General features: G+C 48.4%; 119 protein-coding genes across 119 annotated transcripts; 55 read left to right on the top strand and 64 right to left on the bottom strand.

The window, feature by feature from the left end:
* Positions 1 to 1,440: 1,440 nt before the first annotated feature.
* On the top strand, positions 1,441 to 5,429 carry Triagg1_7553 (CAZyme family CE3; the record flags this gene model as incomplete). Its single annotated transcript, XM_062902301.1, has 15 exons — positions 1,441 to 1,801; positions 1,863 to 1,900; positions 1,974 to 2,729; positions 2,812 to 2,938; positions 3,204 to 3,274; positions 3,360 to 3,606; positions 3,677 to 3,692; positions 3,764 to 3,845; positions 3,913 to 4,099; positions 4,165 to 4,424; positions 4,568 to 4,689; positions 4,742 to 5,057; positions 5,124 to 5,189; positions 5,269 to 5,329; positions 5,404 to 5,429. 15 exons carry the CDS (start codon positions 1,441 to 1,443, stop codon positions 5,427 to 5,429), a joined length of 2,736 nt encoding a protein of 911 aa, XP_062753610.1.
* A 459-nt stretch (positions 5,430 to 5,888) lies between these two features.
* Triagg1_7552 (uncharacterized protein) lies at positions 5,889 to 9,578 on the bottom strand (the record flags this gene model as incomplete). The annotated part of the gene is made up of 3 exons (XM_062902300.1): positions 5,889 to 8,189; positions 8,250 to 8,335; positions 8,531 to 9,578. 3 exons carry the CDS (start codon positions 9,576 to 9,578, stop codon positions 5,889 to 5,891), a joined length of 3,435 nt encoding a protein of 1,144 aa, XP_062753609.1.
* A 791-nt stretch (positions 9,579 to 10,369) lies between these two features.
* Positions 10,370 to 12,415, bottom strand: Triagg1_7551 (uncharacterized protein; the record flags this gene model as incomplete). Its single annotated transcript, XM_062902299.1, has 2 exons — positions 10,370 to 11,770; positions 11,864 to 12,415. 2 exons carry the CDS (start codon positions 12,413 to 12,415, stop codon positions 10,370 to 10,372), a joined length of 1,953 nt encoding a protein of 650 aa, XP_062753608.1.
* Positions 12,416 to 13,868: 1,453 nt separating this feature from the next.
* Triagg1_7550 (uncharacterized protein) lies at positions 13,869 to 15,504 on the top strand (the record flags this gene model as incomplete). Its single annotated transcript, XM_062902298.1, has 2 exons — positions 13,869 to 14,595; positions 14,657 to 15,504. 2 exons carry the CDS (start codon positions 13,869 to 13,871, stop codon positions 15,502 to 15,504), a joined length of 1,575 nt encoding a protein of 524 aa, XP_062753607.1.
* Positions 15,505 to 16,385: 881 nt separating this feature from the next.
* On the top strand, positions 16,386 to 19,061 carry Triagg1_7549 (uncharacterized protein; the record flags this gene model as incomplete). Its single annotated transcript, XM_062902297.1, has 6 exons — positions 16,386 to 16,598; positions 16,720 to 17,027; positions 17,103 to 17,694; positions 17,753 to 18,662; positions 18,745 to 18,956; positions 19,032 to 19,061. The coding sequence occupies 6 exons, from the start codon at positions 16,386 to 16,388 to the stop codon at positions 19,059 to 19,061; spliced, it is 2,265 nt and encodes a 754-aa protein (XP_062753606.1).
* A 206-nt stretch (positions 19,062 to 19,267) lies between these two features.
* On the bottom strand, positions 19,268 to 20,593 carry Triagg1_7548 (uncharacterized protein; the record flags this gene model as incomplete). Its single annotated transcript, XM_062902296.1, has 3 exons — positions 19,268 to 20,126; positions 20,189 to 20,290; positions 20,355 to 20,593. 3 exons carry the CDS (start codon positions 20,591 to 20,593, stop codon positions 19,268 to 19,270), a joined length of 1,200 nt encoding a protein of 399 aa, XP_062753605.1.
* A 2,075-nt stretch (positions 20,594 to 22,668) lies between these two features.
* On the bottom strand, positions 22,669 to 25,031 carry Triagg1_7547 (uncharacterized protein; the record flags this gene model as incomplete). The annotated part of the gene is made up of 5 exons (XM_062902294.1): positions 22,669 to 23,049; positions 23,113 to 23,308; positions 23,366 to 24,219; positions 24,273 to 24,743; positions 24,870 to 25,031. 5 exons carry the CDS (start codon positions 25,029 to 25,031, stop codon positions 22,669 to 22,671), a joined length of 2,064 nt encoding a protein of 687 aa, XP_062753604.1.
* A 1,409-nt stretch (positions 25,032 to 26,440) lies between these two features.
* Positions 26,441 to 27,238, bottom strand: Triagg1_7546 (uncharacterized protein; the record flags this gene model as incomplete). The annotated part of the gene is made up of 1 exon (XM_062902293.1): positions 26,441 to 27,238. One exon carries the CDS (start codon positions 27,236 to 27,238, stop codon positions 26,441 to 26,443), a length of 798 nt encoding a protein of 265 aa, XP_062753603.1.
* Positions 27,239 to 30,764: 3,526 nt separating this feature from the next.
* Positions 30,765 to 31,880, top strand: Triagg1_7545 (uncharacterized protein; the record flags this gene model as incomplete). The annotated part of the gene is made up of 2 exons (XM_062902292.1): positions 30,765 to 30,784; positions 30,848 to 31,880. 2 exons carry the CDS (start codon positions 30,765 to 30,767, stop codon positions 31,878 to 31,880), a joined length of 1,053 nt encoding a protein of 350 aa, XP_062753602.1.
* Positions 31,881 to 32,093: 213 nt separating this feature from the next.
* Triagg1_7544 (uncharacterized protein) lies at positions 32,094 to 33,941 on the bottom strand (the record flags this gene model as incomplete). The annotated part of the gene is made up of 4 exons (XM_062902291.1): positions 32,094 to 32,487; positions 32,551 to 33,647; positions 33,703 to 33,833; positions 33,896 to 33,941. 4 exons carry the CDS (start codon positions 33,939 to 33,941, stop codon positions 32,094 to 32,096), a joined length of 1,668 nt encoding a protein of 555 aa, XP_062753601.1.
* An 815-nt stretch (positions 33,942 to 34,756) lies between these two features.
* Triagg1_7543 (uncharacterized protein) lies at positions 34,757 to 35,995 on the bottom strand (the record flags this gene model as incomplete). The annotated part of the gene is made up of 3 exons (XM_062902290.1): positions 34,757 to 35,790; positions 35,852 to 35,914; positions 35,968 to 35,995. The coding sequence occupies 3 exons, from the start codon at positions 35,993 to 35,995 to the stop codon at positions 34,757 to 34,759; spliced, it is 1,125 nt and encodes a 374-aa protein (XP_062753600.1).
* A 513-nt stretch (positions 35,996 to 36,508) lies between these two features.
* On the top strand, positions 36,509 to 37,294 carry Triagg1_7542 (uncharacterized protein; the record flags this gene model as incomplete). The annotated part of the gene is made up of 5 exons (XM_062902289.1): positions 36,509 to 36,601; positions 36,652 to 36,725; positions 36,790 to 36,895; positions 36,999 to 37,086; positions 37,140 to 37,294. 5 exons carry the CDS (start codon positions 36,509 to 36,511, stop codon positions 37,292 to 37,294), a joined length of 516 nt encoding a protein of 171 aa, XP_062753599.1.
* Positions 37,295 to 39,206: 1,912 nt separating this feature from the next.
* Positions 39,207 to 40,240, top strand: Triagg1_7541 (uncharacterized protein; the record flags this gene model as incomplete). The annotated part of the gene is made up of 2 exons (XM_062902288.1): positions 39,207 to 39,756; positions 39,813 to 40,240. 2 exons carry the CDS (start codon positions 39,207 to 39,209, stop codon positions 40,238 to 40,240), a joined length of 978 nt encoding a protein of 325 aa, XP_062753598.1.
* A 580-nt stretch (positions 40,241 to 40,820) lies between these two features.
* Positions 40,821 to 45,242, bottom strand: Triagg1_7540 (uncharacterized protein; the record flags this gene model as incomplete). The annotated part of the gene is made up of 1 exon (XM_062902287.1): positions 40,821 to 45,242. The coding sequence occupies one exon, from the start codon at positions 45,240 to 45,242 to the stop codon at positions 40,821 to 40,823; it is 4,422 nt and encodes a 1,473-aa protein (XP_062753597.1).
* Positions 45,243 to 48,824: 3,582 nt separating this feature from the next.
* On the top strand, positions 48,825 to 50,017 carry Triagg1_7539 (uncharacterized protein; the record flags this gene model as incomplete). Its single annotated transcript, XM_062902286.1, has 2 exons — positions 48,825 to 49,010; positions 49,076 to 50,017. 2 exons carry the CDS (start codon positions 48,825 to 48,827, stop codon positions 50,015 to 50,017), a joined length of 1,128 nt encoding a protein of 375 aa, XP_062753596.1.
* Positions 50,018 to 52,230: 2,213 nt separating this feature from the next.
* On the top strand, positions 52,231 to 53,298 carry Triagg1_7538 (uncharacterized protein; the record flags this gene model as incomplete). The annotated part of the gene is made up of 1 exon (XM_062902285.1): positions 52,231 to 53,298. The coding sequence occupies one exon, from the start codon at positions 52,231 to 52,233 to the stop codon at positions 53,296 to 53,298; it is 1,068 nt and encodes a 355-aa protein (XP_062753595.1).
* Positions 53,299 to 54,258: 960 nt separating this feature from the next.
* Positions 54,259 to 54,847, top strand: Triagg1_7537 (uncharacterized protein; the record flags this gene model as incomplete). Its single annotated transcript, XM_062902283.1, has 3 exons — positions 54,259 to 54,327; positions 54,404 to 54,547; positions 54,602 to 54,847. The coding sequence occupies 3 exons, from the start codon at positions 54,259 to 54,261 to the stop codon at positions 54,845 to 54,847; spliced, it is 459 nt and encodes a 152-aa protein (XP_062753594.1).
* Positions 54,848 to 58,046: 3,199 nt separating this feature from the next.
* On the top strand, positions 58,047 to 59,837 carry Triagg1_7536 (uncharacterized protein; the record flags this gene model as incomplete). Its single annotated transcript, XM_062902282.1, has 1 exon — positions 58,047 to 59,837. One exon carries the CDS (start codon positions 58,047 to 58,049, stop codon positions 59,835 to 59,837), a length of 1,791 nt encoding a protein of 596 aa, XP_062753593.1.
* Positions 59,838 to 64,473: 4,636 nt separating this feature from the next.
* On the top strand, positions 64,474 to 66,588 carry Triagg1_7535 (uncharacterized protein; the record flags this gene model as incomplete). Its single annotated transcript, XM_062902281.1, has 1 exon — positions 64,474 to 66,588. The coding sequence occupies one exon, from the start codon at positions 64,474 to 64,476 to the stop codon at positions 66,586 to 66,588; it is 2,115 nt and encodes a 704-aa protein (XP_062753592.1).
* A 507-nt stretch (positions 66,589 to 67,095) lies between these two features.
* On the bottom strand, positions 67,096 to 68,658 carry Triagg1_7534 (uncharacterized protein; the record flags this gene model as incomplete). The annotated part of the gene is made up of 1 exon (XM_062902280.1): positions 67,096 to 68,658. The coding sequence occupies one exon, from the start codon at positions 68,656 to 68,658 to the stop codon at positions 67,096 to 67,098; it is 1,563 nt and encodes a 520-aa protein (XP_062753591.1).
* Positions 68,659 to 70,090: 1,432 nt separating this feature from the next.
* Triagg1_7533 (uncharacterized protein) lies at positions 70,091 to 72,542 on the bottom strand (the record flags this gene model as incomplete). The annotated part of the gene is made up of 6 exons (XM_062902279.1): positions 70,091 to 70,129; positions 70,340 to 71,163; positions 71,224 to 71,697; positions 71,769 to 71,976; positions 72,224 to 72,293; positions 72,364 to 72,542. The coding sequence occupies 6 exons, from the start codon at positions 72,540 to 72,542 to the stop codon at positions 70,091 to 70,093; spliced, it is 1,794 nt and encodes a 597-aa protein (XP_062753590.1).
* A 588-nt stretch (positions 72,543 to 73,130) lies between these two features.
* Positions 73,131 to 76,585, top strand: Triagg1_7532 (uncharacterized protein; the record flags this gene model as incomplete). The annotated part of the gene is made up of 2 exons (XM_062902278.1): positions 73,131 to 75,525; positions 75,585 to 76,585. 2 exons carry the CDS (start codon positions 73,131 to 73,133, stop codon positions 76,583 to 76,585), a joined length of 3,396 nt encoding a protein of 1,131 aa, XP_062753589.1.
* A 404-nt stretch (positions 76,586 to 76,989) lies between these two features.
* Triagg1_7531 (uncharacterized protein) lies at positions 76,990 to 78,195 on the bottom strand (the record flags this gene model as incomplete). Its single annotated transcript, XM_062902277.1, has 1 exon — positions 76,990 to 78,195. One exon carries the CDS (start codon positions 78,193 to 78,195, stop codon positions 76,990 to 76,992), a length of 1,206 nt encoding a protein of 401 aa, XP_062753588.1.
* Positions 78,196 to 80,614: 2,419 nt separating this feature from the next.
* Triagg1_7530 (uncharacterized protein) lies at positions 80,615 to 82,293 on the bottom strand (the record flags this gene model as incomplete). Its single annotated transcript, XM_062902276.1, has 3 exons — positions 80,615 to 80,905; positions 80,966 to 81,826; positions 81,883 to 82,293. The coding sequence occupies 3 exons, from the start codon at positions 82,291 to 82,293 to the stop codon at positions 80,615 to 80,617; spliced, it is 1,563 nt and encodes a 520-aa protein (XP_062753587.1).
* A 1,847-nt stretch (positions 82,294 to 84,140) lies between these two features.
* Triagg1_7529 (uncharacterized protein) lies at positions 84,141 to 84,953 on the top strand (the record flags this gene model as incomplete). The annotated part of the gene is made up of 1 exon (XM_062902275.1): positions 84,141 to 84,953. One exon carries the CDS (start codon positions 84,141 to 84,143, stop codon positions 84,951 to 84,953), a length of 813 nt encoding a protein of 270 aa, XP_062753586.1.
* A 399-nt stretch (positions 84,954 to 85,352) lies between these two features.
* Positions 85,353 to 92,550, bottom strand: Triagg1_7528 (uncharacterized protein; the record flags this gene model as incomplete). Its single annotated transcript, XM_062902274.1, has 3 exons — positions 85,353 to 86,201; positions 86,263 to 92,264; positions 92,364 to 92,550. The coding sequence occupies 3 exons, from the start codon at positions 92,548 to 92,550 to the stop codon at positions 85,353 to 85,355; spliced, it is 7,038 nt and encodes a 2,345-aa protein (XP_062753585.1).
* Positions 92,551 to 94,444: 1,894 nt separating this feature from the next.
* On the bottom strand, positions 94,445 to 96,036 carry Triagg1_7527 (uncharacterized protein; the record flags this gene model as incomplete). The annotated part of the gene is made up of 3 exons (XM_062902272.1): positions 94,445 to 95,174; positions 95,238 to 95,632; positions 95,812 to 96,036. The coding sequence occupies 3 exons, from the start codon at positions 96,034 to 96,036 to the stop codon at positions 94,445 to 94,447; spliced, it is 1,350 nt and encodes a 449-aa protein (XP_062753584.1).
* Positions 96,037 to 96,251: 215 nt separating this feature from the next.
* On the top strand, positions 96,252 to 98,255 carry Triagg1_7526 (uncharacterized protein; the record flags this gene model as incomplete). Its single annotated transcript, XM_062902271.1, has 3 exons — positions 96,252 to 96,297; positions 96,407 to 97,917; positions 97,974 to 98,255. 3 exons carry the CDS (start codon positions 96,252 to 96,254, stop codon positions 98,253 to 98,255), a joined length of 1,839 nt encoding a protein of 612 aa, XP_062753583.1.
* A 907-nt stretch (positions 98,256 to 99,162) lies between these two features.
* Triagg1_7525 (CAZyme family AA7) lies at positions 99,163 to 101,014 on the bottom strand (the record flags this gene model as incomplete). Its single annotated transcript, XM_062902270.1, has 3 exons — positions 99,163 to 100,417; positions 100,480 to 100,680; positions 100,740 to 101,014. 3 exons carry the CDS (start codon positions 101,012 to 101,014, stop codon positions 99,163 to 99,165), a joined length of 1,731 nt encoding a protein of 576 aa, XP_062753582.1.
* A 3,584-nt stretch (positions 101,015 to 104,598) lies between these two features.
* On the top strand, positions 104,599 to 105,360 carry Triagg1_7524 (uncharacterized protein; the record flags this gene model as incomplete). Its single annotated transcript, XM_062902269.1, has 4 exons — positions 104,599 to 104,667; positions 104,743 to 104,805; positions 104,878 to 105,133; positions 105,206 to 105,360. The coding sequence occupies 4 exons, from the start codon at positions 104,599 to 104,601 to the stop codon at positions 105,358 to 105,360; spliced, it is 543 nt and encodes a 180-aa protein (XP_062753581.1).
* A 784-nt stretch (positions 105,361 to 106,144) lies between these two features.
* On the bottom strand, positions 106,145 to 108,448 carry Triagg1_7523 (transcriptional regulator family: Fungal Specific TF; the record flags this gene model as incomplete). Its single annotated transcript, XM_062902268.1, has 5 exons — positions 106,145 to 106,876; positions 106,939 to 107,470; positions 107,524 to 107,727; positions 107,814 to 108,054; positions 108,115 to 108,448. The coding sequence occupies 5 exons, from the start codon at positions 108,446 to 108,448 to the stop codon at positions 106,145 to 106,147; spliced, it is 2,043 nt and encodes a 680-aa protein (XP_062753580.1).
* Positions 108,449 to 116,971: 8,523 nt separating this feature from the next.
* Triagg1_7522 (uncharacterized protein) lies at positions 116,972 to 118,537 on the top strand (the record flags this gene model as incomplete). The annotated part of the gene is made up of 3 exons (XM_062902267.1): positions 116,972 to 117,276; positions 117,374 to 117,645; positions 117,714 to 118,537. 3 exons carry the CDS (start codon positions 116,972 to 116,974, stop codon positions 118,535 to 118,537), a joined length of 1,401 nt encoding a protein of 466 aa, XP_062753579.1.
* Positions 118,538 to 119,833: 1,296 nt separating this feature from the next.
* Positions 119,834 to 120,935, top strand: Triagg1_7521 (uncharacterized protein; the record flags this gene model as incomplete). Its single annotated transcript, XM_062902266.1, has 3 exons — positions 119,834 to 119,920; positions 119,984 to 120,740; positions 120,802 to 120,935. 3 exons carry the CDS (start codon positions 119,834 to 119,836, stop codon positions 120,933 to 120,935), a joined length of 978 nt encoding a protein of 325 aa, XP_062753578.1.
* Positions 120,936 to 121,334: 399 nt separating this feature from the next.
* On the bottom strand, positions 121,335 to 123,277 carry Triagg1_7520 (uncharacterized protein; the record flags this gene model as incomplete). The annotated part of the gene is made up of 3 exons (XM_062902265.1): positions 121,335 to 122,418; positions 122,481 to 122,964; positions 123,013 to 123,277. The coding sequence occupies 3 exons, from the start codon at positions 123,275 to 123,277 to the stop codon at positions 121,335 to 121,337; spliced, it is 1,833 nt and encodes a 610-aa protein (XP_062753577.1).
* A 1,129-nt stretch (positions 123,278 to 124,406) lies between these two features.
* Positions 124,407 to 125,375, bottom strand: Triagg1_7519 (uncharacterized protein; the record flags this gene model as incomplete). The annotated part of the gene is made up of 1 exon (XM_062902264.1): positions 124,407 to 125,375. One exon carries the CDS (start codon positions 125,373 to 125,375, stop codon positions 124,407 to 124,409), a length of 969 nt encoding a protein of 322 aa, XP_062753576.1.
* A 760-nt stretch (positions 125,376 to 126,135) lies between these two features.
* Triagg1_7518 (uncharacterized protein) lies at positions 126,136 to 127,359 on the top strand (the record flags this gene model as incomplete). Its single annotated transcript, XM_062902263.1, has 1 exon — positions 126,136 to 127,359. The coding sequence occupies one exon, from the start codon at positions 126,136 to 126,138 to the stop codon at positions 127,357 to 127,359; it is 1,224 nt and encodes a 407-aa protein (XP_062753575.1).
* Positions 127,360 to 128,109: 750 nt separating this feature from the next.
* Triagg1_7517 (uncharacterized protein) lies at positions 128,110 to 128,727 on the bottom strand (the record flags this gene model as incomplete). Its single annotated transcript, XM_062902261.1, has 1 exon — positions 128,110 to 128,727. The coding sequence occupies one exon, from the start codon at positions 128,725 to 128,727 to the stop codon at positions 128,110 to 128,112; it is 618 nt and encodes a 205-aa protein (XP_062753574.1).
* Positions 128,728 to 132,290: 3,563 nt separating this feature from the next.
* Triagg1_7516 (transcriptional regulator family: Fungal Specific TF) lies at positions 132,291 to 134,292 on the top strand (the record flags this gene model as incomplete). Its single annotated transcript, XM_062902260.1, has 6 exons — positions 132,291 to 132,354; positions 132,511 to 132,747; positions 132,818 to 132,889; positions 132,968 to 133,254; positions 133,328 to 133,582; positions 133,645 to 134,292. 6 exons carry the CDS (start codon positions 132,291 to 132,293, stop codon positions 134,290 to 134,292), a joined length of 1,563 nt encoding a protein of 520 aa, XP_062753573.1.
* A 307-nt stretch (positions 134,293 to 134,599) lies between these two features.
* Positions 134,600 to 135,692, bottom strand: Triagg1_7515 (uncharacterized protein; the record flags this gene model as incomplete). Its single annotated transcript, XM_062902259.1, has 2 exons — positions 134,600 to 134,720; positions 134,776 to 135,692. 2 exons carry the CDS (start codon positions 135,690 to 135,692, stop codon positions 134,600 to 134,602), a joined length of 1,038 nt encoding a protein of 345 aa, XP_062753572.1.
* A 2,459-nt stretch (positions 135,693 to 138,151) lies between these two features.
* On the top strand, positions 138,152 to 138,622 carry Triagg1_7514 (uncharacterized protein; the record flags this gene model as incomplete). Its single annotated transcript, XM_062902258.1, has 3 exons — positions 138,152 to 138,198; positions 138,278 to 138,458; positions 138,515 to 138,622. The coding sequence occupies 3 exons, from the start codon at positions 138,152 to 138,154 to the stop codon at positions 138,620 to 138,622; spliced, it is 336 nt and encodes a 111-aa protein (XP_062753571.1).
* A 3,107-nt stretch (positions 138,623 to 141,729) lies between these two features.
* Positions 141,730 to 143,276, top strand: Triagg1_7513 (uncharacterized protein; the record flags this gene model as incomplete). The annotated part of the gene is made up of 7 exons (XM_062902257.1): positions 141,730 to 142,046; positions 142,103 to 142,232; positions 142,304 to 142,378; positions 142,440 to 142,582; positions 142,640 to 142,664; positions 142,760 to 143,188; positions 143,244 to 143,276. The coding sequence occupies 7 exons, from the start codon at positions 141,730 to 141,732 to the stop codon at positions 143,274 to 143,276; spliced, it is 1,152 nt and encodes a 383-aa protein (XP_062753570.1).
* Positions 143,277 to 143,727: 451 nt separating this feature from the next.
* Positions 143,728 to 144,069, bottom strand: Triagg1_7512 (uncharacterized protein; the record flags this gene model as incomplete). Its single annotated transcript, XM_062902256.1, has 1 exon — positions 143,728 to 144,069. One exon carries the CDS (start codon positions 144,067 to 144,069, stop codon positions 143,728 to 143,730), a length of 342 nt encoding a protein of 113 aa, XP_062753569.1.
* A 1,528-nt stretch (positions 144,070 to 145,597) lies between these two features.
* Positions 145,598 to 146,659, bottom strand: Triagg1_7511 (uncharacterized protein; the record flags this gene model as incomplete). Its single annotated transcript, XM_062902255.1, has 1 exon — positions 145,598 to 146,659. One exon carries the CDS (start codon positions 146,657 to 146,659, stop codon positions 145,598 to 145,600), a length of 1,062 nt encoding a protein of 353 aa, XP_062753568.1.
* A 3,235-nt stretch (positions 146,660 to 149,894) lies between these two features.
* Triagg1_7510 (uncharacterized protein) lies at positions 149,895 to 151,020 on the top strand (the record flags this gene model as incomplete). The annotated part of the gene is made up of 5 exons (XM_062902254.1): positions 149,895 to 150,002; positions 150,057 to 150,353; positions 150,458 to 150,543; positions 150,600 to 150,707; positions 150,762 to 151,020. 5 exons carry the CDS (start codon positions 149,895 to 149,897, stop codon positions 151,018 to 151,020), a joined length of 858 nt encoding a protein of 285 aa, XP_062753567.1.
* Positions 151,021 to 154,114: 3,094 nt separating this feature from the next.
* Positions 154,115 to 157,924, bottom strand: Triagg1_7509 (uncharacterized protein; the record flags this gene model as incomplete). The annotated part of the gene is made up of 6 exons (XM_062902253.1): positions 154,115 to 155,106; positions 155,206 to 155,339; positions 155,399 to 155,482; positions 156,103 to 156,520; positions 156,588 to 157,787; positions 157,855 to 157,924. 6 exons carry the CDS (start codon positions 157,922 to 157,924, stop codon positions 154,115 to 154,117), a joined length of 2,898 nt encoding a protein of 965 aa, XP_062753566.1.
* An 806-nt stretch (positions 157,925 to 158,730) lies between these two features.
* Triagg1_7508 (uncharacterized protein) lies at positions 158,731 to 159,862 on the bottom strand (the record flags this gene model as incomplete). The annotated part of the gene is made up of 3 exons (XM_062902252.1): positions 158,731 to 158,825; positions 158,885 to 159,304; positions 159,349 to 159,862. The coding sequence occupies 3 exons, from the start codon at positions 159,860 to 159,862 to the stop codon at positions 158,731 to 158,733; spliced, it is 1,029 nt and encodes a 342-aa protein (XP_062753565.1).
* A 1,076-nt stretch (positions 159,863 to 160,938) lies between these two features.
* Triagg1_7507 (uncharacterized protein) lies at positions 160,939 to 162,492 on the top strand (the record flags this gene model as incomplete). Its single annotated transcript, XM_062902250.1, has 2 exons — positions 160,939 to 162,038; positions 162,108 to 162,492. 2 exons carry the CDS (start codon positions 160,939 to 160,941, stop codon positions 162,490 to 162,492), a joined length of 1,485 nt encoding a protein of 494 aa, XP_062753564.1.
* Positions 162,493 to 162,799: 307 nt separating this feature from the next.
* On the top strand, positions 162,800 to 164,215 carry Triagg1_7506 (uncharacterized protein; the record flags this gene model as incomplete). The annotated part of the gene is made up of 3 exons (XM_062902249.1): positions 162,800 to 162,814; positions 162,882 to 163,125; positions 163,197 to 164,215. The coding sequence occupies 3 exons, from the start codon at positions 162,800 to 162,802 to the stop codon at positions 164,213 to 164,215; spliced, it is 1,278 nt and encodes a 425-aa protein (XP_062753563.1).
* A 468-nt stretch (positions 164,216 to 164,683) lies between these two features.
* On the bottom strand, positions 164,684 to 169,113 carry Triagg1_7505 (uncharacterized protein; the record flags this gene model as incomplete). The annotated part of the gene is made up of 12 exons (XM_062902248.1): positions 164,684 to 164,827; positions 164,894 to 164,953; positions 165,021 to 165,283; positions 165,340 to 165,729; positions 165,778 to 167,164; positions 167,227 to 167,812; positions 167,866 to 168,416; positions 168,482 to 168,550; positions 168,612 to 168,648; positions 168,695 to 168,797; positions 168,854 to 168,932; positions 168,985 to 169,113. 12 exons carry the CDS (start codon positions 169,111 to 169,113, stop codon positions 164,684 to 164,686), a joined length of 3,798 nt encoding a protein of 1,265 aa, XP_062753562.1.
* Positions 169,114 to 170,410: 1,297 nt separating this feature from the next.
* On the bottom strand, positions 170,411 to 172,404 carry Triagg1_7504 (uncharacterized protein; the record flags this gene model as incomplete). Its single annotated transcript, XM_062902247.1, has 6 exons — positions 170,411 to 170,850; positions 170,954 to 171,604; positions 171,664 to 171,735; positions 171,786 to 171,867; positions 171,924 to 172,058; positions 172,117 to 172,404. 6 exons carry the CDS (start codon positions 172,402 to 172,404, stop codon positions 170,411 to 170,413), a joined length of 1,668 nt encoding a protein of 555 aa, XP_062753561.1.
* A 513-nt stretch (positions 172,405 to 172,917) lies between these two features.
* Positions 172,918 to 174,249, bottom strand: Triagg1_7503 (uncharacterized protein; the record flags this gene model as incomplete). The annotated part of the gene is made up of 1 exon (XM_062902246.1): positions 172,918 to 174,249. The coding sequence occupies one exon, from the start codon at positions 174,247 to 174,249 to the stop codon at positions 172,918 to 172,920; it is 1,332 nt and encodes a 443-aa protein (XP_062753560.1).
* A 2,737-nt stretch (positions 174,250 to 176,986) lies between these two features.
* Triagg1_7502 (uncharacterized protein) lies at positions 176,987 to 177,807 on the top strand (the record flags this gene model as incomplete). The annotated part of the gene is made up of 3 exons (XM_062902245.1): positions 176,987 to 177,363; positions 177,413 to 177,484; positions 177,537 to 177,807. The coding sequence occupies 3 exons, from the start codon at positions 176,987 to 176,989 to the stop codon at positions 177,805 to 177,807; spliced, it is 720 nt and encodes a 239-aa protein (XP_062753559.1).
* A 520-nt stretch (positions 177,808 to 178,327) lies between these two features.
* Positions 178,328 to 179,464, top strand: Triagg1_7501 (uncharacterized protein; the record flags this gene model as incomplete). Its single annotated transcript, XM_062902244.1, has 4 exons — positions 178,328 to 178,657; positions 178,719 to 178,792; positions 178,845 to 178,934; positions 179,032 to 179,464. The coding sequence occupies 4 exons, from the start codon at positions 178,328 to 178,330 to the stop codon at positions 179,462 to 179,464; spliced, it is 927 nt and encodes a 308-aa protein (XP_062753558.1).
* A 448-nt stretch (positions 179,465 to 179,912) lies between these two features.
* On the bottom strand, positions 179,913 to 187,423 carry Triagg1_7500 (uncharacterized protein; the record flags this gene model as incomplete). Its single annotated transcript, XM_062902243.1, has 6 exons — positions 179,913 to 179,942; positions 180,087 to 180,596; positions 181,122 to 183,446; positions 183,500 to 183,589; positions 183,648 to 187,048; positions 187,099 to 187,423. The coding sequence occupies 6 exons, from the start codon at positions 187,421 to 187,423 to the stop codon at positions 179,913 to 179,915; spliced, it is 6,681 nt and encodes a 2,226-aa protein (XP_062753557.1).
* Positions 187,424 to 188,683: 1,260 nt separating this feature from the next.
* Positions 188,684 to 189,818, top strand: Triagg1_7499 (uncharacterized protein; the record flags this gene model as incomplete). The annotated part of the gene is made up of 4 exons (XM_062902242.1): positions 188,684 to 189,037; positions 189,096 to 189,324; positions 189,377 to 189,441; positions 189,498 to 189,818. The coding sequence occupies 4 exons, from the start codon at positions 188,684 to 188,686 to the stop codon at positions 189,816 to 189,818; spliced, it is 969 nt and encodes a 322-aa protein (XP_062753556.1).
* A 3,265-nt stretch (positions 189,819 to 193,083) lies between these two features.
* Triagg1_7498 (uncharacterized protein) lies at positions 193,084 to 193,872 on the bottom strand (the record flags this gene model as incomplete). Its single annotated transcript, XM_062902241.1, has 3 exons — positions 193,084 to 193,208; positions 193,275 to 193,617; positions 193,726 to 193,872. 3 exons carry the CDS (start codon positions 193,870 to 193,872, stop codon positions 193,084 to 193,086), a joined length of 615 nt encoding a protein of 204 aa, XP_062753555.1.
* A 3,858-nt stretch (positions 193,873 to 197,730) lies between these two features.
* On the top strand, positions 197,731 to 198,590 carry Triagg1_7497 (uncharacterized protein; the record flags this gene model as incomplete). Its single annotated transcript, XM_062902238.1, has 3 exons — positions 197,731 to 197,817; positions 197,876 to 198,243; positions 198,302 to 198,590. 3 exons carry the CDS (start codon positions 197,731 to 197,733, stop codon positions 198,588 to 198,590), a joined length of 744 nt encoding a protein of 247 aa, XP_062753554.1.
* Positions 198,591 to 201,910: 3,320 nt separating this feature from the next.
* Triagg1_7496 (uncharacterized protein) lies at positions 201,911 to 202,735 on the top strand (the record flags this gene model as incomplete). The annotated part of the gene is made up of 2 exons (XM_062902237.1): positions 201,911 to 202,235; positions 202,377 to 202,735. 2 exons carry the CDS (start codon positions 201,911 to 201,913, stop codon positions 202,733 to 202,735), a joined length of 684 nt encoding a protein of 227 aa, XP_062753553.1.
* Positions 202,736 to 210,286: 7,551 nt separating this feature from the next.
* On the bottom strand, positions 210,287 to 211,402 carry Triagg1_7495 (uncharacterized protein; the record flags this gene model as incomplete). Its single annotated transcript, XM_062902236.1, has 1 exon — positions 210,287 to 211,402. One exon carries the CDS (start codon positions 211,400 to 211,402, stop codon positions 210,287 to 210,289), a length of 1,116 nt encoding a protein of 371 aa, XP_062753552.1.
* Positions 211,403 to 213,220: 1,818 nt separating this feature from the next.
* Triagg1_7494 (transcriptional regulator family: Fungal Specific TF) lies at positions 213,221 to 214,939 on the top strand (the record flags this gene model as incomplete). The annotated part of the gene is made up of 1 exon (XM_062902235.1): positions 213,221 to 214,939. The coding sequence occupies one exon, from the start codon at positions 213,221 to 213,223 to the stop codon at positions 214,937 to 214,939; it is 1,719 nt and encodes a 572-aa protein (XP_062753551.1).
* A 550-nt stretch (positions 214,940 to 215,489) lies between these two features.
* Positions 215,490 to 216,597, top strand: Triagg1_7493 (uncharacterized protein; the record flags this gene model as incomplete). The annotated part of the gene is made up of 4 exons (XM_062902234.1): positions 215,490 to 215,594; positions 215,657 to 215,883; positions 215,933 to 216,267; positions 216,341 to 216,597. The coding sequence occupies 4 exons, from the start codon at positions 215,490 to 215,492 to the stop codon at positions 216,595 to 216,597; spliced, it is 924 nt and encodes a 307-aa protein (XP_062753550.1).
* A 408-nt stretch (positions 216,598 to 217,005) lies between these two features.
* Triagg1_7492 (uncharacterized protein) lies at positions 217,006 to 218,520 on the bottom strand (the record flags this gene model as incomplete). The annotated part of the gene is made up of 3 exons (XM_062902233.1): positions 217,006 to 217,972; positions 218,034 to 218,267; positions 218,333 to 218,520. 3 exons carry the CDS (start codon positions 218,518 to 218,520, stop codon positions 217,006 to 217,008), a joined length of 1,389 nt encoding a protein of 462 aa, XP_062753549.1.
* A 1,220-nt stretch (positions 218,521 to 219,740) lies between these two features.
* Positions 219,741 to 220,688, bottom strand: Triagg1_7491 (uncharacterized protein; the record flags this gene model as incomplete). The annotated part of the gene is made up of 1 exon (XM_062902232.1): positions 219,741 to 220,688. One exon carries the CDS (start codon positions 220,686 to 220,688, stop codon positions 219,741 to 219,743), a length of 948 nt encoding a protein of 315 aa, XP_062753548.1.
* Positions 220,689 to 221,110: 422 nt separating this feature from the next.
* On the bottom strand, positions 221,111 to 223,133 carry Triagg1_7490 (uncharacterized protein; the record flags this gene model as incomplete). The annotated part of the gene is made up of 4 exons (XM_062902231.1): positions 221,111 to 222,061; positions 222,117 to 222,365; positions 222,424 to 222,799; positions 222,952 to 223,133. The coding sequence occupies 4 exons, from the start codon at positions 223,131 to 223,133 to the stop codon at positions 221,111 to 221,113; spliced, it is 1,758 nt and encodes a 585-aa protein (XP_062753547.1).
* A 583-nt stretch (positions 223,134 to 223,716) lies between these two features.
* Positions 223,717 to 228,633, bottom strand: Triagg1_7489 (uncharacterized protein; the record flags this gene model as incomplete). The annotated part of the gene is made up of 1 exon (XM_062902230.1): positions 223,717 to 228,633. The coding sequence occupies one exon, from the start codon at positions 228,631 to 228,633 to the stop codon at positions 223,717 to 223,719; it is 4,917 nt and encodes a 1,638-aa protein (XP_062753546.1).
* A 10,644-nt stretch (positions 228,634 to 239,277) lies between these two features.
* On the bottom strand, positions 239,278 to 240,275 carry Triagg1_7488 (uncharacterized protein; the record flags this gene model as incomplete). Its single annotated transcript, XM_062902229.1, has 2 exons — positions 239,278 to 239,700; positions 239,787 to 240,275. The coding sequence occupies 2 exons, from the start codon at positions 240,273 to 240,275 to the stop codon at positions 239,278 to 239,280; spliced, it is 912 nt and encodes a 303-aa protein (XP_062753545.1).
* A 1,162-nt stretch (positions 240,276 to 241,437) lies between these two features.
* Positions 241,438 to 242,748, bottom strand: Triagg1_7487 (CAZyme family GH18; the record flags this gene model as incomplete). Its single annotated transcript, XM_062902227.1, has 2 exons — positions 241,438 to 242,156; positions 242,238 to 242,748. 2 exons carry the CDS (start codon positions 242,746 to 242,748, stop codon positions 241,438 to 241,440), a joined length of 1,230 nt encoding a protein of 409 aa, XP_062753544.1.
* A 1,932-nt stretch (positions 242,749 to 244,680) lies between these two features.
* Triagg1_7486 (uncharacterized protein) lies at positions 244,681 to 247,921 on the bottom strand (the record flags this gene model as incomplete). The annotated part of the gene is made up of 5 exons (XM_062902226.1): positions 244,681 to 245,094; positions 245,303 to 245,720; positions 246,277 to 246,284; positions 246,472 to 247,523; positions 247,591 to 247,921. The coding sequence occupies 5 exons, from the start codon at positions 247,919 to 247,921 to the stop codon at positions 244,681 to 244,683; spliced, it is 2,223 nt and encodes a 740-aa protein (XP_062753543.1).
* A 1,414-nt stretch (positions 247,922 to 249,335) lies between these two features.
* Positions 249,336 to 252,795, bottom strand: Triagg1_7485 (uncharacterized protein; the record flags this gene model as incomplete). The annotated part of the gene is made up of 8 exons (XM_062902225.1): positions 249,336 to 250,875; positions 250,930 to 251,071; positions 251,126 to 251,155; positions 251,254 to 251,482; positions 251,535 to 251,825; positions 251,875 to 251,934; positions 251,993 to 252,245; positions 252,299 to 252,795. 8 exons carry the CDS (start codon positions 252,793 to 252,795, stop codon positions 249,336 to 249,338), a joined length of 3,042 nt encoding a protein of 1,013 aa, XP_062753542.1.
* A 1,489-nt stretch (positions 252,796 to 254,284) lies between these two features.
* Triagg1_7484 (uncharacterized protein) lies at positions 254,285 to 254,974 on the top strand (the record flags this gene model as incomplete). Its single annotated transcript, XM_062902224.1, has 3 exons — positions 254,285 to 254,695; positions 254,748 to 254,813; positions 254,882 to 254,974. 3 exons carry the CDS (start codon positions 254,285 to 254,287, stop codon positions 254,972 to 254,974), a joined length of 570 nt encoding a protein of 189 aa, XP_062753541.1.
* A 775-nt stretch (positions 254,975 to 255,749) lies between these two features.
* Positions 255,750 to 256,982, top strand: Triagg1_7483 (uncharacterized protein; the record flags this gene model as incomplete). The annotated part of the gene is made up of 1 exon (XM_062902223.1): positions 255,750 to 256,982. One exon carries the CDS (start codon positions 255,750 to 255,752, stop codon positions 256,980 to 256,982), a length of 1,233 nt encoding a protein of 410 aa, XP_062753540.1.
* A 523-nt stretch (positions 256,983 to 257,505) lies between these two features.
* Triagg1_7482 (uncharacterized protein) lies at positions 257,506 to 259,284 on the bottom strand (the record flags this gene model as incomplete). The annotated part of the gene is made up of 5 exons (XM_062902222.1): positions 257,506 to 257,595; positions 257,659 to 258,460; positions 258,516 to 258,709; positions 258,766 to 259,209; positions 259,282 to 259,284. 5 exons carry the CDS (start codon positions 259,282 to 259,284, stop codon positions 257,506 to 257,508), a joined length of 1,533 nt encoding a protein of 510 aa, XP_062753539.1.
* A 1,093-nt stretch (positions 259,285 to 260,377) lies between these two features.
* Triagg1_7481 (uncharacterized protein) lies at positions 260,378 to 262,821 on the top strand (the record flags this gene model as incomplete). Its single annotated transcript, XM_062902221.1, has 3 exons — positions 260,378 to 261,460; positions 261,516 to 262,743; positions 262,799 to 262,821. 3 exons carry the CDS (start codon positions 260,378 to 260,380, stop codon positions 262,819 to 262,821), a joined length of 2,334 nt encoding a protein of 777 aa, XP_062753538.1.
* Positions 262,822 to 265,800: 2,979 nt separating this feature from the next.
* On the bottom strand, positions 265,801 to 267,371 carry Triagg1_7480 (uncharacterized protein; the record flags this gene model as incomplete). The annotated part of the gene is made up of 4 exons (XM_062902220.1): positions 265,801 to 266,164; positions 266,230 to 266,992; positions 267,114 to 267,202; positions 267,346 to 267,371. The coding sequence occupies 4 exons, from the start codon at positions 267,369 to 267,371 to the stop codon at positions 265,801 to 265,803; spliced, it is 1,242 nt and encodes a 413-aa protein (XP_062753537.1).
* A 2,980-nt stretch (positions 267,372 to 270,351) lies between these two features.
* On the top strand, positions 270,352 to 271,827 carry Triagg1_7479 (uncharacterized protein; the record flags this gene model as incomplete). The annotated part of the gene is made up of 5 exons (XM_062902219.1): positions 270,352 to 270,369; positions 270,430 to 270,520; positions 270,591 to 270,842; positions 270,938 to 271,229; positions 271,314 to 271,827. 5 exons carry the CDS (start codon positions 270,352 to 270,354, stop codon positions 271,825 to 271,827), a joined length of 1,167 nt encoding a protein of 388 aa, XP_062753536.1.
* Positions 271,828 to 273,180: 1,353 nt separating this feature from the next.
* On the bottom strand, positions 273,181 to 274,332 carry Triagg1_7478 (uncharacterized protein; the record flags this gene model as incomplete). Its single annotated transcript, XM_062902218.1, has 2 exons — positions 273,181 to 273,949; positions 274,310 to 274,332. 2 exons carry the CDS (start codon positions 274,330 to 274,332, stop codon positions 273,181 to 273,183), a joined length of 792 nt encoding a protein of 263 aa, XP_062753535.1.
* Positions 274,333 to 275,736: 1,404 nt separating this feature from the next.
* On the bottom strand, positions 275,737 to 278,094 carry Triagg1_7477 (uncharacterized protein; the record flags this gene model as incomplete). Its single annotated transcript, XM_062902216.1, has 1 exon — positions 275,737 to 278,094. One exon carries the CDS (start codon positions 278,092 to 278,094, stop codon positions 275,737 to 275,739), a length of 2,358 nt encoding a protein of 785 aa, XP_062753534.1.
* A 1,290-nt stretch (positions 278,095 to 279,384) lies between these two features.
* Positions 279,385 to 281,712, bottom strand: Triagg1_7476 (uncharacterized protein; the record flags this gene model as incomplete). The annotated part of the gene is made up of 3 exons (XM_062902215.1): positions 279,385 to 279,397; positions 279,448 to 281,145; positions 281,366 to 281,712. The coding sequence occupies 3 exons, from the start codon at positions 281,710 to 281,712 to the stop codon at positions 279,385 to 279,387; spliced, it is 2,058 nt and encodes a 685-aa protein (XP_062753533.1).
* Positions 281,713 to 282,866: 1,154 nt separating this feature from the next.
* Positions 282,867 to 285,290, top strand: Triagg1_7475 (uncharacterized protein; the record flags this gene model as incomplete). The annotated part of the gene is made up of 8 exons (XM_062902214.1): positions 282,867 to 282,932; positions 283,045 to 283,150; positions 283,259 to 283,410; positions 283,468 to 283,959; positions 284,021 to 284,280; positions 284,337 to 284,437; positions 284,503 to 284,840; positions 284,919 to 285,290. The coding sequence occupies 8 exons, from the start codon at positions 282,867 to 282,869 to the stop codon at positions 285,288 to 285,290; spliced, it is 1,887 nt and encodes a 628-aa protein (XP_062753532.1).
* A 624-nt stretch (positions 285,291 to 285,914) lies between these two features.
* Triagg1_7474 (uncharacterized protein) lies at positions 285,915 to 286,808 on the bottom strand (the record flags this gene model as incomplete). The annotated part of the gene is made up of 2 exons (XM_062902213.1): positions 285,915 to 286,744; positions 286,796 to 286,808. The coding sequence occupies 2 exons, from the start codon at positions 286,806 to 286,808 to the stop codon at positions 285,915 to 285,917; spliced, it is 843 nt and encodes a 280-aa protein (XP_062753531.1).
* An 840-nt stretch (positions 286,809 to 287,648) lies between these two features.
* Positions 287,649 to 288,640, bottom strand: Triagg1_7473 (uncharacterized protein; the record flags this gene model as incomplete). Its single annotated transcript, XM_062902212.1, has 3 exons — positions 287,649 to 288,282; positions 288,352 to 288,423; positions 288,606 to 288,640. The coding sequence occupies 3 exons, from the start codon at positions 288,638 to 288,640 to the stop codon at positions 287,649 to 287,651; spliced, it is 741 nt and encodes a 246-aa protein (XP_062753530.1).
* A 1,970-nt stretch (positions 288,641 to 290,610) lies between these two features.
* Positions 290,611 to 293,749, bottom strand: Triagg1_7472 (uncharacterized protein; the record flags this gene model as incomplete). Its single annotated transcript, XM_062902211.1, has 3 exons — positions 290,611 to 290,699; positions 290,761 to 291,612; positions 291,736 to 293,749. The coding sequence occupies 3 exons, from the start codon at positions 293,747 to 293,749 to the stop codon at positions 290,611 to 290,613; spliced, it is 2,955 nt and encodes a 984-aa protein (XP_062753529.1).
* Positions 293,750 to 296,871: 3,122 nt separating this feature from the next.
* Triagg1_7471 (uncharacterized protein) lies at positions 296,872 to 299,737 on the top strand (the record flags this gene model as incomplete). The annotated part of the gene is made up of 10 exons (XM_062902210.1): positions 296,872 to 297,200; positions 297,272 to 297,302; positions 297,361 to 297,504; positions 297,568 to 297,571; positions 297,623 to 297,723; positions 297,796 to 298,448; positions 298,520 to 298,684; positions 298,864 to 299,193; positions 299,474 to 299,588; positions 299,639 to 299,737. The coding sequence occupies 10 exons, from the start codon at positions 296,872 to 296,874 to the stop codon at positions 299,735 to 299,737; spliced, it is 1,971 nt and encodes a 656-aa protein (XP_062753528.1).
* Positions 299,738 to 300,703: 966 nt separating this feature from the next.
* Triagg1_7470 (uncharacterized protein) lies at positions 300,704 to 302,039 on the top strand (the record flags this gene model as incomplete). The annotated part of the gene is made up of 2 exons (XM_062902209.1): positions 300,704 to 301,687; positions 301,752 to 302,039. 2 exons carry the CDS (start codon positions 300,704 to 300,706, stop codon positions 302,037 to 302,039), a joined length of 1,272 nt encoding a protein of 423 aa, XP_062753527.1.
* A 493-nt stretch (positions 302,040 to 302,532) lies between these two features.
* On the bottom strand, positions 302,533 to 305,132 carry Triagg1_7469 (uncharacterized protein; the record flags this gene model as incomplete). The annotated part of the gene is made up of 5 exons (XM_062902208.1): positions 302,533 to 302,778; positions 302,835 to 303,734; positions 303,790 to 303,956; positions 304,005 to 304,791; positions 304,848 to 305,132. 5 exons carry the CDS (start codon positions 305,130 to 305,132, stop codon positions 302,533 to 302,535), a joined length of 2,385 nt encoding a protein of 794 aa, XP_062753526.1.
* A 601-nt stretch (positions 305,133 to 305,733) lies between these two features.
* On the top strand, positions 305,734 to 310,312 carry Triagg1_7468 (uncharacterized protein; the record flags this gene model as incomplete). Its single annotated transcript, XM_062902207.1, has 5 exons — positions 305,734 to 306,017; positions 306,082 to 306,182; positions 306,248 to 306,634; positions 306,701 to 309,784; positions 309,849 to 310,312. The coding sequence occupies 5 exons, from the start codon at positions 305,734 to 305,736 to the stop codon at positions 310,310 to 310,312; spliced, it is 4,320 nt and encodes a 1,439-aa protein (XP_062753525.1).
* Positions 310,313 to 314,617: 4,305 nt separating this feature from the next.
* On the top strand, positions 314,618 to 319,530 carry Triagg1_7467 (uncharacterized protein; the record flags this gene model as incomplete). Its single annotated transcript, XM_062902205.1, has 4 exons — positions 314,618 to 315,211; positions 315,278 to 318,931; positions 318,994 to 319,346; positions 319,422 to 319,530. 4 exons carry the CDS (start codon positions 314,618 to 314,620, stop codon positions 319,528 to 319,530), a joined length of 4,710 nt encoding a protein of 1,569 aa, XP_062753524.1.
* Positions 319,531 to 321,024: 1,494 nt separating this feature from the next.
* On the bottom strand, positions 321,025 to 325,618 carry Triagg1_7466 (uncharacterized protein; the record flags this gene model as incomplete). Its single annotated transcript, XM_062902204.1, has 4 exons — positions 321,025 to 322,782; positions 322,842 to 325,091; positions 325,156 to 325,265; positions 325,321 to 325,618. 4 exons carry the CDS (start codon positions 325,616 to 325,618, stop codon positions 321,025 to 321,027), a joined length of 4,416 nt encoding a protein of 1,471 aa, XP_062753523.1.
* Positions 325,619 to 326,301: 683 nt separating this feature from the next.
* On the bottom strand, positions 326,302 to 328,438 carry Triagg1_7465 (uncharacterized protein; the record flags this gene model as incomplete). Its single annotated transcript, XM_062902203.1, has 3 exons — positions 326,302 to 326,449; positions 326,511 to 327,937; positions 328,001 to 328,438. 3 exons carry the CDS (start codon positions 328,436 to 328,438, stop codon positions 326,302 to 326,304), a joined length of 2,013 nt encoding a protein of 670 aa, XP_062753522.1.
* A 569-nt stretch (positions 328,439 to 329,007) lies between these two features.
* Positions 329,008 to 330,225, top strand: Triagg1_7464 (uncharacterized protein; the record flags this gene model as incomplete). Its single annotated transcript, XM_062902202.1, has 3 exons — positions 329,008 to 329,050; positions 329,146 to 329,276; positions 329,365 to 330,225. The coding sequence occupies 3 exons, from the start codon at positions 329,008 to 329,010 to the stop codon at positions 330,223 to 330,225; spliced, it is 1,035 nt and encodes a 344-aa protein (XP_062753521.1).
* Positions 330,226 to 331,771: 1,546 nt separating this feature from the next.
* Positions 331,772 to 335,122, bottom strand: Triagg1_7463 (uncharacterized protein; the record flags this gene model as incomplete). The annotated part of the gene is made up of 5 exons (XM_062902201.1): positions 331,772 to 332,649; positions 332,718 to 333,456; positions 333,520 to 333,679; positions 333,739 to 333,938; positions 334,040 to 335,122. 5 exons carry the CDS (start codon positions 335,120 to 335,122, stop codon positions 331,772 to 331,774), a joined length of 3,060 nt encoding a protein of 1,019 aa, XP_062753520.1.
* A 3,105-nt stretch (positions 335,123 to 338,227) lies between these two features.
* Positions 338,228 to 339,927, bottom strand: Triagg1_7462 (uncharacterized protein; the record flags this gene model as incomplete). Its single annotated transcript, XM_062902200.1, has 4 exons — positions 338,228 to 338,424; positions 338,494 to 338,614; positions 338,688 to 339,335; positions 339,430 to 339,927. The coding sequence occupies 4 exons, from the start codon at positions 339,925 to 339,927 to the stop codon at positions 338,228 to 338,230; spliced, it is 1,464 nt and encodes a 487-aa protein (XP_062753519.1).
* Positions 339,928 to 342,532: 2,605 nt separating this feature from the next.
* Triagg1_7461 (uncharacterized protein) lies at positions 342,533 to 343,755 on the top strand (the record flags this gene model as incomplete). The annotated part of the gene is made up of 3 exons (XM_062902199.1): positions 342,533 to 342,574; positions 342,654 to 342,797; positions 342,943 to 343,755. The coding sequence occupies 3 exons, from the start codon at positions 342,533 to 342,535 to the stop codon at positions 343,753 to 343,755; spliced, it is 999 nt and encodes a 332-aa protein (XP_062753518.1).
* Positions 343,756 to 344,804: 1,049 nt separating this feature from the next.
* On the bottom strand, positions 344,805 to 346,108 carry Triagg1_7460 (uncharacterized protein; the record flags this gene model as incomplete). The annotated part of the gene is made up of 2 exons (XM_062902198.1): positions 344,805 to 345,836; positions 345,908 to 346,108. The coding sequence occupies 2 exons, from the start codon at positions 346,106 to 346,108 to the stop codon at positions 344,805 to 344,807; spliced, it is 1,233 nt and encodes a 410-aa protein (XP_062753517.1).
* A 1,857-nt stretch (positions 346,109 to 347,965) lies between these two features.
* On the top strand, positions 347,966 to 349,196 carry Triagg1_7459 (uncharacterized protein; the record flags this gene model as incomplete). Its single annotated transcript, XM_062902197.1, has 2 exons — positions 347,966 to 348,054; positions 348,119 to 349,196. The coding sequence occupies 2 exons, from the start codon at positions 347,966 to 347,968 to the stop codon at positions 349,194 to 349,196; spliced, it is 1,167 nt and encodes a 388-aa protein (XP_062753516.1).
* A 485-nt stretch (positions 349,197 to 349,681) lies between these two features.
* Triagg1_7458 (uncharacterized protein) lies at positions 349,682 to 350,783 on the bottom strand (the record flags this gene model as incomplete). Its single annotated transcript, XM_062902196.1, has 2 exons — positions 349,682 to 349,929; positions 350,012 to 350,783. 2 exons carry the CDS (start codon positions 350,781 to 350,783, stop codon positions 349,682 to 349,684), a joined length of 1,020 nt encoding a protein of 339 aa, XP_062753515.1.
* Positions 350,784 to 352,399: 1,616 nt separating this feature from the next.
* Triagg1_7457 (uncharacterized protein) lies at positions 352,400 to 354,465 on the bottom strand (the record flags this gene model as incomplete). Its single annotated transcript, XM_062902194.1, has 4 exons — positions 352,400 to 353,170; positions 353,226 to 353,543; positions 353,609 to 353,931; positions 353,997 to 354,465. The coding sequence occupies 4 exons, from the start codon at positions 354,463 to 354,465 to the stop codon at positions 352,400 to 352,402; spliced, it is 1,881 nt and encodes a 626-aa protein (XP_062753514.1).
* Positions 354,466 to 357,179: 2,714 nt separating this feature from the next.
* Triagg1_7456 (uncharacterized protein) lies at positions 357,180 to 358,591 on the top strand (the record flags this gene model as incomplete). The annotated part of the gene is made up of 3 exons (XM_062902193.1): positions 357,180 to 357,431; positions 357,646 to 358,019; positions 358,087 to 358,591. 3 exons carry the CDS (start codon positions 357,180 to 357,182, stop codon positions 358,589 to 358,591), a joined length of 1,131 nt encoding a protein of 376 aa, XP_062753513.1.
* Positions 358,592 to 359,438: 847 nt separating this feature from the next.
* On the top strand, positions 359,439 to 360,737 carry Triagg1_7455 (uncharacterized protein; the record flags this gene model as incomplete). Its single annotated transcript, XM_062902192.1, has 3 exons — positions 359,439 to 359,576; positions 359,651 to 359,885; positions 359,941 to 360,737. The coding sequence occupies 3 exons, from the start codon at positions 359,439 to 359,441 to the stop codon at positions 360,735 to 360,737; spliced, it is 1,170 nt and encodes a 389-aa protein (XP_062753512.1).
* Positions 360,738 to 361,049: 312 nt separating this feature from the next.
* On the bottom strand, positions 361,050 to 362,902 carry Triagg1_7454 (uncharacterized protein; the record flags this gene model as incomplete). Its single annotated transcript, XM_062902191.1, has 4 exons — positions 361,050 to 361,690; positions 361,764 to 361,968; positions 362,143 to 362,480; positions 362,584 to 362,902. 4 exons carry the CDS (start codon positions 362,900 to 362,902, stop codon positions 361,050 to 361,052), a joined length of 1,503 nt encoding a protein of 500 aa, XP_062753511.1.
* A 606-nt stretch (positions 362,903 to 363,508) lies between these two features.
* Triagg1_7453 (uncharacterized protein) lies at positions 363,509 to 365,506 on the bottom strand (the record flags this gene model as incomplete). The annotated part of the gene is made up of 1 exon (XM_062902190.1): positions 363,509 to 365,506. One exon carries the CDS (start codon positions 365,504 to 365,506, stop codon positions 363,509 to 363,511), a length of 1,998 nt encoding a protein of 665 aa, XP_062753510.1.
* A 679-nt stretch (positions 365,507 to 366,185) lies between these two features.
* Positions 366,186 to 367,250, top strand: Triagg1_7452 (uncharacterized protein; the record flags this gene model as incomplete). The annotated part of the gene is made up of 1 exon (XM_062902189.1): positions 366,186 to 367,250. One exon carries the CDS (start codon positions 366,186 to 366,188, stop codon positions 367,248 to 367,250), a length of 1,065 nt encoding a protein of 354 aa, XP_062753509.1.
* A 161-nt stretch (positions 367,251 to 367,411) lies between these two features.
* Triagg1_7451 (uncharacterized protein) lies at positions 367,412 to 368,549 on the bottom strand (the record flags this gene model as incomplete). Its single annotated transcript, XM_062902188.1, has 2 exons — positions 367,412 to 367,575; positions 367,658 to 368,549. The coding sequence occupies 2 exons, from the start codon at positions 368,547 to 368,549 to the stop codon at positions 367,412 to 367,414; spliced, it is 1,056 nt and encodes a 351-aa protein (XP_062753508.1).
* A 2,808-nt stretch (positions 368,550 to 371,357) lies between these two features.
* Positions 371,358 to 374,059, top strand: Triagg1_7450 (uncharacterized protein; the record flags this gene model as incomplete). The annotated part of the gene is made up of 2 exons (XM_062902187.1): positions 371,358 to 373,926; positions 373,980 to 374,059. The coding sequence occupies 2 exons, from the start codon at positions 371,358 to 371,360 to the stop codon at positions 374,057 to 374,059; spliced, it is 2,649 nt and encodes an 882-aa protein (XP_062753507.1).
* Positions 374,060 to 376,065: 2,006 nt separating this feature from the next.
* On the bottom strand, positions 376,066 to 379,889 carry Triagg1_7449 (uncharacterized protein; the record flags this gene model as incomplete). The annotated part of the gene is made up of 5 exons (XM_062902186.1): positions 376,066 to 377,061; positions 377,147 to 377,416; positions 377,498 to 377,681; positions 377,748 to 378,192; positions 378,323 to 379,889. The coding sequence occupies 5 exons, from the start codon at positions 379,887 to 379,889 to the stop codon at positions 376,066 to 376,068; spliced, it is 3,462 nt and encodes a 1,153-aa protein (XP_062753506.1).
* Positions 379,890 to 380,470: 581 nt separating this feature from the next.
* On the bottom strand, positions 380,471 to 381,492 carry Triagg1_7448 (uncharacterized protein; the record flags this gene model as incomplete). Its single annotated transcript, XM_062902185.1, has 2 exons — positions 380,471 to 381,312; positions 381,372 to 381,492. The coding sequence occupies 2 exons, from the start codon at positions 381,490 to 381,492 to the stop codon at positions 380,471 to 380,473; spliced, it is 963 nt and encodes a 320-aa protein (XP_062753505.1).
* Positions 381,493 to 382,229: 737 nt separating this feature from the next.
* On the top strand, positions 382,230 to 389,215 carry Triagg1_7447 (uncharacterized protein; the record flags this gene model as incomplete). The annotated part of the gene is made up of 8 exons (XM_062902183.1): positions 382,230 to 382,372; positions 382,450 to 382,633; positions 382,731 to 382,790; positions 382,850 to 382,915; positions 383,334 to 383,454; positions 383,502 to 387,790; positions 387,849 to 388,184; positions 388,832 to 389,215. 8 exons carry the CDS (start codon positions 382,230 to 382,232, stop codon positions 389,213 to 389,215), a joined length of 5,583 nt encoding a protein of 1,860 aa, XP_062753504.1.
* A 695-nt stretch (positions 389,216 to 389,910) lies between these two features.
* Triagg1_7446 (uncharacterized protein) lies at positions 389,911 to 391,364 on the bottom strand (the record flags this gene model as incomplete). Its single annotated transcript, XM_062902182.1, has 3 exons — positions 389,911 to 390,858; positions 390,976 to 391,245; positions 391,335 to 391,364. The coding sequence occupies 3 exons, from the start codon at positions 391,362 to 391,364 to the stop codon at positions 389,911 to 389,913; spliced, it is 1,248 nt and encodes a 415-aa protein (XP_062753503.1).
* Positions 391,365 to 391,546: 182 nt separating this feature from the next.
* Triagg1_7445 (uncharacterized protein) lies at positions 391,547 to 392,235 on the bottom strand (the record flags this gene model as incomplete). The annotated part of the gene is made up of 2 exons (XM_062902181.1): positions 391,547 to 391,892; positions 392,024 to 392,235. 2 exons carry the CDS (start codon positions 392,233 to 392,235, stop codon positions 391,547 to 391,549), a joined length of 558 nt encoding a protein of 185 aa, XP_062753502.1.
* Positions 392,236 to 393,218: 983 nt separating this feature from the next.
* On the bottom strand, positions 393,219 to 394,222 carry Triagg1_7444 (uncharacterized protein; the record flags this gene model as incomplete). Its single annotated transcript, XM_062902180.1, has 3 exons — positions 393,219 to 393,753; positions 393,829 to 394,043; positions 394,148 to 394,222. 3 exons carry the CDS (start codon positions 394,220 to 394,222, stop codon positions 393,219 to 393,221), a joined length of 825 nt encoding a protein of 274 aa, XP_062753501.1.
* A 693-nt stretch (positions 394,223 to 394,915) lies between these two features.
* On the top strand, positions 394,916 to 395,350 carry Triagg1_7443 (uncharacterized protein; the record flags this gene model as incomplete). The annotated part of the gene is made up of 2 exons (XM_062902179.1): positions 394,916 to 394,934; positions 395,061 to 395,350. The coding sequence occupies 2 exons, from the start codon at positions 394,916 to 394,918 to the stop codon at positions 395,348 to 395,350; spliced, it is 309 nt and encodes a 102-aa protein (XP_062753500.1).
* A 187-nt stretch (positions 395,351 to 395,537) lies between these two features.
* Positions 395,538 to 397,552, top strand: Triagg1_7442 (uncharacterized protein; the record flags this gene model as incomplete). The annotated part of the gene is made up of 2 exons (XM_062902178.1): positions 395,538 to 395,568; positions 395,652 to 397,552. 2 exons carry the CDS (start codon positions 395,538 to 395,540, stop codon positions 397,550 to 397,552), a joined length of 1,932 nt encoding a protein of 643 aa, XP_062753499.1.
* A 554-nt stretch (positions 397,553 to 398,106) lies between these two features.
* On the bottom strand, positions 398,107 to 406,408 carry Triagg1_7441 (uncharacterized protein; the record flags this gene model as incomplete). Its single annotated transcript, XM_062902177.1, has 12 exons — positions 398,107 to 398,269; positions 398,336 to 399,207; positions 399,262 to 399,317; positions 399,389 to 399,543; positions 400,249 to 400,405; positions 400,563 to 400,792; positions 400,875 to 401,013; positions 401,149 to 405,467; positions 405,530 to 405,663; positions 405,753 to 405,956; positions 406,106 to 406,237; positions 406,289 to 406,408. The coding sequence occupies 12 exons, from the start codon at positions 406,406 to 406,408 to the stop codon at positions 398,107 to 398,109; spliced, it is 6,681 nt and encodes a 2,226-aa protein (XP_062753498.1).
* Positions 406,409 to 407,512: 1,104 nt separating this feature from the next.
* Triagg1_7440 (uncharacterized protein) lies at positions 407,513 to 411,405 on the top strand (the record flags this gene model as incomplete). Its single annotated transcript, XM_062902176.1, has 7 exons — positions 407,513 to 407,588; positions 407,660 to 407,713; positions 408,015 to 408,123; positions 408,176 to 408,518; positions 408,573 to 409,409; positions 410,161 to 410,216; positions 410,289 to 411,405. 7 exons carry the CDS (start codon positions 407,513 to 407,515, stop codon positions 411,403 to 411,405), a joined length of 2,592 nt encoding a protein of 863 aa, XP_062753497.1.
* Positions 411,406 to 412,316: 911 nt separating this feature from the next.
* Positions 412,317 to 413,210, top strand: Triagg1_7439 (uncharacterized protein; the record flags this gene model as incomplete). The annotated part of the gene is made up of 3 exons (XM_062902175.1): positions 412,317 to 412,555; positions 412,607 to 412,892; positions 412,950 to 413,210. 3 exons carry the CDS (start codon positions 412,317 to 412,319, stop codon positions 413,208 to 413,210), a joined length of 786 nt encoding a protein of 261 aa, XP_062753496.1.
* Positions 413,211 to 414,112: 902 nt separating this feature from the next.
* Triagg1_7438 (uncharacterized protein) lies at positions 414,113 to 416,161 on the top strand (the record flags this gene model as incomplete). Its single annotated transcript, XM_062902174.1, has 4 exons — positions 414,113 to 414,527; positions 414,585 to 415,327; positions 415,383 to 415,477; positions 415,540 to 416,161. The coding sequence occupies 4 exons, from the start codon at positions 414,113 to 414,115 to the stop codon at positions 416,159 to 416,161; spliced, it is 1,875 nt and encodes a 624-aa protein (XP_062753495.1).
* An 811-nt stretch (positions 416,162 to 416,972) lies between these two features.
* On the top strand, positions 416,973 to 417,413 carry Triagg1_7437 (uncharacterized protein; the record flags this gene model as incomplete). Its single annotated transcript, XM_062902172.1, has 1 exon — positions 416,973 to 417,413. The coding sequence occupies one exon, from the start codon at positions 416,973 to 416,975 to the stop codon at positions 417,411 to 417,413; it is 441 nt and encodes a 146-aa protein (XP_062753494.1).
* Positions 417,414 to 418,141: 728 nt separating this feature from the next.
* Triagg1_7436 (uncharacterized protein) lies at positions 418,142 to 419,802 on the top strand (the record flags this gene model as incomplete). The annotated part of the gene is made up of 4 exons (XM_062902171.1): positions 418,142 to 418,532; positions 418,604 to 418,869; positions 418,921 to 419,036; positions 419,094 to 419,802. The coding sequence occupies 4 exons, from the start codon at positions 418,142 to 418,144 to the stop codon at positions 419,800 to 419,802; spliced, it is 1,482 nt and encodes a 493-aa protein (XP_062753493.1).
* Positions 419,803 to 419,913: 111 nt separating this feature from the next.
* On the bottom strand, positions 419,914 to 421,110 carry Triagg1_7435 (uncharacterized protein; the record flags this gene model as incomplete). Its single annotated transcript, XM_062902170.1, has 3 exons — positions 419,914 to 420,554; positions 420,610 to 420,891; positions 420,948 to 421,110. The coding sequence occupies 3 exons, from the start codon at positions 421,108 to 421,110 to the stop codon at positions 419,914 to 419,916; spliced, it is 1,086 nt and encodes a 361-aa protein (XP_062753492.1).
* Between the last annotated feature and the right edge of the window lie 9,694 nt (positions 421,111 to 430,804).

Here is a 430,804-nt window from a genome sequence, read left to right as displayed (position 1 = left end):
CCACTCAACTACTAATCTGCCGGTTAGTGGCTTATCTATGGGGGAGCAGACGGGACCCCGAGTTTTCCACTACCTATGGTCGTATGTACTAGGTGTATTCTTGGATTCATTTATAATCACAAAGCATGAATAGGTCGTGACCCTAAGAGAAACGACGTAACGTAGGTAACTGTAGATCGCATTTTCGCTACTTGAGAGTACATTTCTGGCGCGCCATATGCACTCGAGATCGTCTTTTCCTTAAGACAACGCTACTATGTCGTTGCTGTTTATGGCTTCTCATACATGATTCCATCAACATAGCAGTCTCCAACCAACCGTAACGGCGTCCCGAATTGGCGAAGCACGATTGGAACTCAACAGCTGTCAAGTGCCGTGATGGGATCCCCTACGAATGCTGTACTTGGGACAAGACATAGCATACCTCCCTGCACGATGCCCAGCTTCCGTCCTCGACAGCGAGAGCCTGATTCTTTGCCGAGGAGCCAAAATTGACCCCGTGCATCAAGGATGAGATCTGGAAATGTTCGCCATCCAACTCTATCTGAAGAAGGTGTTCAAGGGATTGGCGGAATGTATGATGATGATCACAATAGTTGGTTGGGACGGGCTGTTGGCGGCGGGCTTGGTCCGCAAGGAGAGTTCGCCAGAGCACATGCTGTTTGCTAGACGTGTTGACATTACCTGATCATTCTGATGCCAGCTTCTCACAGGATTGTAGCCATTCGATTGCTTTCGCCACTAGGGCCTTGGATGAAGAGCCTGAGCATCAACTGCCCATTGTTGTATTTGACCATATACCAAGCCATTCACAATCAGCAGATTTGGAGATTTGGATATTGTGTTGGTGTCTGAAGTTGAAGCGGAAAAGTGCTTCAAGTCCTCAAATTCGACAGCAGCTGATACGCAGAAGGCTTAGGGAGAGATGGGCCGTGGATATTCATGCTTCGTGATGACATATCAATGGCATCCCAAGACCGCTCCTGTATGCTCCAGTCAGGTACCCACGTTGAAGGATAAGTTTTATGACCAACAAGAATGATCCTTCTATATACCCCTGCCTCCCTTAAGTAGGTGCCTAAAGGTTTCGGTTACATAGATGCAACTACCGAAAAGGGCTATTTCGTCTCTTATAGGATCGCTGGGGAACGCACTTGTTAGATCAGCATACATCGAAAACAACACTTGAATCCTCTTCAAGCACCCGTGTCTGCGCGCCTGCATCCCTTGCGGGCCGGCACAATACCCACTAAGTTGTAGACAGTTTCCGGTTTAAGTCAAGTGCTATGTACGAAGGAATACGCATGGCCCGATTAAATACGCAGTGATCTGCCGAGTTGGCAATATAAAAGATCAGCGCCTAGTCGTGATGGCGTAAAAGAATCTTCAACAATACATGCCGAACCTTGTATCCGAGGTTCTTTGCAATAGGTCCCATCTATGGCGCCTAAATTGGGTGTTTGCACGGTGCTCTTGGCTCTTCAAGCCGTCTCTGCTCTGCCCACTCAGGTCGGCGAACAAGATGTCACATCGCCATGGAAGGATACCGCGACAGGTTTCGGACCAGACGTTGGCCTCGCCAAGACCTGGAACGCCTCCTTTCCGCTGTTTGAGGGCACAACGTCTTCACCGACCAACAGCAGCGAAGGGATCGGACTCAGTCGCAGAGCCGCCAAGGATTTCTTGCTCAGGGTCATGCCCCTAGGTGCCTCCATCACGCAGGGCATACATTCGTCAGACGACAACGGCTATAGGAAGTGGATACGAGAGCAACTGCGCTGGGAAGGTTGGCAAGTGAACAGTGAGGGATTCGTGGCCCCAACTGAAGTCAATGCCAAATTACTGACTTATGCTGGGTACAGTGGTGGGATCAGGACAAATAGGGACAATGAAAGACAGGGTAACCATTGACCTAGGATAAAGGGCTATCCTCTTCCTCATTTGCCGCTATGTGCTTCTACTACTCGCTATAGCTCGAGTACGCTGACTTGTGCGTAAAGGATCACGAAGGGCATCCCGGCTGGATCATTACGGAAAGCGGAGGACATAATGGTGTACAGCAGGCGTGGGACGCCGCAAAATGGATGAAGCCCAACCTGGTACTGCTTAATGTCGGTACCAACGACTGCAGTTTCAACATCGACTTGCCGAACGCCGGGGCTCGAATGCAGTCTCTGGTCCAAAGCATCTTTGACGCCGTACCTGGTGTCGTTGTTATCATGTCAACCCTAATTCCGAGCCCTGCTATTACAGACTGCGCCCAAAATCTGAGCGCGCAGTTCCGCCAGGTTGTACCCAAGATCCAGAACGGCAGGCTGGGTCTCGCCGACTTCAACGCCGCTATGAATCAAGCAACCATGTTCTCGGACGATCCTATCCACCCAAACGACTATGGGTACGAGTTCATGGCCTCTGTCTGGTGGCAGGCCATCGACAAACTTTCTTCTGCTCTATCAGCGCCGTTGGATAATGGTCAAGATGACTCCCAACCCACTGAGACTTGTGCCAAACAGGCCGGTGTCTCGCGCGGGCCCATCACTACGCAGAATGGTTCTGGCCACGATGACGGCATCTACGTCCACAAGTCAACTGGCAAGGGCGTCCTGGTCGACGGCAGGGTCCAAAAGCCTACAGACAAGACCGAGTCTGATGCCATCCCTTCGCACATGTTCTTTGCCCAATTGACCAATGTCAACGGTGTCGACAGAAGCGCGGCCCTGGATGACTGGGTAGGCTGCCTTTTGCTTCTTCTACGCTTCTAGTTTCAGGCCCATTGTCCCATGGGTTGATCAAGCTTGCTAACTGCAGCAGATTCGCATTTACCACAGATCTGCCACGGATGGTAAGAACGAGTACTGGTTCCGTGAGAATCTCGGCAACGGTAGTTTTGCGGCGTCAGTGATGTTGGACGTTCAGCAGAACTGTGACGGAGGACCGAGTAAGTTGTTTCCCATGTCGATCCATAGGGTGGTTGTTGCATTCCTGCTAACATAGTCTGCTTGTCTGTTAGACTATGCCTGGGCCGATTTTGTTCGTGAACCTTCCCCAAACAGTGTGCTTTGAGACCGCTACTTGTTCTACCATCGTACTAACTGCTTTTATCTAACCCTCCAGGATAATGATGGACTTGGTGAGATCCTATTTGTTTCGTAGGGCTATCCCATGAATCTGAGACGTGCTAATCACTGTACTCTTTACCATAGCTGATTTCTGGTGCATTGGATCGGACACGAAGATCACAGTCTCCCTCAACAAGGGAACAAGACCTCCCACGGTGAGAAAGCTACTTACAAACTCCGGAGTCATGTTTCATCAAGAAGATGCGAGCAGCTGCTAATAGGACACATCTTGGTTATTAGTTCGAGAACATCGGCGTGGTCGTCCCGGCGAGTGGAAACTTTACATCAGCAGACGTCCGGATTGCTGATGTAGACGGCGACGGGAGGGCTGATGTCTGTTTCATCCACGACAACGGCGACATTGGCTGTTCCAGGAACGGAGGCCAGGGAAGGGATTATTATTGGCAGGGCTTCTCCACCGATACTGGCCTGCGAGGGACTGTCTTCACTGGCAAGAACAAGGGCGATAAGACCGGCGTTCGCCTCGGTACGAGACTCCACTCCCTTTCGATGTCTCTTCTTTTATCTTGAATCAAGCACTAACAATTCCCTGATAGCCGACCTAAACGGCGAGTAAGTAGCGGCTTCACATCGTAAAGCAGTGTTTCCTTGTGGGATAGTGTTACTGACTCGCGGTTAAATAGCTTCCGAGACGATTGGATGTGGGTTGGTGATCAGGGAGACGTCGATACATGGATCAACCAGCGTGGGTCGGGCGCGGGCATTGTAGGCATCATTCTCATTGTCCTTGCATTTTAAATTCTTTGAGTCGTTGACTGATGAGGATGGTTAGGTGCCGAGCTGGTCCGCGTCTGGTATCACGCATGCGGGTATGAACACGCCTGGCGTACGTGAGCAGATCAAGTTCGGCCGGATCTACGGCTCAGGTCGACGCGATTACATCTACTTCAAGGAAGAAGCCACTTACTACGACATGCTGGTGTGGGAGAACCAAGGAGCCGGAGGCACAAAATTGAAAGGTTTGGACTGCTACCCCCTTTTCTACTGAGCGGAATAAGTAACAACCTCTGGTTCTCTTTTCTAGGCGATGGGGTTTTCTATTGCGACATGACAGGCAGCGGGAGCGATGATTACGTCTGGATCTACATGGATGGTCACGCCGACTCGACCGATTTCTTTGCAAACGTTCACTCTCCGCCAGATTGGGGCCATAGCATCTCCATCACGCTGTCAGTCCCAGGGCCGCGTGTGGGCATCCACCTAGCAGATTTTGACGGCGATGGACGCTGCGACGTACTTGTGCAGAACAAGGCCACGGGAGCTCTAACTTTGTGGCATAACGATGTATGTAACATCCCCGAGACATTCCCTTTATCCCATTTTCAGCTTGTCTCTAGCTTCCTGAGCAAGTGCCAATGTCGGCTCACGAGACGAAGTCTTAACGTAACGTAAAGTACTGGAATAGGTGCTAACTCATGGCAATAAAGTACGATGCAGCCGCCAAGCTGCTCAAGTTTAGCAACCAGGGGGTGAAGTCGGGGAGTGCTAGCTGCACCCAGGGATGGGGCGTTGGCATTTTCGACCGCGGCATGCGGATTGCCGATATTGAGTATGAAGAGTCAAAATTCATCCTCTTGGGTATATAGCTAATGGCATGATAGTGGCGATGGCCGTGCGGATATCCTGTGCCTGGAGCCTAATGGACGAATAACGGCTTGGCTGAATACAGCAACAGGGCTCCAAAACGTTGGCCAGGTCAAGTTCAGCGAAGGTTGGGACAGGGCCAATATTCGCTTCGCTGATGTAGAGGCTTCGGGCCGGGCCGACCTCATCCATGTTGACAAGTACACAGGCGCCGCAACGTTATTCAAGAACGACGGGTACCAGCCCAATGACGTTGACGCGAATGGAGGGAGCTCGTTCCACTGGACTAACCGTGGTGTTGTGTACTCACCGATAGACCGCGGAGAGAATATGGTATGTGATCCATGTATTCATGTGCATATAATCACTGCTGTTCAGAGTTAACAAGTTTCTTTATAGCACTTTGTGAATTTCGGGGGTCTTGGGCGGGCAGACCTTCACCATGTTTGGCCTGATAAGAACAATGTAAGCCAACCAGTACACAGGATCCCTGCTTATTCCCATTGTACAGTTACTGGAGAGAAGCTAACCAGGCGATTGGCAGGCCGAGACTTTTTTCAACGAGTGTCCCGGCGGAGGCAGTGGAGGCGACGATGGCCCTATCGGTAAGTCATGACTCCTTGTGTGATTGCATCATATTATATTTTTGTAAGTAATTTACTAAATGATGTATATCCAGTTGATCCGGGACTTCCAGCCTTGTAATTTGGTAACTTGCTTACTTCGTGTGCGTTTCCCTAATAAAACACTGCAAGTCAATTAAACCTGAATCTCGCCTGCTCTCTAATCAAGTGTGATCTTATGCTTCTGACCCGAGCCGTCCAATACAGTTGTCTGCCGGCTCCATATCTCAAGCTATCCATAGGTTGCTAAGGGCGGAAAAAGAGTAAGAGTAGGCATCAAGAAAAATTTAAGACCACCGCAAACTATGCCGTAGCGTCTACCGCTCTCAAGATGATTTGCCGGTAAACAATGTGGATAAAGGCACAATATTGAACAACTTCGATCTGATATGTAAGAAACTAGATTGACATGATGAAGTAAAGACAAGTAGCTACAGAGTATGTTAAGCGGCTTATACATTGCATGACAAAACTGAGCGAAGAATAAATAGAGAATCTTCCTCACAGAAGCACCCAAATACTTGTTACTCCTGCCAACGCCTCAAGCTACCCCTCCCTTAATCCTTTGTCGTAACATGTCCTTAAGAAGCTTGATCAAGTCTCTTCTTTGAACAAACACGCTTTTGCCATCTTCTTCCACTTCGCTGTGATTATAAGCATGTTCCGTAATCATACCCGCTAGTGTGTTGACATCTCGTCCATTCGACCAGCCATTTGTCATACTTAGCTTCATAAGTAGCCTTATTATTGTTTCGTACTCATTTGTGTCAACATCATTGTCTTCCAGCAATTCAATATCTTGCTTGGAGAGTAAGGTTCGAAGATATTGCAGAGCTGCCCGCGGCTTCATGGGACTGAAGTTGATTTCAGTAGTGAAACGACCTCGAAGACCAGCATTCACTTTCATAAGAAGGTCTATCTCGCGTGTGTAACCAGCTAGAACAATGACTAGTTTGCGCTGGTAGCGAGGTTTCGTCATGCAGTCAACTATTTCCGCGACTGCCTCGTCTCCAAAGCTGTTTCGACCACTAAACCCTAGGCGATAGGCTTCGTCGACAAATAAAACTTTGCCTAGTGATTTTTCAAATAAATCGATTACCTTTGGGCCAGTATGACCAACGTACTTCCCAATCAACTGTGAAGCAGAGCACTCAACTACCTCATTAGTAGATAAAATCCCCATATCATAAAAAATCTGACCAACTATGCGAGCTGTGTGTGTCTTCCCAGTACCTGGTGGACCTTTAAAAACAAAGGTAAAAGGAATAGTGTCCCTGGGATTCTTATTTTTACGCCGTAAGTTCTCAGCCGTTCGTTGATAGCCTGTAAAGAGTGAAATCGTCTCTTCGAATCCTATTAAGCCATCAAAGAGGGCTCGGCATCTTTCGGCTGCAGTAGATCCACGATTATAGTTGGGGTCGAAATCCTCCGGCTCGAGGGTAATACTGGCCATCTCCAGATCATGAAGCTCAAACGAGTTTGTGTGAGCCAATCCGCAAGTTGCAACCGCTTCCTGGCTAAGGGCTGGCTTGTCTCCATTGAGCTTTTTTGTCTTCCTTGCCTCATGACAGTTTTCTGGCCCTTTGGGCGTGTCCTTTCGTAATGTTCTCTCTCGATATCTGACCTTTGCCTGATTTAGCAAATTAACAATGTCTCCGCCATTGCCAAAATTAGGTCGATCTCTTGCCCGGCGCAGCACTTCTGAAGCAACTTCCATCGCAGCTGTAGAAGCTTTGATCTCGCTCTCTTCCATTTTCAAATCAAGTATTTCTCGGAGTCTCTCATCATCGTAATCGTGAAATCGAAAGGCTTCCTCAAGTGGAAACCGTCGACGCAGTCCTGGATTGCACTTTTGAAACATCTCCTCCATCCTGTCGGGATATCCGATGAGGATAATGCAGCGACCCTCTCCCGGTCTGTTGTGGATTTTAGAAACAATAACATCAAGGCAGGCAAGCCGAAATTCATCCGTCTCATCTGTCCCATTGAAGAACATGTGTGCGTCGTCTATAATCAAGACTTTCCCTTTTGTCGCGTTTATAATAGCATTTGTTTTAAACTCCGAATCGCCCAAATAGCGGCCAATGAAGTCGCTGGGAACTTTGAAAACCACTTCTCGATTTGGCACGAGACCAATTTCCGCAATGATTTGACCATAGAGCTTTGCTACTGTCGTTTTACCTGTTCCAGGCGGCCCCAAGAAGACTCTATTCAAGGATGTGTTGAGAAGCTCCTTGCCGTCGATCTCTCTTCGGTAGTTGACTTTAGCCCGATCAAAATTTTTGCTAATGGCTAGTTTCACATCATCTAGCCCAGCCATTTTTTCAAGCTCCTTCCATGCGTCACACTTTTCTCGGCAGTCCTCAGGCTCAGGTCCAAGAATGTCTTCACCTGTCAGTAGGTTCTCATCTGGAGCCGGCTCAACCGATAGATCATCGATCTTTACCAGCTTCTTCAGGAGGCGAGAAGCTTGTCGCTCTAGGATTTTTAAGTAGGATAACCGGAGTTCATGTGCGTTTCCGAATCCAGGCTCATCTCGGCCATAACCCACACGCCTAGCTAATATGCGAGGATACGGGCCAGTTGGTCCCCCTTCGATCTTAAAATTGTCTTGCCGAACCATCTGTAGGAAAATGTTTCCAAGTTCTTCATCATTATAGTCTTCGATATGAAGTCTCTGTGGAAAAAGCCACCTGCCATTCGGAGAACTTCCTAGGAGGGGTGGTATGTTGTCAGCTGAGCCTGACATGATCAAAATAACCCCAGGACGATTGTTTAAAGCGTCTATTAAGAATGCAAATACATTGTAATCAACGGAGCCTGCGTCGTAAAGAGACAAGACCTTCATGAGTCAGCGAAAAGGAAGACTCCAAGAGGTAATACGCCAAGAAAATAGGCTTACTCCGTCGCTGATTGAGTCAACAAAAGTCTGTAAGTTTGATGCGGTGTTGAGGTTGCGACCCGACAAGGATTTGTATTCTGGAGGCTCTGAAGTACGATTCCAAACGCTACAACTTTTTAGAAATGCAAAATAGAGTTCAGACAAAGTTCTTTTTCCTATTAGGATGTGATCAGCGAAATAGCTCTGGCTGCAATATGAGAAACGAAATCTTAACAGAAACGAAACATCCAACTTTATGTCAAGACATTATGAAAAAAAAATGAAAAAAAATTCTCTCATACCAGTTCCTGGGTTACCAGTCAAGACGAAATTGAGATCATGCTTCCTTAAATGTTCACGTCGGCTTCGTGCTGTATCAATCATTCCCTTAATGTCTAGAAAGGCTGCTTTTATGTGATCAATCCCAACCATATCCATAACCTTGTCCATCGTCTCATTTGCCTGGTCTAATTTGCGTTTTCGAAGCTCCCATACTTGTTTCATGGGTGAATTGGCAAAGAGTTCACCGGGCAGTGTATCGTCCAATGAAGGAATACCGTCAGTGGAGCCCCGGCGTGAGCCTCGTTCTCCTTCCGTTGGTGAGTCGAAAGGATTGAAATAAGGTGATCCCGGTAAAGGTATCCCAGCAGGGCCTGTCGAGCGTTCAGAATTAGGATCTGACGAACTCTTTTGCTCATTCATCTCTGATGAACCCTTTTTTTCTTCTCTGGTTTTCGGAGGTTCGCTGCGCAATTTCTCTGCGTCCGAATGACAAGTGTCATTTTCGCAGATAAGCTCACGCATACCTTCTTCACGTGTTTCTGAAGGGCTTTCTTGCTTATTTTGAGCGCGATGGGAATCTTTTACTTCAAATGTGTCGACTATAGTATTTTGGGTTTGAGAGTAAGATGGTGGCGACCCAGTGTCACCAGAAGGCTCGACATCGTGATTTGATGTATCTTGTTGGTCATCGAGACGCATTGCCTCTGTTCGTTCATCAAATCGGGCATCCAAAGAAAAACGGTCATTTGATGAGTCATTTTTTGGTAAAACGCTTCCGTTTGTACCTTGACTATCATTTTCCACCACGGCAATAGTCGAAGGGCATTCCGAGACCATGTCAGCTATACATCCAGATAGATTCTCGGCTGAATCTTCAGTTGAGGGTTTGTCGATTAAACTTTCTTTGTTTCCGTGCTCTACATCAGCTGTTTGGTCTAGTGCCTGATGCGACTCGTCCTCTGTTTGCTCCAAAGCGTCAATGTTGACAACGTCGGAGTCGCCAACATCGCAATCCCCGTGCGGTCGTGGATCAATTGTTTCCTCCCAGTCGCTCGGATCTTCAGTCATTGTGGAACTTTGAACGGGTCCTTGAGAGGACGTACATGAGCTGCAATTTCTCTAGATAATAGATAAAAATTCAGGAGAATGGGGGAAGTTCAATAGTGTGCCCCGAAGCAAGAAATTTGAATGGGAATTCCAATATTTTTATACCAGTCGATGATGGGATCAACCACATTGAGGGAGATGAACTGGGGTAAACAGAAGTAGCAGCAAGGCTATCCCCTCTTTCAAGGATTCATCATTAGAGTTAATGGCTCAGTTTCTCCTCGCATGCATTTTTTTAACAAGCACATCAAGTAGAAGGTGGTGTAGCTGTAGTAAAATGAGGAGCCGAGCCAAGCCTATGCAGCCGAGCCAATGTTAAAAGCCTTGCAAGGCAACTTTGGTTCGCGGTCACAAGAGTGGTCCAGCCGCGTACCATGCAGGTAAGTACATACATGCACAGGTGACGTGGCGTACATAAATGAGCAAGGTGGCAAAATATGTATTTAATAATAAGAATGGGCGAAGATGTGGAATGCATATGACCCGTAAGTTTGCGGACATGAGGTGGTGCCTTGCTGTTGCTTCGCCAGGATCTGATTTCGACGACGGAGTATGTTGTGAAGTAAATCAGGAGAACGTTCATCCCTATCAATTACGGATCAATTTCATTGCAATTCCTCTCTACAAGCTTAATTTCATCCTATAGCCACATTCCTATCAACCATATGCCATGCGTACTCGAGAATTAAGGAGAGAAGATATTGAACAAGCAGTCAGTAGGGCGCCAACAGGCCAATCCTCGATCCTAGCATTCACTCGAAAACAATTCCAGCATTTTGAAATTCCCACAGACCTTGAACTCGTTTCCATTTGAAGTTTTCCACCTTTTTCAAACGCAGACTAATCAGTTCCTGTGCTTTCTGATCAACAGGATCTCTCCCCCTTCGTATACGACTGAGGTCTTCACAAACAAGTCGTGAATTATCAGTGCCCCTTCGGTGTTCTAGTATTGTTAAAAGTGTTCCACATCGGTAGTCCAGACAAACAACTGCATGTCCGCGTGGCGTCAAAACTTTGAGCAGTGCAATACCACTAAGCATCAAGGTTTCAGCACTGAGAGGTTGGTCGATGGAAAACCCATCACCGCCGTCGCTGGATTGATTGCGAAAGATTGTGTTGTAGGGCCCTCTGGTGACTAGGATACTTCCATTGCAATCATCGTGTAACAGTTTCGCCATGATAAGTTGATAATCAAGATTTGTCGCCGCTGCTAATTCTGAGACTGATCGGCAGCGAACTCGTTGACGTAGGAAGTCGCTCCAGGTCCAACTCTCAACCCACATGCTCTTGAATACCACAATTATGAATGCTGCGAGAGCCCAAGTATACGTCGCCAAGTTGAAAGGGTCCACGCCATCTATTCGTTGGCCAACTGCGAGGCCCATGGCAAGGCCACCACCAACAAGAACCGCCGTAATGGCCATCAAAGACCATACATAGGTTTTACAAGAGACGGTCACCGAGGTTTCATCCACAACCCACTTTTCCATCTGTATTACGCAGTAGTCAAGCTTCTCCTGTACTAACTCTTCACCATTATGCTGGCTTGTCGGTTGGATCTGTGGTAATGTTGAGGCTCGCTGAAGCTGGCGATTTGCACGACCCCATCTACCGTTTCCATCCGTTAGCAACTTGCAACGTGAGAAACGCTGCTGCGAAAATGCTGTTGACAAGAGGAGAGTTTCTCGTTGTTTAGCTCCTTGTTCGAACTCGCGTGTATAAAGTCGAAGAAAGGCACCAAACTGGCCTTCCTCGTACGAGGTAACCACATCTTCAACACCTCCAGACAAGGCTATCATTGATCGGAAGTTGGTGAAATCGGAGATAAGTATTGGGCTCGTCACAAAAAGTGCGACCATAACTTCGGCAATATCGGCCATGGAGAAAATTTGGACTTCCTCCATCAAGTCTGAGAGTCTGCTGTAGCTGACTCCGCCTGCGCCAATTGCGGCCTTTTTATCTGTCATTTCGAGGAACGCCCACTGGAAGTAGGTGGGTACACTCCCATCACGCTGCGGCGGATGTTGTTTAACTCTGTCCTTGGTGTTCCGTAGAGTCTGGTTCACAATGCTCAGGGCTGATTGCGCAGTATTCAGTACGTTTCGGTCGGATGATGCAGAGTACTCTAAATCTCTGTCTTGGAAAAGCATGGTCTTTGGGAAAGGTTAGAAGATGTCATGAAGTAGGCGCGTGATCAAACTTGCCTTGAAGCCTTCGAACCCGATATCGTATACTACAGCACAAACCTCATAGTTTGTCACAGGAAGTCCTGATCTATTCGTAAATAGCAGCGAAGAAAGGATATATTTTATCGCAGAATTAAGCCCCGAACGAAATTTGTTCTGCGTTACGCAATAGGCGCTGATTTTGGCGTCCTCTTCCGATGTAAGACCTTCTTTGGTATCCGCATCGATGATTCGCAAGGCTTCCTCACATTCTTCCTCGTCGACGTCTATGTTGATGGAGAAACTGTGAGAGCCCCTAGCTGATGTTTGCGCGTCTTTCAAGTGCTCTGTCCCTACTGCAATTGATTCGTTCGCCCCCAGCTTGATATCCGTCAGCAGAGCCTTGATTTTTGCAACTCGTGCAACTAATACGGCCATGACGTTGGTGAGCCAGTACTCTCCAACTGCCGTCTGGTGTATCAATCTCATAAGGAGCGCGGAAACATAATCGATTAACTGAAATGCGTCATGTTTAAATCTTTCAGAGTCGTATTCGTCTTCTTCCCCTCCTTCTCCTTCGGCAAAAGATGATGCTTGTGCCGCTAACTGCGCTTGCTGTATCAATTTCTGCATTCGACTATTACTCGCAAGGCGAGAGCAATGCTGAACATTTATGCATTCATTGTCCAATAAGCATAGGTTTTGAGCTGTCAAGACGCATTGTGAAATCTTGGATAGTTTGCGATATCCTTCTTCATCGCCATACATTGCTGAAAGTAGCTTTGTTCCACCCAAACACAATGCCTGATTAGGTCGATCCAAAAAATGTGAAAGCCGTTTAGCTTCGGCCTCGCGAAACTGTTTGGCGGCGCTCTTGGGGAAATAATGTTGAGCTAAGCTATCAAACTCAGGATATCTGATGTTTGATTCGCTCTTCGGTTCAATAATATCCATGAGAGATTCGATAGAGGGACATTTCTGCAACGTCCCGCGCTTAGCCGGCTCTCCTTCCTGTGGATCGAATGTTGGCCTTCTTAGACTAGGATGAGGAGGTGGTTGAGCTTTCAGCTTTCCAGGGGAGAGATACTGTCGCCCACGCCGCAAGAGTTTTAAACCGTTGGATCTAATTGATGGGCCCTTGAAGTTTTGTCCAAACAGTTGTGTATCAATATTCTCCGCCAGGTTGGATGTAGCCCCGGGTGGTCCATTGTCATTGCTCAGCACAGTCTCGCTGGATAGGTCTGTGGGCGTCCCAGTATTTGCACTGATAGAATCTCGATCTCGATTCCTAGATACCATTGCAGAAAATTGAAGAAGAGCAAAGGGGTCTTTTTACTCTATAAGTGTAGACTGAAAGATGAAGAAATCATTCATCGAGATCGCTTGCCGTCGAGAAATTGCAGGCTGGAGTCCTTGCACTCGGGGATACTCTGACAACGGTCTGTGTTTATAGGTCTAATTACATCTTGAGGGGCCGTGGTCTTCCACTACCAGTATTTTGAATCATCATACGGAGCATAAACCCCCCGTTGGCGCAAGTACCCTTGCGAGGCAGCCGCATCATTCAGCGGGGACAACACGGCTGAGATTAGAATACAGCCAATGGATTCTTAGCGTGTTCAATAGCCAGCTGAAAGCTGCATAATTGTAACATGACATGTGATGCACGGTGGTGGTAGGCTGGCAAGGCTGGATATGATGCTGCAAGTACGAATTGCTTCGGTGACCCAGTGGATCAACACAGCCAACCCGCTGGCACGTGTGGTGAAATCGAATCAAAAGGCTCCCAGGCGTCAGTAATGATGCAAACCCCACTTGAAAGTAAAAGGCGTTGATACCTAATGCCAACCAGCGTGCATAAGCTAGAGTCACGGTGGTGTGCAATTGGGGGCCAAATGAGTACAGCCTCACGAAGCAACATGAAAGCGTGGCAGCATAATATTTATTAATTTCTATCCCTGATGATCTACAACGTTGCCAGCGGCGGAATTCATACACTCCTACCTACCTACATTTTGTGGATAGCATCTTTGCTTATCACCTTCTGAGCGCCTCTTTATTTGATCTTCCTAGCGAGGGCACCGCCATGGCCCTAGATGGCGAGGTCAATGAAGGCGGTTTGGCATGGTATATGCAACAGCGATTTTCGGACATGTACACATATACTGGGCAGAATAACGTTCAACACCTTCCAATCATTACTCACGACAATGATGAACAAAACAACGGCCAGAATGGCGTTTCCGGAGACACTGAACTTCCAGCAACCAGTCTTGGTACTAGAGATGAAACTGCATTGAGCACAGGTTGGCGTCCTCCGAATGTGGACCAATTGAGCCCACCAATGATAAGATTCCTCGACACGACAGGAGACCAAATAGCGAATAACACAGCCGGCTACCACGAGGCGCGAGGTCATCCTTATGAGCCAAGCATTATCTCAGATCAGGGCGTATCAAGTACCTATGAAGACATCCAGAAGCACAGGAGTGTCAATGGCAAAGGCCCGACCCTCAAACTTCCAATTGAGGTTGACAGATACTCGGAAGCCGAGCAGAGCATTCTGGAGAAAGGATCCGTGGCTCCGTCTTGGGCTGCTAAACATAAGCCGGGAGAATATAACGACGATTCAGATGCGGACGATGCCAAAGATCCCCATAACGCCGACGATGACGTGTATGACAGCGACCTAGATTCTCAGAGGTCTCAACCCAACCGCACAAAACGGGAACATCACAAAAAAATGAGGGAATGGCGCTCCAAGGCGACGACAAGATTCGAAAAAATGCTACTTGACTGCATAGTGAATACAGGTACAACCACATATGCAGTCTTAACTTTGGAAGTCAAGTTGTACCTAACATGTTACTTCAGATGAAATAGCCCCGGATTATAAAGATGTGGTTGTCGATTTGGAAGTCATTATGAAGCTGGAAGATGCCACCCGCCTGTCACTCCAACGGCGTCGCGCCTTTTCTCACGGTGTCCTCAAAGGAAATAGAATCACTGGGGCCATTCTTTGGGGTCCACCGGGGACTGGCAAGACATTACTTGTACGGGCGCTGGCTAGGCAATCCGAGTTTAATATGCTCTCAGTCTCCACTGCTGAACTCTGGCAGAAGTGTCATGGCGAGGACGAAAAGGTGATCAAAGCGGTCTTCTCCATGGGTCGAAAGCTGTCTCCATGCATCATCTTCTTAGACGAGGCCGACGCCATGCTCGGAACACGAAAGGCCGGCGAGAAAAGACACATACGCGCCATGTTCAATCAATTTCTGATGGAATGGGATGGGCTTATAAGTAGCAAACAAGCTCCGTTCCTGCTGCTGGCTACCAACCGGCCGTTCGATCTTGATCCAGCCGTCTTGCGTAGGGCACCTATGCAAATCCATATGGATCTTCCGAACCCAAATGAGCGATTGGAAATTATTAAAAGGCTGCTTGCGGATGAGACCCTGGAAAGAGGCATGACATACCACTTTCTCTCGCAACAGACACAACTCTACTCAGGCTCTGACTTGAAGAATCTATGCGTCACAGCAGCAACACTCTGCGTAAGGGAGCAAAAGGAGGACACCGAGAAGCGCATCCTAACAAGGAAACACTTCATTGAGGCATTGGAAACTATTAAACCGACAAACATGACCAAAGTGATGAAGAATGAGTTACAGAAATTTGAGAAGAACGTCGGCCAAAATGAGAATAACCAAGAAGAGGAGTAGTCCGTTATCAACAGCGTCTAAGCATATATATAGCTATCGCGTAGCAAATTGTTCTTATCAATAGGCCGTAATTATATAATGTCATTATATAATGTCCAAGAAACCATTGAAGCCATGACAGAGCTTACAACCCCTTTTCCATGATTTCGTTATCGTTCCAAAAACCAAGCGTATACATAATCATCTGGAGAGGAGATAGTCATATGAGCAAAAGCTTGATGATTTCTTGTATCAGCGATGAATAGAGCTGTATTAACATAATGACAGAAGTCTGTCAACCCACAACGGCCGGAGCAAAAGGTGGACAGATGCAGCAAAACGATGCAAAAAAAAACATACAACAGCCGGTGTTCGCTGATGGTCACCCACTCAACTACTAATCTGCCTCTCATTGGCTTGACGATGGGGGAGCAGACGGGACCCCGTATTTTCCAATGGATATGGTCGTATGTGCTTGTCCGTGGCTCTGATCATCTTATAAGGCCTTATGTAAAAGGGGTTACAAAACCAAAAAACATACAACAGCCGGTGTTCGCTGGTGGTCACCCACCCAACTACTAATCTGCCGGTTAGTGGCTTATCTATGGGGGAGCAGACGGGACCCCGAGTTCTCCACTACCTATGGTCGTATGTGCTTGGAATACCTTTGTGCTTCATTATATCCTGACCTGCTCACTAGAAAATGCTGCTCTTCAATGGCTCGCAATGTCTTGCAAAAAATACAGCGCGCTGGGCCCGCGTCTTCGCCTGCGATTTCAGACAGTCGCCAGTCTTTCTCTTTCATATGCTGAGCTATGCCCTGAATTCCGCAAATGTCGAATTCTCATCCTGCATTGCACATGAATGGTTCTTCTTTCTGGGAATGATTTTGAGTCTTGGAAATGGCGCGGCCTGAGCTGGAGCTGGAGCTTCTAGGCGAAACTGAGCTCCAGACAAAAACGCCTGCGGGACGGCGATTCCCTGTCGGCTGTCCAACCCTCGACCTGGCGGCAACGTGGGATCAAGACGATAGAAACCTGCTTGTGTATCGGCCGCCGGATCAGATCGTGTCCAAGATCCATCAAGTTGCAGCTCCAGGCGAGGCGGTGCCTGAAGTGCGTGCTGTGACTTGGAGACCAGATGGCAAGTAAACACCGGCTCTCCCTTGGCTATTGCTATATCGGATGTCTAGTGTGAGAACGCTCCATCTAACTCGTGCTGGAAACAACAGGCCAGTTTCTCTGCTTGGGCTGGAGTGATGGCGTTGTGCGGCTGATGGGCCTGGAAAACAACAAGGCTGCTCACCAGATTCCCGTGTGCGACAAGGCTGAGACCGCAATAACGCATATTGGCTGGTCAACCGCCATCATCGTCAGCAAGACGGACAGTGCAGTCTCTAGTGAAGTCAGGGACCAAGTCACCAAGGGATGGACTGGGCCAGGAGGCAAAACCCCGCTCGATCTTCCACAGGAGCTCACCTTTCTAGAGGTTGAGACGGCGCTTCCCAGGATCAGCCCCTTGCCGATGAGCAGTGCTAGTGCAAGGTGAACTCTCCTTCACTCGTCTTGTTCCAAACATGTATACATACGAGGAGCGACTCTAACTTTGAAACCATATAGCGAGGATAACACTGTCTTCACACTCCGCAGTGGCATCGACTTTCTCTTTCGAACCCCCAAGCGGGACACTTATGACCAAGTCAATGTCATGATCGTAGGCACCAGCGACGGCAAGCTGCAGTTGAGCATCTACGACTCCTTCATCATCGGCACATTCCCACAACCAGCACTCGATCTGTCGACCTCGGAATCATCTGGTACGACTCACATGATACACCACGCATCTCATTCACAGATGTCGACGCATTCTCTCATCTACGCAGAAAAGCAGAATGAGCCCCGGGAACTCCACCTCGTCCCCATGGACTTGCCATTCCTCTCCTTCTCCCCCATCAACTTATCCCTCCTATCCTCCAAACTCACCACGTTGCAAGCACTGCTACGATACCTAAAGCAGATATCCCTCCACATGCAGGTTGAATGGAAAAACGCAAGAGAGCTCCCGTCTCGCTTCCTCCTCAGCGTCCAGGGAGACTTGGAGAAGATGAGCAGCGGCCCCAAGGATATCGTCTCGGCTCTATTTCACACTGCCATAACCGGCCATGCCTACCCAGCCGTAAAGGAGTGGCTCGTCGACAGCCTAGCAGAACGAGTATGCAGACCACCTCCTCCTTCCCGAATATTCGCATTCTAACAGAAGCCATATATAGGGTCATAAGCGCTGGGACAAAGCCGTCGTATCTGGCCTCGAAGGCCTCCGCAGCCTCGTCCATCAGCACCTCCTCCCAGCTCTCGAGCGCTGCTCCATCATCCTCAGTCGCCTCCGTGGCCTGGCCCGCTTCTACAACGACCGTGAAGACATCGGATTATCCATCCCCCATCTCAACCGCGTCCTCGACATCATCAGCTGTCTCACCTTGGTCGGACACAAAGTCCTCATCCACGCAATGGACGAGCTCCAGCATTTCTCTGCCTTTTCAGCGTGGCTCCGCTTCCAAATCGACCAACTAGGAGGGCCCAGCACCGCAAACGACGAGCTAACCGACAAAGAAGCCATGATGGACCATTCCAAAGTCCTGGCCTACATTGAGCGCTACCTAACAAACAGCCCTCTCGACATCTTCCTCAACGAGTTCACCGAGCAAGACTACACCTCTGATTACAACTTCATCGAGAATGGCCCAAAGCTCCTCGACGTCTTGGACAAGCAGCTGCAGAAGCACGAAGCCGGCCAACCCGGCATGAAAGCCTTCCCACACGTCGACTTCCTCGTAACGTATGCAACAACGTGGTCCAACAAGATCTTTAGCAGCATCGCCGAAGCCAAGCGGCGCAGCGTTCGCTTCGGCAACCCGGTGAAGATGTCCATCGGGAATCCCATCACCAAGATGGACATGAAGATGTGCAGCTCCGACAAGCGGTCGGGGACCGTCTTCACAGCACTGGCATCGCAGCAAGATCCAAACAAGGTGCACGTTTTCCGGGTCAACATGACGATTACAAACGGCATCAGCGATAATTTACCCGCTGCAACCTGCGTCATCGACGTCGCTCCCCGATCGCTGGTGGATTTAAAGTTCCTCGACGACAAGACACTTGTTCTTTTTTGCACCGATCCCGGTACGTTGCCCTCTTCTTTCTCTTCATTCTCTTTATTCCCATCTTTTTTTTAGATTCCCCTTGGTTACTAACTCAACTTCAGATAATACTCCCGCCATCCTTTCTGTTCCCATCCAAGACGAGTCCATACTCTCCTACAGCCCTTACAGATCCGCAAACCCAGCTCAGGTGTCTTCTATAACATCCGCCGAGCACTTCCCCAAGTACAGTCTGCCCGCCAGCCATCACAGCCTCAGACCCATTAGAATGGAAGTTTATGATAAAAGTCAAATTAGAGGGGATCTGCCTGCCAGGGTGTGTCTTTTGGGGACCAACCGCACAACGTGGCGGACATATAAATTTCCGTCCGACAGTTGACTTGTTCTCCAGTTTGCTGCAGGCGTCTGTTATGAGCTTTAATACAGCATTTAGAGATTTGCCCCTTATGAGAAACGAATAGATTGTGCTGTACTGCGAGAAAGAAAATGGCAAATAATTCAATGACAACAATACTCTGCAAAGAACTATTTACTATGAGGCTATAAACATTGCCCTGCCTCAAATTAACCAATAAAACGCCAAACGACAGCCATTGTCCTGGTTCCCATACAGCCCAACAACAAACCTCACTTCTTGGGCTTCGTAATGTCAAAAAACTCCGTCAGCCCTTCCACCACCGCCTCGACATTCATGTTGACCAGCGGCATCCTGTCGTACGAATCATCCGTCATAATCGCCACCAGCGCCAGATATCGGTCGACTTCGCGTAGCATGATGGGCTTGTGGCTGTCGTGTAAAACAAGGCAGCTCTCTGCCGTCGAGCAACCGACTTGGTCCTCCAGCTTGGCATTGAAGGGCTCGCCCTCGAGGCGTTTACGACCTTCGTCGCTGCGCTGCCACGTCCCGTAAATCTCAGTAATATCAATAATAACATCGATGTAGTCGCTGCAGATCTCGTAGCTGGCCATGTCGGCCGTCGCGGTGTCAGTGGCAATGTAAATCTTGGAGAGCACATCGAAGAGGTAGGCTTTCTCGAAGCGGCACGTTCGGCACAAGTTTGTGAGCATGGACTCGAGCGTTCCGAGACGGGGGATGAGCTTCTGAATGACCTTGCTAAATGCCTCGAAGATGGAGTGGTTGTAAATAGAGGTGAGATGGAAGGTAACGGGGGCATTTTCGAAGCCATGGTCGGACAGCTCGTCTTGAATGCGAATGGTAATATCTCGCTGTATGTCTAGCTTGTAGTCGTCTGATAGCCCATCTACTTTGTGAATAAAAACCTCAATGTTGATGTTGGGATATGTGCGTTGCAGAGAGAGGATGGTGATGTTGAGGCGAGCGACAGCCTCGAGATAGTCGTCCTGAGCATCAATGACCCAGATCAAGGCTCCGATTTCGCCAAAGATGGCCTCCATGTCGAAGCTGGGGTTATCAAAGACGTCAATCTGGCCAGGAAAATCCCATACTTGAAAGTCCATAAAGGATCTTTTGTCATCAAAATGTCAGCCAGGAGAATCGACAACTCGTAACTGGAGAGGAGAACTCACGCCATCGTATCCTTTTGTATTCGTGCAGTTGACTCGAGAAACAGGGTCTCATTGGGAGCGAGTTTGTGGAAAACTACACTAGAGATGGATGACTTGCCGCTCCTATCAATACATTCATCCGTTAATAAGGCTTTTCTTCACCATCTCCTGTGACAGGCTGACCTACCGTCTCTGGCCCATCAGCAACAAACGCGGCTTCCCCTTCTCCGGCGCGCCGCCGGCTGCGTCCGCCGGTTTCAGCGCACCTTTTAACACCGGTCCTCGGTTGTTCTGCTCGTAAAGAAGCTGAAGTTTTAGCCTAGCCGGACTCATAACACCTGAACGAGCGGGGGAGCGACTGAGTGCATCGAGCTCAGCAAGCTGCTTGTCTGCAGGCGAGCCGTAGATGGGGGGGCTTAGGGACATGGTAAATGATTCGCCCTCGGTGAGAACACGTTGTCTGCAACTTGAAGAGGTGCACTCTTGCTCCACGCTTGTGAAGAGCTTGGTTTGTGCAGTTGATACCAACGTACGCAGGAAAATCTTCCGTAGTAATACCCCAAGCTGACGGATGGTTACCGGCAGTCAACTAGTAGTAAGCTGTCTCTCACTCTCTCTCATCGTCTCTCTGACACACACATACACACAGCAGCAGCAGCTACCTCACCGGTCTTGTCTCTGGGCAGCCGTGGCTTGCTTGCCTCAGCACACGCACAGCACAGCACAGCACAGCACAAGCCTCGAGCCCCCGTCACAGGGAAACAAGAACAAGGGCCAAAGCCTCAACGTCCGAGCACGGTTGCAGCGCAATCAGGCATCAAGGTGACACGAGCCGTCACACGGGCTGCTCGGCTCTTGCATGCTGGCCTCCTGCTGCCGCGGCCCAACTTGCCGGCAGCCCAAGCGAGTCGAGCCAGAACCATGTTCACCGGTGCCCACTCGAGCTGCAAATGTCTCTGTCATCCCACATCAAAAGAGGGAGAAAGATCCGGTCACGAGCCAGGGGGAGAGGGGGGGGTCTCAGGTATCAGATGTTTGCTCGAAACCAGGCTAGGGAAGGGCAGAAAAAAAGAAAAGAAAAAGGAAACGGTAGAGGCAAAGGGCAAAGGGCAGCTTGTGGTTCGCCATCGACAAGAGACATAGTGGGTGACACACAAGGCCACGGCGAGAGCTCACTGGAGCAAAAGCCCTGCCCTCTTGCGTATGACAAGGCGCTTGTCGAGACACACGCATGCACCAGCAAAATCCTCTCGCAACGGCGGCGGCGAGGCCATGAAAAAGGCAGAGCGAATGGACGAAGCAGAAGCAGGAAATGCCAATCTCACCTCCATGCTGTAGTGCGAAGGGAAGTCGGAACAAGGCCAACGAGCCAATCGAGAAGCGCGGGTCAGAAGCCGGCCAGCCCCGACCTGCAGCAATCAAAAGATAAAAATAAATAAATAAAAAATCAAGAAAAAGGTGCCTTCGCGTCGTTGTCGCGTGTCGCTGCCGGGGTCGGGAATGGACTTTCGCAGGGGAGAGGCTTGGGAGTGGTTACAGCTGCATTGGTTTGGTTGAGTCCAATGGGATGTGGTGATTGACGGATCGACAGCCGGTTTGATGGGAGCTGCCTGCGTAGGTAAGCAGCCTGGCCTGGCCTTTTAGTGGCTGGCGCAGAGCGTCGGGTGCGCTAAAACTGTTTGCTCGCACCCACTGGAGCGTCGGCGCTCAAGCGCTGTGGGGGCTGCGGGTTAGTGCATGATGGGCTGTTGCCAGGTGCGGCTGGGCGCTAAAAACGCGGGCTCCAGGTCCAGCCTATGATCCATAGCGATGAGCTTACAGTACATAAGCTTGCAGGTGATCCTTCAGGTTCAGCCTCACGAGATGCGTCCGGTGTCTGTCTAATGGACATGATAGGTACGATAATGACTGCAAGCCTTTATTTACCGTCATTGGATGTAATTCAGAGAAGCTAGACTTGAGCAAATACGAACAAATCATCACTCAAAGTACCTCCACTAATAAGCACACGACCAACATCCATCATTCACACGTATCTACATCATCGATGTGAGTACAGCTACACAAAAGAATTCATATCAAACATAGTTCTTCTGTTTTGATGAATATACCGAGCTAGACGCCTGTTGTCCTTGACCAATGCCTCCATCATCCTATATCCCGCGCTTGGCTGGCCACAGCAGTTGATCCGCCCAACATCCGCCATATCGTCCAAAAAAAGGAAATGGCAAAAAAAAGAAAGGCCAAAACATGCCCTCCCAATGTCTCTTCGCTGCTCTTTGTATCTTTTGATCAATGGTATAGTATTCCGCAAATGACCGCAGAAATAGATTGATGATCCGCAATGCATCCAAACGCCATTCCATGTTAGTTTTCCATGTGCTTCGATCAAAGGTAGGTAGACATCTCTCGGCATGCCATCTCCTGGCGCCATGTGGTTGGTTGCTCGCACCAAACAAGCAAGGCCTCATTTCCGCCAAATAAACAATATGCCCATGTCGTTATACAAACGCCTTATGTACTCTAATCTTTGGTGACGTAAGACCCGTCTCTGCTTTTCGCTTTCCCAACACCGGCTCTGGCGTGCGTCGTGATAGGCCTGGTGTGGACTCTCGATCTCTTGTTGCCTCGGCACGGCATGAGGCGTGATATGCCCGGTTGCCAACCAAGACCGTGTCGAGCCATACCCATTCTTGCACCGTATCGAACCACTTGTTCTCAAATCTCTCCTGGCAGATCGGGCACACGTTGTTGATGCCGCTGCTCGAATCTGGCACGAGAATGTACTTGGGGCCCTCTGAGTCTTTTGACGCTTGAGCAGACTCCTCTTTGGAAGATACATCGTGTATCGCATCAACCGCTTCGCGAGCCTTGACCCAATCCTACATATCAAAGTCAGAGTTTGCCCCCCTCTGCGGAAATTACTGTCGGGAAGAGAAACTTACCTGCTGGTCCACATACCAACTCCGATGTGTGCCTCGCTTCTCCGCCTCCGTGCTTCGTTGGTGCACTTTAAAGTGCCAGTCCATGTGAGCCGTCTTCTTCCTTCTCCCCTCTTCATCCGTCTTGAATCGCCGTCCACACTGCGTACAAGGAGGTCCCAGGTCATCATACAACGCGGCAACAGCGTCGGGGCGGAATCTACATCATTTTGTGAGTAAATTGTTCATCAGATCAAGTCGATGGAGGTCAACTTACTGTCGCTTTAAAGCCGCCGAGTCCATTCCAGAAGAAGCACCCAGTCCATCTGCGCTGGATCGGCCAGAATCTGGCCTATGAGCAGCTAGCAAACTGGCAATGCTCGCTGAAAGGCCTGGGGGGAACATGGAGGGCGGCGGTGGAGGAACTGGCATCGAGATTGGAGCCGGTGCATTTGTAGGCGTAGCAGGTGGAAGCATTCCCGCTGCCCGAAGCTGATCTAGCAAGGACGAGGCATTTGGGCCAGGGGCCGCGGATGCCTTGGGTGGCTCGTTATGGTTCGTCTGTGGTGACCGTATGGGAGCACCACCAAACGGAGGCTGGGGTGTCGTGTTCTGAGGTTTGGCCGACTGCATGCTCAACAAGGCCGCCATCGCCCCTTTCCCCAGCAATGAATCAAGGGTCACTGACGCAGCAGACTGGGCTGCTGGCACAGCTGACGGAGTTACAGATGTTGAAGGAGGGTGCACAGGAAGCGCCAGAGGCGGCGCCGTCGCTGGTGCTGGAATAGGGGGTGTAGAAGTCGCAGAGTTACGGGCTAGAGGAGCCCTCATTGTCACGGCAGCAAGTTCTGTTACTTTGTTTTTAATGAGCTCAAGCTGGTCTGGTGGCAGATTCGAGTGTTGTACAACGCCCTGCAAGTCCAACAGAGCTTTTAATCTGCTCTGGACACCGCCATCATGTGGGTTCTGCGAGAACTCGGCCCTCATAGCAACAATCAGGTTTTGAATGTCACTGTTCAAGGTCTCTACGCTTATTCCAGACGGCAGAGGTAAACCCGAGCGAAACGCCGGGTGGAAGGGGACAGGGGTTGAGTTGTAAGAGGCCGTGGTGGATGGGGGATAAGGAGCGGGCTATACAGACTTGTTAGACGAAGAAAACGCATTTCATGGTGAGAAAGACTGACCTGCTGCCCGGGGTGCGGTGCGTTGCCGGGTATTGGCTCACCAGGGTGTCCTCCGTTGGAGAACGGGTGAGGCTGAGGCGAAAAATTCCCAGCTGGGCCGGGAAACCCACGCATTCCCGGCGGCGTCGGTGTATTTCGATGAGGGAACATTCCCGGGCGAGGTCGTCCAGGTATGCCACCCTGACCCTGCTGCGGCATGCTCGCTGCTCTGGCCTTCATCAAGGCATTCTCGATCGGCCGTACCAGCTCGTGTGAAAAGACGGGCCGCGTGTCCATTGATCCAGGAACAGGATCCTTCCACGTTTTAAGCATCTCCTCCATCTTTCTGCGTATGCCGTGATCAACCACCGCGTATGATTCCATGAATATCTTGAAGAGCGATCGACCGAAGTAGAGCGTATATGGAGTGCCAACGTTCTTGACAATCGAATCCATGACATAGAGGGCTGGCAGTTTCTTGTTCGGTGGCGCCTAATTATGTATAAGCATCTGATTATTCGACAAGAAGGAGAAGGGGGGGAGAGAAGCGGAAAGAGAGCATCGCATCGCATAAGAAACCCCCATCAACCAAACACACCAAATAGAATATCCACCTACCTTTAGTATGTGCTGCTGCAGAACATCTGCAATGGCCAATGCATGTTCAGTATTTTCTCTAGCAATTACTGTCAAATTGCTAATTTCAAAGCGCATATTAGACGAGAGATCCTCCAGGGCAAGGCGATAGTCCTCCGCCACTTCGGCCCCGTCAGATGACATTGTGAACGATCTTGCTGATAATGCAAATAATATTCTTAAGAAAACAAACAGAAGGCCTCGTGACAACCAGGTGTGATCAGGGAGAAAGGAAAATGGTGGAACGGGGCTTGCGCAGAAACCCCAGGAGACAAAACAAAGAAAAAACGCTGCCGCCTTGCAAGAGATATGAAGCTAAGTTTCGTATACCGGGCAACGAAATGAAAGCGGACACAATAATCGCACGTTCGGGAGGGGGCGAAGTTTACTCCAAGAGATACTGATCCTGGCCTTCGCCGTCCTCAACCTCTAAACCCAGCCACAAACTATCGTATAGAACCTTGAGAAAACCCTCTTCAGCTCTGTTTCTTGATACCACCGAGTTCACTCGCCGCGACTTCAAACACTATATCCGCAGGCAAGCCTACGCTAGAACGACCCCCCTGGAGTCTGCGGTGCGCTGCTGAGATATCGCGACAATAGCTACCTCCAATGATTGAATCGAATGATGCGACGCTGTGGCGAGAAGATGCCTCCCGAGCTGACGAGGTTGTCACCAAACGCAGAGGCGTGGAGAGGCGAGAGAGGACAAGCCGTCCGTCTGGGAATGCGAAATGCGGAGGGTCGAGGGTGCAGTCTGGTTCCCTTCTGCAGAAAGAAGGCTCACGCCGTCAAATGAGCAGCGTCAGGTCGCCAGAGCTATCATTGAGGAGGGAAAACAAACAGAGTCGGATGGGCAGATGGAGCGATTGCTCAGAGGTTGATGCTAATCTTGGGTCACGTGATTTATCAATTATCAGATGCCGCACGGGCCATTGGAGGTGAAGTCAGGACATACATGTACCTTTGCAGAGACAAATGTTTCTCAAGGACCGAGATCTAAATCATTGAAACAATAGACGCGTGGGCACATTGTTTCGCGATGCAGACAGATTGCAACGGTTTAATTCCGCTCATCTATTTCCAGGTACAATAATTCCCATATCTCGGGTACCCGTTCCTTTACGCATTACCAGCATCTATGCCAATCACGTTGATCACGTGCCCACGCGACTTGGCTTGGTACGTCCTTTGATATCACCAAATGCAGATGAACATTCAGGTGTACACACAAGTCACGTTTCTTTCAAGATGTTTTCTCTTTTATGATGTATTCCTTCTTCGCATTGAATCATTGCTAAAACTTCACTCTTAAAAAAAACTGCACATGCAAACAAATCAGAAAGATCATGTCCAGCCCTCTTTGGGGTATCTCAGTATTACCAGTCCGCGCTTGTTCCCAGCCCTCAACGCCCTTGATCCATCCGTCCAACTCTCAGACTTTCTTTGGCCATCATAAGTGCCATATTTTTTTTTTTTTTTTTGATTTTCCTTTGTTCTGTTCTCCCCTTTGAGAGGAAGAGGTCCCAGGCTCTGCCTTTGTTTGACAGCGATCAAAACCGTGACATGTTGGCCTCAGAATACCGACTGCTGCGGATGCTGCGACTGTTCATTGGGTGCAAAGCCGTGTCAGGGCGCTTGAGTCCTGGAACGATAGGACTGTCGCTCTGTGCTTCGATGTCGCGGGTGTGGTGGATGGTGTAGGGAGGGCTGATCTCGGGTTGTGCATTTGGGTATTCCTCCTTTTCCTTCTTCCAGAACATGGAGGCGATCTTGCTCCTGTACTTTTCGTTTCTGACAGGAGATGACCGGATAGAGTTATCGTATTCGGAATACTGACGTTGCGACTGAGCCAGCGAGCCATTTGAGCGAATGTCGCGAGACGTGATGCCCTCCTTTCGATCGCACCAGATAAAGGAGCAGACGACGTTGAGAAAGCCAAAGATTAAAGCCAGGATGCCCGCAGCCAGTACCAGCGATGACAGGGCAGAGGACATCTTCAAGTCGTGATTAAGCATTCCCAAGATGTTGCAGCCGATGATGATCATTCCGAAGCCCAGCCAACTAAGTCCATGGTGGTCGGACAGGACAGGCCACATACGACGCAGGTACACCTTGATGAACTCGGCAAATGCAAGTTCCGAAACAGCGAGCAAAGAGCAGAAAACGGATACGAAAAAGAGTGTAAAGCACTCAAAGATGAAGTACGGCTTGTTCTTTTCGACGTTGATGATCAGGATCCAGCAGGCGGCGCCGGCAGTCAGGAGGGTAATAACGGTGGCCGCTCGAAGAGCCTGGAGAACGACCAGCCCAGCGCCTCGGAGGCCCGGTGATTTCATGAAGCCAGCCATGGTAATCGTTTGTGAAAAAGTAGTGTGTTGTAATGAATGCTACAGAAAATGGTCAGTCGGGGGAGTTGGACGTTCGACGAGAAATACTCACGATGAAGAGGCTTGAACAGTAGACGCTGCCCGTCAGTGAATGAATGCGAAACGTAGCAGTTCAAGCAGGGTGCTGCGTTCAAGTCGTGTAAATATTGGCGACAAGACAAAGCCTAGTAGATGCACAGAGAGAGATCGAGAAAATGAGGGAACCAGCCCGGTGGCGATGAAGATGAAGAGTATGAAGAAAGGAAAGTGGAAGGAAAAGAAGAAGAGAATGTGAAGCTACTAGAAAACGATTGGAAAGAAGCTTCAATATCTTTTCACAAACACCATTGTTAGGCAAGACAATAGGAAAAACGAAAAGTGATGGGCGGAAATCCGAAAAGCACGCTGAAAGAAAAGGTGTGGGCAATCTGAGGAGAGGCTCAGCACTTCTTTATCAAGACTACGCACCCAATCGATGTCAACCACAACACGGCCGCTTGCCGCCCTCACGAGCGAAGCAAAGACAAAGCCCCTGCTGCTGAAACAAAGAGCAGCTGGAGAAAAGCAGCGCTCCTCTGACGCGCATCCAAAAGATCATGGGGGCGCTCGGCAGCAAACAGCTGGCCGTCGTCTCATTCACAGCTTCAGCCAAACACCCGCCAGCCTCCAAGGCCAATCGTTTCTGCAGAACCACTCCAGCAGGCCAGGGGCCAAGATAGAAAAATAGAAAACATTAGCCGCGCCGAGAGCAGCTTGTTTCATAAGCAATCCGGCCGCCATCAATGGCCGCGCTTGCACCAGAACCGCAACGATCAAGCTTCAGAGCTCCTGATCAGAGCCGCGATCCCACCTCACCTATGCAAGCCCTGTCAGAGACTGTTGCCACGCCGAGAGTCTGCAAATAGTAGCATCGGGCCATGATGAGATAATGCATCGTTTGACAAGATCCAATGAAGTCGCGGCGGCAAGCGGCCGAGAAACGGGCCAAGCGTTGGGAGTCTTTGGTTCCATCCCAAGGCCGGGATTGTGAGGTGGGTTGATTGGCTGTGAATGCGCGTGTAGGTGTTTCAGCAGTTCTGCAGGGCCCTGTGCTGAAGCGCTACTACATGTAGGTACACTCTACCAAAATCGCCAGCGACCAGAGCGCTTGAAGCAAGTACTAGTACTTAAGCGCGAGTACTTTTAATCCCAGAGCTTGACAATTTGGACCTTGAGTGCGACCAAAGATACCTAGGAATGCTTGTGGCATCAACACACGCACATTTGCGCAGATAAGAAATTATAGAACATTAGGGTTAACCACGTCTTTTGTCCCACGACTATCCATTGCAGAATCCAATGTCTCGGAAACGTTGGAGTTGCGTTCGGTGCCGAACCGCTTTTCGGCACTGTGTTATTAGCTCGAGTTGCATCCAGTCCCATAGCCGGAACAGGAACCGAAGTCGTTAGGTTTCGTGCATAAAACTGCCGAAATAGATTCTCCAATAGCCAATGCGCCCAGGAATATTCAAAAAGGCAGCAGCCGTCTCTATTTGAAAGCCTGTCTTTGCTTCTTTTCGTCCCGACAACATGGAAGGAAAAGGAACACGCAAGCTGACTATCGCAACTGTACCGACAACCTTCGAGCACCTTCGGCAATGGTCCGAAATCAACCTAGCCGCCGAGATTTGTACCGAATGTCTGGGCCGCAAACAGGGTTTGTTGTCGAATGCGGAAGTCCCTGCATAGTTGCCCTCGACATCGGACGGTCATAACATGGTAAATTCAAGTAGTCAGACACGGTAAACGTCGAGGGAGCACAGACGCAAGTACCCTCACGTAGTGTAAAGTATGAGGAGTTACAACTCGGAGTATAATAGCGGCTTTAGATGGAATGCTTACGGACCCTAGCCACGGCATTCTCTGATTGGCTTGAAGCCACGGCCGTAAATCCACGTAGATACTTTGACGCGAACTAAGGCCTCTCCTTCATCCATCCTCACATCCTCAGCCGTATCATTCTATCTAGAAGCAATACCAACCGCTCCACCATGACCCGCGGAAATCAGCGTGAATTGGCCCGTGCCAAAAACTTGAAGAATGCAGCCAAAGGAGTAAGCCGACTACCCAAAGACTGCACCCTACAAATGCAGAATGGATGACTAACCGAGTATCAAAATATTCACAGAAAGGCAGCAATGGCAAGTCTGGCTCCGAGCTGGCGAAGCAGGGCTTGAGCGATGCCGAAAAGATGCGACAGAAGCAAGCTTTAGGTCCGAATTAACAAAACATATCCATTACCGGTTACGAATCAGTCGACTGACAAGGTCAACAGCCAATGAAAGGAAAACCGAGCTAGAAAATAAAGCAATACAAGAAAAAAAGGATGCAAAGGTGAAGAAACCGACTCAGTTGGGCTCTTGAGCTTCGAATGCTACATGCGAAGAACTTGGTAGCACGACAAGAGATGGAAGAAAACACGGCACGGCGAAATCAGGCGCTCCTTGAGAATTTTACAATATGGCGCAACTTTGGGACGATCTAGATGAAGAGGAGGGAGCGTTTTCTGGCTTAATACTAGGTATAGCCTTGGAGATACAGCGAAATTGATATTTTGTTGCGGTATTACTATTGCTATTCCGGCAAAAAGGGTTCGGGCTTTGTGTCCCTGTTTTCCCCCTTGTAGTTTATTGCTTGATATCGCTGCGGCTGGGCTGCTTTATTGCCGGCCCACTAGTACATACATATGGCAGCATTAACAGATACCAAATTCCAAATTAAGCAATCACATGATGGATTTTTTTGCAAATGTTGGCTTCGTAGTTGTATGTTCAATCCCAATTTATTGCAAGCAAGTACCTAGTGTTCTATGGAGGCGGCACAGGTTTATATCAGGGGCTTGTTTCTCAAAAATCTTACCGCAAAGCCTCGGATGGTTAAGGGATGCTTACGTAAAGTATATGTGTAATATGTAATCCTTGTATATATCGTTGAGAGAAAGAAAATGTTTTTACTAAAACTTAGTGTTTACTACTACAAAACCCACTGTGTCTTGATGGAGTCTAATAAAGGCAAAGTAAATTTGCCGGCTACATTAGAATCGCCAACGTAGGTTTGAATATACGGAGAGACTCTGATTACCAAAGGAAACTATAGTATTATACACACCTCTATTTCATATTAATGCAGCCTCCAAAGCGCGTTCACTCTGTTCTGTATCAAAATTGCTCATTTGTTATTTTTGACTTTTTCTCTAGGGTAACGTACTCGTAGTCTCAGTATCAATTCGGCAGATGAAACTTTCCTCAAACATGTGACATAAGCAGGCAAGGCAGGTAAATTAGCCACAAATACGCCGTGCTTTTGATTCGCTACATGCGCCCCACTCAAGATTAGATAACAGCACAAGGCTGCAGATATGTTGACGCCACCTGGACTTTCGGCGATTCAGCCTTGTCCATCTCTCGCTGGCCACTTTGCCCTTTCAACTATCCACCCATGCTCTGTTAAGCGTTGTGTGGCGTTCAAAATGGCAATCTCTTGGGATTCGTAAGTAGATCATAGTTGAGTCTGATGATACTGGGAAACAATTACTGATCCTGTGCATCATAGCATTCGCGCATTTGCCCTCTTCTTTGGGCCTATGCTGCTCCCAAAGGCCATCTCCTACTATCGCAGCGTCCGATCGGCTCCCAAACGACATGGCCTCTCTGTGCAACCCATCCCACCGATGATTCGCGTAGTCGTCTTCATGCTCTACTTCTTTGCGTTTCTCCTCGTCGTGAAAACGCTACCGACCGCTTCTCCAGAAAACATATTCACCAAGACTCAAAGCCGACTGCAAATCCCGGTCGATGTGTTGTTCAACCGTGTCTCGGCTTTACGACCTGAAAATGCCTTCACGGCATGGGACCATACCCTGAGATCCAAATTTGTCAACCTTGAAAGCCGTCTGTTGTATTTCCAGTATGGCCCAGAAGTACTGGCCGAGTGCATCTTTTGCACCGCCGACGAACCAAAGAGCTACTTCTACTATGCCCTCCCTTCCATACTGTGGCCGCATATCGGCAACTTGATCATCCTCGCCATCGTCACAAGCCCGTCGGTGACTGGAAAATACGGCTCGCAATGGAGGACGACGGCAACAGTCTGTTCCGGCATTCTCGCCGGGCTGGAGGTGTACTTTGTCAACTCCTACAATTACCAGGCCAACTCGCGGGCGCTTCGGCTTAACGACTTGGACTTCTTTTACTGGACGATGAGAAGCTACCGATTCGTCGCCCTTGCAGCACTTGATGCGGCTATTGCATACGTTTTGTATCTTTCGTCGACCAATCGTGCATTCGTGCTGCCTCCCTCTCCGGCGGAACGCATCGAGCTTGTCAACCGGGCACTTGTAGCTGCAAGGAGCAAGGTGAATGCGGCTGGCATTGTGAAGAACACAATCATGCGTGACGAAGATCTACGCTCGCGCTCTCAAGCTTACTGGCAACATGAGGTCCGCCTGATGGGTGAGGTGATGGAGGAGCGAGAGGTCATTGATGGCGTAAACGACGCTTTGAGCAACAGGATCGATATCCAAAACATAACGAGGGATGCAGAGACATACACTCAGAACGTCCTGCGACCAATGCAACAAGAATAAATACATGGCGTAGCATAGCATATCATCTACAAATTTGAACCCATCTTTGACTTTCATAGCATTCATGTACACAATCAAGTCCATCTTCCACCTTCATTGCGTTTTATCTACAAATCCGAGTCCATCTTTCGCTTGCATTGCGAGTCGATGCATACCGTCAATTCCAAAGTATGTATTGCGCTGTGAAATATCTATCATTGTCTAATGGCTACCTCAAGACCTAGATTCTGGACGTCCTATTGTAACACCCGCACCTGTTGCTACGCTACTTGTGCTGCCTTTTCTTGAGGGCCCGTCACTGGTTCCCTCTTGTGCGCTACGCTCTAGGAAGCCAGCCCAGAGCTCCGCCAGGGACTCCCGGTCTCTCGCAGAGGTTGGTTCAGAGAATATGTCGGCGCTTAGTGATGGCGAGCTAGGAGTTCGCTGGAAGGGTGAGAGAGGGAGGCGGAGACTGTTGGTTGATCCTCCGGGACGAGCAAGTCCAGCTTGTTCGCGTTGTTCGTCGGTCCAGTTTAGATAGCCGGCCATGACTTGCAAAACCTGGAAGCGCTTGGCGTCGCCTCGGTCTAGTGTGAGGAAATGCAGAAGATGATTTGTGACGACTTGCCTGTGTTGACGATATATGTTAGCAAAAAAAGCCTGGTCTCTTTCGATGGGCGATAGTGCTCACCTATCCACGTTGTCTTCTGGTTTTGTCTTTTTGAGATACCGTAGGGCCTTGGTGAGGTGGTCATTTAGGACGATAGCCTCATGCCGTAGCTTTCCGATGAGGAGATTTTTCTCCTTGACCTCCTTCTCAAAGGGAACGGTACGCTCGAGTTCCTTGACGAGCTCGGCCTTGGCTTCCTGAGCTTCTGTAGCTTTCGCGACAGCTTCTTGTACCAATTTCTTTTGCTCTTGGAGTTGGGCTTCGCTTGTCTCAACTAAGTCGCGAAGCTCCTTCCTTCGGGCCTCTTGGATCTCTCGTAGCGCATTTTGAAGGTTGTCGATTAATGTCGCCTGGCTATCGCGCTCAGCGTTGGCCGTCTCATATCCTTGTCTTAACCCGGCAACCTCTTCCTCGAGCTCGGCCACTTTGTCTCCAAGATTTTCTTTGATAGAACGCTCCTCCATGGCAATGACTTCCCATTCGCCCATGGCATTAGAGGTTGTCTCCATCTCCTCCTTGAGATGCTGGATCGACCTGATGAGCTCTTCCCTCTCTTTCCCCCAATTGTTTGCAGACAGGTTATTGCGACTTCGAAGCGTCGTAAGCTCTCGTGTGGCATCTTGGAGCTCTTCTCGAACCTTTGCCAAGCTCTCGCTGGAAGATTCTGCTGCATTTCGAAGCTCCTCGTTTTGCGCCTCAAGTTCTTCTATGTGCTCCTTTGCTTCCTCCAACTCGGCCTTGTCTCGCTTAAGCCGGTCACTCAGAGTCTCCTTAATCTTCTCCACTCGCCCAAGTAGCGTCTGGTATTGCTCCTCGGCGGTTTCTCTTGCGGCATTGCTGTCTTCTAGCTCCGCCTGTAATTGCGACACCTCAGCCTGGTGATTTTCTTGAATGCTTTCCAGTTGTTTCCGCAGCTGCTCAACCTCGACTCGGAGAGCCTCTCGCTCCTTGCTCATGGCTTCTAGCTTGGCCGATGTGTCGGATTCGCCGTCGGGTTGTTGCGCAGGCGCAGGCGCATGCGGCTCGGGATGCTCGTGGTTCGACGGTGCTACTGGGTGTCCATTGGTTTCGCTCTTTGGCTCTTCGGTGTTGTCGACATTACTCGTGCTCGGGATTTCCTATTAAGGTGATTAGCGCGATTATACAGAAGTCGAAGCTGCGGCACTGGCTTACGGCGGTTGTGGGCGTGTCTGGTTCGTCATCTAGCTCGTCCTTGTCGATTCTGGCGTCGCCGTTGCTCGTCTGCGCCGGCTCCTTGCTCTTGTTGGCATTCTTCTTTTTCTTGTTGTTCTTCCTCTTTGCCGCTGTCCCATAACTAGCTTTAGCATACGACATCCCGCCAGCTCTCGTGAGAACCACGACTAACCTGAATTGGACGTTAGGCTGGGCTCCGTGGCCGCTGTCGACGACATGGTAGGCAGGTGTTAAAGAGGTTGCATGCAGCTCGCTGCGATGTCTCTGGGCGACTCCAAGGCTCTTATATCGCGCCCTCGTACGAGGATCTCTGGCGCAAGGGCGTGCGGGATTGCCAAATCAGCGATCGAGCTCCTCCGCGGCGTCGACTCCGATTCGTCTAATCGATGCTGCGGATACTCGTATAGCTGAAGCTGAGATCTGAGGTGGCGATGCGGCCTCGACTTGCTGAGGGAGCAATTGAGACAGCGGGCCAAAAATAGAGAGACAAGCAAGGATCCTCAACTCTTCTAGAAGGATTTGGCACGCGTCAGAGAGGCGGCTTGCAGAAGACAAGTGTTCCAATACGAGACTATCGTGGGATACGAGGCTCATGGTGCAGATTGTCGTACGTATCCCCATGCCGCATTCGGTCGGTGGGCTTAGTCATCACGATTTTCCCTTATCAAAGTCCTCCACTTCCGCGGGCTTTTTTCCAATTTTTTCTTCTTCTTTTCTCTTCATCTTACAATATCTTCGCCATCAAACTATTGAAGGAGATCATACCACCAATGGCTTTTTCACAATCTCGCGCGAAGTAGATCATCTCGCCTTTTATAATCCCGTTGCTTGCTCAATCATCTCACGAGCGCGACGGGTTCGCTTATGTGCGAACATTCAACCTGATGAACTTTTTTTTTCTTTCTTTCACAGATGGAAGAAAACGAGCTCTTGTCAAGATAAAGTGCACTTGAATCTTATTAAACCACTGCGCCGTAATGAACCTGCCGAGTGTGAAATCAAATATATGTATAACAACCACGAATCATTGCACTTAAGCCTTGGCCTTCCTCGTCCTTGTCGTCGTCGACTTGGCAGCCTTGGCCTTGGCTGCCTTCTTGGGAGTAGCAGCTGATTTTGCCTTCGCCGGAGTCTTCTCTGTTGAATCGGCGCCCTCCGTCTCTTCAACAGGCTTTTCCTCCTCCGGGGCTACCTCTGGAGCCGCCTCAATCGCCTTGACTCCCTCTCCATTCTCAATCGCGGCGGCAGTAGGTGCAGGGACCTTCTTGAGCTCTGGAGCCTCAAACTCATAACCCAGCTCCTTGAGCTTGGCAGCCTTCTTCGCCCGGTTGCCTCGCTCCTTTGCAACCTTGGCTTCCCAGGCCGACTCGGTAAGAGGCTTCTCCAACTGGATACCAGCCATCTTGTTCCACGGCACCTTCTTGAATCTTCTGTTCGCTCCCTTGAACAAGTCGTCATGTACCTGGTCCTTGGAGAGGACCTTGCATTTCAGAATGTGTCCAAACAACAGATAGTTGTCCATGGTCTTTGAGACAATCTCGGCCGTGCTGGCCTCAGTGAATTCAACAAAGGCAAAGTGCTTGCTGGCACCAGTCTTCTTGTTGCGGGACAGACGCAGCCGGGAGATGGGGCCGAATTGAGACAGGTATTGCTTCATTTCGTATTCGTAGAAACCATGGGGTATCCGGCCAATGTAAACAACGCCGGGCTCTTCCTTGGAAGCCTTGATCGACTTGTGAACATCTTTCGAGACCTTGGGGATCTTGCCAACATCCTGACCGGGCTGGAATTCTCCTTCGTTGACGGGGGCCTCCTCTTCCGGGTCAATGTTGACGGCCAAAGCCTGGAGATTTCCCTCATCTTCTTGTCCCTCAGACTCAGAATCTTCCTCCATGTCAATCACATCTTGCTTCTTTTCTTCTTTCTTCTTTTCTTCTTTCTCCTTTTCCTCCTTCTTGGCCTTTGGCGACTTGGCTACCTTGGGTGACTTGGCTGCCTTGGTCTCGACATCTTCCTTCTTGGCGGATTTCTGCTTCTTCAGTACAACGGGTGAAGACTCTTCGGCGGCTGTGATGAAACATATATCAGCATGAGGCGGAGGCAAGTCAATTCGAGTCGGTGGCCATACCCTTTCTCTTTCCCTTTGGGGTACTGCCAGGCTTTGCAGCGTCGGTGGTTTTCGGTGACGCGACTAGGTACAATTAGACAAACGACGTTTACAAGAAGCCGTAATGGAGCTCTTACCCGCTCTGCTTCGAAGTACTCGTGCCATGATGTGGACTGTGATGCTTTGTCTTACCTTGAAGGCGATGGGCGAATCGTCGCAAACTTGCGTCCCAAAAAAAATTACTGGAAAATTTACGATTCTGCCGTTTTTCTTGGGCGGTGAAAGCCCCGAACAGGCGCCATTGGTGGGGGGTTCATGTCCACTAACAGCCGCTACGCCAGTTTCAGTAACGAGCTCTATCGATAATTCAGGGCGCTTTTTGATATCACTTGATTGTCCAGGGTACGCTCCAAAGGTATTGAGGAAGGATATCAATATATCAACAAATAATTATCGACATGGCCAGGTCAATTCTCTCTGTAAATCTGTAAAGATTCAATTCTTTCTGATCCATTTCATAGAGAATTCAGTATTTGGTTCGCGTAAAGGCTTGTTGAACAAATTGTATTTCTTGCTGCTCAACTAGGCTTAGGTCATCGTGTTTGCCAGCTCCTTCTTCCCTTTACTCTTTTCATCTCTCAACCAACCTCAAGATTCAAACTTCACATTTTCATCATCATGAATATCGATGAATCCGATCCTCACCATGAAGAAGTCTGGGACGACTCTCTTCTAATCGATTCCTGGAATCAGGCTCTGAAAGAGTACAAAGTAAGGCCCTGACAAAATGAGACAGAGAGGCATCGCCTTAACCAGAGTAGAAGTACCACAGCATCCACGCGAAAGGCGGCAACATCCGAGACTTGGAAGAAGCCGACGCTAGTTCATCCAATAAGTGTGTTTACTCATCTTACATCAGGCCGAACCGTTGTTTGGTTTGTTATTGACGCTGGATACAGGGTCATAGAGGCTCTCAAAGTGGACGAAGCAGGCAGTCAACCGGTGACCGAGACCGAGAAACACGTCGAAGAACTGCCGAGTAACGATGCTGATGCAGCAATGAATGTATGTTTCGAGGCGCAGGCTAACAAGACTCCCCGTCTATCATCTGCAAAGATCCTGCTCTGCCATGGTTATCCGGAAATTCCAGCTTACCAAGGAACTGTAGGATTCCTCTGAGCAGCATAGCTCACAACCGGGGCACGGCTTAAGCTCCATCCCCAGCGCGTTTCCGTCTCAGGCACTCCTTGGCACAGGTCAGTAACATGAGCAAGGCGATACCCCTGTTCTTACCCGACGTTCCTTGAAGATGCCGCACTGACACTGGGGAAACTTTCCGAGCTGCGATTAACAGTGCGCGATGACAATCTGAAAAAGCTCCTCATGTCATGGTACTACGCTGGCTATTATACCGGCTTGTTTGAGGGGCAGCAGCAAGCACAGCAGCAGGCACCGCATCCCTGACCCGGACCACGGTGAACGAAGCTGGGTCCGTCCGTCGGTGTCGACTAACTGATCGCGGGGGGAGAGACTGCTGCGCCACAGATGACTGGTGAAGCTGGGGTGGAAATACTGCGACAAGTGGTGTTCCACAACCCTGCTAGTACGGCAACCGTTGAGATGCTTTAGGCCTTTGGCGTCTCAGGATGGCGCTGGTGGAAACAACGTGTCAGTGCATTTCCAATTTATCTCAATGATGGATGTTTGGTCAAGCTCTACCGAGTTCAGCCACGCTGCGAACCGATAGTTTCTTATCGGATCATTTGTTTCATGTTGAATAGTGGTCGGAAGGGAGAAGGCATCTACATTATGGAACTCGCGATAAAGCCACTACTACTAGAATTACGCGTTTGTTTGATCTCACGTCTTGGACCCAGATGACACTCGTCTTGCAGCGAATCGTTGCGGCTCAACACTGCATGCTCTTTTTCTTTCCTTTCCGGCTCTTTCTTGATCCCTTTCTTCAATCATCTGCATTCTGCAGGCTGCAATTTGATCATTAACGCTTTCGGCTGTCATTGTGGAGATTCTGCGGACGCACAGGTTCTAGGCTCCAGGCCCCAAGCTCTCACTCCTTGCTGTCAGTCTGGTAGCGAAGGAGCCTTAAATTGAAGGGAGCACGATCGCTAGGTCGCGTTTCGATAGATCCGGTGAAGGCAACCCAAGTCGGGAAGACCAAGTCGAGATCGCATTGACTCCTGGGATTACAAAAGCGACAGGCTACCGATGGGAAATGCGCTACGGCCCAGTCCCCGGCCCATCTGGAAGCCGTGTTTCACCCTCCACAATAGCGGTTTGAGGTTCCTCGCGACTGGTCCGGCCACGAGCGCTTGACGATTGTTCTGACCTCAACCCCTTATGGCAGACGATTGCGACCTGTCCATGCTATTTCGGGCGCAATTGGGAGTATGCGGCCTCCAGTTGATCCAGCCGCCAACTCTGCGTCTGCGTCTGCGTCTGCGTCTGCTTTTGCGTTGGCGTTGACTTCTTCCTGATGGGAAATTTCTGAGCTTATGGAATGGCGCTAGTCGCATGAAATTAATATCACAGCTGATATTGCGCATTATTCAGGCAATACTGAAAAGGGAAAATGAATGGCCGACTCATATTGGCACATCACCTAAGAAAGCTGGAAAAGAGCACGGCAATGCGCAGTGCCGTGCACTCTTTATTTGCCGTATCCGGGGGTGCTCTGCATTGCGTCTCCACCACCTTCTCGCTTGCTGAGCATCATCATACAGGGGCTTAACGTGGCGACCGATAACAAAGCGTAGCTGATTCACGGTTAAGAAAATGCTTCAACAGAGCTACATACATATGCATACCTACTCGTATGGCTCTCGAGAAACATGCAGCTTTCTTGTGGTCCAAGGCCCTAGCCGCTGGACCGGGGTTGAGTCCTGGGCCACGCCAAAACATCGCCAAACGCCACCCGAGACAACTCTGTTACAGGTTTCTCCTTGGCCCCCTGCAAACCACCAAATGCGCAGAGCAGCACGGAGCACCACTGATTCGGAAGCATCGAGCCCCGGAATACCACTCTTTAGCTCGGAAACGGGGGGTTCAAGGGTCTGGTTCCATCAGACAGAAATGGCTGGCCCTGTGCTTGGCCGCATGGTGTCTTGACAGATAAAATGTCTAGCTCTCCCCGAGTCGAGTAAAACATTCTTTCGTTTCCTCATCACTAGTCTCCAATTGTTTCGGCAGTTGCTCTCTTTCTCTCTTTTTTTTCTTTCAGTTTCCTTTCCATTCGCTTCACGAGCAGGCCCTCGCCATACCCAGCCCTTTTAAAACTTGGTTGATTCAAGTATTTCGACAGCTCTCCTTTTTTACGTGTACAAGTCAAGATTTTCAATAATTCACCCACACCGTCAAGATGAAGGTCTACTCCTGGTTAGCTTTGGCCTCTGCGCCTCTTGCTATGGCCAACAAGGTCCAGAATGCCTACCCGGACAACGCTGCCCGAACAGTGGAACTGGAGATGGATGAGCGAAGCATCGCCATTGCCAGCGGCATGGCTGGTCACGGCATCACTGCCAACGCTCTGACCGAGATCATCATCATCTGGGCCAACCCTGGTGGCGGTGCCGCTACCACCACCTACAACCAAAAGGTCACCGTCACCGAGACCGTGACTGTTGGAGGACAGACCTCAACCGCTGCCGCTGCCGGTGCTACCCACACCGTCACCGTTGGAGGAGCCGCTGGCCTTGTCTACTCTCCTCCTCAGCTCAACAACATCCCCGTTGGTGACACCGTCATCTTCGAGTTCCAGTCCATGAACCACACCGTTACCCAGTCTGCTTTCGACACTCCTTGCAAGAAGCTCGATGGTGGTATGGATTCTGGCTTCCAGGCCAACCCCAACAACACCATCTCTCCTGCTCCCCAGGTTGCTATGCAGGTTATGGCCTCTACTCCTCTCTGTAAGTAGATGATTGCACATATGACACACTTGAAACCAGCTTCTAACATCGCCCAGGGTTCTACTGCCGACAGAAGGGCCACTGCGGTAAGGGCATGGTGTTCTCCATCAACCCTACCGCTGCCAAGACCCAGGCTCAGTTCCAACAGCTGGCTATTGCTCAGAACGGCACTGGTGCTGCTACTCCCATCACTGGTGGTTCCAGCTCTGCTGCTCCCGCTCCCCCGCCTGCGCAGTCTGCTCCTCCTGCTGCCGCTCCTCCCCCGGCCGCTCCTCCCGCTCAGTCTGCCCCCCCTGCTGCTGCTCCCCCTGCTGGCGGAGACAACAGCATCCAACCCGGCAAGGGAACTGTTGGCGCTGATGGTAGCTGCTCTTGCTTCGTCCAGTGTGCCCCTGGTAGCTTCCCCGTGAATGCTGCCCAGGGTGTTGGTGCCCACGGTGGCTGGGGTGGTGCTCTTCCCATGAACATGGCTGCCATGTCATAAAAACGCATTAATGTGATCACAATTGGAGGGAGACGGTGGCTTGGAGGTGTTTTTAAAAAGGGATTATTGTAGATCTAACTCATTTCTTCTTGTACTCATGGAGACTGCCCAAGGGGCCTGACTCTTTTTCTTCACTGTTGAAGGTCTTGATATCATATGACTGGTTCGTATACATTTTATTTGCAAACTTAATGAATTATTTTCAATGCACCTGAGCTCCTCTGTCATGTGAATACTGCTGCATTGCATTTACTGTGCTTCTTCTTACTACTCTGGGAAGATATGATACAGTCTTTAAAAATTACAATAAAAATATTCGACATGTAGCGAAGTAATAACAAGGAATGGCTGTTCTACTGGTTTTCCTATAGGGAAATACCAAGCGGCACTCCAAGTCTGCTATCCAGTATCATATGTCTCAGATTTAAAGCTACTACCTTATAATACAAAGTGGTAGTGCCAAAATTATAGCTACAGGAGCAAATACTAGCAGAATATAACTGTAGTAGGATATACTAGATACAAATAGTGATAGTAAAGTTAGCTATTAAAACTATCCCTTCGAGATAATCATGTTTCTTCAGTTATCTTCCTCACTTGAAGAGTCTGCCTTTGCGATTTTCCATACGTGTGATTCATCTAAGCATCTCGCACCCATTGCAACGCACTCTTGACAAGCAATAAACTCACCGGTACATGAGCACTCAAAATAATCCCCACTGATGCAACGGGTACAGACGTCACACCAATACGCCTCGCTGTCAAAGACCTGATGTGTCCAAGTCTGTTCAAGAACGGAGTCAGATCCAGCCGCAGTTTTAACATTTTTGTTAAACTGACTGAGAACCTCAATGACTCGGACATTGTTGCTCTCGCGTGCCCAATCGAAAACAGTTTTACCAAAAGCGTCCTTTGAATCAAAGGGTATTCCTCCACTGCATGCCAATAACTGATCGACCACCTCCTCATGCGCATTCCGTACAGCAGCAAAGAGCGCCGTAGAGCCATAAAAGTCTTTTGAATGGATTTTAGCAGTCTTTGAGAGAAGAAGTTCCAACACATGGTGATGGCCACGCATAGCCGCATAGAAGAAGGGTGTGCGTTGATGGGCATCGGAACGGTTGACTTCGTCTGGGTTAGATAGGTCGAGCAGCGCCTTAATGACCTCTTTGTGGCCTTTTAGACAGGCTACGTGCAAAGCTGTTCTGCCAATATAATCCAAGGCAGCCGGTGAGATCCCTCTACTCAAGAAGAGATCAAGTGTATCGAGATACCCTCCATCTGCGGCTGAATGCAATGGTGTCCAGCCGTCGACATCCGTGTCACTGATATTGGACCCCATCTCAAGAAGAAGATTGACGATTTCAACACGTCCGTTGTGTGCTGCTAGATTGAGCGGTTTCCAGCCTTGAGCATCTCCGACGGTAAGATCGACGCCGTTATCGAGCAGTAACTTGACTATTTCAACATTACCCTCATAAATGGCGTTTCTCAGTGCAGTGTTACCGTCGTTATCGGCGGTTGTCGCGTCCGCGCCCATTTCTAGAAGGAATTGCACCATGTCGACTTTATTGTTTGATATGGCTGCCAGTAGGGGCGTCACTCCATCTGCTGTTGATCCCTCTATATCGGCACCGTGGCTGAGGAGGAGCTTTGAAGTATCGATTTGACCCCAATGAGATGCCAGGATAAGAGGCGGAAATCCGGTCTCTAATACAGCGCTATGGCTTACACCAGAGTTGAGGAACAATTCTGTCACTTCCAGCTTACCCAGTGCAATTGCGCCGCTTAGAGGAGTTTTTCTTTTATTGCGCTGAGCTGCTAGAAGATCAACGCCGCTCTTAAGAAGGAATTTGACTGTTTCAACTTGTCCGCCTTCAGCTGCACAATGGAGAGGATTGTATCCAGAGGGACTGGTTCCCATGATGTCTACTCCATTCTCAAGAAGAACACGTACGGCATCCACTCCACCCTGGAAAGCCGCGAGGTGTAGGGCTGACCAACTGAATTCATCGCCAATAGTAGGGTCGGAGCCACTGTCCAGTAATAGCTGAATGGTCTCGGAATGTCCATTTTTTGCAGCGCATGTTAGGGCTGTTTGGCCCCATCTATCCTGTATATCAAGTTCAGGGTTTGAACTGAGAAGGAAGCGGACCACTTCGGTGAAACCGAAAGAGGCAGCATCAAGTAGAGCTGTGCACAAATGGGCGTCAACGGCGTTAAGATCAGCTCCGTAATCTAGGAATAGCCGTGCCAGCTCTGCGTTGCCTTTGATGGCCGCAATATGCAAAGGCGTCTGTTGGAGATCGGTTGTAATGTGTAGCCCTTCGACGTCTTGACGAACTAATAACTCCGCAGCATCCATGAGTCCATGTGAAGCTGCTTGGTGCAGCGCAGTTACACCTTCGGAATTTTGAGTCAACGGGTTTGCGCCGTATTGAAGTAGAAGCTCAACCATTTCAGCAGGCCCTTCATAAGTGGCGTAATGGAGAGCAGTCTCCAATTCCTTGTCCACGGCGTTAGGCTCCGCGCCGTTCTCAAGAAGCAATCGCATTACGCCTATGTGGCCTTTCAAAGCTGCCGTATGCAAGGGACCTTGTCCATTATATGATGCTGATGTGACGCTGGCACCGGCCGCAATTAGCGCTTTGCAGATTGCCTCGTTACCGTTGTGGCATGCAGCTACAAGGGCCGTTTCTCCAAAGAACGATTTGTCATTTAGTTGATCTTTGTGTTTTCGAGATAGCTGTATAGTGACTTGAGTCAAGTCAAGCCTCGAAGCATAATACACAGGGCTGGGAGGTGACTGTGGTGTTTGCATATCACCGGCATTTTCGCTCATATTGAAGAAACCTTCCATTATATCCCTGTCTCTTGAATCAAACCAGTTCTTCCAAGACTCCCAAACGCGATTGGACGTGTCAAATAGGGAGCCCATTAGCTTCTGGGTTACTTCATCCTCCAAACTACCATTGTGAGCATGGCAATCCCAAAAGCCTGCCGCATAATCTCTGAAAGACCCTTGAACTTGGCCCGTCTCTTGGTCGTATTGAAGCTGCCAAGCTCGTTCGTAATGAATATATCGAAGGCATAATCGTGCCAAAGTAGTGTGTTCTGCCATTTCGTTCGAGGACCTCAGCTTTTCATTTGCTTGTAGAGTGTCCCCGGAGACGGCGTCGTGAGAAAGGAAGTATTGCTTCACGGAGAAATGGGTGAGTCGTAATGTGCTAAGTCCGGGGTTCAATTCCATTGAGTCTTTTCGAATATCTAGGAGTGACCCAAGGACTCCTGTTATCTCGCTGTTGACGTAATCGTCATCGATGAAATCGGGTAGCTCATCTACGGGCAGTTCTTCGTCTTCAAAGCTGATCAGCATAGCTTCGGCCATCTCAGCAACAGTCAAAGGTCGTATGGCGAAGGTGACCCAGCGGAGTAAACAAAATGCGCGATCTTTCACGTCCTTTGGTAACTGGGATAATCTTACCCAGTTTCTATGATACAAGTTATCAAGACCAGAGGGAGTTTTCTCAATGGCATCTTGTAATTGTTTCTCATTCTTCCAGCTGCGCAAAGAGTCCTCTTGTAATTTGAGCCAGAGAAATTGACCGCCGCATTTCTCAGCCATCTTTTCTGAGAGGCCATTCTTAAGTGACTCGCTCTTTTTCGACAGTTTCGTTTCAACAATACTTCTCGCAAACCGCTTCGTATCACTGTCGACGTCCTCGGACACGATACTGTACTCAGATTTGGTGCCTTGAATGCTCTCAAATCCACATCGAATTGCGGGCTCGTCTCTGCTAGTGATGAGGATTCGCGTATTGGAGCCAGCAATTGCTCCACCAAGCTTTTCTAGGAAACTCATGATAGAGTCGCCTCGTATGGTGTTGTTTTTGTTCAGCCAGGTACATTCATCAAGTCCGTCAATGACACATATACAGCCTGGAACAAGACGAACAATATCCGAAAAGAGGCTCAATGTAACTGTTCGGGTTGCTGCTGACTCGTGCTGCTTCTCTCGTTCCGCGTACACATGGTCAAATGCAGGTTGATTGCGCGATATAACCTCCCATATCCATACTCGGATAGCCTCATACGGGTCGTCGCGGCTCTCAAAATCCGATGAGAAAAAGAAGCTCGCCACTGGAGTGTTGGTAGATTTCTGGAGATGCTGGACTATCCAAGCGGAGAGAATTGTTTTGCCAAATCCCGCCGGCCCATTTATCCATAAAATGCTAGGTGCTCCCGGACTCAGTGGCAAAGATAACCAATCATTTAAGGCAGGACGCTTGAAAATCCAATCGCAAGTGTCCTCAAGTCTTTTTTGAATGGCATCCTCGTATATCTCGTTGGGAGGATGCCTTACTAACCAAGCGTGTAATTCCCGACGTGTCTCTGCGAGGGCCTTTCCCTCCAACTTTTGGAGAGTGTCGCGAACCTCGACTGTCCAAGACTTATCAACTTGGACGGTGAGATTGGGTGGTTGAATCCCGTTCACCGTTGTAGTTCGAGTGATAGATTCTATGGGCACAAGGTGGTATAAGTGCTGAACCAATTTGCCAATCAGATCGACTTGATCCGCCCTTTTCTCCTTGCCCTTCAAGGCCCAGGAGAGCTTTTCTTTTTTGGGCCCCAAACTTATTCGAAATGGCTCTGTCAGGCTTCTAGCAAGAAGACGACCTGGATTGGTAGTCGGCTTTGGAGGGGGAGGCTGCTTTTGATCACTCAAGATTTCGTGGATAATGTCGATGATTTTGTGCACAGTTTCTAATGTTTCCGTATCAACGAGAGCTTCATGCCGGTCTTGTGATAGTGCTGCCCGGTCCAGTCCCAAACTTTTGCCCCATTTCTCGAAACGGAGCCTGTGAGACGTGAATTGGGCGGCTAAAGTCCGTTCTTCCTTTTTGAAGTGCTTGTAGTTATCGACCTTTTTGGCCAAGTCAAGGCAGGTCGAAAATAAACCAGCGAGCCCGATAAATCCAACTGCCAGACTGACAGGATCCATGGTCCATAGTCACACGGATTGTAAATGCGTGCGTGTATATGGAAATTTGAGAGCGGAGCGGCCTCATATATGGCCATTTCATATCCCGGCATGTTAGTGAGGCGGAGTTTTAAGCGCCCACTGTCGCCTAGTTCTGTCTTCTGTTTCGTCGCGAGGCCGCCTACATCCTCTCTGCATTCGACTGGCGCTTAACATATATGCATACGGCGAATTTTGAAGATGAAGCTAGATCAAGTAAACATATCTGGATTCAAACCGTGAATCTAGTAGGTACGCTCACCTAGAGTTATAGGTTGTGCTGGGTAAACTCAGTAGCATAAGCCAAACAGGTAGTAGAGCGAGGTATCAAGCATATTTCGTAGATATAGATGTTTGATAGGTATACGTAAATAATTTAGGCGCAGCAGGCATCACTACGACATCCTCGAATCTGGCCTTGTAGGACTTCCTGATGGCATTTGTGGAATTTTACCTAGGTATATGCTGGCGGACAGGGGGGCGGCCTCAGTTCCCCACTCAGCTTGAACGTGTGCTGTTTTTACTTCTAGGCATGGGTAGAACGGGCAGATCCTGGTGATTTCAGTATCAATGAGCCATGACTATCTCGGGGGCCCTGCTATACGTTCAATAAATCTACAATATCTTGACGAATATAAGCTGCCTATACTACAGCTACGTATGAGTATCAGATATGTCAATGTTTGGATTGTAGGCCTACCGTGCGCTCACATTGACGCCAGGGTGCAAAATCCAAGTCATATCAAGGCTCGTATCTCGTGAAGTTGTACTCCCCTGCCGATTTACCTGAGTATGTGCCTCTCATGTATTATCCATTTTCGAGTCTCATGAATACTTTCCAATATATAAGAATGCGTTGGGCATCTCAATGCGCATTTGGCACTCTCCAGCGAAGAACATCCAACGGCAAGTCGGTTTGGAATCTTCTTCAAACGAGAGAAATGGAGATCCTTGCCGATAAGAGCTACGTTAGGGACTGGCTGCTACCTCATTTGGCAGAGAATAAAGGTCTAATCAGAGACCCCCTCCTACGAGAAAACTCTTCTAAATTAATTCGCAACTTATTGCTTACCACGGCACTCTTTCGGAGGACAGCAACAGAATAAGAAAGGAATTTAAGGATCCGCGAGGTGCTTGATGTTGACTTGGAAGAAGCCAGAGAAAGCAATTAACGCTCTGTCTTTCCTACAGCATTTTTAACTTTCTTACAGAATGGTAATAGTCAAGGCGGAAAGAGACATATTACGTCGTAAGCTCATCTATCCGTATATATCTTTTGTATTACGTGAAGTCTAAAGAGTTCAATCGTAACTCGGGCGCTTGATACTTGACCCTAGCAGGCGTGCGTACAGACTATGTGGGCTGCTGGAGCCAATGAGCCATGCCAATAACGGACCAATTCTGCTACAAAGCTCTTCTAGAAAGGTACCTATGTTGCAACACAATTCCACCTTGCCTCCATCAAAACATGGAACTCATTCTTTGCTCTTCAGGTAACCGAAAGCATCTCTATTTTGCGACATCTGGTATAAGTCGAAAATAGAAAACATCAATCACATACGACCATATCCGCTCGAAAATACGGGGTCCCGTCTGCTCCCCCATAGTCAAGCGAGCGAGAGGCAGATTAGTAGTTGAGTGGGTGACCATCAGCGAACACCGGCTGTTGTATGTTTTTGCATTTTTTTTATTCTTCTTACCTTCAAAGCCAATAGATATCCCTATGGCGCCGGAGTAGCAACTGTTCTTTCTTTGCCGGGAAGAGAATTCCATAGTATAGCGACAAAAGCGAGAGAGAGTTAATACTAACTAACGCTAGTACTTGCCGAAGAGATATTAGGAATATGCCATATCCATAACGTAAAGAGGCGGAAAGGACTACGAGAAGCTCCCTACATTAGAAGCCTCAGCGATGGGCTGTGAGGCATCAACTACCAATCCCCATTGGTAAAGTGGCGAGACAAGATGACTTGACATTATAGTTCAGTTCGTCTACCACACACAGGAAGACCTCATATAAGCGACATATTAGCAAGCAATAAACGAATGGGATGTATTAAACAATTTTTTTTTCTTTTGCTAGCCTAGCCCCAGGCTTTTCAACAATGTATGCTCTCACAAGCTCTGCCATCTGTGCGCCAATGTCTGGTCCATTGTCTTTGGAACCATTCATCACGCCTTTGACATTGCCCAGCCGTTTGTCCTGACTCATTCTAAACTTGCCTTCTAGTCGGTCAATCTTAATCTCAATGCCATGATATTCTTCTGCATAAGCCTGAGGTACAGTTCAGGCGCATCAGCCACTTTCCATGCCCCTAATCTAGCATCAATGCCATCATACCTCGGCAAGCTCCGACAAGTCGTCTATTAGCGTGAATAAAAACGAATGAGCTTCTTTGAACTTGGATTTAAAATAAATCTTGGCCTTTCTGTATACTTACGCTGCGACGTAGTTCCAAGTTGAAAGCACTTAGTCTATGCTCAATTTCGTTTTGATGTAAAACATAGGGGTGACTAGCAGTGTGCTAATGTATTAAAATACATTAGTCTTCTAGAACTGTTTTAGCCGCGGTTTCATTCTGGGATTTTATTAAAATATATTATTTTTATTTATATTCCTTAATTTAATAATATTAATTATAAAGTTAATTATAGTAATTATCATATATAATAATAATAATTAAATGAAATCTTAAAAATAATTCTTTAGAATTTTTATTTAATTCTCATAGCTTTTATTAAGTAAATTTTTTGGTTAATTTTTAATAATTATATTATTTATAAATATTTATATAACCTCCATTTCCGGCAACGACGGTGTAGCTGTAGGCACCCTGGATTGTAATTGGCTGGACGGGGCCACCAAACTTCGTCTCGGCGAACTCATCACATTTGGCCTGGGTGGTGGTGGACTTTTTGTCCAAGAAGAATGCCACCATCTTGATTCTTGGAGGTGTAGAGGGAAAGCGAATGCAACTGCTGCGAATCTCTACAATATTGACGGAGCAAATGCGGCTAATAATATACATAAAGATCAGCAAGTATCTTAATAGGTAATACATTATATAATAGTAATACTGCCTCTATTATAAACAGAAAAGCCTATATCTTGCTATAGCAAAGCTCTACAGTCTAGAACTTAATCTTTATCTCTTTATACGTGATATTTCTTTTGCTGCTCAGAAGTATTATTTCTTTGTTATTTGGCGTAAAAGGTACATTTGCTGATCTTTGCCGGTTATATATAGTACTGCTTCGTACCCAGTGAAACACTTAACTTTAGTACTACTAGGTAGTACTACCTGGTACCTTAGGTAACGTTTATGATGCCCGTGGGGTGTACTTAGGTAGACGACGTTGGCGGGCAGCGGGGTAGCTAAGAGCAGGGGTGATGACTAACCAAATTCCCAACTTGATACAACTTGATCCATCCTCGCACACACAGGCAGCACGCAGTCGCATCAAGATGGAAACAATGTCTACATTCCGACGCCTTATAAGGCCATTGCCCCCGATGCCGGATTTCCAGGCTTTTGCCATTAGGCGTCTGCGATGGCTCACACCATGTACCCCGACTGGCCGCAATCGGACGAGGATCTGGTGCCGCTGCCACTCGTTGACGGCCCCAAGTTGAAGCCGTTTGACTTCCAGGGGCCGCAAACGATCAAATTCCTCGAGCACGCCGGCCAGGGTCTCCACGCGCACGTCTTCAAGGTCGATATCCGCGGGCAGATCTATGCACTCAAGCTGGTGGGCGCCACACTGGACGTTGTAATGGGAAACAAGGACCATGTATTGACACTGTGCGCGTCCAGTTCCGGTTCACCTACGATCATAACTGGCTAGGCCCCGCGAGTGACACGAACCCTGACGACCGCGAGTTGATGAGCGCCTTCTACAATTACTCGGAGCCCTTTAGCTGCGAGTGCCGTGCCTTTGGTCGCCTCCAGGAGGCCGGGTACGAGGCGCTTGCAGTCCGATGCTTCGGCTACGTATTGCTAGACGAGGATCACGAGCGCGCGCTCGACCAACGCTTCGGCCTCAGCTTTGACGGCGACGTCGACTATTCCGGAGGCGACGAAATGCGTACGCGCTTCTTGGGCAAGGACGGTCGGGCACCGCCGATCCGCGGCATCGTAAAACAGTTTGGGCGGGTGGAGGAGATGGAGGACGAAGATGAGCTACGGCCAGCCTTCTTTCGCAAGATGCTCGGAGACATCGGCCGGCTACAGAAGCTCGGCATCATGCACCTCGACGTCGCGACGCGGCAGCTAGTCGACGGCAGGTTCGGCGACTTCAGTACGGCCATTACGGTGCCCCATTTCCTCACGACACCGGAGCTAAACCCGGGCTTAACGCCCGGTATGCGATCCGCCATGGAGTTCCAGACGTTTGCGTGGGCCATGGCCGACTATTCAGAGTTCGACGAGATGATGTTCAGTTGGAACATGGACTACGCGGACCGGAAAGGCAGCATCTCGGTCCGCGCATTCCCAGGGGGAATGGGTCGTCAACACCAATACCAGCTGAGGACCAAGGCAGCTCGAGAGTGCGTCTTTACTTTCGTGGACCCGAGGCGATACGATTGGAGGAGGCCCGGGGCTGAGGACAAAAGCCGACGGCTGCGTGCCAGGCCTTGGTTCTACGACTGTCGTGGTGATGGCAGGTTGGCCGCGCAATTGAAGTCGCGGGAGCCGCAAGACGTCCAGTTGGTGTACTGGGACTATAGCGACGGCTTTATATTCCCGCGGGTTTGAGACTACGAGCTCGCCTTCCCTGCACCTATCCTCATGGCAGCCCTGGTCCTTGTTACTCGGATCCTACTCTATTCATGTTTCGCTAGGGTTGGCTGGTTGGTTGGCAGTATTTACACGCACATACAACTCGGCAGAAAACAACCGCGACGATCAAAGGCGCACCCATCATGCCTTGCATGCCATCAGCTTTACCGCCTCGTGAATGTACTGCGAATCGCAGTAGCCAAAACGTCTCGGCGTGCTAGGTAAGCTCATGCCGCAAGCCACTGTATTTACTTGATACGGTCAACAATTGTGATGGACGAACACCATAGGCCTGACCCTATTTTACTCTTCGCTGCAAGGGTTTGACCCAGAGGTTCATCGCCCGGCTGCACGGCTAACCGCAGGCAGGGGGGTTCACGGGTCACAGGTCACGATAGTATACACGTAAAGACTGAAAAGTTTTCACCCAACCTACTAAGGTAGTAGAGATCAGTTACTCCGTAAAGTTTCCGAGATAAGATCCATCGCCTTCACTCCACCGAACATTCATTCTACGGTGTGGGATCCGCACGCTACCGCAATCACAACAACCCTGCGCCACGTGCTCACGCAGCCAAAGCCGTGCGTGCCTTGCAAGACGAAAGCAACCAGGGACAGCAAGGCCAACCAGCCGACGGGAGGGAAATGCTTAGACTATACTAATGAGAAAGGTATTGAGCATGGATCACTATTTGCACAATGTCCGTTCCTGTCGTGTCGCAATGGGTGCTATCAGGTACTAAGAATGATGGCAGAAAAATACTCGCTGTTGCGAACAATGTACCCATGAGTATAGGTTGTTTGATGTGTTTTCGTGTACAAGTACCATCTTGGTGCAAAGAAGCTGGGCAATATCGGGAAATGAAGCGCCTGGAAAGTCCTGCATCTTAAGCCACTGTCAAATTTGTCACACAATGCAGACCTAGCTAAAGCAATAATAAGTACAATACTCAAATAAATGCCCAAAGAAGGTAAGATGACCATTCTCTTTTGTCGATAGTCGAGAACGACACTGTACTGGTGGTAGCAGCATTGGAGCATGGGCCCTAGATCACTTGCCTGCGTGCCTCACAAACTTCAGATGTCGTAAAGGCTTTCTTGCGAAAACCGTCACGGCGGCCTTGTACGTCTATTCGAACACCCGCCCAATAGACTTTTGAAAGTATTTAGAGTGGTTCTGAAACGAAAGGAGTTGTCGCTAAAGACAGAGTGAGCGGCCTTTGGCTACCGGCGCATGCCATACGGGGGGGAGAATCGGAGCCAGATGGAATGTGAAGTTTCGGACAATAGATTGATAGCTTGAACATGTATTTATCCTTCAGAAATCTACCCTATCCATCGACCCCATACTAAATGACTCGGTGATGAGCTTGAATCGTCAAAAAAGGGTCTGGTTCCACCTTCTACGCTTGTTCGTAGCTCACGGAGACTACCTAGTAAGTATAAGAAGCCCACTACGACTTCATACAAGCACATACGACCATATCCATTGGAAAATACGGGGTCCCGTCTGCTCCCCCATCGTCAAGCCAATGAGAGGCAGATTAGTAGTTGAGTGGGTGACCATCAGCGAACACCGGCTGTTGTATGTTTTGTAGTTTTTTTTGGTTGCTGTTTCGTAGATTCTTTTTCTGGGTTGCTACTCCGTAATCTTGGCCATATCCATTGTACGGAGTTGCAGGCTCAAATGGCATTGAGTTGGTGGGGCTCACTACAATAATACGAGCCCAGTGGTTACATACGAGCACCGGAGACAGCGAACCATTGTCATTTTAGCCGTTAACTTGCTCTGGAAACCGGGGGCGGACCTTGAGCTCACTCTCCGTATTACATACGAAAGGCACGAGTTATCCACTGCTATGCCTGGATAAGCAGAACTAGCAGCGATCACTTACAGGGCACACGTTCTAAGCTCCAAGTTCACATATAACGGACAGCCCATTTCATGAATCAACGAATAAAGGGGTAGCCTCTCCTTGAGTGTTCAAGTTTGCTCAACATTCTCTGGATTCGCTCTTTCTGGCCGCGGCGGATTGACTCTCAATCTTGACAACAGCAACGTGAATACATGATTTTTCTTTGCCATCATGCCTTTTGTCAGAAACATCTCTGCATCTTTACTGCTTGCTGGTCAAGCAGCTGTCAATAACCTGCCAGACCATGTATTCAACGTTCCTTTGACGCGGATCATGAACCAGGAGTATTACGGCATGGAGTTCGAAGTAGGCAATCCCCCTCAGCCATCTTTTCTTAAAATCGATACTGGTAGCCCCACGATTGGCTTCATCTCGCCGCGCAGCAACATGTGCCTGCGACCGGAGGCTCCGTGTGATGCTCTGGGAACTTACGACAACCTCACTTCGTCAACAGCGGTGGTGGCATTCCCAGGCAGCTATCCCAACTACAGCGATGGCCTGCTCGACGGCGGCAGAGGTATCTTCGTCAATGACACGCTTCGATTTGCGGGCGTTTCCGTTGATGGCCTTGTTCTTGGATCGACCGATAGCTTCAACCTCGATGTTCGGCTGTCGCAGTCCAACCCGTTTGCAGGCATCATGGGCTTGAACGCCTTGTGCTTCACTGGACCTCGGTGTGACGTCTACCCGACTTTGGTTCAACAGCTTTCGGACCGTGATATTCTGAAGACTCGTGCGTTCAGCATCTACCTAGGCCAGGATGAACCGCACGCAACTGGCCATCTTCTCCTGGGCGGTGTGGACGAAGCTAAGAGAGATGGGCCCGTCTTCACACAGAAACTAGACTCGCCATGGGAGATTGAGTATTCGTCTTTTACACTGGACAAGGGTGGAGAGAAGATGGTGTGGCCTATAGAACCCGGAAATACAGTCAGTTGGGACACAGGCGCGGCCTATTTTGGTCTTCCGACAGCTGTGTTTAACGCTGTTGCCGCCGTCCTTGAGCTTCCCGCAAACGTCACCTCGACTCAGGATCCGTACGAGGTGGACTGCAAGCACCGCGACATTGTTGACACCGTCCTTGAAGTCGGATTCCCGGGCGACGGAACCATCAAAATACCCGTGGGTCGCCTGGTCACAACGCTCGACTCCGGCAAATGTGTCACTTATGCACTGAATGGAGTTGGTGGCTCAGGGGAGACGGATTTTGCAACCAACTTTGGAGCGCCTTTCCTTCGCAGCGTTTATGCAACTTACAACCTGGACACTCTGGAGCTGACTTATAGCCAAGTGAAGTATACAGATGAGGAGCGGATTGTGGCGATTTCCGCGGCTGATTAGAAAAGCCTGATGCAAGAGCTGCTGCGTTACGTTTACATAATGAAAATAGACCTTAATGATAATCATGTCTCTACTGTACAAATCCTTTTGGCGATGTCATGAGATCAAGTAAAAGTGCTAGCCTACGCGCTTGGCTTCACAAACTGCTGCAGGGTCTTGCTCTCCCCTCACACTAGCAAATGGAGAACTACTATGCATCTATGGGGTGGTCGTACTTTCGCGAGCCCCGGCCATCCGTTGTTGTCCCTTGCAAGCCCTTTCAAGCAAGCAGTTACGAGATGCTGTCAAGATTTTGTTCTGGACCGTTATCATGAACTATCTATATATCCTAACCCTTTGCAAACGTTGGAAGGCGGAATTCATTATGCAGCGAGATCCTTATCTTGTACCATTTGTCGGTACTATTGAAGCTTTTTTACATGGATAAATGCAAGGTATCGCCGCCAATTGTCTCTCACACTCGAATGGTCTTTCATGGACAAGCATTCTGGGGTTTACATTCAATGTCACCTGAAATATGGCTGTTTCGTAATCACGAGTATTGTACTCGATACAATGTGCCTAAATATTTTATAGAAACATTGAGAACACACGTATGCAATGGAGTGTTTCAAGGCAGCTCGAAATGGCTGGGCCATCACTATTGCGTTGGACGCAGCGAAGGATTCGCCATTTATCGCCGAAATGCACCAACTACTACCAACGCTGCCATGCCCTAGTTTACCAAGATATGTGTAAGCTGGTATATGCACCAAACCGGCGAATTAACTACCAGCAAGCAAGCCACTAGGCCTGTTTAAAGTCGGGAACTCCTCACATGTCGAATCCTTCGACGATGGAACTATCACGGCGGATCGAGAGCGTGCTTTAATATCGCTCATTCCGCTCTTAAAGATAGTCTATTGCCAAAAAATCCATCATTTGCTTAAATATTAACTGGAATCAATCCTAGGAACCGCCATGAGCCCGATACTGAGCGTGTCTACGAAAATCGAGATCGCGGCGTCTCCAGCTGCTGTCCGATCAGTGGTATGCATAAGATCTACCTTTACCCATGGGAAGCATCATGATAGAATCGCCTCGCGTACTGACTATTCGCTTGCAGTTCCTAGACTTTGCCCGATACACGCAGTGGAAGCCAGGCTGGATCATTCAGCCGGCTGACGCTAGCAAGCAGCCCCTCGACCTGAAACCTGGCGATGGCCTCAAAGTCAGCATGGACGGAAAGGCTCATAACCCAGTGGTAGTGGTAGGTCTCAATGTGACTGGAATGATGAGCAATAGGTGTGCTAAATCGCGAAAGGAAAACTCGCCCAAATCTTTCCAATGGGAAGGATCACTGTTCGGGCTTGGAAAAGGCGTCCATCAGTTTCACTTTGAACCAAGCGAAACGAATCCAGGAGGCACCACGTTTACACAAGGAGAGGATTTTCGAGGAATCCTGATCACGCTCTCCTCGCCGTGGTGGAGTGGAAGGAAGTTTGACATGGACCCTTGGGATAAGTTTAATGCAGATCTGAAGAATGAGGTGGAGAAGTCTTCGAAATAGGGCTCCAGGCGGGGTTCACTTTCTTCCAAGAAGATGCTGTTTCGGCGCGAGATTATGGGGGTTCCTGAGTTTGCTTTGCGAGACTTACAAAGAGCCCAAAGACGCAGATGATTGCCCTCATCAACCATGAAACCAGCAGGCCAACCAGAGAGCCATCTCGCTCTTCCTCCTCATCTAGTACTCTACTTTCCTTTATATAGCAATTACACTATCACGACAATCACATACGACCATATCCGCTCGAAAATACGGGGTCCCGTCTGCTCCCCCATAGTCAAGCGAGCGAGAGGCAGATTAGTAGTTGAGTGGGTGACCATCAGCGAACACCGGCTGTTGTATGTTTTTCTTTTTGGTAGCCTTGACAATTTGTTGAATAGTATATTATTTTGAGAGTCAAGGCATCAGTCTTCTTTGTCGTTATGCACGTAATCATGGGAGGTGGCTTGCACTGGAGCCTGCTTGCAGACCAAGTAGAAGCTTCTCCCGAACCATTGTGAGATCTACTGTTAGCGTAACTCCTCCATTGGATACTACAATTGAACGTCTATCAAAGTAGCCGTGTCGGATTCGTCATAATATTATTCGGTTGAGTCTCATATCGCATAGGCACATAAACAGTGAAGAGCTAAGACGAGACCGAGATGAGTGGAGTAAGAGCCTTAAAGATAGAAAAGGTTGGGGTAATAACGGCAACTCATTGAATGGGTGTTGGGCCGCTAGGCATGGGGGTTGGAGGCTCTCGGGTATATCAAAGAGCAATTTACAAGGTGTGCACCCTAATTGGAACATCACATTCTTGGCAAAGTGGCGGTTTGTTTTCTATGTCTGACTGTTTGCTTGTACTTAAGCCATCAAGTGCCACAGACCTCATGGCGGTGTCACAATCACTCCACCCACATCAGTTTCCTCAGCCTGATAGAAGGCAGAGACAGCAAACACTGCTTTTGACAGCCTCGTGAAATCCGCTAGCATGTTCCAAGCTAACGACAACCACTCGGCCGACGAAGAAAAATACACATCCACATCACCATGGACCAACAGCAGGCCGAGCCATATGTGAAGATGCACCTCGCATCTGGGCAAGTCCTCGACAGATGCCGGCTCTCCATCAACTTGTTGCAACAAGACTCCCATGACGCTTCTGTGATTGGTCAGAAGGCCGAGGAGTTTGGGGTCATTGGGGTGCGTATTTGGATGATGATCCGCCACTTTGAAGCACCTTTGGGCGAACACGCATCATTCTCTCCATGTTCAACAAATTAACGCGCAAACTGTAATGACGATTGGTCACTGCATCGGGCAACAGTTTCTCAGAGAGACGGTTGATGTATGTAAGCCATCTCCAGTCAGCGAAATGGTTCATGGCAAGCCGACAGAATTTAGTAGCATGCGAACGAGGAGATATGGCCGACGGAGAACATTGTCATTGAATACTTCCTAAGATTATTCAAGGTAATGGACGCCTAGGCCTACCTGTGCGGAGACAATCGTGTCCAGTGACATCGGCGGTGTGTTGGGAGAGTTTTCAGCAGAATATCTTATACCGTGTGGTGGTGCGGGTAAGTTACTCTGCCTGTCGCGATGATGATTGTATTGGCCGTCAATTTGGTCCTGGGAAGTCTATGCCGCCATCACTCACCCGGTTAATCTGGTTGATACAAGATCAACAATGGGTACTAAGTAGTAAGGGCGCTAAAAGATGACACAATCCAGCTCAGCGTTGACAGCGCAGGTCACTCTGTGATTAGCAGTGCCGATGGGTTATTTTAGAAATGTCCTCTGACACATTTCTATCGTCTAATTAGAACGACGGTTGACTCATACATCTTATATGATTGATCGCTGTTGACAAGTCCACATCGTATGAGCTACCTCTCGAGATTCCGATTGAAGTTACATACATATAGGCCGTGTCATGGTATTTCTCATGCCATGCTCGAGCTGCGAGACCTTTCATTATTTTTATTTTCATGTACGGGTGATACGCTGGGTGATGTCATGGCAATCGTATCAGATGTTTACAGCGCGGAGCAGCAATGCTTCATTTGTAATACTAATTCACGGTCCAGCTGTTAGTGAGAAGAGAAGCGCCCGACATACAAGAGGAAGCTTACCAATGCAAGCGAATTAAGTTGCCTTAATTCAGTCACATCTCAATTATTATGCATCTATGGCTTTGCAATCGCAAATGAAACCTCGACGTCCTTCCGACTGATGAGTCTTACACGGCGTTCACTTGCATACTTGATTCGGCGATAGATTCAGAACTCTGAGCATGACGTTGGAGCTAGCTTCAAATGGCAATTTCTGTATAGCTTTTTTCCCGCATGTGGAAAATGCAGACTAGCCTGGAATGGCAACATGATTGAAGCCTTCTCTCCCGTATCAAGTATCGCGTTGCTTTTGAGCTCGACGTCTTCTCAACCGCAACATCATTTCGAACGTTTGCGAGCAATAACTTGCTAGAAACAATGAGAGCGATGAAGATTCTACGAGTTTCGGATAATATCATTATCGGCTAGAAAGAAAAGGCATTGCCTCCTAGAACTAATTCTGGTTATATTATTAATCAACATGAAGATGCATCATTGTTCTTGCGCGCTGAAGTCAAGTTTTATTATTCATTGGGCTGTATAACTCGATAAGAAACAAAGCCAGTTTAATTAATCCAATGGCGAAAAAGTGTCAGGATGCCTGTTCGACGGCTGAAGCCTCGATCGATTGAATCTGATCGCAATGGATTGGGTGGCCTGGGGGAGCATTGGGCGCGGGTCTCACCATCTTCCGTGGCAAGATCAAAGCTCTTCATTCGACAAGGCTCAATTGCCGAGAGGGTCCAGAACAAGCTAGCGGCTTGCAGAGCTTATTTCTAAACGCCCTCTTGATATGTCAAGATATCTAGACCTCTGCTTAGCAGATCTCTGTACTGCTTGTGAGTCTACCAGATTGCCATGTTTGTAATCCGGGCATTCCGCTCGAAATGTCGTTATTCTGCTTACATTTAGACCGAGAAAAAATTGCAATTGATATTGAGCTTCTTGGTATAAAGTCAACCTTTTGTCCGCGGTGAAAATGGCACTACACAACTTTAGCTTCAGCATCTTTATTGCGCCTTCATAGGATTGGTCCTCATTGCAAGAATACCTTCTCAACATTTACCACACATCAATTGAGGAGTTTAATATAGTGTAATAACGATATGTACGATATCTTTCGAGAATCGGCGCTTGGCCAAGCCATCCGCTTTCTTTCCAGAAACAAGTGGCTGCAGTACCCAGAAGAAAGGCCTGATTTCGTGCTCCCACCAGAGTACGTAGCCTTGCTATCTAACAGCGAGAAACAACACGAGGCGACATACGACCAATCGAGTTCACATATAAACAACCAACGCTCCGGTAGTCTTGATCCATCATCAGATTCCTCCCAAACTGCCGATGAAGATGGCGAGGATCTGAGGAGGGAGCGGACAGTGGGGAGTATCCAGAGGGGTCCATACATGGAAAACGGAAGATTCGATCCTGAACAGCAAATTGAGCTGAAAAAGACAAAGAGCGAACCGATTGTGCCACACAAGACGAATGACGGCGTCATCCTGGTAGACTGGTATACGACGGACGACCCAGCAAAGCCTCACAACTGGTCATCGTTTAAGAGGAGCTACATCGTCTTCGTCATCTGCTTATATACATGGGTCACCTACGTGGCAGGTTCCGTCTTTGCCTTTTCGGAACCGGGCATTGTTGAACATTTCAGTGTCAGCGTAGAGGCATCTGAACTTGGACTTGCTCTCTACGTCTTGGCCTATGGTGTAGGACCACTCATCTTTGGCCCTCTCACCGAGATTCCAGTGATTGGCAGAAATCCCGTCTACTACCTCACATTCCTTGTCTTTTTTGCTCTGTCATTCCCAGCAGCGACAATCAACAGCTTCGGCGGCCTCTTGGCGGTACGATTCTTTGCTGGCTTTTTTGGTAGCGTTGGCATCGCCATTGGTGGTGCCTCAATCCAAGATGTCTTCACACTCATCTATTTCCCCTATGGTCTTGGTTGGTGGGTATTGTCGTTCTGGGCAGGCCCTGCTATTGGACCGACCTTTGCTGGATTTGCAGCAATGGAAAAGGGATGGAGGTGGCCGCTCTGGGAAGTTGTATGGATTTGCGCTATCATGGCCGTATTTTTGCTTGTTCTGACCCCCGAGACGTCTGCGCCCAACATCCTTCTCAGGCGTGCCAAGCGACTTCGAAAGCTCACTGGCGATGCACGGCTCCAATCCCAAAGCGAGATTGACCAAATGCACATGTCGGGATCTGCCGTTCTCATTGCTGCGCTGATAAGACCATTCGAAATCACCATCAAGGACCCTTCAATTTTCTTCGTCAATTTGTACACGGCTCTGACTTATGCCATCTACTTTACCTTCTTTGAAGTATTCCCTCTTGTGTTTCCACCTTTCTACGGCTTCCACCTTGGCCAGACTGGTCTTGCGTTCCTTGCCTGTGAGGTTGGCTCAATTCTGGCACTCATTCTATACTTTGCCTATCTTCATTTTTACATGATTCCAGACAATATCAAGAATGGATTCCGAGAGCAGGAGCATCGTTTGCTTCCCGCAATCTTCGGTTCCGTTGTTCTTCCAATTGGGCTGTTCATATTCGCCTGGACCGCAAGAGCCAGTATTCACTGGATTGTTCCACTAATTGGCGTCACGATTTTTGTTCTCGGCCAATATATGGTTATCCAGGGACTCTTCATGTATGTGCCGGTTTCATACCCGCAGTACGCAGCATCGATCTTTACAGGCAATGATTTGATCAGATCCGCTGTTGCTACTGGATGTATTCTTGCAGCCAGGCCAATGTTTATCAACCTTGGTGTACACAAGGGCGTTACAGTCCTTGCTGGACTGAGCATAATGGGTATAATCGGAACATTACTCATGTACAAATACGGCAAGAGTCTCCGTGCCAAGTCTAAGTTTGCACAAGCTTAGACATCTGGAATCATCAGGAATCACGCGACGAATTATCTAGCTTCGTCGTGCTGTGTTGCTGTTTCTTATGGAGCTTCATTGTGGTATTGGATATTGTTTCCTTGTTGGATAAGATTGGATGGTGGTTAATTATGTGATCTATGGTGTCGCAAACATTGATTGAAGAAGTGTGTAAATTGCTTTATGCTTTTATGATAATGGGTGTGCATGGGTTCAAAATAAAGGATAGGTTGTAATAGAATAATTTCATACTATTGTCACTCATTGTTCATTAAATTGCATGTACAATGCGTAGATCGCAGACCGTCGAATGTAATAACGACTAAGATGTAAATCTCATATATAGAGTAGAAGGATTTATCACCTGTCCTATATTATAACATTTTTTTGATGGGAAGTTGTTAGAAAATCTTTTTCAAGATCAGCATTATTTGATTGTTTGTATTTTAAACTCTCCGAACTCCATTTTACGTGCAACCTGACATGAGATAGGCTATCAACAACATTTGGTGAATTGATTCATTTTGTCTTGGTCAAAGTCTTATGTTTCCAAACCTACAACAATCTTATTAATAATCATACTGGTTGGGCTTTATTTACGAGCAAATATCAAATACGTTCTTTCCGAATTCGGCTGAATGCTTGAATGAGATGAACAATTGCAAAACGGCTTTGCATATTTCAACATGATTTCTCCATGTCATGGAGCTTCAAAACATCAGACTGGCTGGCTGAAATCTTAAATCTCATCACCCCCAACAATAAGCCGGATGTTTATCTGTTTGTCTACTTCTTATGGAACTTTTGTGCCGCTTATGCTTACATTAAAGCAATATCTGAACATACAATGCGATAATTACATCATCACCTCAACAATATTTGTTCCGACATTTGTGGACGCTAGATCGGCTGCCCTGGGGCTTTTACACGGAGTTGTTATATCCGGCTCCATCATCAACAACGTCATTGAGTGGAGGTGACAAGTTAATGGCATCGGAATGCAGCAGAAGACAAAGCAGGTCAAAAACCCGAGAGTAAATTTGTGGTCCTACCAAATCGAATTGGCAGAAAAGCACAAGGTAGCTCGGCCATTTTGCGGTCCCGAAATCAGAATCACCAAGCTCTTTGAGGATCTGGCAAAGATCAACCGGTCAAGGCTTCGCTCTACCAGAAGCTAATGGCAAATCCAACAGCGCCGCAAAACTTACAGCCGATGCGAGCCACACAGTGACACTCCAGGGCGGCAACTTTCTTGCTCCAAACGGGCCTTGGTCTGATTCTGCCATTGTGCTCCGATGACGAGAAGGGGAAAAGTCCCACCACCACCAATATGAACACGAAGGATTCCAAGGTGGAACAGCCAAATGGCATGATGTCAGTCAGGATGATGCATATGCCCGAATTGAGCAAGACTATGTAAACCTAGGCAGCGAGTACGGACCAGAACCTCTCTGACGACTGGGAGGAAAGGATTGCTGTTCGCCGGAAGCCGGAATAGCCGGCCCAAGCAGGTGAGGTGATGGCTTCGACCTGGCAGGCAGGGACAGTGGATTTGAGCTCGTAGCGTAAATTCTGAATGTGCGTTTATTCTTCTTGGCATAGCTTTTTCTTGTTTCTATGTTGATCCCTAGCTTTACATGGGTTGTTGATCAACTGAGACCTGCAGCTATCGCGTCTCCTTGGTTGATTTAGTTCCTGAATCGTAACTCATCTATTGTATTAAAGAAGAAATAACCCCTGGATTGTGACAGAAGTATCTTTGATAGACCAAAAGTATCTACGGAGAGATGCAGTAGTCTAGGCACCATCGTCACTTTGTTAGGTAAAACAGAGGTAGGCTCATCGGCTGACCAAAACTTTGCGAAACCCAAAATGCGTACCAAGAAGCTGGAGCTAATAACGAAATGGATCTCTCTGACACAACGTTGTATGACAGCTTTCGACTGCTCATGAATAGAGAGGGCATGATTCTCGGGTCAAGACGCCTCACGGGCGGATCGGACTTGGCATTATCAAATGGTTATGCCATGATTGATCGACAGGAGGCTCGGGCATCGTCCAGCCCTTTTCACGCTGCGGCCTAGAACAGAGAGGATGCCAAAAAAAGTAACGAAAGACGGTCGGGAGCTCTGAAGGATCCCGGAAAATTTTGGCCCTCTAGTTTCTAGCAGAGTTTAGCAGGCTTGGCCATCTAAGTTTAGAAGACGGCCCCAGACACAAGGCCAATCGAGATCGAAGGGAGCTGCTCGATCCCTGTCGATTCGAGCCACGCTACGAAGCCACAGCGCAGCAGACAGTTGAATCAACTTGGAGCAACTCATCCGAGAAACCACACATGTAGGCCGATGTCATGATGGTGTGCTCGACAGTTGCGGCTGAACTTAGTAGTCCACCCCGGCTTCCCACCAGTTTCCAAGTTTCTTCCCCACAGCGGCACTTGGTGAGCCAAGACCAAGCCAAGATGGACCAAGGTTTTTGTTTTTCCCTTTTTAGGTTATTAAGCATCACATGGACGGTTAAAGCAAACAATGACTCCCCACAATAAAAGCCCGTATAACCGTGGACTGCTGCGAGACATCGGTGTGTAACGCCCTATGTGTTGCCAATTCCCAGCCAGGCAATCAGGTTGCCATCGGACAGAGCCGGTTTTCGGTCTGTGATTCGGTGCCTGGTTGAAAGTAGGAGGGGGATTAGCCCCTAATGGCTTGAGACGCGGATGAATGGGTTGACCCGCACAGCTCGGGAATAGTTCACGTTTGGCTGCATATGCTGCAGTCCCGTATTCTCATCCACAGCTCGTATGATGTCCCGTGGAAATCGGGTGAAAGCTGACACAGTGCGTGCGATAGCCCGTATTCACAGGTTGTCCCCGAATCACTGGGCCACGGCAGATTTCAGCTCGGCATGACTGCATTTGTCTAAGTGATGCATGTCTTTGCTGGCCTCGGGTTCTCCAATCAGATAGATTGGGGTATTTGGCTGCAGCAATCCGGACCCCCCTTGCGTTACCCAAGTGCAGTAGCACTCTGCATTTTGGAAGGATTCTCATTGTCATGAAATGCACTGTGCAAGCTCTTTGCTGGTCCTAACCGTATGCATCCAAGGGAGCCAGCAACCTGAAGTCTAATTCCCCTCACTAGCAGTTCCGATCGTAATTCTGCGGCAGCTTCGGAAGTCGGGCTCTCCACGCACAAGCTCAGGCAGCTCCACCGTCCCCCTGGCTCGGTAAAAGGGGCCGCGGGGAAAGCAGGGTCAAGTCGTTGGTCCTCGAGACCCTTCTGCCTCCGCTCTTTGCTGCCATGTGTTCTGTCAACCGTCAGGCATTGTTTAACCGAACCAACAACAGGGTTAACGGAAAGAGACCGCCGTCGATGACGAAACTGATCCAGTAACTGAACATGTCTTGAAGAAACAATGGGAATGAGCAGGAGGGAGTTTGGCTTGAGTCTCATAAACGACGTCTTTTATGGTTATGGTTTAGTAGCTAGCTCTATGTTCATCAACTAGATGCCCTGCTATGCAAGGGAGACTTACGTGGTTATTTTTGGAGGCTCTGCTCGGCTTCCGAGCTGATTTACAGGGAGGCAATTTCACATCATGGGATTTCGATGAGCTACCTCTGCTACCCGCAGCAAACCACGGGTTGCCACTCACCCTGTCTGTGTCTAGCTCCGGCCTTGGTCCAGCAGCCATCCAAGACCAGCCGCTGATCCGTTGAAATTCAATTGAGCCAAGATTCCCACCCCAACACTCCTAGTTTAGTTGAACTGGGCTGGCCTAACCTCCCTCTCACCCTTTTGGACCAGCTTCGGACCCGCTACTCGCTGAACTCAGACATGGGCGGTCCACCACCATCTCAATGCTTCGTGATGTATCATATTATTATATATGATATAAGTGGTATTTAAGGTCTACGACTTGTGTAAAGCCACGACAGGATACAGGAGTAATCGAGGGAATAAGCCGTAAAATCTGCAGGGATGACAGTTCTTCGCCTTCCCTTGCTTTTTTCAATAGCCTTCGTAATAAGGTTAATAACCTCGTATTCCCTTGCATATGGGCGTTTTCAGCCGTCCAATGACGACAAAGGGAGGTCTCGTATTGCTCAGCGCTATACCGATACTATGTAATGACTCTAGTAAAAACCTAAAGCCTCCGGCTGAGCGACGATCCGAATGGATGAGACGTACAGTGCTTGGCTCGATCTATTGATGCTGCTGAAATGCATGTTTCGTTATACAAGCTGTGAATGGCCGAGCTCTAGGATCCTAATTTCCTCATCACCGCCCTTGGCCAGCTCATGGCTGATTGTGGACGCTTGATCGAATATGGATGCGGCTGAGTCTTGGTCAGAGAGGAGTTCAAGCCCAACTTTTCTTTCTGGTAGAGTTAGGCCGTATTATCTCTTTCTCGAGGAAACTTCTGCCGTGTATAAGAGAGAAGAGAGAGCTATATAAACTCTCCATCTCGCCTAGATCATAAGTGTCCTCTTTCTTCTTATCAACTCATCATCTGTCGACAATTCCCGGGCCTAGACACTGATCCCTTCTCCTGGGTCATCAGTTGCCAACAAAGGCCACATCTTGTCAATCTTTTGTGAATCACATAGTCTGGCATCTTTTGATAGTTGTCCATCATGTTGCTGAAGCAGGTCCTTGTGGCCGCTCTGCTCTCCTTGAGCTCTGTCACGGCTTTCCCAAACCCGAACAACCTCCATGACGTGGAGGCCAGGGATGTCGAAGATAACCTCGTTGCTCGTGGCGGTAACCACGACTGTGGCTCTTATGCCAGCTGGAACAACGGAAAGAACTACTGTGTCTGCAAAGACAATGGCAAGAATTACGACTCCAAGTCAAAGTCATGCAACTGCCCCAGTGGTTTGACCTGGAATGGTCACCAGTGCGTCCACGACTGTGGAAAAGATGCTACTTGGCAGTATGGAAACTGTGTCTGCAACAAGAAAGGCGAAGTCTACAATCCCAAGACCAAGACCTGCAGCTGCCCTCCAGGACAGTATTGGAACGGCAAGAACTGCCAGATTGACTGCGGAAAAGACGCTTCGTACGACTGGAAGCAGAAGAAATGCGTCTGCAAGAAACAAGGCGAAATCTACAACTCCAACTCCAAGACCTGCAGCTGCCCCTCTGGAACAGTTTGGAACGGCTACGCTTGCGTTGTTGACTGTGGCAAGGAAGCGCACTACGACAAATGGCAAAAGAAGTGCGTCTGTAACAACAACGGCGAAGTCTACAACTCAGGCAGCAAAACTTGCAGTTGCCCTGGCGGACAATACTGGAACGGCAAGAAATGTGTTTGCCCGTACGGTAAAGTCTGGAATGGCAAGCAGTGTGTAGAGGACTGCGGCAAGGAAGCCCACTTCGACTACAACCAAAAGAAGTGCGTATGCAACAACAAGGGCGAAATCTTTAACTCTGCCAAAAAGACTTGCAGCTGTCCCGATGGTCAATTCTGGAACGGCAAGCAATGCGTCTGCCCATATGGTAAAGTTTGGAACGGCAAACAGTGTGTTCCTGATTGTGGCAAGGAAGCCCACTTCGACTATAACCAGAAGAAGTGTGTGTGCAACAACAAGGGCGAAGTCTATAACTCGGCCAAGAAGACCTGCAGTTGTCCTGATGGCCAGTTCTGGAACGGCAAGCAATGTGTTTGCCCGTACGGCCAAGTCTTTAACGGCAAGCAATGTGTTCCTGATTGCGGTAAAGAAGCCACCTTTGATTACAAACAGAGGAAGTGCGTTTGCAAGAACCACGGAGAGATCTACGACTCCAAGACCAAGACTTGCAGTTGTCCCGATAGCCAGGTCTGGAACGGCAAGCAATGCGTCTGCCCATACGGCAAGGTCTGGAACGGCAAGCAGTGTGTAGAAGACTGTGGCAAGGACGCACACTTCGATTACAACCAGAAGAAGTGTGTTTGCAACAAGAACGGAGAGATCTTTGATTCAAAGACCAAGACTTGCAAATGCCCTGACGGTCAGTACTGGAATGGCAAGCAGTGTGCCTGTCCATACGGCCAGATCTTCAACGGCAAGCAATGTGTCCCCGACTGCGGTAAAGACGCAACCTATGATTACAATCAGAAGAAGTGTGTTTGCAAGAACAAGGGAGAAATCTTCGATTCAAAGACCAAGACCTGCAAATGCCCTGACGGCCAGTACTGGAATGGCAAGCAATGCGTCTGCCCATACGGCAAGATCTTCAACGGCAAGCAATGCGTAGAGGACTGCGGCAAAGATGCTCATTTCGACAGCAACCAGAAGAAGTGCGTGTGCAACAAGCAGGGCGAGATTTACGATGATAAATCCAAGACTTGCAAATGCCCCGACGGCCAATACTGGGACGGATCCAAGTGTGCGTGCCCCTACGGCAAGGTCTGGGACGGAAAGCAATGCGTGCCAAACTGCGGCAAAGATGCTAGCTACGACAGCAAGCAGAACAAGTGCGTGTGCAAGAAGATCGGCCAAGTCTTTGATAGCAAGTCCTTGACTTGCAGCTGCCCATCCGGAACCTCTTGGAACGGCTACGCATGTGTGCAAGATTGTGGCAAAGACGCTCATTACGATAGCAACCAGAAGTACTGCGTGTGCAACAAGAAGGGCGAGGTTTACGACTCCAAGTCCAAGACTTGCAGCTGCCCAGGAAACCAGTATTGGGACGGCAACAAGTGCGCGTGCCCATATGGATCGACTTGGGATAGCGGCAAGAAGACTTGTAAGATGAACTATCCTTGATGATATCTATGAGTTGAAGAGATGATGCCCTTCGGAGGTATTGTTTTTGTACTTCATAAGATATGGCAATGCTTTGTTCTTCAAAATAAGTTGCAAAAGGTAAAAAAAAAAAACAAGTGAAAAAATGATTTGATATTTATATTGGATTGGATGGGAAAGGTCGTTCTCTTGATGACAACTGGTGGGATGAAATGTGTATTTTATTCTATACGGGGTACATTTTAACGGCTGAACCACTGTAGTAATGCCGATGACTTAAAACATTAATTCTGTTCCTTGCTTGTGATCTTCGTGCGACTTATAAACATATGTAGCATTGTATTATGTTGTTTTACCACAGGAAAGGTACTCATCTTTACACAAGAGCCCGATTAGCGCAATCGCATTATATTCGTCTACGTTATCAAGAGACCATTTATATTCAAACCCGTTTGTACTTCATATTTCAACGTTATGTACTTGCTTATGAAACAACAATTTATACAGTTAAGAAGTATTTGTATACGACTATACGGCCGTAGAATTAAAATCTGGGTTGACGATGTCCTCTCCCAACACTGTGCCATTTAAAAATCGGGTACCTTTCCTTAGTATCTCAACACGACCGGGGTGCAAATGACGCGGCGGGTCATTAACTATCGTGCCATTTGCGAAATGGATGCCATTCCAAGGCTTTGACAAAGTGGCCATTTTGAGCCGCGTGTTTGCGTTGGGCAGCAGCGGTGAAGATATTGTGCTCACGTCGCAGTTCTCGCTGACCATATACAAGTTCAGGCCAATGGCCAAGGTGTAAATGTCCGCACTCAGTTGTTCCCAGCTGTGTTGGCCCTTGACAACAACGCCGATGTAATCGGTCAGAATGACGGTCGGCCAGCTCTGGGGAGTCATTTGATTCACACCCATCCAGTAGAGTGCTGGATTAGTGGGTAAAATGCCAATGCCTTCGATAGTAAATAGAGTCGTGGTGACAATGTCCGCGCTCACAAGCCATTGACTAATGTGAAACGTATCAGAGCTGCCACCGCGAATCACTTGCTTCCAGTCTGATGCCTGATCTTCTGCCATGGGCTGAGTGTCGCCCAAATTAGACCAGTCATCTGCAATTGAAAGTCGATTGGCCTGGTAAATACCATCTGCTACCGAGTCTTGCGGCACGCCTGACTGTAAGTCTCCGGCGAGAAGAAATACTACACAACCATTGCCTCCATTTTGGTCCATAAAATAGGACGCGGGCTTTTGATTGAAAGTGGTATTCGTGTCCAGGTTGCCACAGCGATTGTTGACGCCTTTGAGCTTACCAAAGAAGTCATTCACGATCGCAGTTGTCCAGTAAATGGGCCCCAGGCTGGGCACCTTTCGAATACCGATCAAGTATCTGACGTGGAAGAATATGACTTCTCCAGGGTTCTCAGCGGTAAATTGGTTGATCTCGCTGATGATATCATCTAGAGACTCGCCAGAATTACCTATTGCAACTTCTGCTGTCTCATCATTGACGTGCAAGGTCCAAAAGCTGTATTCTGAAGTGTCCGTGATAGAGTGCACTGATCCGATACGAAGATCAAAATACCGAGATCCTGCGCGGAGCTGATTATAGATGTTGAGGCCTTGTGTTTGTGTATTCTCGCTGATACCTCCGCTGAGAATCTGACCACTGATGGTGCTCATTCCGGCGTCATGAGTGCCGGGCATGACGACGTGCTGGATCTGCCTGTCCTTGATGACGTCGTATATGCTCTTCATCCAGTTTCCAGCGCCGTATCTAATAGATGTAATGAAACCATAACTATCGCTTCCCGTAATCACCAGCGTCACTGGAGATTGGTTGGCGGGATCCAAGTATTCACGTTGGCCTTGACCCATGCCGGTGAGGTCAATTACCGTTCGCGCCGGATGTGAATCGGGAATATGAGTTGCAGCTCGAACAAAAAAGGTCTTGTCAGTTCCGTCAATGGCATAATATGCTTCACCACCGTCGTCCACAGCGGTTTTCCCAGGCTTGTTGGTATAGACAACAGTGTTTTGGCGCGCATGGCCCTGCGGAATATCACCCCAATCAAACACATCCATTTGATACGAGTGCGTATTCTGCAGAATCAATCTGTGAGGCGTCAGATTTACAATAGTGATGTATTGCTTCGAGCCGGGAACGCTGTTAATGGCTCCAATGAGACTCCAGGGCATATATGTTCCATTTGGTGGCATTTCATTGCTGTAAGTGACATTTTGAGGATTGCAAAGTCCATTGACAGCGGCCGCGAAGAGCCAACCCAGGCTAATCGCGGCTAAGAGATGGTTGTGCCTCATTAGATTGTTTCGTAGCCAGGTTTTGCGTTTGCTTCTTGTTCTTGGTGCGCGAATACTGTAAGCAATTTCCCCTTTTATCTGTACAGATAGATGATTCTGTATGAAAGCTATTTTCAGATGTCTTGCTTGACAATTCCCACCGTCGTGTAAAAGAATGGTTGAACTGCCAGGTAACCAGTAGATGAAGTTGTGTATCGATGAAAGAATGACTGGCTGCAGGGCAAAATCACCAAGATGAGTGGATGAGGAAGGGAATATACAAAAGGCAGAGAAAATTCTCTACATTCAGGTTCTACACTACGACTTTATGTACGGCCATTTATCCAGTTCTTCCTAGCCCACAGAGCTATAGTTCGTGACCACATGCTTTCAACGGCTGGCGAAAAAAAGTTGTAGTGAGTGATGGTATATTAGCAGGCCTCCTTGCGCTAATGGTCAGCAGGTGGTAGCTGCATTGATGTGAATGATGCCTAACAAGAAGAGGTTCGGTATTCTCCAGGGGTCACGGATGTAATTGATAGGTCAGGAAGAGTTGCGCGCTTAGGACACTAGGTCATTAAGAGCAGCTCAAGGGGAAAGGAGACGCCAATGATATCCTCCAGCTAATGCAAACTTTACGAAAAGCTTTAAGTGCCCAGACTGAAGAGCATCTTTGAAGGAACATTGGCTAGCGGATTCATGACTGCTTAAGGCAGGTCGGAATGCAATGCAACCCAATTGGTCGCCACGCGAAGTGCAAATGGCAGCTGAATCATGAAGCTCGTGAAAATATGCCGAATGAGATGCAGAGGAAGGTGAATGAGAACGACAAGCAGTCAAGCAATAGAACAGTAGAACTTTACCGGCGTGTCTTGTAAGACTTTCAAGATGAGGCATCTCGCGCGCTGGGCTGCTGACCTTGAGCATCAAAGCGTGGAATGCGCATGTGGTCTGCATACTTGTAACTTCGCACTGTCTCGTCATCATCCACCGTCTCACTGGGCACATTTCGAACATACTTTAGCCCGTGACCAAGGTCATGTAAACTGCGGAGTACCGTGAGCATAAAAGAGCCAAGCCGAGGAAACTAAAAAAAAATCCAGCTTAAGTTGCGCTCTTTTGAAAATAACAGAGCTATGAGTTTGCGCATGATGTGTGTATTGTCTTCTTTTCCCACAAGTTCTTTGTGGCTTACAGCACAACTACGCTCTTAGCATCACCACAGCACAAAAGCCGTGAGACGGACACAGCCGTTCTAACACACCAGTCAGTTAGAACGAAATGGGACACGGAGCTCATGTGGGGGAAAAAAATGCCAATATATCCTGCTCAACTGTTTTTTTTTAATGAATTATTAGTACAGTTGCCTGCGTCTACTTGAATGTCGTAAAGTCTAATAACTAAGAGGTAGCGGCGATCTTGCTCGTCGTATTTCTCGTGATAACCTGTCGCTGACTACCCGTACATCGCCTAGAGCTGCAGCATTAAGTCGAATATTTTCTCTGACGCGGTCGACACGATGAATTAGCAGGTGGCTCCTGTTGGGGCTTGTCATAAAGAGCTTTAGTTTTGGCCCGAAAGCAAATCCTTGGATAACAGGTCTTATTAGACCTTGAAACGAAGCCAGTGCTCGCTCCATTCTTTCTCCGTTGTCGTGAAGACTGGATTCAAAATCAGAAATGCTATCCAAGAGGATATAGACCGTGGTTGTTGGCTGTATTTGCCAGAATAAGCGTTCAAACATGAAGCAAAGTGCATCGGTGTTGCTTGCTGCTACGGCGTCATACAAGCTTTGGTCAACAAAGTCAAGGGAGAGGCTATAGGGTTTCGGATACAGCAGTAGCTGGCAAATGATACTCTTCAAGAGCCCCTTGGGACCAGAATCATCCTTTAGGGGGTCAGTATGACTGCTGCAAAAGAACTGCAGTACCATACCGCTCTGAGTTTGGAGCAGAGTAGACGCGAAAGAAGCCGTAAAGAAAGACATTGGAGATGATCGTCCTACACTTTCTGTGCGACAGCAACCATCAACTAGCACCAAGCCAGGCGCTTCTGATGATAGCCATTCTTGGAATTGTCGCTTTTGCCTTAAAAGAGTGGCATATCCTAGTGCTTCATCGCTCATTAGACTTTCTTTGCGCAGAATACGCTCCGCATCTGCGATGGGATCGGGCGTCTGAAGCAAGTTGACGATGTCGCTCTCAGTCAAAACGGGCGTGGGTGTATACTGAATAGTTTGTTGCGGCGGTGGATTAGGAGCGAGGGCATTTGATGGGAGCGCAAAGAGGCCTGTGAATCTCCGAGTTAGCTTTCATTATTCTGTTTGACGCATGAAGGAGACATGCTTACTTCGCTGCACGATAGCATCCGCCACAAATTGATACAAGGCGCTCTGTAACTGCTCGTGAATCGTCGCGGGCAAAGCATCGACGAGTCTCTGTAGCCCAGCCTCAAACTCCTTTCTCTCTTCTCCATCCTTAGTCAGTCGTTTCCTTGTTTGTGCCATCTCGTCGCTCATTCCATTAGCAGCTTCAACCATCTGTGAGCGAAACTGGTCCACCTGGGAAGACAACCTGTCATGGCCTTCGCTCGTCTCTTGCTGCAGTTCCACAACCTTGACTTTAATATCATGAGCTGTTTTCCGGGTGGCCTCGGCTGCGATACGCCCTTGCTGTGCTGACACTTTAGTATCTTGCCATACATTCCTATCCAAATGAGCTGTGGCTTCAAAGACCAATTGCTTCGCCTTGTATATCCGCTTCGATATGCCACTAATCTTTGCCGCTTCTACTTCCGGCATCTGCTTGACAATCTTCTTGAAAACTAGTGTCTCTTGTCAGAAAGAACACCGTGTGCATATGTATTGCTTGAGACTGCAGTCAATGTGATCTTACCGTTAACGTCCTTATACGTCCTGTTCAAGATACTCAGAAGCTCTGAAAGACAGTCTACCAATGTCCCGTAAAAGTCCCAGACCAAGTTTTTTAACCGCACCTCTCCGCGATATGCATCGCTTATTTGGTAGACACTGGCCAAGACCCCAGGGACTTCGTCGAGCTCTTGCAGGATATTTCCCACATTAGAGAGTCTCTTTTGGAAGGACTAGAGGACGGTTAACAATAATACACGGTCGTTTTCTCTGTGGTAGACTTGCTTGGAAGATGAATGCCAGGCCTGTCCTGAGGATACTGAGACCGTCCTGGTCAGGAATCGAGTCAGAAAGCCGTTCTAAAATGCCGATTGCTACGTCGCCTTTCCTTATCCATCCTCTAAAGCGATTATCTTCAGCTTTTTTCTCATAACTCTTTTTTGCTTCCTCAATACAGTCGCAAACTCCTCTCCAGCTGACATCTTGAGAAATCGCCACCGAATCGCCAACCTGAAAAGATTTAATTGCTTCAGACAAATCCTCTAGCTTGCTATTGCGAAATTAGAAGACTGGGGCCACAAATATTCCCGAGACGTGGAAAAAGAGAATGCAGGAATTACCGGCTGATAGGGATCCTCCATTCTGCGCGCTGATTATTATACTCAGTTGGCGAGGCCAGTCCCTGGTGAACAAACGCGCCCTCATTTTGTCTCCAGTCTTTCATCACTTGAATCTCGCGACCATTACTCATAACATCCCTCATCCCCTGTCCCACATCTAAAGGCCGTCGATAACTCATGGCGAGTTACACGATATGATCTTTACGCAATAATAGCAAGAGAAACAACAGCTAGGTAGACATTCGGATAGCAGCCTTTCTCTGAATAAAGGGGATACAAAGACTTGACAACCCCAGTTAGTTGAGGCTGAGAACCATGACAAATTCCGAATTTCATACCGATACCCCGCTCAGAATGGATGCCCTCATCTCTTCCAAAAAGGACTCAAGTCATAAATGACAAGAAGGAAATGTGGGCTGAGTATTCATAAGCTGCATTAGTCTCTCGATAAAGGACTCTCATTCGACACAGGCCCTGCTCTTTCAGAGCTGGGTTCGCACAGGATCAGGCTCCTGGTTGCAAGGTAGGAAGATTTTACTGGATCACGTCTTTCTTTGCTCCCCAAGTTGAGGCTCTGATTATAATTCGCAACTTACCATGCATGAGCCTATGCCTAACCGAGGGCAGTTGCTTATGTTGCCTCATTTGCTTGCAGTTTCGTCTCCACAGTCTTTAAGGGAGCCATCCCCTCTCGGAGGAAGCATCGCCAAGACACAGCCCTATTTCGCAACTCTTTTCACTCCAATAGTTGGACAGACGTAACAAATATGGCTGCAGACGCGGGTACTGCTGCCGATCAGAATGGCGCGACAAGCTTGGGCAAAGAAGCTGCAACTTCAAACTCATCTGCTGTGGAGGAGGTCAGGAACGATTCTGTCGAGGAAACCGCTGAACAAAACGACAAGCCCAAAGATAACTCCGGCGAAGGCAAAACGTCTGACACTTCGAAAGATGAGAATACCAACCAAGACAATACAAGGCAAGATGAGTTGAAAGTGAAAAAGGAAGAGTCCGAAACGACACCAACAGAGAAGCCTACCAAGACTCCCGCACCAGCCAGTAATACTGTGTCGGAGAAGGAAGCTGAGAAGCCAACGCCAAAGCCCATGCAGGCATTCTCACGCGTTGTTCCGAAGCTGCGAGAATGCTTTTCTTGGGACGAGTTCAAAAATCATCAAACAGAGGAGCACAACCACGCGATCGAGACGCTTGTCGCCGGCGATTCCCTCAAGGCGGAAATTGAAGAATCGGCTCTTCTCTATGAAGGTCTTCAAGACTATCAGTATATGGGCGGCTGGGGAGGTGGACTTCGCCGAGGCTTTGGACGGCGGAATCCTCAGCACAAGACTGTTACCGATGATGGAGACGAGGTTGGGTTGCAACGAGTCAGAATCAACTCAAGGGCAGTCATGATGTATCTCGGTCGTCAAAGCCCAGCTGGGAAGAAATGGAATGGCCGGCCTCATGTTTTTCGTCGGCCTTTCCGTTACTTCATACACTTTCATGACGAGATGAAACAGGCATTGGCTGAGCTGGAAGAATCGGCTTCGAATACCGATGGAAAGCCTGCTGACGGCCAGCCGGCTGAAGATCTAAGCCCTGAAAAGGGCAATGATAAATCTGAAGGGGATACGCTCGGAATCGACTCCCTCTTCAACGATACCGATACCCTGGCCGAGATGAGACTTTATGTAAAGTTTATCGACGAGCAGGTGATGCCTGAATACCTGCGCTTCCAGGACGAAGATATGAGCACTGCTCCTACGAAGATCCGATGGGACATGCTCTGGTACCTCTTCAAACCGGGAGACCTGGTCTACGTGCCTAATCTGAACAGTGGAGTTCGAGCACGAATTCCAACGGGCTGGGATGGCGTGTTCCAGCGCCTTCAAGGAGGGTTTGGAGATGGCCCGATGGAGTCAACATCATCGTCGTCAAACCACAATACGAGAGGATCCCATACCGACCAGATGGTGTGGAGGATCTATCGAGCTCCATTTAAGCAGTTGATTATTGATGGATGTTCCTGCGACACCTGCATGAAAATGGAGTCCACTTGGTCCATATCTTGTTACCACATCGATTATGATGGCCAAAACTACCGTGCAGTCGGACGTACAATTGAGATCCCCTCTTTCGAAGGCGAGCGTGAGATCACTCAGCTGGCCTGCTATCCTATGAGATATGTCCAGCAGAAGGACGAAATAATGGAGAGGGGTAGACAATACGGAAGCAAGTTCATTCAGCATATTGATCCGGCAAAGAGATACAGCTTCTACCGGGGCTGGACACTTATCAAGACACCTCTTGGCCAATCTGTTGAGGACAAGAATGGAAGAATAATGACAAGCCCAGAGCACATTGAAAGCGAGATTCTGGTCGATTTTGAAGAGGCCTTTAATACAGATCCTTCCTGGAAACCCGATATTCTGGCAGTCGACCCGACCACTTACAGAGTTGTAATTTCGGTTGACAATCAGAGCCCCTTGCAGGAATGGCACGACAGTAAGCGCACAAACCTCAAGGACGCATGGGAGGACAAGGTCATTACCGATGACGGTGTCGATATTCTCCAGATGAACAAGTTTATCGAGACAGATTTGTTGCTGAGAAAGAAGAAGGACAATGATAATGAGATTGGCGAACTCGAAGGTGACAACCTTGCGCTTTTGCCTAGGCGACTCTGTGCATATGCCCTTTGGGAGCGCAAATTTGTGCAAGTTGATGTTCGCGATGTGTCGTTTCCTGAGCTCAAAGACAAGGACAGAGCTTTCGATAGCCTTCAGATTTCCACGGAGCACAAGACTCTCATTCAATCTCTGGTCTACTCTCATTTCAAGAAGAGAGTGAATGAAAGCAGCGTCGAGATTGCAACACAGGATCTTATCCGTGGCAAGGGCAAGGGCATTGTGATTCTGCTCTTTGGCGTGCCGGGAGTCGGTAAAACTGCTACTGCTGAAGCGGTCGCTCAGAAATTTGAGAAGCCTCTGTTCCCCATCACATGCGGAGACTTGGGATTTACTCCCGAGAGTGTGGAGAGTTCTTTGAGCGAGATATTTCGCTTGGCTCACCTGTGGGATTGTGTTCTTTTGCTGGACGAGGCAGATGTCTTTATTACACAGAGAGACAGAAAAGACTTGGAAAGAAATGCTCTTGTTTCCGGTAAGAACTGCACCATATGCGAATAACACCGTTCCTTGCTAACTAACGGCTTACATTAGTCTTTTTACGCATGCTCGAATACTACAATGGTATTTTGTTCCTCACCACCAATCGACCCGGTGTTCTTGATGAGGCAGTCAAATCTCGAGTGCACCTCAATCTTCACTACAACTTCCTCACTGAGGAGCAAGTCGTTGCCATATTCAAGTTGAACATTGTGCGACTCAAAGAGATTGAAGAGCAAGCTGACAAGGCACCGAGGCACAACAAATTATACATCGATGAGGCGGACATCATTAATTTCGCCAGCGAACACTGGAGAAACCACACGGATGGCATTGGACGGTGGAATGGACGACAGATTCGTAACGCATTTCTCATTGCTGCGTCGCTGGCTCATTATGAGGGAGACATGGGCGAGCGACCAGAAGGACTGCAAAAGCAACTCACCTCAAAGCACTTCAAGAAGGTTGAAGAAACTACCAGGCGCTACGATGAGTATCGCGTGGCTTGTCTTGGAGACACTGATAGCTATCTTGCGCACGACCGATATGAGAGAGACGATGACTGGAATCCTCTTGCAAGAGCAGGGGCAGCCAATGCCTATATGGCTCATAGCCACCCTCAGGCCCCAGGATACCTACCCAGGGCGGGAAGTTTCCCGTGGCAACGGCCAGTACAGGCTCCAGTTAACATGAACCCAAACTCAACGCAAAGGCAAGGAGCAGAAGGATGGTCAAATAACGCGGCCGCACGCCCGCCCGTCCCTGGGTATCAGCCACCAGCGCAACAACAAGCCCAGGGACATCCTCCACCGCACCAGTTCTCGCAACACCCAGCGCACTTGGCAGGCAATACCCCTAGCAGCTCTGGTAGTCCAAACTATAATACTCAAGCACCTTACGGTTCATCTGCAGGAGGCCCCAGTGGACCACAAGGCTATGACATGGGAGGGAATCCGCAAATGAAAGCCGGAGGAGAGCAAGGACTGGGCGATGAGTGGAACGGGGGAGCTCCGCAACGTTGGAAGCAGAACCAGAATGGATTCAGCCACTATTGAGGGAATTACATGTTCTCCAAGCATGGCTGGTTCGGTTTTGTGGATGGTTATGTGGCTTGCGAAGGAGGCAATAGCCATGTTGGCTTGAAGAATCTTACTACAGTGTACTCAAGTTGACACCTTTGGATACCCTACAAAGCACAATTTGTCGGATGACAGAGTATGTTTGTAAATATTAGATGCCATGTGCTAAATCTCCACTATCTTCAGTAGACTATGTTATTACATGTATTGACATAACTGTAAAATAATTTACATTTGACAGAATATAACAATTGTATCAGATCATGAGAACAACTCCCAGCTCGCTTTCAGTGTGATCCATATTATCTTCCTCCAACCGCATCCTTATTGGCTACCGAGAAATTATACTTGCTTAAAATCCGAACCACAGCAGGCACCGCTTACTTCTTCTGTGCCCAGCCAATCTGAGTCTTGCCACTGTCAAAGATGACATGGGCAGCCTTGAGGGCGATATCACCAAGGATAGTGAAAGGCAGGCCACCAGAGGGCTGGATACCACCGAAACACTCATTGTTGCCGGCCGGGGCGTAGTTGATCAAACTACCGGGAACTGTGATCTTACCCTCTCCGACAGTGAATGTGAAGTCAGGCAGAGTGGTGTTACAGCCGAAAATATAGCCTCCCTGCACTGTATCCAGGCGGGCACCCTGGACCTTTTGGTAGTAGGCTTTGGTGAGGTCGTCACCAGCCAGAACAAGAGTTGTGCCAGTGTCAGCAATAGCATCGAACTCTCCGCCGATATCGCTGCTCGTGCTGAATTGCCAAAAGCCCTTGCTGTTGTCGATGGGGGCATATAGGATATTGCTTGCAGCAGAGGGGACGGCGCCGAAGATGTAGCTGCCAGGAGCCTCGTGGCGGAGATCGGCAACAAAGAGAGGAGAGTCAAGGCTGCCGACAATGTTGTCGAACCAGGTCTTCTGAGGAGTAGGCGTGACTGTGTTAAGGGAGCTGAAAGCGAGACCCACGAGACCATCATTGTGGCCTTGGGCGAATTGCGCCGAAACTTGCTGAGCAGACTCAACCGCCTGGGTCTTCACAGTAAGGCTTCCGACGGTAACGACATCGGTATAGACGTCTCCAGAGGATGACGATTGGTCTCCATAAGTAATATTCCAAGTTGCGCCATCCAATTTCTTGGACGAAGTGCTCTTGGATGGGTTGTAGACGCCATGGCCCTGAGAGGAGCTGGTGTCTGTCTCGGAAGAGAAGACCCAGAGGTCGGAGCTACCGGTATCAAAATCCAAGTTGAGTGTCTGAGGAGGAGTGCCGATCTGGACGGGGACCAGATATTGAAGGTCATCACCATCGGGTGTAGCGGTGACGTTGCCGTTGCCGCCGCGCTTGATAAGCTGGGTTGACTTGACGAGCTCAATAGCCTCAATCAACGCCTTGGGAACTGGAACGCCATACTTGGCGTAAGCGCGGGCCAAAGCTAGAGGGCCATTGCGGCCTGTGAAGCCTTTGTTCTCAGTTCTCTTGATCTCGAAAAAGCCAGAGGTAGAGATGGCGTTGGGAATAGCACTACCTGCTGCCATAGAGGCAGACAGGAATGTGACAAGGAAACTGCCGAATGTGATGGGCTGCATTTTGAGGTATGTGGAAGAAAAGAATATGTTCCAAGAAAGAGAAACTGGGCTGAATATATAAGAACTGATCAGAAAGGATTCTCGTGATGCTGCGGTGAACGACTTCTAATTACCCGGGCTCTAGGCGAGATTGTCCACCTTATTTATCTTCTGTCTTTAGGGGGATCGACAGCAATAACTTCCAACAAGAAACAACACGATAAAACATATACGAGATATCACGAAAGTCCTTTTGATATCGCGAATATCAGGGGGTTAGTATAAGAAGAGAAGGTCGGAATGCACAAGACGACGTGAGGTTGCTTTGATAGACATTGAAAACTACTTGTAAGATCTTACTACATGCTGCAGCGCCTCCTTAAGCAGCCTAATTTGGCAGCTGGATGCAAAGAGATTCATGAACTTTTGCGAGTCAGTCCGGAAGTCATCCTCCAACTTGCTAGTAACAAGCGCAATGGACAGGACGTGGAGGCCGTGGAGCCTGTGGAGGCGACCAAAGCTGACCCGAATAGTGCCCTTAATGCGGACCGGCACTCTTTGTGTGTTTTACAGTTAGAGATCGAATGCCAAGAGCTATGCTGTCGGAGAATATAGGCCAATCTCAGCTTTAGATCGGCCCCGGAGCATTAAGCATGGTTTCAAGGCTGTCTGAGAGCGAGTCTTCTATTTACTGTCATTTGTGCCATCCGGAAATAGAGGTGCCACCAAGGGTCCAGGAACAGGGTAACTCATGCTCAAATCAGCACGCTGAACTTTATTTCACATGCTTGACATGCTACAGTATCGGAGATCCTCATCTGACATGAGCCCATTGTTCAAAAGGTCAAACAGACCTGGTGAGGCCTTTTGGCGATCTGCAACAAAGAGCCCCAGGAAGAGGGGATCAGCCCGGCCGATCGCGGTGGACCGTCCCCGCCAGCAATGACCAACGAAAGCCCTGAGTCTCTTGTTTCTTAGGGCGTTTCAACTATTTCCGCCAGTGAGGAGGGCTGTTTTAATGGAGGAGCTGAGATACCTACCCTAACTGTTTTGTTCCCCCTAGCATAATGGAGATGATGGAAGATGTCCGCCAATGTTTCCTGCCACTGATGAAGTGGCACATCAGATGCAGATCCATCTTTCTAAAATACCACCAAAGAAGACTTTCCGAGAGAGACAAGGATCAGCCAATTCCCCTGGCTAAGGCTAACATGTCAGTGCCTTTATCAGCGTACGATCACATGCGAGGTAAAGCAGTGAGGTAAAGACGAAAAAAACTCCACGCAAGCTCGTGTACGGCTCACGCCACTGCACAGCCAAGCGGAGTGGTTCACTTAGTATAAAAGTATGGATCTTCCCTAGCATAAAGGGCAAGACGGGCTAGGCGAAAGTACAGGTGAATTTTTGGATAAACCTTTGCGCCATTTTCGCCTTGTACCACAATTGACCGGAGTGTGAAGCCCGAGCCAATAGTTAGCTGAGGAGAAGGTTCGGATGGGTTTATTTACAACTACAAGAAACTATATTTCTCCAATTCGTTTGGTCTTCCCCGCGATTTCTTGTCTTCAGATTGTAAGAATCAGCATTTAGAACCAAGCTTAATTCCCAGAGGATGCTAATCCGTACTGCAAAGTCGTACTGTGAATCGCCAAGTCGGAGAATTACGAGCCAAAGCGCAGCGGATCATGCGAAATGGTGTGAGACTTTAATTTGTACAAAAGCACACTTGGCGGACAATTTATATTCCGGAATAACTCAAATTGAACAGACTCGTTTCTAATTGTGCTGACCATTGCATGAGTTCCTTTATAACTTATTCGAGATTTTGAGACATGGTTGCGCAGTGAAATAACCTAATAAGATATCTTGAATACAGGGTCTAAGTAAATCATTGTTTAATGGGAGCATAGACAATTGCTTACAATAATGCATTTGACACGAAGAGTGACCATTACGCCAACTCGACGGGCGATACAAAAGCGTAGAGCGCTCGCGATATTGACGACTTGTCCGATAGTCTTATTGAGACACTAGATAGATTTACTCTAATGTTTTGTGCATTGAAAGTGGTACTTGTACGGTCCTTTATCTCCAATCTTTATATAGGGATGCGGGCATTGGTTGATAAAATCTTTTTTATGCAGTTGAGAAAGTTCTCCGCTCGAGAGTTAACCTCGGCTTAAATAGAGAGAATCCATGAGATAGACAGAGATAGGAATAGTATAAAAAGTCATTAATCTTTGCCCAATTCGAGTGCAATACTCCTAGTTAAAATTGGATGAATAATGTAGTTAATGCTCGCTCCGCGGCTCACATTTGCCTAACAGCTTGGTAGGCTCATCCCACCGCTCTGCTCTTCGTCTTCAGCATAGCAAATACAACAATAATCGAAAATGATTAAAGAAAGAAAACTAATTTTTTTTTCGTAAGATGGCCATATCTACTCAGCAAAATGTAGCTTGACATTAACTCCCTCGCCAGGGCAGTTGGTCAAAGTCAGGCCGTGTTTGATAGGGCCAACCTGTGAGCCATCAATGCTGTCGATGCGCTGCATCAATCGGATGACAACATAGCCGACCTCGGTCAGCGCAAACTGTTGGCCGATGCAGATTCTTGGTCCTCCGTTGAAGGGAAGATAATCCCAACCTGGCCTGCGTGTCTCCCACCTCTCCGGCTTGAAGATTTCGGCATCAGGACCCCAAATATCCTTGCGGCGGTGCATCAAATGAACCTAAACAACCATATTAGCACGCTACATTGAGATTTTGGGTGCATTGAAATCGTCGCTTACCGAATAACCAACGTCCTGGCCCTTTGGCACGAAAATTGGCGATTGTCCGTCTGGGCCGCCGCCAATAGGCAGCGTTGTGTCTACTTGTGCAGTGCGAACATTCATCGGCACTGCGGGATATAAACGAAGGCATTCATTCAGGCACCATTGGAGATATTGACAGCCTTTCATCTTCTCAAATGTGATTTCTTTGGGATTGGAATATGTTCCGAATTCTTCCAAAATGGTTGCTCGCAGCCGTCGGAATACGGACGCATACATGGGATCGGCCATGGTGTAGAAGAACCATCCCAGTGTAGACGCAGTGGTGTCTCGGCCGGCAAGTAAGATGTTGAGAAGCTGGGACCGTAGTTCTTCGGGATCTCGGGTTTCTTTGGCTAATGCATTGAGAAAGACGTATTTGTCTTCATTCACGGGCATTTTCTCGCCCTGGACGAGAGCCTTTTGAACAAAGTAATCGACATATGCGTGGACCCTTTTAACCATGCGTTTAAACTCGGGAGTGTGGACGACCCAGTAATTGGGCCCCAGACGAGCCCCGATCGATAGATTATACTGTGCCTTGTCAAAAGCATATGCAAAGTTGCCGTCCTTTTCAGACGTGGGGTGGACTTGATCGAGCTGGCTGTTGACGCTCTCTCCAAAGAGGAACTCGGTTGCGGAATCCAGTGTGAGGCGGAAGAAGAGAGGCAGAACGTCCACTAGATTAGTCCATCCATCCGGACCGACCCGACGATTGAGCACCGTCATCAGAGCTTTGACATGCTCTTCTTCAAGGTTAAGGTCGCTGACTTGGCCACGGATGAACTGCGGACGCAGCATGGCTCTAGAGTGCTCCCATTGCTTGCCATTTGTCGCAAACTTGCAGGCAAAAAAGCAGTCAGCAGCGTTCGTCAAACTACGGTACGTAAACTTACAATGCCGTGTCCCAGCAGTGGCTCAAAGTTCTCGGTCCGGTTCACACCCAGGCCAAAGTCCTTGAACTTGAGCGCAAGGATGGTCTGGATGTTCTGAGGATCGGTCGTCACCAAGGTGTCTCGGAAAAGAGGCGTCTTAACACGCAGCGTGCCCACTGGGCGGCCATGCTTCTTCTCTTCGCGTGCAAAGTTGCTGGCAGCGTGGATAGGGAATCGCTTCTTGCGGCTCGCGTCCACGCCGTAGACAATATCGGCAATGCCTGTCGGGTCATAACCCGACATCCACACGGGGGGCTTGCATCCCAGTTCCCTGGACCGGGCTCTGTATCGGACCCTCTCGAGGATCAGGTTCACGACGTAGACAAAAGCCAACGCCGCGGCCGCAATGCCCGCTGCCAGAGACAATTGCATTGTGACGATGTCAGCGAAGTGGCATGTGGATTGGAGGTTATGCTGAATGAGTCAACAATGGATATTGCGAGAATAAAAATTAGGAAAAGGGAAAAAAGCACTGACACCCTCGGCTATCAGGACATCATTTCATTATGACAAACTAAGAGTGGTCATAGAGCGGCTATATACGGAGCCATCGGGGATCACTACACAGCACTACGTCTGGTAGCGGCAAGCAGGAGAGGAGAGACGGACCAACTCAAGCGCTGCAGACGGACCGCTCAACCTCGCCCGGTCCCGTTTGGTGCTCCCACAAACAAGTCGAAAAGCTGTGTCTCCGCACGCACTAGGCATGGTTTAGCAATACCCCAGACCCCAATGGTTCACCCGCGATTTACGACATGGCGCCATACCGAGACACCCTGGTCTATCCCTCAAGGCGACCAAAGGTGAGAGACATTTCCCGTTGTGTCTCACTGTAACCTATTACACGTTTCGACTGATGGAATGGTGATGGTGATGTCTCGACGAACGGGTGTCGAATCTTATCGAGTGGCCGTCGCGAATCGCTTCTTTTCCGCTCTCGGCAACACGATTCTCATTGTCCCCCCCGGACTCGAACTGATGTCCGTCATGTGTGCTGCTAGTGCGATCTTCACATGTTGGGGCTAATCATTACCAGCCATAGATGCGGGGGACGGCACGAACCCGGGGGCTTGACGAAGCTGTTTAAGCCGGGAAGGCTGTGTTTTATATGCTGTACTAGGTCATACTCCGTGTTAGCATTTGTCCACGTATCGTATGTCTCACTTTTATGAGAGCTGAAGCCGAGGTAGGTCTGTACGTCAGCTTGTGAATATGACGTGATGAATCCAAACGAGGAAATCAGCCGTCGTTTGTACAACTGAGGCCAGGGTAAGAAGCCGAGTCTTGGTCGTCAAAGCTTTACTACACTTACTTACTTATCCATGATGATATCTGAAAATGCTCGTAAACAAGCTTCTGAGTGGCTTGAGCTCCGGCAGGCGAAGCAGGGCGAGTGAGACGGTAGAATGTGGATCAGCATCGAGGGAAGTGCTTACTCGTAACATTCTTATGGCCTCTTTTCCCCCTCATTTCTTTGCTCCGCCTGTTGGCAGACAAATAAACTCTACTAAAGTCATGCTCCATATATATCGGGTATATAAGCACGTTTGATCCACTGACGGAAGCATCGCGCATATTTGAGCGTTGGAATCTAGATCTGAGAGTCGGAGGAATTGTCCGTCTCCGGGCATTTTCCAATAGCGCTTACTCCAGGGCTTGGTTGGTTCAGCCCTGAGGACGAGGCTTGATACATGGCGGACTTTGGGTAGGCAAATGACAGACCATTTCAGCATCTACATGGATATATATACTCATAGTAAGTGAAGGGAGCACAAAGCCTCTAAGATGCTGGAGTTTTGTTCTTCATTCTTTTCACCAAGTGGATGATGTCCTACCAAGCTCCGGGTGACTGAAGACATTGTTGCTCGAGTTAGGACGAAGAACAACGCAAATGGGATAAATTATCCCTTAGAAGTATCGTGAAACCATCTTAGAATTACATAGAAGTTGAATTATCTTGACAGTCTGAGAACCTATCGCTCAATGTGGAGCTGTATACATGTAGACAGCGTTGAATTGGCCATTAGCTGTCATCTTAGCCCCGCCATTTAACTTAGTCCAATGTATCTTGCCGAGTATATCACCAAGAATTAATCCGAGGCGCCCTTGAAGAATTTCTATCATCCGGAATGCCCCAATACGCACAATTGCTCTTGAAACGTATATCAGCGCACATTGGCGATTTCCAACTGTAGAACCAATCGTCATAACGAAGCAGGATGGCAGTTGGCGGAAGCAACGAGCCGTCAGCCCTGGCTATCCGCCGAGTCACGCACGATAAAATCCTCATCTTTGGAGACTCCCTTACAGAACTCAGTAGCGATATTCACTCACTCTCTTTTTCTCTCACACCCGCTCTGCAGCATTATTATTTCCGAAAGCTCTCCGTGGTTGCGCGTGGGTATGGAGGTTACAGCTCAATGCATCTGAAACACGTACTGCTGCCCACCTTGCGGGCAGAGACTGCAGCTGGAGAGACAATCAAACTCTTGGTGGTGGAAATTGGCACGAACGATGCATCAGAGCGCGACATACAAGCCGTGCCGGTAGAAACATATCGCGAGAATCTCGAATGGATTGTGGAACAGGCACGGAAATCCGGCGTCGAGAGAGTCCTAGTGGTGGGACCAGGTCCCGTGGATGAAGATATGCTGGAGCCTCCCCTCTACAACAGAGTGATGCACAACCTGAGATACTCGGAGGCAGCCAAGGATGTTGCGGCACGCTGTGGTGTACCGTTCATTGACATGTGGCATACGATGATGGAGCGGGTAGGATGGAAGAAAGGGCAGCCAGTGCCGGGTCAATCGGGCACGGGGGGAACAGTGCTGAAGGAGTTATTGACAGATGGCGTTCATCTCACTGGAGAAGGCTACAGGATTTGGTATGATGAACTGCTGGCGGTGATCGAGAGGGATTTTCCGGAACTACGATCAGAAGCACTGCCGACGGTGTTACCACACATCTTTGATGTAGATAGGAGGAATTTACCGGACACGCTATGGCAGGAGGTTCAAGTAAAGGTCGAATGATAGAACTAGAAACGACCTATTTGAATTTATTTTCACTATCGAGCTTGTGATTGAGTGGCTCATTTGGTATCTACTTTAGAGACAAGTCTCTATTGTCAACAAATCCGGACATTTGCCTGGGCCTAGAAAGAAAGGCGAAACAATACTTGGAGCAAAATTAGTTTCCAAAAAAAAAAAAAAAAACGCTTTATTCATAAACTATCAAACTGACTGTCTATATATTAAGAAGAAAAGAGAATTGATATATCGATATGCTAATGGAAAAAAGGAAAATAATGAAACTATTTAATCTATTACTTCTTTTTTTTTGGTCGATCATGGAAATGTGATTGCACGCCCCCACAGCGTTTAATCCATCTCCGTTGACCGAACTATTTTCATCATTATAGCATCGTCCTCTTACGCCTCACGTCCCTGGGCAGCGCAGACCTGGGCGGCAAACTTGCAGATGGTCAGAGTAGGTCCAAGCAGCTGCTGGAAGGGCACATCCATCTTGTACTCCTTGAAGATCCAGTTTCGCAGCTCAGCACCAATCATGGAGTCAATACCATAAGAGGCAATGGAACCATTCTCAGGGTCGACATCTTCGGGGTTGAGCATGAGCATGCGAGCCAGCTTGTCAACAAAGTGCTCGTTGACAGCAGTGATGGCCTCGGCGAGGGTCTCGGCGGCCTTGATGGTAGCAACAATGCTCTGGCCACCGGCACCAGCACCGGCGTCATCGGCGGAGGAGTTGATGTCGTGGACCATGTGGCTGAAGCGGGCGTCCTCGAGCCAGAAGCTATCCACAGCAGCGGCATCATTGACAGCCTTCTGCAGGAGAGCGGGATCAAGACCGACGACAACGTGGTCAGGCACAGTCTCCAGAGTGTTGGAGATCATGGCCGCCTCGAAGGACTGGAGAAGGTGCTCCTCATCAACACCATACATACCCTTGCGCTTAAGGGCATCCTCAAGCTCGACATTCTCAGCAACGACACCAACACCGAGAACCATAGGAAGGACGACAGAGGTGGCGGGAGCCTTGGTTTGGGTGTGGCGGAAGCGAGCAAGGGAGTCGAGGTAGGCGTTGGCAGCAGCATAGTTGCCCTGGCCGGGAGTACCCAGGATACCCGAGACGGAAGAGGTCATGACGAAGAAGTCAAGAGGAGTCTCGGCTAGAACGGAGTGAAGGTTCTGGGCACCGACAACCTTGGGGTTAGTAGACTGCTTCCAGGCCTCATAGGTCATGGAGTGGAAGAGAGCATCCTGTTGATTAAGGTTAGTCATTGTTAATCCTATCTTTGAGACCTTCAGATTGTCAACTTACTCTCAGAACCATGGCAGCATGGACAACACCCTTGATAGGGAACTGGGCAGGGATGCTGTTGACAGCACGGACAACATCGTCGCGGGAAGTGGCGTCACCGCGGACAACTTGCACGATGGCTCCGGCAGCCTCAAGGTCGGCGACCAGCTTGGCAGCGGAGGGTGAGTCCGCACCAGATCGGGAGAGGAAGGTGAAGCGGCGAGCTCCAGATTCCATCATCCACGAGGTCAAGCTACGACCGAGACCGCCCAAGCATCCGACAAGCAGGTAAGTAGAGTCGGCGCTGAACTGAAGCTTAGTGCGGGTGGGCAGAGTCTGGATGGGCGTCACGGAGGCCTGGTACTCGACAACAGACTTGACCGAGCCAAAGGCATCGGAGTAAGCAGCAACAGCCTTGTCAAGGTCAGCCAGCTCGATGGCCTTGGTAGCGCCAGGAGCGGCAGAAGGCTGCTTAGCAATCTCGACGATGGCAGGCAGGAGTCTAGACAGAAGCTTGGGCTTGGAACCCAGAGCCTCAATGATGTCGAAGGGAAGGTAGCTGGCGCTCTTCTGGACGGGAATGCCGTCAAGGACGTTGCGGCTGAGGTTATCCTTGCGACCGCTGTCAACGAAGCGACCGAAAGGCGCAATAGTACGCCATGCCTCGTGAGCATCGCTAGAGTCAACGCTGCCGGCACTGAAGACAACATCGGCGCCGTGGCCATTGGTGAGCTTCTCGAGCTGCTCAGAAACCAGGCCGTTGGAAGGACGGAGGATGTTCTCGGTCTTGAGGCCGAACTGCTTCTGCAGGAAGGCGGCCTCGTCGTCAGTATTGGCCACGGCATAGACGGTGGCGCCCTTAAGCAGAGCAACCTTGATGGCGGCGGCACCAGCGAAGCCAGAGTTGCTCAGAACGAGAACGTTCTCGTCGTCCTGGACGGAGGCAAGAGTCTGGAGCCCGTGCAGAGCAGCGGCATAAGCAGTCAGGCTGCTGACAATGCCGGTGAGATCATCCGAGCTGGCAACCTTGTGAAGCAGAGTAGTCGGGACTTGCTGGTAGCTGTCAAAGCGGCCAATGCTGAATCCAACAACCTTGTCACTAACCTGGAAGCCAGAGGCGCCAGATCCGACACGCTTGACAACACCGCCAATCTCGTGGCTGAAGGTGGTGGCATAGTCAACACCGTTGATGACGAGAACGCCCTCCTTGGTGAGACCGCTGCTCAGAACCTCAACTTCAACATGGCCAGGCTTGACCTCAGGGGCGGAGTCCTCCTTCTGGAACACAACCTTGTTGCGGAGAGCCTTGCCGTGGATGCGCTCGCCAAAGGTGAACTTGACATCCTCAGCCTTGTTGGCTCCAGTGTAGACATTGTTCAGGCCCTTGGTGCGGACAAGTCGGCTGATGTAAGTCTTGCCGTTGGACAGGACAAACTCCCGCTCGGGAAGCTCCTCAGCCTTGGCCACTTGGAGCTGGGCAATCTTGGTGATGGCCTTGACAGTCTGCTCGGGCTTGACGTTGTCGGTATCGACGTCAAGGGTGCGGAAGTCAATAGAAGCCTGCTCGGAGGTAATGGCACGAGCAAGGCCAGAGATCATGGCATACTCCGGCTTCTTACCCTCGAGAATAGCACCAGTGCTGACCCAGAGAAGGTTAGAGGTCTTAGCAATGATGTTCTGGATGGCAGCAAACTCCTGCTCCTTCAGGGTGAACAGGACAGGGCTCTCAAAGTCAGCCAGAACGACGACATGCTCAGGAACAGCAGAGGTCAGGGAAGCCTCGAGGCTGGAGAGAGTGACCTCCCAACCAAGAGCCTCGAGGGCAGTTCGCACAGGAGAGACAATAGAGCTCTGGCTGGTGCGGTATACCAGCTGCACAGAGTGCTTGTCGGTTTTGGTAGCCTCCTCAGCCTTCTTGGCGACAGAGACGCCGGCGCCAATGGCAGTAGCTCCGGCCTTCAAGAGGCTGTCCAGGGACACGGCGCCACCAGCGACGAGGATATCGAAAGACTCCTTCTTGAGGCCCTGGGTCTCGAGCTCCTGGCTGGGATCAACAATGACAATCTTGGCGTTGTGGTAAGGGGCAACAATAGGCTTGGCAGCCTCAGCCTCTTCCTCGGAGACGGCGACGATGGTGTAAGAGGCCTGGGGGTTCTGGCTGAGGATGGCAGCAGCGTTCTTAGCACCCAGCTCAATAGACTTGTAGCTGGGGTACTTGAAGAGAGCAAGGTTGACCAGCTCAGGAGCGCTGAGGCCAGCCCTGTTCTCAACAGCGTCGACGTCAAGTACCCAAGACATCTCGCCGTAAGGAGCCTCCTCAAGAGCACTCTCAGCCTTCTGAGGAACGGCCGCCTCGTAAGCAGTGGCACGCATGTTGGTGAGTTCCATGATCAACTCGCCGTCAGCAGCAACCATCTGGACGTTACTCTCCGAAGTACGGAGACCACGGCGGTGGACAGTGGCATAGGCGGAGGCCTTTTGCACCTTGAGCTGCTCTTCGGTGGGCGGCCAGATGGCGACCTCATCAACCTGGACGGGCACAACACCACATTCCATGGCGTTGGTGCGACCAGCGTAGATGGCAGCGATGGCGAGCTGCAGAGTAGAGTCAATGACAGCAGGGTGCAGGATGTATCGGGACTCGCCCAGGGTCTCATCAACAAACTGCTTGATGTTGGTCGAAGAGGCGGCCTGGTAGTTTCGGCCATCGAAGCGAATGTCATCCATGTCCTGGAAGGTCGGGCCGTAGTCGAAGCCAACCTCGCGCAGAGCCTGGTTCCAAGCCTTGCCAGTAGCACGCTGAGGCAGATGGGGGACAGAGCGAGGAGTCTTGCCGCGAGGGCGAGTGTTGATGCTGATGCTGCCGGACATGTGGTCCTTCTTGACACGCTCAGCGTCGACGGATGAGACGTTCCAGTCCCACCAGCCGGCACCGATGATGGATGGGCGCATGTTGAAGAGGACTTCAATGCCATCGTCGTCATCGGGGGTCACGAGCGCAGTCTTTATGGACACGTCGCGGAGAACATAGCTCTCGATGTTGACGGGGCTAGCACTCGTCTCGTTGATCTGGCGGATGGCTTCAATGGCCATGGCGAAGTAGCCGGCAGCAGGGAAGACCGACTCACCACCCAGGTGGTGGTGCTTGAGCCAAGGCAGATCGCGGATACGGAGCATGTTGCGCCAGGTGGGCTCAGCTAGCGAGTTACCAACGACCAGCTGCCCGAGGACATCGTGACGAGGGTACTTGGGCAGACGCTGCTCCTGACTGCTACGGCTCTCGGCCCAGAAGGGTCGAGTGTAGTTCCACTGGTAGGGAGGGAGATCGACAATGGTGCTGCCCTTGAGGGCCTTGCCGTTGGCACCGCGCTGGTCGACGTAGGCGTTGGCAATCTTCTCCATGTTCACGGGGTAGCTGCGGAGGAAGAGCTCACCGGCAGTCTTGAGGAGCTGCTCGGCACAGTTCTTGCCACGCAAGAGAGTAGGGATGTAATCAATCTTGTCGTTCTTGACAGCAGCCTTGATCTGCTTGATGGGGCCGGCCATGGCGGAGTGAGGGCCAATCTCGATGAACAGGTCGACATCAGAGAACTCCTCAGCAGCCAGGATGGTGGTGACGGCCTGGTCGAACAGGACAGGGCTGCGAAGGTTGGCACTCCAGTAAGTCTCGTCAACGACATCCTCATCGCCGAGGATCTTGTTGGTAACAGACGAGACCATCTTGGCGTCGGTGGCCAGAGGAAGGCTGCCCTTGACCTTCTCCTTGGTGGCTCGGACCATCGCCTCGTACTTCTCGGCGACAGGAGCCATGTGGTGAGAGTGGTAGGCCTTGCCGTTGGTCTTGACGGGACGGGCAAAGACACCGTCAGCGTCAAGCTTGGCCCGGACGAGCTCGAGAGCATCACCGTCACCAGACAGAGTAACAAGAGCAGGGGAGTTGTGACAAGCAACTACAACCTTGCCCTGGTACTCGGCCAGGTACTTCTCAACAGCCTCGGCGCCGAGGCCAACGGCCATCATGGCACCGCCAGTGTTGACATCACGAGCAACCTTACCACGGTAGTAGGCGGCAACAATGGCCTCGTCGGCAGAGACCAGGCCAGCAGCGTAGGAAGCGGCAATCTCGCCAGAAGAGTGGCCAACGGTGACCTTGGGGGTGACGCCCCAGGATCGGAGCAGCTGAACGGTGGCGATCTGGATAGCAGTGCAGAGGGGCTGAGAGAACTCGGCATCGCTGATGGGGGAGGTCTCAGCATGCTCCAGGAGAACATCCTCAATGGACCACTCGGGGCCATCGGGAAGCTCCTCAAGGACGAGGTCAAGAGCACGAATGGAGCGGAGGAACGAAGGGCAGTAAGCCATCAAGTCAGCACCCATGCGAGCCCACTGAGCACCCTGGCCAGTGAAGACAAAGCCGACAGAGCGGATGTTCTTTTTATCAGCAAAGCTAAAGTTCTCGCCGACATTCTCAAAGACCTTGGTCAGAGAGTTGTAGCTAGCGACAGCGAAGCCCTTGCTGGCAAGGTTGCTACGGCGGTTGCCCAGCGTGTAGGAGAGATCAAGCAGGCTGTACTTGGAAGCAACCTTGCCGTGGGCGTCAATGTTGCGGCGAACAGTGGCCTTGTCGTGAGCAGAGAAGGGCAGCAGGAAGGGGCGGTTACGCTCAAGAGCACGGCGGCGACCGGTGGTCTTTGGCTGCTTGGCCCAGCTGTCCACGAAGGTGTAGGCTGGGGCGTTGCGAGTCAGAGAGTCGGCGCCCTCAACGATAACGTGAGCGTTGGTGCCACCGTATCCGAAACTGTTGATGGAAACACGACGGACGGGGAGGTGGCGAGGGAAGGCAACGGCATCAGTAGGGACCTTGACCTTCCAGTCATCCCACTTGATGGCAGGGCTGGGGTTGACAAGACCGCGAGTGGCGGGGATAACACCACGCTCGACAATCATGATGGCCTTGATGAGGGCAGACAGACCACTGGCAGCTTCAGAGTGGCCAATGTTTGTTTTGACTGCGCCAATCCACAGAGGCTCCTCACCAGGCTTGCGATCCTGGTTCATGGCAATGGAGACGGCGTTGACCTCGAGAGGGTCACCGACGGCGGTACCGGTACCGTGGCACTCAAAGTAACCAGTCAGACGGGGGTCGAGGTCACCACCGCGCTTGTAGGCAGCGGCAATGACATGAGCCTGACCATCACGGTTGGGATGGGTGATACCAGCAGCAGGGACCTTGCCGTTGGAGTTGGTAGCACTGGATCGAATAACACCACGGATTGGGTCACCGTCACGGATGGCATCCGAGAGACGCTTCAGGTAAACGGCACCGACAGCGTCAGCACGGCCATATCCATCAGCGGAGGCATCGAAGGTGTGGCAAGTCGAAGTGGGGGACAAGACACCAAGCTTGGCAGTGTTCATGTGCTGGTCAACGGTGATGATCAGGTTGACACCACCAACGATGGCACCCTCGCACTCCTTGTTTCGCAGGGCGTTGCAAGCGTTGTGCAGGGCGTAGACGGAAGATGAGCAAGCAGTGTTGCACATGATGCTGGGGCCGTTGAGGTTGAAGACGTGGCTGATGCGGTTGCTGATGATGCCGGTGTCGACACCGGTGGCAGCCAAGCTGTGACGGAAAGAGTGCTCCTTGAAGGCCATCTGCTGCCAATCAGCAGTGAAGCTGGCGGCGAAGACGGCGGTTCGAGTGCCAGCAATCTTCTCGAGAGAGATACCACCGGACTCGAGAGCCTCGTAGACAACCTCGAGCAGCTTTCGCTGTTGAGGGTCCATCCACATGGCCTCGACGGGGGTGATACCGAACAAACCGGGATCGAAGTCCGCAAGATCATCCTTGAGGAAGTATCCACCAAGGACACCGAAGCTTCCAGGTCGGTCATTGTTCTTGTGGATGTGGGCATCGATGTTGAATCGAGTCGAGGGGACCTTGGGCGTGTTACCAGTGCCCTTGCTCATCATGAGGTCCCAGAAGTCGGAAGCAGACTTGACATCGCCGGGCAGACGGCAACCTGTAAGGGTAGCAATGTTAGTAACTTGATCCACGAAAATCATAAAAGGTGAAACTCAAAAGTGAGTAAGAGTGTATTAAGTGAGTGAGCAATACGTACCCATGCCAACAACAGCAATTGGCTCCAATTGTTCATCGAGAGGCTTCTCCGCGTAGTCGGGGAAAGAAGCGGCAGCATACTCGTCATCGCCAGCAGAAGAAGCAGCGCTGGATGGGGACGTAGAGCCGCGAAGACCGTCAAAGGACGACTCGGAAGAAGGGCTAGCGTTTCGAGTAACGGCAGGCATCTTGAAGTCTTGAATAGTAATTGTATTTGGGGGATACAAAAGTTATTCAGGTGGGGTTGACTTGTCGAGTTGCGTTTTCAAAACGAAATCGAAGCTTTCGAAAAGAAGATTCGGGGGGGCTTTGGAGCTTCTGGAGTTGTTTGCGAGGGTGCTCTGCACCAAGGCTGTGTGTAAGTTGATTGATCTTGTGGGGAGGATGGAGAGAATTCAGTTCACTCTGGAAGCGGCCAGGACGAGGCTATTATACCTATTCTCTTTCATTGTTGACTCCTACATGGCTATCACATATCTCAGGAATCTGCGGCTATGCTTCTACTACGGCGTATGCCGCTCCGGAGCGGTGCCCGTCTGCCTCTCAATCCGATAGACAGATACTGCGCTGCGCATTTCCGATAAGCCGTGGCCAAGTGTAAGCACGGCGGTTTCGTTACAAGCTCCAGCTGTCCGAGATGACTCCATACGCCTCGCGGAGTGCGAACATACGGATCGCCGAGTATGCTAGTATCAGTTCCGCCCAGCGGGGCAAATGTCGATGTAGAAGATGCAGGGTCTTCTGCATGTACGGTAGGAAGCCCTCCAGTCTAGCGTTGCACTTCTGGCTTGCCTGGAGCGAGCTGAGGGCACTTGGTTACAACCCAGAGAGCCACGAGGGCCTCGCCATTGTTCACCCCTGCACCCCACAATCCGCGGCCCTTGACTCCCCCCAGCCTTCTCGTGCAAAGCTGCGGCGATCCTCCTCCGTACTGTAAGGTGTAAGACGCACTTGAATTGCGCGCCCTCGTATCCACTGATCAGATCGGGGCTGCCTCATCGGGGCTAGCACTCCCATCAGCACAGCTTCTCTCGAGGCCGAGCAACGCTTCGACCCGCTCCGAAACCCTGGAGACCGGGAGGGAGTGCGCAGTTTGCGCGAATAAGCGCTCATCTTATCTATCCTAGATCCCAGGGGGGAGCAGAGGCGATTATGTACCATTACCAAACGACAGGTGCATGCATCCCGGCCACATGTTTGCGTTGCTATGCATGCATCGGTTACCAGTAAGTTACTTACTTACACACCCATTTGTCACATATCCTCTAAACCTAGTAAGCGGAGCAAGCGGTTCCGAATAGTGCTATCAAGGTTACGGAATGGGAAATGAAGAACAATGGAGCCAGAATAACCGCGACGCTTACATGTAAAGATTAGAATTACCCGGGAGGAACACTAAGTGATGATCAAATGGGGGAGAGGAATCAGATAGCAAAGAAAAGATAGAATAGAAAGGTTAAATTTTTACAGGTTGTTTATTGTTGTCAAGTTGTATATGGGAGAATTTCGTTTGAATCCAGCGTTGGAGTGGAATACCTGGTCAATTGATTTCTGTGTCGTTTTCGCCACCTTCTACGGTTACCCAGGCTTTTAATGTAATAGATTTGCTCTTACGTACGTAAATCCATCCGAGTTCCTTCAAAAAAAAAATTTTTTTTTAGAGACTTTAGGTTGTTTGTTACACATATGGGAGACCTGTTCTCTAGTAGAGTATACGTAGATTGTGTCGTACTATGGCGAGGAATCCAACAGTAACTACCAGTAGAGAGGTTTGATTGTGTGTTAACTACATGTAGGACCACTACAAACTACCAATGATCTAGGAAGGTATCACTCTGTTTATGCATACTTGTTGCATTATCTGTACACTGAAGGAGTGCCTATTATACCAGAATATTCCTCTCAACCGCAATCCTCCATTATTGTATCCACCATGTCCAACGATACAGCCCCATGTTAACTTCCCTTGCTTACTTCGCTTACGAGTACATGCAGCCCGTACGGGCTAGGCTCTCGGTCATTAACCATCCGAGCCAGCACGACAATTTCTGCTGGTACGAGTATTCAACACATTTCGCCTATTCATCTGCGTTTCCTCTGTTCGGCTGCCGCATCCAACTCCCCTTCTCTATGGCACATCAGCCATGCCAGCCCCGCTCCGGGCCCTGCCGCTGCGGTAATGGCAGTGAGCTTTACCATCGGCCAACCCGCCCTGACCTTCTCTCCCAGAAAGGGAGCAGTTACAGCCTTCTGGGGACTGAGCATATACAGCCCCATGCCGATGACACACAGATAGATGAGGACGTGGTCGTACTGCATGAAGAGCATCGCGCCTTCAGTCATGTAAGTCGGGCTGTCCGCTATGACAGCAGCATGATTAGGCCAGTAGACACGATACCACGACAACTCGGGAGCATTGTAAGCCCACACTGCAACCCCAATGTGGACCACGGCGCTGGTGAGGCCAACAATCCAGTAAGCGAGAGTCACTGGCTTGCGGATGCCCTTGTAGCTTTCTCCCGAAAACAGGACGCTCACTAGGTCTTGGAACAGGCCCAGGAAGAACGGGCCAAAGAACCAGACTACCACACCATCCTGAATATCAAACGGCTGGGCTCCCAGGGCTGAAGGGAGCAAGAGAGGGAGCGAAATGACGATACTCCAGAGTGCCGTAAGTGGCAGGGCCTGGGCCTGGTCGTTTGAGAGGAGCGAAGTCTTGCTGCCTAGTCTCTTCGACACGTATAGGTGGCAATATACGGGGAGCACGGAAGCCGCGCCACACCAGTTCCACAAGAACTGCCATACCGCCGGGCTAATCAACAGTTACAGATTAGTCTGGACTCATGTGAGTTGGGATGGAGTGGAATCAACATACTATCTCAGTGGGCCTGTTTTCCTGTTTCGACGATCTTCGACCAATGTCATGATGTTGAAGACAACCAGAGCAAAGACCAGGTCCACCAGCATTAGGAACGGACCAAGGTCGCTCAAGTCAGCCACGTTGTTGACGGCGCCAAAAAAGACAACTAGCAGGCCGAGAACAAAGTCAACGGGCCAAATGCCTGTCCAGGAAGTCTTGACAGGGGTGCCAGTAGGAAACACTCCTTTCAGATTGGTCCATAGCATTGTCATGAAGGAGCCGTTTTGCATCATGACAATCCATTGCGAGTAAAACCCAAGGCCAGTAAAGGCCCTGAAGACGTAGTAAGCGTCGACCAAGGCCATGGCTAAAGGTATAATTTTATTGTCCTTGCAAGTTGTGCTAGGGTACTGCGAAAGCAGCAAGTTGATACGCACGAGTACGAGAGTCTGCAAGCAGCGGTTCCGTTTTGTTTCTTTGTCGACTCTAGTAAGCGTGCTGTTTCGTGCGAGAGGATGGCATCTTTGTTTATACCAGCATGCTGCGGAGAGCAAAACTACGAGAAGCGCGATCTTTCACGCAAACGCACAGCAGTTGCGCTGTAAGGATGCCGAGCTGACATTGAAATCCTCTTAGTGTTCATAGTGATTGACCTTGCTTCTGGTGTAAGACCGTTGAGCTCCGAGTTCCTGGCGGGCCGGAGGTCCCCACTGCGGTCCGAGGTCGCCCGTGCGGCATCGTCAGCCATAAGGCCGGGATTTTCGCATTCGTTTGCTGAGCTCACAGATAAACTAAATTCCAAGCAGCGAATCATACGACCTGACCCTGATTTTCGTATGTTCCATCATAAGCAGCAGTCACCTCTTGGACTTGATGACGGAGGATCGATTGGTATAAAGAGTAAACTGGCAAGCCCATCGTGCAGCGAAGCTCATCAAGGGAGATGAATCCGACTGGCAATTAACCAACTTGGTATTTTGCACGTGCTAGATCTATAAGCGCCGCTTCCCCAGACGTTTATCGCCAGTCATGGATTCTACAGCGGAGAAGGTCGACGTTATCGTTGTTGGCGCTGGTAAGCACTAAATTCCCGGCACCCCTGCCTACACACTCTGAATACACACACATACTCTGGTTTGCACCTCGAAACACTGCTGATACTGGCCAACCTGTGTGGCGTCTAGGCTGGAACGGCTTAATTTCTGCCAAAACCTACCTCGACTTCGCGCCAACGACCAATCTTGTTATCATCGATGAGCAGAGCTCGTTCGGTGGTGTGTGGGCAACCGATAAGCTTTACCCGGGTCTCTACGCACAAATCAAACATGGATTGTTCGAATATTCCTTCTATCCCATGAAACATGAGGGCATCACCGACGATGGATACGTTTCTGGTGAAACAATTCACAACTACTTGACCGATTTCGCCCAGGACTACGATCTTGTCCGCCGAACTCGTCTCCGAACTAGGGTGGCTCGTGTTATTCGCCTGTCATCTGGCGGATGGCGTCTAGAGATTGAAGGCAAAGCTCCCATTGAGTGCGAGAAGCTCATCTACGCCTCAGGAGCAACTTCACACCCTGTCATACCTGCTTGGCCGAGAAACAACTTTAACTCTACCGTAATCCACTCCTCCGAAATGGGTGTGCATCTTGAGGCGCTTGGAAAAATCAATACTGCCACTGTCATTGGAGGAGCCAAGTCAGCCTACGACACAGTCTTTTTCCTGCTGAATGCTGGCAAAAAGGTCAACTGGATCATCCGAGAAGATGGATCAGGGCCGCTGGCCATCATGCCCCCGACTCTCCTCGGCCTTAGAAACACCATGGACGTGGTCACCACCAGATTCATGGCATTGATGGGCATGAGCATCATGAGCACCGACGGTGCTGGTCACCAGTTTTTCCAAAGGACTATGCTGGGACGGGGATTTGTTTACATCTTCTGGCTAATCGTGAACTGGATTGCTGATCGACACTCTGGCTACTCCAAGTCCGAAAATGCCAGGAAACTTCGACCCGGTCCCGAAGGAAATGGAATCTTCTGGGCCAACGCAGGCCTCGGTGCAGCCAGTGTCCCTCTCTTCTGGAAGACTTTCCATCGCGGCGACTGCACTGTGCACAGGTCAGATATTGCATCACTTGATAACAACAACGTTGTCAATCTGAAGAACGGCGAGAGCTTCCAGACGGATTACATTGTCATGTGCACTGGATTCGACAAGTCATTCCAGGTCTTCAGCGAAGAGCTGCAACAAGAGCTTGGATTTCTGCCTAACCCCGAAGAAGATGAAAAGTGGGCTAAGCTCGGCGAAGAGGCTGAGAAGACGGTCGACGAGCTTCTACCTTACCTCAAGAAGAGCCCCTTTGGCGAGAAGAAGTTTGAACGAGAGTTGACGGCAGGCGGAAGGAAGCTTCTGCATGGTCCTAGCCGACACTATCGCCGACTTATTGTCCCTAAGCTCGCTGCTCAAGGAGATCGTTCCGTCATTTTCCCTGGATTCATCCACTCCATTTTCACTCCCACAGTATCTGAGACACAAGCCCTTTGGGGCACAGCTTTCCTACTCGGTCTTCACGATATTCCATCTCAGGAAGAAATGGAACAAGAAGTTGCTGAATGGAACACCTGGACCGGCAAGCGATATGTTGCCCAAGGCCGAAAACACGCTTATGCTATCTACGACTTCCTCCCAGTGAGTGGACTTTTGTCCCTTTGTAACCTTGCCACGTTATTCTGACTTATATACAGTACATTGATACTCTACTTGGCGACCTCGGCGTCAAAACTTACCGCAAGAAGGGTTTCTTCGCAGGACTATTCGCACCTGCATATCCGAGCGAGTACAAGGGCATTCAGCAAGAGTACCTTCAGTCATTGGGCCTAAAGGCAACTCCCGAAGGTACCGCTTCTGGTTCCATGACCCCTGTTTCCGCCGGGTCTGAGACACCCAGTGTTGGCCCTGATGGGCTTAGCATTGTGAAGCAAGAAAACGGCCACGCCAACGCAGTTAAGCCCCTTGGATTTAACTGAGTGTCAATATGGTGTTTGGTAGTTTTTTCTTTTCTTTTCTGTTTAACTTATGATGGCCGACGTAATGATACATACATATTTAGTTTGAAAAAGATGGTAGTTCTAGTAGTAGCCTTTTCCTGTATCAGTTAAATCTATATCAGAGCACGCACAAGCAATTGAACAATGAAGTTGACATATTTCCGGCGATGTTTCAAATTTTCCCGCTTTCATTTGTACTTATGACAAATCTCCTAGCAAATGCTAAAAGGCTCCTCAGGGCTGCCACTAGAGAAGATAATAATACAAGGCAAAACATCTTAGTGGCAATGAAGAAGAAAACTCCAGAGTATCAAAAACGGTAACATCCAAAGTGGATAATATGGCAATGATTAAAAGAAGAAAGAAGCAAATGTGTTGAAAGGGTTGAGTAAGCTAGTTCGATACAAGCTATAAGACTTGGTTCAGCAATGATGTTTTCTCAACTCTTAGACCAAACTAAGTTAGAATACTATCCTAAAGAATATTTGACTCGTTGTTCATCTAACCGAAAAGGGAAATCTGTCATTGGGTTCTGTCTTTGTTACGAAGTCCTAAATGTCTATCGGTAATTACAAAGAGTGGAGATTGAAGCTACGGGTGTTGGACTATAATAGAGTGTGCTGTATATCCCATCAGTAAAGGAAAACACCGAGTTATAGACATAATTCTGCAAGTACACAACATTATTATTGATCCTCTGTCTCACAACTACATTGCTAATCTAAAGGCAAGGAAAATAGTTTATAGTATAGAAGGCAAAGGAAAAACTCTAGACCTCAGCGTATCCATATCACACCAATCTCACAGCTCAATCTCAGGGCAAGCATGTCATTTCCCAATTCTATCCAAAATCTCCCAACAATAGTCAATAGACAACGCCACAAGTTTAGGAGCGGCAAAGTCTGTTGTTGCCGTCCACAGTCCAGGCCTCACTGCCGACAGCAGTGTTAGCATAGAAAAGAGAGTTGGGGTCGTACTTCTTCTTGATTGAGAGAAGCTTGGGGTAGTTGGAGCCGTGGAAGGCCTCCTGCCAGTTGTGCTGCTTATAGTTGGCCTCGTTGAGGTAGACACCACCACCAGGGGTGACAGCATCAATCATGGGCTGCAGGACGTTGGCGGCGTAGTCCTGACGAGCCTGCATGGCAGCAGGGGGGGCAGAAGGGTCCCAGTCACCAGGAGTCAAGCACATGGACAAACCAGTTCGCCAAGCTGGGTGAACAGAGTTGTCGGGATGAGCCTGGTAAGAGACGTTGAATGCCTGGCAGGGGAAAGGAGCATAACCTTCAGTCATGGTAGCATTGCGAAGGGCTTTCATGATGATCGGGTTCTGCTTGGGGTCAAGGAGCAGATCTCGGGGCATGATGCGGCTACCAGTGAAGGGAGCGTAGTCGGAGGAACCCTCAGGCAGGGGTCCAAGATAGAAGGAGACGTGATCGTAGTAGCTGGGAGAAACGCGAGGCGCGTATTGGTACTCAATGCCGCGGCTGGTAAGATCATCGAGGAATGGCTTCATCAGAACGTTGATACCGTCGAGATCCTTGCCGGGCATGGTGAAAGCCAAAGTAAGAAACTCGTGAGGAGTAAGCACGTAAGTGGCACCGTTACCATGGTCGACGAGGCCGGGGAGAAGAGTGTGGAAAGCGCCAATAGCCTCCCAGAAAACGTCGTTGCCAACCTTGCTGTCGTCGAAGACGAGAGAAGCACCGCCAACAATACCGTCCTTGTGAACTCGGCTAGTCATGGACAAGACAACACCGAAGGTGCCGCCACCACCGCCGCTGATGGCCCAGTAGAGATCAGAGTTCTGGGTGGGAGTGGCAATCAGGTGCTTGCCATCAGCAGTGACGACCTCCCACTCGAGAACGTTGTCGGCAGCAAGACCAAAAGCGGGCATAAGCATAGAGTGGCCACCACCCTGGCTGTAACCACCAGAAATGCCGACTGTAGGGCAACTTCCACCAACGATTTGGTTTCCGGAGTTGTAAGCGGCAAGATAGGCCTCGAAACCCTCAACACCAGCGCCAAGCTTCAAAGCAGGGCCGCTGTAGTGGGAAGAGCTGTATTTGGGGATGTACTGGGTGGACTTGAGGTTGTGAGTCCAGAAGGTTAAACCGCCCTTGCCAGTGCTCTTTCCCAAGTAGCTGATGATTTCCTGGTTAGTCTCCTTCTTATGGAAGCGTATGGTGGTTGCTAGTCTACTCACTCGTGACCAGTGTTCTTGATGTTCAAGCGAACATTGTGCTGCTTGGCAAAGCTGATACCAGCCTGGACATCGGCAGCTCCAGTGACGTTGATAATGTAGCTGGCGTAGTTACCCAGACTGCAAGGCTTGGACCGAGGAGTGAACGGGTCGCAGGTGTAGTTCTCAAAGTACATGTTCAAGAACTCAGCGGGCGAATCGATACTGAAATTATGTCAGTCTATTTGGTTGACTCTTCCCAATATATGCGTCTAGTAACCTACTGGTACAACTTGGTCTCGTTCCATCCAGCTTGAATCTGTGCGCAGAACGTAGCATTGTAATTGTTGAAGGGCGCATCGTGGCAAGCACTGGCCTGAGGCACCGCGGCGATCAAGTGTCCATTGATGGTCTTGTTGAGAGAGTTCCACAGAGAAGTCGATGGCCAGTCTGAATCTCCAGGAAGAACTCTGCAGTTGGCGGGAGCAGGAGTTGCAGGAAGATAACTGGCGCTTCCCACGGCAGCCAGACCCATAAGGAGGGCCGATTGAAAAGCCATTGTAACGGATTTTTTGATGCCTTTTGAATGCCACTGGAGCTGTTGTTGAGAGTGATACTGAAAAAAAAAAAGACACCGTAGAAACGCAGAATGCTCGACCTCTTTATACCTATGGGATTGACGACGCCACCACAAAACAGTCTCGAGCCCTTGGCCACCGCTGATTCCAGCCCAACGGATCACGGCACCATCAATCGAAGCGAAAGACTTCCTCCAACTCATCCAGAGAATTGTTTGTCCAAGGAACCGTTGTCCAGCATAGCTATGACAGGGGTTGCCTCAGCTGACGGCGCACTTGAGAAACCCGCGACAGGGGTGGGTCGTGCAGCGTCCAACGCGGCCCGGTGTGGAGGCGGGTCGGGGGTTCATGTAGGTACAGCTTCAACTCGAGATTGGATCAGCGCTCAGCCACGCATCAGCGTCGCATTTCCAGGCATCAGGGCGATTTATTACCATGCGCTATGGCTCTGGAAAGTTGGTGTCTAGCGCGGCTTGAGCTGAGCCGGTGGATGCAACAGTTAATTGGGAACGACATTGGTACTTTGCGGCAGACTTATCCGAATGACACCGAGATCTTGAGACCTTGACGCTGGGATACCCCCAATGAACCACACGAGGAGATTTGGATGCCCAGCTGAATGTCGGGCAGCGGCGCCGAGGATCCGGTAGTCGACTGAGCTTTTGAACAGCAATACGGAGTAGGCTATAGTCTTACTCGTCGGAACGCCGTCTTGCGAGAACGTGTCATCAATGGTACGATGTAAGAGAGGATGAGATCTAAGTATGGTATTTTGCGCGGGTATTTCAAACAATGTAGCATTTGGAGCAACTATTCCAAATGAGGTACCATGGTTTCACTTTGAGTCTAGTTCGTATATCTCCGAGTTCAATGCGGTCCATCGTAACTCAAGGCTCTTGCAGTAGTCTACTTGTATGCAAGATGATTCATGTCCGGGTACCCTAGATCTGCTCTTGACGCATTGGAAGAGATGGTAGCAACACGTGGTTCTGAGTCGCAAGGCCACATGTTGACTCGTGATTCAGTACGTGCAGAGCCTCATTATCAGGTTGATGATCAAAGATGGGGTATTATCGCTGTAGGCTACTGACAGAAGTTGAATACTGGGCGTGAATTGAATCTTGGTAGTTTCAATCCATAATGAAGCTTTCATAAAGAGTGGTCTGGTAATAAATGTGAAGATTCAGCATCCTTAAATGGTATCCCAATGGTATCCCAATGGTATCCCAATGGTATCCCAAATTGGCAATTATGGCTATTGCTTAGGATCTTGTTCCTGGCACAGCATGTTGTTGGATCCGGTACTGCATTAGATCAGCTGCCACAAATCGGGGTTTCAACCAGATGGTCGTACAAGTCTGATGAAACTTGCTATGGGTACAGGATCTGCAAAGCATATACATGACATCCCAGGAGTTTTCGTAGGCTAACCTCAGCCGGCATTGCCGTGATCCAGGCACTTGTGTGATGGTTCCTGAAAATCTGCAGATTACTGGGTCTCATTACTCCGTATAGGTAGTACCGGTAATCTTAATCACTTATCGCTCTGGTCTCCGTATGGAATGTAACAAGACTCAGCGAGCAGGGTGGTGAGCAACCACTAGGCCAAATATTTATTGCTACGGTCTGCAGGACTTGCCACGAATTACTGATATCAGAAAGGCGAAAGTACTCTAGTGTATCTCTCCAAAGAAAATTCACAGCCGTACGCCGGCATTTCTAGTAAGAAGCTTTTCCACATCACAGAAGAGGCAGACGCAAATATTTAGCCTTCGGTGCATCATCACGTCAAGGTGGGTTGAAAAGAGAGTACAGTGCGATAAATGCCGTCATTAAAGCACTAACAGAGAGTACTCAGTTGAGCTTTTACTTTCTGCGCTCTAATGTGGCATAAAGGGGGCTACGAACTCCCATCCACCCCCCTTTTCCACCCTAAGGCATCCTAGATGGAGCACGGCTACACCGAAAATGCAACGAAGAAATCGGTATTAATTTTAAAAATTCAAACGAGAAATACTGATCGCGAGATTAACGTGGTGACTGAGTAGAATAAAGCCTGATCTCCACGTTCCGTTGGCTTGGGCGCGTGTAGCACATGTAGGCATCACAAGGACACTGCTGAAACGATAGAGGGTGGCAACTTGGGAAGGGTATACACGCTTCTTATAGTCGCTCGCGAGTTAGGGTAATACGTATCAGCAATGTTTCCCTCTCTTATTGGACGATAACCGTGCTTGTAGGCGGAGAAGAACCGCAGAAGATACCGGCAGTTTCCATCTTGACGGCTGTTTTAGTCATACCTACTTCGGATGATGTGTCTTTGTTTGGTAATTCCACCGACCTCCTGTAGTTCACAACTTTTAGTCAAGCTTGTAAAGATAGGGGGAATGGTATCGCAAATGAGGGTGGCATCCGGCACAGACAACACAGATGTAAGGACACAAGTGGGACAGAGAATTGCCAGAGGCTAATAAAATAGTTCAAGTCCATAAATTGATGCTAATTTCGAACAAATATTAATTCCTTAGGAGCATGGAGTGATGATCTATATTTCTGCTGGCTTCTTTGTCTTCCAGCAGAAGCTGTCCGACATCTACAACTCATCTTTTACATTGAAATAGCCATCGTGGGCTATTTGACACTGGTACTCTGTTTCTTCATCTTCAATTACGTATAATACAATCACCAAATCAAGTTTCATGGTTTTGCGTGGTTTCTGACTGCCGCCTAGTTTTCTTTTTCTGACAGAGAGACAAGGCCGAGACCAGGCCGCTGAGACCGACACCAAGCTTTCTTCGGCTGCCTACCCATTTCACGCCCATCTACTTACAATTCCATCTCCTAACCTCTGCCGTCGCAAAAAAATTGAGTTTCAGAATTAAGCTATCCTCAAGTTTATCAAAATCGGAAGCGTTCGGCACTTGGCAGGCATTGCGGAGAACCGTAGTCCGAGATGTGGGGCCCGGGGCGGCATGGCGGAGAGCAGACTCCGAGCATCGTTGCCTGACGCTCATCTCGGAGCAAAACACGCTCATTGGTCAGGCTTGTCAGTAACCCCTGCATTAAAGTATCCGTCAGGGTCCTTCCAGTAGGGCGGCGTGGGGGCCTCCATCTCGCAGGTCCCGATGCCACGCCACAACCACCTTGAACTCGCCCAACGCCGCCCTCGGGGTGTACAGATAGCAGCACATACAAGCGCGGGCCGAGGCTGGCTCGGGGCATCTACGACAGGGTTGGCGGACACTTGTAGATGCCGCTCTCACCCCTGTCTCGCAGATCCAGCGGCGCCGCATAGGCCTGCAGGTGTGGTGTCTGATGAACTGGCGTCCCGATAGTTGCACGTTTCCCGGCGTGTGGATATGCCTGTATGAAGACTGAGCCTCTCTCCGTATGCTTTAAGATGTATAAATACCCATGCTTGTTGTGGCCAGGCCCTTGGAATTGGAGCAGCACACCAGGAACAGGCAACACCCACTAGCAACCAGCACTCTCTCAGCATTCTCGAAAAGAATTAAACTTTGAACATTGAAGTTTCTCGTTTAGTTCATTCAATATCTCATCTACAATGGCTTCTGAAGACTTCGTCGCTCCTCTCGAGAGCTTCCCCACCCTGCAGCCGGCCTTTGTCATCCGGGTTCGTCTTTGGAAATCATTCGACACATGGTTGAATATTTGTGCAGGATAAGTCAACGCGGCTAACACTTTGCAGGTTAGCATTGCCGGCCAGTTCCCTTGTGGAGACATCTACACTGGTTCTTCCCTCGTTGGTGTTGTAAGTCCATGTTTGAAATTCTCAGTTCAAAGTTCGCCGAATCAACATCCACTCACAAAAGTACTTGGATAGCCTCTCGGCGAGGGCACTCTGAAGTCTGTCGCGGGCTTCGAGCCCAAGTTGGACATGACTCTTAGTCATGGCCACGACTGGTTCCGCATTGATGCAGACAAGACCCATGCCCGCCTTAGTGTTTCTTGCATTATCTCAGACAAGGAGAACCGGTCCATCCGACTCGAGGCCAATGGTGTCTCCCAACTGACCCCGGCCATTCTTGGACTGATCACCGGCTCCCCCGAGGCAAAGACTCCTCCTTTTGGAGATGGAAGTGAGTATTCGAGCTTCTAACCCCCCCTAGCGCCGGCATGGCCGTTTTGGCTAATATCTCGTGCGTGCCTAGTCGAGCAAATGACAATCACATCAGGCCATGAGGTTTACAAGCCCCTGGAAGGCATGATGTTTGCTTGCAGCCAGCGCTTTGCTATCAGCGAGACTGGTCAACCCCTTGCTGAGATTCGTGTTTCTCGTATCCTCTGTGGTACAGGCGATGTGTAAATTTCAAAGAGGAGCCTCACAAGTGGAGGACATGCGGGGACTTCGACCATGATAATGATAGATGATTAAACCTGGTAGTTTTACTACTAGCAATTGCACCCTTGCTTTTCTAAGGAGATAGTACGTCAATACGATCGTGATATATTACATTATTCAGTAGAAAACCCAAGCTGTGTGTCCTTTATTACATGAAATTCCTCTACAGATCCTCAGTAAACCATATATTCTTGTACGGCAGCATCCAAAACGGTGCTGCTATATTCACCCCTTTTCTCTACGCTGGGACTGATTGTACTATTGGGAGACTTATTTCACGATGGCCTAGAAGGTTTGATAGAAGGACTGATCGGCATTCTAAAGCTAGCTTCATACTGAATAGGTACATATAATAGGCCTACTACCTGCATAGTGCAGACGGTGTGGTAGCTTGATCCTTGCAGCACCTAGCCAAGTATGGTCGACACGCACACGCACACACACACACACACACACACACACACACACACCCAAGATGCAGCCACTGCGGCTATCTAACAGAAGTGTGCAATAAAAGAATAACAAAGTGACGCTAATCAATCAGATACACCGCCCTAGACAAGAAACAACAAAAAATCCAGGAACCAAGTGCGGGTACAGGTATAGACATTACCACCGGTGATACTCCCCAGCCGGACATTACATCATGAATCAAAGTGCCCAGGCCTAGGCGGATAAACAAAATAAAGAAAAAGAATTCATTGAAAGAAGACAGTTTCCATTGAACCCATGCACAAGTAGAAAAATTTCATAGCTCGTCGTCAACTGTTCGTTTCTTCCGTGTAGACCGCGCCGCCTCGGCAACCCGGGCTTCGGCCTTTTCCAATAAACCCGGAGCAATATGCTCGGGGTCGATTAGGTCCTTCATCGCATTGGAAAGAATGCGGAGAGAGTTGATGTAAGGAGTGGCATCGTCCTCTCCATTGTAAAGCATGCGGAAGCACACTTGAATAGAGGTTGTAATTGGCCAGACGAGAAATCGGTCCAAATGCCGGAAAGTCTCCAACTTGTTGCCCGTCAGCCGCATGCCCAGCTGGACGGCCTGGACGATATCGGTAACGGCACAAACGCATTGAGCCACGGCATCCGTCGCGAGGTTCACTGGCAATTGATCCTTCTCGACCTTGATGAGCACCGTCTCGTGCAAATTGATCTTGAGCGCGTTCAGATTCATTCGCAGCGCGATGGACGTTGGGTCCCCGCCACTGTTGCCGTTCATGTGCTGCGCCAGCAGGGTCGTACGGCAGTGATTGAGGGACTTGTCAATCGCATAGTGCGTCTCCCAGAATGCATGAGAGGCCTCTGAATATGCGGATTGGATGTGGCTGTAATAGCGCTGGTAGATGCAGATCATGATGGCGTTTGCAGCAAATGAGGAAATGGGAGCCGTTTCCGTCAGGTCGAATACCTGCTGCAACCCAGGCATCCTCTCGGTCGAGTAATCCGGGTAGTCGCTCAGACTGGGAAGCTGGACATTGACCTTTTTGAATTCTGTCAGCGGAAATCCAACCAGAAATTGGTGTATCCAATACGTGTACTTACTTCTCCATCAAAGGCTGGGCCGCCGCTCACCCGTAGGCTCGCAAACGAGTCGAAGATGAAGAGGCTCCAAAAGACTCGTCGCCTCTCCTCTTGGTCTGCTGAGCTAGTTGGATGAATAAGTTGCTTACGCAGTCCCCATTGCGTACCCATGCTCGAATCCGTTTCCACGGTGTCCAGGCCCATCATTTTGGAAAGCCGAATGGCGCGACCAAGCGTCAACCAGGCCCGGGCAAAGTTTGGCTGCTTCAGCTCGTAGAGGGTCAAGATTACGTAGGCTTGCATTATGTTGATGTTGCTCAACGAGTCGCCGCTCTCTTGCCGCTCGCAAACGTCCATAAGATTGCGAGCCTGCTCGTAATAGTGATCTACATAATAATGCAGCTCGGGCACAGAGAATGCGGTCAAGGTGCCGATGGCATACGACAGTGCCTGCACTTCGACCGACGGTGATGGCTGCGACATCTCATGCTGGAAACGTGTTCTGTTGATAATGGGGATGATGGGGTGGAAGACTTCAAAATATCGGTCGTAACTATTTTCATGTCAGCCTCGCGTAGCCAGTCTGGAAAATCATTTACAACATACAGTCCCTGTAGAATTGTGGCCGACACTGTCGGCACAGACTGACTCGTGGATGATGACGAGATGTCAAAGAACATGGGCTCGAACTCGAAGGGGGGGTTTTCTGGCATCGCCTGGCTCATCATGATATCCGCCGACAAGGACGTGGCAAACGCATCAAACGGCGAGAACTCGGGTGCCTCTGTAGGGACAACGGTTGTTGTTGTGCTAGTTTGGTTGCACCTAGTTCAAGGGGCCTTGTTAATCTCTATCCAAGCCCCTGCGGGGATTCTTGATGCTGTGTATTGCCTTACCACTCTGAGACGGTTTGCTGCACCATGCCCTTGTCGTGCATCACCTCCATCTTTTGCAGATCATAAGTTGAGCCCGGTCCGGAAACCATGTGCGGCGGCGTCACTTCTCTCGGCGGACTGGAGTTTGGAGAAGAGTTTACTATTTGCGGCGTGATATCAACATCTCCCCATGCCATCGGGAAGGGTTGTCGATTCCGCTGCTGCATCAGACGTGTCGTGGCGAGCTGCGCCTCTGCTTGTTCTGTAATTTGTCTCAGCCACGAGTCACAAGGCATAACCATGGGGAGCGGCCGGAACTTACTAAGTCTATTGTTGAGGGTGACGAGAAACCTCGACAAGTCCATCTTGGACGGCGTCGGTTTTGATCGGCTGGAGTAGCGGCATGTCACTCCCACCTTTGCGCATCTGCTACATGGCGGATCCTGCCTGTCGCATCTGACTTTGCGGGCTCGACATGCGTCGCACGCGAGTCTTCGTAGAGACGAAGACGAGGATGTCGTGTTGTGCGTCGTCGACGTTGCTGGCGTGGCCGTCATCGCCCCCTCCTCCAGAGTTGTGTGATTGTGCTCATCACCGAGAGCGCAAATGGGAGCAATTGGCTCCGCAACGACAGCATCGTTTACCATGGATCCCATAATTGCCGTGTTTGAATTTCTGTGTCTTTCTTCTCTCTTGTCCAGCTCGTGTCGTTGGGTCCGTCGATAGCAAGTCTGCATTGTATTAATACTCTCACTTCCAATGATTGGCGTCTTAACCTGGCAAGCTGAGTCAATTCCGGCTACAAGGATTCGTCACTCACGCTTGCACCAACTAGCATGGGGACGGAAATCATGGCGAAAATAGCTGGCAAGGTACCGCAAAAGTACGGTTCCGTTGGATGATACCTCAGCCTCAGCGCTTACTATCTCAGAGGAGCGTGCGAGTAACAACCAGGTACCTGTATCACTGTGGCTCTGTTGTCATACGCAGACGCATACGTCGATATCCACTCAAAGGCCCTGCCTTGCCATGGATTCCCCTCAGGCATAGCTACCAGCATCTTGCGTCTTCTCCTTGCTGAGCCCGTCAGCTCGGTTTCTTCTGATTGTGACGATAATCTTCATGCAACGGTATCGTTGACCTGGAGAAGAACGAGGGCGAACATGGTTCAGCTGTGGGGAGCGGCACAGCGGGGGTTCCAGAGCTCCGGACGCTTCGAACGGACTGGCATTCGAGGACGGACATGGAGGATTCAGCGCAGTCTGTCATACGGACTTGATGGCTATCGGTATCTGCGACAGAAACCATCCGCTGCTTACTAGCTATGCCAGATGCCCAAAGCAGACGGACGTCGCCATCTCTTTCCGTGTCGCCGCTAGTGATAAGCAAAGGAATGGAAGGATTGGGGGGTCCCAAAACACGCACTGACAAATTAAACGTGTTCAAGAGCCTTGTCAGCCTACATATAACCGGGTGTCGACATACACCCTGGCAGTTACACTCCGTCCAGCTACGTACGTGTGTGTAGTATTTACAGGCAAGCCATGCGGCATTATGCCGCTGAGAATTGGGTCAACCCCAGGTAGCAGGGCCTTTTCCATGAGATTCGACATGACTCGGAGTAGCCAAATGCGAAAGCGTACCATAGATGGTACATGACAGACACCACTTGCTACCCAGGACCATGGATACTCCCAAGAGGTTCCAGTTATTCAGGGCCTGCCAAGGCAGAAGTTTTTTTGGAGTTTTTTTTTTTTTTTTGAAGGAATCAATCCATGTACGGAGTGACACCGCTTTCTTGAATATGTAACTATCCCCTACTTCTTTGAAGCAGCCTCAATCCATCTGTGGTTACGCCGCTTACCTGAATACATGTAACTGCAGCCCCTACATTGTGTGAAGCGGACTAAATCCATCTACGGTTTATGCCGCTTTCCTGAATAAATATAACCCCTACCTATTGTTTTTTTTATACGGGGACGCCTCCTCCTTGTGTTTGTGTGTGTGTGGGCTCAAAGTCCAGGTAGTCGCCCTCCCTGTCCCCTGTCGCAACAGCCAGTATGTACATCTCCATATCGCCTCTGGGGCTTATGCTGATGCTAAATAGACGAGCGATAGGCTTAATGATGAGTGCGCCATGTTAGCGATCTTAGCGATGTTAGTACTATGAGCACTTGAAGACGCCATGTACGTGTACAACAGGCTCAATATGGTTCTGTGGGATTCCGCGGTGTCCGAGATCCTGTGTTATTGTTGGTGGTACGATTTGATGAATCTTTCTTCTACACGAGCCAATGCATGGAAGGTTGCGTTACAGCAGCCTGGAATTCTAGAAGTCTGCAGAAAACACCATGGCATTGACGAGTGACAGAAACTTGGTGGTATTGACAAGGCGATGATGCTTCCCAGCTTACACGAGTGCCGCCATTTGGGCTTGGCGAAAAGGTCAAGGGTGGAGCGTCGACGTTTCTGCGGCAGCAGGATTTCGTACATGAGAGTCCCAATCTTGTAGTATCCTGCCTGCTCCGTACGAGAACCTTGGTAGCGAATGACCCGCCTTGAGCCTTGCTAGGATATCTCTCTCCCTCTCTCTCTCTGTCTCGACCCTTGTCCGCCTACATGTACTTACACTTACATGTGCTAGCACTCATCATCGCCTCTACACGTGTGTATGGGTAAATGTAACAGGAACCGCGCGGGGTACACAGCGGAGATAAGCTGGAATGCTAGCTCAAGTTCATCTCAACTACTCCGTAATACCAGTCAAAACATAACGTATCCACCCCATTCATTGTTCATCCATCAGCCATGGATCCCATCGCCTACCTCGTTCTCCAGGCCCACATGCCATATGTGCAGGTCTCAATCAAGCAGCCCGATTCACATCCCAGACTTCGGTTGGTTCTCGGCCCAATACAAAAATGCCTCACGCGGGCAAGGCTCTCGAATAGTAGTGCCTACGAGTTCACATCAAAAGAGAAGCAACACGTGTGGACGTCAATGCAGGCACCCCGGATCTCTCCTCCATCTCGTGATATCCTCGGTTCTCAGTTCCGATGAACCACGTTTTTTCATCAGCCCGGTGTGACATGGCAGCGTTGGGTCAATGCATATGCTTGCACAGCACATAGTGTCCGGATGCAAGAACTCAGGATAACCAGAGCGCTGGGAAACTCCGGTGGAGTTAATGTTTCCATATCTTTTAATAAGCCAAGACATGACGACTGACTGACTGAGGATGCAGCGCGAGCCGACAAAACTAACGCTCGCATGTAAGCAGAGCAACCTTGCCAATGCAGCAATCCCATGCTGCTATCAATAATTCCATCACGTCGTAACCCTCCTCTGGTGCTTACCCGTATCTCATTGAATGGCCTCGATGCACAGGTATCTTTTCGCGGCATTGGACCAATCACACGCACCAAAGATACGAGCAAAAGCAAGCTTCGGCCATTTCATCACTTACCTTTACCGACCCATGGACATGTCCATATCATTTACACAGCAACACTCGGCCTAAAATAGCGGCTTTTGAGCACTAGACATGTTGCAAGCTACCTTAGGCAACGGTAAGAGGTAGCACTGCTTTTCTGACAAAGAAAAGACAGAATCCTGCCTCAGCCAGCTTTAAACGAGATGCTGTAATTGTGCTTAGCATGGCCCGCCGTCAACGGCAAGGGCGTGTCTCTGACTGGGATCTGCTCCCTCAATGCCACCCGCTTTTGCATAATCACCAAACCCAGAGATTAGCCTGTGGCAGATCCCATCCTTCTAGCAGGATGTCACCTTGCCATTTCATGCTCCGCGGCCACCAAGGCGCACGCAATGGTCGCCATGGTCGCCATGCGTATTTCACTGCGGAGCATCCTGTAAGTGCTCTCCCCAGTTTCACCTGTGTCCAATTTCCCGGCTTGGGGATTTTCCAATGGACGTCCGTTCCCCTCTCTTGAAATGACCGATCCTATCACAACGGCGTCGTCCTGCTAGCACCAGATTTTAGGCCCAGTTCTACCCACCATCAAGGCTACAACAGATCGAGATTTAACCGCCGGGGGCTGTCGCAGATCCTGTTATGGTTGCTGACTCTTTTCCTAAGCCGGAATCCATTTCATCAGTTAGCTTAGCATTTTGTGTACTCATAACTGCCACTACTCGACTCGTTGTTAACAACTGGGCGTAGATAGACCCCACAAGTGCCAAAGGCCCATTTTCTTCTCAAAAAAGAATTTTTCGCCGTTTCAGGCGAATACTCCATATCACGCTCTCTTCCTGACTTATACCGACATCAGTACTAATTCTGTGTTACAGGTGAACGTCTATCAATCCCCCTATCCATCCATACCACGATGGCATCTATCTCTCGCAGTGCATAACTCCCGGTATTTCACATGTTATAACACTGGAGGACTCCACCTCTCCATGCCCTGCTGGAGCCGTGTTTGCCGATGGTTCTGTACCGGCATTGTATCAAAACCCTGCCACTTTCTACTTCGGGAACTAAAATCTCCAGCTTTACACAGAATGGAAGATCAGTACCACAGAATCGCAAATATCCTTATCTTCCTATACATCACGTGAAATTTGTCTCCCCAGTTACATACTCTACACGTATCTGTAAAACGTAATATTGCAGTAATCTTGGCAAGGCTTCATAACACTGCTCCGCCCAGGCACGTTGGATCATTTGCCGACAGGAGGTATTTTAGGCCGACTCCAACGGCGTACGGAGCACTCCGGAGACTCGCTGTATATAGCGACATGTAAGCCTCCGCGGTTCCGCAGCTTTAACAGGTATTCAACGCCCCGCGCTAATTGGATCCCATCTTTTGCGGCTGTTCCGGGAATCGACTAGTCTCCTTCATACCCCTAGAGCACTTGAGATCTACAGAGTACCGTCATCCAATGCTCTTCCATGCACAGACCTGGTGTTTTTAATGGCCAGTCTAGGGTGAGTTTTGTCTCCGTCAAACAAGACCGGGGACATTTCTAAGCTGAACGGAGGGAGTCTCACCAATGTTTCCATATCATCTGTCAGCCGGCACCAGCTTATTCTTTCTGTTGAAATCGCCCAGGGCAATAGGGAGGGGAAAGCCGGGGGTGTTGTTTCAAGAGGGGGTAGCAGAAAAGAAGTTTCTCCATGGATACGTGGCTTATATCTGCTCAATACTACCTCAGAATTTCCAAAGTAAACAATACGCAGCATGGGGCACGAGGCATCTAATGCAGCTACGATACGACTTCTACACGATAACACGAACCTCAGGGAGAGTTAGTGCTTAGTATAGCATTATAAAAATATGTCACTGGTATGGAGTACATGCTGTTATCGTCACCATAACAAGATGAAAGACTAGGAGCCAGAGTGTGGCGTCATTTGCCTACTATAACACAACATTTTGACAAATGAAAATGGATATACTTCTACAGCCTTTTGCTCATCTAAAATCCATATAAAAGACTATTAAATTCTTTGTCTGCTGATCTAGGACCAGATTACATAAGTTCTGCGGGATTGCAGATCCTTCGTGTTTCTGGCTTTTTATTCCGAGTCGGACCCTCGCCCACCACCCGGTAGTTCCGGCCGTCCGAAAGCTAGACGATTCATCCACGCCGAAGGATTCCAAGTCCTACGTAACACAGGCTTCTTCCTAAAGAGGCGCAGCATAGGAGTTACTTGCTAGCTAGTAAACCGCGCGTACATAGTATGATGTAAAAAAAAAGCAAATTAAGTGCTATAGCTTATGCACCCGTCGTATCTAAAGCGCATGGACTATCGCGCAACTACGTGAACATAGGCCACTTCGGCATTTGAGAACTACACGTTCACCGTTGCCTTCATTTGCATGATACATAGACCTTTGCTAATATTATAATCACGATCATATGTCACAGACAAAATTGTATTGATACAGGAGCGCAACGAATGTGCGGTGTGTAGGTTAGTTTCCTTCGTAATACTTGGCTTTGACATCGCTTTTGCCCTATAGTTGAAGCACCTTGTAGTAATGAGTTGATATTGGGTTGATTTAGATGGAATATAGGAGTATTATACCTCCTAAACGGCAAAAAGCCTGCTTTCCCTCAACTGCCGTGGACACTATATTGTTTCTGTGCGAAGTGGAACAATACGCAGCAGGTCAGTAATCTATATCCTAGTAGTAATGTAATTAGGCCCTGGATTTAGTTACCAAGCTAGGTAATATCTCCAGAGGCACACAAGCTAGTTGCAAAAAGGCTACCAACTATTGTCTGTGTCCATGTCAGAAAAAGTAGTTCTGCTATAGATACGGATCTCAATGCTACTTGGAGACCTTACATAGAGACAAGTAATACCAAATGAAATGTTGAAGTTAAAAATCTTAATATGAGTTGTCAAGAGATATTCAATGCGGCGTTGTCTCGCGAGTCAATTACATCAAGATATTGATAGGCGCCCTAAAGGTTACAACGTTGAGCCCCTTTATGTCGCCACCCATTTAGGTAAACAAGGAAAATGGAACTTAATCTTCCCATAGAATGATTGACCCCATAAAACGATTTACTATCCCATAATTGTTTCAACATGATATGACATTAGTGTTCTAGAACAAGGCCATAAGAACGGAGGTAAATGTAGGGATGTTTCGTTGCAAGGTCGAGTTGACGATAGCTGACCCGCAAAGGGGAAATGAGGTTGTATGCTTTACCAAATGGATTCATTTTGCCACGTCACTAGGTAATTATCAATAATATTAGCCCTGTTTCGATTTGCTAAGTAAAAAGGAGATACACCCCCAACACGATCCAGTACCCCTTTTCAGGCAGCCACAAACAGACCAATGACAGAGCCTAGCCAAAATCGATCACTGATTCAAGGCTTACTTGCGTACGGAGTACTTGTGACTAAACTTTATTCAAACTGACTGTCACGTATCTACTCAGCCGCGCCTGATTAGGGGTCGGCGATGGTTGGTGAAGAAACTCTATGAACTAATCGCCTTTTGCCTCAACGCTGCCCAACTATGTTCAAGGTGCGATATGTGTAGAATTCAGAATTCACGAAGATATCAGTCGTGTACAAACTGCGTGCATTGTTCGTGGAACGGTACTCAGTGTGGCGTGATTTGGCTCTGTTATAGAGACATGAATTTAGTAAGAACTATACGCAAATATGAGTATAAGTAATACATGTGCATGATTCGACTGAATGGGGATCTTACTCCTTCCAAAGTTGCCTAGTTACAGATCTATGTTGCCTTCGATGTCAACTTGTAATGCAATTACAGGCCAAGCAAGGCAATGATGAAAAGCCCATCTGGAGTCTCCGAGCCCAACGATTTTGCAGTTGCTCCACATTGTTTTCTAGAGATACTACATTTTGCTCTACAAAATTTAGAAGAATGAAGACAAAAAAGCAGAACCATCGTTAAGCACTTCTTCTGGAATATCCTACGCAAGAGGCTATCGTAGTGCTGCGTTGCGGTATGTGTAGTGCTTCCAAGCCACAAGATGAGTCCCGAGACAAAGCCACAGCAGCTCCCGCGCTTACTTTGCCGCTACATTCCTTGCGATTCTGAAGCAGGGCTATGCAGCGCCTACTCTGTATTACAATAGCTTCTGTAAACAAAGACCTGAGAGAAGCAAAGTACCAGGCCTAGCGATTGGGCAAAGCGGCCGACATGGTTTAAGGCCATGGGTCAGCAACTCCAGCTAAGATGGATGGGCTGTGTGGACCGGTGTGGAGGCGCGGCCCGAGGTGGAACCCGCTAAGTGTTTGGAAAGTCTGGAGCTTCTGTAAATGCGGATTTATCTTTTGTCCGAGGGTAATAAAAAACTTAGCCATCCATGTCCGCATGGCCCTGAACGATGGCCTTATGTATGTACGAAAGACACAAGGCACTGCCCCAGACTGTCCAGGTTTCCTGGTAGCCCACCTCTCCTGTTCCCCAAGCTCTAGCAAAGGCGCAGACGACAGTTGATGACTTAATGTGGGATGAGACATGCCGGGGTTGTCGGTATCCTTATTTAATGGGTCGCGCCCATCCATGCTATTTTGTCATGAGGCGTTCGCCGTAGTCGGTACTTCTAAAACAGGAAACCACAGGGGGAGGGAGGGGCTCGGCGAGACGAGGAAGCGATTTGGATAGATGTCAGATGTTGTATGTATGGAGTAGCGTGATGATCATCTGCTGGTAAGCCCTAAGATAGCAAATCAAAGGGTGGACTCCGCTGAGGGAGGGGGAGTGTGGCGAGACATTCAACTACATGTAGGCAGTTACACATTCGGGCAAACAATTGCTCTAAATGCACGTAAAAACAGTCACTCATTGTTGAACCAGAACCCAGTCGGATATTTTCCTCCGCGCTACTCCGCCCCCGAGAATTATTAGGATTCTTACGCCGCTTTTGCGGCCGATACTTGTGTCTGTCTGCAGCCTCTTCATTGGGTTGAATCTGGCCGAGCTTACGGGAACCCTGTCGTACCACGTGGAGCACTAATAGGATCCCACTGGTATCATTGATATGGGTGTATCACCAATGCCGAGGTTACCATCGACAACTGAGGTTCCCAGGCTGCGGAACTCCGGGCACCGAGAACCTGGAAAGTACGTCCTCCGCCAATGTCAAAGTCCGTATGTAGAGACATTGTTGTGTTATGTAAACCATATAATCTAACGTAAGCACAGCGTGTTATAGCTTTTGGGATACTCTTATGAGTGGCCCTTATCGGACGTCGGGATATACACCCCGAGGATCATGAGAGATTGTGCTTGTGCCGTGGGTTTTCTGGTACCATAGATGACCTTACCTTAGCTTACAGACTAGAATTGAGCCTTGACAGTGACAAGATGCTATACTAATGTTGGTAGATCTGTGACCTTCGTTGGTTCATGCACCGGCGCCGTGGCAGACTCCTTGCGTCAAAGCGGGCCGAGATCATCACATTTCCAACAGCTCGGAGGATGTGTTGCATTGAAGTGGTTAGATCTAGCCCCTCTGGAAAATAATGTAGCAACCAATGGAACTCTGTTCCCCTCTCAATATATATTTGCGTCTTCCGCTCAGTAACTGTGTCACCGGTCTCTTTGAAAGACCGATTCTTCGAGCCACCCCCTTTGAAAATCAACTCCGACGATCGAGTAACATAGAAGAACGATCTCGAATAATATAACCAAGAGGGACGACCTGTTTCTCTAATCATGGTGGACCAAGCGGAACGCCCCTTTCGGATCATCGTCGTGGGTGGTGGAGTGGCTGGAATAGTTGCTTCTAATGCTCTTCAGAGGCTCGGTGTCGATCATGTTGTTCTCGAGAAGTATTCCGACATTGCACCTCCTCTTGGCGCAGGTATATCCATGTGGCCACATGGCCTTCGTGTCCTGCATCAGTTGGGCTACCTTCCTGCAATTCAGGAGGCCTCTGTCCCAATTTCCCGATTCTGTTCACGAGATCCAACTGGACGGCTGATTCACGACAATCTTTTGTATACTCACGTCGAGAAGAAGTAAGTTCATGAATAGGAAGTGTCGATAGCTTTGTTACTGGCATTCTTTTGTGAAAGTTGGACTGCAAGTTAATGGACATAATCTAACGATTGCCAGCCATGGAATTGGATTCTATCCCTTAGAGCGACAAAATTTCTTGCAAATTCTCTACGACGGACTACCAGACAAATCGTATATCAGGACGAATGCCGGAGTCGAAGATGTGGCACAATTTGCGGACCGAGTTGAAGTTAAGCTCAAAGATGGCAGTGTTGAAGTTGGCGACATGGTGCTTGGCTGCGATGGTGTCCACAGCCACATGCGGACCTTGATGTGGCAACATGCCGGGAAAACTTCCCCTGGCTTGATACCAAACACCGAGAAGACTTGTATGTTGATACACCATCCGTGTGTTGTAATGCTCCTTTGCCATTGTGCTAACATTGCAGCACCACAGCCCTTAAAACATCCTGGAAGACTCTGGCGATGACCACGCCACCCATGCCCGAGCTTGGCGATAGCTACCTTACCGTGACCTACAACAATGGAATCACATTCCTCGCAACATCCCAGCCACACGCCGTCTACTTCTTTGTCATTTTTGCTCTCGATAAGCCCTTCACCTGGCCTCACCGTGAACGCCACACGGATGAGGAAGCTCAACTCCTGGCCGAGACTATCATGGATAAACCCGTCACCGAAGAGCTGCTTTTCGGAGAAGTTTGGAGACGCCGTACTCGAGCCGTTGTCATCTCTCTTGAGGAATGCGTGATGGATCACTGGCATCACGGCAGAATTGTTCTGGCCGGTGATGCAGTCCACAAGGTTCATCCAAACATGGCTCTGGGTGGAAACTCTGCTATCGAGGGAGTAACTCGAGTGATTAACAATATTCACAACATTATGAAGACTACCAAGGGACCGAAGCCAAGCGGGACAGCTTTAAGCCATGCATTTGCGGCATATGAAAAAGAGATGAAGCAGCGAATGAGAGAGCTCATGGACATCAGCAACATGGTCGCCAAGATGCACACATATGCCACGCCAGTTCACAAGCTGTTGGCCAATTGGATTCTTCCCATTGCCAATGATAGGCTCTTTGCGGATCACATGGGCGGATACCTTTCTGCAGGCCCAAAGCTCAACTTTTTGCCCTCTATTGGCTTTACGAATGGATTGATGGAATGGAAAGAGAAGCCGGACGACTATGATGAAAAGAACAGTCTTAAGAACGAGATTCGAATCACGACTACGATCTCTGAATTATCCATTAGCGCATAAAATGCGCTACCGGTTTATTCGACAGCTGCTCTAGGAGAGATTAGCTGGAGTCGCGATTCACCGGAGCTGCAACATTTTATTTTCAGAGGACGTCTTTTAGACAGGAAAGGAGACGTTAGTGCCAGAAGGAAAGTTTCTACTGATGGATTTGAGGCAAGAAGTGTTTCAGCCATGATAATGCTTACAGGAGGAATGAATGGAATTTGTTAATGCACTTGCTATTTTGTTGGTTTCCAAGCGTTTTTCCTAAGAGTAAAGAATCATAAGGGCTACGAGGTCGAATAAAGAGAAAAAGTTGAATTATCAAGAAGTCTTATCTCACTGCCATTTCAAGCCGATTTTACTTGAATATATGGTTCAATTGCGATGCTTTCGCCGGTGACGTTGACAAGATACCTAGGATATACCACGGTGGACATGTATTAAAGCTCTCGTAGCTTTAGCAATCCCGGCGTCCATTCTAAAGATAGTCGAGTAATTAGCCATTGGTATACTATATGCCACTCCAGTTACGTATTTTAAAGTTGATGTCTACCGAATCCATAACGACTAGCCTAGCTGTCGTGATGATTCACAGGCCCTTGCATGGGAAGATGGACTTGGTGGCTTTGAGTAACATAAAAGATCCGCTCTTAGTTCTTAGCAGTAGTACCTAGACTAGTAGTCGATCATCAGGAGATTACTCCGTAGATTGCCATAGTATGCACCATCGGCTCTACTTTCGCACAAAGAACCTGCGGTGGTATCGGCGCCAAGGTCCCTTAATGCCGTCAAATCGTCCGCATGCTAGGCACCGGACAATCTCGACAATGGTGTGGTAGGATTCATACTTTGCCACCATACCACCAACCGCCGCAGGGAGCATCGGATTGGCTCATGCCCCTGTCATACGTGTCCACTCCGTATCTCCGAATGCTCTGCATCTAAGCTCTTCTCGGACCCCGCGTTGTCCGCACCTCCACAAAGGCCAGGAATTCTCTCGGGCACGGAGCTCAGAATCCGTCACTATGCCTAAAGAGCGTCGCGAATGGCTTGTGATGATGACTGCGACCCAACTGCATAGATGACGTGAATGGATGTTACAAAACAAAGAAAAAATCACATATAATGAGCTGAGTGCCGAGCCTTTGCTCTGGTCTCATTCTCCCAAACTCTCCATCAACAATAACACACCACTCAGTAAAGCCCAATCCTCAAGACGCCAATTGCTACTCGTTCCGATTCCCTATTGATTGACGCAAGAACCAACACAATAGACCAGCTCCCCACAAAAAATAGGCACAGAATCTCGCCAAAATGCCTGGTACTATGAGCTTCATGAAACAGTCCTTCCCGGGCGCCCCCAAATTCACGGACAAGGATGTCCCAGATTTGACGGGAAAGGTGTGTAAAATATCCTCACCCGCTTGCCTCCGCTTACATGATCGCTAATGCTGGATTCGATAGACTGTCATCGTCACTGGCTCCAACACTGGTCTCGGCAAGGTTATGGCCCAGGTCTTGTACTCCAAGAATGCTAAGGTCTACATGATGGCGCGATCTGAGGAAAAGACCAAGACCGCCATTGACAGCATCAAGTCAACGGTTACCAAGTCGGCTGGCGAACTCATCTACCTGAAGCTTGATCTTTCCGATATCCCAAGCGCCAAGGCCTCCGCCGAGGAGTTTTTGCGCCGCGAGAAGAACCTGCACTTGCTGTTCAACAATGCCGGTGTTGGATACCCCGAGCCTGGCAGCAAGACGAGCCAAGGCTATGAGCTCCAGCTGGGTGTCAACTGCCTTGGAACATTCACCTTCACCAAGACGCTGACTCCTGCCCTCGTCGAGACCGCCAAGACAGCACCAAGAGACTCTGTTCGCGTCGTTTGGGTTTCCTCTTCAGCCGCCGAGGCCATTTCTCCCAAGAACTACGTTGAGAACCTCTCCAAGATTGAGAAGATGGGTGCTTTTGAGCAGTACTGCGTCAGCAAGCTCGGAAACTACTGGCACGCTACTGAATTCGCGGCTCGCTACAAGGCCGCTGGTGTTGTCTCCATCCCCCTCAACCCCGGCAACCTCGACTCCGACTTCTGGCGTACTCAGGGCAAGCTGATGACTTGCATCCTGCGAAAGACCCTCCTGTATCCTCCCATCTACGGTGCTTATACCAACCTCTTCGCTGCCTTCTCTCCCGAAGTTACCCTTGAGAAGTCAGGCTCCTTTGGTAAGAAATCTCGTAACCTCTTGTATGGGTTAAGAATTACAGATGGCTAACTGAGATACAGTTGCCCCGTGGGGTCAGTTCTGGAACGTCTCCAAGGAGATGATTGCGGGCTCCCTTCCCAAGTCCGCAGGCGGCACTGGTATTGCCAGCAGCTTCTGGGACTGGACTGAGGCTCAGATCAAGCCTTACGTCTAATCGAAAATGCGTTGAGGATGTGGACCAAGGGATTTTTTTCTTTTTTTCTAGACTTTCGGAGTTGGAGTGGTTTGATAAATGAATCGGATGCTTTCTATACTCGCGAGATAATCATCTGTGGGAGCCAGAGCCAGCGACCATGTTGCTTGATTAGGTTTATGTTGTTACGTCAAATTTGGAATCAATTATACTCTTTATTTACACTTTCCCTTTCTTTACCTATTTCCATGCGATTCATAATTAGTTTCCCAAATCATTCCCATAGCCAAGCATAAGCAATACATGTCCAACGTTCGTAAACTGCATTCACGAACATACATACGACATAAGGCAAGATAGAAAGCGATTGCTCTTCTTACATCAGCTCTATAACGAAAATCTTTCAGTTTACTTCCATGTTCAGAATTTCCAATCCAAATATTTATCGGGAACCGTCGGCCACTTGTCGATTCCATCGCGAATAACAATAGACATGCCTCCCAAAAGATGGTTGCTGATGTGGCAATGCAACAGCCACGCACCCGGATTTACAACCTGGTATCGCACCACAACCCACGTTTTGCCGGTGATGGCGGGTAGCGATGCGATGCTGTCCCTACGGGGTGGGTTCACGAGATTAAAAAGCTCTGGCTTCTCCTTGATTGCTTCTTCGACAGAATCCCAAGCAAATTCGCCCTCGCCGGCACCAATCTGGAACATTTTGTTGCTGTGCTTGTGAATTGGGTGAGGCGGCATTGGTACTGTGCTGGCGAACAGGACAAGGTCAACCCATGTACCATTAAAGGTTGAGATGGTCACATTGTTCTGCACAGGTTCCGGGTGTCGGAATAAGATGGGTAATTCGCTAGAGCTGTCGAGAGCACTGGGCATGAGACGAGATGAGTTCAAGGCCCAAAGGTATGAAGCCCCATCGAGCTTCATGTCGAGTTTATACGTCACATCAGCCCTCTGCGCAATTGGCTCCGGTGGGAATGGCGCCGCCGTGGCCTGGTTGAATAACGTTACTTTCTTTGACAACGGCACTCCTGTAATACTGATGAACGGCTTCGACTCGCTTCCGTAAGTCTTGCCGCAGTTGCTTTGTACTTCCAAGACGGCATTTCCAACTAGCACCTGTGGAATACTAATGGCATTGCAGCGAATGCTGAACTTTCCAGCCTTGGTGATTTTTACCATGACGCTATATCGATCACCATTGGTGAGGACGAGGGCCTGTACTTTCTGGGGATGAATGTATGATCCGTCCATGGCATACACCCACATATCATGCTCATCAATAGACACCATCGATGTGATGAAGTTGATGGAGCCGATGATGTTGATTGCAAGCCACTGATGAGCAGGAAGTGACGATAGTTGCGCTTGAATAACTTCAGTTGCGCCTTTGGTTTCCTTGCAGCCGGAAAAGGCTCTAGCAGGAATGGCAGTGAGATTAGCTTGGTCTGGGTTACCCAATGCAGCGAGCGCCGCAGGAGGCAGGCATCTATATAAACTTGCATTAGTACTGATAGGCGTATACCGCGGTGAAGTTGAGGTGAAACGCACGATTTGTCAGTCATGGCAGTTGCATTGCCCATTGCCAAAAACGCCTTTTGATCATCGCTTAAGTTGGCCGAGACTTCTGCACTGGGAAGACACTGCACATGTCCCTTGCCATTGAACAAAATGGAATCATAGCATGAGTCCTCGACACCACTGGCCAGTGCAATGTTCCACTTCTCTTGAGATGTGAAGTGGTTAAAGTCTGCAATGGCAAGGGGTTTGACGTTACGTTCAGCGTCAATCATGGCGGCGATGGCATTAGGGTCGGAAGATATCAGATGGAAAGGCTTTGGGTCCTGTGGGCGAGGGTGAATGATGATGGGGCCATAGAGACCATCTTCAATCTGCCCGTGGAAATGCGAGTGGTACCAGAAACTGCCATACTGGGTTGCTGCGAATTCATGGACAAAGTGGCCACCAGGCGGAATGGACAGTTGAGAGAGTCCAGGGACACCATCGGACCATGGTGTGCCAAACATCTCAATGCCTTTGGAAATTAGCATTGTTTGCTAATAAAACATCATAGTCGACTTACCATGGAAGTGCATAGTAGTATTCTGAGGTGAGTGATTCTTGACACGCACTACTACCCAGTCGTCCTGATCAACCTCGATGGTAGGGCCCGGCGACTGGCCATTGATCAAGAACATTTGCCGTGAGAAGCCATCTGGAGCGTGCTTTGCCCATGTCAGAGTGAAGTTAAACTCACGCACCCGCACGGGAGGGACATAGGCTGGAAGCGCCCATGCTGATAGCAACTGTGCAAGGAGAAGGAAGAGGATCGTGGATAGCCGTGCCATTGCGAGTTGAGCAGATCGAAGAAGATGGTCTGGCCCCTGGAGATAATAGCGTCGAGAACACAAGGGAACGACAGGTTATATCATATTACACTCGGCCAACATGTCTCAGTCTCACCACCCAAATCCATGGCCCTTCGGCGAAGACTTAGCCTCGTCATGTCTCAGATCAATATTGAGACGGATAGAAGCTGCGATAGGCGTCATCCGGCGGCAACTGGCCCCTGCACGCCCGCCTCCCTGGACTCGGGCCAGCGAAACAAAAACAATCAGAGATACAGCATGCGTGTTGGTGCAAAGCCTTGATTGGGACCGTGTGTGGTAGCCCACCGCATCTGGTGGACCGCGATCCGCTTTCAGCTCGTCTCGGTTTGTAGGATCTAGCAAACTTGGCACCTCATAAGCGCGCCAGCGCAGCAAATCTGCAGCTACTCTTCTTAGTGAACAATCCTCTGAGCTGATTATCCAAGCCCTAAATAGCATCATTTGTCGAGTTTAAACAAAGTTTTGGGCTCTTTTGTAGCCTGGCCAGGCGCAGCGGCGACCGCCGATCCAGCCTGATGGATGATTCAATGTTGTTTGCTCATTGGTTTGACGACGGCAAGCATTGGCCAGGCAAACGGCAATTAATTTCGGTAATGGATTTGGGAACACGCCCAGTCTATTTTTCTTCCTTTTTCTCCTTTGTTCGTTTGTCGATGTAATTTTAGGCTCAATTTTAACCTTCACCATCTCCCTCTTGAGTTAAAATAGAACTAATTTTTTATGTCGTGCCTGCAGTAAGTTTGCACTCGGGCGTTGTTTAGTCCTTACTTTTTTTTCAGGCTATAAGATGTATGTAAGCACCGCTTCATGGTGAGCTGATGGTTTGCTGTTGGTGCTGCAAACCGGCGGATCTGTAATTCTGGAAGACAATAGTCTAGTGTGCGTATAGTAATGGCTTCCTGGTTCTGTTCTTGAAGCGATTGCGCAGTGTGAGTATGAGACACTCTGTATCACCAATATATGAATGACGAACAAAAGATCACGATGTGTTGTTCTCATCAGGCCACTATTCGGTTGCTTGGTCTGTCAAAGACGCCGTTTGACAGACATGTGATGGGAAATGAAGCATGTGTAATTCCTCTCCGCGCTACAAAAAGAACTCTCTAATGCTGGGGTGAGTTTCACGTGGCGCATCTTGTCTCAGAAGCCACCATCCCACGACTTCTGGCAGCTGATTTCCCGGAAAAACACATTTCCTGTTGTCCTCCTCCTCATTGTCTTCATTTGCCAAGGTCCAGTCCAGCACTACCACTTGCTCGTCCTCATCTCCCTTCAACTCCTCCTCCAATGCCCTCTCCATATCAGCTTTAATATCCCCCCACGTCGTCATAGTTAACGTTGTCCTGCTCCCTTCCGTGGCTCCGGGTATGACCAATACTCCTGGGGCTGCATTTCCCGCAGCTGCACCGTTATGAATCGCATTTCGAATTCCCATACCCGCACCTGCCCACGGAATCTCCGTTCCCCCTGGTAAATGTACCAGCTGGGTCTCATACTGCTCGGATTTGTATGGTTCGCGGCCCCAGGTCACGCCTCCCTTGTGACGAACGCGCGGGAGCACATAGTGAATGCCCTCCAGCGCAGGCATATGAAAGTAAAGACCTCTGACGACGTTTCGCCAATGCCGCCGAATATCTTCATCACCAGGAGCTGTCTGTCGGGGCACATCTCGGAGCCAAGCTCGCCATTCCAATCCCACATGTAAGACTTGTTCCCAGCCGCTGATCCATGTATGCCCATCCTTGGAGCGAAGCATGTGTCGCTGATTGCGATCAAAATACAGAATATCCCTCTTTGGATTGAACCAAGGCCCCGTGCCGGGATCTGGGGCAAGAAAGAAGCCTCCATTCCGGAGAGCGGCGGCCCGGGACTCGGCGCATATGTGGAGTGCAATTGGCGGGGGATTCCTTCGGTGGAAGGTGAAGATCCTATTCCTACCGGCCATTGTCGTGTCCTTGACGTGAAAGATTCGTGCAGGGGGTAAAGTAGCCTCCCAAATGAGAGCGCGGATCTCAAAAGGCAGTCCGGACAGGTTGAACGATGTGTTTTGTGCCATGACTACTGCGTCTTGATTTGAATGAGGAATCAAATAGATGAACAGATTCGCTTCATACAAAAGCTGTAGCTTTATGTAGCATATTTCCTCTTCTTAGCTCAACCCGCCTACGCTGAGATAAGGCAGCCAAATCCCTGGCCAGGCAGCCGGGTTTCGAGAAATGAAGCTGCCTGGTTGGCTTGTGGCGGCTGCGATGAGAACGCGTCGACTTTACGTAAGGCAGCAAAATGAATAAGGCGCATTTGACAAGAGAAGAAACCCGAGTTGCACCGCCGCAAGATTGCAGCCGCAATTGACATGGATGAGCTTGACGTCTTTGATTGGACATGGAGTTTAGTGATGGAGCAGTGAGTTCGCCATTGTCTTAGAATCTGTGCTGAGTAAATGATTGCCTAATTGCAGCAGAAATGCTCTGTAGTTCAAATCCTAAACACCAATCACTGCCATATTCACTATAACGCAGGAATTGTAGGATTTGTACAGACGTCACCGTAGCTTGAACTCGGCATACCGCAGCCGCAGAAGCGTGTAAGACTTTAGCTTTGTATGTTAGTTGCATGTTCAAGTTGAGATGGGAAAACCACAGGCAAACAGAGCCTCACGAATTGGAGATGACGCCACGTGATGACGGCTCTCCTCCAAAGACTCGCTCGAGCTATTCAGCCTGAGTCTCCAGCACGCATCTTCGTATACACCCACTTATGCATGATTGCGTCCTTTCTGTTGTCATCGCCCTGCTTCACATGGAAATCAGGAGCCCATGCCTCGTGATAATGACAACTCGAATTCCCAACACCAAGTCAGCGCGGGCCCGATCCGATCGGCCAGCTCCATGCATAAGCCATCGAGGGTGAATATCTCAATCCTCACCCTGATCGCTACATTCATCTTCGTCTTCGCCATCCTTTTTCCTTATTTGGACATTTGGTTTCATCTTAAAGAAACTCTTGGAATTGAAATATCCAACGGAACGGCGACTTGTGCGCCATTTCCGACAGTCCCTCTGAACATCACCCTCCATGACGACTCACTTTTGGCGCCATCACCACTTCCCCCTTCACACGCGGCCTCCGACGGAGAAACAATTATTAAACTATTTCAAACACTAGGTAGAACGACGATCTGGAAGAGTATCGCAAACATTAGCTTCCATGGCGACACTTTTGAACCCGAAGGTCTCGTCCGCTTGGGTCCGGATCGTTATGTGGTCAGCTGCGGGGAGTACACCGAGCAGACGCAAAAGTACCCTCATCCCATCAATGGCACCGATCGGACGCCAGGAAAAGGATTTGCTCACTTGATGACGTATAATGGCAAGGGAGAACGGATTGCCGACGCGACAGTTACAAGGGAGGGAGAAGAAGAGTACCACAACGGCGGGATTGACTACGACGGACGGTGGATTTGGGGGACGGTTGCGCAGTATCGGCCAAACAGCACAGCATATGTTTATAAGGCAGATCCTTATAGCTTGAAACCACAGACTGTTCTACGGTACACCGATCATCTAGGCGGCATCGTTCACGATACCACCAAAAGTAGACTCACGACACTCAATTGGGGAAGCCGAAATGCATCTGTCTGGACTCTCAAAGACGGAGTGGCTGACGATTGTTCCACCCAAACCCCCAAATCTACAACTCGCAATCCGAGCTATTTTGTCGACTATCAGGACTGTAAATGGCTGGGACGAAGTAAATTTTATAATGGCGCGAGCGTAATGCTTTGCTCTGGCGTAACCGCGCTGGATGGCGAATACAGTCTCGGCGGGATTGCGTTGGTTCATACTGAAACAATGCAGCCTTTGGCTGAAGTGCCAATCATGCTTCAGAGTGCGCTTGGGGTGAGAATGACACAAAACCCGATGGATGTGAGCGTGGAAAATGGGAAGTTGCGGTTTTACTGGCTTCCGGACCAGAGAAACAGCACATTGTACATATATGAAGCAGAACCTAATAGTCCTTTCGAGTATGGTGGAGGGTAAATGCATGCCTTCTGCTAGACATGTCACTAATAAATCGGAATATGAAGCCTTCTTGCAGATGCCGTGGCAAGAAGAGCGATTCGCTGCATCCTTATCATCACAGCTCCGCCCCAATGGTTCCTCTTTGCACCATCTGAAAATGACTTTAATATTCAGAATATGTAGATAGGTCTGTTTGTAGTAACCAGCAAAGTATCTATAATGTTTGAACAATGTGTTGAACGTGACTGCAGCTTGTATGGGCAAAATTGACGTAAATGTTAGCCAACGGCTGGTTTACTCTATGGAAATCGTACCAGCGCTTTAGTACCTCTTACATTTTGGTGACAGAGGAATTGCCTTGCTAATATCTATTAACTCATAGACAACTTCGGCTTCGATTTTGAGCCTCACGGGTTTCACGCAGCTCGATGATTGGACAGTCACCAGCGACTCCTCGACAATTTATGCTCCTACGTGTCCATAAATTAAAAGCAGTCATAGCTGCAATGTATATTTTCACGGTTGACTAACCCGATGCATTCCATCAATCATTATTTTCCAAGTCTCTGTCCTTTGCAGATCTTATATCTCATGGTAATCTATTTCGTATCATATGATGTTAACTTGTTATAAGATACAAAGGCCGTTATCCATGCAGACATGTGGAAATTCATAAATCCCCTTTTCACGCATCCCTATCTTTTCCATTCCAACCTAGTCCTTCGTTATGGGCATTTTGGTCCGCATTTGGCGTGCCTCCATGTACATTTAACATGTTGGCTGGTCAACAGAACTAACGTTGGTCAAGATTGCAACAAACTCGCATTCAGGCGGGTAGTAAGTGACCCAATCGACATATTGGAAATAATACCATGGAGTACCATCCTCGTTGAGATCGAAATCAGCCTCGCAGATCTGCATACCGTTGAGAGTGTTGACGGGCTCATTGTGCCAGAGGTTGTAGGTGTTGGTGCCTCCTGATGGCCCCAGGAGCCAGTTGGGGTCAGATGCATTAGGAAACGACGAGGTATTGGCAAAGGCGAGCTGGCCTATAAGAGTAGGGTGTAAAAGAGGAATTTCCGTGTAGTTTTGTAAGAAGCCCTTGGGGCCAAAGTCGAAGATGGTACCATCAGAGTTCTGACCTTCACTGACAAGAACTCCATTGTCGAGGTTGGCAAGCAGCGGAGGAGAGCTATTGTCTATGGCAACATAGCTATATTGGCCATCTTTGCTGGGCCTAAGTTGAAGAGGCCTGAAGTTGTTTTCGGGGATAGAGTCGTCATAGAGGTAGAATGTGAGACCCGCGGTTGTGGTTACAACATTCTGGGCACAGAGTTGTCCAGTAACTTGAGATACGCCAGCGGCGAAAGCCAAGGCAGTTGCCATCAACTTATGAGACATAGTGGAATTGGTTTACACTCTTTAGTGTTGAATGAGAAGCCAGAATAGTGTTTGTTGAGAACTCCAGGGGAACATGATATGAATAGGGTTGACTTCTTGAGCTTCTTATAATTCTAGTCGGCTTTTTTGCCGAGCGGTAACAACATGGAAGGCGCATGAAGTTTGGTGATACATTGTACCACTACCGTCGGGTAGAGACGTAGTCAAGCTGAGCGCGATTAACGAGCTAAAACCTGCATCGGTACATTCATGCGGACAAGGGTGCTCTGCATGCGGAGAATACAGCGATTCCCAATTGTTGATGCTTTGCGCACCAACTAATGCTGAGATGTAACCTCAAGTATAGGTGATGTTGATAAGGTAGACATATCAAGTGCAACTCGAAACAGAAGAGCAGCTATTTTGTATACTACAGACGTTTTATCTACACCAGAGTAAATCTCGGTTCATTTGCAAATGGTATACTCATGAAGTAGCTTGACGGCTTACACGCTTGATTCACGTGCTCGAGCTGCGATAATCTCGGACATCACCATCTTGTCCAATCTTCTAAATCCGTTGATTCTTGAAGCTCGCTTGCAAAAATTGTTGAGCAGCTTCCATTTGTAGCTAGACGAGATTATATATTACATGTATGTAGATATATGCGAATCATGCAACTTTCCCTGTAACGTTATGGCAGTTGTACCAAAAGTGGAAGGTATTTCATTGTGGTTAATCAGATTACCATTTCAAATATACTAAACCGGTGATGATCTGATAAGCCATAGACGCGGGGAAATATTCATCGGTAATAATACCGCCTCTCAAACGGTACTAGGAGATTAATATAATCGATCCACTCCCGGGGAGATAACTACCGCATGTTTAAGTCGCAGACTCTTTCCTTGAATGCTTTTATAAAGTCCGTACAATGACACAGTCTCGTGTCTGGAATACGAATCGATGCCCAAGAGGCGCTCATGACGCGATGATATGCAACAAGGATGAGAGCGGGATATTTTCCGGCGGAAACTAATCACATACCGGTACGCCCTCTTCTGCACATGAATTGAATTGCCTAAATGCTTTCCAGCAACCTCAAACCTGTTTGTGCAATGCCAAGACGAGAAGCGGAGTATGACTGGATATGAGTAAAGTTGTAGTCTCATATACCCAGCATCTAGGCTGCAAGTGTCTCACACTTGCAACTTGCTACCATGGAACTCAGGACTATTGAACCCTTTCCCGGAGATCTTTGCCTCTGGATATACCCTAGCCAGATTATGTAGCCTGTCTACTCCGTCACGCCCTCCTGTGTAGGACATAGCAGTGGCGAGATGAGCATATGCGACTAGCCTCTTCAAAATGACGAGATATCCGGCGGGTCGATTGACGAAATATTAAGAGAGCTGGACACTAACTTCTCGCAAAGACAGCATCATATACGTTGCTATCAAAAGCTTCAAGCTAATACGGCATTTGCTGGGTTTTTCTCAAAAATCAACCGTAAGTCTTTTGTAAGCCGGATTACGGCGTAGAGATATCAGACTAACTGTACCTACAGGCACCGGAATTGCAAGCATTGTAAAGGCATATTACGCGTGTTGAAAGACAGGGTTGTTTTGGAGCCGTTCATCGCGACACCAACTTGCATTGCGGTTAATATCAGGACCATACAGGCAGTGACCGCAGCAGTCCAAGCCAGGTTATCACGGAAGAAAGTACTATAATAGTTTCTTCCCCGAAGTATGCCTCAGAAAAGAGAAACTGCTTTGTCCAATGTGTAGCGCGATAAGCGAAGCTCTGCCCCAAGGAAGGGAGGGTGGATCTTTGGAGTAATCATGTTGGCTAATCATTTCTCTTGCAAGTTGCCATTGTGCCCATGCCATGATTGGACCATCCAGACTTCTTGCCAAACAATGACACCTGATGGTAGTGAAGAAACCGCTCTTGGTAAATATCGGACAAGCATATGTTTACAGTAGGTGCTCTTCCACTCAATTAAGCGAGGGCGCCTTGGCTGATTTCGATATCGATATCACCAGCGCTTTCAAAGCTGCTAAACCGCGCCAATCAGATTACTTGTTCAATCTGAGAAATCCAGGAAGCGACTTGACAAAGGCCATTCCATAAACACTTTGTAGAAGGTGCAAGTGAATCCAATCCGCAGTAAAGATCCTACGACCAAAGGCATAAAGCTGTGTTGTGGGGCGTACTCGCACAATTGTCTAACTCGTCTAATTGCCGCAATAAAACATTTTGTTTCCAAGCATATATGGAGGAATAGGCCGCTACGCCATCTCTACTATCACCAATAAGTTCATAGAACATATATGCGGTTAGAAGGAGATCCAATTCAACATTTTGTCTCTCCAAGCACACGCACGTAGTGAGCAGAGCGAACGGTGTACGTCAGCAGCTCGTTGTATTCATAAATGCATATGATTGGCTTTTCAGTAGTAGCTATAAATCACATTGTTTCATTGCCAAGAGGGAAAATGACGGGACAGATGTATTCTTGATGGCTGTCCGACTACTACGGTCATATTGGAACTGGTTAGATATGGAAATCGATGGCAAGATGCGGCTCTCAAGAGCGTGCCAGAGGTTCTGGCTAGGTCTTGGGGTATAAACCGGGAATTATTAAAGGTTTCTGTTGATGAAGTACATCAACTCATGGATCGGGGAAGCGACGGTAGAAGATGAGGCCCATAGAGTATGAGAACAATAAAATGTACCTCAAACAAATACATAAACTTGATTCAACATACGAAAGGGATTCTGCAGAAATTTATCCAGTTCCTCGCTTTTAAATGGCGGATATGGCAAGATTCATCAGCAGATAAACAAATCGCGGCGTTGATGCTCTAACGCTACCCGGTAGTGATTGTAAGAATAAAAATACTGTAACTAAAGTTTCTCTAATGCAATCTTTTTCAGACGAAAATATACCTTTATGCAAAATGTATTTCAGATTATGAATATCTCCCATTCTTATCCTACAGAGAGATGATCTACATGGGCCTCAGTAGGCAAGTGGTAATGGTACTCGTAACATGGAAAAATAGGTATCATGAGTGGGCTGTCCTATCTTACTATACACAAGTTAAGGATAAGCCATTACATATGGTATCCCGTAACAAGAAAAGTTTCGATAGCTCAGTGAATTATGCCATGAAACAGATAAAATTCCATTCCAGAACCGCAGGGATTGACCAACCTTGATACTTTCCAAGATTAGAGATCACGACCGCATATCGACCATCTTCTGGCTTATGACTAAGGTAAACATGGGCTCAAAACCGCTACAAGTCACATGACGCCGTGTTGTGTACAGTGTCCAGTGTCCAGTCTGTTTCTCAACATAAACTTGTGCAGCAACTTGACGGTGGCTTGAAGAGTTTGGCTCGAGACTCCACTCCGGGCTTAGCCTTCTATTAATCAACCGGACATTCAAACACGAGACTCAAGAACGTGTGGGATGTCATCATAAAATTCATCGATCCATCTGTGTTCTGTCGAGATAGCGTTCGAGCGTGTTCAGCGCAAAAGGATAGCGAGGCAATATGGCTACACTATGCACCACTGGTCGCACCACCCAGGCGAAAAAGTCCTGTACCAGCTGTCGCAGTACGTGATATTTTCATTTCATCTCTAGTGTCGGCCGAGTTACGTGATGGAGGGGGTTTTGACGCAAATCTCCTGGACTCTGGCGGCAACAACAACGCGAGAGCCATTATGCTACTCGTATGTTGGATGATCGCAGACTAACTTAACCCTTCTTAGTACTGAAGATCGCATGCGACAAGGCACTGCCCGAGTGCACGGCCTGCAAGATGCGCGGCAAGACATGCTCGGGTTACAGTGAGAATCTATCCTGGCCACGGAAAGGCGACAAGCGCCGTGCGGCCATGGCCGACGTCCAGAGCCGGGGCAGATATCGAGCCAATCCCGTCGTATTCCTCAATACATCTAGCTGGGATGTAAGCCTGTATCGCGAGCACGTTGATACGGGAGCGCACTGTTAGTCTCATTGTGAACTCACCGTTTCCCCTCCCGCTCTTTAGACCCCTTGTCTGATCGTGAGTTATAGTGCAGCATATGGGGGCTTGGACGCCATCGATATCACCTAGCCAATCCATATGGTCATCAAAGCTTGGCTTTTGTAAGTCAGAGCTCGCCTGTTTTGACGAGATGAGATGTAATCATCGCGATTGTTGTTCGATATACTGAGACATTACAGATGGGCCACAGTTGCCAACGGCTATCCGCCTTGTCACATCAGGCACGTTTCATGACGATGTCTGCGGGCTCTTGTACCGGATGTCGCTTGGTGATAACACCGTGCCATCTCTTTCTCTCCGTCACTCCATGAATGCGATTTCGCTATTGTCGCTACACAAGTCAAATGAGGCCCTAAGATACAAGATTCTCGCGATTTCGTATCTTAAAGGCGCCCTCACGCAGGGCCTCGATAACAAATCTCGGCCACAGGCTATTGCCACTAGCTTGCTTTTGACGCTATACGAGGTAAGATGCGATGGGATTGTTATCCTACAAATCTTTATACAGATTCTAACCTTGTGCCTGCGTTGTGTCTTAGGTTCTGAGCCAGAGTGGCAAGACCAACGATTGGTCGGTATATTTCGATGGCTGCATGAAGATTGTCAACTCTGGTTTCAATATCCATCGCAAATATGCAGGAGATTGCGCCATCCTCCTCAACTGGGTCCGCTACCATAAAGTGTTATACAAGTTTAGTATAAAGCACTGGCAGCAGCGCACTCCGCAGATGGAAATAATGGCCAAGTCAGATATTCTCGTTTCTGATTCAGCAAACGACATAGATCTAATAACGGTAAGAATCTTTAACCGTTCATCAGTTCATACTACGCTGTTGCTGACGTCTTTAACCCCCAGATGCATAACATGCTTGGCTGCTCTCCCGAAGTACTAGACTTCTTGAGCGAAGCAATGGACCTCGTCAAAAATCGAGACGACCCGAATTACCTATCCATCAAACGCTTACGGGCAATTAATGAACTTGAGCTGCGACTCAAAGAGATTGACGACTTACGCGACTGTTTTGATGTGGGAGCGGAAGACCTTACCATCAGCAAGGTTACAGAAAGCATGAACGACAGATTATTCCAGTTTGCTTTGATCATCTATGTCGACCGGGTAGTCAAAGGCGCGTTCATGTCTTCAACAACCTCCCAAAGTGCTGCCGCCAAGGCGTTCGTTCTTCTGGAAAAGATCCGATTGTACGACAGGCCATTTCCGCTCTTCATCCTCTCTATTCAAGCAGAGACTGATGAGCAACGCCTACTGATTCTCACCACAATCCACCGCACCATGGAAGCAAGGCCAATGAATAACCTGGGGCCGACGGAGGAAATGATCAAGAAACTTTGGGCTCAGCAGGACTTGCAGGGACCCGAGCAAGCAGATGCACTTTTCCTCTTGAATGCCGTGATTAGTGCCAGCAGCATGCCGCCGACCTTTACTTCACCTTTCGTAATCAACGCTATTACTGGTGCGAATGGTGTGCCGTTCTTATCTATCTAGTCTACCGTGAAGGCATTGTTCTTGCATTTAAATTGCTTTTGGATCATTTGCGACAGCGCTGGATATTGCATATAGAATTGGGCTAGGCATAATAAATGTACACTGCGTAAATAAAAAGACAACAAGTAGTCATGAACTTGATAAAAAGACATGGATTTACTAATAAACATGTCCCGCGTCCGTGAACTCCATTCTACTGACAACCCAGTTCAACAGTACTACCACTGCGAAATATCAAATACACCGTTTCTCTCCAGAATTGTGTGTAACAACATCACTACCTAGGTATCCATCTGCCGGTACCTCGCTACCTACTTAAAGAATCGACAATCTTGGCAACATTTGCAAAAGCAAGCTCATCCAAGGTTTCTCGCCAAAGTTTCTCCGCAATCTTTTCGCCTTCGGGCTCATACACAAGCGGTGGCATTCTAACACAAAGAATATTAGCAAATTGTCATCTGGCTGTTGAATCAAGGCACTTACGGCTGGACTTTTCCATCTTCGAGATACTGCCCATGGGATTCCGCTCCTTGTTTTACGGCTGCATCCGTAAAGGCGCGTGCTCCAACCGACAAGGGACGCCCAAGAAGAAAATAAAATACCACCATAAAGACTTTTTGAAATGGGCTGGTCATTTCGCGAGCAAGACTCGACTTGCATAGGCCAGGGTTGGGAGCGTTTATTATGGCGACAGACGACGGTACCCTCTTGACCAGCTCTGTTAAAAACATTTGACCGAGCAATTTAGACGTGGCGTATCGATCTTGGCTATCAAAAGATTTGGGGTTGTCAAAAGCAGCCAACAGCGGTTCCGAGTTCCTCTCTTTGAACGCCGCCCATGCAGCTGTATCGGACGAAACAATGACAAGGTGCCCAGGCTGTCCAGAGATGCTCTTCTCCTTCAATACTGGGAGTAGCAGCAAGGTGAAGAGAGCTGTGGCAAGATAATTGACTTGGATAGTCTCTTCATGACCTGTGGAATTGTTTTTCTGAAAACCGTTCTTTATGAGGCCTGCATTGTGGATGGCTATGTCAAGACGCTCAAGCGTTTTGGTGCGCTCTGCAAACGCCATGATCGAGTCATAGCTCGATAGATCAAGCTTCCAGACTTCTATAGCAGCAGTTCTGCCGGGCTTTAGGCCTGATAACAATGTTTTCTTCGCCTCTTCACCACTTGCTTCACTGCGAACAGCAAGAATGAGCCTGTCGAGGCCAAGATCCAGAAGCTGACGGCTGCACTCAAATCCTAGGCCTGTATTGGAACCTGTGACAATAGCAGTCTTCCCGCTGAGATCTGCGTCGTTTTGAGTCCATGCGGGAGGCGACCTAAAGAGCTGGCGTTGAATGAATGCAAGTTGCGATGCTCGCTGTTTGGGGGTGATGTCGAATTTTGGGGCCATTGAAACGGGAATCTTTGTGTAATGACTATGGGTTTGGGTGAATGATGGTCAATAATGATGATTACAGCTGTGAGAGAATGCCTCGAATTTAAATAGATTTACGCTTTCTATATATCAACTTAACCACTGAGTAATGATCATTTCGAAAGATACCTGTCTTATGCTTCCGAGTTGCGAACTCCGTCTCGCGCCTTTCTACGTCTTTTCTCCGACAGTCAAGGGCTGGACTTACCGGGTCGCATAATGTCGAATCCTGCAGGATACGCCATGCTGCTATCAATATGGGATCAATACAGGTAACGGATTTAGCCACCTTCTTAGTGCCGATCAACCGCGAGTTTACATGAGCTTGGCGCGATTGGCTCCCGCTAACGCACAAATGAGCATCGACACGATGGTAGAATATCTGATCTCATTCGATAGATCGCCGGCGTTAATGGAGAAGTGGCTACATCTACTGGTCGTAAGTGGAAAAGGAGAGGTTATAAGCAACCGGCATCTATGCAACCGCGAGAAGTCGGCAAGCGGTGCAAAGCGAATGCCGCTGCACTGCAGGCGGCGTTAACAGTAAATAAGCATCACAGACGCGAGGTGCTATGTTACAACACTTTGGCCGGATGGAGACGTGCGTTTGCAGATTCCAAGGTAGGAAAGAAATTGGCAGCACCGGGCTCGTTTCATTGTCCAGTGAAAAAGGCGATTTTCTTTGCATCGCGGCCAACCTCTATAAGCACTAGATTCGGATCCAGATTCTGTCTGAGCCGTTGTCTACAAGAAATCACACGTGAACTCTGTGTTACCTTCTAGCTCATCTGATTCCATTTGACGCAAGAAATACCGCAAAAGAGAGAGAAAAAGGCACCCACAGCATCTTGTTACCGTGATGAAAATTATTGGTTATTGCAAAGCTGTGTAGATCGGTTTAGGAAAGCCTTCGGGAAGAAACTCCGCAGGATGCAAGGGTTAGCAGGCTGCATTCGCGGAAGCCTGGATTTCGGAGGTCCGGCAAAGACCGAGCGGCGCATTGGTCACGTTGCCGTAATAATCAGAGTCTGATGCTGTAATCTAAGGAACTGTGCCTGATATCGGGCATCTAACGATTATTGAATTTACCAGAGCGATCGATGGCTTCTGTCGTTTATATTAAGGTGCTTACGACAGAGATGTGAATGGAGTCGCTTAAGTGCGCAATTTGCACGGAGCACCCGGCAAGCTAGGAGTCTTACATAGAGTCTGTTGCGACTATACTTTTTCACATTGTGTTCTTCTGTAAAACGGAATTCTTTAATCACTGCCTCGCTTTTATACTCATTTCTGATAGCACCGAGGATTCCGTTGATGTTGTCGTACAAGTAACCAACTATTCTGGGTACGCTCACATTCCTTCTTCTTCTCTTTCTTTTACACCATCTATACCACTACACTCGCAACGTACATTGAGCAGGCATTTCCCCACATAGCAGTCGGCGAAATAACGGTGACTATACTTGCGAAACACCTGGTTTCAATCTAGGCATTCAAGATATAGAGCAAATCACGCGATATCATGAATTGCACTTATGTAATTTGCACACATCTTATTCAGGAAAGCTTCGATAGTGATCGACACGCAGTATAAACCCTGTTTGATGGCTCTAATCTGGCACCAACTCATATACGCAGCCCACGTGCCAAAAGATTTGAGAGCCTTCAAATGTCAAGACCATGCATGTGCAAACCCCATATCAGCTGCTGCTTGTTCAGCCCAGCTCAGCCGTCAAACTCTAACCCCAGCTTATCAGCTCATCAGCCACAGCCCATATTTGCCACGTCGAGATGGCATCCAATCAGTGGAACTCAATGGCAGCAGCTGAAGCCACATTGAACCAACAGCATGAACTGCCGACGTCACGTCTCCAGAGCTGACAGACTGTCATGCTGCTCAATATAAGAATGAATCCCTTCCGAATAGCTACCATACGCCCCTAGTTATGGTATCTGCGCTAGAGGCGATCGTAATGGAATGAAGCTTTTCCGCTTGCTGTTGGAGACATCTGCGGAGAAACCGAAATGTGAAATGGCACGGCAGATACCTCTACTCTCAGGGTCTACGAGAGCCTGGGTCAGCGCCACCGTCAGGATTCGTGGCGGCGCCTCAGCAGTTACGAACCAGTCCTCTGGTACATGATATATGGGGTTTTAAACAATCCATTTCCCCTCATGCCGTGGCGATGGCCAAGGTTTCTCGTGATATTAAAGCTCGTTCTCCCGCCCGGGTCGCCCTTCGCAATTGGTAGCATTGGCGTCCGGATAGAGCATCACATCTTTTGCGAGACGAATTCGGCGAATAGACAAACATGTGCGACAACAATAGTCTAATTCGTTCAAGAATAACGGGTTTATCCCATCTAGCCAGGAGAAATTCGACGAGCGACACGTCGACAGGAGGTACCAGTCATGACTACATCCCCATTATTGTTATGAGTGTCATTGTCGTGGCGATTATTCTGGTACTCCTGATCCTTGCGTACGTTTCAAAAGTCCCTCCAGTCTTATCCTTCCATCATGCCTGAAAAATACAAGTAGCTGATACCTATAATATGTAGTCAATACACAAAGGTGCTTGATCGGAAAAAGCCAGCCAACGGGCTTGATGATCCAGAAAACGCACTGAATGCCGGCAAAATCGAGAAACTGAACCAGAAGGCTCCAACTCAATCCTTCAAGAGCTGGAAAGAGAAGAGCGAGGAAGCTACTGATTCTGTTAAACAAGGCACTACTTTTGTCGTATGGTAAGCTGTTTCTAGCAGCTGCGGTCCAAATAACAAACTAACAAGTGGTAGTGCAATATGTTTGGAGACCCTACAGGAAGACGATACGATTCGCTTGCTATCATGCGCGCACATTTTCCACTCGCTTTGCTTGGGGAAATGGTTTTTGAAGAGGCATAATACTTGTCCGCTTTGTAAAGCATGCTTCATGTCTTCGTCGGAAAAATCCCCGAAACCTATACAGATTCCAGAAAGAACTCATATCCGATGAGAAATGTCAAAGCATAGGTAATATATTTGATACCCGGCGAAAACATTTAAGAAGACACATTCTGAGCTCGTTATTGTGCTACTGCAATAGTAAGGGGCAACACCAGCCTAAGCGTCAGCTGTTATGGCTGGCATGTTCAGATAGACTGCCGTAAGACTGTTTCAACCTCTTGGAGGGTATCCCCAAGTCAGGCGTAGATATTGCCATTGCCTACGCTACGAATGAAGTAGCAAGAACAAATTCGCCACGAACCCGAATTTTCGCCAGGAAGAGAGCGTGCAAGAAGCGAGAAGTGTGCTCTCGAGAAGTTGTAAGACGATACGTTCAGAAATGCCTAGAGAGGAATGTATTTAGAATTATTTCAGTAACATCAAAAACCTATGTCGCGGTCCTTGATGGGTATTTGGTTGTTGTGCGATCGCTAGCTTGGTGGCAGCCTATATAATACGATTACTGGAGTGGGGTGTTGGAGAGGATGGCAATCATGTTACTCGACGAGGTAAAAGCTACAAATCCATGTTGTAAGGCTTTGATTGCATTTGCTTTTGCCCAGCAATCATTATGCCTCGCAATTGATCTGGCGTGTGCTGCTCTAAAGGTGATGCATCAATTAAGATCTGGTCTAGATTGAACATATACGACTGTTGGCTGCCTTGGACACTGCCGTTTCAAGTAGCGAGCGTGGAAAGAAGAAGCCGGAAAAAAACAACTCGATATCCGAGAAGCCTTCGAATACAATGCGATTCAATGGCGCCTGCCAAGACGGTGCTCTTTGCCTAAGCACAGTAAGATGAGGGTAGAAGGTTGAATGGCAGCCATCCAGCTCTATACATACCATGATGGGAGGATTTGGACAGATTTGGGAGTAACATAGGCTACAGTAGCGACAGAAATGAGTGTCCGCTTTGTTAATGTAAAGTTCTTTTGCACACGGACTATTGTCTGTAACGCATTATGGCTGATACCGTGGGCGGCTTCCAAGCAGATCTAATAACGGCTGTTAAGAGATTGTTAGTGGAGCCGGGCTTTCAGGGCCACACAGCCAGGCAACGTGCAGCTAAGGCTAACAAAGCCTTAACAGCGCACATAACCTCTGATGCCTTTGAGAGTATAGTGTTAGAAGGTCGCCTGCAATAAAAACAGCCTTCCGCCGTAATGGAAGTCTGATTGAAATACCCTTCTAAACGGAAGCCTGAACTACAACCTTAATAACGACCTATTCCACTGATTTTCCAGCCGTGCGGACGATCTTTTTAGAACCAAGAGACCTACGCCTCGCAAGCTTTTACTAGGGTTAGTGCTTGCACTTTGATCTTGCAGTATGTGCCGGCTTGCTCGAGGAACTGGAACTAGTTGCAGGTGGGTTTTCCCTTTTGGAGAAGAGTAGCTTTTATCACGAGGGGGTTTTCCCACTGCTATCCTTGCTTATGGGCCAGAGAGGTGGTTGCTGGCGCTCTGGATTGCGGCAGCGAGTGTGAGGAGGATAAGGAATCTGACTGGCAAAACTGCTTTGGGATGGCCTAACTACTGTTTGAATGTGTTTGACACTGACCCGAGCTATAAAATGACCCTAAGAGAGTTGGCATTGTTCATCTGTATTAACTACCTGTATTATTTAATATAGAAAAGACAGCTATACTATAGTATTAGATAGGCAGTATGTCAGGCCCGACCTGGCGAAGCTATTAGCTAGGCCACATGGCGTACAATACACCAAACCAAACCAAACAAATCAAAAGCCACACAAAGAGTACATGATGATTAGAGGAAGTTCGCACTGTACCGGCCACAGATTCTCAAAGTGGCTCGCGCGGAGGGAAACTTTACACTGACAAAAGCGGACACTCTTTTCGGTCCCTATTTATTGCAATAATGGGCTATAAATCCCGAATACCTTGGCCCAAGGTTGAAGACTGTTTCTTCTTGGCTCCCCCCGTCGTTTTAATGCGGGCTCGGGCCATCAGTGTCTCCGTGCCAAGAGGTCTCTCCATATTTGAATAGTATTGACTCGGTAAAAGCGCCGGTCGTGTTGCCAATTTGGGTAGAAATAGGAAACCGTGGTGTAAAACTTATCCCTCATATCGGGCGTACTCGTAACCAGGTGCTTGGGGATGCAGGGGAATAAATACGCCCAGAGATAAGCTTACTGGAACATTAGAAGATGGCTTTATTCCGTGCTAGACTCATGACCAAGTAAGCTTAATCCCTAACCTTGTCTTAAGCCATTCAATACGGCTCCGTTTTGGGGAAGAGAATTGTTCCGGCTAAATGGTGGCAGCTTCACGTACTCCGTACCTATGTTTCAATCTCCGGCCCTTAGAGTAGGAGAATAGTATTCCGATAGCGACAATGCTAATGCCCTGCTATTGTTGGCAGCATCATGCCTGCCTAGAGCCATTGGTCACTTAGTCGGGCCAAGTGAGCTTGCGTGATTAGAAGCCCCAGCGCCAAGGTTACATTCTTTCCGAGCTTCCCTTCCGAGCAACGAGTTTGTATTGCTTACAGGTACGGCCATTGACCATCTGCCGGCTTTCAATGGCATCATGTATTTCATTATTCTTCGGATGAAATGGCAGTTCGCATGGCGTTTGATATGAGCCATCGACGTGTTTAATACTGGTATTCCACCTTTTGTACACGGTGCTCCAGACTCTGGCCGGATCGTCGTGGCCACTATTGCATGTAAATATCAATGTCTCCTTCCGTTAGGCGGTTCAAATTACAAACTGGAAAGGCCGGCCCCTGCGTTGGGACTCCCTGTTGCCGCCATCACACTATGCAGGTACGAAAACCGGCTCTTGGCTCCCACATTGAGACGCCAGCGTGAATATCAATCTCAAATCCCTGCCAACGGAGTTTTTGTACTTGCGTCATCCCTCCTAGAGATCTGTGATTCAAAGGGACACAGTGACATTGGATGAAAATTTATATATTAAGGCGAGTAACGACTACTGCGCCTGCCAGCCCCGTTTAGGTTTCCGTAGCTCCTATCTCTGACTGATACAGTTCTTCTACCATGCGGTCTCATCTATTTACTGCCTTTCTTGCTTCGGGCGCTTTCGCCGCTCGAGAGTTCCTAAATGAGCCTGACACTGGTATCGATGATGTTCTCGGCGATCTTCCAAAGGGGACTCTGCCGGATTTATCGGACATCGTTGGACTCCCCGACTTTGACTGGGCCGCTCGTCATTATCTCCCAAGCAAGAATTACACTTACTACCGTAACGGTGCTGCAGGAGAATGGTCATACCGCAACAATCTGGAGGTCTTCCACAGATACAGGCTGAGGCCCAGAGTTATGGTTGATATCACCAACATTGAGAGCACTCTACCGTTAGTTCCAAGCGCAAGAAACATTGTTTGCTTTATTTCTGATAGCCAAATCATAGGACAACTATTCTTGGCCATAACTTCTCTGCGCCCATCTTCATCAGCCCGTGTGCTCGTGGTGGCTATGGCCATCCCGAGGCAGAGCTCAATCTAGTAAAAGGTGCAGCAGCCGGCAACATTCTCTACATGGTATGTCAACTGTTGATGACCCGTAAAGCAAGCTTTTTACCACATGTTCGATTCTAACTTTACAAAAACAGCCGGCACTCCTCGCATCATACACGATTGAAGAGATTGCTGCTGCCAAAGCGGAAGGCCAAGTCGTTTTCCAACAGGTAGAAATACGCCAAATATTCGTTTGCAGCCACGATTATCACTAACACAATTGAATTATAGCTCTACCTCTCCTCAAACGACACTGAGACCCAAGACCTTTTGGACCGCTCCAAAGCAGCGGGTGCAAACGCCATTGTATTCACTGTCGACTCCGCGGCAGATGGAAATAGACACCGAGCTGCCCGCTACGGTGTCGGGTCCGCGTGAGTTAAACCAGGCCATCATCCACACTATTACATGTTGCTGACTATGGAGGGTAGTGACTCTGAGTATACTTATATCACTGTATGTCTTCGGGTCTCTAATTCTTTTTTAACCGCTCTATCATTCATTGATACGAATCGCGTCAATGGTCTGTTACTAACTTGCGATTCTTGTAGTGGGATTATTATAACAAGATCACTACTATGACTGATCTTCCCGTCATTCTCAAGGGAATCATGACAGTCGATGACGCCAAACTTGCTGTCAAGCACAAAGTTCCGGCTATCATCCTCTCAAATCACGGCGGCAGGCAGCTCGATGGCAGCCCTTCGTCTCTTGAAGTTGCTCTCGAGATACACGAAAAAGCTCCCGAGGTTTTCAAGCAAATCGAAGTCTATGCCGATGGTGGTGTGCGATATGGTGCTGATGTGCTCAAGCTGCTGTCCCTGGGTGTCAAAGCTGTTGGCTTGGGTCGTCCTTTCATGTTTGCCAACGTCTTTGGCACTAAAGGTATCGAGAAAGCCATTGACATTATTAAACATGAAATCGCCATTGATGCTGCGAATCTTGGCGTTGGGAGTCTCGAGCAGATTAACCCCAGCTATGTAAGAATAATCTTTCTGCTTCATTTACCAAAGGCTAGACTGACAACTCTCATAGGTTCAGTGGACCCCCAATAACTGGATGGGATAACTTTACAGCCAGCCATAACACGACACTCTTATAGTAGCCTCTGCGACCTTAATAAGCCGTATAGAATGCGGCGAGAGATACAATATCTCATAAAAATAGACAAATATATAGTTTCAAGGGATTTGGCAATAGTTTGCCGGGTAGCAGTAGTAAAACCTTCACGTGAATCTGATGTGCGGATGGCACCCAGGATCATGATTGCTAATATATTCCAGGTATATAGGATTGGTCAAGTCACCGGGCTACATGCGTCCCCTTGTGAAACTATTGTCACAGATTTATACCAAAAAAGCTGTCCAAATAGTTCTAAAGAATGTACAGACAGTATCCTAGTTCAAAAGTTGATCCCGCCTCTTGGCACTGCTATCCATCTTGCATTGCAGACGAATTGTTAGCTCATTGTTGATATTCTGCATGTCGAGGCCAACCGTCCGTCAACCTATGTTATTCCCTATCCGCATCGTGCAGTTCCAGAGCCACAATCACTTCCGACACCATAGTCGCAGCAGCCTCCAGAGGGCGAGCACTCATAAACGTGATTGTTGACACGCTTAGCAGTGATGATGTAGCCGTCGCCGTTCGACCAGACACAGTTGCCACAGTATTGGCCTTGCTTCAAGGGGTGCAAGGTGCTGCATTTACAACCAGTCTTTTTACAAGCCCGTTTGTCCAGGGACAGAAGGGATCGTTCTTCGACTTCGGCAACAGCCTCCACACGGGCCTCAATGTCGACGCCAGCAACAGCTGCCGAGGCCAGGGGAGCAATAAGAGCAGCGAGGAGGATGAAGCGCATATTGGAAGCTTTGTTATGTCGTTGAATTTGTGTGATGATGACTCTTTGATGAGGAAGGACTGTGGTAGACTGTTGATGCCGATGATCCGAAACGGATTGTCGGAGGGGCTTTTATACATTCTACCATGTTCGCGATGGCTTCCTTTTGAGCTACATCTACGCTTAACCATTATCATAAGCCCCGGGGAAGAATGGCTCCGGCGCCCTATTGATATGCCCAATCATCAGGATCAGAGATACAGCTGGTCTTGTGAAAATTCCTTTGAGCATCATAGCTGAAGTAAGACGATGTTCCGAGCAAGGATGATCTGCGTAGCTGTAGCACTTCACTAGCACGCTGTTTCACTTTCAAAGTGTGTTTGGCGCAGACAGTATACGACGTACCCCGCTTACATGAGGTTACATTGCATCAAACAACTGTGCAGGTAGGAGGCAAAACCTGGAAATCCTTCGACTCAAACACTTGATTGGCTGTATCACCAGTAAGCAATGGTTTCTATTCCTCCATGCCAATCTATTAGCATAATGTGGCTGATATTGGAATTGGTGTAGCTCATCCGCGAGTTTGAATAGTGTCCTACCGCAACGCAGCACTGACTGCTTTGACAAAATATAATTGGTTCATAATGCAATATCTATGATCTAATTGCTCCGTAAGGAATGAAACTGTACAATGTTGTTCGATTATTACACGGACGGTGAAGTTTTCCCTGGTGCATCTGTGGCATATGCAATGGTGATGGGATTGTGCACTTGTCACCGATACTATTTGAGAGTATCGTAAAGCTGAATACGAAAAAGAGTCGAGGGTTGAGAACGATTGAGGACCAGATCTTGCCTTCACATTCATATGTTCAAGCCAGCATTATCTCATAGCACTGTGCTCTCTCCACACTTCTTGTATTCCTACCTCACTAATATCATGACAGCTGAATACGTCGTATTCTCACTGAGGGCCGATTGCATCTGGTTAGCCTGTTGTATCAATTTCGTCCAACCTTTCCCAGGATGTATTCATTGGAGCCCAAACATAGAATCTTTCAGGTCGGCGACAATGTTGGTGGATCTTGGCGTGGATGGCCAATATGGGCTGGCACGAATCAAATCGACGAGTGTCCCCCTTCAAGTTGATTCTTCGATTTTCTCTATTAGTGGAGCTCTAGGGTACAGGATTGCCCGTGAATATAGGATATACCAACTTCGCTTTTCGAATATTGAAGCATCAGGTCTCTCGATCAGCTTATTACAGTTATTGCATTGGAAGGCAGGATAGGCATCATTCAACGCACCACTGTGGCAAAAGGTGATAAGGTACATATAGTGACACATCCAATAACTCATTTTTAAGCTTCATTAATAAGATTTTCTAAGCTAATTAACCTCAATGCAGGCTGAGCACGTCCGCTAGTCAAAATAACAATTCTATTCTGATGAGAAATCATAACCTAGGGTATAGTATGACCATGAGACATTCCCCTTGCGACGTGAATCCTTCGTGCACATGTTACTTTCATATGAGATCTTCCCTTTATAGAGACTCTACAAGCTCAATCGCCTTGTGGTCAACAATTGCTGAGCCGTATCTCTCACTCATAGCATGGACTCGCTCCTTGGTTTGCAGTTTGTAGGGTGTAAGCATCCATCCAATACCGGACAGGAGAGATTTGCGGTACTCAACCAGCACCTCATCAACAGAAAATGTTGGTCCTCCAAATTTAGCGAGAGAATCGAGGTAGTGTTGCAAGATGGACATTTCATGTTCCTTGCGGTCCTTGACGGTCAACGCTCCCACAGCAAAATAGGCAAGATCGTGGAAAGCTGATCCCACGTGGACGAGCTGCCAGTCTAGGAATCGTGGTTGGCCGTCGATGAAGTATGTGTTACCCTGATGAGGGTCGCCGTGGAGGAGACATGTGAATTTTGGGTCACGAATCTTCAGGTGCTTCTTCATTGCGGCTGTGATACGCTCCTCGTTCCAGTCAGAGGGGAAGTGAGGTCGTGATTCGCCAACAACCAGGCCTTGCCACCAACTACACAGGCTCAGGATGGTGCTGTCATAGTGTTCCGGGTCAGTGAGCCAAGTGGGAAGATCACTGCTCTTGTCTCCCCAAGTTCCGGCGTGTAAGCCGGCGAGCTGCTCAACACCTGCCTTTACCTGGTCCACTGTCCAGGTCTCTGTCGGTTCTCCGAATGTGCCACCTTGTCGGTTAAGGTCGTCCAAGATGACGATTCCTTGCTCGCTGTTCGACCCTGACCACCAGCACTTCAACATGTCCACGTGGCTCAGTCTTGGGGCGACCCAGGTGAAGAATCCAACCTCTCGAGTGTAAATCCGAATCATGATATCTGGATATTGGGCGACGACAGCCTGATTGAAGCCTCCCTTGAGACAGATGGCGGTGGGCTTGCCAGCCGCACTGGCCGCCGCTGCATCCTCATATGTAACAGTGATAAATAGCTTGCTAGCAGTTGCGAGGAGAATCTGGTTGGTGTATTCAAAAGATTTGACCTTTTGTCCTAGGACGCTGGAGAGCCACTCTGAGGAGATCTCCTCTGGGGCCAAAGGGAGCTTTTGTTCGGTTTCTGACATGGTGGAAATTTGTTACTTGCTTCCAGATGGTCTGTAGTGAGTGGTGATTGCAGATAGTCAAGAGAACAAAGGATGTTGGCTGGCTTTTAATTCTGATTAGACCAGACGTCCCCCAGACCGTCCCCCAGACCGTCAAAAAGATAAAGAACCCGCTCAGGGGCTTACAAGGCATGAGGATGAGCTATTCCATATACTTCCTAGTAAGGAGCACTTGTGAACAGCTTCACCCAACAACACACCTCTACGGTCATAGTCATCACTACAGGCTAACACTGCTCGTTTAGGTACTTCCTATTCCGTCTTTCACCGCTGCTTTGGACGGAATATAGAATGGCTTTTCGCCCATGAGGAATCAGAATGAGCTCTAGATAGACATGGATGTCCCTGCTGTTGCTACATTCCGCCGTACGGAGTAGTGGTAGTAAATTTGCAAGGGTTTGTCACATGTTGACGGCCTGTCATGCCCACAATTCCAAGGCAGCAGGGGAAGGGAAACCAACAACAACGACCGAAAATGTACCGATTACAAAACGAAAAACACGCAATACCTCCCGATTGAAAACGATCCACGGCCAGCTAGTATTGGGTCTATGAGCCCACGTACATATGCAGTCTTGCTTAACGTGAGACTTGAAGACTGTACAGTGGTAGCTACGCTACTACCTTGGGCTTCAAATAGTCTTCAATATGTTCCTGTACATAGTGTTGCAGAATGACTGAGTGAATGGCCGTGGAGATGTAGAATGCGGCCGCAAGCGTTCCCTGCGCCCCTGATGCTCTGGAGAAAATACCAGTAGTAGTATAGCTTGACAAACAGTATGACCTGTACTCCGGAAGGCCTCGCCAATGCTACTCACTGCCGTTGAAGAAATGAGTCGACCCGCTACGTCCACATTTATCCGTCTTAGACCTAGCTAACATGAGGCATAGCTTCGTCTTGACCAGGTTCAAACAGCCTAACGCAAGGGACAGGAGTTCGACACTACAGTAGTATAAGAATCCTGCATACAATCTTAACGCGTATACGTGTACAGTACCGCGGACTTTATAGCATCTACTACAGCTGTTGCCCCGGCGCGACTCAACGTGGAGTGGTTATATAGTAAAGAAATGCAAGACGCTAGTCTTCACTTCTTGCATAGGATAAAGCATTCAAAGTGCCGTTATTCCGTAATTCCGATAGGCAGATATACACGTACGGCACGGAGGGTTCTATCCGGTACGGCGTTCATACTGTACATATGCGACGGGCATGCTATGGGGGTGGAGTGCGTGGGCACCACGATCAATACAGGGGGAGACACAACCGCTGTCGAACTTCCACGAAAAGACCGAGGAAGCTTCATCTTGGAACTCATGCCAAGCGATGCCATAAATGTGTCAAAAACGTGATAAGAGGCCCACAGGGTGAAAGAGACTCTATCCGCTCAACCCCCTGCGAAATGGCATCTCAAGGCGCGCTGCTGCTTGCTTCCAAGCGCCAGTATATATTCTGAGGACTAAGCAGTGGCTTCACGGAGGCTACTTACAAAGGCGTCTCCGATTTGACATGTTGCGAATGAAAACTAATCTCAACCCAGAATTGCCCAGTATCAGGGTAGTCGTATGCCTGATATGGGCAGCAGGGAGCAACATCCGTAAGCCGAAAACAAGGTACGAGTGCCGCGGCAGAATTTCTGTTTTTAGCAATTTTCCCAACTGATTGACACGTAGCGAGAACCTAGCGCGGCACTAGCTCACCGGCATCCCCTTTCCTCTCCCCCGTACGGCGGAGGAAATCTCGCGTGACCGATTGCTCTCTGCGATTTGGGTTGTGACAGCGGTTTAGAGATATCAACCGCAATTGGACGAATTGCCTTGGGTGATATAGATATGTAAAATCCTGCAAAGAATTGTTGCTTTTGAATTGAGTTTCCAAATAGGTACTTCTCGCATTCGAATTCCTCATGATTGGTGGTTCTGACAATGTTACCCCGTACTCGTAGGTATTTGAGTTGTTGTTTCGACAGGAGCTGACCCCTGTTTCCATGCCTTGCTCATGCCAGTAATCCTTGTACACGAAGGGCTTGCACGTGGGAGTGCCTTGCTCGGCGATAACCCAAAGAAAAGAAAGAATGGTACCGCCATGGAGTACGGAGTATGGGGCAGTAATGGCAGAGAGAATCAAGGCATTCCACGTCGTATGTAATACGCACTCGTAAGTTGCGTTTAAAGCCTGTCTGTACCTACTACCAGGGTCTTTATATTGGATCCGGAACAATCCGGAAGACATGTTCTTCCAGTAGGCCGTCTCTCAGATGTGTTAGCAATGGGGTGATGTCCGCCCTCGGCAAACGATATTAGGACTAGGACAAGCCAATTCTACTACGTACGAGTACTAGGGAGCTTACTGTAGCTGTGGCACTTCGTTGCCGCGGAAGGCTGTGTACATCCCCGAGGGCGTAAGAAGTGAGCAGTTCTACAACTACTCGGCTCGACGAAGAGGCACATCATTTCCTTTTACAGATATCAACCCAAGAAAGAGGGGCCAAAGAGTCATTTTTGTAGGCTAGGGTCGAGTTACTGACTAAAGAAAGGCGCTACATTGTTCCCCCGCAAAATATAGCGTACCAGTCATGTACTATCCCTGTCAGAACACAACCCCGTCTTAACTCAGCTCCCTCCCCTGTCCACGTCTGACATGGATAGAGAATGGGTCGTTGTCAACCCACTCTCCGTTCACGCTTTAAGCAGTAGCCCGTATCGATCTTTGCCCGCAGGAAGAACCAGTTGAACTCGGTACCCCTGAGGTGCAATGTTGAAACAAGGCAATTTTTTTTCCCTTCGAGGGATCAGGGAGTTGTAGTAAATTGGTTCAGTGCAAATCTTTTGTATTAAGTAATCAAATGGTAATGAGGTACGTAGGTACTTGTACTCCCTATGCCCTGAAGTGGCAGGCAAAGCAAGAAGCTTGGATAAACAACCTGATGCCGCTGGATACCTTTTTCTCCCTCTTCCACATACCCGCTACACCTCCCACAGTCAGGCATGAGAATAAGGTGCCAAGATGAACCCAAGGGATAGTTTTTGGTCGGTGATGGTGGCGTTTGTTGTCATCAACAGCGTCACGGTTGGGTTGAGACTATGGCTTCGGATTACAAGTAGTAGCTTTGGATATGACGACTGGGCTACATGTGTTGCTTTTGTGAGAAACGGACTTTACCAACCTTCCGCCCCCGTCTATTAACCCATTGATATGCAGGGCGTCTTTGTTGTCTTCTGTGCGTTTGAGTTCCAGGCCCTTGGCTATGGGTATGGCTCCATGGAGATGCTTCCTGGATACAATCCAATATTAGCAGCCGAGGTTGGTTGCTCTCATTGGCCCTGAAGGCTCATCGTGACGTTAATTATTCGGCAGTTCTTCGTCATAGCGCAGCTGTTATACCTTATCGCGCAGCTGGCTGCAAAGGTCAGTGTGGCTTTAGTCCTCTACCGTATCGCGACAATGGCGCCTCTGATACGAAAGATCTTGATCGCCTCCATGGTTATTCTGTCTATCGTGTCTGTGGTAGCAATCTTCATGTTCGGATTCCAATGTCGTCCTCTTTCAGTCGCCTGGGGCGTTGGCACTGGCACATGTCTACCCGGATCGACCATCGCCAATGTAGCATATGCTGTCTCTGCTGCGGATATTCTCTTCAGCTGGTTATACGGAGTACGTGATATGGCTTCGAAAAGCGCATGTTCCCAAAGCCAAATACTGTCCGCGCTTGCAAACAAATGTCAATGACTCCATGGCTGACCCCTGAGAATCAACAGCTCATGCCGATTTACTTGCTCTGGAGCGTCCAGATTAGCATGCGAACAAAGATTGTCGTGTCAGTTCTGCTGGGCTTTGGCGCAGTGTATGTAGTATCAATTCCTTTGAAAACCACCTTGGTGCTAATAAGGGGTAACTTAGGAGCTGCATTGCCACCATTTTGCGACTCAACTATGCGGTTATGGTTGCTCAGATACCATCTACGGCCGCAGCACAGGCTGTCAACTTGCTTCTAACGGCAACTATCTAGTATGCTGAGCCTACCACGAGCAGAATTGCCAAGATACTGACCAAAACGTGTAGTTCCGCTACTGAAGTCGGCCTGGCAATCTTCTGTGCTTCGCTTGCTGCACTGAAGCCGCTCTTGAAATTCATTCCTTGGATCCCTGGCTCTTCCAAGGGCACTTCCAAATTCGAAAGCAATCTCGAGCCACGAGGCCCAAGCATTCGCCTCCAAGACCGACAGGTGGATACAGGAAGCGAGGAGAGCATTCTCCCAAGTAATCACCAGCATCACATCCAAAAAACGACACATTATGAAGTCAGCTACGAGACGCACTAGAGGCTTCTACAAATCTTTGGCAATCCTAGGGGTATTATCCACCCTTTGATCTTAAAAGCATTTTGCATTTTTCTTTTACCCATTATAGACTTATAGCTACCTGGTGTAGCGAGGACTGTTCCTCACTAGTAGTAATATTTATGTTTCTTTCTGCTATACAGTAGCCAACTTAGATATATTCAATTTGTTGGCTCTTGGCCAGTGTTATTAAACGTGTCTGTGCCATTTGAGCTGCACTGCGCTTGCTCCCTATCGGACAGTATGATCACCAGTACTCCGTATCCGCCATGGGAAATTCTTGCTTGCATAGAGCTCATAAAGCCGAATTATGGATGTATTGGTAACCAGTTTTCTTCTCGTAATATCCCCTACATTCATGTACATGGTAAGCATATGTAAGCATGTGCGACAGACAAAGACTCAATTTATCCCCTTTTCGTTTCAGAATGCCTGGGTTTAACACACACACTACTACGCACCAAGTCCCTTGAGGACTAAAGAATGGTAAATGAATGGCGTATTCGGACAAATAAACAAAAAGATATCGGTAAATATATCTGGGATCTCCGGAGGATTTGCAACTATATCCATCGTTTGAGCCGCGAATCGTGGCGATTAATTCTCCGTATGAATTGGATGCAAATACACCGCCGCCTATCGCCTACAATTTTGTAGTGGCAGACTGGCGGTGTTTTTTGAAGCCCGCCTGCCGACGTCCTACTCTAGAACCTTGACCGAGCCGAGCTGGGATGCCTAATGGCGGGTATTAACTGATTAAGCAGCTGCAGAAAATTTGAAGCTCGTTCTCGCCAGGCACTGGATGACAAGGTAATTGATTGGCTTGAGTAAGCCCATCTCAGGGATGTGGAGATGCACTCCGTACCCTGCAAAAGACAAAATAAATATTGGCCAGGCCTCTGGATTTAACGCCGGCATCGGAGTTGGTATCGATAGATAATTGCTCAAAGCTGCTCACAATCCAGGGCCCAACTCCATCTGAGATCGAGATAGCACACTCTTAGACAGTGGTGGTGAGATACCCTAGATTTTATTTGTTTTGCGGTTATCCCATTGCTGCACCCCTAGCATCTGGGTGGGTGGACAGCCCCAGACAACACCAGTGCTGAGAAAGACTGCATTCGCAAACACACTATGGGGTGCCCTTCACTGTTTAGCATCTTAGTCTAAGGAAAAGGGGTAGTACTAGTCTCAAAATGAGGGCTTACTGGTATACAAGTTTTCTATACGAACGGGTTACCAGTTTTGGGCAGATCTTCCAATGCCGAAACGCCCTACGTTGGTGCTATTCCTTACTTGTAGAGACAACAGTTTGCATGTATATTAACAAGACAAAGGGGTTTGTTTCTTTTACCAGAAATTGAGCAAAGTTTACTAATCTTTCTGTAGCAATTGAAGATTTGCAAAGCGTAGAGATAATGAGAAAGCCAATTCCGTCCAATCTCTAGACATGGCGAATGGCCTTCATTGTCAGCTAATTTCCACAGCATAATTGGAGCCAACACGGGGATGCCAAATTATAGATCGGTAATCCGGCACATCTCGGCAGGTTGGCAACAACACTTATTAACATCAAGTAACTCCTGTTCGTCATATAGCAAGAAGGCGTGGTACACGCAGCATTCTCACGTAAGAGTACTATTGTTGGTAGATAAGACATTGCCTTGTAAGAGTATCCTCTCCATCATAAGCATATATACCTATATCAGAATTAAGTATGTCATATTGCAATGTAAAAAAGAGGTAAATGAAGGAATAATTCAATGGTTATAAGAAACTGTGAAATGCGGTAGTAAACTGCGTTTCCGCCTTCACCCATCGAGTAGCATATACATATAACCTCGGGTCAAATATAAGTTGATGTACCGAAATTAACCGCTTCAAATTCTCAATAATCTCCATTTTCACTAGTAGTACTCCGTACTTCTTTTTTAATTAGATTGTCATTTTTTTGTGTTCTGCGTTGGAGAAGCCCTGGCTTGTAAATTTGCATTCTTCCATGGCTGGCCGTTGTGCGATATAAGTATTTCAATCCGTTCCCTTGACTTTGTCAGCATCCTCTTCTGGGTTGATCTGTGTACTCTTCATGACCACATGGATGAATGGATCTAGGAGACAATGTTTATCATAAGCCATGGCCGCAGCGAATTCATCCATGAAGAGATCACAAGAGATCAGATGGCGTGAGATTGAAATATAGCTTCTGCCTTCAAACTTGGGTTTTGTAGCCAATGGGGCACTAATGAAAGCCTCACCCCGACAATCCAATTTTCCAATCAAGAGCCAGGTTTGTCATTCCAAAAGGATAGACGAGAGCCTCATAGAATTCATTGTTTTGATTGCTGAAGCCCTGTCACAAGCCAAGGAGCAGAAAGCGGATTTGATCCCTGAGTAATAGGTTCGGGGTCGTCGTAGGTTCACGTGTTCTTGACCAAGCGAATCTTTTCCCGGACCTAAGTGTAGGTAAGTATGTTCCTCATCTGATAAGGATACGATAGAAAGGTAATAAAGAACCCATAGTCTTTCGTGTCTGTTATAGATGAGGTTATTGTCGAAACTCTCAAGACAGAGCACGTATTATGTACTACTGTAAGTTGAGAAATACCAACCTTGCCACAAATGTTAACCGATCAATTACAGCTACTTGCACCAGCTAAGCAACTCTTCAAATGTAAGATCTAAGCCATAATCCGGTATATTGGAGACGCTACCGAAAGATAGGGGCATCACGTCGATTCTCTTACTAAATGAAGATGCATTGTCACTCGATCTAGAGACTGAGATAGCCGTAAGAACCATCATAGGAAACCATTTATTGATTCCTGGCTTCCCGTTATGGCATTTACACACAAGTTAGATGATATCAAGGAGAGCAGGAGTGAAGGCCAAAGTACAATTACCTTGTTAAGGAAGGGCGAGGCCAAGAAAACTGGCAAAACAGGAGCACATTTCGGGCAATTTCGGGCAATTGCATTCTATTTGAGTGAAGCTCCTGCATCTCGACAATATAGTAAAACTCAAAATGTCAACATACACTCGGATAATATGAGTTGCTCTAGGTCAGCCATGCAGCCGCTCATGAAACTGGCCGCTCATGGGACGGCCGCACGCCGAAACCCGATTTCTCATAAACCATATCTATGGCCTTCATCTGTGCTATACTTTGATCCCCTGAAACCCATATGCCGTTTCCACTGCGACCTTTGATCCGATTGACGAACTCTTCCAGTTGGTATCTGTAAGACTTCCAGTAAAATTCGCCAGGTTGTTCCACGTCAATCTCCCGGAAGGAATGAACCGATTTGCAATTCTTTTCCGTCCACTTCTTGATGGGCTGCTGATCGTCTTTGTTGCGCACTTCATAGGTATCCTCTGTATCGATGCGATTATATATGGTGGCAAACATGTGTCCGTAGAACACGACTTTTCGCGTCCGTATTTTCACTTGGTTGGGCCCAAGCGAATCATCGTGAACTTCAACCCCTCGGTGCAAAACTTCAATCTTGGGAAGCTTGAACTTTGACCATGATTGATTGTATGTTCCTTGTATCTCTCCAATCGCGCCGTTGGGAAATTGAATCTTGGCCGTGTACTCTGCGTCACAAAGCTCGCTTGCTGGCGGCACCGTTGGTTTCAGATTACTCTCAATGCAGGATTCTGGCTCTGCTGCGAAGATGGCTCGCAGTGCCGATATTCCATAAGACCCGATGTCCATGATTGCCCCGCCGGCCAAGGCATAGTTGAATCGTATGTCAGTTGGTTTGATGATGCCCGTAGGGACTAATACCGAATGGCTAGCATAAACGACGTCGGCTTGGCTGATTTGAGACATGAAGTATTGCCATGTCGGGTGGAAATTGTAATGTACGGCGTCGAGCAAAATAGGCGCTCCAGGCTTATTCAACAGAGGTGATTGAAAGAGCAGTTTTGCTTCTTCTGCATTGGACACAGAAGGTTTTTCCAATAAAACGTGTTTACCCTTCTCGAGTGCTGCCAGTGCCCACTGAAAATGTAGACCGTTTGGCAGAGCGATATAAACAACGTCAATGGATGGATCGGCAACCAAAGCTACATCTCACGGATCAGAACATTTGCCTGTTTCGGCGTGGCCATGGACGGCGATCATGGCGCATCAACGAGGCTAAAGAGTGCAAAGAAGCAGCTTACCTTCATAAGAGTCTAGTACCACTGGGATACCGTGTTTATCGGCATATTCTTTTGCTTTTGTTTTATCTCGCGCGGCTACCGCTTGAACCACCACTTCGGGATGGGAGCGGGCTGGAATGAATAGAGCATCTGGCCTAAACGATTCAAGATGAGCCTCGCTGCACATTTGAGCAATGCATAATGAGATGCTCACCCTATGTTGGCAGCGCCTAGTATCCCAAACCGTACGGGATCGGAGGACTTGGGGACACTCGGCGGGTTGGACGCGGTGTAATTTCTGCGAAAAAAACTAAACAATCCCGCCATCCTGTAGAGAGTCGAGTGAGGTTCGTGGATGTATGGACTAAGTCTGGAGGCTATTGCTGAATAGAGGTTGAGGAGCTCGCTGGTATTTATTTATACGTGTGTGCCGTTTGACGAACTGAAGGCGGTGCTTCCACGGTATATCGGTATCTCGGCATCTCGTTATCCTGTTCTGACGTCTCACTCACCGCTGTTCCTAGATATGAGACTTTGTGTCGAGCTATCAACAGAGCTTAGATTGGTGGCGGACGTTATCAAGAAGTAGCAAAAGCAGAAGCGAAATTGAATCAGGACGAAAGATTCCTCATTGATATGGAACATTGTACGGTAAGCACTAAAAAGCGCCATGATGTGACTTTGGTGCCAATCGCGAGGCTTAAATCTCGCCTCTCCACAAGATGACAGATACATCAATAATAATTCCACCGGTGCCTTGACTCACCGCCGTGATCTGGCCTACTTGCTTCGATTGGTGCCCTACGAATGCTATGCTGTGCGGAGAACACGAGCATTCCATGTAAAATATCGTCGAGTATAAAACTACAGAATATGAAAACTAATAATGCTCGCTTACAATCCATTACAAAGAGCTACCCAAGCCGCACTTTGTGCCACATTCGTAAACATTCCTGCAAGTCCATGGCCAGCGTCCCCTCCAAGGCATCAGACGTGTCTTTAATCAAGGCAATCAATAGCGTTGCTTCAGCAAATGTCGATTGGTTCTCTTGAATGGTCTGGTAGTCGGACTTTCTCATGCCTCCCATATCCGCCCACGCCTTCCAAGTGTCCAGCATCTTGCAGATTGTCGACGTGAATTCTCCGTCGCGAACCATGCGATGCAGCATGAAGCCAACAACTTGCTTTACGGACAGAGATTCGTCCCAAATGTGTCGAGCTTTCAACCACGTAAAGCAGTAATCAGCAACGAGCTTTGTGTCCCATTTTGGGCTCTGCAGAGCTTCCATGGCCCGCTGGTCACGCCGCTGGTGCTCGGTTCTCGTTCTATCTCGCACTGCATTGCGAAAATCGATTAGTAACATTACACGAAAGATTCGTCCAAGCATCTGAAAGCAACTCACTGTCCTGCATCCGCTGGTCTGATTCTCTGCGCATCCTGTCTCTGACGGCCTGTTCACGCTGAGCTGGGTTCATTCTGGCTTCCGCCTCCATCGCTTGGCGCGATTCTCTGGTTCTCTGTGTGAATAGATCAAGAGAAGCGCCGTAGTCATGGTGCTTGGTAGCCCACTCGGGCGTCTCCGACTCATCCACCATGCCGAGCAACACCAAGACGCCACACGGCACCGTTTCTTTTCTAGAAAACGATAGGATGTCATCCGGGATCTTGTAGTTCCACAGGATTGTCTGACTGGAAGTGCCGTACGCTGTAGCAGCGCTCGCAAACCAGACACCGTTGGACTTTCGCGACTGTATGCGGAGATGTTCGATATAGAGGCTCTCAGGCGCGCTGTTGCTGTGAAGACCTCCTTCTACCAGAGCTGTGACAAGCCCGGATAAGGATATCTCGCAAGTAATGTCGCTTTCCATGGTTGTGTCAACTTGATGCTCGATGGAGTTGGCATCGTCATGGCTTGCTGCTTCGCTGGCGCTTCCGCTCTGGATCTGGTCCTCGTCGGCATCCTGTACTTTTTTGTCGTCCTTCTTCTCACTAGGAGTTGTCAATTCGCTTGATTTCCCAGCCAATGACGGTAAGCGAACCCAGTATGGCGGGAGATGGGCGTGATCGCGAGTAATCCAAGAGCTGGACCATGCCACAGCGAGTGATAAATGTCCGTCTGAGTCGTCCAGCGGGGCAAGGTAAAGAGCCTTTTCTCTCCCGTCAGGCGACATCATCAAGGAGCAGCCCACGGGTGCCCACAGTCCCGTGGATCTCAGCAACTTCCAGCCATGGGGATCCGGGACGGCTCCGAGATCCAGGAGATAGGAAACCAGCTCGTCAAACGCGACCTCGACCTGGGGCTGGCGCACCTGATCGGCATACTCAACGCGCTGAGTCTTCATCCCGATAGCGTTCGTCTTCCAGTTGAACGTTGTCCAGCTGCCGCCGGGAATCGAGCTGGGGTGGCGCGACAGGGTCCAGTACTCTGATCTGTTCTGAAACCTGTCCAAGGGCATGACGGCGTATCGCGGCAAGTCGATTTCGATGACGCGATTCACAACATCGCTACGTGTCAGCGCAGTCAGGCGACTCCGCCGGAGCATGCGCCTTATGCGGGAGAGAGACGCGAGAGTTGCGAATGTGTTGTAGAGAATAGGGAGAACTATTTCACATGGTCAGCGGCTGTCACCAGGGGTGATCCATTGACTATGATTGCTGTGTCGCGTTACCTCCCAGCACCGCCAATGGCACACCGATATAGGTGATGATGTCTGTCGCTGACCTGCCATCATCGGCCATTGTGATCCGAAGCCTTGCAACTGGCACCTCAACCAGCGGAGAAGTCCAAGAGCTCAACTTTTGACAATAGGAGAATAAGTTGAGATTCAAGAGAGACGAGGCGCAGTGAAGAGCTGCCTGTTAGCCTCAGCTGCTCATCTTGTTTGGTGTTAGCGCTGTGACTTGCGCATCTCAGCTGAACTCAGCCCTGGGGATCCTGGACACAAAGTCCTCCTACCATTTGCCCATCTGCCCCCTTTGCTAGGGCAAAAGCTTACAGCGCGAAACGCTCCAAAGAGTATGTTGGTGATCGAATTAAAATGAAGACGCTGAAAACACGCATCGTCCCGCTGTCTTAACAACCTGGACCTGGAGCATCATCGATAGATGGAATTCTCATGCCGGGTACCTGACGCTATCTTAGTTTGACTAAATGCTATGCTCCATAGCATGGATCAGCCTCAACCCCAGCTCAGGCTCCCGTCAAATCGACTAGGGCTTCTGAGGTTGTCTACCCACTGAATATGGCGGGCTGACACAGCGACGCCAGGCACTGAGGAGCAGACAAAGAATTGGCCACCAGGGCGCTTTACTTGGATGAGTTTGGTTAAAGTCAATCAATTGTTATTACTGTTCTTAGTAGCTGTATTACTTTTAGATTGCACATGTAAACACTTTGTGTGCTCTATTTTGTAATTTGAGAGCGCAAAACACATTTAGGGGCAGCTCTTCTAATGCTATGAGGCTGAAATATACCTGGTGTATTGCAACCTCTTTCCATCAACCAGTCGCAATCTTCTTTCTACCCATAAAAACACCCTTTCAAGTTACAGGCTGGCATCGTTTGCCTCCAGCATTGCCAGTGCTCGATCTCCCTCTTCACTGGCAAGTTGAAAAGCAATTGAAGCTCCAACACGAAGTCCTACAACGTCGTCGTTAGCATAGAGCATCCGGTAGATGGAATTGTGCAACCAGACTCACCATTGCTCCCTGCCATGAGTGCTTGCTTGATTGATTCCTGCGTATCTCCTGCAGCGAAACATCCAGGCACACTGGTACGTAGCATCATTGAATCAGCCACTATGTCGCCCTTTGGATTGGTTTCCAGTCCCAGCTGTTCAATCAAGTCCCGGCCACGAGGCTGCATTGGAGGTCGATGCAGCAACATTCCCAGCTTTACGGGCGGACCGCTCTCAAATTCAATCGAGATTCCATTCTCGGGACCGTCGCCGTTGTTGATGAGACGACGGACTGGGCGCTGGTCTAATTTGATGCCGATGGCCAAAACCTTTTTCAGGGCCATTTGCGTGGGCTCATCCGTTGGCACTGGCCCATTGCTGTAGATTGTAAATTCCTTATTGAATGGCCGGACCATCAAGGCGAAGGAGGCGTAGGATGGATCTGGGAACGTGAGCATGCCGATGGGGAAATCTTTTTGCTCGTACCCGTCACAGAAAGGACACTGGTAACTATATCCAAAGTTAGCATGACGTTGACAAACTGACTTTTGAGGTAATGGTTGATGACTTGCATGTGCTGGGGCCAGTTCTCTTTGTATCCCTCGATATCAGTGGGCAGAATATCCTCAACACCCGTCGCTAGAACCAACTTGCGGCCAAGATACGTATTGTTGGAGCTGTCGACGGCTTGAAAGCCTTTGTAGCCAGGGAGAATCTCGGTGTTGGAGACTGACACAATCTTGGTATCCATGAACGACACCTGGTCCGAGTATTTCTCTCTAATCTGCCCTCGCGCAATATTCCGGAATGAGCGTGGAGCTATTCCATCCCGAGAGAGAAATGTGTGCATCTCCTTGGCGTCGTTATTGCGATACTCGCTAGAGTCGAAGACGATCGAAGTTCGACAAACGCGAGCCAGAGTCAGTGCCGACGACAGACCAGCCGGGCCGCCGCCGATGACGAGAGCATCGTAGATGACGGGAGGTGTGCGAAACATCATGTTGTCTGGTTGAAAATCGTAAGAGAATGGATATTGCTGGCTGTGACTGAGATGACCAAAGCTGAGACTCAGGACGAGGGAGAGCTTCCAGATCATGACCTGGGAGAGAGAGAGAACAGAAGTCAAATCGAAGGAAGTGAACAAGTAATACAAAGTTTGAGAGTTGAAAGCACAATGAGCGAATTGTGAATCAGCTGGTGAAACGATAAGCAAGAGTTTCCATGTCGGCTGCCGACCTTGATAGATAGATGAAACGGATGTGGGGTGAAAAGGTAAAAGTCTCCGGAAACTTGGCGGATTCAAACAACGCTGCCAATGACAAGAGGAATTAGGTATAGCGACTTACATGTATTCATTAATAAATTAAAGTAGCTGTACGAGGCTGATATTCACAGTGATTGTGCAGCCAATCCCTTCCAAACGCGTGGTTGATTGTGCGTGTGTTTGTGACACTCAAATCATAGAGTCACTGCGCCTGCACCAGCGAGTCGGAGCCTTGATTCACTCATTTAGCGTATTGACACAGCGCACGTGCGTGATACTGGTGGAAAATATGAAAAGTGATGTACAAGAGTTGAAAATGAATGATTCGTATGTTGAGGGAATAGCAGAGACTTGGCGTGAATAAGGCAAGGTTGCTTCCTTTGTGTTCCTTGCCTTGCTTCGATTGGTGGTGCTAGGCCTCGAAACAACATCAACCCAAGATATCAACGTGCTTCAAACTGATATTAATCTTCAGAATTTGATGTAACTCTAAATATTTCGGTTTCCGTCAGAATAAACCGGTAACCGTGTCTGGTTATAGCTGCCGAAGATGTCCTTGTCAACGAGATTAAGAAGAGTCAGAGTTTGGTCATTCTCACAGGTTGAAACAAAGAGATTTCAAAGTTTATAGCACCAAAATTCCAATAATACCAGAAAATATCATGGCGATATTGTTGGTGATAAAAATAGCGCTCGTATCTCCTTTGGTTGGTAAACACCACGCCCTTGAACAAATCTAACAGTATACATGGCTAAGGCAGATCACCAAATAGATATGGCTCGCGTACAGACTATGGGCGCGCGATCCGCGCATGAAATGCCTTCCGCCAGGCCCTAAAGGGCTCCCCATCATTGGCAATATGCTGGAAATGGCAGATACTGACAAGATGATGACCTTGGCGAAGCAGTGGGCCGATGAATACGGCGATGTGTTTTACACCAAAGTAGGTTTGCAACACTTCATATGGCTATCATCACCCACCGCCGTCAAGGATCTCATGGACAAACGGGGAGCCATATACTCTTCTCGAGCCGCCAGCCCCATGATCAACATGGTTTCCAATGAAGAGCGCCTCAACTTTCTTCCCTATGGCGAAAAGTGGCGCACTCTCAGAAACATCCTCCATTCGGCGCTCAACTTGGAGACAACTTCGACGTACAAGCCCGTGCAAGACTTTGAATCAAAGCAAGCCGTTTGGGAAATCCTGCATGCAAAAGATGACCTAGAGTTCAACGACATCAACCGCAGATACTCGACCAGCACCATCATGACCATCACCTATGGACAGCCTGTGCCTCGTCTCAGCGACCCTCTGTACCAGGATATTCTCAAAATTGTCCGGCACTTCTCGCTGGCCACAGCGCCTGGCGGCTGGATGATTGACACGCTGCCCATGCTTGCAGACATTGTCCCAGAGTTTCTCTTGCAAAACTGGAAGACGGTGGCCAGGCAATGGTACAAGGAAGACTCGCAAATCTACCTCCGCATGTACAACACACTCATGGACAAGGTCAAAAACGGCACAGCTCCGGATTGTTTTCTGAAAGACTTTGCGCGGGAAAAGTTGGAAAAGAGCCTCATCTCCGACGTCACGGCGGCGTTTGCTGCGGGAGCGTTGATCGAAGCCGGAAGCGATGCAACGACAACAGCCCTCAACAATGTCATATTGGCTTGTCTTCTCTATCCCGAGATCGTTGAAGGTGCCCATGAGGAGCTTGACCGAGTAGTGGGAAGTGATCGCATGCCCGATTTCAACGACGAGCCGAATTTGCCGTACATTCGCGGCATTGCAAAGGAGACGCTTCGATGGCGCGCCTCTACCAAGATCGGGACATGCCATTCGACTACTCAGGATGACTGGTACAAGGGCCATTTTATCCCCAAGGGCGCCGTAATTGTTCTTAACTGGTGGTGAGTATTTTCATCTGGGTCTGATTAGAGGACATACGATATATCATGTCCGTCAACTGACATTTATAGGGCCATCCACTTCGACGAAACTCGATGGAAAGATCCCCAGCGCTTCGACCCAACACGCTACCTCGACGACTCTCTAACAGAAGCAGAATCCATGGCCCAGGCCGACGCCAACCTGCGAGACCACTTCACATTTGGTGCCGGCCGTCGCAACTGTCCCGGCGTCCACATCGCCCACAACTCCCTCTTCATCAACATCGCCCGTATCTTCTGGGCCTTTCGCATCCGCAAATCCACCGACGACGACGGCAATCTCATTGAGCCCTCCACCGCGGCGCAGCCGGGGTTTCTTCTCACACCGGTCAAGTTCCCTTGCAGGTTCGAGGCGAGAAGCGACAAGCACGCGGCCATCATTGAGCAGACCTGGTCAGAGGCGCAAAAGCAATGAGTTGTCTGGCGGCCACAAAAAAGCAAAACCGTGTGCGTGTTGCTGGATGATTGGTCTGATGCGCATATCCCTGTGACGAAGCTGAAAACGCGGATCCAATGAGAGCGATTTGCCTAGATACGAGGCTGCAAGGGGGGGTTAATCTCTCCTTCTTGTTTCTCAGCCTTCGGGTTTTATCACTTCATGCATGTATAGATGCCCAGTCGATAGATCAATGACAATATGTGTATTCGGCGACTGGTCGGAAGCCGGTTGTGTGATCAAAGCCCGGGTATAAATAAATACACATCCCTCAGACAATCGCACAATGCGCTATCCCAACGTAAAACCACAAACATTTTCAACCCTATTCATATATACAAAAAGTGTAAACGTTCTGAAAAAAAAAGAACGAGGATATCATGTCTACTCTTGAAGACTTCTTAGCAAATCTCAACCGTGCCCTCGAAGATGTCACTGAAAACCTCCAAGGGCCACTCAACGACGAGCGTGTCAAGACTCTCCAGATGACTGAATCTCTCCCAGCTAATAACAAGAAGCTGTGGGAGCTCCTCTCTCAGACGGTCAATATGGCCGATCAACTTGTGCAGCTCCTCCAGCCTCCAGCCATCAGACTCGCAGAGACCTATCTTGGTACGTCGGAGTCAAGTCATCTCACCACCCATATCAGTACAAAAGATTCTAACACGTTTAATCTATAACAGCCTATCTAGACACCAAAGCGCTCTTTTCCGTCGTATCTCACAACATTCCCGATCTCTTGTCTTCCGGCCCTCTCCAAACTTCAGTCCTCGCTCAGCAAAGCAGCCTCCAACCTCTCCGTCTCAAGCAAGTCATGCGCGTGCTTCACAACAACGGCATATTCGACTATGAGCCCAACTCGGATACATACTCCAACAACGCCGCTTCCGCTCTTCTCCAAAAAGACCATTGGACCCAGTGGCATCGCTGGGTGAGCCTCTACGGCGATGAATTCTACGACGCCGCCAAAGGCATCCCCTCAGCCATCAAAGACGGAGAAACCCGCAGCGCCGCCCAAATCACCTACGCAACCGACAAGAGCATCTTCACCTATTTCGCCGAAAAGGGCCTCCAAGAGAAATTCCACAAAGCCCTCGGCGCAGGCGCCGTAGCGCAAGCCCCCGGAATGCTGGCCGATTACAACTGGAAGGAATTAGGCGATGCCGTCGTCTGCGACATTGGCGGCGGCGGCGGCGACTTCATCACGGCTCTGCTGCGGGATAATCCGCCCATGAGAGGCGCTCTCCTTGAAATCGAGCCCATTGTCGAGATGGTGAAGCCAAAGTACAGCAGTCCCGACGGCGTCTTTGCAGACGTTGCGGATCGCATGACGGAGCTACACGCCGGAGACTTTCTTACCAAGATCCCCTCTTATGAAGTGTACACGATGAAATGGTGTCTTCACAACTGGACAGACTCTGATGTCGTCAAAATCCTGACCAATGTCCGCCGGGCCATTAAACTCACTCCTCGCTCGAGGATGGTTATCATCGAGTCGGTGCTTGCAGAGGGTCGGAGTTCACGCGTCTGGCGATATGGGGATCTCACCATGATGTCTACGGCCAATGGACTGGAGCGTACAGAGGCTGAATGGATCAAACTCGCTAGACAGTCTGGCTGGGTTATCAAGGGAATAACGCCTTTGCGACACGCCTGGGCTGCGGCCATTGACTTGAGGCCATTCTTTGCCGTGTCTATGTAGCGTCCATGCCACCTGCAGGCATTTACCAATATCAACATTCTGACTTGACATGGTACCAAAAGAATATATTGATGTTAATTTAATTGCATGCACGAGATAATCACATTCCCCGACTCTCTTTGTGTACTGATTTATAGCCTGTGGAGTATGGCCGTTTGCCTTTCCATCCACAAATGAACCAGTAGTCGAGACAAGACATGCAAAGAATATTCTAATCAGCTCAAGAAAACATCACAATGAATGCCAGTGCAATTAGTTGATTAAAGTATGAACAAAGTATTAATAACATGGCATCTGTAATGGCCACTGCCTGGATACACTCCCAGCCTAAGTGGCATGCATCTATTATGGTATGGCTCTGGTGACAGCAAAAGAGAAATAAAAGGACCGAGATTTCCCGCATCTGCAATTATCGCAGCGCATTATTAGTCATTACATGAACGTTGAATAGCACATAGGCTTCCATCCTTAAACTCCCTCTCCGCGGGCAGATTGATATAGCTTGAAGTAGTGGCCATGCCGGGCCATGAGCTCGTTATGCGTGCCCTGCTCGACGATATGGCCCGCAGCCATGACAATGATCACGTCTGCGGTTTTGACAGTATTCAGTCGCTAAAAGAGAGCGTAGCGAGTCAGCATCTTTACACCTTGTTGCAGCTAGAACTCAAATCGACTTACGTGAGTGACTAGAATCATTGTCCGGCCACCTTGAATACTTTGGAGGGTTTCCTGAACAAGCTATTCTTCGTTAGCCATGCATTCTTAATAGTCCATGTTTTCATGTCTGGATAATCAGCTTGCTCACCAGTTCAGATTCCGCGTCCAGTGCGCTGGTAGGCTCATCCAATAGCAATATCTCCGGGTTTCGAATAAGCGCACGCGCAATCGCAATGCGTTGCTTCTGGCCTCCAGACAGGGCAATACCCTTCGCCCCGCAATCACTATTGAAGCCGTCCGGGAGTGAAGCAATTAGGTCGGTCAGGTTAGCGGCGTCGCACGCGCTGATGATGTCTTCTTCCTTGACTTTGTCTTCATCCACTCCAAGGGTGATGTTGTCACGGATCGAGCCTGTCAATAAATTGGTTAGCTAGGAATTCCGTAGATAGAATGCATTGTGTACTGACCTCGATACAAGGTGGGCTCTTGTGGCACAATCGCCAAACGCCTTCTGTAAATGTCTGCCTCTTCGGAGGAGATGGGCTTCCCAAACACATTGATATGCCCGGCTCTGGGATCATAAAATCGTTCTAACAGGGCCAACAAAGTCGATTTTCCAGATCCAGAGCTACCGACGACTGCCACTGTCTGCCCCTGCGAAATCTGTAACGAAATATTCTTCAATACAGTAACTTCAGGCCGAGCCGGGTAAGCGAATGAGACATTCTGGAAATCAACAACGACGTTTGCGTCCTTTTCACCTTCGACATCGAGCAAAGGTGCTTGCTCCTTAGGCACATGCACTTGTCGTCGGATGCCGAGGATATTGTTGGATGCTATGCTAGCCTTACTTATGTCTATTTTCTTGTCAGTACCAACATCTTGGGGGATCGAAAGCGACCTACTGGATGAGAATCCGAAAAGAGCACCCGCAGCTTGTCCACCGACAATGACGGCGATGAAAACCGTAAAGAATTCTTCCGTTGAGGTTTTCCCCTCCTTCATTAGCTTGCCTCCGTACCAAAAGCCTAACGCAGCGGCAAGTAACTCAGCGCTCTCTGAGAAAGCAAAAAAGAGGGTTATGGCTGCTGTTTTCCGGGTTAGCCTTCTCATTGTTTGAGCCAGGTGCTGCTCATAAGACTTTTGCACAATATTTTCCATGGTAAATGCCTTGACCGTGCGGATAGATGATAGTGAATCTGATGCAAATCGAGCACTCTCTTCAAAAATCTTGGCCGTTGCTTCTGCAAGAGATGAATCCAGAGTCATGCGTATGAAACCGGCAGCGAAGACGCATGGCATGGCTCCAAAGATGGCTACGAGAGCAAGTCTCCATGAGAAGACTAGTGCAATAATACTGCCACTAATGATGCTCACGAAGATGGAGATGAGAAGACCAAAATTGACAGAAATCAGCTCGTGAAGATTCGAGGGATCGGTTGAGAGCCTCGAGACTAGAGCACCAGATGTCACGCGATCGAAGAACTCGATGCGTTGGCTGAGGATGGCACGGAAGTAGTCGAGCCGGTAAAACTTGGTGAGGCGAATACCCAGCAACGTCATGAAGAATCCCAACACGGCGTAAGCTATGAGAGCGCCAAGGCCGACAACGAAGAACATGAGGGACCAGAAATTGGCATCCGAGGATAGTTGCTGTGACTGCCTGGTGTTGTTTTGAAAGGTGTCTAGGACTCTGCCGAGAAGAATGGCCTGGATGGGGAAGATTTGTGCCGTGACAATAGCAGAGAAGACGCCAATGAAGAGTACAGGCCAGTACTGCTTCTGTTCTTTGGCGATGGTACAGAGGTTAGAGAAGAGTGAGCGTTTGGTGATGTCTGGAATTTCCGCCTCATGAACTGGAGAAGAGTCTGGCACAACAGACGGCCCTTTGACCAATGGATTCAATTCGATCAATGAACTTTCAACAGGCGCAAATTCGGCAGGTTCAGACTCGTCCTGCAGTTGTGCATCATGCAACCGTTTGTACAGCCCGCCACTGGCAATGAGCTCTTCGTGAGTACCTTGCTCTACAACCTGGCCTTTGTCGATGACAATGATTCTGTCGGCTTTCATGGCAGACGAAATCTTGTGTGAGATGAATATGGTTGTTCTGTCTTCAGAGGCGGTCATCAGGGTTTCGATGACTCTGGAATTCTCGTTGTCAAGAGCACTTGTTGCCTCGTCCATCAGGAGAATGGGACGCCGTCCGATCAAAGCACGCGCAATCGCAATGCGTTGCTTCTCTCCGCCGGATATGAGACCACCTTGATCGCCAACAATGGTATCGAATGCCTGACAATAATCGCGTTAGTGGTCAACTTTTCTCATGGGCGGATTGGGGAACTCAGGCTCACATTTGGTAATCTGTGGATGAAATCGATGGCTCGAGCTTTTTGGCATGCTTCTTCCACCAGCCTCCTCTTTTCTTCAACGGATGCATGTTCCTGCTCGGTTCCAATGAGGCCGTATGTGATGTTTTCGAATATCGATGCATTGAACAGCTGTGGCTGTTGCTGGACAAGAGCGATCTGGCTTCTCAGCCACTTGGCGTCGATCGCGGTGATGTCGTAGCCATCCAACGAGAGAACTCCTGCCGTAGGCTGGTACCATCTCTCCAGAAGAGAGATGAGGGTACTTTTTCCTGCACCTGATGGGCCAACCACGGCTGTTGATGTACCTCTGGTAAATTCGATGTCAACATCCATGAGGGCTTTGCGGTCTGGTCGCGATGGATAGGAGAACGAGACATTGCGCAACTCCACATGGCCATTACATGTGTCGAGCCTCGAGGCAACGGAATCGACAGTGGCATCGGTTTGGTCTGCATCGTCCAGAATCTTGAAAACGTCGCCAGAGGCAGCGACGGCCTTGATGAAGGAGGGCATGTTGGGACCCAAAGCCATAATGGCTCCCAAACCAATTAACATGGCGAAAAATACACTGCGTGGAAGTTAGAAGGGGAAGAATAGAGTCGTATGGGGAAGCAGACATACGAAAGAATTCTGCCAGGGTCCGTAATTTTCCCTTGCTTGTACAAATACGCTCCAAGATAGAAGCCAATGGCCCATCCCGTGAACATGAAGAAGTATTGGCAGGCAAACATCAAGCCGACAAAGGGACCTTTCTTTTTACCATCCTTCTGGGCTTGGTCCAGAATTGCCTCGTACTTGGCCAAGAACTTGGGAGCAGCTCCAAAAGCTATTACAGTCTTGATGCTTCCAAGAGCATCTTCAGCAATGGCACTGCAGTCAGAGTATCTCTTGAGAAGACCGGCTTCTATTTTCTGGTCACTGCCCACAATGAATCCGATCAGGCCGAGGGTGAGGAACACGAGGCCTAGCATGACTAGTGTGAGATGCCACGATTGTGAAAAGGCGACGGCAAAAGAGGCCAAGAGCATGGAAAAAGCTTGTATCATGACCCCAATTCGATCGGACAGTGCTGACTGAATGGAATTGCAGTGGGCTGTGATGGCATTCGACAGAGCTCCCGGCGTTTGCGCATCGTGGGCCGTGACGCTGCGATGCAGGATATGGTTCAGACACTGGTAATGGATCATTAGAGAGTACATCGAAGAGCAGCTCATTCATAGGCAGAGTTGAACAGTACCTTGAGTCGTAAAGCTCGCACCATTCGGTTCGCAGAATAGCCAAAGCCAAAACTCCATATGTACACGAGCTAGAAAACAGGGTTAGGCCGACAAGACTTCAACTCAAAGGGCATAACGATCACGATGTACCGTAAACTTGGCAATGAACAAGTACACAAACCAAAGACTGGAATTGTTAGAAGGATACTGGTGACATTGGACACGACACATACGCATTTGTTCCCACATGCTTCATGAAGTCCGCCGAGGCCTGTTCGTCTTTGTCGGTAAAGTTGGCAGTCAGGCGGCCAAGGACGAGTGCCATTAGGGGCATTGCTGCCATGATTGTAAGCATAAACAAAGCTGCATCTCACGACCATGGTTTGACATACCGGCACCGCTGCAAATTGCGGCCAAGGCGCAACCGATCTGGATTATCCTGTCCTTGGTTTGGCCAAAGGCAAACACCCTCTGGCTGCCCGTCAGCAGATATCGACCGACGTCTGTAGAGAGTCCCTCATACCATCAGCATTCCAAAACCGGTCCTGGGCGGCTCATCGATTGCTTCGGTCTCGAGTTCGACCTTGTTGGAAGCTTCGTTGCCGCTGGGAGTTGCTTCGAGGCCTCCCGCAGCCTCGTCTTCCTCCTTCATCGTGATCGTCGAGCAAGGGGGAATTGCGATGGAACGTCTTGCGAGTGTCGAAGGAAACGAACGTCTTTTGTCTGAGAGAAATGTGCGAATAGAGGATACTCCGTCAAAGTGGCGAGAGATTGGAGATGCGGGCAGGTGACGTTGAGGGGAATTAGGTGCGTCGATGTTTTTCTTTTTTTTTTTCGTTTGTTTGAGAACCAAGAGATGAAAGAATTGGACGGTCCCTGTCAAACACACTTACGCTCGGGTACTTTTTCGTTTGTATCTATCAGCACTGATATTAAAGATGTTCCTGCACCGAGGCAGCTGGCAGTACTTTCATCTGCGTCACTTGTGCTAACAGGTACCTGGATGTGGATGGAGTGGCAGCTGTTTGGCAGCTGTGCAAACGGCCGTCACCTCGCATGTGAAAGAAGGCGGCACGGCAGAGTATCAAAGCGCGATACTGACAGGAGATTACAGGTACCTTAAGGTGATAGACAGTACAGGGCATGAGCCAAAGAGGAAAAGAAAAGACGAAGCGAGGCAAGATGGCGTGTGCCACAGCACTCGTACGCGTGTGTCCGTATCAAGTCGCATGTCATGGCTTTGACCAGCTCTGGAAACGCTTGAGCTGGTTACCTAATTTGACTCGTGTTTCCAGGGCGTTATTAGCACTCCCTAGACGTTGATGTCCTACCTGTTGGTCCTATCAAGGTTCTAGGGATGGAAGCACGAGCACATGTTAGACTCTGTAGTAATACGGGCCCTTGCTCAATCCAACAAGCTGTACGACCAAGGCGTATGTAATTACGCCGAGATGGCTACGAAGAAGAAAGTATGTAGACTTTTGCATTTGCTAAATGATATCAACCAACTACCTAGTTGCTCATCTGGCAATCCGAATCTCTGCCTCATCCACTTCAAGACCGGTTACTCGTGGCTGAAATAAAGCGATACGCGTACAACAGCCAAGATATCCAAGACATGATGTTTCCAGTAGCGGCAAAAACAAAAGTGGCTGATCAGACCCCTGGCCAAAAGCTAAAAGTTACCGATTGGCTGAACCAAACGTTCAACATGGAGCTACATTAGTTTCCGAACGGCTGCCAACAATGCCGCGACTGATGCCATTTCTCTCCCGTTCCTCCAAGTGCCCCGTGCTGAGCTCAGGCTATCCATCATGAGTGGCCTCTTTGCAGTCATAGCGTAAACATAGAGACGACGGGATGTCAAAGGTGACACAAAGCCAAAGCCTGGGTGTCCACTACAGAACTGGGTATGTAGTGGCCAGTAACGTGTCCATCGCGATGCTTAGTTAGTACTCGTACTCGTCAGCCTCCGTCCTTACCCCATCCCTCAACTTGAGCACAATTTTTGCATAGTACGATGGGAGCACCTGGCCGGGCATCACAACGTTATCCGGCTTCGCCCTTTTGTCGCCTTCAAACAGGGCATCGTATCGCATCAGCAGCTTGGCAAAGATGATCTGACTCATTCGAATGCCAAGATAGCGGCCAGGACACATTTGCGCCCCGTATCCGTAGGCGAGAAACGTATTGCTTGCGGTCGTGGCCTTTATAGTGGCGGTGTTGGTCGTCTCATCGTAAAACCGATATGGATTAAACTCGTGTGCCTTCGGATAGTTGTCTTCGTCGTTGTGGATCAACCAGGATGGCGAGGTGATGATGTTTCCAGGTCGTAGAGCAAGGCCAGACTTTAGCTGAAACGGTTTGAGCACCGAACGCGTGACACTGACTAAAGGATTGTTAGTCGGGGTCATGCCCAATAAGAAAAGAAAAGAGAGAGAGAAAAACGCCGACAGCTTCAGGGACTCCCGGGTGGATATGCGGAGACTCACAAAGCGTTGGACCATTAACACGGAGAGTTTCTCGGGTGAAGCTTTCAAGTCGAGGAAGAGAGCTCATAGTCTGCACAGACCATCTGCCGTTGTTCTCAGCCAGTGCCGTGGAAATCTCAGCCCGCAAGGCTTCCGTGAGCTTTTCATCACGAATGGACTCGTAGAACAGCTGGGTGACGAGGCAGACAACCGGACCTGCGCTGTCAAAGGCCGTAAAAATCACCTCATCAGAGAAGATGTCAATCTGTCGCTCTTCTTCTTCGATGCTCATAGCCGTGGCATCGCGTTTGATCATGCCCCTCTCTTCTTTCAGATTGAGCATCGCTCCGAGCAATGTGTAATCGATGGACGTTTGCCCGGTCATACGCCAAAGCTCAATTACCCGCCGGATCTCGGGAATGATGAAAAACTTCAATCTTTTAATCACTTTCCGAACCCTGAATCCAGCAGGCGATAGATACCAAAACATCTTCCGGAGCGGAGCGGGAACCCAAAAGTATTGGTGAACAAAATCCGGCACATGGAGACAGTAATCTTCGATGTAGCGCATATACTCCGGATTGCTCGCGAAATGAGGCCCGATCAGAAACGACGCTGCAACCATGTGCACCAGATGCCAAATTTCGAGAAATCCTGCAAACGGTTCCTGGCCTATGACTTTGTTAGCAAGATGTTTCTCCTCCTCCTTCTAGACAACATTGGTAGTATACTTTTGGCGAGAGAGTCAAACACTCTCGGGATCGACTCATCGCTTTGCATGACAACCGAATCATGCAGTGAATCTATTATTGTAAGCCAACTGTATGTCTTGTTTATCGCCAGGCATACGCACTCATGTTTTTGTTTACTGATTGCCGGACGGCGTCGACGTGTGCGCGGCCCAGGATATTCGTGTGCAGTCTAAAGTGATAGCTCTGTGCGTGTCAATCGTGCCAATCCTCTTCAACTTTGACATTGGAAAGTAGCTTACATCTTCGACGGCCTGTAAGAAACTCATCTGACTTAGATCCACGCTCTTCACCTCATCGCATGCTCCCGGAGGAAGCACAAGGACGAAATCATCGTGTTGACCCCAGTATGCCCACGGTTTAAGCTTTTTGCTGAACTGAGAACAATCAGCTGTATTCACATCAATTACGTGTGACTGTTTGATGACATCTTACCGTATCATAACCGCGTTGGAAAACACCCTTCAAGTTTGACTCGTTTTCGGTCCAGCGAAGCCGCTTCCAGAGATATGGCGCGTCGCCTACAATGGGGATATCCCCAAGTCGTTTTCGCTGTTTTTGGTAGTTGAGCCAGTCGAGGAATATTATCAGGAGAAGCGAAGAACAAACAACAACGGCTGCAGTAGCCACTGGGCTTTCTGCAGCGCGTTGTAGAATATATCGCAAAATAGTCGTATTCATGCTCAGTAGATCGTTCTGCCACCACATTGTGATGGCCTCCATGAAATGTGCTTGAGGAATGATTCGGCTATGCACCTGGAATTATTTTTAAAGAAGCAAAACATGTAGGTAGCCATATTTGAGTATTCGGTCACCGAAAATGTGTTTCAACCAGCGCCGCTTTCGCAGATGCTGATTTGGCTACCCCGTTCATGTCGCACGTAACTCCTGTCGCTACCCTGGAATTGTCGCTCATGGTTGAAACCGCCCACCGAATCGTAAGAAATGTTGTGAATAGATGCTATGATTTTGTTGAACTTGTGACGGGGAACATGAAGGAAGCTTCCTCTCTTCACTTTAATCAGTCTGGATGTGCATCAAAGTGTAGTTGTAATTATAATTCAACGCTCACGACGGGAACTCACAACGTTCACACAAAAGCCACACAATCCCCATTCATCGAACAGTACATATGTGTAGGTACACGAAAAATGATCTCAAAATGGCCCAATATCACGCAATCACGGAAAACGTGAGTCATAAGTGTGCTTTATTTAATAATAATCAACAGAGTAACTAAGCCTGCCTCGCATTCCACAACTCAATCCACCCCATGGTAGTCCGCAAACCCCGTGATATATCACCCAACAGTGAAGATGCCGACTTTGAGAAACTGTCTTGCTTCTTTCCAGTCACTAGTCTTTCTCGCTCTTCGATTAATGCCACCAATTTATGAAACCGAGCTTGCAAAGCCTTTCGAAGAAACCTAAATCGTACTCGTGATGGAACCTTGAAGTTACCAACGCAAAGGACAATGTCGCCACTTGAGCTGTTGTCTGGCGTTGACTTGGGTCTCGACACAAACTCGCTGCGAGCAGTCTTTTGCAGAATATCGAGCATCATGCGGACACTAACCAACGCCAATAGATGCAAGATACTGTCAAGTCGGCAGTTTTTACATTTGTGGAGATGAGCCAGCGATTCTTCCACCTCCTTCTCCAGCATCAAGACACAGTCTATTGGCATGAAGCTTGAGCTCTGTTGCTCTAGCTTCAGACCTGCAATGCGTTTCGAAATCGTTTGAATGCAGTCGCATTGAGTTTGGACTAATGTGACTTGCGTTGTGCGCCAGGACAATTCAGAGCTGCTTTCACGACTGGCATGAAGGCTCGATGATGAGTCGCTGGGTTGCGAGGCATTTGATGGCGATTCCGAGCTCTCTTCTCGAGGCGAACAACTCGCATCTTGAAACGAGGTTGATGAATAGCGTAGCAGCTGATTTGGTTGATCCTTATTGCAAGGAACCAACATGGGATTGCCTCCGGATGATGATGTGATTGAGTGTTGGCACATGCATGACTCTCGGGTCATGGATGGCTGGGGCTGCTGCATCGACAGCGAATCATTTACATCTGATTTTGCGTTCATAGGTGGCAAGGCAAACGATAGCATGTCATGGGGATCAAAAAGTCCCACGGGCATCCCTGATGTAGAGGCTTGAGGCTGAAGAGAGCTCGACATATCATCCAAAAACGAAGGCATCCCATCAAATGCAGTCATTTCAACGAGCTCCATAGGGGACCCGGTTGATAAAAACTCTATCGAATCATTCTCTGGTTGCGGCGTCTGATCGAGCTTGTTGATGGCTTCTGTTTCGTTGAGTTGCCCCAGGTCGCCTAGCAAAGGCACCCACGCGTCGGGAATTTGTCCAGGCGCGGATGCCGGCGGATCGCTTGGCTCAGCCTCCAAAGCCAAAGGCTCAGCCAAGTGTGTCTCAAGCTCAGTGTCTTCAATCTCAGTTTCCGGGGTGACAGGCTTTGGGATCTCTGTCTCGTTGGGTTCTGTGCCGGTCGGCAGCCTACGACTGGACTCATCTGCGACGGCCTTCTTCGCCCTCGGACGACCCATTCGACGCGACAGGCTGTACACACAGTCTACTCGGTGCACGGAGCATCGTCGACAAGACGGCTTCTCATGGCCACACTTGACCTTTGCCGTTTGGCAGTTGTCGCATGAGGTTCTGTACTTTGGGGTCTTTCCCCTCTGCCGGACTCCTCCGTCGGTACCAACCATGTCGAATGCAGATTGCCGCGAATTTTTGTGAGGATCATCGACCGTAATTGGTATTACTGAAAGATATTTGGTTGTTTGTTCATTCCAATGCGCGTCTCCCCGTGCTTTGGACTTGGTTGCTCCCCCTGTCCCGTCCAAACGCCTCTTTACACAAAGAGCGGATAGATGCATACCCTACTGTACGAGTTTAATTAAGAGCTTATGATGAAGTCTGTTCCACAAGTCATGTTTGACTCATACACTCATACAGGGCCTGTAATATCATTATTGGTCCCTCTTATTTGCCAGCACACAGACAATGACGGCCGAAGCACGGCAGGCTTGGGATGCAGCTCTCCCGCTCGCCGCTGTAATTTGAAGCAGAGCAAAAATATCCTGAGAACTTGCCGGAGTTATTTTGATCTTTAACTCATCTCTCTTACGCGTGAGGGAATTCATGACTTACTCCACGGAGAAGAAAGTTGCTAAACACAGTTATTATTATCAGAATCATCGACGACTCAACTGCGTCCATCATCGCTACCCTGCCTAATTAGAGTGGATGTGGGGATTGGACAACCTACGAGGTTCCGTGATGGTGTCTTTCCCCGACGACCCGAATTGGAGCTCTTAGAGCTTAGTAAATGCTCTATGAGGTACAAATTACGTACCTGTTAGCTATCTTGATTACTTCCTTGCTGTGCAACGATGCGCGAAACCGCCGCTCAACACCTTGATAGATACATGGATTGTTCCACGATATACACCTCATAATATAGGGCCTCCTAGAAATGGATGAGAGTCACAAAGAAGTCATGGTACGGTTACCAATATACCCGATAAGCTGTTTACTAACCATGATAACGTGAAATCTTACGGTATGTATAAACAAAGCTGCATATTTAGCTACCACGTCCATGATGATACTGATGATGGGCTAATGGAAACTTGTTATTCCTATGAAGAGATGGGGAATGTTAAGAGTGGCTAGGGAAAAGATGAGATGATCCAATAGCACTAACCGTGTTAAATATTGTCTCAGGTAAGCATGATAAGTAACCGTAAAGACTATGTAGTAATATCGGAAGCTGTATATAAAGTTATTTTGTAAGATGCAGAATCCATGTTTTATTTCAGAACATTCCGTTTCAACATGCAGCGAAGTCATTGTAGTTGTTCGTTCAACGGACTCCAAAAAATTGCAGCAAATCTCAGCCAGGAGAAACTTTCCTTCGATGACCTTTTACAAATCGGCTCTGACTTCATTGGCTATTTCCAAACCATCATCAATTGCGAAAGATGTGTCACCACCAAGCGGATGACGAATACTTTGTCTCAAATCACCTCACGGCTCGTTTGCTTCTATGAAGCCGCCTACCTTAATGCTGCTACAAATATGATACAACCAAGAACACGGTCGACCAGCGACGCGGGGCTACTGTTGTCGCCTCCTCTGTCACAGCATGATCAACTAAGCCCTTTGTCTCCGGCAACACAACCATCACCAAGCTGCCAGTTGATGCTCGGCGAGATGAAGCTTGGGAAGCTTACACTTGAGGGGAGCGAGGCAAGGATCCTGGCAGAGGTGATTCTGGTGGATACATGTCTTGAGCTCAATGAAAGGATACAAGAATGGAGACTAGTCATTGATGAAACTTCGGAGTTTACTGAAGAGCAGTGTGATTCTGTTTCGTCAAATTGCTTGGATAGATTGGCCAAGTTAATTGGCTTACTACAGTTCGATGGGCTTCCCCGGATTTGCTAAAGCTGCGGGATGGGTATCAAGATTACTCTGTATGATCGATCATCATTAGTACTTATTTGAGAGTTATCAGTCGATTGACTTCATTCTTCATTTCAGTGTCTGCTTATACAAATTTCCCATCCCGTGGGCTGTACCTTTCATCTTTCTCTCTCCCAAGAGAAATATACAGCGTAATGTAATGTCTGTGGTGGGTGCAGGGGATAGTTCAGCCCAAGCAAGTAGCCGCGTCTAGTGAACATGGTTCCCATGCAAGTGCTGTTCCACAAGATTAGTAGTTGTTTGCTGGGGTGGAGATTATGTTATGACGGGAGATGTTCGTAATTTAGTAATTTTGTGTGCTGGAACATAATCATAATGTACCTTAACTAGGTAAATGAGAATTCATCAATTGGACATACAACAATTAGATTCCGTCCAGAAGGCATTTGGACAGAGCTCTTGAAAAGACTCACTTGTGAATTGCTCTCTGTCAGGTGAGCCATCTCATGGCAACGGCTGGAGCCGACCCGGGTCATACCAAACGGCGAAGGGTATCACAAACTTGATGTTTCTTGCCACTCGGGGGTTTAAAATAAAAGTGGAAAATATGGATGGATAAAGTCGCGTTGTATACCTGTTGAAAGCCGACCATATACAACAGAGCTCGGTGATCGAGGCCTATTGTCGGTTCCCGACGTGAAGAAGATACGTTAAGACTTCTAGATAATTGCCACACCATATTTGCTTAAGCGTTGTCCAACCCAATGATACTAACACAAGATTTTTATTCCATTCAATCACTACTGCCTTGGGTTAGAGTATTGAGTTCCTAGAGCTCTGCATAGCAAGATGCCGATCAACAAATTATCTGCAAAGTCCTTGGACTTGGATGTCCCAGACAAGCCACTAATCTTTGTCGTCGAGGGGCGATACCAGAATTGGATCAAGCCAATCATTCTGCTCGAGTGTCTCAACCAGGATTATGATGCGGTCTGCCTAGATGGGCCAGCTACAAGGACGGAGTGGTACACCAGAATTCATCCTCAACAATATGTACCAGCAATGATAGATAGCTCTCTCGGTGAACGTATTACCGCATGGGACAGCTCTCAGATCCTCTTACACCTGGCCAACAACTATGATGCTGAAAAATCATGGTCAGGATCGACCGTCGCAGAGCAGTTGGAAATTGGGAACTGGCTGACATTTGAAACCGCGTCTCTTGGGTACGTAGCCCGCCATTGATCTATGGAATAGCAACTGAATGCTATATAGGCCTACCGCAAAGTATTGGGTGTGGTATTCTATTCGGAAGCCAGAGAACAAGAACCCCAGCGCTGAAGACCAGTATGACTGTCTCTTCTGACCCGCCTGGTATTTAAGCTAATGATTGTTCTAGAATGTTGAATGATCTGAGAAAACAATACGGTATCCTGGACAAACATCTGTCTCAGCCTGGTCAAGCATTTATTGGCCTCAAAGATCGACCAACAATCGCTGACATTGCCATTTATCCGTTCGCTGACGATCCAACTATGGCTCGCATGGGACTAAGCAAAGACGACTTTCCAGCTTTGAAGGAATGGAGCGCGAGATTCTCGCAAATTCCAGGAGTATTGAAGGCGTATATGGAGATGGACTCTAGAAAAGAGGAGATTATTGGGGAGTGAACAATTCCGTAGAGACTCTAGAAGTAGCATATCCGAAGAAATAGTGTGGAGTTTAATTTTGCCTTGTGCATTCACTAAACGATCAATCAAGTTCCCTCATTTATCTACCTACTAAAGCTCGATGGCCGACACGTTACTTACATTGACGTATATATTTCATCCTTTCCCCGTGTATAACTTTCCAAATACTATAGACTATCAATCCACTTGACAACCATGGAGTCCGATAATAGCCATCTTATTCTGGCTAAGAAAATACTAGGGGAAACTCCTCTAATCGGCATGTAGTCCCTACACCGGCAATGCAATTTGCAAAACTAATTATAGTACAGATGGACATAATGACTTTCCATTTATGATTCGGGGGTGGCATTCCGGCAAAATTGGCGAAATTGATGCCCGCCAAATGGTCGTTGCTCATACTGACATAGAACGACTACGAAAAGGTTGTGTTGGAGGTGTATTTTGGAGCGCCTATGTACCTTGGTAAGGGGCGAATTCGTATTCAATGTTATTTCGTATGCTAATCAGGCGCTGTGTTGAAAGCCCAAACGAAAATTCGACGAACAATTTCTCCACCGAAGTTCACTATGAAAGCCTTCGAGCCACACTTCAACAAATCGACATCATTCATACATTAGTTGAACGGTACCCCGATGACCTCCAGCTCTCTAGAACCTCTCAAGAAGTATGGCAAGCTTTCCAATCTGGCAAAGTAGCAAGCTTGATTGGTGTTGAAGGCTTGCACCAGATTGCCAATAGTGCCAGCGCTTTGAGAAACTTCCACAGACTGGGTGTGCGCTACATCACTCTCACTCACGATAGTAATAATCTCTATGCAGATTCAACTGTAAGTAATTTAACTGATGCGACGGAAACGTTTCTTGGCATGATACTAACGGAACCTCAAGAACGCCGGCTCGCATCACGGTGGGTTGTCTGGGAAAGGCGTGGAAATGATCAAAGAAATGAATCGAATCGGCATGTATGAGTGCTATGTGCTTTCTACGGCGTTTTATCAATACTAACTATGGCAGGATTGTTGATCTATCGCACACATCGGTACAAGCTCAGAAAGAAGCTTTGTGTATAGCCAAGGCTCCGCTCATCTTCTCTCATTCTTCATGGTGAGTGAAACCCCGTTCTTCTCATTTCACGCTCGATCGACCAATGATGGACTTACTCTCAAACAAGTTCTTCCGTAACATTGCATCCTCGCAACAGTCCGAATGATGTTTTGGATATGCTGAAGATCAATGGCGGCGTTTTTATGGTGTCGTTTCTTCGCAAGCTTACTGATGCCAATAATCCGACTTTGAGCAGGGTCGCAGACCATATTCAATATGTTGGAGAAAGAATTGGATATGAGCATGTGGGCATTGGATCCGATTTTGATGGTGTCATGCAAACTACTGATGGGCTGGAGGATGTTTCCAAGTTCCCCTTGCTCATCGCCGAGCTACTAAGGCGCGGCATATCTGAGCAGTCGATCAAAGGTATCGTTGGCTTGAATGTGCTGCGAGTTTTAGATGACGTACAAAAGGTATCAGAAATAATGAAACGGAACGGTGAAGAAATGTTACATGACTGGATCGAGCCGATCTGGGACGAGCAAGTCAAAGAGGAGGTCAAGAGGCTTAGAGGTGTTGTTGAATAGTGGATATATAACAAAGACTTGCCATCTGAGCGAAGGTTTGATAAGAAACCGTGATATCTTCACTCACTTTACTCTCTCGATAAAAATCGAGATGCGACTTGTCCTATTATTGAAGCCTGAAAAGATGCCGAGTATAGATTTTATAAAAGGCTCATCTAACCTCTACGTGAATATTCATAATGCTGCAAATAGTATGGTGCTATTCTAAGTGCGCATCAAGGACGCATTCTTCCGATAGTTTATTAACCTATAGCTTTCCAGAGAATTTTCCCACCATCACCCCTGCCTAGAATATGCCGATGGAAATAATCGTGATACAACCACATGATTCGATAAAACCAAACAATTATCAAGGCGACGTATGCTGGACAATTGCCATCATCATCAACCCTCCAAGTCGTAAGCCGAACCAGCCGCTTCAAGAATGGCCTCCATCCTGCGTCGAAGACTAGTTGGCCGTATGTTCTGTCTGATCCTTCTAGTTTTAGATAGCGAGGGAAGGTTTCAAGATAGTGAATGTATTCTAGCGGAAGATTATTTTCTCTGGCCCCTTGAAGGAAAAGATTCTAACCACAAGTTAATAAACGCAGTTGATGGATGGCCCACAGCTTCCACCACATACCACGTATCGAGCACTTGGTGTACCGTTGGGCCGCAATGGCCATTTTGCCTTCAAGGTATACACGGCGAAGCTGTCACCGGAGACATTGTGCGCTTCGTCTAATTGATATGCTTGGAGCTTCACAATATCGTACACAACTCCGCTACCTTCAGTTACCAGTAGCTGGTGAAACTCGACTGCAGTCAAAAGATGGGCGATGCCGCACAGTGACGGAACGGGAATCTGCGTGTCGCCGTGGAGCAGTTGGCGTTTTCCGGTTCCACCATTTGGGAACTCTTCGATGCTAGCATAGCACGGCTCGGAATACGGGATTCCAAAGACGTCGAATGTAACATGATGAGTAGGAACATTGACAATCCTGGTAGCCAATGGAGTGATCTTTCGATCCTTCATGGTGCTGGCTTTCATGTTAGAGCCATATCCAAGATACCAAATGTGTTCCTCCTCTTGTGCCGCAATTTTCCAAATCGGAAGCTTTGTTTCGTTTGCCATTTGCGAATTCCTTTTGAACTAGGATGTTAATTACAACAGTACAAAGAGAAAGAAGATGAGAATCAAGATGTGAATAGATGTTGTTGATGAGAAATTGTAGTTATTGAGCTCGGTTCCCGACATTCAGCAACTGTAGTGAAATATTCAGTGCCCTTGTATGATATCTTCTTAATACCTGGGAATCTTATCGCGGCTCATAAATGATTCCATATAGAAAAGTACAAACCGGAATACACGTGGGTTATTTGGTACATATTCAATTGTGTATTCAATTCTACACTAGGCCATAGCGCAAGCCAAAAGTTGTATACGCTCCTGGTTCTCAGCTATCTACACTGTAATATGTCTTGCAATTTCCATCGGACTTTTCGCCGTAAATATGGCCCTCAAAGGCACCTCAAGCCCCAGTGCCCGCAGTCGATGACGAAGTGCAACTGCAGCACTAGAATCCGCTCCAGCAGAGAAAAATGACGTGTCGGGCAATATTTGTACGTCGCCTGCAGTTAAACACATCATCATCTCTCTCTGAAGGATGTTTATTACTTCAGAAAATGGTAGCAACGGGCCAAGTCCCGGTACACGAGGCGAACCGGCATTCGAAACGGTAGCATCTGCTAGGCGAGTATGTAGATCAAGTAATAGACATTCATCTGCTATTGCCTCGAGAATTGTGTCTAGAACATGCTCCATGGTGTCAACAATAGCATGTGGTAACCGGTTTGTATCGTGCTCGATATGAAGCGACCAACAGTCTGCATCTAGCTCGAACCATTCCAGCATTAATGGGAATTTGGCCCCTTCGGCAAAGCGAGGAGATACAGTCACATCGCAACCCGGTAACTGCAGCCACTTATCGAGGCTATTGCTTTGGAGATGAAATGTCACCATGCAATCAAAAATTGGGTGCTGAAGACCGCCGCTTGCGATGTTGAGTGTCTCCAAGATTTTCGAAAATGGGATCGTATTGGTTAAAGCTTTGAGTGCTGAATCCCGTACATCTCTCAGTATCTGCGTGAGGCTGGGCCCACCTGAATTAGATCGTGGACAATCGAGCTTTATGCGGATAGGGAGTCGATCGAGGAATTGTCCCAATGCTTCTCGTTCAGTCGAGGAACAACGATTGCCATTTGGAGCTCCCAGTACAACGTCATCCTCATTCGTCAACCATTGTGAAAGAAGAGCGGCGACTGTTAATGCCATGTGATGGTGTGTGATACCAAGCCGTTCTATCAAGGCATTCAGCCTGGTAATTAAATTCCCGCGAAATTCGCGGATTCGGGATGTCCCATGGAAGGCTGCTGTCACAGAGGGGAGAAGCAGGACCTTGAAATGGGATAATTCGGAGCTCTCTGAATCATCTTTACACAAGTAGTCTCTCCAAAAGTTTTGCTCAAGCATTGTGGGAACATATTGCCAGTAACTCGAGCTCAGATGCTGCGGCTCTCTGTGGGCTTTTACGACTTTTCCTGTGTATGCGGTTGAGACAAGCCGAAGCAAATTCTGCAATGTGGCCAGATCGGCGATGCTGTGAGAAGTTGTGATGACAATCTCGGTCATTGGTGTCTTCACTGTGCCTCCTCGTTCTTCAGGTTGACGTATAATGTGGATGCGAATCAGCTCATCATGCGCCAAGTCGAACGCATAGTTTATCTCTGATGCTACATCGAGCTGTTCCACCTCGCGAACTTTAGGAGCCGAGCTTCGAATGACCCTTCTTAGGCCGTTGAGTCCTTCAACAAAGTTGCATCCCAGGACTGGGTCAGACGCTAATGCTCTATTGAAAGAATCCACGAGCCTGGTGTAATCTAATGGGCCATTGACAGTCAAAACGTTGGCAATGTTGAATGCTGTAACTGTTGTTCCAACCTGATATTGGAACCATACCTGCCTTTCCAGCTCTGTTAGCTCCCCCGTTGGCAGTGCATGGCTTGGTATTGGCTCTTTTGTATGATCTTCTGAAATCTTCTTAGTTTCTAGCAGATGTTTAATTGCGTTGACTTGGTCTTGGAACACTGGAGACGGCAAAAGATCACGGGTCGTAACTTCAACATCAAGGATTCCCGTAAGTTTCGTGGCTAAAAGCAAGGCTAAAACCGAATGCCCACCCAAGGCGAAGAAGTTATCATCGGGACTCAGACATGCGTGAGGCCTCAGTTGCAGAATTTCGCACCATACCTCTGATAGCTTGGACTCAACACCGCTATCGTTCGTTGATATGGAGGGTCCAGGGAAAGCCTCGTTGTGAAGAAAAGACCTTGACCTGTACATCTGCTCTAGAGCTTTGGAATCAGCTTTCCCATTCGCTGACTTTGGGAAATCGGTAATTGGGATGATCTGCTGGGGGACCCATGAAGGGAGTTGTGTTTTGACCATCCTATTGCGGAGGCAATCTATCCGCTCTTGTGTCGAATTTCGAGATTGCTTTGAGCCAAATGTGACATATGCCACAAGGACACCATCAACCGCCAGCACAGCGCACTGCGAAACGTCATCGACCGCCGGCTCCGACAAAATCGCATGCTCTACTCCATCAAGCTCGATGCGAAAGCCACGAACTTTGACTTGACGATCTATTCGCCCCATAAAGATCACCCGGCCATCTTTCACACAAATACCATAGTCGCCGGTGCGGTACATTCGTTCTTTTGGGTGCCACGGATCGGGGAGGACGCGTAAAGCCGTCTGTTCAGGAGCGTTGATGTAGCGTTCAAGCACCTGCACTCCGGCTAGGTATATCTCGCCCTGAACTCCTTTCGGAACGGGATTTTGCTTTTCGTCGAGGAGATACATGCGTACTGTCGCTAAAGCTTTTCCAATCGTGATAACATCGCCTAGGATTATTCGTTCAAACGAGGTACTAATGGCACACTTGGGAGCATGATTAATTAGCTGAGCGTGAATAAGCTATGTGATTATCATACCTCTGCTGGCCCATAACCGTTGTAAAGAAGCTTCTTCGTAGCGAATTTTTGGATAATAGGAGCAGTGATTGCTTCTCCGGTGGAATATATCTTCAAAATTTCGACGATTATTAGCAGATAATACATGTCGAAGGTTATGATGACTCACAATCTCAAGATTTGGGTACTGTTCTGGTTCCAGCACAGACAAAACTGCCGGAGTCATGGCTGCTGTATTAACTTTTAGTAGATGGGCATATGGATCTAATGGATCTTTAAGAACAAGGGTTGCTCCGTGTAGTAGTGCAGAAAAGATCTCTCCGTTGCAAACATCAAAGGCTGGTGACATAAACTGGGCAATTCGCCTCCCGGGAGCGGCGAACAACGTTGCCTCGGGATTGCTCTGGTATGCCAGAAATGACCGATGAGTTGTAGGAATACCCTTTGGCGCTCCAGTTGTCCCTGATGTAAAGATGTAAACAAAAGCACTGTCTGCGTAGCCAGTATCAGGCAGCCTTGCGGCTTGTTCATCGCTGCTTACAACAGACAACATATGATCTATGGCTAATGCTTTCTTCCCGGCCACCATTGGGACTTCATTTTGCTGTGCAGAGTCGGGGACAACAATGGCAGCTGCCTTACTAGCTTCTAGAACCATAGTCTTTCTTTCCATCGACCACTTAGGGTCAATTGGAACAAAGGTGCGGCTTGTTTTGACAATTCCCAGCAAGCCTAGCAGCCACCCGACTGATCCGTCGCCATATATGGCAATACTAGTGGTCGTTGTATCAGAGAAATACTCATTAAGCATGTTGGCAATGACGTTTGTTTGCTGCTCGAGTTGTTTATAAGTGAGCGTGTTGCCTTTGCAATCTTCAATGGCAATGTAATCTTGGAACCGGTCGATCGACTCTTCCAATGCCTTCTTGACTGTTTGCTCACTTGGTTTGATCCTTACTTTTTCTGCTTGCAAATATGCTGTTTCTTGAATGACATTCAGCCGCATGCATTCGCTCACCAAGGTGTGATTTAACACGCCTCGAAGTGCTTGCTTGAAATGCCCGCCTAACCGTCGGATTGCACTTTCACCATACACACCGCTATTGTGCTCAATGCGAAAATCTCCATTAGAGTCTATCAGCAGCGATAGAGGGAACTCGCTGTTCTCCAAAGATTCTGCCCGAATAGCGGGAGGGTGTGAATTCTCATGGGGAAGTGGTGGTTGGAGTGCAACCAAGCTGCTCATGCAGCTGCCGATGCCAACTTGGTCTGAGCGTGCCCAAGCATACTCTCCCAGAGAAAGTATATCGCCCATAGTCTTCTGAAGAAGCTGGCATACTGTTTCATTCCCGTTAATACTGACAACCAAAGGCAGAGTTGATATGTATAAACCAATTACGTTGTGAAATTCAGGGTGCGACGCTCTGTTGGAGAACACGGAGCCCATGATGATTGTGGATTTGCTCTCAAAAGCGCTCATAGCCATTGCCCAGGCCGTATAATAGACGCATGCTGGCGATACACAGTTTCGGTTGGCAAAGTGAGCAACTTCGTCACTGCCAGCTGAGGGCCCGAATAAGACAGCGTTATTCGGGCTGGGGAGCTTCATGGTCCCTTCCATGGCGATATCGGGCTTCTTAGTGAAGCTGTCTGCCAGCTTCACTTTTCTCAAGTACTCGGAGAAAAATCTTTTGGCAACTCCATCCTTCCTTTGCTGGATTGATATCAGCTCAAGGGAGGCTTCAATGGAACTGAGACTGCGGGGGATCTTCCTCCCCTTTGCAGCGTGTTCAACATTGGCCAGGAGGATCTGCAATGACAAGCCGTCCATTAAGCTATGATGGACCGTGAAGACTACTGTCAACTCTTCAATTTCTCTCGACATGCTGATGGCGGCTGCGGCTCCTAGAACGGCATTTGGGTGATACGCAATAAATTCCAGTGAGCAGCCCAGTCCGACGTTAATATCGGCTTTCTGGACTGCTTCTTCATAATCGGCCAAGTTCTTAAAGAGCTGTAGCTTGGGCTTTCTCATTGGTTGTTTGTGGACAATTTGAGCACCGCATCCTATAGTCAGACACAACTCAGTTCTGAATACTGGTTCTGTTAGCCAGACCGCGCGCCATGCTCTCTCAACCATGCTGGCATATTCGCTCTTATAAGACAATTTGACTTGGTTTACATTCTTCCAGTTGCAACTCAGAGTTGGTAATGCCAGAGCCAACTGTAAACTGGTCAAGGGACCAATGTCAAAGCTATCGCTCTCCAAAGCCAAAACGCTCTGAGCCTGGCTTCGGAGAGATGCTAATTTGTGTGCAACATCAAATCTCTCGTCTGCGAGCGACGGCAAAGATCCTTCTTCTGCTATTGCAATATCATTCGAGTATTTAGCTATTTCCTGGAATGTATGACCACTGAAAAGATCTTTGGGAGAGATGTTGATATTTCGTTGGCGGAGGGCTGAAGCAAGCTTGAATGCCAAAAGCGACGAGCCGCCTAGTTTTAGGAAGGAGTCGCTTTCTTGTATTTTCTTCAATCCATCTCCAGAAAGTCCAAAAAGATTTGAAGCAGCGTCCAGAATCTTGGAGAGCCGTTCCTCTTCGACCGTTGTGTCGGAATATGACTGTTGTGATGCCGGTGGCGAAGGCAAGGCGGCAGGTTTGTTCGAGCCCATTGTGCCATCCGTAGCTGAGATAACCTCCAGCACCTTTCTATGCTGTACTTTACCGTTGGAAGACGTGGGAAATGATTCCATGGCTTCGATCCGATATGGAATACAGTAGGTAGACATAGAGTCCCTCGCTTTCGATAAAAGTGCAACGGTATCAACGCTCTCTGGAGTCACAACTGCGACAATTCCATCCTCTGTCACTGCAGCGCAGACAGATGTTACACCGAATGGAATGCCCACATGGCTGAGAGCATTTTCGACATCACGGTCTAGATTCACGAGGAACCCCCCATTCTTGACCGTTCTGTCTTTTCGTCCGCGGAACTCGATCAACCGGCCGCCGTCAGGATTTGGTATCCATCGACCATAATCGCCAGTTTTGTAAACTCGCTTTGAGTTCCAGTAGATGAAATTACTGTTTGTTTTCGCATCATCCTTGTAATATCCGCGAGAGAGGCCATCTCCTGCAATGAGTATCTCTCCTTCCGCAAAATCGTCTGCGATCAGCTGATGGCCGCTCTCCACGAGGTAAATTGGGCTTTGTTTCATTGAGCTACCGATTAGCAGCGGATTGATTGCCTTCGTCTCTGGGTCACGGGTTACAACATGTATAGAGCCCATAGAGGTCGTCTCTGTCGCTCCATATCCGACCAGAACTCGAATACCAGCATCCAGCAGGGATCCCAGCAAATCCTGCCTTGCGGTTTCACCGCCAAGAATAATCGTATGAACGTGATTAAAAATTCTGGTGTCCGATGAAGAATCCATTAACGCGCTCAGTAGCGAAGGTGTGGCAGCCACCACAGTACATGAAGGGGCCTTGTCGTATATGTCTTCGGCTTGGGTTGGGACCACGGTGCCACCATTTCCCAAGGTTGAGAAAAGCATACAAGCGCAGGCTGTAATAGACTATTAGTTCAGGTATCTAGAGGGTAAAATTGAAACTAACCATCAAAAGCCACCGACAGAATATGGAGAAGCCTATCTCCAGGAACGATGTCCAGGTTCATGGGACTTGTCGTAGAGTATAAGCATAAAGACTTGTGCGAGAGGATGACGCCTTTTGGACAGCCGGTACTGCCACTTGTAAAAATGATGCATGCATCATCTTCCAGCGCCTGAGAATATACGGACGGGGAAATTTGAGAGGACGATATCGGCGGAAGGCTAGTCAAATGCAATACGTGATGCGACCCCTTGGCGGATGAGAAGGGTTCTGGCGTAGTATTGATGATGATACGACTTTCGACTGTGTCGCAAACGTAATTGATCATTTCAGGTGACCATGTCTTGCGATCGATGGGAACAAAGCAGCCTCCAGCTTTGAGAATAGCTAGGATCGCGATAATGTTGAAGCTTCCATGAGTCGTTACCAACAGAACTGGCGATCCCTTTCCAACTCGCAAAAGAGCTAAATCATGAGCTAATGCTGATGAAATGTCATCTAATTCTCTATAAGTAAAAGATCCATCTTCATGTTCGACTGCAAGGTTTTCTGGATATTGCCGCACGGACTGGGCGAATAGTTCGCATAAGTTGGTGGGTAATGATGACATGATTCTCGAGTATAAAGCGGCGTAATGTATCAAGAAGAGGTGTTTGTTCTAGTCCATGGCTTGTATATATAGTAGACAAATAATTGAGAACGAAATTAATGTTGATACAAACCCAGGGTCATGATCGTCTTAACTGATGCCAGTTATCCTCGTCTGACCCCGACGACCCGATTGCAATCGGACCGTCGGTTACCGACACCAATCCATCACATATTATTATACAGGTAATGAACGTCAAAGGCCAGAAGAAATAAAGAAATTTGAATAATTTTATCGAAAAACAATTTCACTGATTACTCACATGTTTCTATTCACGGTGTCGTGCGTTAAATCATGCTTTTACACTTGTTGAACCGAGTGAGCGATAACCATATCCTCATCTTGCTTCTTTCCGTTGCCTTGTTTTCTATTAGTGTGGTAAGAAAGTTTCTCAATTTTCTCATTCAGAAACTCAACTATTTCCTTGAAGTTACTCCCCAATTTATACTGTATTAATCATATCTGGCCTCGCCATTGCAGTCCGCCCAACGATTTAGTCGCATCAAACTATTTCCCGGCCCACCCTTTCGCTTCCCTAACGGACAGGGAACAGAAAAGTTCTTTAGCGGACGAAATGCAGCTCGAAGATGGAGAAACAGCTATGGGTCTATATACAGTATCTGGTCAGGTTTTAAGCGCGAAGTGTGAGAATCACCCAGCATACAGCAGTGTCATCATGCCCACTGACGCATGCCCCTCAGTGTCATAACCAAACCTGAACATGTACAAACCTTCTACAAAGATTCACATAATCATATCAAAGCATCCGATAATAACGCAGGATGGCTTTTTGGAGAGCTACTAGGCTCTTGCGTCGGCGTTGTCAGTCAGAAGCGGTGGTCGAGAGTTCGCTCACCCTTTGAACACCACTTTACGCGGCCAGCATCTCTCCAAAGGTCATTGCTTTTTCTCAACGAAGCAAGGGTGTTCTTACAATCGATGAACAAGGATAATGAGAGTAACATCATTAACGTAGCAGATGACCTGAAATTTTGTCCTTTCTTTATGGTCGCAAGCATCTTCTTTGGTCCTTTGTCGGCAGCCCAGCGGCATGAGATCTACATGATTGGACCTCTGAGAGAAGCACTATTTAGGGACGCATTTAGCGGCGGTATCAATCGATACGCCTTTGCTAAATATCTACCTGGTTCGGCACTGCCAAAACTTCGAGAGTTTCAGCGCCGTTGGGAAGACTTCGTCAAGAGGTCGCGCGACGAGGCTACCCTTGACAGTGGAGGCGCCATTGTATCCCTTTGGGAGGCGGTAGAGCGTAGAGAGATATCCAAAGAAGAGGTTTGTTGAAGAATCTCCATTCCTCCAGCCATCTCCGAACGCATCTAACGAGAAGCAGCTTCTTCAAACCTTGGATGAGTCTTTATTTGCTAATCTAGATGTCACTGCACACGCATTATCTTGGAACATGCTCAGGATTGCTCATCATACCAGTATTCAAAATGATGTGCGACAAGAAATCAGGACAAATTCTCACTCAGAGGAAAAATACGAGCAGTATCTCCGCCAGGATAACACTCTCTTGGCTGCTTGCATCCTAGAATCCTCCCGGCTGCACCCAATTCTCCGTAAGCGGGCAGTTCTACTCGACTTTGTGTATTCTGCTGATAGTTTTGGTAGCGTTTTCGAACCCTGAGTCAGCGCTGACCGATAAAACTGTCGGCGATTTTAAGATTTTACGCAATGTATGGCCTCCACGAATATTCACTGAGACACATGAACACCGAACTAATCGCACCAGACCGATGTTATAGTAGATTCGTACGCTATCAATGTAGACAACGCCTACTGGGAGGACTCTACAGTGTTCAAACCTCGCAGGCACCTCGGCCAAAGAGATCAATCGCGGCGATATAACATGTGGCGTTTCGGATTTGGTCCTCGGCAGTGCCTGGGGAAGAATGTGGCCGACATTATTCTCCGGACAATTATTGCGGAAATGGTGCGTTGTTATCAGCTTGATATTATGGGTAAAGATGGAATTGATGGCATTGAACTGCAAGCCGACAGCTGGATCGGCTTGCCTGATGGCATGGTAAAACTCACTCCGCACACAGAATAGTTTCTTTCTCTATAATAGGCATCTCTACACTTAATGAATTGAAACGAGTTCGAATCTGGAAATACAATCTGTAGGCAGGATAAATGTACAAGGGCAGCTCAAATACACGCCGACGGACAAATCTACCCACGTATTCCTCTCCACCAATTAGCACATGCTGTAGCCCAGCTTTGGACACTCAAGTCAGTGGTAAATACTGATTTGAATCCAACTGCTTCTTCAATTCGCCGCAATCCCTTTAGTAACTCGTCTTCTGGAATCGCAAAAGTTAGCCGGAACCAGCCCGGCTGGGGCTCAGAGTAATCCGCGCCACTGCCAACAAACACTCCAAGCTGAGAACATCGCTGAACGAGAGCCTCTTCGTCATCAAAAGTAACGCATTCCGCTGATAATCTTAGCCAGATGTATAATCCAGCTACTGGGTTGTAATATTCCAGTTGGTGAAACTCAGCAAACTGAATAGCTAATTGAGCAGCTCGACATAGTCTCTTTGTGTTGAGGTCCACGATCTTCTTCATTTCCGTTGTGTTGGAAAGCATTGGTGAGATCATGACGGTGGCAGCATTGCAAAGCTTTGCATTGTTCAAAATGGCCTGCGACATTCGCAACGCCTCATTCGCCTGGCTGACGAGACACCCCTAGAACGGTATATCGATTAGAAGGGCAAATGATTTGCGCATGAGAAAATGTTACACCTACGAGTCTAATGCCACTGCAGCCAAAATCCTTGCTAATGCTGTAAAGGACATGAACTCTGGACCTTTCAACGCACAGGGCGTCCAGGTTTCTTGACAAGACTGAAGTAAATTCTGTCTCTGGAGATTTGAATACTCCCTTGCATCTTACCGACGAGTCGCCTCCGTCTCCAAATGTTGAGAGCGCATAGATCTCATCAGAAATAAAGTGCAAATCGGCCTCTTGGCAATATTGTAGCAAGCCATCTATCGCCTCAGTAGGGCAAATATGCCCGTGGGGGTTGTGGGGATTGCAGAACAGTATTCCTCGAACCTTGCATGAAGCATTTTGTGCTGCTGATCTATAGGCTTGGACTATATCGCTTGCGTATTGAGATCGTTCAAAGGGAACATAAACTGGTATCAATTGAACAGAATTTCTCAAAACCGCCGATACTTGGAAGCTTCCTACTCAGTTATGTGAGTTCACTCAGTTATTCAATGCATTACCGTAGACGCAAATATTTACTCACCCCACATAGGAGCTGTTACAAGAAGGCCATCGCCAGCGTCGCATATATCGTTAATCAGCGTATCTAAGACTGCGCTACAGCCAGTTCCGGTAACAATATGTTCCGGTCGTATCGGGACCATGGGCGAGAAGAAATGGTTGAAAAATGTTGAGAGACTCTCTAGAAGTTCGGGAGTTCCTCCTAGACCATTGGCATATGAAAGGTGTTCTTCTTTTAATGCTTGGGCGCAGTTTCTTTTGAGTATGGACAATATTTCAGGCCGTATAAGCCAATTCTCAGCAGTGGCCATATCGATGATCGAGACATTTTTTGACCCCTGCCGTGCTAGCGGGCGTTTGAACTGCTCTCGAAACCAAGCGTTGTTCTCGATTGCTCGCCGCGATAACATGATTCCTATTCAGCAATGAGCAACGGTGGTTTGTAAAAGTTTGCTGATAAGCTATTGGGGTATTCAGGTAAACCGAGGATTCTAGGTAAGAAAGAACAATAAAAATTGGCTTTCACCAATTTACGGTATTATTCGAGATGGATAGACTAGTTGCTACACGCTGGAACCTTTTCTGCCATCTGGTTTTGCATGCCCTGGGATAGTCGGAACCCGGTTAGGTGGCACAGCTCGGTAACCGAATTGAGTTGGAAGAACATGAGAGATTCCCACTGAGTGAATGCAAGCGCAGACCAAATGATTATCAATAATTGTATCTTTTATTTAGGGAATTGATTCAAAGCTAGATTTCTCCTCAATTGGCTTTTTGGCATAGCAAGATCATTGCTCTACATCCATTAGACTACTATCTTAACAGTCAAAGACAGCGCCATGGCTAGCGAGGCTAAATCCGGTGAAACGTCTGCTCAAGATGCGGCAAGAAAAGCATACATCTTGCCTAACAATCGACAAGAAATTGATCGAATGAAGAACCAGCATGAATGGATAAAAGGCGCATTTGGTGGCTTAATTAAAGCTCCGATTGACTATCAACGAAAGAATCAGAAGATTTTAGATTCTGCAACTGCTGATGGTAATACTAAGTCTATCAATCATCCATCTCTCAGATCATGTGTGTACTGACTTTGTGTGAGGTACCTGGCTATGCGATGTTAGCTCACTATTTCCGCCCGAGACGGAGCTCGTAGGATTCGATATTGCGTCAGTCTTGGACAGTCTGTATAGATTGAGATTCTATTAACATGTTCTATCGCAGGCCAGAGTTATACCCGCCATCGGAAAGTCTTCCATCAAATGTCAGCTTAACCCTCGGCGATTTATCCCAAGAACTCCCTTCTCAGTGGACTATGTATTTTGACCTCGTCCATCAACGGTTTATCTTCCCAAGTTTCTCAATCGCCGCTATCGAGAAATCCATCGACAGATTAGCCAAATGTGTGAAGCCGGGAGGCTGGATCCAATTTGTTGAACCAGCCGCAAACGAGAATGTCTCCGGTCCAAGCCCTTCAGCTTTCGCAACGTTGCACCAAATTGCCGATTTATTTATGCAATGTCCAAATCCTAAGGCAGTTGTCCTGTCACAACTAACAAAACTCGGGTTCATTAATATCAACATCCAAACGCTGGATATCGTCATTGGAAAATTCCAAGACAATCGCGAGTTGGATGTTCGTGGGCGAAAAAACATGCGCGCAGCTTATAACAACATGTACACAATGACCAGGCAAGTTTGTTTTCGAGTATTGACTGTGCAGTCATCCGCTAATCGTTCTCACCTTAGCCCTGAAAGCCTGAACATGTCTACAAAGGATTGGGAGGATTTACCTACCCGATTTAATAAAGATTTGGAGACTTATCGAACCGCTATCAGACACCATGTTATTTGGGCGCAGCGACCGGAGTAGATGGACATCAAGACTTTTCTCTCAGAGCGCGTCCAAAGGATGGGCGCTGGGTTTATTTTGTCGGTAGTAACACTTGTGGTATAGACGCATCTTTGAGTAACTCACGGCTTTAACAAAACGGCTAGCGATTGAAATACTAGAACAGCACTGATCTATATTCTCATTAAACCTCTTATCGCCCTGCATTATACGTTGCTCAAACTTGATTCAAGGGCTGTTATAGACTTCCACGGCAGCCTTGGCCGTCGACGTAGCACTCGCGGGATTGGTACCAGTTACCACGCGGCCATCGACGATGTGCAAGTCAGCCCAAACGTTATCGGGACGCTTGTCTGTTATTTCAATTTCCGTGTTATTCATGTTTGCTCACTCATAAGAGGCGAATGCAATACACCCACACGTAGCACCGAGAGCCGCTGCATGCTCCTCCACGAGGGGCTTGCCCCAGCTCTTAATCTCCGGCATGATCTTCAAGACATATTCTCCCTCGTTGGTAAATCCAGTGATGGTTCTACCGCCAATAATGGGCTTTCCAGTGGCCTTGTCCTTGATGTTGGCGAAAATGGTGGGACCGTGGCAAACGGCAGACACAACTCCACCGTTTGCCCAGATATCCTCGGCGATTTTTTGCAGACCAGTAGCAGTTGGGTAGTCAATGGGAGCAGAGTGACCAGCCGAAGCGAAAAAGATTCCGTAGTTATTGCCATCAAGCCCAGAAGGGGTCGGCGTGTTATTGAGTTTCTACCGGAACTCGCTTTGCAGGTCATCGTATATCTCCTTGTCGGAGCCATTTAGGAAATCGGACTGCAGTGACAGCCAATCCGGTGTGTACTTGCCAGTCTCTGAAACCGAGTCAACTTCAAAGCCGGCATCACGGAACACTCGAAATGGGTGAAGAACCTCCGAGATGAAGACACCGGTTGTCTCTTTGCCATTGAAGAGGTCAGCCTTGGCTGAAGTGACGGTAATGACAGCGCGCTTTGGGAGAGGAGCCATTTTATTCGTATTATCTTTTCGTGATTCCTGGTAGAAGATGCTCAGACGGTATGAGAAGTGGTCTTGGAAAGTTATCCTTCAATTGCTGATTTTGAAGGCGTGTTGTGAAGATTGAGTATGTGAATGATGGAAGTGATTCTTTCTTCTCTTGTTCTGCCGACCAGTTTGATCCTTATATAGTGATTTCGAGTAGTTTCCTCATGATTCTTCAGAATACGTCATTTCATCTCTTGTTTGGCCACCTCTTCGCCGGTGGGCCGGCTAGTGGTGGCAACGACTGTAGTTTGTCCGGCAACAGAGGGCCACTTTGAGCTGTATCCTGTGGGGACGGCGCAGTTGACATCAACTTCGTCAAGCAGTTTCTGGAAGGACTTTATTCCTGTTGGGGTGTAGTGGGTGCTATTTGGAGTAACAGCCCGCAGAAGTAGTATGAAAAGGTTGTCTACCGTGATGCATCTTAGAATATTCGAGCTTTGGCTTCGGCTTGTCTCAATGTAATAACATCATGCTTGCTAGTAAGACTTTGCTTGGCTTTGGAGAAAATTAATACTACTACATTTATTGGCTCGAACTCCTCTTCATCAACGTCTTCACTCGGATCAAAATGGGTGGACATACGGCGGAAGCTTGTAACACTTGGTTCGTCTATTCAACTCTCGTAACATACACTATCTTGGCCGTCTGGGCTCATATGGATGTGGCTGAGAGTCGTAGCCGACACTGATGAAGCCTGACTCGAAATACTATGATCGGTTTCTTCCTGCTTTCTTCTCGCCTCCTTTTCCAGCAGTATGCCGAGCTTACGACATCAGCCCAAAGAAACTTCTAAGCTTCAGGCACTGGTGCTTCTAAGAAGTTCAAGCTGAAATCCACTTTCAAAGGATAGAATACGACAAAGGTGCCCGAGTTGGCATTTATTATCCAGGGACTTCATACATCTACATCCAAAAAATGTTCCCATGTTAGTGCGTCTTGCATACCCTCATATACGGATTTGGTTGCATTAACCTCTGATTAGTTTCATTAGCTTACCCAATCAACTTCAGCTTTGCTGGCAGTTTACAGTAGAAGAGAGGTATTCCAGTTTCACTGCATTGTATACGTCGAGTCTGCCGGTTACAAGCAGCACCGCAGAGTCTCTATAGCATGTCTGTTAGAACTAATACAGCCAAGTCGGTACCTGCCCGAGGAGCGGTAGATAGAAGCTCACGCAGCGATGGGAATTGCGAGTTGAGAGGCAAGTCAAACAGAAACACAGACCCAAGTAGGTGTACTTGATAAAATATCTGGGTCAAATTTTTAGAAGCAAGATATCAATTACTTGGCAGTCATTTGTCCTGGTTACTTTGACTCTTTTCTTGCATTTCGCCTCAGCCTGGAGTCCCCGTAACTTAGCTCGCTAAGCTTTGCAATTGTCGCTTGGATCGCTATGGAAGAGTGGCATCTACTGGCTGAATAAAGCTAGGTCTTCTTCTTATAGAAATCAAGACGGAAATCCCAAGGGGACGTTCTCGATTCAGAATGATGAGCTAGAGAAATTTGGAATCACCCGGAATCTCTCGGACAAGTCGTTCCATCTAGGTTATGAATACATTTCTCGTCTCTTCTACACACATTATTTAGAATGTTTCGCAAACTGTTAGATATTAGGCTCTCAGAGAAGTCAAAGCAAGATTCAACGCGCTGGAAATTAGCCCGATTGGTACCTGAACGTTAAATTTTTACTAGCTACTTATTCTCTCTTTTATGTTCATATTATCACTAATTCGGTGTTTGCATCCCTTGCATCGTTTCCTTGGCTGATTGGCGGGAATATTATTTTCTCATCACTCCGCTGTGGCGACCATACGATATACCTAAGGTACTAAGCTATTGCCATGCGGGACGTGGGAATGTACTGTACAGTTATCCCTGTCCACATACAAAATGCCCCTCGAGTGCATGGGAACGGATGTGACTGGTATATCGTAGTAATATTAGACGGTCGACAGGGGCGACTGACTCCTAGAAATATCGAGAAAAATAAGTATCTGCGTCGATTGATAATTGTTGACAACTACATCTTATAACTTTCCATTGCAGATTGAACACTTGTATCTATGCAAACGTATGCTGGCGTTCGTATATAGGTCAGACCCTTTGTTCGTATACTTACATGGTCATCAATTTTACGCAATGTGAACCATGATGAGTCAATTGACATGGTAACCTTGTGAAAGTCGATGTTTTCAAAGATGAGCAGAGATTTTGTCCAAGTTCCTATAAGAGCAAACGCAAGGAAAGTTCTAGATGTGATTTCACCGCATAATGGTAAGATACATTTGATAGGTTTCCATACCTAGAATCTAAGTCGCAAAGGCTAAGAAACAGGTAGTCGTCGGTATGAAGTACTCACTTTTAGTACACCCTAGATACTTGTTAGATGCACTGATGTGCATGACAATTACGAGCACATGCTGAATTGTGTAGATAGGAAAACACCACCAAGACATCTAATGGTTAGAAAACATACGAGTACGCTCCTCCAGGAGATTGGCATTTAGATTTTCCGTATTTCGTGTCATTAGCGTAAATGACATGCTTTACGCAGAGGTAGTTTCCGTTAGTAAGTGCTTACAGAGTATTTCGTACGCGCATAAGCCCTAATTCGAGCCTCAACCCGCCGTACTTGGGAAATGGCCTGTCCACGCAGTGTAATCATGCAGATGATCATTCGAAGGGTCAGGTCATAAGGGGATGCTGAAATGTCTTCGTCACATGTGAACAAGCCCAGCAGAACGTGCAGTGGAGGATGTTAATGTGGCTGAATCCATTGGAAGCAGGGGAACTCCTTTCCAGGTTGGAGTTTTATGACATTGCAAAGTCCTATGTTGGTTTTACAAACTAGAACATTGATTACCGATTGAGGCGAAAAATGACATATAGAGGGGAAATTGATTTCGCCAAGTATGAATGGCCATAGAACTTATCAATAAATAGTGATCAGACGATCTGGAGATTGCATATTTATTAAACAACCCAGAGATTGAGGTCTTGTTTCCGATCGGATGTTGTCACAATCTGCTCTGTCAAATGCTTCAAATGAACCGTGGAGTGCGGGAATCAATGCAAGAGTTACGCGCCTAAAGTACATAGTAAACTGAACCTCAATTACTTATGCGCGTGTACTTGCATAAAAGAAATCGCGCAGAATGATATAGAGTAAAATTATTAGATGCTTTCAACATACATCGATCTCTAATACGGAAGTTGTATATAAAGGTCATTCATTGTATCTGAGGGGCATGTTGCATTGTGATCAGCCCTAATTATCCCGTCATCGGGCTAAACAGCCTCTTTGAGTGAGTTTCATCCGAGATCGGAGTGAAACTATTGGCTATTGACTTCTGTTGATACAGTATAGGCAAATGCGGTGAAACTCTTTAAAGTAAGAGCCCGACACAATAATATTCTCTGTAATAAGTAAGGACTAATGTTCGTTGAATATTTTGTTTCCTTGTGTGCAGAGTTGAGATTTTATGGAGGCATACGAATCCCTACCCCTCCACCCTCTTCCATGAACCAATGTGTTTCCAATTGGAATACGCAGCTTTCGTATACCGCGTCGTTCAACCAACACTCGATGATTGTTGGCTGTTGAATGGTAATTCGCAGCGCTAACTCCGAGTTAGGATTATGAACCTCACATTTGTCATCTATGAATCCCTTCGAATTTGTCATCTCGCAAATGCTACTGTAACATCGAACATGGATAAGAGATAGTATTTATTTCAAGAGTTCCATATCATAATAATCTCTTTAGCGCAATAAAAATACAACTGTGAGTGATTTTCCCCAACAAGTTCATCCAGGTCGAAAATGAGCCAAACTATTGTTCTTATTACTGGCGGAAACCGGGGGCTTGGCCTTGGGTTAGTTGAGACCTTTCTGCAGCAGCCGAACCATGTAAGGATTGTTATGGCATTCTATCTTGTAAACGCATATCGGTTAACGAGTAAAATAGACTGTTATTTCCGCCAACCGGGACCCCAATCATCCAACTTCCAAAGCACTTGCCGACTTGCCCAAGGCTGAAGGCAGCAGTCTCGTTGTCTCAAAATACGATGCTGGGGTTGAGCAGGACGCTTTTGACCTCGTGAAGGATCTGAAAGGCGAGCATGGAATCAACCATCTTGATATTGTTGTCGCCAATGCCGCCATCGCAAAGTCTTATCCACTCGTGAAGGATGTCCGGCGAGCTGATATCCAAGAACATCTCGACATAAATACCTTTGGTGTATTATTTTTATACCAGGCCACAAGGGATTTTTTGCAAAACTCAACTAAAAAGCCTGTATTCGTCACTATTAGTTCTGGGGCCGGTTCACTTGGGTAAGTCATGAGTATTCTATACGACTTGAACTCAAGGAGATTAACAATAATATTGTAGACGACAGCCGACGATGCCAAATGCTGCGTATGGGCCATCAAAAGTTCTAGTAAACTTTTATGGAGTTAAAATTAATTCCGAAGACGAATGGCTCACTGCTTTTGTCTTGGAACCTGGCTTCGTTCAGACGGATATGGGAAACTTTGCAGCGGACCTTTTTGGTATTGGCAAGGCTCCTCTTAAAATAGAAGAGTCTGTGGGGGGCTTATTTAAAGTCATTACAACGGCAACCAAGGAGACACATGGTGGCAAGGTTGTGTTGTACACTGGTGATATTCTGAGCTATTGATCATACTTTGACTCGAAGAGATAGACTTGTGTTGCATGATTCAAGCAACGTCTATGAGATATTAAAAACTCAAGGGTTTTTTTGAAGAGGTGGCATACAAATTTTAGACATGTATGATGTGTGATGAAGTTAAAAAGTAATTCGATATACACGCTATGCTTGAGTGATTTACGACTCCATTCACCATGTTGTTAAGATGCAGAGAATAACAACTCCAATCTCATCCTTTCCGTTACTTATTGACCAGTGGATTCTTCTGCAAGAGAGCATCATAGAAGCCCTCTTTCTTAATTGTTTTTGAGGATCCCCACCGTTCCATGATGGGCTGTTTCCCAACGTTTTGCCGATTCCATCAACTTTTTGACAACATGCCACTGTTGGCCCACGAAGAGGACTAGTGTTATACGGGGTTTTTATTCTCCAGGCAATGTATAAAGTAGCTTACGTCTAAATGATCGGCGTCTGTTAAACCTGATTTTTTAATTGTAGAACAGAGTTTTCCAACATCACTAAAATGTGGTTACCCCTAGAGTCATAAAGGCTCCAGGTCAGCTGCTGCGAGGTGCGTACTACTCACGATTGAGAGAGTTATCAAAAAAGAATTTGCCCATTAAAGCGTTAGATATAATTTAATCTTTGTCATAAAGCTTGGGGTCCGAATTCTGGTTATTAGTTATTTTACCTTTGTGACCTTGGGCTCCTCTCCGCCAATACCACGCCTGACAGGCCGATCCCGATATCAGAAGAGAAGAGTTTTATACCTACTAAATAATGACGTTTGTTCAGTAATGACAAAGCTATGGGTTAGACTTTATCCACTTAGTGTTTTGAGTTACAACCTTCAGCAAAATTGACGAAGAACCTTTGGGGGTTACATAAAAGCCATCACTTTTGGGGGCCAGATCTATGTTCATTACACCGTAACTTGATTTCTAGGGCTACATATAAGAGCCTTACGTCAGGGTAGATTTTGATGGGCAAATTAGCAACAGAGGCTCCCAGTTGATCTTTGCCGCAGGGATTCACTAATCTTGGTATCACAACTCGCTTCCAGGAACAAGGTATTGGAGAAGCAACTGTAACAGGGATTTTTCTTCATCTGAGTAAGCTTACAATGAGTATTTATGAATACGTAATAGCGATGTTTCCAAGACGAAATATTGCGGGTGAAAGCTTCTTCTTGGAAGCGCCACCTACAGGGGCAACGTTGAGTAAAGCCTCCATCAACTTGTCGGAAAAAGGGGGAAAGATAAGTTGTATCGTATTAAGATGATTGCGGGTCCTCCATGGAGCATTATGAAAACGATCACATCATCTCTCCATACCCAAGTTGTTTAGCTGCTGCGCGGACAATTATCCGCACGGGGACGGCGCACATCGTACCGGATAAAGGACACGTCGGTGGTTGAGACTGCCGAGGATCATCTTCGTTGTAGCTAAGGTATCTCCTTCGTCTTACATAGGACTCAATGCAGATATGATTCTTTTGCCCGAGTCGTAGCTGTGGGTACAAAAGCTGCATCACACATATTCATATTACACCAAAACATTTATGTATGTTCCGGTAAGTCTCCCCCAGAAGGAGACTAGGGCTTGAGACAAAGTTGGCACGGCTATTTACCTATGATAGGTGATAGCAATTGGTAAGAGAGGGTCCTGGGGTAGCAATTCTCTAGCATGAAGCTCCCCAAATTCCTCAGGTGCCAGTAAACTAGTCTCACATGCCTCGACATAGTTTTCAATGCGCACCAGATTATCTCTCGTCAAAGATAAGAACTGTGCCATTGAAAAGGAACATCGATATGCCTTGAGGAAGCTTTGGGAGTACGAATATATAGCTGCTCAAACCAGCACCAATGAAGGCGCAGAACACAATGGGTGGCTTCAAAGATGAGAGATAGTGTAATACCAACTATGATGTTGCGTGACTTCACTTTGCCGTCATAGTGAGCAAGATTACAGTGTTCTCTGAGTGGAAACAAGGAAGGGCATCCTCGTTAGATTCACGCGGCCATATGTACTTTGAAAAGACACAAACGTTTGCGCATTCAGAATGAAGTAATCAAAGCAACAAGTGTAACCATAGCCTTTAAATATTGTAGACATCTCATCTCCAGCCATTGTACTCACTGTCAGGGTATTTACCGTGTCACCCAACCTCTCATTTACGGACAATCGAGCTCTTGCCTGCCCCTGTAGCCAGGTACTCTCCTCGTGAGATGACTCATCTATTTTGTCCCCAACAGCGGTGTAAATCTGCCCCCATGTAATTTCCTCTTTAAGGTGAAATCTATTACACACCATCGTGGAGAACCTGTTCAGCAGCTTTCGTGGCCGCCATGCATTGGAGATGCGCCTTCTGTTCGACGTGCAGGCGTCTGAGCCCACCCCTGTCCTCCGTTCCCTAAGAGGTACATATGATAGCCCTAATACGTCCTTCTAGGTAGTAAATACGCCCGGATATAAGGAGGGCAATGGTGTTTAACAACACTACATTAGTAACACTGAGTTGTCCAATTGTTGAGAGTGGTCGAATTCAACGTGTGGGGTTGCTGATAATTAGGTATTGACAAACGGCCCAAAATATCCCGGTTTATCGATCTGACGTGCATAGCCCAACCCAGATAGCGGTCCGCATTGACAGCAAGGGACCGGAGCTTCTTACAGGCCGGGATTACGAAGTGCAGGAAAGAATGGAATGTTTCCATCATTGTTACCGCGCGATACTTTGAGCATACGAGGATCCACGTGAGGTAGATGCTTCTACAACGGAAGAACAGCCATAGAATACAAATAGCGGCAGGGATTTTCCTGTCAATTATTTACATATAGCATTCAACCCAATGCTCCAAATATCTCACTGCATTACTACATTACAAGCTGAGCCGTGAAATAGTCGCCATAATGTCTATACGAGAGGACCCGCAAGCACGTCGCCGTTTGCAGAATCGCATGGCACAACGCCGTTTCCGATCCCGCCAGAGTACGTGCAACTCTCACAATGAAGCGCCTTTTATTGCCTTTCCAGTACCTTACCAACTCTAGAAAACCAAGAGCAACGAGATGCTATCGAACCGGCCTCTCAGCTGCAATGTGCCGCAGCCTCGTTGTATTCTGAGTCTATAGATATAGAAAGTCTCCCGGAGGACTTTTCAAGCACAACAAACATAGCACACGAGGTATCATCGCTACGCGGCAGCTACTCTGCGTCTTTGAGCTGCGTAGGAGGGATTCAGGAGAGTTTTTCGCTATTTGATAGCAATAACAGGCGTGACGATTTCGTCGGCTCGGATGCAAACAGAAATTGTATGCCATACACGATGTCAGAGCTGATACCGATTACGATTTCGACCTCTCCCAGCAACTCGTCCCCCCTCAATATTCTGGAACCAGGCAGGATCCGACATCGAAATTCATCACCAGCCCACTCGGACAGCATCCATTTCTCGTCTGAGGACCACTTGTTGGAATCCGCAATCCCCGCAACCAGCGATCTGGTGAAGACATCTAACTTTGGATCACCAGATCTATCAAGTGCAGATGCTAGCCCAAGGGCCAGTGATGCGTGTGCTATGGGCGATCCCGGCTGGCTTAGCGCTCTGCACATGGCAGCGAGGCGGGGCCATGGAGGGATCGTACAGCTGTGTAAGTGGCCCCTCGAGATAGATCGAAGTAACCCGCAGTTGCAACTGTGCGGGCTTGTTGTTTTCTCACAATACATTTACCCGTTCAGCCTGCTACGAACCAGTTGGAGAAGGCCAGAATAACGCTAACGATGGGTAATAGTGCTGCAGAATTGCATGGATACTAATGGGCCAGATAGTGATGGCCTGACACCTCTGATGCATGCGGTTGCAGGCGGTCATGAGGAAGTTGTTGGCCTGCTGCTGGGCCATGGGGCTCGGCTTGGGGACAGAGACAACCGACGCCGGTCGGTTTTGCACTGGGCTGTGCTTACATACCGAGAGGCTGTACTTCGACTGCTACTCAAACATGCCGCCACCGACGATCCTCTTTTGATTGACTCCTACGATGAATCTGGCTGTACTCCCTTGCACGCGGCCATAGACTCCGGATTCGAGACCGGCGTCAGCATATTAATGGAATTCGGCGTCAACATCCACTCCAGGGCGAGGAAGCCTTGAAGCCTCCAGGAGATGGCTTAGCCAATCAGCGGCTCAATCAGCAAAACGAAACGAAGCTGGACTGCTCCAAATGAATCCATCACCGCGACATCTTTGTCCGAATCCCCGTTATCGCTACCATGATTTGCCCTTCTTTCATTCACTCACCCCTTGCCGCCTCTCACCCCACGCTGCACAAAGAGAGAGGCCAAAAAGCTCTCTCACATTGTTTGGAAAAGCGGCTACTGAATGAAGCAACTCCGCATCAGCTCCTTCAGGCAGCGGTGCGAGGCACAAATCGAGATGAATCTCCGCGCTGGTTCAAGGCGAGTCTTATCGCCGAGACACCGGCGATAGTGGGGCCTGTTGTCGGATCTCCGGATTGTGGGGCTTCCGGCCCCTGGACATACATGTACCTTATTTACAGGTACGGCCGAGTCATGAGGGCAAACCGGGATCTACGCTTGATGCAGTGTCTAGTGTCGGGTGTGGGCTGATACTACTAGCAAGCAATCAGAAGCACTTGGACCGGATATGGCTTCCGAATAAGCGGTGGTAGTGCCGATGTTTACACCTTACAAGCATCTTAAAGGTTAATTAGGTACAAGTCGCCATTCATACCATGACCTACGGATCGCCTCTTTTAGTATAGGAATAAAGGTCGCAAGACTTAAGTATATAGAGATTAGCAGGTTTCTCGCAAATATACCAATTTATACCTAAGAACACGATATTACCAGCGGGAAAGCCTATGTCTGGCCATTAAACGGCCATATAGTTAAGTACTTGTGTTCTACACCTTTGAATAGTGTTTCTCTTTTGTCATAATTAACTAGCTTATCTTATTATTTGTGAGAGAAGGTACTTGTGTTGATTATCTCCAGTTATATTGCTTTTACCCAGTGAACTGCAACACTAACGTTTATGATGGTTGTGGGGTGTATGTGCCGGCACTAGCAACGGCACCCGGCAAAGGGAGGAGAGTTGGACATTCCGCTCATCTAAGCAGCAACAAGGGGACTAAACTGCTTGGGCGTGGAGGGAGAACAACGCGAGTAAAGAGGGGATCTGAAAAATAAGAACCCTTACAGTGGGGGTTCATGCATGATTACCGAGGCTAATGCGTGCTTACTCTACCTCACCACGATACGAGTATACCTAATAGTAGCCTACGTTCACGACATTCGCCGGCTCGGCCCGTGTCCGTTTCTTAGTGCGCGAGTTTGAGTAAAATCACATGTGGGATTGATTAAGTCGTTTGTCAAAAGAACTGCCACATGTGATACGATACTTGATAGTCACCCAATGCTTTGTAATTGGGACTGGCAGATTGGAGGGCATGTGCAGAATGCTGAAGCGATCAAATGTCGTCAAGAGAGCGGGAATTCCTACTTCAAGCTAACAAAACCCGATATAACTGTGATTAAGGTCAGTAAAATCTTGCCTCTCTTTCTATTTGCCACGCCTTAACGGCTCTCTCTTCCACACCGGGCTTGCCAGGGTTAAATGGCAGTTTTGACCTATGCTTAACTCCCCTACTCGCCGCCAATGTCTGCCACGTTTTTGATCAGCCCTACGCTGCTGATTAAATATTACGATGAGGCTAGAGAGGTGTTTCTATAAATAGTCATTGACCATAGGTTAGCCTCTAGTTGGGTACTATGGCCTACTCAACAAACCCCTGCCAAGTTCTCACATGATGTCCCCGGCGAGAGAAGCCCCCAGTCTATCTCACGTCATGCATCCTGTCACCCTAGCTTGACAGGACCTTTGAGGGGCAGGTTTATGCAACAGCCGCTGTTGCAACCTTCTCCAATGCCAATCTTCGAGGGGTGCGTCTAATCGTCCCGACCGGAATGGCCGTTCGGATATGCAAGTCAGACAAGATGAACCCCAAAGTCAGTCCACAAGAATCGGGGGTATGCGGCTCTGTTATATAAAAGCGGATTTCATAACCACGATGCAGTGTGTCAAATAGCCCACTCTCGGGACAAAGTATACCGACTCCGAGCGGGGCTATTCTCACGGTCCGTCTCATCATATCTCATCATGTACTCGTATCTGTATGTCATATCACGGTGCAACTCGGAGTCAGTAAAGCGGAGATGGCATGCCCAGGTGATTGGTTTTACGAGAGGCGGGAACTAGACAGCCGTCGCAATCGGTGAGTTTCGAGAGCGATCCAGAAGGTTAGCGTTATTACAATCAGAAGCCCCCGATCACCCAGGCGCAGTCTATTTAGCACTCGGAAAGATAACCTAGCTCGGATATGGTGACTTCCTATAGGTGGGCTATTTCTGGGCAGAAATATTGCATCATCTAGATGACCATCTCCATAAAGCAAGCAGTGACCAAGTAGCCATGGCGCTACGATAACATTAGGATCAAAGATGATAACTCTTCGCTTTAGGCTTGAATCCAGTTGAATCAACACAATTGCAATTGACGATAGACAGGTAGATATACAGTCCGAGGATCCATTGGCATACTCGAAGAAGAGCACTTTCGTCTCTCCCCTTTTTTTCTCTGAAGCGTTGTAGATCTCTAGGTTAAAGAAGAGGCGAGTTCACAGATCATCTCGTAATCTAGTCCTTTTTTTTCATTTGGCTGTATGTGCATAAGAGGATGTCATCATCGAATGATGTCTCGCCAGAACGGCCAGTTTGAACAACGTGCTCGCGAAAATTATCCAACGCGGCTCAAGTGGTGGGGTCCTGCATTTAATGAAGCACGAGGATGACAATTGTACCATCTGGGCTAATCTCGGTCTATATCCCCGTTGGCTCCACCCTTCGTAAGCCAACTGTTCGGCGTCCCTCACAAAAGAGTACAGAATGCGTGGCAATGTACAAGTGTGGAAGTGGCAAATCTAGACTTTAACAGTAAACAGGTATCTAGGACTGCCTGTGAGCGACTGGTCATTTTCGCTTAGTTTTCCTCGCGAGTCAGTAATGTTGCATTAGCAAGCATGGTGAGCATCAATATTGAATAGCAACCTATTCTTCGAAAAGTAAAAAGTAAAGCCGGGATAACGGCGAGCGTGTGGCTTGAATCTCGTGATGGACTACCTCACATACCGGACAGTTCCTATTTACTGCTTCATTCTCGCAGCGCTACAGTAATTTAACCAGCCTCAGCGAATCAGTGTATATTCAATTGTATATCTACTTTGAGGGATTCGGCCTCAAACTCATCAAAGTGACTCAAATAAGCATCAGTGATAGAACAATACAATAAGAATTGCTGTATTTTCATCAAGGTATACATCATTTAAAGTCGTTCTGAATCGCAGGATTAAAATCACCTTGTTGGCTCCATGTACCATTGAAATGATGTGCCCAAATCTGACCAGTTGCCAATATTGTTATGGCAAGGTATTCATAATCATGCTCATTGTTGTGCTTAATTCATTGTCGTCTCTCAACGAAGTACAATACCTGTTTTTTTTTGGTGACATCACTCTCTAAAAACAGACATCGCAATGCTTCAATACCTGATCCCTATCATCCCGCGTCAAGATCAATCTCTTTTTCGAGTCTGCATATCTGAATTACGGATATAATTATTCTGTAATGATGAAGCAACCGCTTTACACCAGCATTTCCATTCAGCGTTCCGTAATCCCTATAAGTGCTCATGAGGGAGTAATCTGTGTTCCGCTTCTCGAAAGCCAAATAGTTAGTTTATACCAATCTCGCTGACGAGAATAGGCACAAAGCCTGCTTTCGAACCGAGACAAGCATTCCAAGCTGTCTTCAATAAACTTAGTTGATCTCTTCTTGTTCACGGAGGAGACTCTGTTAAGGCTTATGAAAGTGAGAACGATAGCTTACTTTGACAGCATCACGGTGCATGCAGTGATCGAAAAGATTTGCTATTTATATCTTCAATGCAGAGGATCAATAACAAAGTTATTGTTGATAGCAAAGTATCGATCGATTTCTTTGTATGCCTTGTTGGAGTGAAGAATCTACGATTTCTGCCCTCAGCACGGTGGCTTGGAGCGAGAACAGCTTTGACATCATTTTCTTCAGCTGTCTCCAGCCTCACAGTTCCTCCATTTCCCCCCCTCTATTCTTCAATAACTGTGTGAAATAAACAGTTGTGTCAAAAATGATCGGTTTTCATAAGTCATGGGGGTGACTCAATGTGGTCTTTCTACAACTAGGAGCATAAGGATGAAATTTAACGAAGATTGTTCATAACCAAGAATTTCCCAATGAGATGCTACATCAAGGCAGAAGTTGTGATTTGCATACAGGGAAGGTAATAGCGAGATAATGAAGCCAGAGAGAGCTTTAACCATGGCCCATGAACAGACTCAGAGCAGCGGTCCAAAGTACTAGTTCATCACTTCCTGGCAAGTCTTTCATGTTTTCAGTAGCGAACCATTGCATACAGCCTCGTATACGCTTGCATAACGGCGATGATGAGATACCAGTATGGAAATAGTTCACGTAAAAGCTAATCAGAACTAAATTTGAGTGAAGATTCATTAATTATTGTACAGAGATTTCGATTTCACGCTTACTTTGAATAGAAATGTAAGGCAATAGAAGTTTTTCATCCTTTTATTTAGCTGCATCAATGACTCGGGGAGAGCTTTTGGGATTGGAACTCTGACAGTTACACTTGACCGCTAATCAAAAAATCGTACCTAAAGAACGAAAATAGGCTACACGCTGATGAGTATTAGTTGCTTCTTATTTTGCCTTTGAATGACGGGTTCCATGTTGATGGCCTCTTGTTAGGCCTAGGCGATGCGATTCACCTCTGAGCTGCTACTCTATCATGTACTAAGAAGAAATAAGAGAAAAAGCACAGACTTCGGACGCTAGATACGCAAAACAGCTTCAAATAGGCACAAATACATACAGCCGATCCGACGTTTCAAAGACAGGCTGCACGAAATCATGAACACAAGATTGAGTGCTCACTGGCTTGTCTTGTAAACCTCGCGAAAGCCACGAGACCCCGTGCAAGTCTATCTACAGAAAACCACTTTGACCAAGCAGACGCAAAAGCCACACCTTATGATAGATGGTCTCAAGCACATCGAAAGGCTAACTGTATACAGGTGTTGCGCTGTGGTTGACAGTTGCCCAGCTCTTCTGTCTAAGTCAGAACCTTCAAGTTACTAGTTGCGCGTCTTTCTTAGGTGCCAATGGACCCTCTGTGGCATCTGTCTGAACTAGAGTTGCCGTCTCTCCGAGCTCCGTCGCAAAAAACTTGTTTATTTCCGTCCTCATGCTGCGCCAAGCAAGGATACAGGCCGGTCTAGCGCCATGGGGGTAAGATTATGGTGGCAGAAGGGCATCCTCAAGTTAGCTAACCTGTTCAGGTATATCAAGGGGGAGTTGTTTGTCTCTGCTTCCACAATCAACGACATTTCAACAATCCGAGCTGTAACTTGGGCGGAAGGCAAAAGATTCGCATTCGCAAAAGCTCTCTTAACGTGGTATACAGACTAACCGCGTGCAACAGTGGCCACGATGGCTTCTTCGTCCGCTCTACTCCCTGTCGAGCCACAATCGCTAGTCTTGACAGCTAAGCCGCGTGGGCGTCGCAGCAGAGGCTGTATTACCTGCCGGCAGCGAAAGGTGAAATGCGGTAAGATGAAGAATCTTCACCCTTTTGTTGAACCCGGCTTTGGAACCCTCACCTAACCTGCTTACTCCATGGTTTAAAAGACGAGAGGCTCCCTCATTGTCTTCGATGCTTAAACAGTTCGCGCAATTGCTTGGGATACGGGAACCCTCAAGTCTTTATTAATCAAGTGCTGGCGGCAACACCGTCCGCAAAGACGGAAGAGAAGAACCCAGTGTACTCCATGAAAATAGTGACTAAATTCTCCACCGCTGGTGTAAACTTTCCCTTGACAGTGTCCCCTGATGTTGGGGGGCAAGATGTCGTCATCTCTCATCTAATAAACAAGTTCCCCTTCGATTTTGCATGGCGGCTTCCACCAGGAGCAAAAGGCTCGCCCTTGTCTGCCGTATTCACGAGCTCAAACAGACGCTCGACCGCCTACGTCTCTGGGATATGTCTGGCCCAGGCGTTCTATGCTCGGGCCCACAAACGGCATGATCTGATGGCACATGCAACAGTCCTGTACAGCCGCTCGTTACAGCGTCTCCGCCAAGGCCTACAGGTATTGGACAGGAGTACATCTACAGCATCCATGTACTCGAACTTGTGGAGTTCATTTCTCCTCTGCCTTTACGAGATCGTATCCGGCGTTAGCTCGGCCGGGTGGCTAGAACACTGTCATGGCATAACCGCTCTTGTATGTAGGCTGTCAAGATTGATGAAATCGGCCAATTTATGGTGAAGCTAACAGGCTGTTCAAGATTCAAATGCTAGGGCCACATGCGTTCCAGGAGCTCGGCGCAAATCTCATGTTGGAGACGTACCGAGGGTTAATTGTGGGCGTCCCACACTCTGTTCCTTCGTGGCGTCTTGATGGAGTTAACTCGTTTATTTGTACAGATTGTGAATTTTCTCATGGAACGAAAGCGCTGCTTCCTTGAGGCTCCTGGTTGGAAGACAGTCCCCTGGACCATCAAGAGGAAGTCACTAGGTTCGCAGCTCCAGGATCTTTTCTGTGACGTCCCAGGGCTTATGGAGGAGATGGATGAGATTATGCAACAAGCAGCACCATGTCACGAGATTGACAGTATGGAAGAAAACCTACGTGAGAAGGTGTCAATTCTAATGAAGCAAACATGGCAGCTCCGTTGGCAGTGGGAGGCTGCGAACGCTAACGCATGCAATGAAGTATCATCCGCAGAATATGGCTCAGGCTCATCAAGAGACAGGAGGCCCTCGCCCTTTCCAACTGTTCTTCACTTCCAGAGCATGGACCGAGCCATTGATATTGCCTTTTTCAATACCATTCAACTGCTTCTCGATACCCTGTTGGATCCCTTGGGGCCTAGACCAAGGCCGTTGTTGAGCTCATCGCAACCGCCCACGGGACCCTTTACGAACCCCTTGCTTCTTCCAGGTCAGGGGAGCAGAGAGGATCATGCTCTTGAAATCTGCCGAATCGTCGATTTCATGTCTCATTGCAAACATGATAGCCTAGGAATGTTTATGCTCATGTTTCCTTTGTATGTGGCGCGCTTATGTTTGGTTCAGCGTCCGGATGTTAGTGCTTGGATAACGAATATTTTGAGTACATTAGTTCGCGAGAAGGGATTTAATATTGGGGGACACCTATCGAAAGAAAAATAATGTTGATTTGACACTGGCAAAGAAAAATGTTATGGATGGATTCGTTTTCACCGTTTTCTTCTCTCTTCTTTTTCTTTTTAAGAAACAAAGCCAAAAAAAAGTCCAAAAAAAAGAAGAAGAAGAAAAGAAACAGTGAAAACAATTCTATCCATGACATCTTTCTTTGCCAGTGTCAAATTAACATTGCTTTTTTAAGAAGAAAGTCTCAATAGGGAATGATGTAGGTATCCAATTTAATGAACGACGTTATGATCTATGGTATCTATAAAACTCAAGTCGTAAAGCGAACAAATAGGAAGAGAGATGGAAACATGAACGCTCTCGTACAGTGAAGAATCAGATGTCTTTGCCCTTGGGGACAACCACAAGAAAGTTAATCCTTCTGATGCTCCTCTCTTCTCTGTCCTTCTTTTGGTGATTTTTTCCCGCCTTCTGCATCTCCTTCTCGTATTTCTGATGCGCCCTGTATCTGCGCTCTTCAAGCCGTTCCAGATCTCTGTTTGCTCGGCGATTGTCGACATCAATGCCCTTCTTTTTCTCATTGTATCGCTCCATAGAACTCTCATACTTTTCGAGTGCTTTCTGGGTAGCTTTATCGTGTTTCTCGTTTACCTTGACTCTCTTTTTGAGCATAGACTTCTCTGCAGACTTTCGTTCCGCCTCGCTAACGTACACATCCACCTTGCTCAGGACGTTGGATGGATTAGCAACCGGCGGGAGCTCTTCGATTTCAAGGGGTGAGATCCATGGGTCAAGAGCCCTCAGGCGGCGCTCTTGTGCACTGATGGTCTTGAGCTCGTTGGCCTCCGCCAGGCTTTGGAGAGATTCTAGAATAGGCGACTTTTTGTCCACGTCTCCCTTTTGGTTCAAGATTGGCATGTTGGTGAGCTTTGCGACAGTCTTCAGCTTGACAATCTGCACTTCCAGACCTCTAGGATTGAAGAGTTCCTTGTTTGCTTGGCGAATGACGACCTCGGATCGAATCTTTGACATGGCATAAGTCCCAACCATGGCACTAAGACCAGCAGCCGCAGAAACAATCTGGGCAGTTGGTTCAGGCACGTATCCAACAATATCTGAAGCAGCTCCGAGGAGGCGCAGCGGCGGGCTCTGGACAATGTTGCGATTGAGTTGGTCTACAAACTCCAAAAACTCGACTTTCGAAATGCTCAAATTGGCCAGTGCGGGCGGGTAGGCTCGTAAAAACGCAGATCCCACGTCTGCGTTTGTGGAGGGAATTGCGATGATTCTTTTAGCACTGCTGATGCTGGCCGAGCTTTCCAGAGTCAGGGCTTGCTGTTGTTTGACTAAGAGGTTTTCATATGGCGGCGGCTCAGAGTCCGAAGAGCTTCGTGCGTATGCGTATTGTGATGATCCCTCAAGCTCGGCAATGGTTTCTCGGCGGGTCTCATATGAGAGATCTTGTTTAACATTGACAGTCGAAATACCCATGGCTGAAACTGTAATTGCCTGAAAATGATAAGGTAGAGTTGTAAGCCAGTTTGTGTGGAATTAAATGGTCTGATCTTTGATGTTGATGCTGGACGCTGATAGTGATGAGCCTGAAGAGAAACAGTTCATGATCTGGTCAAGCCTCTCCCTTTAAATCCTTCAAACTCATCATCAATGCCCTTGCTTATCCTGTATTCTGACTCTACAAATAGATGCATGAAGGAACCAACATATCCTCTCAGCCTTGGGCCCATGACCCGAATGGTAAACTTCCTGCGAGTTCGTCCATTCCTTTCGGACACAGCGTTTGAGTAAGCTGCAGATCAGGGCGACACTAAACCCAAACTCGCTAGCTATGGCGAGATGAAGGGCAGAATTTCCATTAGTTGCAAATCCTTTGGGTAAGACCTGCAACGCTAAGAAACAGGGGAAGCAGGGGTTTGTGGAGATGGGCGATTGCATGGCTGATGAAAAGAGGTTAGTGATTCGAGTTCCATTCGAGATCCATTCTATCAAGACTTGAGTGAGATTCATTCGACTCTGGCGAGACTATTCATTTGAGCTCTCCATTCGAGGGCTTTTATGGGGAAACCCTTTCGAGCGTCGATTCGAGCTTTTGCTGGCTATCTCGGCACCTTCGTGGCGACGCTCTTCATCCCAAAATGGCAGAAAGCCGATACAGACGATGGTGTGTTGCCACGCGGCAGATGGTGACGCAAGACAACGCCCACGAGGAAATCGTAGCAAACTGCGCAAGGGGAAGCAATAAGAGTGGTATGAGTTTTCCCTGCACTGGGGGCAGCAGTACCTATTTAAAGGCACGGAAATCTGCCAGGGGGAGTGCTTGTAGCATGAGTAACGAACGGAGTATCGGGGCCACGCTCTTTAAGATCTGGCTATGGCCATCGGTGATTGGTCTGGCACGATCTTTTCGGCCTTTCCAATCATTTAAAGAATTGGCACCGACTTCCTTATTAAGTCTCCGGTGGTATTTTCTCTGTGTTCTATTAGTTTGACAGTCAGCTTTTTGTTACCCTTGGTCGCTATTGTCCAAATCACGGAAGTGGCTGACTGCCGTGTGTCCCACCCAAGCACTCTTATCAATGTTAATGAAATAAGATGGGAGAGCCTACGATCGGAGTGGTGCCTATGCCGATACATAGTCCTGCTCAAGTCCTGGGAGATGTATGACCTTCGAAAAGAAAGGTAAATATTACACCCTCTCGCATCAACATGAACAATGCGAAGACAAAGAAGCATCTAAGCAATGAATATCAAGCATTCACAGTCATGACAGCTAATTGTTTCTCTATATCTAGAAGCATTACTACAACATATATGAGTTGATGCCTCGGCCCCGATATCTAGTGGCATGTTCTAGGGTAAACACTTAGTATACTATGGGGAAGATCTACGGTGTGCGATGGTGTACGACGAGCGATGATCGTGAAACAGTTTTTTCTGAGTAGCGATTATGTTATAATACAAATTACTTTACCTGTATCTCAGCCTATACTAACATAATATGAATGAAGACATGTTCAATTTGTCATACAAGCATACAGTTGTCCGTCTTGAATCCGCACGATATGCCAAAGAGAGCAATAAGCCGTTCAAGGTAAGAAGCGCCTTACCTCAATAGGAAAGCGCGCGTCCTCCGTTTCTATCATGAATCGTCTACGGTGAGTAGAAGAGAATCAATTCGGACTCATAAAGTTTCTAGGCAACAAACTGTCTCTACCTTGTATTCCATCAAGGCCTCTGTTAGTTTGTCATACGCTATACACTCTTATCCTTTGAACCTCATACCAATCAGCCATGCCTTCCCTGGCCTGCTGGACCTGCCGGCTCCGGAGAAAGAAATGCGACCGGACTCAGCCGATATGCCAGAGTTGCGCCAATCTGAATATCAGTTGTTGCTACAGCAAGGACCGTCCTGATTGGATGGATGGAGGTGAAAAACAGGCGCAGATGACACAGGCCATAAGAGCCCAGGTGAAGCAAGGAACCTCGACTCGCCGTGGCAACGAGGCTACCATCCGGGTCTTTTCACTTCACGATGGCCAGCACCAGCAGACTGAAACCACGCCGGCGAGGCGCGAGACATCGCAGGACAACTCCGGTGTGGATCAGACAAGCTCTAGCTCCCCTGCGTCTTCGCATGTAACCTCTCAGGAAGACACGAATGAGTTTCTCGCCACCTTGTATCTCGATACTGTTCTGCCAGCCCTGTTCCCTCTCTACGAACCGGCGACTCTGTCTGGCGGTCGCTGCTGGGTACAAACGCAGCTGAAATCAAACAAGGCAATCTATCACAGTGCGCTCAGTCTCAGCGCCCATTACTTCACGCTGTTGCTAGCCAAAGATGCGAATCACACTCTCCGCACTCCTTGCGAACAGCACGTGTGGGACACTCTGGCGATGCACATGGACTCGGCGATCCACGTCATCAAGCAAGATATGGATCGCTACCATAGTGAAAGTGGCCAATCGGACATATTCTCCAAGCTCAATGTCCTGGGCGGCGTTACGCAGTACTTGATCTTTGCCACAGCGATGCCCCAGGATGCCGGTTGGAAGATGCATTTGTCGGCGGCCTTGACATTGCTGGATGAAGTGTTTCAGTCGCATGGAATGGAGAATGGTGAATATTCTCTAGACGAAGCTTTGCAGGCCATGGCTAAGCCTTCAATATTCGAAGGCATCCATCTTGGTTTCAATGTATGGGACAAAGACCAAGCCGCATTTCAATTCTTCACCTCTTTCCTGCTATACGTTGATATCATGGCTAGCATTCAGTTGGGACGTCCCCCTCGGTTTCAGCACCACCACAGGGGCCTGATAGCTGGCTGCAAAGTGCCCATGGCTCTGGATGGTCAACCTCGATCGCTTCTCGAAATGGAGTCCTACGTTGGCTGCCCAGGGTGGATTCTTACTATTCTCGGTGAGATTTGTACAATGGAAATAGCAAAGCAGTTCGCTCAGCGTGAAGGTGTGCATTTTATGACAAGGGCCAAAGCAGAGAATGGGGAATTGATGAAGAGATTGCGACAAGGCATGACGGAAATTGATGCCACCATCCAGTCAGAGTTTCTTACAACGCAGCTAGACACTATAAGACTGGGTGAGCAGCATCAAAAAACACAGGCTAAGAAACTCGCGCTCATAACGAAGGCTTGGCTGCATGCAACTATGATTTATCTGTCAGTGGTCGTTGATGGCTGGCAGCCAGGCAATCCATTTAATCGCGGTAATGTGAACTCCATCTTGAACATCTTGGACATACTCTCGCCCAACCTTTCAATACGCAGTCTCATGTGGCCGATTTGCGTATGCGGTTTCTTGGCTACACAGGAGCAAGAACATACATTTCGGAACTTGGTATCTTCTTTGGGGCCACTGCAGGCTCTTGGCCCCTCAAGACAGGCCATACGACTGATGGAAAAAGTATGGGAGCTTCGCCATCATGTAGATGAAGAGACATGGGGAATCCAGAACTGCTTCCAGTTGTCTGGATCCGATGTACTCTTCATTTGATCGCTTACTGGGCGTTGCAAGTTCAGGTTACAGGCCTGTGAAGAAAGAGAGAGAAGTTATTTGTAGGCTCCCTGCTGGGATTTGCGAGCCTTTATGTACGAATTCTAGTCAACCTGGCATCGCTTAAACTATTACACGCACACATATGCAATGCCATGCTTTAAATTGTCAGCAAACGAATCATAAACACGGCGAGATGCCATCTCCATAATTCCAAATTCGGAAAGCGCGCGCCTCATAGTGTTGACGAATGGCGATTTGTACTACAGGCAATCAGTTGAGAACACGATGTCAACAGCGATATTAACAAAATCTCCTTTCAAATTGGAATGATTAGAAATAGAATTTCTTTTCAACCATTCATGCTGACAAACTGAGGACGCAATGGTTCCGGTGACTGTTATTGAAGCTCACGAGTGTTTGCATGCAGGTATATAATCAGCCGAGTGGAACTGTCAACAGATCATCTTCATCAACTTACACACTTACACTCTCCAACCTTCATTACTCCCCAATTTCTAACTAAAGAAGATAGAATTTACGCAAAAAGATGTCTGTCATCGCTGTGGCTGGTGGAACCGGCAACGTTGGCCGAGCCATCGTAGAGACTCTTGCACAGTCTTCCAAGCACAAAGTCATCGTCCTGGCACGCAAGGTACGCTCATAGAACCATTAGTGGAAATCAAGTTGAACTGACCGAAGAAACAAATGAAATAGGCGAAGACGGTCCTTGAGAACGTGCCCACTTTGGCCATTGACTATACCAATGTCGATGCAACCGCCAAAGTCTTGGAGCAGTATGACGTGGGGGTAATCATTTCCGCCATCCAAGTGACGGACGAGACATCTTCTGCCGCTGAAATCAGCCTCATCAAAGCCGCAGAGCAGTCATCAACTGCCTCTCGATTCATTGCTAGCGGCTGGGGATCACTCCCAAACGAGGCGTAAGCTATCTAGCCAATCCTGTTTCTCACATTCTCACCAATAAGTCAGGTCTCCTACGTTAGCTTTCTCGCGAGCTTCAGAAGATTCTCTACGCAACACCGCGCTTGAATGGACGAGATTCTCAGTTGGCCTCTTCTTGGATTACTATGGGATGCCTGCCATCAAAACGCATCTGCCTCCCATGTCGTTTGCTGTCGACATGAACAGCAAAAAGGCGGCTCTTCCAGGAACAGGAAATGAGCCGTTTGCCTTCATTTACTCTTACGACGTCGGCAAATTTGTTTCTGCATTCTTAGATGTGCCGAAATGGGAAGAGATTACGTATATCTACGGAGAGAAGACAACCTGGAACGGGTTTATCAAGGTGGCCTCGGAGGTATCGGGTAAGACAAACTATTCGCACATCGTCACAATTTGTCTACCGGTCTCAGCAGCTGATGTTACGAATGTACTTAGGTTCTACATTCGAAGTATCGTATGACCCCATTGAAAAGCTAGCAAAGGGCGAAGTCACTGAACTTCCTTCGCACAAAGAAGAGTTGGCCAAATCTCCATTCCCAGAGCCTATTGCTCGCCAACTGTTGGCCGTTCTTGGTTACTGGGTCGTTGGGGGACAGTTTGATATACCTGTTGACAAGTCACTCAACAAGATTTTCTCTTCGATCAAGCCCATGGGGGTTCGAGACATGCTCCTTGCCAGACAGAGTTCCTAATGCTATTGGAACTCATTACACGGCATTTCTGGAGATGGTTGGCTGTGTGGTTATCAGAGCGCAAGCATCAAGATTGCGTATGTTTCTGAATCGGTCGATAGAAAACAATATCAGTATTAGATCCCCTTTCAAGCATCGAAAATGTATTTAACAGACGAGATTGGCCAGAATTCACTGATTGGCGTGGAGATGTAACAAAAAAATATTAAGCACTACAAAGAATCCGGTCAAATTATTATTTTTGTTTACCTAGAACACGCGCGTATTAACCTTTCCTCATACCATATACCCAACATAAGAAAAGAAGAAGAAAAGATTATGGCATATCCACGTCGCTACTTCAAATTTCGGCGCAACAGACGCAAAGCCATGATACACAAAAACGAGGTCCCAAAAACCTGGACACGTCTAGTTGTATCGATTGACAAACTTTATCACCTTACGGCCAGTGGTGCTTCTCACAAATCCATCCAACTCGTTGACAAAAGTCGTCTTGAATCGATAGTCGTTTGTCTTAATGACATGAAGAAATCCCTTGATACGAGCAATGACGGCATCGAGCGAAAGAACCCGTGAAGTCCGCGGAGAGCACATCAATCGGATCTCCAAGAACGACTCCATAGATGGCTCCAGCTTATCTAGAATGATCTGCCATTGCAAGATGCCGCACTCTTCGTTATTCAACAAGGCCGCCATGTCTTCAAACTGGATGTATTCTCCATCCCAGTCGAAGCTGACTCGCCTGTCACGGCCCTGGAGGCGGAGGATCCGGAGATGGGGCCAATCAGCCGCGGGAACCTTGTCTCGAGCTTCTTCAGGCAAAGGATGAACGGATCCAATATCGCCAGTGACGTAGCGCACGAGTGGATTACGCAGACGAGAAAGAGACGTCTGAACAACCATGCCAACCTCTCCATCGGGTAGAGGATCAACATTCTTGTCATCTTCAGTAAATGAAGCTGGGAAGACCTCGAGCAGCATGGCTCGCGTGTCGAAGATGAGATCCTCTTCGCTGGTGGTGCTCTCTTTTCCAACGATGTCGGGGCTACTGGCCGCCCACGGTCCTGCCTCTGCGCTCCCCAGGACGGAGATGATCTTGACACCCCTGAGCGTCGCTTTGATGTGCGCTCTCTGTGCAGCGGTAAGCACCTCAGACGTGTAGATGAGCTTGTCGAGCCTAATCAGAGCGCGCTCCTCCTCGGCGAGAGTCGAGATGTAGTGTACCATCTGGACAATCTGGCCGCTGTCACCGGCGAGCACGTTGATGTGGTATTTTGCCAAGAGGTTAACAACATCGCGAGGGGGCATGAAGTTGCCGGCGCTGAGAACCGAGGCACCGGCATTCTCCATGATTTCAAGCATGAGATCCAGCGACCTGTTTCTTCAAAGTCAGCGCCCCTTGTTTCGTGTCTTGACCGCGTCGTTGAGCAACTCACCTGTACAGTTCGCCCGCACAATGGGTCGTCAGTGCCCAGTCTCCCGGCTTGATGACTCCAATGGTTTTGAGAAACTGGCCGAAATGGGCCCTGTGTTTGCGGTTCTCGTACACATCTGTGCCGAAGAACAGCGGCTTCGAGCCGAAACCTCCGCCAGTGATGCTTGCATATACGCTCTGGCGATATGTGTTGTTGGGGTCCGTGTCGTTGACGAGCCGCTGAATGGTGTCGTAACTACATGTAGTTTATAGTCAGAGAAATGGACTAATTGCTGCCTCCAGCGCCTCTCTTTCACTTACAGATTCTTCTTCCAGATAACAGGCCGTGACCTGAGATCTTCATTCTCTTGCTCTCGCTCGGTGGCGGCTCTCTCTCTGACCGATTGAACAGTCTTTTCGTCGGGAGGATACTGTATCTCCTCCACGTAAAAAGGGTGGATGTTGGCAATGGCCAACACCTCGCCTAACGAATGCGGCTGAAACTCCATAATAGCAGGGATCCAAGCTGAAATGACGCTGTTGTTTTATTTTTTGATTTTTTGATTTTTTGATTTTTTGAAGAGAGAAGTGTCAGAGTAACCCGCACAGCAGCCGTAGAAATACTACGCGGGCCACAGCCTGATCATCGTCGCTCTGCTCACATGCCGAACGCTCTTGTTCCGTTACTGTGCGGCGCTCACTGTACTCATTCTCATTCCCCGTACGCCTCACGTCGAGATCCGCGCACTATTAGTCCAACGACAAAAGCAAAAGCAGCAGCAATAATTGCTTTTTTGGTGGGCGTTTAGGCAGCCGAGGTGGGAAAGCTGCCCATGGGCCTAGTTTCACCCTGAGACATGCATGCAAAGCACACGTAATTTTCCCTTGCAGCAGATGGCCAAGAAAGAAAAAGGCAGCGAAAAAAGGCACATCATCAGAGTTGAGAGAGAATGAGGCGAGCAGATGCCCTGTAAGATCTACCACCGACGGCCGCATGCAGCTAGCTGGACCACGTCAGAAGCTGATGTCTTTCTGGGGGCTTGTCGCCATGTCTACAACATTAGAGAGAGAGAGAGAGAGAGAGAGACAGTGTTTCATTTTGACCGCCATTATTACTACTGCTGCCATCACGACTGAACTGGTGGTAGCAGTTACTGTATGTACATGCAAAGACTGACTTGGTTCACATCTTGTCCTTGTAAGCATGAAGCTGGGCGCGATGGAGTTGCTCGGCAAATATCACGACCCCTGCAAGATTGGGATTCAGCTGCGTTCAGCCCAGCCACCCCTTCACGACAGGCCAATGGAGGCAGACCAGGGGGGAGAGAATGGCCATGTTTTCATCATGGTTAATTTCTAGCAATGTGACACACACTCAAAAGCGCATATAGTGGCAACCACCGCAATCTGGCTAGCTGCTGCTGTCAAACTAAATACTATTACCGTTGAGGTTACATACGAGTACGGACAGGACAGTAGTTACATAGGTAGTATTACAAGCAATTTCATGTGCTTTCACAACAGGCCAATGGTATCGGCGACTATTGAAGCCACCTCGACAAGACAGCCCGGCCAGAGGAGGGCCATCCCGTGTCTCAAAATCAAATCCAAGTGTACACCATCCCATTACCTCCGCATACCCGCACCTCGTTCCTCCGATACCCCTGGCTACTTTTCTTTTCCCAGCTTGTTCGCTTTGCTCATGTGCCGAGCATCTAGTGACTAGTAACTAGTAACTAGTAAAGGGCACGGCGTCCCACCTCACCCGACGCAGATGCCGCTCCGGATCCTTGACGTGGTTCCGCGCGTGCAGCCACCGCCTGTTATCGATGAGGATGATGGACCGCTCTGGAAGAGCCTTTGCAGTGAGATGCAAGGTCGAGTGGCTTCTCGCGTCGGCGCCCTGCAGGGCTTGTTTCAGCTCTTTGAGAGCGGCAGACGCCCGCTCGTTCAGGGGCGTCAGGAGATCTTCCCGGAAGCGCATCATGCTGAGCCGGCCCCCGTCGTCGGCCATTAGGATGCTCCCCACGATGTGCTGGTGGTCGGGATGCTTGACAAATTCCGGTGGCGTCCGGATGAGGAACTCTGGCCTGGCCAGAGTCTCCCTGGCGGCGGATGAGAGCAGTTCGCTCAGCCGCTCCACGTTCATGACAGAGAGCGTCCCGCCACCGCAGCGATCAGGCTGGAGCACCTGCAGGGCAAAGTAGCGTGGTGGAGGATCCTCGTAGCTGCAGTCCGTGTGCCAAGGGAAGTCCTCCATTGTCTCTGAGCGAGCCTGGCAGTTGGCCGTCTGGAAGCTGGTCGAAGATGGGAGAACGTCCCAGAACCAGCCGCGGGTGGCGCTGTGGGCAATGGGGAGCCGGTGGCCGTGGTTCTGATGCAGGCTCCGGAGCAGCTGCTCGAGATATCGGCTCTTGCGGTCTGCAAAGCCCAGGCTGACCTTGAGGATGCCCTTCTGGCGGAGCTTCTCACACACGCTGCGGACGTGACCAGGTTCCTGGGCGCAGCTAAGATCTGGTGCGTCCAAGATCGGGACTATCTGCGAGATATCGGCCGATAGGGGAGGAGGATGACTGGATTCATGGACGGCAGCTCGAGAGTGCCAGGGATATCGCTGGCGGATCGTACCTTGTATACGATGAGCCGTGAGGAGATTCAGCGCGACGCGGCGATACATGATGGACAAAGGTCAGGTTTGTTCGGTCAATAACGACTTGGTTCTGGTGATACTGTGTGCGGAAGAGTGGTGACGGATAAGGGCCTCTCTGGGTTGCGTATTCCCCTGTGGACTGCGGATGGGACACGACCCATCTTCCACCGACGCAAAGGGTTATTTATCTTGTCAATTATACTGCTAGTAGCACGAACAAGTATGCAATGTACGAGCCCGGGCACATGCCACCTGGCGTTGGCATCGTGTTTACTCAAGCCCCCCTGTCAAGCTGGGCAAACAGAGACGCTACCATTTCCAAGGAAATTGCCGCCGTCAACAAATTAGGTCTACGAGTACGGGTATGCTCATCTACGTGTGGATACGGGCTTAAGAAACAAGGTGTTGAACCCCAGTAGATAATAGTCATAGCAAGAATACGGAACATCTTAGCAAAATGTCTCTGAGACACTCTCGCCCGCCGCAACCTTGTCCTTGCGTATCACGGAACAAAGCCAAGCTCCACCATGACTGATGGCACAGATCCGGTCATCACTACTCCGCCAGAGTGCAAGCCCGAGCAGGCCTCCGTTGATCACCATGAACGTGCCGATCAAGGGGTAGCTCACCCTCTCTCCCGACGCCTTCAGCACCACGCCATACAGCCGAGGGATAATCCGACGCTGTATCACGCAACATCTCTCTAGCTCGAGATTCGGAGACAGCTGAAGCTTTAGTGCAGCCATCCACTCCTCGTCGGTGATACTATCGCCAAACTTGATGCCGTCGCCCTTTCCACTGCGAATTGGCTTCAAGATATAGTCCTGACGAACTTCTGGATGTGCCTCTGAGTGAATCAAGAGATCTCTAAGCTCGTTAGACCCTGGGAGATATGTGTCTGCGATACTCCTGTCGAGAATCATGGCCTGCCTCTCCGTGATGATCCCGAGAAACACTTGCCTCGCAAGTTCCTGCTTAATGATGCCCAGCATTCGCTTGTCATGAACCAACAAAATAGTCCTCATATCATTGAAGCAGCGCATGCTAATCTCACGCAACATCTCGGGTTTCATGGCAAGCAGCTCACGCTGGTGCAGCTCCAGCCCTACCTGATAGATCTGCTCTACTACCTCTCCGTTGCTAATGAAGGAAAAGGTCGACACGTCGGGCACAGCATCACCTCGCTCCGGCTTCTTGGAGACGGCACAGAGCTTATACCCGGACTTGCTTCTAGCGTCTGGCACCAGCCTCAAGTCTGCAGGAGTAATGATTCGTGGAGCGTAACCCATGCGGCGTTTGAAAGCGTCGACAAACATGTGAATGTCCATTCCAGCCTCCTCGCCTTTGAGAAGATGGACGGGGCGATCTCGCCGGAAGAGGGTGAACAGCCCATCAACAATCTATAACCCGCATTAGAGAGAAATCTGGCCTTTTCACAAGTCATTTCGGTCATACCTCTTTTGGGCGTGCAGCGCTGACGAGTCCGTGACTCCCCATGCCCGTATCATCCAAGGCCATGTGTCCATATGTCGCGTGCATAAACCCATTGAACGAGAACCGGGCATTGATCTCGGTAATTCGAAAGTTTTCTACCGCGACGCCATCTTGGAGCTTGATTTCTTCGACCATGAAGTCGGGCCTCCACGAGCCTCGGCGTTGTTCATATTCCGGCAAGTTTCCAATTATGGACTGGTGTCCTACATACTATGTTCATATTCGCGTCAATCATCATTGATAACCAGAGAGTTCAGCAATCACTTACTTTCAAGAGATCCTGTTCCTTCTCCCCAAGTGGCATTCGCTTGGGAAACTCGGCGGCAGCATCAAGCCACCAGCGGCTCACGATATCCGTAACCGAGGTCACCAACGCAGCGTTGAGCTCCCGTAGCACTGACTGATGATGATTGTTGATGAGGATGGGCCGAGGGCAATAAGCCTTGTAGGACCCTGAAGGCCAGAGGGGAGGGGGGCAGAGCCGCATGAGCTTGGCTTTGAGCGTCTCATGCTCCCAATTGTAAAAGGTCTCATCGGCCTCTGCGGTTAACACATTTTCATATCCATTGGGGCCGCGCCCAACATGGATCTGCTCGAGAGGCTCGGGATAAAAAAGATGATTCATCTTGAAAGTACTATATCTGCTGCGTATACAGTAGAGGCAACTGGCAATGTGTGAGATATGAAAAGCGTCACCGAACCAACCTCTCTATTGCTATGGCTTAAATATCCTCCTCGCCGAGCTTACCAGAAATGTCCCACGATCCATGTCATGCCATCATTCTCTTAAACACACGTATCCAATCCGACAAGGCCAGATCGCCAGCCCGCAATCTCTCGATCGTTCAGCTCCACGTCGATCAGATCATCCACCCTCCCCCCCGTCGTATCCAAATACGACGCCATTTCAAATAGTCCACCGGCTAACAGCGCCAGGGGGGGAGAAGGCTCAGTTCCGGACGCCATTGTATTTCCCATTCGGCCAATGCCCGCGCCTAGACTTGGGTCGTCTACCCCCCTTGCATATAAAAGTCTCAGACACGCCCGCCCAATGACCAGCTTCGGGAGAGACACGGCAAGCCACCGGCTCTGCCGCCTTGACGGTGATGGCACTTGCAAGCGAAACAAGACAAGCGGAGAGGGAACAGGTGGCTGGCTTACAACCAATGGATGTCCAAGCATACAAAAAGCAAAATCCAAGACATGAGGCTTCGAGATATTACTCAGAAGCGGCCACCCCCACGTAATACTGCTAGCCTGCACCGGCCCGGTCCTAGCTAGCTGTCTCAAGCTCGAGAGGCAGGGAAGTGTCAATAATGGCTTTCATTCACGGTGTACTTTGGGCCTCTGCTCTGCATAGACACACGGGCATTTCTTTATGCATGCGCTTAATGCCGGCAGTAGTAATGCTACCCTGAGATGAAGATCGATCTGATGCTACCAATGACGAGTGTGAATCCATGATAGGTGTTATATGAAGAATTGAATGCCAGATAGAAAGAGCAAAAGCATTTGTAAACCATCATAGAGGAGAAGAAAAACTGTCTCAATAACCACTGCTTCATGAGAACAAGTCCCAACCGTCAGTATTCTCAATAATCGCCTTCAACGGCGCCGCCAAATTCCGGAAATTCTCCACGCTGCTCCTGCTCGCCTTCATCACCAGCTCTTCCGCCTGCTTCAAAACATCGTCCTCATTGCCCTTGCCACTGCTCTGCCTGAAAATCCAGCTCCGATCCAGCAAGGCCATCGCCAGCTCCACGCGAAGATGATCCACCAACGATACGCTGTTCGGGTCGTCAAGCGCAGGCGTCGAACCAATCGTGATTGCCATCGGGGCCTTGGGGTTAGCATTCATCAACTCCCTCTGAAGCGCGTCGAAGCTGTTCTGGTATGGAACTCCGCTGGCCACAATGTCATGTAGAAGTTCTACAGCCCTCCTTGCGCACCTGGCCGCAAGCTCTTGAATCTTATTGGGCTGTGAAGCTGACAGGGGTAAAGTCAGCATCTTGATATTGAGCGACAGCGTATCTGGAAGGACTGCTGGCTTTCGATTCTGATCGGCTTGCCATTCCGGGGTTCGAAGGCTGTCGATCCGCTCCAAAATCCGCCCCCAAACCGCATTGTCATGAGTAGCAGTCAATGTGTCGCTCACGAATTCATTAAACTTGTTCAAGTTCCCTTGCATGATGATGATATCCGCAATCTCAAAGAGAAACGACTCATGCGATTGATGAGAGTCTTCCTGTTGAGTCTTTTCATCGTTCGTCTTCTCCAACCTCACAAGATGGAGGCGAATCGTCTCAAGGAGACTTTTTGTCAACCGGTCATAGTCATGGTTCCATAGATTGCCCCAATGTTGGCCTGAATTAGAGCTGACCAGCTTCTGGTCGGCTCTCACAGCTTGGGTTATAGCAGACACCCAGTCAGGAAGATGCATTCTCAGCAATAGATACTGCTTTGCCATATCAACATACTTGGCTGAAATGTCGGTTTGCATCACCACGAGAAGATTTACCAGCGCAGTCGGAAACATGGGTATGGCGGGAAGCTGGGCGTCATCAGGCATGGTGAAACCATGTTTCTTGATGAACAGTCTCATCCATCGTTGCTCGTTTTCCGCCGAAGCATCCATAATGGTGTAAACGAGCTCCTTATACGCTCGGCCTTCTTCTGACTGCCAATCCCGCTCAACACGCATGTTCAAGATGAGGTCCATGATTGTGGGAGTGGTCAAGGTTCTATCGGTAGATTTCCATATCTCAGGCAGCTCGTCATCAGATGTCAAAGCATCCCAATCCGTCAACGGCTGGGATTCGTTGATTGAAGATGCAATAGGCGCGGCATACTTGAGCAACGCATCGAATATGCGCTTCTTCACCTCGAGATCGGCAGTGTTAGCTATGGCTTCCGTCAATCCCTGGACAGCAGCGGTCCGAATATCAACGTGGCTTGCTCTCTTGAGAATCTTGATGTTTAATTCCACCGCAAGACCCGGGTCCACAACAGGAGATTCTCTCAGAAGCTGGGCCAGCATTTTGACCGTGGTGACTTTGACAAGCGGTCCCTTGTTTGCACATTCATCATCAGGCTTCTGTTTCGCCCGCCTCTCTGCCTGTTCTTGCAGCTTATCCAAGATGGCATCCGTAAAAGCCTCAAAGAAGTGCTTCGCATCGGCAGGGCGGAAATGAATGAGAGCCTTTGGGTTAAGAAGCGGCCTATGCCATGAGCTTGCATCCGGGTTCTCCAAGACAAACTGCTGGATCAAAGGGATCGCCATCGAGGGACTGGCCCCTTCCAAGAGCTTGTTAATTATCCATACCAACATACCACACGGTTTCTCTGTTTCCGACCCTCTTCTTACACTCTCGAGAACCGAAGCCCCCAGCTGAGCGAAGAGGCTGGCTGGCACATAATACTTGAAATGGTCAATTATGCGAGTAAACCCAGACACGTGCGTGTCAACCTCTCTCTCTAGAAACTCTTGATCAAGATATACCGCCGGAATACGCACTGCCCCAGAATTGGGAAACGGCTTTTTGAGCAGTGAGATGTCTGAGCCTTTCTTCATGTTGAAAGCTAGGATTCCCGCAACCACATAAGCATCCACATGCTTGCAAGTGAGCTTTGAATACGTGGTAGAGAACGAGTCCCAGAAGGACAAGGGGCGAGGCTTCCTAGGAATGACGCATTTCACGTTCCAAAACTCAAACACAGAACTCTCAGTCGAGGTGAATTCATGCAGATGCCTATCCTTTGGCCGATTTAACAAGACATCCAAACACGTTGGCGTAAGCGTCTTGCTCTTTTCAGTCTGCGATAGGCGTTCATAATCAGGGTCCGGATTCCACTCAATGGGCTGCATATCCTCATCTGCATCAGGAAGAGACGGTTCGTGTCGTTGATCTGCCTTTTCATTAATCCCAACTTCATCTTTCTTGACACCGACATCCTCAAACACAGGCCACCAAAACCTCTCGGCCTCTTCTGAGGACATGCGGCCTTTGCTCAGGTTGACGGTAGCATGTTGCCAGGCCCTCGAGATGCGCTTCTTCCGCTGCTCTTCTTTGGAGAGCTTGCCTGGCATCCGAATGTACTGCTGCAGAGCCGCGGCCCAGCTATCTATAAACGGTCCAATTGCCAGCTGGGTTTCTTCATCAACCTGGATGGGCTGCAAAATCTTGCGAGGATTCATAATCACAATGGCTTTGATCCGTGACCGCGCATACGGCAAGTATGGCAGAGCCGAACCAAAATTGTACTTCAAGTGTTGGATAGCCAGTCCTTTTGGCCAAATCTCATCAGCCGTGACCAAAGCCGGCGTTTGCCGGAGGCGAAACTCTTTCCATATCGAATCCTCAAACTTGGCTAATTGATCAAGAAACATAATGGTAGGCTCGCGCAGAGTTTCAGGCTCTCCCACTTGGAAGGTAGAGAGGTTGGAATAGGCTTGGTAATCGAGTTTTACTTCGCCTTCGGGAGCAAGAATATGTTTATGCGGCAACATCTTTTCCAGCAGGGCGAGTGTTGGCGTCCATAACGCTTCATACAACGCGTCATCCGACATCTTGGTCCGGTCCTGAAAGTCGTTGAAATGGGCGATGCGTTTGCAAATCACTCGATTGATCAACTCAAACGCACGCCCCCAATCGTTCCAGCCGCGAAAGCTAGGTTCATTGATACCCATCATAGCCGTGTCGAAGAGGATCTGCAGGATGTCATTGGCAGAATGTATCCTTTGGCTGAGCTCTTTGGCGTTGACTGGTGTACTTTCTTTAGTGGGCAAGACAGTCACAAGATCAGTCACTTCTCTCGTCCTCAGGGACCATCCGCCGTAGATCTCCTGAACCGTCAATGGATCCTTATTGAACCGCCTTGCCCAGCGAAGTGTTTCTCCATAAAGCTCGAGATCCCCAATCGCGACGCAGAGCTCCAAAGCAGCCACAGCCCATTTCGATCTTATCTCGGGCAAGCGACCCTGGGTGGCCTTTTTCATCCTCCTAGCAACCTCTTGACGAAGATCAGACCGTATGGTATACAATTCTGCTGCTGTAAATGGAGGAGCCTGGCTCCGACGCAACAAATAGGCCCTCATAATGAGACAGTCGGCCAGATTGGAGTCGTCTTGGTCTTGGCAATAATAAATGGACTCGGAAGTCCAACCTCCATTCCAAGATCTAACATCTTTTCCGGCTCTTTGCACTTTCTCCCACAGGGTCAAGGCCTCGTCAGCCGGCAAGAGGGAGAATAACTCGGGATGCCATTGGATTGATGACCTGTCAAGCCCCGAGCACTCCAAGCTAAGGGGCTCTCCAATATCAAACTGAAATCCTATCGTGTTCTTCAAGAATAAACGTAAGAGCTGATATCTTCGTGTCTGGGTGGTTTCCTTTATGAGATCCACCAACGAGTATCTCTTCAGAACAGTCTCAGGGATAAGGGAGAACAGCTCCGCCAACATCTCAGTGTACTCAGTTCGCCCGCGTGAGTGATTCCACACTTTGACTAACCGAGTAAGGAACCGTTTATAGTGCTCGCTCGAATTCTCAAAGTCTTCGTGAAATGGGCGGCGCTCTTTCAAACACTGCATAACACGGCTCCAGAAGCGCATCGTGGTATCGCTGGCTATCCTTCGTCTTGACAAAAACCGCTTGCTTAGAGGATTGATTACCGCCTCAAGGAGATCATCCGGAGAGGCTCCAAGTAGTGCCTCGCTATCTATGAACCTGTCCAGAATATCCAGGCCGTACTGGGTGCGGTGGACGACCAGAGGGTGCACCGCGGTTAGGAACTCGGAGGCTTTGATTTCGTTTCGTCGCAGCTTTTCATCGTAATGCTTCTCAAAGAACTCGTGGTCCGTCTCAACAGCTATATAGTAGTCATTGGGGAGCTGCCGCTTCATTTGCTTCCACTGTAATTGAAAAGCACCACCACAAGCTGGAAGAATCTTGACATATTCATCGCGCAGGGGACGACTATCCAATGCAGCATTATCATCTCCGTCGAGTCCCCAGAGCAAAGTCAGAAGCTCTTCCATTGCCTTGTGACGTTCTCTACGGGCGCCTTGTGCACGACCGGTGATTCCAAGCCATTTAACGAGGGAGCGCACGCCGCTCACACTGAGCTTCGCCATCAGCTGAGCGATTCCCGTCGCGCCGCCAGCGGCTTTCCATGTCTTTGCAAACGTCTTTTCTTTGCATAGAAGGCGGTAGAATCGTGCAATGGCAGCTTGCTGGACGTTGAGGCAGTGCTCCTGTCGAATCACTGCGATGGTCGTCTGAGGCTCCCTGGAGGCAGAGGGCCATAACGAGAGGGCAATGGAGGGAAGAGAGTCTGAAGCAACGAGGGCGATGAGCTGAGAAGTGATGGATGACTCTGCGTCGGGATGGCTGTTGAGAAGATTGTGCAGGTAAGTTGCCTGACCTCGAGGTGTAGAGCCTCGAAGCAGGTTCAGATCAAGCACCACGTTATCCGCCATAGCGATTGTGTGTTGATATCAGGTGAGGATTGGCTCACAAAACAGCCGGTGGTGACGATGTTGGCGATTATTATAGCCTCAGCCACGATGCTCGGATTTCCAACCAAGTCATTCAACCCAATGCAACCTCGTAAGGCTGAATTTCAGTCATTGATGTTTGAGTCAGACTGGAGCCACCTTTTTGTATGGGCGAGCTAGCCATTATTTCAATAGAACAACCCCGCATCCCAGAGATCTAGACGTGGTATCCAATGACTCGAGTTTGTTGATGCCATGGAAGTAGTTCATTTACAATTCGAGACAGAAATCAGGCAACCAACCGAGGAATGAGTCACGCTGCCAGATCTGCAGTGGAAGAGCTGAAGATGGACAGCTTCATGTTGGTTGAGATGTAAGACATGATCTTGGCGCACGACTCACGCGAGAATATAGTCGAAGCAATCAAAGTTCATCTGTGAGTTGAAGAAAGACCTATTTTTACATTCCCGCGTCTAAGCCTTAATACTGAATGCCCATCTTATCTTTAGGGCGTGAATGCATATTGCTATTTGCTGCCATTTAAGCAGCAACGTAATCAGCCAGTTCTTGCTCCTGAGAGGAGCCGGAACAGACTCCTTTATTACCGATGGGGTTGAACAACTTTACAACCTGCTGCCTTACAGTATAATATACTGGATGGCATGATCCGATAAAGCTTGCGCGCTTATTTATATATAATACGTAGTTAAAGCATGGATATAGCTTGTGAACTACTGGAATAAAAATCCGATTAATATAGCGCCGCTCAGCACTAACGAAAAGGCCGTTGTCAGGGCTCGTCCAGCTGGGCTATTACATTAAGGGTCATATAGGCAAGGGACTGAGTATAATATAGGAAAAAGCTTACTTTTATTTAGGTCCCTTTAAAGAAAAGACTAACTTATTTAGGTCTTAGGAGGTTATATAACCTTATATCCCCCTAGTTAAAATAAATATAATCCTTACGTAATATTTATTAAGTTTAAAAATAGCTATATTTCCTATAGGTTTAATAATATTTTAATTAATTATTTAATATATTAATACTAAAATATTTATTTATTTTTATATAAAAATAAGTAATTTTCTATATAAAAACCTTAATTTTTTCTAATATAGTTTTTATTACTTTATAGTCTTTAGCTATATATTTATAATCTTTTATAATAAAGTATTTATTACTTTTAGCCTAAGTATAATTTAGTTAAGTATTATTAAATATTATTTAAATAATTATAATTAAGTTTAAGAGTATATTTATAAAGCTATTTATAATAATAAAAGCTATTATTTATAATAGTAATTTAGCCTTACTTATATTAAATATTAATAATTTAATTTTATAATTAATTATTATATTAAAAGTAGTTAGTAAAAGTTTTTTTTAATTAATTAAAGTTTAGTAATTTAATATTAATACTTTTAAGAAGCTTTAGGGGAATATTTTATTTACTTTAAAAATATTAAATAATATTTTTACTAAAGTAATTATTTTTAATACTTTTAAGTAAATATTTTTAATTTTTTTATATTTTTTTATTAATAATTTATTATTTATTATTAAATTACCTTTAGTATTATTTATAATTTTAAATTTTACTATTTTTTTATAAATAATAGTAGTTTTCTTTAATAAGTATTTTAGGTTTTTTTTAAATTATATAAGATTTTAAAAATATAAAAATATATTTTAGTTATTATTATTAATATAATAAAGTATAATAATTTATCCTATTTTTTAATATACTTAGTTATACTCCTTAAAGTAGTTTTTAATAATTATTTTTTTAAATTTCTTTTTAATAATATTAATAAAAGTATTAAAAACTTTATTATTAAAAAATACTTAAAGTATTAAATATATTATTTATAAAATAATATTATTAATAAATATTTTCTTTTATATTATATAATATATATTATATAAGCCTAGGGAGATATAAAAGCTAGTTATATTTATAAATTTTACTTCCTTAATAATAATTATAAACTATATATAATCTTTCTTATTTAAATAAGTAAATTACTTTTAATATATTTAAAAAACTTTAATAATATTTTTATAGTCTTTTATACCTATAGTAAAGTTTATTATAGTTAACTTTATCTTAAGTAATTTAATATTTATAATTATTAAATACTTTAATATTAAGTTTAAAAACTCTTACTAAGTTATTATCTTAGGTTATTTATTATTATTATAAGTAAGGGTTTTTTTATATATTATATATTATAAAAAGTTAAGGGAAAGTTAAAGAAAAAAGAAAAAAAAAAAAAAAAAAAAGGAAAAATAAATAATAAAAATAATAAAAAGTAAAATAATTTTCCTTATTATCCTAGTTTTTATTATTAATTAGTAAATAAAAAAGGTTTTAGTTAATAATTAACTAATAGCTATAAGGTTAAAGGCAGTAAAGCTAGTTTCTACTTAGTTTAACCTTATTTACCTACTATAACTATAATTATTAAAATTAAAAGTCTTATAATAATTATAATATATTAAGCCTTAATATTACTTCTAATTCCTAGGTTATACTTAAATAACTTATTTATTTAATTTTATATTTTATTTTATCTCCTTTTTTATATTATAATATAATATCCTTAATAATAAATTTTTCTCTACTATTAGTTTATAATAATCCCAGCGGCTCTACTAATTAGCTAAAGCTAGGATATATTTTTAAATACTTAATACTAAATTTATTCTTTTATTATAGGTAATTAAGCAGTTTTAGTTAATATCTTAGGTTACTAATTTACTTTATAACCTTAAATAGTCTAGCCTATTAATATAAGAGTTTTATTTACTTATAAAAATAATAATTAATACCCCCTGGTTTAGTAAGCCTTATATACACTAGGTTACTTTTTTTAATTTTTAAAAGTTTATTATACTTATAGTTATAATATATTTTTATTTTAGCTATAATAAGTTATATAGTATTTTATATATTTAGCTATATATCTTAGTAATTCCTTATATAAGTATTAATAATACTAGCCTTTTTTTAAAAAAGGAAAAAATAAATTACTTTTCTATTATATAATAACTTAAATATTATATATATTATTATAAAATATATAAAAATATTAAAAAAGTATATAATATATAGTAAAATTATTAGTTAATAGTATTAATTATATTTACTCCCTACTAAAGTCTATAATATTAAAATAATAGCTTAAATTATTCTCTTAATTTATTTATTTACTTACTAATAATATATAATATTAATATATATCTTAATACCTATTATATAATATAATAATTACTATAGCTATAAAATAAATTTAAGATTTATATTATATATAAAAATATATAGAAATTCCTAATCTAAGTATATACTTTTAATATATACTATTACTTATTTCTTTACTATCTAAGTTATTATTTCTACTAAGTAGTAAATAAACTTAGTAAACTTATTTATAATAACTAAAATAGTATTAAAGTTATCCTTTATTAATAATAATTCTATAATAAAGTTTAAGTATAATATTAAAAAAGAAGTCTACGGTATTAGGACTAGTTATATATCTTTATATAAGCGCCCTTATCTTAGCTTAGCTTTTTAATATTCTAAATAGTTTAAAATATAGCTTATAATTTATTTTCTTATATTATAAAAAAAAACTATTTATTATAAAATTCTATAAAATATATATAAGCTACTATATACTCTGCTATTATATACTAGTTAATATACCTCCTTTACTATATTATTTAGTAAATATAAGCATAAATTATCCTTTATATTATAATATAATAATAATATTTATTTATATAATATAAAGTTTAATAAAGTATTAATACTTCTTTATTTTAACTAGTTTTTTATAATATTATATATATAATAGAAGGTTTTATTTATTAATATTACTATTATAATTTATTACTAAAAGTTCTTATATAAAAAATAAAATAACTTAAAAATAAACTTAAATATAGCCTTATTTACCTTTATTAAAGTATATACAGCAGGGGCTACTTTTATTAATACTTCTAAGCTTATATTATTATCCACTATTATTTAGGGAATTATAATATCCCCCTTTATTATTATTTAGCTTTAGGTTATATTTTAAGTAACTAAACTTATATTTTTCTAAAGTAATTTTATAACTTTTTTTACCCTTAAGCTTATTTATACTTTTACTTATAAATATATAATAATAAATATTTAATAAAGTATTTTATTAATTAGTAAATATAATAATATATTTATATTAATATATTTCTTTCTTTTATAATACTTAATTATAATCTAGCCTTTTTAATATTTTAAATATAATTACTAATTTATTAACTAATACTTACCCTTTAGTTTTTATAAGCTAATACTTTAGAAAATATTTTATATTATAATATAATTTATTATAATATATATTTAAAAGTAGTTTAAGATATATACTAACTTTTATAACGCTTAGACTAAGGCTACTATCTTAAGTTCTATTACTTTATAATTTTATTTTATAAAAATAAGTAAATAAAATAGAAATATAATAAGCTATATTTTCCTATTTTATTATTAATATAAGGCTACCCTAAAACCTTTTTCTTTACTTTTATTTATATATAGCTTAAATAAGAGGAAGTAGTCTAAGAATACTAGGTTTATTATATTATATAGCTTATATTTTAATATTTCTTATATATATTATATATTTTACTATAATATATTTTATTTTAATTTCTTTTTATTAATACTATTTATTTTATTTTTTATTAAAAATAGTTTAACTTTAGTTATATATATTACTTATTTAGGGTTTTTTAGTAGTATAAGTTTAAATCTTATAGCCTTTAACTTTAATAATAGCTTTATAATAATAGAGTATTATATAATAAAGTTCTTATAATAGCCTATAAAACTAAGGCTGCCCTCTAGGTCCTTTAGTATCCGCAGTATATTTAATTAATATATAGCCTTTATTTTCTCCGCTAATATATTAAAACTAAGTTTAAATATAAAGTATTCTAATACTTTTAAGCTTAGTTAAGTAAAATAATATTTTTTTAATATTATAGTATATCTTAACTTTACTAAAATACCTAGTATTATATTTAAGTATTTTAAATAGTTCTTAAAGTTTTATAAATATATAATAATATTATTTATATATACTAATATAAACTACTATAAATAGTTTCTTAGTATAAACTTTATTTAGTATTAGAAAAAGACTAGGCTTATTATAAGACCTATTATATTAATAGTAAATTTTTTATAACCTTAGTATAAAGTAATAAATAAAATCTTTTAGTAATCTTCTTTTACTATAAGTTATTAAAAAAACCCTTTAGTTAAGTTTATAATTATAAAAACTATACTACCCTATAATAATAATAATATATTTTCTTATTTTAATAAGGGGTATATATTTAACTTAAGCTTTATATTTATATATTTTAAGTTAATAACTAACTATAGTTTATTACCCCTTTAAATAATAAATACTAGGGATAAAATAAGTAATAGCTAACTAAGTAATATATCCTTAATTATATTAATTTTCTTTAAGGGATCTAGGATTTTATTTATTATATTTTAATTTCTATAGAATAGGCTATAAAATTATTATTAAAAATTAAAAATATTTACATCTAGCTTAAAAAGAATTAGTATTTAAATACTATTTTTAAAGCAGCTTAACCCTAAATAAAATAGCTTCTAATACTTTTAAAGTATTACTAAAATTTATTAACATTAAGCAGGCTTCTAAGTATTATAAATATTTACTATTTTTAAATTAATATAAAAAGTATTATTAAGTATAATATAAAATAAGTATCTATTTAAATATTTTTAATTTTTAATATTTTTATTTAGTTTTTCTTTACTTAAAAGGTTTATTAGCGTAATACTAACTATATTATTAATAAAATAACTCTAAATATTTATAATTAAATATATAGCTTATAATTATCTTAAATATATTTATTTTTATATATAAATTAAAGTATTACCTAAATTAACTAAAGGTAAATAAGTTTTTTATTTTATTACTATTATATTAGGCAGTAATACTAGCGCTAGTTTTATTAAGTTTAATAATATTTATAATTTTATAATATAACTATTTACTAAGATAAAGATTACTTATTATATATAAATATATATATTAAAACCTTTACTAAGGAGTAATATAAAGTCTTAACTTACTTATAATAAGTATAAGTAATTTAAATATTTATAAATAATACCTATTAGGTATATTATAAATATTAGTTACTTACTAGCTTTAAAGTAATTTATTACTATATTTTCTCCTTAAAAAATATTTAATTTATTAAGTTTTAAAAATAATATCCCTAATAATAAATTATAAAATAGCTTATTAATTAATATATATACTACTTAAAAAAAAACTATACTACTATTATTAATTTAAAAAGAAAGCTATATAATAGCTATATTAAAAATTTAAAGGCCTTTATCCTCTATATTACTAATATAAACTAAGTTTTATAAGTAAATACTTTTATATAAAAAAAAATACTTTTTTAAATATTAATATTTAATTATAAATATAAGTAAGTTAGTATTTATTAATACTTTAGTATAAGTCTTAGCCCTATAGTATACTACTTATAACTAAGTATAAGTTTATAATTTATATATAATATTATTATTCTCTAAGCCTAATTTAAAATATCCTAGGTTATATAATTTTCTTAATATATTTACTATAACTACCTCTTTTAGTTAAATTAGTTAATTAATATATAATAAAGTAAAAAAGTACTTAATATAATATTTTATATTATTTTTTATTATAATTATAAAAGGATTAGGGTTAAAAGCTATTATAAAGCTATTTATTACTTTACTAAGGGTTATAAAAATATTAAGTATAATATTCTTAGTTAACTATTACTTTATTAGTTTTTTAAATTAAATATATTAAATAAAACCTTTATTATTAATAAATAAAAGTTATTTACTTTTACTTATAAATTATCTCCTTTATCTTTATTAATATTTATAAAATTTTTATACTCTTAACTAAATATTATATATACTTTTACTAAAGTTTACTTAAGTATTATCTTATTTAATTATTTATAATTTAAATATTACTACTTTTATTATAAAAAGTATTATACCTTAGTAATTTAAGGAGGTAGTATTAATCTTATATTATAAGTAATATAACCCCTAGGACAGTCCCTTAGCTACTTTTAATAATATACTTAGTCCCCTTTATAAAGTTTTAGTATATTATACTTAATAACTATAGTGCCTTAGTTAAGGCCTTTATAGTTAAGGCAGTTATAATCTTATATATAACACCTATTAAAATATTTTAATTACTATTAACTACTTTAAGGGTTATTATTTTAATAATAACTAATATATATTTATAATTATTAGCTATAAGAAAATCTAGCTTATAGCTCTCGTAGGGCCTTTTATATCTTTTATAGTTAAGTATAGTTTTAATTAATATTATTTTATTATATTAACTAGTCCTACTATACTACCTATTCCCTAGTTATAAGCTAAAATTTAACTTTATTTATAATAATATATTATTTATTAATATTTATTAACTTAGCTAATACTAAGTTAATACTTAAGATTAAACAGTAGGCTTTTATATCCTTATTTATTTTACTTACTTTATTATATAAAGCTAATTTTTTATTAATATATTCCTAAAGGGAAAACTTATTTTTTTTTATAAAATAATATTTAAGGTTATTTACCTTTATTATAATAACTTTATAATTATATTAAAATTATTAATAAAAAATATCCTCTTATACCTATAGGTTTTATATTAATTAGTATTTTATTTTATTATTTAATAACTAAAACTATTTATATTTATTACTTCCTAAAAAGAATAAAATCCCTAGTACTATATTCTATAATATAGTATTCTTACTATAGGTTATAATTAACTATTATAACTAGCTAATATATACTAAAATAGGTATATATATTATATCTAGTATAAGAATATTAGCTTTAAATATTTAATAAAATAGCTATATTATTAATAATAAACTATAATATAACCTTAGAAGTATATAATAATTATTATATTTATATTCCCTTTTATATTATATATTTTAATAACCTAAAGACTATATATTAAGTATAAAGTTATATAAGTTAAGTAAATATTTAATATTTTATATAAAGTATAAGTTTTATCTTTCTCTTTAATACTTATATATCCCTAGTTATTATTTAAGTTAATATATAAAAAGTAATTCTTTATCCCTATATTAATTATTCTAAGTAATTTAGTATTAATTTATTTTTTAGTATAAAAGGTTTCTGCTAGCTAGTCTTAGGATAATAAAGTATTAACCTAAAGAGTTAAGTAATTCCTTAATATTATTAATTATTAATCTTTTTATAAATTATATTACTATTTACTTTACTACTATTATATAATTAAGTATAGCTATTTAATTATTTAAGGCTACTACTTTTATTACTTAATATTTATAATAAGGTATACCTTAAACTACTACTATAGTTATTATTATAAGCTATTTTATAAAAATAGGTATTAGTTCTTAATATTAACTTAGTTATATCTTAACTAATATTAGTTATATTAATATTATATTTTATAAATATTTTATTTATAAATATATTATAAATATCTAGTATTTTTTATTTAGGTTTACTATAAAGTTTAAAATTATTAATAAATTAAAATTTATAACTAAAGGCTAGTTATTATTTATTAAAGAGGCCTACTTTAATAAGTATTAGCTATTTTATTTTAAGGCTATTTATATAAAAGATTTTATTTTTAATAAAGTATTTAAAGGTTTTTTTTTTTTTTAGTTTATAAATAATTATTTTTAAATATTTTATATTTTTATTATTTATTATAATAAATATTATAAAACCTATAATATTTATAAAGTTATAAATATAAAAATTAAGGGTTTATTATTAAAAAGTAAAAAATAAGAAAAGTTTTTAAACTTATTAAAGAGTTAAGTTATAAATAACTACTATTAATAAACTATTCTTAAATATAAGCTTTAAGTTAAGTATAAATATTATTTTTTTTTATTTAATAAAAATAGTAAAAAAATAAAAAAAATAAATAAAAAAGCTAAATATATTATAAAAAGTAAGAAAAAGGGGTAATTAATTATAATAAAAATAAAGGTTTTTAAAAATAAAAATATTTTTTTTATTAATATAAATAAAAGTAGCTTAGGGTTTTTAGTAATAGTAAATTTTATAATTAATAAAAAAAGCTTAAAAATATTAAGGTTTATAAATAAAACTATAGTTAATAATATTAACATAAGCTATATAAAAGGTTAAACTAGAATATTAATAAGCTTTAGATATATTAAAAAAAAAACTACTTTTAGGTTTTTATTATTATTATAGCTATTTATTTATCTTAAGCTTATTAATAATTATATAAATATTTTTCTAAATAAAAAACGCCTTAATATATTTTTTAAAATCTTAAGTTATTATTTAATTTTTTACTTTAGTATAAAAAAAAATTATAAATTATAATTTATATTTTTATAAAATAAACTAAATACTAAGTCTACTAAATTATTATTTTTTCCCTTTAGGATTAATATATATTAATATAGCTGCGTAGGTCTAAAGGTAGGTTATTATTTTAATTATATAGCTTAACTTTAAAAATATATTAAAAAGTATTAAAAAAGTAAAGTAAAGTAATTACTACTATATTAGGGCTTATCCAGCTAGGCTATTATATTAAAGGTTATATAGGCAAGGGACTAAGTATAATATAAAAAGAAGCTTACTTCTATCTAGGTCCCTTCAGAGGGAAGACTGACCTATCTGGGTCTTAGGAGGTCATGTGACCTTACAGCCGTCCTGCAGTGATGGCTGGTGGTATGTAATAATGACACTTCCATATGTTATAAAATAATTTATTGGGAACAGCTTCTCGACCCGATTCAATAATTGGTTATTAGATACTGCCTTTTACGACTACCTATATCAAGGTCTACCAGTCAGCCCATTATGTATACAATAAAGCATTCGATTACACCTTGAGAAATGCTAGGCCACTCGACTTAGTTGCCGATCCTAGCATGTACATGTAGGTAGCTGCCAATAAATCACGAGCTCCTGGCAATGCTCTACGAATTAACCAACGAATAATGTACAAGAATCGAATCATCCCCCTTCAAGACGGGGATCACGAGTCTGCAAGACAACTGCGAGCCCAGATAAATGCTCTCAGGCAAAAATCCCATCAAGAGTCTAAAATTATTACCTCCAAGGCTGCTGGCTACTTCGAGTTATGGATCGAAATTCACAACCTAGACTCAAGCCGTCTTTATAATGACGGGGGATGGGATGTACGAATTACAAGGTGCCTGATGGCTTTCTTTTTGTTGTTAAAAAAAATGAACCTTGTTAAGAGCGCAAGGGCTTTGGTCATGCAAGCTAATAACAAGAGGTTGAGTCAATGTTATTAGAAAAAAAACGAGTGTTTATTGAATAATGTAAAGCGATTTCGTCACGACCCTGTATCTACAGTTGCAAACACATAACAACTCAACACCACTCTCCCCGTCATGAAAACATAAAGTCACAACCATACAGTAACACACCAATACGACAAAAACTCCAACTCTCCTCACAGCTTCGCCTCAGCAATCCCCTTATACTTCCTCAACAGCCTCGCCACGGCCGCCCTCGGACTCCCCCCATCCACAAACCCAAGAAACGGGTTCCCGACTTTATACCCCAGCATGTCCACCAACCTCTCCGGAATCTCGTCCAGCTTCTCCCAGTCCACCGCCAGGATCTGATTCTCCATCGGCCGGATCCACGGCTGGCAGTACTGCGCCGTCAGTGCCAACCTGCTCTCGTCGCTTGTATTCGCGCCGCCGCCGTGCCACAGCGTGCTGAGGAAGAAGAGCATGCTGCCGGCCGGCATAATGACAGGAATCGTCTCCTCGGCCAAAGGCACGCGGTGGGAATCCCATAAATGAGAATCTGGAACAATGACAGTTGCGCCGTTATCAGCTTTATAATCATCCAGCGCAATCATGACACCCTGCTCATGCAACATAGTTAGCCCTTTCCTCTCGTCTTCTTCATCGATTCACGAGAAAAAACACAAAAACAAACACAGTCACTCACCGTCCCAACCGCTTTATGAGGCCTCTCCATCGTCACATACCCATGATCGTAATGCAGCGTCTGCGCACTCTCCCCCGGCAAGATATTAATGCTCTGAAACGAATTCACCAAATACCCCGGATCCAAAAAGTAATCGTTCAGCGCAAGCACGTCCTCATGCAGCGCAAAGGCGTCAAACACGCGCGACTTGTTCGCCAGCGCGTACAGCCGCTGCGTCTTGAGCCCTTCAAACGTGTTGCGGCCCATTTCGCCCGCCGGCCCGACCATCTCGGGATCCGCCATCAGCCGCGCGACCTCAGCCTTGGCCTCGGCGACGATCGAGGGGGGGAAGGCGTCTGGCATGATGGCGTAGCCATGCTCGTTGATCTGATCGATGAGCTGCTGGATGCGAGCGTCAGGTGTCTTTGAGCGTGACGCTGTGTTCAGTCGCGCCGCGGACCCGACTTCGTTGGGGATATTGCCCACCGCAAGAGGCCGTTTATTGCTCATTTCATTGATATACACGATGTAGCAAGTACCTTATGTCAGACTACCTAGGCGGCACACCAAGGTACCTAGCTACCTTAGTCCCGGAAGGCACTTTTGACTTAATAGGTACAAGGAATGTGGACAACGCTGATTGAAGCTACTAAAAGCTACAAAGGAAGGCTAGCCAATTGGTCTTAAATACCTAGAAAATTGTGTGGGTACCCAACCTGCTGCCCAATTGGCAGGGGGACTTTTCCGTACCTTATCCAGATTCCTTCCGTCCCAAGGCACCTGTATCTGATCAAATGGATCAACGTTTCATCCTTTCCGGCAGGACCTCGAGGGGTGATGCAATTCGACAAAGTACCTACGAAAGAGGAAAATGCCAGATGGACCCAAAATAGTGGTACAGTGTTTGCTGGATAAGGTAGATGACCTCTATCAAACCCCAGCCTCAACTCCAAGACCTCGGGCCCGTGTATATACATACTCCATACCCCTTCCGGCCTACGTATAATCATTATACGAGCAATACAACTCTATCGAAACTCCATGACACACCAGCCGCCCACGCGGAAAAGCAAACGCAGATACCAGTGGGTCTACAAGCAAGGCCATCCTGGCAACCAACCCGAATCCAGCCCACGACAATCCCATTCCGTACTACAAGCCTTGCGCGCAAGGGATTAAGCGATGGATGCGTAATCAAGCTGAACCCCAACCCGCCAATCTAGCCAAAGCGTCGGTAAAAAGAAAAGCTTCGCGCGTGGTCCAGAGAAGAGAGAGACTGACCGATCTGCGGGATGCTCGAGATCGGGGGCTGGGCTGAATACCCACTCGCAAAGGGACGGTCAAGTGCTTGGCCGTCTCTTGACTGTCTATTGGCCCCAGACGTAGACACATGACAATCCATCAGCTATTAACAGTTAGTCTCATGCATACTATCCGACAGATTCAACGTCTAGCTTCGGTCATAGTAATTGGTCTTGTCTCGCAATGTGGCAAACATGAATCAGAATATATCCAATATATGCATTCGCTTTATTTAGCTAGTTTGTATATGTAAACAGAACGGGGCTTTGTACACTTTTTTTTTGTGCCCCCAAAAGTTATAGATATTAATGTATATACAAGAAGGCTCGACATTCCACGCTCTCCGCGCCGCCTCGTCTCTTGTCCAAGCTTAGTTGGAGCAGACGCCGCTCTTGCAAGAGTAAGGGTCAGAGCAGTCGTTGTCGTTGCCGCAGGAAGCACCGAGACAGTGACCCTCCCAGGAGCAGGTAGGAGGAGGAGGAGTAGAGCCAGCAGTGCCGCAGACGCCGCTGTTGCAGGTAAGGTCGTCGGAGCAGTCGTCGTCGGAGCCGCAAGTAGCACCGGCGCAGTGGCCGGCCCAAGAGCAGGTTCCGCTGGGAGTGCTGCTCTGGGTGGGGGGAGGAGTGGTGCCGGTGCCGCCAGAGATGCCAGCCTTGATGGTCTTTTGATAGTTGCCGTTCTTGACGGCCAGCTGGGCCTCCCAAAGCATGATGCCGCCGATGTTGGGCAGGTTGAGAGCGGAGACGCCCTGGTAAGCAGAGAGGAGAGTGTTGGGGCCGACGTAACCCGCATCGCCGTCGGCAGCGCTGGCCAGAGCACCAATGAAGAGAGTGGCGTTGCCAATGCTCTTGCTCCAGTTCTTGACGGCGGCGTTGAAGCCAGACTGGGCAATGTTGCAGTTGCCGTTGTTGTAGAACTGAACCCAGATGTAGTCGGCCAGCTGGCAGACGTTGAGGGGCTCCGAGGCATCGGGGAAGGGGCACTGGGGAGCAGCAGTCAGGTAGTACTTCTTGCTGGTGTCCTTGGCGAAGTTGGACTTGAAGCGCTGGGCCATGGCAAGGTAGCCGGTGGGGTTGCCGGTCTCGTTGTCTATCACGGAAAATACAAGATTAGCAAACAGGCAACTCGCAGATGGAAACGCAAGACACAGAACGTGATTCTTTTACTCACCGAGATCAACACCGTCCAGCTTGACGCTGCCAAAGGGACGGAGCGTAGGGTTGGCGGTACCACCGAGGAACAGGTTCCAGACGGTATCGGCAAGCTGCTGGCCCTGGGCATCGCCAGTGAGGGTGACGGCAGAGAAGTCGACAGCACCACCCATGCTGAGGATGACCAGCTTGCCGGCGGCCTGGCAGGCCTGGATGGCGGGGATCAGAGAAGTGCCGTCCTGGAGGTTGGTGGCACCGGCGGAGCGCTGGGCGGAGGAGGGGCCGCCGAGGACGCTCAGGGAGAGCTCGGGGTAGCCACCGCCGGCGAAGAAGCGGCTGAGGAAGGCCAAGTTGACAATGTCGTACGAAGGGTCGGCGCAGACGTTGGCAAGAGTGGTGGTGCTATCTTCGGCACCCCAGTAGACGACGAGCTTGCCGCCAGCAGCGCGCTTCTCGACGGTGGCGGTGGGAGCGGCGTAAGCAGCAGTGGCCAAAAGGCCGGCAGCAGCCAGTGCTTTGCTGAAGAACATGGTTGAGAGAGTGGGAGAGAGAGTGTGTGTGTGGTATATACAATCAGAAGGACAAGATATGTACAAGAGACCGGTGGGAAGATTACCAGATCTTCACTGCTGCTGCTGCTGCTGCTTGTGATGAGTTATCCAGAGGGAAACTTGCTTCTTCAACAAACGGCCGGAGCTGCCATCTCTATTTATCCTTTCTCAACGTCCAACATGGCCAATATAATTCCCAGGGTCGTCCGTGAAGCCGCCATAGCTCGTGGTGAAACAGCTGACTCTGTAAGCTCGGCCGAAACAGCAGAGTCCCGATGTGGCAGTCAACAAGACTTGGCCTAGTCGACAATCCGGAAGGTGGCTCCAGGGCCCGGCTTTGTCAGAGCCGGCTTGGCCTCGTCCGGCAAGTTGGAGGAACCCCGGACGGCGTTAATTCAGGGCGAGCACTTGTTAGCGTACCGGCCTAGACGACACCATGCCAACCTGGGGCACAAGCGTTTATTAGATGGCGGATCCTTCCATCAGATATGATATCCAGTGGAAGAACAAGTTTCCCTCTGACAACGTTACATGATGAAGTCGTGAGGGCTTCATATGCGAGCATACGAGCCCTGATGCAGAAGCCGGCAAGGCCAGAGAGAAGCAGATGCCCAACTGGGACACGCCACAGCACCCGATGGAGGAAAGACGGCGGGGGTTCTCGCGATAACCTCAATTCCAGCGGCGCCTCGAACGCCCCAAACGTGCGAAACGACCGACCGAGGGTCCGCCGTATGGGGCTGGTGACGGAAAATACAGCACCGTCTCATCGCGGCGGCTCCCTCTTGTGGCGGAGACAGAGAGGGTTCCATTCCGTCTCTTCCAGCTGCAAGCTTAAACACCAGACGGTACCTGGCTGCCATGCCAGGGCAGCCTTACGGAGGGCAAACGGGAGTCGCCAGTACCTGAACCGTGTTAGTGAATGCAATGCCCTTCTTGTGAGACGCTTATCTGGCCTGGTAAGGCCCCCTCGGCAATGGCGCTGGTGGGCACGATCTCCAGATTTGGCAGGTCACTAAGAACAGCTCGAGATTGAAGCCCACGTTGGGGGTCGTCAGCACCGAAGTGCAGCCGGGTCTGAGTCTCGTCGTATTGCTGGTCTGGGCCGATTGATTCCAACTTTCCTAAAGAGTTTAAGAGTTTAAAATGCCCATGTGCCGCCGCGTGAATGTTCATGTAGAAGCTCGTTTTAGCCGCGTTACATCCGATCCGTGGATACTTACTATAGTAGGTATCATCATGGATACCACGGAAACGATTGCGTCGCATCGTGCCAAGGCCGGCCATTAGTGGGAATGGATTTTTCCGTCCTTGACAGATCAAGTGCTGGTTCGAGGTGAGATTAATCTGCACACATGTCGATGCTAGCCGTGGTGTTGAAACAGGAACACGCCAAACAAGGTTAGAGATTAAAGCGCATCGCAGCCAATGGAGAAAGTCACTTGGGCGATGCAGAAGTCTTGTGGAGGTCGCTAAATTAGGCCAGGGGATCGCAAGAGGAACCGTCCCGTGAATTGGTTTGAATGTCTGCTAGTAGTAGTATTATCCCATCGTGGGCCGTCATGCTCGAGAGAAATCCGCATTGACGCGGCATGATCCCAGTCCCCTTGTTCATCTTTCCTGCGGGCTCTGGAGCTGAGGCGCGCACCACCTTCTATATGCGGCGGGCCTGGCCTTGACGATGCTCTCAAGCCTTGTCTGAGGCGAGTCTGGATACGAGAAACGACTCGACGTCATCAAACTCCTCTATGCAGGCAGAATGCTGCATACCCCTGTGTGGTTGGTTTTACGTCAGCAAAAGAGCTCGTAAACGGCATGACATGATTTGAGATGACAACACCGTGTTTTATACTTGTACATGTGGTAGTAGTTGCAGACAAGGCAAGGTCAAAAGGCATGATGGGGTGATGCTCACTCATATGCCTTCAGCTTCACGTCAAACCCCAACTCCTGGAGCTTTTGCTGAGTGGCCAGCCCCCAATCATAAAGAACAAACGGGTCGGAATCTCCATGCCCCATGAAGACTGGAGTTTCCTTGTTCGGGTTTGCCTCTGGGATGAACTCCTTGAACTTGTGTTCGAGAAGCAGCCAGGCGGACAAGCAGGCAATGCCACCAAGCTTGAAGGGAGCCGTCAGGCCAGAGAAGACGCTCATGGCGCCGCCTTGGGAAAAGCCGCCAATCACGATGCTTTCGGACGAGATGCCGTCTGCAACCTCTTGCTGGATGAGGGAGTACAGATAGGCACGAGACTCGAGAACGCCGGCCTCGTCCTCATCGCGAGATTTGGCGTCCAGGGTTTTGCCGAACACGCGACCGAGAGATTTCTGTTGGACGAGCAGGAGTTAGACGGAATCGCAAAGAAATGCATGAGTGCACAGGGGAAACAAAGGCAAGGCAAGGAGGGAGAGTCATACGACGTCAAACCAAGCAGGCGATGGGTAGCCTTGATTCTATGTACGGCGCCCAGCACCAGCATCAGCATCAGCATCAGCCCGTAGTGATACTCGTATGTCGATCGATTCACCAACTAACCATTGTGATGGGCATGACGCGAGCGTTTGGCAGCACAAACTTGACATTGTCCAGCCGGTGCTTCCTCTGCCACATCTGCACGGCATCAGCCCAGCCGTTGCCGCTGTCGCCCAACCCGTGGATGAAGATGACGGTGGCCGTATGCCGGCCCAGGGCGGGAAACACCAGCGGAGCAGCCCGGCGCAGCGAGGCCATTGTGTCGTCGAGGATGTTGGTCGGCGTCTGTGTCTGTGTCTGTGTCTGTGTCTGTCTCTGTCTCTGTGTCTGTGTCTGTATATCCTGCGGCTCCGGCCTCGGCTTCAGCTCTGACACGCCCAAAGACGAAAAAGATTCCAGGCCCAGAAACGACGGTAAAAAGGCCAATGCAATCGCTACCAACGCTGCCAACGTGACGCCCGAAACGACGATGCGGCCGAGGCTGAATCTAAGCATTAAGCATTTGATGAGGTAAAATTAGCAGGACGGCGAGCGGCTTCGGCGGTGGAGAAGCAAGTCGTGGCCTCGATCCAGTCCTTGGCCGTTTTGGCGTGTCGGGTCCGAGGGCCGTGATTGGCCGCTGCAGTGGCAGGGAGCCCCCTGGACGATTAGTGGCCTGTCCGCTGTAAACCCCCTGTAATTGCCTGCCTACCTAACTAAAGCGGTAGGAAGAATTGAGCCTTGTAAGACGGATCGCAAGCGGATCAAATACCGGACGATGGAGGACAAAGAGAGAAGCAGTAGAAGAAGAAGGTGCATGTAGTCAGAAATTACAAATGGATGCTTAATATCGGCAGAGTAAAAATACGAGAATCTAGCATGCATTATGTGATGTGGCTAAACACAAGATATTCCATGTAGGGTAGGCAAAGACCTGATGACAAAAACACCAGAGGATGCATCTTGCGGTCCAAGATGTAGTCAGTCAGTATTAGTCGAGATCGCACAGATCTGCCAAGAAGCCAAGAAGCCAAGCATCAATCGATCAATCTAGATACCCGTCCAGCTAGAAGGTTAATGTAGCATCGCGTGAATAAGTGCACGTGGTTTATAATCACTTCTTCATTCCCATCTCAACTCATCCACGAATCCATCCATCAATCTTCTCCCCGCCGTCTGGTCTTATATCGACCACGTCCTAACCAAACAGACCCATGAGAGTCAGTACATGTATCCTATTCGGCCAAACGCACATCATCATGCTCAACTACATTCGCACTTAATCGTTGCTGACGAATCTCTTCAAGCGTCAGCTGTGTCTTCAACGGCCCATCTCGCCCCAACACTGGCTCCAACCCGATAATCGTCACCGGCTTACCCGAAACAACAGCGCCATATTGAATAGACCGAATCTCAAACTTGGTGCCCGGAGCAGCTGTACATTCCATCTTGGCCGGATCGTCAGATAGCGGCGTGACAAACGATACACTGTCCCACGACGAGGCTCCTGCCGGGGGGTTCAACACAAGCACGATCCCGTTGGAATAATGCATTGCCTCTTCCATGCTATCCGTAAAACTCCAGACCATCTTGGTCGTGATGATGTTCCCAGCAGCCATGTAACTGGCCAGGGCATCCGTCAGTGAATGCGTCAGCTCGACCCCAGCAGGACCCTCGTTAAGCGGACACTCTTCAAACTCGATGCCGAACCGCCCTGTGCCGAGTTGCTCCATGTCAACCTGTCCGCTAAACAGCCGTGGCCTCGAAGCGATCGACGTCCGGGGCATCGACTGCATAGCAGCAACCAGAAGGCGGTTTTCGATCTCGCTAAAGTCGTACACCTGATCGATGACATCTTCGAGCTGGGCAGTGAGGTTGTCAAACGAATGCGCGGGCTGCATCAAAAAGGCTCGCATGTAGTCTGCATTCTGGGGCGTGTATACGGAAAAGTTGCTCTGCCAAATGTTGATGGCAAGGCTCTCACGATCCAAAGGATGAGGAAGCGCTGCGACCCCGGAGTCGATGCCGGTGTACTGGAAGATTTTGAAGAGCACCATGCGCGCAAACGACGCCGTTGTCCAGTCGTAAAGAGTCGCGGCAAGCTCAAAGTAGTAGGGTGTAAAGGGAAAGTATTGTCTTCCTAAAGCCCTGATTTCTTGAATGGGTCTCGTTGGGCCATCCGTGATGTTCTGGTACGGTATGAATTTCTGCTCAATCATTTTACTGATGAAGGCTGCATCGTCGGCAGAGATCTCGGGCAGAGGCTTGAGGCGGCCTGACACTTGTTTCGAAATGCTATAACAGGCTACATGCGTAGTCAGGGTGAGCTCATGGACATGCTTTGGCTACCGGTATTGGAGAATGACTCTAACCTGTCATTATGGGCGGGGTGTTGACGATGCTCAGGTTGAAGTTGCCACCATCGTCAATTCGAAGAGACAGGCTCAGCGGGTATGGACTGTTTTGCAGCGACGGGCAAGCAAAGCGGCTGCTACATCTCTCGTGTCTCTTCAACCATAGAGTTGCTCCATTAGCATCTAGAACCATCGAGTCCAATGAGCGCATCTCGGTGACATCTAGGAACCCTTGTCCGTCGACAATGAGGCGAGACGATACGCCATGGCCGCCTCGCCGTGCCGCAATTGGATTTCCATCACTAAACCAAAGTCGCGATGCTGCCAATATCTGAACAAGATGCCACATGTCAAATGTCGCAAACAAAACTGTATACCACTTGTAGTTCCCTTCTGAGAGCTGAAAACTCCAGAGGCCCTCGACGGGACACTACGGTAGCACCTCCTTTTTTATACATCCTATGCATGCAGACCAAGAGCTCAAGATCCCATCTTTGCTTTCTTTTTCTTCTTTGCCCATGTGCCCATCATCTCTCCTCTGAGTTAGATGGTCTCAGTTGGCTACGCGCGGTATTGAACGAGCTGGCCATCGCGTGCATGCATGGATCTCTGCGAGACATTGGCTCCGTTCTGTCCACGATTGCAATTCGAACAACAGCCAAGATACGTGTAGTTGTAATAAGGGATCTCGGTTAGGTCAGATGAATTGCCATCTTAGTGTTCTGGTGCAAAACAGACCTGGCTGCAGCGCAATGAAGACGACAAGAAAGGCTCAGTACAGAATCAACATCATGGCCAGCGGATGAGCAACCTCAGCTGCTCACCGCCAAGAGCGTCTACCAGCACCACTTGCAGGGAAGAGTTAGGTCCCGGTGACCTACTCCATATAAGTGTTTTGCTTGGCGTTGTATCGGCCGCCTGTTGTCTCTGGATGGCTGAAGGATATCCACGGAACCGAGCCAAAACCCATGCAGCTAGTACTCGTAAACCTGGATAAAGCAGGGCGAAATCCAGACATTTGTCAGAATGCTGGGGAGATGGATATGCCACCCAGGTCTGATCCGAGATTAACGCGTCCTCTCCACGATCTCCACGACTAATCCGGACAGGGGTCATTTCAGCTTGCTGTGAGATCGTCAAGCGAGCATCAAAAACAGGCATGTGTTTATTTAGTAAGAATTGCAGGGGTGACAAGATGCCTGTAGACTTTCACCATGATCAGCCAAATGTGAGCATATTGTGTGATGCCGCTACCAAACTCTTGACCGACTACAGCCGGCTTGTTCACACTCGCGCGGGACGCGGGACGTAAAGCCGAGACATTTGGCTTTCTTTCAGCTCTTAGTCTTTTGTTGTTTTCGAGTTTCGCACATTATTGAATACATGCACATAGTGTTATGACTTATGGACGGTCATGACCTAAATGCTGCGCCAGCGCGTGAATCAGCAATGCTGCTCACTCAAGCTCAACATGATTTATTACAGGTACATAGGTAATGTCCATACTTTACGGAAGGTGACGCGCGTCTTGAAAGGTCGAGAAATAGCAGGCATGAATCGTCTGGAGGACGACTTCTGGCCTCCTCCTCTTCGCCTGACCAATCACTTATAGTCATTCGCATTCATTCTAGAGTTTACAAAGAGTAGCCAAAGTGTCTGAGGAGGAAAAGACTCTTAGAGGATACTATATTTCTTCTAGATGATTATATCATCTGATTAACCTGATGACTAAACCTTAAATCTGTGATAGATCATGAAACAGCCTAAATCTCCCACTTTTCTATCCATGATTGAGCCCGGATCGTCCCAGGATGCATCGGACCTAGGACTTGATGCCGAGCTTGCGCACAGGTCTTCATTAAAGTTAGGGCATCATTATCTCGACCTTGCCTTTTCCACGTGTGGGCTAGGTTGTACATGCTGGCCAGTGTATCTGGATGATCTGCGCCTAGCTTTATCTTGCGAGTTCTCATCACTTGCACGTGTAAATCCTCGGCCTCCTTCCATCGGCCCTGGTATATGTATGTTACTGCAAGGTTGTGCATGCTGGCCAGTGTATCTAGATCATCTGCGCCTAATAACTCTCTTCGTATCTCTATTGACTCTGTAATGAACACCTCTGCTTGACTCCATTTGCCCTCAATTTCGAAGTAAGCAGCAATACTATGGAGAAGATATGCCCTTGCTATGTTCTCATCTCGTGATTGCAACCCATTTAACTGTAACACAGCGTTTGCATGTGAGAGGTAGGCGGCGCATTTTGTTCGGGTCTCGTATTTGCCGAAGGGATACATTTTCGACACAGTCATCAGTGCTTCCGTGCCGAATCGATGAATCGTTCCCCGGCTCGTAAGCCACTTGCGCGTCACCAACTGTACAAGCCGATGCATATCGAAGTTGCCACTGTTCTCCGTCACGAAGGAGAAGGCCTTGAGGATACCCAGCGCTTCTGTAAGCTCTATTTCGCCTCGCGGGACCGCGCCCTTTGCTTGTTCGCCATAATGCGATAAAAACTCAGCCGGGATATCTTGTCGATCGAGCATACTCATAAAGGAGAGGAGCTCGCTGGCTAAGACGTGCTGCTGCTCGATCTGCTGGAATGAAAGCATCCATGTTTGTGCTACTGCCTGAGGAGCTTCTGTCTTTCGTCCGACCGTCTCGAATTCCCTGCTCAGCAGGTGCATGATGTCCATGTCGCTATTTCTTAGTAGTTGAAGGTATTTGTGCACTGTGATGCTAGTTTTTTGAATGAACGAAGCAGCCTGAGCCAAAGCTAAAGGCAAGTGTTCTAATTGAGAAGAGAGCGTTGACAATTCAGTAATGGTTGCGCTTGTGTCTTTGAGCTTCGCACGGAGGAGCTGTGCTGACTCCTCCTCATTCATTCGCAACACTTCTATCGGCTGCCGTCCTTTGGTCATCCTGACTCCCACCTGTTTGTTCCTTGTCGTGATGAGAATTGTACCGTGGGCACATTCAGGCAAGTATCGACCCAGATTCTTCTCATCTTCCACTTTGCTGGGGCTTGTAGCAGTGCCCGGAGGCTGGCCAAAGAAAAGCTGCATATCATCGGCGTTATCAATGATCATGAGCCACTCTCCGTGGTTCTCCTCTTCCAACCAGTTCTTCACTAATAGCAGCACGTCAACCTTTGATTCCGCGTAGCCAGGGATGCCGCACTCTTGTGCGATAGATCCGAACGCTTGGCGAAATCGGGCGGCACTGCTAGCATGGATCCAGAACACGGAAACTATAGGGTGTGTCTTTTGCAGCTGGAATGCATATTCCAATGCGATTTGCGTTTTACTATCCCGGGTTAGCATTGGCATACGATATAAACCAGAAAGGTTGACAACGTACCCTGCCTCCCCTAAGCCATATAGTGATGCTCTTGCTTGAGATGTACTGCCCGTCTGTTGTGTATGCCCCAGCTGGTCCTTTAGTGTTTTCAAGATTTCTGAGCGTCCTACAAAGTCTGAATTACTTGTATAGGGTATCAAATCTAGACTTGGGTTAGTAGGTATTCGTAGACATTACTGACGACGGAAAACCCTACACTTCACAGTCGAAGTCCGCAGGACTCGCGCTACAAGTTTGCATTAGCTAAAATCAAGCACAAGGGTGATTGAATAAAGACCGTCTTTGATTTATATAGAACCGGTGAGAAGCATTCAAGTTACTTACAAAAGCGAGCTTTCACCACGTTTGAAGCTTCCTGCTCAAACTGTTGAAGCTTATCCAGCGCACTGGTATATCCCGTATCATTTCTATTACCAAACTTGACCATCATTGAATGATCCGAGTCCAGGGGGATTTTATCCTCCATGAAGTCGGGGAGTTGAAGAAGGGCTGAGTCGTTGTCCACCTTGGTAATGAAGTCGCCGGTTCTTTCCCAGCGTTGGCTGTCGCTGTCCTATTACCAGTGTCAGCCATCTCCTCGGTACTATGGTAGCATTTTGTCTTACAAATTGAAGCTGCCTAGTCTGCCTTGTTTCGTAGAAGCTTACAATCTTTCGGTCCCGGACCAGATTCTTGAAATCGGTTAGCTGATTCTCTAGCAAGTCAGACTTGAGTCTGATCTGCTGAAGTAGCGAGCTCCGCGGGTGGTTATCTCGACCAGCTAGCATCTGTTCAATATCATCTACCACTAGCCCTTTATGCGGAATCCCAAAGAGAAGCATCCCGTATGTAGCCTTGTGGAGCGTTGCAATCGTTGGATGATCGTCTTCGTTCGTTTGGACCGCCTTTACAAGGCACTATACTGCAATTGAGCTTTTTACATGTGAGTTGCAACGGATAACCTACGTGTGCGAGTATGATACCGCCAAAGCTGTGTGCGATGAAGAAGAGCGGTCGCTGCCTTAGCTAGATCGGTGCATCTATTAGCCTCCGATTCGTGCTCTCATGACAGCATGCAGCTTACCTCCTCTGTGTTCCGGATTTTCTTGAGTGCCTCCATCAGCCCCCGGCTATAATCCATAATGGTGTCGACCCCACGGGCTGAGAGCTTCGAGTTGTAACCATAGGTCATTGTACGACAGTAGGGCAAGTCCTTGGACAGGAAATGGCGCAACCACATCCGTCCAAGGTTTCCCTTACCCCTCCAGGAGCCATATGCGTGTCCATCGAGGCCGGTGATGGCGATTATACTGCGACCCAGTGGATTAGCATCAAGGCTGCGCACAGGAACAACAAGAGCAGGTTGCACCATTAACGAAATGTTACATACTCTGCGGTAACTGCCTTGTCTTCTTTGGGGGCGTAGAGCTGTGTAAACCCAAAGAAGTGCTGGTCAAAATTTATATCCACATCACCCATCTCAACCTGCCAATCTTCCAGAGGGTTCGCGTCCAGCGCGGACAAGAAACCAGGAACTCTGCCGCCAAACTCTACCAACGCAACCGTCTCCTGCCCATTGTTGGAGCAAGACGGTACGATGCTTGCAATGACTTTCAGCTGCGACTGCTCTTCACCCTTTAATAGATTTTCGCGGATAAAATCCACCAACGCATCGCTCGTCTGTGAGGCTGGGAGACCAGTCACGCGAAAAACAAGGTTCTTTTGCCTAGTAACCACTCGAGAAGGGTTGTTTTGTAGTCGAGGGGTAGCAGTTGCAAGCGCTTGGGTGTTGGATGAATCCCGAATTGTATCGACAGCGTTCGGCGTTGCCACCTCCACGAGGGATGGATTTTGGCCCATCTTCTGGCGTTTTGCGGCTGGCATCATGTAGTATCTGAACTATGAACCTCTCGTAATCTTAATCGCGTTCACAGACTCGGCTATCAGCCATTGCGGCGCCTATGGCATGCCAAGCAGGTAGAGAATGAGATGAAAATTTAGGAGAAGACAAGGTATCAAGAGTACATATTGAAACTACAAGAAGCGGGGGAGATCAATAAGGCTCCAGGCTGCTTCGTAAGGCTGAAATGGATTGCAACCAATGATGGTTTAGAGAACCTAGTAAGGCCTTAGTACATAGATTAGCGATGGATGACAAAAGAGGCACAGGTTTGACTGATAGATCAGGAAAAGCTATAGAGCTGATGATCAGCTATACAAAACACCGCCAAAAGTCACAGGTTTTAAAAATTAATAATTAAATCTACAGAATATATATGCGCCTAACTGAAATTTAATTTTGAGAATAATTGATAACGGTTTTATTTTTAGTAGTATTTCCCTGCAATATTAAATATGATAGCAGCTGTTGTGAATTAAACCTACATACATAAGTACCTACCTATGATAGATTATCCCCTCCTAAACTTGGCTTTTTTTTATGTTTTTTTTTTTTTTCGTTCGTAGACATTTGACCCCCAACTGTAGAACGGCCCGATCCTAGCGCTCTTTTACCCGTTGAATCAATACGTATATTAGTATCAATGAGATGGCGGAAACCACCTCTAGTGCTTGACCCATATGTTCATTCTAGTGTCTCTTGATGTATGGATGCCTTTCATTCTGAGAAATATTCTGCAGTGGGATTACAGTCCAGCGAGCAGCACGACAGAAACAGTAATTTAGCCTTTGCATCTGCGTACAACTGCTGTAGTCTTTTCTTTATTGTGTTAAGAAGCATTATCTATAACGAGGACAGAGTTACGCTCTGTTTACTTGTCACAGTGGTGTACTCCGTAAAAGCTGCCGCGATAACTGCTGCCGCATTAGAGACCGAATCTGTGGGGATTGAAGTCATCCCAACCCGGCGTCGACGCGCTGTAAGGAATTGGCAACGTGAGCTTTCGTATGAGGCATCTTTTCCCAGTGTGTTATACCATGTCCTGGTGTGTAGTTGCAGTTGAGGAGGTAAATGTAGCTTGTGATGTAGAGTACTGCGGTGAAAATAGGAAGACTCTTAACCATCTCGTTAGTCGACAAGCCACTTTGAACCATGGCATCGATCTCATTCTATTGGGAGAGACTAAGTCGTCAGTTTCTCGCCATAGACAAGCCCCAGTTTAATTAATTGCTAATACTATCATGAACGTTGAATTGACTCACCGGCAAGCAACTCCGTGGATTCGCGGCTTCGTGGGCGCTGACGTGCACTTTTTCACGCTACGAGTCCCCATTGCGCGTAACAGACCGAACCAAGTATTTATTCCTTAACTATGCATCCTTAAAACATCACCACAACCTGCCTTTTCTTTTATAAACTCAATAAATCGAAATCCTCCTAGTATATAATCTTCTTAAAAAAACCAACATCGACATCATGGAACACATCACCATCATTCCATTCTCCCCCTCTCAACACACCCATCTACTCCCCGCCATCATCCAAATGCACATTGATTGCATCCAGTCCGACGGCGCTCTCCTACGCTTCCACCCGCCCTTTACTCCCGAAAAAGTCCAAAAGATGAAAACTTTCTGGAACGAACGCCTGTCTCAAATCCCTACCGGCCGTCGCATCACCCTGCTTGCTCTGGTATCATCAGACGGCAAGGACCAGGGCGATGTGGCCGGCATCATAGAGCTAGGCATGCCGGAAGCAGACACAGGTCCTTTCCGAGGCGACGTCGAGATGCTGATGGTGTCGCCAACCTATCGACGCAGAGGTATAGCTAATAAACTACTCAAAGAACTGGAAGAAATCGCAAGAGAAAAGAAGAGGACATTGCTAGTGAGTTGTCAAGGCGTGCATTTTTCGCAGTTGGGTGCTAACATGCACGCAGCAACTAGGCACAGACGTTGGCTCTACGGCGGAGAAATATGTATATCCTCGCTTGGGCTATGTTCTTGTATGAAATACTCTGCATTTTATTGATTTCTTGGTAGTGGCCGACTTACTTACTCGTGCGTTTTACAGATGGGAATAATCCCCAACTATGGCATCTCGCCTCGGGATGGCTCGCTGAAAGACGGTGCTTTCTTCTACAAACAGCTGGCGCCTATCTGCTAATTGAATTCTGTATGATTATGATTTCACATAGATTTGATGGTTATACTTTATATGGAATTAAATTTCAAGAGAGATCCCTTGCTAAAACCACATCAACTACACTTGTGAACAACATCACGCGCTTCTACGCCACTATCCCAGAGCGAACACACACCAAAGACAAAAAACTCTGCTCCGTCTTCTCCAATCCCATCCACCCTCTCAATTCCCCTTCCGGCTATATCGGCAATACGAGCACCCTCCTTTCCCACGCTTCAAGCAACCCCAAATCCTTCTGCTCTGCCACATTCAAGCTTCATTGGCTTCTTCGGCTCAAGGCGGCCTAATTCGTCTCCGAGGCCACTCCACTCGGCCGAGTGGGGTCACAATCCGGCCGAGACGGGCCAGCAGCAGAGATTGCCGGATTGCCTCGTGCCGACGTCCCTCCGGCTCCGATCGTGAGATGCCGGGAAGACTCCCGATGATGGTGAATGATAGGCTTTTGATTAGACGGCGGAGATACGAAGGATTTTCCGCCTTGTCAAAGGCAAATTCTTTGGAATATGGCGCCAGAATATGCGGTGATATCACGTACGAGTATATACCATGATGAAGGCAGGTCTGTTATATACGGATGTAAGTGGTATATATATCAGCCAGATCGCCAAGCAGTTTGTTTCTCACCATCACCATCATCACCATTCAATCTCAGCAATATTATAAGCAACATCATACCCCATCACCAACACACCACCTTCCTCTTAGCCTCCCCCTATAAACCAAAAATCCCAAAGCCATGGCCACTCCATCAACCGGCGTCGCCATCATCGGCGCAGGCCTCTCCGGCCTCGCCCTCGCCCTCGCCCTCCACCGCAAAAACATCCCCTGCATTCTCTACGAATCCCGCAAAGCCTCCCTCGACATCGGCGGCGCCATCATGCTCTCCCCCAACGCTCTCAAGATCCTCGACGCCCTAGGCGTCTACGCCAACATTGCCCCCCTCGGCTACCACTTTGAAGAGCTCTTCTTCCGCTCCGATGACGACAAGCCCGTCGACAACTTCGAGTTTGGCTCCCAGGCCAAGCACGCATACAAGGCCCTCCGCATCTACCGCTACGAGCTCATCAACGTCCTCGCCTCCATGGTCGGCGACGCCGGCATCCCCGTCCAGTACAACAAGAAGTTCTCCCACGTCACCTCCGAGTCTTCTTCCTCCGTGACCTGGGCCTTTGCCGACGGATCCTCCGCCACCGCAAAGCTGCTCGTCGGCGCCGACGGCATCCACTCTCGCGTCCGCAAGCACCTGTACCCAGACCTCGTCCCCAAGTTCACCAACATGATTGGCGTCACGGCCGCCGTGCCCCGTGCGCAGCTCCGGGCCGGACCCGACTACCCCCTGCCGGTGACCATCATGAGCCCCAAGCACGGCGCCTTTGTCATTGCCCCGCAGCGCGCCGACGGCTCCGAGGTCCTCATCGGGAAACAACGTCGTCTCCGGCAAGAGTACGACCGCGCCGGCTGGGACGAGCTGATGAGCAACAAGTCCTGGTGCGTCGATTTCCTGCGCGAGGGGAGCGCCGACTTCCCCCCCATTGTGGCCAATGCCGTGGCCGACATCCCGCTCAAGGGCATCAACCTGTGGCCATTCTACCTCGTCCCCAAACTGGACGCCTGGACCCAGGGCCGCGTCGTCATCCTCGGCGACGCAGCTCACGCAATCCCCCCCACCGCCGGCCAAGGCGTGAACCAGGCCTTTGAAGACGTCTACACCTTTGCCGGTGTCGTAGCCAGTGTACAGCACCAGAAACAGTCGCAAGATGACCCACAAGACGCCGTGCGCGTCGCCAAGGCGCTCAAGAACTGGCAGCTGGGACGGCAAGCTCGTGTAGACAGGGTGTTGGATCTGAACGACAAGCTGAACAAGAGACGATTGCCGGATGCAGTCAAGGCTGGCGATTTTGAGCCTTTTGACTTGGAATGGCTGTATGGCGTGGATTTCGAGCAATTGATTGCTGAGTGGGCTAATTGATGGACCCCGAAGCTGTTGTATCTATGAGGTAGTTGAAGTTGTTTCTTCTTTGTTTCCTTTAGTAGCGTCCGAATTGCAAGCGAGATCTGTCAGCGTTCTGGAGCCAGTGTTGTACGATGAACCCACGCATTTCGTGATAGACAGGCCATGACGATAATCAATCTCATAGCGACTGTGAATAAATAAGATTTGCACATTCCTAAATCAACCAGCACATGATCGCATCTAGGGAGACCATAATCAGTTCAGCCATGGGTGATCCCAACCCTGGAATGGCATCAATCAATCCCGGCGACCACTATGGTCATATCACAATCCTGTCTGGCACGACGCAACGATACGCACCTTGTGTCACTGTTGTAAGATCCTCGCATCACGTCGTCATTTGAAGCATTATCTTTCTACACGTTCCCGGAGCAGCAGGGTCACCGAGCGCCCAAGCCTCCCATTTTATAAACCCCATATTGAAAAAAAGAAATGACAAGAAAAGACAATCCACGCTTCTAGTATTAACTCTAGTCATCTACTCGACCAAATAGTTGTCTGCTGCGGACTTGACATCCTTTGAGAAAGTAACCTCCTCGTTCTCTTCAATCAGCGAAACAGAAGTGACCTAGGAGCAAATGTTAGCGACGACGACATCCACCGGGTTGCTCAAAACCAGCAGCAAACTTACATCAACGTCCACAAACGGTGTTGTCTTGTTGAAACGAACAGTCATGGGGAAGAAGTCGTTTTCATCATTAGATTCCGCCTCAAACTCAAACGATCCGCTGGAGTTCTCATCATCGACCGAGCCAATGTTCCACTCCAGCGTATCTCCCGATACCTCGTAAGAGGCGTCGAAGCTGGAGACAACAGGCTCGCTTCCTTGGTAAGGAATAATGACGCCGACATCTCGCAGGGCATCGCCGCCTGTCAGCTCATACTCGACCGTGATGTTGTACTTGTCGGAGTCCTTGTTAATCCAGACAGTGAAGGTAATAGGACAAGCACTCGAGTCGTCCGCCTTTGGCGAGGCTCTCCATCGTAGGAGTCCTACGCCTTGGTTGATTGGGAATCCTCGAGCCGCATTGCTCATTTGCAGAACCTTGGAGCTGTTGAAGAGGTTGCGGTCCACGTTGGGATGAGGGCGGAACTGGGCACCATGGGAAGGAACAGCGTGCAGGCCGAGCTTGATCTTTGTTAGGCTGGGGTCTGAAACTCGCAACGTCAAGTCTCCGTTGATTGAAATGGAGTTGACTGCGCCTTCTCTCGAGAGCTTGGCGCTTATCGTCTCGGCAATTGTGACATGAATGGCATCACGGTCCAGCGTAGTTGACACTCGCGATTCGGGCTCGGCGGCGGCGGCAGGCGTTGGCGTGATGAGAGGAGCGTCGTCGGCTCCAGCGCCAAGGTCTCCTCGGACCTTTTCGAAAATGTCGGTCGTCTTTGACTTCTTGCCCAGCTGCATTCCCTTTGCCTTGAGGGTAGATGGCCTAGCGAACTGATTAGCACCATGGAGAGCAGGCAACAGGGTTTAGCATGGCCCACTTGTTGAATGACTTGTTCTTCTCAGCTTCGTATGAGTCGTATGCGCTGGCAGCAGGCTGGGAGGGAGGGGTATAGGTAGGATAGACGGGCGTTCGCGGGGCGGCAGGGCGGCCACTTCTGGCGGACTCCTTGCGCTGCATTTCCAGCTGCTTCGCCTTGCGTTTCCGCTCCTCGGTAGCCTCGAGCTCCTTGTTCTGTATCGGTGTAAGCAATTCGGCTCGCCAGGGTGGCACAGCAATTGGGTCCATACCCGTGCAATGATTTCCTGGATGCGCTCCTCATGACTCTCCATTTCCAAAAAGGTCCTGATCTGGCTGATGGTCAGGTTCTCTCGGTAGCCAAGCGTGACGAGTTCGTCGAATGCGCTGAGGAGCTCGTAGGCATTCCGGACGATTTCCCTCTCGTCTAGCGTCTTGCAGGTGCTGGAGACGACCTGGGCGAAGAGGTGCAGCGAGTCGATGTCTTGCAGAATGTTGGACTGTCGGTTGGTGATGAGCACCATGTAGAGCTCGTCGAGAGGCTGGTAGACGAATCGAACATTGTCCTGCTCGACGATTGTGTGCTGGGTGCCGCTGTCTGCCAGCTTGGGGAACGACGCAAGGAGAGCCTCAATGCGGGATCTGGGCATCTCTCGAAACTGCCTCGAGAGGACAGCTTTCCCGCCGCGGGTGCAGATGGAGGCCGCGAGAACAACCTGGCCAGCGGTTAGTGGTCACGGACGTTAATATGATTCGCTTCTCGGGGCATGTTGGAGCTGTGCGCGCACCATGTTGGCAATGACGTGTCGTGCACTGAAAAGCAATCGGGAGATGCTTTGGTGGGATGTCCAGATGGGTTCAATTGAGCCACGTCTAACTCAGGAGCTGGAGTTTAGTCGCTAACTCAGTGACAAGGCTGTTACTGTACTGCTGTCTGCCAAAAGCGACGTCACGTGTTGCGCCTGTGGAGGGGCTTTGAAGGTCCAGGTATCGGGTACCTCAAGATGAATGAATGGCTGTTGATGTTGTGCCCGTATATCAACCGCGGTGAGCTCAGGAAATACTCGCCATTTACTCCACACGAGTTGAACCAAATATTTCATGGATAAAACTTTATATAATACATCTCTTTTGAGACAATCATCAAGCAATCAACGACTCACCATCTCCTTTGATGTGCTGTTTGCTTGCTTCATCAAGCGCCTCTCAAAGCACAGGCAACAGATGTATAGAGTACAAGCCACCACCAACTTACCCCTGTCTCCCATTCACTCAAGTTCCCAGTACCCCTCATTGCCACAGCGAATCCTGCAGACATCAGGTACCGGGCACTTAGCGAACCTCCATCTCCGCTATTCCTCTTTTAGTCAGCTCTCTCACGTGTTGAGCCAGCTTTCTCCAGAGATCCAGCAAAGCTGCCTTTGGAAACTTTGTTTGTCGCATTCATTAGCCTCAGCCGCAACTTCATCAGGCTGCACTCGATCTGCCAGCGTCAGCCTCGACTACGATTCCTTTGTCTTGAACATCCGCTTATACGACGCGTTTCTCGTGCGCCCGATCCTATCTCTTCATTTTATTTTCTCTTCTCTCGATATCAATGTGTCGCTCTCCTGTTGCCAGCCACCAACCTGAAGACACGATATCGTGAGTGGCGTAACAACTATTCATCTAGCTCTCGGCTCAACAAAGGATTGCCCTGATCATCTCCGACCTTGATCTCCAGAAAGCGCTTCTTCCGCATTGCTTAGTAGCTGAGGAAGCTCACGCCTACTTGCAAATCCATCTACCACCGAATTACAACCATCGCAGCGTTTGCAATACCGGTCCGAAATTCACACCCTTGCATTAACGATACAGCAATCCAACGTCAGGCCGTCACGCGCCATGGCTGAGATTGAGATGGATGTTGACTTGGCCCCGTCAAACTTGATTGACGAGCAGGCCGACGATGACCTCATCGACTACGACATCGATACGACCGAAGACCAGACTCACGACCCGTGGCCATCTCACCAGGATGGGCAAACCTCAAGTGCGCCAGAATATGTAGGTACCGAATCGAAAAATACCGAACTCGAACACGACGGAGAACGCTCGCAAGATACGGGAGCAGGCCGCCCTCACGACGATGCGGTGTACAACCATGATGACATTGCTGAAGAATCCCATCAGCCGGCAGAAGTAGTTGCCGAAATACAGGATGAAAACGTTCTTTTGGAGGCGGAACAATCCAAAGCTGTTGTCGTTGTTGAGTCCGAACACGTAGTAGATGAGATTGATTACGAGGATAACGATGAAACTGCGACAAAGGAGCCAATCCATCATCTAGACGAGGAAGAAAATCCTGTGCACGACAATATCACAGCGGAAGACGTCGCCGATGCCACTGTGGCAGAGCCCGCCGTACCTCAGCCACCAACAGAACCTGCTGACAATGCCGACGTGTCGGAGTCAGCGGCCAGAGATGACGAAGATGAGATAACGTGGGAGCACGAGGATGGTGAGCTAGAGGTTGCCAGCGGCGCTGCAGAGGCCATCGTTCCCGAGACAATCGTTCCACCCACAAATGAAGGCTCATACGAGCACGCCGAAACCCAGAATAGTGATTCACACGACCAGGCATACGAACAGCAAACCAATGCAACGGGCTCTGATGACGAGGAGACAATGGTGGATGGCCCGGGAGAACAAGATTCTGTGGAATATCAACAAGACGAATCACTGTCACAGCCTGAGGAGACAACCTCTGATGAGCACAGTTTCCCAGCCATCACTGTACAATACAAGGGCGACGAATTTCCATTCTTTTCACAAGATAAAGCGCAAGGTTTCTTTTCTGACGTATCCGTACTGGATCATTCGATGGAGTCGGTGCTTGCTGGCCTTCGAGCAGAGCTGGAGAATGAAATCGCTGCACAAGATGAACTTGTCTTCCAAGTCGACGAACTCGGGCTCGAATTTACAGAGGTACGTTTCCGCATATGGGCTCCTTTTCCAAGAAACTAAACTAACTACTCTGCAGGCCACAGAACAAAAGTCCCTCGCGGCCATCACACTACGACAGGTGCTGGAGGTGTTTGACTTGCTGGTGAAAAACCAAGATCCCGATAGTTCGCGAGTTCTGTACACGTACCTCTTCACAAGGTCGAACGCTAGCAAACGATTCGAGTTCCTGGCTGAAAGCGCGGCAGCTGGTAGGGGGCTCGATGAAGTGATTCATTTGTTTGAGTCTCCTTTCGGACATCATCATGCCGCCGCTGATGCCCATCACGGACATGAACATGATGATGATCATGATGAGGCCAGCGAAACCAATGATGCCACAGAAACTCACGAGAGTGTTGAGGACGATGATGAGAATGATGAGAATAATGCCGACGGCGGCAGTGAAGAATCTGAAGCGTCAGAAGAAGATGAGGAAGAGGAAGAGGAAGAGGAAGAAACCTCAGCCATGGAAGAACAGCCTGTCGACACTGCGGATCAGGACGAAGAGGAAGAAGAAGAAGAGGAAGAAGAGGAAGTAGAAGAGGAAGAAGAGGATGAGGATGAGGATGAAGACTTTATGAGAGAAACTGAAGACTTCATCGCAGACGTCGAGGAGATTGCGAACCAGGAGGGCGACTACAGCGATGGCGGGGATGAGGAGTATAAAGATGAACAGCTTCAGGCGGTGGTTGTAGAGCCGGCGAATCATTCCGACAATGCGCATGCAAATGCAGATGCAGAAAACGCACCAGACGCAACATACTCATACGGTAAGGCCACCAACATGAAGACGACGTTTGTTTCCTCGGTTGCTAACAAATCACGCCCAGATGATGAGGATGACGATGCCGACGCCAACCCATTCATTCATCTAGAACTCCAAGAGACCATGGTAACCGATGGGGCCGAGATTGAATACGAAGAAATCGTGCATGTGGAAGGGGGTGATGAAGCATCTCGCCAGATTCCCATGCACCCGATGGACGAATTTATGGACTCCAACGAGCCCGACACCGGCACGACCAACACATTGGCCGATAATGCCGAAGCCATCTCTACCCTACTGGACGTTGGCGCGGTGCAAGGACTGGACCAGGAGATTACCAACGAGGACCTCGCCTTTGATGATGAGCCGCCCGAGATCGATTGGAGAGATGGCCCAGACGCCGCCGATGATGCTAAGAACGACAACGACGTGCCTACACCCTCTGGCCTACCAAAACGGCGTCGAACCGAGGACGAGCAAGGCGCAGAAGACGAACAAGGTAAGCCCACTCGATACCCCTGATTCTGACAAGACGGGAGCTAATTGTTTTGTAGATGTCAAGCGTCACAAACCATGATTGATCACATTCCACCAAGACTAACGACGACGATGCAAAACTCCATTTCCCCCAACATATCATGTCACGCAGCCACACCTGGATAATACCCAAACGGGCGATATGGCCCATTTAATATAACGGAATACTAACCGCAGTCAACAGCGTGATCTCTAACGATATATATCCGATACTCATCTGCATGCTATCGGATAGACTGTCATACACTCCAACGCTGTTGGACGAAGGCGAATTCCAGGTAGGGATCCAGCGGGTTTACTAACAATCAAGACATTGCAACTATGTAGCTGCAGACGACTTTGCCTTTGGGTCGCTTAATGGCCAATTTATTTTCACCTCTTGGCTTTTTTCTTGCTTTCTTTTTTTCTTCTTTTTTTTTCGTTTTCGTTTTTCCTCACCTTTTTTTTTTAATCCCCAGTCTCTTCATTTTACAACCTGGAGTTGGGGGTTCTGATATCACATTCTCCAGATTCAGGAGCCAGACTAGTATTTGGCACGAGCCGCTGTGCTCAACTTGGATCGCCGGAAAAAAGGATAGATATTCTACGGGATGGCTCTTGAGATGTGACACTGGAAGAAAAGGTATGCCACGCGACGGCAACATGGCGTTTTTTGGACAAGCTGGCCCCAGCCCCGATGTTAAAGGTGAAGTATGTCTGCACATAGATTTCGCTAGCTCTACGGACAGAGGTCTGTTGCACATGTCTTCAATGCACGTATCGAATGAATCAAGGCTGGCTTTGAACTTTGAGTGACAGGTGAGATGTGACTTGTACAGATAGATGCTCTCGTGCCCGAGTCATGTTGTCATTTGATACTTGGGCGTTCTTTGGACACATGGAGGCTTTATCAGGTGTAATATCACGGCCAGCTTCCAACTCAGATCGGTCACGGGATTCCCGGACCAACAAATCCGACGTGGTGTAGTGGCTAGCATACCGCGCTTTCAAATTGAGAGTACCGCGGCGATCCGGGTTCGACTCCCGGCGCCGGAATTATTTTTTGGCGTCCTATTTTGCTTAGGCATCCCTTCTACGCTTCAAGTTGCCTTCGTACGGGCTCTCCTTTAGAGTCTCTACCAAACAACAGCATCATGACCCTTGCACAAGCATCGCGATAGAATCTCGGACAGCTAAAACCCCCGATCGCGACAAAGCCCCAATTTTGCTTTTTTCCCGTTGTGCCCAAGATCGGACGGAGCTTTCCTGGCGCCCGGCTTGACGTGTTTCTGCTTTGCTTTGGCTGGATGCTGCACCACATAAACTCGGGGAACAGGGAACCAGGGGGGGGGGCGTCAAGTTCAATGTTTGCGCGTCCCTCAGGTCCACTTATCCAGGGGCTTTGTGGATTTTGTTTCCTCTTGTTCTGCACAGTTTGACCGGGGGGGCCCTAAAGCTGAAGCAAAGCGCAGGTCGATCACTTTGTCGGCACTGTGCTGGGAAGAAGCAGAAAAGCTTGGAAGCGGGCTGGGCTGGGGGGTCCCACTGGGTAACTAACGATTCAGGGATGAGTAGTTATGAGGCATGAGGGAGGCAGCCGCTTTGGTGTGTGGAGAGGGAATCGGAAGAGAGAAAATAGTTGATTGACAGGCATGTTGTGATGAAGGGAAATGGGATATAAAGCTGGTGACGAGACCCCCCCCCGATGGCTCAGCTGGTCCGTCAATTTCGTTATCCTAGATGGAATTTCACATCACCAAGTGCGAGTGTCTTTCGTGGGAATGAACAGGTGATTTGATAACGTATGTAGATTTGTTGGGGGGGGAGAGAGGGATGCATTGAGGCGCAGCATGTTCGTGTCTAAGAAGTCGTGATGGAGTCGAATCACACGGCCGGGTGATGTGGGCGCGAAGCCAGCCAGCGCTAGTAATGCTACCCAGTACAGTACTGCGGAGTTTGAATAGACTGACTGCTAGGTGTGAAAAGATGAGAGGGCCGGCATGAGTATTTCGAGGGATTGCCGTCAGTTCCTTGCTCTGTGTTAGTTGATGACATGGTTCCATCTCCGGGGCTGATGCTACCCTGTGACGAGCCGGCCAATGACGTCTTGGGGAATCGAGCTTTGTATCTGCATGTACTAGTACTCGTAACTGCTCTTTGATGGCGCGTCCATCCCGGCAGAAATGCGTTTGATGGGATGGGACAGGAACTGCGCTGTTTACCGGTAAGTGCCTATTGGGTGTGGCTCCGCCCATTGGAATTTTTTCAGGTTTTGTTTTCGCGCCGCCTTTTTGTCTTGGGTTCTGGTTTATTAAATTTCCATAATATAATTAGGTCACAAGGCCTAAGGGTATAGTAGATACCTTATGGAAACTATAAAACACTATATATTAAATACCTTACAGTAGTTAGAGGATACCGATGGTGTGACAATTGTTTGCAGAGCTGTGCTGGCTTGCGGATTGCGCGGTGATAAGGATCAGATGGAAAGACTGCCGTATTGGGTAATCATGGGTTAAAGCGTGGGACGGATAGACATACTTATAAGCAGCCCAGATATCTTGGTTTATTTTGATATGCCCATGGTTCTGTAAAAGCCGTGGATCTAAAGGAGGGACTTTTGTCTGCGGTAAGGCTAATATAATGACCGTTATGAAACCATGATTGGTCTCTTATATATGCTATGCTGTCTCTGTTATGCGGCTTGCATAAATCCGTCTGTGGTGTGATGGGGAAGGTCTGGCCTTGACCTGGACGGTCGGTGCTATCTACAGAGGCTCGATACATCTAGTCAGTCCCTGAGTAGTTGGCGAAACTGACGCTACATCTACATTGGCAGAATGCGGTTTTATTATGTAGAGATTAAGTAGAAGCTGATAGCAGACAAGTAAAAGCCAGTCTCAGTCTCCCTTTGTTTTCGTGGGCGAGGTATTAGAGTTATTGCTTACGCTACTCCACTCGTTCCGGCTAGAATAACCGAATTTTGCACCACAAACATTATCCCCATGGTTAGTGGAGATACTTACTCTAACAACGACGTCTAACTCCGTGATGCAAAAGCGCCGATGAAGTTGGCAAGCTTCTCCGCACCCTCGAGAGAAATCGAGTTGTAATTGGATGCTCGGATACCTTTTAGCTCGCGATGACCCTTCAGTCCAGTCAGCCCTACAGTAGCAGCATCCTTTAAGAATGCTTCTTCGACAGCATCGCCACCCTTGATCCTAAAGCAGATGTTCATGCGTGATCGTACTGCTTCGTCGGGGATGATCTGGTAAATGGTAGGATAGGCCTCGAGGGCGCTATAGATGAGTTGAGCTTTCCTTTGGGATAGGATCTGCTGTCCTTGGACTTTGTCAGGATGTTGTAGTAATAGCTGCTTCAAAACCCGGCCGGCAATAAAGACACTATAGAAAAATTATTTAATTTATTTAAATTCTTAAGATGAGGTATTTTAGGAAGATATACTTACTCAAAAATACTCAATGTGTTATAAAGACTATTATTTTTAATAATAGTTTCGAATTCGAAGATACGGGGCGGGATTGGCAATCCGAGCTGTCTCATCAATGCTGCAGAAGGCTGTGGTAGGAGGTGTTTCTGGATGATAACGACAGTAATACCGGCTGATCCGAGGTTCTTCTGGGCACCGAAGAATATGGCTGAGAAATGAGATATCGGGATCTTCCTCGAAAGGATATTAGAGCTCATATCAGCGACAACAATTGGTCTGTCGGGCCCCGGCTCGAGACACTTGGGAAATCCAGGGAACTCGACGCCATGGACAGTCTCATTGTCGCAGTAATAAACCATGGCAGCATCGTGGGATAGATTCCAGGTATCTTCGTTCGGGATCGTTTCAAACTTGCCACTGTTTGCTTTACGGCTATCGGCCACGATGTTGACATGTTCCGAGCCAAAAAGCCGCTCGGCTTCGGCCGCTGCTTTCTGTGACCAGCCACCAGTAATGATATAGTCGATCTTGAGATTCTTTACGGCCGACTTGAGCTTTAGGACTGTGCTCTCGTCACTTTCCGAATCCTGCACCTCCTTGTATTTGCGGGTGACCCAGTTGCCAACAAAGTTGTATGCCATGGCAGAAAATTGTGCGGAACCTCCTCCTTGCATAAAACAGATTTCGTAATCGTCTGGAATGTCCAGGTACGAGGCCAGATCGGCCTTGGCCTCATTGATGATGGTAGTTGCAATCTCCGATCGATGCGAATGTTCGGCAACTATATGTAGAGAAACCAGAAGTCAGCATCAGTCATCGGAGACAGCCGTCAAAAGGTCACTTCAAGATCCGTGCTGGGGATAGTAGTAGAAGGAGGAGGACGGCCTCTAGGAGCTCCATACCTCCAAGGCCAGTCGCATTGTAATTGAGGAGCGCTGCGGCAGCTTCCTCAAGGACGGCAGTAGGTAGCAAAGCTGGACCTGCACCGAAACTGCCACAGTCACTAGTTAGCAATATCTCATTTAAGAATATTCAGGAGCTGTATTGGGGATATTGAGCCATGTACAAAAGACACTGCTGCTTTTACGACAGGCTAGAAAGGAAAATATCAACGAACTGTGAGAAGTTTCTTACTAGGTGATGTCTGATCTGGAGGGCATGGCGGCGATGTAATCGTGATTGCTCGGGTTTGTTAGGGCATGAGATATTTGACTGATAAACAGAATTGGTCGGGAATGTGACTTTGAAGCAAAATTCCCCCCTCCATGTGGGCCCCTCACTATAGATTAGATAAACGATGAGATAATGGAGCAGCAGAAGAGCCGCTCCGTGCACGCACAGACCTTGGGACATAGGTACTCGTGCGGCTTTCATAGGTAAGCAGCTGGGCAGGGATTTTACTCACTTTGCTCGATCCGTGCGGGACTTTAAATCGCAAACGGACTTTGAATCGCAAATTTCTTAGACACATAAAATGCACGAATACTACTATATATATAATGTCAACGCTAACCAACTAAATTTCCAGCTTTAACCATCAGATTTTTTGGCACGGGCCTCGTACACTTTTCACACAAGATATTAGTTCTATTTTTTGTGCGCCGGAATTTGCGATTCAAAGTCCGTTTGCGATTTAAAGTCCCACACGGATACGAGCGAAGCGAGTAAAAATCCATGTGAGTTGATTAGGTAAACCACACGAGTACATCGTACTTTGACGTCAACGCAATGCCGCGATGCTTCGTTAATACACCGGCCAGCCTAGCTACATGAGCAGCAGAGGCTTCCAAAAAATTTCATCGCTCTTGCTATTCTTAAAGAGTATTACTATTTAGGCTGTGTATTTTTGCTATTTGGGCTATAGTTTTACCTAACTAAGCCTAATTAAGCTAGAGTTAATTTAAGCTAGCCTAGCTTATTAAATTATAATATTAAATTATAGTAGTTAGGTTTTAATAAGGGTAGTAGAGACTATAGTTAAGGACCTCCTAACTAACTTAAAAAGGGGTATTAGATTTTTATAATATAATTAAGTTATAAAGCCTAAGGGTATAGTGATTACTTTATAAAAACTATAAAACGCTATATACTAAATACCTTATAGTAGTTAAAACCTTAAGTTCTTATATAACATTAATATAATATATATATTATATTATAATATAGTTCAGTTGGCATTAATAGTAACATGAATACATCAAGTGTACCTATGCTACACGAAATGTACGAGTACGGGTTGGTTTGTTTGCTTGTGCTTGATGCTTACTTGCATGTACCGCAAGTCAGTGAGTGAGCAACAGGCAAGGTAGAATATGCGGGTAATACCAGCTGAGCAGGAATATTACGTTAGCACTACATTCAACATGTTGACAGAACATTGAGACACTAGGGAAAACACGAGGATATCATGTTAACAAGATTACCGCCATTGACCATCATGACACGGGGAATATCAGTGTCGACGTCTCCAGCCTTGCCGAAATGAAGCGCTGATGCCCACGCCAGCGCGCATGAAACAAGCCAGACACGATCAATGGTATCAATCTTGTTTTAGGACGCTCCCCGATCCATCTGCTCTGGTGCTTTGCATGGGGCCCGGAACTGGGATTGTGACTGGGGGGGTTGTCCATCTCCTTGATTGCATGCAGTCCATGTGCCTTGGTAAATTGGCCGCTTTCGTTGTATACTGTACATAGTCGTCCACACGACGCCTCACCGATTATGAGGTACTGTCTACCACCACAATGCAAGGCAAGCAAGGGTTCACATGTTACTTTTAATAGGGCTCCATGGGTTGGGTGCTGTAAGAAATCAGTGCAGCCAGCTAAATGGCCCGCTAGCCCCCTCAGGTACCCGTTCTGGTCCCCTCCAGCTTTAGCGCTGTGCTGTGCTGTGCTGTGCTGTGCTGTACTGTGCTGTACTGTGCCGTGCTCCAGCTCCAGCTCCAGCTCCAGGGCCTTGCGCCTCTGTCGTGGCCCGCTGAGACCGATGCCCGCGCCCTGTACACGCACTGCCAGAAGCCGCTGGTGAGACGCGCAACTTGCACGACTTCAATGAACTGACAGTGCTAGGTTCGCCTCTCTTCCCCCCCCAAAGCGCCACCCAGCCCAGCACAGTCCAAATTGATCCAATCCAGTCCATCCATTCGATCAAGCCACCACCGAATACATCCGCAATCGTTCCTTTTTTATTTTTTTTTTATTTTTTTTTATTTTTTCCCTTTTCCATCTTCTCTCCTTCACTGTGCAAATCCCCTTCTTCGCCAGGCCTCTCTTCCTCTTCCTCTTCCTCTTCCTCCCTCTCCTTTCTTTAACCCACGGCTCGGCGTTGCGTCTGTGCTGCGTTTGCATCTTTGACTTTTTTTCTTTGCGTCGTAACGAATTGGACGGACGAGCAACAGCATCTGGTGTGACTTTGAACGGGCCACGGCACGACTCCTAGCACTGGACCTTTTGTCGCCTCTCCCTTTCTCTCCCTTGCGAAAAAAAAAGAAACGAAAAAAAAAAACATTCACGACGATCCAAAACGACGACAGGAGCCTCGCTCTCTCTCTTTTCTCTTTTCATGGGCCTGATCTGATCTGATCCGATCTGACGACGCTTCTCTTTACTCTTGCGCTCAGCATTTTCGACCTTTCGGCTCCCCCGCCTTCGAGTCGCCGCGAATCCCCAATTTGCAGCGTCTTCTTTTTCGTTTCTTCGTTTCCTTCGGCACCACGCATTCGCTACGATCCCGCCCTTGCGCACGCACGCTCATTTTGTCCCGTTCGCGACTCTTCCCTTTTCCAGGGAGCGCTGAGCAAGACTCGATCGACACAAGACGCTGCCTTTGACTCTGCCTCTGTCGCCGTTTTGCGCGCGCCAGAAACCACTCGCTCAGCATGATTGAAGACAAGTGCGTCTGCATCCAGGAGAGGCCTCTCTTTTTTTTTTGGACCAGCAGAACGTCGTCCCGCTGACTTTTTTTGCCCTTGCTCTAGATATGTCGGCCTGGCGTTGGCCATGTCATCAGCCCTGGCCATTGGTATGTCCAGCCCCTTGTGACTCCTTCTCCTTCGCGGCGTCTTCATGCTGACTCTTGCGGCTCTTCAGGCACCAGTTTCGTCATTACCAAAAAGGTCAGATCCCGTCTGCGGCGCCCATGGCGGTTCTCGGCGGCGTGCGATGCTCGGCCGGCCCAACCGAAGACTGGAACCTGCTCTGCTGACGCCTTGCACAGGGATTATTACAAGCCGAAGAACGACACGGATTCGAAGGCGACGGATTTGTATATCTGAGAAGCCCCTTGTGGTGGGCGGGCATTGCAACCCGTGAGCATTCGACACCCATCCCCGGCCCTGTTCGCGCACGCGTGTTAACCTCTCCCCCCTCTCTCTCTAGTTGGCATCGGAGAAATCTGCAACTTTGCCGCCTACGCATTCGCCCCGGCCATCCTCGTCACGCCTCTCGGCGCTCTCAGCGTCCTGATCGGCGCCGTCTTGGGTTCATACTTTTTGGATGAAGAGCTCGGCACGCTGGGCAAGCTGGGCAGTGCCATTTGCCTCATCGGCGCCGTCGTCATTGTTCTGCACGCGCCCCCGGACGAGGACATCCAGACGATCGATCAGATTCTGCACTATGCCATCCAGCCAGGTACGGACGACAACGGTTCCCTCTTGCTGTTGCTCTCGTCCTTTTTGCATTTTGAGCTCCCGCATGTTGTTATCCAGAAAACTAATGGCGACCAGGCTTCCTCTTGTACGCCTTTGCCGTCGTGGCCTTTGCAGTCTTTATGATTTACCGAATCGCACCCGTCTACGGCAAACGCAACGCCCTCATCTACCTTTCCATTTGCTCCACCGTCGGCTCCATCTCCGTCATGTCCGTCAAGGCCTTTGGAATCGCTCTCAAGCTGACCTTTGCCGGCCACAACCAATTCACCCACCCTTCGACCTACGTCTTCATGATCCTCACGGCAGTCTGCATTCTGACCCAGATGAACTATTTCAACAAGGCATTGGCATCATTCCCGACCAACATGTGAGTTTTAGAGCTTGGTGGACACCAGCCTCGTCTGAATTTCTCTCTTTTGCGAATCGCCAATACTGATTGAGAATTTCCCAGTGTGAACCCGCTCTACTACGTCACGTTCACGACCGCGACTCTCTGCGCTTCCTTCATCCTCTTCAGCGGCTTCAACACCACCGACCCCGTCAACACGCTCTCGTTGCTCTGCGGCTTCCTCGTCACCTTTACCGGCGTGTACCTGTTGAATCTTTCTCGGGGAGACCCTCACGGCCAGAGGCTGGTTGCGTCACGCGGGGACTTTGACGCTGCCGGAACAGATATGATCTCTGGCTTCCAAACTCGCCGCAGCATGCAGTCCCGAAGGAGCGAAAACACCTCGAGGCACAGTCTCAGCAGCTTTCACGGAGACAGGCAGGGCCTGATCCGGGCCTACGACGAGGAAGAGGCTGCGGGTTTCGGCCTCACCGACCTCGCCGATAGCGATGACGAGGGCCGTCGCCCCAACGGCGCAAACGGCTCCAATGGCTCGGCCAACGGCTCGGCGAATGGCAAGAAGCAGTATACCAGCAACGACATTGAGCTCGAGTCCCGAAAGCACACCGAGAGGTAGTGGGAAAACTTGCTCGACCAGTTTTCTTTTCCTTCTTTTTACAATCATCGACTTACATGAGAGAGGTCAACGTATGAAAACCATTGCCATACATCTCTTGTGAGATAAAACCAAAACAGTCGGCCGGAGTGGTCAACCAAATCTGTATATTTGCCATGCAATGCCATTTCTGAAGAAAAATGGGGAGAGGAGCTATAATTTCCCATAGCGCAAGGGAGGAGGGATGTTGTCAGCCGCGTATGCAGGTCTCAGCTACTGCAAGCCGCTATCGGACGTCCGACAGAAAGAGATGGAGAAGTTTCTAGGCCCAGGTGGCCTTTGGGGGGGTCTTGTTTCTCAAAGATCTTCGCTCCTCTTATCTCTTCTTCGCTTCTTTTTATCCCCCTATCTTGTCCTCCTGGGCTGTCCCAAGTTTCCTGTCATCGTTTACACAATGGGAGCAAAAGTTCGCCGCTGGCTGCGGCCTCTTAACATGAAAGGAGGCGGGGTTCCGGAATCTACTTGTCTTTTTTTTTTAAAAAAACCATCTTGCTTTTCTTTTCCTTTTTTTTCCTTTTCCTTGGTGGGGGAGAGGCGTTTAAACGTGTGTGTACGTGTCTTCTGTGGGATAACTTGCTTCTTATTTTTACGGTAAACATGACTGAATCGGAAAGGAAACTGGATTTGAAAGCATGCCTCCTGTTTTGTACGATATATATAATCTTTTTTTCTCTCTTGGGTTGGTTTTGCATTTTTGGTGGCAAAGGTAGAAAGAAAGAGAGAAGAGAAGAGAAAGAAGAATCAAGAAATGGGCTCTTTGGAAATGAAAAGGAGAAGAGTGAGGAGGGAAGCGAGTGTTGTTGTTTTTCTTTTTGTGTTGACACGATGTGTTATATATACCACAGGCTGCTTTTTATGGCCTATAACAACGAACGGCCAATTTTCCTTTCATCATTCTCATATCCTCCTTTTTCTTACCTCGTTTGAATGTAAATTTAGTATACTTACCTTGTATTACGCTTTGTCTGGCTTACAGCTGGATATTATTCATGAATATATATTTGCCATACCATGCACATGCAGCACGGCACTCTTACGGGCAATGAATAGGGGTGGTTATTTGGCCATGAAGTGTTTTTTTATATCTCAAGATTCTTTCAAGACGAAAACCTTTTTTTTCCATGCCCTTGGCAGATGCAAATGATCAATTGACGCCTTTAAGTTTGACCGCCATCCCTTTGCCCTGTGGCTTGATATATCATCCTCTCGTCTCCCCCCCCGCAAACCACAAAACCTTTGTTTGTTCCTTTGCTAACACACACACACACAAAGACCCTTTTGCCTTTACCATTCCTCTTCCTCTTTGGAGCCATCCTACTGCTCCTCAGCGGCGGGCTGGGCCTCCTCAACAGCACCCTCCTGCTCGGCGACTCGCACGTCCTGGCTACCCTGGGCGGCCTGGGCGGCCTTGGCGCCGTAGTCCTGGCTGACGGGCTGGAGAACAGCCTGCTCCTCCTTGGGCTCGATGATGGTGACGGCGTCGGGGAGAGACTTTTGGGGGCCGGCCTTGCCCTCGGGGTCGGAGCCGCGCATGATCTTGACCTTGATGCCCAGGACGCCCTGGCGCAGCAGCACGTGGCGGGTGGCGCTGTCGATGAAGTCCTTTGCGGGCTGGCCAGAGTGGATCATGAAGCCGTCGGTGAACTTCATGGACTTGGCACGGGCGGCGCGGAGCTTGCCGGAGACGACGACCTCACAGCCCTTGGCGCCGGACTCCATGATGAAGCGCAGGACGCCATAGCAGGCGCGGCGAACGGCCAGGCCGTTGAGCAGCTTGTAGCGCAGGGACTCGCACTGGGCGACGGCGGAGAGGCCGCGGTTCTGGACCTTGGCGGCGTACAGGGAGACGGAGTTCTCGGGGAACTTGAAGCGCTTCTGGATCAGGGACGTGAGCTCGCGGATGCGGCGGCCCTGCTCGCCGAGGACCTCCTGCGTGTGCGTGGCGCGGACGATGATGTCGGTGACGGTCGGGGTGACGCGGACCTCGACGCCCGAGTAGCCCTCCTCGGCGAGCTCGCGCTGGAAGAACTCGTTGAGCTCGGCGTAGAAGACACCGTCGGCGACGAACTTTCTCCGCTTGGAGCTGGAGAGGAAATGTTAGCGGATGTGGTCTTGCGTATATGCAAACGATAGGAGTAGCAGCAAGGGCTTGTGATGCTTGGTGGGTGGTGGTGGTGGTGACAATCCCTCCCAGTATCATCGTGATAACTCTTTGGCCGTTCGTCGATGTTTGTTGATGCCCTCAATGGAGCAATGCCATTGTCTCTTTTCCTTTCCCTTCTCTTGTTCCATATTCTTCTCCATCTCTTCAATCATTCTCCGACGATGCCATCACCACCAAACCACCAAGAAAATCAAAAACGCCATATGCTCGCATGTGCATATCGATATAAAGAAACAAAGCAACGACACGGAGGGGGAAAAGGCAAAACTCCGCACTCACATCTGAGCACCAGGGTGGGACATTTTGGCTGGATAGGGATTCAAAGTCTTTGTGTGTTGTGACTTGAAACTGGTGGTATTGTCTGGCCGTGCAAGGAACAAAGTTCGCGATCTCTTTGGGGAGGGTTTTTGGCGGGCTTGCGGGCGAGAAGAGGAGCTTCCCTTCACACACACTGGCAAAAAATTCGCTGGGCTTTGGAGCGCCGCAAGTTGCAATTTTCGCCTGTTTTTTTGTGTGGGTTGAGCCCTAAACCGGGACGAAAGTGGGTGCCTTTTGGGGAGCCGAGAGAAAAAAGTGAGGTACGTATCTGAGGCCGCTAATCTGGCATGTACCTTGTACAAGTGCCTCTACCTTAGCTCCCAACCGGAGAATCAGTTTTGGCGAACTGCCGGCTCCCGCCACTTGCTCACGGCCTAACGTCACTGTGGTTGTTCAGATCTCACAGTAATAAGAGCTGATAAAAGAACAAAAAGCGAAGCAATGGTGGCATCTGCTAGAAAGATGCAGTGAAAAAAGTAGGGCATGTCAGAATAAGCAGCAATATTAGCAAGCACTACCTGAAAAGCCAGTGACAGCAGCAGGTATACATGAAGAACCAGATGCATGCATGTCCATGTAAGTGCCACTCACATCGTTCGTCATGAAGCAAAGGAGAGCAAAGCGCAACACAACCTCACCAGAGATGAGCAAGAGAAGTCCATCTCGTTTCAAATCACCGCAACTCCCATAGTTCTCATTTCAAACCACGCTATAAACATTCCCGAGGCGCATCGCCTAGTCACTGAAACTCCCTTCTACAATCTAATCTGACATTGCTGTTTTACACGCCGCCAATCATTGCTTTTCACCCCTTTATAGTGACGCAGCCATATTCACAACACCCCAATTGCTCAACCAAGAGTCAAATAATCAAGCTGCTGATGCAGTCGTGCTATCCAGGGAGCCGCTTGTTGGATTAAAAGCCTGTCACCCCCATATCATACAACCCGCTGGTACTTTTGGCTAGCCAAATCATACGCCCCGTCCTTGCCACAACTCGTCTTCTATCGGCTCTTCTATATGACATTGTTTCTTTTGGTAGCCAAAGTCTGGCCTTGGCAAGAGGAGGGGTTTAGAAGACAACAGAAAAGAGGGGAAACATCATGATTATCATATCTATCGTTTGGGTTCATTGTAGCCACATCAATCTCACCCTACACGGTCATCTTGAATGCCATCATTCACAGCCTTCCAAAAAGGGAGATGCCACGCGTCTTGCATCCGATGGTTGGTTTACATTCCAAAGCCGACTCGGATGACGACTCGGATACGGGATCAACGTTAATCATCGTCATCTCCGAAATAGTACGCGGTCGGGCGTGGCGGCGGGTGTTTTGCGTCTCCGTGATCAAATAAGGCGCCGGGCCTTGGTCTGGAAACATGACCTCCTATGTCATCTCTCGCATCTCTTGATCGCGAGAAATGGGCGGCGTCGGGCCCTGCGCAACGGGCTCGGCAGCAGGCTCGGCGGGGCGGCCAAAGTTGGACAGGACGGCCTTGCTTATGTTCAGCCCGGCGATGCCATCGCGTAGGGCGGCGAACGCGCTCACCCCGTCCGCGGACACGCTGTGCTGCAGAGCGGCCTGTCTGTCCTCGGGCGTCAGGATGGTGTGTGCAGTCTCCACCGCCGTGAGGGCTGACTGGCTTGTGGAGAGGCTGGGTGGCCTTGGGCTCGGGGCCGACGATTCCGGGGCCTCTTCGACGCGAGCAACGCTGGGGTAGTTGAGGCTGGAGACGGCGGCCTGCCTGTCGCTTTCCGCAATGGCGGCGGCGTTGAGGGCGCCGTTCATTTCGTCCTCGGTCCTGCCAAACAGCTGATGCCACCATCGAACTTCTTCAAGACGCGGCAGAATGATGCGCTCTTTCCCCTTGATGTGGTCATCAATCGTTGGGTCGTAGTCCGGGTTGGTGAATTCGGCTCTCCGGCAGAGGAAGTAGTCCCACACGGAAGACGTCTTTTCCGCCACGCCGGCATCTTTCCTCTGCTTCTCCGAGTTGTACAAGAACGTTCCGTACTGACACGAGTACGAGTGGTATAGCAGGCGCCGGAGGAAGCGTTCGTTGAACTCGAAGCGGGTCTTGTTCTGCCGCAGCAGCTGGTACATGCAGTCGAGGAACTGGTGGAAAACTGGGCTAATCATCTTAGGAGAGGTGGCTTCCTCATCCACCACTTGACCGCTGGCACCCTCACCCAAAGTGGCCAGATCGGCGGGATCTTCTTTGTTCGAGGTAAAGAATCGTTTGGCGCCACTGATGACGTTTTGGAAGGCGTCAGTCCGGCCGTCGTTCTCTCCGGGTTGGACCTTGAGACCGGCGAATGCGTCCTTCTGAATGGTAAACCAATCCTCCGAATTGAGATGGCCGGAGCGTAACCTAAACATGTAGCCAAAGGACAGCCAATCCTTCTCTACGAGGACGATGAAGCCGTCAATGGTGCGATAATAGGGGTCCAGCATGATTTGGGACAAGGCACTCAGTTGGCTGGTACGATCCCAGCCGTCTGAGCAGTGGATCAGGACGTGCGAGTGTCTGATGCCAACCTGGCGAGCAATGAGGGCTGACCCGTCGAGGATGTCGTGAATGTGTCTCAGCCAGTTGCTCTGGTGTAGAAGCTCGCGGTTGGGAGGCAGAGGGGACAGGTCGGCATCTTTTAGCGCCTCCACCACCTTGAGCAAAGAACTGCGCATGATGTGAATGTTGTCAATGTTGAGGAATATCTTTTGTGCGAATTTGTACTTGTCCATGGGTTCCGAGCCCATCCCCTGTACCTGATTCATTATGGCGTTGATTGTGGGACGGGCGTCAACAATCAGATTGTTCTGCTGAGCGCCATAGATGAGCCGCTTGCCAGTCTTGTCGTCGTAGAGGGCGGCAGATCTAGAGATGAGCTCATCCTCGTATCGCTCGGTTTCCGTCAGCTGCGTCTCTAGCATGACGCTGCTGGTGGACACCTCTGCCTGGCTGGACATTGGCGACGAGTCCTCGGAACCCCCGTTGCCTACCGAGGCTGAGAAGGAGGCAGCGACAAGCTTCTCGTCTTGAACGTTGGTCCTCCTGGTAATGCCCGCCAGCGGCTGAGAGCTTCTTGTAATGGTACAGTTATTAACGGGGTGGATGTATGAGAGGGCGGGTATCCGGTTCCTCGAGCGAAACTCCTTTGCGTACTTGAGGACATTATCGGAAATCTTGGAGGGCACGACGAGGACGGCCGGGTAGGTATCGCAAAAGCTATAGTCTTGGTTGATGTTGGTGATCCTCCAGCCTTTGTCGGGCAGCTTTTCGCTGATGCCCTGCCGGCGAAACTCTGCCCTGGGGTCATAGAGATTCCAGCCGTTGACCTCCTTCTCCATCTTGGACGGCTTGTGGCTAAAGGCAAAGAGGTTGTGTACGGTGCCAAGCTTGCAAGTCCGGCACTTGATGTGGTCATAGGCTTCTCTCGCAACCTCGGTGGAGGTGAAGTTGAAGGCGATAAAGGTAAAGTCTCGGCATTGGATGCGTATCGACGGGGCCTGGCGGGAGGACGGAGGGGTCGGGCGGAAGGTGCAGTGGGAGAGCATGGGATACGTGATCCATCGTTCGCGCTTCTTTGGCGGAGGAGCCGGCTCTTGGCCCTGGTGTTCTGGCGGCGGCTGTTCGATGGTCGCGCTGAAGACCATGTGGAAGTCGGTCAGCGTCAGCGTGCCCGTGGCCGTCTGGCCGCCGTTGATGCCCTGGACGCGCTCGATGATCTGCAGAGAGAGCCTCATGGTCAGGAAACTTGGGAGACTTGAGACTTGAAGCTTGTCATCTGCTTTGAAGGGAACAGAACTTGGCATGACAGCCTCGGGACTGTGAAGAGTGAGGGGTGAAGATAGTACCGACCTTTTTGGCCTCCATGATGGGCGCAGGGCACAGGCACAGCGGCTGTGATGTGAGGAGAGAGGGCGTCGTCAGAGCTCCAAAAGCGGCATCACATGGAGAGGTTGAGTTCGAGTCGAGTCGAGTCTCAGCAGGGCCAGCGCTGGCGGGGCACCTGCTCGGGGGTGGGGTTACCTGGAAGTTATGCTGAGAGCCCCCCCAAAAAGACGTCAGGCGCAGTGGCCATAGCACCTTAAATACCGGGTACATGTAACATTTTGTAGAAGCCCGTGCGTTTTGGGGTATCCGCCGAGCGATGCTTTGTCTTGGTACTTTACCTGGTTGCCTGGGATGCTTTGTCTACCTGGAGATGCTTTGTCCTAGTACATCTCCATAGATACCTGATTTATCCAGAGACAGTCGATCTACCTGGAGACATTTGATCTAATGACGCTCCATGTACTTACAGAGAGAGTTTGCTCTTGATAAGAGTTCATCCACTTACAAAAAAGTATAGAGGCCCACAAGCAAGATACATCCATGGATCTTTCAACAACAAGGTAGCCCCGAATATTGAGAGAGACTTGATAGAGCTGGAGGACCTTATTATCTGTCCATTCTACCCCTATAGGTACATAATATTCACTGGTTTTGCACAATTACACGTCGATTATTGCATTTTGCAAGTCATATATATCCAAGGTGACTGTAGAAAGAATCCTGCAGCGACAATCGAAGCGAAATAACAACCTGACAGTGACTAGGTACCTACCCTACAAAAAGATCTACGAGTATAAAAGGTACCTGTAATTATTCGCCTTGAACTTTCTTCCAAATTCTCTTTGTCCTCCACAACGTCATCGCTGGAATGCTGCCTGACAGTTATCCCCTTTATCTACAGTCTATTACCCTACACCTTTGTGAGATGGCCCTTGACTTATACGTTGCACAACAGCTTATTTGAACAAAGACACCGGCAATCCGTTTTTGGAAAAGATTTCTACTGCTTTTTAACCACCAGATCTACTGTATTTCTCTTTTTTCAAAATTTCTTTGTCTCTTTAGCCGATAACCTCCAATGCCTGTACGCTCATGAGGTCTGTGGCTTTAGTGAAGCATGCAGATTATAGGAACACTTCTAGGTTAATCTCCAAAGTACTGACGGGGAATCTATAAGGGGGAGAAGGAAGAGATGATAATTAGCGTCTTGGACTGTATTCATTCGTCGAGATAGTCAAGCGAAGAATATGGACAAAACATACCTTAGATCAAACTTTTCTAGCACAGTGGGATGCAGAACGCCAAACTCGCCGATGCGCTGCTCCTTGCCGCCCAGTCTGAGATAGACGGCGGCGGCGTGGCCGTGGAAAAAGGTGTCCTCGTTGAGCTCCTCGATCCAGTAGCCATCGGGCTTGACAGAGGCGCCGCCGTCGGTGCCGGCAACAAAGTTGGTGCGCAGCATGAGCATGAGACGATCCAGCAGGCCGTGCACGACTTCGAAACCACTCGACTTGCCACACCAGGCGGCGGCAAAGTGGCGCTCGTTGCGAGCTCTGCGCTCCGACTGCTCGTCCTTGAAGACGACGTCGGCCGCCTCAAAGATCTTGATGGGCAAGCTGTGGCTCTTGTTCTCGCGGATCGTCTTGATCAGGCCGGGCAGCAGGGAAGTCCGCACGACCTGGTACTCCAGCGTCTTGGGGTTGGCGAGCTTGACGACCGTCTTGCCGTCATCCTTGCGGTTGAGCCAGCCAAAGTTCTCGTCGTAGCTGCACAGCGTCAGGGGCATGACCTCGCTCCAGCCGGCCATGGCGGCCTCGATGCGCACAATGTCGCTCAGCTTGTTGATGGGCAGAGGGGCCGCCACGGTGGCGCTGTTGTTGGGAGAGCTGCGAGGAAGCCTGTTGAAGCCGTAGCAGACGGCCACGTCCTCCATGATGTCGGCCTGGTGCAGGACATCGGCGCGGGTGGGGGGGATGGCCACCTCCAGCAGGTTGGGGTCCTTGTCTGACGGGCGGGCGACGTAGGCCATCTTGGCGAGGAGCTTGCAGAGGCTCTCGCGGGACTCGCTGAGGCCGGTGCAGCTGTTGAGGTAGTCGACCTCGGCGTGCGTGACGCGGGGGCGGAGATGGGGGGTGACGCGGGTCTGGTTGTTGTGGTCCGAGACGATCTTGACGGGCTCAACGGTGAAGGGCTCGGCGCAGTACTCGGAGAACATGGTCGCCATCATGTCGGTGACAATGTCCAGCTTGGTGATGTCGGTGGCAGTGATCTCGATGAAGACGTTGGTGGTGTTGAGGGTGATCTTGGAGTGGTCGCCGTTGATGATGGGGGGCAGCGAGCAGATGACTCGGTTGGAGTCGAGAATCAGGGGGTATACGGGGGCATCGCGGATGATGTGCAGGTAGCGCCCCAGGTGTCGGTCGTTTTCGTAAAAGGTCATGAGCGTCTCGCCGGTCAGCTCCTGCGTCTGGTTGAGAGGGACGAACTTGAAGTCCTGGGGCGGCAGGGCCTCGTATGTAAAGGGGCCCTTGATGGTGTCGAGGTCGTGGGTTCCGATGGACACCAGTGTCCGCTGGCGGGCGAGGTTCTGGTGCAGCTTGTCCTGGAGGGCGATGAAGGACTCGTACCGGTCCTTGGTGAACTTGATGTTGCGCAGGATGGCGCCGGACACGTAGGGCCGGACCTTTGCTGTCTCGGGAGAGACGGTGATGGTCTGCAGGATGCCGTCCTTGGGCTCTACCACTCTGTAGTTGGGAGGCTTGGTGCGGCCGAGGAAGATGTTGAGATTGAGGGCGATGCCCTCGAAGCAGAGCATGTCATAGCGGTTGGCGGGAATCTCAATCTTGAGCTGGGGGGGTTCCTGCTCGCCATTGACAATGGGCCGTTCCTCGTCTTCGGTGTCTTCGTCGAGCTCGATGCCGAATTCGAAGCAGAGGTCCTCAAACTCGGCCGTGGTGAATCTGGAATTGCAAACGGTTAGACGTGCGCTATAAGCTATACCGGACATATGCTACTGCGTGGGGGGTTAAGCAGTGTATAATGTCTATATCTATGTCTGGTATCGCGGGCCATGGAGACGTGGATGGGTAGATGGACGGATGGATGGAGGGAGGGGTGGGAGATGGCATTCGCATTCGCATTCGCATTCATAGACGCAAATGCCCAGCTGAGGAGACGTACTTGCGGCCGAGAGCCTCGTAGAGCTTGTACTTGTCGACGGAGATGGTCGGCATCGTGAGGACGAGATTTGATGGTTTGGGATGCCGGATTGGCGAGTCGTGCAAATTGTCGTCGCTTTGAGTCACAGGAATTTTTGGAGGGACGATGGCGGGGTGATTGATAGGTGGTATTGGTGGTGATGGCGGAACGATGCGGAGGGACTTGGCTGGAGGTGGGGAGCGCTGCTGAGAGCCAGGTACCTCGCTAACTGGCAGCACAAGTCGGCGCTTTCGCAGGTCCTGAAATCGGCGGGGTGACGGAACATCGATGCTCCCTTTTCCATTCATCTCACTTTTTCGCAGCTGCATGTATCGAGTACGTACTCCGTGCAAGTACCTCTACCAAGGCACGATCCCCGCCTCAGCGATTTGCTGGGCACATGCGCCTAGGAGCCCAATTACTACCAAGGCTCACACATCTCTAGGCGCCGTATCAGTGGTAATTGATGCTAACAAATAGGGCTAAGACACGGGTGAGGGGAACGAGGAGGGGCTGAAGGCAGAGAAATCGGTTGGAGCAAGATGTTGTCTGAAGCTTGCGGTCATTGCACAGCGGCCTTTGGACAATCTAAATGCCTGTACCTCTAGTAGCAGTATGATGTATTCGATCCGTCTCTACCAGGTATCAGGTATGCGAGACAGGTGTAACGCTGAGCAGCATCTTGTATGTATTTTGTTTTCACTTCGTATTGTACCTGGCAGTTATTATTGTCTCTAAGGTACAGGTAGGTAGTCCATATCAAACCATACCTCTGCACCCTGCATTTCGATTCGACATTCATCTGCCAACAGGCGGTCCTCGTACATGTAATCGCTCGTACACGTACCTGTACACACGGCAAAGGGGCAAATTACAATAAAAGGACGGCTACAGGGGCAGCGGGTGGGGGCTCACAGGTACTTGCGTGGCGGGGCACTCCATGTTAGTGCTCAGGCGATGATCCCACCGCCGCCGCTAACGCCCTGCAAGCACCGTCGCTTGTACCTCCAGCTTGCTAGTCCCTGTAGCATCTGGCAGCACCGCTATAACCGCCTCGCTGCTAGGCTCTTGCTGGGCTCCAACAACAGCTTCGTGTCTCTCGATCCAATCTTCACCCCTCAACTCCGGCACTTCAGCTGTCCACCTCCAGCCTCGTCCCGCCCGCCTCTCAGCCCTGCTTCTCGAGCTCTCCGGGATCCGACTCTCGCAGCGGCAAGGCGACAGTCGCTGCTCAATTCCGCCCTGGTTCTGCCTCTGCTTCGGCTTCAGGCTGCGCAAAAGCCATTCGTCCATTGCATCACCAGCTTCACCTTGACCCCGTCTCTACGCCATCGGCCTCGTCGCTCGCCGCTTGTCCCGCCGATCCTCGATTCCCAGCTACATCTGCGGTGCTTCAACCGTCTCGATTCGACTCGCTCAACGCGCCCCTTTACTTCTCTCCGCCACTCGTCTCCTGCTCTGCCTCCCCCCCTCGTGACACGCCATGGCTGAAGCGCCAAACGCAAACGACGAGCTCTACCCCATCGCCGTGCTCATCGACGAGCTCAAGGTATATCACGCCCAGTAACCTCCTCTACTCCATCTTCTTCTTCTGGATACGCTTCCCCCCCCCCTCCTCTTTGTGACGTGGTGCTGACTTTGGGCTCTCTGCTGTTTGCTAGCACGACGATGTTTTGCTCCGACTCAACGCGATTCATCGGCTCTCCACAATTGCTCTTGCCCTCGGCGCCGAGCGAACAAGAGATGAGCTGATTCCCTTCCTCGACGGTCAGTAACAACTCGACTCTTGCTATAGCCATGCTGCCATTTCCATCCCTCCCACCCTCTCAACTGTGTTTGCCTAGTCTTGGGCTCTAATCTGACGTTATGACGCAGAGTCTGTCGAGGACGAAGACGAGGTTTTGGTCGCCCTGAGCGAGGAGCTTGGCAACTTTATCGAATACGTCGGAGGCCCCTCGTGGGGTCACGTCTTGCTCTCTCCCCTCGAGAACCTCGCCGCCATTGAGGAGCCCGTCGTCCGAGACAAGGTAAGACGCTCAATGACGCTAACCCGAGCGCTTTTGGCTGACGGCGCGAAATTCTAGGCTGTCGAATCTCTCAACAAGATCTGCGAGGAGCTCTCACCGCAACAGGTTGAGGAGTTCTTCATCCCCCTCGCAATTCGACTCGCCAAGGCAGACTGGTTCACGTCCAAGGTGTCCGGCTGCGGTCTCTTTACAGCTCCCTACAAGAAGGTGTCTCCCCCCGTCCAGGAGCAGCTTCGCCAGCAGTTTGGCCTTTTGGTCCACGATGAGACTCCCATGGTCCGCCGCCAAGCCGCGTCCAACCTGGCCAAGTTTGTCAAGGAGATGCCCCCCTCTATCGTCATTGAGGAGATGATTCCCCTCTTCCAGCACCTCGTTTCAGACGACCAGGATAGTGTTCGATTACTCACTGTTGAGATCCTCATCGCCATTGCCGAGGGCGTGCCGAAGGAACAGCAGGCTAGCCATGGTGTCCTGTTGACTTCTCTGCGAAACCTGATCGAAGATAAGAGCTGGAGAGTCAGGTACATGATTGCCGACAGGTTCGAAAAGGTCGGTAGCAAGATGCTTGAAATGTTGCCGTCATTGCCTTGTTGCTAACTCCCCTTTGCAGATTGCCAAGGCTGTAGATGAGGAAGTCGTCTCCAGGGATTTGGTGCCCGCATTCGTCAAGCTTCTTAAGGATAACGAGGCTGAAGTCCGGACAGCCATTGCTGGTCAGATCCCCGGCTTCTGTGGCCTGGTGGACCGCCAGACGCTTCTCAACGACATCATGAGCAGTGTCGAGGATCTCGTCTCAGACACATCCCAGCACGTGCGTGCCGCTCTCGGAACCCAGATCAGCGGCCTCGCTCCTATACTGGGCAAGCAAGAGTACGTGTCTAGACAAACCCCTTGTAATATTGCTTGGCTCACTCACATGTTTGTAGGACGATTGACCATCTTCTACCCATGTTTCTCCAGATGCTCAAGGACGAGTTTCCCGAGGTTAGACTGCACATCATCTCTAAGTTGGAGCTGGTGAACCAAGGTACGAACCATGATGTTGTGACGTGATGCAGGAGGATCCTTGTAGAGCTAACAGTTGAAAAAAAGTCATTGGCATCGACCCCTTGTCCGTCTCGCTGCTGCCCGCCATTGTCAACCTGGCCGAGGACAAGCAGTGGCGCGTACGACTCGCCATCATCGAGTACATCCCCCTGTTGGCCAGCCAGCTTGGCGTCAAGTTTTTTGACGAGAAGCTCAGCAACTTGTGCATGGGATGGCTCGGCGATACCGTCTTCTCCATTCGCGAGGCTGCTACGCACAACCTGCGAAAGCTGACTGAGGTCTTTGGCGTGGAGTGGGCGAGCGAGGCCATCATCCCCAAGGTCATGACGATGGGCAACCACCCTAACTACCTGTACCGGATGACCACTTGCTTTGCCATCTCGGTAAGTTTTGACTCTGTCACGTTATAGCAATGCCCACGGCCGGCGACTAACCATCTTTTGTCTTTTTCTTGGGTACAGACACTGGCCTCTGTAGTTAGCATAGATGTCATTTCCAAGTCGATTCTCCCCATGCTCGACAAGATGACGGAAGACGACATTCCCAACATCCGGTTCAACGTTGCAAAGACGTACTCGGTCCTCATCAACGCCCTGCAGCGCCTGCCGGAACAGGGCACTCTCTACACAATCGAGCAACAGGGAGCCCAGGCGGCACCGCCGACGCCTTCGCCTCGGGGCCAGGAGCTGATCCAGCAGCGCATCGTCCCGAACCTAACCAAGCTGCAGAAGGATGACGATGTGGATGTGCGTTACTACGCGACGCAGGCGGTCGCCGAGGCTTCAGGAACCGGAGCGTCAGGAGGCGGAGAGCCCATGAATACTTCACCATAGATGAGAGAAAACCCGTAATGAAGCAATGATTTTGTCCCTCGTCCCTGTCTGTGCTGCAGCGGCTTTTGGTCTCTGCGATTTCAAAGGTTTCTTTTTTTCTTCATCATTTTACAAATTTTCTATTTTTGAGTCCGATGTCATTGGACAAGCTGTGGCGTGAGAGAAGTACAAGATTTTTGATGCGACAAATCACACAGAGGCAATGTCGACTTGAGGGGGAATGGATGAATGGATGGATTGGGAGGGGGCAACAAGGCAGACATGGGGAGTAAAGAGGAGAGAAAAAAAAAAGAAGAACTGATTAGTGGATAATGGGCAGCATAAAGGTGGAAGCATCTTTTGTAGACTCGAGAGGTGTAATGTAGGGGGGTGAAGGTAAACGAACGTGCCATTTTTCTTTTTTCTTTTCATAATCCTTTTGTCGTTCTCTGGTGATGTAATTGAAGTCGTATTGTAATTGTATCAAGGTGGCATCGTATGTTTTGCCCATGGTATTTTACTCGACTGAGAATGCTCTTCATCTTTTCCAAGAAATTCAAGCTATATATACACACACATCTATTCTAATGTTCCCCTCCAAGTTTTCTAACTATACGCCACATGGTATCATCCAAAAAGAAAATTTCACTCGCTCACGCCCTTCCCCCTCCTAAAGCACAGCGTCGTAATCGTCTGGCCTTTGACGCCGCCAAAGGTAAACGTCGGATACTCGACCCTGCCGACGACGCGCAGCTCCCCATCCTCGTCTTCCTCGAACCAGCTCCGCAGCTCGGGCTCGGTCCAGTTGCAGCTCGTGACGAGGAAGACGCCGCCATGGGGGTTGAGCAGCTGCAGGAGACGCTTGCGGTACGTCTCGCAGGGGTTTGTTTCGGAGGATGCTGCGGACAGGCTGATTGCGTCAAAGGTGCCCTTGTCGAGGATGATGTCGAAGAGGGCTTCGGAGGGGGCAAAGGACAGCGGGGAGGAGGCGTCGGAGGCGGAGAGCGGACCGGCGAGGAGGTCCCATTCGAGGAAGCGGACGGACGGGGTCTTTTCCGCGTCTTCGGTTTGTTCTTGTTCCTCTTGAGCGTCCCTCGTCTCGCCGATGCTCTTCGCCAAGGCGACGCTCTGCGCGCTGTAGTCCACGCCCAGCATCTGCCCTTGCCACCCGTCGTCCCTCAGCGCAAACAGCAGCTCGCCGTTGCCGCACCCGAGATCCATCAGCGCGGCGCTCTCCTTGGACAGCGGGCTCTGGAGGAGTTCCTGGTCGTCTTCGGTGAGGGCGTCGAGGAAGGCGACGATGCGGCCCTCTGCGTCGGAGTCGTCGAACCAGTTTGTGCCGGTGTCGGAAGGGTTGGCGGCGTGGTTTGTGAGTTCGGCGGTGTAGAGCTTGTCCCAGCTGCGGAGGCGATGATGGATGTTAGAAACATGATGTCGAGTTTGTGATGTATAAAGCGTGGAGAGGGAGAGGGAGACTTGCTATTCTTTGGTGCCGAGCTCGGAGGGGTCGAGATGCGCTGGTTTACTTGACGATGCCATTGTTATTCTGAAATTGATTCTAAAAAAAAAAGAGACGAGGCTATTGAAAAATATACAATGCTTGTGTGAGAAGGGCTATAGAATACTATGGTTGGCAAAAAGATTGTATGTTATAGAAGATGCATGTATGGAGGGGCAGCTAAAGTATTGGATTGCAAAGTGCCTGCAGCCAAGTCGAATTGGGTGCGGGCTGGATGTGGTAGGCGGTGAGTGTCGCTTGTGGGTGAGGGGCATTGCCTGAGCTGCAAACTTGCGTCAGAAGCGGAATTTGATGTTGAATTGGATGATATTCAATAACAAGCATATGGATGACATGTGGATGGTTACAAGTCTTGTTAATGGAAGAATGACTTGTTTATTGTTGGTTTCAAGATGTGGCAAGCTGGAATAAGTTCAGCATTCACCATCGCAAAGAGACGGTCCAAAACCATCCATTACACAAGAAACAGCCCAGTTTCATCTATTGATTCAGGCCTCTTCCTCTCTCTGTAGTAGATACAGTAGCCATGATAGCTACAAACAGGATCCAACATCAAGTGTAAAAAGAAAAGTGAAAAAAAAGAAAAGAAAAAAGTAGTGGTCAAAAGTAAATGTACACTCAAACGCCTCCCATGCATGACCAGCATATCTCGCGCGCCCACGAGTGACCGCCGTCACCCCGTTCGGTTTCCGTCTTTCTTCTTCTTCTCTTCTTCCAACACAATCCCGAAGAAAAAAAGACGGTTTCGTAAAGAAAGCAAACAAAATGGGTTCCCATCAACACCATGCCTGTGTCGGTTTGTTCAAGCAATCCCAAAACAAGTTACAAGAAAACAACATCAAAAAAGAGAGAGAAAACGCTTAGTAAAAACTCTCCACCATGGTGTCCTTCATTGTGGTGTTGATGTTGCTGGGGCCCTGGCCTTCGCCGAGTCTAAAGACGCTCTCGATGACGCTCAGCTCGGTGGACGTGGTGTCGAGTCCGGTCACGGCCATCCAGTCGTTGACCACCATGCCGGCGCCCACGACGTTGCTGCCGCGGTTGACGCTGCCGGCCACCAAGGGAATCTGCAGCAGGCTCGACAGCTCGTCCTGGTCCTGGATGGTCGTCTTGGGGTGCACCAGGCCGCCCTGGTTGGAGATGCTCATGTAGCTACCGACGAGGACGTTGTCGGCGACGGTCTGGCGAAAGACCTCGACGCCCAGCACGTCGGCGATGATCTCCTCCGTCTCGCGCTCCAGGTCCGGGTGCACCAGGGCGATGTGGTCGTTGGTGGCGATGACGTTGCCCAGGGCCGACAGACGCTCCTCGATGCGCTGGATGCGCACCGAGTCGGGCAGCGAGTTGCGCAGGTGCTGCAGCTCCTGGTCCGACGTCGTCGTGGGCACCAAAAGGCCCTTGCGGTTGCCGGCCGTGAGGCGTCCGATGATGCGCGTGCCGGCGATGGTGGTGCGCACAATGGGGATGACGTCCTGGAGCTCGGCCTCGAAGACACTGCGGGAGACGGCGTTAGGGCTCAGCTCGTTCCCGTCGCTGGTCATGAATATGGTGGTGTTGATTTACCTGTAAAAGTTCTCGCTGGCGCCGAGAGCCACCAGGGCGTATGAATTTGTCAACGTCGCAAAGACGCCAACCCTGCGAGAAACCACCAGAGTCAGTCAAGGTTCGGATATCCAGTAGTTTGAAAGAGAGAGATGAAGAACAAGGGAATCGCAAAGCAATGCGATCCCAAGTCGACAAAAGCTCGAGATCCCTTTTCGTCCCGTCTTCACCCCCCTCCCCCGCCGTCAATCACAACAAGAAGAAGAAGAACGTACTCGTTGGAGTTCTCAAACTGAGCACGAACAGCCATGATGCGAGTAGTATCAACAACACAGTTCTGTATCGGTAGAATAGTGACGGTGTTTAACAAAAACAATTAAAAAGAAAAGCTTCGGCTCTGAAGAAAGCTTGTCTTTTTTGTTCTGTTGTGTCGATGTAGGAAAAAGAAAAAAGAAAAGCGCCCGCTAAAAAAATGCTGATGCAAGCAAAGTGCCCCGCGGATCAAGTTTTTTTTTTCTGCCGGAATGGGAATGAAGTGGGAGAGGGGGGAACGGACTAAGTGCAGTGGTTTCTCAGCGCCTTATAAGTACTAACCAGCGAGCGCTGAGGCACAGGTACCTGTACATGCAATCCTTCTGCGGGCTAGCGATGGATGACTCCCGCTCTCTCTGTTTCAGTGTAACAGTCCACTGAAAAAACAGCCTGAGATTCGCCTTGCAGCAAAGCCTCATCTCATGTCAGCTAATCTCATACTCCATTCCACGCCCCAGGAACAAAAGCAAAAGAATCATAATAAAAAAAAGACAAAAGAGGAAAAAGAAGAGTCACAAAGTGCTCACAAGCAGCATAGCGCAAGAAACCAACACACGATCAACTGGATTGGATGCCAAATCAATTCAAGCCCTCGATGACTCAGTCCAGCTCAGCTTTAGAGGCCAAAAGTACCTAGTACCAACTCAGCCAGGACCCTGAAGCTGTGACTCAACACCGAGATTGGAATCGTGCATTGCCACAGAGAACAGGGTGCTGTGACTCTTTTTTTTTTTTTTCTTCATCGCATTGACTTGATCAGAATGGCGGGAAACAAGAATTCAATACCGAAAGAGGCAAGGAAGAAAACAAGAAGAAAACTAGCACTCTAAAGCCCTGCTGAATATCCATCATCAAACAGGCACCTCTTTTGAACCCTTTGAGCTCCAAGCTTGTAGATGTTGGGTCGTTGTTCATCGCCATAACAGAGAGGCATAGTAGCCACTTCTTGTTTACTTCCAATACACTTTTACAATTATACTGCATTTAGCCCCTAGCCAAACAGGCTTGCATCTTCAAGATCTGCTGTCTCCGTGCTCATGTTGCAGAATGCACTTACAACCAAGATGACCCACCACCAAATCCGTTGCTATAAAAGCGCCAACGAAGCCAACGACGAGAATACCGTATCTTTACAACTTCAACAACGATTGTTGTAGCGGAAAACAGACTCTGGATTCGAATTCTAATGGTACCCTTTTCACCTAGAACCACAGCAGTCGGGGGTCCTCGGGTATACATGTCCATGTATGCTGCCCCCGAGCAAGCGATGTAGTCGTATGCCCATCTCGCATCACCATAGTAGCTATCTCGCGGACTCCGTCACGTACGCATGGGTACTTTATAATGTCAGCGTTCGAGGCAACTAAATACCGGGCTGTAGCGGTTATCCAGAAAAGAAAAAAAAACAGAATTGATATCCATGAATCATACCGGCTACAGTACCGCTCTTAGTCACGCCAACAACACAACCTCCCTTCAGTGTGGACATCACCTCACCACAGCTTCCATCTCAACAAAAATGGACAAGTGCATAGCAATCGTCTCATATCATCTACTCTAATAGCCTCTCAGGACCGTCCATCTAAGTGCTCTTTTTCTTTTTCCCCTCAGACGGCCCACAGGTCTATTTGACAACAAAACACAGCATCGCCTCGCCTCGCCTCGCCTCGCTTCAACATGCCCTCATGCCAATCGTCCTCATACAATCCGTAACCAAGTTAAACACACAAGGTAAAAAAAGTCTCTCTAAACCATCCACAGTTCCAAGAGAGAAAATTAGAGGGAGGAAGAAGGAACAAATAAGATATCCATTTCGGTCATCGGTACCAGCCTCCGTAGAGAAGAAGTGAATAAAGGAAAAAAAAGAGGAAAAAATGAAAAAGAAAAAGAATCGAGGGGAAATAAAGGGGTGTCATTTCGCCCTCATCACAACATGATGCGCTCTTGTCACCGCCCTGTTCCAACCCTCTACAATGTCCATACCGGGGCCTTCATCAACACCTGTCGCCCCCTTACTTCAATGGCCACAAATCCTGCAAATCGCACGCGGCCGGGACCTTTTTTGGTCAACAAGTTAGCAAAAAGTTCATACAGCAAAGATGAAGCAAGATAACCTACCGGCCTTACTCGAATCTCCGCTGCTGCTGTTCTTATCCTTATCTGAATCGGCATCCAACTTGGCCTCTCCCTCCTTCTGGCCATCGACAGAAGGCAGCCCGCCCTTTTCGACTTCCATGAAGCCCGCCTGCATCACGTCTCCCGGCAGAGGATACATGATGGTCACGTCTCGGCTCTCCCGCGGCAGGTTGGCGGCGATGCCAATGGCCAGCTCCACAATCATCGACGTGCTACCTTCGACTCCGGCCGGCGGCGGCTCGTTGAGGAACTGGTACAGGTGTGCGGCCAGGTTGGTTGTCATCTTGGCTATCAGCCCTGCGCGGTGGTCTGCTGCGGTTGTCGAGTTGAGCTTGTGCTGCAAGCCGTCCAGCGTCGCCATCCGCCAGTTGACCACCTTCGTTGTCAGCGCGTCAAACTCCTCCTGGCTGTGCATCGTGTACGCGTTGCCTCGGATGTGGAGCTCAATCTCCTTGAGCTGGCTGCTAAAGGCGGCGTCCAAGTCTGGGTGGAAGCACTTGTTGAAGACCTCGTCCACTACCCACTTGGTGATGACGGCTCTGCCCACCGCCGTCATCTCCTGCTTACCCGTCTTGAGGGCGTCGGGGCTGACGAATTTCTCGAGCCACTGGGGCAGGCGTCGCCAGTCCTTGCGAATGTTGAACGACAGGTTGTTGATGGCGCCGTTTAGCCGGTTGAACCTGTTGACGTACTCGTTGTCGTCGAGGGCGGTCCGCGACTGCGACATGCGCTGGTTGGCGACGGCATTCTGCAGATGCTCAATCTGGCCATTAAGCTGTTCGATCTGGGACTTGCCATCAAAGTAGAGGCGCTTCACGTTCTTATACTTTGTTACTGTACAAACGGGCAACGTTAGCTGTACACCTTACTTGGATAAGCCACGCCAGCCCAATCCCCCATGTAGCGTAGACAAAGACGAGACGAGAGGGGAGAGAGTAAAGGAGATGGGAGACAAACATAATTCTTTAAACGCCTTTTCCGATTCGGCATTGTCGCGTTCATGAGTCGAAGGCTGAGGACTATTCCGGCCCTGATCGCCAGTCGCCGCTTCATACCGTGGAGGGGCACCCGCGCCGCCGGCAGCGGCACCTGCAGCGGCGGCAGCACCAGCACCAGCAGGCTGTTGGCCGGGCTGGAGAGGTGCGCCGGGCACCGAGGTCATGTTGGAGTTGGTGTGAGTGTGGCGATATCCAGGGGGTGCGCCAGGAAGGGCCTTGTCAGCGTCTCCGGGTCGACGGTTCGTGGGCGCGCCTCCTCCGGGCGGTGCCATGGCAGGTTGCGAGAGCTGCTGCTGCTGCTGGTTCGTGGGCTGGACGGGGGGGAGAGCGATGCTGGAGACGGATTCTTGCGCCGGCACTGAGTAATGGACGGCAGGTGACGGCTGCTGGTCCAGCTGCTGGTTGAGAGAACGCTGGTCCGAGTCGGGGGCTGGCGACTCGCGTGAGAGCTGAGAGATGGTTTCCGGGTTCTGCTGCTGGTGCAGCTGCTGTTGGCCTAGATGCGTGGTGACGATGCGCGGGTCTGTCGTCTGCTGATATTGATCTTGCGGTGAGCTGGCGGCGTAATACTGCTGGGGGGCGTGTGGCAATGGCTGCTGCTGTTGCTGAGGGTGGCCCTGCTGATCGTAGACGGCCTGCTGGGGATCGTACTGAAGCTGCTGCTGCTGTTGATGCTGCTGTATCTGTAACTCAAACTGCTGTTGTTGCTGCTGCTGCTGCTGCTGTTGCTGAAACTCAAACTGCTGTTGCTGCAGGGATTCCTGAGATGCAAGCGCTACCTGTGGGTGGGCAGACTGGGGCTGCTGCTGCTGCGAGTGGTGATAGTCGTCGTAGGGCGATTGTATCTCGTCGGCAAGCCCCTCGCGGATGGTGTTGACGGGCGGCGCGGACAGCCGAGGGTCGTGCTGGAGGCGGGCCTGGTCGTGATCGTAGCCGTACTCTTCGGCCTCGCCCACTCCTTGCAGCGGCGACGTCTGGTGGACGGACGAGTTGGGCGTGTGCCAGTCGCGGTCGGGCTGGGGCGAGAGTCCCGTCTTGACGTTGGGGGGGTTGCTGTGACCGATGCGCTTGGACGGCCTGCGGGCGAGCCCGACGGTGTTGTCGTACGACTGAGAGGCTGCGGGGGCCTCGCGGTGGTTGTCGTGGCTGTTGCGGCCGGAGAAGATGCCCTTGATGATCTTGCGAGCCGATCGCTTCTCGGGGGCAGAGCCTTGCGAGGCTGAAGCGGAGGCGTTCGCGGCCTGTTGGCCCTGGTGGTGGCCCGTCGGTTCGTTGAGTGACGTCTGCGAGACGTTGAAGAGGTGGTGGAGCGATGCGCTGTAGCGCTGACTCTGGCGGACGGCGGAGGCGGCTTCTGCAAAGTCACCTGCGGGCGGCGGCTGTTGCTTCTGCAGCTTGCCGGTGCTCTGCTGGGGCGGTAGAGGCGGTTGCTGAAGCTGATGCGGAAGCTGATGCGGGTGCTGATGCTGGAGTTGCGGTTGAATCTGAGGCTGCGGTTGAGACTGTTGTTGATTCAGCTGATGCTGCTGGAGCTGCTGGCGGCCATCAAAAGCGGGCGCTGATCCAATGACGGCGGGGTTCTGCACAGGCGAGGGGCCGACGCCGGACGAGCCCGAGTGAAACAGGAGAGCCGGACCAGCACCAGCTCCGGACTGCTGCTGCTGCTGCTGTTGCTGCTGAAGCTGCTGTTGCTGTGCTTGCAATTGCTGTTGCTGCTGCTGTTGTTGCTGCGCAACGTTAAACGACTCGCTCGAGCTGAGGGCGCTCGTCCGCAAGGCTGACTGAGGGGTCGCGTCGGGGTGCGGCGGGTGCTGCTGCAAATCTGCCTCAGCCGGCGCTGGCGGTGCTCTTGTAGGTTGTTGAGACGACGAAGCTCCAGCGGGTTGCTGCTGCTGTTGCTGCTGCGGCGATGCCTCGGCAACCGCGTGCTGCGAACGGTTGCTGTGCTTGCCCAGGCGACTGAAGCTGGGCATCCTCAACGGCGATTGATGACCTGAGTCGAGTTTGCGGCAGGTCAAGTTATTTTTGGCGCCGATGATCCAATCTGATGAGCTGGCCTCGCCTATGCGGCTTAGGCGTATTAAAGGGGGGGGGGGGCGCCCAACCGCTTTGCCTGAGCTGCTGCAAGATCAGGTTTGGCTTGTGCTGTAACTATGCTCTCTAGCCTCGACGCTGTTCCTGCACGTCAATTCAATTTTCCTGGTTTCCCCTCCTCTTGTTGGACACAAAAAAGGGCTGAGTTTGTTTTGATGCTGTTCCTTGTCGAGTTGCCGGGCTTAGACTCGAGTCCGGCGGGGGAGTGAGGCTGTGTAGATTGCCTGACCTGCTGTACCTGTAGCTGCACCTGTAGCTGCACCTGTACTTGTACCTACCTACCTGGCAACTAAGGTGGTAGCGGTGCTGTGCTAGTACGCTGGAGTGTGTACCTGGTACTATACCTAACACACGCAGAGGCGGACAGGCTGAGAAGATGCGCGAGTTGTTGGCGACCAGGGATAACAAGGCCTTGTCCAATCCAAAAAAGAAAAGGAAAAAAAAAAAAAGAAAAATAGTCGAGAGGGAAGAAGAGACACCGCAACCGTTTGTCGCTCAATCTAAAAAGGGCCTCTTCTGCGGCAAATGCCCGCTCTTCAAAGGCTGGACAGCCGGGGGGTAGCGCGACACGAGGATGCAGAGGCTTCCTTGTCCCGGTCAGCCAAGATGGACTGGACGGGATGGTTTGAGTGAGTGATTTGACAAGTTTGACAGGCCGTGGCGCGGGCCTTGCTCTGCTAGTGCTCTGCGGTTCAGTTCAGGTGATGGACCGGTGCGGTTCAATGGTTTCAATTCGGACGGCCGATGGACTGGAAACGACCCAGAATGAGAGGGAAGACGAGACGAGGTGGTCCGGCTTCGAGCCATGGACCGACTTGAATGTGTTTTTGCAGATATCGACGCTTGTGCCAAGGCCACGGTCCCCCCCCCCCCCCCGGCGGAAAAGGCTGCTCGCAGGGCTGAGTGAGCCCGTTTCTCGTCTTGTCCATAATTTTCTTTCCTTTTTTCCCGGCCCTTTCTGCCTGCTGGGAATCTTACACCAACCTCGCATCCGAGGCTGCCAGCGGCTCTCCGTCCCCAAAACCCACCTCACCCACAAGAGCCGCAGGGCTTGCCCAGGATGGTTAAAGTCCTGCTGGCGGGTGGGCGCTAGGATCCCAAAGCCCCAAAATCGCCGTGGCTCGTGGGTCTGGAGAGATATAATTAGAACCCATGTCATTTGATGTCCATTCCATTGTCCGGTTGTGTTGTGTTGTGTTGTGTTGTGTTCTGTTTCGTTTCGTGGTGGCGTCTGTATTAGTACCGTAGTTGGGCATGGGGGTCATGCCTCTTCAGCTCTGTCGAACAAGGATAGGGAAAAGACGCTGATTTGATTGATCGAATCAACTTGAACTGAATACTTATCCGCTCGCAGGCCCCTCGTATCAACATTCTGTACTGCCACAATTGTGCCAAGCATTGCGCGTCTCAAACCAGATCACAGCAGCTCAAAGGGATTTGGATTGGATTCGGTGTAAGATGGCAGGATGATGCCGTACGAGTACCGGGGACGGGCAAGTACTAACGCGGACACATCATGTAATCAAGACTCATAGCCATCGATTCAAAGCCCAGCACGGCCCGATTGACAGGTACAGGTACTCCGTCATCCCATGTCCAAGCCCGTCTGTTCTGCGTCTCTGTACCAAAGACCCTGAGCGAGCTGATGTCTTCCGCTACCACGGAGCTCGAGCTCTGCATCCTTAGCGGGTACCCGTACCCGTACCCGTACCCGTACCCGTACCTGTACCTGTACCTGTACCTGTACCTGTACCTGTGCGGACTGAGCTCTGCAGATCCCCATCTGCCACTTGCTTCTTCCAACTTGACCTCAAAACCTCCGTCACATGCCGCAACGTGTCCAATCCAGTCCAGTGGAAGATGAGAAAATGAAACGAAAACGGCCATCGTCATGCATCGTGTCGACCGGCCCTCCTGCATGTCCCTGCAGAGCTCATGCACGGCAAGTATAAATAGCAACGCGAAACACAGCCATCGGCATTGTACATGCACTTTGCCATCTGCAAATCAGAAGCGCCTCGTCTCGTAAAGCGATGAATGATGTGCGAGAAACGAAATACGATGGCGATTTACAAAAGCCAAGTGCGTATATCGAGGTGCATGTGCATATGCATACAATATGGAGCACCAGGATTTCATTCACTTGGTGTTGTTGTTGAAAATCAAGATTCAGTACGGCGGTGGAGACTGCCGATGGATCGTTGCATCGAGGGCAAAGCTTAACAACCCGATTCTAAAAATGAATTCCATTGATCGGACCCGAAATGAAATCCCTTTTCTCGGTCACCTACCTAATCTATGCATATAGTGGTGGTGCGACCTCTGGTTGTCGTGGTATCACCATCTCATCTCCTACGAGTTGCACGCTGTGTCCGGGACTCCATCGGCTGCAGCTCTCATGGATTGATTGCGGCAGTGCAAATGTCCTTTCTACCGCTACTCGTCTATGAAGTCCACGGCTTACAGCCTATCCTAAACTGGAACCCATCTTCTCTTTTGAACAGACAACTTGAAGCTGAAGGTGAAGCTCGTCTCAAGCATCATGACAGTAGACACACAACGAAGCCTAAAAAGACAAAGGTAAAGAAGCAGCTTCACATTCACACATCACGGCCACTCAATTGGCAAAGCTAACCGGGCCATGCGATGCCCGGACACCAATGCCTTGCTCTCACAATATTGTCCATTAACGGCAAAGGCCCATCACCACCAATTGCCTATCCAGAGCTTCTGGTTTGCCCTCTCCGGCTGCCTTTTGCGGGGTTTCGTGGGGAATTCGCGGCTCCAGCGGGGTTTGTCGATAGATGGCCCGTTTACGGAGGTTGTGAGTTTAAGACTAAGGCTTTAACGGGCCCTTTACCTCGAGATTGCAATGATAAGAACATTTGAGGCCGTTTACGAGTTCTCTTCACCCGTCACTTGAACGGGTCTTCCTCATGGATGAATCCCCTGTCGTCTGTCCACGGTAATAGTTGAGCCACAGCGAAATCCAGGCATCGTCATGCTGCTGCTCTCTCCCATCACCTTGGTGGCGGCAGCAGCCCTGCTGTTTGCCATCCACTTGATTCGACGCATCACATCTCCATTGAGTAAAATCCCAGGACCGGCAGCGTCCAAGTTCACCTCCTTGGTCCTCAAGTGGAAGGAGATCAAGGCCCTCAGGACGGTCTACATTCACAAACTCCATCAGCAATACGGGCCCGTCGTCCGCATCGCCCCCAACGAGGTGTCATTTACGTCTTGGGAAGCTTTGAAGGAGATTTACTGCTCCGGAGGCAGCGGCTATGACAAGACGGAGTTTTACGATCTGTTCAAGATCTACGGCAGGAGGTGAGGCAATGATCTTGTTCTTGTCTTTCAGTATGGAATCAAAATGGCTTACTGGTGATGCTCTTCTCCAGGACCATGTTCACCACCTTGAACAAGGCAGACGTATGTTGTTTGCCGATCATCTGAATGTTAATGCGTCTCATCTAACATGGAGGGCCAGCATGCCAAACGTAAAAGGATTCTCGCCGACCGTTATGCTAACAGCAACGTCATGAAGAGCGCTTCAGTCACGGGGGTCCAGGAACGGTCTTCCAAGTTTGTTCAACGCTGTACTTGTGCTCCAGGAGGTGTATCGGACATTTTTGTAAGTCTGGACCATCATGTAAAACGCCATTGAGAGACAAAGGCTGACAGGACGTTTCCTTAGATGGGTTTGTCTCAATGGCTTTTGGAAAATCTAGGGACGGTACTAACTGCCACAGCCTTGCATGCGTATGCCTGCGATTGCATCACGCACCATCTGTTCCATCCCTACGGTACCGACTGCATCACCAAGAAGCAAGACGAGGAGATGATGCACCAAGTAGCGGCCGATGACAGCCTGCAGAGCAAGTCGACCCTGGAACGCCTCAAGCCAAACTGCCCTTACTAACAGCACGGATTCATAGATCGCCTCATCTCGCACTACGCTCCTACTTTGCATCGTCTGTTCTCCAAGGTGCTGTATCTGTTTGCAAAGCCCCGAGAGACGCCCCTAGCCGACGACTACGTGCTGGAGACCAGCCAGCTCAGCGGCACGGCCTCGTTCACTCTCATGAGCCGCTTTGACGAAAAGACGGGCGACCTCGACTACATCGACAAGGCAGCAGAGTGTCTGGACCACATGGCCGCGGGCATCGACACCACGGGCGACGGGCTCTGCTTCCTCCTGTGGGAGCTGTCGCAGCCGCGCTCGCTCGGGACCCAGCGCAAGCTGGCCGAGGAGCTGCGGGCGAACCCGGACACGCCCTTTGACAAGCTGCCCTTTCTCGACGCCGTCGTCTGCGAAGGCCTGCGGTGCTTCCCGCCGATCCCGATGTCGCTGCCGCGGTACGTGCCCCAGGGCGGGCGCTCCATCGACGGCTTCTGGCTGCCCGAGAAGACGGTCGTGAGCTGCCAGGCGTATTCGGTCCATCGGCTCAACGGCGACATCTTCCCGGACGGAGACGTGTTCGATCCCGAGCGCTGGCTGGAGGCCGAGGGAGATGCGGACCGGAGACGGATCCAGTTTGCTTTTTCCAACGGAGGACGGGGCTGCGTCGGGAAGCAGTAAGTCCCCCCCCCGTGCTCTCGAGAAGATGGACAACTGGACGTGATGGTTGACTGAAGATTGTTTCTAGCCTGGCTCTTGTCGAGATGAAGACGCTGTTGCGGGATGTTTATTCCCAGTACAGCACGACGCCGCACGAGTCGATGCAGGAGGAGGCCATGGCCATGTCGGACCAGCTCATCTCGGCGCGGCCGCTGGGGCAGAAGTGCCTTTTGCGATTCCAGCCTCTTGATGCGTAAGTCAAGGTGTAAGATGCAAGTTGGTAGTGAAGATGAGCAATAGAATTGATACAAGTCACATGCAATGATTGTAGGAGTTGGTGACAGTAATGGGCGTGCAGTGACCATGAATGGTCAGTAGCATCAGAGTCGATTGGCCAGTTACCAAGTACTAACTAAGAATGTCTGTCTCCAGTAGTACCTGTACAGAAGAGCCCAAGAGACAACACGACATCATCAAAATGTCTCAATGCCCGACGGCAACCACTGGCAATGCGAGGGCAATATCGGGGCACCACCGCTTGGTTGGTTGGGCGAAAATGCCGATGGGTGCAGCTGCAGTTGGCTCCGAGTTGAGCATCGATCTGCAGTGCAAATACCAGAACACCAGCACTTCCGCTTGTCGATGCCTCGGTACTATAACCTGTATGGACCAGTACACGTATGTACATGTACCTCCAGTCCTTGACACGAAAGTTCAACCCGGACCTGAGTTCTACATGCTCGGTAGAAACATCCCGTCGGTGTTAGTAATTGTGTACCAACAGTGGCATGATGCTGTTCCATACGTCTCCGCTATATTCTGGCACGCAACAGCCCGGAATGTGCGTTCTCGGCCGGCTCTCCGCACGAATCTAGGGCTCAAGCATGATCCCATCTTGTGCTCCATCCGCCATGCCTCGTGCCAGCCTGCAGCTTTGCAACGGCCAGTCGCTGGAATTCTCTGGCAGATAACCCCTAAAGCTTCAATACATTCACTCGTACTGGCATCAACATTCAAGTTGCTGCGTGTGAGCAACCGCCAGTCCCAGAGACGCATTCGAGCACACGTTCACATTCACATTCATCCTCGGTAGCCCGGACAATCCTCGTATGCCGCGTCTTGCCGCAGACTCTCCGAGCCAGCGAACCTACTACCTGGTACTAAATGCACGCACTTCTGCGTCCAGCTCTGCACAACGCACACGTAGATGTACCGGTCCACGCCGTCGAGCGCTAAAGAGCGCCAGCACCGACGCGCTGAAGACGCAAGTGATGCCCTGCCGTCAGTGCTGCCAGTGCTGCTTTAGCGGACGGCAGCGCCCAGCAAGTTTACATAACGTTTTGGTTGGTACCTCTGCTGTAGGTAGCGCACCGGATTTTAGCCTCCAGTCCGATTCCTTCCACTAAGCTTCCTCGGTGCTTCTCCAGCCCGTGGATTCACCAGCGCAAAAAAGTTGAAAAAGAAAGAGAAAAAAAGAAAAATAAATGTTCCGCTTTTGCTGACAACTCTGCCCCCACTTGGAATCTCTGCCTGATTCAAAATCCCAGCAGCCTCTCAACGCTTTTCTTCTTCTTCTTCCCTTTTCCCTCATCACAACTCGTCGTCTCTCCAGAGATTGCATCTGTCAGACTCCCCGAGCATCTTGTCTCGCCCGCTATCCAGCCACCTGCCAGGCCTGCTGACTGTCTTGCCGGTCGCAGCGCACTTTCCCCCCCCCCAGTCATTTTTTATTTCTCCTCGCCTCCACAGCTACAAAGCACACAAAAAAAATATCAAAAAAGTCGAACAGACAGAGACTCCCCCATCTTGCCGTCTTTTTCTGCTCTTCTGGCCAATCTCCTAGATTGTCTGTCCACCAGCATTCTGCCCACTTAGCAGCTCATTGCCGGTACTTTGTTGTTTATGTATCAGCACGATTCCGCCTCCGTATCCAGACGTTTCTTCACGCTGCAGTTATTTCGCATACCGCGGAAACCTAGCAGTCCCGATATTAGATCTGACGGTTGATATTCGCCTCGATTTCCGAGTTCATGCCTATCTCACTGCAATCGCGAATCTGTCCGGTCCGCCACATGTCCAGTACGCATAACTGTTGAGTTGTTCAGCCTCCCTTTGGTCCTCGACTTGTCCGCCCTATCCGACGCCAATATATTCGTCTCCAGCCTCTTGATGCCTATACCTCCGTCTCAGGCATAATCCCAGCCCTCGTCAATCCAATCCCCACAGACAAACCTCAAGCATCCCACTCTGCCACCCTTTTACAACCGTCACCATGGCTCTCGTCAACGTTCGTCGCGATGTCAGCGATGCCTTCTACCGCTACAAGATGGAGCGCATCCAGACCAAGATTGAAGGCAAGGGTAACGGTATCAAGACCGTTGTCGTCAACTTGTCCAGCGTCGCCCAGTCTCTTGCCCGCCCTGGCTCCTATGTCATCAAGTACTTTGGTTTCGAGCTGGGAGCTCAGACCAACATCGACCCCAAGGACGACCGTTGGATCATCAACGGCGCCCACGACGCCGCAAAGCTGCAGGACCACCTCGATGGCTTCATCAACAAGTTTGTTCTCTGCAAAAAGTGCAAGAACCCTGAGACCGACGTCGTCATCAAGGACGACCACATCGTGCTCGATTGCAAGGCCTGCGGTCAACGCACCGACGTTGATCTCCGCCTGAAGCTCAGTGGATTCATCCTCAAGAACCAGCCCAAGAAGGGAAAGAAGGACAAGGCCGAGCGCCGTGCCGCCAAGAAGGCAAAGCAGAACGGCCATGGCAAGGAGAACGGCCAGGGCAGTGGCGAAGATGGCTCCGAGAATGGCTCCAACGACGCCGCCGAGAACGGCGACGTCAGCGATGACGAGTTCCAAAAGGTGCAGGCCGAGGCAATCACTGCCGCTACCAGTGCCGAAGTCGAGGTTAAGGACGACGAGTGGGCTGTCGACATGAGCGCCGAGGCCGTCAAGGCCCGCCAGGCACAGCTCCCCGGCGAGCTCAAGCAGAAGCTCAACATTGGCGACGACGAGGATGAGGACGGCGAGGGCGGTGGCAACACCGTCTACGACGAGCTCGGCAACTGGATCGCCGAGCAGGCTGAAGAAAAGGGCGGCATTGACAAGGTCGATTCCATCAACATCTACGTCAAGGCCAAGGAGCTTGGTATCGAGGCCAAGCACCGAACTGTCCTGGTTCTGGTGCAGACCGTCTTTGACAAGAACATTGTTGCCCAGATTCCCAAGCGCGCCAGCATGCTCAAGCAGGTGAGTTTTACGCATAGCATCTTGTTTTACCACCTTCTAGTTACTAACATCGTCTCTTTCTCAGTTTGTCACTTCCGAGAAGCATGAAAAGGCCCTGCTCGGTGGTACCGAGCGCCTGATTGGCGGCCTCAGCAAGGAGAACCCTGATATCATCCAGCAGGTCGTCAAGATCCTGCAGCTGTACTACCACCACGACCTCATCACCGAGGAGGTGGTCGTGCCCTGGGGCTCCAAGGCCAGCAAGAAGTACGTCGACGTCTCTACCTCTCGCAAGGTCCGCAAGGCTGCCGAGCCCTTTATCACCTGGCTCCAGGAGGCTTCTGAGGAGGAATCCTCGGAAGAGGACGAGTAAAATCGCCCCTCCTTTTTTTTTTTTCACTTGGTAGACATGTCTTTTGTTTGTCCTTTATCATCACGTACTAGATTGAAACTTGTGATGGGAAGGGAAAAGGCTGCCAAGGAAATGGCACAGAGACTCTGTTGCCTCATGATTTATATTTGTATCGCACTTGTGTAACCGGACTTTGTGTATTTAGCTAGATTGTTTATTAGTCACAAAGTGCCCAATTCCACTCTTGACACAAGACTCTCGTGCCCTTTGTTGTTGTTGTTGTCCGTCTTATATGATGAAAATCTTTATATTCCAATTTGACGCCCTTGGGTATTAGACCCGCTCTGTAGCATTTGAAAACATAGCAGCCATTCTCAAGGCAAATAACGCAAAAAAAAAAAGGAAAAAGTTTTCCCTTTGAAATCCTAATCCCGCCATCATCATACATGGTTCCATTGTGTGCATACACACACACACACACACACACACACTCCCTGAGAAAGGAAAACCCTCCTCACGCCTCTTCCTCGCCATTTGCAGACGGGGCGTCGGCCATGTTCGCATCGCCGTTGGTCTCGGCGTCGGCTTCCCCCGCGAAGATGAACTCGCCAATGCTGGCTGCCGTCTTTTCGACATCGCCGTCATCCACGATGATGGTGTCGAAGAGATCCTTGGTCTTTTCCTCGTCGACGTCTTCGGAGGAAGATTTGATCAAGATGTATCGTGCTGAAAAGTCCATGTCTTTGGCGAATTGCGCGGCCTAGTTTAGGTGATATTAGCGATAGTCGTTAAACAAAAAAGAAAATGTTTACATACCTCGAGGTCAAGCTCAACAATGGGCACTTTGCCCGTGTCGACGACGGCATCCACGGCCCTTGTGCTGGTGCCATAGTCTACGCTGTCGCGAGTGCCGTACTCGACGAGCCGATCGCCGTCTCGCAGCTGATTAAACTCCTGGGCCTTGACGAAATGGAACGTCTTGCCGTTGATTTCGTCCTCGGCGGGCTCGCGCGCGGCGTGTCGCACGACGGGAGCAAAGACGCCCTTGTGCTCGCCCATGAGCTTCTCCCTCAGGGCCGATGTTTCGAGGCCCGAGGATGCAGATAGGATGATGGGGTCGCGATTGCTGGGCATGTCTGCCTCGCTCGCCGTCGGCTCGGCATCTTCCTCGTCCTCGTCCCCTTCAACGTCGTCTTCGAAAATGATGTTAATCTTCTTGGGGTCGTCGATCTTGTCGAAAGACGCCAGCTTAAACCGTGACGCTATCCGAAGGGCTCTCCAGCTCTTGCTCGCCTTGCCCGCAACGGCCGCGGCCTTGGTCTCGTTGTTGGTCGGCATGTCAATCTCAAAGTCGTCATCCGCGATTTTGCTCTTGAATCCGTCGAGTTCAGGCAGCTGATAGCGTTCCGCAGACTTGAGTTCCTCCATCGCCGAGCTTTCGTCTTCGTTTGCCAAAAAGTCGAGCGGCACGGCATTCAACGGGTTTGGCCGCAGGCGCTTGTTCGTCGCCATCTTCTGCGCAGCGTCCTTTGACTCGACGAAGCTCGCGGCCGACACGGGGTCGCGCTGGATGGGCGGACAACTGGCCATCTTCCAAAAGACCCAGTTCTTGTCCCTAGCCAGCACTGTTTCTACCATGCGAAAAAAGTATGGCCCATCACTTCCTTGCTTGAGATAATCTGATATTACCCTTTTCATGTCGGTAGCCCACTTTGTCTAAGAGGAAGGTGAGTATATGAGCAGGGGAGGTTGCTTCGGATCAACTTCTTACATTCTCCTCGTTGAGTTGGTCTGGGTAAATGACCGACTTGTTGGATACGTTGATGTTGGTTCGCTTCTCCCTTTCTTCCTTTGATAGCGATAGGAGAAAGTCTGTGATGATGAGGGATTGCACGAGAACGTGTCGTCGAAAGGAGAGGTCGCTGATCTGTATGTGGTCTGACTGTTAGCTATTGTCAAGTAGGTGCGCATGTAATATTGTGATACTTGCCTCGAGCTGGAACAAGTCCTTGCTGGTAAGATACTTGGGATTGAACGCCTCTGGAAGTGTCTCGGTTCCGTCGTCGTCCCTCTTCCGCTTCAACGTCCGCTTCAGATTCTCCATCGACTTTGAGGAATAAATGCTGTCTTCATGGATGGCCTGGAACGCACTGATTGTGGACTCCAAGCTGCTCTTGAACTTCGTAAAATGGCCGGCATCAAATAGTCTCAGGGGTTGGCTGAAGCTCTCTTGTAAAGACCAAAACAAGGGGTAGAGTGTGTCGGAATCGAGGGCTTTGCTGGAATCCTGCGTGCCATTCTTTGCGCCGGTCTTAGCATCGCCCTGCTCCTTTGGAGCATCATTGGTATCGACTTCCATTTTGCTGTCGTCATCTTCTGCTATTTCAAAAGCTGTCACATTCTCAACATGGTATTCTCCTCGAAGGTTAACGGAGCTTCTGTCTCCCAGCGGGAAACTCTGAAACATAAAGATGAACACTCTTCCACAGAAAGCCGTATCCTCAGCGCGTGAGAGTCTCCGCAGCAACTCATTGCAGCTTCGGAGAATCACAAGATTCTTCTGTTTGAAATGCTTGGCCGTGATGCGCTCTCGCCTTGACTCGAGATAGTCGAATATTTTGCGACATCCCGCGATTGTCTGGCTGTCGAGGAGCTCTTCCACAAGCCAGAACAGCAGCGCGGGGTCGCATTGGCCATCGTCGGAGAGGATTGAAAGGATATCCAGCAGATTCCACATCTTCACAAACTCTGGGCTATCAATTGAAGTTGTCGCCTTCATGGATTAGTGTTGGACGTCTGGGGCGGGCAAAAAGGTTGCTCTCGGCTTACGATTAACTTGCTGAAGAAATCGCGAGCCGCTGTCTCTACGAGGGCAAACTGCCGTGATCTGAGTGTGTCTGGAGGCGCATTGTTCTCCGTGCTGCCCGCGCTCTTGGAGCGGGTGAGCGAAGAAGAAACTCGGTCGTGGATGTTGACAAAGTCGGATTTCGCGAGAGCAGGCTCGAGGGTTGTCGTTTGCTTTGCCGCTGAGGCTTCGTCCAGAAGCTCTGTGAGAAGCCGCCCGAATGCGCCCACGGCTGAGACGCCCGGGTTATCTATATCGAGAGCCGGCATGATGAAAGCAGCCGCGCAAGAGGCACAAGGTTGGCCGTCAAGCTGGGCTGGAGCTCGACACGGATGGCTTGGCTGTCCAGCGGAGATATTCTGAACGCAGCGAAGCCGAAATTAATCGAAATGACGGATCATGAATTAGACGTGAGTGGACTCGGCAGAGGCGATATTTAGGGGAGCCGAGCGCGTTGCCCAACAAACGAAACGCTATAGAGCAGAGATGATGACAAGAGAAAGTCGTCGCGAAAGGCTCCAGGATAAGATGCGAGATGGGAAGGCTGAGGACCGCTGATGGCCCACGTAGTTCCAGGCGACTGCAGGTACAAGCAGCTGCCGCGGTGGCTGCGCTGGCGAACAGGTACTAGCCGCGAAAAGATACCTGTGCCGCTACTGCTCAGCGGGCCCGCAGTGCGCAAGGCTGAAATTTTATGCACAGGGACCAGTAATTCCGTCTGCCAGGCGTGGACTCAACTTGGCTGCGCTTTGTATGACCTCGCTGTCCCGTCTCCAGCTTCACCAAAGCTCAAGCTCCAGCACGAGTCTGCCTTGCAAACGCCGGTCGATCCATCGAGTCTTTCCCAGCCCATGACGCGACGCCCTCTCAATGCCTAACGCGAAGCGATCCAAAAGCTCTGGCGGGCGAGCTGCAGCCACACGCGAGCCGCCAAAGGATACGACAGACGGCCGCCCGACTCCGGCAGAGGTGGAGGAGCAGGAGCATCGATTTGTGCAGGTTGCACGGCAGCATTGGCTGAAACCCGGCAAGAAGACGGCAAAGGTCAAGGTCAAGAACGACGTCATCAAGCAGGGCATCTGGGACGTTCTGGAGCAGGATGGCTTCTCATATAAGCCGCTGCTGCTGTTGGAGAGTCTGCAGACGCTGGAGAGGTATGGCTGCCTTCAGATTTGGTGGAACTCGGCGTGAGAAACAAGTTCTGACGCGGTGGAATAGCTATCTGTGGCCCGGATATTCGGAGCAGGCGTCCAACTACCACGTCCTGATACTGGCGTTGATATGCAACGTCAAGAGACGAGAGCACCTCGAAACATGGAGTAAGTTTGGCAGAACTGGCCCCCCTCCGACTTGTATATGACAAGAAGCTTACGGTACAATCTAGAAATCTTTGAAGAGAGGCCCGACGACTTCTCGTCCCTCTTCCGCCGCATCCTATCCATGACCCTCGACAGAACATTGTCGACGACGTTGCGAACACACCTCCTCTGCTTTCTCATCCACGCCTTCCAGAGTCTAGATTGTACCATTGTCAGGAAAGAATGCGCTCCTCTGGTGTCGATTGGCATCTGGCATAACCTGTCCACCGAGAAGCGTCAAGAGGCCCAGCTTGACTCTTCGCCCCATCTCAGAAAGGCTTGGAGGGCGGCTCAGAAGCGATATGACGCCGCAGACGAGGCTACCAAGGCGCGGCTGAGGTTTGAGCGTTCATGGCTCTACACCCTTATCCTTGATTTTACAAATCAGCTATACAACGAAAGCGGTAAATCAGGTACGTCAACGAGCAGCTGAAATAGTCATGGGTATCCATGTTCGCCAAACTAACCTGTTTCTATAGACCAGACGCTTCTCTACTGCGAACGATTTACCGAGTTCATATCTGACTTGCAGAGCCAATTGCCGACGCGGCGTTACGTCAATGCATTGGTCCAAGATTTACATCTCACTCCTCTGATGAGATTGTCTCCGCTATACAACGATGCCGGCAGTACTCTACTGCGTGACCTCCACGGACTGCTCTCTCACTACACATTCTTTGCTATTGATGACCAGAGTGGCATTCAACTCACTCGAACAGAGGCCTTTGACCGGCATTGCGCATTGCTGGGCAAGCTTCAACGGATTGCTCTCAAGCATTTCAAGGACAAACTCACCATTTTGGCCTTGTCAAACTACGGGTCTATTGACAAGCGAGAAGAGTTGATATCACATCTCGATCCCCTGACCGATGATGAGCTGCTCGACTTGGTCAATCTTTTGGATCTGAGGTCTGCGTATCCCGAAAGCCTCGGCTTGACCATTGACCGCAAATTCCTCATCGAATTCCTCCTTACTACCTTTGAACGGAAAAAGACCTTCCAGGAGACTGCCCAGAGGATAAGCATAGTCCCGACCGAAGATGCGTTGTTCGACGACAACTTTCAACGGGCGGATTCTTACGATGGTTCACATCCCCTGGCACTTCCGAAGCTCAATCTGCAATATCTCTCGGTTGGTGATTTTGTTTGGAGGGCACTAGTGTTGTACCGCTGCGAATCCTTTTACGGAATCCGCAAGGACATCGAGGCCGCGCTGCGTCGTCTGCGGCCAGAAGTCAGGCGGCCTGGCGAAACTCATTTTGCGGGCTTCTCGAAAATGGCCATGCCCATTGCCAAACCGACAATACTGGAAGTCGTCCCCGCCCTCGTTGGGGATGACAAGCCATCCCTGGTCCGAGCCGAGGTGTATTTCGATGCTCGACGCCTAGGAGATGGTGTGCGCAGGGAATGGGACACTCTTCGACCCGGCGATGTCGTCTTTTTGTTAGCGATCCAGCCCTCCCCTTCGGCCGGCCAAGCTGTCGCAAATGGTAACAAACCGGCCCAGTCAGAGGCTGAAAAGGCTGGTGTCTTGACGGTGAGAGCTGCCGAAGTGGTTCACATCACCGATGACAGAGGGCGCCACGCCAGGGAAGGGGCTGAGCGCCTCGACCAGAGACGACGTATCCAGCTGAAACTGGATTCAGCAACATACGCACGCGATGCTGAGCAAGCAGCAGCCGGCAAGCCTGATGTATATCCAGGCATCAACCTGCTTCTCCGACGCAATAAAAGAGAAAACAACTTCAAGCCGGTTCTAGATGCCATTCGTACTCTCGTCCTGTCGGAAATGCCTCTGCCTACGTGGCTTCATGAAGTATTCTTGGGCTATGGCGACCCAGCCGGCGCACACTACAAAAACCTGCCCAACCGGCTCAAGACGATTGATTACAGGGATACCTTTTTAGGCTGGCAGCATCTGGTCGAAAGCTTACCTGGCAAGACAGTCGAACCTGATGACGATGTTACCGGGAGCTTCGGGCCTCCATATGTCCTTGAAGCCGTCGATAAAACAGAGGAGCCCCAGGGCGGGAAGCCATCCAAGAAACGGCGGCGCGATGCTGAACCAGCGCTGCTCTCGGAAGTGGAAACCCTCAAAGTTTCTACCTACTTGCCCCCCAACAACGGGCCCTACCCCATTGACGCGCCCAAGCAGAACACGGTACGATTTACCCCGGCTCAAATTGAGGCCATCATGTCCGGATCTCAACCCGGGTTGACTGTGGTTGTTGGGCCTCCGGGCACAGGCAAGACGGACGTTGCCACACAAATCATCAACAACATCTATCACAACTTTCCAACCCAAAAGACGCTACTCATCGCCCACAGCAACCAAGCTCTCAACCAGCTCTTTGCCAAAATCATTGCACTGGATATCGACGAGAGACATTTGCTGCGTCTTGGTCATGGCGAGGAAGATCTGGACACTGAAGGCAGCTTCAGCAAATACGGTCGTGTTGAGTCGTTTCTGGACAACCGAGACAGGTTTCTGTATGAAGTAAAGAAGCTCGCAGCGAGCTTGGGAGCTCCGGGGGCGCACGAAAACTCGGCCGAAACCGCAGGCTACTTCAACGCTGCCTACGTCGAGCCAGCTTGGGCCAAGTTTCTTCTGGTGGTGGAATCCGGTGCATCCACCGCCTCTGACATTGTGCAGAACTTTCCCTTTCACTCCTACTTTTCCGACGCTCCCCAGCCCCTGTTCCCACAGGAAGCGGACCGAGCACAAGTTTTGGGCATTGCTCAGGGCTGTTACCGCCACATTAGCAAAGTCTTTTCTGAGTTGGCAGATATTAGGCCCTTTGAGATTCTCCGCCGTGAGAAAGATAAGGCCAACTATCTCCTCACCAACGAAGCCCGGATTATTGCAATGACGACAACTCATGCAGCAATCAGGAGGGGCGAGATTGCGGCCCTCGGATTCCACTACGACAACGTCATCATGGAAGAAGCAGCTCAAATCACCGAGATTGAAACGTTTATTCCTCTTGCCATGCAAAAGCCCATCGACGGCAAGCTGCCGCTACAGCGAATCGTGTTATGCGGCGACCACTTCCAGAACTCTCCCGTTATCCAGAGTTTGGCTTTCCGGCACTACGCCAACCTAGAGCAGTCGTTGTTTTCTCGACTGGTACGGCTAGGCGTGCCAACGGTTACTTTGGATCAGCAAGGTCGTGCTCGGCCATCCATTGCCAAGCTGTACGAGTGGCGTTATCCCAAGCTCGACAATCTCCCCGACGTCCAGACGAACCCAGAGTTCCTGCGGGCGAATGCTGGCTTCAAGTACGACTTTCAGTTCATCAATGTTCCCAATTACAAGGGCCGTGGCGAGGCTGAACCGACGCCGCACTTTATCCAAAACCTCGGCGAAGCTGAGTATGCGGTGGCCATCTATCAGTATATGCGGCTTCTCGGATATCCCGCAGACAAAATCACCATACTCACAACGTACGCTGGCCAACGGGCTCTGGTAAAGGATGTGCTTGCTCATCGATGCGCAAACCCTATTTTTGGTCTCCCCAAGGCTGTTGCCACAGTCGACAAATACCAGGGAGAGCAGAATGACTGTAAGATTGCTACCTCTCGATTTTGAACCTTTGAATACTTGGACACTAATGGCCGCTTTCTTAGACATTATTCTTTCTCTGACTCGCACGTCGCGAGTGGGCTATCTTCGCGACGTCCGTCGCATGACTGTGGCCTTTTCCCGAGCGAGACTAGGGCTCTACGTCCTGGGACGCCGAGAGGTGTTTGAAGCCTGCCCCGAGCTCCGACCAGCGTTTGACGTACTTTTGCAGCGTCCAGACAAACTCATGTTGGTGACTGGAGAGCTGTTTCCCACTGAGCGGCAAAGCACAGATGAGGACGGTCCCGTGGAAGGAGAAGTAGTCATGGAGGGCGTCGAGCACATTGGGCAGTATGTGTTTGAGATGACGAATACAAGGATGCAGCAGCTGCAGGCAGAGCAGGGCGTGCTGATGGACTCTACAATCGATGAGGCGGAGGAAGAGGGGCAAGAGGGGTATTACGACGACGAGGATGAAAAGACTCTGGACCCGGACATTCTTGAGGTCCGAGAGGGGGAGGCGAACTAGGCGTCGCGTTTCCGAAGGATATAGAAATGAAACGGAGAAGGAAAGAAAGAAAGAAAGAAAAACAAAGGGATTAATGTTCGTTTGTTTGAGGATGGGGGGGTGGGTGTTTAAAGGGGGGGTTTTGTATTGAGAAAATGAAATTGCAACATTTGTGCTTGGAGGGACATGTTTTGGGGGTTTCTTCCCTTTCTTTCTTTCTTTTAGACTATGGCAAAATGATGAAAGATTTTCTGATGGTTTGGGTTTGTTGAAGATGAGCATGTGATTTGATGTGTGGTTGCGTGGGGGGAAGATTGAAGTGCGTCAGTGAGAAGCGGGTGATCTGCGACGTGCAGATGGTCTGGGTGCGACGCTGTAAGATTATTGGTCTCTAAGTGATGGTTTGTGTGTTTTTTTTTAATATCATCTTTGGGACTTCCTATATTTCCTAGGATCTTTATTTTCATGGCTCTGCAGGAATTGAAGTGAGGCCCTGGTTTTCTCTGGGTTTGGTACAAGAGGTGATCTTGTTGGATTGAAGAGGCAGAAGCTTACCCGGGAGTAAATAATTTGCACAGTGAACAAAGGACGTGGATCATAAGATAGTATAGAGACACCTATTTCTTTTCTTATGTTTTATTCCAGGCGTGTCTATGTTGGCGTTCCTATTTTATCAATTTCATAAACACTAAAGGCTGCTGACACTTCACCTTGAAAACAAGCCTATCTTCTGTGACAAAGTGAGGCATCACGAAGAGCATAGTGTCCGAGAGCCCAGCGTTTCGGAATTACTACACGTATTTGTCTCGGCGAAAAGGATGCCGACGATTTCGAATTGTCATCAGCTGATGGGCGGGTGGCTTCAAGTTACTTTCCCCAACGGTTTGTACTACAGAGACTGGGATGGAGGATGGGCAAACTGATGATTGGCATAGGCAAAAAGGTCCATGACGGGTGACGGTATTTTCCGCTGTACATTTGATAGATGTGAGCTGTAATTGTTCCGCCATTTTCGGTTCTGGCTAGCACTTGTTGTTTCCAGTTGATCTCACATTCTATAACGACAACAAGGCTCTAGAGACATTATTCTTTGATATCATCAACAACAGACAGTGCCCTAAAAGAGGAGTTTCGCACATGGCTCGTCACTACAGTAGATAACAAAAAAAAAAATAGGGCGCTAATAGGAACTAAAAAAAGCAAAGAGCTCCAGTGATGAAATGAGCGCCGATAGAGGAAAAGAAACCCTTTACGATTTTTTTTTCTTTCGAGTCATACGCACACACCCCGGGGTAAGCAGACTAAAATCGTTGTTCTTCCCTTCTTTCTGCGTTTGCATGTGGTGAAATGAGATGGCCTTGGCGGGCTGCTAATCAAGGCGCTTATTAAAGGCGATGGCAAGTGATTGGGCTGTTTTGGTGCTTTGGGCGGGTGGTTTTTGATGGATTTCGCACATTTTGAATGTCACTTTTCATTTCGCTGGATGGGGGAGTACTTGTAGATTTCGTTGTCTTTTTGTCTGTGAGCATGTTCAGATGCCCTCTATATCCTGTCCATATTGTGTTACGAGGTACCTACTATAGGTAGCAGGCAACCAAGATGTACTCTGGGCGAGAAGATACCTCGCACAGTATTGGGATGCTCTCTTCTAGGTTAGTAGTACCGAGTAAGAAGTACCTAAGCCGTCAGTACAATCCCCCGTATCTTTTGTTCCCCCTCTTCTGTTTTATTTTTCTTTTCTTCTTTTTTAATTTGCTCTTGCTGGGCCTGGTGGAGAATGATTCTGGGGAGCTGAAAAGGGAACGGAAAAACAATTGAATGGAAACAAATTGTGGCGTAGTGGTACGAAGAAGAGGTACGTACCAAGGCGCCGGAATGGCGGGAGCCAACTGCAGTAGCAGAATTGCCGTCTCAGCTCGAATCAGGTACCAAGTGCCCAGTACTTTAATACCTGTAGGACCAAGACACTGCAGTTCAACTCATCAGCCACTTCAACCTCAGCTTCTGCTCTGTTGTCTATAGTATATGCTCCTTTCATATTGTGAAATCTCGATCCGTGAACATAAACATGTTTATTCGAATCTTCAAGTCTACAACGATGCAATACAAAGCTACACACAGTACAGAGAGGCCTGAATCTGGCATCGGGCCTGCATGTAGAGACAAACGCCGCTGCCTCGCACACCGCTCGCGGCAGAGTAGCCTGGCAAACTCCCTTGAGCTGACTGCATATTACAGCACTGTTCATGGAACGTGAAACTGCAGCATGCATTTCCATGCATCTTCAGACCCGGTTTCTGCAATACTATCGTCTCCCCAGAGCCCTGGACGGTGGCTTTGTTGTTGACGTGGCCCAGCTACTTTAGGTACTGTACAGGAGCCCGGAGTATAAACCGCGCTCTGTTAACGCCGACAACGCCATTTGGAAATAAGGGCAGAAAACCCCGGAAACTCGGCGGAAAGCTTCTACCGTGGAAAGACTAAATGTAACACAGCGTAGGCACTGCCAAACAGCCTACCTACAGTACTAGGTAGTCCTTCGAAAAAAGACCCGCCGATGAGTCAGTGCCCAGCAGCGAGATGTCACATGTGATTCTCTGTCTCAAAGACGGGGATGGCTTCCTCCGCAGGCACCAACGCCACATGGATGGGCTGTGCTAAATGGGGATTGTAATATGCTGGCAAAGATTCACTGAGAAGCTCGTTGCTCACTGTTGAAGACGAGAGCTCGGGACGTTTGTACGATGGGAAAGGTACTCTGGACATTGACGGCGCAGAATCAGAGGGTTGAGAGATGAAGTTCAAGTCACGTGCTGATAGCATCAAGTAAGCCCACGTCTTGTCGTTGACGATGCATTCCTTGCCGTTTGCCCAGCAAGTAAATTATCACTATTTTTCATGCGTTGAGACGCTCGAATGGGTGATTTCTAGAATATTGTACCGGTAAAAGGACTGTTAGAATTGTATCGTCGTCCTGGAATCAAAAAGGCAAAGCTAGTCTCCAGTATCCCCAAACCATCAAAACGACATGGATAACGGGATCGACGAAATGCCGCTACGAACTACTAACCCAGTAGAGAAGTGGCATTTGCAAACCCTGGCGTGAGCAATGAGAAGTAGTTTAAGAGAGACGTCTGCGTCACCACGACGAGCAGTCAGTGAACAAGAGTTTCCGCCTCGATTTAGGTTAGGTACCTCCTAGTAGGCAAAGTTACCTAGGTGGTCCACTTTGGCCGTGGGGAGATATCGAGATTGAGGCTGGCTGGCGCAGAGTTTCCGTGATGCCGACAAGGTTTTGTTTGTTTGTCTGCTACAAAGTGTGTAGATGTAAGTGAGTTTGCTGTTTGCCCTGCCAACCGATGGCGGCCAGAAGCAGCTGTACTTTGATTGAAATGATGGTAGCCAGGCCGATGCATCTTCCTTTTACATCTACACACACTCACCCCTTCCAAGCAGAATAGCAACATTGTGCCAAACCACACGAGCAAACACACTCTCATATTTCCTCCTCCTCCTCTCTTCTGGTCTACGGGCATATACAATACTATACCTCCCAGCACAGTCACCAGCTGGTGTATTACTACATTGGTACCGTCTGGGTACTTGTTACGCCCGCAAACCACCCGCCAGACGCCAAGTATATACCCGGACCCCTCCAAACCAGCCCCAAAAAAAAAGAAGAAAAAAAAAAAAAGAGAAAGAAAGAAAGAAAGGCGTGTAGGGAAAGAAAGTCCCAGCCCAGTCCCTAGCGCCACCCCTCTCTTAGTGGCCACTGACTGCCCCTTCCGCCCACATCCATATCCTAATTCCTGCTGCCCAAAATTTTCTTACAACTTCCTCTCCAACCCTCACCACTCCAGAATCGTCTCAGTGGCCGGTGGAATCTCCCTCACCTGGTCCTTTTTTCCTCCTAGCATTGAGCGTCTTCTGAAGCCTCGGTAACAGAAGATTGATTTCATTGCTCTCCTTTAGACGCCGCGCGGGATCGTAGCCAGCCTCAGTCTACGGTCGTTTCCCCCCACTCGGTCGCTTTCTTTGTCCTCGTCGTCTCGATCCAGGCTCGCCTCCCGGTCGAACCAACGAACGAACGAAGCAATATCCTCTCTCGGCTGTGTTCTTGATTTACTTCGAGAACAGTCTTTGTTTTTTTTTTCGGGCATCGCCTAGCTGATTCTCAACGAGATCTGCGGAAAACTCGTCTCGGCTTTCTTTTTTTTTTTTGGCCCTCACTTTTGGCCCCGCCACCGACCAAAAAAAAAAATTTAATCAAAAATCAAAACACCAACCACTCCTTCGTTTTCCGCATCGCGAATCGCCTCTCCCCATATGACGTCGCCTGCGAACCAGCAGACTCCGATCCCGGCGACCACCACCAACGCTCCTACGGCAACTTCATATGCCTCCGCAGCAGGTGCGCCAAAGAAGTCCGCCCAGGCGCCTGTAGTTGCGCCCTCGTCCAACGCCCCTCTGGTCGTTGGCTCCTCTGCCCAGCCGGCACAGAATGCCAAGGCAGCCTCATCGCCTTCTCCAGTAAACGGCAAACAGGCCGTTCCTCCCGCAGTCCCGGCCGTCGCCCGCGGCTCCTTCAACGGCTCCGGCCCCGATCACTTTCGAAAAGGCTCCGTCACCATGGCTGCCAACGGCCCTAGCGGCTACGTCGCCAATGGTGGCTCCATTGGCGGTGCCAAGTCTGGAATCCAGTTTGGCTACGACTCGCCCGCCATGGGACACAGCACTCCTCAGGTCGGCCACTCTGCTCCCATCCCGGTCCCCGATGCGAACAACAATCACCGAGTGCCTTCTCCCGCCCACTCTCCTGCTCCCATCCCGCAGCCCTCTGCTAGCGGTGGCCGACCTCCGTCGAGCTTGCAGCAGCCAACGAACCAAATGACCTTTGGCAGCCTTGGTAGCGACGGCGATGTATGCTCCCCAATCCAACTTGATCCTCCAACTTGATAGAAATGACTGATCTGACAATGCTTCTAGCGCCACATGAGACAAGGCTCTGTGCCTCCCAACTCGACCCTGGGATCTCAGGGCACACACTTCCGCCGCGAGTCGAGCCATTCCGTGCAGAGCGACAGCAGCCGTGGCAACTTTGGCCCTCAGAACAACCGACCGAACCGGGGCTCTTTCAACCCCCATGCCACTCAGTTCAACAACCAGATGGGATACCCTCCCAACAACCAGTTTCGACCTCCGGGCCAAAACCGCGGCATGCCTCCTCCTTTCCAGCCCGGCATGACTCGACCCTACCCGAACTCGCCTCAACCTGCCCGGAGCCCTGCTCTGGCTACCCTCAACCCTTCGCTCCCCGGCACGCCGAACATGCCCCCCGCGACGATGCAGCCCAACATGGCCATGCAGAATCCTCCCACATATCACTATCCGCCACCGATGGCGGCTCCTCATCAGCCACAAGTACAGTACCCCCTTCCTGCAGTAGTCAACAAAGTGAATTTAAAGCCCAGTTGCAAAAAGACAAAGGGCCGTCGTGAGCGCGACGGGCCTCTTCAACCGGGACGCCCCTTGAATTCCGCGCGCGAGCCATGTACCAGCGACGTTTTGCAGCAGCCGCAACCGCAACCGCAGCAGCAGCAGCAGCCGCAGCAACGCCGTTTTGGTGGCAATGGCCAGCGTGCAGATCCAATGTGGCGTCACGACAAGAACAACATGCGTCCGGTTTCTAGTGGAATTCCAAAGGACTGCCCTCCTCCCTCTATCCCCGTTGTCAACCCCCCAAGCCACCCAACCTCGCTTGACCTTTCTCCTGAAAACGGAGGATTTGAACTCTGGCTAACATGGAAGAATCAGACTTTCGGTTTCCCCCCTCAGCAGATGAGCCAGTATGGCCAGCCCATGCCATACTATCCTAGCGGGATACCATACATGGGCCCTCAGCCAAACTCTCAAACTTACAACCCGCAGTTTGCCCCCCCTACTTACCACCAGCAGAGCCACAGCATGTCCCGATCGCCCTCACAGCCTGAGCGGCCGGTCAGCGCCAGCCAGCCCAGCCAGCCCGCCATTGTCACATCAAACCCCGCAGTCGTGAACTCCCAGCCAAAGCCCCAATCCTTTATCAAGCCCAGGAAGAGTGCCGCGGTTCAAATTAAGAATCCTGCTGGCGAGGTTGTCGATACTTCCACTTTCAAGCAGCCGGCGTCTCCTGTGCCCAGCACTCATCAGACCAAGACTCCTCCTGTTGTCGCAACGTCCACTCCTCCTCAACAGAAACTCGACACGCCCACTCACGCCCGCACAGACAGCCAATCGCCGTCAAAGACGGCCAAGGAGATTCAGGACGAGTTGAAGGCCAAGATCCAGGCTGAGATCAGGGCTGCTGCTAAGGCCGCTGCCGCCAATGATACCAAGCCCAAGGAAGAGGAGAAGAAGGAAGTGGCAGAGGAGCCAAAGGCCGAGGTCAAGCCCGAAGTCAAGCCCGAAGTCAAGCCCGAGGTCAAGGCCCAGCCCGAGGTGGCACCCGAAGTCAAGCCTGAGGAGAAGAAGGCAGAGCCTGCCGAAACCAAGGTGGAGGCCAAGCCTGAGCCTCAACCGGAGGCTCCCGCCAAGGTCGAGACGCCAGCCCCTGAGAAGCCTGCCGAGGTTGCCAAGACTGAGGAGGCCCCGAAAGCAGAGGAGCCGGCCAAGACTGCCCAGGAGACTGAAGATGAAGAGCTTGAGCGAATCATCCGGGAGATGGAGGAAGCGGATGCCAAGCGTGAGGCAGAGCAAGAAGAGCGCCGCAAGAAGAGAGAGGCTGAGAAGGCCGCACAAAAGGCGGCTGAGGAAGCAAACAAAAAGACGAATGCCGAAGAAGCAGACCGCAAGCTGCGCGAGCAGGAGCGCGAGATGGAGAGACTCGAAGAAGAGAAGGAGAAGCGACGAGAAGCCGCCGAGTCCACCGGAAAGTCTCTCTCCGTTGCTGAAGCTCTTGCTCAGATGCGTGATGGTGGTGATGGCCAGGGCAAGAAGGATGAGCCTGCTGACTCTGTTGCCGATAAGCTCGCCGACATGAGCATTGGCGACAAGTCTGCCGATGCTGCCGGCCAAAAGGAAAAGCGAGTTGCCAAGCCCGCCGCTCTTAACCTGGCTCCTATCAAGACCAGCGCCGTGGAGCCACCTCAGCCCAGCGCTGCTCTCCAGTCCTTGAAGTCGGCTCGCTTCCTCCAGGTCATGGATCAGAACATTTACCCCGAAGGCATCAAGTCTCCTAACCCGGCCCTCAACGCCGCCGTTGCGAAGAAGGGCAAGACATTCAAGTACGACGCTGCCTTCTTGCTCCAGTTCCAGAAGGTCTTCACTGAGCAGCCCTCGCTTCAGTTCGGACAGCAGATTAAGCAGCTGATTGGGGATGGTGATGGCAACCGATCTGCATCTCGGGGCCAGACCCCCAGCTCTGCCAGGCAGGGATCCCGCGGCGGAGGCGGTTTCCCCGGCGGCACGTTTGGCGTTCCCACCGGACGTACTCTGCCTCCAGGAACCACATCTGCCGACCGCATGGCCATTGCCAGTGGCACTCTGCCGCGGCCCCAGGTCAACCCGATGGCGTCCTTCCAGCGTCCCGGCGCCGCTTTCCCCGGATCCTCTTCCATGTCCCGCACTTCTTCCCAGAACATGCGCAACATGCCCAACTCCCCGCGCCAGTCCAGCAGATCCACTCGTGGTAGCCGACGCAACGACCTTGCTGCCAAGGAAGCACAGGCTGCTAAGACCATGCCTCTTACTGCCGGCATAGAGGTCAAGCCTATTTCCGTTTCATCTACTGGCTGGAAGGCTAGCAGTCTTAGCAAGGCTCCTACCGCCGCTCCTCAGCCTGGCTCTGGCCAGCTCCTGGACCCCGAAACGGTTCAGCGAAAGGTCAAGGCTGCTCTCAACAAGATGACGCCAGAGAAGTTCGACCGCATTGCGGACCAGATCCTCGTCATTGCCTCACAGTCAAAGGATGAGTCCGATGGACGCACGCTGCGCCAGGTCATCCAGCTCACCTTTGAGAAGGCCACCGACGAAGCCCACTGGGCTTCCATGTACGCCAAGTTCTGCAAGCGCATGCTTGAGACTATGAGCCCTGATATTCGCGATGAGAACATCAAGGACAAGAATGGCAACGTCGTCAGCGGTGGTAACCTCTTCCGCAAGTATCTCTTGAACCGATGCCAGGAGGAGTTTGAACGTGGCTGGACGTCCAACCTGCCCGAGGCCCCCGAAGAAGAGGCCGACAAGAAGCTTGGAGAGACTGCTATGCTGTCTGATGAGTACTACGCCGCCGCCGCCGCCAAGCGACGAGGCCTCGGTCTCGTTCAGTTCATTGGAGAGCTGTTCAAGCTGGGCATGCTTACTGAGCGTATCATGCACGAGTGTGTACACAAGCTCGTCGATTATAAGGGAATACCCGACGAGGCCGAGATCGAGTCACTTTGCAAGCTGCTTCGCACTATTGGTGCCAACCTCGACGAGACCGACAAGGGCCGTCCCATGATGGACATTTACTTCCAGCGTATTCAGGGAATGGCTGATCTACCCGAGCTACAGAGCCGTATGAAGTTCATGCTCATGGATGTCATTGATCTGCGAAGAGCGCGCTGGGTGTCCAAGGAGGCCAACAAGGGCCCCAAGACCTTGGACGAGGTTCGCGCGGAAGTGAGTTTCAACCCCCTCTCCCTTCTCCTTTACTACGGGAATACTAATCAACGTTAATTCAGGCCGAAGCTGCACAAGCCGCCAAGGCTCAGGAAGCGGCACGAACCAGCCAGCGAGGTGGCCCCGGCGGTGGCCGCCCTCCTGTTGGCCGTGGCGATGCTCGAAACTTCTCTGGAAACTTCAGCCAGCCGGTCAGCAACCAAGTTGGCATGGACGATCTCAGACGCCTGAAGGGCTCGTCTGTCAACCGAACCTCGAGCTCAAATGTCACCCTGGGCCCCGCATCCATGCTGTCCTCTCGTAGCAACAGCGGACGACGATTCGGACCAGGTGGCGCTCTTGGTCGTCCTGGCGATGACTCCAACGGCTCGTCCCGCGCTGGAACTCCTGGCCCAACAAGCTCTAATGCTTTCAGGTAAGCATTCCCGGTTCCCTCTTCCTCCCCCTACCAAACACACCCCATACTGATACTTTTTTTCCCCCTCTCTAGCTTGCTAGCCACTATGGATAATGACCACCCGGCCTCCCCTCCGTCTGCTGGACCCTCGCCTCTCATGTCAAAGGCAGTCCCTGCCAGTGACAAGAAGGACAATGAATAAAAAGACCAATTTCTTTATTCTCGGTGTCTTTGCATTTTTGGGGGGGGATAGACTCGGCGGGGTTGTGTTTTTTTTCTTGCATTTACAAGGCTTTCATGCGACGTTTTCACTAAAAGTTTGAGCACGCATTTCACACGCGATACCTTTTGCCCCATAGACCATTTGACCAATCGAGTGGACAGATGTGGCCTCCCTCAAAGAAGAGGAGATAGGGGGCACTTTTTTATTCTTTTTTTTTACTATTTTCTACCGTCTTCCGGACTAGGGATTCACCATGCCTTTTTTTATTCATGATTGTGTTTATACCTTCTTCTAATGTCCCCTTTGGTGTGCTCCAATTCTTAATGTTGAGTGGCTCGGAAACACGAGAGAGAGAGAAAATAAGGACACAACTGATGTCATCATCTCCCGGCATAAAAAGGGGCTATGCGTGGAAATCATGGACGCAATTACCCCCAGCTGTCAGTTTTGAGGCCAATCGGCGAGATGATAGAATGCCCACACCCGAGACTTTGTGAAGGGGGGGAATGGAAAGCACAAATGGGATGCGTCGTGTTTGGAAGTCGAGGTTTTTTAACATGAAATTTCAAGATTCAAGACGCTCATGGTTGACAAAAAAGGCAATACTGGATGGGCTACTTTTGTCTGGCCAGCAAAATGATGATGTATTTATGAAGGAGTGTGAAAAACAAAAGGGGGGTTTTGGAGGAGGAAAGACGGATCCGGGACGGAATATGGTGTGTGGTTTTACAAATCGGGGGGGGGGGAGGTCTTGATATCTGATATTTATTCCTCATGTTGCCCTGAACCAATTTTCTCGTTTTGCAGATTTTTTTTGTCTCTCGTTATGTGTGACTGTGTGTGCGTGTGTGTGTGTGCGTGTATGTGTGTTGATGGATGGGATGTTTATGACTCCTTTTAATCATCATTGGTGTTTTAACTGCTTTTTCTGATTTGGTTCTTCCATTTGGGAGCGGAGGATCATGAGCAGAAAGAAAAAGGGGGGAGGATGAGAAGAGCCAGAATGAGACTCGAGAGTAACTTCAAAGGGAGACGTAGCACCTTCATGCTGGTAATTTGGGAAATAATGCCTGTTGATCTGGTGAATGGTTCACTACCTAATAAATAGCACCGGCATCAGATTGTCCTTTACCCCAGTTACACATTCCTCCTTCGATACGTGATACAAGTAACCTCTCATGTGTACACAACCAGCTCTTGCTTTGATTACAAGTATAAAACGTCTCCCTAACCAATATCAACACGGCAAAAAAAAAAAGTCATGTCTTGCATGATATATATCCCAAGTCCCAAAAACTCCAAAGCGCCCCTCAGATCTGCTTAATCAATCATCTTGCCCTTGTTTTCTTTTTCTTCCCATCATACCCAACACTCCCAACCCATGTCATGCAAAAAGATATGTTTGTTCATCCTCCCCAGAGAAATCACACAGTATAAAACATTCCATCATGATTGCATTGTCTCGCCCACGTCCTATGAGGCGGCAACAGCAGCAGTCGAGACAGAGCCCAGCATCTTGCTGAACCCAAGCTTCGTAAACAACGTGTCCATGGCGACCCATTGCCTGCCACACTTATCCAGATACTTGTCAACAACCGTCTTGACAGTGGTGAAGCGTACACGGTTGTGCTCCGCCATCGCCCGGATCTTTTCCCGTTCTTGTGCCGTCAGGTCATTGTTGGCATCGCCGGCCTTGGTCTTTGCCTTGTCTACGTCCCACAAGCTGGCAAAGTAAACCAGTTGGTTATAGATTGCCTTTTCGGTATACTCGTAAAACATCTTGCCAGTGCAGTCACGCGCCAGGCCCTTTGGTCCCAAACAGCATGTGCCGTAGACGCTCATCTGCCGGGTACGGTTGCCACACTGCGGATCATTACAGACGAGCCAGCCTTCGTAGTACCGGGACGTCTGGAGGCGAACCGCATGCTCTACCTGCGCTACAACAGACAGGGTCGGGATAACTGCACCGCAGCCAGGGCAGGTGACGCCCGACGCGGTAACGCGATCAGGGGAACCCATAAGGCCTTCGAAGTCAGTAGTGGCTTTGCATTTGCGGCAGCGGAGAGCGAGGCGTTTACAATCGACGAAACGGACCTCGTCGGGAATCTGAGACTCGAGAGGGTGGATTTCGAGATCGTCGCTCGAGCCGCTCTGTTGTGCTTGGGTAGATGTATACCGGCGAACATCCAAGCCCAGCTGTTCAGCCAGCTGCGATGTCGAGGTGCCCGCAATGTTGGCACACAGACGTTCCACAGGCGGGAAGATCTGCTTGGCAATGTACCAGTCCACGTCGGGCTGCAAAGAGGGATCAGCCTTGAGGTCTGGCGGAGCATAAGCACGCTTCGGCGCAGGCTCCGAGCTTTGGCTGGTGCCCGTCACAATGTAGGAAATCACATCACCCTTGCGGACGGTTTTGCCCCTGGCCATGTCGCGGAGGGCGACTTGCACTTGAGGCATGGAGTCGGCATTGGGGTATTCCTTGGGGCTCTTTCCGAGCTGCGTGTAGATGGTGTACTTGGGCACGGGGATCGCAAAGTCGCGCATCTTGGTGGCAATATCGCGCAGGTATTCGTGGATGCGGGCCACGGACACCTCGATATCGTCTCCAGACAAGATGTCGTCAAGCAGATGCTTAGAGACCTCCTTGGAGAGCGCACAGTACTCACGACGCCTCATATCCAAACCTTTCACCTCCATCTTCTCGATGAATTTACCATCCTTTTCAATGAGGTTAATGGCGGCGTACTTCTTCTTGGCTTGCAGCAAGATGCGACGGAACACGTTGTCAATGTCAATTTCCAGCAGCCTGTACTGCTCGTTGACGGCCTTCTTGAACTCGTTGCCGACCTTGAAGGCGTCTGCAACGTTATCGACGTTGGCGTTGATCATGACGGAGTCCGTGTCGCCGTAGATGACTTGCAGAGATTTGCTCTCGGCAAGATCCTTGGTGCTGCGTAGAATTTCTCGGCCCTTGTGCGTGGTCAAGATGGCGAGGGGCCGAGCATAGAAACGGGACCGGGTATAACCCAAACAACCGTACATGGAGTTGGCTGTAAGCTTCAAGGCCAGCTGTTTAATGTCCCAAGTAGCAAGCTCTTCGGGCGTGGCCTTTTTATCCTTCATTAGATTCTTGACTTGGCGACGACGGCTGACGAGTGTAGCAATGAGGCGAGGGAGAATGCCCTGGTCTTGGTTAACAGGTACTTCGGGGACAGCGTCTTCATCCTCGGCCTAAATGATTCATGTTAATGAGGGCTGTTTGGAATGGAGAGATTTGCAGATGCTCTTACCGATGCCGTTCTATCCACAGTGGTAAAGCAGATGTTGAACTCCTGGATGATGGAAGGATACAGAGAGTTGAAATCCATGACAAGGACAAACTTGTCATAGAGACCCTTTTCTGGTTCAAAGACGAGACCACCCTTGTACTTGTCCTTTTTCTTGCCTTCGCCTCCCTCGTCCTCGGCATGCTCCTCCTCGGCCTTTTGCCGGCCCTTGAATGTCTGCTTGTCGGGACAGATGTACTTGCTGCGGTGGAATTCGTGGAGGAGAATGTATTCGTTTCGCTCAGCGCGAGTACCGGTCAGGGTACGAGCCCAAGAGTTGCCAGCCAAGTTGGTCAAGACCTTGGTGAGAGGCAGCAGCTGTACACTGACAGCCAGCGCGGCAATGTAGTGCGTATCAGCTTCCATATGCGTCACGTAGTCCATGAGGCCCTGGCTCTCCTTGGCCCAGGTGTTGAGAGCCACTTCATTGTCGACATCACGACGGCGGTTGTCACCTGTGAGATATAGGCTGCACATTTCCGTCAAGCTCCACGTTTGACACTTGAACATGGCGGACTTTCCTGCATCGTTGGCGAGATCGCACAGCAACCGGCCGGCCATGACCTGACGCTCGGCAAACACGTTGCCGCCAACTTTTCCAATGGCAGATGGCCACTGGGTTCGTCGCAGCCTTCCGAGCCTCGACCACTGATGGACCTTTTTCTCAAACAGACGGTGCAGGAGCACGCTGTAATCAACACCTTCCAGCTGGTGGCCGAGGATTACATCGGGATCTGCTACGTCAACCTGGGCCAAGAAGAAGCTCAGCAAGTCGGATTCTTGTTTCTTCAGGACAATGAGACCCCTGTCTCTCTTCTTTACGAGCGCGTCAAAGCCCATGGGAAAGGCCTGTCCGTGAGGCCGAATGACGGTAAACGTTCTGCACGGGAGCTTCTCGGCGGGGGTTGTGTCGCTGAGATGCACCTTGTCGTAGATTCGCGCACTGATGGCAAGGACTTCTTGCTTGTTCTCCTTTGCGTTGAAAGCCGTTCGGAGAGCGATGCTCATCAGCGTCAGCGGGGGCATGTCCATGTTGTCAGAGTCGCTGATGGTCGACACCATGTTGGGGTGTTCGGCCAACACCTCGAGCTTGCAGTGAGAGGCATTCTTGATGGCACCAAAGTCGGCATCTTGGATCTTGAGCCAGCAAGGGCCCATGATGTTCTTCCAAAGGACAAACTGCTCGAATAGGGCAGTGTTGGTGCCAAAGACGTGGGAAAAGGTCTCTCCCTTTGCATCCATGTTGATTGCGGGTTTTGTGTAAGGATACAAGAGCTTCATGTACTCGGCTTCCTTGGGGATCTCGGACAGCTCAAAGGCATATTTCCGCTCGCACTTTTTGATCTTGTACATGCCAACATTCATCTTGGTCATGATGTCGTCAACTTCGTCGTAGACTTCGCCCATATTTACTTCCTCTCCAGTTTCTTCACCATCCCGGACGCGCTGTTGACGGGGTAAAAAGTAGAGTTTTCTGAGGATATTGTCAATCTTGACAAAGCAGCTGACGTATGATTGTGTCTTCTTGTTTAGCACTTTGCCAAAGAGACAGAGACTGCCATTGATTTCGGTATAATCAGTCCAGAAGAAGTTCAAGGATCCATCAGCCTCGATGGCGTCATTGTGGTCTATTTTGCCAATACCCTTGGACTCCGACATGGGGATGCTCACGACGTTGAGCTTCTCCGTGAGTTCGTTCCAAGATGTGGGATCGACCGAGACGTCTGGGGCCTTGATGGGGGACGAAGCCACCGCCGGCTCTTCCTTGATAATCTTCTTCACCGGTCGAGAAGCTGCCATGTTTACACTGGCAACCTTGACAGCGCCGGCATGAGCAACCTCCATCATATCGTCGTCGTCGTCGCTTTGCGGCTCTTGCTTTACCAGGGCCTTGCGTTGGGCGACTTTGGCCGCGGGGGAGGACGGCGCCGGGTCGCTCATGGGCATCATGGGCTCGTCATCAATCAAGGGTGCGAAGTCGTTGTCGTCGTCGTCAAAGCTCGCAGGTGCGGGCTCTGGTGACGGCAATCGAACATCAACCCGCTTCTGCTTCTTGTGGCTGGGCTCCGGCGCAGGGGATAAGTCTCGGGCCCTGCGTCTTTCACCACCAGCCCGCTCGACCCTGGATGCCCTTGGAGCTGGAGCGGGAATGTTGGCGTCTACCTCTCCGAGGAGGTCCGTAAGGAAGTCATCGTCGGCCTTGGTCTTGGTAACCTGCAGTCCCGTTAGGTCATCTGGAGGGACTTTCGAATGATGATGCCGGACGGACGAGCCATACCTTTGGTTTGGGCGGTGCTTTACCGGCGCCCTTGGTAAAGTACTCGGTGATGCTGCGGTCGTTGGCATCCCGCTTGGCCTGCTCTTCCTCGCGGCTCTTTTTGGCTGCCTCTGTGATGAGCAGTGGAAAAGACAAGAAGAGAAACAGCTGCAACCCCCCGCTCACCTGATTTACTCGGCCTCCCACGCACCGGCAGCTCGTTTTCTCCCTGGCTGTCTGATTCGTACTGCCGCACTCTGTCCCAGTCCTCGCGGCCGTCGTCGGCATAGCCCTCGCCATTGTCGTCGACCACAAAGTCGTCCTGATTCAGGCGGTCTCGCACAATCTCCTTGTAGCCGGCCTCGTCCACCTCGTCGTAGAGATTGTCGGCATCCTCAACCTGGTAGCTCTCAAAGGCCTTCTTGCCCGCTGCACGGAGGGCCTTGAGCTCGGCGAGCTTTGCCCGGCGGTCGACCTTTGGCATGGCGGAATAGCTGTGGATTTGTTTTAGGGTATCATGAAATCGTGAAGGAATGTCGAGTCAAGGCCACTCGCTTGTTGTGGTGAAGAAAAAAGAAAAGATACGGCGAGAGAGAGGCCCAGTCGTTTGTTGGAGGGTCCGCCTGTGAGGTGAGGTACGAGTACATCCCACATGCCCTAGCCAGCATACACTGATCAGGTACTGCCAGGTTCTCTCCAGGCCTGCAGAAAGCGCGTCTTTACGCGTGAGTCGCGTTGTTGCTCGACACGCTAATAAATGGCCACCTCAATTAATTGGCAGCAAAAGTGACGTGGGGCAGCTCATGCATCTAAGAGGCGATATGGATTTGTCGAGGTCAGCGTCTCATGCCACCAAAGCTGCCCGTGTAAGTCCACAACTTGCCGATAAAGGATATAAAACAGCAGACGGAGATGAGAAAAAGAACGATAAAGGAGAGATGCATAGTATTCTAATATAATTCCAAAACAAGACCAAGGATATCTTGTCACAAGGTACCACCATGATGTACAAAAAGCTACTACTACATACCTATGCATGTACATGTCTAAATCATACACTCGTGAATCTTACACCTCGCACATTTGCTTGAGCCTCCTCCTCCATCTACCTCTGGCTGCTGCTGTTTCTGTTGCTACTCCATGACCTCCTTGGCCGTCTCTCTTCCTCTACTCCCCATGATCTCCTAGGACGTCTTTCTTCTTCCGATCCCCACGACCTCCTAGGACGTCTTTCTTCATCTCCTTTCCATGACCTCCTTGGTCGCTCTTCTTCTTCCCCTTTCCACGACCTCCTTGGTCGCCTTTCTTCTTCCACCTCGGCTTGTCTCGACGTATCCCACACAAAATCGCCAGCCGGCCTGAATTCGGTACTAAACCTGTCCTCCCCACTGCCCCCTTCATACTCTTCAGCCGTGTCTTCTCGGCCAGACTTGCGCAGGTTGGGCTCCCTGTCCTCACGACCCGAGAAAAACTTTTGAATCTCGCGGTTTATTTTCGCACCGACCACTCGAATGTCCTTTTCGTCCTTCTCGTCAAGCATCTTTTCGTTGATGACCTTGTTGAAAGCGCTAAACATGTGACGAGCCAAGGCAATGACCTCGCGCTGGCTGTTATATAGCGCCCCTGTGCTAGCATCCTTGCCCTTTGGCTTCTCCTTGAAGAAGTGATAGTGAACTTTCTTGTAAGGTTCCCAGAGATGGGCAAGGGCAGTTGTGATTTGCAAGCCATAGTCACGCTTGGCTTTTTCTACCTCTTCCTCGTCGCCCTCTTTGAGTCTTTCGCGGAACTGAAAATGGCTGACCAGCGCAACCCGCAAATACAGACGAAGGGTGTGCAAGTCTGGAACGGGGAGGCGCTCCAGCATGGAATCAAGCACTCGACTCGAGTTATCAATGGCATTGGGGTTGATGTTATCGCGGACACAGGTTTCCATGGCGATGCGGTAGTGCTTCGCATCAATGTATTCGTCGGGCATCAGGCTCAAGATGGACGAGGCGTGGCCGCTTGCCTTGGCAACTTTGAGCATGCCAAACATGCGCAGCCAGTTGTCGTTGTCCGGTAGGACACCATAGTAACGGACCAGGAGGTTCCAGTACTTGATACCGCACGTTGTGAGCTTTGACGAGGCCAGGGCTGTGAGGACCAGGGCCAGGGTATTGCGGCCGGGGACAGCATAGACAGCTCTGGTTGAGGGCACCTTCTTCGGGGCGCCCGTAACAGCAATCTTTTCCATCTGAGAATCTTGGAATGCGTCCATGCCAGCATCCTTGGCCAAGTTGGGTATGCTCATGGTCTGGTATAGCAAGTCGAGCACCTCCTTCTTCTGCTCCTTAGTGGGGGCAAGGAGTAGGACACGGCCCATGGAGCACACCAGCTCTTCGTCTATGACCAGCTGGGCCTTTCTCCATTTGTCAATGACTTCAAGCCAGATGATTTTTGCGCGATCAATGGCCTTTTGCGTGTTGGTGGCCTGCTGCTCTGGAGTGATGTCGTCCACAGTCAGGAGTGCTTGATGTCGCAAAGCATTCAAGATGGTGGTGTACGTGTAAGGCGTGGGGGCGCGAGTGGACTCGTTGGCTGTATCGGCTATGAGGAACATGGAGTCCAGGTCGCCGGCTCTCGCGCAAACATTGAGAACGGCGTTCATGTGGATCGAGTTGGGCTGCAGGCGTTTGTCGCTGAGGAGAATGTTGTAGTGCTTGACAGCCTCGGCGACGGCAAGCTTTGGGTGCTGCGACTGGGCACATCCGCGGAAGATGATTGTAAAGGTCTGCACATTGGGTAGCTGCCCTCTTTTCTTCATCTACACGGATTGGTATTTAGTGCAATGCAAAAGCTAGCGGGGAGGCGAATTCGAGGTACTGACATCGTTGTAGAGCTTGATGGCGTTATTCAGCTGCTGCTTGCCCAGCAGATAGTTGATGAGGTGGTTCCAAGCAACAACAACTTGGCAGTCTTTGCCAGCAGTCTTGGTGAGAAGCAAGGCTTCGTCAAACCTGTCACGGGAGAGAGCTCTTTCAACATACTGGGCAATCTTCCAAGGATCGTCCATGTGCTGCAGCTCCTTCTTGACAATGCGCTGCAGCCGCTCAAAGTCTTTTTTCTTGGAGACATCTGAATCGACGGGCTCTAGAACAAGAGCCCGAGGGGCTTCGGTTCGTTCGGTGCTTGGGGTGGCAACTGAAGCATAGGGTCTGCCGGTCTGCGGAAGAACGGGGAGGATGCCAGCGAGGGGTCTGTTGCGAGACGAAGCTTGCACGGCACGACGCAAACAGGCGGCGCAGCTAACGAGACTTGCCGGCATTGCGCAAAAGCCGTAATGAATGAGAAGAAGAAGAAGAAGAAGCAATGACGGCAATGATGACAGATCAACTGAACGACTGCATTGTGTATAACCGCAGTATATTGTCCTGTCCTCTACATATGGTTGACAGCTGCAAAAAGAAAATTGTCTTGGACCGCACAATTAGAGTGGGCTGGCCTTATCTTATCGGCCACGCTAGACAGGGATATCCCGCCCCCAAGAGCGCTAAACCTGTTGCAGTCTAACGCTGCAGCCTCCGTCAGCCAATCACAAGCCTCACTCTCCAGGTCATTTCAGTCCCCCTTCAGCTTCAGCTTTCAGCCAAAAGCAACAGACGCGACAAAAAGTTGGCCAAGAGCATCAAACCCTCGTCCCTTGTTTCTTGATCCTTGATCCGTTATCCGTTATCCATCACTCTCTATCTCTCTATCTCTCTATCTCTCTCTCCCCTCCTCGTCATCTTTCTCTCCCAAACACTTGAACAAATCTCCCCTCCAATCTGCTACAGTGTTCAACTCCATCTCGACTTCTCCCAATTCTACAAGACAGATCAATCAATCATCCAAACCATGGCGCCCGTGGCCAAGGAATTCGAACGAATCATCAATACCGGTACGCACATGGCCGTCGTCGCGCGCGCAGAGACGCAAATCCGCATCTTGCGACACCACCATCCTTGGCCCGACCAATTACTGACGCCTCTGCAGCCCGCGAGCGCAAGAAGAATGAAGCCCTCGCCGACAAAATCTTCTCCAAGGGCCGCCGCCAGAGTGCGCCCACCAACCTGAAGGGTGCGCAGCCCGGAGGATCGCTGGCCAGCCGAGTCGGTGTCAAAAAGGTACAGACAGACATGACATGACATGGAATCTGGCATCTGTCCTCGAGGGAGAATCGAGACCAAGACTAATCTGAATCTCTCGACATAGGCCCAGCCTCAGAACAAAGCCACAGTCTCTACTCAGCGCCGTCGAGCAACCGTCCCTGCCGGCGACGTCAACGGCGAGTGGACTCACGACCTCCACAACTCCGTCAACCGCCCCAGCGCCTCCTCCAACGCCCCCCTCAGCTCCCGCATAACCCTCCCCGGCGCCCCCAAGAAGACGGCGGCCGCTCAGAAAAAGGCCACCAGGCTGGCTGCCGCCCTCGACCGCATGGACACGGACGATTCCGTCAGGCAGCAGGTCAACATTGTCAAGAACGGCAAGTCGCAGAAACCAGACGCCGGCTTGACGATCCGGGGGCTCGCGGGCCCGTTTGCCGTCATGGGACAGAACTTTGCGCCGGGAACGACGGCGGCGGACGTCGAGAGCGCCATGACGCCGGTGGGTGGCGAGATGGTCAGCTGCGAAGTCGTCAAGACGCAGCCCTTTATGATTATCGAGATGGTGTTTGCGTCGAGGGAGGGCGGAGAAAGAGTCATTGAGACGTTCAACAACAAGACTGTAAGGCCCTCGTCCCCCTTGTTCTATTTCACTCATGATCCCTCGTTGCTAACAATTCCCCCTTCAAAGGCCGATGGCAGAATCCTCAAAGTCTACGCCAAGCCCGGCGGCTACAAACCAAGCCGCGACTCAGCATCAGGGCGTCAGTCGTCACACCGCGACCAAGTCGTCGACGGCTCCATGGGCTTCCCCGACAACGACCTCATGGACACGGAGAACGTGCCCCCCTCGACCAGAGGCAACAGACTGCACTACGATGGCGGCAAGAACAACTCCGCCAACAACAAGCGCGGCCGCGGGTTCCAGAAGGGCTCCAACATCAACAACAACAACGGCGGACGATAGAGTCGTTCGTCGTCGAGGGAGTACCGGGGGAGGAGATCTGTACCATATTGAAAATCCCAGTTTTTTTTTTCTTTGAAAAGCCCGAAACCTCTCCTCCCCAGTGGTGGCGGCTTTCTTTTATTCATTTTTACTACTCCTGTTTGTTTTGGGATACAACGGCTCTGGGATAGGGTATAACTGGTGAAATAATTGAGCGTTTTTTTCTTCTTCTATTCAGGGCAACTGGTGCGTTCATTGGCAACGTCGGTGAAGTGCGGTACTTGACAAGTCTAGGGAGGGCGGCATGAATGAATGAAACCCAGCAAAAGGCTAAATACATAGAAATACAACCAATGCAAACCACAGCTTTTTTATAATGTCTGTCCATGATAACCATCATGGTGAATATAGCAGTTCAGCTGCCCTTTAATAGGCAAAAAAAATATCCCTACATCTCCCTAGCAAAACAGACCAAACCTTCAAGACAGTAGATGGGTAGTATTCAAATAATAATATTCACAAAACAACCCTCCACCCTTCCCATGACAGGTATCAAAAAGAAATCATGCATCTCGACTCAGCCCCTTTCCCTCAGCAACAATTCATCATGCTCGAAACAAACTTGTAAGAAAACCCCCACAACCAAGAGAAACAGGAGGAAGCAAGCAAAAAGAAGAAGAAAAACCCATATCTACTAAAAACCCACAAGGTAGGTAATCAGTCAGTCAATCCCATAATCCTCCCAAAATTGCAATCTCTCTTCTCCCTCTCCCTTTTCCCCTCCACATCTCTCTCCATCTCCTTTATCCATCCATCTTCTCCCCAAACATGATGCGTAGGGAGAAGAAACAAAAAACAAACACAATTTTTGCAACCCCTCCCTGAATCCCCCACCCATTCTTCAACTGTGAGAAATCATTTTCTCTGCAAAGCACGTAATAGAGCCAGTCTCGAATTGCAGATACATAAAAGGAATAACGAGAAGCGGAACAACGACAACCGACGACAACCGAGGCAGACACCAAGTAGTCGTACACGGGAAGCAGGAACATAGACTGATCCCACAGAATCAATAGAAACACACAAACAGAGAAACCCCCTTCCCATCCACCGATATGCAGGCTACGGGCAGCCATCTTACAAAGAGGACATTGCCTTTTGGTTTACGCAGTCCTCCCAGTCCAAACCCATATATATCATGATTGACGTGCATCGCGGGAACAGGCCCGGTGAGCGGCTCGGGTGTGAGGCTCAAACTAGGGGGGGTTCGGAGAAAGCACCCCCCATCATTGCAACGGAATTCCCTCTTTACGGCCAGCCTCAGTGAGTTTCATCAATGGCCAAGTACCCAATTGCGACGACTGTCTTTCAAGTCATTGGCAAGTACGCATGGAATCCATGGAATGCGATGCAATGCCCCAGACTCTGTTATCAAAGACTGACAGTTGTCTTTTGCGGCGCCCAGTTACTTGGTTTCGTGATACCCGCGTAATTAACAAAACTACCACAGTCGGAGGGACTGGATTTCCTTGACTTTGGCTGAAGGGGAGGAGGAAGAAGCATGGCTTCAATGCCATGGGTTCTGGTTGCCCATGAAGCCTTCTTCCAATGTCCGCTCTTCCAGGTTACGAATAAAGTCCCGATTGCTGCGAGCACCCCCCTGCTGAACCCGGCTGCCTCGTCTTCCAGCGCGGCCTGGCGCGTTATCCAATCCCTCGCCGGTTGGTGGATAGTATGCTGGGCTGGGCTGAAGTCGGATGGGTTGGCTCGGATCAAGGTGGCTTGCGACTCGCTGCAGCGCAGGAGGGATGCCGCTTTGCTGCTGCTCCATGGTCGAGGACCGCTGCCTGTTCGTTCTCATACCACCCTGCTGATACATGTTGGGCTGTGACGGGTTCGAGTATTGCGACGATTGGAGCTGCTGGGGAGGCTGCGGCATGACCATTTGACCGTACTGGCCGGTCTGAGGTGGCCCGTATTGAGGGGGGACGCTTCCGTGGGCAGCGCCGGGGTTATAGACGGCGCTGTTGGAATACAAAGGAGCTGGTACATGGCCAGAGGGCTGGTACTGTCCACCGCCCATGCCTGACGCATATGCGTTTTGCGCCGAGTTGGCCTGGGCCTGGGCCTGGGCTTGTGCTTGCGCCTGAGCCTGAGCTTGCGCCTGCGCTTGTGCCTGGGCCTGGGCCTGAGCAGCCTGAGCTTGCGCCTGCGCGGCTCGTTGCTTGCTGAGGGCCTCGGCTTGCTGCTGTTGCTGGGTGCCGGGAGCTGGTGATCGGTTGAGGGAGCTCGACTTCAAGTTCATTGGCGGGACAAAAGGCCCAGTGTACTTTTGTTGTGTGATGAAGGGGTGGAGCTTTGCCTGCTGGGGCGACCACCGCTCCAGAGGGTTGATGTTGAGTAGACCCCTGACGAAGTCGATGAAGGCGATACGATTGTTCATCTCTGCAGCAATATCAGGTTAGGCTAACGGGAGCTCGTAGGTGCATGGAAAGGTGCCAAAGAATTCTTACCTCGGTCAATCTCGCTCTGCTTCATATTCTTGCGGGGCATCGGGTACGACTTGATAATCTCGGGCAGCGTATTAGCCTGGAAGTACTTCTTACTAGGCTGTTCCTTGGTGTTGTGCTCCCGCGAATACTGTTCCATGCTCTTCATGTGGTACGTCCGCCTGCCAAATTCGTCCTGCCGCCGTTCGAAAAACTCGAGGCCCTGCTTGCCCATGTCAACCATCCAGTTGGGGGGGTTGCCGAGCATCTCGACGATTCGAGCAATCTGGTTGTACTCTGATGAGCCGGGGAAGAGAGGAAGTCCCAAGAACAGCTCCACCACGATACAGCCCAGCGACCACATGTCGATGGCGGACGAGTACGGCAAGCCCAGCAAGACCTCGGGGGACCGGTAGAATCTGGACTGGATGTAAGTGTAAACCGTCTGGCGCTCGTCGCATGCCGAACCAAAATCGATAATCTTGATGATTGGGCTCTCGAGATTCTTTAGCAAAATGTTTTCCGGCTTCAAGTCGCAGTGAATCAGCCGCGCCTTGTTGAGTAGGGCCAGGCCATTCAGAAGCTGCTGGGCGAAGACGCGGACCAGCGTCGTGCTGAGGCCGCGGAACTGGTTCTGCTTGATAAGCTCGTACAGGTTGACGCTAAGAAGCTCGAAGACGAGGCAAAGGTGCTGTCGGTGGATAAAGGTGTCTTTCAGTCGGAGAAGATGGTGGTCATCGTTTTTGTCGAGCTTCGTATTGAGCTTTTTTTTTTATACCACGTCAGCGCAAGCTAACAATCATACAATGGCGGGGAAAGGGCATACCAAGTCAAGCACAGACACCTCCATCATACTCTGGTTGAAGTAGGCGGTGCGGTTCTTGATGACCTTGACGGCCACGACCTCTTGCGTCTTGAGGTTCTGGCATTTGACGACCTGGCCAAAGGTACCCTGGCCCAGCACATCGAGAATGAGGTAGCGATTCCTACGGCAAAGTTAGACAACACGTCATGATATCGAGACGGAAGAGAGGAGTATACGCACTTGTGGCCGGCTTCTTCAGAACCCAGAATGTCGTTTACGTAGAGGATGTAATCGCTATCCTCGTTGTCGTAGCCGTCGTTTTTGGTGCCCTTGCTGGGCTTGGTCAGGACTCGGCGAGGGTTCCGCGACGACTCGTACTTGAAGCTCGGGTTGCAGATGCGGTACGTGGCAGGCAGGTGCAGCGTCAAGGCTTGGAGGGGCTATATACAGCAAGGTTGGAGAGAAGGAGTTAGCAGCTGTCGAGTCAAAAAAAAAAAAAACAAGTCAAGTTGCAGTGAGTGGCATAGCAGGCAGAACTAACGCTGATGAAGCCGCCCTCTGGGTTTGCTCGCCTGAAGCGCGGCTGTCTCGTGTTCTTGGGCTGCAGCTCGGCGGGCGACTTGATCTTCTTGAACTCGGGCACCGTCTTCATCATGGGGGGATTCTGGCGGCGAGGTGCCTGTACGTCGCTAAAGGAGCCGTCGAGCGTGGCCACGGCAGACGAGGGGTAGCCATCGTGGGAGTAGGAGGAGATGGGGGGCAGCTGGGGCTGGCGACCAGCAAAGTACGGGCTGCTCGAGTAGTCGGCGTTGGGCGGCGTCTGCTGCGAGGGCGAGCTGGTGTAGGCCTTTGAGTAGGGCGACGTGGGCGACAGCGTGTCCATGGGGGAGTAGCGCTGGGCGGCCGACGAGGGCTGCTGCTGCTGCTGGTGCTGCTGGTGCTGTTGCTGGCTCTGCAGCTGCTGGAGCTGGAGCTGCTGCTGGAGCTGCTGTTGTTGGTCCTGGGGCGAGTACAGGCCCGAGGAGCGGGTGCCCGACAGATGGGCCTGGTGGTGCGGCCTCATGGGGTACTTGATGCCGGCGTGGGCATCGTGGGCGTCGTGCATGGCGACGTCGCCGCTGTTGTCGCGCACGGGGGCGGTTGCGAGAGGCGAGGTGGCCGGGTTGAGGTTGATGCTGCTGGAGGAGCCGTGGTGGGCGCTGAGCTGCTGCGAGTGCTGGTGCTGGGGAGGCAGCTGGTAGTGCAGCTGGTGCGGCAGCGTGTGATGCTGCTGGTAGGGCTGGCGGTCGTAGCTGTTGTTACTGCTGCTGTGGCTATTGTTGTTGTTGTTGTTGTTGTTGTTGTTGTTGTTGTTGTTGTTGGGGTTGGAGCTGGAGCTGGCGATGATGTTGTTGCTGCTGCTATAAGGCGAGCCCGAAGAAGCGACAGCGGTAGCAGCAGGCGGAGCGGACGCGGACGCCGAAGCTAGGGCAGAGACTGAGGAGGCGGCAGAGGCAGAGGCGGCAGACGCTTGACCGGCCGGGGCGTGGCCAGAGGAGGAGGCTGGCAGAGGCGAGGGATAGTCTCGCGATGTCTGGCCGCCGTTGTTGTGTCGAGAGTCGGGGTACCACGACGGATTATCCATGGCGGGCAATGGGAAGGCAAAGGAGGGGCGTCAGTCAGTCAGCGGTCCAAGCAGCGGCCGACCGGGCCACACAAGCAGAGCACAGCACAGCACAGCACAGCACAGCACAGCAGCCTCCAGTCCAGCGCTATTATTCTGCACCAGACAAGACAAGACAAGACAAGACAAGACGGTTGGTCAGCGCCGGTTTGCTTGCCTTGCTTCCAATGCTTGCTTTGCTGCGGCGGATTTGCGACGGCGCTCGATCAACGGGGACAGAGTCGCAGCAATTGGGCGCTGGGTGGAGGCCCAAGTTCCGGGGGGGGATGCGATCAACTGGCGATTGATGGAGGGAGTGGGTAAAAGAAATCAAGGCTCCGGCGGGAATGGCCTGGATTTGGATCTTGGTTTGGTGGCATAAGCCCGGGCAGCCCAACTTTTGTCGTCGCAGCGCAGTGGTGATCAGTTTGGTGCGACTCTACCGAGTTCCTACCTAGTAGGTACCTGCGCACTCAATCAGATACCGAAAGTACCTCCAATGCCTGACGGAGGACCAAAGGCAATCGATTGACCCGTAACCACGCAAAACCGGAAACAAAAAAAAATTAGAAAAAAAAACCGTGACGCATTTGCTTCGTTGGAGCTTAAGGTTTGATGCTAGCCTCGTTTCCCTCTTCGCCTTCTTTTTTTCTTCCCCTCTTCGTTTCGTTCTGCTTTCCTTCTTTCACGTCAAAGCCGTCCATTTGCCAACACCGAACACGTTTGCAACGTACTGTACAGCGCATCGTCCCGGGACTTTGCCTGCCATGTGTGTAGCGGTACCTGTACAAGGCGCTAAGACGGACTGGAGCTCACTGCCAGTAGCGGCCGGAAACCTTGAGGCCTGGGCTGTAATCGGTGCTGACTGACTGCTCTGCTGCAAGCTACGACGCAAGTACCGCTACATCCGTTGCCCAGGGAAGCTTCCCACTCGCTGGCTAGGCCGCGTCGGTGCTAGCCGCTTGCTACAAGTTCGGGCCGCAGTTCTGGTACGGAGTACGGAGTACATGCAGCTGAAACATGAACTGTGATGTTGAGCGATAGGCTACCTGTATTCAATGGTTACTCCCCCGATGCCTTTGCCTTGGTCATATAACTCAATTGTTCGTCAGTGAGCAGAATTATTAGTACAGACACGTGTCCTTGACGCTGATGAATTGTATCGAGACGTGGGGACCTGACTTTACTCTGAGACGTCACAGCAGTCAATCACAGCCACGGCGGGCAGAAATCACCGTCTCAGACAATCAACAATCCACGATCCCCACTAGTAATTCAAAATGTAAAAACATATACCTGTATCAATAGGTAGTTCTTAGATACTACACGATCCATTCGACAAGCTCGCGAAACAAGGCTTGCAACGTATCATCCACTCACTCAACATTCAACGCATGTACATGTACATTCACATCCGCATCCACATCCACATCCAACCTTGTCCTATCGCTTGGCTGGTTCCACCCTCTTCTCCCCGTCTTCAGCGAGTCAAGCATCGCCAATTGCTCTTTCGTGCTCACCTCACCTCAAGTCATATATCACCACCTCACCAGAAAGCTCGCAAAATCACCCTCTATTCATCATCAAGGCGCCTCCTTTTCCCCCCCTTCTTTTCTTCTCTCGTCAATAAAGCATCCATTTCCCGTCTCTCGGTCATCTCATGCCATCATTGCAAAAGCACCAACCAACCAGCAGCAGGTATTAGTATTGTAGTTCCACTGGTTTTGCCCCCCTCCTCGATTTCCAAGGTTCCCTGCTTTTTCTCTCTCTCTTTTTTTTTGGGGGGGGCTCTCCATCTTTTTGCCAAGGTGACAGCAGCATTCATGGATATCGGGCTCGTCATGTCCCCTGCATATCTGCAGCTCGAATCGCCACCGGCTCTTTTTTTTTTCCCGCCCAAATCCCCAGACGTCATGCCATGTTTGCATGTGTAAATCGAGGCCTCGCTCATGTACGACGCAAACCACACTCTGTATTCTCTGTGTGTGCCCAGTACAACAGCACATTCTCTTGTTGATCAAGTTGCGCGCATGGCGAGCATAAAAACACCCATGCAGAATTAGATGAAATCACATGCAAGTCCGGTCTAACATGGCCAAGCAAGCTCTCCTCGAGCCCCGCAGACGTACCCTTGATTGTTGCAATCCAGATACAGGTAAATTTACGGTCGTATAAACCACCTTCACTTTCTCCCAAATAGCCAGGCCAGGAAAGGCATTCTAGCTACAGATTCACTCTCCCACTTGTGCTTGTTATCCTCCTTACACGAAATAAAATCCACATCATCTTTTCCGACGTCGTACCGCGAAAGCCTCAGTCTCCTGTGGGAGGATAAAAAGAAAAAAAATCTCAAGAGGGGGGAAACAACCACCCCTAGCCGCAAATGCTCTTCTCAGGTTATCCAACCTTTCTTTGACACAATATGGTGATGCCATGCTCATTTCTTCAGATCGCGCTAGACAATAGAAATTCGTAATCATCATCATATGGGAACAGACAAAAACAAGTATGAAAGGGTGAGAGGCTGAGACAGAGACAGAGACAGAGACAGAGACAGAGACAGAGACAGAGACAGAGACAGAGACAGAGACAGAGACAGAGACAGAAAGAGAGAGAAATTGCCTGCTCCAAATGCTCCCATGTGGTATCCCAGCAGGCGGCGCTCGTTTCAAAAAGAAAGAAGGAGAATAAAACAAGGAATAAAAAGTAAAATAAAAGCATTCCAAACTTTTCGTTTCTCTCGTGCATAAAATGAAGAAATTACACGGGCAAAGGAGCAATGAGAGGAAACCCCTGGAAGAAACAACTTTTTGGAAAATCACACTGGGGGGGAAAAAAATGATGGCTGGTACAAAATGAGAAGAGCCCATATGCTGAGAATGGCAGTAGATAAAAAGGGAGTGAGGTGAGAGGAAGATGACAACAAAGTCGGGCAAATCAACAAGAAATGGGGGAGACAAGGAAAGGAGTATGATACGTCAAATGGTAAAAGGAAAATGAGTCCCCCCTCAACCGTGAAATTTTCTTCCTTCTCAGCCCCTCCACTCTTACAGCTTGCGATCCCGTTCGCACTTCATTCCCCGATGACTACGATTGATAGCCGCCGAAACCGTTGTTGAAGTTTTGTCCCTGGTTTTGGTTCCACTGAGCGTTGGGACCCTGGTGGCCGCGACCATATCCTCCGGCGCTCTGAGGGCCACCATATCCCATGGGGGAGCCGCTGTACCCCGCGGGAGATCCAGCTTGCGGGCCGCCAAAGTTCCCTTGCTGTCCGTTGTATTGCGCTGCAACAAAGAGCACAAGGGTTAGGGTCCGGTCTTGTAACCAACAGCCAGTTCAGCATAGCAACTCACCTCCATACTGCGGGTAATACGTGGGAGTTCCAGGGAAGCCCGGGGCCTGGGAAGTCTGGGGGCTGTAAGGCTGCTGCTGAGGATCAAACGATCCAGAGTTGGGCGTCTTGTCCTTGCCCCACTGCTCATCATGTCAGTGATACGTCCGGCCGCCACTCGTCACTCCACCTGTTTGAAAGAAGAGGATTACTTACGCTGCACTTCAATGGTCGGCCGTTGACGTTGTATCCGTTCATCTGGCATATGGCCATTGCCGCATTCTCGTGAGTGTCCATCTTGATAAAGGCAAAGCCGCGGTCCGCCTGGAATCGCGACTCGACGACAAAGCCAAAGTTTTGAAACAGGGGGACGACGTCGTTGGGAGTCGTGTAGGGGGTGAGGTTGCCCACGTAGCACGTAGTCTGCCAGTTGGGCGTCTGCGCAAGGATCATCTCGTAACTAGCGATTCCGTGGGCAGGGAACTGATGGTGGCCAAAGGGAGTGGTGGGAGTCATGCCCATGGCCTGCATCGCCTGCTGCTGAGCCATTGAGGGTTGGCCCTTTTGGTTGGCCCAGTTGCAGCGGATGGCGCGCGACCCGAGCCACTCTCCATCCATGGAGCTCAGGGCCTTTTCGGCATCGGGCCGGTCGCGGAAGGCCACAAAGCCATAGCCTCGAGATCTACCCGTCTTCATGTCCCACATGACGCGAGCTTCCGAGACGGAGCCAAAAGCAGAAAAGGCCTGGAGGAGGATATCGTCGTTGACTTCGTTTGAGAGATCGCCCACGAAGATGTGGAAGTGGTTCGACGTATCCTCTTTGCTGGTGGTGTTGGACTGATAGGCCCAGTTGACCCGGATCTCCTATAATGTCACAAGAGCTGTGTCAGTGGAAGCTGGGAGAAAGACGTGCCCCATGAGAGACAATAAAAAGAAACAACACCTGTGAAAGACATACGGATTGGTGAACTCGTCGACCATTCAGGGTCTGCATGGCACGCTCCGCCGCACCGGGGTCATCGTACTCGATAAAGCCATAGTTGTAGCCCTTGGCCTTTACATATATCGCACCGTTAGCACGTCGTGGATTCCACAGCACCACCACCGAAGAGGGTTTCCCTACATTCTTGTCGGGGATAATCTTGACGTTTTGGACATGGCCAGTGGTCTCAAAGATCTGACGCAGCACGTCCTCGGTGACCCGCTGATCCAAACCGCCAACGTAGAGGGCCCGCTTGTTGGGCTCAGGCGCAGCTCGTCGGAAGCCGGTGGTCGGGGAGAGGATTCCGCCGCCGTCGACGCCAGATCGGGGAGAGGTCATGGCCGTCGGGATTGGGTTCGTGTTCTGCGGAATATGGAGGGGAGGCGGGGGGAGGTGAGTTGGGTTGCCTTGGCCGTTTTGGGCGGCAGAGGCGCCCACGCCAGGCTGCGCAGAGGTCGGAACAGCGTCAGCCATTGTCGCGATTATGAGGATTCTTTGAGAAGGATCGTATCGGCCACGCGAAAGGGGTTGAGAAGGCGGTGGCGCGCAGGCGGTTTGCGTGGGTGGCGATGAGAGATGAGGAGAAGTCGGTAGAGAGGAGGGGTGCTTTTTAGGGGGGGAAGAATGCAACGAATAGACTCGGACGACGAGCTCGCCAACTATCGATGACGAGGGAACAAAACAGACGGAAAACGCTGCTGGCGAGATGGTTCGGAAGATGCTTGGAATAAATCGAGGCGAAACCGAGGAGATGCGTCGAAGGAGCTTGTGGGAAGCTTGCAGCGCTGGTGAGGCGGGACAAGATATCGAGACAAGACAGGGGGACAGAAATACTGAACAAGAGCTGCAAGGATGCCGAGAGGGACAAGGAAAATAAAGAAAATAAAAGAAGAAAACGCAGAAGAAAACGATAAAGGAAACGAGTCCCGCAAATCGCAACCAACCGCTCCGCTACTTTCGTGCACACACAGCGAACTTTGTCTGGGGAAGAAAAAAAGAGACAAGAAAAAACCCGGCGTGTACGAGAAATAGTTGGACGGGATGTCAAGGTGAAGGTTTGTGCTGGGCAAAGAGTGGAGGCCGACTTTGATGGATTTGCAACTAGAGCGGCTACCCTACAACGGGCAAGGTGCAGATTTTTTTTCTTTGTGTGTGTGTGTGTGGTTGTGGTTGTGCTCTCGATTCTCTGCCGAGAGAGTGAGAGAGGGGTGAGCGCGCGGCTGAACCGTGGGGTTTTGATTGTTTGATTCTGCTATGGGCGAAGCGATAAGGAGAATGATATCAATGGATCCATCAATGGACATTTGCTGTTTGTTGTGCAGTTTATTGTTGATAGTTGATGCAGTGGTTGATCCTCCTTCTATGCCTAGGCGCTGCTCTATTCAGCAAGGTAGTGCCTAGGTCTGTGACATGGCCTCGCAGGGGGTTGAAGCTCTATTCGTCACATAATTCGGCTCCTAGACACCTATAGACTGGAGTGATGGAGTTGCCTCGTATTGCTGTCAAGGCTGGACTTTTTGGCCGTTGTATAGGAGCAGCCGATAGAAGGAACAACACCGTTTACTTCAGGTATGTTGGGTGTACCGTGTATCCAATAATTTCAAACCAGCGAGATGGACAATGGAAGCTATTCATTTGATTTGGTTTCGTCTTGTTAAAATTGAAACTCGAGGCACACTTATTCTCACTGCGCCTCGAAATGCAAGGAAATGCTTGATACTCCGACAGGCGGCGGTACTATAGATCACCAGGCGGCCCTCTTGCTCAGCGCCACGCCAGTTCCAGCGGCTGGCCTCTGCGCTGCTCCGCGGGAGTCCTGGCATCGCATAGCATTTGATAGCATATCGATTGTTTACTTTGTAGACTTTAGTGACATGGGTTGGTTCTGTAACCTGAAGTTGTGAGACATGCGACCACATGGCTGATTCAGCCCGCCACTCTGGGGTTTGTCGATGGAGCACGAGAGCTCTCCAATGGACTGATCTGATCCTACCTAGCAACTCAAACTTACATGCAGTGTCCAGCACCTAAATACGAAGCCGAGGCTGAATGTACAAAGGTTCAAAAGAAAGACTACCGTCGAACTTCACCATGCAGCTCCACAGGACTCTTATACTTGACCCCTATCCAAGGTTTTCTCTTCCATGGATCTTCTTACAGGCTGTACGGAGTACATTCCAAGGTTGTGTTTAGCCGTTCTTCAGCACCTGGCGGCATCTGCGGGGAATTGATGAGCCCAGCGCAACCATCTGAGCCACAGTCTGCGGCCTTGGATCGGGGAGTGCGGGATCGGTAGCGAAAGATGCAAGTACATTCTACCTATACGATCGGGATTGGTAGCGCCGAGATCTGGGATTCAGGGTACTCTACGCGTGAGATGGCGGCACGATTGCTAGAACGAAGACGGGAGCAATACCTGGGTAGCGGGAGATGCCCTGCAGTCTGTACTTGACAGACTCCTTAGACAATGTATCGAGTACCTCATCCAGCCACAGACTCAAGTTCCTCCCACCAGTGCAGGCAAGCACAAGCCACAGCCACAGCAGGCCCCTAGCACTATTAGGCCTAGCACTTGTCCGAACGCCAGCCCTTCCAAATGTTCCCAAGGGAACGAACATCCAGTCTCACTCTTTGAGCTTCCACTTGCGCTGCTGCAATCCCTCAGCTGCACTGCTTTGTGTCTTTTTGCGTCTCCTCTGCGGCTGTTTTATTGTATTCCATTCTCCCTCTCCCTCTCCCTCTTCTCCTCTCTTCTCTTCTCTTCTCCTCCCGCTGTTCTGCTCTTGTCTCCTCTTCGTTCAACCGTTGGGAGCCGCGAATCGATCCCAATCGAAGCAAATCGCCACTTCGTTCTGCGCCTTTGCGTCTGCGCACCAAAAACAGTCTCACTTGCGCCGTGAATGCGCCAACTGAGCGCCGTCTGCTAATTCCGAATTCCGACCATCTTCATCTTCAGTCTTCGATCTTTGCTGGTTGGCTCTCTAGACCGGGCGCTCCAGTTCTCTCACTTGCGCTCACGCTCACCCACGTACTCGCATCGCCAGGCACAATGGCAAACTCAACGTCAACTTCGCCTCCAATGGAGCCGTTAGACGCCCTCCAATCGCTCATCAACGATGTGGTGAGTATTTCTCACTTCTCATTTACTTGTAACCCCTAATTTTTCCTCCGTCGCCGACTAATTTCTTCTCCTTATTCAGCTCGTACAAACTGGCAAAGCCCTGCGGGCCTCTCGCAGAGACGCTCAGGGGAATCTGACGCATGCTTATGGGCCTACACAGTCAAAGCTGCCAGACACCATCGATCACTTCCACAATGCGCTCAACGAGCTGGAAAGTGAAATTGTAAGTGGCGGACTCAATCTCTGCTTCTCTCTCTTTATGCCTTGTTGCCCTCAATCAATTTACTCGTCACTGACTCTTTTCTTTTTCACCCATTGGCTAGATTATGGCCAAGTCAGTCTTGCTCAGAGATTACAATGAACTACAGGAAAAGAAGAAGAAGCTTTTGGCTCGGCCCACACCTCAGCCCGTCGAGGCGCAAGCAAAGCGACCTCCAAACATGGATCTGCCCTCACCGCCAGAGCCCATTTTCAAGGACGAACCCATGGCAGAGGACGCAGACGTGAAGCCCATGGCGCCATTCCCCAACATGAGCATCGATCTTGCCGAAGCCGAACCCATGGACATGTCCATCAAGGAACCCAATGGCCAGCAATTGCAGCAGCAGCAGCAACCGCCTCCTCCAGGCGGTATGAACGGGTTGAACGGAACGGCTAGTCCAGGGGATAAGAAGCCAACTGCAGATATGCTCCCTGAACCTTCCGCATCAAACCAACCACCAGTGTTACCAGAGGGTTCGGGGATGCATTTTACCGACATGGAGTTTACCCTTGCGCCGCCGCCGGGTAGCGAGGTTCCCGGGCAGCCCAGCGCCTCCAAAGAGCCATCCTTCGACCTGACTACCTTTGCACCGGCCGATGGCGGCGACGACCTTTTGAATCTCAACCACCTTCTACCCGCTGACCCCAGCAGTTCGGCTGCACAGGCCAACCCAGGCCAGGTAAAGATGGAGAACGTCAAGGTGGAGGTGCCCGACGCAACGATGAACACGGACTTCTTTGGCCCAGAGTCCGGGGCCGCCGACGGGATGGACTTTGACTTTAGCATTGGCGGCACGGGGGACGATACTTTTGACGACCTTATGAACAACCGCGACAGCACTTTTGAGCTGATGGATGCGGGGGGTGACTTTGACACGGCGTTTTTCGGGCTTGATAAGCCGGACGAGAATCCTGCGTGAGAGAAGGAGTGAGTAGAAGAAGAAATGGCTCTCCTTTTCTTTTCTTTTCTTTCCTTTCTCTGTTCTTTCATTGCAAGGCTCGGAAGCTATTGGTGTCAGATGTGGTCCTATAATCCCCCCTTTTATTTTATTTACGGCCCAGGATGGCTCAACAGATGTTCCAACGTGTTTTTTTTAAAAAAAAAAAAAACACCCCTTGTCATGTTTTCTTTTTATTCTTCTTTCTTCTATTTGCTTTTCTTATGTTGGACATGACTTGGCAACAAACAGGGTCACGGTGTCTTGGGAACGGGAATGGAAATGAAAAGAATATACCCGCGCTTTAATCTTCAATAGGGTCTCGTCGCATTAGTTGGATGGGCCTATGCCTCAATATTACTATTATTTGTTATCAACAAGTTGCAGGATTCATCGCCGAATAGATGAGCAATAAGCTTCTCAGATTAATGAGCACACGGGTTAACAACACCCATCATGCCCTTGACTAACTACCTAAGCTAATAAGAGGATAGAAAACAAGCAGAGTGTTTGATATAAAATGTAACCAACACAAAATGCCTTGACGAGAAAAGATGACTAATCAAAAAGAGTCATCAACCGAGCACATCCGCTAGTATTATCCTTTTCTCGAACTATCAAAGCTTTCTGAGGATGAGAGTAAGTGCTAGAAACCGCAAGAAGAAGAAGAAGAAGAAGAAGAGGAAGAAGAAAAGGTCCACCAATTCGCTCTTATTAATTCACAAAAACTCTCAGAGTTGTGATTGCGCCACCGGGGAAGGATTAAAGTATGGTAACATGTAAATTGTAATTGTTTGACTGGAGTTTGGTATATGAGAGAACCAGTCGGTGTCATAAATTCGTAAACCAAGATTACGAAAACAAAAAAAAGAAGGGGGTATTTATCATACGACAGAGGAAAAATGTAAAAAAAGAGGACGTTCATCTAAGTGCTTGAAGCAAGGAAAGGAGAAAAAAAGGGAAATATTCGAGAGAGGGTATCCGGGCTTTGAATCAACGCTTCTCAGATAGTAAGACGTTTGACCGAGGAATCATGCGGGAGGAGGGTTGACAACGACAACTGCAGCTGCGGCGGCGGCGGCTGCGCGAGCTTCGAGCCCTCGCCTCTTGGCCAACAGGCTCTTGAAGGCGCCGAGAAACCGCACCAGCGACTCCTCGTCGGGCGTGCAGAAACGATATGATTTTTCTGCCGTGATGATCTGGAGACAGTGCGTCTTGCTCCTGCTGACGGGGTCGGTCTCGACGACGTTGACGACGTCGGACACCTCGAAGATGGACCGTGCAGCGTATTCCGACTCGTCCTTGTACAGGACCAACTGCCGGGCGCGCAACACTCCCCACATGTGCTTCCACTGGCGGACGCCGCCCTTGTTTCGCTGCATCGACAGGGAGCCCTGCCAGACGACGCGTTCAGACTCCTGCTCGGCGGTCACGGCGCTGACTTGGCTGGCCGAGCGGCCGCCTGTTTCGGGTCGCTGGCCGGGCAGGTTGGGTTGTCGAGGCTGAGGTTGCGCGGTAGGCGGTTGGATGGCCAGGTTCTCAAAGGAGGCGCCCTGTGCGCGTGGGATTTCGGTGTCGGAGAAGTCGGAGCAAGAGAGCATTTCGTTGCCGGACAGGCCAGAGGATTCCAACGTGTAGGACAGGCGCCGATTTGACCCCATAAACTTGGGCGCCGACGGGTCGAGGATGCCAATGTTTTCGGGTGAACTTGAAAATGCATTGTAAATGTGGTGTCCCCAACCACCTTCAGACGCTCCAGGGGACAGTATGTGCGCGCCAGGACTGCCCATGTACATTTCCTCCTCTTCTTCGTCGAGCCTGGCGATTTTGCGAATCGAGTCGACCCATTCCTGCGCGTCCTGCGGCGTCGGGGCGGCGAAGTGAAAGTTTCTTGACGGAGAAAAGAGGCCAAACAAGTTCTTGTGCTTGTGTTTTGGGTCCTTGAGGGTGGCTACTGCGGAGAGGTCTGACAGGTACAGGTGGTGACGGAGCTTGGCCTCCTTGTCGTCCTTGTAGAGGGAGATGCCGTTCGGTCGCAAGACAAGGTAGACCGTCTTCCAGTTCTATCGCGGCGCAAGAAGAAAAAAACGCGTTAGCGACGAGTGTTTTGGGTCAGAATCACGGCGCGACATACCTTTGTCTTTTGGGTGCGCTTCTGGACACACCCGCTCTTGATGACACGGTCGACTTCAAAGCACCCGTTCTGGTGCACGGGAGCGACCGTCGTATCCAGGGGTAAGCGACTGCGTCGGTTAAGGGCATTGTTTTCGCTGGGGCCGTGGGCAGCAAAGGCCGCCTCTTGGGGCCTCGTTTCTCCCTGTCGAGGGGCAGCCATACTTTGGCAAGGATGTTTTTTGTGTCGTCTGGCAGCAGATCAAAAGCAAAGCTTACGGTCGAGGTGGAAGTACGAAAGATGAGTCTCGATGGGAGTCGGTGTGTGGAGCCGAGGGGCAGCGGGAATGTCGATCGGATTTGGTCGTGGTCGTTGTAGGGGTAAACAAGCTGTTGTGCGTGCTCGTATGTGTATACTATATAAAAGACGAGACAATCTAAGACAGAGGCAGAGACAGAGGCAACCGCTGAGGGAGGCGAAGCGCCAAAAGTAGAAAAATGGCGGCCAGATGGAGATGGATCGCAAAGGACAGGCGCAGTAGTTGGTAGGGTCGGGTGATTCGAGCACCTGGAGATGCCGTATTCGTACTTGGGTTGTAAGCCTTGCCTTGCGATGGTGGGCAGCGCAAAAGAGGAAGCCTAGGAGTGAGGCTGACGGCGACAGCAATAAGTAAGTGTAGGACGAGCGCAGAGAGCGAGAGCGACGTCTTGCCCAGGACCGAAGCGCGTGGGCGCTGGAAATAGCATCGATGCTTTTGGGGAACCGCAGGCGTCTGGTGCTCAATGCAGGCGACCGAGCAATGCAATGCTGTTGCGGTTTCAGCTTTCAAGGCGCCGTGTCGAGTCGAAGCGATGAATGAGTCGCCTTGCCGCAAACGCACAGGGATCAGGGGGCCAGTGATTGGCTAATGCGGACGGCGACGAGATCAGCGAAGAGGTAAAAGGGGATCGATGAAACAGACAGAAACGGGGGGCGCCTGTTTTTTTTTTTTTTTTTTGTTTTAGTACGACTCCCGATGCGCTGGCGGTTATTTGTGTTGTCGATGTTGTTGTTGTTGTTGTTTGAGGATTGAATTGATCCGGTTGATCTCAAGGTTATTTCGAGGTTACGATCAACGGCGCCACAGAGGTGGCCAAGGATACGCGGCCTTGGGCCTTTTTGACGTCACAGGGCTCCGACAAGCGCTGGCCGCTGGCGGCAGTTTTAGGCTGGAGAGCGCTGGAACGAGGCTCTGGAACTGTGCCTCTGGGAAGACACGCAACGCCCAAACTCTGTCCTCGGTGTGGCTGTTGGATCGGAACGGAGCAACAAGCAGGAGGCGAAACTGAATGTTTCCGCTCCGACTCGAGTTCTATCTTGACATTTCAGTAAAGTTGCCGGCCGCGATATGCAACGTGCAACATGCAACTGGAACTCGAAATGTTGCGCCGGGTCAATGCATCGAATGCAAAGTTGAGCCCACAGAAACAAGGCATGGGGGGGGGGACTTCGAAGCGAGCGCTAGAATCAATGCGCATGATTCGTCTCGGTAGATGGTTGGACAGGCAATTACCGACAGGGGGTTGAAATGAAGCGTTGTTGTTGTTGTTGTTCGCGGCTAGACTACCCGGCAGCGCCCATGCTGAGTTGGGGTTTTCACAAGAGGTGAAACAAGAAGAAGAAAGGGAGGATGATTAGGTAAAAATGGTCATGGTGAGGTTTAGAAGAAGTAACAGAATTGAATTGGTGATGAGGGATCGGGAGTTGAGAGTGCAGAAAGAAAAGCGAACATCGACATCGGTGTTACAGTAGTTCTGCTTACCTCAGTCGCTCTCAAGTTTAGTGACCCTCGCCTTGGCACCGTTGACTGCAAAAAAATTCTCGCCACATGTTACACTGTACCGTCTGCATCCATACAAAATTGATTACAACTGCAGTTCAACCCATTTTCTTCATACTAGAACTGCACATTATCCTTGTAGCTGCAACAGGAACGCTCTTCTCTCGTAACACGGGCTCTCTTGAACGAGTGTGCAACTCTCCACACAAACTCCTCCATACGCCTTACTCTCTTCTGCTTCACAACCTCCTAAACCCATAATGACGGCATCACAAACCACCAGCCGGCCGTGCATGCGCTGCAAAAAGCCAGATGCCGCATTCGAGCTACGCAATGTGGCAACCTGCCAGTACGCATGACTCACCCTCCTTCACGACAACTCTCTCTCAGACACTTACTTACACGCAATGCAGGGATTGCTTCATCGACTATGTCGACTCCAAGGCCGTCAAGAGATTCACCGTTCTCCAACGAGAAACCAGAGCTTCCACCAAGCCCGAGCCCCGGAGATATGTCGCCGGCCTTTCCTTTGGACCCTCATCAACCGTTCTCACCCAGATCCTTGACAAGACCGCCCAGTATCATGCGTCAAGAAAGGGTTCATCGCCCTTTGAGCCTCTAATCGTCCATATCGACACAGATCTCTCCGTCCGCACTGACTCTCAGGATACCCCTGCACAGAGACTTCTCGCCAAGTACCGCGAGAGATTCCCCCACGTCTCGTTTGAGTGCGTGCATCTGAGCCAGGTTCTTGGTGTCGGGACGATTGACTGGACCACGATACCGGTCCCCGAGGGGGGGAACGACGTGGAGCGACTGCAGCTCTTCTTTTCCTCGTTGCCGTCGGTGACTTCACGCGCCGACAGTCTGAGGCTGTTTATACGCCATCTTCTGCTAGATGTTGCCATACAGAGGTCTTATTCTGCGTTGCTCTTTGGCCACAGCACCACGGCGCTGGCCGCGCTGACCTTGTCCGAGGTCGCAAACGGCAGAGGCTTTGCCGTACCCTGGCAGATCAACGACGGGCTGTTCACAGTCTGCACCTACCGGCCGAGCGCAGATCCGGCTAGCAGTGCCGGGGACGCGAGCCAAGAAGATGCCAAGATCCAGTTTCCCATCTACTACCCCCTGCGAGAGATTCTCAAAGCCGAAGTCATGACATATCTCGGCACGACGCCCGCCGTTCAACAGCTGATGCCTTCTGCTGACGGAGGGTCGTCCAGCGTCGTGTCTCACAAGGACCAGAGCATCGAGGAGGTCATGGCTCGGTATTTCGACGGCGTGGAGGGGCCTTACTCGGGCATTGTGACCAATGTCGTCCGCACGGCGGGGAAGCTGGACCGGCTGGTTACTTTGCGCCATTGTCGCTTGTGCGGCATCACCCTGGACCAAGAGGGCGATTCGACGTGGGCTGGCGAGCTGGGGGACGACGCCGTGAATCCTGATACGGGCAAGTTGTGTTACGGATGCAAGCGGTCCATGGGTGGATAGTAGGGGGCTGAAGAGAAGGAAAAGAAGAGTATTCAAGGTCGAGACAAATGAAACGAAACAATACCAAGGAATCAAGAAGAGTCGAAGTTTAGAATATAAAAATAGATGTATATAAATTTCAGCAGCGTCGGTGCGCTCAGATCTATGCGTCAAGACTACCAACTCCAGTGCAAAAACCATGCCGCCTTGAGCTTTTCCATTCATTATTCCCCCCTCATGCCGTATGGCTCCCTTCTCTTTCCAAGTTGTAGGAGACACCCTGAAGAATACTCCTTGTGATCTATAAACCAGAGCAGTTGCTCCTGAAAGATGTACAGCATTACAAGATATACTAGTAGTACTCGTACTAGTTGAATGTATGGTATGCGTGATGAAATGACAAGCCTGTTTTGTCAAAAATAAAACAACAGGACCGGCACAGTGGGGGAAACCAAAAGCAAACCCCCCCGGGACTTTTTTTTTGTGACGCCAGGGCCCCTCGGAATTTAGAGGCGCTCTTCCTCGTCGTAGCCTAGCATAGGCAGGACGCGGTTCTCAACTTTTCTCACCAGCTTGGCGGTCTGCTCGGCCAGGGAGAGGGTCAGGATGGTGTGTGGCAGGATGCGGGCCAGATGGGGGATGAAGCCCTTGTAGATGGCGAAGATGCCCTCGGTTCGGATCGTCTTTCCGAGACAGTCGAAGATGCCGCTGTAGAGGTTGCCGTGCTGGTTGTACAGACGGGACATGATTGTGTCTGTCGCGTGGGGTCATGTTAGCTTTTGCGGAAGAAGTCGACAGACGAGGAGAGAGGACAAGCGAATCTACAATCCACTCACCAGGGGGGTGCATGACGCAGCAGACGACGAAGCCGCTGACGGAAGAGCTGGCCAGATGCAGCGCCGGGCCCTCCTCCATGCCGGCGTGCTTGACGAGCTGCCTCTTGGCCAGGAAGTAGGTGGGAAGCTGGACGGAGCTGCCGGAGCCGGTGCGGACCATGGCGGCGGTGATGCCGCGGTACAGGCCGGAGAAGCCCTCGGCGCGGTAGATTTGCCTCAGGCCGTCCCAGGCATTGCGGTAGTTGTGCTGGGTGCCGACGGGCCGGACGGGCGAGTAGCTCTGCAGGCGGGTCTTGACGAGGAAGAAGGGGCTGCCGGCGGCTGCGCCGATGATGCCGGACGAGGCGCCGCACAAGACGTTGATGGGGAGGTTCTGGGCGTTTTCGTTGTCGAGGAAGAAGCGTGACAGGCCCTTGCGCATGGGCTCGTAGAAGCCGAGGCGGCAGCCGTTGAGCAGCACCTGGTAGATGTAGGCGGCGCCCAGGCCGCGGTAGATGCCGCGGATGCCCTCGTTCTTGACGATGACGCTGATGCCGTGGATCGGGCCGCGGTAGTACTGGGGCTGGGCGCCCTTTGTCTGCAGCTCGCCCTGGAGCTGCTGTCGGATCTTGAGGACTTCGGCCGGGTGGGTGACGGTGACGGCGCCGCACGCCGCCAGAGCGCCTGCGGTGAAGCCGCTGAATAGAGAGAGAAGAGTGTGTGTTAGTTGTGAGTCTGGTGAAGGAGTGTGTTGAGAGTTCGAGTCGTGAACGTACCCGATAGTGGTGGACATGGCGCTGTCGCCTTTCCCTTTCGCACAGCTTGCGAGGCCTTTCTTTCTTTCTTTTTTACCACCTGTGTTATTACAAAATAATAATTCTAAGGAAGAATAGCAACAGTAATAGGTAGAAAGGAAAAAAAAAAGATTCAATTAGAAAGAGCCTAAAAACGAGGCGGGTTAAAAGAAAAAAGAAAAAAGGGTGTGTTGGGGAGCTGCAGGAACGGATTTCGAACTTTGGTGACCCGATGACGGCGGCCCGGCTAGCAATGGCAACAATTGAAGCTTGCAAACGCAACCCGAACCGGGATCCCGCAGGGTGGAGGCAAAAGAAAAAAAGACGACGATATCTTTGCTGGATTTCATGTAAAGGCGCAATTGAAGCCGCTTCTCCTTCTGCGGTAAGCCTGATTGCGTCGTCGTGTGGAAGAGGAAGGGATGGAGAGGGACAAAAAATAGGGTCCCGAGAGCCACAGTGGCCGAAGAACGGAGCTTGGAGATGCTTCGGAAGACCTGGGGAAACTCGAGGGTTTGGCGCCAGTAGGGGAATTTGATCCTAGGCGGGTTTCAGGGACCAGTGGAGGATTTATCAGGTAAGCTGACGCTGCATGGGTTGAATATTACTGTACTTGTACTGTCCTGTTGCGCGATCTGGTTTATTATGACGACGGGGAGGAAGGATGAGATAAGACGGAGGGAGATGCGGATGGGGATCCCGGACTCTTATGATTTTTTTCTTTTCTTCTTTTTCTTCTTTTTTCTTCGTCTTTCATCTTTTATCTTCCAATTCCATCTCATCACCGTTTTGCCTATACGAGACATCTGGGCTTACAGCACAAGGCGCCACCGGTCTGACCGATGCCGTAAACGCGGCCGAGTTGCGATTGGCGTTTTTGACAGGCTGGGATGGCTTCAACAGTGCGAGAATTGAACGGATAGAATACCACGGAGGATTAACTATCTGAGATCCTTGCCCCCCCCAGCGCGAATCGGCCCTCCACCCCCCGGCAATCTCCCGCGATTATTCAGCCGTCGCTTTGATTCGATGATGAAGCCGTGGGGTTTCAAGGTGAGGGAGGTTGTAGCCGACTTGACTTGTGGTTGCGCCGACGAAAGCCGCTGGGCTGGCGGTTTATCGGTAAAGTTGTGTACGAGTAGTTCAGTCAGTTTGTGCAGCTTTCGTATACTAGTAGTATTGCTGCGGTTCAAAAAAAAAAAAAAAAAAGGTGAACAACTAGACGTTGAAGCTGAGCGGATCTCGGTGGCCGATGGCCATGTGTATCCGTATGCGTGTTGATGAGGGCATTCCCGAGTGCCGCGAGTAAACGAGGGTGTTTGGGCGATGGATAAGAGATCTGACGGCAGCTCATCTATAAGCTTGTCTCTCTCATGGATTGTATTTTATGGAGAGCAAGGGGATACTTTACCGAGTGATACTGCACAAGGGGTTGCGAGACCATCATCTTTCCATTACATGTTCTCATCTTACCCCCATGCCTCGTTAGCATCTACGCAAGTACGTGTTACTCCCATGATATACACAGGCAAAATAATTGCTGGCCAAATCCCGCCGTCTAAGCTTGTCAAAGTCTCGAGCCATCCTTTGAAGAAAAAGACCTCCGATCGTCACCCTAGTAGGGCACTCTTGGCGCAACGGCTCTCCAGAATGCGCATCTCTCACCACGCCCCCCTTCCCAGCTCTTCGCATCAGCCAGTCGAAACGTATTGACGATGCCGTCTCCATGGCGAACGTAGTAGCTCAGCTCGTCCGTCACCGTCACCAGAGACACTTGCCCGCCCGTCGTATTGAGATTCATAAACGTCGGGTTCTGCTCGCTATACCGCGGCCACGAGATCACCTCCGGGCGCTTGGCATCGACAGGCACCGTCGCGTTCTCGGCTCCGGCAGTTGCGTCGTCGACGGAAACGATGGGACTGCCGCTGACGATGAAGCTGCCCCATATCCTGTGGAAGCTGTGCTGGAAGCTGGGGTTCGGGAAGCCGCTGCTGGCAAAGTAGGCGCCGAGATCCGCGCCGTGGTACGCCGGGTCGAGCGAGTACTGGTACTTCCATGAGCGGCGGCCCGAGGTCGGCGAGCTGAAGGCTTCGGCGGTCCACTGGGACGGGCACTGGAAGATGGATTCGGCGGCTACGTTGAAGGCCGTCTGCTGGATGCCCGTGGCCATGCCCGAGACGGTGTTTGCCGTTGGGCCGACGTCGCCGCTTGTGTCGAAGCGGGTTTCGTTGTTGCCCGGCTGGGCCGTGGCTGAGTTGTAGATGTGATTGAGGGATAGGATGTCGGAGGTGGTCAGGAGAGGGAGGGTGGAGGAGATGAAGGCGTCGAACTGCGGCTTGGTGGTGATGTTGGGATTCGTCAGGGGGACGCCCTCGTCTGCATTGGTCTGTCGAGCATTAGCATGGAAAACGAGGCATTTACGGAAAAGGGCCTCGTCGTACTCCGATCAAAGCTCGCTCGCCGCTGACCTTGCCGCACTGAAGCTGTTCCGAGGGCCGTTGCCGGATCATGTCGCCGTCGATGACTGGGAGCCAGGCGAAGCTCCCAAAGTAGCCCGTGGAGGTCGATACGAGACCACTGGCATTTTGGAGGGTATCTGTGTCTGCGGCAACAAGGCAGTGGAATACGCTCGAGTGTCGTTTCACAGCAGATGAATCCTTTCCACAGCCGGCGGCTTCGGCAAAGTCGTGGTAGTGACTTGTGGGAATATCGCTGTCGAAGGGGTAAATGGGAGGGACATAGTTGCTCGCCAAGATGAGCTGGAACTCATCAGTCATGTGCCATCGACAAGAACACGGGTTGGGGGGTTTTTAGAAACACGTACGTTGTTGAAGAGCCCGGATTCTTTACCCCCATACGCCAACGACTGATACATGACGGATGCCGCGCCGGACGATTCACCACCCAGAGTCACTCGCGTTGGATCGCCGCCAAACTTGGAGATGTGCTTTTGAACCCATTCGAGGGCGAAGCGCTGATCCAAGAGCCCGGCATTGAGCTTGCCGTGCTGGTGAACGTGGGCTGAAGCCAGCTGACCAAATGCGCCGAGGCGATACTGGATCTCGACGACGACGAAGCTGTTGTTGTTGGTGTTGATCAGGGAGCTGGGGTCGTAGGTGGCGGCGAAGACGGAGTAACCGCCGCCATCTTTGGGGGTTGTTCAAGTCAGCCTTGTTCAATGTGTGGCTCGATGGTGATGCGTTTATGCTTACGGATCCAAACAAGGACGGGTAGATTCTCAGCTCGCGGCGGAGCGTAGATGTTGAGATACAGACAGTCTTCATTGCCGAGGTTGGAGTTGAAGCCGTATACCAAAGGCACGCCAAAGGCCCCCGACTGCGGGCACCAGGGAGGCTGATCTATCGCTTGAACGAGGCGATTTGGGGTCGTTGTCTTGGGGGGTTCCTGGGGAGCTTGCCATCGCAGTTTGCCTACTGGCGGAGCAGCATAGCGGATGCTATGGAGTGGTGAGTCTTTTTGTCCCTGTTCTTCTCGTGTGTAGAGAGAGAGAGCATAGCATGATCCGCACCTTTTCCATATGTTTAGGTCGGTGGTGGCGTTGTAGAGGCCCTCGTAGACGGCGTATCCGAGATCAACTCGGGGACGAGGCGCCGGCTCTGGCAGTGCTTGGTCTGAGACTGTGACCAAGGCGAGTAAGATGAAGCTGATGATGAGCCTCATCGTGGTGAGTTTCTTGCCGACAAATGGTGATTTACTCGGGGAGTTAAGTCTGAAGGAGAGGAAGGGATTTTTTTTAAAAAAAAACATGTAGAATTGAAATTGAGAGAAACAAGGAGAGAAAACAATGGCCAAAGCCTCAGACGGATTTCATCGGGCGGCTCGCCAGCTGGCGGATGTGCTCAAATACATGTACTGAGCATTGAGTGTTCAATGTTAAAATCCAGATCTGTATTATCTAACGGCACAGCACACATTGCAAACTCTAAACGATGCGCCCGTAAATTGCTGATTCACTATTGTAGTACCAATGAAATATCTCGGTATTAAGCAATTTATTAAGCATATGAAAAACGGGCTGCGCGAAAGCAGCTGAAAATCAATTTTGGGTGCATTCGGTGATGCCTGAGGCTTTGCTGTTGGATGCTGTGTCGGATGTTGGACGCATGTGGTTTTACGAATATGCATGTGGTTTCATTACGGCACGGCACAGGGCGAGATGCTACATGTAGCTGACGAGCCATGTGCTAGTTCTCGTGTTGTTGTTACCGTGGCGTGGGATCGTGATGTGTGTGTGATGAATCCCTGCGGCCTGTTCCGATGACGGAGTAGGCAAGATTCTGCATCTCTCTCATCTCTGGGTGCTGCAGGGGGCCGAGGCTTGAACGCCTTCGAATGTAAGGCGGACACAAGACAGGGATTCAAGTCGACAATGTTGCTGCCATTGGTCTTCTGAGACAATGTGCCGTGAATTTTGATATGTGGCCGAGGGGAAATGAACAAGTCTCTGAATGTCTCAGTCGCCCTTTCAACCGCTCACCAGCTGACTACCTAGACTCTCTCCATCACGCGTCCTTGAATCATCAACAGGAGACAATGGCCGTCATCTGCACTCTCACATGCAGCAGGCATCTACTATCTGTACCTGTACATGTAGGTACTCGTATTCCGCAGCTGAACAACCTACCATGGACGCATGCACACAAACGTGCAAATAGCGTGGCGATTCATGCGCTTGTGGCGAGGCGAAACCCGAACAATGTAAAGCGTTTGTACCGGTACTCGCCCTGCTTGATAACACAAGCACCTTGGTATGTATTGAACTTGACGTCGTATTGTCGACTCTTGGCTAGCCTGGCTTGGGAGCCGTCTTACATGCATGGGTGCCCAGGATCAATCTTTGCTGTGTGCTCCCCCACCTCTAAGGCATTCTGTAGTAATAATTCACAGGACTCTACTCTTACAAAGAGAGTGGCTTTCTGTCTTTCATGTTCTTGTCGATCTGCTGGTATACGTGTTTGTTTGGTTAGTTGGCTGCCCCTTTGTTGTAATTGCAGCTGGTTGTTGGTTTGGTTTCACGAGATGGCCGGTTGCGTGCTGAGAGAAATGAATGGTATGGTGTGGTGAAAGACGATAATGCAACGCATCAGTATACCCACATCATGTATGTATGAGCGAGTGGGTGTGTAGAACTCAACAAGAAGCATGCCTGATTCTTCTCTGTCGCTTCTCTGTCGCTTCTTTTTTTTTTTTTTTTCGATGCCATGATGGATGCATCTATTAGAAGAAGGTTTAGACATGAAAATGGCAGAAAAAGCACGGAGAAGGATCCAAGGCATCGAGACTTGCTCTACAATACTCCTTGTTCAATAATCACCTGCATCCTTGTATCCTTGCCTCCATGTACGTAGCACCAACCTCCCGGGTTCAACATATGTGGCTTAAATTCCAATCTACATGTATCATCCCCGTGGTGTCTGTATTTGTATTTGAAATTAGGCGCATTGACGTTACAGATTGAGTAGGGAATCAAACCGTGAGGAGCAGATCTGGTGACCACAGGCACAGCTACTGTATGCAGCTGGATGTGACGCTTTCTGGTGTTGGATCAATCATTCCCCCCACCCATCGTGCCGGTTTAGCAGCAAACCGCTGATTCAATGCAGACTTGCCTCTTCCTTTGTCATTTCTCGAATTCTTCCATCGTCTTGCTCTGGCTTATGCTGCAGCAGAGCCTTGCCAAACTGGTACTCGTTAGGCACCCTCCATTCCAGTCTGGCGGCATCTAAGTGGCCGGATCGATCTGTGAGGAGCAAAGAGGATCCCCTTGGGTGGTGGTGCCGTTGAGTATCTGTACGGGCTTATACAGAGCAGAGAGTGGTGGACTTCGATCTGGGAGGGTGATGTCGCATGTGTGCTGCATAATATTGAACATGCTAGTCAGCCATACAATGATGTTCAACTACATGTCGGTTGATGTAAAGAGTGGCCTACTGCAGCCTCGCGCATGGCCTTGGCCTTCTTCTTCTTCTTCTTCTTTTCTCTCCACGTCTTTTCTGTCTGTATTCGTTAGCACATCTCTCACTCCTTTTCACATCGATTTCCCATCAATATTATCGTGTATGCTTGACTCTTTGTGAGCATGCCATCGTGTCAGTGACGCATTGTACGGCCTCAGCCGGCCGGCCGGTTGGTGCTGCTATTGACTGTTACGAGCTGTCAACTATCCGATTAGACATCCTCCACGCAACCCGTATGGAGATGATTTCTTTCAGATAGAGAGGCCTTCGAAGGATGCTGCTCTGAATATTTATATACAACAGTATATATGTCACTGCGTGGGGCAGTGGCTGCTTATGCTGCGACCTGTTTCTTGAACGACACAACGTCCAACAACGCCAGAACAAGAGAAGAGAAGAGAAGAATAAACGCACAAGATGGCGACGAATTCGACGCTCAGCCCGGACTACTTGGCCGAGTCCAAGACGCACATGGTCACTACCATGTATGCGATTCCCATTGCGCTCGAGGCACTCAGCACCGGGTGGCGGCTATGGGCGTCAGCATCTACACAGTCTGGGTTCTCATTTGATGACTATCTCATGCTTTTTGCGACGGTATGGCTCCAAGATGTTGTTTGGGGTGTGAAGAGGGCTAACAAAGGCTTTGAAGCTGGTGGCCATGACTGTGTGCGTGCTTGGCATTGTATATGGTAGGTTGAATCGTGATGCTACGCCTTGTAAGAGCAAGATGAGGACTGAATTTGCCATGTAGGACCACCGAATGGACTTGGACGCCATATAGAGGCTGTATCCGAGCATCAAGTACAACAGTTTCTCAAGGTAAGACCTTTTGGCCCTCTTGTACTGATATGAATGATAACCATCCCCCCATCAAAAATAGGGAGACTACATCTTTAGTCACTTCTACGACATCGCCATAGCCTTTACAAAGCTCTCCATATTGGCCCTATACTACCGCATCTTTGTCACTCGCAAATTCAGACTCATCGTCCTCGGCACTGCCTGCTTCGTGTGTGTCTGGGTCATCGTCATGGAGGTGACGCTGGGCCTGGGATGTCGGCCCATCAAGGCGTGGTGGGGTGAGGCAAAGGGGAGATGCATCAACAAAGAGGCTTTTACGTACTTTACCAATGTGACCAACATGGTAACGGACCTGTGGGTGTTTTTGATGCCGATCCCCGTGATACTGGGGCTTCAGGCGGCCAAGGAGAAGAGGATCACCCTGTGCCTCATGTTTGGAGTTGGGCTGGCAGTGTGTGCGATTAGCGCGGCAAGGCTGTCGTTTGTGTTTGGCGTTGCATCTGCTGATTTCACATGCAAGTCTTGATCCCTACTCTTCTCCATTGCCCACAAGACCGTGCAAGAGGTTCCTAACCAGCGGTGTTGCAACAGGGGACGAGGCGTCTCTGGGAATCCTATCGGCCTGGGAGCCCTGCGGTGCCATTCTATGCGCAAACCTCCCCCCGATATACCGGCACCTCGTCATCATCAGCGAATTCCTCCGGGCCGGTGTCCGGAACGTGACGCAGTGGACGGTGACGCAGTCCCGGAGCGCCGCAACGGGCGTCAGCTCCGATCGGCACGGCGGTGACAAGGGAAAAGTGCAGCATCACGACTGGGCCGAGCTGAACCACAGCGATGCCTTTACGGGCGAGACGAACCGCACCGTTACGGAAGTGTCTGCGCAGGGGCCGCCGAGCGATGCGGTCGAGATGGACGGGCTGAAGGCGGGAGGCATCATGGTGGAGAGGGCGTTTACGCAGGTGAGCGCGCAGGACGTGGAGGCGGCGTCTTCGTCGAGGGATATAGAAAAGGGAGAAGAATGAGGTCTTTAGTGTTGGCATTTTGTTGTCATGTTTTTATTAGAATAGATGTGTGTATATATAAGGAGCGGCTATCACCATCGCGGCGAGTATGGTGGCGTTGGGGAAAGATAGAGCGGGAACAATTTCACCTACAGGTTCATGGGTGTACGTATGTGCTACTGTAGCTTATTTCTCATGGGATATCATGTTAACAAGAAAGCATTTATGCTGAGATATAGGCACGATCGTTTGAAAAAAAGCGATGCGGATAAGTAGTCACCTCAATATACAGCACTTGGTCATATATGTGAGTGAATGACTTGAACGTGATGCTCCTCATCGGTGTTGAAGCATCGTGACAATGACCAGCAGAACTATAATCAAACACTCTCATTCATACCAATTATGTAATGATTACTCTAGAATAATGTTTCATGATGACTTCCAAACTTACATGAGTTGTAACTGTCAGCATACTGTACTCGTTGTATGTGCTTCTCTCATCTTGGAGCGGCACGTGCTTTGGCGTTGAAATCGGCCACGCGGAAAAAAAAAAAAAATAGACGCCAGAAGCGTGACGTCGTTGCTCTACTACTCTACTAACAAAGGCAAAAGCAAAAGCAAAAGCAAAAGCAAAAGCACCAACGCAATTTCGCACCTCCAACAAGCTCACAATCACCGCTGCATCCAATCTTCTCCTTCGCCCGCCGCTCAATTCGTCACGGCAAAGACCCGAAATCGCACTTCTTGGCCCCCAATTCCTCGCCACGACCGCTAAAAGAGCTCCTGCGACGCTACAGCGGCCTCTGTGGCCTCGGTCGGAAGACGCTTCAGCTTCAAAGCTCTGCTGGTTCGGCGACACAACAAAATGGCTTCCACGCCCATGGACCTCGATCTGCCCGCCAGCTCAAACGGCTCTCCCTCCCTCAGCATCTCGAGGAACCTGGCGGCCAGCGCGCCCGTGTCCAACCTCAGCGACGTCGTGTCCAGCTTCCGCCCGACAAAGGTCCGTTTGTTTTGCTACCGCTGCGCTGCGTCGCCAGATCATGATTGCTGACGTGAATCGGCGCCTCTTTTCAGCTTTTACGTCGCGAAGATGTCAAAGATGGACGGCCTCAGCCTCGGGTGCTCTCAATCGACTACGACGACGACGGCGAGCTGCTCATGACCTCTGCCAGCGACGAGACAATCCAGATCTACAACGTCCGAGAGGGGCGCCACGACAAGAGCCTGCTCAGCAAGAAATACGGCGTCAAGCTGGCAAGGTTTACACATACGAGGTCCAGTATAATATACGCCAGTACCAAGCAGAACCGTAATCGCACTCCTCACCATGACTCTGGCGCTGTTTGCATCTAATCACTCTCCAGACGCCATCCGATACCTCGCTACTCACGACAACTCCTTCATCCGCTACTTTGAAGGCCACGATGCCGCAGTCACGGCACTTGCCGTACATCCTGGAAGCGACAATTTCATATCCTGTTCACAAGACAACACCGTCCGGCTCTGGGATACGCAGACGAAACATTGGCAGGGCCAGCTCTTCCTCCGATCGCCGCACCTTGCGGCCTATGATCCTTCCGGCACGGTCTTTGCTGTTGCCTGTCCCAGCAGCGGCTCTGTCCTAATGTACGATGTCAGGAACTACGACAAGGCCCCGTTTGCCACCATTGATATCGTGGAGCAATGCCGCGGAGTCGATTCTCAGTGCCTTGTCAAGGGGTGGACCAAGCTCGAGTTTTCCAATGACGGCAAAACGATCCTTGTGGGAACAAAAGGTCGAGGGCACTTCCTCCTCGACGCTTTCCAGGGCAATCTGAAGGCCCATCTTCGACGGCCCGCGGGTGGCACGCGTCGGCTTGCTCCGGGCGAGAACCTTGCCGCAAACGGCGCCGCCCCGGCTCCAACCGACCCCGGAGCATTCGAAAGCAGCGGCGACTGCTGTTTTGCACCGGATGGACGATATGTGCTCAGTGGTGGAGCGAGACAGGACGTGCTGGTCTGGGATACACTGAAGCAGCCGGCAGAGAACAAGGTGTTGGACCCGACGTGGACGCTGCCTGATAAGAGAGAGGCGGCGGTGCTCGCCTTCAACCCGCGCTTCAACTTTTTCGCGACTGCGGACCAAGATTTGGTTCTTTGGCTACCAGACCCTCATGCATAGAATGCGAGTGTCGCTGCTTTCAGGAAACCCGTGTAGAATCGGCGGCCTTTTTTGTTTCGATTCTTGCATCGGTTCGATACAAGAGGAGAATGTGAATGGGACCATGTAGATACCCGACGTCGTGTAATCTGGCTCGTATAATAGGATCAGCTGCTTTACGACTGTCTTTTGAATATGTACATATATATAGAAAGATGCGCTTTGATCATCAATGAATGAGTGGGTTGAACGCCCGCTCTATAACTATGACGACCATCTCTCCAACCATCTATTTACTCTTGCATCTTGTAACCGTCTTCCAAGAACCATCCTCTACGAACAATCTTCGAAAGATGACGCTGCCGGGCCAAATTCGACACCACCCATCTCCGCCCAAATCTGATCCCAAAACTCGCACTCTGTAAAATCCAACTCGGCCGGTGCAATGCTGTCCTGAATGTACACCCCTCGCTTCGAATGAGCATCAAAACGAGGCCATCCCACGCTCTTCGTCTCCGGATTCCCTCGTTCGGCCAACGCCGTCCACGCCGCAACCATCGAAGCGCTTATACTGCGATCTTGCTTCGAGGCATTGCACGAACCAGTGCTAAAAGGCTGGTTGTCCATGTTCCCAAAGACAAAGGGCACTTCGGCCGTGTGCGTGCTTCCAAAGAACGGGGCGAGGTCTGCCGAGGGGAAAGGCTGGCCGTCTTGGTCGAGCCAGGGGCAGGAGAGGGTGCGGTTGAAGCGGTAGGCGTAGGCCGGGGCTTTGGCGGCACGGAGGGCTTTGTAGGCGGGACAGTTGAAGCCGGAGACGGTGGCGATGTGGGTGATGGCGGCGAAGGAGGTGGAGGCTGTGGTGTTGAAGAGGGAGAGGGGGTAGGCTTTGGAGATGGAAGAGGAAGGGTGTGTAGTTGGCTTCGGTGAGGACGTTGGATGAGCAGGAGAAGTAGACGGGGAGGGTGAGGAGGGTGCTGTCTAGTTCGTCTGTTTGATGGTGTTAGTCTTTTTGTGTGTTTTGTTTTGGTTAAGGGGTTGATGACTTACTTTGACCGATGATGATGGGCACTTGAGAACCGACTGATAGAGGCTGGTGCTTGATGATTTCGTCGTCGAGGCCCGAGGAGTCGAGAGATGTGATGTTGGGAAGGTCGATGCCCAAGACGGTGGCGAAGAGGCCGCCGTTGGTGGTTGGATCGAGGAGGGCTGGCGTGTGGGAATGAGCCCTGACAAGGTCTTTGACAGACTTGGACTGTAAACAGCACAACTAAACAGGTGGCATTGTCAGTTTGAAGAGCTTCGCATTGAGAGGAGGGGGTGGACTTGCATCGTCTGAACGGCAGTTGAGCGTCTTTGCGAAACTTTGCCCCGTATACGTGGCTGTCTTGTAAGGAGCTGCATCTTGGCCTCCCCCAGACTCCATCACCGCAGCAGAGATTAGATGCTTTGCCTCTGGGAGTGTTGAGACTACAAAGGTATCATCCGCATCGGCACTTTGGCCGAAGAGCATCACTTTGGTCGAGTCACCTCCAAAGGCTCTGATGTTGTGTTTCACCCAGGTGAGGGCTGCAAGATAGTCCTGGATGGCCATGTTGCCTCTGATGCCGGCATCTGGTAGTGCTAGGAAGCCGAGGGGACCTAGTCGGTAGTTGAATTTGGCTACGATGGCGAGGTTGCATGAGTGGTAGAGGGGGTACGTGATGGCTCCTCCGTCGTTGCCGCCACCGTAGGCGAAGACTTTGACGGGGAGAGATGATTTAGACGCTGCGTGTTGGGGGACGTAGATGTCGAGATATAAACTAGAGGCCTGGGATCAGCATTTACATGGTATGTTTTGTCATGATGTAAGAGCTTGACAACCGCTTACCAGTCTTCTGATAGGGGGAGCGTCTGTCACGTCGAAGGCGGATCCCCATTGGATACATGCGGGTGGTGGCTTTGTCGCGTCTGGGTGTCCGTTTGGGTATCGACAGTCGTAACAGTTCTGGGGGCATAAACCTTCGAGGACCGACGGGTGGATGGGCGTATGGGATGCCGTGGAATTGTTTTACTGGAGTGTGTTTGCATGTGTTTCCTAGGATTGTGCCCGAGGAGAGATGGACGGTGGGAGGATCTTGAGGATGAGAAGCTGCAGAGATGAGATCTGCGACGAGCAAAAGACTTGCCAAAGTGGTCGAGTGAAGCATCGTGATAGTTTACGACTCGACTCGTTCTTGTAAGTAAATTAGAATGAAGAGATGAAGATGAGAGTAGCAATTTTCTCGTTATCTAATGTTGAGATGTTACGTGGAGTATATAGAGGTTGAGTTATTACTCCTTGACCCCTGAACCACACCAGATCATCTTCGGGCTGCCACTCAACCGCATTAGTTTGCATAAAGACTGCTTCTTCCAACCATGCTTACAACAACTAAGCTACGTAGCCAACCCTCAAAAATCTCGGTGAAACGTAATTGAAGGGTTGGTGATGAGCATCAGCCACTGAAGCTGACATTGACCGATCTGGAAGCATTCCACGATGTGAGGCCTTGGCGTTGCCTAAAAGGCTGTGTTTCGTCGAGATGGAGAGGCTAAGCTCTTTGACGGCCAGTCCAGCTGCTTGTTTGCATAACAGGGGTGGCTCGGGCTCAGACGAACTAGAAGCTGGTGAAGTTGACTACATGGATCTGTTCAAGGCTCATCAGTCAATGCCGAGTTGCCGTTGAATTTCCATGCCCAACTGTTCGGTAAGTGAGAATTTGTTTTCAATCTGCACTCAAAGTTTCAAACACGACACAAAGGAAAAGCATCTTTTAGCCTAAAGTAAGCCGTATGTCTTCCGGATCATTTCCCTCCCACGCTTCCGCCAACACACGTCCGCAGCCAGACCTATATGCCACATCATTATCCCCGCGTTGGATCCAGAGAACATTGTAGAACTGGTACTCCTCATCGTCTTCATACTCCGGCAGCTCCAAGCTCTCCTCATACTGTCCTGTAGCGATAACTCGATAATTATGGCCATCGTCCAGGGACATCTCATCTCCAATGCCAACCCATCGTCCAGAGCCATCATATACGGCGTGGAACGGCCTTGGATCTGCGTATCTGCTCTTTCGTAGGACCTTGTCCTCGTAGCAGCTCCGTAAACATTTGCCCTTTGCGCTTGCCTGCGAGATTGCAATAAGCTCAATGGGCTCTGCTGGTCCACACGCCGCGTCTCCTGTGATACGAATCACGCCCCCAAACCTCCCCTCTGTATCTCGAAGAGCAACCACCTTGGACAAATTGGTCAGGGGGCTTTGAGTGAGGACCGGGTTCGCAAACGCCGAGTAGAATCCCGCGTGGCTTATGGGGAATGGCACGTTTTGAATCTCCAAGGTTGCTGCGGGAAGGAAATACGCACGAGTTACTGAAGCTGAAATGTGATTCGATTTGGGCAACGTTCGCTGGGCAGGTTCTTCTGCTGAGTCGACATGTTCCCAGGTGACGGTGTTTTGCAGTTTCCAGGAATTCGTAATGTCTATTTTCTTGTGGCCATCTTGATCGACATTTGGAACTGATTGAAAGCTCTCAGGGTCGATAAAACATTGCCATCCACACCAGGCCCAGGAGGGCAGCGTGGGCCTTCGGGCTGAGGGGCCGCATCCCTGGTGGTCCCGGTTTGTTCGGGGCCATGTATCAAGATAGGTGCCTTTCAATGGCTGCCAGAGTAGTGCATGGTCTAGATAAAGTCTGGGTAAGCCGAATAAAAAGCCTTGTGGAAATGCAGGAGCTAGATAGTTCAAGACCCCTAGGAACGCAGAGAGGCCGTCTTCTTTATAAGTCAACTCCCGTCCATTATAGGGGCAAACCAGGTCAGCATAGATACTGAAGTCAGGCCATGTCGGTACTGAGAGCTGCCTCATGGGCGCTACTTCTGATAGAGTCCCCGGCGAAGGTTGGTCGTTTTGCTGCGGTCGAAGTTGACTTGAATCCCACACTGCGCACTCGCATTGCCAGAATATTCGAGTACCCAGAAAGAAGACCACTCGTTTGCTGAGAACGTATTCTTGGTACGTCCAGGCTCTTTTTACCCACTCAGACGCACACACTGTCTCGTAGTAAGACCTAATACGATCTGCTCTGGCGGCCTCGGCCAGCTCAGTGGGATTTTCCCACTCCGACCCAAAGCACCAAATACTCGTTGTATGCCTTACTTCTGGACTGTGGATAGTCGCTTCGGGAGTATGAAACATCCCATACTCGGCTGCAGCAATAATTGTCATGTAGGCGCTAGAATACACACGATCCATTGATGAAAACTCGGCTGCTTTCCCTGGATCGTCTTGGACGATGCAGAGTCTATCCACCCATAGATGCCTTTTCCCAATTGCGCTCGTCAACTCCATACTATCGGTTATAACTTTGGGTAACTTCGATTTATACTGCCCCAGCGCATTGACCGTCGTCAATAACTCGATGTTGTTGCTGAGCAGCTGTAACTCAGCATCCTTGTTGGTCTGACTTGTCTTGTTCTGCCAAGTATAGCTGAGCGCCAGATATTCGTTCGAAGCAGCCCCTCGTACTATACAGCGATCCTTGACATCAATAAGCCAAGAAACTTTCTGCTGTATGCTAGATGCCGAAGATGATACGGTACAGGCACCACTATGACGATGGTCGCAGTTTGATAGCCAGTCCTTGATTGATTGGATGATAGGTGGGTTGTCATCAGGTGTAAAAAGCGTAAAATGCGGAGGAGGAAACTGTTCACTTTTGTCTGAACCACGCCCTCCTCCACCTTGCTCTAGTCTTGGGATTGGTATCATGGCATAGAAACACCAGATTAACCAAGGTGTGAAATGAATATGCCGAGGAAAGAGAAATGGGATTAGAGGGGAAGGCATATATTCAAATTAATAAAACAGACGCCTCTTGGTTGGGCATTAAGGCACCAAGAAAACCACCTGCAGGCGAGGCAGACTCCAGGCGGGATCAGAGGCTCAGAGAAAGTGTAGATCAGCTTTAACCAACTGTTGCTGCGGGTATGTCGGCTCAGGTAACAAGCACCAGGTAATACCCCCATCAACTGATATCAAGCTACACACATACGTGAATATGGGCCTAAGAGTTGGAGAAAATCTGAAGGGCTCTCACTCGTGTCCATCTTCGCCTAGTTTCCCCCCCCTATAGCCATGCACAGATTTGACTGTCATTGGAGGAACGGTGGATGCAGGATTGCACGTAATTAGGCAGCAAGAACATTGGCGGCGATGGGCTTTTTGAGCCCAATTCACACCCTCCAATATGATATCAAGTAGACCCCGCAGGTTATTGATTCCCAAGAATCAGGCTGCCGGTGGAGTTCTGCACGGCAATGGATGTCACGTTATGAATCGGCCTGGTCCTGAACACCTCTTGGTAACATCTTGATCACAGTACCCTCTATAATTGCCAATGGCCGCAGAATAACTAAACACGAATATGGAACAAGAAACGAGAGGCAAAATGTCCTACGAAAGCTATACTGTTGCCGTGATATGCGCCATGAGCTTCGAAATGAGTGCCGTTCGTTACATGCTGGACCGGGAACACCCTCGCCTACAGAGAAAAGAAGGAGACTTCAACACTTATGTTTTGGGCGAGTTGTACGGAAACAACGTTGTGCTTGCATGTCTCCCTGGGAATCAAGGAAAGGGGTCTGCAGCAACTGTCGCTACCAACTTGGCGCGGACATTTCCCGCTATAGCATTGAGATTTCTCGTTGGAATAGGTGGAGGAGTACCGAGTGATAAGCATGATGTTCGCCTAGGCGATGTGGTTGTGAGCATGCCCAGCGGAGAATATGGTGGCGTGGTGCAGTACGACCTAGGGAAGAAGACAGATTATGGCTTCGATCTTAAGGGATTTCTGCAGCCTCCTCCGCCGTTGCTACGAAGTGCGGTTGAGACCATGCGCTCTGATCATCTTGTTAGTGACAACAGAATCGAGGAGTTTGTCTCTCAGATGCTGCAGAAAGGGCCGCGTCTTTCCGTCTATCAAGCTCCTGCCATCAAGACCGACATCTTGTTCACGAAAGGGTATTCTCACGATTTTAACCAGTCCACTTGTGACCGATGCGATCGTGAGAGAGTTGTTGCTAGAAGTGATCGCCAGTTCCCCGGACCTGAGATACACTACGGACGAATTGCCTCTGGAGACACAGTCATGCGGAGTAGCAGCAGTATTGGTGCGAGTTATTTGGAGGATGTGCTCTGCTTCGAGATGGAGGCAGCGGGATTGATGACGGAGTATTCTTGTCTTGTCATCCGTGGCATCTCCGATTATGCGGATTCTCACAAGAATGATTCGTGGCAATATTACGCGGCTGCGACAGCGGCTGCTTGCACAAAGGAGCTTCTTTCATATCTACAGCCCAATGAGAACGTGTCAGAAGCGGGAGCTTCATCTCTTCCGCTCTTGACGGGAGACGATGGGACGGCACTAAATAACATTTCTCGTTTTTCTGGAACAGGTATTCAGCACTCGGGAGCGGGAACTTTGTCAGTTGGAGGCGACGTGAATATTGGCTGAGGGAATGTATGTAGGCATCATATATCTATCTAGTCTATAGTCGATTGAGCCCCCCATATATAACAACTTCCATTACTACTCAAGTTAATATACCTAGGAGGTATCTAGATACATATACTATAGAGTCTATCCCTTACTTTCCTCTCCTTGGAGACAAGAAATCACTCAGCAGAGCCAAGTGCAAAGTTATGATATGTTCCAAAATATCCTACCGAGAGTGTCACCTTGTTTTCGAACCATGACAAATCCGTGGGAGGCAACGAGCTAGAGCCTTCTGAGAAAAACTTGTTGATTCTTTTCGCTAGCCATTTGGGATTCTCGTCGGCTAAATTACGATTAGTTTCATAGATTACAAACAAGAGCACAGGGGGTTTAGGGTGGAAGGGGGTTCAAGATGGAATACGCACCAATCCAGTGTCCTGCCTTGGGTACAACATCAATCTGCAGATTATCGGATGCTGGGCTAAAGATCTGCTTCAGAACCGAAGGAATTCCAAACGAAGCTTCTCCTCCTAAAGCTAGTAAGGGCATGGTGAGCTTCTGCTTCTGGAAAGCACTTGTGAAGAAGGCGTTGTCCGCAGCCACTGTTTGGGCAGCGAACGGTCCCATCATGGCACGCAAGAAGCCCGGTTTGGCGATTGATGACGTGTATTGGTTGACGATGTCCTCAGGAATAGACGAGGCGCCCGAATAGCTCCCGTGGTAAAAGTACCACTCCAGAAAGAGCTTTTCTTTGCCCGATATCAGAAACTCAGCAAGGTCCGGAACCTGGAATAGTGCCAACTGAGTGTTTCCGTACAAGTCCCAGTAGGGCCCGGGATTGGCCGCGGTCTCGTATCCGTAGCCTGGATACGCATACTCGCCGACGCCGAGCCGCTTCACGAGCGACGGATACTTGATGGCCAGGGCGGTGGCCGCGCCGACGCCCTTGTCGTGGGAGAAGACGTAGGCGGAGGTGATGTTGAGAGAATCCAGCACGCCTTTGAGATCGTCTGCCGATGCGGAAGAGCTGTAGTTGCCATCCGGCGGGATTGAAGAGTCTCCGGCGCCGCGATTATCGGGGGCGATGACGGTGAAGTTCTCGGCGAGCAACGGCCCAACCTCGCGCCAGGTGAGACTGAACTGAGGATTGCCGTGGACCAACAGCAACGGGGGACCTGATCCAGCATAGCGGAAATGGATGCTCACATCCTGTAGCGTCACGCGGCCGTGACTCCAGTCGTCCCAGTTTGTAAGAGCTGCTGCAGCTGTGGCAAAGGCTAGCGAGACGAATGGTTTGACAAACATTCTGGACCTCATGGTGTGATGGTGATGAGTTGAATTAGATACTTTCTGGTTGTATCTGAGTTAATGAGGAGAGTAGTTGCCTTGAGAGTTGGCATTGTTAGTATCAAGCAGTCGGAAACTTTGATATATATACTTAATATCTATATACTACTTGTATATGCACGTATGACCTAGACAGGTAGTCTGCCCGTTTAGGAAAGTTTCGTCAAGATGCATGAGAGCTAAAGTAAGCGATCCTACTGATTGGTAATGCCGGCCTCTGCTAGGACCTCTTACAGTTAGTTGCTCGGAGCTTAAACAAGGTCAATGGATCCATGAAGCGGATTTACAACTATCGCTACCTACATGACATATCAAGGTGCCTACATACCTGGTAAGGAGTAAATTAAAAGCCTCCAGCCGCCTTTCCCCACGTTCAGTTGTTTTTCTTATTAATATTACAAACCACCGTATGGGAAAGTTCCCTCGAGGTGCATTACTCTCCATCTAGTTTCGCCTCGGGGCGTCATGGGCGTACCACCGAGCAGTGGCTATTGCCACACATGTCGGAAGAGACGGGTCAAGTGTGGTAAGTCGCCAGAGTTTTACGAGATTGGGTAGTTTTCGTCGACCGGACATTGATTGACTCGGGATTCCGTATACTCTAGACAAAGGGACTCCGGCATGCCAGAGGTGCGTCAAGGCCGGGTACAGATGCAAGGGTTACGACCTGCCCCTGCGGATGCAGAATATGAGCATCGTGACGGAGGGGCCGGGAAGGCATCGACTGGCCAGAATCCCGCACTTCACCCCGGATCCGTCACACCAGCTGAGCCTTGTGGCCTTCAAGGACCACATATGTTTCACCTACTTCTTTGAGAACTGCAGCTGGGCTCATTGCTGGAGGCCGATGATCTCACTGACCAAACAAGATGCGCTGGGGCCGCTGGACTACGACTGCAGCTTGGCGCTTGCTTATGGGTATTTTGGTGTGAAGAGCCGCGAGAAGAGGTTGGAGGCGGACGGGAGAATACTGTACGGGAAAAGCCTTCACGCGATGAAGACGATCCTCGAGAGTGATGACAAAGAAGAGATAGGAAGGACGACGAGCGCCGTCCTCATCTTGGGCCTGGTCGCGGTAAATGGGCAGAATCACCACCTCTTGAGTATGGGCTGTGTTGCTGACATTGCTTCGCTAGACTGTATTCGATGAGAACCCTTATATGAAGCATCACGACGGTGTCATACAGATTCTGAAGCGCTGTGGTCCAAAGCACTTTCAGCGGGAGCCGCTGCTGACTGCTTTTCGACGAAGCCGGGGAATTCTCGTCTGCAAGTCCTTTGCACTGCGGAGACGATGTTTTCTTGAGGGGCCTGAATGGAAGACGATACCGTTTGAAATCTGCGGCAAAGACTCGTCAGATGAGCTGTTGGACATCCTGTGCGAGATACCAGGCCAGGCAGAAGATTGCTTCTCCTCTCCGCCAAACATGGTGTCCGACTCCCATCCTTCACCAATGCTCCAAATCGCCCGACTTTCCAATCAACTTCACATCTGGCGCCGCAAGTGGGATGAAGCGAATCCTCGCCTGGCCACTGGGACTTTGAACAACATGACGGGCTCAACGAATGACGCTGCAGAAACGCTCGCTTTCTACAACCTCAAACAAGCAACCGAGATCTTCACATACAATGCCGCGCTTCTCTACCTGTCACAACTTCGAGATGCGATACAGGACGGCAGACGCTGGACGGGGCCCCTTTCCATAGTCGAAGTGGACTACATCATGAACATGACCAGAGCGAATCCCCAATCCCCCCTCCTCCAGCCTGATCCGGTTGTGTTTACGCTGCAGCCCGCGCTGGAAGCTGCCAACATCTTTCCTTATCTTTACCACTGCATGAAGACTGAAAAGCTCAGCGATGTTTTGGTCATTTTGGCTCCTGTGGGCATCGTGTACTGTGCGCTGCAGAGTCGTCCAAATCTGCTTAATAAAGTTGCTGGACAGTTTGAGATGCCGTTTATCAACGAGGTCGGATCAATGCTGCAAACATACTCGTTTCCAAGTGCCCAAGCCCACTAGAAAGACTTTGAAGCGTTTATGACGCAAAAACGAATGAGAAGAGAGTCAGTAGCTCTCCTAAACGCGCTGCCATGCACGAACGAGCGTCGGGTGGCCCAGTATCCTCTTACTGTAAACCCAACCGACTCACTGGAATTTCTGTATTCTTAATTCCTCTTTCAGGCCGCCGACCAGCTCCAGAGTTTCGAGTTTCAAGTCTTGGAAAATTCTCATCAGCATGTCAGTGGCGACGAGGCCGGGTTGCATTGCGACACTGGTGAAGTCGGGATGCTGAGAGCGACAAAGAGATACTGGGCCGGTACTAGATAATATTTCTCATTTTCAAGGAATAGGTGTTCAGCATTCAGGATCGGGAAATAATCAGCTGGGGGCGACGTGAATGTTGGCTGACCGAGCAACTCCTTGCGTGTAATCTCGATTATAACACCCTGCCAGATAGTCGAGCCCAATCATCAGGACACAATGCATGGATCGATACCACCTCGCTATGATTGATTAAGCTTTCTGTTGAAAGGGATGGCCATGAATTACATCAAAAGTACCACCAGGTAGATAAAAGGCATGATGCTTCTTCTGCATTTCGCCACAACGCGGGAACTGAAGTCACTAGACTACATGTCTACGTGCACCCGGTACTGGAAAGTATCAACTCCCATTAAGAAAATGGGTTTAGCTTCAATATAGAAGACACAAGATATAGCCTTCGATCCCTTTCTCACTGGGTGCTAGTTAACTTCATCGAATTGAACTTCGATCAATGTATCCGAGAAACAACAAATGTCGGTTGAATGAGGAAATCGTCCTTGGAAACGCTGAAAATGTCGATAAGCGATCATGTATAGCCTCGCCAGACACAACCGCTATTTACTACGGCGCGAGCAAGGTTGCTACTGCTCAAGCTATATTTCATGGCTCAGGTATACAGCACTCCGGCCAAGGGGATTTCGTCGTCCAGGGTAACATTAACGTTACGTCAAATCCATTACCGAAGGATAAAGAGGCCGAGAAAGAGCGTAAGGAGGAAGAGCGCATAACGGCAGAATGTAAGAAGGTACTATTTGTGATTGATCCTACTGAAGACCGAGACATGTTAAAACGCAAGAAAGGAAGCCGTGCAACCGGAACTTGCGAATGGATCTTCAATACAACTGAACTCACTAGTTGGCTTCGACCAGATGAGGGCAATCCGGGGTCTCGACCACAAAGTGTCCTATGGCTCCATGGGAATCCCGGGATGGGAAAGTCAACCATGGCGATATATTTCACTGAGGAACTGTCGAAGCAGTTCGAGCCAGATAAACCAGGGGAAACGGTTGACAAGAGGACACTGGCCTACTTCTTCTGTGACACTAACTTCGAGAAGCGAAAGACAGCGACTTCAATCGTAAAGGGTCTTCTCTATCAACTGGTTCAGGTACATGACAACCTTCTCTCGAGGTATATCTTACCGAAATATAAAGAGCGAAAAGATCAAATGTTTACGTCAATTGATGCTCTATGGGCGCTTTTTATTGCTGCAGCGGCAGACCAGGACACTGGTCGGAAATATTGCATTATTGATGCACTGGATGAATGCGACAGCGACTCTCAAGAGGTCTTGTTATATCATCTACAGGAGACATTTCATTATCAAGATAAAGCCCCGTCAAATGTTCGTTTCTTGATTACAAGCCGACCATATCCGGAAATCCGGGAATGCCTTCAAGTTTTCACAAACAAAGACCTGGCCACCTTTTACCAAATGAGACAAGACATAGACCGTTGCATATATGAACGAGTCAACGACCTCTCCAAGAAAAAACAGTACACAGATAAAGTCAAGAGAGAAATTAGCATTATACTCAGGGAAAAGGCCGAAGGAACCTTTTTGTGGATTGTATTGGCATGTGAGGAACTAAAGAGAAAGCCTTCCAAGGATGCTATCCATTTCTTGCAGACCATGCCAAAAGGTCTCACCTCTTTATACGAGAAGCTACTCCAGACGGCGGTCGAGGACGAATACAGCGACAATACTGTTCGACGCATTCTGGGCTTCATTACCGTATCGTTCGAAGCGTTGAGCGTACTGGAGCTTGCTGATGCTTGCCAACTCCACCAAGATGAACCAGATGTGCAGACTCGAATACAGTACACTCGGGATCAAATTGCATCCTGCCGCCTCTTGGTGATAATCCAGGACGAAAAGGTGCAATTACTGCATCAATCCGTGAGGGATTTTTTAGTTGGACCTGGCTCCAATTCTTTCGTTGATAGACTCAATGCGCACGTCAGCGCAGCCTCTCGTTGTATCAATTTTTTGGTCGAGGCAACTCGTGGCAGTTTCTTCCGTTACGCATCGGCATATTGGCCACAGCATGCACGTGAGGCACAGGAGAGGTTCGAAATATGCAGATCACAAATACAATTCTTTGAGGCAAACTCGCCATCAATGAAGTCCTGGCTAGTACATCATCCGGGAACGTCGGGGTTCTCACTGTTGCATGTTGCTGCGCGGTGGGAACTTCCAACACTGATGGAATATGCTTTAGGTCTGCGAAACGTTTATCTCATGAATGGAGAGTCGATATTCATTGGCAAACTGGACGTGAATCGTCTCGATTTGCAACACAGATTGCCGCTGGCTCTGGCTCTTGAGTGGGGAGCAGGGAGCGGTGGCATTGAGATTGTGGACATGTTGCTACAGGCTGGCGTAATTGTGCGCAAAGAGGACGTAAAAAAGGCAATCCAACGTTATCACAAGCATCCTGAAGTGGTGTTATTACTGCTTGAGCGTTTAGAAGACCGAAAGGCATTTACACAGAGCATCATGATGGATCTAGTACATCAAGTGCGTATTCAATTGCTATCGGCAATTCTAAGCAAGTATGGACATCAAGTCTTGATCACAGGGGATATAATAATCGCTGCGATAAGAAATGAACGACAGGGCAAAAGTATCATGGAATTGTTTCTGCGACACCAAAGCAACCAGGCTATTATCACCAAAGGCGTGATATTTGAGGCAGTGATGAATCATCACCGATCTAAGGACATTATTTACTTAATTTCCCAAAAGACGAGAAACCCAGTCGCCATTATGGAAGACGCGATGGTCACTGCGGCAATGTACTTTTCCGTGATCAGGGAGCTCATTGAATTTCTTATCCAGGGTGGAGGCAGTGTTACAATTACCAAAAAGATACTGGAGACAGTGTTATATGATGGATTTTTGGGATATAAGCATCAGGCTGCATTTGTTGGATTAGTCTTTCAAAACCAAGGCACGCTTGATTTCACTAGCGAAGCATTTGCTGCTATTATTGAGTTTAGGCAATCTCATATTAGCGGTAGGTGAAGAGGATTAACCACCATGCTAAGAACCATGCTAACAAGAGCAAAGAGAGCACAGTGGTCGAGGATGATGAGAGGAATTCCGAAGAAGCCAGTGAAATTGACAATCTGTTACTTGAAGACTCGTAAGTTGTAGTCTTTTCTTTATTCTAGCAGTCTCTGCGTCATTAACTCCACGATCCTACATGATTGGCACCTAACGAAATTGAATGATAGTCTTTTCTTTACAAGAACAAAGACTCCAAATCATAGCCTGGCTGTATAACACGGGCCTCATTGAGACAAAAGGAGAGTAAGAGACACAATGAATCGTGCCAGCCAAGAATGAAGCTGGGAAAATAGCATCGCCAGACACACTAGTAGTCAATGCGTGCACAATCATGTTGGTCGTGACTCTACCGTGGCCATGTGTGGTCAAAGCTGCCCACCCTCCCCTTTGTTCCCTTGAAGCAAACGTGAAATCTTCTCGTCTCTTTCATTCTTTTCTTATCAACCACAGCTCAGCACCATTCATCAAACATGAGAGCATCATAACCAATCTTTAGGCAATATGGAGAACCGCTTGACCAGTCCCTCGCGATACTACATCGCTGAACTCTGAGACTGCCCTTGAATCCCTTCGAGACGAGTTGAAATTGAATGACAATGTCTTCCACGGCGTGGATGGCTTCTTGGCCAAGTATTTCGAGAATCCAAGCTGGTCCGCCGCAGTCAAGGGACACAATCCGTGACGCCAAGTCGGCCGATACCATCAACAAGCTGTTCACAGACGTCTTCAATATTGTCCACTTGGACACCTTGATGGACTGGCTTATCAATTTGCGGTCGCGTCTTTTTCGCCGCCAAAACCAACATCTGCTTCCGCTGCGAGTCCATCACCACGCCAGAGTCGCGCTTCAGTGCCAGCATCCATCTCGGAACGGGAGATGTCTCGACCGCCGCAGGCAGTGCCCGCGTGTATGGCGAATATCATCACGGCAATGCTCCCGTTACGGGTGACGACAACGGCCTTCTACGCTTCGCTTCGCTGCGCGTGCTGTGCAAGTGTTCAAGGCTCAACCAACTCGACACTTCTTACATGCCTTCATCCTTCATGGGACCACTCTGGAGCTTTGGGTGTTTGACCGCGCGGGTGCCTACAGTAGCGGACTGATGAATCTGGTTCGGAACCCTCAAGAACTATTCCATACTTGGGCGGGCTATGGCATGATGAATGACAAAGAGTCTGGCGTCAGCACTTTTGTCAAATGCCTTGGACCCGAATCAGACGGTTATGTTTCTTTTGATGATGCCGTTGCTTCTGATATAGCCTCTCTTTTTGATGGAGACTTTTTGGGGGATAAAGGCAACAGGAAAAGGATGTATCTTCAACCAGAGATGCTTGCAGCCCCAGGGTACTTGGCCGGGCTCGGAACGGCATGCTTCGCCGCCTCCATGTCGCCAATCGACGAGCCAAACATTGTTAAGTTTTCTTGGCGAGAAGACAACACAACTACCGAGCCTCAGCTGCTTCAGCTGGCACTTGGTCATCAATTGGCAGGACTACTGCGGTAGCTACACGGGGTGATTTTCCCAGTGCGTGACGGGGTGATTTTCACGGGGACTGACGAGGATGAGAAAGCTGCCATACGGCTCTTCACTAAGATGGCAGACGCTTTCATTCAAAGGTCTAACTGTAACGGGCATCGACATGGACTGAGATCTACATGTACATAATTGGTCAGGTCTCAACGAAGCAGGCTGATTTCTCGTGGGAGTGTTCTTTTTACGCCCCCATGTCACAGACGAAACTCTACAAGTACTTACCTACTTAGGTAGTCTAGATAAATTAACTTGTGTTACTTGACTGACCATAAGAGCGCGAAGAATCTCGGAAAGACCAATTAGGGATACCAACGTCTCGCTTTTGAGAGTGAAGTAATGATTTCAATGCAACGGCGGAGACTGTTGGCTTCGTACATATGTCAATAGAGTCATAGAGCCAACACTCCAAGACCGAGGAGGCGAAATCGTTCTCAAAGAAGGTGATGACCTTGGTTAATCCTTTGGGAAATTTCGTTTTTAATATTCCAAGTTACACGTATACTCATTCGTTACATTTTATGAGTGTTTGCTTTAGTCTTGTTCCCCTTGCCTTACTCTGCCTCAAGTTTATGACAGAGAATCCTCACCAGATTCTCCAACTCCACAATCTTCTTCTTCTCCCCTTGAGCATTATTGATACGTTCTGTAGCATCCCCAAACGTCTTCCAGACGGGCAAAAACTTTTTGTCGTCGTAATCCGGGGAATTAATGTTATCGAATGCGGTCCGCATGTTCTTGTGGTTCCGCAGTTTCAACGCCCAGTCAGTAAAGGGCCTCGAATCGTCATAGTAGGTTTTGATGACATTCGTGCAGTAAATTATTAGTGATGCAAGTCCTGCGGCCAATGCAGTAGAGACGGAAGATCCGTCATGATATTCAACGGGCTTTGATGACCGAGGATTCCTTGCCTCCGCCACTTGATTTCCGGGAAAGAAGTAGCTTATTGTGTTGAAGTCTTCAGATGTTGGATCCCTTTGGCCTTTGGGCAGCGCGGCACCAATACGAAGAATACAGTCCGATGCTGCGCTGAAAGGAAGGGATTCCCTACCGAGGAGTTGGATATCATCGGCGGCGGAGCAGAACATGAGGATGTTACGCGCCTTGGCCTTTTCAATGGCCTTTTGAAGCGCATCCATGGCCACCTCCTCGGGGGATCTCTTGTGCTCTTCGTCAGTCCCGACATCCAGGGCGTTAGGAACACTTCCCATCTTCTTTGCCAATTTCCGAATCGTCCACGACATGGATATGATGTCGGCCTTGCGGATGATGGCGCCTTCAATGGCTCTCGCAGCGCTCTCTGCGTATATGGTTCGGGTTTTACTTCCAGGACTGTGGCTAGTGCTTTCGTGAATCTTCATGACATCGAGCGAAACCCATGGGTTGATGCGCACAATCATGTTGGCCATGACTGTGCCGTGGCCGTTGGTGGATTGATGCCATGGCCGTTCTGTTTTCCCATCTGGTGGGCAATAGCTTAGACCAGTAGCCTGAGCAATGTTGTATGTATCTAGGTTCAAAAGATCGACGCCATCGTCTATTAACGCAACCTATAAACAAGGTATAAGCATTTATCTTCTGCAGTAGGTGACGGGGGTGGAAAGCTCAAGATCGCAGGTTTATACATGCCTTTACGGGCGGTATTTTAATCTTGCCGCTCAGAAGCCGGTGAACAGAGATCAGAGAGCTTCTGAAATCCTCCATCCTCTCAACCCAGACCTGCTGCGGAGGGCCGTCTGATGTTCCAATCTCTGACGGATCCAGATCGTCGTCCGACTTGATACTGGACGTAACCGTTCCAGAGTGTATCCTCTTCTCGATCTTGACCCTTCCTTTTGTGCGGTCGTTGATCTCGGTTTCAAAGGTTTCTATCATTTTCAACATTCTATCACGACTTTCGAAACCCTAAAGTCATTGTTAGATTATTGGTCTGAGATTCTAAATCTGCCTTGATAACGTGGCGTAGATGCTGAACGTGGGACATACCGGAAAGGCATGGAGCGTCACCCTCCTTAGCTTGCCATTGGATGTTGCATCTCTTGCAATACCTTCTGGGTAACCCCAGCCCTTGAGGATCGTCTGGTTCCCACTCCAGTAGAGGTTGATGTGAGTAGCATCTGGTGCTGCGAATGAAATAACATCCATGCTTAGGTCTGGCTTTCTCCAATCCCTGTGCGATGGTCAGAATCACGTCTGTTACTGGACTGAGAGATAGATTGGAACGATAATTACATACCAGGATTCTATCTTAATTTCCTCTTTCCTGGTATTACCGAGACCAAATGAATCTTGACCTCGTATGGCTCGTTCGATTGCGGCATCGGTATGAGGTAGGCCTTCTCTGTCGTCCACCTGCAGCCGGAGTATGTGGCGAATGTTGACTGACACCAGTTTGTCAAATACACTTATTAGAGCACTGCGCCCTAGCTTGGGATTTTCTTGGTGGGCGCCTCCGCGTTGTCTTTTCTCGTTCGAACTATATCCTCTGTTGTCTGACTTGGATGCGCTTGACTTTTCGTGAATTGTCGTTAATATCGGCAAATTGACGTAGGATAGAGTGTCCTCAAACCCGCCCGCTTTTGAAAGCTTCTCGATCAAGTCTACGACTTGGTCTACAGTTTTTCCTGCGAGATGAGATGCGTCGAAATATAAGTTTTTGTCTAGTGTGGTAAGAATGTCAGCTACAGAGATAACATATTATATCCGCAATGTGTGCAAGTCCGAGTATCAACAGGACATCTCATTTCAAGATGGCTGAGCAAAATACATATATGATGGTCTCCTTGAGAAGTTGAACTGAAGCAGACCTACCTGAAGCTACTTTGCCATAAAGTAATTCCTTTGCTTCCATGTCTGTTCTGGTGCGTATATAATGAATTTTGACAAATTCCCCAATCTTGCTTGCTGCTGTATCCGAGTCTAGAGAAGTTTTGCCTGGATTGGATTTATCCTCATCCAATTTGGCGTTGGTTGGAGCTTTTGTCTGGCCGGAATCGCTGGCCTGGTCGTAATTCTGTGTTTTAGTGCGCGTAAGGGACTTGGGAAGGGGGTTATCCAAAGATGTAGGAGTGCCTGGGTTCGCATGAACGGGTTGGTTCTCTGAAGTATGCACAGAAGGACGACGGGACTGTCTTGGTTCATAGTCCGAAGCTTCTGTTCCATCTTTGGCTTCCTGGGCTGTGGTATACAATGCCCGACCTTTGTCAAGCGGAGGTGGAGGTCCCATTTTCGTTCTTGATGGTTCCGTTGTCCCTGGTTTTGGCGGAAGCAGCTTTTTCTGATACTCTCCAGTCGAATAGTCATCTTTTGGTTCCCTTCTGGACTCATACAAGGCGCCTGTCCTAATAGGCGGTTTGGTTTCTCTTCCGGTACGGTTGCCACCTCTTTCCGAAGAGGTAGTCGCTGATCCTGTTGCGACGCCGACTCTCCTGTTTTGCCTTAACCATTTCTCTCGCGTCCTTAGATAGTACAGATATGGGGATTCGTTGTTTGAGTTGAACTGCTGATCCGGGTTCTTCTTCAGTATCTTATCGCCTGTTAGAACTAGGTATTGAACTATGTTGTTGTATTGCTTTACTTGGAGTCGACAGTTATTGTAATCCATGGCATAGTGTATTGGAGTGTTGCCGTAATTGTCTCTTGCGGCTATTGTCTCAGGCTTCGCCTCTTTAACAAAGCCATGGATTGTCTTGATGGTTGTACGTAAGTTCGGTCGTTCTGGTGCAATGGCCGAACTCTGCATAATTCCCTGGTGGGTTCCTAGAGCCTTTGGCAGCTGCTCCTTGAAAGCGTAATGAAGGCAATTCATCCCATCGTGATCCGTCGCATTAAGTAGTTCGTCTAATTTCCCCGGAATTTCACTGGAACATTCGGTGACGGATTCGATAAACTTGGTGTTATTGAACTCCATCGCTACCCGCAGGATCGGGTCATCCTTTGGTTTGCTGAGACCACTCTCAACCAAAGCACTGTCCTGATACTCAAGAAGATACTTGATAATCTTCGACAGTGTATCGCCCGGTAGGTTTCCAAAGTCATCAGTATCTCGCCTCTTTGCTAATATGTGAAGAAACGTAGGCGTTGTCCGCTCGCGAGCGTCTCGGCTCGTCAGTGCCTTCTTCTTGTATTCTTCAAGCAAGCGGCCTTGTCCTTGCGCGGATTCATCCCACCGTGCCTCGCCGGACACCAGAGATCTGACGACTTCTTTCCACTGTTGTTCCCATGTTTGCTCTCTGAATTGAGCCTCTTCACTCTTTTCTTCAAAGGGATGCCTGTCGATGTCCTCGGGATCAAGGTCAAGTATCTCATCGTATTGTAAGTTGTCTAGGCTGGGAACAGAGCCCGCTTCTGAAATTTCATCGTCATCATAGTTTGCCATGATTGGCAGCAGAGAATTCGCGCCCCTTGTGTCACAGACTGGTGCACGTCAGAGACTGGTAACGCACAGAAAGGAAACAAAGCCCCCCAATTGCGAGGTATCCTAATAGGCGATAGACTAGACTAAAATAAGGGCCAAGAGGTTAAGAGATTAGACGTCTTCTTCTCAGGAGGAATATTCGACATTGAGAAAACTATTGGGCGACTCAAGAGACGGCAGCTGCCTAGTCTTCTATCCTGAGTTGAGTTTGGTGTCCTTCCAGCCGGTGCTTGTGATTTATTTAGGTGCCTTGAAAGCGGGGGTAATAAACTTGAGGCTGCATAGATTGGCTTACAGGAGAGGGCTGCGTGATATAACAGGGATTAACTACAAGTTTTGGACACCCTGGTGCAGTGATCCCGGCAGAACCGCTGGGAGCTGAATACATCCCACCATTATACAGTGTCAAGAACATTTACTCACTCTTGGGGGTATGAGCAACTATGACAAGTTGAACAATCTCAAGGAATCTTAAACTTGACAATAATAGAGGCAGCGCTAGTCGTCATTGTCCTTGTTGTTTGATTGCTTTCTCCATTGTGCTATTCTTGAATATGCTTGTCATTCGCCGACCCAGATTGCTTAACAGATTGCTCATACTCGGTGTATGTAGTGCAGTCCCACAGCCGGTCCAAGTCAGTTGCTCCCAGATTATCGGCATCAATATCGACCGAGCTGTCCAGTTCATTGAGAGGAGGCTCAATCACGCTAAATATAATGGGGTCGTCGGGCTCCCTTGAAGAGAACAAAGAGGTCACCATGGTTGTAAAGTTGGGCGTTACTTTCAAGTAGGGAACGCAAACGAAGTCTTCGTCATCCTCTCGCTCCAGCAGAATGCAAGCTCGAAGCTTGGAAGGGATGCCGCTGGCTTGTGACTTGTTCTCGGACAGGAAAAAGCGCGCCTGGAAGTAATTCCCCCAATCGTCTGACTGAGGATTATCGCCACTCACCAAGGTATGATGCTTCGTAACCTTGTCCACGCCCGCTTCGCCATAGAGTGTCAAACCTGTATCGATAGCCGGAATGTTTGGACCGACTGTGAGTTCTACTCCATGTTTTGAAGATTCAGATTGGCTTGTTTCTTGCATCTTATGGACTCCGTATGGAGCAACCTTGTGAACTGATGGGCCGCCGGCCTGGCCTTTCATGGCGTGGAACTCGAACAAGACGTCGGCTTCTTTGATGCGCGCTCCTCTATATGAGTTGAACTTGAACTCGTACACAAGAAGCGTCGCATGTTTATCTGACGACGGGCCCATTTCACCATGGATGATTGCTTTCGCATTGCAACTGACGGTGAAAGCTGGCCTCCTCTTTGAGCCGCCGCGAAATGCTGAAACTGCTTTCCTTTGCCGTTGTCCTGGGCGATTGCGGACATGGAAGCCTGTTGACGTATACGTTGTTATTATCGACTTCCATCAAAGATTAAATACATAATCTCACCTCCCTCCTGGCCTTGGTATGTGAGCCCGAGACTGAAAAATGTCGGATCCGAGGTTTCTTCATCTTCTTCATCAAAGTCTCTCTCGTCTTCGTCACTCAGCCAAATCTCACTTTCATCCATGATGCACAAAATTGTGGTGTTTTTATTGACCAGATGTGTGGATTTTGACAGAAATAAAGTACACCTGTTGAAAGAGTGACTTATTTAGCTTAGATGAGAATATTGATCCAATGAGTCAATGATCAAGAGTTTTGACATCTTGCTGCTCAAGTGACAGCACAGTATGAAGACACAACCCACATCAGCAACCAAACATCCCACTACCGGTTGCCAATATTGGTGCTAAGCCTAAGCTCGCAGGTTCGGCCGAAGGATTTTCTGACTTGTCAGAAGCGGGTTGAAGCGCCGCTCTTTCTGCAGCTTGGATTCGCACAGATCCTTGTCGCTGTATTCTGGGCTGCAGAGTGAGGCGAAGCTGTGTGATTGTGTGACCCCATGGTGAAAAAATAGAGGCCAAGGCACCAAAGGAACTGAAGGTTGCATCATACGAGTACATAGACATATGCCTGGGAACGAGGGGATTATATTGCCCCGATGGGTGGACGAAACCCCGCAGCTTGTTGAAGACTCAAGCACGCTACATACATAGACGGTATAGAACAGTTTGAAGAGTTGCGAAGCTCCAGTGAGTAAAGTAAATCCTGGGCCGTGCTGATCCTTCACGGAGCGACAGTCTCCAAGATCAATGTTCTTTTAATAGACCTGCCTCTTGCGACTCCATATGACCGATATCAATCATCGCGGCGGTCTACCTGGTCTGCACACAATCGCGCCGACAACATCACTTGCTCGCCATCATGGAGACCAGTGAAAATGATCAGTCGGTTCGAGATCGTCCCATCAAGTTTGGGGAAGGCTACCATCTAGAAAACATCACCTTGACCACTCTTGTGGATTCTACTCAACGGGAGTCTGACACAGACAAGTCTCCAGATATCGAGTAAGCCTTGGCATGAATGCTATATTTCCCTCGGTGCTGTTATTCGATTAGCATTGACTGAAACTAGACGTTTGCAGCGTTGTCCATGTTATGGTGCTTGGTCAAGCGGAAGAACGGCTCAAGCTCGAGACCCTTCTTCTAGAGTCAGTGGCTTCCAGACGAAGAGAATTTGTCTTCCGGTGCGATATAGCGAGCTTACTGGCTGGCGAACTGACGGGCCAATTTATTGATGGCCTTGCCCGACAATTGCTGGAAAATCTGGTATTTTTCCAGCAGAGAGACGAACAGGTCTGGTTACACGTCCTTGCCTTGCGTTGATCGAATATCCTTTACACAACCGAGCTGACCTAGAGAGTAGCCTTCGAGAAGAGCGTTGGTGTTTGTTGCTTACGACTTGGGAGATTTAATTGTCAAAAAGGTATGTAGGCGTATGTTATCCTGAGCTGGTCATCTATAGAAGCGCTGATTGCGATATAGGCCATCTGCATTGCTGGCGCAGACGAGGAACAATACCCAGGAATCTTTACGGGCACCGCGCGGTTTGTATGTGTCGAGTTTCTTTTTCACAGACTATGAAACGTTTTGAGACAAATCGTCATGTCGGCTTTGTCAATTTCTCCCTTCATTGATCCTATGCCGGAGATGCTGACAATAGAACACAAATAGATATTCTCAGGCTGCTTCCAAGGAGCACGCAACTCCCAACTGCTCTATTCTAAAATATTCGACTACCTCGTGTCTCAAAAGGGCTCCCCATCCGGACGAGCTTTGGCACCTGGATCAATCAGTAGTGTTGCAAAGTGTTCAATAGAAATAAATGAAGCTTTCATCGCTTCCAAAATCACGCTGCGAAGCCAGGTTATAAGTCTTTACGCAAATGTGGACGGGCAAGGGACGATATCAGATGTAAAGTATCCATCTGGAGTTATAATAGAAAGACTCTTACTCATATGTTGTGCAGATATTTGATCAAGGCACCGCGACAATAGGGGTGCCAAACGAGATAATAGTTGAAGAACAAACGCAGAAAGACAAAGAGCCGTTTCCGGATTTACGCAACACAGTTTGTTCCAACATCAAGGGTAAGCAAAATCCTCATATTCAAGACCGTTTGACTGACATACGAAAGCCTGGCTCCCTCATGCGTCTTGGATTCCCTTTCAGCAATCCCTTTTAGCAGTAACTTCGGCACATCGTCCGTTGTCGTCAACATGTCTTGACGATTCACACCCGGTATTTAAGAGCGCTGAACACGAAACATGGATGACATCTGCCGGTGTGCGCATACTACATGTTTCTGGCGACAATCATAACGGGGTGACGGAAGTTGCCGAACAGGTATTTCTTGACTGGAGGCTCAAACAGAGAAAGAATCGGAAGGAAGGAGTAGTATTTTTACCCATTTCGTTTGTTTTCTCTGCCCGTGACCCAACACGCCGCTCAATAAAGGACGTGATCAGCTTGCTCCTGGTCTCATATCTTTCCGGTATCGCAATTGCGAAAGGCGACCCATTGGCTGGCGCCATAAGAGATCAGTTGGTGCTTCAACACGCATGGACGGAGACGGATCTCTTCAAACTTTTGGCAATATTTTCTCGAGAGTTTATGGGCTTCAATCTGGTTCTTCTGCTCCAGGATATCGACGAATGCGATAAACACAGTCGAGATGCGTTCTGGGCTGTGTTGAGCGCCTACGCGACCGCGAGTGAAACGCGATTCAAAGTGGTGGTCACATGCAGGAAATCCCTTGATCTTCATGATGAACTACGCCATTGGCCAGATATCCCAATCGATACATGGATCCTTCCGGATAATAAGGGCGACTCGAACGAGGATGCTGCAGATGATTACGAGTATGACCTGATTTCTACCTTGTGTCCCTGTGGGCACGGCAAGACTGAAGTTAGAGAGAAGCTGGAAGAGCTTAGGCCTATGGAGAAACACAACCGAGACATGATTCTAAAACTGATAGGGGAAATTACGAACTGGCCTCAAGAGCTCTCGCCCAAGGCATTTCACGAGTTTTCTTCTCACCTCGGGGCTGTTACCTTGGCCACCACACCAGCTGATATTCTGAGAAATGCCCTACGAAACGTTGCTGATCAGGAAGGCCTCAGCTGGATTTTGAAATGGCTCTTTATGGGACAACGACCCCTAAGCTACCATGAACTGGCAATGATGCTGTACTACTACAAACGTGGAGAAGCTCAGAGTTTCCAGGAGCCTTCTCCTATGGAGTTAGAAGACTATCTGTCACAAATTCGGCTATGGCTTCGCGGCATCGCAGAGTCCGTCAGCGGGCAGGTCCGTGTCAAGGAAGAAATACGGGATTACCTGCAGAATGAGTTGAGTGATGTTTGGGCAGAATCAACATCGCCCGACGCCATCACGACTTTTTTACTCAATTACTTGAACGCACCCAATATTCAGCAACGTCTAGAAGCCATGAACAGAGAGTATCAGTCTCGCGTTCAGCGGTCTGATGATGCTATTACGCCGCCGCTCATCTCGGATGGACAAGACATTATATACTATGCTATTCAGGCTCTCCCTTACCATCTATCCGAGAATCCCGTCATCTTGAAAAGTATCAAAGATGAATTACTGGCTAGCGACGGAAAATTGGCAACATGGTCAAAGGCATATTGGGCAATGAGCAATTCGTTCTCCCGTCCCGAATCTGGAGCGTCAAATTCGCCATGTGAAACACTTCTTGCGCTGGGAAATCTGAAACCGGAAGCCGTTACTATCCTTGAGGAGATGCAACATTCATCACTCTCATCTACAAATGGCAGTAGCCGCGAGAAGAATAGCTCACCGAATTCATCAGACCTAGACTCTCTATCCAAGGCGATTAGAGAAGCAAATGAGGATGTAGCGGTGTCTATTGCGGAGGAGCTGATTTCCGCATCCAAAGGCCAGGATCAAGACTACGAACATATTGCCGCTTCAAAGTATAGCTCAAAAATACCCTGGCCGTCGTGGTTTCTATGGAGAGCAGTATATCTTAACATGGTCCGATTAGTTACGTTACTCGTGAACGACGGCATGGATCCAGATCCAACTGATGGAGGCCCCGAGTTCTTTCCATCTCCGCTCTACATGGCCGCCCGTCTATGCCACGATCAAATAATAGACGTACTGATAGAGCACGGGGCTAATCTCCATGTGAAGAGACTGGACAAATACAAGGCAGTACAGACTGCTACTTCCAATGGTAGTATGCATGGCGTCAAAGTTATGATAGCCAAAGACGGCTCGCTTTTGGAGAGTCAAGAACCGGAAACACCACTCTATTTCGCCGCCCTCGAGGGTGGCTGGACCATGGCAAAGATGCTATTAGATCTCGGAGCCGATCCAAACTCGGGCCTAGGGGAGAGACCAAACTATAGGTGGGCTCCTCTTGTCGTTGCCGTAGAGTCGAACCATCTCAAGACAGTGAAGATTCTGCTCGAAAACAAGGCAGATCCTAACATTTGCGGACCAAACAATCTGGACACTCCACTCTGGTTTGCAGCCATCAAGGCAGCGAGTCCAGACATGGTTCGCCTCCTCCTCGAACACGGCGCAGATCCCAATCACGAGCTGCTAGATCCGCCGTTACCTATAGAATTGATAAGATCATCGGTATCGGCCAAGGATAAGCTTGCTATATTCGAAGTTCTCGTCAAGAACTCGCCCCCAGTTCGGGTCAATGCAACTGACTCGGAGGGTATGACACCGCTTCTCTACGCCGCAGAGGCGGGAGAGTTGTCTCTCGTGACATGGCTTCTAGAGCACGAGGCAGATATTAACGCTACAGACACCTCTAGTCGCAGCGTACTCTGGTATGCCGTTAAAAATTTGCGTGTAGAGGTAGTCCGTGAGCTGCTGAATTGGAAGCCTCAACTAAATAACTTGACCGTAACCGGACAGCCGCTTGTCGAAATCGCAATAGAGGATGTCGGCATTATGCGAATGCTGCTAGATGCGGGTATCGACATGGAGTTGCCAAACTACAACAATCACACAGTCCTCAATATCGCCGTTGATTGGAAGAAGAGGGATGTTGTGAGGCTCTTGGTTGAGAGAAAGGCGAACATGTACCACCAGGGCAACGGCGGCTGGAATGCCATTACGATTGCAACCTGGAGTACTGCAGACCCAGAGATTCTGCGGATCCTGGCAGAAGGTGGTGCAAATCTTAATGATGCTCATCCGGATACTGGAAGCACTCCCCTGCACTTCGCCACGGCCAACGACGTAGAGCTCGCCAAGGTAATTCTAGAATATCGCAAGAGCGTTGATCTGGAGAAGCGCAACAACTACGGCAGAACACCTCTTTTGTACGCCTGTGGAGAGGACAACGCCGACTGCGTCAAGCTCCTCGTCCGAGCTGGAGCCGATGTCAATGCGGAAGATCAATGGGGCTGGACAGTCCTATCACTTGCTTCGAGACGCGCGCTCAAGGCCGATGTCACTGACCTGCTCCTCGCACAGCCAGATCTCAAAATAGACGCCGAAGGGAGCACCAAAGGGACGGCGCTGATGGTATCGTGCCGCTCGTTGAACCGCGAGATGGTAACCAAACTCCTTGCTCACGGGGCTGATGCGAACGTATCAGTCAAGGAGCTCTCCTACAACAACACGGCGATAAAGTCTGCATGCATTCCCTGGAAGGAACTGTATACTGAGAAGAAAGACGAGATGGATGGAATCATTTCCGAGTTAATCGCCAATGGAGCTGACGTCAACGCCGTGGGAGGATGCAACATCTACAACGCCATTTGTGCAGCTGCTTTTGGAGGCTCTGCCAGCACCATCAACCTTCTTCTCGATAAAGGGGCTTCCGCACAGGACCCTGATCCTCTAGGCCGCCTCCCAATCCACTATGCCGCCGCGAATGGGGTCAAAAACTTTGAGGCAATAGCCCTCGTCCACAAGGGGGATATTTTGGTCTGCGACCGCGCCGGCAAGAATGCTCTACACTGGGCCGCCCAGTTTGGAAATGTGAAGACGATTGAAGCTATCCTGGATCTTTTAGATTCTTCGCCAAACAAGAGAAAGGAATACGTCAATCAAGCTGATATCGATGGCTGGACGCCGCTTTGCTGGGCCACACGCCCTGTTGTCGAACGCCTCGGCCCTGACTCGGAATCTGAGCCCCGTGATTATGTCAAAACTGTAAAGTTTCTTATTGAACAAGGAGCCGATCTTTCAGTCAAGTTTACCATGGGAACGGGCAAAAATGCCGAGACGTTTACTCCGGTGCAAATGGCCAGGCTCTGTGGCACTGCCGTTGCCAGCGAGATCATTGACATGTTGGATATCAGCCTCGATGACAGTTCGACAAATGGTACAGCTGGGAAAGGTATCGACGCCAACAAGCAGAACAAAAGATACAAGTCAAATACAGCGTATTGCGACATATGTCTCAACGTGAGTACACTCAAAGCAACCCAATTTGACACATCAATGCTGACAGAAACCTCGATAGGCAATTTTTGGTCATTCATACCAGTGCCAGACGTGTCCCGACTTTGATACCTGCAAGAAATGCTACGGCAGAATAGATATCTTTCACAACGATGTCAGCCTTGATGATGAGAAGCAGCACTCGTTTGCGTTTCGGAAAGATTACGAAGAAGAATTTGAAGACCTTCCGGCACCAGAGTCACCTGACCCTGACAATGGGAACCAAGAGGATTCGGGGGGGAAAGCGGCGGAACTATCTGATGATGATGAGTTACAGAAGAATGAAGACGACGAGACGGATGAGCTGGGTCTTGGGAGTTTGGATGACTTGGATGAGTTGGAGGTTGCGGAGGATGATGTACTTACTCCTCCATGAAGCTATTATGGGGGGTTATTTCAACTATATCTCATACAGGTACTCTTGTGTGGAGACTTCGTTATAATCTAGCTCCAATGCTACTCAATTTTTACCATCTTTGTACGGTATTTCGTACATGTACTAGTAGGTAGTAGATTCACTTACATGTCTGTATTCGTCTCCATATCCGGAAGAGGCAATGGAGTTCTATGATGGTACGTACTTGTACCTGTGTACCTTCAGCCCCGCTACCCCACCAAAGATTCCCAACGCCACAATTACCAGCCACTCCTACCAAAGCACCAATGGCCATTCTTTATCACAAACCACAGCCTCGCCTCAAACTCCCCCATCAAATCGCATCACAATCCCAACCACAGCCTCCTTCTCTCTCCTCCTCTCTCGCAACTTACGATATACAAGCGCACACATACATGGAGTCTCGCCAATCATAACGCCCAATGCCATACTTTAAAACGAGCCAAGAATGGCTCACCCTCTCCGTCGCTCTCCTTGAGGCTCGGCCCTCCCAGGCAAGTTCTCTTCCTCTCCCTCCAAATCTTCTCTCATCCAATCAACCCCCTAATACACCCTCAATACCATTTTAAAAAAAACCTCAACTAACGATATCCCCTCCCGTCAAACAGACCCGCGTCACCGCAAAATACTCCATCAAGCCCGTCAAAACCCGCAAAGCAGACCCCAGCTCCGCCGACGAATCCTCCTCCCCCTCGGATCCCAAACCCCCCCGCGGCAGCCTCGTCCTCAAGACCTACGACCCCGTCAGCGGCGTCGCCCTCAAGTACCGCACCACAAAGGCCGCAGAGGTCACGCGCCTCATGTACGCCGCCATGGGCCGCCTGGGCAGGGCGCAGGCCGGCGTGCAGGACGTTCCCGAGGAGACGATGCAGGACGCTGATGCCGTCGAGACGCCCCAGGGAGAGCAGACGCCGCAGCAGACACCGCAGCAGCAGCAGGGTGCGGCTGGAGGTGGTGGGGGCGGGAAGAAGAAGAAGAAGGGCAAGAAGTGAAATATCAAGCGGGATCGAATAGACAATGGATGGCTTTTGGTTTGATATATATATGGTGGTGGGCGGATGCGAAGATGAATGCGGACACGAAACATACTCTACAATTTGCATGCGAAAAACACAAACCTATGGATATCAGAGGCGCAAAAACAAGAACCTAGATTTGGAAAATGTATATGCACATCACAAGACGTGAGCAGGCTCCGAGTCTTTATCCACCTAGGCTAATTTGCTGGACTACCCCTCTGTATTCCAGAACTACGGAGTATTCCAAACACCATTCAGAGTACATATCACGAGCAATAGGCAACCTCTGAGTAATCGTTCATCCAGGTCTATTTGCTGGACTATTTATTCCATAACTACGTACCCCCTGCAGTGTATCATGATCCAACGCATTCCGCAATTATCATCACCTGTGGGAAAGAACACATCGCATTCATCAAGACAAAACCCAAAGACATAAACCAAAAACGCCCGCAGTGTTTGTGTGAACCTCTGAACCAATATAGCGGGAGACCCTAAGAATAGGCCTCCCAGTTTCAACGCCATCTTCGCCGATCCAACCCGCGGACGGCTCTTTTTGCAAAATATACAAGCTTCCAATTGTGAAGCAAGAAAAGTAAAGAGATGAGAGAGAAAATGCGAGAGTAGAAAAAATAAAAAGAGGGGAATTGGGATATGACGACCATGATTTAAAAGTCATCGTCGAAGGAGAAGTCGCCGCCATTGGCGTCTTTGGACTCAGCGCCGGCCTCCTCGACAACCTTCTTGGTGCTGTTCATGACACCAGCCTTCTGGTAGTCGGCGACGCGCTTCTCGAAGAAGTTGGTCTTGCCACCGAGAGAAATGTTCTCCATAAAGTCAAAGGGGTTGGAAGACTTGTAGACCTTCTCGTTGCCGAGAGCGACAAGCAGACGGTCGGCAACAAACTCGATGTACTGCTTCATCAGGTTGGAGTTCATGCCGAGCAGGGCGCAGGGGAGAGCCTCGGTCAAGAACTCCTGCTCAATTCGGACAGCATCGGTGATGATGTCACGGATCACCTCCTTGCTGGCGCGGTTCTTGAGGTGAGAGTGCAGCAGGCAGGCAAAGTCGGTGTGCAGACCCTCATCACGAGAGATGAGCTCGTTGGAAAAGGTCAGACCAGGCATGAGACCTCGCTTCTTGAGCCAGAAGATGGAGGCAAAGGCACCGCTGAAGAAGATGCCCTCGACGGCGGCAAAGGCAACCAGGCGCTGGGCAAAGGAAGAGTTCTTGTCCTGGATCCACTTGATGGCCCAGTCAGCCTTCTTGCGAATGCAAGGAATGGTCTCAATGGCGTTGAAGAGGTAGCTGCGCTGGCTGTTCTCCTTGATGTAGGTGTCGATGAGCAGGGAGTAGGTCTCGGAGTGGATGTTCTCCATCATGATCTGGAAGCCGTAGAAGCATCGAGCCTCGGGGATCTGGACCTCGCCGCTGAAGCGCTCGACCAGGTTCTCGTTGACAATGCCATCAGAAGCGGCAAAGAAGGCCAGAATGTGCGAGATGAAGTACTTCTCGTCATCGTTCAGGCGGTTGTTCCAGTCGTGCAGATCCTTGGACAGATCAATCTCTTCGGCGGTCCAGAAGGAGGCCTCGGCCTTTTTGTACATTTGCCAGATCTAATTGACAGCTGTTAGCCAATTGGTGATTTCATTTTCGCTTCCCTGTGGCATAGTGGGGGTGCCATGCCACTTTACGCGTAGGCGCGCGACAGGGGAGGGGGGTTGCCCACATACCTCATGGTACTTGATGGGGAACAAGACGAAGCGCTGAGGGTTCTCTTGCAGGATGGGCTCGTCAATCTCCTCAGGCTTATTTGTAGGAGCCACGGCGGGCTTGGCCTCCTCCTTCTTGAGGGTCTCGGCGGGCTTGTGGTTGTCGTCCATCTGCTTGGCAAGGCTCTCGAGAGCGGACTCGTCGAGAGGCTGGTTCTCCTTGTTGGCGGCGTCGAAGTTGATCTTCTTGACGGGAGACTCGATCTTGAACGAGTCAATGGCAGAGGCAGCCTGTTGAAGAAGCCGTTAGCTTGTGTTTTAGATGTCGCATAGACGCCGTGCTCTTGGTCACGGCTCCGGGTGAAACTGGATGTACTCACCTGCTTGGAGGGGGTGAGTTGGGCGGCCATTGGTTATGGTGGCAGACGAGGCAAGACAAGACAACGGGGCAGAGCGCGTAAAGTGAAACGAAGAAACCAAAAGCGAAATTAATTGCTCGGAGATGATGTGCAGACGCGGTGGTTTGACAGAGAAGACAATTCCAGCATCGCGGGTGGCGCCAGAGCTTTTTGTAACGAGCAGAGCAGCGCTGTCACGTGCGGCGCGACGCGTTCCGGACGTGTTTTCCAGCGGGTCGCTTCAGCGGGTCTGGGCAGCCTATTAAGCATCCCTGGGAGGCTGGGCAGCCTGCATCGGGCAAGGGCTGCAGGGATGGCAGCTGGTCAGCAGGTACCGAGCAGGTACTCGCGGGGGCTGCTCGCCGCCATGGTGGGGTGCACAGCTGCGGTGCACCAGCCACTGCGCAGAGTGCGGCGGCGCTGGCGGACGCGTGAAGCAGCTTGGTCGCGTCAAGGTATTGCGCTACCTTGATGACTCCATGATCCTGGCTGGCCTGGATGGCTTGAGCAAATGACGATGCGAGAGACCCTCTCTGCTCCCTGTTTATCAATCTTGAATCAGCAAAAACAAACACCTTTGGATCTCGTGTCGGTGGGGCGAGAGTCGTGCTGTGATTTTTCGTTTTCGCCGGAGCTCTCTCGTACAATGCACAAGCGTATAACATGCATACAACATGCTGGTATTGTCTACCGCGAGATGGTCGTATGACAGAACAGCTTCACGGAGGATCACAATGTAATGCAAGTACAAGCACGAATGAGCCGTTTTCATGTTGATTTTGATCTCTTCCAGCAACTCCGAGCGAGCATCGTACTGTAGCTCCAGAGCGTTGGGCCGCAGGTCTGAGCTCTGGAACGCGAGAAATCTCCATACGGGCGTCATGACTCTTGAGTTTCACGCTCCAGCTTGCTTACTTGGTACTAGCAACGACTACTAGGCACAGTCTTATGAAGTTGTGACTGAGAATTACAAAACCAATTGCAAAACAGCGAGCCTCGCTTGGCGGAGATACGAGTAACCCAGGCACAGCATGGATCAGGTTGTTTTCGAGTACCGACAAGCCGACTCTGCAGGGTGCCTTGTCGCTACATATTAGTGCGTAGATATGCAGCTAGGGCTTCTGCAAGGCGATTTGCATGCATCTCAAGTCACAGAAGAAAAGAATCCCTGCCCTAGTCTTCTTGCTCAACGTGGCAGCACGTCGTTGTTCAGCGTGACATGAAGCCACCAGATGTGTACAAACACAAGTCATGCTGGTACTTGTACATACAAAGAGAGGAACGCCGTCTTCACCGCAACAACTCGTGAGCATGACTACCTTAGTCGTACACATATGCAATCCCTGGTGTCTCTCGTCTGAAACAGTCAAATCCTTTACCAACCTGATGCACTGGAGCTGCACTATGCTGCATATACTGTACTGTATCGTATTTATTTTCATCTACCTACTCAGGCTTGATATCTAATTAATGCTTTGCAATCGCATCAAGGCGAGTTCTAGTCTACTAAAGCAGATCGGCAGGCAAAGCACACCGTGGTATCAAGCAATATTCCCAATCCATTCATTCATTCCAGTCCTTTTAAAATCCTCAAAGCGACGCGTTGCGAAAAGTCTTTCGCGCAATTACCATTATTAATGAATGCCCCTCCTCAAAACCCCCTATCGAAATGCATGAGATCCACTCCCAGAGCTTCACAGCTTCATCATTGTACAAAGCAACACGTTCCAGACATGCGCAAAACTCCCGTTGCCAGACAAAGGAGATGTAACTAACAAGGGAAACAAACAAAGAAAACTCGTAGCGGACGTACGCGCGCTCCCTGCGTTAAACTAACAAACAACCGTACAAATGTCTGGAGAGACCTCAGTGTCGCCTGCCCGAGTGCTTCCCAGTCCGTCGTGATTCGTTATACTGCGACTCTGAGTATATCTGGCCCATTTCAACATCGCGCGGGCGATTCTGGCTGCGGCCAAAGAATCCGCGACTGTCGTGAACCCGATCTGGCACTCGTGGGGCGGCCGGCTCCTGGGCCTCAGGCCGGGCCGGAGAGGGTCGGCGAGACGGAGGATCCGACTGATACTCCGGGGGGTCTTCCCGCTGAATCCTGTCGTACTCTTCGGCGCTGCTAGGATCAACGGCCGGGATGGGCTGTCCGCTTTTCCGTAGTTCCTTTTTGCCCTTTTGACGCAGATGCTCTTCCAGCAATGCTGCGTTGCGGGTGTTGGCGCGGAATACGGCATCGGCCAAATCTCCAATGAATGGAACCAGTCCGACGGCAAAGTCGAGAATGATGTTGAACAGCATCTGGAGTCGGATGGAGGATGGAAGGCCACCCTCCACTTGGCAACACGTCCTGTACACCATAAAGGCCATAAAGGCATCGAGTGCATCGCCAGCGCTGTGATGATGATGTTAGCGACAAAATCCAATTAATCTGCCCAAGTCTAGGGTATGAGCGGGGTGCATCACTTACGCAGGGATCAAACCGATGACGCTGCTCCAGCCAAAGCGAATTCCGAGAAAGTTGAACAGGCTCATGTCTAGGCGATAGGCTCGTCTCTTGACCTTTGTCAGGACCTGGCCATCGTGTTCTGAGATGCCGGGCGGCAGAGCCTTCTTGCGCTTCTTGACCTTGCCCGTAGGCCTCCCGTCGAGCCTGGTGGCGGGGACTTGCTCAAAGTAGGGATCCTAGAGAAAGAAATGGTCAGTATTTTATAATCAAGAGATAAAAATAAATAAAAAAATTAAAATAAAAAAATCGGCATGTATCATCATGTGATGTCGCATCTTACCTCTTTGCCAAACTTGTTCTGGAGCGACTCTCCCAGAATTCTCTTGCTGATTTGCTTTGCCAAGATGCTCGTCATGGCGGCGGTGGTTTATGAGAGGGTGTGAATAAAATAAAGAAGAGGTGATGGTTGTTAGGCTTTAGGAAAAAGCTGAGGGATTGGATATTTATGATTGTTTTTGAAGAAAGGAAAACAACACAAACAAAGGCCTTGTCGAAACTCGAAAGCCGGCGGCCGGGTCGATTGGAGAGGCGCTTGCTGTCGTTTGTTTCAGAAACCGCCGTTGGGCGGCAAGTTGTTTTGAGAGCTCGGGCGCTGAGAGCCAACCAAACAAAGGCTGACAAGGTGAGACAAGGCAATCAAAGGACAGGCGGCTGCGGTTGCAAGGGACAAGAGTAAAAAAAGAAAAAGACAGAAAAAACAAAACAAAAGGCCAGCCCTAGTTTTATATCCCGTGCTTAGAAGCGAGGGCCAGACCAGATGCGCAGTGAATGGGATGGCGTCGCTCACATGGTCAGACCCTGATAACCTGTTTTGGCGGCTTCTCAACAAAACTCATGATGTAATTCAGCCGTTGTGCTCGTGCATCACTGGAGCCGGCTTTGAGGCCGCTGGAACGGTGCTGAATCGGCGCTGCACCAGCCAATGAGACGTCGCCGGAGGTGCCCCGGCGCCCGCCAAACGTGGTCTGGTTGCAGGGGAATTTCTAGCGGCCGATGTACAGTAGCTGGCTGCCTCTGACGTTTTGCCACGGCAGATCTGGCGCCAAAGATGCAGCACATGCGGCAAGGTGCGGTTTGAGCGCTGCACCGCCACGCCGACGAGAGCCACGTTGTGGCGATGCCGTTGGGCTGCCGTGCTTTTGCGTGGCTGAAGCTGTCAGTCTGCATATTTTGTATCTACACTGTGTGGCTAGTGTGGCGCCTCGATAAACTCTACCAAGTCATCGAGGCGGAGACAGTGCGAGCCTTGCTGAGCCCTCCCGCCGACACTGACCTGATTTGTACGGCTGCAACGGCCAAGCGGGCGACAACCTTCACCTATCTCGTTCTCGTAGCATCTGATAGCTTCACCATCTCTCGGGTCGGCAAACTCCATCTCGGCACATCCATCGAACCGCCGCCAGCACAGCCATTCCACCGGCAAATCTCCGCTCCCCAACTCGACGATAGGCCGGGCGACTTCGCTCTCATCGCTGGTGGCTGAAGCGCGCGTCGCGATCCAATCCTCAGCTGCACAACCTCGGAACGTTTGACCATGCCCATTATCCTATCACATGTTCGAAGCGTCCTGAGTCTGGCAAAGTCGTGAAGACCGTATGAACAAGCGTTATATCATTACTAATCAGGGTATGGGGCTGAGCTGAACACACTCAACAAAGCGAGAGACAAACATGGCTCAGAAACAGATGCAGCTGGAAGACTGTATGCCGCAGACCCCCTTGACCCCGCCTGCCATGCCGGTCTGAACAAGGTGCTGAGTTGATGCTGACCTATTCCTCTGCTAGGGCTGGACGACCTATGCGTCCGGTTCATCATCAATCTTCCGCAGGAGGACCTGTCTTCGGTTGCCCGACTGTGTTTCCAAGTTGAAGAAGCACAATGGTTCTACGAAGACTTCATCCGACCCCTCGATCCGGCCCTCCCGTCCATGACGTTGCGCACCTTTTGCTTGCGAATCTTCCAACACTGTCCCTTGCTGGCTTCCTTTTCGGTTGAGAACCATATCAAGGCATTCGAGGAGTTTCTGCAGTACAAGACCCGTGTGCCGGTTCGTGGCGCTATTATGCTCAACAGTGAGCTAGATTCGGTCGTCCTCGTCAAAGGCTGGAAGAAGGGCGCTAGCTGGAGTTTTCCACGTGGCAAAATCAACAAGGACGAAGATGATTTGGACTGTGCGGTCAGAGAAGTCTACGAAGAGACCGGCCTGGACCTCCGAGAAGCAGGGCTGGTGCCAACTGACGCGAAACCGAAGTACATTGAAATCCCTATGAGAGAACAGCATCTCCGACTCTACGTCTTCCGGGATGTCCCCATGGATACGGTTTTCCAGCCTCGAACGAGGAAAGAAATCAGCAAGATTGAGTGGTATAAGCTGTCCGACCTACCCACTCTTAGGAAGAAGGGCCCCCAAAACAACAACCATCAATACGACTCCAGTCCCGGGACTAATGCCAACAGGTTCTACATGGTCGCGCCCTTTTTAGTTCCTCTTAAGAAATGGATCATTTCCCAGAAAAAGATTGATGAGAAGAGGTCCTTCAGTGGAAGCGTCCAGGCCAACCCTGCTTATTACCAACACAAGGCCATTGAGGAAGATCCCACCGAGGATGAGGCGTGGGCGCCCAATGTGCCAGCTCCCATGCCGGCCATTGAATCGCTTGATGGGGCCACGAGGGAGTTACAGCGCCTGTTGAATTTACAGCCATCGGCTCAACCACCGGTTCCAGTAGCTGAGGCGGCCCGGCCGGCATTCCAACCCGCGCAAGCCCCTCCTGCTCCAAAGGATAAAGGCAGTGCTCTGCTTTCTCTTCTCCAGTCCTCGAGTTCCGCTCCCCAGCATGTACCTCAGGCAGCCTCCCAGCTACCAGATTTGCTGGCGACGCTGATGCCGGCAGCAAGACAGCCCCAGAACCCACAACAAAATGTCCACGCTGTGCCTCAAGCCATACCTCAAGCCATGCCCCAAGCTGTGCCTCGAGCCGTGCCTCAGGCTCTGCCCACCTTTCACCAGCAGCTTCCAAACTTTGTCGCACCGCCAAACCCGAATTCTGTTGCATTGAGTATCCTGCAAAACAGGAACGATGGCCATATCAGCGGTACACCGCCAAACCGCCCTGCTTATCCAGGATATTCCATCACGACCCAGCAGCAGACTTTTACCACTAGCTCCACTGTCAAGACCAACCCCATGCAGCCGCTTCAAATCCTTCAACGAGGACAGACCATCCAACAGACTCAACAGATTAGCCCCCCAGAGCCTCCCAAAGCTAATCTCGCTCCGTACGCCGGGTCCTATGATCAACCAGGACAGCCTCGTCCTGGACAAGTCGTCCAGCCATCGCCTTCTACTCTGCCGATCCCTTTGAGCTCTTCATCTGCAGCAAACAACTACAACTACAGACCTGAAGTGTCACAAGAGCAAAAGAGGCAACTCCTCTCTCTCTTTGGTACATCGAAACAAGCTGCGACAAATGCCACGCCTGAGCTTGCCGGCCAGACTGGACCACCTGCGGCTGGGATGTCTATGCCTCGTGCCGCATCCATGGCATCGGGGCCTGCTCAGGGGCCGGCGGGACATCGTAATGCACCGCCGTCTCGCAATAGCAATATGACGCCCATTTCTCAGGCCGATCAAAGCTTCTTGCTTGGCTACTTGCAATCTATTACAAAGGATACTACGCGTTAGATGGGGATGAGATGATGCAAAAGGTGGAGCGGACTCTGTTTGCAAGGGAACATGGAGAATCTAGGAACCTGTTAGTGGGTACATTCTTTGATTGGGGGTCACGGTAATGACGGCGAAGCAAGGCGAACCGGCTTTATAGTCTATTTTTGGTACTCTGCTTGTTGGAATCTTGTGTGAGAGTTTTGGCCACTTAGGGGGCGGCTCATGCCTGTGTAGCCTTGGAGCTCAGCGCAGCGAGGATATCGATATTGAAAGCCCTAAGCGTCTCGAGTGTCATCTTGAGATGCTTGTGTACAGAAATAGCGTCTTCACCCTTTGCATAGAAATGCAAACAGCTCATTGTTGGGATTGGAAAGCGTCACTGAATTATTAATCTATCTTGATGCTTCTTGAGCGCTTCTTTAGAGCCACCAAAACTGGACAGTGATATCAAGGACTTTTGACCTCCTCCTCAGTAGAAGCCGCTACCAAATAAAACCCACTGCCCCCTAAACTTCGCCGGTAATGCAATTTTGCACTAGTATCAATGAAACACCATGTAAATGTAGCTTGCCTCATTCTCCATCGGCGAGGATCTGGAAGCGGTTACCCGAAGAGACGGATCGACGCACTGGGACGGCGCGAGACGGTGGCTTTAGACGAGGTATAAGGGGCACTTGGCCCAACGGCTGGCCACACTCGTCAGCATCCCACTCGAGGCGGGAGCTCTTGTACTTGCTGCAAGTAGAACGGAAAGTTGGTTAGGATGAATGTTTGCAAGGCAAGGGGGAGGAGATTGCTCACAGGCGGCTCATCATGCAGGTTCGCGCGTACATGGCGCTTGGGACGGAATTGGTGCTGATGTGGCACGTGCCCTTGTAGAAGGTGATGGAAACGATTTCGAGACCGTGGATGTGGTCGAGATCGTGGCGGATGGAGGCCTCTGAATGGCCGCCGTTGCTGTTGCGCATGATGAGGTTGCGGGTTGCGCCGTTTGCAATGCGCTTGGCGAAGTGGTCGTGGAGAACTTGGAAGCGATCTGACCAGCGGATATCGATCTGGGGATTTAGGTTAGAGAGGAATGGAAGCTTGGTGTCTTGCGAAGGTTTGCTCACTTTTCTGTTTTTGATGTACAGGTAGTTGTTGCGTACGTGGGTGTAGTAGGCCTCGGCGGCTGCCGTCTCTGCAAAAGTGATGACTGCAGTTGAAGAACGACGCATCAAGGAGACCTCAAACAGAATGCCGCCTCGAACTACGGCGGTGATGTCGGCGTACGTTGCATCCTCGGGGATGTTGAGCAGTTGAACTGACCGAAATGATGGTTCTTGGGGGAGGCTGAGGCTGATGGATGTGTGATCAAACACATCACTGGCTTCCTCATTGTCGTCATAGTTATCGTCCAACCCTACGCTGGACGTCTCGAAGGAGTCGTACGTCACGTTGCTGGCAATGTCGCTTCTGGACCAACTGCCTCGGAGAGATTGAGGTGGCGGAAAAGGGTAGATGCCGTGTTGGGCGGCGTGGGCGACCAAGGAGCTGGTCGATGTCGTGAATGAGCGCGTATCGAAGTCGGGGGAGGCGGGCTCGAAGCTCGAGGCATTTGCGTTGTACACATGCTTCTTTGGGGTGATGCTTGGGCATTGGGTTGACTGCGAGTTTATGCACGCGCTGAGAGCCTGGAGATGGAGTTGGAGTAGTGAGTGGATAGAGATTATGATGGGATGACTGACCTGGACGACTCTAGCATCGTCAATCCGGGCATTGAGAAGGCAGCGGCAGAGTTCGGCTGTCGAAGTAGATTAGAATAATCAGCAAATGCCATTACAGATAGCTTCTGGAAGGGATGAGGCTACGTACCGTGATTCTGAGCGGTTCTGACGAGGCTTTCGTAATCAGCCCGGAGGATAGTGATTGTATCCTCAGACTGAGGTCCGGAGAAGTGCAACGGCAAAGGGTCAGTGGATTGGCTGCATGACGGCTGGGGATCGAGAAGGCAACGAACGAAAGTGTCACTATGAAGGAAGCGAGTTAGCAAACGGTGTCTCTTTAGGTAGCAGCTGGGCGTGCGACTTTCACCACCTTGAAGAGAATAACAGGAGATGGAATGATGGAAGAGGAGGAGCTGAGCAGCTGTATCCAGGGGGGGTTGAGGCAATGGTTTTGCTGGATGACTCACCGGAAATTCTGCATCTTGAGGGCATTTGGAGGGTGATGAAGTTGACAAGAAGAAGTTGGAAGCGGCAGTGGCAGTGGCAGTGGCAGTAGAGGGAAGAAAGTGCCTGATCTGAGCTTTGGAGGCAGGTCCCTTTGCACGGCGGCTGGATTAACCTGTGCGGCCGTTTGCCGGCTGGCGTGACTGCGTGGTGGCTACCGAGGCTACAAACGCAGTTTATGGAGTGTGAAACAACTGTGAATGTAGTTTACATGAGTGGTATTTGACAAGAGTACAACTTTTCATTATAAGACAGGTAATCAACTGGTAGAGGATGAGTGAATGCAGCGTAGATAGAGATAGGGGGGATGATGCATCTAAATTGCCTGTGTCTATAGTACCTACTATACCTAGCACCTAATGGTGATACTACCCAGTTGTCAAACGACAAGTTCAGAAATGAATTGGCGAGGCTATCCAACTTGGGTAGCTTACTTTTCTATGTGAATAGGTAGTCCAATTGAAAAAAACAAGTTCAGAAAAAGATCATAGCTGAACTACCTACGAGTCATCGCTCAACACAGAGCTCTCGTAGCCCGGATCCTCGTCGTTAGAGTCCACATTATCTTGAATTCCATACTCCCATAATTCAAGGGGAGGGGCTACAAAGTATTTGAACTCCTGATGGCCGAAATTTGCGACTATCTTAGCAGAGGGATTTCCTGGATGAAGGAATATAGCTGGGTAAAGTTGGCCTTTAATCTTGGGGCCCCGAAATGCAGAACCTGAATGACATGGACATAAGATAGCAAACTAATTAGCATCCATACTACCTATTTTGCTAAGAGGTGGCCCAAGATTGGGATAAAACTTGCATACCTTTGAATTCACCATCGACGGTAAAGAAAATCGAGCGCTTGTTGAAGTCCACGCCGCAGCCGATGGTACTTCCTGATGAATAAGGTTCCGCATATGGCCTCCAAAGGCTTGGGCCGTGAGATTCATATACATGGCCATCGTCACCATGAAAGCCCCAGGATCCTGGTTTCCATCCTAGAGCATTGTATTCCGATGCTGTCTCGTCTGTGGCAAAACCGACACCGACGCACCTACACACATGTATGCTTTTAGCCACCGTCGACAACAATACAAAGCTGTTAAAGCGCCAGGTATGAACGAAGAGAGACTTACTCATCGAGCCCAGTATGGGCAATGAGGATTTCAAAATAATAAATGCCTCTTTCAGTCTTAGGCGCACATCGATTTGCACGCACAATAGAGATCGGGGGCTTGATATTATCGCTCTTCATCTGCTCGGCCGATAAATGCCCTGCAGGTAGATGATTAGTCGATACATGATACCGGAAGGCTCAGAAAGCAGAACAAAAAGGTATAGTAATGAGACTTGAAAAACAATGTAAAAAAGAAGGGGGAAAAACATGCAACGGAGAAGCAGTAAACATACCTTCTGCAAAGCACTCAAGCTTCTGCACTCTTAGCCTTGCTGATTTATCATGCTCATTCCACTCTGTGGGTTCTAGTTGTGACTCTAGGGTCTCGTGTGCCCCCATGCTTCGTAGGACCTTTTCCATGTCATGTCGTCCATACTCAATTGCCGTAGCCAGTGGTGTCCAACCATTACAATCCGTTGTATTGACAATGTCTTTGCTGATAGGGTTTTCGAGAACGGCACGATGAAGCTTTTCGAAAGCAGCGCCGTGATCGTTGATGATGGCGCCATGGATTGCCTTGCCTATCATGTCGATTTTCCTTTCTGCCTCGCAATCCTCAAGCCAGTTCAGCATGATGCAAAGGCATTCTAAACCGTCACTATAAGTAGCCCAATACAGACAACTCCGCTGCCGCCTATCGACCGCAAACAGATCAGCGCCCCTTATCTGAAGAGCTTTCATTGCTTCAGCATTTGAATGTCTTGCTGCATATAATAAGGGAGTCAACCCTTCTCCATTCTTCACCTCAATCGATCCCTCATGGTCCTGGAACAGGTCAAGATATTCTCCTATATCATCTTGATTTCCTCCTAAAAGCGAAGTACTCATGCGATGGAAGGCAGACAAGCCTAGGTGATCCAACTTGTTTGGATCTGCACCATTTTCTAGGAGCAACTTCACATTGGGAATGTTATGACCTGCAACCGCGGCGTTCAATGGCGAGCCGTGTCTTCCACCAATGGCATTTGCATCAGCCATCTTGTCAATAAGAAGTTTCATAACGTTTGGGCATCCCTTGACTGCTGCGAATTGAATGCATGAATGGTAGTATCCCCCAGTGTTGTTGGGGTCCGCTCCGTGTTCTAAAAGATATTTGGTGCTTTCCTCTGAGCAACAAGCCCAGTAGAGGGGTGTTGGTCCGCCCGCTTGAGCATGGTTGATATCGACACCTTTTTGCACAAGGATTTTAACAATGTCCAAATGTCCACCCATGGCGGCCCGATGTAAGGCAGTAGAGCCGTTCTTACTCGCAATGTCAGGTTTTGCCCCGTAGTTGAGAAGCAACTCGACCGATTTTAGATTGCCTATCTCGCTTGCAAGAGTGAGGGCGGTTGATCCGAAACCATTCAACACATTTGGGTCAGCATGGCTTTCTAGGAGTAGCTTCATCAGGTCTGGTTTGTCGTTTGCCTCATGCAGTGCAGACCATTGCGAATCACCGCATAAAACACTTAATTCATTCTTGCCCGTTGCCAGAATCGCCTGGACGCTTTGAAATCTGCCTTTCTCGACGGCCATATATAGAGGAGTCTTCCTCGAACCGCCGGGGAACTCGGTACTTGCTCCTCCCTCTATGAGTGCCGCAACGACCTTTGAATTGTCATTTGATTCGATTGCCACTTGTAGTGGCGTAGCCCCCGCTGAGTTTACTTGGTTTGGATGCCAGCCGTTTTCCAATAAGTAATTCACGACACGATAGTGTCCTTCTCTTACTGCTTCAAAAAGAACGTTTGGGTCTTTCTGCCTGGCAGGAGTGGTTGACCATTTCTGGGAAGTCCAAGTCGAAACAATATCCCGAACTATATGTAGGTACCCATGCTGGGCGGCAAGGGACAAAGCCGTAAGACGACTTGCATTCTCCCCCCATAGTAGTTCTGAAACATTGGCAGCTCGTAGAATATACTGAAGGAGAACCCTGGCGGCGTGGGTACGGCCCTCATGTGCTGCAAGATGAAGCGCAGTATTACTTTCGTCTGTGGCATTTCCAATGCTTGCTTGGTTCTTGACGAGGTGACGAACAATATCTCCATATCCGGACTCGGAAGCAAAATGGAGCGGCCGATAGGCTTTGGGACCAGTGGCGTTGACAACTGCCGATGCATTTCCCGCATCAGTTATGAGTTCGACGACGTCGAGATGTCCAAATTTTGCTGCAAGATGAAGGGCTGTGTAGCTGTCATTGTCCTTTGCCCTAAGAAGCAATTGGGTTCTTTCTGCCGCTTTTACATCATCACCAGTTATACTAATTGAGTCGTTTTCTTCATCGCCATATGTGGCGTCATTGGTTTTGTCATCTTGTTCCGATTGTCTGATGTAACCCAAGAACCAGGCTATAAGCTTCTCCCAGCCACGTTCTGCTGCAACGTGTAAGACTGTGCGTCTGTTGTCCATTGGCAAATGAATATTGAAGTCTGAGTTGACAAGAGCCTTGACAACATCAAAATGGCCATACTTGGTCGCGAGGTAGATCGGGGGGAGATTCTTCTGCTGATGAAAGTCCGTCAGGCTTACTTGCCCAGTAGAAATTAACGCCCGAACAATGTGTATGTATCCACCCGCAGCAGCTAGTTGCAATGGATTGTAATAGTCCTGGTTATAAGCGGTCAAATTTGCTGCATTATTACCTTTGGACTTGATGAGCAGGTCAACTATATCTGAGTGACCAAACTGAGCAGCCATTTGGATAGCATTGGAGCCTGTAATTGAATCTTTTTTGTTCAGTGATATATTGCGGTTAAGCAACTCCTGAACGACATTCAAATGCCCCCTCTTTGAAGCTTGGAGGAGGGAATCATTCAAAGTATCCATGATTTCCTCATTCTCATCGATGCGGCTGAGGATATCTCGAAGGATATCGCAATGACCTTCTTCGCAACATGCTAGAATTGCTTCGTTCGAATTGATGCCTTGATCCAACAATGTCTTGACCACATTCTGATGACCTTCTCTCGCGGCAGAGACCAAAGCAGTGACTAATATGTTGTTATCTCTGGGGACATCATGACTGCTCTTTAAGCAATGCTCAATAATCTCAGCTATGCCGAAGTAGCTAGCCAGGACCACACCTTGTTCCATTTCGAGATTGGTTGGTACAGGTTTCTTGAAGAGAGGTAGAATGGTGCCTGAAAGGACGCGATGAAGTCTCTCGTTCTTTAACACGCTGTCTACCAGTTGTATGAGACTATCGGAACGTGACGATGCGTGGTAATGGCTTGGCCAGTATAACGCCGCATACTCAACCAGGCCAAGAGCATTTGGAAGAGCACTCAATTTGTTGTCTCTGATTGCATTTGCAGACAAATTCTGTAGCTGGTCTGCCACAAGGATAAGATAGTTTAGAAGCCTTTGCGCTATCTGATCATTAGTCAATCGGTACTTTTCTGACCCGATCAAGTAATCATGCAATGTCTGGTGACAAAAGCGCACTTCTTGGTCCACTATACAGACAAGTTGGTCCAAATTCTCCTGTATCTCTGTGTATATAGACCAAGACTGGCAGTCTTCAATATCGGCAAGTGATTGATCATCGTCCAGCAATGAAACGGCAACCGAGATTTCAGTGACCGAGAGTGGCCTACTCGCGACGGCCATCCATCCGAGGATAGAAAGGCTTTGCGGAGTCAGTGAAGCCATAAGAATGTCCAAAAATTCCAGATGAGGAAGCTTTACATTTTCGAACCAATATCGCGCTTCCTTCTTGGTATGCCCGGTTTTGAGTGATCCTAACGCGGATAGTTTGATCGAAACATCCGATATATGAACACCAAAAGAATTCGCAGTGTTTGCGGATAGAAGCGCTTGTTGGAGAACGGGACGCGTTTTCATGATTTTACTGATTTGACCAGTGTAAAAATCTCTGACACCTTTTTGTATAGCCTCGTTTTCTAGTGAAATATTCACAGCTTCTTTTCCAAGATCCGTTACCGAATCACTTGAAGTCGTTATAAAAAACTTGCAAGCGCTGCGAGAAGATTCGCACGACTTGATTACCTTATTTATATGAGACAGGCTGTAAGTCCATTCGGCGCCCCCATTCTCTTCCGCAATAACACAGACAATTGGATCCATGTTTGAATGAGATAGAAGAACAGCCAGAATATTCCAGAGGAATTTTGTCCCAAGGGAGCTGATGTCGTCGCTCAAATCAAACTCTCCTTGAATCACCCTCATGGCAATTGGTGAATTGATAAGAAGTTGGATCAATAAAGAGCGAACAAGGCTGTCATTGGTAGAGCAGCGGGCATCTTTCCCATCGAAGAAGAAATTAAGCACAACTGGTAACTTTTCCAGGCTTCTTTCACTGATATAAGTCAAGACTTCGACGGCTGATTCTGTAGACCCGTATCCCGGGGGCCCATGAAGAAAGAGGTAGGCGCATTCATTGGAATTTACCCAGTTCTGGAAATCTGAAGAATTTTCCAGGTAGGCCCTAAATGATCCATGGCTAGGATATCGTGGTGCGAAGCTCAGAAAATTCGGCATACTGTCTGTGCAGAGCTTATCAAGGAATCTCTCATTTTGGTGAACTTGAAGAAGAGGGTTACTTAATGTACTAAAGGAGGTAAATAGGATACTACTGCACCTTCTACCGTCACATAAGATAATTCTTCTAACCATGCATCGACGTGCGACCACAAGCCAGAACAAGGATAAATAACAATTTGCTCAAATGTGCGTAGACCCGTCGATTCGAGAGGGAATGAGATTTGAGTCTCCTTTGCTAACCCCGTTTCCATAATTTCGTCATACTATAAATATTTAGTAAATAGGTCTCAATCTCATGGCATAATCAAAAGTATTGTGATTCTATTATGATCAGTTGTCCCGTGAAGCTTACCATATTGCCGCTCTCATATACGTTGACGATAGCGGTTCTGAAAAATACCGTGGCAAATTCATATTCTAGTCGTTGGGATGCCATGTAGAAACACTGCATCATCCTAGATTTCTGTTCACTCCAGTCTCCTGTCCCGATCACCTGGAACTGGAATTTTTCCCAGATGCTCCGACTATGGATTCGATGAGGAGTATTGAAGAACACCTAATTTCTCTGTTAATGCTTGACACTTATACTTTGTAAAGCTCCGTGAATATAGCCGCGTTATTATGGATGATTGCACACGCAAGTAAGTGGCTAGATATGGCCATAGAGGTAAAATGAAGAATTATGCGAATGAAGACGGAACTCACAATCAAAAGGTTCTTTGCCAAAGTTCGGTATTCATAGTGATGTTGAGCACTAATCAAAGCAGCCTTGATAAGCAGACCGCCGATATCATGGCCCAACAGTACCATTGGCTCTTGTTTCTTTTGCCCATCACTCTGATCAAATTAGCTATCTGTAACATTCGTTCGGGAGTAATGATATCATACCATTCCAGTGGCTGATGCAGTCTCGTTGGCAGACACATTCTGGCCTTGAGATGATCGAATACCAAGCAGGAAAGCAAGAAGCTCACGAGCTTTCAAACCAATCACTTGGTCATTTGTCATATGTGTGTCTTCAGCACCAAGTAGATCAAAGAAGTGAACCAAATGCCCTGGGAACCTAGATGCTACAAATCTTCGCAGACCAGAGCGCTCGTCTATACACTGTGAACGACTCCCGATTCCACTTACAAACACTATGTCAGGCATTTTGCGGCAAGTGGTATAGCTGGCAACTCTGATGATGAGACGAAGATGGTTTGTCGAGTCATAGAACATAGAGTGGTGGCCTATTCTATCTCGCTTCCTAAAAGTCGTTTCTGATACTGAGGAGGTGCTACATATATGTAGGAGCCCGTGATGAAGGTGGGTGTCAGAGGCCAAGCAACAAAGGAAGAAATCTTCCCCGCTGGACCCGGATAAAGGCGTCTGAGCTCCCAGCTAGCAAGCTAGCTGGCCGGGGGACTGAACAAGTATAAAGAGAAGGAGCCCTGTGCCCTTTGTTTCTGACAAGCTAAAAAGGTGCAAAACTCTGTGTTCTGCTATGCTGACGATCTATGGAGAAGGGAAAAACTAGCTGCAAACAGCAGCAAACAGAAAAAGGGCTTGATCAAAGAGAGTGGTCACACAGATCCATGTGACAACTCAACAGTTTCTAAAGAGATCAGAGACAAATACAGTCCTTTGTGTATCCCTAGCTGTGTGGTCCGTGATAGTGACCGTGCAGTCCTCATCCTTGACCCTTTCACTCTTCCTAGTGTGCCACCATTCCTGACAGTGGGGGTAGGTAGCTATGCGGATGGAGTTTTGAGGCAGTGACCACGTAGCCGAATCTGATCCCTCGTCGCCTCACCGATCCTATACAAGATATGTTACATTGCCTATACGAAAATGCAAGCACCCGATGCCCAATATTTGAAGATGGATGTCTCTCATACTGGACAAACAGTTAGAGGGCGACCATTGCATATAGGACAGAGGATGTGAGTAACCAGGAGAATAGTCTAGAGAGGCCCAAGAGAGTCCAATTCGAGTCTATAGGCTGGTGTAGCTCTGATATCCGACACAGTTGTCAGGCACCAGAACTCGGCTCCTTTTTATGTTTGGAAGAATCATTCATTCTCGAAACCTAACACTGATGAAAATTGTATGAACAATATTACAAACAAGATGGTCGGTAACAAGGAAGAAGAAGAAACGCAAGAGGATACCGAAGTACGCGAAAAGGACGAAGGAACAGAACCCGGTCTTCAAAAATCGACAGATTTCAACAAATGTTGGATGAATCCCGGACAATAAAGTTTTTAACAACAATAGGCGACACAACGCGCAAGTCAAAGGACTCAAAGGCTTTTGCGGCCAAGTATGCGGGTATTATCAACGTGGATCAACAAAAACAATCGACTGAGGGATGCGTCCTTCACCGCATAGCCAAGGCCAGAATCGACGACGTTGTAGAGAAGTCTTCAATATGATGAGTGCTAATACTTCTTTTGTGATTGAAATCAAGCTTGAAAAAATACGGCTCTATTATAGATTGGTGAGGCCCAATGAATGGTCCCGATTTAGAGCCCTGCTGAAGTTCATTTAGGGACTTGAAGATCCGATAGATTATGTCCAACAATTCAAGGCGAAAATTGAAGGGAGATTGACTGCAATCTCTGTAAAACAGCCGAAGGTCCAGCACAGGGCTATGGGAATATTACGGTCGAAACCATTCGGGAGGATGAGACTAATCCTGTAGCGGCCGGGTTTCGAGATGCACAACCTATTATCGAAAGGTATTAATCCCAAGCGAGCGTTGGTGAGATAGAAAACTTACTAACTTTTCAGGAACGATAATGAATGGATGGCATACATGAAAAACTTTGCGATATTTTTGCGGAACATAAAAGGCGATAACCTGCCGGAAATCAAGATTGCGGTCATCGATAGTGGTATTGACGCCACATTGAATATGTTCAAGGGACGAATTGCTCTCGGCAAGTCCTTTTGCCGTTATCCAGATTCAGGAGAATGCATAAGCCAGTATTACGTTCCGCCCGATGATCATGGGACAAAAATGGCATATTTTATATGTCAAGTGTTCCCAAAGGTAAGACTATACATTGCGCGGCTCGATAGTGTCGAGTCGAGTCATGGGAAACAACAATTTACGGCCAGATCAGCTGCAGAGGTGGGTGCCTGATACTGTCATTTCACGTCTTGAACCTTTCTAATCGTACCCTAGGCAATAGAGTGGTCTATAGAGTGTGGTGTGGACATCATCTCAATGAGCTGGACTATAGAATCAAATTCAGCCGAGGGGCAAGAGATAAAGCAGCTCAAGGACGCGATTTCATTGGCAGAGAACAAAAACATTCTCATGTTTTGCTCAGCTGATGACAAGGGAGCCATATCAAGCGACCACTGCTATCCCAACGCTTGGAAGAAAAGCCTTCTTATTGGGGCAGCTAACGAGACTGGTAGTATGTGTGACTGGGTTCCAACTCATCAAGGCTCAGAAATGTTCATTTTCCCCGGCCTTAATATTCCGTTTTCCCCGTGGATCGATGCACCAGACAATCTTGAGTCTGGAAGTTCTGTTGCCACCGCAATAGCAGCTGGGCTTGCTGGGGTGCTGTTATTTTGCGACGCACTCATTAAAACAACATCAGAGCCAATCGCACGACAAACAATACCATCAATCACTAACCATTCGCAAATGGCAATGCAGTCCAAAAATACCGATGATGACGACGACGATGACGACGTAGAGTCTGTCGTAAGTGACGACGAATCGGATAAGCAACAGGGCATCCCGTCACCTATCAACGAGTGGCTCGGGCAACGATTCCCTCAGCAAAGCCAGTCTGAGCCGAATAGCAGCTACATAGCTAAATCTGAGCCGCTCAAGTCAAAGGCTGGTATGGAGCGAGCTTTGTCGAATTTATCGGATAAGGGACGTGGGAAACCCTATTATCCGAGACCTGAGAAGGTGCTGGACGAGAACTTTCAATATTGGAGCTGGAAGTTGCACCGTGCTGAGGCGAAAGAGGCGTTGGCAAAATTCATGACAACAGTCAAGGTACGAATTCTATAAGCAGAATTTATCCAGCATTATCTATAAAGCGAACTAACATATTGATTTATTAGAAATAAGGCACTCAGTATAGCGGTTAGACATGCAGAACTTGATGCCCATAGACCTGAATATCTCTGTAATGAATGCTTCATGTAAGGCGGGGTGATGTAGTTGACTGCGGTAGAAGAACGAGTACTGTGACCATTTGGTTCGATGCCCATTGTTATGCATAATGAAGCTTTGGGAAGAATAAAAATGTACGGAGTATAGTTGAGGCTATTGGTAATCAAGACATTTCATCTGCTTTCAATGGTTTATTTGTTACGAATTAATGCTGGAATTTGGTCATTGCCGTCCAAAGAATGCTCTGGGCGGCCTCTTCGTAGCCCCACGTGATTTAAGGCGCCGTTGCTTCCAAGCCTCAACCGCAACAAACTCTTCCTGAAGAGCTTTAAAACATCTTCAAGCCGGCACTTGGATTCTATTGCTGTTCTGATGCTTGGATAAGGGTCATACATACCACAAGAATGACAAAAGCAACCTTTGATTGATTGCTGTGAAGAGTTGCTCAAAGTCTCACGGGATAAGGGCACACGTCATCGCCATGCCTCCTCGGCTCTATCACACCAAATCCAAGACTGGCTGTGTTCGCTGCAGAGCTCGTCGCGTCAAGGTAACGTAGCTTGATGCTTCTTCAGCTTGCTTCAAACTTTTGTATGAAAGCAACTGATCCATATTCTCTGTATTAACACAGTGCGATGAGGCCAAACCAAAGTGTGTTCGTACAAGCCCCGATCCAATTCTGTCTACGTGAGTTATAAGCTCTAACAATGAAGCCCAGGGTTGCTGTGTCCGCCATGAAGTAGATTGTTTTTACGACAGAATAGACCGCTGCAAGTCTCTGAGGTCAGATGTTACCAATATCCTCGATTCCGTATCACACCAGGCAGGGACAGCAACAGGCCAAACCGCTGCCCACAACGGTGTACACACGGAAGAGTCGATGCCTCTCATGTCGGCAGAAAGCCGCGATCGCCGCTATCTCGAACTCCGGCTGCTTCACCTGTGGACGACCGAAGTCTGTTTCACGGTCCCAGGCTGTTATGAACCCCAAAACCTCAAGATTTGGTCTCGGGATGTCCCCAAGATTGCACTTGACTATGAGCCTTTACTCACCGCCATCTTCTCCATCTCTCTTTTATACATGGTCTTTGGCAACTCCCAGGCCGGCATTCCGGAGGCCGAGCTTTTTGCGTACAGGGCACGATATTTCGAGGCGACCGTGCGGCACCACCGCAAGGCACTTGGCTCTATGGATCACCAAACTGCTAATGCGGCCGGCTTCACTTCCATCATTCTCATTTTTGATGCCTTTGCTAGCCTTAGAGAGCGTTGGATGCAGCCGGTCCACCCCGGCATGCCGTATAAGCCACCGACGGCATGGCTTCAGATGTGTAGAGGAGTCAGAAATGTTGTTGCGCTCGGCCTAGACATGATCGGCGAAGACTCTGATGCGTCTCTTAGTATCATAGCCAAGGGGGCTTCTCTCTTCGTTGATCTAGATACCATCTATTCGGACGCGAATCGTGCGAAATTTGCTTACTTACTGCCTGCAAATGCCGATACGTCTCTGGATGACCTTGACTATGAGGCATACACAACCGCGATTGCGTACATCGGGTCGGTCGCGGCAGCAAAGGAAGCTGGAGAAGAGCATCCGAAGATATGTCGAAGACTTGCGATTTTCCCCACCATCTTGCACGACCGGTTCCTCACCCTGCTCGACATGCTAAGCCCACGTGCCATGGTTATCCTCGCGCACTATTTTGCTTTGCTATATACCCTCGACGGCCTGTGGTGGGTGGGCAACTGCCCAGAAAAGGAGATTGAGGCCATCAAGGCCAATCTTGGTAGCGAATGGCTTGGTTTGATGGAGTGGCCGCTGCAAATACTCCGCGAACATGATCAAACATCAGCCGGGGCAGCGATGAGACTTTGAAGTGACGTTTTTGTGTGGATGAAATATGTCGTGGCGTTGACTTGATTGGGAATATACCAAAGAACAAAGCGAGGTTTAGTATTAGTATTCAGCAATAAGTTCATTATTGTTGCCTCACCCTTTGGCCGGCTTCAGACAGGGCTGGTCTACATCCATCTACACTACGAAGAGCTGGATAGTTGGGCGCGGGCTGCGTTACATATATGCATATGATGGATCAACTCTAGAACTAGGATTATCTCTATTGTACTATTTGACTTCTCCATAGACCCTCTCAACTCATCGCTTCTTCTCGCACCGCCACTCTCCTGACTTTAGCTGCCTATTAGCTCGTTCTTCGGTCTCGTTCCTCGGTATCGTTTAGGTTCCACTTTTCGGGATGCTTGCCGCTGATGAGTTGCGTTGCCGCGCCATTCTTGTCTAAAAAGGAGCTTTTGAACTGAACCTGATTCTACACCCGCAGATGAAATTTTAATATACGATGGAGATACTGTTAGTTGAACGATGGGAGGCCTCGAGAGACGAGGAGGCATATAAGGGCTTGGACGCTGGATGGTTTGGTGTTGCCGCCATGCTCTTACATCTCACTCTCTCTTTAAGCCGCGAACAAATCACTGCTTGCGCATAACATCGTTGGACTTACACACCGTGAGTCTTCATTTTCCTTCTATATAATTTCACCTACTTTTTAATATTTCGTCTCTCACTTAGTTTTAATGCTCATTTTTATTCGCATTGATTAGGATTGTCTTACTAGAAGAAACAAGCCCTCTAGTCTCTTAGCGACGAGGAACGATAGAAGCCAACAGAAAATATCCAACCCATCGTCCATTATCGACCACAATCAAACTCGATATATCCTTACCAAGTCCTCAAAGGCCCTCAGACGGAAAGAACACAAGTTACGCACAATGACTGCGACATCAACCGCCGAGCTGGCCATCTATGCTGCTCTTAGCATTCCGAACATGTACATCCTGTTCAAACATGGTCGCACTGGATTGCTTGGATGGGCTTACCTTCTCATATTCTGTACCTTGCGTATTGTTGGAGGTGTTCTGGATCTTTCCGGCAGTGCCACAGCAGGCATTATATCAAGCATTGGCCTATCTCCTCTTCTCCTTGCTGCATTTGGCATCCTCAAAGAAGCGTAATATTTCATTTCCAAAACGATAATGCGTGTATACTAATATATGAATAGGAAAACGTATCACTGCGACCCTTTGGATAAAAAGGTGGAATGGACTGTTGTGCTGTTGTTCCATGGCATTGCTACCACCGGCGTTGCTATTCTAGCTATTGGCGTGTCAAATCTGGATTCAAGCAACGTCAAACCCTCGGATGTTTCCACGGATGATTCTTTGGTAAAGGCTGGTATCGCACTTTTGACTCTCTCCTGGGCGATTGTTGCCATTGTATCAGTATGGGCACTCGCCCATCCAGCAAAATCCCAAAAGTCAAAATCTTCTATCGCTGCAGGAACTAGGGTGAGTGTCTCTCATGAGCATGTTTGCAAATATCCTGGTTGACTAAATCAGCAATAGCTTCTCTGGTCTGTCCTCATATCGGATGTTTTCAGTGGCATTCGGGTCATTTACACCCTCGTTTCACTGGTCACACAAGACGAGACCTTGAACCCTGTGACAGGCTCTCTTACAATCCGCGTCCTCTTGTCACTGATCCCGGAATTAGTTTGCGTACTGGCCTTTATAACAGCTGGGTTTCTCACACAAAATGCTGCTCGAGATTCCGCAAAGGCGGACAAGGCCGCAGGTAGGAGGGATCACACCAGCGCGGAGATGTAGGGAGACTGACTTCAGTTTCATCTTAGCCTATATCGAACTATTAAACACTCGATAGTTGTGGGGTTTTAATTCACGAACTGCAAGCAGTTACAATGTTTCTATTCATTGGTGATGTGTGTAACTTACAGACATTATGATGTACACTTGTATTATTTGACACAACGATGCCCATGTCTCTGAACCATGATGCAGATTTAGCTTATCCGCATGTAGTACATCCTACATCACTGGCTGCATTATATATGTCAGTTGGCAGTTCCTCGCCATTGGTGAAGATAAGTGTGTAGCAGCCCTTAGCAAATCACATAAACTAATATGAACCCACATGAACTGATTTGAACGACACATCACAAAATGCTCATCATCTAGGCTGCTATAGTGAAACATTGATATCACTACCGCCCAAGCTACTACCAAAGATGTGCCAATGCGCAATGTGTCTCACAGGGATCCTTCAGCCGCAGTCTTAGAAAGGTCTCACCCCAGGCAGCCACCGGCCACAAAGCTTTGGCAGTTCCAGGATGTTGGGCAGCCGACTGAGACATGCAGGCCGCCAAAAGATTCAATCTCGGTATAACTTGATCAATCGAGCTAAAGCTATGTCATCTGCTCTCCCTTCTGGTAGCACCAAAGTCGCTTGCTAACACGGCCCCTCACTGGACGATTCCAATTCTTGTTAAGGGAGTTCTTAGGCCGCCGATGTCGTGTTTGCCGTCTTTTCAAGGGTAGCATGCCGCTTTTAATAATCCTTGCCGCTGTCACTTGTTAGTCGGGTCTAGTTGCTGCTATTGCCACCAACCTTTGTGGTATTTAAGGTGCATCGCATTCCGGGTTGGTGGTTAGCTAGAACCAGCTTGCTCGTGTGGTTTCTCAATAGCCTTTGGCCGTTACTAAACGACAAAATGTTTTCTCTTGCCTATTCACTGGGCGGAATTGGGTCCATGGCGATATCCGGACTCTACGCAATTTTCAGGCGCCGGCCATCCAAAGAACCGGCACTTCACAACGACGTCGCCGCGGTTATCGAGAAATTCCCGAACGATGCCATATTCAATAGACTCCGCCAACTTTCCATTGAGAGGCCAAATTTGCTGTTTCACGATGACTACGGTGTGGATGCTAATTATAATGATATGATCCGTGACGTTATCCACATTCGTCGGATACTCCAAAAGCAGCTCCCGGCGTCTTCATTCGACGAGAACGGCCTTCTTCGCAAAGATGTCTCATCTATAGCTTTTCTTGCTTTTAGCGGATACTACTTTATAGTGAGCTTTTTGGCTATTGTTGCACTGGGAGGCGTGTGTGTACCACTATGTACGTCAAAGAGCCAATGGAAAAGCTATTGGAGGTTGCTAACCGAATGGATCATAGCCACCGGACTCAGTGCCGAAGAAGCAAGTTTCTTCTTGAAGAAGACCAAGGCAATATGCATTCTCGCGGAGCCAAACACTCTTGATATGGCCGTCAAGTTCAGAGACGAGGCACAAAACCAGAATAACCAGACGTTGAACTTGATACACTTGTCAAGGGCACAGCCTGAGTCGAATACGAACCCAATTACCTGGGAAATTGACAAAGAATTGACATTTTCACCGACTAGTGGCTGTCTTGTTCTCTTCACGTCTGGGACCACTGGGTTGCCAAAAGGCGTCTTTCTCCCACGTCAAATGTTCCACTTCACAGAAGCTCCTCCACCTCAGGAAGTTGTGTATTTAGCGTCCTGTCCTGTGCACTGGGTAGGAGGCACGGGGCTCATAGACAGCGTACTCAATGGCGAAAACCTACACATGATGAAAGCCGACTCTGAGCCCGCAGACTTTTGGGAAATCCTACGCGGAGGTAAAATTACAGACATGAGCGTGTCGCCGACGCTGCTGAGAAGACTGGTGGAGTATTACCACAATAGCATCTGCCATCTTCCTTCCGAAGATCCCGAGGCGTATGTTAATGGATCTCGAAGCCTGAAGTCTGTGTTTACAAGCGGTTCTATGCTCAACCCTTCCACGGCACAACTGTTCACGGATTTGACTGGCACAGTGCTTAGAAATGGATATGGGATAACGGAGATGGGTGGAGGTGTTATGGCGACCCCAGAGGGTTCAGCTATTTCCGAGGTACGTGTTTTGGCCTGAAGATCCTTGTTGTGTTTCCGTTTTAATTGTTATGCAGGGCTATGTTGGAAGACCTTTTCCAGGCGTCACGGTGAAGCTCTCTGAAGGAGACTGTGGAGAGATCCTGGTTAAAAGTCCTACCATGTTCATTGGGTGAGTATATTGTAACTTGTCCCGAATACTTTTGAAGAGCCGTTTCTCACTCTTATTTGCAGCTATTTCGACGACGAAAAAGCAACCAGTGCTTGTTTCAACGACGAGGGATTCTACAAAACTGGGGATCGCGCTCACCGTATTGGTGAAGATTACTACTTTGACGGCAGAATGTCATGCGACTGTGTGTTTCCCCCTCAATTCAAAGGGTTTACCGGAGCCCACCCAACTGACAATGAGCGTCTAGGGTTGCGCTTCCATGAATACACCATATCTGTTCTGGAGCTTGAGCAGCGTCTAGCGGACCTTGCATATGTATGTGAAGCTCACGTTCTTCCGGTACGAGACCACCATGCTGGAGGACTAGCCGCTGCTCTTGTTCGGCTTTGCAAGCAGGATGCCGATGAAGAAGCACGCAACATCACCCTTCGGACCATTCGCGAAGATCTCGCTGGCGCCGGAGTTGTTTCATACAAACTACCAACGCTGCTTCGCATCATCCCAGATGGAGAGCAAGTCCCACATACCGCCTCTGGAAAGGCGCAGAAAACAGAGGCTCTACGAAGATACTTTAACATAGTTGGTCATTTGCCAGATGGGTATGAGCATGAAGGTGTGGAATATTGGGGAAATAAGCTGGATTTGGCTACTTCAGCACGACTGTTTGACTGGGGAGGTTTGTAGATGTTTTACAAGGGTGGGAGAGAGCATTCCCTCAGATGGTATGCGTTCTAGCATTGGATCTTTGGAAGCTAATGGGTTAGACATGAAAATTGATTATGCTACATAGGTGTGGCCCTGAACACTTACACAAAAACGGTTCCCACCCAACTAATAACTCTATATACTAATGGGTATGAAGTCTAATCGTTTCTACTAGACTGTATCATTATTCATCAGAGTTACGATGAACAGAGCCTAAGACTTGGATAGAATCATATGCGCCTACACGAGAACACGTACTGGGTGCACTTCAATTCTAGCGTATACTATGGAAAGGGTGGGATTGGGTACATCACAAAGAACAAGCATCTCTATGCTACCAGTCATGTTGTCCTCTCTGTGGGAAACTTTAGGTCTACACAGCCAATCCCAAGGAGAGCTGCCACGGCAAGAAGGATGCCTAGGCGAGTCTTTGCATGTGGTGGCACACGCTGCCTGTGCCTAGACGGACGTGGCACAAGCTAGGCCCACGATCACAGCACCGCCGTGTAACTTGATGGATGTGAAGGACCCAAATGACCAGATTGAATTTTATGCAAGGCTTTGAGATTACAAGCAGGTCAGAGCCTGGTACTACCAAACTGACGGCCTTCAGTTGAACCCTTCTTCCACCGTGCGCGATGCGTTATACTACTGTAAAGATGATGCCATCAAGGCATACCACGGTCAATTCGATGTCAATAGGTTCACAGTGTGGAAAATAGACAACGATTCAATAGTCTAGATGGGTTGAGATACGAGGGAAGTGAGCAATTTCAGCCTTCGCAATCGGATGGTGGTCGATACGCGATACTTGAAGCATAACGACGACGTGCCCTCCGCCATCATCGGCGCATCGCCTTTCTACGTAAAGGAGAAGGATCCACCGAAGAAGTTAAAGAAGCGCGATTTTAAAAAGCAACTCGCCGCGTCCATTGCTAATGTGGTTTGCAAAGGTCCATGCTCGGGTTTGCTGGAGATTTCGCCTCTGCAGAGCTATGGGCTGAGCATCCGCAACGTCGAGTTTCAACGAGAACCAAACCTAGTTGCCGAAATTGCAGCAGGTTACGTCAGGGGAGTTGATGATTTTGGGTCGGGCAAGTTTACCATCGAAATCAACAATTGGTCAAACAACGGGAAGAAGGTGACGATGGACAACTTTCGGGGCAATCAGCTGGGTAGGCTCAACATTGATAAGCAGTACTGGAAGCAGTGGGAGATACACGGAGTTTAGCACGGGTCTAAGCCCGTAAGAACGTTGACTACACGTTCAACTCGACACAAAGTTACGTAGTATTGGATGCTGTGGTGAAAGGTACGTAATTGAACTCCACACAGTGGCAAGCCATGGCTTCAGAACGTGAAGCTTGAGCGACTATTGGCCACCTAGAATTGATAAGTGGTAACGTTATCATGCATTGTAGTCTCTCTCTTCGAAAGTATGCTTCACCAATTAGGAGCATACCAGATAGGGCGAATAGTAGTTGCAAAGACTCAATGCTGGCTCGACAGCATTGTCTGTTAGTATCGCTAGGGCTGGACCCCTGCAAATCGAGAAACAAGAGTTCAGTCTTAACTCCGAGTGATGTAGAGCTGCATAACTCACTTGGCTCTCGCTGGGAACAAGAAGATGAATATACATTACTGCTTCTTCTAGCCATCGAGTAGAACCAAGTTGAAGTTGAGTCGATGATGCCTTATTTTTAAGGATGACCTAGCGGTGGCTTGTTTTACTTTCATCTTGAATGTTTTCTGATGACATGTGACCGCGCTACGGCTAGCCCACGAGGTCACCCGTGACAGTATGCCCGGGATCGGTGAAACTGTCCCTATTCAAACGGCTATGCACATTGTCATAACTGGACTCTATGCAGGAGAGCATATAAGCAAAGAAAAGGTTCTCACCGTGGGGTCAGTCGCGACAACGCGGGCTTCTTGTCGTTTACACATCCGCAACACGCAATGGCGTCCGAAGGCGAAAGTGGCAGCTTACGCGACGAGGCGGACAAAGCCTCTGATTCCAGGACTGGGCGAGATACGAGTACAGCCAGGGAATCACGACGTGGACGTGGACGTGGACGTGGAAACGCCGCCGGGTCTTCAAGGTACGGACAGATCCATTTTGTGAACGTGTCACACCCTGGCGATGTTCGCCATCAGATGACGGACATCCGCCGCTTTGTCATGCGGGGCGGCAACCAGCAACGGCGGACACAAGAATCGGGACAACAGAATCCTCCGGCTACTCGCGCACGCCTCGGATCCGATGACAGCTCGCCCGGCCGGTCATTGCCGCCACTCGGAAGCTTCCCCGTGCCAGGCGACACGCGTATGCTGGAACTGGTCCGCTTTGGTAAGATCTGGGCCTAGATAATGTACGGGCTGCGTCTTGCAAAGGGTAGCTGCTAACCCCCCCTGTCTTAGCTAACGAAGTGACGGATGTCTATATCCCTTTTCGCGCTACGTGGTTTGAGGTGTCATTGATGGACCCCGGAGCCTTTGAAGTTATCCTCGGCAATAACGCTAGCTTTTGGGAGAGGATGGCCACAAATAATACGGTATCCAAGACTCCAGAAGTCATGAGGCACTATTCACAGTCCATTGTTCAGCTGCGGCAGCGTCTCGATGACGAAACCGCGGTGAGAGGGCAGGGGATCGTGGCGAATGTTTTAGGCCACGTTTGTCTCAACGTATGCTTCTCTCCTGCTGCGATCAAAAAGTCCTCCACTGACGGTAGCTAGATGAGACACTGCGACTGGGCAACTTGGAAGGTTCACATGGATGGATTATGCCTCATCCTAAATACTCGTGGAGGGCTCTGTGACTTGGCTTACCCAATAGTTTTACTGATACTATTGTGAGTGCTCATCACCACCAAGGAGAGAGAGTTGCCTTTCTAACTGCAGCGCTACAGCTACGACTTGGTCGGGGCCATAGTCTTCGACACCAGTCCGCGATTCCCTCTATACGCAAGCTTTGGGATCCCAAGCCCTAATGGAGATATCCTATCGACGTCTCCGAGGCTACGAGCCCTAGTCTTGCGATTGGCGCAGAAGTTTGACATGGTTGCGGCGGGAGAAGCCTTGACCAAGATGTCACACATGTCCGGAATCATAAAAGAGAAGAGTAGATCCAGCAACTTCTGGAAGAAGGACGTCGATGGGCTTCTCATGATTAGCCCGGCTCTACATTTTTTGCTATCCATGCCACGATTACCCGACGATTATATGACCCATGCTAACCGTGGCGACCTCGTCACTAGAGAGCTAGTGCGACTTACATGTCTCACCATCATGTCTGTCTTGAAAGAAAAGTTCAGCTTCTTTACTGTTGAGAGAGCTGGATTGCAAGCTCGGCTTGTGCAATTCGTTGCTGCCAATATACGCCACGTCGAACCCGACTACTTCGACATCAAAGTCTGGGCATTGATTACCGGTGCGTTGATGGAAGAACGTAGCTTGAGAGACTTGTACATCAATGAGATTAAACACATCATGATGATGACGAATACCTCGGTGGGAAACTTGATTCATATCACGCAGGAGATGGTCTGGATTGATGCTCTAACGTCGTCTTCCGCCAACGAGTTGATACAGGATATTGATGATGGAAATTCTTTATAGCAGATTATGCGAATATATTATCAACACTCAACGTCTCGAATATTAAGAATTAAAAAACAACGATCCTCCTCAGGACCTCAAATAATTATAAAATCTCCTACATACACCGCTTCAAGGTCCAATGAAGATGGGATCAACGCCCTGGGGAGGACCAAGGAACGACTCGTATTGGAAGCGCCACCACTCAACAACCTCACGATTGACAATCCATTTGGAGTACTGCGTAGGTGGCACCGTAGCATCACGGAAGATATCGCCTTTGGTATCGTTAATGTCCATCCGAGTGGTGTAAAACACCGAACTGTTCGCTAGAGATTGCTGGAACTCCTTGTCCATGATCCACGACATGAAAAGCTTCGAACTTTCCGGTCTCGGCGTCGTCCTGAGAATGGCGGCGGTCTGAGGCCAAGCAAGGCGCGTATCAGAAGGCGCTTTGGCCGCCAGGTTGGTCTGATCGACAATGTTGGTGGTGAAGCTGAGCACTGCGCTGGTATTTCCCTTGCTGAGGTATTCCAGGACAACGCCGGTGCCACGCCTCCACTGCACGCGTTGGTCGGCGACGAGCTTCTCGAACCATTGCCAGCCGTATTTGTTGATGGCCAAGGTGAAGAGGTAGTTGATGGCATCATCGTCATTGGGGAAAGCCAGAATTAACTTGTCCTTCCAGCGAGGTTGGAGCAGCTCTTCAAAGGTAGAGGGCACGTCAGCAGCGTGAAGCCTGTCCTTGTTGTATACGAACTGGCCAAATTGATCTATGGCTTGTCAGCGGCTAATAACGGATCAGGTCTCCTATGTTCCAAGACATACAGAATAGGATGGACAGGAATCCACCGTTAGGATCCTTGACATCAGGGTAGATGTTGTTCCACGAGGCAGGCTTGTAGGGCAAAAGTCTGCCTTCGCGATTCCAGCGGTCAAAGTCATTCAGCTGCTGAAGTATGGCAATGTCGGCTCCATCATGCTGGTTCTTCTGATACTGCCGGTCGATGCGGCTGTCAATGTACTTGGACAGCTCAACCTGCAAATTCAGTTTAATCTTTGGGAATCGGGCGTTGAATGCTTGGATAGTGCTCGCGGCCTGGTCGGGAGCTGTAATGGCATTAGTTACCCAACCTGGGTGTAAGATGCACAATCATAGCACGTACAGTCTCCACCCCATAACACAATCAGTTCGCCAGTCTCTTTCTGGGCAGCTTTATAGATCTCGTCTAGAGAACGAGTGTCGATGGCAGGGTTAGCACCGGGAAAAGAGTTGAGTGCAGCTCCAGCCACCAAGGTGACGCTGGGCAAGAACATGGAGATCTTCATGGCTGAGGTTGTGGTTGGTGAGGTTAAACAAATATTCAAATCTATGCTGAAGATGAGATATAGCAAATGTGAACAGACTGAAGGAATCGTCCCCTTTTATAATAACACAAATGCCAGCAACACGGATCGACAGCCAGACACTAGCTGGTTGAATATTTCAGCTTACTATAGATTGCTACAGCCGCCTCACTGCTTGAAGCTTCAGCGTATGCTTCAAAATGACAATTTCCGTTGCTGATTGATCTACATGCTCCTGACTTCCCCCTTAACTCCGTACCACAACGGTAAGTCCATACTACCAGAGGTAAATCCGACTTTGTAGAAAGTCATGTCGAGTATGTTTGATCAGCCAAGTATTGTTCCTGTTGCTTATCAGATCAAACCAGGGAGCGCCGCCTTACCGCGTTCATAAGCAGCCCAGTAAGCAGGCTAATGCGGTAGCCAAACAAGTCTCGGCTTCAAGGTGGGAGTGCTTTCAGCTCTGTGTATTGAAGGAGAGCCGCGCGCGATGACAATTCAAACTTAATCCACAGCCAAGGATCTCTTACAGATCAGATACCAGAAATTCGGTTTAGCGCAATGGAGGCCGGAGGGCTAACCTATCTCCGGCACGCAGTTACGACGGCATTATGCAGTCTCAATACGGAGTGCCTTTTACACAAAGACTAGGGTATGTAATCTTGGATGTTCATAGTATTCCACCTTTGCAGCTGACTATTCTTCCAAGCCGTCCTTACACAGTGGACCCTTGTATTCTCCTTTAAGTGTAGACCGTCAGTAGGGGGTTATTGAAAGAGTCCGGCTACTGTTCGAATAAGCAATTCTGTAAATGGCCGCTGTTCATAATGTTCTTAGTTCTGGGTAGGCGTGACGAAGATTCTATTATTAACACCGCGCTGCTGGTGCTTTAAGCTCGGACCATACTTCGACATCATATTCCTTTTCGGGCTGCATGAGTGGAGGCCCTGAGGTTAGTCTGATGGACTAACGGGATCTGCGTTGGTGTTGACGGATCATCTTGACCAGAATTTGCCAGTAAGCAATGCAGAGCAAGGAACTACCCCGGAGAAGTCATCGAAAGACAAGGCGGGCTACCGACGGCAAAGTCACCGCCAAAGTACCCAAGGGGAAGCCGGCCTGCTCAAAATAGGAAACAATCTTGCAGCTGCAAGGAGTTGAGCTGGCAAAATCTATCTGTTGTGCAAGGGATTTCTGACATGAGCTGGACCTGCATGAAGTTCCCAATATACGGAGTAACCCCTATGTTGTAATGATCAGATACGTAGCTGCTGTCATCATCGTAGTCACGGTGTAGACAAAATAACACTCTAGACTTGGCTAACTAATCAAAGCCCCAAACTCAGCTAGGTACTTTTCACCATGTCTATTACTACCAGTAAGTCTCTAGGGAAAGCTCACTGTTGTGACTTCAATGGCATAGGTTTTGTTACTGCCTCCACTGTTGGATTTCTGGCAGGTAATGGGTTGAATATGTAGATTGGATCCTTTTGTAGAACTGTGGATTAATGCACTTATATAACAGCTGCTTCTTAGATAAGAAAAAACTACATATGTATACCTATGCATATATAGTATGTCAAACATTTGGATCATGTAATATCGTGATCGAATTCCAAGTTAACCTAGACGCTGAATATTTAATAATTGGCGAAAAGTACTCACAAAGCATTACTGCTTGACTGCGCAGAATTACACCTATGGATAAGTAAAGCCACGCCATTAGCCCAACACTCAGCCAGTGGTGGCATTTACTTATGATCCTTCTCCGGAAATATATCACACTACAACTCCATGAATTTTAGAAACATAACTATCTCGCCATTCCAAAGGAAAATATTATAAAAAAGTAAAAAAGGTTTAAAAGAAGATATATAATAGCTAATATTGGCCAGTAGTTACTTACTTAATTACTAATTTAGTAGTTACAAACTTATCTCTAGGGAAGTAAATAAAATATATACTTTAGTAATAAAACTATAATAAGCTAAGCTCTTATAGGGTTAGTATTTTGTTGGAGGAAAGAGATTGGGTCTTTTGACAGTTGAAGGTTGTTGGATTCTTTTCTAGCTACAGGGCTTTGCAAGCAGCTATAGCTGGCTGCTATAGCTGCTGACTAAAGGTCTGATAGCAGGCCCTAGGCCTGCTAGGTGTGCTAGGGTACGCTAGGCTATAGCTATTATAGTAGCTGTATAGCCTTTTAGGATTATAATTAATATAATATAATTATTTATACCAAGAAAAATTACTAATACTTTTATTATAAATTAAAATAATAGGGAAATAACATATTTATAATAGTTAGGGGTTTAATTAGCTACTAATTATGGATCTATATATTAAATATGCTTTAGGACCTTCAAAGAGATAGTATTCTTGTAATATTTTATTTTATAGATTGGTTCTAAATTCAAAGTCCCATCCTCTTCACTCTTTAGTTAGCGATTAGGTAACATGGAAACATCTGGACAAATCCCAAAACTATATCTGTGCAAAACTGAAACCTTGCTATTAGCTCCTGGTTAATTATAATAAACCAGTCTATACTAAGTAGTATAAAGTAAATTCTTAAGGTAATAAACTATTTATAGTTTATATTAATAAAGGCAGTAGAATATAATAAGTAATCTTATTATATAATTAGTAAGTTAAATATAAAAATTAATTTTATTATTATATTAATAACTAATTATTTAAGTTATTTAATAAGTATAAGTATTTTATTTTTATATAGTAAATTATTCCTTTATAAAGTAATATAATTTATTACTTTATTATTTAAGAAAGTAATTATATAAAATACTTTAGTAATTAAGTTTAATACTTTAATTTTTTATTAATTAAAGTAAAATAACTTTATTTTAGGTATAAAGGAGGTTATATTTATTATCAAGAGGTTTAGTAAAGCTATAACAGCTAGGTTAAAGGAAGGCTATGCCCCAGCCTTTAGTTTAAAATCCAGAATTAATCTATAGCTTAACCTAATTAGCCACAGCTAACTAAGTTAAACCTTAAAAATTTAGGCCACAAAGTATAACTAATTAAGGTTTAAGACTAAACTTAAACATATATATATACACAAAAAGGCCTAAATAATAAGGTTTAAGTATAATGCAACTGGCTTTAAGCCTATAACTTATAGTTTAATAACTTAACTAGACTAGATAGGCTAATTATTCCGTTAGGTTATAAAAGGCAGTGATAATCCTTGAAAATAGATTATATACGCAACGCAAAAAACCACCTAATAAAACCACGCACCCTAACCACTTACAATAGCCACAACCTAACCTTAACCTAAGTAAGATAGCTAAGTAAATAGCTAAATCTATAATTAATAAGATTATAGACTTATAATTAAAAGCTTTAAAAAAGGAAAGACTAAAGTTAAGTAAGGTAAAGTATAAGCTAAACTAGCTAAAGGGCACTAAAAACCCTAAGTTAAGTAAAGGGATTAAGAAAATTATTAAAAAAGCTAATAAAACAGCCTAAAATAGTAAGTAAGATTTATGTAGTTATATATATATAGCTAGTTAAACTAGTTAATTAATTAAAGTGTGATAAACTAGTGCTTATATATTAGTATAAATAATACTTTTCCTAAGGGATAAACCTTAAAGAGGTTTTATAGTTTATATTAGCGGAGTAATTAGGTTAATTAATAGGTAATTTTATTACTAGCTAATAATATAAATAAAAGTAAAGGTCTAGGTTTTAATTTAATTATATTATAAACGCTATAGCTATAATAATAACTAGTTATTTAAGTATTTTAATAAGTAATATAAAGTAAACTTATATATTTAATTATATATTTTAAAGTTAAATAAAATTAATTATAATTTTAATTAATTTATCTATATATTAATTAAAATTAATATTAATTTCCGTTAACTGCTTTTTAATTAGCTATATACCCTAATATTAATCTAAGAGCGCCTACCCTATAGGCCCCTTATTATAACTATAAAAGCTAGGTTATAATATAATTCTCCCCCTTTTATTAATTTTATCCCTAAGACTAGGTAATTTAATATATAAGTATTTATACCTTTACCTATAGGTATTTTCCTTTATTTTATTACCTATTTATTACTAAAATAACTTTCTATATTTAAAAATTTACTAACTTAGCTAATATAAAAAAAAAAAAAAAAAAACTTAATAAAAGTATAATATTTACTATTTTTATATTATTATAATTTATTAAAATAAAACCCTATTTTTATTATAAAAAAAAAGGATTTTAGTATTTAACTTCTAAAGTTAACTTAAATTATTACTTAAAGTATATTAAGGATTATAAATCTTATTATAAGGTATTTTTTATACCTTAATAATTATTATATATTTTTTATTAGCGTAATTAGCTTAATAATAAGGTTAAAGCTATTAAAAAGGAAATTATAAATTTTATAGCTAAAGTTATTTATTTTTAAAAATAATATAAAAAATAATTTAAAAAAGTAATATATATAGTATTTTAAGGTATTAATAATTTAGTAAAGTTAAAGTAATTAGAAAAGAAGGAGTATAAGGTAAAGGCTACTTTTTAGGCTATATTTTTATTACTTAATTTAACTAATTCTATAATTATAGGTTTTATAATTAACGTTATTAATTAAGGTATTTTTAACCCTTTTTTATTAAACTTAGGTTTTAATAAAAGTTATTTATAAAGTCTTTTAAGTATTTAAAATCCTTAATAAGTTATTATAAATTTTTTATTTTATTATAGCTTTTTTATTTTACTAAGTATTTTATTTATTAAGTATTTTTATTAAATTTTATTATTTTAAGTTTTTTAACTTTATATTTAAGTTTCTTATTTTAAATAATAATTTTATCTTATATAATTTTATTTATTTTCTTATTTACTAATACTTTTTTTAATAATAAAATATAAAAATTTAAATATATAGTTTTTCTTTATTATTCTAGGGTAAGTAGAAGATTTATTTTATAGTTAATAAATTTAATTTTCTTTATAACTTTATAAAGTCTAAGTTTTTTAAAGTTAAGTTTATTACTTAGCTTATTAATCTTAATATTTAGTTATTTATTATTTTATAAGTACTAAAGTAAGTAAACTATATTCCCCTCCTTAAAAATTAGTTTTTTAATTTTTTTAATATTTATAAATTTAATTATTTATTTTTTAATAAATTTAAGCTATACTTATAATTTTTAATATAATTTCTTAAGTTTATTTATTATAATAATAGTTTTACTAGTATTTTTTTCTTTAATAAAAGGTTAATATAAATCTAGTTTAAACCTATAGTTTATATAAAATAGTAAATAGTTTATAGATTTTACTAGTATACTATTATAAAATACTTAGGCAGTTAGTAAATATTTTACCTAATTATTTTAATTAAAGTTAATATAATATTATAAGTAAGTTTTAATAATTTAGTTAATTTACTTAGTTTATTTATTTATTTAAGGGTAGTAAGTTATATTAATTTTATATTTTAGTTTAATTTTTATTATAAGTAATTATTAAAATTTTAATATAAATATTAATCCTTTATTAAAAATAATTTTATTTAGTAATTTATAATAAATATAAATATTTTAAAAAAAAATATAAGTTAGGTTTTTTATAAAGCTTTTTTTAGTAACTAGGATAAAGTAAGTTATTTTTAAAAGTTAGTTAATTATTATAAAAATATTATTTTATATTTTATTAATTATAGGTTTTTTAAAAAGTAAAAGCTTAATAATATAGTTAAATATTATAGATTTTTAATTTTTTATTAAAATTAGTAAGGGTTATAGTTTTTTATAAAGAAAATAGTATAATACCTTAGCTTATTTATATATTATATATTTAAATATAACTTTTTATACTTATTTTTTAATATTTTTAAATTTAAAGTATTATATAATTTATTAAGTAGTTTTTTATATTTTATAATATTTATTAAGCTTATATATATAAACTAATTTTATTATTTTACTTTATAAGTTTTCTAATACCTAAATAAGTCTATTTAGCATTAGGTATTTAATATTTATAAAAATACCTTCTAAGTATTATTTATTTTCTTAGTTTTTAATATATTCCTTTATATTATTAATAATTAAATTATTTATTTTAATTTAGTATATTATATTAATTAATCTAATTATAAGATTTTTATATTAGTTTTTCTTTAATACCTAGGCTTTAACTTCTAGGATTTTTTAAAAATAGTCTAAGTATTTACTAAGTATATTAGCGTATTTATTATCTAAACTATTATAGTATTTAATAATAAATTTAAATTTAAAGAGTTACTTATAATATTTAACTTATTTATAAAATAGTTCTTATATTATTATAAAGTAAGTAATATTCTAATAATTTATAAAAATAATAATTAAAAATTAGCTTTTTTTATAATAGTATTTTTAATACTACTTACTAAGTATTTAATATATAATTATAAACTTTTTATTATAAATAAAGTATTTAAGTTTTAGTTTATTTAGTTTTTTAAAGAAGTAAATAATAAGCTTAAGTTTTTTCTTAGGTATATTATTTAATTATTAAAGTACTTTACTAATTATATAATCTAAGGCATTAGTTTTAATTATAATAGGTTTATTAAGGTTAAATATTATAAATACTAAGGTAATAATAAAGGCTTATTTAAGGTATTTAAAGGTAATTAAAGTATTTTATATTAATTTAAATTTAATATCCTTTTTAATTAAGTTTATAAATAGTATAATAATTTTTAAAAAGTTTTTAATAAAGTATTAGTAATAATTAATAAGTTTTAGAAAGCTTTATACTTACTTAATATTTTTTAAGGGTTCTTAGTTATTAATTACTTTAAGTTTCTTAAGGTTTATTTAAACTTTTCCTAGGGTAATAATATATTTTAGGAATATAATCTTTTATATATAAAAGTTATATTTTTTAAGTTTTACTAAAAATTAGTTATTTTAGAATATTTATAAAGGTTATATTTATTATTAAAAGGTTTAGTAAAGCTGTAATAGCTAGGTTAGAGAAAGGCTATGCCCTAGCCTTTAGTTTAAAATCCAGAATTAATCCATAGCTTAACCTAATTAGCTACAGCTAACTAAGTTAAACCTCGAAGATTTAGGCTATAAAGTATAACTAATTAAGGTTTAAGACTAAACTCAAAATATATAAAAAGGCCTAAACAATAAGGTTTAAGCATAACGCAAGCTTTAAGCCCGCAACTTATAGTTTAATAACTTAACTAGACTAGATAGGCTGATTGTTCCGTTAGGTTATAAAAGGCAGCGATAATCCTGCTTGCAAATGGATTACGTACGCAACGTAAAAGACCACCCGATAAGATAACGCACCCTATACAAAAGTAATAAACCCTTACAACAACTACTATAAAATAAGTTAATAGCTAACCGAAGTCTACTATAAACAGCTATAATAGCTAAAGGCAATAAGAAACTAATAGCAACTACTACTAAGATAATAGCTACTACTGCGAAAACTTATAATCCTAATACTATTAGCGCTATAGAGAAGGTCTGCTAGAGCCTAAAGAATAAACAAGGCAGAAGAGGGTAACTTAAACTAATTATGAAAAAGAAAACGTAGATCAGCTGGGCTACTGCTAGCCAATAGCTACTAGACAAAGGTTTAATAATAATTATTCTAATCTTAGCTCTTAGGCAGTTTATCCTCTATACCTAAGAGAGTTAAAATATTTATAATATTTTTTTAATATATTTTTTATATTTTTCTAGGTTTTTAAAGTAAATAAGGATATTATTAAAGTATATAATAATAAAATAATTTATATAGTTTTATAATATATAGTTAATTATTTTTTAAAAAAATACTAGGGTATTTATAAGTTTAAAAGGTATTATTTAATATTTATAAAGTTTATACTTAATATAAAAGGTAGTTTTTTATTTATTACCCTTCTTAATTTAAATAAGGTTATATACTTTTTTAAGATTTAGTAATATAAAGATCTTAGCTTTTATAAGCTAGTTTTTAATTTCTAAAATTAAAAGTAGTAGTATAATATTTTTCTTAGTTATTATATTTAATTATTAATAGTTTATAATAAGTTAAAGTTTTTTATTTTTTTTAAGTATAAATATAATTAAATATTTTACTAAGGATTTAAAAAGTCTAATATAGTTTTTCTTTAACTAGTTTTTAATTTATTTATTAAGTATTTTAAACTTAGTAGTACTTAGGTTATAGATTTTATTAAATATTAGGACTTTATTATCTAAGAGTTTAATTTTATAATCTTATTAATTATATTTTAGTAATCTAGTATTAAGTTCTTTATTAAAAACTTTTATATACTAAAGGTTTACTAATATATTTTTTAAATATTCTAGGGTATTTTAGTCTTAGTAATATAAATCCTTAACTTTTTATATAATTAAGTTAAGAAATTTAAGTTATTTTTTTTTTAATTTTTTAATATATTTAACTATTTTTAGGAACTTTTATAATTTTATAGTAGGTACCTGTTTTATAATTGTTTTTATTTTTATATATTTTTATATTTTTTTTTTATTTAATACAGGGGTTTTTAATTTTATTATTAAAAATATTATTATATTTTATTAATCCTCTTAATTTAATTATAGTTTTACTAAGAGATTAATTAATTAAGCGCGGGGTTATTATATTACATAGCCTTTTTCTTAATTAATATTAAGGTTATATAACTTTAGTTAATTATATTTTAAAAATATATTATATCCTAAGATATTAATAATATTAAACTTTAAATAATCTAAGATTTTACTAAACTAGATTTTAAAGTAATTAATTTTATAATTAATAATTTTATTATTATAAGTAAAGGGTTATTATTTAATATTAATAAGTATATATAGTTTCTTTTTTTTATAATTAGTTAACTTTAGGTAGTTAATAAATTAAGGCATAATATAACTTATTATAACTCCTAAGTTTATATAAACTATAATTAAGTATTTTTTTAAAGTATTAAATACTTAGAATTTTTATAATTTCTATCTTAAGATAATATTTAAGTTATAGTAAATTATATTATTTACGTTATTATAATAGTTATTATTATAAAAGTTAATAGCTATATTATTTAGATTTAAGGTAATTTATCTTAGTTTATTATTTTAAATATTATAGTATTTATACTAGGTATATTTAGGTTAAGGGATATTTCTGGCGGTAAGCTTATAATACTTCTAAAGTTTATTTTAGTTAATTTTTTATAATTTATTATTAATATTATATTTTATAAAATTAAACCTTTATTATTTTAGGTTATAGGTAATATATATAAGGGTATATTATTAATATTAGTGTTTTTTATAATAGTTTTTATTATAAAATATAAACTTATTTTATTTATATTTTATAATTTTATAGTTTTTATACTATTCTTAAAGTTTAAGTATAATATATTATTTATATAGTAAAAGTTTATAATTAATTATATTAGCTTTATTATATTAATTTATAATTAAGATATTATTAATATAATAAAGGGCTGATTTTAGTGCCTTAGCTATTAAGTATTTATTTATATAATTTTTAATATATTATTAAAACTAGTTTCTAAGTAATTTAGTTTTATTAAAGGCAGTATATAAATTAATTTATTTAGCTTAATTTTATTATTTTAGGAGTTTCTAATACTTTTTAAGTTTTTTTTATTAAATTATTTTATTA

Source organism: Trichoderma aggressivum (genome assembly GCF_033847375.1).
Source record: "Trichoderma aggressivum f. europaeum strain CBS 100526 chromosome Unknown scaffold_033, whole genome shotgun sequence".
Taxonomy (NCBI): Eukaryota; Fungi; Ascomycota; class Sordariomycetes; order Hypocreales; family Hypocreaceae; genus Trichoderma; species Trichoderma aggressivum.
The sequence above is the reverse complement of the archived record's forward strand: the minus strand, read 5'-3'. Positions and strand labels throughout refer to the sequence as shown.